Below are 487,587 nucleotides of genomic sequence, written 5' to 3'. Positions count from 1 at the left end.
CTGTAGATTTTTGTTATTTTTGGCAGTCTGTGTCCTAGAATTCTTTACTTCTATTCTCTAACTTATTTCTGAATTGTTAGATAAGATGAACTATAATTTTTGAACTGAATGGTAATGATATAGCATGGTTATTATATTAGTGTTTGGCAGATTTAAAGATTTCAGGGCTTTCATGTTAGCATAAGTACAACTTGATCAGACACCAAAGAGTATATAGGGATATTATGTGATGTTGTGTATTGCAAGATAAACAAGGCCACGATTCTTTTAAATAGAATTTTGCTATCTTCACCAAGTTTTATGTTAAATAGGAACACAATGGCATATAGTTTTTGCTTCTGAAATGTCACTGTGTTGTTTCCTTATCAAAAGAATTCTGATAAATGACAGAAGTCTCCCCTTTCAGACATAATAATTGATAAACAATCCTGTAAAATTTCCACAAATATATCATGAAAGAAATTTTTTTTCTATAGGCATTGTCCATCCTTCATTCTGTCCTCTAAGTAGATTTTTAAGGATCTGCATCAAACATAATCCAAAGCATTTTCAAACTTTAGCATTCATTAGAATCATCTAGAAAGCTTAAGTCACCGACTGCTATGCCCCAGCCCCATAGCTTCTGATTCACTAGTAGAGTGAATCCCAAGAAATTGCATTTCTAACAGTGCTGCTCATCCCATGACCACACTATGAAGATTACTGATCTAGAGGAACAAGATAAAAGCCTAATATGTGGAGATATTTTTCTAACCACTACTCTCTGAAATATACTCAAATTTAAAGCAGCTTTCAAGTCATCCCGTGACAAAATAGTTTTCATTCATTCAAAGGTTAGACAAGTGATTTCTCTTAACCACATTTTCTCACATACTGGGGCAAAGTGCAAGAAGAAACAAATTGATTCTTTCAGTCTGAATGTCATTGAGTTCTAAATGGGTTCTAGAATTGAGAATGTGTTGTGAGAGAGAAGCGCAAGCCATTTGTCACCAATGCACAACCAGAGAATTTGGTTAGTTTTGCCAGTTTAGAAAATAGCCAGAATTCTGTATCAAACATTTCAGTAATAAAAGATGGAATAGACAAAATTAGATTATGACTGGGAGCTTAAAGACCAAATTTGTTCTGGTCTAGATGCCTCAGACATCTGATTCTCAAGAAACCCCCACTGTCTTCAGGAAAAGTATGAAAGACCTCTTTCCTCAACTCCTGAGAAGGAAACAGATCTGTTACCTTGAAGGTTTTCTTTCAGTATTCTATATATTTTAAACTAAATTAACCTAATTGAATTACTCAAAGAATTGGCCAAATCAGAACGAACCCAAATGTCCATCAATGATAGACTGGATTAAGAAAATGTGGCACATATACACCATGGAATACTATGCAGCCATAAAAAAGGATGAGTTCATGTCCTTTGTAGGGACATGGATGAAGCTGGAAACCATCATTCTCAGCAAACTATTGCAAGGACAAAAAACCAAACACCGCATGTTCTTACTCATAGGTGGGAATTGAACAATGAGAACACCTGGACACAGGAAGGGGAACATCACACACTGGGGCCTATTGTGGGGTGGGGGGAGGCGGAGATATAGCATTAGGATATATACCTAATGTAAATGATGAGTTAATGGCTGCAGCACACCAACATGGCACACGTATGCATATGTAACAAACCTGCATGTTGTGCACATGTACCCTAGAACTTAAAGTATAATAATAAAAAAAAAGAATTGGCCAAGTCAGCAGTGCTTTAGGTTGGCTCTGGAATTATTAAGGTCTTTCTGTCCACAGACTTTCCATTGACTCTTTCTCCACCCTTAATTTGGTTGTTTCTTTCTAATTTAACTCTTTCATAATTGGATAATTAGAGTTTCCATTTTCCATTGTGGACCATCTTGCTTTGACTTGCTGAAATGCATGTTTATGAGTGTATACTTTCTATTAGTGATTTGCTAAATGTCTCATTTATTTAAAACATTTTCTCTTTTATTATAAAAAGAAATACATGCTCATTGTAGGGAAAATACCAAGATATTAAAGAAAAATTAATATCCCAAAGGCTATCAATAAGAGATATGTAGTAAATATTGTGATGATTTTCTTTACACTCATTATATATATATGCTCACTGTATATATATTTGGAATTTTCAAAAATATAAATTAAGAGTTACCTACGAATAAACTTAACCAAAAAAGTGAAAGATCTCTACAATAAGAACTACAAAACATTGATGAAAGAAGTGAAGAAAACACAGACAAGTGGAAAAATGTTTCATGTTCATGGATAGGAAGAATTAATATGGTTAAAATGTCCATACTATCCAAAACGATCCACAGATTCAATGCAATCCCTATCAAAATACCAATGACATTATTCAGAGAAATAGAAAAAACAAGCCTAAAATTTGTATGAAACTACAGAAGATCCCAAATAACCAAACAAGTCTTCAACAAAAAGAAGAAAGCTTGAGACATCACACTATCTGACATCAAAATATATTACAAAGCAGTAGCAACCAAAACAGCATGATGCTGGTATAAAAACAGACACACAGACCAATGGAACAGAATAGAGAACCCAGATGTAACTTCATACATTTACAGCCAACTGATATTCAACAAAAGCACCAAGAACACACATTGGGGAAAGAACAATCTCCAATAAATGGTGCTGGGAAAACAATATCCACATGCAGAAGAATGAAACTAGACCTTTATCTCTCATCATTTACAAAAATCAACTCAAAATGGATTAAAGACTTAAATGTAAGACCTGAAACTATGAAACTACTAGAAGAAAACATCGAGAAAATGCTTCATGGTATTGATCTGGGCAAAGATTTTTTGGATGAAACCTCCGAAGCATAGGCAAAAATAGACAAATATGATTACATCAAACTAAAAATCTTCTGTACAGCAAACAAACCTAAGTGAAGAGATAGTTTACAGAATGAGAGAAAATATTTGCAAACTATGCATCCGACAAAAGGTTAATACCCAGAATGTACTAAGAAACTCAAATAACTCAATAGCAAAAAACCAAATAACTCAATTTTTAAGAAGGCAAAAAATCTGAGTAGATATTTCTTAAAAGAAGACATATAAATGGCCAGCAGGTATACGAAAAAATGCTCAGTATCACGAATCATCTGGGAAATGCAGATCAAAACTGCAATGAGATATTATCTCACCCCAATTAGAAGGGCTGTTATTAAAAAGACAAAATATAACAAGTTCTGGTGAGGATGTGGAGAAAGGGGAATACTTACACGTGTTTGGTGGGAATGTAAGTTAGCACAGTCACTATGGAAAACAGTATGGAAGTTCCTCAAAACATTAAAAATACAACTGTCAGGCCAGGCGCGGTGGCTCACGCCTGTAATCCCAGCACTTTGGGAGGCCGAGGTGGGCAGATCACCTGAGGTCAGGAGTTAGAGACAAGCCTGGCCAACATGGTGAAACCCTGTTTCAATTAGAAATAACAAAAAATTAGCCAGGCATGGTGGTGTGCACCTGTAATCCCAGTTACTTGAGGGGCTGAGGCAGGAGAATCGCTTGAACTCAGGGGGAGGAGGTTGCAGTGAGCCAAGATCGCACCATTGCACTCCAGCTTGGTCAATGAGAGAAACTCCGTCTCAAAAAAAAAAAAAAAAAAAAGAGAAAGATGCGGTGGCTCATGCCTGCAATCCCAGCCCTTCAGGAGGCCGAGGCGGGCGGATCATGAGGTTAAGAGATGGAGACCATCCTGGCCAACATGATGAAATCCCATCTCTACTAAAAATACAAAAAAAAAAAAATTAGCTGGGTATGGTGGCACACACCTGTAGTCCCAGATACTCAAGAGGCTGAGGCAGGAGAATTGCTTGAATCCAGGAGGCAGAGGTTACAGTGAGCTGAGATCATGCCACTGCACTCCAGCCTGGTGACAGAGTGAGAGTGAGACTCCCTCTAAAAAAAAAAAAAAAAAAAAAAAAGGAACTGCCATATGATCCAGCAATGCCACTATTGGCTATATATCCAAAGGAAAAGAAATCAGTAGGCCAGAGAGATATCTGCACTCCCATGTTTATTGCAGCACTATTCACATTAGCCAAGATATGAAGTCAAACTAAGTGTCCATCAATAGATGATTGGATTAAAAAAATTAGTATATTTACACAATTGAATACTATTTATCCATAAAAAAGAATGAAATCCTGTCATTATAATTTTTTAAATTAAGGGTTATATTATAAAATTTTAAGTAAGTCAAATGGTTTTTATTTTTCATTACTTTATACTTATCATTACTGTTAATATTAGTAATAAAATTTATGAATGTTTACTAAATACTAGACACTATGCTAAGTTCTTTACATGTATTATCCTTTTTTAAAAAATTCAACTTTTAGATAAGGGGTACCATGTGCAGGTTTGTTACATGAGTGTAAAATTAGAACACGTAAATAGAAAAAAATGAAGAAAATCATAACTTACCCATAATAAATACCATTCCTTCCCATCACAAATATTATCTTTATTTACATTTTAGGGTTATATGTTAGGATATTTTATATGCATATGAATGCATTTTTTGAATTTGAATTGAACAGAATTTTTTTGAATTGAATAGAATTTTCTGTACAGATTGCTATGTATGGATGGAGGGGTGAATTATGAAGGAGCACAAGAAAGCTTTTGTGGGATGCATACATTTAGTATCTTCATTAGTATCTTCCTATTATGGTGTGTGATAATGTCAAAATTTATCAAGTTGTACACCTTAAATATTTGCAACATATTGCATGTCAAGCACACCTTAATAAAGCTGCTAATCTTTTTTTGAAAAAGGAAAACAACATGTTTTTGGCCACAATTGTGGTGGAATGTGAGTCCACATTGTATGTAAGACTCTGCAAGGTGGTGACTCTTCCAGAAGCATAATGATTGGGCAATGGCCATATAAGCATAAGAGGATGAAATTATATCAGCTCATAAAACAGAATCGAGGGAGAAGAGGGAGTGGGGTTCAGGTGGCAGAACCAACTTTTATCAAAGTAGGAATAGTAGCTCTTTTATGTTTTGGTATTCTTGGAGAAGTCAGAGGTTTTCATATTCTCCCCAGCAGGGGCCCATTTAATGATCTAACAGCAAGTGTTTATTTAGATTGTGCTTCTCACTCACAACCCGTCAACTCACACAGGAGGTAGGACACAATAATAAAAACTGGAAAACTGACAAGGGACTAAAACGAGGGCTTTTGGGGTATTTCCCCCAATCCTCGTTCAACAGACATTTACCTGTTACTTACTATGTATACTTGCTACCTTTTATGTATCTATGAAATATATGTGACAGAAACAGATAGGTTTCTGCCTTTCTAATTAGCTCAGAGGTAAATAAATAAATAGATACTTATACTTGAGGGTTCGTGAAGCACAAATCTGTTAGAAATAGAGGTGAAGAGAGGCATCTGTATACAGTAAACTGTGTCAGATTAGCAAATTTCTTGGCCAATTTAGTTTTACTTTAGGGTAAGAAATATGTACTCTATTACTGATCCATTTCCATTTCTAATTGATTCCCCTAATTATCCTAAGGAATTTTCTGTAGTAAATACCAAACCTATTTCAACAGAAATAATAAAAGTGGGATTTTATTTTCAAATTCAATAGAAGCGTCTTGGGAGATCATCAAAGCCCTAAGTCCAGAGGGTATACGTCATGGTAACTGTTTATTCTCAGCCACTCAATCAGAAAATATTTACTATGCTTTTACTAAATAACATTTGTTATATAACCAACCTTCTATTAATGGGCACTTAAGTTTTTTCCAACTTTTTACTATTATAAACAAATGGCAAACACACATTTTGTGTGTGTGCGTGTGTGTGTGATCTTTGCTTGTCTACAATTTTTTCCATTAAACATATTCCTAAAAGTGGAATTGCTGGGTCAATGAATATAAATATTTTAAATTCGTATAGATATTGCCAAATTTCTTTTCTGCATTGAGTGGATTCAGCCATGGATTTTTGTCTTTGATCTTGACTAGAAAAGTTCCAGTGGAAACAGTCTGAAGCCAGATTATAGAAATTCAGGGAGGGGAAGAGAACGCAGCCTGTGAAAATAACTCTTTCCAAAAGTTCGCTGATGATACTGGAGTATAAAGGCCTTTTTCCTTTATCCCAAATGAGGAAAACTTTGCAGAGAAATCTCAGCTTCATAGCTCCCCATGGGGACAGCTGAGGCCTTTGTTGTGACACCATGACACAGCTCAACTTCTCCTTCTGCTCAGTCCTTATTCCTTCATCCTCCCAAAGGCATTGATCAGGGGAGATGAACATCCTGTACACACTAATCTTCATCATATAGTTTCTTTCCCAGAGAACCTGACTTCAAGTGTCTGTCAACCTATATTCCATACCAAGTAAATATATTCTTCAAAAACAAACTCCTTTTTGGACAATCAAAAGCCAAGAGAATTCATTGCCAATAAGTTTGCCCTGCAAGAATACTAAAAGAAGTTCTTCAAATGAAGGGAAATTATTCTATATGAAAGCACAGATCTTCAGGGAGAAATGAAGAGCACCAGAAAGGATATATATGTGGGTGAACATAAAAGTCCATTTTTTTATAAAAAGGCAAACAATGAAATAACAATGCATTGTGGGGTTTATAACATATGTAGAAATAAAATATATAACAACAATAACAAAAGGCAGAGGAATTGGTAAAAATGTTTGTGATATGGTACAATATTCAAGGCAAACTATAATAAATTGTGGGTGCATATTTTAACTTCCAGTGTAACTAAAATAATACAAAAACATATAGCTAAAAAGCCAATGGAGAAATATCATGAATAATAAAAATATTTGCTTAATTCAAGATAAGGAAGAGAAGAATAAAAGTTCAAAGAACAGATAGACAAGTAGAAAAGAAAAAGCAAGATGGTAGAAAAATCCCAACTGTATCAGTAATTACATTTGGTGTAAATGAAGTAAACACACCAATTAAAGAAATTGTCAGAATGGATTAAAACACACACATGTGCACACACACATACCTGTGCACACTCACATGGCCCAAATACATACTGTTTACAAGAGATATATTTCAAATATAAAGACGTGGTTAAGTTGAAGGTCAAAGAGTGGGCAATGATATATTATGCAAATATTAACCACTTGAATTCTATGGCTACTCTTCTTTACAAAGGTGGGATTTCCTTGTAGGGCTTCAGGGAGGGGAAAGAATAGCAATTAAAAAGAAGAGATGAGAAGAAGAGCTAGAAAAGAGTAGGAAGAGAGGGAGGGGAGAAAAAGAAAAATGGAGAAGAGAAAAGGAAGGAGAGAGAGAGGATTTGGAAAATTAGAGGGGCAAGAGTTAAAGAGAAAAGTAGGGAAGTAGAATAGTGAAGGACAAATAGGATGGGGAGGTACTGCTATAAAATTTCACAGGTAATTTCTCTTTAGCAATCAAGTTTCTTGTAGACCCATGTATTAGTTTGTTTTCATACTGCTGATAAAGACATACCTGAGACTGGTAAGAAAAAGAGGTTTAATTGGACTTACAGTTCCACATGGCTGGGGAGATCTCAGAATCATGGGGGAGGTGAAAGGAACTTCTTACGTGGCAGCTGGCAAGAGAAAAATGAGGAAGAAGCAAGAGCAAAAACCCCTGATAAACCCATCAGATCTTGTGAGACTTACTCATTATCACGAGACTAGCACGGGAAAGACCGGCTCCCATGATTCAATTACCTCCCCCTGGGCCCCTCCCACAGCACACGGGAATTCTGGGAGCTACAATTCAAGTTGAGATGTGGGTGGGGAGACAGCCAAACCATATCAACCCATCTCCCAACTCCAGACAGTGCTTTTTAATAGGACTATTCCCTAACTTGTTCCTTTTCATTTTTCTGTATATCACATTTTTAAATATCCAACCTTTTTGTTTTAAATGTGAAAAAGGGCCTCTGCTGGGTGAGGAAATACAACAAAATGCTTTACAACGTACAAGTGCCACTAATTACTTCAATTGCTTGCATTTTCCTGAGCCACACCTTGGGAATGCTAAGTACCCCATTCCAGGCTACATGACCAACACCCAGCTTCTGCTGAGGGAGTGTTTATAGTAAGTGAATTCTGAACTACAGGATTTTGAAATGAATGTTATGAGAAAGATTTATGTTTGAAATGACTATGAATCTACGATTACTGACAGCACAAAGTTACAGATGTAAGTGAAAGGATTAGAAGCAGCTGATCCAAAAACAATGCAGTCTCAATATAAGGCCTTAGGTGAGTTTTTTTTTTTAATTAACATTTATATGGAAGGAGAGAACTTGTTTATTTCAGATTGTTGTCTTGGATTGACCTCAAAATAGAGGAAGCACATTGTAGGGTTTTAAAGCTATCTTTGAACTGGAATTAGCCTATAGAATTTTGCCTATAGAATATTTGGCATTAGTTATTGGAGCTAAAAGGAGTTAGAATTTTCTTATGATAACTGAACCACCCTGCAGCTATTTTTCTTTCACAAATATGTGAACATTATCCAAAGGTGTTAGAATTGGGAATAGCAAACGCATGTTACACATCCCTGTATTTCCCTGTATGCATGGCCAACATCGCTAATTAAGCTTGGCATGGCTTTTTCTGGTTCTTTCGAATCCTTCTTGATGTATCACCTGGGCTGTACCACCAATCATCTAGGCATGATGTGCAATTTCTCAGCATTTTTTTGGTGCCACATTCTCCTTCAGCAGTCTGTGCCTACGGACTTCTCACAATAATGTTGTTTATTTTATTTTTTTTAAATGTATAAAGTAAAATGCATAGGATTATTCTGACATGCAGTTACCAAGATATTTATAAAAATCTGTGGTATAGTAATAAATTTGCTTCATTATAAATACACTAAAAAATCTACCAGTGAGTTTTAATAAAAACTGTTGAATTTTAACACAGTGATAAGCATAAATAATTCATCTGTATGTACTGCTGTAACGACATAAAAATAGTTATATTTTATACTTTTGACAAAGTCACAGGTACCACTACAACTGTGGGTTCTTTCTTTCATTCTCTCTCTCCTTCTTTTTGCCTTTATTCACAATTGAAGGAATACCAAATTTTTGCTACATGTAAATAAAAATAGTATGTAATTATTTTTCCATCCATGTGGTCTCCAGGTTAGAAACCCTGGGAAGATTTCATGACTGAGGGATCATGAAAGTTTGAAACCTAGATTTTCAGCAAAAGCAATTAATAGACTAGATAGAAGCAAAGAGAGTTAAGTGACTGTTTTCTTTATGGCATAAGAATTTCCCATAATAAGAAATACATAAGAAATCTGAAGCTCAATATTAAAGATGATTATTAAATATTAATCATACCAGTAGTAGTAATAGATACATTTTAGGCCTCTAATGCCTTTTATCACTTTTTACCTTGTTTCCTTCTCCTACTTTACAACAGGAGGCAGGCCTTTCCCTTCCAAAGTTGTGCTCTTCATAATGGTAGTTAAAATCTCTTGAGATTTCCATACTTGGAAAGTGTTTTGGGATATTGTGGGTATCCTAGATATGAAAATATAAATGACATATATTCTAGTAAATGTTGGCTATATGGTCATATATTAAAAAAAAATTATTTCCCTTCCTGATCCTAGAGGATCGATTCTGTATGTGATGGATTTCGTATAGACTGATAAAGAATTGGATGCAGCAAGCCCCACATGGGAAGGTCCTCTCCGCCCGGTAAGCATACACAGTCAAGTGTCAGCAGTATGGGTCTGCAGCCCTTGGGTTTGTATCTCATCTGGCCCTTTTTAAGAAAACTGGGGGGAGCAGAAGCCCCAGACCAAAATGCAAAGCCCAGGTCAGATCTGCTTTGACATCATCTTCCCTTTCCTTCTCTAGTAATGTGGTGATGGCAACACCCTCTTATTGTGAAATTGGCCTTCACCATCCATCGTGCAGATGAAAAATTTAATTAGTGGGAATGGTGGGGAATATGAAGTACATTGAAAACATCTGACTATTAAGAGAAAGTTGTCCAAAGCAGGGATAATATCCCTTTAAGGGTGAAAAAGAAAACTTTCCCAAGAAAGAAATTTAGAAGAGGATATATAATTCAGTGACCAAACAAGCCTTGTCAAGTTTTTAAAAAGTACAGTTTAGAAAATTAATGGTTAGGATTTCAATGGGGCATGTTCATCAGCAAAATGGTATAATGTTAGAAACAGTATCTACTGTTGGAACCAGGCAGGGGCCTATTATTACTGGTTTAGAATGGCGTATTTTCTTAGCTATATTAATTCTGTTAAAAATAATTCATTTTCCACTTTTGTTTTTCTTTCTCCCATTGAAACTGCAAAGACATTAAATAGAAAAGCAGTAGATTAAATTAATTTCTTATCTGGAGAGAAGTTATTAAATGTTACACGGTTATAGTCATAATAAATAGCATATGTAATATAGGAAACTTCATATGATTACTGGTATACCTCATGGCATTCTAAGATAAGGTTCTCCCTTGAAATGAAAAATACGTACTCTTAATAAACCATTTGGGAATTGCTGCTGGAAGTATTTGTTGGATTGACTGGAGTAGCACTTCTGTAGTTGACACATATACAGCATAGCCTTGCCAAGAAAGCCACGTTTTACCATACCACAGAAGTTTTCTTGAGCTTGCTCACTCTTTGCCAACCCAGTTAATCCCCAAAGAGAACCATTTGTTGAGGACAGCAGCTCCCTAACCTCACAGATCCTAGGCTTACCATAGGCACACAGGATTCTGTAGTCAGCACAGCAAAAGATTCCTTGCGGGCAGCACCAGCTGGTGGCACTGTCATATTGCCATGAACAGTCTTCTCTGATTGGTGATCCCAGAAAGGCAGGAGGAGGAAGAGCCATCACGGGGACACAGGTTTTCTACCACAGCAGGGCAGCAGCTATGTCCATCTATACCAACCACTCGTGGCCAAGGCAGTGCCTGGACATATGTGTTCCTACACTTTCCTTCGATCTTCCAGGGGATATTTACTTAATTGTCTCATTTCCTACAACAAATCTTAAACTTTCCCTATAGTAGAAAAAGGGGAAACAGTTTTCACCAGTTCTGGCACAAGCTTTGCCTCTGGTGGCGTCAGTTCTCTCCAGCTGCTTTGCTGGTCCCACTGTCAGAGGTGGCATGCCAGCTCTGCATTATTTACACCTGGGTCAGGCAGCTTGCCCTCGAACCTGACTAGCTGACGGGGCAACCTGGGAGTGGAACTCGACGCCATGATCTGCATCTCCTGCGTGTGATTTGAGATGCCAAGCATGTGTGCACAATATCTGTAATGAGTCATCTTTTTGTATTGTGCTGGTTGGGCCTTGTCTTGCCAAGCACCACTTAGAGCCTTTGTTGGCGGGGTCTGTTACCTTCATTTACACCACATGATGTGCTTAAGGATCACTTATCCAAGCAACATGGCCTCTCTTCACTGAGGCAACCGAACCTCTTACATTTCAATATCTCTCCGACTGGTGAAAAATAAGCCCTTCAGCAGGGCCAGTGTCTTTAGAGCTCAGAGCCACACTGCTCTGCAGCTCTGCAGGCTTTGCTGAGTCCTTTGAGGGGATCAATAGGAGCCGGGTGGCATGGTTCCTGGCCCTGGCACGGACCCTTCCCGTAATGTGATAATCCCAGCAGGCCAGCCCTGAGGAGGAGGCGGCCAGCATGCTGTCCTTAGAAATCAACTTCTGACCTCCTGGCTTTCTTCCCCTTTCCCCAAAACTATTTTGTTTAAAATGCTAGCTTCTCTGTCATAAATTATTCTTTAGTTAAGGGGTTTGGCTCCTGTGTGAGTTACTGTGGTTTGAAAAGAAAAAGGAAAAAGAAAAAGGAACATCTTAGTGTAGCCAAGACCCAAACCCTAACCAAGAAAAAGTGGAAACAGGCTGGGAAAGGTAAAGTAGCAGGCAGGGAGTGGGTTTTTATTCACACGCTGTTTTAAACGGCGCAGCTCATTACTTGTTGATAATGTGCATTTTAGAAGTGTCTTTTCTGTACCCGAACTTCTCCAGGGAGTGGGCTAAGAAGAATATGCGTTTTGATGGTAGCATTGGATTCTTTGGGTTATCACCCTGCTTAGAGCTGCTTCTCTAACATGCCCCTGAAAATCCAGAAACAGGCCAGGGACCAGAACTTCTCAGACAGAAGTTTTCCTGAGGTCCACAGAGATCATGGCCATGAGTAGAACAAGAGCAAGTGGCATGGATCCAACAGTGTGACCAGGAGAGCATGTCAGTGGCATCTCCACTTGATTTTGCAGAGAAAGCTTTTGTTTGTGATTTAGCTGGCATTTTCCGTGCCATTACTGGTTGTTTAGCAGGAAAACAAAAATTAACCCAATGTCCAATCCAATTTAATGTTTTACTCTTAATTCCAATCATTTAAAAACTCCCTTCACATAATATAAAGTCTCTTTTGAATAAAAATGCTCAGTCTTTCCAAAGCCTCCTCCTCCCTCATTTCTCTCTTTTCAGTGGCCTCTGGTTGTGTGAGGCCTTGGGAGGAAATAGGCTCCTAGCTTCTGGCTTACCCTTATGCATAGTGACTGGTAGTAGCAGCAGGTCTCCTAGGCACTGTGCCTTGACCCCCGGGTGGTCCTGGCCTCACTGGCTCCATATTCTGCAGCAAAGAAGTATGTGGCCTTTTCTTTTGGCTTCGAATGTTTCGCAGAGCCTCCACCACCTTCTTGCTGCTTTGGCCTCCCATCATGCTCCCTAGCTGTGGAGCTTCACCCTCTGGCCTCAGTACCCCCTGCCTTTGCAAGAGCACCTTGCCTGTCCCTAGTAGGGTCCCCAGCAGGCCCATTCTCTCCCAACTCAGCATGCAGGCTACTGGGGGTTGAGACCAGCTGAAGAGCCAAGCTCAGGGCCTCTCTTGACCCCACTGGGACGCCTTATCTGGCTTAGGGGTACCTGGCAGCCTGAGAGGTAGCACCTTCTCAGAGACCATGGTGGGCAGCCAGGCAAAAGCCACCTGACTTCTTTGTTCTGTCTCATGTCTCCCACCATTTGGAACAAAACCCAGGGAGGAGCAGCCAGAAGACACATGTCTGATTGCTGTTCCTTCCTGCCTAGGTGTCACCTTATTTTTTCCCAGGGAAGAGATCAAGGAGTGAAATATCCCTGCATTTCTGTCTTCCTGTTTGTTCTAATTAAGCCTTCAACAAGGGTACTTGGCGTATCACTTCTATCACAGAAGACATCAATTAGCTGAGCTTCCTAGGATGGCTCTCCACCTGCCAAAGGAATAGAACAAAGGAATTAAGCAAAGCCTCTCTTTCCACAAAGCCTGGTATTAAAACCCCAAATCTCCCTAAGAAGTGAAATGCCAGCCTTACCATGGGGTGATATTTCTAATAGCTTGACCTTTAGGATGAGAAATTGCAATAAAATATCCATTAAAGGAGAAAGTAAAAATGATATTTGCCAAAGGCTGAGGCAAGAGAATCGCTCGAACCCGGGAGGCAGAGGTTGCAGTGAGCCAAGATTGCACCACTGCACTCCAGCCTGGGTGACAGAGTGAGACTCTGTCTAAAAATAAATAAATAAATAAATAAATAAATAAATAAATAGATAGATAGATAGATAGGATTTTCAATATTTAAACCTCATGAGGCCAGAACTGCCTCACTGCACAACTCCGGGAGGAAAGGATGGGCGCCCCCTGGAATTGTGGCATGTGTCACTATTATCTGTTCTTTTAAATGCATGTGTCCATCTGGGGTAGAGCTGCAAGTCAAAGGAAAGGATGACAGAGGTAAAAATCTTTTTAGAATGAAGTGTTAGTCAAATGTTTAGCCATGATCTTTTCTTCTTAATACTGTTTGCTCCTGTGATGGGGGAATGGGGGAATAATCAGGAAAAAGGAAAGTTACATTCAAGTTAAGCAGCAAGAAGCCCCAGGTGAAACATATTGTAATTATCCTGTTCCTGACCTTCTTCATTGAGAATGCTTCTTTCTAGTGTTTTTTGTCTAGTGTTCTTCCCTCAGCTGTGCCCGTACTCCTAGGATACGATCCTGATGTTACTGTATTTCAATCCTTTGCCTGAACAGAAAGTCTTTCTGTGCCTTAAGCTTCCTTTGGTAGTTTCCCATGAAAGTTTAAAAATGAATGTTAAAATAAATGACAGGCTGGAGTATGCACTTTCAAAGGGTGAATTATATCAATAACGCTGTTATTTTTGAAGAGAAAAAAAGACATGCAATCATCCACACACAGTATTTTTTTTTCTCAAAAAGGATGGGTCATATTAAAAACAAGATCATATCACATGAGCGTCTTTGAATGTTGATTTACTTACTGAACCATAAATGGCAAATTTCTCTGAATTAATTCACATAGTATAACACAGTCTTTTTAATGTTACTGAATACATTTTATGGATGTAGTGACACACATATGTTCAAGAATTCCTCTTTCGATAAACACTTTATTTCTGTTTTTTTTTTTTTTTTTTTTTTTTTTTTTACTAAAGTGAGTATTTAAACACTTAGTAAATAAATACATTATGTGCTATTATTACCATGGAATAAATTCACAGGAGTGGAATTGTGTGGCTTATGGTATATGTATTTGCAATTTAGTAGATATAGCCAGGTTACTTTTCAAAAAAGACTAATAATTCATAATTCCACAAACAACATAGTAAAATTTTTTTCCATATCCCTGATAAAAATAGGTGTTACAATTCTTTATTTTTTACATTCTAATGGATTTAAATTATCTCATTGTTGCTTCAACAGAATTGAGTGCTTTTTGATATTCTGCTTGCAATTTACTATTTATATTGATTATTGCAACATCTATTGGGTTGTTTTCCTTTTTGTTATTAATTTATAAAAATTTATAAAAGCTATTCATATAAAAAGATATTAATCATTTTTCTGTCATATGTGTTACAAAATGTTTCCCAATGTGATCTCTTTTTCAAACAAATCTTTTAATTTCAAATATTTAAATATATCTATACGTGTGTGTGTGTGTTCTCAGAATTGGTAAAATCATCTCCCCTGCCTTTAAGATTGTACGTATAACATTTTTGAAATATTTTATTGTTTTTTTTTTTTACATATAAGTCTTCTATCCATCTGGAATTTATTTTTATGTTTGGTGTGAATTAAGGGTTCAACTTAATTTTCTTCCAGATGGATAACCAGTTGTTCGAGCTCCATTCATGAAATAAGCCACCTCTTCCCACTGTTTGAAATATCACCATAGTCATCTATTAAACTTCAGTTTATTCCAGGATTTATTTCTCTTCATTCTCTTTATTGCACTAACTTGTCTATTCCTATGCCAGGACTATAGTCTTTTGTTTGCTGTAGCTTTACAGCATGTTTTCATTTCTGATAGGGCAGGTCCTTCCTTCAATAGTTTCAGTGACCAGCGAGAAATGTATAAAAGATTACCCATCAGGTTGCTTACTTTAGTTCATGAGGGGCAGGAGGAGGAGCTATTGGAGAAGTCATGTAAGATAAAGATGGAAAAGGAAAGGAAAAGGGAAGTGGAAAAAAACACTGCAAGGTAAAATTTATTCCTATATATATATATGGAAAATCTCATCCACCTCTTTTCCTTCTTCCCATTCCATACAGGATGATGGTGTGAATGTTAGCAGTGAAATACATTATCACCATCATCATCATTTCCAAATGAGCATCTTTTTGTGACTACCCAACTGTTACAATTGGTAAGGCCCACTTTCTAGTGGCTGATACCTCTGCCATACTAGCTGTGAGTTTGCTGAATTCAGAGAGGAATATAGTTGATAAAATCTGGCCCTCTGAAAGGAGAACCATCTTCTACTCCAAAATGATCAACCACACTAAATTATTACTTTTCAAAAAGGAAAAGCAAATTTTTATTTTTTAATTGACAAAAATTGTTCATATTTATCATGTACAACATGATGTTTTGAAATATGTATACATTATAGAATGGTTCACTTGAGCTAGTTAATATATGCATTACTACACATTTTTGATAACAACAAATTCCCAGAAGAATGATAATAATATTGTGCTAAAATCTGCTACATATATTGTTTTAAAATTCAAAAGGCTCATTTGTTTTCTGCCTGAAAATGGATGAGATTAAATGTGCTTCTGATAAGTCTGTTTTGAATGGATCATTCAATACTGTTTAATATTCATTTTTAAAGCCAAATAACATATAAAATTATAATATTTTGTTTTCTTTTTATAGATTCAATTTTTATTTTAGATTCAGGGCTTACATGTGCAAGTTTGTTACTTGAGTATATTGTGTCATGCTGAGATATGGAGTATGATGGATTCCATCACGGAGAATAGTACCCAATTGCTAGTTTTTGAACTCTCTCTCTCCCTCTCCCATCTTATGTTCCATGGTATCTATTGTTGCCGTCTTTATGCCCATGAATACCCATTGCTTAGCTCTGACTTATAGGTGTGGGCATGCAGTATTTGGTTGTCTGTTCCTGCATTAATCCACTTAGGATAATGGCTTCCAGCTGCATCCATATTTCTGCAACAACAACAACAAAAAAAGCCCATTCTTTTTTATGGCTATGTAATATTCCACAGTGAATATGTACTGTATTTTCTTTATCCAATTCAGCATTGATGGGCACCAAGGTTGATTTCATGTCTTTGCTACTATGAATAGTGCTGTAATGAACATACAAGTACATATGTCTTTTTGGTGAAATGATGCATTTTTGGGGGGGTATATACAAAATAATGGGATTGTTGGGTCAAATGGTAGCTCTAAGTTCTTTGAGAAATCTCCAAATGGTTTTCCATAGTGGCTGAATTAATTCACATTCTCACTAACAGTGCATAAGTGTTCCCTTTTCTCCACAGCCTTGCCAGCCTTTGTTAACTTTTTAGTAATAGCCATTCTGACTGGTGTGAGATAATATCTCATTGTAGTTTTGATTTGCATTTCTCTGATGATTAGGGATGTTGAGCATTTTTTAATATGTTTGTTGACCACTTGTATGTCTTCTTTTGAGAAGTGTCTGTTCATGTCTTTTGCCCATTTCTTAATGGGTTATTTGTTTTTTGCTTTTTCAATTGTTTAAGTTCCTTATGGATTCTAGATATTAGACCTTTGTTGCCTCCATAGTTTGCAAATATTTTCTCCCATTCAGTAGGTTGTCAGTTTGCTCTGTTTGTAATTTATTTTGCTGTGCAGAAGCTCTTTAAATTGTTCTCACTTGTCAATTTTTGTTTTTGTTGCAATTGCTTTTGAGGACTTAGTCATAAGTTATTTTCCAAGATCCATGTTTAAAATGATGTTTCCTAGGTTTTCTTCTAGAATTCTTATAGTTTGAGGTCTTACATTAAAATCTTTAATCCATCTTCAGTTAGTTTTTGTGTATGGTGAAAGGTAGAGGTTCAGTTTCAATCCTTATATGGCTAGCTAGCTATCCCAGCACCATTTAATGAATAGGGAGTCCATTTCCCCTTGCTTGTTTTCATCAACTTTGTAGAAGATCAGATGACTATAGATGTGTGACTTTAGGCACTCTGCTCTGTTCCATTGGTCTGTTTCTGTTTTTGTACCAGTACCATGTCATTTTGGTAACTGTAGCCTTATAGCATAGTTGGATGTTGAGTAAAGTGATGCCTCTGGATCTGTTGTTTTTGTTTAGGTTTGCATTGACTATTTGTGCTCTTTTTTGGTTCCATGTGAATTTTGGAATAGTTTTTTCTAGTTCTGTGAAAAATGACGTTGGTAGCTTGATGGGAGTAGTGTTGAATCTGTAGATTGTTTTGGGCAGTATGACCATTTTACTGATACTGATTCTTCCAATCCATGAACATGGAATGTTTTTCCATTTATTTATGTCATCTATGATTTCTTTTAGCAGTGGTTTCTAATGTTCCTTGTAGAGATCTTTGATCTACATGGTTAGAGAAGTTTTTTCGCAACTATCATAAAAGGGATTGCATTCTTCATTTGGCTCTCAGCTTAAAATTTATTGGTATATAGAAATGGTATACATTTTTGTCTATTGATTTTGTATCATGTAACTTTACTGATTTTTTTTATCAGTTCTAGGAAACTTTTGGCAATCTTTAGGGTTTTCTAGGTACAGAATCATATTGTCAGCAAAGATAGATAGTTTGACTTCTTCTTTTCCTATTTGGATACCTTTCTACACTAAATTATTAACATCAGAGCTGAATATCATTTTGGAAGTTAAATATACTGATGGACACAACTCATTATTGCACATTTAGCTAAGTGCAGAAAGAGAAAATTGTTTCAGGAAACAAATCTTGAATTTCTCCCTTGAGTAAAAGGATCCTTTCTGCTTCAGGAGGTTTTATTTACACCAGCAACCCCAAGGGCCTCTCCATCCACTCATTGTTTCTCACAGCCTCAGTTAGCATGCTATGTTAAGAGTACACATTTACATAATTGGCTATTCCTGATTGGATTTTAACCCATTTTGGGAAGCATGCAATAAAAAACTCGCATTATAGATTTTTGGAAGCCTAATTGTTTCTTTTTTCCTTTCAAATTGTCTCTCTTTCTAAAAAAATTCCTGTTGATTCTTCAGTCTTGATGATTTTTTTTTCTTGTTTAGTTAACGTGGTTATATTCTCTATGAAACTATTATAGACTTACCCTTTATCTTATTGCCAAGGAGAATGTATAATTAAATCCTTGATTTAATGTATAGATTTTGTATTCAAGGAATGGCATGGGAAAATTTAATGAAGTCATTTTAGTGAAGCAATTAGCAGTCATTTTGTATGTGAAGTTTAATTGGGAAAATTGGGGGTGACTGTAGAAATAAGATGATGTATGGAAACCTAAATGCTCACTTTCTCTTTTTCTTTTTGCGTTACCTATTACTGCATCACCTACATTGCTCTTACTAGAATGATTTATGTATAGTTCTCCTTGAGAAAAAGTAGGTACCATAGACCATATGTTTTCAGAACTATTTTTTTTGAGTGTTTAAGTTAGAATCACCAGAAAGATGTACTTGAGATGGCATTCTAGATTGTTAATGTGAAAAATATATGTCAAGAGTCATATATAAGATGAAGATTTCAAATGATAGGTGTTTAGTTTCTATGTAGAGCTTTTGCTGCCCTCCACAACTACATCGAAAGATATATTTCAAGTCCCCTTGGTCAGCTCTTCTGAGGAGATTTTACACAAAAGCCCCTTAATTGGCTGTCAGTGAGTAGCACCTAGTTCTTTTCCTGTCCATAAGATGTGGGAGAAAAAAAAGAGAGACATAAACTCAACAATATAATATTGTTGGAAATTATCTTATAGACACAAGCTTTGATTCCACATCTGCAGACTTGTGACTAGAGGGCAAGGAGCCCCCTCCCCTTCCTTTCACCATTACTCTAAAGCTGGTCTCAATTCAAGATAAAAAGAAAGTTCTAAACTTTAAGATTATTTTAATATCAAAGGGAGATGACGAAAACGGCATTTCCATCAAAATTATAAGCTTATGTTTTCTTTTTAAATTAAATATGCTTAAAAAGCCAATCTCCAAATTTTAGCACAGATGCTCACAAAGAATAGAGGCAATGGTTATTTAGCCAAGGGGGTTAATAATTAAGTGTTTTATTAAGCTGGCCTAATTTACCTTTTAATTCAAAAAGAATATTATAAATTAAAAGGAAAAAGCGTGTTTCTAAAAAAATGTCAAAAATCAAATATCAAAATAAAGATCAATCCTTTGAATTTGGTTCAAAAATTTTTGAGATGAGTAAGATATAGTAAGAGGACTGTGTGATAGGAACATATTTCTGAAATCCTTATCCAATTTTTTTCTTTAAATATTTTCTATTTTCTCTCCTAGCTAGGAGAGATAATTTTGATAGATAGCTGGAACTCGTTGTTTCCCAGATTTTTTTTCAGTTTAAAATTCCTAAGACCCAAGTTGTAAGAAAAATAGATGGCATGGATTTGGAGAGAATGGAATTTTCTTTGGAAGACAGAAAACATCTTTTTGGGCTAAGAAAGAGAAAGACTCTGCAACCTGGACAGAGGGACCCTGAGCACTGCTTCCTGGGCAGTGCCACGTAGGTAATAGAACACCAGATGGATCTGGCAGGCACTAGAAGAGAGCTTGAAATCTGTTATGGCTGTATTCCATTAAGATCCTGGACCACTACTTCTGCACAGAAGCAGAAGAATGGTTCCCATGCTCTGGAGTAGAGCTTCTTCAGAAGTAGTGAAGACACAGTTCTAAAAAGCCAAGCAGACAGCAAAGAGGCCTGTCTTCAGGGATGCAAATGAGTGCCCAAAAGGACAATGAATGGTTCAGTGTATGTTTATGTAGTATTAAGGCTTGAAGAATCAGACGAATGCCATGTACTACACCAAGTCTTCATACTCAGTACTAAAGATGAGAGGGAGAGGACACAGCAAACTGATGGAAATGAAGCTTCTGTCATCTGACACAGTGGGAGTTCAAAATGGAAATTTAGTTGAATTATACCCAATAAAGTTATAACGTCTCACTTACCTGAGAGTGTGGATTGAGATTTATGCTCACGATATTTGAAAATGTTGGGGGAAGTTGGAGATGAGTACCACAATATCAACTGATTTCTATCACTTTATCACTGTTAGCTGAAGTTAAAGAAGAATAGTTCCTTTCTCTAACAAGAACATAACTCTCTTTGATAGCTGTTTGAAAGGATAGTCTGCAACAGTATAATGGCAAGAATTTTTAAAAGTTCCTTAAGGTTCTTTGTCTCTATGTTCTGCTGTGAGATACTTTGCTGCCAGAAGCCTGCTGTCAACAAGGCATCAACATTTTTTCTTCTCTTTCATTTTCTTAATTCAGTTTGCTTATTTATTGAGGCTGTCTTCTGTTTTATCACCCAGAAACTAAGTAATATTTTAAAATATATCTTTGCTATGATATAGACTGTATAATACCTTGAAATTAATTTACCTGCTTCTCCAAGTTTCCATTTTTATCCTTTAATGTGTTATTTGCATTGCCTTAAAGTTTTATTGACATTTAACTTTTCCCTTTACTTTTTTCTCTTTTAAATTCATCTTTGCTTTACTTGTTATTATTCACTTCTGTTGTAATTTTTTTCTTTTTTGTAGCTTTGTGTTTTGAATATATTGTTAATTTTTATTTTTATCTTAGTTTTAATTTTAGTTCCTATATTTTTTTTCTCTAAAATATTTTATCCTGGTAGTTATGTGTACCTTTTCATGGTCTTAAGATTCAATTTCTTTATTCTTTGACATTTATCCTATTATTTTATTTTGTATTGTCTTCCTTTCTCTTAAAGAAAGTATGACTTATTTTCTAAATAGCAATATAAGAAGCAGAGTTCAGAGCATGGAAGCAGTGAAGAACACTGAACAGAGGTTGGAAGGTTGAAGTTGAATGAGGTGATATTATTATCTGATTAAGCAGATGTTTGCTGATATTAACATAGCATTTTTGCAGGTTAAAATTATTGTAGTCTTATGATTTAGGGTTTCGGAAATAAACAGTTATCTGTTCATGAACTGGAGCAGACCCTCAAATTTATTTTTGGGGAAAATCTCTTGAACTTTTGACTCACTCTTATTCTACAACAGGATGCATTATATACTTAATGAGCTCTCCAACTCTCCAAAAAGAATAGCAATACTAGCTGAAAATGAAAGTATTTAGATCCTTCTTTGGAAAAAATCCTCTTTGATGAGCAATTTGAAAACGTATGCCGACATTTGAAATATGCACAGAACAATTCCACATTGAAGAACGGAGATAAAATTCTATGGAAATTTCACAAAATACTTATTATGTTATTTAGCAGGGCATTTCATTTTCTTCTTTGGGTATATATGATGTGTATGTTAAAAAAGAGTAAGTTGGTCCTCTGGTTCCAGCAACATAAAAGATTGAACTTCTGATGCCCCTTGCTCATTGCAAACAGAAAATTCAGGATAAAAATGCATATTTTAAAAAAATTTCAAAATATCTTTGGGAAAGCATCTCTAGGAGCCAACAACATAAAAGAGGCAAGTCAATGAGGTGATGACATGGTGGTCTTCGTAGGATTTTAGTCTAAGATATAAGACTAAATATTTGGGGATAACAATTTAAAAACACATGTAGCGAGAAAAGTTATATCCTTGGAACCTATTTCTATAGAGGTCACTGGGTAGATTAAGTTAAAAGAGAGAGAACTTAATGCAGATTTAGAAATAGTTTCTAGGGAAGGGATAGTATAAAGCCTTACAATTACAAGTGTTCATTGTCATTATAGATAAGCCTTTTAAAGGTCACTTTAAAAAGTTAGAAAAGGGTTTTGGGAAAATGTTGAAGTGATATAATTTTTGAGTCTTCCAGAATTCCTCTATAAATTATACTGCATTAAATTATTTTCTCACATTTTCCCTTTTAAAAGTGATTCTACTCAGTTACCTCTATAGGAATAAGTTGAGGGATACAACTCCTCTCTCTACATGTGATTTTTATTTTTATTTATTTATTTTTTTGAGAGGGAGTCTCGCTCTGTTGCCCAGGCTGGAGTGCAGTGGTGTGATCTTGGCTCACTGCAACCTCCGCCTCCTGGGTTCAAGTGATTCTCCAGCCTCAGCCTCCCGAGTAGCTGGGATTACTGACACCCACCACCACACCTAGCTAATTTTTCTATTTTTAGTAGAGACAGGGTTTGCCCATGTTGGCCAGGCTGGTCTCGAACTCCTGACCTCAGGTGATTTGCCCACTTTGCCCTCACCAAAGTGCTGGGATTACAGGTGTGAGCCACCAAGCCTGTCTCCCTACATGTGATTTTTGTTATTCCCAAATATTTGGTCCCATATCTTTGACTGAAATCCTGGCAAGGCTACCATATCATCACTTCATAGACTTAGCATTCTGGCTTTAGTTTTTTTTTCTGTGTTATTGGCTCCTAAATTTTTTTTTTCAGCTGACCAGCAACTAGGATTGTTACTTTGGGCGAAAAAGGACAATATCTACAGTAGTAGGAGACAAGGTATTACAAGACCCACAAATTAGAGGAAGTAAAGAAATTATGACATTGCAAAATCCCAGTGGGCAGGCAGAAAGAAGAAACAAACAAGAGTATTCCAAAGTAGTAAACAGCAACTTACTGGAAAGTACTACAGGCCAACTTGAGAACAGCAGCTGAAATTGGAAAAAGTTTTTACCCACACCAATTTGAAGATGAGTACAAGGGATACGGTAAGGTCTGAAAAGGCCAGAGCAGCTCTATAAACTTTCAAAATGAAACACAAACGTCTGAGAAACCAACAGGAATATAGTTCAAATTAGGCAGAGCAGTGAGAGTGGGAGCAGAAAGCAAAAGTTGAGGGAGGGGAACAAAGCCAGAAGATTGTCAAAAAGTCAGAGGCTATAGCTGCTAACACTTCATTAAACCTATAGGGCAGAGTTCTAGATTAGTGTTGCCAAAAGAAGTTGCATTCCACCCATTCATTCTATAAGTTAAGGAAAAATAAGTTGAATTCGATATGAAGTTATTATAAGAAAGAGAGAGAGAGAATAAGGAGCATACTAGTGTCCTTACACACAATTGAAGCCAGAGAGACATGTTCATAAAACAAAAGTATAACCTGAAATCTTAATATTTCAAAATGAGCTAAAAATTAAGAAAGTGATAGATGATATGAAAGAATAAAATAACTTAGACATAAGATGTTAGAAGTCAGGAAAGAATTAGTAATCAAAGGAAAAAATAATTTCAGAAATGATGACTAATTTGAATAAACACAAAAATAAACACAACAAATAATACCTGAAGATAAATAGAAAAAAATAAAATGCAGGAAGGGAAAATAATTTTTTAAAAAGTGAAAGATAAAGAAGATAGGCAGAAAAGACTGAACATGAGTATAATAGGAACTTCTGAATAGAAAACCAAAACAATGGGAATAAAAACAAATACTAAAACTATAACTTAAGAAAATAGTTTTCCGAGGCGGGCAGATCACGAGGTCAGGAGTTTGAGACCAGCCTCACCGACATGGTGAAACCCCACCTCTACTAAAAATACAAAAATTAGCCAGGTGTGGTGGTACATGCCTGTAATCTGAGCTACTCAGGAGGCTGAGGCAGGAGAATCACTTGAACCCAGGAGGCAGAGGTTGCAGTTAGCTGAGATTGAGCCACTGCACTCTAGCCTGGGTGACAGAGCGAGACTCCGTCTCAACAACCAAAAAAAAAAAAAAAGAAAAAAAAGAAAAAAATAGTTTTGAAATTAAAAACAAGTCAAAAGTGCATATTGAAAGAGCTCACTATTTATATATTTATATGACAAATTTGGCATAGAAATATGTTATTTAAAATATGCACAAAGCAAGGCATTTTATAGTAATGGACTATAAAGGAAAAGAAAAGGAAGCGAAATAAATTGAAAACTAGGCAAAAAGCCCAAGACATTTATCAGGAAAAGTAAAACAGTGTCATCAAACTTTTTGATAGGAATGCTGTTTGCCAGAAAACAATAGAGTAGCATATTGGAAGATAATAAAAGAAAGCGTGAGCCAATGGCTTTATGTCCATCCCAAATGACTTTCTGTTTAAAAACTGCACAGAAACCGTTATAAACATGCAATAATTTAGGTGATTGTTTTTGAGAAATCTAAAGAATGAGCTTCAGGCTAATTCTTCAACAATAAAGAACGAAGAAAAATTTACATAAGTCATGGTGATAAGTACTGAATACGTAATTACATGTAGAATTTCAACTGGATGGTAATTATATGACAGAGTATAATATGTAATGGCTATATACTCTGAAAATAATTTCGTAGTACAACTTTCAAAATATTAGGGGAAAGTAGGGAAAACATGAAAAGTAGGAAAAGCTTACTGTTTACTTCATAGTTATTATTTGAGAGTAAATTAATATAATTTGAAACCAGATGTTGGGGAGATGCAGGGAAAAGAACAATAGAGGGTATTACCTCTTAATATGGCTCATAGTAAGAACCAAATAAAAAATAACCAAAAAAGGGGAAAGTGCTATATCTATGTTACAACATATAAGAAATTAATATATAAGTGTTGAAGGCAAACTGTTAATCATATTAAAAAAATAAAATGAGATTAATTTATCTATTAATTTTTTTGATTGGTAAACAAAACAACATCCAACACTATATTATATAAGAAGCACATCCAAAACAAAGAGATTTTGAGTGGTTTAAAATAAACTAATTGTTAAAGCTATATCAGGAAAATAAAAATACAAAGAAAGCAGTGGCTAAAATATTGATATCTGACTAGGTAGAATTCAAACTGGAAAATAAGAAGAAATGAAGATACTTTGTAAAGCTAAATGTTAAAACACAATGAAAATAAAGCAGTTATTCATATTTAAAACACAGAAGCATCTTTCACACTACAGGAGATTGAAGGGGAAAGAGAAGCAGTAATACTAGAAAATTTTAACACATTTTTAAAATCCAAACCAGATGAATTAGACTAAAAATTAGTGATGATATAGAACATGGTCATCAAATATTTTCTATGAAAGGCCTGACAGTAAATATTTCAGATTTCGTGAGCCATACTGTCCCTGTTGCTTCTGCTCAACTTCGATGTTGTGGTGCAAAAGTACTCAGAGACAATACATAAAGAAACAAGAATGGCTATTTTCCAATATTTTATTTAGTTTGCTAACCCTGATATAAAAAACCTAAATAACATCATCAAATAAACTTTATGTATGTATGTATGTATGTATGTATGTATGTATGTGTAATTGTGCCTATAACAACATATATGCATATGTATCTTTCAGTGAAATCAGATTATAGCTATCTAATCAAAAATGTGTGTGTATATATATATATATGTATTTTTAACAGTATGAGGAACACTCACAAGAATTGACCTTAATTTAAACCATAGAAAAATCCATGAATTCCAAAGGTTAGACTTAATGCAGGACCATTTTCTTACCATAGTGCAATAAAACTAGAAATTAATGACAGAAAGCCACCACAAACATTTTAACACCTGCAAACTTATGAAATTAAATCCTACATCCATAAGACTAAAAAATGAAAAATAAAGAATTAAAAAAAAACAATTCAACACGTTAGAAATTAAAACACAAAAAGTGTTTTAATCATTAGAGAAATGCAAATCAAAATCAGAACGAGATATCATCTCACACCAGTCAGAATGGCTATTATTAAAAAGTCAAAATATAACAGATGCTGATGAGGTTGCAGAGGAAAGGAAACACTTATATTCTGCTGGTGGGAATGTAAATCAGTTAAACCACTATAAAAAGCATTTTGGCAATTTCTCCAAAAACTTAGAATTACCATTCAATCCAGCAATCCCATTATCAGGTATATATCCAAAGGAATATAAATTGTTCCACCATAAAGACACACACATGTATGTTCATCACAGTACTATTCACAATAGCAAAGATATAAAATTAACCTAGATGCCTATCAACAGTAGACTGGATAAAGGAAATGTGGTACATATACACCATGGAATATTACGCAACCATAAAAAATAACAAAATCATGTCCTTTTTAGCCACATGGATGGAGCTGGACACCATTATGCTCGGCAAACTAATTCAGAAACGGAAAAAAGAAATACCACATGTTTTCACCTATAAATGGGAGCTAAACATTAAGTACACACAGACATACAAAAGAGAACAATAGACATGGGGGCCTACTTGAGGGTGGAGAGTGGAAGGAGGGTAAGGATCGAATAACTACCTACTGGGTACCATGCTTCTTACATGGGTGAGGAAATAATCTGTACACCAAACCCCCATGACACATAATTTGCCTGTGTAACAAATCTGCACGTCCCCCTGAAACTGAAAGTTTTTTTTTTTTAAGTTGTGCAAAAGTTCTGAAAAAACTCCTCACTTAGAAGATACACAGATGGCAAATAAGCATATGGAAAGATGCTCAACATTATATGTCACTAGATTATTTCGAATTAAAACAATGAGATACCACTACCGACATATTAGAATGGCTAAAATTCAAAATACTGACAAGACCAAACCACTGGCAAGGATGTGAAACAATGGGAACTCTCATTCATTGCTGGAGGGAATGCAAAATGGTATAGTCACTTTAGAAGGCAGTTTGGCAGTTTCTTCCAAAGCCAAACAGTCTTGCCATACAATCCAGCAATTGGACTTTGAAGTATTGATCCAATTTAGTTTAAAACTTATGTCCATACAAAAACCTGCACAGATGTGTATGGCATTGTTACTCATAATGGCTAAAAATTGGAAGCAACTAAGGTGTCTCTCAATAGGGGAGTAAATAAAGGAACTGTGTTAAATCCACACAACAGGATATTACTCATCTCTTAAAAAAAATGAGCTATCGAGCCATAAAGAGACATGGAGGAAACTTTAATACATGTTGTTAAGTGAGAGAAGCCAATCTGAAAAGGCTATACTATATTACATGATTCCAACTATATTATGTTCTGGAAAAGGTAAAACTATAGAGACAGGAAAAAAAGATTAAGTGGTTGCCAGGGGTTGGTAGGTAGGTAGAGGGATGAATAGGTAAAGTACAGACAATTTTTAGGGCAGCAAAAATTATTCTGTATGATGCTGTAATGGTGGATACATGACACTAACATTTGACAAACCTATGTAACTGCACAACACAAAGAGTGAACCCTTGATGTGAACTATGGATATTCATTAATAATAATGTAGCAATATTGGTTCATTAGTTTCAACAAATGAACCACATGAATGCAAGATATTAATAACAGGAGAGATTGTGTGTGAGAGAAGGGTTATATGAGGACTCTTCTCTTTAAATTTTCTATAAACTTAAATTTTCTCTAAAAATAAAGTTTATTAAAAAAGAAAAAAATAATAAAATAAATGCAAAAATCAACAAGTCAGAAGACAGAAATACTATAAAACTAAAAGCTGGGTTTTTGAAAAATAAAACAATAAAATAGATAAGCTACTAACCAACCTAATTTTAAAAAATGAGGGAGAAATGGTAAATATAACACAATTAGGACAAAAGAGAAATAATCATGGACACAGAAAAAATTAAAATAACTTAAAGCAACTACTTACAATAGCTCTATGGAAATAACTTTGAAAATGTAAATTAAGTAGATGAGTTTTTAGAAAAAAATGCAGGTGACTAAAATTGACCCCAGTGGAGACAGTCTACACAGACAAATGATCTTAAATAGAGAAAGTAACTGAATACACCCCCATAAAGAGAAGATCTCCAGATTGTTTCATGGAAGAATTCAACCAAGTCTTTAATAAGAACATAATTATAATGCTACTTAAATTATTTCAAATCATGAAAGAGAAAAAAATTAGAATTTATTTTTATGAAGTAGGTATTACATTGATCTCCAAAGCTGACACATGCTATACCAGAAAAGAAACAACAGACTAGTCATATGAATTTTGGATACAAGAATCTTAAATAAAACTAAATACTAATGAACAGACTCCATTGGTACATTTAAAAAGAAGTATGAACAAGTGGGTTTCATATTAGAAAAAACATCAAGAGTTCATCCTGTTAATAAAGCAACATTACAAAATCATTTTGATTATTTCCACAGATGCAGAAAAGGCAACATCAAAGGACATTGGTGTCAAGAACAATCAGTAAAATGAATTGATGGATACTTCTGTAATATGATAAAACACATACCTATAACATAACTCTACCTTAGGATCCAGAAATTCCATTAAATAATCATCAACAGATATCGTTGTAGATTCATTCAATAGACTATTGTGCAGTAGTTAATAGGAACTAGCTAGGGCTAAATAGACTGGTATGCACCTACCCGCTATTTTCTATCTGTGTGACCTTGGCAAATCTGCTTAATTTCCCTGAGCTTTGATTTGGTGTTTCTATCTGTAAAATGGAGATAATGATATCTACCTTCCAGTGCTGCAGTAAGAATTAGAATTAACATATGTGTAAAGCTCTTTGCACAATGTGAAACATGGCAGGCACTCAGATGATGATCTGAGAAGTGCACTAATGCTGCCAAGTTTATTTAACTAGGTTATAGCAAGCGGACTAAATAGAGTTTTAATAATAAGGTAAAAGTTACCAGATCCTTTTCATAATGTTGCCTTAGCTGAGATTCATATCTCTTATTGCTTGAATTACAACAACCTCCTGTCTGATCTTCTTGACTCCAGTCTTTCTTCTTATCAAAGTCTGGATGTGTAGGGGGAACAGGAGAAAATCAAAATGTGATGTCAAGATTCTAAAATCAGAGGGTTGTGAAATCAATTTAGTAGGCCAAAGCCAGAATTTTAAACAATAAAATAGATTAGAAAATGTCAGTGCATTCTATATAGTAAAATTACATGCTCTTTTGTGAGACTATTTTTTTAAGTTCTATATCTATGTATGCCTACCGAATTTTGATGTGAGAGCATTTACTGTGGGTGACAAAGTTTGATAGTCTCGGCATATTGTCCATTCTCTGTAAGTCAGCTGGAGTGATCTACTGTACTTGACAATATGTCAAGCCATTAGTTTTCAAAGAAGTGACATCTTGTCGGTAATGAAGATTCCTTTAGATAGGTTGCATATGGATCTAATATAAATAAAATATATTATTACTCTTCAAATATGGATCTCCTAGGTTTTAGGCCATTTTTACTTTACAATTTCCCTCTCATTTCCTGCCTTTTGATCATTTCTTTATAGTTAGCAGCTTTGTAAGAGCAGTATTATAGGGAGAACAGAGGAGAATCAAAATGTGATGTCAAGTTTCTAAAATTTATAAAAATGACTGTTAAGTACTACTCAACACTTACTGTGTTGGAATTGTAAGAAGGAATTATAAGAAGTACTGCTATCTTGTCATTATGACATCATTATCATTATCATCATACATTATCTCATTAAATCCTCACACCAACCCTACAAGCCTAAGGTGGAGGAATTAAAATCTGGCAAAATAATCTGCCACAATTGTGTAATTCAAGCTGGTTTCTCATTTTTATATTTAAAGTGACAAAAGTGGGGTCACAGCAAAGGTGGAAATGAGGGGCCAAATTGAAAATTTAAGTTGAATTTTGTAGTTGATTTATCAAAAAAACCAAAAACAACAAAAAACCTTCCTGTCCATGGGTTATAGAGAATAGTCTGGACAATGGATATCATGCTGTACCTCACAGTGTTTTTACTTTGTCTGGTACATTTTGCTGTACCATTGAGAAATTAATAAGAATTAAGAAACTAATATCACTCACTCATTCATCTTTTAGGGACATTTAGAAACATGTTAAGCAAATAAGAAAAATGAAAATCATAGTCAATTAAGGAGTTAGGCATGTAAGTGAAAGGTACAGCCGTGCAGTTAAAGATAGAACTGCTATGAACATGCAAACCTAAGAGAAAGGATTGATCATTTAAGCCTTTAACTCCCCTGGAGCAATCAGAGAAGACTTTCTGAAGAGACGGCACTTGAACTGAGTATTGATGGATGAACAAGAGATTGCCAATTGAATTCTTACGGGCACGTTGAAAAATACAGAGCCTGTGGCAGAAGTGGCTCCAAAAGGCTGCAGCAAAGAGCAAACATCTGGAAAGCTGATAAAAGCAGTAGCCAGGTGATCAGAGCTAGAGCATGACGACTCCCTTGATGCTTCCTGTTCCCCAGACTTTAAAATCTTTGAAATGAACTTGCTTTATAACCACTGATGGAAGTATGGTGGTGGGAAATAAAGGAAGTATTTGGAATGAAGAAGTTTGACAACTGTTCTGAAGTACTGTGTGCCTCATCATTTTAAGATTCAATTTCTTTTTTCGTTGAATGAGGCACAATCATAACAATTCCATTACTCCGAACATTTACAGTTCATTCCCAGATAATATGATAAGGATTATCCTCCTGCTGCCCTGCATCCCCGCTCCACTGCTTTTGAATTCTTGACAATAGCATTGTCAGGAGACCAAAGGCATATCATTAATTACCCTTAAATTTCTTGGAAGTACTCATTTGAGGGAAAGCCCTAAAGGATCTTTCAGCTATTTGTTTTTGGACACAATAAATAATGGAAAAGAATAAAATCAAGAATAGGACCTGTTTTACTTTTCCACATCCCCTTGGCTCAAGTGTAAAAGAAACCACAGACGGAAGCCCACAGATGGAGGCTCCTGATCATACAGCTGCATCTTTGTTGGTACAGAAAACCAATTGTGGGTAGGAGCCATGGAGGAAGAGACAATATTAGAATGCAATGGCATTTTAATTATACTTACCATAATTCTAATGTTCTCTTCTGTGGTGAAGTGTTTGGGGAGTTGTCTTGAAACTGGAATCCAATCCTGCAAACTTCAATCCATTAGAGCGGTGCTGTTTGAAAATATACAGAGAAGCAAGTTTGAAAGATTTTCCAATAATCTCGCTTTGTAGTGTTTAGACTTCCTCTGATGACTGGAGAGGAGAAGGAAGAGAGAAAGCCAGGAGATTAAGTGGCCCATTTCTGTTCCTTAGGGATGTCCGCTGGAGAACAACCTTAACTCCTTGAACTATTTAAACTGCCTCTGAACATTCTTACAGAAGCCTGGTATACTGGACATAAATCCTATTTTCCCGAAAGAGGTAATATAGCTCTAAGCTAGTGCTACCATTCCTATTTTCCAGGACTGGAAACTTCAGAGCCAATTAAGTAGGCTACCTACTAAGAGTCATACTGAATTTCATTTCATAGGTATTTATGAGCCTACTATGTTCCAGGCACAGGGGTGAGTGAAAGAGATGCTGGTCTTGCCCTCCTGGAGCTTGTTGTCTAGTAGGAAAAACATATATTAAGCTAATGAATTAATTACATGGCAACACTTGTGATAAATGCAAAGTAAAGAGGCATATGAGCGCACGTAAGAGTGGGACTAGAAATGGATGAAGGGGTCATCGGAGGCTATCCTGGCTAACATAAGCCTTTTGTACTGAACAGATTACACAGTTTAAGAGGGAGGGAAGCAAGCTTCAAGTAGAGGTAACAGCATGTGTGAAGACTCAGTGGCTGAAAAGAGTGTGATTTAAACCACAATCTTCAAAGTGTGAAGGAAGCAGACTCATCTTACGTGGCTGAAACAGGAGAAAGAGAGAGATGGGGGAGGTGTCACACAGTTTTAAACAACCAAATCTCATGAGCAGTCACTATCATGAGAGCCACGCTGAGGGGGAAATAAGGCAGGGAAGACTGGGGTGACTGGAGTACAGAGAGCTAGCACATGAGGCCAGGAAGGGGTGGAGATTAAACTGGAGAGCCCTGTGATACGGTCTGGGTCTGTGTGCACCCGGCCCAAATCTCATGTCAAATTGTAATCCCTAGTGTTGGAGGTGGGGCCTGGTGGGAGGTGATTGGATCATGGGGGTGGATTTCCCCCTCAGTGCGGCTCTCATGATAGTGAATGCTCATGAGATTTGGTTGTTTAAAACTGTGTAGCACCTCCCCCATCTCTCTCTTCCTCCTGCTCCAGCCACAAAAGATGAGTCTGTTTCCTTCACCTTCTGGCATGATTGTGAATTTCCTGAGGCCTCCCAAGTCGTGCTTCCTATAGAGCCTGTGGAACCATGAACGAATGAAACCTCTTTTCTTTATAAGTTACCAGTCTCAGGTATTTCTTTATAGCACTGCAAGAATGAACTAATACACCCTGTAAGCCGTACTAATGATATTTCACTTTATTCTAAGATTCCAAGATGGGAAACCAACAACTTTAAATGCTCTGACCTGAGCATTTTTGAAAGGTCTATTTGGTGATTGTGTATAGGTTGATTTGGAAGGTGGCAGGTGTGGAAGCAGTTTTAGTTAAGAGGTGTTTGTGGCAGTGGTGATGGAGAGAATCTCACAGATTCAAGAGAGGTTTAAGAATGATGTTAGCAAGGTTTGGTGACCGATTTGATATGATCTATGAAAAAGGAAGTGGTGGCAGGGCACAGTGGCTCATGACTGCAATCCCAGCACTTTGGGAGGCCAAGGCGGGTGGATCACCTGAGGTCAGAAGTTGGAGACCAGCCTGGCCAACATGATGATACTTCATCTCTACTAAAAATATAAAAATTAGCCAGGTGTGGTGGTGCATGCCTGTAATCCCAGCTACTCAGGAGGCTGAGGCAGGAGAATTGCTTGAACCAGGGAGGTGGAGTTTGCAGTGAGCAGTGAGCCAAGAGATCAGGCCACTGCACTCTAGCTTGGGTGACAGAGTAAGACTCCCTCTCAAAAAAAAAGAAAAGAAAAAGAAAAAGGAAACGGTTCAGGGTGACCCTAAGTTTTCTTAATAAACGAGTAGATATTTGGTTGTACATTTGCTGACATTAAGACTCAAGAGAAGAACCAAGTATGGAGAATGAGTGCTGGGAAGAAAAACTGTGAGTTTGAATTTGGGCAGTAGAACTTAGGGTGCTTCCAAAAGACCAGGGCCACTGAAGGGTGATAAACCTGAGCTTGGGATCCCCATTCTGCTGTTTACTATCCATGACAACTTAGGCAAGTTTCAAAATAACCTTATACATCAATTTCCCGATCTGTAAAATGGGAATAAGAATAACAGTACCTTCACTGAGTTGTGAAGAACAAGTGAGAATACATACCAGACTGGTAACTATCCATGGGGCCAGGAGTGGGATGAGGTGGTCTAGGAAGGGGAACATTGGGTAAATTGAGATGGCTCTTCCTCTTTGTTATTAGTTAAATTTATATAAGAATGTATGTTATTACATATACACTTAGAAATGAATACAATAATATATGAAAAGAATGTAAAAGGCTATATAAAAATATCCATGTATAGCACTCAGCCTGGCACTTGGAGAACAGTCAATAAATGTGATCTGTGTGTAGATAAAAGGGACCTGGAGTTCAGAGAGAGGGCTGGTCTAGAGGTGTGCATTTAGTAGTTCTTGCCATTCTAATGATAATAAGAGCTGTGGGAGTTGATGAAATCATCTCAAGAGAGAACATTGGGTTAAAGGGGGACAAGGGTTGAATGTTGAGGAATTTCAACTATTAAAGATCAAGTGGAGAGGAATGAATCAGCAAAGGAATCTTAGAAGGGGCAGCCAGCAAGGCAGGAGGAAATCTCTGTCCATGTACTCAAGGTACACTTACATTCAGAAGAGGTCAATGGTATGGCATGCTGTCACAAGCTCTAATAAGTGGAAACCTGCGAAGTGTGCTTTGGATAAGCAGACTCTTTGGATAATCAGTCAACAAGCTTTTGTTTCAGTTGTCTGGTTCTTTATTTTAAATCAAATCTTGGCTTCTGTCCTGGAAACGGGGCCAGTCAGCTGGTGTAGGCTGAATTCATATTTCTTACAGATTCTCTGTCTATAGGGAGGGGTGCTTAAAAGTGAGTTTGCCGATGTCGAAGAGGAAGACAAAATGGTACAAAGAAAAGGAATCTCAGTCCAGGCACAGTGGCTTACGCCTGTAATCCCAGCACTTTGGGAGGCTGAAGTGGGAGGATCACTTGAGGTGAGGAGTCCAAGACCAGCCTGGCCAACATGTTGAAAACTCACCTCTACTAAAAATACAAAAAAATTAGCTGGGTATGGTTGCACGTGCCTGTAATCCCAGCTACTCAAGAGGCTAAGGCAGGAGAATCACTTGAACCCAGGAGGTGGAGTTTACAGTGAGCCAAGATTGTGCCACTGTATGCCCAGCCTGGACTACAGAAAGAGACTCCGTCTCAAAAAAAAAAAAAAGAAAAAAAAAAAAAAGATTCTGTTCATTCCATTATTTCCATGCTGGTCAATTTATAACCTTTAATGTTTTTCAACAAAAATAGTTTATTTTCTCAAATTCTTATTCTATAGACAGCCATCTCTCTAATTTTCTTTCTTTTTAATAAAAATGGGCACATTTCCCCCTTATTGTTGGAAAAAAGATGATTGACCTTCGTAAAAAAGAGGCGAGTCTTGTTTATAATATTACAATAAAAAGTTATAATAAAGCCAGTTCATTTCAGATAAGTGGAAAACTTCCAAAGGGAGGGAGGAGTTAAATTCTATGTTCTGTTGTTTAATTCTATACAGTTTTGTTTTAAGAGACTAAAAATGCTAATTTGTATTAGGAAATAAAATAACCCTAAACACACCATGGGGAGACTGAGAAATGAAAGACATAAATGGGTGGCAATGAATTCGTAGCTCAAGATGGCATTCTGAATGGCAGGAGTCAGAGCTCCACATTCTGCTTAGATCCTGAGCCACAGTGGTGGAGGGAATGAGGGTTAAGATGCTTTAAGCAGCCCATCCTACTCTGCTTCAGTTCTGCACATTCAGGGTGCCCGAGAGCACAGGGCTAAAGTCCTGTGTTTTGCACCTTTAACCTCATACTGGTCTGTATTGAATTCCAGGCAAGTTGTTTACTTCTATGAACATCACTTTCCTAATCTGTGATTTGGTGATAATAGTCTTGCCATCCTCATAGGCTGTTAGGAGGAATGGATAAATTAATTCAGGCATAGCTCTTGGTATATACAAAACTTCCATGTAGTGTAGTCCATTTTTTTTTTTTCCTTGAGACGGAGTTTCACTCTTGTTGCCCAGGTTAGAGTGCAATGGTGCTATCTTGGCTCACTGCAGCCTCCACCTCCCGAGTTCAAATGATTCTCCTGCCTCAGCCTCCCAAGTAGCTGGGATTACAGGCACCTACCACCACATCCAACTAATTTTTGTATTTTTAGTAGAGACAGGGTTTCACCATGTTGGCCAGGCTGGTCTCGAACTCCTGACCTCGTGATCTGCCTGTCTTGGCCTCCCAGAGTGTTGGGATTTCAGGCGTGAGCCACCGTGCCCGGCTGTGTAGTCGATATTCTTAAACATGAGAATTATCGCAGTAGAATGGTTAATTTGCTCATTTTCATCTGTCTTAAATTTATTTAAGAAATATCCTTCTTTTCTCCCTAATCTATTCCCAAATTTTAATATTGGCTTTAGAAACATTACAGATATGCCCAATTGACAAAGTTATGCAAAACAAATTTTTTATTTTGCTCAAATTTAAGTTGATTTTTATTTTGAGATCTTATTTGTCTAGGGAGGTAGAAATTTAGTCCCATCGATTTGGGAATCTCTCTTCTCCCTTTTTCCCCTCCTTTCTCTGGGGTTTTAAGTAAATCTGTCAAGCATCTATAACAGTGAAACTTCCGAAGGAGGGACATTCGTTCTTAAATATGCAAGAAGTGGCTTCTAGGTCCATGCTCTGGCCCAGTCCTGGTCATCCATCATCAGTAGTCCCACTGGGAAGTGGTTTTTGTTTGTTTTGTTTTTTTCTGCATGGTTTCATCATGTCTGATGTCTCCCTAATGGCATACGTGCCAGCCTATGGGACCCCTTCCCTAGGTTAGGGAAGCCATGCTTTCTTCCAGCTTCTCCTCATTATTTGGTTTTACTCTGATCTTCCAGGGTCTCCTAAAATCTTTGGTTTTTATAATATTAAAATCAAAGACTTGTGTTACTTCTGCTCTCTCACCTGTCACCTTCCTTCTTTGTAGCAATGTCATGCAAAGCCACTTACATACCTGGTGAGAGAATAGAGAAGGGGACTCCCAGACAGGGAAAGACTGAAGGCCAGTACCTCACACGGACTGCCCTGGCCCTTGCCTTTACAGATAGGCTGTGGAAGTCCGTGCTGTCAACCGTGGAGCACACAGAGAGGACAGGTAGTAAACGAAATGTTGTACAGAATTTATTATGTATACACAACTCAGCAGAAAGATGTTTTAAAAGTGCAAGTTTTGTTTTTCTTAGAATGGACCACAACTGTATATACTGACTTAATGAATTTTAAAATATCCCATAAGTAATACAAGAAAGCTCATTACACAGCCTAGTGAGAGGAATCCTGAAGCTAAAATTGACACACCTATATCAAAGAGACAGATGAGGCCCAAGCATTACAAATGCTTTGGAAAAATACACTCATTTTATTTGGTGTTTGTGCTTTGACTAAACATCTGACTCTGCTTTTTCAGCATTAGAAGACTTTTTCTTTACTTTTTCTGGACCCAATAATTCTACAAATTTAGCAAGAGAGAAAACAAATGTTTTCCTTCACCCACTATGGTCTGCTCTTATAATGTGGCTTTCCTGTTTCCTGTTTACTTTTTGCATTAACAGTAATTGGAGGGAAAATAAAATCAAAATTTGGTTTGTATAGGGGACAAAAGGGTTCAGATGCGTTATTTACCTACTCAACTGAAGCAGACCTTAGTGGCCATCTGGTACGCCATATTTTTGGGTAATTAACATGCATCCACACTTCTATTTTGTTTCCTTTTTGAAGTGAATCTGAAAATGTGTGCTAACAGACTGTCTGTAACACAAAGGAGCCAATGTTAAAAAATGATTATACTCATCTCCTTTTAAAAAACAATGAAAAAAAAAAAAAACCCCACAAACTTTGTTTTGCCACCAAAGGCAGAAGCTGCCTTCCAAGCTGCCAAAGACTATGGGTCCCAGACGGAATTGCTTGTTCTCTTTAGTCACCACATTTGGTGAGCAATGTTGTAGGCCCAGTATTCCCCCTTCCTTTCCATCACACTTGTCATGCAGAGCCTTTGGGGGAACATTTACATGATCAAATGTTCACACGGCCACAGTGGTGCAGCCCCACTCATGGTTTGAATTGAATCTGGGATTAGTTCTCAGTGCCTAACAGCTTGAGTTTGTTTTTCCAAATGACTTTATCATAACTATAAATTCAAGTGAGTCAACTTATTGGATGATGGCTCTGTGTGTCTGTGTGTTGGCAATATATATTCAATTTAATCTATACTGAGAAGAAATTATTCTTTCTGGCATAAAGCCTTCCAGGAGAAATCAACAAATAGGTCACATAAACAAGTTTAAACAATTTCTTGCTGGAAGATTTTACTGTACAATATGTCAGTGCAGTTGCTTCATCCACAAAATATCTAGATGTATTTTAAGTCAACCTGAGCAAATAGATGAGAAAACTCAGGCTGTCGTGGTGAATTTAAGCAAAAATATTTATGATATAAATAAAAAATTGCAGATGAAAAAAGTGCTTGATGAGTAAAGGTGGGAATTAAATGAAATTGTATTGTAGAACATTAATCTCACAATATGAACTTTGAAAACTAAATTGTTGGTTTCTGATACAAACTGATATTTAATATTTACTTTATTAAAATGTAGAATGGTTAGCTCGTTTTGGTTGAACACATTTTCTGATTTAAGAGCAGTTGTTATTTTATATTTTATGTAGTTGTATATACTAGAAAATATTTTACAGGCATTACTGCACCCCCTTTTACTGATGAGAAAACTGAGGGTTTAGAAGCATTGCATTACTTGTTCATTTTTATTTGTCTAGTTAGACCTTAAAATAAAACAAAACTTAATTTCATTTAACCCTTCTTCCCTCTCTTTCTTCCTCCTTGAATTATTTTATGCCTGCCATGATTCTGCTGTTAAGATAGATGCTTGGGATACAAAGACACATAGATAATAAGACCAAAATAGGGTTCTAATTCAAGAAAGACAAGATAATATACAAGCTATACAGGTGTGGATATGGAGATCCTTGCAAATAGTGTTTGAGTGTGTGTGTGTGTGTGCATGCATGTGCACACATGTGCATGTGTGGTGTGTTGGTGGGAAGGAATCCAGTGAGTTCTAAAGATCTACAGGAATAGAGAATTCTGCAAGTATTTGCTCCAAGCAAAATAAAATACAACTGTTGTCTCGTTACTCTCCTTTGGTTCCCTTTTATAAATGTATTCGATTCCAATGGCACCAGAGAAAAAGCCATAATTTGGGCTAATGTCTAAAATGACACTTCTCTTGTGAGAATTTCAAGCTCGAGATATCTGTGCCACACCCCCACAGAAATGTGAATCTTACACTGTTACACAAAAAATGCCACGGAAGAAAATGTTTAGTTCATCCAATTACTATTTAAATCCTCAAGAAAGCTATTCTGTTTTCAAAACCATATGAGGGAAAAATTTTAGAGCCTTTTTCTTACTTAGATGAGGTGATACATTTTACTTCTATAATGAACACTTAAAATATAATAAAATTCGTGTGGTAATATTTTAAATCTCTCATTCCGATCTGTTCAACCCATTTCATCTTTGCTTGACCGAATGCAGAAGAAACACAGCTGGTTTTCACACACTCTGTGATGAATGCTTGCTATTCTTATTGAGGTTAAAGTGGCTCAATTGCTTCTAACTTTATACAGTGGCTGTATTTTTTAAGGAGATAGATATGGATGAATATGCATTATATTATATATTTATTATTATATGTACTATATATAGTACAGATATATATGTATTAACACACACACACACCTCCACAGCAATGTAGGCTATGCTTTGGTTGATTTTAAAGCATTGCTAATAGAACAAGTTGGCATAAGTAATGTTCTGGAAGACAGAAGCTATGGATGAGTAATTCTCAATGCTATATTCATTGGTTTTAAGCCAGCTTTGCCATTAACTATCTGGATGATCTTAGGCATATCATAAAGCCTCCTCTGTAAAATGAGGAGCTTAGGTTAGATGAAATCTAAAGATTTTTCCTGAACCAGCAGTCTTTGACAGTGGTTTCCAAACTGTTCATGTCCTGGAGTTGTAAGATTTCATAAAGGTGTCATTGAATTGAAGGAAAGAGTGTCCAAATGAGAACTTTGAGTAAGCCTTCCAGAACTCTCGTTCCCTCACTTCAAACACAGCAGCAAGGCTTTATGTGTTTTCCAGTTGAGTTTCAGTGTCAGATTCTCATTTCAAAAAACTTTAAATTTTGCAAACATCTGTCTCTGATGAAAGGTAGGATCAGCTAAGTCAGGTACATGTAATATAAACAGGAAAAAGCAATGTTTGTTTATTGAAGTTTAAATACTTTTATTATAAAACATGACATGCAGAAAATTGCATAAGATTGTAGGTATGTTTTAGCATTTGTCTGTAAAGCAAACATCCATATAACCCCATCAAGTCATGAAATAAAACATTGCTGGAACCATAGACTTTCCCTTATATGTCTTACCACTCTGTCTTCACTACCCACTCATCATAAAGTAATTATGTAATTCTAGTACTCCTTTTTTTTTAAAAAATAATTCTTGCCCTCCTTAAAAAGTACATCAGTTCTGCCTGTTCTTGAACTATATATAGGTAGAATATATTATTATTCTACCTATATTTTACAACTTGTTGTTATTAGTATTTTACAACTTGCCTTTTTCTGGCCACACATTTGTAAATTTATCTATATATCTGTAGTTGATTCAAATCTGTTTCAATATAGAGTCCCATTGTAAGAACATAAAACATATACTTGCAATATTGCTATGAACAGTCTTAAGCATAAAACTTGGTATACATAATCAAACATATCTTTTAAGGTATATATGCAGAAGTGGAACTATTGGATCTTAGTTCCATTTTTTTTTTTATTATACTTTAAGTTCTGGGATACATGTGCAGAACGTGTAAGTTTGTTACATAGGTATACATGTGCCATGGTGGTTTGCTGCACCCATCAACCCAACATCTACATTAGGTATTTCTCCTAATGCTATCCCTCCCCTAGCCCTCCAGCCCCCAACAGGCCCCGGTGTGTGACGTTCCCCTTCCTGTGTCCCTGTGTTCTCATTGTTCAACTCAAACTTATGAATGAGAACATGCAGTGTTTGGTTTTCTGTTCTTGTGTTAGTTTGCTGAGAATGATGGTTTCCAGCTTCATCCATGTCCCTGCAAAGGACATGAAGTCATCCTTTTTTATGGCCACATAGTATTCCATGGTGTATATGTGCCGCATTTTCTTTACCCAGTCTGTCATTGATGGGCATTTGTGTTGGTTCCAAGTTTTTGCTATTGTGAAGAGTGCTGCCACAGATCATAGTTCAGCATGTATTTTTACCAGACACACAGTTTTCTAAAGGTGCTGGAACAGTTTTCACTCCTACCAGTATAAGAGCTCCTGTTGCTTATATCCTTGCCCACATTAAGTCAGAATTTTATGTTTTCTCAATTGAATAGGTATGTAGTGGTATCTTATGATATTAAGTCTTGTTTTTCTAATGACTAGTTTTGTTCAGCACCTCTTTATTTGGTTACCAGCTATTTATATTTCTCCTTTTGTAAAGTGCCTGTTAAAGACATTTGCTCATTTTTCTATTGAGTTGTTTACTCTCTTCTAATTGAATTACAGGAGTTCCTTATATAGTCTGAAAAATAATTATTTTTTTGGTTAATATGTTTAAAATATTTTCAAATAACTCCATTTTTTTACTCTATGTGATGTCTTCCAAATGAACAGAAATTTTGATTTTAATGTGATTAAATTGATCATTCTTCTACTCTACTAAAATTTGTGTCTCCTTTAAGAATCTTTCTATAGATCTACAACAAAGTAGGAATAAAAGGAAAATTTCTCAACTTGATAAATGATAACTACAAAAACCCCTATCTAACATCACATTTAATGATGAAAGACCGAATGCTTTTTTCCTAAGACCACAAAACAAAGATGTTCATTCTTGCCACTTCTATTCACCATTGTGCTGGAGGTTCTAGCCAGTGCAATTAGGCAAGAAAAAATGATAAAAGGCATCGAGACAAGAAAGAAACATATAAAATTATCTCTATTCACAAGTGAGATGATCTTGTATATAGAAAATCCTAAGAAATACACTAAGAAAATTAATAGAACTAATCAATAAGTTCAGCAAAGCTTTAGGATACAAGATTAATATATAAAACAATTGTTTTTTATATGCACAATGAGCAATATGAGAATAAAATTAAGAAAAAATCCCTTGTACAATAGCACCAAAAAGAATAAAAAGAATAAAATTCTTGAGCATGGACTGTTCTTCCATTTGTTTGTGTTCTCTCTTATTTCCTTGAGCAGTGGTTTGTAGTTCTCCTTGAAGAAGTCCTTCACATCCCTTGTAAGTTGTATTCCTAGGTATTTTATTCTCTTTGAAGCAATTGTGAATGGGAGTTCACTCATGATTTGGCTCTCTGTTTGTCTGTTATTGGTGTATAGGAATGCTTGTGATTTTTGCACATTGATTTTGTATCCTGAGACTTTGCTGAAGTTGCTTATCAGCTTAAGGAGATTTTGGGTTGAGACGATGGTGTTTTCTAGATATACAATCATGTTATCTGCAAACATGGCACATGTATACATATGTAACAAACCTGCCTGTTGTGCACATGTACCCTAGAACTTTAAGTATAATAAAAAAAAAGAATAAAATTCTTAGGAGTTTTATTAAAATTTTATAAAAGAAGTAAAAGTCTCGTGCAGCTACAAAACTTTATTGAAAGATATTTAAAAAGACATAAGTAAATAGAAAGATGTTTTATATTCATGGATTTAAAGATTTACTATTGTTAAAATGAAAATATGGCTCAAAATGATCTACACATTCAATGCAATTCCTATCAAAATTCAAGTTACCTTTTTAGCAGTAAATGACCAATCCTAAAATTCATATGGAATTTCAAGGGACCCAGAATAGCTAAAATAATCTGGAAACAGAACATAGAGCCTTACACTTTTTCATTTCAAAACTTACTACAAAGATACAGTAATCGAATGCTATAGTGTGGTAGTGCTATGAGAATACATATATAGATGAGTGGAATACAATTGAGAATACAGACATAAATTCTTACTTTGATGGTCAATTGATTTTCAACAAGGGTGCCAATATCATTCAATGAGGGATAAAACAGTCTTCTCAACAAATGGTGCTGTGAAACTGAATATTGACATTCAACATAATGAATTTGAAGTTCTATCTCATACCATACACAATGAACTCAAAATGGATCACAATTTTCAGAGCTAAAACTATAAAACTCTCAAAAATAAACACAGCAGTAAATCTGTGACCTTCAGTTAGACAATAGTTTTTAAGATACAACACCAAGGCCGGACACGGTGGCTCACACCTGTAATCCCAGCACTTTGGGAGGCCAAGGCGGGCGGATCATGACATCAGGAGATCGAGACCATCCTGGCTATGGTGAAACCCGGTCTCTACTAAAAATACAAAAAATTAGCTGGGTGTGGTGGCTGGCACCTGTAGTCCCAGCTACTTGGGAGGCTGAGGCAGGAGAATGGCGTGAACTCAGGAGGCGGTGCTTGCAGTGAGCCAAGATGGCGCCACTGCACTCCAGCCTGGCCTGGGTAGCAGAGTGAGACTCTGTCTCAAAAAAAAAAAAAAAAAAAAAAAAAAAAAAAAAAAAAAAAAAAAAACACCGCCAGAAACACAAGCAACAAAAGAAAAAGATAGGCAAATTGGACTTATTAAAAATTAACACTTTTGTTCTTCAAAGGACATCATTATGAAAATGGAAAGACAACTGACAAAATAGGGGAAAATATTTTTAAATTATGTGTCTGATACAAAACATATATCCAGAATACATAAGGAACTCTTACAATTCATCAATAAAAACACAACCTAAATTAAAAACCTGGGCAAAGGATTTGAATAGACATTTCTTCGAAGAAAATATACAAATGGTCAATAAGCATGTAAAAAGATGCTCAACATCCTTACTTGTTAAAAAAAATACAAATCAAAACCACAGTGGGATATCACTTTACAATCACTAACATGGCTAATATTTAAAAAGACAAAATAACAAGTGTGGACAAAATCGTGGAGAAAGTGAAACCCTCATATATTGCAGGTAGGAATGTAAAATGGTGTAGCCACTATGGAAAAACAGTTTGGCAGTTCTTCCAAATGTTAAACATAGACACATCAGTTATATTCCTAAGAAATAAAGACACAGGAGAAATAAAAACACACACCCACAAAAAGACTTGTAGATGAACATTCATAGAAACATTATTCATAATACCTGAAAAGTGAAAACAACTGAAATCATCAACTGTCGGATTAATTTAAAAATTGTGGTATATCCATATAATGGAATATTATTTAGTCATAAAAAAGAATTATTGATATGTACTACAAATATATGAACCTTGAAAACATTATGCTAAATGAAAGAATGTAGTCACAAAAGACCAAATACTGTATAATTCCTTTTAAATGAGATTTTCAGAATAGTCAAATTGACAGAGACAAAAAGTAGATTAGTGGCTGTCAGGGACTGAGAGGAGGAGAGAACAGGGTTGATGGCTAATGGGTACAGGGTATTTTTTTTAGTGTGAATTGGAAATATTTTACACTTGGATAGAGCCAATAGTTTTATAAGTCTGAGAATATACTAAAAATCACTGACTTGCACCAGAATTGCACTGAATTTATAAATCAGTCTGGGGAGAATTGACATCTTTTCAAAATCTTACAAATCATGAAGATAATAAATGTCTTGTTCATTAAATTTTAATATTTCCCACTAAAGTGTTATAACTTTTATCTAGAGCTCCTGCACATCTTTGATAAGTTTTACTCCTTGGTTCTTGATATTTTGGAGGCTTTGGTAAATAAATTCACTCTTAAAATTTTGTTTTCTAACTGTTACTGGTATACAGAAAAGCAGTTGATTTTTGCATATTGAATTTTGTATCAGTGACTAAGTTCTCCTATTAATTTTAAGGTTTACATGTAGATGCTTTTGGATTTTCTACATACTTAATCCTATCATCTGCAAATAGTGACAATTTTTCTTCCTTTCCAATTCTTATATCCTTTTAAAAATTCATAATTCACTTAACATACTCAATGTTGCATAGAAGTGATGATAGCAGGAAATCTTGTCTTATATCTAATACCGAAAGAAAAACTTCCAACTTTTTATCATGTTATATGATGTTGGCTGTGGAGTTTCTATAACTACTTTCATTGGACTAAGCAGACTGGATCATTGTTTCCAATTCTTTATTCCTTCCCTGTGTTAGAATCATACATTCACACATTATGTCTTGTAAATGCTTATTGCGTCTTATTGTTGGTGGAATTTATTTCTCCATTCCTTGATGTTGACCATGTGACCTTTCTTTGGCCTAGGAGATATTAGTGAATATGATGTAAGCAAGTATTTTAAGTGTAGTTGCATGGTTTACTTGTCTTCCTCTTTCATCACTATGAGAGAAAAATATGCTTTGATAGCTGCTTTTTTGAGCAGAATCAGAAAATACATAGAACAGAACTAATCACAACATTCAGCCTGAGATAAGCCCAACCAATCACAGCTGAGCCCATCAGAGCCTTACCCTACCCCATGGCTTGTAATCAGTGTTACAAGCCACCAAGATTTGGAGTTTGGAGTTTGTTTGTTAAACAGTGGTATTATAGTGAAAAACCTCCCTGAGATGCTATCTAGTCCTAGTTTCCTAAGAGTTTGTATTATAAATGGACTTTGAATTTTATCAAATGCTTTATCTGCATTTATTGAGATAATAATATAAATTTTCCCTCATCCTATTAATGTGGTAATTTATCTTGTTTGATTTTTGAATGCTAAATAAACCCTGCATTCCTAGATTTAAACAAACAGACAAAAAGACTTAGTACTGAGGTATTATTCTCTGTATCTTGCTGAATTCAGCTTGCTTATTTAATTTTTTAGTTTGTGCATCTATGTTTGTGAAAGAAATTGGTTCATAAATTTCTTCCATCATATTGTTCTTATCTGATTTTATTACCAATGTTATGCCATTCTTTGGAAGAGTTTGGCCACGACTAGAATGATTTCTTCCTCGAATAACATTTATAACATTCTCCAATGAAGATATGTAAACCTAGGATTTTCTTTGAGTAAATATTTATAACTAATAATTCATTTAAAAAGTTATAAAGTAATCAAAACTTCTATTTCTTTTTTAGTGAATTTAATTAGAATTTGTGTTTGCTTTTGTCAGACACTGTCAATTTTGCTGTAGAACTTGTTCTACCTAAGGTTCTACCATTGGGCTGCCTCAAACCCAGTTCTGGGTCTCTGGAATAGGTCTCATGTCATACTCTAGGTCCAGATTCATGCTAGCATTGTTCTGAAGTCACAGCCCCTCAGGGACAGCATTTTTTCTTCCTTTCTTTTTACCTCTTCAGCATCATGTGTTATCAAGACAGCTCTCTCTGTAGTTCGCCACGGTTGAGAGGAGATGAGTCATGTCTAGGTCCTTAAATCAGAGAGAGTAGGCTCCAGGGACCCCATCTCAATAGAGAGAAGTTCTCTTACAAGTCTCCCAGCTCCGGACAGAGCCTGGACCTTTGAACTCTCTCTCTCAGATCCCAGCTGGAAACAGAGTTTAAACAGTAGATTTCCAGGTAAAAGCAGCTTTTGAAACTATGACATCTTCTTTAACCTTCTGCTTATAGATTTTTAACCAAAATTTGGCCCAGGAGCTACCCCATGTCTTTTTTTGAAGATTTTATTATTTTTTTTTTTAGAGAAGTTTTAGGTTTACAGCAAAATTGACAGTAAGGTACAGTGACATCTCATTCCCCACCTCCACACATGCACGGGCTCCCTTATTATCAACATCCCCTACCAGAGTGGTAGAATTGTTATGATTGATGAACCTGCATTGATAAAGCATTATAAACCCAAGTCCACAGTTTACATTAGGGCTCACTCTTAATGTTGTCTATTCTGTGGGTTGGGACAAATTTATGACATGCATCCACCATTGTCATAATCATACGAAGTATTTTCACTGCCCTAAAAATCTTCTGTGCCCTTTTTATCCTCCCTTTGTATTTTTAGGTTTGTAATGGGAAAGAGTCAGAGTATAATAAAATGAAAATAACACAAAGGGGAGATAACAAAACTCAAAAGATGTTTATAATAGGAATCAAGGGACTATGATCCCTGATGTTCTCTGATAATGATAAATGGAAGATATTTTGCACTTCTACTTTCTTTTTATTTCTGTGAATGAGATGTTCCGTATTCCATTTTCAAACCCACTATCAGCTAAACATTGAGAATCCCTCCTTTCCAGGACAAAGCCTTCCACCAACTGGAAGGGCAGTATATGGGCAGTAAAAGAACCGTCTCACCAGCTACAGTTCTCTCTGGGAATCCATTAGATTTTCTAGGATAACTTGGTACATATTATAAAAGGAGGATAAAGAGGATACGGAGGCCTAGGTACACTCCCAGCTCTTTTTGTTTTCTAATTAAAGTTGCTGGCAAAAATAGCAACCACACCTTTCTGGAAAGAAGCTGCTTATGGACACTGAGTGAGACAAAATACCAATCTGGGTCAATTTTTGGTGTATCTGAGAATGGCATTTCTTATTAGAATCTAGCAGGTAATCACCTCTAGGTACTCTAGGGCTGTCATACTTTTCTTCCAGTAAAGACATCTCTTTCTGAGCACTGCTTTTTCTCCTGCCTGCATGGTTTGGTTTCTTCATCTTAGCTGTCTATTTGCATTTTGCCTTTGCATAAAGGGCTTCTATATGTTTTTTCCCTCTATTTGAGACAAGCTTTCCTCATTTTTATAGAAGCAGCTATGATATTTGAGGTGTATGATATAGCATTAAGAGAGAAGAAAGGAAACTAGTTTAATAAGCAGAGCTACTAATAACTTCCCAGTGACTTGGGAACTTATCCTTTTCTCCCAACCCCCCATTGTCATGCCAGGAGTCACCGCCACATAACAGTGATGGTGACTGATGGTATGGCAGTGCCTTCTGGGGCCAATTCATCTCACACAAACTCAGCTCGGTGCTGCTTCACTTGCGCTAAATGTGGCCTCCGAGACTGGAGTTTGGCTCTGCTCCAAGGCCCCTTTCTGGCTTCTGTCCTGGAGTTTTTATATATGATCTGCAGGTGTTACTGATATAATTTGTCCAGGAGTTATATATGATGTCATGCTTACTAACCTAGATTTTCCTGTGGTCAGTATAGTGTAGGAGAAAACTGTAAAAATGATATTACTGATGATTACATAATAAAATAATATCCTAGAAATAGCTTTGTGTGCCTGTTGCTGAAATGAGAGCATATGGCTATCACTAATTTAGAGTTGCCTTTGAGAATTAATTTAATTTGGAATAAGAGATCCAGGCAGTATTTAGCATCAAACATATGATTATAATTTTAGAATTATGAAGAGAGAAGATTTTACCTCATCAGTGCATTTTAGAGTTAAGATGCTTTAAAGAAGACAGAGGAGGTTCTTGACTTGAGGTGGTCTAAGACGTTGTGGATTGAAATTAAGGATGGGTTTTAATCACACTGAATGAAAGTATGTTTTTCTTGGCCATTGTGTTGACTTGTGAAATTTATTCCAAGCACTGCAAACATCTACTGTCTCCACCTTTCTATCCTAAAACCAATCTAGGTGGTGAATGGAATATACTAGGGCATGTGTCAATATATTAAGAAGAGTGACTTCTGGGAATATAATATGGGGAATATAATATGGGAATATAATATGACTGGGAATGTAATATGACTTCATGTTACAATGACTATAAAATGGCTTCACTTGGGGGTTTTAATGTATTTAGGTTTATAATTTAAATATATGAAAGGAAAATTAGAAAAAAAAGATCTTCGTGTAAATTTTAACACCATGTGCTTTCATGATTTGCTTATAACCAAACAGAAACAGGAGGAGAAAAGGGTCTTTGGGATCCTTGGAGTTAATAATATTTGTGGCAGCTCCCATCTTTGTTACATAATATCTTCGCCCCTTCCAAAGAACTATGAGAAGTCTGGTAAAAAAATTCAGGAAAGCTGAATTAAATGAAATGTTCTAGAAAATGAGCCAGGACATCAGACTGGATGTGGATGCTTTCTGTCCCTAAAATATCTCATCCTTGTTTTTACTTCACTTGTTCTCCAGCTAGCTTGTAGACAAAAATATTTCCGTATACAAATAGTTTTTTTTTACTCAAAATAATTTGGATGTTCTCAGTTGTAGCAGTAATAATGAGGTTTCAAATATGTAATATATATTGAGCATCTTCTGTATATTAGATATTATTAGTATTTTACATATATGATTGATTTTGAATTCTTAGCAAATCCTAGGTTAGCTAGTGTTTTCCCTATTTCACAGATTTGAGAAAGCTGAAGCTCAGAGAGGTTATTTTGCTCAGGTTTAAACAGATGGCAAGTGATAAAGTAGAGACCTGAATACAGATCTGATTGGTTCTACATCTGTGCTCTTTTCACTACACCTTGCTGCCTTTCCTACTAACATATAATACTCATTCATTTACAGTAAACAAGCATACCGCACTCTCTCAGTTAATCCAATAATAATACTGCAGAAGCTATTTCTGTATTTTAGTTGAGAAATTAAGAAATCGAAGTCCAGGAAATTGAGGGTTGTTCCCAAGTTTACTCAACTAGAAAGAAACACAATTTGGATCTGAATTTAAACATCAGGATTCTCATCTCTGATGCTTCAAACTTAGCTTGGCCCACAAGACTGCAGATTAGCAGGCAACTTTAGATAATGCAATTTCTAAGTAGTAAATGTTGCTGCTCTTTCAAAAGTAATCAGAACAATTAAAAGGAGAAACCACTTATCAAATAAGTACTTGCTGACCTTTTTCTTCACTTTGTAGTCACTTGAATTTAAGTTTAATTTACTGTTTGCCTCCAGTCAAAGAATTACACTGAGTGTCTTTTTAAGAAAGGTTTCCTCTCAAAGTCTACGTTCCTATAGTGATCAAATAACAAAGATGCAAACATGAACACAGAAAAATTTATGACTGTAAAAGAAAAGAAAAAGTCCCAGGATACTTTGTATAAAGTCTGGAATAAACACATCTGAGTCTGGCAAATCAACTCCTGGGAGTAGGTGACACAGCTACACAGGCCGATAACTGCAGGGATCAATATTTACTGGTCAAGTGACAGTGGTGTGTGCGGTAAAAGCTGTTCTGGAGGATTAGCTCAGCTGATTAGTACAGTCATAGATGTTTTACTGGGATGGAATATTTGTTGTATGCCCAGATTCCTCTTAATACAATTGTTGGTAATTGCAACGTGTGTGTGTGTGTGTGTGTGTGTGTGTGTAGGACAGAGGAGGGAGAAAGGAAATGAACAGAGTGGAACTATCAGGTTCCACAGGTTCAGCAAGACCTCTTGAAGAGGATAATGTGTATTATTTGCCTTTGATTTTAACTTTCATTCTTTCCTCAATTTGCTGAAAGTGTAAAGCCATTGTTGACTTATAAGTTGTCAAAGTCAATCATTATTTTACTTGATTTCTTTGTAGCTTTTTGAGCTTGTTGATCATACATTCACCTTTTGACAAAATGCTTTTCCCTTGGCTCCTTTACATCCTATTTCTTCATTCATAATATCATTTCCAGGCTATATTAATGTACATATTCCTTACATGTTCCCATTTCCCCCAAAATAAGTCAATAATATAAAACCAACTGTACATTTAAAACACAAATAAATCTAAATATCAATTGCAGTAATAAAAGTGGATGAAATTCCTGGTAAAAGACACAGACTCCCAAAATAAAATAAAACAAAAACATTAAAAGTACAAGGAAGGGCAGAGTTGTATTAGGGACATGCTAACAAAAAGTAGAAATTGTTATGCTAGCATAAAAAAGATTTAAGGTAGAAATTATTACCAAAAACCAGGAAGGTTATATTTCTATATTGATTGAGGATTAAATTTATGATGAAAATATCATACTTTCCACTAACAAATATATTTTTATATATTTGCTTGCTTGTTGTATTGACTGACTACCTGATTAGAACGTGAGCTTTGCAAGGCAAGGAACATTGTTAGAAATTAAGGAGAAGTTGCTGAACACAATGAAACCCAACTATAGTGGAGATTTTAACTGTCTTTGATGGGGTACCTGAAAGTCAAACAAAATGCAAAGAGATAGAGGGGCTGGATAATATAATTAACAAAATTGGTTTATCAGATGTATGTTGAATGATGTCTCTTGCAACATAGAATTAAATAATTATTTAACAAATACTTATTATAAACACCTGCTAGTTGAAATAACAAGACACTCTTGATTCTTAATATGCCAGGGAATCTGGCCTAGTTTGGAGGAGATTGGAATCTTTTTTTCTGAGGAAATGGCTTTTAATATGAGACCTGGAGCATGAGTTGGCACTTGAGTGAATGGTGAGAGAACATCTTTAAGAATGGGGACTAATGTGTGCAAAATACCAACATGAAAAGGATGTATGTTGACCCATCTGTCTACAAACTCAGAGAAATAGCAGGAATGCTGAACACCAAATTGTCAATACCAATTACCTTGAAAAAAAATGATACTTTCATTTACTATCCTATATAATTGTTTAAATGGTAAGATTATGGTGAGTATAATCACTATTCAAAGTAAACAAACAAAGTCTACTGAATGCAATTTTTTTTTTTTTTTGAGACAGAGTCTCGCTCTGTTGCCAGGCTGGAGTGCAGTGGCATGATCTTGGCTCACTGCAACCTCCGCCTCCCGGGTTCAAGTGATTCTCCTGCCTCAGCCTCCCAAGTAGCTGGGATTACAGGTGCATGCTACCATGCCTGGCTAATTTTTTTCCTGTGCCTCTTTCTATCTGTCAAGCTATTTCTCTTCCTCTAAGTCTCAGCTCATAGAAGCCTTTCAGATCAGTCAGGCCTAGAGATTCTCCAATTGTGTTCCCCCAATAGCAGAGTTTCTCAAACTACTGAGCAAAAATTCCTCAGGTCATTTTCAGACATGCAGCTTCCTGAGCCCAGCTCCAGAAGATAAGGATTAACTTGGTCTAGGGTGGAAATCCAGTTACAAGCTTCCAGGAAGGTTCTGAGATAGCTGGTTCTGGAATTTAATTTAGAAATGTGTTCTTTCTATTCTATCAACAAGTATGGTGCTCCATAGATATTTGGTATATAAGTGAGTGTATGTTCCCTACCTCCTTTTACTTTGTGACTATAAAAGTTATAAATGCCTCATATAGAAAACATGTAGATACTAAAAAGTATGGAAAAATAGAAAAAAGTTACTGGTCATCCTGCCACTGAAAGGCCAACATTTTCTGAATTTTAACATATTTCTTTCAGATATTTTTTCTGGTACATTTTGTTTCACTTGGCTTAGAACACATCGTGTATGTATTCTACCCTAAATACTTTTTGGAAATAGAAAAGATAAAGATGTTTTTTGTAGCATCACTCAGTTAAATGTATTTTTTCAAATGCTAAGTTGGACAGTCTTTCACACTTTTGCTTCTCTATGATTGACTCATTCTTTGACAGTAATTTACCAATAAATAAATAAATAAACATTATTCCCTGAATTTGGGGATCCTGTATTTCATCTTCTCAATTCATGTTTTATCTCTTTAAAGATCACTCCAGATAGAAACAATTTCTCGTTTTCCAGAAATTTGCAATGGAAGGATTTCCAGAAGTAGCCATTTTCTTTCCTATATAGTTAAATCACCATGATTTTTACATGTTAATTAAGGCTTCTGTGTTGCCTTTTTGACCTCTGCCAAAAAACTGTGTCAAGATGTTGACATTTGCACAGCAGAATTATAAGGCAGGTGCTTGCATACTGAGCACCCTAGAACTACTTCTTTTGTCCTTGAAAAACCCAGCCAAAGGCATCATCTTACTTTTATCTCCACAAATCATGTTGTCTTCAATAAGTTAGCAAAGCACAGAGGACAGGTGAGATGTAATTCTTTTCCTGCCAGCAATGTTGTATTTTATTTGTTACTTTTAGAAATAGTATATTAACTTATCTCCTTATCCCTTTTCTTTTCCTTAGAGATAAACATAATTCACCTATTACTCTCCCTATTATATGCAGAGATAGATTCGAAAGTCATTTGTATTTTGAATTTATGAACAAATGCTGTTAATTGATAGAAAAGTACAAGTTTGTTCCCTAAAAGAGACTTTTAATTTAATAGTAATCTAGCCCTAAGTAGCCTAGAAAAGTTAAATCAATTCTTCCATTGCTCTGAGTTTACTTCCAAAAAGTAATTTAGCCCCCTGGAGAAAACTGACTCAATGATGTGTCAGTATAACAAAATATAAAATACCTCTCCCCATTCTTAGGCAAATTTGTTGAACCTTGTGAGCATAAGTATTTATTGTTGCTAAGCCTTGATAATAATGAAGATGACTTCTTCCCCAAAAGGACATTGCATATGAAAGGGAAAAATAAATACAGCATATATATGGATTTTATAGCATCCAGTTAGGTCTCTGAGTGTTCTGAAAACTTGTAGCCAAATTCTACCTGGCCACAATGGCATGGAGTAATCATTAAGTGAAAACAGGACCATGTGGGTGGTTACTCTGGATGATTTATTCAGGCCTAAGGTGGAGGGGATTGAGCATAACCAATTTTTACTGAGCTTTCTTCATCTTCAAGCATCACTGTACCAGATTACCTGAAATGACTTCCAACAGTACTCTGAACTCACATCTCCACATAACTCTGGCATATTCAGAAATTTAATTTTCTGAACTTTTTTTGTCCAAACAGAGAGAAACGACATGTGATAACTGAAACTGGTTGAGGACTAGGAAACAGAACATTATCAAATGTTTGGTATTGATCTATTCATGCAGATGATCTTGTTTAGGATCATCAATTTATAATCCTGTAACCAAATTGATCATTCTAATAATCACAATAAATACATTGCAGAGACACACAGAGAGAGACAGAGAGAAATATATTACTAAATACTTTTAATAACTCTCAAGACAAAAAGGATAAGATAATTAACCTTTTACAGTAAAACTTGACATTTTGAAAGACTGCATTCCAAACTTAGGACTTTGACTTTTTTCTGTAAGAGTTCAAAGCTCATAAATATATTTCATTCTATGGCAGGTACTAAGTATTTCCCTTGGTTATATATTACATGGAAAAACTTTTCCTAAACCTAAATGTATACACCAGTCTTCTTATGTTTCAGAAATACTGGCAGAGGAAATATGTTTTTAATTTTTTTTGAGTGTTCCCAGGAGGCTAAGACCCTTTGACTTCTCATTTCCAATTCCTTGGAAAGAGAAATTGAAGTCAATCCTTTCCAGGAACGAAGGCAGTCTATTTTTAGCCTTCACTGATTAAGACTGTGCTATCTAAGTAGAAATGAATTTGAACTGCCTGTACCTTTTACTCCCGAACAGTACTTATGGGGTTTCCATGATACCGACAGGGTATGTTCTCGAATCTATGCTTGCACAGTAAATTGCCCTTATTTGAGTTCACTGAGGAACACTGTTGGGTCAAGTTAGGTCAAGTTAGGTCAACTTTTCTTTGAATTGTGCTTTTATTTTGTGCTTTTCAAGGGAAATTCAGTTAAAATCAAATCTTCATAAAAATTTCATTTTTCTAAGGTAGATGATGAAATTTGTTCAACTAATAAGGGATCAGATAGATAAGAAAATTTGTTAAGGCTAAAAAGAGAAAACCAGGAAATTATAATTTATGTGGGCAAAGCAAAAAAAAAAAAAAAAAAAAAAAAAAAAAAGCCAAGCATCATGACAGTGGCAGATGAGATGCAGGATGCGAGAAATTATAAATATGGAGGATGGATGCTGCACCATTAAATGGAAGGAGAGGAACAGTGAGGCTCAAATGCAGAGCTTTGTGCAAGTGGGAAATGAAGGGGCAGGAGGCAGACGGAGAGCTCCTTGGAGGAAAGGATTGAAAGTGAAACCGTAAATGTACCAGAAATGAGAGGCAGAGAAAGTACCATTATTAAAATAGTGATGTTGCCAGAATTAGAGACTTGGAAGAATAAAAATTATCTGTTTGTAAATTCAGAACTATGTTTGGCCATTTATGCCCATGATTTTAGGAGAAATATAAAGGAGAAACAGCTGTTGTGTAGATTTAAATGACAAAATAGAATTATAGGGAATGAGAAGACCCCAGGAAGGCAAATTATAGGCAATGAGAAGACCCTAGTGAAAAAGACTGCTGCTTTTTCTCCTCCTTGATAGAGGTAGACAGTATTTGAGAAGGGAGAGCAACTTTAGGGGAGCGTAGCTGAGTCAGCAGGAGAAAGGCAGGTAATAGCCAAGGTACTTAGAACAGTACCTGGATTTTCCACATCTGTTGGCTACCTCAAATCTTATTTCTTCCTTTTCTCCTGAGACCCAAAATGCTCTCTCCCCTCTCTGCAGGTTCCTTAAACAATGACAACTTTAAAAGACTCCAGATCACTTTGAAAAAACTTGAAAGCCATCCAGGGTGCACTGTAGGCCTTTGTAGACACCCCATGTGGAGCTAGTCTGAAAACTCTATAGTTTTTCTGTTTGGATTATGTCCTGGGGATGAGCTGCAGGGCCAGCACACACACACACACACACACACACACACACACACACACACACACACTCACTTAAAAATTAAAAATGAGCCAGCCCTAACCCATGTGTACTCAGAAGTAAAAAGGTAAGCTCTTTTTGCTGTGAGCTCTTGTAGCCATTGGCCTTGATATTCATCACTCTGTACCCTGCCTGGCCGTGCTGTGAGCAGAAGGCAGAGGACATAGAGATCAGCTGAATAACTCACTCTTTGCTTCTTAAATGTCAGTTTATAACCCACTGCTTCAGTGGATTTACTGTTTGGATAGAAATTTAACCCACCATGGCTTCACTGGGAATATATTAGAAAGATTCATAGACTCAACCAATTTTGCCTAATTTTTCTCTAGGACTATTAAAATATCATTATCAATTATCTATAGCCAATCTCTAGAGGGAGTTATATTGAAATGACTTTAATAATAACCAATGGGTATAAGCAGCTACTTTTAGAGGATGGGCAGCTTTTATAAAGCTGAATTTAATATTGTATTTTCCCAGGAACAAAGTGGTTAAGAATTGAAGAACTGTGTAAGAGTCATCTGGAGTCACTGGTTTCTTGGAAAGAAATAATCCAAAGTCTTAAGATAACATGAAAATGCAAGAACTTTGAAGGAAAAGATAAATTCACATGCAGAGTCAAATTCTAAGAAAAGCAAAGGTCGAGTGTGTGTGTGTTGTGTGTATGTGTGTGTAAGAGAGGGAGAGAGCAAGTGGAGGAACAAAATGTTTGTTCTCTTGTCCTGTTGACTGATTTATAACAAGATTATTTGTGCTAAAAATATCTCTTTCAGGCTGTCCAGCGCCCTTTTCAGCAGGCAGGTTGATGGGGTGATTGTGGAGGGCAAAAGGTTGAATAGCAAAATCTAGGTGTTACATGAGAATTACTTTTAACTGTGCTTAAACTTATGGGGAGATAGTTTATTTTTAACACTATTTCAACATCAGTACATCTTGTATTCCATCTGTGGACACGAGGCACAAGGGATTGAGGGATGCATTGAGAGACTGGTTCAGCTGAAAAAGTTGACCTACCTAAAATATTCTTTTCAACCCCTTCCAGGATAGTAATGACAGATGCCAGAATTTTTATTAGAATTCCAGCCTTTAGGCAAATAAAAAATAGAGTAACATCCTTCAGTCACCATGGAGGCTCTTTACACTCCAATTATAAGCATCAAAGAAATCCTTGGAACAGTCATCAGGTAATCAGGGGAATGCAGTGTGTTCATGGTGGCTGCTTATTTTTCTCCAATTCACATGCAGAAGATATTTAAGGGATTAAGGGGAACTTGCAGATTCAATGGGGACTCAGATCACATATTGTTTATTGATAGGATAATATCATCTGGAAAGTATTTAGACACAGGCAGAAATTTCCATCTATGCAGAAAAGGCCTTTGACAAAATTCAACAACCCTTCATGCTAAAAACTCTCAATAAATTAGGTATTGATGGGACGTATCTCAAAATAATAAGAGCTATCTATGACAAACCCACAGCCAATATCATACTGAATGGGCAAAATCTGGAAGCATTCCCTTTGAAAACTGGCACAAGACAGGGATGCCCTCTCTCACCACTCCTATTCAACATAGTGTTGGAAGTTCTGGCCAGGGCAATTAGGCAGGAGAAGGAAATAAAGGATATTCAATTAGGAAAAGAGGAAGTCAAATTGTCCCTGTTTGCAGATGACATGATTGTATATCTAGAAAACCCTATTGTCTCAGCCCAAAATCTCCTTAAGCTGATAGGCAACTTCAGCAAAGTCTCAGGATACAAAATCAATGTGCAAAAATCACAAGCATTCTTATATACCAATAACAGACAAACAGAGAGCCAAATCATGAGTGAACTCCCATTCACAATTGCTTCAAAGAGAATAAAATACCTAGGAATCCAACTTACAAGGGATGTGAAGGACCTCTTCAAGGAGAACTACAAACCACTGCTCAATGAAATAAAAGAGGATACAAACAAATGGAAGAACATTCCATGCTCATGGATAGGAAGAATCAATATGGTGAAAATGGCCATACTGCCCAAGGTAATTTATAGATTCAATGCCATCCCCATCAAGCTACCAATGACTTTCTTCACAGAATTGGAAAAAACTACTTTAAAGTTTATATGGAACCAAAAAAGAGCCCACATTGCCAAGTCAATCCTAAGCCAAAAGAACAAAGCTGGAGGCATCATGCTACCTGACTTCAAACAATACTACAAGGCTACAGTAACCAAAACAGCATGGTACTGGTACCAGAACAGAGATATAGATCAATGGAACAGAACAGAGCCCTCAGAAATAATGCTGCATATCTACAAATATCTGATCTTTGACAAACCTGAGAAAAACAAGCAATGGGGAAAGCATTCCCTATTTAATAAATGGTGTTGGCAAAACTGGCCAGCCATATGTAGAAAGCTGAAACTGGATCCCTTCCTTACACCTTATACAAAAATTAATTCAAGATGGATTAAAGACTTAAACGTTAGACCTAAAACCATAAAAACCCTAGAAGAAAACCTAGGCATTACCATTCAGGACATAGGCATGGGCAAGGACTTCATGTCTAAAACACCAAAAGCAATGGCAACAAAAGCCAAAATTGACAAATGGGATCTAATTAAACTCAAGAGCTTCTGCACAGCAAAAGAAACTACCATCAGAGTGAACAGGCAACCTACAAAATGGGAGAAAATTTTCGCAACCTACTCATCTGACAAAGGGCTAATATCCAGAATCTACAATGAACTCAAACAAATTTACAAGAAAAAAACAACCCCATCAAAAAGTGGGTGAAGGACATGAACAGACAGTTCTCAAAAGAAGACATTTATGCAGCCAAAAGACACATGAAAAAATGCTCACCATCACTGGCCATCAGAGAAATGCAAATCAAAACCACAATGAGATACCATCTCACACCAGTTAGAATGGCAATCATTAAAAAGTCAGGAAACAACAGGTGCTGGAGAGGGTGTGGAGAAATAGGAACACTTTTACACTGTTGGTGGGACTGTAAACTAGTTCAACCATTGTGGAAGTCAGTGTGGCGATTCCTCAGGGATCTAGAACTAGAAATACCATTTGACCCAGCCATCCCATTACTGGGTATATACCCAAAGGACTATAAATCATGCTGCTGTAAAGACACATGCACACATATGTTTGTTGCGGCACTATTCACAATAGCAAAGACTTGGAACCAACCCAAATGTCCAACAATGATTGATAGACTGGATTAAGAAAATGTGGCACATATACACCATGGAATACTATGCAGCCATAAAAAATGATGAGTTCATGTCCTTTGTGGGGACATGGATGAAACTGGAAATCATCATTCTCAGTAAACTATCGCAAGGACAAAAAACCAAACACCGCATATTCTCAATCATAGGTGGGAATTGAACAATGAGAACACATGGACACAGGAAGGGGAACATCACACTCTGGGGACTGTTGTGGGGTAGGGGTAGGGGGGAGGGATAGCATTAGGAAATATACCTAATGCTAAAAGATGAGTTAATGGGTGCAGCACACCAGCATGGCACATGTATACATATATAACTAACCTGCACATTGTGCACATGTACCCTAAAACTTAAAGTATAATAATAATAAAATTAAAAAAAAGAAATTTCCATCTGTAAGACAAAGATAAAAATCACCAGTAACTGTGGCCTTCTGAGCAACCCACTATCTAGTGATATCAGAATCTAGCAGCAAGAAGGAAATGGAAAGTTTGCCATCAGCCTCAATGAGTCAAGCATAGTGTTTTCCAAACTTCAGTCACGCAGGCTCTACCTTCACAATTTAATAACAGCTAAAATCACATTTACAGATATTTGCTGAATATTTTATTTAAATTGCATCACTGTTAGCTTAAATTTATTTTGAGCAAAATTAAATACAAAAATAAATCAATGTTGTTAGATTCAGGCTAGACATTGTTACCGCCTAAGGTCCTGACCCCAGTTCTGCTCTTTCCATGTTGAAGAGAATTAGATTTCAGAGGAGTGTTAGAGACTATTAGTAAACTGAGACTTTCCCCTGGAAAGCATCAGAAAGAGTGAAGGAGAACTAAAAGACCAGTGGCAATGTTATTTAAGGTGCAATTCCTGAATCTCTTGTAAGCATTAGCATAACACCCAAATCAACTTCAGCACTGCCAGGGCAGGTATCCCACACTCTGGGAAACCCTGGCAGAGAAAGGCAGTATGCAATGCCAATGGGATCTCATGTGACATATTCAACTGAGCCCCTGCTGAAGGGATATATGCAACTCTCCATAGGCTGTCTGACCGGGACCTGCCACAACGTCACCACAACTGCATCTCCCACAATGGAACGGAAAAGGGAAGCTACTAGAGCAAGGCTGAGGAAGTGCTGAGAGACGGGTCACAGAGAAAGGCAGTCATCTTTCTCATAACCCTAATCCTAACCCTAAACCTAAGCCTTTTTCTCCCAGAGAAGTCTAGGGAACCACACTTAGGATGAGATAGAAGATAGGGGAAATCTCTGTTTTTGTTTTTTTTGTTTTTTTTACAAATGCATGAGTGACACCTTTCCTGACCACCTCATTTTAAACATTATCCCCCTTTTTATTCCCTATTACCTTTTCCTGCCTTATTTTATTTCACCTGGGATTGTATAAATCTTATTATATAGCTACACAAAATCATTATATCTGCTTGCTTATTGATTGATTGTCTCCACTGCCAGAATGTAAGCCTAGACTCTAGGTATTTTTGTGTTTCATTCCCAGCTATATTCACAGCCCCTAGGATAGTACCTAACATATAGTAGGTGCTAAATAAATATTTGTTGAGTAAATCTGAATGAATTAATGAATGAACTGCCTTCAGAAAGGAGATAGGTAGTGAAAAAGGATTTTAATTCACCAAAAATACCGATAATTGTAAGTATCAGTTGAATTATTTTTGGCATAATATATGATTCAGTGTGAGCAATGTGTATTTTTGCTTAAAAAAACAAAAATGTTGGCATGGAGTTTGAAGTTATTTGTTTTTAGGAGTGGGAATGAGGATCCAATGTTTGTATCTTGTCACAAGGAAACTTAGCAGCAAGTCTTCTGTCAGATGCTCATCATATGCTCCTTAAGCATCATTGACTTGTCACATTTCACAGTAACTGATATTCTCGATCACCTCCAGTAAAGCAATGAATCCACCCAGTAGCTATGAAGTTCTGCATACCTGTGCACCTAAGAAGAATTGGCCCTTTTTGGAAAGCTGAATTGAAGCAACTGGTAGGCAGAAGAAATTCCATAGTGCAGGATTCACAGGTCTGTTCCATGGATTAAAGCTGTGGGATAATACTGGGTGTATGCAAAGAACAAGGAAGGGAGAGGAAAATGTGGTCACATAATTTGGGGATATCTGTGTTAAACAAGGTTAGATAGCCTATTGAGAGGCTTTCAGAGGCAAATCTACTAGTTTTTCCCAAGTGTATTTCATGACAAAATTGCCATTCCTACCTCTCCCTCACTCAAGGATGACCTAATGGGCTTATTTTGGAAGCCTTGATGTATCTCTGTGGGCTTCTGGTGAACTCTTCCAAGTGGAGAAGAGTCCTGTGATGAAGTACAGATGTCTGGCCCTTTCTGAGCAAAGGCATAGAATCAAAGAGAAAAGTCAAGGGCTGCATTCACTGATGGACTCATGGAGACGTTCACAGACAGACAACATCTCCATGAAAGGACAGACATTTTGATTATGAAGTGCAGTCTTTACTGTTGGCTGATAAAATGACTGATATAGTAGGACGAACAATGAACCATGTTCCAAGTCCCACTTTCCCATGACCTTCGACGGCCATTTTCTGGGTCTCAGTTTCCTGATTTGTAAACAGAGAGTTAGATTAAGCAGTCTTTGAAGTCCCTTGCCATTCTAACACTCAATAATTAAATGGCCTTTAGATGTCTGTTCTAGCCTTAGAGTTGTTTTACTCTAAAGGACAAACAGATGAGACACCGATGAGGAAAGAATAGCTAATCATTTGAAGCTTGGATGTTACTGGCTGAATAATGATTTTCATACATAGGATGAAAAACCTTTAAAAAGCCACCTTCCCTAATGAGCCGGTAAATAGACCTCTGCCAACAAGATTCAAACACGTCTGATGTTTGTGCCCAGCATGCATGAGCAGAGCCCCATGGCACTTGCTTAATGTTTAAATTTTTGTATTAATTTTTGCATTATTTTGAGAGTGCAAAACGTAAGTTTTAATTTTTGTCATTTTAGTGTTCCTTAAAATGGCATTCTTGATCTAGAGCCAACAGGATTCTTAAATTTCAAATCAAAGCTCCTAGTGACTCAGACTTTAATTGGACACACCTCTTGGCTCAGACTATTGATAATTAGTCCATTAAACATTAAGGAACTCTATACCTCCAAGCCTTCAAAGTAAATACTACAGTCGCAATAGAGAAGATGTAATTTATTATAACTCTGGTATGGTTACACAAATACAGGGATAACAGTGACGGTGCTTTTTACTCTAGGATCGCCTTCTTGCAACCTCCTCATTATTCCAACGTCCAAATTCCAAGGAAGTGAGGGTGTCATAAATGGGATGACCACTTCATTCAAAGTGGAATAATGACAATGCTAGGGTGATATAGTTTGGCTCTGTGTCCCTGCCCAAATCTCATGTTGAATTGTAATCCCCAGTGTTGTGGGAGGAACATAGTGGGGGGTGATTGGATCATGGGGGAGGATTTTCCCCTTGTTGTTCTCATGATAGTGAGTTCTTATGAGACCTGATTGCTTAAAAGTGTGTAGCACTTCCCCTTTCACTCTCTCTTCCTCCTGCTCTGCCATGTGAAGAAGGTACTTGCTTCCCCTTTGCCCTTCCACCATGATTATAAGTTTTCTGAGGCCTCCCCAGCCATGCCTCCTGTATAGCCTGTGGAACTGTGAATCAATTAAAACTCTTTTCTTTATAAATTACCCATCAATTAAAACTCTTTTCTTTATAAATTACCCAGTCTCAGGTAGTTCTTGATAGCACTTTGAGAACAGACTAATACATAGGGTAAAATTAGGGTTTTCTGACTCAAACTAGAATCAAAATTTGAAGTTCTCACTGCTAGTTTTGAATTTGCCACTGATTAGCAAGAAGGTGTTAGGCAACTCATTCAACTTGCCTGTGTCTCAGCTTTGCTGGTATAAAATATAGATGTTAGATGTTAGAGTATAAAACTGGGACATCCCTTCCTGTTAAAAATGTTTTAAAAGGATTTATCTTTATGTTCAGGGAATGAGATTAGGATGGGAAGGAAAGAGTCAGTTATGTGTCCACAAGGAGGCAGGGAGTGAAAAGAACACGGCTTAAGCATCAAGAGGGTCTGTGTTCCAATCTTGGGCTCAGCTGTTTAATGGTTATTTCTGAGCAGGAAGTCAAGGAAATGGACATGACAGGGGCTTTACAGATAACTGTAACATTCCTTCCCTTAAACCAAGTAAGTAAGTGGGTGTTATTTGTATTGCAATTATTTATATTTTACCCATATTTTACATATTATTTTTTCTAGCTACTATTTTGTACATATTAAACCAAACTAAAATTCGATAAATGTGAAAAATAAATAAAATAGATTCTTCAAAAAGAAAAGATGAGCATGCCTTACATTTATGATCAAATTGAATGTTTTTTGTTTTTCTATAGCACATTCTATTATTATGACTTTTTCCTTCTGACCCCTCATGAAGTGACCTCTGCTTACCTACAAGTCTTCTTCTCCCATCTCTCTCCCCTCTACTCTTAAGTTTCTCCACAGTTTCTCAACCATGTTATACGTGATTATGCATCTGCGTCTTTCCACATGTTGTCATTCTGTCTGGAATGCCTCCTTGAGCTTGCAAAGAATTCCTACCGATTCTTTCTTTTTCACCTCAAATGCTTCTGAGAAGCCTTCTTCATCTTCCCCCAGCAGATGTGGGTGCTCCTTTTCCTCTACTTGACTATGCATTGTGGATTTCTGCTTGAAGCAATTGTATATTACAATGACTTGCATAACTGGCTCCTGCTTGGATAGTCAACTCCTTGAGGGCAGAGGCTGAATCTTGGAGTGTCCAAAATCTACCTGGCCATGTTCACCCATCTGGTTTATTTATCCATTCCCTCTCTCTGTCTCTCTCTTCATGCGTACCTCAGGGGAATTCAAAATATGGCTGGCAACTGAAATGTAGTACTAAAAACATACACGTGCCCCTCCGTATCTGCAGTTTTTCAACCAACCACGGATGAAAAATATTTGGAAAAAAAACAAGAAAAAATAATACAAATAATAAACAATACAGTATAACAACCATTTACTTACGTTGTACTCAGTATTATAAGTAATCAGAGATGATTTCAAGTGTAAGGCAGGATGAGTGTAGGTTATATGCCATTTTTATGCCAACATTATGCCATCTTATACAAGGGACTGAGCATCTGAGGGTTTTGGTACCCACAGGGATGTTGGAAACGATTCCCTGCCGATACCAAGGAACAACTGTATGGAATAATTGAACAAATATACTGGATATTCATTAATATTCATTGGTACGAAGAAAAGGAATGGCATGGAGGAGCTGAGCAGGGGAGAGGCAGGGTGTTTCGGAAGCAGAGGTGAAAGGACTTTTGTTGATGGGATTTGGGCTGGTCATTCGGAATGCTGAGTGGAGGGAGAGGATGTGAGCACCCAGCATGGTCACCGTTATTACTGGGGAGGACTGAGGAGGATTCAGAATGCATCTAGCAGTTAAGATTTGAGCACTTGAGCTTTGGCAATACCCCTCTTTTGATGGAGAAGGCCCTATTTTTGTTACTTTTTGATATACAGAGTCAAATATACAGATTATTCACAAATAAAAGTTTTAAATATAGATTTACTGACATGATTGGTTAGCTTTCCCTGGACAGTTTCAGGAAAAATGTCACACACACTCCAAAAAGAACCATTAATTTTTTTGTCCAGAAGGACCATTTCTATTTTCTTCCCAAGCACTCTCCCGCCTTCATTTTTCATCATTCCCCTCTGTCAGGTCCCCTGAACCTGAAACAAGCTTATTCCTAGCGCCATTCTTTCATTCATATTGTTATATTCTCCTGGAATGCCTTACGATTTCCTTATACAAATCCCATTTATCCTTCAAAAACTGGTTCGAGTTTGGTGCTTCTATGAAATCCTTCCTGGTCACTGTGGTCATTACTGAGTTTCCCCCACTGTCAATGGCACCTCACTGCTACACACTGACTTAGCCGTTCCTTCCATTTCGCTCTGAACCATTTCCTCCTGGTTCATTTATGCTGATGTTCATTAGTCAGCTGGAGAGCAAGCACTGTAAAAACAAGGCCCATATTTTACATACACAACCTCTGTATCCTTGTAGCCCCAGTATATTGTTAATCACATAATTCTCACTTAATAAAATACTTACCTGATGATTTGGTTGCTGACAGGGAAATCACCAGCAAAGATTAGTTGCCAGTGTGATAACCAAGCTCTGGTTCAAAGTCTGATTTTGCCAAATATATCTTGTGTCTCCTCTTTAGAGGCAGGCATAAGGGAAAAGAATCATGATAATGACTCAACTTCTGAAATTCTCAGCTTTTGAGAGGTGTTCACTTTTAGAAGGGGGAGCAGGGTAAAAGGTGAACTATAAGGTAATCTAGGCTTACACTTTGAGATCCAGGATTAAATGGTTTCAGCACAGTGCATTCTATTAAGAACTAGCCAGAGGTCAGAGGTTTACTGGGAATTTGAGCTGAGCTGATCATAGCTTTGCATTCATCAATGAGGGGATTACTACTTAGATCCTATATGCCATTTCTTTCCTAATTTTAAAAAAGGCAATTTAATTTAATGTTTTTACTTATTAATATTTATAAGTTTGAAAAATTTTACCATCTCCCTAATATTGTAAATTCTATGATTAGTAGTTTTGCTCCTAAATCTCCATGCATATCTTTGCTGATTTCCCAGGACTAGATTCCTAGAGGTGGGGATTTCTGGGTTGCAGCATCTAGACCTTCTTAAAGTGCATGTCTTCAAGTTGTTGTGTTTTGGAAAACAGAGAGAAAATTATGACTTGGTGCATAATGGTGAGGAAGAAGAATGTTATGGCTTGATTTTTATAGATTTTACTGAAAGACACTTTCATTTTTGAAATTCGTCTCCTAATTGCACCATTTTTTCTTCATCATCTACCATAGAAATATGCAAGGGTAGCATGCAGAGACAGCCTTGTCAGGGTACTGTTTTGTATGGGAGGCTGCTTAAATCATTTTGATTACTGTGTGTAATATTCAGGTCAGTTCAACCCAAGCCACCTCTAACATTTCCTGGAATGGTTCTTCAATTTGTATGAAGACAGAAGTAGGACTCGTTAATGATAAACCGAAATTCTAGACCTGACTGCAAATTTAAGCATAACTATGCAGTATAATTATATGTACACATACACTATTATATATTCCCTCCCTCCTCACTAAAGAATCACTGAAAAACCCCAGGCTGCTCTGTCTAAATAAAAATAGGCTCTGTCACATTCCCAGACTGGGTGCTGTACTTTGCCTATGTTAGATATGCTGATTGTCCTATATGAACCCCATGGTTTTCACCGGTGAGGTCCCTAAAGCCATGGAAAATCTGCCTGTGCCTATACACTTGCTCAAAGTTCACTTTAAACAAGTCCAGGCATCAACAGCAGCTATAGAGATTTTGTCACTTTCAAAGAACTCTTCGAAAAGCCCATCTCTAATTACTTGCTAGTGAGGAAGGACTTCGTGTCTTTGCTGTGGGACCTTGCACTTTTCTGGCTCTTTTACCTGAGTACACTGTGTTCTCTGGCTGACTTCTCTGTTCAAGGTATACTATTGAGAAGAGAGGAATTAAATTTTGCGCTGCTTAATCAAGAGCATAACTTTCTGATGGGAAAGTGAGTGAAAATGGGTTTCTCCCATTGAAAATAAACTTGGATATTATGACATTTCCCTCTTCTTTGAGCTTTGGCTGAACCCTGGACATGCCCCTGCTGTCATAATCACTTTTGTATCTGCCTCATCCAAAGGCTACTGTGCTTAGGGCCCTGTTTTCCTCACATTATACATCCAGCACCTTGCTCAGCGGGCACACACTTTTGTTAAATTATTTGTTGTTAAGCTGTTGTCAAACAGTTGAAATATCTTCTTAGCTATTCTGATCAGCATTTTGCTGTATAATCGCTTCATCTCCCTTTTGTGGATCACAGCTATTCAAAAAATATTAAGTCCTGACTTGGAGCCAGAAATGAATTTAGATGTGCGTGTATCCTATTCCATGGAATGCTGTTGCTGATCTACATGTTGAAACTGTGTTTTTAAAACTTTAATTCATGAACATGGTGTGACAATAATCTTTTTTTTAATTAGCAAATTCATTTGTATGCATAGACTTACAAAGGTATTTAGATTAATTCAAATCTGGATTTCCAGTTAATGAATTATTATAATTAAATATGTATAATACCACTGGGATTATATCAATAAAGAAATACAAAATTATGCAGTAGTGACAAACAAATATCAAAAACTGAAATCTTAGTGGTTTAAAACAACAGGGTTTTACTCTCAATCATGGAACACGTTCTGTTTCATACTGTTTTCATTTAGGCTTGCAGGCTGATGGAACCTCTACTATCCAGAACATCACTGATCTATATAGAGGAGAAAAAGTGAAGCACGTGAGTTCTTAATGGCTTCTACCAGGAAATGGCACACCTCACTTCAGCTTATGTTTTATTGATCAAAGCAATTCACATAGTTAGCTACACTCCAAAGAGGCAAGGCAGCACAATTCTTCCATGTGTCCAGACAAAAGAGAAACATGTAGTATACAGAACTAATGAAGCCCTCCGTCTGTGTTCTATGATCAAATGTGGAGCTCGCTCCCTTTCCCTCTGCTGAGTGACATAATTATACTGATTTCAGGGCAAAGAAGATCAGCCATGGAAGAACCCATGACTTTATAAAAGGGTGTGGGTGAACCAAGTGCAGAAGTGGCTAAGAGATGCTGGGGATCCAATTTAGGAGTATCTATTGGTCCAGCAGACAAGAGACTGGATTCAAAAGAGGCAGTTTGGGTTTAAATCATTGGACTGGTTCCTTGAGTTCAGGTAGACAAGAGGTTTAACACAGGAATTCAGACAAGTCAACCAAGCTTTATTCCCTGAGAAACATAATTACTAATCAGAGCAGAGAAAGAGTGTCATGATCCAATAAGCATAACTAAGGAAAATTTTGAATCTAGGAACATGCTTATTGCATTCTTCTGCATCTTCAGCTAAAGAGGACAGAAGAGGCCTCATGTACATTGTCTTAAGGCAGATCATGAAGTTGTCTAAGAGACTCAAGTGTGCTTATATTACCTTAATAAAGTCTAGAAAGCTTCCTGGAGGCTCTTCTATGTAAAACAATTATTCTTAGCCTTTTGAGTCACACTTCCCATTCAAAATCTGATAATCCAATTCCGTGGAGGAAGAGTAGCTTTTACAAAAAGTGATCCTTGACCTAAACTGTATACTTTATACAAAAATTAACTCAAAATAGATTGTAGAGTTAAAAGTGAAATGTAAAACCATAAAACTTTTATAGAAAAAAAGGGAAGAAAATCTTTGGGACCTAGATAGGAAATTCTTGTACTTAACACTAAAAACATGATCTATAAACGGAAAAATGGATTAATTGGAGCTCATCAAAATTAAAAATATTTGCTCTGCAAAAGACTCTGTTAAAAGAATCAAAAGACAAGTTATAAACAGGAAGAAAATATTTGTAGACCATGTCCTAAAAAGAACTAATATCTGGAATGTATAAAGAACTCTCGACATTTCACAGTAAGAACAAACAAAAAGTCTATTTAGAAAGTGGTCAAAAGACATGAAGAGATATTTCACCAAAGAGGGTATGCAGATGGAAAATAAGCATATGAAAACATGTTCAATATAATTAGTCATTTGGGAAATGCAAATTAAAACAATAACCTATCACTTACATACCTATCAGAATGGCTAAAATAATAATAATAAAAAACTGGCAATACCAAATGCTGGAGGGATGCAGAGAACTGGATCCCTCTTTACACATTGGATCCAAATGCAGAGAACTGGATCCTCTTTATGCTGGATCCCTTTATACATTGCTAGTGAAAATATGAAATGATACAGCAGCTCTGTAAAACACTTTGTCAGTTTCTTGTAAAACTAATCATGTATATTTGTTTGCTTGGGCTATCATACAAAATGCCACAGACTGGGTGGCTTCAGTAACAGAAATTTATTTTCTAACAGTTCTGGAGCCTAGAAGTCCAAGAACAAGGTGTCAACAGGGTTGGTTTCTTCTGAGGCCTCTTTCCTTGGCTTGCAGTTGGCTGCCTTCTCGCTGTGTCTTCACATGGTCACTCCCAGTCTGTGTTGTCTGTGTCCTAATATCCTCTTCTTATAAGGACACCAGTGTTATCAGATTAGACCGAATGATATGATCTCATTTTACATTGATTACCGCTTTAAAGTCCCTATCACCAAATACAGTCATATTATGAGGCAGTAGAGGTTAAGGATTCAACATATGAATTTTGAGGAAACAAAATTCAGCCCACAGCACCATGCAACCACCATATGACCTAGCAATTGCACTCTTGAGCATTTACCGCAGAAAATGTAAGACTCACGTTTTGAAAACTCTGTCTGTAATTGTTCATAACAGCTTTATTACTAAGAGCCAAAAACTGGAAACAATGCAGATGTCCTTCAACAGGTATATGTTAAGTGAACTGGTAGATCCATAACGTGAGAAACTACTCAGCAATAAAAAAGAAATGAACTACTAATACACACAATAATTTGGATGAATCTCCAGGGAATTATGTGGAGTGAAGAAAAAAAATCACAAAAATCATTCTCTATGATTTCATTTATATAATATTCTTGAAAAGACAAAATTACAGAATGGGGAACTGATTAGTGGTTTCCACGCACTAGGGACAGGGGGTGAGGAGAGGGAGGTGGTTGTGGCTGTGCAAGGGCAACATGAGTGATTCTTGTGAGGATGAAAATGTCCTATATTTTGATGGTATCAATGTAAAACAAACAATTTTTATTGAGTGCTTTTTCCCTCTCCTTTTCTTCTAAATGAGTCTGGCTAGATGTTTATTAATGTTTTTGACCTTTCAAAGAACACACACTTTTAGTTTTGTTGATTTTCTGTCATGTAGATCTATCTTTTTCCATTGATTTCTGCTCTTATTTTTGTTATTCTGTTGAAAGTCTGCCTCTGAAAGCAGACCCTGTGATGGGGTTTGGTGTACAGGGTATTTATTAGAGATGAATTCCTGGGGAAGGGAGGAAGCTTCATCTCCACTGGTCAGAGGGAGAAGTTCAACTGTGACTGAGGCCTGAAAAAGCTTAAACAGCACTACAGGGAGCTGTAACAGTATTTAGCTGTCAGAGGTGTCCTGCACTGGTCTGGAATACCTGGGATTTTATACTTTCACCTCACTCAGTCACTGAGAAGGGCATAGCCTTGGGTGAGGAGGCTCTCTGCAATTGAGACAAACCCAAGGGAGCTGGACAGCCAGGGGCTATCTGTGACAGCCAAGGCTATCTGTCTTCACTGACACTGACAGGGGATCTGAGAGCCTCGTCTCTGCTGTCACCACAGTTCCCTACCTTCTTTCTTTGAGAATCCTTTTTTTTTTTTTTTACTAGACACTCGAGATCATTCTTTAAAGCTTTTATTTTTTTAATATAAGCATTTAAAGCCAGTACCTTACCCTGTAAACTCTGTTTTAGCATCATTTCACAGATTTTGATATATTTTCATTATTTATGCTTCAGAATATTTCCTAATGCCCATTGCGATTTCTTCTGTGACTCATGGTCTGTTTAGAAATGTGTTGATAACCCAAAAACCCCCAAATGTTGGCAATTTTAATTATCTTTTTGATATTGAGTTATAGTTAATTTTCACTATGGCCAGGGAACATATTCTGAGTGAATCAATCCTTTGAAATATAAAAAGAATTACCTAAAGAATAAAGCATATGGTTTACATTGTTAATAATTTATGTATATTTGAAAAGTTTGTTCTTCAGTTGTTAGTAGTCTGTTTATAAATATTAATTTGATCAAGTTTGTTAATAAGAGTTTTTCAAATATTTTACTGATAGAATTGATATCTTCTTGCTTTATCTCAGAGAATGTGAAAACCTCCAATTACGACTGTGGGTCAGTCTATTTCTCCTTTTAGTTCTGTCAGTTTTGCATCATACATTTTAAACCATGATATTAGGTGCATATACATATAGGCTTGTCATGTCTTCCTGATATGTTGATCCTTTTATCATTATAGTGTATCCTTCCTTAGTATTAGTGCCTATGTCATTTATATTTTCTCATCTTTTTACTTTTTTTCTGTCTGTATCCTTATATTGAAAGTTTGCCCTTTGTAGATAGCATATATTGAGTCACAGATTTTTTTTAAAAAATCCACTCTCACAACCTCCCTCTTTTAATTGTGTGATTTAGAGTTTTTGTTCATTTTTACACTTAAAGTAGTTACTCACATGGTTGGGTTTAAGTCTATCATTTTGCTTTCTCTGATGCCCATTTTGTTTGGTTCCTTTGTTGTTTCTTTCGTGCCTTCTTTTAGATTATTCAAGCATGTTTCTCATTCTATTTTATGTGTTTTATTGGCTTTTTATTAATACAGTTTTGTATTTCCTTTCAGTGCTTATGCTATATGTTAAAGTATGCATCCTTAACTTAATGCAGACTACCTTGAATTAGAATTTTGCCACTTTACAAATAATTTCAGATGCTTTCAATTTCTCCTGGTCTTTTTTTTTGCTATTGTTCATATATATTTTACTTTTATATATGCTATAAATCCCATAATTTGCTTTAGTCTTTTTTACAAAGTAAAAATTTTTATTTTATATTTACCTCCATATTTACTCTTTTCAATTCTGTTTCTTTCTGCAATTTCTTGCTTCCATCTGAGATCGTTGGCCTTCAGTCTAAAGAAATTCATTAAACATTTCTTGTAGTATGGTTATTCTGGCAATAAATATTCTCATCTCTTTTTTTGTCTAAAAATGTCCTTATTTAGAAAAGTATTTCTATTACTAGTGTTATTTTTAACTGACAAATCATCATTGTATACATTTATGGGGTACATTATGACATTTTGACATAGGTATATAATATGGAATGGTTTAATCAAGCTAAATAACATAGCCATCACCGGGCTTACCTCTCATTTTTTATGGTGAGACGTTTGACATTTACTTTCTAAGTTATTTGGAAATATACATCATTATATATAGTTGCTCTAAAGTGCAACAGGTTTCAGAACCTATTCCTTCTGTCTATCTGAGATTTTGTACCCTTTGATCAACAACTCTCCATTTTCTCCTTCCCCATCTCTCAGACTCTGGTAATAACCATTCCTCTCTCTACTTCTAAGAGTTCAGCTTTTTAAAATTCTACATATAAGCGAGATTATGTGGAATTTGTCCTTCTGTGCCTGGCTTATTTCATTTAGCATAATGTCCTCTGGGTTCATCCATGTCATTGCAAGTGACAAAATTTCCCCCATTTTTTAAGGCTGTGTAGTATTATATTGTGTATATAAACAACATTTTCTTAATATATTCATCTGCTGGTGGACACTTAGCTTTATTCCATATCTTGGCTATTCTCAATAATACTGCATTGAAAATGGTGTACAGATATCCCTTTAACAGATTGATTAGATAGATAGATAGATAGATAGATAGATAGATAGATAGATAGATGATCTCCTTTGGATATATACACAAAAGTGGGATTACTGGATTGTATGGTAGTTCTGTTTTTAGTTTTTTGAGGAATCTCCATACCTTTTTCCATAATAGCCATTCTAATTTAAATTCCCACCAACAATGTATAAGAATTCCCTTTTTTCCACATCCTTACCAACACTTGTCATCTTTTATCTTTTTGGTAAAACCCATTCTAACAGATATGAGGTGATATCTCATTGTGATTTTAGTTTGCATTTCCCTAATGATTAGTGACTAATGATTAGTGATGCTAAGCATTTTTCTTTTCTTTTTTTTGAGATGGAGTCTCACTCTGTCCTCCAGGCTGGAGTGCAGTGGCACAATCTCAACTCACTTCAACCTCTGCCTCCCGGGTTCAAGCAGTCCTCCTGCCTCAGCCTCCCAAGTAGCTAGGATTATGAGCATGCACCACCACACTCAGGGCATTAGTCATGGTTCTCTTAGAGGGACAGAACTAATAGGATAGAGATAGATAGATGGATAGATAGATAGATAGATAGATAGATAGATAGATAGATAACTTATTGTGGGACCTTGTGATGGTGTAAGTTAGTACTTAATAAACTCTCCTTTAAAGGGTTTATTAAGTACTAACTTACACCATCACAAGGCCCCACAATAGGTTGTCTGCAAGCTGAGGAGCAAGGAGAGCCTGTCCAAGTCCCAAAACTGAAGAACTTCGAGTCTGATGTTCAAGGGCAGGAAGCATCCAGCACTGGATAAAGATGTAGGCTGGGAGGCTAGGCCCATCTCGTTGCTTCACGTTTTTCTGCCTGCTTTATATTCACTGGTGGCTGATTAGATGGTGCCCCCCAGATTAAGGGTGGATCTGCCTTCCCAGCCCACTGACTCAAATGTTAACCTCCTTTGGCAACACCCTCACAGACACAACCAGGATCAATATCGCATCCTTCAATCCAATCAAGTTGACACTCAGTATTAACCATCATACCCAGCTAATTTTTGTATTTTTAGTAGAGTCAGGGTTTCACCATGTTGACCCAGCTGATCTTGAACTCGTGACCTCAAGTGATCTGCCCGCCTCAGTCTCCCAAAGTGCTGGGATTACAGGTGTGATCCACTGCGCCCGGCCTAAGCATTTTTCATGTACTTGTTGGCCATTTGTTTGTCTTTCTTTGAGAAATGTCTGTTCAGTCCCTTTGCCCATTTTGCCCATTTGAAAATCAGGTAATTTGTTTTCTTGCTATTGAATTGTTTGAGTTCCTTATACTTTTGGATGTTAGTCTCTTACCAGATGTTTGATTTTCAAATATTTTTTCCCATTGTATGGGTTGTCTCTTCACTTTGTTAATTATTGCCTTTGCTGTTCAGAAACGTTTTAGTTTGATACAATCCCATTTGTCTGTTTTTGTGTTTGTTGCTTGTGCCTTCCGGGTCATATCCAAAAACTCATTGCCCAGACCAATGTTGTGGAGTTTTCCCATGTTTTCTTCTAGTTGTGTTACAGTTTCAGTCTTGATATTTAAGTCTTTAATCCATTTTGAGTTTATTTTTTATATAGTGTGAGACAAGTGTCCAATTTCATTCTTCTGTATGTGGATATCCAGTTTTTTCAACATTTATTGAAGAGACTGTTAGAAAAATATTTTCTGAAGAAAACTTTTGCCAGGTATAAAATATCTATCTTGGCTGTGCATGGTGGCTTACGCCTGTAATCCCAGCACTTTGGGAGGCAGAGGCAGGCGGATCATGAAATCAGGAGATAGAGACCATCCTGGCTAACATGGTGAAACCCCATCTCTACTAAAAATACAAAAATTTAGCTGGGCGTGGTGGCAGGCGCCTGTAGTCCCGGCTACTCGGGAGGCTGAGGCAGAAGAATGGTGTGAACTCCAGAGGCGGAGCTTGCAGTGAGCTGAGGTCAAGCCACTGCACTCCAGCGTGAGCGACAATGCAAGACTCTGTCTTAAAAAAAAAAAAATTAACAGTATTTTCCCCTTTCACCACCTTAAAACTGCCATTCATTGCCTTATGTCTCTTGTTGCGTATGTTAAAACATCAGCTGTAATCTCTGTTATTTCTCTGAAGATAATATTTCTTTATTTTCAGCTATCTGGTGAAAGTGGTGATTGTGGTAGTAGATGAAACATGAATTTATTAATCAAATCTTATTCCCTCTTGATTAAAAAAAACGACCTCACAGGACACTAAACATGTCAAACAGCACCTATTCAGTTTTCTCAGTGGCAATAGGGAAGCATCTTGGAAAGAAATAAAAGCCATGGATTGTGGGTATAAGATAAGGTTGTGTTGGTGAATCCTCATCAGTAACAAGAAAAAACTACAACAACTGCTACATAGAGCCCTTTGGTCTGCAGAGATGATAAAGGCAGTAGTGATCTACCTACATGACCTTAGAATTATTACAGGCTTTCAATCCCAGCACTTTGGGAGGCTGAGGCAGGCAGATCACGAGGTCAGTAGTTCAAGACAAGCCTGACCAACATGGTGAAACCCCATCTCTACTAAAAATACAAAAAAAAAGTTAGCCGGTCATGGTGGCTCACGCCTGTAATCCCAGCTACTCAGGAGAGGGGAGGAGAATTGCTTGAACCTGGGAGGCGGAGGTTGCAGTGAGCCAAGATTGCACTACTGCACTCCAGCCTGGGTGACAGAGCGAGACTCTTTCTCAAAAAAAAAAAAAAAAAAGAAATATTACAGACTTTCTCTAGTGCTGTTCCAGGAGGAAAACAGGTAAGCATATGGATCTGAGGTAGCACATAACCTTAACTTGAAACAATATATTAGGGTATTTCCCCATTTTCTGTGATATGAGTTGAAAATATGTTCCCCCCCCACTATACCCTACTCAGTTTTTCATGGTCCTACTATAAATGGTACTGCCCAGACCACAGCTGAGCACACATTTTAGGAGAGATACATTGAAGGGCTACTAGATATAAATACTGTATGGAAAGAGTTGAAACTGGGTGTGGAACAAAGATTATATTCAAATGGTTATCACATGAGTGAGATATTATATTTATTCTACACAGAATCTTAGATCAGAACCAGAACATATGAATAGAACCTCCAACAAGAGTTTTTAATCTAACAGAAGAAAGGCATTTCCATGTTTCGAGGTAATGAATTCCCCGTAGTGGAAGTAGAGAACCACAGACCATCTATTCTGGATATGATTGGGTGTGGTAGTCTTTCTGCATTGAGTGGGGAGTTGTATTAGATAGTCTCTATTGCTTCTTTCTCTTGTCAACTTCTGTGATGGGCAAGGTTTGAAGTTAGTCATAAAAGGCTATCTTTGAGGTAATACGTGGGTACAAAAAGATAATAGAAGGTGCAGAAATAGAAAATACTCCTTCAGGCTACACACTGATGAAAGAAGAGAGGTTGAGTCACTTGAGTGCCACCCATGTTGTATTGATCAAGACTTCATTCCCAAAAATAGGAAACCCTTTGAGTCTTCAAGTGTGAAGAGTTGTAAATATCCCCAACTGTCATCTAGTCAAGCTCCCTCATTTTACAGATACAGAAATTGAAGCCCAGGAGAATCAATTTGCTTAAGTCAGTGATTCTCAAAGTGCAGTCACAAGAATACTTGTCTTAGCTCTTGGAGAACTTGCTTAATGTGCAGATTTCTGGCCCTCATCCTAAAGCTACTCTAGAAATGGAGTCACTTAATCTTTGTTTTAACAAATGTCACAAGTGATTCTGTGCACATTGAAAAATCATTGGCCTGTGTCACAGTGTTGGTTACTTACAGAGTCCTGAAGAAGACTCAGGCCTCTAAACTCACAATCTGTTATTTCCCATTATTCCAACTTCCCTGTCCTTGAAATAAAGTCTGTTACCAACCCCTATAAACTAACTTCCAACCTTGGAAACTAGTCCTAGAAATAAAATTGTGTTACTGTTTTGAAATTGTGTTACTATTTACAAAATGCAAAATAAATAGTTTGGAAAATATAAACAAAGTCAGTAAAATCAAGGTGAACCCCAGGGATAGAGGCTATGAACATTGTCTTCATTATAAATTCAGAAAATTTTGGAGCAGTCCTCTCCATCCTGGACAATGGAACACAATGAGTTAGTTTCTTTCGTTTGAACTAATCAGAGGCTGAGACCTATTTGGTGCAAAGTAGAAAAATTATGGTTTGCATATATTTGCATGTTTGACACATTGGCATACTTCTTAGCATTTTAGAGCACAATGAACATAATTGAACTAAAGGGCTTGGGTTAATATTTTGTTAATAAAGCTCAATACATACAAAATTATAAATGCTCTTTATTAATTCTTAATAACTTGTCTGATCTATAGAGATCACATCATGACAACTGAAGACAAACTAAGAAAAAGTTGGATTTCATACTTGTTACATTAGGTGAAATAGGGGATCCAATTTCAAAATTGAAAATTGTAAATATGTGTCTGAATATAGGCTTTGAAACACTATTGTGGGTCAAAAGTACAAAGCTTGATCTAGCGCTTATAGTAGGAAGGAAAGTTTATTAAATAAACTTGAAGGCTTATTTTTAATATCAAGATGGTTGATGGCATACTTGCCAAGAATTAAGGAACCCTGTTTCTTGCATAAGTACACAGTTGAGAAAATGAAGTTCCATCTTTATTACCTTTGGCCAATAGTCTAATCAAAGCTACAATTAATTTAAGCTCTCTATTGGGTGTCTGCAGGTGTTGTATAGAAAATATTTAGTAATCTTAGGCTTCTGCTCTTATGGGGTTCCAAAGGTTTCCTGCTATGCCGGGTTTTAAGTCCTTGAAGTTGCTTTTGTATTCAAAAATCCAGCAGGTAATGCGAGACTATTTTAAGTATGATCTGGTGAAAATAATGCTTTAGAAATATGCTTCTGGTGGTGGCACTATAGTTTTAAATTCTTTGGAGGGACAGAAATTAGAAGGTAAGAGAACCAAAGCTATTGAATTATTATAGGTGGAAGCTGATAAAGAGCTAAAATAGGATAAAAATTTTGAAATTATGATTTGATTATAATTCACACATGTTTTTATATAAAGAATAGAGAGGGAATAGTTGAAGGTGAATTTAAAATGTGAAGTTTGATGGCTGGTACAATAGTAGTACCCTTAATAGATGTAGGAAAATAATGAATGAAGTCAGGTTTGGGGATGAGGATGAGTTGACTTTTAAATGTGTTGACTAGACTAATGATTTTCTAGAATGCATTGGAGAAATGACAATGAGAATTTAAAAGAGATCAGGACTAGAGATATAGATCTGGCAAACACCTACATTTGTATGATTATTACAACCATAAGGTATAAAATCTTTAGAGGAAAGAAGGAAGCAGCAGAAGGCCAAGAATTGCATTATGGGGAATAGCCACAGGCAGAGAATAAGAGAATAGTATATTCTTGGCAACAATGAAAAGCAATTAGTAACACAGGAGAAGATTCAGAATAATATAAAGTCAATGTTAAGGAGTTTTTAGATGAAAAATTATATATTATAGAAATAAAAGTGATAAATATAGAAGTAAAAATCAACTATGGCAAACAAGTATTTGGAGGTTTATTTGAATAATTAGGAAAAAGAGAAGGAATTGAATATTACGGAGAAGGAGGAACAAGTTAGTAGAGGGGGATATAGAACAACAAGCATAGACCACTAATTTGAGGTAAGAGACAAAGAGATACATTCTATCCAGTGAGAAGTCAACTGAATTAAGCCAAAAAGGAAACAGTAATAAAAGCCATAGAAAGAGAGTTCAGTAATTGGAAGTGCTAGAAGACACAAGTTTCTGAAGGGAGCGGCAAAGAAGAGCCACAGAGCCCTAATGGAGGTCTTTGCTTTGGTAAGAAAGGGAGGCATATTTCCTCTAAAACTGAAAGTATAGCTGTGTAGTAGGGGACAGAAACAGAGAGTAGGATGGGTGAGATAATTTATGTTAAATGATTTTTCCCTTTCTAGTGAAAAGAAAAAAAAAATTCAAAGATCATAGTTTTATTTGACCACAGGAAATGAGAACTTGATGGCCTATGGCTTAAAACACAAGTATATCTCCTATTTACTTAATACTTAATCCAGGGTTAAGGAGTTTTAAGATGGGTGTGGCAGCTTAAAAATGTATTAAGGACTAGGCTCTAGCTATCATTCTGCTCTGCCATTCTTAGAGTAGGTTTTTTTTTTGTTTTGTTTTTGGTCCCCAAGCTGTTGCCTCATGGTTGCCAGTTGACAAATTTTATTGCAGCAGATATCACACGCACATGCTGCCTTAAGACAGAAAAGAAGGCTCAGAACAAAAAAAGGATTTGACTTTGTGAGACTTTTTCTTTTTGTGCTATAAGAAAAATCTTTCCTAGAACCCTACGTCACTAATCTAGATGATTTTCCTTTACTTCTAACTTAAATTTCTCACAGAACCCCCTTTAAATGCAAGTGAGGATGGAAAATGAGTATCTGGCATGGGAAAGAGGATTACTTGAATTACTCACAGAGACTGATTGTTCTTTATCCTCTGGGATTTGTGGAGAAGCCAACATCTGTGAGATCAAGCAATGTTGCATAATATCTGAGTAAATTGGGGAACTGTTATCAGGGAGATTGGGTGTATGATGACTCTGTAGTAGGCAACAAAAAGAGCAAATTCCAGACCACCATTTTGATTATCCAGTATTAATACATATCCTTTGTCCATTCATTCACATATATATCCTTATTTAATTTTCAATTATTTAGATATTTTCCAGATACTTTACTACTAATATCAAGTTTAATTATAGATTTCAATCCTTTTAAACATTTTCAGACTGTTTTATTACCCAGAATATGGTCTATATCATAAATGTTTCATGTACACTGGAAAATATAGACAGTCCCTGACCTATAGTGGGTCTACTTAATTATTATTATTTTTTTTTGAGATGGAGTTTCACTCTTTTTGGCCAGACTGGAGTGCAATGGCATGACCTTGGCTTACTGAAACCTCCACCTCCCGGATTCAAGTGATTCTCATGCCTCAGCCTCCTGAGTAGCTGGAATTACAGGCACTCACCACCACACCTGGCTAATTTTTGTATTTTTAGTAGAGATGGGGTTTCACCATGTTGGCCAGGCTGGTCTCAAACTCCTGACCTCAGATGATCCACCCACCTTGGTCTCTCAAAGTGCTGGGATTACAGGCATGAGCCACTGAGCCCAGCCTACTTAATAATGTTTTGATTTGTGATGGTGAGAAAGCAATACATATTCAATAGAAACCACACTTCAAGTACCCATATAACAATTCTGTTGTTCAGTTTTTACAACATTCAATCAATTACATGGGATTATCAATATTTTATTATTAAATAGATTTGGGTTAAATGACACGTCCACCTATAGGCTAATATAAGTATTTTGATCATGTTTAACATGGGCTAGGCTAAGCTATGTTGTTTGGTAGGTTAGGTATATGAAATGTCTTTTTCACTTATGATATTTTCAACTTAGAATGGGTTTATCAAGTCATAACCCCATCTGATATAATTTGGATGTTTGTACCCTCAAAATTTCATGTTGAAATTGGACTCCCAATGTTGGACATGAGGCTTAATGCTAGGTATAGGGTCATGGAGGAAGATTCCTCATGAATGGCTTGGTGTCCTCCCCACAGCAATAAGTGAGTGCTCACTATATTAGTTTAGGTGAAAGCTGATTGTTTTAAAAAGCTTGGCTGACAGTAGAATTTTCAGCAGAATTCCTACAAGCCAGAAAAGATTGGAAGCCTATATTCTGCACTCTTAAAGAAATAATTTCCAACCAAGAATTTCATATCCAGCCAAACTAAGCTTCATAAGTGAAGGATAAATAAGATCCTTTTCAGGCAAGCAAATGCTGAGGGAATTTGTTACCAGCAGATCAGCCTTACAAGTGATCCTGAAAGGGGTGCTAAATATGGAAAGGAAAGACTGTTAACAGCCACTACAAAAACACACTTAAGTACACAGACCAGTAACATTGTAAAGCAACCACACAAACAAGTCTGTATAATAGCCAACTAACAACATGGTGACAGGATTAAATCTGCACATATCAATACTAATTCTGAATGTAAATGGGCTAAATGCCCCAAATGAAAGGCACAAAGTGGCAAGCTAGATAAAGAAACAAGACCCAGTGGTATGCTGTCTTCAAGTGACCCATCTCACATGCAGTAACACCCATAGACTCACAATAAAGGAATGGAGAAAAATCTACTAAATTAATGAAAAAAAAAAGCATGGGTTGCAATACTAATTTCAGGCAAAAGAGACTTTAAACCAATAAGATGAAAAAGAAAAGACAAAGGAGAGCTTTACAGAGCTTGTAAGGGTTCACTTTAATAAGAAGGGTTGTAAGGGTTGTAATAAGAAGAAGCTTGTAAGGGTTCAATTTAATAAGAAGACCTAACTATCCTAAATATATACTCACCCAACACAGAGACACCCAGATTCCTAAAGAAAGTTCTTAGAGACCTTCAAAGAGACTTAGTTTCCCACACAATAATAGTGGGATAACTTCAACACCCCACTACATGAAACAGATCATCAAGGCAGAAAATTAACAGAGATATTAAGGACTTGAAGTCAACCCTTGATAAAATGGACCTAATAGATATGTACACAACTCTCCACCTCAAAACAATGGAATATACCTTCTTCTCATAGCCACATGTCATGTACTTTAAAGTCAACCACATAATCAGATATAAAACAATCCTTAGCAAATTAAAAAAAAAAATACAAACCACATTCTTGACTACAGTGTAATAAAAACAGAAATCAGTATTAAGAAAATCATTTAAAACCATAAAATTACATGGAAATTAAACAATCTGCTCTTTATGACTTTGGGGTAAATAATGAAATTATGACAGAAATTAATAAATTCTTTTAAACTAATGAGAACAGAGATAAAACATACCTGAATCTCTGGGACACAGCTAAGGTAGTGTTAACAGGGAAGTTTATAGCACTACACTTCCAAGTAAAAATGTTAGAAAGATGTCAAATTAACAACCTAACATCACCACTAGAGGAATTGAAGAAACAAGAGAAAACCAACTCCAAAGCTAGCAGAAGACAAGAGAAAACCAAAATCAGAGTTGAACTGAAGGAAATTACTATGTGAAAAACCATACAAAAGAGCAACAAATCCAGGAATTGGTTCTTTTAAAAAATTAATAAGATAGAACACTAGCTAGACTGATAAAGAAAAAAGAGAGAAGATCTAAAAGAACACAATTAGAAATGACAAAGGGGACATTTCCACTGACCCCACAGAAATACAAAAATCCCTCAGCGACTACTATTATCACCTCTATGCACACAAACTTGAAAATCTAGAAGAAATGAATAAATTCCTGAAAACATACAACCACCCAAGATTGAACCAGGAAGAAATTGAAATCCTAAACAGATTGAATCAGTAACAAAAAGCTTACCAACCAAAAAAGCCCAGGACCTGATGGATTCACAGCTGAATTCTACCAGATGTATGAAGAAGAGCTGGTACAATTCCTATAGAAACTAGTCCAAAAAATCTGAGGAGGAAGAACTCCTTAACTCATTCTATGAGGCAAGCATCATCTTTATTTTTATTTTTATTTTTTTTAATTTTATTATTATTGTACTTTAAGTTTTAGGGTACATGTGCACAACATGCAGGTTTGTTACATATGTATACATGTGCCATGTTGGTGTGCTGCACCCATTAACTCGTCATTTAGCATTAGGTATATTTCCTAATGCTGTCCCTCCCCCCTACCCCCACCCCACAACAGTACCCAGTGTGTGATGTTCCCCTTCCTGTGTCCATGTGTTCTCACTGTTCGATTCCCACCTATGAGTGAGAACATGCGGTGTTTGTTTTTTTTGTCCTTGTGATAGTTTGCTGAGAATGAAGGTTTCCAGCTTCATCCATGTCCCTACAAAAGACATGAACTCATCATTTTTTATGGCTGCATAGTATTCCATGGCATATATGTGCCGCATTTTCTTAATCCAGTCTATCATTGTTGGACATTTGGGTTGGTTCCAAGTCTTTGCTGTTGTGAATAGTGCTGCAATAAACATACGTGTGCATGTGTCTTTATAGCAGCATGATTTATAATCCTTTGGGTGTATACCCAATAATGGGATGGCTGGGTCAAATAGTATTTCTAGTTCTAGATCCCTGAGGAATCGCCACACTGACTTCCACAATTGTTGAACTAGTTTACAGTCCCACCAATAGTGTAAAAGTGTTCCTATTTCTCCACATGCTGTCCGGCACCTGTTGTTTCTTGGCTTTTTAATGATCGCCATTCTAACTGGTGTGAGATGGTATCTCATTGTGGTTTTGATTTGCATTTCTCTGATGGCCAGTGATGGTGAGCATTTTTTCATGTGTTTTTTGGCTGCATAAATGCCTTCTTTTGAGAAGTGTCTGTTCATATCCTTCGCCCACTTTTTGATGGGGTTGTTTGTTTTTTTCTTGTAAATTTGTTTGAGTTCATTGTAGATTCTGGATATTAGCCCTTTGTCAGATGAGCAGGTTGCAAAAATGTTCTCCCATTCTGTAGGTTGCCTGTTCACTCTGATGATAGTTTCTTTTGCTGTGCAGAAGCTCTTTAGTTGAATTAGATCCCATTTATCAATTTTGGCTTTTGTTGCCATTGCTTTTGGTGTTTTAGACATGAAGTCCTTGCCAATGCCTATGTCCTGAATGGTATTGCCTAGGTTTTCTTCTAGGGTTTTTATAGTTTTAGGTCTAATGTTTAAGTCTTTAATCCATCTTGAATTAATTTTTGTATAAGGTGTAAGGAAGGGATCCAGTTTCAGCTTTCTACATATGGCTAACCAGTTTTCCCAGCACCATTTATTAAATAGGGAATCCTTTCCCCATTTCTTGTTTTTGTCAGGTTTGTCAAAGATCAGATAGTTGCAGATATGTGGCATTATTTCTGAGGGCTCTGTTCTGTTCCATTGGTCTATAGCTCTGTTTTGGTACCAGTACCGTGCTGTTTTGGTTACTGTAGCCTTGTAGTATAGTTTGAAGTCAGGTAGCATGATGCCTCCAGCTTTGTTCTTTTGGCTTAGGATGACTTGGCAATGCGGGCTCTTTTTTGGTTCCATATGAACTTTAAAGTAGTTTTTTCCAATTCTGTGAAGAAAGTCATTGGTAGCTTGATGGGGATGGCATTGAATCTATAAATTACCTTGGGCAGTATGGCCATTTTCACGATATTGATTCTTCCTATCCATGAGCATGGAATGTTCTTCCATTTGTTTGTATCCTCTTTTATTTCATTGAGCAGTGGTTTGTAGTTCTCCTTGAAGAGGTCCTTCACATCCCTTGTAAGTTGGATTCCTAGGTGTCTTATTCCTTTGAAGCAATTGTGAATGGAAGTTCACTCATGATTTGGCTCTCTGTTTGTCTGTTATTGGTGTATAAGAATGTTTGTGATTTTTGCACATTGATTTTGTATCCTGAGACTTTGCTGAAGTTGCTTATCAGCTTAAGGAGATTTTGGGCTGAGACAATGGGGTTTTCTAGATATACAATCATGTCATCTGCAAACAGGGACAATTTGACTTCCTCTTTTCCTAATTGAATGCCCTTTATTTCCTTCTCCTGCCTGTTTGCCCTGGCCAGAACTTCCAACACTATGTTGAATAGGAGTGGTGAGAGAGGGCTTCCCTGTCTTGTGGCAGTTTTCAAAGGGAATGCTTCCAGTTTTTACCCATTCAGTATGATATTGGCTGTGGGTTTGTCATAGATAGCTCTTACTATTGTGAGATACATCCCATCAATACCTAATTTATTAAGAGTTTTTAGCATGAAAGGCTGTTGAATTTTGTCAAAGGCCTTTTCTGCATCTATTGAGATAATCAAGTGGTTTTTGTCTTTGGTTCTGTTTATATGCTGGATTACGTTTATTGATTTTTGTATGTTGAACCAGCCTTGCGTCCCAGGGATGAAGCCCACTTGATCATGGTGGATAAGCTTTTTGACTTGTTGCTGGATTCGGTTTGCCAGTATTTTATTGAGGATTTTTGCATCGATGTTCATCAAGAATATTGGTCTAAAATTCTCTTTTTTTGTTGTGTCTCTGCCAGCCTTTGGTATCAGGATGATGCTGGCCTCATAAAATAAGTTATGGAGGATTCCCTCTTTTTCTATTGATTGGAATAGTTTCAGAAGGAATGGTACCACCTCCTCCTTGTACCTCTGGCAGAATTCGGCTGTGAATCCATCTGGTCCTGGACTTTTTTTGGTTGGTAAGCTATTAATGATTGCCTCAATTTCAGAGCCTGTTATTGGTCTGTTCAGAGATTCAACTTCTTCCTCGTTTAGTCATGGGACGGTGTATGTGTCGAGGAATTTATCCATTTCTTCTAGATTTTCTAGTTTATTTGCGTAGAGGTGTTTATAGTATTCTCTGATGGTAGTTTATATTTCTGTGGGATCGGTGGTGATATCCCCTTTGTCATTTTTTATTGCATCTATTTGATTCTTCTCTTTTTTCTTCTTTATTAGTCTTGCCAGCGGTCTATCAATTTTGTTGATGTTTTCAAAAAACCAGCTCCTGGATTCATTGATTTTTTGAAGGGTTTTGAGGCAAGCATCATCTTTATACCAAAATCTGGCACATACACAACAACAGCAAAAATATCAGGCCAGTATGTTTGATGAACATAGATACAAAAATTCTCAACAAATTACTAGCAAACCAAATTCAGCAGCACAATAAAAAGCTAATCCACCATGATCAAATAGGCTTTATCCATGGGATGCAACATTAGCTCAATATACACAAATTGATAAATGTGATTCATCACATAAACAGAAATAAAAACAAAAACCCCATGTTTATTTCAATAGATGCAGAAAAGGCTTTTGATAAAATTTAGAATCACCTCATATTAAAAAACCATCAATAAACGAGGCTTTGAAAGAATATAATTCAAAATAATAGAGCCACCTATGACCAGCTAATGGTGAATATCATAGTAAATGGGGAAAAGCTACAAGCGTTCCCCTTGAAAGCCAGAACAAGACAAGGATGCTCTCTCTCACCACTCCTATTCAACATAGTACAAGAAGTCCTGGCTAGAACAGTAAGGCAAGAGAGAGAAAGAAAGGGCATACAAATAGGAAGAAAGGAAGTCAAACTATCCCTGTTTGCAGATGACATAATTTTACATCTAAAAAAACCCCATAGTCTCAGCCCAGAAGCTCCTTGCTCTGATAAACAACTTCAGCAAAGTTTTAGGATATAAAATCATCATATAAAAATTGGTAGCATTCCTAACACCAACAACATCCAAGCTGTGAGCCAAAACAGGAAAACAATTACATTCACAATTACCACAAAAAGAATAAAGTACTTAGAAATACAACTAACCAGGGAGGAGAAAGATCTCTACAAAGATAATTACAAAACAGTGCTCAAAAAAATCAGAGATGACACAAACAAATGGAAAAATATTCCATGCTTATGGATAGGAAGCATCAATATCAGTAAAATGGTCATACTAGGCCAGTGCGGTGGCTCACACCTGTAATCCTAGCACTTTTGGAGGCTGAGGCAGGCTGATCACTTGAGCTCAGGAGTTCTAGACCAGCCTGGGCAACATGATGAAACCCCATCTCTACAAAAAATTAGCCAGATGTGGTGGCACATGCCTGTAGTCCCAACTACTCAGGAGGCTGAAGAAAGAGGATCACTTGAATCTGGGAGGTGGAGACTGCAGTGAGCCAAGATCAAGTCACTGCACTTTAGCCTGGGTGACAGGGTGAGACCCTCTCTCAAAAATAAAATAAAATAAAGTAGTCATACTACCCAAATCAATTTATAGATTAAATGCTATTCCTATCAAACTACTAATGAAGTTCCTCACAGAATTAGAAAAAACTATTTTAAAATTCATATGGAACCAAAAAAGAGCCCAAATAACCAAAGTAATCCTGAGCAAAAATAAGAAAACAAAGCCAGAGGCACTATGTTACTCAACTTCGAACCATACTACATAACTACAGTAACCAAAACATCATGGTACTGGTACTAAAACAGACACATAGACCAATGGAACAGAATAGAGAGCCCAGAAACAATTCTGCACACCTACAACCATCTGATCTTCAATAAAGCTGACAAAAACAAGCAATGGAGAAAGGACTCCCTATTTGATAAATGGTGCTGGGATAACTGGCTAGCCATATGCAGAAAATTGAAAATGGACCTCTTTTTTACACCCTATACAAAAATTGACTCAGATTAAATATTTAAATGTAAACCTGAAACTATAAAAACCCTGGCGGATAACCTAGGAGATAATATTCTGGACATAGGAACAGGCAAAGATTTCTTGATGATGACGCTAAAAGCAATTGCAACAAAATCCAAAATTGACAAATGGAACCTAATTACACTTAAGAGCTTCTGCACAGCAAAAGAAACTATCAATAGAGTAAACAGACAACCTACAGAATGGGAGAAATTTTTTCCAAACTATGCATCCAACAAAGTCTAATATCCAGCATCTATCAGAAACTTAAACAAATTTACAAGAAAAAAACAACCCCATTAAAAAGTAGGCAATGACATGAACAGACACTTTTCAAAAGAAGACATATACGAGGCCAACAAGAATATGAAAAAATGTTCAACATCACTAATTATTAGAGAAATGTAAATCAAAACCACGATGAGATGCCATCTCACACCAGTCAGAATATCTATTACTAAAAAAATAAAAAAATCACAGACGCTGGCAAGGTTGCAGAGATAAAGGTATGCTTATACACTGCTGGTGGGTATATGAATTAGTTCAGCCATTGTAGAAGCAGTGTGGTGATTCCTCAAAGAACTTAGAACAGAATTATTTGACCCAACAATCCCATTATTGGGGATGTACCCAAAGGAATATAAATTGTTCTACTACATGTATTAGGTCAAGTTGAGTGATAATGTTGTTCAAGTCTTTTATATACACACTAATTTACTGTTTGTTTGTTCTTTAAATTATTAGAGAGGGGTGCTGAATTCTTTAACTATAATTGAGGATTTTTCTTTCTTCTTCTGAATTTTTGTTTCACACACCGCCCACGTGATTCAATCAACTCTCACGGGGTCCCTCCCAGGACATGTGAGATTATGGGAACTACAGTTCCAGATAAGATTTGGGTGGGGACAATGCTAAACCATATGAACTGCAATTGAGTAGGGATTGCATTGAATGTGTAGATTGCTTAGCTAGTGTGGACATTTTAACATTATTAATTCTTCCAATTTATAAATGCATATCTGTTTCCATTTGCTCGTGTCTAGTTTTTTTCATCAGATTTTTCTAGTTTTTAGTGTACAAATCTTTCACCTCTGTGGTTGATTCTTAAAAATTTTATTCTTTTTGTTGCTGTGATCAATGAGATTTTTTTTAAATTTGCTTTGTGGCTAGTTTGCTGTTAGTGAATAGAAATGCAACAGATTTCTGTGTGCTGATTTTGTGTCCTGCAATTTTACTTTACACATAGAATGAAATATATTTATGAGCTTTGAACTCTTACAGAAAAAAGTCAAAGTCCTAAGTTTGGAATGCAGTCTTCCAAAATGTAAGGTTTTACTGTGAAATGTTAATTATCTTATCCTTTTTGTCTTGAGAGTTATTAAAAGTATTTAGTAATCTATTTCTCTCTCTCTTTCTCTTTTTCTTTCTCCTTTTTTTTTTTTTTTTTTTTGACTATTTGCTCTGGCTAAGGACTTCTAGTACTGTATTGAATAGAAGTGGTAAAAATGGGTATCCTTACCCTGTTACAGATCTTAGAGAAAATGCTTCAGTTCTTCACTTTTGAGTATGATGTTACCTGTGAACTTTTCATATATGGCCTTTCTTGTGTTGAAGTAAGTTTCTTCTATAACTAGTATGTTGAGAGTTTTTATTATAAAAGGGTGTTGAATTTTGTCAAATGCTTTTCCTGCATCTATTGAGATTGGTATGTGATTTTTTTATCTGGCATTCTGTTAATGTGGCATATCATGTTGATGGATTTACATATGTTCCTACCCTCCTTGCGTCCCAGATATAGATCTCACTTGGCTATGATGTATAATCCTTTTAATGTGCTGTTTAATTTGGTGGGCTAATATTTTCTGAAGGATTTTTGCATTGGTGTTCATCAGGGATATTGGCCTGTAGTTTTCTCTCCTTCTTGTATCTTTGTCTGGCTTTGATATCACGGTAAGGCTGGCCTCATAAAAAGAGTTTGGAAATATTATATCTCCTCTTATTTTGGAAGAGTTTAAGTAGTATTAGTATTAAGTCTTCTTCAAATGTTTTATATAATTCACTTGTGAAACCATCTGGTCTTAGGCTTTTCTTTGCTGGGAAGTTTTATATTACTGGTTTAATGTCTTTATTTGTTATTGACTTTTTTAGGCTTTCTGTTTCTTCTTAATTCAATATACCTTTGAACAATTAAACTCCCTTTTGATAAAATAAAAAATTAAAAGGGAACTAGAAAAAGAAGAACAAACTTAAATCCAAAGTTAACGGAAGTAAGTAAATAATAAAGGTTAGAAAAAACATAACTTCCATGTACTTGTGAATTTTCCCATTTTCCTTTTGCTATTGATTTCTAGTTTCTATCATGGTTGGAAAAAGACTTATTTGTGACCTAGCATGTGATCTATCTTGGAGAATGTTCTATGTGCACTTGAGTAGAATATGTATTTTGCTGCTGTTGGGTGGAATGTTCTGTGTATGTTTGTTAGGTCCATTTGGTCTATAGTGTTGCTCAGTTCTCCTGTTTTCTTATTGATTTTCTGTCTGAATGATCTATCCATTATTGAAAGTGGAGTATTAAAATACCCTATTATTATATTGCTGCCTCTGTCTCCCTTTACGTTTGTCAATGTTTGCTTTATATATTTAAGTGATCTGATGTTGAATGCATATGTGTTTATAATTGCTAATTTTTTCTGCTATATTGACCTTTTTATCATTATGTAATGATATTCTTTATCTCTGGTGACACTTCTCAACTTAATATCGATTTTGTCTGATATACGTATAGTCACCTATGCTCTCTTTTTGTTACCATTTGCATCCCTTCACTTTCAGCCTATATGTGTCCTTAAATCTAAAGTTAGTCTCTTGTAGACAATATATAATTAGGTCTTTTTTTTTCTATTCAGTCACTAAATGTTTTGATTGGTGAGTTTAATTCATTGAAATTGTAAGTAATTATAGATCTGTAAGGACTTACTATTGCCATTTTGTTAATTATTTTCTGTCTCTTTCATAGTTCTTTTTTTCCTCTCTTCCTCTCATGCTGTCATCCTTTGTGATATGATTATGTTTTGGAGTGATATGCCTTATTTCTTTTCCATGTATCTATTTTTGTATTGACTATAGTTTTTCTCTTTGTGCTTATTGTGAGATTTGCATAAAACTTTTATAGTTATAACAGTCTATTTTAAGTTGACAACTTAACCTTAATCACATTCAACAACTCTACCCTTTTAAACCACTTCCCCACCACACACAATTTATGTTATTGATGTCGGAATTTACTTCTTTTTATATTGTATATTCACTGACAAATTTTTATGGTTATAGTCATTCTTTAAACATTTTTCTTTTAACTTTTCTACTAGAGTTAAAAATGATTTACACACCACCATTACAGTATTGCATTATTCTGTATTTGTCTATACATTTATATTTATGAGTAAAATGTATACCTTCATATGCATTTGTGTTGCTGTTTAATGTTCTTTCATTTCAACTGGAACTTCTTTTAGCATTTATTATAGGACAGGTTTAGCGGTTACAAACTCCCTCAGTTTTTATTTGTCTGGAAAAATTTTTCTCTAGCTTTCATTTTTAAAGGACAATTTTGCCAGTATTATAGGATTCTTAGTTGGCATTTTTTTTTCTTTCGGTACTTCAAATACATCATTCTACTCCTGGTTTGTGCAGTTTCTGCTGAGAAATTTGCTGATAGCCTTATGAAGTTTCCCTTGCATATCATGAGTTGCTCTTGCTGCTTTCAAGCTTCTCTCTTTATATTTCACTTTTGAAAATTTAACTGTAATGAGTTTCAGTAGACTTCTTTAGATTCAACATGTTAGGGATCCTTTGGGCTTCATGAAAGTGATGTTCATTTCCCTCCACAGATTTGGGATGTTTTCAACCATGATTTCTTTAAATAAGTCTTACTCCCCTTTCTCTTTCTCCTCTCCTTCTAATACTCCATAATGTACATATTGGTTTGCTTAGTGGTATTTCATAAATCCCATAGGCTTTCTTCACATTTACATTCTTTTTACTTTTTCCTTCTCTGACTGGATAATTTCAAGTGGCCTGTCTTAAAGTTCATCAATTCTTCCTTCTGCTTCATCTAGTCTGCTGTTGTAACTCTCTATTAAATTTTTTGTAAATTCACTGATTTTTCAGCTCCAGAATTTCTGTTTGGTTCATTTTACGGTTTTTATGTCTTTGTTGAGCTTCACAATTTGTTCATGTATGGTTTTTCTGATTTCATTTCGATGTCTATGTCCCCTTTTAGCTCCCTGAGCTTCTTTAAGGTGACTATTCTAAATTTCAAGTGGTTCATAGATCTGTGTTTCTTTAGGGTCAGTTACAGGAGCTTTATTTTGTTCTTTTAGTTGTGTCATATTTCCCTGAGTCTTGTAGCTTTTTCTTGGTTGTGTATTTGAAGAAGCCATCACCTCTTCCAATCTTCACAAACTGGCTTCAGGAAAAACCCTTTCCTAGTCAGCCCAGCCAGAGATTCTGGGTGAGCTGGTTGGTGGTGTCTGTGGGCAGTCTGCCTGGTAGAATCTGTGGGAGGATTGACCTGCCACTGGGGCCTGTGGATTAGCTGCTGAGATCTGCACACTTGTTGGGAGCCCCTCTCTCTTTCTTTTGTTCTTACTTACCCCAAGGCAATGTAGCCATGCTGATTCCTTCAGTGGTCTGGGTGAGGCATGACAGAAGCAAGCCACTTAGGTGTTGCCCCAAGAGACTGAAGAATTCAGATGCACACTTTATTATTTCTTTCCCCCATTGGAGAACTTACAGGCAGAGGGAAACTGTCTTGTTGCTACATTATGCTGGCTTAGGGAAGGATGACACAGGTAAAGTGAAACTGTTCTTACCCTTTTAAATCCATCATTTCTTGTTTTTGTGCTCAACCAGGGTGCTATAACCTCTTATTTAGATTATGGAACTCACACACAAAAAACTATTTTCATCCATGAATGGTTGCTGAATCAATGTTTCTGTGGGAGGACAAGAACTAGAGCTCCTATTCTTCCATTTTACTCATGTCACTCCTGCAGCTTTCTTTGGACTAGTGTTTGCATCATGTTTGTTTTTCTTCTTTACTTTAAGCCTACATGTGTCTTTTTATTTAAAGTGAGATTCTTATAGATGGTATGTTTTTGGATCTTACTTTTTTTTTTTTCCATTTTTTTTTTTTTTATTGATCATTCTTGAGTGTTTCTCACAGAGGGGGATTTGGCAGGGTCACAGGACAATAGTGGAGGGAAGGTCAGCAGACAAACAAGTGAACAAAGGTCTCTGGTTTTCCTAGGCAGAGGACCCTGCAGCCTTCCACAGTGTTTGTGTCCCTGGGTACTTGAGATTAGGGAGTGGTGATGACTCTTAACGAGCATGCTGCCTTCAAGCATCTGTTTAACAAAGCACATCTTGCACCGCCCTTAATCCATTCAACCCTGAGTGGACACAGCACATGTTTCAGAGAGCACAGGGTTGGGGGTAAGGTCACAGATCAACAGGATCCCAAGGCAGAAGAATTTTTCTTAGTACAGAACAAAATGAAAAGTCTCCCATGTCTACCTCTTTCTACACAGACACGGCAACCATCCGATTTCTCAATCTTTTCCCCACCTTTCCCCCCTTTCTATTCCACAAAACCGCCATTGTCATCATGGCCCGTTCTCAATGAGCTGTTGGGTACACCTCCCAGACGGGGTGGTGGCCGGGCAGAGGGGCTCCTCACTTCCCAGTAGGGGGAGCCGGGCAGAGGCGCCCCTCACCTCCCGGATGGGGCGGCTGGCCGGGCGGGGGGCTGACCCCCCCACCTCCCTCCCGGACGGGGCAGCTTGCCGGGCAGAGGGGCTCCTCACTTCCCAGTAGGGGCGGCGGGGCAGAGGCACCCCTCACCTCCCGGATGGGGCGGCTGGCCGGGCGGGGGGCTGACCCCCCCACCTCCCTCCCGGACGGGGTGGCTGCCGGGCAGAGACGCTCCTCACTTCTCAGACGGGGTGGCTGCCGGGCGGAGGGGCTCCTCACTTCTCAGATGGGGCGGTTGCCAGGCAGAGGGGCTCCTCACTTCTCAGACGGGGCGGTTGCCAGGCAGAGGGTCTCCTCACTTCTCAGACGGGGCGGCTGGGCAGAGACGCTCCTCACATCCCGGACGGGGCGGCAGGGCAGAGGCGCTCCCCACATCTCAGACGATGGGCGGCCGGGCAGAGACACTCCTCACTTCCTAGATGAGATGGCGGCCGGGAAGAGGTGCTCCTCACTTCCTAGATGGGATGGTGGCCGGGCAGAGATGCTCCTCACTTTCCAGACTGGGCAGCCAGGCAGAGGGGCTCCTCACATCCCAGACGATGGGCGGGCAGGCAGAGACGCTCCTCACTTCCCAGACGGGGTGGCGGCCGGGCAGAGGCTGCAATCTCTGCACTTTGGGAGGCCAAGGCAGGCGGCTGGGAGGTGGAGGTTGTAGCTAGCCAAGATCACGCCACTGCACTCCAGCCTGGGCACCATTGAGCACTGAGTGAACGAGACTCCGTCTGCAATCCCGGCACCTCGGGAGGCCGAGGCTGGCGGATCACTCGTGGTTAGGAGCTGGAGACCAGCCCGGCCAACCCAGTGAAACCCCGTCTCCACCAAAAAAATACGAAAACCAGTCAGGCGTGGCGGCGCGCACCTGCAATCGCAGGCACTCGGCAGGCTGAGGCAGGAGAATCAGGCAGGGAGGTTGCAGTGAGCTGAGATGGCCGCAGTACAGTCCGCTTCGGCTTGGCATCAGAGGGAGACCGTGGAAAGAGAGGGAGAGGGAGACCCTGGGGAGAGGGAGAGGGAGAGGGAGACAGAGAGGGAGAGGGAGAGGGAGAGGGAGAGCTGGATCTTACTTTTTAAATCCAATTTGATTGGTTCGCTTTTTGATCAGAATGTTTAGACCATTTACATTAAATGTGATTATTGCTGTGATTGGGGTTAAAATGTATCATTCTGATATTTGCTTTGTGTTTATTTAATCTCTGTTGTCTTTTTCCTTTTTCTTTGCTTCTTTTGAATAAACTAGATTTTAAAATTATTATCTGTTATCTCCTTTATTAGCTTATTTTTCCTTCTTGAAGGATAGTCTTAAACATTTCTGGTCTTCTGGTAATGAGTTCTCTGTCCTTTTGCACATCTGCAACCATTTATATTTTGCCCTGATTTTTAAAAGGTATTTTTACTGGACATAGAATTCTAGGTTTGTATGGTATTTTTTTGTTTTGTTTTCCATTTTTTTAGTACTTTGAAGATGTTGCTCCACTATATTCTGGTCTACACTATTTCTGACTGCAAGTCTGTTGTTGTTCTTATTTTTGTTCTTCTGTAGTGTGTCTTATTTTTCTTTAGCTGCTTTTAAGATTTTGTTTTTAATCTGTTCTTCAACAATTGATTATGATGCTTATATGTGGTTTTCTTAATGTTCTTTTGGTTCACAATTTGTTGTTCATCTGGATCTGTGGTTCTATACTTTACATCAAATTTGAAAAATTATCAGTCATTATATTTTCAAAATTTTCTTCTGTCCCTCCATCCTTCTCTCTTTATGGGGAGTTCACTTGATGTTGTCTCCAACAGAACTGATGTTCTGTTAACTGTTTTGTTTTGTTTTTTTCTTTTGAGATAGAGTCTCACTCTGTCACCCAGGCTGGAGTGCACTGGCACAATCTCAGCTCACTGCAACCTCCGCCTCCCGGGCTCAAATGATTCTCCTGCTTTAGCCTCCCAAGTAGCAGGGATTACAGGCACACACCACCATACCTGGCTAATTTTTACCACGTTAGGGTTTTACCACGTTAGGGTTTTACCACGTTGGCTAGGCTGGTCTTGAATTTCTGACCTCAGTGTTCTGCCCACCTTGGCCTCCCAAAGTGCTGGGATTACAGGCATGAGCCACTGTGCCCGGCCCTGTTGACTGTTTCTGGTTCTTTTTTCTCTGTAATACATTTTGAGTAGTTCTATTGTTAGGTCTTCACATTAGTAACCTTTCTTCTGCAAAATCTAATCTGTTGTTACTCCCATTCAGTGAAGTTTTAAACTCAGATAGTGTATTTCCCATCTCTACAAGTCTGATTTGAATCTTTTCTATAGCTAACGTTTTCCTCTCTATCATGCTTGTATTCTCTTCCACCTTCCTGAACAAATGGAGCATGTTTATAATAATTGTTTTGATGTCCTTGTCTACTAATTGTATCATGTAGTTCATGTCTGCATCTGTTTATATTGATTTACTTTCTCTTGGATATGGTTCATATTTTCCTGTGTCTTTTTATGCTTGGTAATTTTTGTTCAGATGAAAGTCACAGTAATTTCACATCATTAGATACCATATTTACTCCCTTTCTATTTTAAAATTTTTTGTATTTTTGTTAAATATGTTGAGATTTTGTTCTGAGATAAAGTTTAGTCACTTGCAATCAGTTTGATTCTTGCTTTTGAGCTGTGTTAGGGTGAATCTAGAGCAGCCTTTATTCTAAGGCTAATTATTTACCATTACTAAAGCAACACTTTTCTAAGGGCATTACTCAATGTTTTGTGTATTAGGAGGTTTTTAGTCACTGGGTGTTGGAAGAACAAACTATTTCTAGCTTTGTGTAAGCCATAGGAATTATTCCACCTACGTCTCTCTGTTGGTGTCCCTCGCATTTTTAGTTTCTTCACATGCATGTCTGTACTCAGGTAAAGACTTGAGGTTTACCCTCTGTAGATCTCTGCAGCAATCTTATGCTTTCTCTGGACAACCCTTTCCTCTTCTCATACTTTTTTCTGAAAACTCTAACCACCCACCTGAATTCCAGAGTCTGTCTCCTCACCTCAAGGAAGGAACCACCAGGCTCTGATTGCATTCCTTCTTCCTGTTCTGCAGGCTGAAAAGGTTCTCAATGCTGTGAGATGGGACACTCATTGGGCTCACTTTCTTAATTTTCCTTATCCTAGGTACAATTGTCCTGTGCTAACTATTGTCCAGTGTTTAAAAACTGGTCCAGTTTTCTCAAGACAGAAAGGTAAGCTTGTTAGCCCATCATAGCTATAATCAGATGTACTCCCATATCGATGCTTCACATGAAATGCACTCATCCCTCCCAAAGGCAGTGACTTCAAAGTGTCATGCAATTAATGCATTTAGCTTGAACTTCACCATCTCTGGGTAGTGAACAGTTTTCTAGATCATGTCTTGATATAGTTTCTCATGGTCTGACAACTTAGAATCTAAAATAAAAGCTTTACTTCTTTTTGGCTTGATGAGAATAGAGGCATAGCAACAGAATTTGGCCTTAAGAAAACTAAAGAAGGTTTAGACAAGTTTCCATGGGACTATCCCAAGGAATTAATATAATATTAATAATGGCCCAATAGTTATTATACAACTGTCCTAGTCAACCTTAGAAAACCCTATGAGTAAAATACTATTAACTTGGAGAAAAAATGTATTTGTTCAGAACATATTTTTTGTTAGCATACGGGACTCTCCAAATTGTTGCTATATTCACATATGTTTCAACAAAAAATATAACTTTAATTTCCAAATTAGTCTTTCAATGGAGCTTGGTTCTTAAAGGACCATTATTTAATTCAAGCTGTTCCACCATGTAATTTATTGTAAATACCCTTCAAGTGTCCAAAGGGAGACCACTTTTGCTTTTTGAAGAATGTAAATTGGAAATGGCACACAGCAGGTTCATAATAATTATTGTTGACTAATGGCTTTCACCATCATTGGGTATAAATGGGTTTTATACTCTTGATTCTATGAATCACTTAAATGACCCAGAATTTGATCCAAAATATAAGTGCATTGAAATGGCTGGCTAATGAGTGAAGCAAGTCTTAAATATACAATTACTGTGGTTTCAGGATGAGTCACATGGGTGGAATTACAGAGAAATGCACATGTTTTTTCTGTTCATTTTACACCTGAACTGGAAAGTATAATGATGCCTTTAATTGTGCCATGAATTTCAAGCCAACACCTTTTCAAATCACTCACTCTTGCTTTCAAAGTAAATTATTTAGAACTTTAAAGAGAAAAAAATCTTCAAACTCAGACAGGCTTAGTACTATGGATTGGGAGAGAGTTAAGATGCCATCTCTACACAATATGCCATCCATAGTTGGAAGATATGAAGGGAACTTAAGAAAATCTGAAACCTTGTGAAACTAATTAGAAGTAAAATTTATTGAATTTAAATTCCAGGTCCACATGTTTGTATAATATGATCACTGCTCACATTTATTTACTTAATATTGAAACTAAACTAACATTGTTAAGTTGCAGCTGTTTAGATTTTGATAAATGACAAACAGAATTTTCTTCTTACAAACAGTGCAAGAGATCAGATCCATACTTTAGCGGAAAAAAAAAGGGAGATTGAGAGAGACTAACAGGAAGTGGGTTTGTTCACTTTGGAATTCTATTTATAAATAGACCAAATCAGATGGACCCTAAGCCAGAGGGTGGCCACATCTTGTTTCCATAAACACGCACATTCTAATCACCTTTAGACAAGATCGTTTTGGCCTTTGTTTGGCTTTATGCATAGTAAAGTGCATCAGCTATTTATATTCCTGCCAGTAGGAAATGATGGGCCAGGTTTGTGGGGCTTTTTATTTTTAACAAAAATGTTAAAGTCTATTTATCTCACACTGATCCTGCTGTCAAAAAGCTATAACTACTGGAAAGACAGAGTGTCTGAGGAGACAACTGCCTTAGATTGTCAGTGAGCCAATGACTGTGCTGCCTAAAAATATTTAAAAGTATTTTAATTCCTTTATTAAAAGCATTTATAAAAACACATAATTTTCAAGGAAGTGTGGGTGGAATAATACAGAATATAAAATGTGCTGACTTTCCATGTTTGGGCTATTTAATTTTTGTTAAGAAAAACAAAGACAATTACTTTTTCCATTTATTCTAGGAGATAACAGACACATTTTTTAAACATCTCAGGATTGTTCCTTCTTCTAGAAATACCTCTTTTTCATACTGCAACTTGCAGTTCAGAGGTAGCCTCCATTTTTAAATATGAGTTCATCTCCTGCCCTCAGAGCATGAGGCTTGAAAGGTTACATTACCTGCCCTAGTGCTCCCATCTGAAACTGATAAATCAGAGTCTTCATCAGGATTTCTTAAACCTGAGAGTGAGCTTGGGTTGGCTCCCTCCAGGTGGTGAAAGTTATAAACTATACAACATGGGTGCAGATGGTAGCCATATCTCCTGCCCTCTGTAGGAAAGTGAACTCTTTTAAGAGATATTAAAGCCAGAATATTGTGACAGGATGAACCCATACTTTGTGTTGAGACCAACTGTGTTTTGAATGGTGTGTGATAAAATCACATTATGTCAAAATTTGGGGGCTAATATTTTACAGTTATGGTGTCTCAGATTGCATAAGTATATTTTCAAATCACTTCCACTTACTATTATTCAAACTACTATGAGTCAGTCATACAAGCATAAATATGGAGCAGCTATAAAGGGCATTGTTCCTTTAGTTGATATTTATTGGCCAGTTATTAGTATGTCGGCTTTGCGTGAACATCAAAGATAAGCACATAGAACGGTTTCTTCATTCAATGTACTTATAATCTAATAGGAAGATAAGTAAAATAAAATTTTCACCCCAACCAAATATGCATATGTGGTTACAATTTTAGATGAATAAATGGATTTATTATAAAGACCCAAAGGATTATGACCTCTTCTCCTCCAGATAAAATAGCATTATGAGTTCACAGTATAAAACTCTCCCTTCCATTTCAAAAACATAAACAGTGTTAAGTGGAGGTGACCTACTGGATCCACTAATTGCAATGAGGCAGAGGCAACTGGGAAATTACAAGCAGAATATTCACCCAGGTCTGTCTTATGGTAGACTCACTGAGTCTATACATTCACTTGGCAGTTATTTCCCCAGTTCCCAAATTCATTATCAGGACGGACATGCTTAGCAACTGTCAGAAGCCTCACATTTATTGCTTGATCTGTGAAGAACGGGAAAGACCAAGGTTTTTTCCCGGAAGACCCTGAAAATGTCCCCCTTCCCAGCTAAGATTGCAAATTGGAAAAAAAAAAAAAAAAACTGCATCCTTAGTGGAATGGCAGAGATTATTGCAATTTTCAAAGACTTAAATGATACTGGGCTGGTGATTCTCATTACACCCCCATTTAATTCACTAGTATTGCTCCTACACAGAGCAGATGACAATGGACTATCACAAACTCAATTCAGAGGTTGTATCAATCACAATTGCTGTGCCAGAAGTAGTACCTTTAACAGAACAGGTTAACATAGCCTCTGGTACACAGTATATGACTTCTAACCCAGTGAATGTTTGTATTTTAAAATCCATCAGGATGAAACAAGACTGTAAAATTGGAGATAAGGAAGTCTAGGGGAGAGGCATGTAATCAGATCTACAAAAGTGGGTCCTAAAAAGATGAGAATCTTTGTATATCAAAATAATAATTACTAGAAAACACCTTCTTTAGAAGAAGCACAAAACAAATGTATGGAAAGAGCAAGTACAATTGGCTGCTGGAAGGAATAGGTATGCTAAAGAAATAGAAGTTACACATGGGCCCAAGAGCATGGACCTTCTTGTACCAAGCATAGTCTAGTTACTGTTGTTGAGGAATGTCCAATCTATTGGCAGCTGGGAGTAATTCATGCCTCAAGGAGACTAACACAGAATGTCTAATTTACTGACATTGCCTCAGCTCAAGAGAGCCATTTTATAGTGAAGGAGATAGGACAAAGGACACATGATCACATGATAATAATCCATTCATGATAATAAAGGCATTCATTAATCTAAAAATTATAACGACATTTGCATATTTGTTTGGTGAGGTTGTTTTTACTTATCCTCTATTAGATTATAAGTTCCTTGAATAAAGACACTGTCCTGTGTGTTTATCTTTGATGTTCACACAAAGGCTACATACTAATAATTGGTCAATTAATATTAGCTAAAGTGCCAAATTAGGGATAACACTCCGTGAAAGTGGAATGTTATATAAATACTAAAGGCCATTAAATGGAACTGTGTCTTCAATAGGTAGAATATAAAAGCCTGGAGCAGTGCTGTCCAATAGGATTTTCTGCAGTAATGGAAATATTCCTCTATACTTTCCAATATGGTAACCACTAACCACATGTGTCTATACAACACTTGCAATGTGGCTAATGTGACTGAGGAACAAAAATTTTAATTTAATTCAAAATTAAATATCATACATGACTAGTGGCTTCCATATTAGAGCATAGGTCTAGAGGCTTTTTTTTTTTTTTCCTAGAGGGGCAATACTTCTACCATGAGCTGTAGTATTAATATCACTAAACATAAAAGTACAAATACTGACTGGTCACCTCCCCACCATTTGGGTAATTTGGGGTTGCTCATTCTGGTGAATCACAGGCAAAAAAAGGAATTACCATACTGACATGGGTAATTGATCCTGATCATCAAGAGGAGGTGAATTTTACTGTTGCATAATGGTTCAGGGACTCCAGTTTGGGACCAAGGAGATTCACTGAGTCATCTCATTTACCTCCCATGCTCATTTTACTTATGAGTAGGAAGTTGTATCAGCAATAGACTGACACACATGGTAACCAGGGGTTCCTTAGCCAGCACATCTGTCAGTCTGAGTGACTGGTCTTATAAAGTGACCTTTGAGGCCAGTCATTCAGACTGACAGATGTTCTGGCTGAGAAAGAAGAGAATCTGGACTGTGTGGTAGAGCCAGGAGATGATGATCTCAGTACACTATTGGGACCAACTGAAGTAGTAAGACTGTTTGTCCCACCAACTGTTCCTCTTATAAGAGTTTTTTTCCACAGATTCTATGTCTAACCACTGTTTTGAAGAAGCTTGTATGGTATAAAGGAAACAATGTAATTGCCAATGAATTACTAGTAATGTTTAGTAAATAAAACTAAATTTAGTAAATAAAACTTTACTAGTAATTCATTGGCAATTATATTGTCAATTGAACAGTGGTTACATTGGCATGTTCACTCTACAAACGTTTATTGAGCTATGTACTTTAGATATTTGAATTTTACAGCATGTATATTATAGTTCAATAAAAATATTTTTAAAATAAGAGAACTCCACACAAACTTGCCATTACCACATCCAGCAATGCATACACATCTGTCCTCATTCACTTTGTTTTCTGGAACTCACACAGAACATTAACCAAGGTAGACCACATTTTGGGTCACAAAACACACTCTAGAAAATTTTAAATAATGGAAGTCATAGAAAATATTGTTTCAGACCACAATGGAATTAAAGTAGAAATCAATAATAAAAAAAATCTGAGAAACCCCTAAATTAGTGGAGATGAAACAACACACTTTTGAATAGCATATGTGTCAAAGAAAAATCTCGAGAAATTTTAAAATATTTTAAACTAAATGGAAATTAAAATATAACATCAAAATTCATGGGACGCATTGAAACAGTGATTAGAGGGAAACATACCATATTGAATGAATATATTAGAGAAGAAAAAAGATTAAAAATTAATAATTTAAGCATATATTTTAGGAAACTATAAAAAGGAGAGCAAATTATATTCAACATAAGCAAGAGAAAAGAAATAATGATAGAGCCAAAATAAATAAAATTCAAAATACAAAATCAATAGGGAATATCAATGAAACCAGAGTTGATTCTTTGAAAGGATCAATAAAATTAATAAACCTCTAGCCAGGCTAACTAAGAAAAAGAAGAAAAGACATAAATTACTAATATCAGAAATGAAAGAAGGTCATTACTATTGATTCCACAGACAATAAAAGATTATAATATTATGATTAACTCCATTCCCACAAATTTAATAATCTAGATGAAGTGGATCAATTCCTTCAAACCAAGCTACAAAAACTGACACAGGAAGAAATAATGTGAATAGGCTTATATCTATTAAAGAAATTGAATCAATAAGTAATAACTCTTCAACTTAGAAGGCACCCAGCTTAGATGAGTTCAATAGTAAATTATACCAAATATTTAAGGAAGAAAATATATGAATACTCTACAATTTCTCCCAAAATATAAAAGTAGAATGACTTTTTCCTAATTCATTCTGACATTAACCTGATACTAAAATCAGATAAAGACATTAAAAAAGGGGAAACTATATAGCGTATATCTTATCAGATGAAAACATCCTCAAGAATATATTAGTAAATCAGATTCAACAATGTATAAAAATAAGTATACACAATGAGCAAGTGGGGTTTATTTCAGGTATGCAGTATGCAAGGCTGGTTCAACATTCAAGAAACAATGTAATTCATTATATCAATAGGCTAAAGAAAAAATTATATGGTTATATTAATAACGCAGAAATAGCATTTGACAAAATTCAATACCCATTTATGATAACCAACAAAAACCCTCAGCAAACTAGGAAGAGAGGGAATTTTTTTTTTTTTTGAGACAGAGTTTTGCTCTTGTTGCCCAGGCTGGAGGGCAATGCAGTGATCTTGGCTCACTGCAACCTCTGCCCCCCGGGGTTCAAGTGACCTTCCTGCTTCAGCCTCCCCAGTAGCTGGGATTACAGGCATGCACCACCATGCCTGGCTAATTTTGTATTTTCAGTAGAGACGGGGTTTCTTTATGTTGGTCAGGCTGGTCTCGAACTCCTCACCTCAGGTGATCTGTCTGTCTCGGCCTCCCAAAGTGCTGGGATTATAGGTGTGAGCCACCACGCCCAGCTTTTTTTTTTTTTTTTTTTTTTTTTTAGATGGAGTTTTGCTCTTGTTGCCCAGGCTGGAGTGCAATGGCCTGATCTTGGCTCACTGCAACCTCTGCCTCCTGGGTTCAAGCAGTTCTCTTGCCTCAGCCATCTGAGTAGCTGGGATTACAGGTGCGCATCCCCACACCCAGCTAATTTTTGTATTTTTAGTAGAGACGGGATTCACCCCGTAAATGTTAGATGCTTTCTTGCTAAGATCAGGTACAACCCAAGGAAGCTACTCTTCCCACTTCTATTCAACACTATATTGGAAGTGATAGCTAAGTAAAAAAGACATCAAAAGGAATAAAAACAATGCAGATTGGGAAGGAAGAAATAAAGTTGTCTTAGTTTGCACGTGACCTAATTGTCTATGTAGAAATCCCAAATAATCAGTTAAAAAACTCCTAGAATTAATAAATGATTATAACAATGTTGTAGGATGCAAGGTTAATATGCAAAACTCAACTGCTTTTTTATATACCAGCAATGAACAATGAGAATTTGAAATAAAAGTATATAATTCCATTTACATTAGCAACAAAAAAATTAAATACTTAACTGTTAATCTAACAAAATATATGTGAGAAAACTACAAAACTCTGATGAACAAAATAAAAGATTTGATAAATGGAGAGATATTCTATGTTCATGGATAGGAAAACTCAATATTATCAAAATGTCAGTTTTTTCCAAATTGAACTTACATCTGACAAGACATCAATCAGCATCTCAGCATGTTAGTTTGTGGATGGCATCAAATTGATTGTAAGGTTTATATGAAAAATCAGCCAGGCATGGTGGCTCACACCTGTAATCACAGCACTTTGGGAAGCCAAGGTGGGCAGATCTCTTGAGCCCGGGAGTTCAAGACCAGTATGAACAACATAGTGAGACCCTCTGTCTACAAGAAATACAAAATTTAGCTGGGCATGGTGGCACAAGCCTGTAGTCCCAGCTACTTGGGAGACTGAGATAGGAGGATCACTTGAGCCCGGAAGGCTGAGGTTGTAGTGAGTCAAGATCAGGTCACTGTACTCTAGCCTGGGCAACAATGAGACTCTATCTCAAAAGAAAAAAAAAAATAAAGTTTATATGAAAAAGCAAAAGACCCAGAATATCCAACTCATTATTGAAATAGTACAAAACCTGAAGACTGATGTTACCTGACTTCAAAACTTACTATAAAGCTACAGTTTTCAAGATAGTGTGATATTGGCAAAACCATAGACAATATATCAATGAAACAGAATAGAGACCCAGAAATGAACTCATACAAAGTCAACTGATCCTTGAAAAAGAGCAAAGGCAATTCAAGGGATAAATAATACAAAACAACAACTGGACATCCACATAAAAAATTAATCTAGACAGAAAACTTACATATTTCACAAATATTAACTCAAAAGGGAATATAGGCCTAACTGTAACACGCAAAACTATAAAACTCTTAGAAATAACACAGTAGAAAACCCAGGTGTGCTGGGTTTGATGATGGCTTTTAAGTAACAAGACCAAAAGCACAATCCAGAAAAAAAACTGGTAAGTTGGACTTCATCAAAATTCATACCTTCTGCTCTGCAAAAAAAATACAGAAACTGCAAAAGACAGTGTTGATGAAACTGCACTGCGAAAGACAATGTTTATGAAATAATGAAAAGTCAAGTTACAAAATGGGAGAAAACCTTTGCAAAATACAGATCTGATAAAAGGCTTGTTTTCAAATTATACAAAGAACTCTTGAACTCAATAATAAGAAAACAAACAACCTGATTAAAAAATGGACCAAAGACTTAACAGACACCAAAGAAGATAAAAAGATGGCAAATAAGTATATGAAAAAATACTCAGCATCATATATCATTAGAGACTTGGGAATTAAAACAATGAGAAACCACTACAAACCTATTAGTGTTGTTAAATCTAAAACATTGACAACAACCATGGCTAGTGAGGGTGTAGAGCAACAGAAACTCTCATTCATTGCTGATGGTAGTGCACAATGGGATAGCCACTTTGGAAGACATTTTGGCATTTTCTCACAAAACTAATATGCTCTTAACTTATGATCCAGTATTTATGCTCCCTGTTATTTACTCAAATGAATTGAACACTTACATCTCCACAAAACCCACACAGAAATGTTTAAAACAGCTTTATTCATGATTGATAAAACTTGGAAGCAACCAAGAAGTCCTTTAATAGGTGAATGAATAAACATACTGTGGTTCATCTGTGCAGTGAAACAGTACTCAGCAAAATGAAAAAAAAAAATGAGGTATCAAGCTGTGAAAACACATGGGGGAACCTAAAAGGTGTATTGCTAAGTGAAAGAAGCCAGTATGTGAAGGCTACAAACTGTATAATTCCAACTATATGGCATTTTGGATAAAGCAAAACTATGCAGACAGTAAAAAAAAAAAAATCTATGATTCCCAGGTGTTCAGAAGGAAGAAGGGATGAATAGATGGAGCATAGAGGATTTTTAGGGTAGGACAACTGTTCTGTATAATACTGTAATGTTGTATATATCATTATATATGTATAAACACCTATAGAATGTACAACACAGAGTGAACCCTAAAATAAACTATGGACTATAGTTAACAATAATGTATCAATATTGGTTCATTAATCGTAACAAATATACTATACTAATGCAAGATGTTCATAAAAAGGAAACTGGGATGGTGCTGGTGGTAAGGGGGTATACAGGAAATCACTTTATACTCAGTTTTTCTGTAAACATAAAACTGCTCTTAAAAAAAAACTCTTTTAATTTAAAAAGACAAAATCTTCCCCAATAAAAAAGAAATTTAAAAATACATGCCGTAATGAAATATCACTATTTAACAACAGAATGGCTAAAATTTAAAAGCCTGAAAATACTGAGTGCTGGCAAGAAGCTTTAGAAATATCTCATACATTCATAAATTATTGGTGGGAATGCAAAATGGTACAGCTACTTTAAAAATCAGTTTGTTTCTTGTAAAGGCCATCATGTACTTACCATATGATACAGTATTTTACTCCTAGGTATTTACCTAAAAGAAATTAAAACATGTATACAAATACAGAATTGTACAAAAGTATTTATAGTAGCTGTATTCATAATTGCCCCAAACAGGAAGCAACCCAAATGCTCATCAAATGGTAAATGGATAAAAAGATTATGGTATATTCATACAATGGAATATTACTCAATAACAAACAGGAATGCAACAACATGAAGGAATTTTCAAAGGATTATACTCACCTATGTGAAAGAAGCCAGACAAAAGGCTATGAAGAAAAACCCATTTACAAAATGAACAAAACATTTGAATGGATATCCAAAGGACATTTACAAATAGCTAATAAGGACATAAAAAGATGCTCAACATCATTAATCATTAGAAAAATGTAAATAAAATCCACAAAATATTTTTATACTTATTAGGATGACCATAATAAAAAAGATGGGAGCAACAACTGTTGGAGAGGATATAGAGAAATCAGAACTCTCATGAATTCCTGGTAGAAATGTAAAATGGTAAAGCATTTTGATAAGTTTGATGGTTACTCAAGAAGTTAAACATAGAGTTAGCATATGAACCAGCAATTCCACTCCTCAGTGTATACTCAAAAAAGAAGTTTTTTAACTTTTATTTTAGGTTCAGAGGTACATGTGCAGGTTGGTTATATGGGCAAATTTCATGTCATGGGGCTTTGATGTACAGATTATTTTATCACCCAGGCAATAAGCATAGTGGGAGGGAGAGGATCAAAAGAATTTAAAACCTATGCCCACTCAAATACTTGTACAAGAGTGTTCATAGAGGCATTATTTAAGCCAAAAAGTAGAAACAAGCTAAATGTTCATCAACTGATGAATAGGTAAACAAAATATGGCATATTCATATGATGGAATATTAAATAGCCATAAAAAGGAATGAAGTACTGATACATGCTACAACATGGATGAAACTTGATAACATTATGCTAAATGAAAAAAGCAAGACACAAAGGCCGCATATTGTGTGATTCCACTTATACAAAACATCTAGAATACGCAAATCCGTAATGGTAGATAGAATGATAGTGTTTTCTAAGGGATGGGGTAGAGGGGAATGGGGAGTGACTGTTAATGGGCATGGGACTTCTTTTGGGATTGATGAAAATATTCTGGAATTAGCTAGTAGTGATTGCTGCAAAACCTTGTGAATGGGCTAAACATGACTGAACTCTATACTTTAAAAGGGTGAACGTAATGGTATGTGAGTGATATCTCAATATTTTAAGGCTGTGCATAGTATGATAAAATTTATTTGACATTATGGAAAAGGTAATCATAAGAACAGAAATCAAATCACATAGGCTGAGGGTTGGGGAAGAGGATTCACAGAAAAGGGGAAGGCAGAGGCTCTAGGATGATGACAAGTTTTATATTTTGATTAAGACGCTGCCTATACAAATGTATGGGTTTCTCAAACTCATATACATAATAGGACTCAATTTTACTGTATATAACTTATAACTCAACAACCCTATCTAAAACAAAGAGGAAGATAAAGATACTATGTGAGAGAGAATAGGAATGATGGAGAGACTATATGAATCATATATCCATGTATGAGAGGGAAACTAAAATTTTGGTTACATTTTTGTGTCCCATAAAAAGAGTAGGAGCTTAGGCTTCTCAGAGTTCCAGGTTCATATCTTAGAGCCAGTAGTTTTTGACTGTGACTTTGACAAGATTTTTAATCTTTATGAGCTTCAGTTTCTTCATCTGTAAATTGCAGGAGGGAAAAAAGGAGAAAAGTGATTAATAGTGATTGGGCACCCACTATATACCAGAAACTATGCTGAACATTAAATGATATTGTCATTCTAAATGTATATATATTTAGGGCAAAAAAACAAAGGTCTCATACAATTTTAAATTTGGAATATGCTATAAGAGTTAATAAATATTATCTCCCCAAGTGTTTGAAAGTATTATACAAAAGCAGCTGTCTCAAAGGAATGTGGTTGGTGGTGAGAAATGTGTGGTTTCCAGGAAAACATTTTTCTGAATATAAAGATGATCAATCCTGGGTTGTACAGTGTGGGCAATAGTTAAAGCCTGATATCTGCTTGTTTTGTTTTGACTATAAATGGCAAACAAAACTCATCCCAGGTAGAACTGATAGCACCATAACACCAAATATCTAGTCAGTTAATGAGAACTGAGCTTGAATTAGCAGCAGACAAGGGAGGCCACCATCTCAGCTGACCACTGGACTTGGAGGAGCTGCTGAGAGCAGCCTGGGTTAGCTCCTTAAGTTTACACTGCATAAGTGAGGGCAAGTCAAGGGATGCTCTTTGGAACCCTACTGCCATTGGGCAGAAATACAGAAGGCTAGGGTTCAATTAAGCAGCAACTGGTTGAAATTTGATCTGAAAAGCCTTTTGCTTTCTTCTCCATGGAAATCACAATGAGTTTTATGGCCCACCTCACTTCCTCTTCCTTCCTGAAATTGTAATCATTTCTATGGCTCTCTTTAACACGTTTTGTCTACCGTAGAGTTTTGCACTTTATGAGTAGTCTTCATCTGTCATATCTGACTCTCTTTATCTCAGGATAATCTTGCCTGGCAGATGAAATATATATTCTTGGGGGCAAGAAAATGTCATTAGCTATTTGTCCTTTGTTCCTCTCAGCACCTGAGATGTTAGGATTTAAACTAACTCTGCTCTGATGGATTGACCAGATTTACTTGAACTCTTGAAATGAATAATCAAGTCTCTCTCCTCAGGTGTTTATGTTCCTAGAACTCTTGGCAGGTCCCAAGTTCTGACCTTCTTACCATTTTTATTGAGACAAAAGTTCTCAGGAAAAGAAATAGTTGGTCTTTGGGCAATCACAATTTCTCTGAGCCTCAGTTCCCCACCATAATATAGGCCAGAAATATACTTTTTCTCAGGTTGTTGTAAAAAAAAATAGATAATGTAGAATAGCACCTTATAGTACATGCTCAGTAAGTGGTAGCAATTATTGTCATTACCTTTTTTAGCAACTCTCATTCATAAATGGCTCTAATAAGTTCACAGGAGAAGTAAGTAGAAGTAGCAAGATTCTTCTGTGAAGATGCTGCTATGAAGACCTCACAGGATGGCCATGTGGCATAAATCAGATGAAGCATATCGCTGAAGCACTGTCCAATATTTCCAAGCAAGAGGAGCCACTGAGTCAGGGATGGTGTCAATACATGCAATATTTGAGGAACACCCTTAGGGTGAGATGTGGAAAAGGGAAAGATTAACCGAAGCTTCTCAATTTGTATTTGACATTTCTATGTAAGGAAATGAAGTGTTTCTTCCAAATAAATTACAGCACTGAAGGAGCTACTGATTAAAGATTTCTGCTTGTGAAGTTACTTTAAAAGTACAATCCATTTTCAGAATTCTCTTTCCTTCACGCATTGCTTAATTTGCTGGTTTCGAGTTGGTATGGCCCCTTGAAGCAAAAACAGGTGCTTTTGAGAAGTGGTAAGAATTCAGAATTAATGGCATGCAGAGATGTATTCTGTGTCTGAAAACAGGCTATGTATCTAAAACCTTCTCTATGTCTGTGCTACTTAAGTGCTAGAATAATAAAACACAGGATGAAGCAGAACAATTGTGCGATTGTTTTTAACATCCTCAAAAAGGATTTCAGGGCACCATAAGCTGCTAACGAATTTCAGGAGGCAGGTGCAAGACACGCAATTACTTTTCCATTTTCATCCCTTTTTATCATTTGAGAGCACTTACAGATTATTCACTGATTTTCATGGTAGAGGCTTTTTGTGAGAAATATTCTGTCAGAAAACAGCTATTAAACATTGTTCAAGATGTCTCTAATTGGGAGGAAAATAATAAAGACAATGAAAAATGACAATTTCTCAAATTTAAAGAATTTTAAGTGGTTCTCATTAAAAGTTTTAAATGGCTACTTTATTTTACTAATATGCTTGGTTACAAAGGCTTATAATTCAGGCTCCATTTAGTCTTTCTCCAAAGAAATCAAATATATGTCACTTCCCCAAGCTCATCTCAGTGAGCGTTGCCTTTAGTTATCATTGGACTGCTCACATCTGCCCCCTCTCCTTTGCTCCTTCTACAGTCTTCCTGGATGCCAACTTCTTGGCATATCAAGTTCAGGCTTCCATGGCCAACAGTAGACTAGATTTGGAGCACAATCCTGAGATGAACTGGGACTTAAGAAACATAATCTTCTTATTTCATGTCATTGCAGTACAGCTTTTATACTCCAACCCTCAACTTTCCCCTCTACCATCAAGAAGCCCTTTAACTTTATAGCATTATGAAGAATGTAAAAGGTATCATTGTTCAAATTATAATCAGCTATGGAAAGGCGTTTTCTTATGCTGTCAGGATTGTTGCTAAGGTTGAAGTGGAAACCAAAATCACCAAGAACTTAACTTTTGAACTTTTGAACTCCAGAGAGTTTCCAGCATTTAGAGCTATCTCCCCACCCTAAAAGGCTAATCAAGAGTACCCCAGAATCTGTTCCATGAATCCAGTCACCTTTCCTGTTCCCAGCCCAATCATGTGGCCAGAGGACTGGGTGGAGAGAAGATGACCAGTTTTGGGAAGCATAGTGCTCTTGGAGAGAAGCTCTATTCTATCTTCACATGGTGGCAGTAAGGTGGGGGCTGTGGCTTCCCTGAAGCCAATGCAGGAAGGTCTCAAGAGAATCACCAGTCACATCGAGGTGTTTGCCCCTTCATTACCCTGTTAGGCAACTGCATAGCTAGTAGGACTGCTTATCCATCCCTAGTTCACTGAATGTGGAGAAAGAGAATTGAAGAGTGACTGGGGGCCTAGGGAAGAGGTAAAGACCAAGAGGCTTGTGCTCCTACCACTTAGCATGGAAATAACAAGTGGATGTTTTTCTGATTGAATGGACCCAACCTAAGATAGCTGGGCTTGCTGGTGTCCCCCCAAAGAGAGCAGCCCAAGTGGCAGGAATGGATCTTTGATGGGTGGAGGACCGCCAAGGTGGGAGCTGAAGGGGCGGGGGTCGGCAAAAAATGTTAAGTCACAGCTGAATTTTCTCATCAGAAACTATGCATTGAGGAGACCCCAGCTGTTTCCTCCAAGACAGACATGTGTTTGGCGTGGGAGACAGGCAGCCCTTGGATGTCTGCCACACTAAGGCATTGTTGAATGGTTAGTGCTGGCAGAAGAGGCAGCAGCAGTCAACCCAGGAGATGCCTGCAGCTTTATCATAGCACTTCCTTAAGGAAAATTGCCTCTCCCAGATCTTCTCCTAAACCCTACACTGAAGGGAAAGGTCTGGGAAGAACATACTTTATTCGTCTTCCCCAGACAGGCCTAGTCAGTGCTGGCAGAGACAGAGAATGGGTCTACATGGAGTGTGATGCTTTTGCTTTATAATGAAGATGACTGAATATTAAATATGAAAGCCAGTCATTCTTTCTTTCTTTGTTTTTTTTTTTTTTTTTTTTGAGATGGAGTTTTGCTCTTGTTGCCCAGGCTGGAGTGCAAAGACGCAATCTTGGCTCACTGCAACCTCTGCCTCCTGGGTTCAAGCGATTCTCCTGCCTCAGCCTCTCGAGTAGCTGGAATTACAGGTGCCTGCCACCACACCCTACTAATTTTTGTATTTTTAGTAGAGACAGCATTTCACCATGTTGGCCAGGCTGGTCTTGAACTCCTGATCTCAGGTGATCCACCTGCCTTGGCCTCCCAAAGTGCTGGGATTACAGGCATGAGCCACTGCGCTCGGCCCAGTTATTCATTCTTTTCACACATATTTATTTCTTTTCTTTCACTCCCCTAGCTAGTTAAATCACCAACCTCTGTGGCTTCTACTGACCGTCTCCCTTCAATCTACCTACCATTCCTTTTCTTACTGTCACCACCTTAGCTCATGCACCATCATCTGATGCCCCATAGGGATCTGCTGTATGGGATCCTACATGGGTACTTGCCCTTCCCAAACATTCTCCACCTTGCATGCAAGGTGATTTTATGGAACACAGATCTGATCATGTCACTCCTTAGTTTAAAGTATTTGTTTTCACTTGCCCTTGGGATAAAGCCCAAAATCTATAGCACGGTGGTATAAGGCTCTGGGTGACAAGGACTTTGCCTATGTCTCCAAATTTGCTTCAGAGCCCACCCTCCCTGCCTACACTCCCTTTACACTGATGTCCTTTCAGCTTTTTGAAAGCTTGTCATTCTTTTTCTGGAAGCTAGGCCTTTGGCATACAGCCAAGAACATTCTTTTTCTTCACCCTTTGCTCATATAACCTTTGCCAATCTTTCAAGTCTTAGCTTAGAAGTCCTTCCTCAAGGAAATTTTCACTGACCCTGGATTAGGTTAAATGAGCTTGTTATATATAACATGGCACCTATGCTCCTTCTATTAATGTCCTAGTCAATATGAAATTACTGTTTATGTGTATGGACTTCCAACTAGGGTTTATGGTCTCTGAAGAGAGAGAGGCTGTTTGTCTAGTACACCACCATATCCCCAGTACTTAGCACTGGGCTCATTGCATGATAGGACCTCAATATTTGTTGAGTTGTAGACCTTCTGTATTGCTTTCTCCCTATATCATCTTTCCCTCTTTTGAAAACTGTAGAATGTATTAGTAGTTTCTTACTTAATATTTATTTCCCAGCTTTCTTCTATGCTAAGAGGATCTTGATTTTGTTCAAGTTTCTGCCTACAATATGGCCAGAGATGGTGAGACCCTTTTGAAGATATTCAATGAGGAGAAGGTTATTTCGTTTCAATTACTGACACAGAATTTGTTTGAAAAGCAGAAACGAAAAGAAAAAAGCTGAAAGTGACAAACCTATTAACTGTCTGGTATGAAAGAAACATCCATTCATCCATCCACTCACACAAAAAATACTACTATATGGGAAACATTATACTATACATTGAATACCAATGATGAGTAAAACAGAATGATCTCTTCCCTTATGGAACAAGTAGGAGTTGCCCAGATGTATGTTGTGTTATGTGTGTGTGTATGTTATGTGTGTTGTGTATGTGTTGTGTCTATTGTGTGTGTGTTCAGGGTGGGCAGTGGTGGTCCAGAGAATCATGTGTAAAAACCCAGATCTGAGAATCTGTGTGACATTTGGGGGAAACTGAAAACAGTTGAGTTTGGTCAGAGCAGAGAATGAGGTAGAAAATGGTAGAGATACGCGGCCCAAAATGTACATGGGGCAAGTGATGAAGGGCATTGTTAGCCATGTTAAAGAATTTGTGCTGCCAGGTGCAGTGGCTCACGCCTGTAATCCCAGCCCTTTGGGAGGCCAAGGAGGGAGGATCACTTGAGGTCAGGAGGTCAAGACCAGCCTGGCCAACATGGTGAAACCCCATCTCTATACTAACAATACAAAAATTAGCCAAGTGTGGTGGCGCATGCCTGTAGTCCCAGCTACTCAGGAGGCTGAGGCAGGAGAATCGCTTGAACCCAGGAGGCAGACATTGCAGTGAACTGAGATCCTGCCACTGCACTCCAGTCTGGGCAACAGAGTGAGACTCCATCTCAAGAAAAAAAAGAAAAGAATTTATGCCAAGAACAATGAGCAATTTTGGAAGGAACTGAAACAAGGCAGGGAGTTTTAGCAGGATCAACCTGGATGTTGTGCAGGGATTAATCTGCAAGGGTAACGGGGAAGCAATAAAAATAAAAGAAGCTGTGGAAGGTCATTTAATACAGTTCCTAAATTTTTTTCCGTCATGGAATTGAAATGATGATTTTTTTTTTTTTTTTTTTTTTTTTTTTTTTTGCATATCCCTTAAACTAGAGGGAATCTGAACTCCCTGAAAAGCCTCCCATCTACTGGAGGGGATGGTCCTGGGAACAAGATCCCCGGGGCCAGTAGACATCCCTAAGGGCTGAAGGGAATTAATATTTAGGCATTTCACCACACTTGTAAGCCACTTTCTGCACACATGTTGGAAAGCTGATTTAATCTCATCTCTGGTGCTCACATTCCCTCTTTTAAGGACATCAATGTGAACACAAATAACATCAAAGATAAGGAGGGCGCTTGAATAAATTGCCAGTGAGCCTCACCCTTCCAACTTCCTACTACCTCTCTCTCTGCCTGGCCTTTTCGTGGTTTCTAGGTAATGCCAGTCTTCTTGATAATTATGACTTCTGGATAACTTTCCCCACTTTCTGTCAACTGCGCAAGTCAACTTCCTTGTACATTCCCTCAGGGCTCTACTCCCAGAAGATAACAGTAGTCAAAACAATAATAAAGCCAATTAGTTCACTAATGTTTAAGTCAACACAGTATTATTCCATCAGAATAATAACACACAAGTGTCAAAGATGTCATTAATGTGAAATTATACTAGTCAGATTTTCTGACAAGAATGCACAGAAACAATTGAGGTGAAGAAAGAAGAGAGGAATTAGGAGGAAGAGGCAGGATGCCCACAGAGTCCTTAACTATACCCTATTGACCTTTTAGTGATTCCCCAAGTTGATGAAGTTGGTGCTTAAATTGCATAAAAAGGGAGCTAGGCCTCATTGGATCCTGTAGGGCCTCCAGTCTATACTTCCATATTAAACATTCTTTGTGGGCAGAGAATTTGCTTCTTCAAAAAACTTTATGGAAAGCTTCAACAAGTATCTAGTAATTACATTTCAAAACAACCCCATAGAGCAAGCAGTGCACTGTTTTCCTGCCTTGTTCAGGAGACAGGGAGAGGCATGAGGGGGTCAAATGATTTGTGACAGGGACTGCCTCAGGAAAGGCTGCCTCTTCAACTCTGTGTTTTACTCAGCACATGACATGATGTGAAGGGTCAGGAAATGTCTGTGTGAAAGGAAATAACACATCTGAAAAGATGAAGGGAGAGCAACAGGCCCGATATTGCTTATCAGTGTTTCACTAAATTCTGTAGACTTAGTGGACCTCAGATGAAACGCTAACCTGCTTTAAAATTTTTTATTTGGCCTGCGCCCTAATGCCAGCAGATTTTCATTCACTTTGGGCCATTATGACTAGGCCTAGGTATCGTTTGAAAAGTGCTTCCAAGTGAGTTGATATACACTGTATTAGTTTGCTAGGGCTGCCATAAAAAAGTACCACAGACTTATTTGTTATATGACAATAAAACTAATACCACTGGTGTCCTCTTAGAGTGAGGGGAATGGTGTGGGTGGTGGAACATGATAGAACATAGCAGGATTATGTGGTTGGTGGATTAAGTGAGGGAATGGGAAGAAAAAAGGAAGGAGGTTCTCAGGCCCAATTCCCAGCTGTTTCCCTGGAGGCCAACTACCTGCCTTCAGTCATAGCTAGATTCCCTCCACTTTATTCCCTTGATTGTTTTTCAGGAAAAAAACCCATGTGAAAATAACCATTTCTTAGTTTAAATAATTTAACAAAGGCCTTTGACTTCAATTATTCTCCCTGTGGTATTGGACTCTGGCTCTCACTCAGGGAGGGACAACCCCTGAGGGCTTTGCTCTTAAATAAAATGTATCTCTATTATGTGATTTAAACAAACAAACAAACAAACAAAACCCAGAAAAACCAAGTACCACAGACTATGTGGCTTGAACACGAGAAACTTATGTTCTCAAAGGCTAAAAGTTCAAGATCAAGGTGTTGGCAGGGTTGGTTCCTTCTGAAAACTGATCCTGACTTGCAGATGATGATCTTTTTTCTGTCTTCACATCATCTATCTTTTGTACTTGTCTGTGTCCAAATTTCTTCTTATTCTAAGGACACCTGTCATAATGTATTAGGGCCCCGCCTAATGACCTTATTTTTACATAATCAGTCCTCTAAAGACCCTATGTCCCAATACTATCGCATTCTCAGATATTAGGGAGTTAGGACTTCAATATATAATTTGTGTAAAAATAATTACAGTTTTACCATTTAAAGTAATGGCCAAAACTGAGTGGCCAGGCATGGTGGCTCACGCCCGTAATCCCAGCACTTTGGGAGGTCAAGGTGGGCGGATCATGAGGTCACGAGATCAGCACCATTCTGGCTAACACGGTGAAACCCTGTCTCTACTAAAAATACAAAAAATTAGCTGGGCGTGGTGGTGGGCGCCTGTAGTCCCAGCTACTTGGGAGGCTGAGGCAGGAGAATGGCGTGAACCTGGGAGGCAGAGCTTGCAGTGAGCCGAGATTGTGCTGCTGCACTCCAGTCTGGAAGGCAGAGTGAGACTCCATCTCAAAAAAGAAAGAAAGAAAGACAGAGAGAGAGAGAGAGGGAGACAGAAAGAGAGAAAGAGAAAAGAAAGAAAGAAAAAGAGAGAAAGAAAGAAAGAAAGAAAAAGAAAGAAAGAAAGAAAGAAAGAGAGAGAGAAATGGCAAAAACCACAATTACTTTTGCACCAACCTAAAACATTTTCAGGGGAAGGGATACAATTCAGTCCCTAGAATAAACCCAATGTTTAGAGCCACTGCTGTGGCAACATGGATGCAGCTGGAAACCATTATCCTAAGCAAACTAATGAAGATACAGAAAAGCAAATAGCACATGTTCTCACTTACCAGTGGGAGCTGAACATTGGGTATACATAGACATAAAGATAGGAACAACAGACACTGAGGAATATAAGAACAGGAAGGGAGAGAAGGGGGTAAGAGCTGAAAAACCATCTATTGGGTACTGTGCTCACTGCCTGGGTGACGAGATCATTTACACCTCAACCCTCAGTGACATACAATATACCCATGCAACAAACGTGCCCTTGTACCCCCTGAAACTAAAATAAAAGTTGGAAAAAATAAAAATATAAATATGAAAATGTAGACCGACTCACCAAATGGTGAATGCTAAAGATAGAATAGGCCTTAAGATTAGAAGTTCTTGCTTTTCATTTTATGGATTAAAAAAAGGCCTAAAGGCCAACAGCTTTTCACAGCAGAATGATGATTAGCACACTTACCTGTCACAATCCGGGAGGGCAGAACATTCCAGATCTTCTTCATTGTTCATCCTGAGAGCTGAAAACAGTGATGGATGCTGTATCAGTATAGGTCATCAAATGAATGAATGACTGAATCCAGTGTTATTTTCCCTATAGTACCCTTCCTCATGTCATCAGAAGAGATTATTTTCAAGTTGTGAGAGTGATAATGCAATGAGGATTCTGAAAAAATAAACTCTTCTCGTGAGTGGCAGGATGGGCTTAGTGGAAGGTAGGAGGTATTTCTTCTTGGGAACTCTATTTCGTTTTCTTAGAGATGTGTTCCTCTGTAAAGATAGACAAGAAAAGTTCCCTTGATCAGAACCACCAGAAGGGAATTTTTGCTCTTCTCCCCAAATTTCTCAGTCCATGTCTGCCATCTCGTGCCTCTGGCTTGATAAACAATGTGTAACCATATATCTAACTAAACAATAATATAACGTGCATGGCTTTGTCCAGGGCCTGGGGAAGGCTCCTAATCCTATCTTCTCTGTTACTGAGGTGGGGGAACAATTTGTAGCTAAGCTACTGAACATGCCTAATAGGTGAAGAAATGAATTTCCAGTAGTCCCTGCCACTAATCATTTTGAGGCAGCTGAGGATGGAGATTAGGAGCGACTGGGGAACGGGATATAGAATAAGAGCTCCTTGCCACACAGTGGCTTGTATCACTATACTTACACCTGAAAATGGTGAACTTACTATTCTTACCAGTTTGATTCAGAAGGGACGGGTTCTCCAGTCTTTTCTTTTTAATATAATAAATTGAATTTCTTTCTTTTTTTTTATTATACTTTAAGTTCTAGGGTACATGTGCACAACGTGGAGGTTTGTTACATACGTATACATGTGCCATGTTGGTGTGCTGCAACCATTAACTCGTCATTTACATTAGGTATATCTCCTAATGCTATCCCTCCCCCCTCCCCCAACCCCACAACAGGCCCCATTGTGTGATGTTTCCTTCCTGTGTCCAAGTGGTCTCATTGTTCAATTCCCACCTATGAGCGAGAAGGTGCGGTGTTTGGTTTTTTGTCCTTGCGATAGTTTGCTGAGAATGATGGTTTCCAGCTTCATCCATGTCCCTACAAAGGACATGAACTCATCATTTTTTATGGCTGCATAGTATTCCATGGTGTATATGTGCCACATTTTCTTAATCCAGTCTATCATTGATGGACATTTGGGTTGCTTCCATGTCTTTGCTATTGTGAATAGTGTCACAATAAACATACGTGTGCATGTGTCTTTATAGCAGCATGATTTATAAACCTTTGGGTATATACCCAGTAATGGGATGGCTGGGTCAAATGGTATTTCTAGTTCTAGATCCTTAAGGAATTGCCACACTGACTTGTACAATGGTTGAACTAGTTTACATTCCCACCAACAGTGGAAAATTGTTCCTGTTTCTCCACATCCACTCCAGCATCTGTTGTTTCCTGACTTTTTAATGATCATTCTAACTGGTGTGAGATGGTATCTCATTGTGGTTTTGATTTGCATTTCTCTGATGGCCATTGCTGATGAGCATTTGTTCATGTGTCTTTTGGCTGCATCAATGTCTTCTTTTGAGAAGCATCTGCTCATATCCTTCGCCCACTTGCTGATGGGGTTGTTTTTTTCTTGTAAATTTGTTTGAGGTCTTTGTAGATTCTGAATATTAGCCCTTTGTCAGATGAGCAGATTGCAAAAATTTTCTCCCATTCTGTAGGTTGCCTGTTCACTCTGATGGTAGTTTCTTTTGCTGTGCAGAAGCTCTTTAGTTTAATTAGATCCCATTTGTCAATTTTGGCTTTTGTTGCCATTGCTTTTGGTGTTTAGACATGAAGTCTTTGCCCATGCCTATGTCCTGAATGGTATTACCTAGGTTTTCTTCTAGGGTTTTTATGGTTTTAGGTCTAACATTTAAGTCTTTAATCCATCTTGAATTAATTTTTGTATAAGGTGTAAGGAAGGGATCCAGTTTCAGCTTTCTACATATGGCTAGCCAATTTTCCCAGCACCATTTATTAAATAGGGAATCCTTTCCCCATTGCTTGTTTTTGTCAGGTTTGTCAAAGATCAGATGGTTGTAAATGTGTGATAATATTTCTGAGGGCTCTGTTCTGTTCCATTGGTCTATATCTTTGTTTCGGTACCAGTACCATGCTGTTTTGGTTACTGTAGCCTTGTAGTATAGTTTGAAGTCAGGTAGCGTGATGCCTCCAGCTTTGTTCTTTTGGCTTAGGATTGACTTGGCAATGCGGGCTCTTTTTTGGTTCCATATGAACTTTAAAGTAGTGTTTGCCAATTCTGTGAAGAAAGTCATTGGTAGCTTGATGGGGATGGCATTGAATCTATAAATTACCTTGGGAATTATGACCATTTTCATGATATTGATTCTTCCTATCCATGAGCATGGAAGGTTCTTCCATTTGTTTGTGTCCTCTTTTATTTCGTTGAGAAGTGGTTTGTAGTTATCCTTGAGAAGGTCCTTCACATCCCTTGTAAGTTGGATTCCTAGGTATTTTATTCTCTTTGAAGCAATTGTGAATGGGAATTCACTCATGATTTGACTCTCTGTTTGTCTGTTATTGGTGTATAAGAATGCTCGTGATTTTTACACATTGATTTTGTATCCTAAGACTTTGCTGAAGTTACTTATCAGCTTAAGGAGATTTTGGGCTGAGACAGTGGGGTTTTCTAGATATACAATCATGTCATCTGCAAACAGGGACAATTTGACTTCCTCTTTTCCTAATTGAGTACCCTTTATTTCTTTCTCCTGCCTGATTGCCCTGGCCAGAACTTCCAACACTATGTTGAATAGGAGTGGAGAGAGAGGGAATCCCTGTCTTGTGCCAGTTTTCAAAGGAATGCTTCCAGTTTTTACCCATTCAGTATGATATTGGCTGTGGGTTAGTCATAAATAGCTCTTATCATTTTGAGATACGTCCCATCAATACCTAATTTATTGAGAGCTTTTAGCATGAAGGGTTGTTGAATTTTGTCAAAGGCCTTTTCTGCAGCTACTGAGATAATCATGTGGTTTTTGTCTTTGGTTCTGTTTATATGCTGGGTTACGTTTATTGATTTTCATATGTTGAACCAGCCTTGCATCCCAGGGATGAAGCCCACTTGATCATGGTGGATAAGCTTTTTGACTTGTTGCTGGATTCGGTTTGCCAGTATTTTATTGAGGATTTTTGCATCAGTGTTCATCAGGGATATTGGTCTAAAATTCTCTTTTTTTGTTGTGTCTCTGCCTGGCTTAGGTATCAGGATGATGCTGGTCTCAAAAAATTAGTTAGGGAGGATTCCCTCTTTTTCTATTGATTGTAATAGTTTCAGAAGGAATGGTAGCAGCTCCTCCTTGTACCTCTGATAGAATTCGGCTGTGAATCCATCTGGTCCTGGACTTTTTTTGGTTGGTAGGCTATTAATTATTGCCTCAATTTCAGAGCCTGTTATTGGTCTATTCAGAGATTCAACTTCTTCCTGGTTTAGTCTTAGGAGGGTGTATGTGTCAAGGAATTTATCCATTTCTTCTAGATTTTCTAGTTTATTTACATAGAGGTGTTTATAGTATTCTCTGATGGTAGTTTGTATTTCTGTGGGATCAGTTGGTGATACCCCCTTTATCTTTTTTTACTGCATCTATTTGATTCATCTCTCTTTTCTTCTTTATTAGTCTTGCTAGTGGTCTATCAATTTTGTTGACCTTTTCAAAAAAACAGCTCCTGGATTCATTGATTTTTTGAAGGGTTTTTTGTGTCTCTATCTCCTTCAGTTCTGCTCTGATCTTAGTTATTTCTTGCCTTCTGCTAGCTTTTGAATGTGTTTGCTCTTGCTTCTCTAGTTCTTTTAATTGTGATGTTAGGGTGTCAATTTTAGATCTTTCCTGCTTTCTCTTGTGGGCACTTAGTGCAATAAATTTCCCTCTACACACTGCTTTGAATGTGGCCCAGAGAATCTGGTATGTTGTGTCTTTGTTCTCGTTGGTTTCAAAGAACATCTTTATTTCTGCCTTCATTTTGTTATGTACCCAGTAGTCATTCAGGAGCAGGTTTTTCAGTTTCCATGTAGTTGAGCGGTTTTGAGTGAGTTTCTTAATCCTGAGTTCTAGTTTGATTGCACTGTGGTCTGAGAGATAGTTTGTTATAATTTCTATTCTTTTACATTTGCTGAGGAGTGCTTTACTTCCAAGTATGTGGTCAATTTTGGAATAAGTGTGATGTGGTGCTGACAAGAATGTATATTCTGTTGATTTGGGTGGGGAGAGTTCTGTAGATGTCCATTAGGTCCGCTTGGTGCAGAGCTGAGTTCAATTCCTGGGTATCCTTGTTGAATTTCTGTCGCTTTGATCTGTCTAATGTTGACAGTAGGGTGTTAAAGTCTCCCATGATTACTGTGTTGGAGTCTAAGTCTCCTTGTATGTCTGTAAGGACTTGCTTTATGGATCTGGGTGCTCCTGTATTGGGTGCATATATATTTAGGATAGTGAGCTCTTCTTGTTGAATTGATCCTTTACCAGTATGTGATGGCCTTCTTTGTCTCTTTTGATCTTTGTTGGTTTAAAGTCTCTTTTATCAGAGGCTAGGATTGCAACCCCTGCCTTTTTTAGTTTCCATTTTCTTGGTAGATCTTCCTCCATCCCTTTATTTTGAGCCTATGTGTGTCTCTGCACGTGAGATGGGTCTCCTGAATACCGCACACTGATGGGTCCTCACTCTTTATCCCATTTGCCAATCTGTGTCTTTTATTGGAGGATTTAGCCCATTTACATTTAAGGTTAATATTGTTAGGTATGAATTTGATCCTGTCATTATGATGTTAGCTGGTTATTTTGCTTGTTAGTTGATGTGGTTTCTTCCTAGCATCCATGGTCTTTACAATTTGGCATGTTTTTGCTGTGGCTGGTACTGGTTGTTCCTTTCCATGTTTAGTGCTTCCTTCAGGAGCTCTTTTAGGGCAGGCCTGGTGGTGACTAAATCTCTCAGCATTTGCTTGTCTGTAAAGGATTTTATTTCTCCTTTACTTATGAAGCTTAGTTTGGCTGGATATGAAATTCTGGGTTGAAAACTCTTTTCTTTAAGAATGTTGAATATTGGCCCCCACTCTCTTCTGGCTTGCAGAGTTTCTGCCGAGAGATCAGCTGTTAGTTTGATGGGCTTCCCTTTGTGGGTAACCCGACCTTTCTCTCTGGCTGCCCTTAACATTTTTTCCTTCATTTCAACTTTGGTGAATCTGACAATTATGTGTCTTGGAATTGCTCTTCTCGAGGAGTATCTTTGTGGCGTTCTCTGTATTTCCTGAATTTGAATGTTGGCCTGCCTTGCTAGGTTTGGGAAGTTCTCTTGGATAATATCCTGCAGAGTGTTTTCCAACTTGGTTCCATTCTCCCTGTCACTTTCAGGTACACCAATCAGACGTAAATTTGGTCTTTTCACATAGTCTTATATTTCTTGGAGGCTTTGTTCGTTTCTTTTTACTCTTTTTTCTCTAAACTTCTCTTCTCACTTCATTTCATTCATCTGATCTTCCATCACTGAAACCCTGTCTTCCAGTTGATCGAATCAGCTACTGAGGATTGTGCATTCGTCACATAGTTCTCATGCCATGGTTTTCAGCTCCATCAGGTCATTTAAGGACTTCTCTATATTGGTTGTTCTAGTTAGCCATTCATCTAATCTTTTTTCAATGTTTTTAACTTCTTTGCCATGGGTTCAAACTTCCTCCTTTAGCTCGGAGAAGTTTGATCATCTGAAGGCTTCTTCTCTCAACTCGTCAAAGTCATTCTCCATCCAGCTTTATTCCGTTGCTGGCGAGGAGCTGCGTTCCTTTGCAGGGGGAGAGGCACTCTGATTTTTAGAATTTTCAGCTTTTCTGCTCTTTTTTTTACCCATCCTTGTGGTTTTATCTACCTTTGGTCTTTGATAATGATGACGTATAAATGGGGTTTTGGTGTTGATGTCCTTTCTGTTTGTTAGTTTTCCTTCTAACAGTCAGGACCCTCAGCTGCAGTCTGTTTGAGTTTGCTAGAGGTCCACTCCAGACCCTGTTTGCCTGGGTATCAGCAGCGGAGGCTGCAGAGCAGCAAAAATTGCTGAACAGCAAATGTTGCTGCCTAATTGTTCCTCTGGAAGTTTCGTCTCAGAGTGGTACCTGGCCATGTGAAGTGTCAGTCTGCCCCTACTTGGGGGTGCCTCCCAGTTAGGCTACTCAGGTGTCAGAGACCCAGTTGAGGAGGCAGTCTGTCTCTTCTCAGATCTCAAACTCCATGCTGGGAGAACGACTACTCTATTCAAAGCTGTCAGACAGGGACATTTAAGTCTGCAGAGGTTTCTGCTGCCTTTTGTTCAGCTATGCCCTGCCCCCAGAGGTGGAGTCTACAGAGGCAGGCAGGCCTCTTTGAGCTGCTGTGGTCTCCAACCAGTTTGAGCTTCCCAGCCGCTTTGTTTACCTACTCAAGCCTGAGCAATGGCAGGCACTCCTCCCCCAGCCTCGCTGCCACCTTGCAGTTTGATCTCAGACTGCTGTGCTAGCAATGACCGAGGCTCTGTGGGCGTAGGACCCTCTGAGCCAGGTGCATGATATAATCTCCTGGTGTGCCATTTGCTAAGACCATTGGAAAAGCGCAGTATTTGGATGGGAGTGACCCGATTTTCTAGGTGCCACCTGTTACAGCTTTGCTTGGCTAGGAAAGGGAATTCCCTGACCCCTTGCACTTCCCGGGTGAGGCGAAGCCTTGCCCTGCTTCAGCTCATGCTCAGTGCACTGCACCCACTGTCCTGCACCCACTGTCCGACGAGCCCGAGTGAGATGAACCCAGTACCTCAGTTGGAAATGCAGAAATCACCCGTCTTCTGCGTCGCTTATGCTGGGAGCTGTAGACTGGAGCTGTTCCTATTTGGCCATCCTGGAACCACCCCGGTTTCCCCAATCTTGTAATTTAGGTCTTCCCATCTCTATCCCACTGAATTTCACCAAGAACATGGAGACTAACCATACTCACACAAGGACATCTGTCTTGGCCTGGTGGCCACAGTTAACATCCAGGGCATGTAACAGGCAGGTGGCCTTGGGGCTCTGAGGAGGTTGTAAGAACTCACTTTGTGGCAGTATGTGCCTTCCTCTTGCCCCTTCATGTGCAATTTTAAATGTCAGAAGCAGCAATAATTTACTGTCAACAAACATCCCACACAGCTTTTGAACATAAGAAATAGATTACAGAGTTTTACAAAAGCAGAGATGTGTCAGCTGTAAATCTCAGCTACCACAGCATATGTACCAGAGTCGAGGATTTTGCAAGACACATGGCTACCTTTCTGAGAAGTTAGTGAATGGCTGTAACCAGGCACTGTGACCTTGCTGCATCAAGACCACAGCAGAGTGAGGGAGCTTTTCCTAGAGGGTTTAAAGCCCTTTTCATTTTTAATAAACCACACCTCAGTTTTCATCCCAGTGTCCCGCACACACACATTTTCCTTTGTCCTGTATGAACTTACCCCTTGGAGGCTTGAGGCCCTCTGGGATATGGGAGCAGCTTCCTTACTCGGGTGCCTCCCATCCATCTCTCTAACTTAGTGGTTCCCAACCAAGGGTAATTTTGCACCTGCCTTCCCCAGAAGGTACTTGGTAATGTCTGGAGACTTTTTGGTGGTCACAGCTGGAGGTTTGCTACTGGCATTAAGAGGGCAGAGATCAAGGATGCTGCTAAACACCCTGCACAGGACAGCCCCACAACAAAGAATTGTCTGGCCCAATGCATTAATAGTGCCAAGCTTATGGAACTGTGCCATCAGCAAGGACAGCCTCTTAGTCCACTGTTCATGGTCTATAATTCCATTCTGTTCTCCTCCACATCTGCTGTTTTGGAAGAGGAGTTCCCCTCCCTCATTATCCACCTTCTTGAACAACCACTTTCTGCCTCCAGAGCTTTGCTCCCTCCAACATTTCCCTTTCTCTTACATCCTGTATCATTCCTCCTCCAAGTCCTTGTTTTTTCTTTGTCTGTACATACGAACAAGGTTTTCCTAACTTAGAAACCCACAAAATTGATGTTAAGTTACTGGTGATTTTAAAAACCTTCTCTGAACCCTTTGAATACACCCTCTTTCTTTTCAACTGGAAAATTCCTCCTGTTAGTGGAAGTGTCATTGTTCCCTCTGTCCCTCCCCTCCCACCCACCCATTTTTTGTGCTGCTGCTTCTCCCTCGATCTCTTAAGTGGCCTTAGCTTAGACTTCAGGCTTCTTGAGACATTCAGTATGGTTGACCACTTGCTCTTTCATAAAGCTCTCCCCTTCCTTGGCTGCTATGTGTGCATTCAACTACTCTAAAGCCGTTCTGCTGTCTCTCTTTAATAATCATTAACTGACAATACAATGATAACATTTAGAAGGTTTTTTTTTTAACGAAGTTTTCTTGCCACATGGTGTTGATAACACAACTCCTAGCATCTGATGTGTGAATAGTGAATTGGCAATAGATTTCGGGTATCACTAAAAATCTCTTTGAACATCTTTACAAATCACAAACTGCCATCCATCCTGCCTTTGAGCTTCAATTTCTACAACAAAATGCTGAGGTGAAAGTTGACTGTGGCAGCCTCTCTGTCTTTGACAGCTCCACTCCTTCCTCCCATGTGGTTGGCACAGACTACACTGCCCCTGAGTTTTCGTTCACTAGCGTAGCTCCAATTTTTACTTTTATATTTTTGCTTAACCTGTATCTATATACCCAACCATGTCTTTTCTCTTAGGATCATAGAACACATCTATATTCTCCTCTGAACTTACCGGTTTGATAAAGAAGGGAGGGATTCTCCCTTGAAATTATCTCATCTGAGTAAACATTTGGTGTGAACTTTGGATTGTCACTGGCCTTTACAGCAGGGGTGGCCAGAGAGGTCTGCCCATTTGATCGATTCCTGCTGAGGTATGACTGCCAGGCTTTATGGAGTGCTCTTCAATCCCTCCAGGTGTTTTTCATTTTCAAAGATCTTCGGAAGCATCTTCCCTTCCTTTCTGACCCTTTGCTATTTGACAGTTTCTCTCAGAACTTCTGCATCTCCTTGCAGACTCCGTAGACTACATCTTGGGCTCCTTGGCACCTCTTGCAAGGTGTGGTGGACTGAAATATTCTTGCACCGTCTTTCTTTCTGCTGTCTTCTCCAGTGCTGTCACTGCTGTACTATGTTTGTGTTGGTGTTTGTGTGGACAGGCTGAGGTTTCTCTGAAGGGTCACAGTTTACTCTTCACTGGGACTAGAAAGGCAGTTCAGTGTCTTTCAGTGTCACTCTTCTAATGTTTCTAAAGCTTCCTTTCTGTCTACCTCCCTGTTGTATGCCCCTCTCTTCAAGTTTCCAGCACAGAAGGGAGATGGGGAGGTTGAAATCTAGGCATCTTACTTCATTCTTGATTTTACTCTCTTCCCCACCCCCAACATCACTCAGATTAGAAAAAGTGAGCTTCAGGGTTTTCTTTCTTTGTGTTTGTGCCTAACCTGGCATGGAGTAAGTGCAATAACCTTCACAGCCACCCTGGAAGTTGGGTTGATCCAGGCTATTCTAGCCCTTGGTGATTGAATACTTTCTTTTATGAATGCCTATAACACTTTGGGTCCATAGTACTCAAAGATAATACATCATTGTATTGTTAATTATATCATTATATCCACATCCTACCTCTAAACTTAGTCGCAAGAACTTTAAAGGTTGTAGCCTCTGTCTATAGTGTCATGGAAAGATATTTGGTCTTCGTCCTTAGTTTCTAGCATAGAGCTCCTAAAGTGCTTGGAATTTCCTGAGTGGTAAGAGTGTCTCTTGTTCTAATGAAGTGACTCTTGGTAGGCCCCTAGGTAGTTTCAGGATGAAGACTGGTTGCCAGAAAGACCAAGATGTGATTAGAGGGTTGGGACTTTCAGACCCACCTGCAATCGCCCAGAAGGGGAGAGGAGCTGGAGACTGAGTTAATTGCCCATAGCTAATGATTTAATTGGTCATACCTAGGTAATGAAGTCCCTATAAAAAGTCCTAAATGCTGGGGGTTCAGGAGCTTTCAGGTTGGTGAACACATCGATGTGCTAGAGGGTTGCATACCCGGAAAGAGCATGGAAGCTCCACCTACAGCTCCCCACCCCCTATAACTTGTCCTATGCATCTCCTCCATTTGGCTATTCCTGTATTGTATCCTTTTTCATAAACTGGTAGGTGTAAGTAAAATATGTTCCTGAGTTCTGTGATCCTTTCTAGTAAATTATTGAACCTGAGGAGGGGGTCATGGAAACGCCTGATTTATAGCTGGGTGGTCAGGGGTTCAAGAGACCTGGAACTTGATGCTGGCATCTGAAATGGGGGAGGGAAGTCATGTGGGACTGAGCCAGTAACCTGGTAACCTGTGGTGTCTGCACCGACTCTAGGTAGGTAGTGTCAGAATGGGATAGAATTTTTGAATACCCGGTTTGTGCCTGGAGAATCAGAGAATCGGTTCCTCTGAGGAAAAAAACAACCAAAACCAAAACCAAAAGATCTCTCTCATTTGGTATTAAGAGGGCAGGAAGGTTGTGAGTAAAAACAGCTCACTGTCATATAGATTTTACATTCCCAAGGCCTAGGAGTATGCCATGCCTTTCAGTAGTTTGAATAGACTCTCTGCTAGTGTGAGAGAACATGCTTTGAATCACTGAGGGCAAGTTAGGGGAAGAACATCGTAGTCATTTTGAGTTGAAACTGAAGAAAAGAATCAGAAACTACTGGTCAAACATTCTTCCCACATGGCATTCTTTCCCCCATGTTACTGAAGCCTCCTGCATTTCAAGTCAACATGCCTACCTATCTCAATTCCTCAGTAAATGGAGACCATGGAGCCTCAGATCATCATAGTATTCTCAGGTTCATTTGGCTTATGCAGACCATAGATGAGAGACTGGACCTCGATTTTGGGGGTCTCTAAATGTGACGTAGAAGAGGGGAAAAGGGGAGGTAGTAGATGTCCTACTAAAGGGTAAGTAATGATCCCAAGCCATGATTATGAGTAAAACTCTATCTGATCTTTTCAGCCGGACCCACCGTCTTCTAGTAATTCACCAAAATGACGAACACAAAGGGAGAGAGGAGGCACGCAGTATATGTGCTCTAGGCCTTTTAGAAAACATGGAGTTGCTCCTTTGGGCATGTATATGTGAATCTATAAGAAAGATGATATTGCAGACATCAAAGGACTGGGTACTTTTTGAAAAGGAATGTCCCACAAGTGTTATTACGGCAGAACTGGAAGGGTCTACAGTGCTCCCCAGCATGCTGTTGGCATTGTTGTAAACAAGTTAAGGGCAAGATTCTTGCCCAGAGAATTAATGTGTGTATTGAACACATTAAGCACTCTAAGAGCTGAGATAACTTCTTGAAATGTGTGAAGGAAAATGAGCAGAAAAAGGAAGAAGCCAAAGAGAAAGGGACCTGGGTTCCACTGAAGGACCAGCCTGCTTCACCCAGAGAAGCACACTCTGTGAGAACCAATGGGAAGGAGCCTGAGCTGCTGGAACCTATTCCCTACGAATTCATGGCATAATCGGAGTTAAAAAAAAATAAAAGACCTCTGGACTGTGAAAATGTTACTCTTCATTGAGTAGAAGTGAAGTGTCCTCTCCCCCAAAGAAATATTTAAAGCAAATTTTAATTGTGTCCTAATTCATTATGTAATGTATTTACTATTCAAATGTAATATATTTCTTGCTGAAAGATGTGAGGTGTTTTACTGTGCAACAAATTACCCAATTGGTTAGAAAATGGCCAGATAGGCCGGGCCTGGTGGCTCACGCCTGTAATCCAGCACTTTGGGAGGCTGAGGCAGGTGGATCACAAAGTCAGGAGTTGGAGACCAGCCTGACCAACATGGTGAAACTCAGTCTCTACTAAAAATACAAAAATTAACCAGGTGTGGTGGTGCGTGCCTGTAATCCCACCTACTCAGGAGACTGAGGCAGGAGAATCGTTTGAACCCCGGAGGCGGAGGTTGCAGTGAGCCGAGATCATGCCACTGCACTCTAGCCTGGGACAGAGTGAGACTCCGTCTCAAAAAAAAAAAAAAAAAAAAAAAGGGGGGGGGGAAACGTCCAGATATTATTTGTGAAATATTTCTACTGGCTTGAAGATAGTCCCTCTAAATCATCATGGAAGAAATAAAATAATTTGCAAAAAAACTCAATCAGATATGGTAATTTACAATGAAACACATCATTTGAAGATGATTATTGCTGTACACCTATTTTATATCCCTAGTTTATGATAAAACCCTTTTTAAAAGTTGTCGGCTAGTGATGCATTCAGAAACCTACTCACTCCCTCCTCTCCAGGCTCCCAGTGCATTGCAGTGAAGACATAATACCCAGCATCTGATGTGTGTCTAATAAATTAGCAGTGAGCTGGATGTCACTTGAAATCTTCTCCCATGGGAACCAAGTGAGCCACAGATTATTTATCTCCACCATTCGTTTATCATTCATATACTTTGCTTCCATTTTCCAAAGAGTAAAATGTGGAGATAAATAGTCCTATCTGTTTACTGGGACACGGAAGACAAATATTCCCTCTTTTTTTCTCCTTGCTTCTACCACACAGCTATATGTTTCCATGAGGTCTCTCTAGCTAACTCAGCAGAAATTTCATGGATGAAAGGAAGGTAGGTAGATAAAGGTAACTGGATTTAGAATAAGTAATTGCATTTCACTTACTCCTCAGAGTCCCCCTCTGTCTATTGGATCCAAATGGAATATACACTATGAATTCATTAGCAACTCCACATGGTGGCCACCTGTTGCAGATACAGCAATTGGCTCACTCAACTCCATTCCAACCCCCATGTAACAGATTTTGCATCAGGCGGTGCTGTGGTTTCCAGAACAGCCGCTTCAGCATCATCTAAGCACTTGTTAGACACCTAAGTATTTCTTCAAATTCTTAGGCTCCACACCTATTGGATCAGAAATTCTAGGTGTGGGACTTAGCAATCTGTGTTTTAACAAACTCTCCAACACACCACAGTTGGAGAACTGCTGTCCATCTTTGTAGCTCAAAGTGTAATCTGCATCAGCATCGGCACTGCCTGAGAGCTTCTTAAAAATGTGTAATCTTGGGTCCTAACTTGCACCAACCGAAAAATGCAGATTCTGCATTTTTACAAAATACCAGGGTCATTCATGAATACAATAAATTTGGAGAAGCCATGCCTTGCATCTCTGGTTTAGCACTGGCTACACATGAGATTCACCTGCAGTGTTTTTTAAAAAGCAAATATACTGAATCCCCAGTGATTTCGATATGCTTGTTATGAGGTATAGCCTCAGTGTTTGGATTCTGAAAGCTCCCCAGGAAGTTCTAATTTACAGCAAAGTTTGAGAACTACTCACATGTCATGCTAAAGACCAGGAACTAAATATAATATTTTCCAGCTAACTTATGTCTTCCTTCAAGTATATGTATCTGAGCATGATTTGCAAAGCATACATGAAGAAGAGTATGACACCAGTCATGGTTTTTCTGAAGCAGCATTTCAGGGGTGCCAAGCTTCATCTCCAGCTTCACAGGCATCAAGAGGTGGGGCATTGGTTGTTCTGGGGTGGATCTCAGCAGAGGAGTGGGGGAACTAGAGCTTGCAGTTGGGAAAGAGGTTCAATGATTTCCTGAGTCCCTGATGACATGACAATGGAGATAGCACTTCTCCTGGTGGGCAGGTTCGGCTGTGTTTTTCTACAAGCCATCCATGCAGTGAGCCTAGAGCCCTCCTACCCATTTTGTTAGCATTTAATTTCTTTTAAATACTTTGCCTCTTAAAACAGCTAGAGTGATTTTGCTATCTGCACTGAACTCTGCCTGATCCATCTATGTAAAGTATAAATTCATGTCCATGCCTATCATTCATTGTTCACAAAGTGACTGAATTGAGCTGAATTAGTTATGAGCCCTTTTCATAAGCATTTGATTTGTATCATCAGAAACAAAAATTAGTCATAAGGAGACTACCATGCAATCAAAAGTTATGATCTTAGTTAAGAACAGCTTTTTGTCTAAATCTTATCCCCACCCTTTTCATCAGTACACATCTTCCCCAGGCTCAAGTGTTCAAGTCATATTTGTGATGATTATAAAATATTGTGTACTGATACTTGCCCTGTCCAAATCTTAAAAGGCCATCCCATTTAGAGACACATGGATGATTCCTTCACTGTCTGGTAAGAAACATCATAAAATGATATTTTCCCACTTATTTCGGGGGTTAAAAAGCCAAGCGTGATTTTTGCATATAATTTCACATATCTGCTTTTATATTCATGAAAGAAAGAGACCTAAATTTGGTAAAAAAAAAAAATTATTTTATTTTCAAATGATGCTTTTTGATTGCTAAACTCGTTTACATTAGTTGTCCAGTTTCTCAAGAGTCTTTTCTGTGCACGAACAGTAACAGGGCTTTTGGTGTCAGGAACTGATGGCACAGCCAGAGGGCAGATAGGAAGATGGAAAGCAGAGAAAAGGGAAGAGTAGTAGGGAGACTGAGGAGAAGGAAAGGCTCAGCAAGATCAAAGCTGCCACAGATTCCTTGCACATGGGAGACAGGCATTAGCTATGGGCACCCTACCCTGCATGTTAAATAAAGTTGCTCATTTTTCATTTTTCCTGGATGTCCCCTTCCACATTGGTGGTTGGCAGTTACAGAAGCATACCTGAAAGCTAAGTTTAGATGGAATCTCCTTCCTAGAGACTAGTGGCCACACTACACAGGATTTTCACATGGTCGCTATTATTTTAAAGGAGCAGAGTAGCAAGAGTGAATGGGCCACCCTTCACAAGACAATCCCAGGTGCTCACTGCCTTTCCCTAATTGGTCCCATTTACCAGCAAAGGAGGCAGGGGAGGTGGTTGAAGATAATTTCCAGGTAACGAGGCTCCCTTTCCCATTACGTTTGCTTCCTTTGAAAATAATCTCGAAGAGTAGCCCCCATCACACAACTTCACACCTGGATGGAGCTGCGGTAATGTACCCTTAGACTTGCCCTTACAAAGAAAGATCAAGGAGATAATTTGCAGCCTAAATTGGACTGAGATAAATGCAATCTTTTTGAAGCTGGGATTCTCCATGGATATATAAGCATCAATGATTATCTTTATGTACAATGAGTTGAAGCTAAACTGCACGTGGAGGTTGACATGTACTTATAGACACAGCTTTACTTCCACTCTTGTATAAGCATGAGTGCTTATCATATTGAATTTGTTGTTGGTTTTATGCATTTTTTTTCTTTACTCATTGTGAAGGTCTGTGGCTTTCCTTTTAACTTTGCAAAGCTTTGGTACAAAGGAAATTTTAGAACATGAAAACATTTTTCAAATAATTTCAAAATGAACTGTATCCCCAACTAATTTGATTTGTAGGAAGAAAAGAACAAAGGCTTGCTAACAGAGAGCTTTAAAATATAATATAATTATTTACACGTGCAAGCATGTTTAAGTGTGCTTTCTCAATGGAGGCACATCGTGCAATACTTTCATGCTCTAACTGTTGCCCATTAAAAAGATCCTGCACCATATGCAGGTGTGATTATACAGCCAACTGCCAATTCTGACTGGCTCAGGGATCCATTTAAAAATGTCCAGATGGATATGAATGTCGGACTTGGCAGTTAAATTGTAGAGTCCAATATATCCCTTTTAAGTTCTAAGGCAATGAAGAAAAATATCGATGTTTCCCTTCACTCCCAAATAGATTTCAAAAGAAGACTTTTGTCTTTAAAGTGGGATTATATTTCCTCATTTCTTTTGAATATCAAGATAAACTTTGTTGTGACTTTTATCACTTTTCTTCAGTCCAAATATGTTAACTAACGATCTCCATTGTTTCTGGTGGATAAGCAAAAAATTAGCAAGAAATTGGCTTTGGAGGTAACCTGGTGTCTTTAAACAAGTGTAAAGTGAAAGAGAAATAAAACGACCCCTGGGCAGCTCCCCAGAGCATGCCATCTACTCTCCAGAGACATGGTTTACAGGAGAAGGACATTTAAACAGAACAGAGGGACAAGTAGGCTCCTCCTGGATTCCTGTTTTGAATCACAAATATGCACATCTGCCACTCCCAAGAGAACAAGGCTCAGCAGCAACTTGCTATCATCAATGCATGGGAAAGTGCCATAAATATCACACTTAATATTTTCTTTTTCCCTGACTTAAAGTCCTCAGTGGTTTTCAGGAAACTCCAGGTTATTGATCGTCTTTTTATAAAATGTGTGTGGCAGATAGAATATAGATTTGCCTCATCAAATGTGTTGTACGGGGCTTCCTTCTTGAACACAGGAGCACCTGTGATACATCTCTAGAGCTTCACCCAGGGCAGGCTTCTACATAACATTGCTGCCTGATTGAAGGGAAGTAACTAATCCTGTCTGTCCCATGATAGACCCAGCATAGCATCTGTAGGTGCTTTAAGCATGGGGTGGAGATTGAAGAAAAGAGATGTGCTTTTAAAATGATCTGTAGGAATAAGATCAGGAAGACTCCAAAAATATCTGCTCTTGTCACTTCTATTCAACATTGTACTGGAGGTACTAGACAGTGTAACCAAAAATAAATAAATGAATAAATAGAAAAGACATTCAGATTGAAAAGGAAGAAGTAAAATTATCATTATTCACAGATGACACGCTCAACTGTCAAAAATTTGATAGAATTCACACACAAAAAAAGCTACTGGAACCAACAGATAAGTTTCTATACTAGCAATAAAAAATCAGAAATTGAAAGAAAATTTCCTTTAAAATGCCTAAAAATATAATGTACTTAGAGTTAAATCTCACAAAAAAATGAGGATGATCTGTATACTGAGAGAAATTAAAGAAGACCTTTATAAATGAAGAGTTACACCATATTTATGACAGTACTCAATATTGTTAGGATGTCAGGTTTTTGTTTTCCAAGTTGATCTAGAGAGTAAAGGCAATGTCAATCAAAGCCTCAGCAGTTAGCAAGCTGATTCTGAAGTTTATATGTAAATGCAAAAGACAAAATATAGCCAAAACAACTTTGACAAAAAGAACAAAGTTGGAGGACTAATATGATCTAATTTCAAGATTTATTTGTAAAGCTACAGTAATCAAAACACTGTGGTATTTGTATAAAGACTGACAAATAGCTCAATGAAACAGACTAGATAGCCCAGAAATGGACCCATGTATACATGGATAACTGATTTGTGACAAAGTGTAATGGTCGTTAGTGTAAAGAGAGAGTCTTTTCAACAAATAGCACTAGTCTTTTCAACAATTGTATATTCACATGTAAAAACAAACAAACTTCAATCAACAATTCACACTATATGTAAACATTAGCTCAAAAAGATTATAGACCTAAATATCGAACTATGAAATTGTAAAAGAAAACGTAAGTGAAAACCTTTGTGACTTGGGCTTAGGCAAAGATTTCTTAGCTAGTACACCAAAACACAACTGATAAAAGAATAACTTGTTAAGTTGGGTTTCATTGCAATTAAAAACTCATGCTTTTAGAAAATACTACCAAAAGATTGAAAAAATAAACCACAGCCTGGAAGAAAATATGTACAGAATTATATATCTGAAAAAGAAGTTACATGCAGAGTATTTAAAGAACTCATAAAACTCAATAATAAGAAAACCACCCCATACAACAATGGACAAAAGATCTGAAGGGACACTTCACCAAAGGAAATATATAAAGACAAATAAGTACATGAAATATATTCAACATCATTTGTCATTAAGAAAATGCAAATTAAAAACCCAAGGAGATGCCACTGTACACCTATTAGAATAACTAAAATGAAAATGACTGACCATATCAAGTGTTTGTGAAGGCTGTGAAGCAACTGGAATCCTCATATACTACTGGTGAGAATGTAAAATAGTACAGCAAATTTGGAAAAACAGTTGAACAGTTTCTTAAAAAATTAAACATATATGAACCATATGATATAGCTGCTCCCTTCCTGGGCATTTACTCAGGAGAAATGAAAGCTGTCCATGTAACAAAATTTTAGCCAGCTGTGGTGGCTCACGCCTGTAATCCCAACACTTTGGGAGGCCGAGGTGGATGGATCATGAGGTCAGATCGAGACCATCCTGGGCAACATGGTGAAACCCCATCTCAACTAAAAAAATACAAAAATTAGCTGGGCGTGGTGGAGTGTGCCTGTAGACCCAGCTACCCGGGAGGCTGAGGCAGGAGAATCGCTTCAACCCAGGAGGCAGAGGTTGCAGTGAGCCGAGATCGCACCACTGCACTCCAGCCTAGCAACAAAGCTAGACTCTGTCTCAAAACAAACAAACAAAAAATTTTTAGCAAATTGAGTTTAATAATTTAATTGGCCTTTATTAGTGATCCATTAATCGACCAGCATTCCATATATGAAAAAGAAAGGCACTCCGCTAAGCTGAACGTAGTAGGTGGGCTTTACAGGTAGAAAATAGCTTAAGAAAGCAGAAAAAAAGCAGATTGGCCATTTCAAAGTTACTTTCCTTATATGATTAAAGTAAAGAGGATTTCATTATCATGCCAGTTCCAGTAGATTGGGCTTCTGTCAGTTGCTGTGAATCTCCTGTTCAGTTTGACCTCATGGCACCTAGCATGAGTGACTCTATTCTGGTTTGGTCTGATCTGTTACACCTAGTGCAGGAGCTCAGCCCATAACAATGCCCCCCACCCCCCACCATCAGTTTTATTTAACAAGCCTAAGACCTACAGCGACTTGAACATGAATGATTATAGCCAAAAACTGGATATGACTCAAATGTCCACTTACAGGTGAATGAATAAACAGACTATGGTGTATCCATACAATGGAATATTACTCAGTAATGAAAAGGAATTAGACTACCTTATGAGCCACGATATGGATTAATCTCAAAATAATTATGCAAAATAAAAATTTTATGGTTTCATTTATATAAAATCTTAGAAAATGCAAACTAATCTGTATGGCAGATCAGTGGTTCCCTAGGCATGGGAGTGGGGAGGATTGCAAAGGTGGGATTACAAAGAGGCATGAATAAACTTCTGGTAGTGATGAATATGTTCATTATCTTGATTGTGGTGACAGTTCCAGGGAGGGATACATATGTTAAAACCTATTAACTTATTAAATATGTAAAGTTCAATGTACATCAGTTATGCTTTAATAAAGCTGTTTAATAAAAGACAATGGGGGAAAATCCCTTTCCTCTTTCAGTCTCTGTATACCTCTTTTTAACGTATGGTTAGGTGCTCTTACATTCCTTGTATAATAGTGGCTTCCTCTGTGAACTCTCATTTAAGTTTGTATGTGCTTCAAAGTGTTCCACCATTCTTCCACCATATCGTTTTAAGCCCCCTCCTTTTTGTTTTTGTGTTAAGGATATGAATTTATCCTCTCTATATTCATTTTGCCCCTGCTGACCCCTTCCAGAAGACAGTTGAATCTCTATGCCTTTATGTAAACATTGGAAGAATTGCCTTTTCACAGAGACATGACATTTTCCATGGGGATTTATGGGAAGAGACAAACTGAATCAGATCTTCCTCACAGTTGAGCATGCCAAGGACAAATCCTCCAGGTTTTCTCTTTCTTTTTCTTCATAGAATCTGTGGCTCCAGGGCCCTTGGGGGTGTGTCCTTTGTGAGCCACACTGTCTAGTAATTACATAGAAGTACAGCCTCAGGCAGGTGTAGCTGAGCGCCCCCACTCCAAGGGGGAGCTTCTCCACTTCCAACACATCTATTGTGACACTGGCTACAGAGAAATTCCTCTTATATTCTTTTTTTTTTTTTTTTTTTTTACAACATTTCTCTTTTTAGCTCTGTGTTATGCTATGATTAAACCGGGCATGAAGTGTAGCACAATTACTTCAAAGGCAATTCCAGTTGACTGGGTCTTTTCTCATTTATTAAAATATGAAGCATGTTGGACCTTCAAACTTTTCCTTTGATATCTGTATCCCTAAGGTGTTATTGGAGCCTTGATTCTCTGTATTTCACATGCGGAGAGCAAAGGGTGTTCTGGTAGGAAACAATCCCTAAATATTTCCAGAACTTGAGTAGCCTCAGTCTTTTGTTCTGCCAGTTTATTGTGGAAATGTTCAGAGAGAGGTTCTTCCCAAGGAAAAAAAAAATCACTTACTATAAAAATCTCAATCTGAGCCCCTTTGGAATATTGTTTCACCTAGTGAAAAGTTTACCCTGATTTTATCTGTTTGTTTCCTCAAGTAAAAACAGCTCAATGACTGTTATTGGCTAAACAATGAAGGAAATAAAAATGGCATTTGCCTGTTGGGTAACTTTGAGCAAATTAATTGAGTCCCTGTGCCTGGACTTGCTCATCTTTCAATTGAGGAAGAATGGTTTCTTAAAAACTTGTTTCATGTTGAAGAAATTTGTACTCCATATCTGAGTTTTCACCTGTCTAGGCTTCTATGGTGGCAAAATAGATAGCAAAGCTTCTAGATATAAAACATTTTCAAAACAAATGCCTTCTAGTAATAAAATATTAATGTAATTTATATAATATTTGATTGATACAGAATAAAGCATGTAACGTATGTGTTTGTCAAAAGCATAGCAAGAAATGCATGCCTGTGAACATACCACCAACAGTCAAAATTACATATGTGCTCCTCAATTCCATCCTCTTACATATCCCACTGCTTAAATTTCTTGCTTTTTTCCCCAGTAATCTTACTACACATGTACATATTGCTAAATGACATCTCACTTAACTTTCCCTATTTGGGGGCTTAAGAAAAAAATTAATCATTCTAAGTATTGTCATCTGCAACTTGCTTATTTTTTTCTAAGATTCCCCCATAATGTTGTCTGTATCTATAGTTAATTCATTCTTACTGCTATTTAATATTTTTACATGCATAGTTCATTTTCTATCTATTCTCTAGTTGGTGGAGATCTCAGTTTGCTTTTTTCTATTACAAAAGAACAGCTGTGAATGTTTTGGTGCATGACTTCCATTGCCCCTGTGCAAGAATTTTTCTCCTAATAGTGGAAGTCCTAGGTTATAGAGTACGTATTAGAATATATATAGGCATACCTTTAGAGAATAATGCCAAATTATTTTTTAAAGAGATTGTACAATAAATTTTTCACAAAGCTTGTGTAGTGTTGGTCCTACTATATCAATGCAATATTTCTACTGTATTCCACAAGCGGAGCATGTGGAAATGGTGCTTGTTTGATAGAAACTTCTCTTCATCTGGCTTCTATTTGTCTACCTACAGTAGAAGTCAAACAGCTCTAATCTTGAACTTAGGGATCTAATCGTGATCAGGGATGAGGCTGGCAAGGCACATCTCCATTTCCTCAGCCTTGGAATCCCTGAACTACCTTTCAGCTCCAGGTGCCTTCCCACTCTTAGCCCCTTTGAACGTGAAATTGGTTAGTCACCCTGTTCTGGATAGCTTTCTGTCTATATTTTCCCTGTAGCTGTAAGTAGTGTAGGACCACATGTCCCATCTATTTGGCTTCTAGAATGAGATGCTACCTGCATACATTCCTTAGCAAAGCTTTATTCTTCCTGCCCTTTGCCTCTTTCCTTTTTGCTTAAACTTTTTCTTTCTTTTAGTAAATGTGAACATATGTTAGGTTTTCAGATTGGGGGGGTAATATTTAAATTAATATTTAATTTTAATTAATTTAATGTAATAATTATAATTAAGACTTAATGTAATATTTATTTTATACAGTAATCCATAATCACATTTTTGATGAGTCATAAGCAAAGACCTCTTGAATGCTTACTTTACTTATTGCCAGGTACTGAGCTGAGTGCTCTGGCTACAAAGATAAATACAGTGTAGTGATGAGTGGGCAGAAAATCATCAGATGCCTCCACATGGTGTGATGATTTCTATGTGGAAATTACAGACACACAGGATGTGAGGAAATATGTGCAAGAAAGTAATGGACTCTGGTTGAGGGAGTGAAAGAAGAAGGCACAGAGATGGTAATGGCTCAGCTGTGCCTCTTCAGGTGAGTTTGCCACGTGAGAAATGGAAGAAAGGCAGGCAAAAAAAGAACAAGCCAAGAGTCCCAGCGGAGACTTGGCCAAGTGTCCTGGGCTGCTGGAACATTCCCCTTTGAAGGTACAAGCCATCTAGTAGGATGTTCAGAGGTAAAATGGACTGAGAAAAATGTGAATTAATGGCTCTCCCTCTTCTATGGTTCTTCCAGGGGTAAAAGCTGACTTGGCAGAAGCTGTCTGATACTGTGGGTCATCCTGACCTTGAGACTGTGCAACGTGCCCTGGCAGATTCAGAGTGTGTCCTGCTAGAACCCATGTGCTGGACTCATTTCCAGTGAGTAATGGGCTGAGGTCAAAGGCTGTTCTCGCAGGAGCCTTTCAGGGTTATGTTTATATCCAACCCCATTCTTTGTGCTAACAGAAAACTAGAATATGTAGGAACTGGAAATCCCCATGCCACACTCTAGTCAGTACTGTCACTGCCTTCCCCACTGAACAATTAGTAAATACTTCTACTATTTCGTTCTGATTGCTGGGAGTTTTATCCCCTTCTCCCTCCTCCAGGAGAGAATGAGTGAAAATTAGCAAGTAAGATGACTACATTCATTGCCTGAATGCTAGAAAGTGCCGCATGCCCCCAGATTACATTTGTGGAGTGAAGGCTTTGATCTCTGCTTCCTACATGTGTCTGCGAGGATTGGTACTATGGTACTAACTTATTTCTTCCCTTTCATTTTATCCTGACTGACTGAGACACATGGACTTTGACTTTCCAAAACCTAAATTCTAACTTGTCTTAAGAGTCAAAATAAGCCATGGTCTACCATTCTATTCCCTCCTCAACTAACCTTTCTCAGATTGATACAACAGCTAGACTCTGTCTGGGAAAGATTGAGGTCTTGGAGACATACTACTTTTCCTGCATTTGCTGGCCTCGGTATGAATTGAGCCAGCTCAGCACTCTTCTCTGGTGTCTGTTTTTAAAGCCTTGTGCTTTTATGGTGCCAATGGCACTTGGGGAGGATTTAATGGCTGCCTGTAAAAGCTGCTAAACTCTGAAGGCTCAGGTGAGGCAGTGTGAACAGGGGAGCAGCAGCAGTTCTTTCCATAGCATTATCTTCCACCAGATATCTGCAAAAAGTCTCTACAAAGTACCTTGTTTTGGCTGATTGGGTGGTTAAGGAGTTAAGCAAAAAAGAGAAACGGATGTTTCAAACAAAAGCCATGCTAAAGACTTTTATTTTAAGCACACTTTGCCCTGCCCTGCCCTATCCAGCCTGGGAAAGAGTCAGCAAGTTCATAAAGGTGAACCATATCATATTACGTGAACACATCAAATATTTTAGAGTCTGTTTCAATGTGAAAGCCGTACATTGAAACTAATGTCAATTTTGCTGGCAAGATTCCGTTTGTTTTTTTTCCCCAAATGGTTTGTCGTATAATTTTTGCTCTTAATTATAACTGCTATAATTTAGAGTTAAATTAGAAGTCGAAGGAAAAAGATAACTTACAGTGCAGTATTCTTATATAGCTGAAGTTTCCAACAGTTATTATGTCTCACAAGGATCTTTAAAAATAGCATTATTATTCATATCTCATCTTTCTCAGCTTGTAATGTGCTGTGCCACTCATACAGTATACTTTGGAGGAAGTTGGGGTTTTACCTTCAAGTTTTGATTTGGAGAACTGTAAAGAACGTAGGCTTTAGTTTAAAGTCAGATAGGCACATCTTTAAATCTTGGTGCCACCAGTAAGTAGCAGAGTGACATCGAAATACCGAAATACCATTGAACGTCCCTGAGCCTCATTTTTCTCATAAGTATCATGTAGATCGGGGGATGGCAAACTTTTTCTGTAAAGGGACAAATAGTCAAGATTTTAGAGTTTGCGGGAAAAATGGTCTCTGCTGCAACTACATACTCAGTTATGCCATTGTAGCACAAGAGCAGCCATAGATAATACAAAAACAAATGGGTGTGGCTGTGTTCCAATAAAACTGTCTACAAATGCAAGCTGCAGGTTGGATCTGGCCTATGGGCTCTAGTTTGCTGACTCCTGATATAGGTAAAGATATTATGTCCCAGTGTTGTCATAAGGACTGCATGCTATATGTAAGATATGTGGAGTGATTGGTGCTGGCATAAAGTCAGCTCTATGACTCAATTCATTCCCTCACTCTGTGCCTCTGTGATCCCCTTTGCTGCCACTAGTGATCCAAATCAGAATGCAGGCAGGTAGCGGAATGCCCTTTTCAGTAGGATATAAGACTGTTTGGATGGAGTTTCTCTTCGCATCCTACTTATTATGTATAAAAGTACTTTTAAAGCTCTGAGCACAGTAGGAATGCCAGTTGTTATTTTTTTTTTCCTCCCTGGCATCAGGGCAAGAGAGGAAAAAGCATTCCTAAAGAAAGTGACCCCTTGGCCCAAGGCAGCCTCTTGATTAAATCTTCCTGTTAGAGCTTTGAGAAAAAGCAGAGATAATTGGATTGTGTCATCTTCCCCTCTGGGCAAAAGTTTTCTGATTTTGTTTTCTGGCTCTGTTTCTGATTTTCTCTCTTTTGACGATGGTGGGTGCCTCTAATCCCAGCTACTTGGGAGGCTGAGGTGGGAGAATTGCTTGAACCCAGGAGGTGGAGGCTGCAGTGAGCCGAGATTGTGTCATTGTACTCCAGCCTGAGTGACAGAGCAAGACTCTGTCTCAAAAAAAAAAAAAAAAGTTATCTCTATCTGGATGGATAAAGAAGGAAAAGTTACATGTGAGATTTTAGTTTGAGAAAAATGTGGCATGGTTGAATAATTTTTATTTAAGCCTTACCCCAACATTGCAAGACACAGATTTGTGTGAAAGTATCTGTTGCTGTTGAATTGATATAAAGAAACAGAATCTACTGGATCATTGGTGTAGAGAATAACCCTAAATATAACATTTATTGAGAGCCTGTTATTTTTTAGAAAGTAATATATTTCTACTCTAGAAAATTTGGAAAATGTAGGAAAGTATATACGTAAAAAATAAATAAAAGGATAAAGCAAAACGATAACAACAAGAACCAAATCTTTTCTCTCTCCGTCAAATGTTGATATTGGACATTTTAATGCTTCTTGTCTTTTATAATAGTTGCACTCTCCATTTTTGTTAGTTTACAAAACTGGAATCATATCCTATGTTCATACGGATTCATCTGTAAGCTGCTCTTTTCATAATAATGGCATGAAGTGAACACATTCCCTTGTCTTTAAAAACCTTTTATGGCATCATTTTTAATGGCTATGGAGGATTCCAGGGATTGAGATAACACATTTGGAGGCTGATCTTTCAAAACCATTTAGGAACTTCCACTTCTCCTTCGCACTTTTGTCATAACTAAAAACAAAATCAAAGAAGTTAAAACTCACATCAGTTTGTTTGTCTCTTTTGTAAAGCGGTAAGAGGTTTGACAATGGGATCGTCCTTTCCAGCTGGATCAGGGCTAAAGGGAAGCAACTGAGCATGGGTCTGTGTTGCATCTGGGCAGTGGGATCCCAGCATCAGTGGCCAACCTGTTTCTTAGGGGCATTGCCTTAACTACAGGGCTGCATGGTGACAATTCAGGAGTTGACAACATCTGCTCATATTGTATAGTCACCACATGCATGCCCCGTCTTGATTAATCGGGTTGTTTCATTTTAGACATTCTCTTGTCACAGAACATTCTGTGCTTGTACCAGTGATAATGAGTTACCCAAGGGATAGCCTCTTCAGAACTAATAAATCTGTAACTCTTAGAGTACTGAATACATCAGCATCTTTCTAAAGATACAAAGCAATACAGCTGTGCATTAATAACATTTAACATTGTAACATTTGTGTCTGGATGGGTAGGAAATGTTATACTTTAGCAATTAACCCTTTTGTCTGTGGCATTAATGAATGAGATTAGAGTTGGATTTAAGGATTTGTTAAATGACAAAGTCCAGTGACCTTAATTACTCTAATGCCGTTCCTAATCTTATCTGACCTGTGTAAATGAAATGCATTTTCAGCACATCAAATGGTAAGGGTTGTTACTTTATAATGAGTAAACTGCTGGTCAGAACTCTAGTGTTAAAAATGGCATGAGAAATAATGGAACGTCCACTAATTTATGCATAAATCTCTAAAAATAAAACTAAAGAGCCTTCAAGTCTGGGCCATGTAGCATCTTCTGTCAATCCTTTTCTAACTTTAAATAAAAATTGCTTTCTTGCTCCCCAATTATAAACATTTACTCAGCCATTGTGAAAACAACAGATGATGTAGCAACTTACAAACGGAGAAAGTAAAAACCTTCCATAAATCTGATTGCTAAGATTTAAGCAATGTTCACATTTTTATTTGTATCCTTCTGGGAATTTTTTTCTGTGCATGTATACATAGAAATATGTATTTTCCTAATATATAGAAATGGGATCATGTTACATGTATTATTTATTGTATTCTTTTATTCAGGCTAAAGAATATATCCTGAGCTGATATTGTCCCTCTTTCTATCTTCAGACCACAGGAACTTAATTGCTTTTGTTTCTCTTCAGAGCTGCCACCAACTCCCCAACTTCTTAAGGTCTCTCCCCAAGACCCCCTGCAGAAGACAATACAGCCCCACCAGTTTTGCTTGGCTCGCTCTCGCACAGACCATTGTTAGGGATTTTATTGTTAACTGAGTAGGAAAACAGAAGGATATAAAAATAAAAACCACGGCACATTGTATAGGTTTGACATATTAAGACCTTCCTGTTCCTTGGTTGGGTGGTGCTTTGGGGCCTGAAAGTTAACTGTCATCTTTAATCCTGGGCAGAAACCTCACCAATCTCCCCCTTACTTAGATATTTTCCTACCTTGAGCTGCTTAAAATCAGTGATTCTCAAACTGTCTGTGGAGATGTGGAGAATATTCAGTTGTATTTTACGAGTTTTTTTTGTTTTGTTTTGTTTGTTTGTTTGTTTGTTTGTTTGTTTTTGAGACGGAGTCTCGCTCTGTCGCCCAGGCTGGAATGCAGTGAGTGGCGCGATCTCGGCTCACTGCAAGCTCCGCCTACCAGGTTCATGCCATTCTCCTGCCTCAGCCTCCTGAGTAGCTGGGACTACAGGCGCCCGCCACCACGCCTGGCTAATTTTTTGTATTTTTCGTAGAGACAGGGTTTCACCGTATTAGCCAGGATGGTCTCGATCTCCTGACCTCGTGATCCACCTGCCTTGGCCTCCCAAAATACTGGGATTACAGGCGTGAGCCACTGCACCCGGCCTTTTTTCTTTAAAAATGTTTTTGTGGTAAAATACATATAACATAAAATTTATTATTTTACCCATTTTAAGTATGCAGTACAGTGGCATTAAGGACCTTTACACTGTTGTACAATTGTTACCACTGTTCACTCTAGAACTTTTTCATCGTCCCAACCTGAAGCTGTACCCATTAAACATAAGCTCCCCCTTCCCCCGAAACCCTGGCCCCACCCTTCTACTTTCTAACACGTGAACTTGACTATTCTAGCTACTTCACATAAGTAGGATCATACAGTATTTGCACTTTTGAGACTGGCTTATTTCACTTAGCATAACGTCTCCCAGGTTCAGCCATGTTATCTCATGTGTTATAATTTCCTTTCTTTTTAAGACTGAATAAAATTTTATTCACATTTTATTCAACCATTTATGCATTGATGGACATGGTTGCTTCCACCTTTTGGCTATTGTAGACAATGCTGCTATGAACGTGAGTGTACAAATGTCTGTTTGAGTCCTAGCTTTCAGATTTTTTGAGTATATACCCAGAAGTGGAAGTGCTGGATAATTCTATTTTTAATTTTTTGAGGAAACATACTGTTTTCCATAGTGGCTGCACTAGCTTACATTCTCACCAACAGTTGTTTCTTGACTTCTCTAACAACAGTTGTTATTTGCTGGTTGTTTTTTTTTTAATAATAGCCATCTTAATGAGTGTGAGGTGGTATCTCATTGTGGATTTGATTTGCTTTTTCCTAGTGATTAGTGATATTGGCATATTTTCGTATGCTGATTAACCATTTGTATTCAGTAGTCCTCCTTATATGCAGGGATGTGTTCCAAGACCTCTAGAGGATGCGTGAAATCTCAGATACTATCAACCCTGATGTCCACATCATCTACCCACAAATTTAATGCCTTTTCCATCTTAACTAAACACTTATGCACCGTGGCCACGGCTTTTGCAGTTTGAAGTCTGACAGCAAAACTAGCACAAATTTCTTCCTTTTCATCTTCACAATTTCATGGATAGACGATTCGTTCTTACCAAGATCTTAGCAACTTCCGCATACATTTTTTTCTTTCCTAATTTAAGTTGAGAACTTTCACCTTTTTACCTAATGGAAGCACTTCATAACTTTTCCTTATATCCCTATTGCCAGCATGACTCTCTTGCTCTTTGGGGTCGTTATTAAGTAAAATAATGGTGACTTGAACACATGCACTGCAATACCTCGACAGTAGTTGTGATCACCGAAATGGCTCTAAATGACTAATGGGTGGGTAGCTTGTGCAGTGTGGATATGCTGGAAAAAGAGTTGATTCATATCAGAGGTGGGATGGAACAGGATGCCACAAGATTTCATCATTCTACTCAGAATGGCACACAATTTTAAATTTATGAATTACTTATTTCTGGATTTTTCTATTTAATATTTTGGACCATGGTTGACCATGAGTAACTAAATCTGTGGAAAGCAAAACTGCAGATAAGAAGAGATGAATGTATCTTCTTCAGATCTTTGGCTCATTTTTAAAATCAGGTTTTTATTTTGTTTTGATTTGTTTTTTACCTTCTTTTTCATTGCAGATTGATACTTTTATAAACTATAGTAATGTTATTATCAGTGAATTATGGAATGTCAAGATGAGGAACTTTAGGATGAAGTCCTAAAATGTCTACTTCTAGCCACAATTAAGTAAAAGAGACTGATCCAGTTTTCCACCTTAAACAATCAGAAAACCAGAAAAATACATGAAACAATGGTTTTCAGATACTGGACAAAAACCCCTGCATACGTATGATCCCTTCAGAGTGATGGTGCCATGGATTGAATGTATGTTTTCCTCCAAAATGCATATGTTGGAACTTAAACTCCAATGTGATAGTTTTAAGAGGTGAGGTATTTGAGAGATGATTAAGTCACGATGGTAGAACCTCTATAAATGACATTAGTATCCATATAAAAGGGCTGGAGAGAATTAGCCAAGCCCTTCTTGCCTTGCATCTATTCTGCCTTGTGAGGACACAGCGTTCATCCTTTTTGCCCTTTGGGCCTTCTGCCATGTGAGAATGCAGCAAGAAGGCCGTCAAGAGACACCAAATGCTGGTGCCTTGATCTTAGACTTTCCAACCTTCAGAACTGTAAGAAATAAACTTCTATTATTTTTTTCTTTATTATTATACTTTAATTTCTGGTATAGATGTGCAGAACATGCAGGTTTGTTACATAGGTATACATGTCCCATGGTGGTTTGCTGCACACATCAACCCATCATTTACATTAGGTATTTCTGCTAATGCTATCCCTCCCCTAGTACCCCACCCCCACCAACAGGCCCCAGTGTGTGATGTTCCCCTCCCTGTGTCCATGTGTTCTCATTGTTCAACTCCCACTTATGAGTGAGAATATGCAGTGTTTGGTTTTCTGTTCCTGTGTTAGTTTGCTGAGAATGATGGTGTCCAGCTTCATCCATGTCCCTGCAAAGGACGTGAACTCATCCTTTTTTATGGCTGCATAGTATTCCATGGTGTATATGTGCCACATTTTTTTTTTTTATCATTGATGGACATTTGGGTTGGTTCCAAGTCTTTGCTATTTTGAAGAGTACTGCATTAAACATATGTGTGCATGCGTCTTTACAGTAGAATGATTTATAATCCTTTGGGTATATACCCAGTAATGGGATTGCTGGGTCAAAAGATATTTCTGCTTCTAGATCCTTGGAGAATTGCCACACTGTCTTCAACAATGGTTGAACTAATTTACACTCCCACCAACAGTGTAAAAGCATTCCTAGTTCTTCACGTCCTCTCCAGCATCTGTTGTTTCCTGACTTTTTAATGATTGCCATTCTAACTGGCATGAGATGGTATCTCGTCATGGTTTTGATTTGCCTTTCTCTGATGACCAGTGATGATGAGCTTTTTTTCATATGTTTCTTGGCTGCATAAGTGTCTTCTTTTGAGAAGTGTCTGTTCATATCCTTTGCCCACTTTTTGATGGGGTTGTTTGTTTTTTTGTTGTAAATTTGTTTAAGTTCCTTGTAGATTCTGGATATTAGTCCTTTGTCAGATGGATAGATTGCAAAAATTTTCTCCCATTCTGTAGGTTGCCTGTTCACTCTGATGGTAGTTTCTTTTGCTGTGCAGAAGCTCTTTAGTTTAATTAGATCCCATTTGTCAATTGTGGCTTTGTTGCCATTGCTTTTGGTGTTTTAGTCATGAAGTCTTTGGCCATGCCTGTGTCCTGAATGGTATTGCTCAGGTTTTCTTCTAGGGTTTTTATGGTTTTAGGTCTAACATTTAAGTCTTTAATCCATCTTGAGTTAATTTTTGTATAGGTATAAGGAAGGGGTCCAGTTTCAGTTTTCTGCATATGGCTAGCCAGTTTTCCCAACACCATTTATTAAATAGGGGATCCTTTCCCCATTGCTTGTTTTTGTCAGGTTTGTCGAAGATCATGTGGTTGTAGATGTGTGGCATTATTTCTCAGGCCTCTGTTCTGTTCCATTGGTCTATATATCTGTTTTGGTACCAGTACCATGCTGTTTTGGTTACTGTAGCCTTGTAGTACAATTTGAAGTCAGATAGCATGATGCCTCCAGCTTTGTTCTTTTTGCTTAAAATTGTCTTGGCTATATGGGCTCTTTTTTGGTTCCACATGAAGTTTAAAGTAGTTTTTTCTAATTCTGTGAAGAAAGTCAATGGTAGCTTGATGGGGATGGCATTGAATCTATAAATTACCTTGGGCAGTATGGCCATTTTCACAATATTGATTCTTCCTATCCATGAGCATGGAATGTTTTTCCATTTGTTTGTGTCCTCTCTTATTTCCTTGAGCAGTAGCTTGTAGTTCTCCTTGAAGAGGTCCTTCACATCCCTTCTAAGTTGTATTCCTAGATATTTTTTTCTCTTTGTAGCCATTGTGAATGGGAGTTCACTCATGATTTGGCTCTCTGTCTATTATTGGTGTATAGGAATGCTTGCAATTTTTGCACATTCATTTTGTATCTGAGACTTTCCTGAAGGTGCTTATCAGCTTAAGGAGATTTTGGGCTGAGACAATGGGGTTTTCTAAATATACAATCATGTCATCTGCAAACAGAGACAACTTGACTTCTTCTCTTCCTATTTGAACATGCTTTATTTCTTTCTCTTGCCTGATTGCCCTGCCCAGAACTTCCAACACTATGTTTAATAGGAGTGGTGAGAGAGGGTATCCCTGTCGTGTGCCGGTTTTCAAAGGGAATGCTTCCAGCTTTGCCCATTTAGTATGATATTGGCTGTGGGTTTGTCATAAATAGCTCTTATTATTTTGAGATCCATTCCATCAATACCTAGATTATTGAGAGTTTTTAGTATGAAGGGGTGTTGAAATTTGTCAAAGGCCTTTTCTGCATCCATTGAGATAATCATGTGGTTTTGTGATTGGTTCTGTTTATGTGATGGATTACGTTTATTGATTTGTGTATATTAAACCAGCCTTGCATCTCAGGGATGAAGCCAGCTTGATCATGGTGGATAAGCTTTTTGATGTGCTGCTGGATTCAGTTTGCCAGTATTTTATTGAGGATTTTAACATCAATGTTCATCAGTGATATTGGCCTGAAATTTTCTTTTTTTGTTGTGTCTCTGCCAGGTTTTGGTATCAGGATGAGGCTGGCCTCATAAAATGAGTTAAACTTCTTCCTAGTTTAGTCTAGGGAGGGTGTTTGTATCCAGGAATTTGTCTATTTCTCCTAGATTTTCTAGTTTATTTGCATAGAGGCATTTATAGTAATCTGATGGTAGTTTGTATTTCTGTGGGATCAGTGGTGATATCTCCTTTATCATTTTTTATTGTGTTTATTTGATTATTCTCTCTTTTCTTCTTTAATAGCCTGGATAGTGGTCTATTTTGTTAATCTTTTCAAAAAACCAATTCCTGGATTCATTGATTTTTTAAAGGGTTTTTCATGTCTCTATCTCCTTCAGTTCTGCTCTAATCTTAGTTATGTCTTGTCTTCTTCTAGAATTTAATTTGTTTGCTCTTGCTTCTCTAGTTCTTTTAATTGTGGTGTTAGAGTGTTGATTTTAGGCCTTTCCTGCTTTCTCCTGTGAGCAGTTAGTGTTATAAATTTCCCGCTAAACACTGCTTTAGCTGTGTCCCAGAGATTCTGGTACATTGTGTCTTTGTTTCCATTGGTTTCAAAGAACTTATTCATTTCTGCCTTAATTTTGTTATTTACCCATTAGTCATTCAGGAGCAGGTTGTTCAGTTTCCATGTATTTGTGTGGTTTTGAGTGAGTTTCCTAATCCTGAATTCTAATTTGATTGCACTGTGGTCTGAGAGACTGCTATGATTTCTGTTCTTTTGTATTTGCTGAGGAGTGTTTTACTTCCAATTATGTGGTCAATTTTAGAATAAGTGTGATGTGGTGCTGAGAAGAACGTATATTCTGTTGATTTGGGGTGGAGAGTTCTGTAGACATCTATTAGGTTCACTTGGTCCAGAGCTGAGTTCAAGTCCTGAATATCCTTGTTAATTTTCTGTCTCATTGATCTGTCTAATATTGACAGTGGGGTGTTAAATTCTCCCATGATTATTGTGTTGGAGTCTAAGTCTCTTTGTAGGTCTCTAAGGACTTGCTTTCAGCTCTTCTTGTTGCGTTGATTCCCTTACCATTATGTATTGCCCTTCTTTGTCTTTTTTGATCTTTGTTGGTTTAAAGTCTGATTTATCAGAGACTAAGATTGCAACCCCTGCCTTTTATTTTTCTTTCCATTTGCTTGGTAAATATTCCTCCATCCCTTTATTTTGAGCCTATTGTGTCTTTGCACTTGAGATGGGTCTCCTGAATGCAGCACAGAGATGGGTCTTGACTCTTTATCCAATTTGCCAGTCTGTGTCTTTTAATTGGGGCATTTAGCCCATTTATATTTAAGTTTAATATTGTTATGTGTGAATTTGGTCCTGTCATTATGATGCTAGCTGGTTATTTTGCCCATTAGATGATGCAGCTTCTTCATAGTGCTGATGGTCTTTACAATTTGGTATGTTTTTGCAGTGGCTGGTACCAGTTGTTCCTTTCCACGTTTAGTGCTTCCTTCAGGAGCTCTTGTAAGGCAGGTCTGGTGGTGACAAAATCTCTCAGCATTTGCTTGTCTGTAAAGGATTTTATTTCTCCTTCACTTATGAAGCTTAGTTTGGCTGGATATGAAATTCTGGGTTGAAAATTCTTTTCTTTAAGAATGTTGAATATTGGCCCCCACTCTCTTCTGGGTTGTAGGGTTTCTGCCGAAAGATCCGCTGTTAGTCTGATGGGCTTCCCTTTGTGGGAAACCCGACCTTTCTCTCTGGCTGCCGTTAACATTTTTTTCCTTGATTTCAACCTTGGTAAATCTGATGATTATGTGTCGTGGGGTTGCTCTTCTCAAGGAATATCTTAGTGCTGTTCTCTGTATTTCCTGAATTTGAATGTTAGCCTATCTTCCTAGGTTGGGGAAGTTCTCCTGGATAATATTCTGCAGAGTGTTTTCCAACTTGGTTCCATTCTCCCCGTCACTTTCTGATACACCAATCAAACATAGGTTTCGTCTTTTCACATAGTCCCATATTTCTTGGAGGCTTCGTTTGTTTCTTTTCATTCTTTTTTCTCTAATCTTGTCTTCCACGCTTTATTTCATTAAGTCTATCTTCAATCTCTGATATCCTTTCTTCTGCTTAATCAATTTGGCTATTGATACTTGTGTATGCTTCACGAAGTTCTTGTGCTGTGTTTTTCAGCTCCGTCAGATTATTTATATTCTTCTCTAAACTGGTTATTCTAGTTAGCAGTTCCTCTAACCTTTTTTCAAGATTCTTAGCTTCCTTGCATTGGATTAGAACATGCTCCTTGAGCTCGGTGGAGTTTGTTATTACTCACCTTCTGAAGCCTACTTCTGTCAATTCATCAAACTAAATCTCCATCCAGATTTTTTCCCTTGCTGGCAAGGAGTTGTGATTTTTTTGAGGAGAAGAGGTGTTCTGGTTTTTGGAATTTTCATCCTTTTTGCTCTGGAATAAACTTCTACTCTTATAAATTACTTAGTCTGTGGTATTTCTGTTACAGCTACACAAATGAACTAAGACAAATGAGGAATAAACAAGGTGAGCCCTACTATTTCCTCAGCTTGCTGTGCAGAGGCAACCTGAAAGCACACCTCCAGGGGACCAAATTAATCCTTTGTACCGTAACTGCAAGCCACAACAAAGTCCCCCGCTACATAAAAGAATACAGCAAAATCCAACACCCAACTACCAAAAATGCATGCTCTCCAGAATCTAATAAAAAATTATCAGGTCTGCAAAGAATTGTAAAATATAATCCATAAACAGGAAAAAGAAACCAACTGGTAGAGTTGAATTATGATAAAAAATAAAATGGAAAAAATGAAATAGAACATATAAACCCCCATTTCTTTTAATTATTAGATTTAATGGACATTAAAAAATTACATTGCTGAAATCCCTATAAAATTTCTAATGACCTACTCCCAAGTTTTGTAATACTTACTGCTCTGTGAACTGGTAACAATTCACACACTGTCACCAGGTCTCTGGACCACACTGTGTGTCCCTGTTTAGGCCAACATTTTTTTACCCCTAGCAGATTGACTTGAATATGCAGTTAGGGCAAAAAAAAAAAATCATGTTTGAATATGTTTATATAAGAGTGTCGTAACCTTAAGTGAATTACTCTTCCTCCAGGGAGTCCAGACTAAGAGGCTCCCATCTCAGTGGTTTTCCAGCACCATTCTAGATCCCAGGGGAACACATGAGGTAAAGGCTCGAGGTTGTAGAGTGAAGTATGTCAGAGAAATTTATGAGAGGCCTAATTAGCACAGTCATTGTAGATAAGTAGAAACAGCAGTTTTAAGTTAAATGCTTCTGAGTCTAATTATTTCCTCTTTTAGCATGGACTTAGAGGAAACTGCACTAAATCATTCTGGAAATAGATCGCCAGTTCACAGGATGCTGAGAACTAATTATTGAATGCACTGAATCTTGTGCATGTTGTAGCTGCTAAGAGTAAAGACACAGGAGAGCAACCATAGGGCTCTTCACCAGCCACCTCCTCCTCTCAAGCAAATGTCTGTGGACCCATTGTTCCAGTAGAGTATGGGAGTTTGATGTCCTATTAATTGACAGCAGTTTCCCCTTTCAGTCCTCAAGATCACTGCTTAGCCTGCCTAGGTTCAAAACTCTTGTTTGTGAGCTGGGAGGAGAAAGAGAAAAAAGATAAAATAAATGTGAATAAAATAGAAATAAGCAAATGTCATTGATTACATTTCATTTGTTACTTTCATTTTGGAACCCATTGCAACCCACCTATCATGTCTTTTGTTTCTCATCTATAAAAAAGATACAATGATAATAGTACCTACCACATGACGTATAATTGAATTCACATGTGGAAATATATTGGCACATGTAGAGTGTTCAATACATATTAACTCCCTATAACTAGAGCTATACATCCATATGTGTTTACTTCTTTCCTTCATTCTAATCCACTCAAGAACCATATAGTATCTGGGTGATCAATTTTAAAAAATTATGCAATTCATCTTTTTAAATTAAAAGCACTGGTATGATTTTATAAAATGTAGCACTGTTTAACTTAAGATAGGGAGTTTTCATTAGTTTCTGTGATAAAAGCACGTCTCACCAAGGGCAAGGAGTTGAGTCCTGAGGTGTGGGTGGTATGATCGATCTTTGAGGGCCAGCTGCCCGACATGTACTTCATCATCCTCGCAAAGGTTCATCATCTCCTTTTGTTTTTCTATAGAATCATTAGTATCCATGTCCTGTGCCTGGGTAATTTTGGTTTATTGGTAAGAAAAGCAATTAGATGGCAGAGCACTCAGTGATGCCTGCCCTGACTAGGTGTTGCCACATGAACCTTGCAAAGCCCAGAAGAGTGAGAAAGGCGATGCATTTATAGGCTAGGTCTAAAGCTAAGGATGGTAAATCACTTTTTTATTTATAAATTCCAAGATCATATCCCTTTATCCTGCTATGTAAAATAGAATGTCTTGGTAATTGGTTTAAGGTCCTAGATGATGCTCTGCCAAGACACGAAGAGGATCTCAGGACGTAGGTGTTCATATCTGAAACTCTTTGTGAGCATGTGGCCTGGTCACAGACAACTATAGAAAGTCTGGGGCTGGGTACAGTGGCTCATACCTTGAATCCTAGCACTTTAAGAGGCTGAGGTAGGATGATCGCTTGAGGCCAATAGTCCAAGACCAGGCGAGGCAACATGGACTCCATCTCTACAAAAGTGAAAAAGGAAATAAATTAGCCAGGGTGGTTGTACATGTCTATAGTCCCCTGATATAGTTTGGCTGTGTCCCCACCCAAATCTCATCTTGAATTCCCATGTGTTGTGGGAGGAACCCGGTGGGAGGTAACTGAAACATGGGGGCAAGTCTTTCCCATGCTGTTCTCATGATAGTGAATAAGTCTCACAAGATCTGATGGCTTTAAAATGAGGAGTTCCCCTGCATAAGTTCTCTCTCTTTGCCTGCTGCCATCCATGTAAGATGTGACTTGCTCCTCCTTGCCTTCCGCCATGATTGTGAGGCTTCCCCAGCCATGCGGAACTGTAAGTCCAATTAAACTCTTTCTTTTGTAAATTTCTCAGTCTCAGATGTGTCTTTATCAGCACCATGAAAATGGATTAATACATCCCTAGTTGCTTGGGAGGCTGAGGAAGGAAGATTGCTTGAGCCCAGGAGGTTGAGGCTGCAGTGAGCTGTGAGCATACCACTACATTCCAGCCTGGGTAACAGAGTGAGACCATGTCTCTTAAAAATATTAAAAATGCATACATACATAAGTAAAATCTGAAGATAGCACCTTTTCTTCTAATAGTGGGTTGCTGAGTTTCTTTATAGATTTCAGTGACTGCTCCCTATATGAATGTGGAAACTTCTCATAAGATGGCAAGTGTGTTCCTAGGGATGAATAATTACTTTTGGTAGCAGTAAATAAAATTATTTTGAAATGGATCAAAGGTCTCGTCTATAGAGAAAGAACTCTTTTAGTTATCCTTATGCTTGGCTACATTGGTTTTCTGAAATGAGAATGTAATATTCCTGAGAGATTGAGTGTTCATACTGAATTATTTTCATCTAAAAATAATCATTTACAGAGGTAGAGGTGAGCTTTTGTGCTAAACTAGAAGTGGCAAAAACTTAGGTAATAAGGAATTTATTTTTTATTTTTCTGCTTTCTAACTTTCCTCCTTGACATTCTCTAAATTACTACTTTTGACCACTTTTTAAAAAATTTACATGTCCTCTCATGACACAGTCTGCCAATCTCTTGGCTGTGTGACAGAGACAGCCAATTCTCTCTCTACAGCTTTAAGACTTCTTGTTATATGTAATAATAAATCTCTATCATCTAAGCCATCTTGATTCGGTGTTCTGTTCCTTGCATCTGAAAGCACCTTGATTCTTTTTCCTCTAAACGATAATGGGAGAATGAATCATTCTAAAGCAAAGTCATAATCATGTTACTCCCATGCACAGAAATCTTAGTAGTTCCCTACTCCCAACAAAAAAACAGAACCCCACATTTATAATGTAGTATTTAAGGCTTTCCTAAATTTTGTCCCAATCTACCTTTCCAAGCTTATTTCCCATATGCTTAGTTTACCTGGTCCCTTCCATGGGTTACAACACTTTAAGAGCTGCAGTGAGGGAGAGAGGAGAGGGATGCAGTTGGGCCTGACCCTGGACCAAAGCACCCCTTGCCCCTCCTCTCCTCTTCTAGTTTCCACCCTGCCTCCAAAAAATGAATGTGGAACTAGCTGGTATCTGTTTGATTTTGACCTAAAAATCATTTCTGTTTGAGAGGCAGAAATCATTGTTAGTAAATTCTTCTGTGTCTCAATGCAGAAAAAAAGAACAAATTTGAGTGTCCTGAAAGATGAAGGTTGCCTTTGAGAACACGGTTCCTAGATTCCTCAGCTCCAGGATAAGCACTACCATGGGGTAGCCCTGGTCATATCATGTGTGCTAGAGAGGAGAGATTTTTCTTTGGCAGCAGGAGGTATATCCAGAGAATGCTGAAGCTCCTAGACTAAATTCTGCAGCAGAGATCAACAAAGAAGAACAAGGCATACTGTTGACCAGTGTAAAGGCATGCAGCCAGCAAGCACTGAACCACTGCCACCGCCTCAGCTGCTCAGTCTGAGAACAACCCTGAAAGCCTGCCCCTGTGTGTGATGCAAGCTCAGGAGCTCTGTCAGTGCATTCCAGTCACATTAAAGTGAAGGGCTCTCCATCAAGAAAGACAGTGAAAGCCCTAAATCAAAGTCAAAGGGGATGGGTTCTGCTCTTACAGCAATGTTCCTATCAGGAAAGCCTCACCTGGTTTCCAAATTTTCCAGTCAGGCTGAACATGGGAGCTTGTCAATCAGTCCTAGACACCTCTGGGACAGTGACACCGAGAGTAGAAGCCACACCCCTAAAGCACTCCTTAACCCAGGTGGGAGCATGGGTCTGAAGACAGAGACTGGAAATGATGCCAAGGGAGGCATTCCCATCTACTCCTTTGATCTAAGAGGTCCTGAGACTAAAGAATGTAATTCTGCTGACCACATAAAGTTCCAGGATTCCCAGCACACAACACACTTGATGATACCCTCAAATTCTGTGGCCCACAGCTCTTCCATACCTTCCCATAGCCAGACTATTGCGCAGAGTCCACACCTTCTTGGAAGACATCAGCCCAAGTGGTGCATGTGCGTTCAAGCTGCAGAAGCTGTATTGAAAGGTCAGGTTGAAACTGATGCCTCTTTCCAAATCCAGAAAATTCCTAGCAGCAAGATAGAGAGAAGCAAAACCCTGAACACACAGATATCTGCCTTTGGAATGATCCAAAACTTTTCCCACAACAGCCCCCAGCTCCAGCCAACCAGGGCCATATGTGCCTTTCTAGACTTTCAGGAATGTTAGGCTCTGAAATGTAAGGGCAAAATGTCTCCAACCCTGCACCCAGTCCAAGTCTTTCTGGAGTCAGTTGGCCAGACAATGTGCCAAAAATTCCAGATGATGGAAACTTCTCTCTTGGCAAAGAGGTCTTCGGTGTTCTTGGGGTACACTCCCCAAATCCCCAAAGATTGTTTTCAGAGACGTTTTAATAGCAGCTGGCAGAGAAACAGTGAGATCTTCCCCTTGGGATAGCACAGCTGACCTAAGGCCCAGCATAGAGATGACTAGGATGATCCCAGGCTCTCTGTGAATATTCCCATTTTCCCTTGACCAGTTGAGAGACCTCTCAGTCCTACCAGGGAAGACTTTTCCAAAGCACTGTCTCACAGATGGGCTCCGGTTGGGAATTTGAGTTTGGGATGGTTCTTCATGTCATGAAATAAAATGGCCATCTAAATATCAAACGTGGGATCTAACTCTCAGATGATACCTCAAAAGATGAGAGGCTGGGTGTGCCCTGGGGAGATGGTGAATTACAGTCAGGTAGCTCAGCTGTGCTGCCTGCTCAGCAGAAGACAGCACCCCTGCCATGTGGTGAGCACCCTCAGCAGGAAGATGACATGGGCTTCAGGTCATTCTTTCCCATATCTTAGGGTCCAAACTGCAACAGGGTTTGGCAGAATCTTAGTGAACCAATCAGACCCAACAGAAGGACTAACAGCCAGCTCAGTCATAGCCACCACTACCTTTCAACCCTTCCAGAAACCCCATTAGCCTCAACACAGCTTCTGCAGTTTGACATGGCCTGAGGCAGGGGCCCTTGAATAAATCTGGGGCATGCAGCCAGGTGTGTTCTCTTGATATGAACTCTCTGAAATCTCCCACTCTACACAGTCCAGTCTAGTCCACAATATGGGACTTGCCCTCGGGAAACCTCAAATTTCCCCAGGTTCCATCATACCTGGTGGGCCTAATGGCAAATCCTGATGCTGTTGCTTCCATTAAACTGCACCATCTTGAAGTGAGCAGGTTTGGGAAAGGATAGGTTCTGGAGGCAAGTTGTACTAGACAGAAGACTTCTGCAGATTATTTGATGATTGATATTTTTTTGAATATGCATTTTGATATGTTGAGTGTCCAACTTTGCAATGTCCAGTTCTATCAGATTATATCATGATACCATCAAGCTAGTGGTTAACTTAAATGAAAACGCTCCTCCAACTCCCTCACCCAACTTATCATTAATTAAAAACATGCCAGGAATTGCCATTAATAATACATAAAATCTGCAAATTTTAGATCCAGACTCTATGATTCCAATGACAACCCTCCAGCTCAGTGGGAATAACCTAGCCACTTCTCACTCTAACTTGACACCCTTCCTGAATGCCACGGAACCCAGCATACTTCCCCATAGTGCTCCAATGGGGCCTGCTTTGATGTCACACAATCCTATGATAAGTCACGAGTCCTAGGAGCCTTGGCTAGTATCACAATCCTATGATGGGTCATGAGTCCCAGGAGCCTTGGTTGGCATCTCAAGGACAGAAGAATTTCTCTAGGTGTTTGTTAGCCAGGAGGCCCAGAGTGTCTGACTCCTTTGCTATGCTGGGGAATAGCATGACTTCAGGGTTTGTGGACCCAGATCTGCAGCAATCCATATGTGAGTTTGATCTGTCTTCCGTGATTCCATCACAGATGTCCAACCAGACAGTGAACTGTTTCCCTCAAGGGAAAATCTCAGGCCATAAACAATGCCAGGGTTTTTGCAGATGGAGGAGGTGACAGGCAGATAAGTTCCACAGTGGCACTGGCATTGCTTGGTCTAGGGTCAGCACAAGCTCTGAGCATCCTTTGGGTACAAGTGTATCCTTTCCAGACTTTGTCAATGACATTGCTGGCCTTTCTCAAGCAATAACACCAAAAAAAGAAAAATAAATGCAAAAAAAAAAAAAAAAAAAGGAACTAAGTTTAGCATAGATAGGGATGGAAAAGAAATCTTTCGTTTTAAAAAATAGTGAAGTGTAGGACATTGTTTTTGTGTTCAAATGCTCTTCGGCACTGTCTCTCCATGTGTATACAAATTCACCTTCGTGTTTCTCGTGTTGTCTCTCATCCTTCCCCATCTCTGTTAAGTGTGCTTCACAGACATCGTGCCCGCCTTGCTTCCCTCCTCTGTTTTTCCCTTGGGCGCCGATCTACAAGGTGTTCCTCTGGGTGATTAATGGAGACAGGCCTCCACTTCCATGCTGAGCATCTTCGTGGTTTTGAGGGAGAGAGAGAGGTCAGCCACTGGGCTGTTCTATGGCTTTTCTTTCCCTGCTTTGTCTTCTCCTTCACTAATATGCCCTTCCCAGCACCCCGCCCCACCCCCCTCCTTGTTTCCTGTCTTCCTTTTACTCAGAATTCCCAGGTGAATTGTATTAATGTGGGAGTGGAACAGATGCTAAAAGTTACCCAGGACTTTTGTTTTTGTTTTCTTGTCTTTTTTTTTTTTTTTTTAAATGTTGTGGTTATTTCCCTTCTTCCTCCTCCCACACATGCAATGTTACAGCAACTGCCATTCCATTTGGTACAGAACCACTCCCTGGGGCTGTGATGTCAGAAAAATAGAATATATTATTTATTACAAAATTAAAAACCGGAAAGCTCACTTTAAGGCTGAATCAAAAAATCACTTCCATGAGACACTTCCTGGTCTCCCAGGAAGAACAAATGTCATTTTCTTCGGAACTTGCTGCTGAGATCTAACACTTTCTTCTCTCATGTTCTTATAATACATATATATATATTTTTAATTTCAGCTTTCCTATAAACTGAAACTACATGAGGGTTGGGCCTGAGCCTGATTCAATTTCAGATGTTCCACAGTGCTTTGCCTACAGACATTGTGCACAAAAATTTTCTCTAACCACTTTAAATTATAGCTAAACATGGGGAATGGTGAAAAGGAGCAATTAAAGCAAGCCACAAGTTGGGACATGAAACTCAATTTGTGAAATTAGAAAAAAAAAATAGACATGAGGAGGACAGAACTTGAGCTATAAATAGATTCAGGGAGACTAAGCAACAGATGGCAGAGGGGTTTTTATGAGATCACAAGTTGCTGAGGGTGAACAGCCAGAGCCCTCCGTAGAGAGAGGGAAGTTTATAAAATTGGCTTCTTAGCACAGTGAGGCAATGTCAGGATTTGCTGTGGCTTGCACTGGCTCAGAAAGCCCCCACATCAGCTGGAGTGAAAAGTCATGCTGATGACCGCCCTGCACTGCTGGCTGTGCCTTTAAGGCTGCAGAAATGGAATTTTCATAAAATTCAGTGTTCCTCAGGAAAAGCTGGAGGTTAAACTGTTATCAGATTCAGTGCCATTGTAAAATGGCTCCTTTGTGGCATCCCCAAATTAGTTTCTCACTCAGAGCACCTTATTTCACCCAGTCCCAGGTCAGTTATAATAAATGAGGGCTTAGAAGTACAGAGTGCACACAGAGAAGAGAAACAGGCATCTGTGTCTACTTCAGAAACAATTCTGTGTACACGACTAAATCTTAATTTTTTGCAACCATCCTTTTTAAAAGTGATTATTTTCTACATTTTATTTTTATTTACATTAAGAATGAAATCTGCTAACAAAATAATGTCTTTTGAAGCAAGATGGATGAAGCCAGAGACCATTATTCTAAGCGAAATGTCTCGGGAATCAAAACCAAATACTGCATATTCTCACTCATAAGTGGAAGCTAAGCTGTGGGTATGCAAAAGCATACAGAGTGGTATAATGAACATCAGAGACTCAGAAGGGGTGAGGGATGAAAAACTACTTATTGGGTACAATGCACACTATTTGGGGTGACAGGTGCACTAAAATCCCAGACTTCACCACTATACGATTCATTCATGTAACTAAAATCCACTTGTACCCCTAAAGCTATTGAAATTAAAAACATTTTTAAAAATGAATAAATATTCTCAGACTTAAATGATGAAAGAAAACAAGTGTTGGTGAGGATGTGGAGAAAGAGAACCTTTCTAGACTGTTGGTCAGAATGTAAATTGATACCGCCATCTTGGAAAACAATATGAAGGTTTCTCAAAAAACTGACAATAGAATTATTGTATGATCCAGCAATCCCACTTCCAGACATATATGCAGAAGAAATGAAATTAATATGTCAAAGGGATACCTGCATTCTCATGTTTATTGCAGCACTATTCACAATAGCCAAGGTATTGAAGCAACTGACATGCCCATCAAGATGAATGGATAAAGAAAATGTGGTGTGAATATACAATGGAATACTACTCAGTCTTTAAAAAGAAGGAAATCCTGTCACTTGTGACAATACAGATGAATCTAGAAGATACTATGCTAAGTGAAATAAGCCAGGCACAGAAAAGCAAATATCACATGAATTCACTTGTATTAGGAATCTATAAAAGTCAAACTCAGCCAGGTGTGGTGGCTCACACCTGTAATCCCAGCACTTTGGGAGGCCGAGGTGGGTGGATCACTTGAGGTCAGGAGTTCGAGACCAGCCTGGCCAGCATGGTGAAACCCCATCTCTACTAAAAATGCAAAAATCAGCTGGGCATGGTGGCAGGCACCTATAATCCCAGCTACTCGGAAGGCTGAGGCAGGAGAATCACTTGAACCCGTGAGGCGGAGGTTGCAGTGAGCCAAGATCACACCACTGCACTCCAGCCTGGGCACTAGAGCGAGACTCAGCCTCAAAAAAAAAAAAAAAAAAAAAAAAAAAAAAAAAAAAAACTCGAACTCATAGAAGTGGGGAGTAGAATTGTGATTACTGGAAGATGGGGGTTAGAGGATGGACAGGAAAGGAGATATGATTGTCAAAGGGTACAAAGTTCAGTTAGAAAGAATAAATTCTAGTGATCTATTGCACAGTATGCTGACCTTAGTTAATAATAATGTATAGTTCAAAATTGCTAAAAGAGTAGATTTTAAATGTTCTCACCACAAAGTAATAAGTATGTGAAGTAATGGTGATGCTATTTAGCCTAATTTAATCATTACACAATGTATACACGTATCATAATATCACATTGTTTCCCATAAATATATACAGCTGTTATTTGTTAATTAAAGATTAAATTTTAAAAAGTTTCTGTAAATCTTCCTTAAGTACCACAATAATAACCCTCTGAAAGTAGCCTCAGACAAATAAATGTGCAATAAATAGGTATTCTTAAGATGAGTAATATCATATCCAGGAGTCTTAACTTCTAAACTTAATGCTGATGAGAAATTCCCATAGCATTGCTACTGTGGGGACCAAAAGCAAGCCATGGACAGTTCACCAGGAATTTTATCACTCTCCTGAGCTTAACACTCTCTATTTACTCACAAGTATAATCTGCTTTAAATCCAACTGAGGAAAATTTAGACTTGCCAAATTAAAAAGCCAGCAGAGTGATTATCTCCTAAAGAAAAGGATCATTTGCTGTATCAATACTTTAAATAACAAGGTGCCTTAGTACAGTTTAAAGTTGGAAAATATTTATTTCACAGCACCTCTGGATTCCTGAAAATGTGATGTGCCTATATTTTTTTCTTCAGTGCTCTAGCGCAGACCCAGACAATTTCTGAAGCCAGTTAGAAATAAGATGGACAACTAACAGTCTGTGTGATGTAATCTGTGGCTCGTGAGTCCAGAATTAGAGGCCAAAGAAGAAAATAACTGAATCCTTTTTCTAGCACTGATTTGCTGTGAATTGATTTTAAACCTCAAAAATGAATCATTTTATTTTGCTAACAGGGAAATCATATTACATAGCCTACTCCATGTAAAGTAGTTTCGGTTTCTGCAAAGGAAAAAGAACATGATCGGATTTAGCAAAATGGTGTATTACATAGGGCGAAAATCAGATCATCAGAGAATATTAGAGCTTAAATGGTCCTTAGCATTCTCAGTCTAAATCCTTTATATTGTAGATGCTAAAACTATGGTGGGCACTTGAGTGGTGTCTGTCCAGCATTTCTTCTCTTCCCCAGTCAACCTTAAGAGACAAGTCCATTTCCAGGAAAAAAATGACAAAGGGTGATGGTATTACCGGCATTATTAGTGCCAGGCCTTCTAAAGGGACTCCTCTGAAGCTTCTCACTGTATGTCACACTAGATATTAATACATGCAAATTTTTTATATATGGTGGGTGCCAGGAAAAAAATGGTTATCATGTGAATTTAAAGAATGCTCCACGTTTATTATTTTCATCAAGTAAAGTAGATTTTTTTTTCTTTTTTGGTTTGTTCTGACTTGTTTTGCTTTGGCCTGGGGTGGGGCAGAACAGAGAAAGGCACTACAAATTATGAAGCATAATCCTGCACTGACAGGCGTACAAATTTAAACACAGCTTTGAGTTTGAATTCATCTATATAATGTCTAAACCATGCAGTTCTTCTTTTGTTCTGTAGATCAACTTAAGAAATAAAAGACAAGGCAGTTTCTGGTTAACATGTATCCTCCTATTCTGTCCTATACCCTGATCTACGAGGATTTTGAATGAGCTGCAGTGGTATATTATGGCAATGTGTTCTGTCTTGAAAATAAATAAGATATTTCAGTTAAAAATAGATACAGAGATTAGAAGTAGATAAATCTCATTATGTTTGGAATTTGGATTGACTTCATATGAGCATTCTAGGAGTTCTGAAGCTTAATGACAAATTACAGAAATATTTGGGGATTAAAGAACTCATCAAATCCAGGAAAAACATATGGCCTTTAAGGACTTAAAAAACTTACACACACACACACACATGTATATATATATGTGTGTGTGTGTATATATATGTGTGTATATATATATGTTATATGAATTACTATTTTTAACTTAGGAGAGAAGAATGAGTGACTGAGGCTGTAAGTTTTCCATATTCATATGTTTTCCACTTCTACGGGAGAAGAGGATGCTATTCTGACCCGTGTGGTCTGGAGCAGGCAGATCAAATGTAAGAGCACACAATAGTTTCTCAATGGCCATACTAAGAACTGGGCTTTCCTGTGGGTACAAAAGAGATAGCCTGGTCTGAGTTCAAATTCTGTTTCATTTTACTTGCTATGTGGCCGACTTGTGCTATTCTTTCTCACAGAGCCTTCATTCCTTCAACTTAAAGGAAGAGAGTAACAGGTGAAGATAGAGTCGCTAGTACAGAGAAAACTTTAAAAACCATGTCTAACTTAAAAAAGCAATTTAAAAACCCTAAAAATGAAAGTAGAAATTTACCTTCATGTTGACATTGTGAAAGGCTTTGTATGTTTCTGAGGAGTCCTGCCTTTTTTGTACTGCTTATGCAAATGGAGTCCTGCTTATGCAAATGGACCCATTTATTCAGCCCTGGGGCAGTAGTTATTTATGTGCTGTAACACCAGAAGAGGCAGTGGCCCTTAAAAGAGAGAATCATGGGCTTATGGTAAGAACTAGACTTGAGCTCTGACTCCTCCAGGACCTCTGACTTTGGAAAAATCATTAAACTTCCCTGAGTTATGGTTTCTCATCTGTAAAATGATATGATGGAATGAAGTCTGAGTCCTCCCAAAATTCTTATATTGAAGCCTTAACCACAGTGTGATTGTATTTGGGTGTAGAGCCTTTAGGAGGTAATTAGGGTTAGATGAAGTCACAAGGGTGGGCCCCTTACAATGAGATTAGTGCCCTTATAAGAAGAGGTAGACCAGAGCTGTCCCTCTTTCCACCATGTGAGGATTCAGCAAGAAGGCAGTCATCTGCGAGTCAGGATGAGGGTCTTCACCAGGAACTGAATTGGCTGCCACGTTGTTCTTGAACTTCCCATCCTCCACAAATGTGAGAAATCAATGTCTGTTGGTTAAACCACCCAGTCTATGCTATTCTGTTATAGCAGCCTAACCTAAGACAGATAGGAATAAGAATACCAATCTATTGTGTAGAGTTGTTAGGCCACAAATGAGACACTTGTATATGAAATCTATGTAAATTTTCAATCAATTTTAAGTACTATGTTAGAACCTAGAGAGATTTGAAAGTGAATCAGACATAGACCTTGCCCTCAGAAAGTTCAGTTTCCCAGGTGATGTAAGACTCATATAACCAACAAAAATACAAAGTATAAAGGGCCATATTCATTAATTCTTTGTTCATTCATTTATTTAACAAATATGCTTTGAGCATTTAACTATGTGCCAGGTGTTATTCTAGATTTTCGGGAGACTGCAGTAAACAGAAGAAATTCTGTGTTCTTAGAGAATTTGTATCTGAGTTTGGGAAGCAGTCAATATACAAAATGTTAAATATGTCTGGTGGTGGGAAGTGCTTTGAAGAAAAATAAAGTAAGACAATAGATAAGAGTAATAAGGGGCACATGGCCATTTTGTACAAAGTGATAAGAAAAGCTCTAGTCAGGTCTGTCTGATAAGGGACATTTGAGCATATGTGTCCATGAAGGGAGCAATGATCCAAGAGGTTTTTGGGAAAAAAATGTACCAGGCAGAGGGAGCAGCAAGTGCAAATACCCTGAGGCCGCCGGTTATTTATTTATATTTATTTATTTTGTAAGACAGAGTCTCACTCCATCGCCCAGGTTGGAGTGCAGTGTCGTGATCTTGGCTCACTGCAACCTCCGCCTCCCAAGTTCAAGTGATTCTTGTGCCCCAGCCTCCCAAGTAGCTAGAATTACAGGCATGCAACACCATGCCTGGCTAAGTTTTGTATTTTTAGTAGAGATGAGGTTTTGCCATGTTCACCAGGCTGTTCTCAAACTCCTGAGCTCAAGTGATCCGCCTGCCTCGGCCTGCCAAGGTGCTGGGGTTACAGGAGTGAGCCACTGCACCCAGCCAGGAGTCTTAATCACACAAAAGATTCTTCAAAGGGGTTCTGGGAGTTCAGAGTTGAGATTATTTCCAGCTAAGGGTGATAATGACACAAGACCCTAGAGAAGGGGCTTGTAAAAAGACACCACAAATTTTCATAATATTTCATAGTTTTTACTTGTCTTTTGCTTAGATCATATTTCATAAATTCCTAACAATAAGTACAGGTTTTTAATTCTTATTCTCCCCTCAAAGAAAAGCCATAAACATCACTTTTCATTTTCCTATAAACATAATGAATGAACATCGCTATTAGTCATCCTTTCCCATTTCAGATTATTAATATTATCATCATTTTCAGACACAAGGTAGATTGTAGTTAAGAACCTGTGCTTTGAAGTCAAGCAGACAGTAGCTGATGTCCCAATTCAACTTCGTACTAGATTTCTCACCTTGGGAATATTGCTTAGGCTTTAGAATCATAGTTTCAGTCACCTCTTTTTACCTATGGGCTCCTCATGGATGTGATACTAAAAAATTGCTCAGTGTTGCTCTCCTTTTCCACCCTCTCTTTATTGAAGTATTCATAAATATCAAACTAGAAAGCAAGAAGCCCAAAATCTAAAAGTCACACTATGCAAATTTTATACAAAATAAATGAAAGTGAAAGTATGAAGAGAAGTAACAAGAACAAATGTATATACATCTTTACTTAATAAAAAGGGCTTTCATAGATACTCACCTATTAATTCTTTGATAAACTTGTAGCCTGAATATTATTCATCTTCAGTCGACTGATAAAAAATACAGCTCAGACGGATTGAGTTATTTTGGCTAAGATCTCTCAGCTCGTAAGTGGCAAGGCTGCAATTTGTATTGCTCTTCTGAGTCCAATTCCTTGGGGTTAGTTATTGGTACAACTAGTGCCCAAGAAGTCCTCGCAAGACTGGAAGAACTTCCAAGTGATTAACCAAGTTGGTTGCATTATGGGCGGCCTCCCTCCTACTTGTGGAATTTGTTTTCTCACTGAGGATTATTTTAAAAGTTACCTAAGCCGCTTCACAAAGCTTCAAAAATTCCTGGTTATGTGATAGATAATGATGTGTACAAGGCTTTCTTCTGGATGATTCTACAGGGTCTAGAATATAAATAGTTTCTCTCTATGGTGAGCAAGATCTCTGTGCTATAAGGCTCATTTGATCACTCATCTGGGAGCTCTGCAAGAACTGGGACCATGTCTTACTCATCTCTATATCCCAAGGCCAGCCGAAAGCCTGGCACATGGGAAGCACTCAGGTGGGGTTTGAGCACCAGGATGCTAGGCATTATGATGGTGATGCCTGTTAAAAATCATCGGTTAAGCTCCACTTTTGCTGCAGTGAACAGACTAGACATCAGCTGTCATGAGAAAACATATTACCAGGCAACTTTTCCTTTTTTCATCCTGAATCCAAGCAACTGGCCAGGACAGTGAGATGACAGCCCTGCAACTTCCACATCTCACATCACTTCTCTCTTCTCCTACTTCCTTTTCAGAGAGCTTTTTTTTTTTTTTTTTCCAAAACCCAAGCCTGAGCCAGAACTACAGGCTTTGTTTGCCCCAATAGGGAATATACTTTTAAAGCAAGGATGTTAAATCGCCCTGTAATTTTAGTCTCTCGAGTATCAGTTCCACCTAAACCTTCCTCATGGAGAAGGGTGGCACTGATCTCTAGACTGGTGAGGGAAATCAGCACCAGCTTGGAAGGGAGCTGCACTAGGTTTCAGTCTCCGCACTGTCATATAACAATGGCTGAATTTATTGACCAGTTACCTGCACTGATCACCTTACACACATTGCTTTCTTTAACTCTCTGTGAAGGATTCTCATTATCATTCACGTTTTGAAGATGAGAAAGTTAGAGCAGAGAGGTGAAGTGACTTGCCCAAGGTCACAGAAAATGATCAGCAGATCTAAGATGAAACAAACCAATTGTACTCCACAGCTGTATTCCTAACTGTGCTACATTAGGCAAGTGAATGACCCTCTCAGCACCTCCGTTTTCTCATCAGTAAGATGAATGGAGGAACAACGACTTTATTGGATTGTTAGGAAAAGTAATTTAGATAATGCAGGCAAGCTCCTGACACTTAGTAGTTACTTAAGGTATGTCAGTTCTCTCCCTTCCTTTACATAACCTGGAATTGGAGAGCATCACCTCTTAAGCAATCCTTTAGAAATATAAAGCTGAAATTAATCCAAACCACACCAGAGCCAATGACAATAAAGCTGATTTGTTCAGACTTATTATTCTGTTTCAATAAAGATCTGTCTCCAGTTTCCTCGGCATCCCCACAGAGCCAACCCAAACTGAAAACACATGCGGCGAATGCAAACTCATTGGTGAAACATGATAGACACTTCAAGAACCGGGAAATTCCTTCTTTATATGACTTGCTCCTTAGCCAGAGCAGTTATGGGTTAAACAATACAGCAGTGTGGCTGTGGCCTTCAAGATGCACAGTGGGGCTTCATGCTCCTGGAGGGAATGGAAGCACAGGGTTCTGCTTGCCAGCTGGCACCGACACTCCACGGACAAGATACGCATGGCCTGGCCTTCCAAGTTGAGAGCAATTGCTGGCAGTACACTGTGAGCATGTGAAGCTAAGGGAGTATTTTTTTTAAGTCCCATCATTGTTTTTCTTTCTTTAAATGGTAGCCACTGAAAAGCTATGCAAACACTTCAGCTGTGGAATATTTAATCTGACATTTGGCATGGCTCCCTTGTTGATCCAAGACATAAAGTATGCAGTTGTTTCATGGCTTACTCAAAAAAGATAAGCTAGATACAATTTAATTTTCCTTCTCCTTGCTTTTAGCTGGGTCCCTGCATGGATGCATCCTTGATTCCTAAGCAATGGGATGACAATTATAGACCACAAGAGCAGAAGGTGAATAGTTCATTTAACTAGATGGGTCAATTGAATACTTTTCTTCTGGGGGGTAAAGGGGGATACTCTACTAAAAGCTTTAGGAGTCCCTGTGGTTGTGGTGTTTTCAAAGGTTTGGCAGCTCTTCTCACAAGATTTGGTGTTTCGGGGTTTCATGTGCTGTCATGGAAACATCACCAGAATGGTCCCCTCTTCACTCTGTTGTCATTGGTCTTTAGCAAGAGGAGAACCAGCATCTTGTGGGAGTCTTGCACCTGTTCACATAGGACATACCTCCTGGCTGTATCTGCTTTTTCACTCCATCAGGACAAGTTTAACTATCTCACTGGCAGATTTGGTTTCCTGAAAGTAAATCTCCTGTAGGTTCTCTTTCACTGTCATTGAATGGTTTCTGACCCTAGACTGGTAAGGAGAACATTGCCCCTTCTCACAAAACACAGGGATCCAAAAAACTGAGTGAGTGGGCAGTTCTTGTTTCTCAGCATGTGCAGGGAAGGACACAGAACTGTCCAACATTAGAAAGGGAACAGAGACCTTCCTTGTCCAAGTGTTCCTCCACTGGAGAGTTAGAACAGTTGCTGAATGTAAACAAACACACTTCCTAAAGTCTCATCCTTTCTTCAGGTGGACCAAGAGTGCCAAAAACACTGGAAATTATAGTCCAATGAGGACTTTATTCATTCTCCTGTGTTTCAATGCCCATTGTTATAACAACCATGTGATTTAAACATCAGGCTGCTGTCACTTGACTGCAGGTAATGATATAATTTTGCGTTAGAGAAATACTGAAACACAGTTAATCCTTTAAAAAGGGATGGATGAGGGAATGGGGAGAAGAGAATCAAATGGATTTGTTAAAAGAAACCAAATCTTAAAAACCCTGAAACTGCTAAAGTAAATGGAACTGACAAATTGGGATATTTTGTTAGTTCTGATTTAAGTTTCTGGATCCTGTTCCAAATAAAAATATATCTTTTTTTCTAATGGAAAACTCAAAGAACACAAACCTGAGCTTTAAAAGCCATGTACCAGTTTGTTCTTTTATGGTTTTTGAGCTTGAGGGATTCAGTTTGGTGAGAAAGGAACTTCTTAACCTTAAAACACTTTAGTCAACAGACAAAATTGTGCTTGAAGGCAGGGAACTCCTATAAGAATGGCCTTTCTAGCAGGTGTAACACAGTTATATATTTTGATTATCAATTTGTACTTAAAATATCTGCCTAAATACTATTAATAGAGTTTTTCAAAGATAGTGACAAATGATTTTTACTTTCTTCTTTATAACTTTTATCTCTCTCCTTTACAGTTTTTGACATTGAATATCTGTTTTGTATATAAATGGAAAAATGAAAGTTAAAAATACATTCTTTCTCCAAGGATCTAGCAGTGGACCTTTTCTGGGAGTGGCTAGTAAGTCCTGAAATGAGGTAATTCTGAGCATCCTCACTGCAACGAGGCACTCACTCTGGGTCTGGAAACTTCTGTGGAGAGTTTCCAGCAGCTTTCTCTAAAGGGTTCAAACTCTTTTTCCACTTTTTCTAGGCCTTCCCCATGTAAGAAGGTCTTAATATCATGTCCCTATAATGCATCAATTATAGTCAAATTATGGCAGTGATAAACTAAATTCCATAAGCCGAAAATATTTCATAGAAATTGCTTCCCAAAGTTTTGTGAACGTGTTTTCAGTTGTCCAGTGTCTTCAAAATAGGTGGCAGGGCATTTCTTGGTAAGTAATTGGGAAGCATACCAGAGCTCTGCAAGTCCTCCTAAATTCCTTAAAATATAGATTACTATAGATAATTGAGTAACTCTTTAGGGTCTAGAGTGGCAGAGTAGTGACATCTCACCTGCTGACCCTAATTGACTGGGGGCAGCTTCTGGAATGTTCCGTTGAGAGGAAGTAGAAGGAATGGGCTTAGGCTGATGAGCAATGTTGGTACCGTGTCTAAGGTAGCAAATTGGTGACACAGTTGGTTTTAAATTGCCAACCCTGTTCTAGATTTTGTCTGAATGAGTTTCTAGTGATTTGTGTAGTAGTCAAAATGTCTTTCCCACAATGTTTACTTGGACAATATGGAAGCATATCCTAGGGGCACCTCATACTATTTCTCTCTTCTTTCCCACTTGCCTGCCTTTTTTGCATGCCAGGAGCTTCGGGATTACTGGCTAAAGCTTTATGAAGACTCCCTGATCTGTGCTGGAGGCTGTGATGCTGTGGTTAAGTTCTTGGTGAACACTGTCACCCTTCTCTTAGAAAGCAAGCATTGAGAACCCTTGTTTCATGTTTGGTCTTAAAGAAAAAGTAAAAGGAATGAAAACAAGAATATTTCTTTTAATGATTTGCCTTTATATTTGCATTTCCCCCAGTCCTGTACCACTCCACCACAGAAAGGAAATTTTAAGGCAAGATAATCCTATGAAGGCAGTGCTAAACTATCTCTCAGCAGTATCTTTTGCCATTGCCTTTCAACAGATTTCTTATTTATATTTAGATTGTAATGTATTCAATGTATGCAATGGAAACCTTAGAGAAATCAACTAAAGCTGAATTCCTGTGGAAAAAATACTTTACTTCCTGCCATATTGCTGCAACAGAAATTTTATTGGCAAAGTAAGTTGCAATATTACTCCCAGCAGAAGATTTCTGCATATGTAAAAAAAAAAAAAAAGGAGTATAATTGCTTCATTCAAAAATAAAAAGAGGAAAAGAAAAAATGAGCAATTGGGAATCATGTTGCCATAACCATCGTTAAGCTCTGTATTTATTAAATCTAACTTATAAAAAGCCATATTTATTAAACATATAAGGAAAGCAGTGAATTGTCTCAAGATGTTATACCCTATAAGGTTTAAGTCCATACAGAATTCATTAAAAGAAAAAGAAAAAGAAAATGAGTTAGAACTTCTAATATTGGAAATACAGGGATTTAGCAGAAGATAAAAGTAAACACAATTTTAACATTTCCCTAGTAACTATCAAAACCAGATTAAAAGACTACAATGAGGCAAAAATATGTAATAAAATTATACCAGCACTGAAACTTAATGTCAATCTAATACTATAAAATGTCTGACATTTCTATCAGAAAAAAAATGGCTTTTGAATCAAAACAAAGATCCCATGGACCACCACACAACTTAGAGAATAATAACATCATACAAACCATGAAAAATAAAAAGAGAACATTGTAGGAAATTCTTCTAAATATCTCTTAGTTTGAAAGGACAAGGACTGAAAGAATTGGGAGGCTGTGGGAGAAACCATTGCAATTCTGCAATTGGAACCCAGCTCTGTTCTGCATGGAGAGTCCTTGAGGAAATCCAGAGAACTTTTTTTGTATTTGTCTCTGGCTCAGACAGTTATTAACGCTCTCTGAATGGTAATGGGGAAAAGCAATCTCTAGAAGGTAGCTCATTGAAGATCTGGGACTCAATTCACTAGGAGCTATTTCTGCTGCTACATATTATAAGTGTAAATGCATTGTGATGTGTGAAGGGGAAAAGCTGTGGCAGACAAAAAAATATAGTTTGTCCACTCACCAAACAAAAAGTACATAGTAGTGGGGATTTCCTGATCTTGAATTTGTACTAGTATGACTGGTAACTCTGACTCTGCTGAATGAAACAGAATATTCTCTCAGCTCAGTGGAGCTGGAGCTTAGTGAGGTAGTTTCCATAATACATAGAAAAAGCTTACAGTCATAAAATTATTTGAATATAATAGCTTAAAATCCATACGAATCTCTTCAGCCAAAGGCTGCTGAATTGCTTAAATGGCTGGATAGATTCCATTAGCTTGTGGCAGTCAGGCATTCATTTTATGGGGAGATAGGAAACTCCCCTAAGTTAAAGGAGAGGAAATGCAAAAGAAATACATCATACTATTTATTTATTTATTGCCTGTTTTTTTTTTTTTTTTTTGAAAATGACAGTTATAGACTGACTTGTCTCTTTTTTAACTAGAGTAAATGTAATAAAATAGACTAAATGGGCTGGGGAAGTTGCTCACACTGATAATCCCAGTGCTTTGAGAAGCTGAGAAAAGACAATAGCTGGAGCCCAGGAGGTTGAGGCTGCAATGAGATATAATCGCACCACTGCACTCCATTCTAGGAGACAGAGCAAGACCCTGTCTCTTAAAGAAAAGAAAAGAAAAGAAAAAAAGTAAGATAAATATTACATTCCAAAAAAGAGTATCATTTTAACAAATATTTATTCTGGGAGACTCAAATAAAAGTAAATGATATTTTCATTTTAAAGAGATAATATAAAATATAAATTCTAAGAAATGATGTTAATAGACTGAAATTAAAAAGTACAAGCTTAGCAATAAAAACAAGTAAGTTATTTCAAAATTTAAAATTGTATTATAAGTTGAAATAGAGAGCAAGTGGGGAGAGAGAATGAGAAAGAAAGAGAGAGAGGAGAATCAATGCAGAAAGACAAATCAGTGTAATGCAGGACTAGCAGCAGGAAGTTCTACAAATTGGAGAGGGAAAGGACAGAATGCTGGAAATAGAAGGTAATAGATACCAAATGCAAAAATAGAGATCCTGCATATGAATAATGAGTATGAATGAAAAACTGAAGAAAAGATTTTAAAATGTAAAAGAAAAAAACTAACTGAAAGAAGTTTTGACTGTACAGAGTAGAAAACATTACTCCACTTAGACAAAATTATTGGAAAGCAATCAATAATTTCTTATGATATTCTGAAATTGAAAGGTGAAGAATTCCGAAAGTACTGAAGAATCCAATCACTTAAAATGAGAAAAAGTGTCATGCTGGCTTCAGACTTCACCTAGGTATGTATGTTACCAAAATACATAGCAGACACATCCCAAGACTAGGAACTATTCAAATGCCTACTAATGGTAGCTGTATATTCCCACCACAAAGTAGTAAATGGCAATAAGACTAAACTGTTTATGACTATATGGAAAAGTGTATGTGAATCTCATAAAACTAATATTGAATGAAAGAAGCCAAAAATAAAAAAATAAATCCTGCATGAATCCATTTACATAACAATATAAAATAAGGCAAAACAAATGCATGCTGTGAGAAGTCAACTAATGGTTACCCATGAGGGGAGAACGCCAGTAAGGGAAGATTAGTGGAAACTTCATTGGGTGCTGATAATCTTCTGTTTCTTGATCTGCAGGCATTTTATAGTGTGTTAAATTATTCATTTTATAAAAACTTACCAAACTGTACACTTGTGACTTGCGTACATGAATAAAACATTTTTAAATATTGAAGTAAAATTAGAGCAATCATTGAAAACATGGAGGATTCAATGGATAGATGCTGTGAATAGAATTTTAGATAAGCATATGAAAAATCTGATGGTAATAACTAACTATATATGCCATAGCTTCAAAATCAGCAGAAAAATAGAGAATAAAGAAAATTGTATCAAGTTAACAGGAGATAGGAAGGATGAATAAAATGGAAAAAAAAAAAGCATAGTAAACAGAAAATAAAAAATAAGATGGCAGAAATTACTCCAAATATGTCAGTCTTCACAATAAAATATAAATGGATTGAACTCACTTTTTAAAAGATGCAGATTATAAAATAAGATGAAAACATATTCACAGTCAAGGTACTGGTTTTAAAATGTCATTCTCTAATAAAAGTAACCAGGGCCCTCTGGAGGAATGATTGATTTCAGAGATAGGTGAGGATAAATAAATATCCGAAAGTTCATGATGATAAATAATTGAATGAATAAACACATGATGGAAAAGGAATAACCCTTCCTTGTGGAAGAATTCCAATTAATAGATGTAAAGGGGTTGAAGAAAATAGAAAATCACCATAGGCCACATAATAATCGCTGCAGATAAGAGCCACTGATTATTCTTAAATTAGTGGGTAAAAGTATGAGGAGAAACAGAATATTGCATAGCCTCAAAGTATCAACTGCTCCCCAAATATTAATTAATTACAGTGGGGAAACCTGGCAGGTAACACAGGAACCAAATAGTAACAGTAAACATCATCAACAATAAGACAAATCAGCATCCCGTAACCCCCGATCTCATGCACTGAGAAGGGCAAATCTCCTCTGTGTTGTTCTTCCCAATAAGCAAAACCTTACTCTAATCCTGAGAAAATATCACACAAACTCAATTAGTGGGATATTCTACAAGATACGTGACCAATACTCGTCAAAGTGTCAAGATCATAAAAGACAAGGAAAGACAAAGAAATTGCCACAGACTGAAGCAAACCCGACGACTAAGTAGAACGCTCAGGATCTTGGACTGAATTCTGGAAAATGACTAGTACAAAAACTGGTGAAGCCTGAATAATGTCTGTAGTTAATAGTATTGCAGTGATGTTAATTTCTTGATTTTCATAATGTTTCTATGGTTATGTAAGATATTAACATTACTGGAATTAGAATAAAAGGTGTATGGGAACACTACTTTTTTGCAACTTTAAGTCTAAAATTATCTCAAAATAAAAAAAAACTTTTCAAAAAAGAATCAGATCTTAGTAGTTTGTAGAGGCCTCAACAGCCTTTGAAATTCCTTATTATACTTGGTTAGTAAGGTTTACTATATATATTTTAGTCAATATTTATAAAATATTCTCCTGGAAAATATTCAATTTCCCCAAGATATACCAATTTGTAATAATAGCATTCTATCTATTTTTCCTATATTTTAAAACTACTTCTGTTGAATAAATGTGGCCCATTTTTGTTACTTATTCATGTCCTTTTATATTTCTTGATTTAACTGTTAGAGTTTTATTTGTTTTTTATCAAATAACCTGTTTAATCATTTCTTAAACCCTGCTAATTCTTTAACATTTTTTATTAATATTTGCCTTGTTTGTAATAATTTGAAAATTCTAGTTGACTTGCATTTTTTTCTTCTCTTAGCTTACAAATGTAGGCAATTGGCTCATACGTTTTCAAGCCTCTTGCTGAAAGCTTCTGAGGTTATGCATTATTTGAAGATCACTCTTTTGGCTGTATTTCATAGGTTTGAATCTTTCATTCTTCATGATATAATGGCTTGATAATTGGTAACATCATGTTGTACGTTAGTTCTTTCAAGCTGCAACAGCAAGAATACCATCCCAAGAGGCTTAATCAACAGAAATTTAATTCTCACAGTTCTAGAGGCTAGGAAGTTGGCCAGTTTGGTACCTGGTGAGGGCCCTGGTTATGTCATCACATGGGGTAACAGAGGTAGGGCGGGAGGTGATGGGGCAGAAGCAATCTCTCTACTGTCTCTTTTTATAAAGGCACTAACTGTATCACGAAGACTTCACCCTCATGTCCTAATTACCTCCCAAAGGCCCATGTCCATATACAATTAGAATTTTGAGGAGATACAAACATTTAATTCATAACACATTGATTATACTTTAGTCCAAATATATGCAAATTATTTATTTGCTCGATTTTATTTTCACTGATTATTATCTATTTTTAATTTGATTCTTCTCTGTAACCAACATATAGGTCATAGATTATAATCTGTGGTTAGGTTCTGTGGGTATACTGAAGTCAAATAAAAAATCTGTTTTTGTGAAAAAGTATATACACTCTATACAAACACAACTGACACATGGGCATACATATACTACACACAATATACAACCTAAGCATATGCTTCTTATATAGATATACCTAAAATTAAACAACAAAGAAAGGTTGAAAATAAAGGGATTCCAAAAGATACCATGTGGGTACCAACTAAAGGAAAGTTGGTACAACACTATTTGTATCAGGCAAAATGTAAACTTAAATCGCAAAGCGTCTCCCTATCTTGTGGAATATGAAGAAACACATTGTTGTCAAAGGAATATCCAATTAGAAATATTTAATCATGCTGAAGCTGTGTGCACATAGCACCAGAATTATACAATATATAAAGTAAAACTTAGAAAAATTACAAGAAGAATTTGCAAATCCACAGTCATACACATTACAAGTAGACTGCAAATTCTGCTTGTTAAAGAAAACGAATTTAGTTTTAGAAGAAAGGATTTAAAATAAAGTTTTCAAACTTTAATATATACCCACAGAGAGAATAAATATTGTTTATAAGTTCACATAAAACATTAACAAAAATCAACCACAATACTAGTTTACAAAGGAAATCTCAGCAGATATCAAACAGTTCATACCATAAAGAATACTTTCTCTGAAGAAAATAGAGTTGAATTAAAATTTTTAAATAATAGAAAAAATACCATAGTTCTAGAAATTAGAAAAACATTGAAAATGTACGTATTAAACAGGATATCTGATACAAATTATTATCTATGATTTATAGAACAACAATGAAAATACTGCATATAAAACTCAAAGAATAAAACTAAAGTGGCAGTTCACCATTAAAATCAAGTTATAAAACAAATATATTGAACATAAATAATTCAATGCTCAATTCAAGTAGCCAGAAAAGGAAAAAAAATGCTGTAAATGCAAAAAAAGTCAAGGAAGGAGATATTAAAAATAACATGCATTTATGAAGTAGAAAATAAGTAAAAAATAATAACTACAAGTCAAAAATTGATTCTCTGAAAAGAGTAAAAGAAGTATAAATCTCTCAATAAGAATGATCAAAATCTAGGAAAAGACACAAATAATTTATGACAGGAATGGATTACATAACGTAATTACTAGTAACAGTTGAGATGTTAAAAAATATTTGAAGAACTAGGAACAAATTTATACCAATAAATTTTGGATAATTTTCTTAAAAATATGAATTATAAAATTGACTCCAGAATAAATAGAGAAATTAAACAGGTAATAACTACTAAGGAGCTTGAAATTATAGCAAAAATATTTTTCTCACAAGACACCCACCTGCCCAGACAGATCTTCAGGCAACTTTTACCAAAATTTTAAGAAACAGATAATGCATATATTATAAAATCTTAAGACAATTAAAGAGAGAAAACACCCAGCTTATTTTGTAAGGGTAGTATAACCTCGATATTAAAATCAGGTGATAGAAGTATTAGAAAAAATCTAGTCTCAATATTCTTAGGAGGGTTGATGAAAAATAAGATATAAAATATTATTCAGTTGAATCCAGGGTGCGCATGGAACATATGGCCATGTGTGTTTATCTTTACATATGTCATGACTAACTAGACTTTGTCCCTGGGAAGCAACAAGAAATCTATCTGTTTAAATTGGTGTATTGTAACAGACTAAATAAGAAAAAAAAAGTGATTTTTAAAGAAAGGATAAAGAAAAGCTACTCAGAAGTTACCAATAAGCCCACCAACCATAAAGTCATTAATGGATTACTTAACTCCATTAATAATGAAAAGAAAAAAAAATTTAGATGCCATTGCTTCCTAAGTAAATTGGCAAAAATGGAAAAGATTGAACTAAGCAGTGATGTTGTGTCCAAGGAATGAGTGGTATAGATTATTTCAATGATTTTAAAGGTAATTTAGCAAAATAGATTACAATTTAAAGTGCACGACTTTCATCTCAGAAAATCTATTTCCAAAAATACGTTTTAAGTAAATAATTGGGAAAGGGTATGGATATTATGTTCAAGGATGTTTATTTTTGAAGTGGTATGGTATGTACAACTAAGGGAATATTGGCTTTTATTCCCCATCACTCCTAACTCTGGATGTGATACCTGAGTTAGGACACCAAGTTGGATTTAAAGTGAGGACCTGACACAGCTCCATGGATCAGGAGACAACTCATAACCACTGTATCCCTGAGTTTTGCACACTTGGGCCAGCATTACTTATTTATCCTCAAAATATTAATTATGGATTATTAGTCCCTGACAGTTGGGATAGCCTTAGAAGTAGGCTGAGACTGTGGTTCTCAAGTTTGAGTGCATCAGAACCACCTGGAGAGCTTGTCAGTCACCAATTGCTGAGACCCAACTCCAGAGGTTTTGATCCAATACACCTGAGAGTTCGCATTTCTGACAAATTCCCAAGTGTTGCTGATATTGATGGCCCAAGGACCACATTTTGTGAAACACTGCTCTAATGGAAATCTGTTCTGATTATTTTCCTTTATTAATGAAATCATTGACTAGAGAGAAAACAGAGTCTAGGGCATAAGCCATTCTTATCTCCACCTCTCCTGATACATCCTCCCTTTATTTTACTTTGAGAGGGGCATTTATAGCTGTAATTCAATATACATTCTCTGAAACCTCACAATAGCACCATTGTCTTCCTATATAAAGACAAAAGTGAAAAACTAAACAAATACACACACACACACACACACACACACACACACACAATCTTAGGCATGGGACAGCTTCTTCCTGCAGCTTGTCTAATAGGATCTAGTTACTAAGGTACCAGGATCTTTTAAAAAAGCACAATACTATATTTAATGCTCTTTCCTACATTAACACTGAAGGCACCCTTCTAAGCAAGATTCTACCTCATATTACAAAATCTGGGGCTAAACTTTTCCAACATTCTCTCTATTCATGGGCTTCTTATCAAAAGGAAAAGAGAAAAAATAATAAAAGATAAAAACATAAACATAATTTGCCAAAAAGATATGGAAAAAAAAGGCATTTCGCTTATTAGCCAAAATGAGGCTGGGACAGAGCTGATCGCCTCCATCAGAATGGGAAGACTGAGAATTGAGTCTATCCAGTTGTCTCTTTGCCAGAGAACACATCAACACTTTAAGCTGATGACTGTACTGCACTGTCTAACTTCACGTTTCATTAAATTACAAAATGTAATTCAATATGACTGAGGTAATGAGGCTTAATGTGTTGGCTTGGTATACGTCAAAAGACGCAACTCATTGGCAACCACAACTCAGCTATGTGGTGTTTAATCCACCCTCCTAGCCAGAGCCTACCTGACTTTGAAATCTTTTTGTTTCCCTTGAAATTCTGAAATAATAATTTTATTGCTTTAGAAACATCATTAATTTCCAGTTCTAATATTTGCTCCAATAATTTATAATCAGAAAAACAGGCAACAATTTTCCCACATTCAGTCTTTTAAAATGACCTCTATCAAACACTTTGGTAGTTAAGAACATACTCGCAGAAAGTCAATTACTAGGGCTCAAATTCTGTTCTTGCTGTTGTTAACTGTGCAGTCTTGGACAAGTCAATTACTTTTTGGGTAAACTTAATTTTCCTTAACTATAAAGTTTTCTCATTGAATTAAATAAACTAATACATGTAAAGTACTTAGAACTATATCTAGAACTGAGTAAGTACTTAATAAATGTTAGCTCTTATATAACTAATTCATTCCTTTCGTGCTTTGGTAGCAGTCTCTGGGACTATCCTGTTTAGAAGCCTGGTCAACCTTAAACAAATACAACCTTGTTTCCTAAATAAGTTGAAAGCTATAGGACTTAAATATAAGCTGGGTGACACAAGTTGGTTATAATACAGGAACTTTAATTTAGGTCCCAAAGTAATTTTTGTTAGAGTGTAAAAATGAAAAATCTTTTAGCAATATTTTACAACAATGTAATGATTACTCACACCCTAACAGCCCAGCCAATGGACAGCTGAGCTGAATGGTGCCACTCTGTTTGTGTCTGCCTATCTCTTGGCAAGGTCAGCAGCTCCAACCGCCTCCTGGAAAGGTGAGAGATTAGCTTAGGACTTGCCCATACTGAGAAACGAACATTGAGAAGCAAAAAGTAACATTTCATTAAACTGATATAGCCAGTTATGGATTCATTCAGATAAATATTAGATATTTCTTTACCAACCACATGTTGAATTTTAAGTTCAAGGATGGGCAAGGAGAGATAGTTTTACAACAATAAATAAGAGAAAATCCCTCACTAAAAAACATTTGTTTAGAAAATGAGATATTTTTCCTGTTATTTTTCATTATTTTCATACAAAAATGTTTTCTTTCAGCAAATTCATGACCTACCAATACATAAAGTTTTATATTATATATTATTATATTATACATATAAAATATTTTATATATCTAAAACGTATTATTATAAAATCTTTTCATTCCTCTGCTAAGGAAAAAAATCTTCTTTTTAATTTGCACCCTTTGATTACCAGTAAGGTTGAATATTTTATTGTCCATTTGTAAGTCTTCTTTCTTTTTTTTTTTATTATACTTTAAGTTTTAGGGTACATGTGCACACCGTGCAGGTTTGTTACGTATGTATACGTGCGCCATGTTGGTGTGCTGCACCCATTAACTCATCATTTATATTAGGTATATCTCCTAATGCAATCCCTCCCCCATCCCCCCACCCCATGACAGGCCCCAGTGTGTGATGTTCCCCTTCCTGTGTCCAAGTGTTCTCATTGTTCAATTCCCACTTATGAGTGAGAACATGCAGTGTTTGGTTATTTGTCCTTGCGATAGTTTGCTGACAATGATGGTTTCCAGCTTCATCCATGTCCTTACAAAGGACATGAACTCATCCTTTTTATGGCTGCATAGTATTCCATGGTGTATATGTGCCACATTTTCTTAATCCAGTCTATCATTGATGGACATTTCGGTTGGTTCCAACTCTTTGCTATTGTAAATAGTGCCGCAATAAACATGTGTCTTTATAGCAGCATGATTTATAATACTTTGGGTATATAACCAATAATGGGATTGCTGGGTCAAATGGTATTTCTAGTTCTAGATCCCTGAGGAATTGCCACACTGTCTTCCACAATGGTTGAACTAGTTTACAGTCCCACCAACAGTGTAAAAGTGTTCCTATTTCTCCACATCCTCTCTAGCACCTGTTGTTTCCTGACTTTTTAATGATCGCCATTCTAACTGGTGTAAGGTGGTATCTCATTGTGGTTTTGATTTGCATTTCTCTGATGGCCAGTGACGATGAGCATTTTTTCATGTGTCTGTTGGCTACATCAGTGTCTTCTTTGGAGAAGTGTCTGTTCATAATCCTTCTCCCACTTTTTGATGGGGTTGTTTTTTTCTTGTAAATTTGTTTGAGTTATTTGTAGATTCTGGATATTAGCTGTTTGTCAGACGGGTAGATTGCAAAAATTTTCTTCCACTCTGTAGGTTGCCTGTTCACTCTGAAGGTAGTTTCATTTGCTGTGCAGAAGCTCTTTAGTATAATTAAATCCCATTTGTCAATTTTGGCTTTTGTTGTCATTGCTTTTGGTGTTTTAGATGTGAAGTCCTTGCCCGTGCCTATGTCCTGAATGGTATTGCCTAGGTTTTCTTCTAGGGTTTTTATGGTTTTAGGTCTAACATTTAAGTCTTTAATCCATCTTGAATTAATTTCTGTATAAGGTGTAAGGAAGAGATCCAGTTTCAGCTTTCTACATATGGCTAGCGAGTTTTCCCAGCACCATTTATTAAATAGGGAGTCCTTTCCCCATGTCTTGTTTTTCTCAGGTTTGTCAAAGATCAGATGGTTGTAGATGCATGGTGTTATTTCTGAGGGCTCTGTTCTGTTCCATTGGTCTATATCTTTGTTTTGGTACCAGCACCATGCTGTTTTGGTTACAATAGCCTTGTAGTATAGTTTGAAGTCAGGTAGCGTGATGCCTCCAGCTTTGTTCTTTTGGCTTAGGATTGTCTTGGCAATGTGGGCCCTTTTTTGGTTCCATATGAACTTTAGTTTTTTCCAATTCTGTGAAGAAAGTCATTGGTAGCTTCATGGGGATGGCATTGAATCTATATTGATTCTTCCTATCCATGAGCATAGAAGGTTCTTCCATTTGTTTGTGTCCTCTTTTATTTCGTTGAGCAGTGGTTTGTAGCTCTCCTTGAAGAGGTCCTTCACATCCCTTGTAAGTTGGATTCCTAGGTATTTTATTCTCTTTGAAGCAATTGTGAATGGGAGTTCACTCATGATTTGGCTCTCTGTTTGTCTGTTATTGGTGTATAAGAATGCTTGTGATTTTTGCACATTGATTTTGTATCCTGAGACTTTGCTGAAGTTGCTTATCAGCTTAAGGAGATTTTGGGCTGAGACGACAGGGTTTTCTAAATGTACAATCATGTCATCTGCTAATAGGGACAATTTGACTTCCTCTTTTCCTAATTGAATACCCTTTATTTCTTTCTCCTGCCTGATTGCCCTGGCCAGAACTTCCAACACTATGTTGAATAGGAGTGGTGAGAGAGGGCATCCCTGTCTTGTGCCAGTTTTCAAAGGGAATGCTTCCAGTTTTTGCCCATTCAGTATGATATTGGCTGTGGGTTTGTCGTAAATAGCTCTTATTATTTTGAGAGACGTCCCATCAGTACCTAATTTATTGAGAGATTTTAGCATGAAGAGTTGTTGAATTTTGTCAAAGGCCTTTTCTGCATCTATTGAGATAATCATGTGTTTTTTGTCTTTGGTTCTGTTTATATGCTGGAGTACGTTTATTGATTCACGTTTGTTGAACTAGCCTTGCATCCCAGGGATGAAGCCCACTTGATCATGGTGGATAAGCTTTTTGATGTGCTGCTGGATTTGTTTTGCCAGGTTTTTATTGAGGATTTTTGCATCAATGTTCATCAGGGATATTGTCTAAAATTCTTTTTTTTTGTTGTGTCTCTGCCAGGATTTGGTGTCAGTATGATGCTAGCCTCATAAAATGAATTAGGGAGGATTCCCTCTCTTTTTATTGATTGGAATAGTTTCAGAAGGAATAGTACCAGCTCCTCCTTTACCTCTGGTAGAATTCAGCTGTGAATCCGTCTGGTCATGGACTTTTTTTGGTAGGTAGGCTATTAATTATTGCCTCAATTTCAGAGCCTGTTATTGGTCTATTCAGGGATTCAACTTCTTTGTGGTTTAGTCTTGGGATGGTGTATGTGTCCGGGAATTTATCCATTTCTTCTAGATTTTCTAGTTTATTTGCATAGACGTGTTTATAGTATTCTCTGATGGTAGTTTGTATTTCTGTGGGATCAGTGGTGATATCCCCTTTATCATTTTTTTATTGCATCTGTTTGATTCTTCTCTCTTTTCTTCTTTATCAATCTTGCTAGCAGTCTATCAATTTTGTTGCTCTTTTCAGAAAACCAGCTCGTGGATTCACTGATTTTTTAAAGGGTTTTTTGTGTCTCTATCTCCTTCAGTTCTGCTCTGATCTTAGTTATTTCTTGCCTTCTACTAGCTTTTGAATGTGTTTGCTCTTGCTTCTCTAGTTCTTTTAATTGTGATGTTAGGGTGTCAATTTTGGATCTTTCCTGCTTTCTCTTGTAGGCATTTAGTGCTATAAATTTCCCTCTACACACTGCCTTAAGTGTGTCCTGGAGATTCTGGTATGTTGTGTCTTTGTTCTCATTGGTTTCAAAGAACATCTTTATTTCTGCCTTCATGTTTTTATGTACCCAGTGGTCATTCAGGAGCACTTTGTTCAGTTTCCATGCAGTTGAGCAGTTTTGAGTGAGTTTCTTAATTCTGAGTTTTAGTTTGATTGCACTGTGGTCTGAGAGACCGTTTGTTATAATTTCTGTTCTTTTCCATTTGCTGAGGAGTGCTTTACTTCCAACTATGTGGTCGATTTTGGAATAAATGCGATGTGGTGCTGAGAAGAATGTATATTCTGTTGATTTGGGGCAGAAAGTTCTGTAGATGTCTATTAGGTCCACTGTAGATGTCTATTGGGTACAGAGCTGAGTTCAATTCCTGGATATCCTTGTTAACTTTCTGTGTCGTTGATCTGTCTAATGTTGACAGTAGGGTGTTAAAATATCCCATTATTATTGTGTGGGAGTCTAAGTCTCTTTGTAGGTCTCTAAGGACTTTATGAATCTGGGTGCTCCTGTATTGGGTGCATATATATTTAGGATAGTTAGTTCTTCTTGTTGAATTGATCCCTTTACCATTATGTAATGGCCTTCTTTGTCTCTTTTGATCTTTGTTGGTTTAAAGTCTGTTTTATCGGAGACTAGGATTGCAACCCCTGCCTTTTTTTGTTTTCCATGTGCTTGGTAGATCTTCCTCCATCCCTTTATTTTGAGCCTATGTGTGTCTCTACACATGAGATGGGTCTCCTGAATACAGCACACTAATGGGTCTTGACTCTTTATCCCATTTGCCAGTCTGTGTCTTTTAATTGGAGCAGTTAGCCCACTTACATTTAAGGTTAATATTGTTATGTGTGAATTTGATCCTGTCATTATGATGTTAGCTGGTTATTTTGCTCATTAGTTGAGGCAGTTTCTTCCTAGCATCGATGGTCTTTACAATTTGGCATGTTTTTGCAGTGGCTGCTACCGGTTGTTCCTTTCCATGTTTAGTGCTTCCTTCAGGAGTTCTTGTAGGGCAGGCCTGGTGGTGACAAAATCTCTCAGCGTTTGCTTGTCTGTAAAGAATTTTATTTCTCCTTTACTTATGAAGCTTAATTTGGCTGGATATGAAATTCTGGGTTGAAAATTCTTTTCTTTAAGAATGTTGAATATTGGCCCCCACTCTCTTCTGGCTTGTGGAGTTTCTGCTGAGAGATCATCTGTTAGTCTGATGGGCTTCCCTTTGTGGGTAACCCGACCTTTCTCTCTGGCTGCCCTTAACATTTTTTCCTTCATATCAACTTTGGTGAATCTGACAATTATGTGTCTTGGAGTTGCTCTTCTCAAGGAGTATCTTTGTGGCATTCTCTGTATTTCCTGAATTTGGATGTTGGCCTGCCTTGCTAGATTGGGGAAGTTCTCTTGGATAATATCCTGCAGAGTGTTTTCCAACTTGGTTCCATTCTCCCTGTCACTTTCAGGTACACCAATTAGACGTAGATTTGGTCTTTTCATATGGTGCCATATTTCTTGGAGGCTTTGTTCGTTTCTTTTTACTCTTTTTTCTCTAAACTTCTCTTGTCACTTCATTTCATTCATCTGATCTTCAATCACTGATACCCTTTCTTCCAGTTGATCGAATAGGCTACAGAAACTTGTGCATTCGTCATGTAGTTGTCATGCCATTGTTTTCATCTCCATCAGGTCATTTAAGGACTTCTCTACACTGATAATTCTAGTTAGTCATTCATCTAATTTTTTTTAAGGTTTTTAGCTTCTTTTTGATGGGTTCAAACTTCCTCCTTTAGCTCGGAGAAGTTTGATCGTCTGAAGCCTTCTTCTCTCAACTTGTCAAAGTCATTCTCTGTCCAGCTTTGTTCTGTTGCTGGTGAGGAGCTGCGTTCCTTTGGAGGGGGAGAGGTGCTCTGATTTTTAGATTTTTCAGCTTTTCTGTTCTGTTTTTTTCCCATCTTTGTGGCTTTATCTACCTTTGGTCTTTGATGATGGTGACGTACAGATGGGGTTTTGGTGTGGATGTCCTTTCTGTTTGTTAGATTTCCTTCTAACAATCAGGACTCAGCTGCAGGTCTGTTGGAATTGGCTGAACTTCCACTCCAGACCCTGTTTGCCTGGGTATCAGCAGCAGAGGCTGCAGAACCATGAATATTGCTGAACAGCAAATGTTGCTGCCTGATCGTTCCTCTGGAAGCTTCGTCTCAGAGGGGTACCTGGCCGTGTGAGGTGTCAGTCTGCCCCTACTGGAGGGTGCCTCCCAGTTATGCTACTCAGGGATCAGGGACCCTCTTGAGGAGGCAGTCTGTCCGTTCTCAGATCTCAAACTCCGTGCTGGGAGAACCACTACTCACTTCAAAGCTGTCAGACAGGGACATTTAAGTCTGCAGATGTTTCTGCTGCCTTTTGTTTGGCTATGCCCTGCCCCCAGAGGTGGAGTCTACAAAGGCAGGCAGGCCTCCTTGAGCTGCAGTGGGCTCCACCCAGTTTGAGCTTCCCTGCCACTTTCTTTACCTACTCAAGCCTCAGCAATGGCGAGCGCCCCTCCCCAGCCTGGCTGCCGCTTTGCAGTTTGATCTCAGACTGCTGTGCTAGCAATGAGCGAGGCTCCGTGGGCGTGGGACCTTCCGAGCCAGGCACGGGATATAATCTGGTGTGGCATTTGCCAAGACCATTAGAAAAGCTCTGTATTAGGGTGGGAGTGACCCGATTTTCCAGATGCCATCTGTCACCGCTTCCTTTGTCTAGGAAAGGGAATTCTCTGACCCCTTGGGCTTCCTGGCTGAGGCAATGCCTCACCCTGCTTCGGCTCACGCTTGGTGGGCTGCACCCACTGTCCCGCTCCCACTGTCCGATAAGCTCCAGTGAGATGTACCCAGTACCTCAGTTGGAAATGCAGAAATCACCCATCTTCTGTGTCACTCACACTGGGAACTGTAGACTGGAGCTGTTCCTGTTCGGCTATCTTGGAACTGCCCCCATTTGTAAGTCTTCTTTTGTGAATTTGTGTTTATTACTCTCTTATTTGTCAGCCTCTTGCACAGTTATGATAGTAGGATTTCTTGTTTTGTTTTGTTTTTTTTTTTTGAGACAGAGTCTCTCTGTCAGCTGGGCTGGAGTGCAGTGGCATGATCTCAGCTCATGCAACCTCTGCCTTCTGTGTTCAAGCAATTACTATGCCTCAACCTCCAAAGTAGCTGGGATTACAGGCATGTGCCACCATGCCCGGCTAATTTTTTGTATTTTTTGTAGAGACAGGGTCTCACTATGTTGCCCAGGCTGGTCTCAAACTCCTGGCCTCAAGCAGTCCACCTGGCTTGGCCTCCGAAAGTGCTGGGATTACAGGCGTGAGCCACTGCATCCAGCTCATAGCAGGTTTTCTTTCAACCACTTAGTGGTTACCATCATATAATATATCTCATATTCCAAGCCTTTATCTCTCTTTCACTATGTTTTGTAGCAGTTTCATTAAGATCTGGTTCACATATAAAATTCATCCATCCAGTGGTTTTCAGTATAGCCAGAGAGTTGTGCAACCATCATCACGATCAATTATAGAACATTTTTGTCACTCCAAAAGAAACTCTATACCCATTAGTTGTCTCTCCCATTTCCTTCCACTCCAAACTCCAACCCTAGGCAACCCCTAATCTACTTTCAGTCTCTAATGATTTACCTATTCTGTACATTGTGTTTAAATGGAAACATACAATACATAGTCTTTTACATCCAGTATCTTTCACTTAATATTTTCAAGGTTCATCCATGTTGCAGCATGTATCATTCTTCATTTATTTTTATTGCTAAATAATATTCTGTTGTATGGATATGCCACATTTTAAAAATCCATTCATCAGTTGATGGACATTTGGGTTTTTCCACTTTTTTGGCTGTTATGAATAATGCTTCTGTGAATATATAAGCTTTTGCCTGAACATATATTTTCATTTCTGCTGGGTCATATAATAATATGGTTTGGCTGTGTCCTCACCCAAATCTCATCTCTAATTGTAATCCCAATAATTCCCATGTGTCAAGAGAAGGACCTGATTGCAGGTGATTAGATCATGGGAGCAGTTCCTTTTATGCTGTTCTTGTGATAGTGAATGAGTTCTCACGAGATCTGATGGTTTTATAAATAGCTTCCCCTGGGCTTCTCTCTCTCTCTCCTGCCACCATGTGAAGAAGGTACTTGCTTCCTCTTTGCCTTCTGCCATGAGTATAAGTTTCCTGATGCTTCCCCAGCCATGTGGAACTGTGAGTGAATTAACTCTCTTTCCTTTATAAATTGCAGTTTCTTATATTTATTTATAGCAGTGTGAAAATGAACTAATACAGAGAATTGGTACCTCAAAGCGTGGGGTACTGCCATAAAGATAGTTGAAAATGTGGAAGCAAATTTGGAACTGGGTAATGGGCTGAGGTTGGAACAGTTTGGAGGGCTCAGAAGCAGATAGGAAGATATGGGAAGGTAGAACTTCCTAGAGACTTGTTGAATGGTTTTGACCAAAATGCAGATAGTGATATGGACAATGAAGTCCAGGCTGAGGTGGTCTCAGATGGAGATGAGGAATTTCTTGGGAACTGGAGCAAAGGTCGCTTTTGCTATGCATCAGCAAAGAAACTGGTAGCATTTGCCCCTGCCCTAGAGACCTGTGGAACTTTGAACTTGAGAGAGATGATTTAGAGTATCTGGTGAAAGAAGTACCTTTTTTTATCTTTAAGTTCTGGGATACATGTGCAGAACGTGCAGGTTTGTTACATAGTTATACATGTGCCATGGGTGGTTTGCTGCACCCATCAACCCATCATCTACATTAGGTATTTCTAGAAAAGGAAATTTCTAAGCAGGAAAGCATTCAAGAGGTGACAGAGTATAAAATTTTGGAAATTTTGCAGCCTGACCATGTGGTAGAAAATAATAACCCATTTTCTGGGGAAAAATTCAAGCTGGCTGCAGAAATTTGCTTAAGTAACAAGAAACTGAAAGTTAATAGCTATGACAATGGAGAAAATGCCTCCAGGCCATGACAGAGAGTTTATGGCAGCCCCTCCAACCATAAGCCTGGAGGCCTAGGAGGGAAAAATGGTTTTGTGGGTCCCGCTGCTTTGTGCAGCCTCCGGACTTAGTGTCCTGTGTCCCAGCTGCTCCAGCTCCAGCTGTGGCTAAAAGGGGCCAAGGTACAGCTTGGGCCATTGCTTCAGAGGGTGCAAGCCCCAAGCCTGGTAGCTTCCATGTGGTGCACAGAAGTCTGTGGGTGCACAGAAGTCAAGGGTGCACAGAAATCAAGGTTTGGGAACCTTGGGCCTGTGGGTGCACAGAAGTCAAGGTTTGGGAACCTCCTCCTAGATTTCAAAGGATGTATGGAAATGCCTGGATGTCCAGAAAGACATCTGCTGCCAGGGTGGGGCCATCATGGAGAACCTCTGCTAGGGCAATGTGGAAGGGAAATGTAGGGTTGGAGCCCGCACACAGAGTCCTTACTGGAGAACTGTCTAGTGAAGCTATGAGAAGACAGTTACCATCCTTCAAACCCCAGAATGATAGATCCACCAAGAGCTTGCGCCTTGTGCCTGGAAAAACCGCAGGCACTGAACACCAGCCCATGAGAGCAGCTACAGAGGCTGAACCCTGCAAAGCCATGGGGGCAGAGATGCCCAGGGTCTTGGGAGCCCACCCTTTGCATCAGCATGACCTGGATGTGAGACATGGAGTCAAAGGAAATTATTTTGGAACTTTAAGATTTAATGACTGCCCCACTGGATTTTGGACTTGGGTGGTTCCTGTAGCCCCTTCGTTTTGACCATTTTCTCTCATTTGGAATGGGAGCTTTACCCAATGCCTATACCCCCACTGTATCTTGGAGGTAACCAACTTGCTTTTGATTTTACAGGCTCCTAGGCAGAAGGGACTTGCCTCGTCTCAGATGAGACTTTAGATTTGGACTTTTGGATTAGTGCTGTAATGAGTTAAGACTTTGGGGGACTGTTGGGAAGGCATGATTGGTTTTGAAATGTAAAAATGATGTGAGATTTGAGACAGGCCAGTGTCAGGATCATATGGTTTGGCTCTGTGTCCCCACCCAAATCTCATCTCAAATTGTAATCCCTATAATCCTCATGTGTCAAGGGAGAGACCTGGTAGGAAGTGATTCAGTCATGGGGGTGGTTTCCCCCATGCTGTTCTCATGATAGGACTAGGCCCCTAGGCTTCTCTCTCTCTGTGTCTTTATCTCTCTCTCTCTCTCTCCTGCTACAATTTGAAAAAGGTCCTTGCTTCCCCTTCACCTTCTTCCATGATTGTAAGTTTCCTGAGGCCTCCCCAGCCATGTGGAACTCTAAGTCAATTAAATCCCTTTCCTTTATAAATTACCTAGTGTCAAATATTTCTTTATAGCAGTGTGAAATGGACTAACACATATGGTAAATCTAGGTCACTTTGTGTTTAACCTTTTGAGAAAAAGTCAGGCTGTTTGTCAAGTGGCTACCACATTTTAAAAATCACACCAGTAGCTTATGAAGGTTCCAATTTTTCCATATCTTCACCAGTACTTGCTATTATCTGCCATTTTCATTATAGCCGTCCTAGTGGGTCCAAAATGGTATTTCACTGTCATTTTGATTTACCTTTCTCTGATAAATAATCTACTACTTTTTAATTTTGTTAGAGTATATCCCAAAGTAATTTTTTCCTAAGTAATATGAAGTTACTCATATTCCCCAAAATGTCCTTGGGGGTGGGTTTACATTATACTTTTAATCTAATTCATATGTTTTAGCCACTTTAAACATGTCTTCTTAATTACTTAACACATACCCTATGAAATCAATATTTTCTAATTCACTTTTTGTTTGCTTTTTTGTTTTCCTTTAGAGTTGTAGTCACAAAGAAAATATTCGATAGGTTTAGAGGAAAGGCATGGAGTGTGTAAACTGCCATTACTACATTGTAAATTTCTTTTATAAATTTTAATTCTTTTTGTCCAAGTGGAGACATGATTACCACATAGTGATTAACAATTTAAAAAAGAAGTGTTGGTCTTAGCATATCCTAGAAACACAAGAAAATAAATTGAAGAGGCGGGGAGCCTAGAGGTCATATCTTAATTTCTATTGTTGGAAACTATATCAAGAAGGACAGAATTTTATAATTAAATGAGAAATTAAATGCATGTTGATCAAGCTTCTCCCTGTTTGTTGTGATCAAGGAGTGGGAATTTCTAGAATGGGCAGTTTCCCAGTTCTGGGGCACAATTGTCAAAGTCTGGACACACATGTGGAGGCATCATGTATGTTCCCGTGAGAGCTGGAAAAATGTAAAGAGCCCCAGAGCTAGTCTAACGTCTTACTTTATAGATTAGAAAATCAAAGTATAGAAAGTCTCAAGTCTCACAACCTGCTCGTAGCAGAGATGAGGCTAGAATGCAGCTCTCATAAATCTTAGTCCAGTGATCTTTGAATTATCCAATGTGCTGTAGACTGAACGTTTGTGTTTTCCCAAAATTCATATGTTGAAATCCTGATTTGCAATGTGATGGCGTTAGCAAGAGGAGTGATTAGGTCACAAGGGCTGTGAATGGAGTTAGTGCCCTTATAAAAGGGACCCCAGAGAGCGGTCTCCTTCCCTTATACCATGTGAGGACACATCAAAAAGAACCAGGAAGTGGATCCTCACCAGACATTAAGTCTGCTGGAGCTTGGATGTATGATTTCCCACCCTTCACAACTCTGAGAAATAAATGTTGTTTACAAACCACCCAGTCTATGTTATTCTGTTATAGCCACTGGAATAAGACTAAAACATGTTTCTTAAGTTAGTGAAACACTTCCTATTTAATACACACATATAGACATCAACACATCTTCACAAAAAATCTCCCTTGAAATGCTGATGCCCATTCAAATTAAGATATCCTCTTCATCCTGCCCAGCTGATAGTTATGTGGTACAGAACAATATACGATTTCAGTGTCACCTGATGTCACTTTTATTTTTGTTTCATTTTTGCTTCTGGTTGTGTATATTTTAAACAACTATCTCAAATTTAAAATTGGGGCTGGGCACAGTGGCTCACACCTGTAATCCCAACACTTTGGGAGGCTGAAGTGGGTGGATCACTTGAGGTCAAGAGTTCAAGACCAGCCTGGTCAACATGGTGAAACCTGTCTCTACTAAAAATGCAAAAATTAGCTGGGTGCGATGGTGCATGCCTGTAATTCCAGCTATTTAGGAGGCGGAAGCACGAGAATCGAGAATCGCTTGAACCTGGGAGGCGGAGGCTGTGGTGAACTGAGATCATGCCACTGTACTCCAGCCCAGGTGACAGAGTGAGACTACATCTCAAAAAACATTAAAAATAAAAATTGGGAGGGGCTTCATTTTTCTATCTGATGTAGATTGTTACTTTTACCCATTGTATTCTACTGGGGCAACAATAACCTGTTATATGTTATTTCCCAATTAATATATGTCTGCTGGGCACCTATTCTCTCTCTAGAGCCATGGCAATCACTCTTCCTGGTGGACACTCTGGTGAGTGTCAACAGAAAAAGCAAAGGTCCTCACCCTCCATGCCCATGCTATTTGCCCATACCTTCTTCTTTATCTTTCAATATTACCCCTTCCAGACTTTTGAATGACCAGTGAAACAATTCACCACCGCCCAAGAATCCCTCAGCCATTTCTCTTTTAACCCAAAGTGATGATCAGATGTATTGTCCCAAGCTCTATCCATTAGTAGGATTTTTTCTTACTTCCCCTTTTCTGGGCCATTTATAAATAAGACTGTAGTATAATAACAGTCCATTTTTAGCTTGTACCCACATTCCAAATTGACTCATCTGTGACTAGTCTCTTTTTCCTCCTCCTTCAGCTGGTGTTAAGGAGTCCCATGCAGTCATGGGTGCAAGCTGAGAGAGAGAAGCCAGTGAAGCAGTGGTTGATGACGGGGTCCTCTGGGCCACTTGATTGCATAGCTTTCCTGTGTCTCTGTTTTGTGCATTTCTGATCCAAGATACAATTCCATCTTATGGCGGGTTGCTATTGACACTGCCTGACCCCTGGCTCTGTATTCAGACAGACCCAGCTATAAGGACAGCTGTGGCTCCATGCTCACTTCATGGCCTAAATCAGAAGTGTGAGCTCTACAGGAGCCTAGTAACTTAACAGGAGCTACATTTGAATGGTGTATATGGTTTCAAACTTCAGATAGCGCGGCTTTGCTCCAGAACTGTAGAGGTCATCATTATTTTCCTATAAAGCCTGGTTGTAAGCTCCACAGAATGTCTCTTGTTGTCACAGATGCCTCTAGTATTATAGCTTCTGCTGGATTTTATTGTGCAAGGCACAGGTCTAAATCTACCATGGCCTGTATTTGCTGCTTTTGGTTCCACTTAAAACTCTTGACCTTTGTTTCACTCAGTAAGTGGATTAGAGCAATATTTCCAGGTACAAAATATGCTGCCTCTAGAACCTGTGCTTCCGTCTTTGTGGTAGGAGAAGGTGCAATAATCTGGCCTTCACTTTAGAGGGATATCTAGGCATGCCCTGGATCTCTGGACTCTTAAAAACTTTACTGATATTGGGGAAAGTCAAATCTTTATAGAGTTTATCTCTCACACTCAAAAACAAAAGTGTTCCACTATTGCCTTCAAATCCAATTCACATGCCATCAATACAGTGGGCCAATGTGATAGTCTGTGGAATGTCCAGTGGGTTGTGATCCCTTCACACCACATTATAACAGATAATGTCAGTTACCACTCCAGTGGTGCCTTCAGGATCAAGGTATTCATTTCCTTAGCTACCAGAATTGTTGGCTGCTGATGGGCCACAGATGAGCCTCTACCCAGTACTGCCTATAAACAAAGGGAGCTCCCACACTCAAGTTTACACATCTTCTCTTAAGTCAGCTGCATTTGATGATGGGTTCAAGTGGCCTTTCTCAGTTTGGGACACCTCTGAAGCATGATCCCAGTGTCATAGTGCCCTTGGAGAATTGACAGTACACTGAGGTAAAATCTTACATGTTTTTCCTGCATGAATGGGAATTGCTTCTGATCCTCCTTCTTAATAGGGACAGAAAAGAATGCACTTACCAGATTATGTTCTTGAGGTCACATTGATGTGCTCAAGCAGAAATACCACATCTGGCACAGCATCTACAATTGGGGCTAGTGCTTGGTTGAGTTAGTGGGAGTGCATTATCATCTGCCAGGATCCATTTGCTTTTTGTAGTGGCCAGACTGGTGAATTAAATGGGGATATGAAGGTGATTAAAACCTAGGTCTTTGAGGGTAACACTAACCTTTAACATTCTACCCAGGATGCAAAAATCTTATTCCCTCTCTTGAATAGAGGAAGGGGCAGCTTCATAAACTACTTTGCATTCTGCATTATAATAGCTACTTCACCTCAGGTCAAGAAACCAATGTAGGTTTTCTGCCAACTACTAAGCATGTCCCTCCAAAATACACATTTGCTGAATGGGGAAATGACCACCAACTGAACCCTCTGTGACATACTCAACATGACTCCATTTATTACCTAGCCCTCAGATACCACTACCAGGGCATATGATAATTTTTTAAGTCCTCAGCTGTCAATGTTAATACAGAACCTTTGCCAAACAGTCCTCAAAACCTTTGGTTATTCCTGTTTCTCCAGTGGTTACCAAGGAAAGTGGATGTTGTTTTTTCTAATTAGGGGCTTATTCCTATACACACTTGCTGTGGTGCTGGAGGGTCTTTTCTTATTGCACCATGGCATACCTTTTCATCAATGAGATATAGGAACAAGTTTGGAAATTGATTGTTGTGAAGTAAAGTGCTTGAGGTTGAGAATTCAACTTTCTCTGAAGCTCTGATACTCTTATAATTAAGGAAGAGTCTGGTTCTCAGATTTTTCTGCCTTTCAGTTGCTGGAGATGAGTCTCCTTCTGTTGCCAGTAAGACCCTCTAACCTTCATGTTTATCTTAGGTCGAGGAGTATCTTCCTCGTATTGTGCTGTCTTTTCCCAATATAAAGTAGCACCAGAGCAGCCATCCAAATGTATAATCTTTATAAATACTACTTCCTCCATACTTCTCAAACTCTCCTGAGACATTACACCAATAAGTGCATTTGTTTTAGCTGGTATCTCATTTTGGTTCACCACTGATAATAATAGCATTAATAATTCTACTCCAGCACACTGGGGGCTATTAGTACCTACCACTAGTGACAGGGTCTTCATTAGCAGCTGATGGGCAGGTAATCAAGTTCTTTATTCAAATAAAATTCCAATTTAGAGTCTGCTTCCTAGTGCTACTGCCAGTATCAACTCTTTTTGTAGATTTCCCAGAAAACAGACCCTGAAGTAGAGATTTTTTTGTAAGAAATTTGCAGGAGAAATGAGTGAAGCAAGGCTGTGAGAAGGAGAAATTGAGTTACAATGTGGTGGCAGCAGAGTTCTTAACTGACCTCACTGGGGTCTATGGCACTGTGATGGTGCTTTAGTGGTGTACCAAATTGAGGCAAGAAGGCCACTTGAACCAGTCATTGGACCCAAGTTGCCTCCAGAAAATTTGTGTAAACTTGAGTAAGGCAGCTCCCTTTGTCTGTGGGCAATTATGGGGTAAAGGCTCAACTGTGAGTCCTCAGCAGCCCACAGTCCTGCTAGAGGAGGAAATGAGCACTTTGGCCCTAAAGGAGCCATCTGAGTGGTATGTGACAGTATCTACCACATCATGATTCCAATGATCTCAATGAATGCTCCAGAAATTTAGTCTTCTGTTGAATTTTAAAACCAATTTATTGAAAAAATAGGCTGAATACAGGGAACCTGAAATTTACCAGAGTAAGAAAATATCCTGCTGGGGTAAAATAAGCAAAATCTCTGCTAAATAATAGATCATATTTCTTCTGATCTATCTAAGAATTAGCACACACTGTTGAAAAGGGAAGTATGCTTTTGAACATTAAATATGTGGTCTTCAGGCTCTGATAGTAAAGGCTACTAGGAAGGGCTAGAGCTTTTTCAGGTAAGCACATGGTCCCTTAGTTGTTCTCCAACAGAAGTTTCAATCATACTTGTCAAAGATATCATAAAGTTTTTAAAAGGATGAAATCTTTTTTTCCTTTCACTTTTTTCTCCTTTGAGTCTCCTCCCTCCAGAAGCATTTATCTCTATGTGAGCCTACTAAGATTCTGTCAGGTTCCCTGTCTAGGTACCCAGTAGAGACTGGAGCTAACCCACAATGGCCATGACTTCTTTCTTCCCCGCAGGATGGACACACAGAAAAAAAAAAAATAATAAGAGCATACCAGAAAATTGTAAGGAAACAGATGATTAAGAAAATGGGGAATTTAGATTCTAGTAACATTTTAACATTCTGTGAAAGTCAGGGGAACATGATATGCCAACCAGAGGGAGAGAGCATTATCAAGCACTCAGTAACAAATCTGTGGATCTGTCAACCAAAATGTTAGTAAGATACTTCTTTTGCCAAGATCCTTAAGATTAATGGGGAAAATCTGAATTATACAAACACCATAGCTTTAATAACTATGAGAGAAAAGTCTCTGAGAGATTATTACGAATATAGAAACACTTCAAGTCCTACAAATGCATATACATTATACTAACAAGGAAAAGCCTGGATATAGAACTAAAGAGGGTCATTTCACTCTCTCTCCTCTCTCTCTCTCTTTCTCTGTCTTTCATACATTCTCTAAAGCAATAGAAGGTTGTCAGATCAACCAATAAACCTCTAAAACTCCAAAATATGTCTGAAATCACAAAATAATATTCTTTGCATGATGAAATGTACTCTGTCTCTGATTGCATAGACCTCAATGTGAGAGTGCCTTGGCCTCTATTATTTAAAGAATACTATGGAAACAAAAACTTTAATACAGTAAATCTGCGGTTGTAAACTGCTATCACATAAATTAAGTCTGGTTTATCAATAGTTTTTGGCCTCAGATATCTATTTTATTAATATTCTGAACAATCTGAATCCCTAGAAACACTGGACTTCCAGGCCTATGTGGGGCATACGCTCATCTTTTCAGCCCTCTCCTTCATGCCACTCTCTTACCACTTCATTTAGGGATTTGAATTAGCAACTCTAGAAACAAATATAAAAATAGCAGTGAGGCAATTAATAAATACAGGCTGGGAGAGGTCAAGAATAAATTATGTTGCTGAATAGCTAACCTTAAAGATATCACTAATAAAAGTAAACTAAAACCTTGCTGTTTGAGGTTTTTTTATGAAAAACAACTAATTTGACCAATTAGCTATACATGTGGTTATAAATTAGGCAATATATTCAGCTAAAGAAAAGCAAAGCCCTCTAGATACCCATGTTGTAGAAGCTGTCACTTAATGACATAAATAAGCTCTACGCCAAACAGAAAATGCAATCATAATTAGTGTTTTTTTCTAAGTAAAAAAATGCAATAGTCAAAACACTCATAAACAATTATAGACAAGTTCCTTAAAGTTCTGAGATTATTAGCTGGGGCTTATTAACCACAAATACTCAACAAACAGTCACTTGATAATTATGCTAGGAACACTCTTGTTAACTTAGAACCAATTCTAAGAACTGATGGTGAAAACCAACACAATTAAAATGAAACTAGAGAGCTGTTCTGAGGGGGATGAACTCAGGAAACCCAAGCTCTGTTGGATTGTGGAGACTTGAGAGAATCCATGGGGTTAGAACATTCAAAGTAGTCGCTTTTGACAGCCTGAGTACAGTTAAGCCATTGGTGTTGTGTGTTACGGAGGTGGCATCAGGTTCCTGGCAAGCTGCACTGGAATGAAGGAAGCAATACCTCATGACATTTGCCACGCCATATGGCAGGTGGAGGTTTTGCAGAATGCCATCCAGTGTCACCTCATCACAGGAACTGTTCTAGTGAGTGTTACTTGATACATGGAGCTTGCGAAGGAGTTCAAATTCCTGTAGATGATTACATTATCCAGAGGAAAAGACAAGGGCTGAGATAACCTGAGAATTCTGGAGGAGCCAAGCCAAGAAAGAAATTCTGTATACAGTGAGAATAAACTAGAAATTAGAGGACCAGCAAAAGTCAGGGGAACAATACTCAATGGGTCAATATTTACTGAGCTTTGAATAAAGTGACTAAGGATGTGGGATCTAGGTCATACTGGTAATTAATGTTACTTCCATTTCTATTGCAATTTTCTCCAAAAAATAAGCATAATTGCTATTTATTATGTACTTATTGTGTGCTAGGTACTGCGCTTTATGCTTTTCCTGCTTTAGGATGCTTAATGAACATTTGCTGACTGAAGGGATGAGTTAATTCTTCCAGCCACCCTGCAAGGATTACAGATGAGAAGTTAAGCATCTTGTTCAAGGTGTGCTACTAACAGACAAAAGAAATAAAATAAAATCTAAGTCTGCCTCACTCCAAATCCCATGAATTTTCTACTGTTGCTTTGGGCGTAGCGTTGATGAATGAGCAAAGTTACAAGTCACCAATAACCACTCAACGAGTAGTATCAGAGTAGAATAAGAAAGAGAATGGCTGAGAGAAGTGCAGCAAGAAGAGTCTGAAAATATCTGGGGACATGGAAATGATATGAGGGGCAGTGACTTTGACAGATGGAAGCTTAGAAAGTGAGAATGCTGGACTTGGATTAGGTACTCACCTTCTGACCTCAGACATTAAAAATCTGCTTGTCATGAGGCATGATTTCTTGTAGGATGTAGGCTCAATATCTCTGAATGGTGCTCTCCATAGAATGTTCTATTTCTGGGGCTGGGAAGGTTGGGGGGAATGAATGAAAAGTTTGTGCAATATGCGTGTGGTCTCAGATGCAGGTCTTTCTTGACTCTGAATGCTCACATGGTTGTGGCTCCCAAAGTCTGGGGTCTCATTAAAGTATTCTCTCACTTTATGCACATAATGAGCTCACAGGAGGAGGGATTCAAGCAGCCAGCATTTTTCATCTCCTTATCTATCTCTGTGGACTTTCATCTGTAACCAACTATGGGACTTGTAAGCTGGGACGGTGGGGACCCATCTGACATTATGCCTGCAATTCATTACCACCTCCTATGCCCTCCTGGAAGAATTTTCAAACAGTTCTTCCAACAACAATCCAGCTAATATGTATATTCTCCTGGAGTAGTGGCTCTACTTGTCCAGACAACATTATGCTTGCCCCATGCCGGTGTAGACATCTCTGCAGACCATATAAATTATTGTGTCAAGCAGTTAAACCATTAGGCTATTGGGTACAAGAATTGATCTGCTACCAACGCCATTTGCTAATGCCATCCAGTGTAGGATAGATGCAAGAAGCTGAAGCTCAGCCAGTGGACTTTGTTTTACAAATGCAGCTGCTTCTCAATTATCCTGAATAATGAGGCACAGAAAGTGTCTGAGAACAATGATGGATAGGTCTCAAGCTGTTTTCAGTAAAGTACATCTCCTATAGGAGGGTTATAACAAAACCACACAAAGAATATGTGTCCCTCAATATAAAGTGAGGACACCTAGACGGATTTTGAACTTATATTTCTAAGTTACACCGATGTTAAACATTGAATTGCAGCTGAAGCAGATGGACATAACTCCAGAAATCCAGGGAGGCTGCCAAAAAGCCCAAGCTAACAGATTGCTGTAGCCATATAAAATAGGTCAAGTTGGACCTTATGCATGCTCCAGGGAAAGCTCTGAGACCCACACACATGCACACATGCATGCGCACGTGCATGCACGCATACACACACACACACACACACACAGAGATTTGAGACATAAAGCCCTGATTATGTAGATATTTTATATATGCATATATAAATATCCCTATATGTACCTGCATCTATATCTATATACATACAGCTAAGCAGAAAGTGACATTTCCACACTAAAGTCCTGTTCTGCAGAAATCATCTTTAAATACAAGCTGCAATTGTTGTAGTATGGGTAAGGCTGTGCATACCAAAGTCCTGATATTTGCAGTAACTGAACCCCTTTGGAAGAAGTCTAAATTAGCATCAACAATCCTGAATTCTATACAAATAAAAACTATGTATTTTGACTCTAGAATATCACCAAAGGAGACATTCTAGATATTCAAAGGCAATATGTTATTCTAAATATCTATAGATATTCTAAATATTCAAAGGCAACATGTTAAAGCATTCTGGATAAAATTTGAAGCATGGGAACATTTCATCTGCTTCATCATGGAAATCTGTTGCAATTATTACTAACAAAATCAAGTGTCTTCAATTAGTGAAGTCTGTTTCTAAGGAACATACATTGTTTCCAAATTACCATGGCTTCCTCCACTCTTGTAACCTACTGTAATTTTTTCCACAAGGGTTATTAAGTAATTCTGTTTGTCTAAAGCTGCCCAGAAAGTATCCCTTCCAAATACTATTCTTTTACATTTTTGTTCAGAGCAGAGCTGTTGGATGATGCCTCACTGTTAGACCAGCTTTAGTAATCCCATTAAATAATGCAATAACAAGGGATACTTGAAACATGGGACAGATGTATAAGAAAGATTTTCAGGTACACTGGAGGTGGATTATTATGGCATCTCCCAGATGCTGATTTTTGCCTTGGAATCACCCAAACTAACCCCTGATGGGCATCTGTACTCTGAAGCTTATCACAGACTCTTGTGTCTCTGCCTCTGCTCCCGCTCCTAGGGAAGCTAACATTGGTCCAAGTCCTATTTCAGAGCTTAAATAATGAATTAAATGTTTTGGAAATAACTCCTTTATTAAGGAGTAACTGCTGGCTCAAATCTTTGGCCAAGTGTCTCATTCTATGATTCCTCTCTGCCTGCCTGGACTCTATTTTCCTTACCTTGTCACCTTCTAAACCTGGACTTGCAATATGCAGGTGGAAATGCAGAAAATCCAACCAGAAGAGCCTGTTGAAAGGCTATTTGTAGTTGCATAGGGTAATTTTGTCAGTCACTGTTATCATTTCCTATTCTAGAGTTTTCCAAATGTCAAAGTTGTTAATCATATAGAGGACTGGTTATGAAGACAAGAATTACAGGGTATCTTGCCCTCCGAATTTGAGAGGTGAGGTGGAAAGCAAGATGTCTCTTCATTCCTCATGATTAGTTTTCATTATTTAGCGCACAATAAACAATTGGGCATTTAGTTTATTCTTTTCCCTGACTTCTCAAACTATAAGACTGTTTGCTAACTGTAGGTTAGAGCCTTGTCTCACGAAACAAATTTATTAGAACATGACCAGTGAAAATAATAAAATATATCAGAAGTGAGGATATGTTCTTTCACATGCATATATACAAAACGTGTGAACTACAGAAAGATGAGGAATGCATTTTTTTGTACTGTGGATTGAGACTAAAAAAATAAAAATTTTTAAATGGCCAAGGTTTTACATCAAGATTCATATATTCAGAGACCTACAGGGGCCAGGCAGATAACATATATTTATACTCAGGCCAAGGACTAGCCACAACAAGATTGTAGGTGCCATGGATAACCGGAAAGTGCATGCCCATTTAATCTGTAAATGCAAGTCAATTTGAAAAAAATAATTAATTTAAAAATTTTAATTTTTCGGATACACAGTAGGTATATATGTATGGGATATTTGAGATATTTTGATACAGGCATACAATGTGTAATAATCACATCAGTGTAAATGGGGTATCCATCACCCCAACCATTTATCCTTTCTTTGTGTTATAAACAGTCCAATTATACTCTTTCAGTTATTTTTAAATGTGCGATAAATTATGTTAACTGTGGTCACCATGTTGTGCTATCAAATACTAAATCTTATTCATTCTACCTAACTATATTTTTTTACCCATTAACCATTCCCATTTCTACCCTCCTTCAAATACCTTTCCCAGTCTCTGGTAACTATCATTCTACTCTCTATCTCCATGTGTTCAATTGTTTTAGTTTTTAGCTGTCACAAGTAAGTAAGAACACGTAAAGTTCATCTTTCTGTGCCTGGTTTATTTCACTTAACGTAATGACCTCCAGTTCCATCCCTGTTGCTGCAAATGACAGAATCTCTTTATTTTTATGGCTAAATAGTACTCCATTGTATTAATACCACATTTTCTTTATCTGTTCATCTGTTGATGGACACTTGGGTTGCTTTCAGATCTTAGTTGTGAATAGTGCTGCAAGAAACATGAGAGTGTAGACACTTTTTTGATATACTAATTTGTTTTCTTTTAGGTATATACCTAGCAGTGGGATTGCTGGATCATATTTTTAGTTTTAGCTCTATTTTTAGTTTTTTGAGGAACTTCTAAACTGTTCTCTACAGTGGTTATACTAATTTACATTCCCACCAAGAGTGTACAGGCAGGGTTCACTTTTCCCTACATCCTCACTAGCATTGGTTATTGCCTCTTTTTGGATAAAAAGCCATTTTAACTGGGATGAGATGATATCTCATTGTAGTTTTAATTTGCATTTATCTGATGATCAATGATATTGAACACCTTTTCATATACTTGTTTGCCATTTGTATGTCTTCTTTTGAGAAATGTCTATTCAAATCTTTTGCCCATTTTTAAATCAGATTATAGGTTTTTTTCTGATTGAGTTGTTTGAGCTCCTTATATATCATGGTTATTAATCAATTGTCACAGGAATAGTTTGCAAATATATTCTCCCATTCTGTGGGTTGTCTCTTCATTTTGTTGATTGTTTCCTTTACTGTGCAGAAGCATTTTAACTTGATGTGATGTCATTTGTCCTTCTTTTTTTGCTTTGGTTGCCTGTACTTTCAGGCTATTACTCAGGAAATCTTTGCCCAGCCTAATGTCCTAGAGAGTTTCCCCAGTGTTTTCTTTTAGTAGTTTCATAGTTTCAGGTCTTATATTTAAGTCTTTAATCCATTTAATTTGATTTTTGTATATAGTGAGAAATAGGGGCCCAGTTTTACTCTTCTGCATATGGATGTTCAGTTTTCCCAGCATCATTTATTGAAGAGATTGTCCTTTCCTCAGTATATGTTCTTGGCATCTTTGCTGAAAATGAGCTCACTGTAGATGTATGGATTTGTTTCTGTGTTCTCTATTCTATTCTATCATTCGATGAGTCTGTTTCTATGACAGCACCACACTGTTTTTGTTATTATAGCCCTATAGTACAATTTGAAGTCAGGTAATGTGATTCCATCAATTTTGCTCTTTTTGCTCAGAATTCTGCATTTTTTGTGGTTCCATATAATTTTTCTCAGCTCACTGCAACCTCCACCTCCTGGATTTAAACGATTCTCCTGCCTCAGCTTCCTGAGTAGCTGGGATTACAGGAGCCTGCCACCATGCTCAGCTAATTTTTTTTTTTTTTTTAATTGGAGACAGGGTTTTACCATGTTGGCCAGGCTGGTCTTGAACTCCTGACCTCAGGTGATCCTCTTTTCTTGGCCTTCCAAAGTGTTGGGATTACAGGCATGAACCACTGTGCCCAGTCAGTTCCATATACATTTTAGGGTTTTTTTTTTTTTTTGTCTATTTCTGTGAATAATGTCATTGGTATTGTGTTAGCGTGGCCAGATGCCCCTTTCAGGTTTGTTTTCTCTAAAATAAACCTGTGTTGACCGTCAAACCACTTTTTTTGTTTCTTTCCTCTTTCTTTAATTCTTACAATAAGGGGTTGCATTGAATTTGTAGATTGCTTTGGGTAGTATGGACATTTTAACAATATTGATCCTTCCAATTCCTGAACATAGAATATCTTTCTGTTTTTTTGTGTGTGTCCTCTTGAATTTCCTTCATCAATGTTTCATATTTTTTTTCATTGTAGAGATCTTTCATTTCTTTGGTTAAGTTACTTCTTAGGAATTTTATTTTATTTGTAGCTATTGTAAATGAGATTACTTTCTTGGGTTTTTTTTTCAGATTGTTTGCTGTTGGCATACAGAAATGCTACCTATTTTTACATGTTGATTTTGTATCCTGCAAATTTACTAAATTTGTTTATCAATTCTAATAATTTTTTGGTGGAATCTTCAAACAGGGACAATTTGACTTCTTCCTTTTTTGACGGTTTTTATCATGAAGGAATCTTGAATTTTTTCAAGTGCTTTTCAGCATCAACTGAAATGATCATGTGGGTTCTGCTCTTTATTCTGTTGATATGCTGTGTCATACTGATTGATTTGCATATGTTGAACCATCTTTGCATCCCTGGGATAAATCCCAGTTGGTCATGATAAATGAGCTTTTTAACATGTTGTTGAATTTGGTTTGCTAGTATTTTGTTGAGGTACTTTATAACAAATGCTTAGCAGGGGTACTGGCCTGTAGTTTTTGTTTGGTTTTGTATCAGGGTAATACCAGCCTCATAGAATGCATCTGGAAGTATTCCCTCATCCTCTATTTTTTGGAATAGTTTGGGTGGGATTGGTATTAGTCTTTAAATGTTTGGCAGAATTCAGCAGTGAAGCCATCAGGTCTTAGGCTTTTCTTTGTGGGGAGACTTTTTATTATGGCTTCAATCCTTTTACCTGTTATTGGTCTGTTCAGGTTTTGGATTTCTTCATGGTTCAATCTTGGTAGGTTGTACATGTCTAGGAATTTATCCATTTCTTCCAGGTTTTCCAATTTATTGGTATATAGCTGCTCATAGTAGCCTTAATGTCCTTTGAGTTTCTGCAGTATTGATTGTAATGTCTGCTTTTTCATCTCTAATTTTGTTTACTTGGGTTTTCTCACTTTTTTTCTTAGATAGTCTGGCTAAAGTTTTGTTAATTTTATTTCTCTTTTCAAAAATTCACCTTTTCATTTTGTTGATCTTTTGTATTGTCTTCATTTCATTTTTATTTATTTCTGCTGTGCTCTTTATTGTTTCTTTTTTTCTACTAATTTTGGGTTTGGTTTGCTCTTGCTTTTCTAGGTCTTTAAGATGCATCATTAGATTGTTTATTTGAAATATTTCTACTTGTTTGATGTAGGCATTTATAACTATAAACTTTTCTCTTAGTACTGCTTTTTCTGTATCCCATAGGTTGTTGTATTTACACTATCATTTGTTTCAAGACATTTTCCAATTTCCCTCTTAACTTCTTCATTGACCCACTTGTCATTCAGGAGCATATTGTTTAATTTCTGTGTGTTTGTATACTTTCCAAAATTCCTCTTGTTGTTGATTTCTAGTTTCATTTCATTGTGATCAGAGAAGATACTTGATATAAGTTCAATTTTCTGAATTCTTTAAGATTTATTTTGTGTCCAAACGTATGGTCTTCACTTGAGGATCATCCATATTCTGAGGAGAAGAATGTATATTCTGCAGTCACTGGATAAAATGTTCTGCAAATATCTATTAGGTCCATTTGATCTACAATGCAGCTTAATTCTAAAGTTTCTTCATTGATTTTCTGTCTGCATGATCTGTCCAGTGGTGAAAGTGGGGTATTGCTGTCTCTGGCTATTATTGTGTTGGGGTCTATCTCTCTCTTTAGTTCTAATAATATTTGCTTTATATAGCTAGGTGCTCCAGTGTTTTGTGCATATATATTTTCAATTGTTATATTTTCTTGCTGAACTGATCCCTTAACACTATATAATGATCTTTGTCTCTTTTCATAGTTTTTGTCTTCAAATCTGTTTTGTCTGATATAAGTAGGGCCACCTCTGCTCTTTTTTTGGTTTCCATTTGCATAAATGTCTATCTCTTTATTTTCAGTCCATGTTTGTCTTTTTAGGTGAGGTGTGTTTCTTGTAGGCAACCGATCATTGATTCTTGTGTTTTTATTCCTCAGCCACTCTGTGTCTTTTGATTGAAGAGTTTAGTCCATTTACATTCAATGTTATTACTGATAAGTAAGGACATACTCCTGCCATTTTAAAAAATTTGTTTTCTGGGTTTTTATTTTTTTGTGGTCTTCTCTTCTTTCCTTCCTTCCTGTCTTCCTTTTAGTGAAGGTGATTTTTCTCTGATGATATGTTTAATTACTTGCTTTTTAATTTTTTGTTTGTATCTGTTGCATGTTTTTGATTTGAGGTTACCATGAGGCTTGAAAATAATATCTTATAACCCATTATTTTAAACTGATTACTTACCATTGACTGTTTACACAAACAAACAAATAAGCCAAGTGAAAACTAATAAAAACTCCACACTTTAACTTAATCACCCCATTTTTTAACTTTCTGTTGTTTCTATTTATATTTTATTTTGCAATCGATGTCTTGAAAAATTGTTCAATTTGGTGTTCCTGTGGGGAGGATAATCAGTGGAAGCTTCTATTCAGCCATCTTGCTTCACTTCCTCCATGAGTCAATATTTTAAAACACAAAAGCCTCTGTGCAGGCCTAAGAGAAGGCATTGGCACAATAGCCCATTACTTCCTTCAAGGGTCTGCTTGGATGTCATTTCCTTAGGAAAACATTCCCCAGACTAGACACGGACCCTCTGTTGTATGCTCTTCTAGCACCATATACTTTCCGTCAAAACATTTATTAGAATTTTATCTAATCTGTGTGACTATTTGTTTAATGACACTACCCACAAAATCAGGGCTTTTGCCTGCTCAGGTCACTTCTGTGGCCTCAGTTCCTCATTCAGTATCTGGCACATAATAGGTATATAATGAATATTTGTAGGATGCATGAATGAGACCATCAGGAGGAATATCAAGTAGTACAAGTTTAGTAGTGCATTGTAAAAACATTATTTTCAGAAATTATTTCATGGCTTATTCATTTATCTGGCAAACACATATTGAGTACCTACCAGATTCTAAGACCTTCATTGTATATTGAAGATAGAAAACAGATTATGTGATAGTCATTACCCTCACGAAGTTTACAATCTAATTATACCATTAAAAAACTTAGCATTTAAATATTATTAAATAAGATAATCATAGTGCTTTTTTAAACGGTAAAACATAGTTTTTAAGTAATTTTTAAAACATGGCATCTCATTCATTCTGATTCTGGTTATCATCTTCACACATATTTTCATTATGATTTTATTTTCCATTGACATAATCTGATGGAAACTTGGAGAAAATAAAAGCAATATAATTTAAACCATGTTTGTGCAGAAACTGCCAAATAAAAAGAAAATAAAGAATTGGTTTGGAATTATGAAGACATCAATGTATTTGCATTAAGTGTAACAGGAGCTAAATCACTTCTACCTATTAGTAAATTCACCTGGGAAGGAGCCAATAAGCATGTTGTCCAATTATGAGATGCAGTTGGCTTCTGGAATATGAAAAAAGTAAACATAAAAATGAAAAATGTAAGTTTATGACTGCCAAGAATGTTCTGAACATTATCCTTTGTGCACCCTAAGGGTGTTAGAAGCAAGAAAAGATGAGAAAAAAAGCCTGGTCTCTGATGGTTTTTCCTTGACCTTAAGACAAGAGTATGATGATAGAAATAGGTTTGGGTTTTAATTGCAAGTCATTTTCTATGTAATTTTACACAAGTTAATTAATTAACTTGAGACAGTTTCCTCCTTTGCAAAATGGAAATGATAATTCTTAATTTATAGTGAATATTAGAGATCCTGTATGTTAAATATGCAGCATATTGTGTAGACCATGGTGCTATATAAGTGATGCTACTAATTATCATTCTATAATATCCATAAGAGTAACATAATTTCAGCTGATTTGAATGGTACAAAAATAAAATTTTTGTACAGGTTTTCTACAAATCCCTTCAATAATCTAAACAATCATATAATGTGAATATATGGTTTGGGAAGGCAGTTTGAGAATATCTATCAGAAAGTATGTTTAAAAACCACATATAAAGCCTAAAAAACCTAAAAATATTGAAGCTATACAAAGTATGCTGCCCAACCACAATAGAATACAATTAGAAATTAAAAATCAGAGATGAATTTTAAAATTTCATAAATATGTGGAAATTGAACAACATACTCCTAAATAACCAATCAGTCAATGAAAAAAATCACAAGCATTAATAGGAAATACATTGAGTAAATTAAAGTGAAGATACAATACACCAAAACTTATGGGATGTGGTTAAAAAGTAGTTACGGGGAAACTTATACCTGTAAACACTTATATTGAAAAAGAACTATATCAAATCAATTATCTAATTATCTACCTTAAGACACTGAAGAAAGAAGAACAAATACACCTAAAACAAATAGAAGGAATTAAATAATAATGATTAGAGTGGAAATTAATGAAATTACAAATATACAAGCAATAGAGGAAATCAACAAAATATGTTCTTTAAAAATCAACAAAATTGACAAAGCTTTAGCTAGATTGACCAAGAAAAACAGAAGAATACTCACATTGCTAAAATCAGAAATGAAAGAGGTGACCTTATTACCAATTTGCAGAAATAAAAAAGATTATGAGAGAATACTATGAGCAATTGTATGTTGGTAAATTCAATAATGGAAATGAAATGAACAAATTCCTAAAAAAAAACCAACTACCCAAATTGACTAGAGAAGAAATAGATGATCTGAATAGATCTGAATAGATAAAAATAGAGATTAAATTAGTAATTTAAAAAAACTGCCAACAAAGTAAATCTAGGCTCAGATGGCTTCATTAGTGAATTCTACCAAATATTTAAGGAATAATTATTAGTGATTATTCATAAACTTTGTCAAAAAATAGAAGAGAAGAGAATACTTCCTAAATCATCCTATGAGCCAGTATTACACTGATACCAAAATCAAAGATATTACAAAAAAAGAAATCCACAGACCAATATATTTTATAAATACAGGCACAAAAATCCTGAAAAAGAAATACTAGCAAACTGAATTCAGCAACATATAAAAACTCCTACCATGGCCAAATGGGATTTATCATAGGAATACAAGGTTGGTTTGTTATCTGATAATTAATTAGTTTAATGCACCATATCAATAGAATAAAAGGCAAAAAAAAAAAAACACATGATCATCTCAATAGAGGCAGAGAAACATTTGATAGAATCCAACATCACTTCATGATAAAAAATTCAATAAATTAGGAATAGAAGGACACTTCCTCATTCTGCTAAAGGTCATTTACGAAAGAAAATATATAGCTAATATTATGCTTATTTGCAGATGATACAACCTTGTATACAGAAAATCCTGAAGGATACGCACACAAAAACTAGTGCTAAAAAGCAAGTTTTGGAAGGATGCAGACTAGATCAATATGCGAAATCAATTGTATTTATATGTTTGCAATCCAAAAATAAAATTAAAAACCAATTTTATTTACAATAGTATCAAATGGAATAAAATATGTAGGAATACACTTAACAAAAGAAATGCAATACTTGTGCAACTGAAAACGTCAAATCATTGTTGAAATAAATTTAAAAATACCTAAGTAAATGAAAAGACATGCCATGACCACGAATTGGAAGAGAATGCTATTAAGATGGCAATACTCTCTACATTGTTGTACAGATTGAATGCAACCCCTCCCAAAACCCCAGCTCGCTTTTTTGCAGAATTTGACTAGCTGATTTTAAAATTAATATGAAAATGGAAGAGACCCAAAACGGCCAACATGATCTTGGAAAAGAACAAAGTTGGAGGATTCACACTTCTTTATTTCAAAACTTACTACAAAGCAAATATAAGCAAGACAGTGTCATACCAGCATAAGAATACATATAAAGGTCAATGGAATAGAACAGAGAATCCAGAAATAAATTCTTGCATTTGTGGACAACTGACTTTAGACCAGCATGCCAAGACCATTGAACACAGAATGTAAAATCGGCAAAGAATCTGACTAGACATTTCTGCAAAGAATATATAAAAATGGCCCACAAATACATTAAAAGATACTCAACATCATTATTCTTCAGGATAATGAAAATCAAACTCCAATGTGATGCTACTTGTCACACATTAGAATGGCTACAATCAAAACGACAGATAATACCAAGTGCTGACAAAAATATGGAGAAATTGCAACCTTCATACACTGCTGGTGGGATTTTAAAGTGGTGTAGCCATTTTAGAAAACAGTCTGCCAGTCCTTAAAATGTTTTTGAAATATTAAAAACATTTAATTTACTATATATATTTAAATTTTGGAAAGTTATTAGGCAGATGCACTTTGCTTTATCAGTTTAGTTTGATCTTCAGTTACCATTTTATGAGATCTTTCCAATAGCTTATCCCATATCGTAAAACGTGCTCTTAAGTGAATGGGTAAAGACAGACCCTGGAATCTTCATATAAGACTTGGCTGGTTAGGTTGAAGATTGTGAACTGCTGACACTTCATACTGGAAGCAAATACTTGTTCTTGGAATCAGAGGGCCCTCACTCACATCAATGAAATTACCTATTCTGTGTAGCTTGACTATTCTCTCAGGGTTCTGAGATGCCTTCTTTTCTGTGAAATCTGTTTTGTACTTGTGTTGAAATATTTCCAATGCCACTTTTGCTTCAGCATCCAGAGTTTGAAATGAAAGATCTTTATAAATTAAAGCATGAACGTCCTTTGTGAAGGAACGTAGGTTCTCTTTTGCTCAATGTAGAGAGTTACCATTTGACACAAGAATTCCACTCCTAGGTATACACCCAAGAGAATGAAAAATATAAGTTTACATAAAAATTTGTGCATTAATATTCATAGCAGCGTTATTCATAAGTGCTCAGAGATGTAAGCAACCCAAATATCCATCAACCAATAAATGGATAAATAAAATGTATATTCATACAAATGAATATTATTATGCAGTTAAAAGAAACGAAGTGCTGATGCATGCCACAATGTGAATAAACCTTAGAAACATTATGCTAAGTGAAAAAAGGCAGACACAAAACCAAAAATTTTCTGATTCCATTTATATGGAATATCCATAAGAAGTAAAGCTATAGAGACAGAAGTAGATTAGGGGTTTCCCCGAAAGGGAGGAGAAGATTGAGGAGTGATGGCTTAGATGGTTTGTGTGTTTTGGGGGGGTAATAAAAATGTTCTAAAATTTATTGATTGCACAATTCCGAATATACTAAAATCATTACATTTTATACTTTGGGTAAATTGTATGGTATGTGGATCATACCTCTGTATATCACCATTACAAAAAAGTAAATAACAAACCTCACATATATCCATCTACTCAAAATTCTGGATGTCTATCTTAGAGAAACATTTACATATTTTCACCATAAGTTTCATACAAAGAGATTCAGATTTAAAAAATAAAAACAACCCTTCAATAGGGAGTGTGAATAATGTGTGGCAAATCTGTACCAAGAAATACTCCACTTTTATTATAGAATATAACAGACCTTTCTCTATTAACTCAGATAAATCTTCCACATTGTTAAGAAGAGCAAGTTGTCAAAAAAACGTGTAAAGTATGATCCCATTTATGAAAAAAACTACGTCTTCATATACATGCATATATAAATGAAAAAATGACTGATGAATGTATATCAAACTATTAACAGTAGTTTGTTCTGAAGTAAGAACGTTGGTAGGTTGATAAGAAGTATAGCAAGAGAAGTTGGATGGGGTAACCTTCACACTTCACTCTATAAATTTCTGTATTGTTTGCATCTTTTTTTTTTTTTTTTTTTTGAGATGGAGTCTCACTCTGTTGCCCAGGCTGGAGTGCACGGTTGTGGTCGCGGTTCACTGCAAGCTCCGCCTCCTGGGATCACACCATTCTCCTGCCTCAGCCTTCCGAGTAGCTGGAACTACAGGCGCCAGCCACCACGCCCGGCTAATTTTTTGTATTTTTAGTAGAGATGGGGTTTCCCTGTGTTAGCCAGGATGGTCTCGATCTCCTGACCTCGTGATCCACCCGACTCGGCCTCCCAAAGTTCTGGGATTATAGGCGAGAGCCACCGCGCCAGGCCTATTGTTTGCATCTTTTCAACAAGAAAGTATTTATGTGTTACCAGTACAAAATAAAAACAAAAAGAAAACAAAATACGATGAATGTTAACACATGGACCAAGTTCCAAGGCAGTTCATACCATCAAATTGTGGTAATGAACTTGTGAGCTAAATGAACAATAGTATTGGTGCAGGATTAATATGTTCTTCACTACCCTGTTAGAGCAGAATTTTATTTTACGGTAGAAGAGAGATGAGATGCTTTGACAAATGTTCTGTCTGGTACATGTTCAGGGCTTTGTATTTGTTATTTCTTCTGCCTGGAATGCTCTTCCTGCAAATATCCACATCCAACTCTGCCCCCTCCTTTAGATATTTACCCAAATATTTTCTTCTCAGCCAAGTCCTGCCTGCCCACCCTGCCAAACTTCAATGTTCATTCCCCTCTTACTCCTCATGACCCTTCCTGCTTAATTTTTCTCCATAACATTTTCAGCCATCTGACATTCTACTGAATCCACTTATTTACTTGTCTAATGTCCATCTCTTCTTAGTACAAGTGAAGTCTATGAAGGTAGAAACATTTGTCAAGTGTTTCAGAGCTGTAACCCTGGAGCTAGAGTGAAAGCTAGCACATAATATGTGCTCAATGAATTTTTGCTGAATGAATGAAAAAATAATTTAATAATAGCATTTGAATCAAGAGCTATTGACACAGGTAGGATAAGAAAAGGATTGTATCTCTGAATTCTCATCATCAAATCTCTTCCACTGAGCGAAGAATTTAAAAACTAGACACAGATGGCCTCAGGAAGATTTTCAGATTTTCTTTTATTGACCAAGACGTTTTGCCCCCATTCACCCACCATTCATCATCTAGATGCACAAAGAGGAGAAACATGAGGACAGAAATGCCATTTTCCTTTCTCTCTTCTTCTTGTCAAGCTGAACTAATCACAGAATCACAAAGAAATCTGAAATTTTTGTATTTAAAATTAGCCATCTGAGTGTTCTTTCGATGATCCCAATTTTGTTGGCAACATCCAAAGCATCATAGTCATGCCTTTTTTTGTTCATCAGGCCTGATCAGTGTGTTGATCTTGGCCATGTTAGTGTCATGAAGCTTCTTCACAGCCTTTGGAACTGGTGCATGTTGGTTTTGACATCTAAAATGAACACATATGTATTGTCTTCCCTATTCTTGTCTGATTCAAGTGGAACATGATGGCAGAGTGATCAAGCTTGCTTCTCCTGGTGGTACTTTTCTAAGGACATTTTGCTGCCTTAAAAGCTGCAGAGTCTTGGGCCACCAGAAGTGGAGTAGTGTGAGGATCTTTTGAGTATGGTTGTGGATACTTTTCTGCACTGCCTTTTTGGCCTTCAAAGACTTTGCTTTATCTTGACTTTGGGAGGAGCAGAGGTTTCCTTCTTAACTTTCAGGGCCATCTTGGTGAGAAGTTACATTTTTAAATTTAGTTCTTCATCCACAACAGGACTATTAGGATTTATTATGCAGAACCAGTTTTAGAAGACCAAACACACAGAAGAAAGAGGTAGTTAAAGCGAATTAACAGCAAAACCACCTAAAGGAAGAGTGCGCGTGGGTGAGACGTGAAGCATTTATTCATCAAGAGTTAGAAAAACTGATTTCTTCCTCCAAAGAGCAACAGCAATTTCATAACAACGGAAAAGAACATAGAGTCATAAAACTACAAAACACTACCATTTAGTCTTATATTTTTTCTTTGTCTTCTCAAATGCACTAATTTAGGTATTCCAAAATGGGTGAAAGATACATCTCTTTGTCACTGTTTAAAACTCCACAAAGAGACTCTGAAATCCAAACACTGCATGTTCTCACTCATCAGTGGAAGATGAACAGTGAGAACACATGGTCACAGGGAGGGGAACATCACACACTGGGTCCTGTCGGGGGTTGGGGGGCTAGGGGAGGGAGAGCATTAGGACAAATACCTAATCCAGGTGGGGCTTAAAACCTAGATGATGGGTTCATAGGTGCAGCAAACCACCAGGGCATATGTATACCTATGTAACAAACCTGTACGTTCTGCCCGTGTATCTCAGAGTTTAAATTAAAGTAAATAAAAAATTTTCAAAAAATTTATAGTTTAGTGGCCTAAACTCTTTAAATCTGATTTAAATCTCTCTTGTTTAATTTAAATTCAATGCCTCTTCCATAGTTCTTGGAGTAAAGAGAGAGACTGCCCTTCTTGGGAAAACAGATTCCTCTGCCCAAGCAGATCTACAACTGGTTAGGGTATGGCTGCACATAGTGTGCTTTATACTGCAGTGCAAAACACTGCGTTCCGTAAACATTTCTAAGAACTAGTATAAAGTATTAAGGCTGCTCTGCCAATCAGATTCTAAGTGAGCTGAACACTCCTTACCCTCTCATAACAGAGTACATGTTGCCTGCAGCTCTGGCTGTTAAAAGGACAGAGCAATGTTCCTAAACAGATTGGGTGGTGAGCAGAGGTCCCGTGATTCACCCCTAAATTAGTTTTAACTGACAGGTTTTGGAAGTGAGGCTGGCTAGGGTCTGGCTGCGTGGATACCACGTGCTGCTCTGTCCAGTCCGAATTGCTCAGAAGGAATCTTGAGCTGTGTGATTGGGTAGGGTGGGGGTGGGCAGCTCAAGAATGTGGGGTTAAAAATAGGAGCAATGATTTCCAAAGTCCTTGGCCAGCTGTGTGGAACCTAGTGTCTCATTCAGTACATGTTCCTTGAAGGCAAACTACCAGATCGAGTTTGGAGAGATTGTTGTTTGGGCTGGTACAAAACCTTTGGGTTTTGTACAACTTTGAAAAGAACAAACAAGAAATTGGTGTTTCTCTTTCATACTCAGTCTCATTCCATTCTCTATTTTATTGGATTCCACTGTGTCAGCTGAATAGAAGAAATATACAGCCCTTGTCTCATATTTCCATAAGCACATATTTTACTCATACTACAAAGTAGTAATTATTCCCATAAAATAATGATGTAATATTAATAAAGATGAAATTTTGAGATTGACACCAACAATGGCAAGAAAAAGATTATTTATTATTGCTATTATTGAAGTGTTTCATATTGTACTCTTTGTCCAAGGCTTCATAGATAATTAAAATTCATGGATTGCACAAGTGTCTCATGAAATGTGTTAGATTGTTTTCTGATATGCAAAAATGTCCTGACATGGTTTGTAAATGCGTACTGCACATCTCCAGCCAATTACCATACAAAACGCAACTATTTCTTTTTGTCTATCACTGAAGCCTGAACAGACAGCATTAGACTCAACTGCATAATTCTGGCCTAATTTTCGTGTCTGATACTGTAGTGATGTTGTGAGGCATTGACTTAACAACAGGAGTAAATGTTCTTTTTGAATACATATTTTTTTTCTTCAGCCTCTTTGGAAATATGCCTACATGAAGAAGCACTCCTTCAGCCTCTTCAGAAAAATGAGCATGTGTTTACACCCCTTTTGCCCCCACCCTTTGTTTTCTCTTCCTAATTGGTGATGATTTTGATGGGATGAGGGTTTGTGCTGGCAAAATTCCAAAGGGTGGACAAATTGGGCTGTACTTTCATTAATGCAAAACTGAAAATATTGCTAAATTATTGTGGCTAATATAATTTGTGTCTGCTCAGGCTTTGTATTAGTTTGCTAGGGCTAGTATAAGAACCACAAACTGGGTTGCTTAAACAACAGAAACTTATTGTGTCACAGTTCTGGAGACTGGAAACCCAAAATCAAGATGTCAGTGGGATTGGTTCCTGCTGAGGGCTGTGCAGGAAAATCTGTTCCAAACCTCTCTCCTGGCAGTTTGCTGGCAATATTTAATGTTCCTCGGCTTTTACATCTCTGCCCTCTCTCTTCAAATGACATTTCTCTGTGTGTGTATCTATGTCCACATTTTGCTTTTTCAGAAGGACACCAGTCATACTGGATTAGGGACCCATCTTACTCCAGTATCTTAATTAATTACATCTCTTAATTAATTACATCTGCAATGACTCTATTTCCCATTCTGAGGTACTTGGTCCCATTATGGGATACTTGGGATTAGGATTTCAACATAAGAATTTTGGAAGGACACAATTTAACCCATAACAAGCTTCAAATAAATAATAGACTCTGTAATTCAATGAATATATATTGAATTGTAGGTTCAAAAATAATGAAATAGAGAAACTGGTTTTCAAGATTAACATGATATTTGCTTTTCAACTCCCCCAGAGGAGTTAAAAGTGGCTCCCCCAGAAGGACTCTTTTATCTTGATTTGCCAAGCAGTAGGAAGAAGAGTTATAACTAATGGAGTGAGCCTCGCTGTTGGCAGAACTTTAGTCCAGCCTTTCCTAGTTCCAGATATAAAAATGACTTTTAATATAGTGAAGTTTTCAGTGACTTCTATCACTTCTTCCTTCACTGCTTCAATTGCTTCTGGTAAATATACAAGAGCATGTGCTTACTTAGAGGGGCACAGCATTTATTGGGGTTTGACCTGGCTCAATCACAAAGTATATAAAATGAGCCAAGGACCTTTTGAGGTTGAATTCAAAATCCAGTGCTTGTCATCTTCTAGACCCTAAAAAATACTGTAACAGAGTAGTGGGTTGGTTAGTAAGTGTCCCATCGAAAGGCATGGCTGACCAGAACCTTATTAGTTATTATAAGATATATAGACTAAAGAATCCAGAAATTAGGACTAGAACTGCTCAAGAGAAGATAGGAAAGGAAATGTATGTATTTGAGATACAGAAGAGAGGTTCAGTATAGCAGGCAGAATATAGTATCTGAAAAGGTCTGGCAACAGATAGCAGGTGGCATGCCAGGATAGCACTGGGGGGCCCAACTTGAAGACACAAGGGTCTGTGGTAGAGCTTGGCCCTGGGAATCTGGGAGCAGATGGTGATCAGAAACACAGGCAAGCAGCTGGGATCTGAGAAGTCAGAGCCAAGCCTCAATGTTTCTTAGAATTTTGCTCTCAAATATGGTATAAACCCTCCTTGACACTTTTCAGTTCTTAATATGTTAGAGGCATTGATCTTTCTCTGCTAGAGTCTTATCACTGTGACATTGCTCTAATTCTTCTCAATTCTCCTGCCTCCTAACTATTTCTTTACTAAATCCATTCACTTTGTGTTTCAGGGAAAGAACGGTGATCTTAACGAAGGCAGATTCAGTAGCGTGGTGGGGTTATAGATGTGAACTGGAGTTGGTTGAGGAGAGATTGGAAGATAAGAACAGGAGAGTCTTACCATGATGGGAAGCAGCCCACCTGCACCCACTCTGGAAGTCATGTCATCTTGCTCCTTCTCTTCCAATGTCATCCATACTTTGATGACTCCTCAATTTGTATCTTCAAGCCTGACTTCTCTGCTGGACTACAGACTCCTATTTCCAGCTTGCTGGAGCTCTCTACTTGTACGTCTCTAACAGAGTCAACACTCTGCAAAAAAGCCAGAGGGATTTTCTGAAAATGTGAAGTACAGCATGCCATGTTTTACTTAAAGCCCTCCCATGACTTTCTAAAATGCTTAGAATAAAATCCAAATTCCCTATTATGACCTCCAAGACCCCCAGTAATCTTCCTCCCTAATCTCACTTCTATGACTTTATAGTTGTTTCACTATTCTCCAGCCAGTCACACTACTAGTCTTCCATTTGTTTATTGAGCAAGCCTCATGTGCTTCTCTGATTGCAAACTTGCAGTTCATTCTACCTGGAGCAATCACCCACCAGATACTCACTTGGCTTCCTTCTTCTCATCATCCATGTCCAAGCCAATAGGTTACCTGGTCTTTAGAGTAGCCTTTCCCAAAGAGATAATCTGAAGTAGCAAAGTAGCATCCATCCACCCAGCCAGTCACTCTGTCACATTAAACTGGTTAATTTGTTTCACACTACATATTGCTATCTGAAATTTATCTTGCCTATTTCTTACAACTATGTTGCCTGTTTCTGCCCCCAACTTCCCTTCTCCAAATTCAGAGAGGAATAGAGACCATGGGTTCGATTTTTTGCTACACATGGCTTTTCCAGTAATCAGAGTAGCATCAGTACATAGTAGGGACTTGATAGACATTTATTGAAAAAGTGAGCAAAAATAGGTCCAAAATTCAACCTACTGCGCTGGTGCAAGCCACCACCTTTTCTTGGGTCAATTACTGAAATAACATCCTAGTTGGTTTTCATTCTGCTTTTGTCTCCTTCGGTCTATTCTCAACACAGCTCTCAGAGTGAACTCTTTAAAAAGGAAGTCATTAAAAAAGTAACCACTCTTGTGCCTAAAATCCTCCAATGACTTCTTATCTCAGTGTGAGAGCTGGAGTCCTCATATCCCAATCTTTTGCTCCCTCTCTGACTTCACCTATTATTTTCTCTCTTCCTCATTATACTCTATCTACACCGACCTCTTCAGTGTTCCCTGAGGACACCAAGCAGCTCAGGGTCCAGGAATGTTGCACTTGCTGTTCCCTCTGAGTGGAATGCTCTTCTCTCAGATATCCATATAGCTGGCTCCTTCACTTCCTTCAAATCTTGACTAAAATATCACTTTACCAGCAAGAACTTTAAAGGCCACCATAATATAAATATTCAACGTAAGTTCCAATCTTAATGAAAATAAAAAATATCAGTAAAGGGCCAAACATTTAGCTCAATATGATTTTCATCAAAAATCTTGATATCATTTATTCAGCATTAATAATTATGCTATTTCAGGCCTGGAGTAATTAGTTGTCTATTAAGATATTGACTATATTCTGAGATACATCTCTTGTGAAAAACCCTTAAAAGCATTAATCTGGTCTTTATTGATATTATCAGGGTCAGAGAGAAATGATTTTCCCTTTCCTCATTTGAAATCCTCTTATGACAACTTATCAATGAAAAAGGAGCAAGATATTTAATAATTATTGCCAATTTACTTGCTCATTGGATCAAAAAGATGTGGGCTTATTGGCTAGAACTTGATAAAATTTGTTTCTTTCTCATTTCATTCAATATTAAATCAAGATCAGGAAATATTCTGCCAACTGTTTTCTTTGCAAACAATAAGGTTCTAGCACTCAAGTACTTTATGTTCCTTTAATGTCCACAACCGCATATGTAGATGATCTCCTTTGATCCTGATCCCAATATGCCTACTACATGATTTCACTATTTGTTTAACTCTAGTAAAATGGTTTTGTTTTTCTTACTAGTAAAATGTTTTCTTCCTATAGCATGGCTTTCCAATATTAACATAATAAAAATATGTTGCTTACTTCTTCATATGTATTCTACACATGCTGAGAAACTACTTAAATGTGTACATCAGTGGTTTCAGCCAAATGTGAAGCAAAGTGTATGCTATCAGCTATACAAGCTCCTACCTATTTTATGTAGTGATACTATTAGTACATTATTATCAATGTTTTAGTTTCTGAAATTAGAACTGACTGTATATTCCCTGGAATCATCAGAGGTTTATGGATCACACTTGAAGAAATACTGCTACATTGATGGGAGCCAATAAAGCTGTTTTAAAAATTATGTTTAAAATATATTTAAAGGGAAGTGAGTAGGGCAGATGAGGAAACAGGCAGAGAAATGGTGGGATGAAGGAAATGGATGTTCATTTATATCTACTCACCCTTCCAGTAGACTTCACCAAGGCAGGAAGTCGCATTGGGAGCAACTGGAGTCCTACTACCAGGTGACCCCATTTCTCCCATGCTGTACCTCCAAAAGGACATAAAAGATTGAGTGCTGTCAGTTCTCAGTGCTCTCAGCTCAGCAGCTCCAATCTTTTCTTTTCTGGGTTTCTCTGAGAACACAATGCATTCTTCTTCTTTTCTGTCTGTCAGTCTCCAACAAGGAAACTCTTGAGCAGTGTTTTGCACATTGGAATGGGAACAGTTTAAGCAGAGTAGAAAGCCCCACTAGCTTCTATCCATGGTTGGCCATCATCATTTCATAGCCTAGTGCAGAGCATAATGTTCACCATGAGGACTCCACACAGAACTTCACTCTTAAAGTGCTTTCACATTCATTGTTTTCTTAGGTGTGGCTAAGCTGCCCAGCCCAAGGAAATTTTTCTCCAGCACTGGCAAGAGGTTTATTGAAGGTACAATTCAGTCATAATACCTCCTCCCATTGAGGCAAAACATTTATACAGTTGATAAACTCTACAATTCAGAAAGATAATGAAAGTCTTCAACCATCTTATTCTGTTTCTGAAACTTAGGTTTTGCTGAAAGAAAGGCACAGAAATTTCTAAGAAATGGATCAGGGTGAAAATGGAGTTCAGGTCATTAAGAAAGGAAGAAACGGGTCTCTCAAAATATGGGAGCAGCTCGGAAATATTTGCCTTATTCAAGAAATAAAATTTGTTAACATGGGTGGCAAGTATCAGAGCCTACTAAGAATGCAAGTTCCTGCAGTTCAGACATGTAGCTTAACAGATATGTAATCTATGGTGCAAGCAGCTAAAATCTTTAATCATATTGATGGAATCTTTGGGATTTCAATGCACTTGAGAACATGAAGTAATTCTCAAGGACAGCTGCATTCATGTGCCAGATATCAGAACCAGGAAGTAGGTTAGATTCTTCTTTTTCTGTAAGTATCATAGTGATGGTCAGGAGCTGCTCCTCCCTTTTTTTCCATCTCTTTTTTACTCTCTTTCTCCCATCCCATACCCTCTCCTCTCTCTCTCTCCAGAGTTATTTAGCCCCTACCATGAGCCAAGCCCGGTACTCCACTCCAGAAATTCTGAGATGAATGTAGCACTTTGCCTGCCTTCCAGATGCTCATACACTAATGAAGAGGCAGACATCTGGTTCATGCTCTACCAACTCAGGGCATCTCCGCTTGTCAATATCTCCCATTATGTCTCATTAATACACTGCCACTTCCTTAAAGGGGATTTAAATAGCTGTGTAATTCCATCCTGTCTCACATTCCCAGGGCAAAAATGCAACAAATTAAAATTAGAGTATGATGGAATTACTGAACATAGAATACACTTCATTAATGTATTCTATATGTTAATTAGAGCCCTAAATTGGGGTGTGATTTCTACATATTTATAAGAACTTTTGACATGAGTGCTTGTGCAGTGATTCAAGCCACTAACAGAAATATTAAATGTAGGAAAACACTTCCTAAAAGATATGCAGTAGGAAACACCAAGCCCTGCTCTGCGATCATTACAACTGACCTTATGCTACTCTTCCTTTGTGTCATTAGGTGGACTAAATAATAATGTAACTTCAAATCTGGCATACAATTATCATCAAACTTTTCAAACTTTGAGACATTTAAAGAAACAAATTCAGGTCTTCTTGTTCATTAAATAATGTGAATTTACCTGAACCCCATCTTTCCTCATAAGCACATAATATATAACATTATTTTAAAATGTGTAGTTGAGGTAACAAGAAAAGTAAGAAAAATCCCCAGGTGACAGGTATTCTGAGAGGCAGGGTATAATAATACCGTGAGGCACAGCTGAGGCTTTCATGGTTAGTTAGCTCTGGGTGACAGGGTCTGTGAGAGACTGGGGGAGTAGAGTTTGCCAGTTCAAGTAGCCTAAGAGCTTTTATGTTAAAGTCCTTAGGGTAACAGAGTACATTACTCAGAAGCCCATGAGGGGAGAGCTGGAAACCTTGAAGGACTAGGCCTCAGTAAAATACAGGACTAAATCATCTGTGCCCACTGACACAGGAAGACAACAGAAAAGCTTACCTATCTCTGCTTGAGTTCCTGAAGAATTTGTACTCTGAGCCTGTTTCATGAACAAGTGTGTGGTTCAAATTTGTACTAGCTTCAAAATCTTCAATGTTCAGGAATATCCAAAATAAGAAATTAACATAAATATGCTCCTGTACCAGTGATAATTCTGGACACCTGTTAGACACAATGACAACATTAGAGCATGTGTGCTCCACAACTTCCACAGATAAAGTACCTCTAAACTTGAATCTTCACAAGTAAATAATCTAAAATGGACGAGAAACTAAAGACACAACAGGTAACAGCATTAGAAGATCAATATTTTCACATTAGAGTGTCTTCTAATAGATAATATAAAATTATTGTGTTCACATAATTAAAAGTAATGAGAATTAAAGCTGTAAGAAATGTACAAAAAATAAAATAAGCAAAAGCCACATAGATTAAAACAAATAAAAAGGACTTTTTAAATCAAGCCATAAACAAGTAGCTTATGCTGCATATTAAAAACAACTAAAAGCAAATATTTTGAATTAGAAGGTAGATTTGAGGAAATTAAATGAAATGTATCAAAGAAACATAAAGAAATTGAAAATGCGAAAGAGATTATTCAGTGACATGAAGGAGAATGAGATCTAATATATGTATGCAAAAAGTACAGGAGGAAAAAGAGAAAGAATGACAAAGAGTCATAGTGTAACAAAATGGTGGCTGAGAATTTTATAGAACTGATGAAAGACATGAATCCTTAGATCCAAGAATTAAAAGCTTTAACTAAGATAAACAAAGGAAAAACTCTTGACAATAGACTTCTTATGGTAACAATAGAGGCCAGAGTATAAATGAGCATTATCTTTACATTGCTGAGAAAAAAATAACTGTCAACCTAGAATTATATACTAGACAAACTATCAATCAAGACTGAAAGTATAAAAAGGGCAATTTTGGACAAAAAAAGACATAGAGGCTTTATCATAACATACCCTCACTAAAGTAGCTATATACCTCAGAAAGAAGAGCCTTGAACACAGAAGGAAGAAAAGAGTTTCCAAAGGCAATAATGGGCAAAATAATTGGCAAACATAAGGTAAACCTAAACACATGCTAATGATATAAAAATGAGAATAATGATACACAATGTGGGGTTCATAAAAATAAAGTTAAAGTAAAAATCTTAGACAAATGGCATATAAGAGAAGAGGGGATAATCAGAATTAAAGTTTCTAAAGGCTTTGTAATATTTGAAAAGGTTGTAAAATTATGAATTCACTTTGGACTTTGTTCAGACAGGCATACATTTTAAAAATGAAATGGTAAATCATAAAAGTATAGAGATTAAATGTGCAATTTCCAAACCAATGATAGAAAAGAAACAATTAAGAAAAATAAATCAGTCTAATACTTGTTTTGAGAGAAAACCCAGATATAATATAAAAATCATAAAGTAATATAAATAAAAACTGCCAAAATAAAATAAATTTAAATGAACTAACCTAATCAGTTAAAAGATTCCAAGATTAGATTAAGAAACAGAATATAGCTCTTTAATGTCTACAAAAGTTATATTTTGCCTTGTTCTGGTGGTATCAGTATGTTTGGGCTGCCATAACAAAATACCACAGGCTAGGGTGGCTTAAACAATAAACATTTCTTTTCTCATAGTTTTGGAGGCTAAAAGTCTCATATCAAGGTACTATCAGGGTTGGTTTCTGGTGAGAACTCTCTTCCTGGCTTCTAGACAGTCACCTTCCAGCTGTGTCCTCACATGGCCTTTCCTCAGTGTCTGCATAGAGAAAAAGAGGGTGAGGTTCCCTCTGGTGTCTGTCCCTATAAGCTCACTAATCCTATTGGCTTAGGACCTCACCCTTATGACCTTATTTAATCTTAGTTACTTCCTTTGGCCAAATACAGCTACAATGGGGCTTTAACATGAATTTTGAAGAGACACAACCATTTAGTCTGTAACATTGGCCTTCCACAAAACAGAACACAAGGCAAGGATTAAGGTGCTAACACTTTTTAGTAAATGGAAGCATGAAGCAGGATGAAGAGGGAAAAAAAAAAAAAAAAGGAAATAAGCCACTGAAGAAAAAGAACAAACTTGGAAGGTTCATACTACTTAGTATAAAGCAACAGTAATCAAGACAGTGTGGTACTCGTGAAAGAATAACAGATAAAGAAAACAGAATAGAGGTGGGTAGAGCCAAGATGGCTGAATAGGAACAGCTACAGTCTACAGCTCCCAGCGTGAGCCACACAGAAGATGGGTGATTTCTGCATTTCCAACTGAGGTACAGGTTCATCTCACTGGGGAGTGCCAGACAGTGGGTACAGGACAGTGGGTGCAGCGCACCATGCATGAGCCGAAGCAGGGCGAGGCATCACCTCACCTGAGAAGTGCAAGGGGTCAGGGAATTCCCTTTCCTGGTCAAAGAAAGGGGTGACAGACAGCACCTGGAAAATCAGATCACTCCCATCCTAATACTGCACTCTTCCAACGGGCTTAACAAACGGCACACCAGGAGATTATATCCCATACTGGCTCAGAGGGTCCTATGCCCACGGAGCCTCGCTCATTGCTAGCACAGCAGTCTGAGATCAAACTGCAAGGTGGCAGTGAGGCTGGGGGACGGGTGCCCGCCATTGCCCAGGCTTGAGCAGGTAAACAAAGCGGCTGGGAAGCTCGAACTGGGTGGAACCCACCATAGCTCAAGGAGGCCTGCCTGCCTCTGTAGGCTCCACCTCTAGGGGCAGGGCACAGACAAACAAAAGGCAGCAATAACCTCTGCAGACTTAAATGTCCCTGTCTGACAGCTTTGAAGAGAGTAGTGGTTCTCCCAGCACACAGCTTGATATCTGAGAACGGGCAGACTACCTCCTCAAGTGGGTCCCTAACGCCCGAGTAACCCAACTGGGAGGCATCCCCCAGTAGGGACGGACTGACACCTCACACAGCCAGGTACCCCTCTGAGACAAAACTTCCAGAGGAACCATCAGGCAGCAGCATTTCCCGTTCACCAATATCCACTGTTCTGCAGCCACTGCTGCTGATACCCAGGCAAACAGGGTCTGGAGTGGACCTCCAGTAAGCTGCAACAGACCTGCAGCTGAGGGTCCTGACTGTTAGAAGGAAAACTAACAAACAGAAAGGACATCCACACCAAAAACCCATCTGTATGTCACCATCATCAAAGACGAAAGTAAGATAAAACCACAAAGATGGGGAAAAAACAGTGCAGAAAAACCGGAAATTCTAAAAATCAGAGCACCTCTCCACCTCCAAAGTAACGCAGCTCCTCACCAGCAACGGAACAAAGCTGGACAGAGAATGACTTTGAAGAGTTGAGAGAAGAAGGCTTCAGAAGATCAAACTACTCCGAGCTAAAGGAGGAAGTTCAAACCAATGGCAAAGAAGTTAAAAACTTTGAAAAAAAATTAGATGAATGAATAACTAGAATAATCAATGCAGAGAAGTCCTTAAAGGACCTGATGGAGATGAAAACCACGGCACAACAACTACGTGATGAATGCACAAGCCTCAGTAAACGATGAGATCAACTGGAAGAAAGGGTATCAGCGATGGAAGATGAAATGAATGAAATGAAGCGTGAAGAGAAGTTTAGAGAAAAAAGAATAAAAAGAAACGAACAAAGCCTCCAAGAAATATGGGATTATGTGAAAAGACCAAATCTACATCTGATTGGTGTACATAAAAGTCACAGGAAGAATGAACCCAACTTGGAAAACACCCTGCAGGATATAATCCAGGAGAACTTCCCCAATCTAGCAAGGCAGACCAACGTTCAAATTCAGGAAATAGAGAGAACGCCACAAAGATACTCCTCGAGAAGAGCAACTCCAAGACACATAATTGTCAGATTCACCAAAGTTGAAATGAAGGAAAAAATGTTAAGGGCAGCCAGAGAGAAAGGTTGGGTTACCCACAAAGGGAAGCCCATCAGACTAACAGTTGATCTCTTGGCAGAAACTCTACAAGCCAGAAGAGAGTGGGGGCCAATATTCAACATTCTTAAAGAAAAGAATTTTCAACCCAGAATTTCATATCCAGCCAAACTAAGCTTCATAAGTGAAGGAGAAATAAAATCCTTTACAGACAAGCAAATGCTGAGAGATTTAGTCACCACCAGGCCTGCCCTAAAAGAGCTCCTGAGGAAGCACTAAACATGGAAAGGAACAACCAGTACCAGCCACTGCAAAAACATGCCAAATTGTAAAGACCATCAAGGCTGGGAAGAAACTGCATCAACTAACAAGCAAAATAACCAGCTAACATCATAATGAGAGGATCAAAGTCACACATAACAATACTAACCTTAAATGCAAATGGGCTAAATGCTCCAATTAAAAGGCACAGATTAGCAAATTGGATAAAGAGTCAAGACAAGACCCATCACTGTGCTGTATTCAGGAAACCCATCTCACGTGCAGAGACACACATAGGCTCAAAATAAAGGGATGGAGGAAGATCTACCAGGCAAATGGAAAACAAAAAAAGGCAAGGGTTGCAATCCTAGTCTCAGATAAAACAGACTTTATACCGACAAAGATCAAAAGAGAAAAGGAAGGCCATTACATAATGGTAAAGGGATCAATTCAACAAGAAGAACTATCCTAAATATATATGCACCCAATACAGGAGCATCCAGATTCATAAAGCAAGTCCTTAGTGACCTACAAGGAGACTTAGACTCCCACACATTAATAGTGGGAGATTTTAACACCCCACTGTCAACATTAGACAGATCAACGAGACAGAAAGTCAACAAGGATACCCAGGAATTGAACTCAGCTCTGCACCAAGTGGACCTAATAGACATCTACAGAACTCTCCACCCCAAATCAACAGAATATACATTTTTTTCAGCACCACACCACACCTATTCCAAAATTGACCACATAGTTGGAAGTAAAGCTCTCCTCAGCAAATGGAAAAGTACAGAAATTATAACAAACTGTCTCTCAGACCACAGTGCAACCAAACTAGAACTCAGGATTAAGAAACTCACTGAAAACCGCTCAACCATATGGAAACTGAACAACGTGCTCCTGAATGACTAAACTGGGTACATAACAAAATGAAGGCAGAAATAAAAATGTTCTTTGAAACCAACAAGAACAAAGACACAACATCCCAGAATCTCTAGGACACATTCAAAGCAGTGTGTAGAGGGAAACTTATAGCACTAAATGCCCACAAGAGAAAGCAGGAAAGATCTAAAATTGACACCCTAACATCACAATTAAAAGAACTAGGGAAGCAAGAGCAAACACATTCAAAAGCTAGCAGAAGGCAAGAAATAACTAAGATCAGAGCAGAACTGAAGGAAATAGAGACATAAAAAACCCTTCAAAAAATCCATGAATCCAGGAGCTGGTTTTTTGGAAAGATCAACAAAATTGATAGACCACTAGCAAGACTAATAAAGAAGAAAAGAGAGAAGAATCAAATAGACGCAATAAAATATGACAAACGGGATATCACCACCGATCCCACAGAAATACAAACTACCATAAGAGAATACTATAAACACCTCTACGCAAATAGACTAGAAAATCTAGAAGAAATGGATAAATTCCTCAACATATACGCTCTCCCAAGACTAAACCAGGAAGAAATTTAATCTCTGAATAGACCAATAACAGGCTCTGAAATTGAGGCAATAATTAATAGCTTACCAACCAAAAAATGTCCAGCACCAGATGGATTCACAGCCGAATTCTACCAGAAGTACAAGGAGTTGGTACCATTCCTTCTGAAACTATTCCAATCAATAGAAAAAGAGGGAATCCTCCCTAACTCATTTTATGAGGCTAGCATCATCCTGATACCAAAGCCTGGCAGAGACACAACAAGAAAAGAGAATTTTAGACCAATATCCTTGATGAACATTGATGCAAAAATCCTCAATAAAATACTGGCAAACTGAGTCCAGCAGCACATCAAAAAGCTTATCCACCATGATCAAGTGGGCTTCATCCCTCGGATGCAAGGCTGGTTCAACATACAAAAATCAATAAACATAATCCAGCATATAAACAGAACCAAAGACAAAAACCACTTGATTTTCTCAATAGATGCAGAAAAGGCCTTTGACAAAATTCAACAACCCTTCATGCTAAAAACTCTCAATAAATTAGGTATTGATGGGACGTATCTCAAAATAATAAGAGCTATTTATGACAAACCCATAGCCAATATCATACTGAATGGACAAAAACTGGAAGCATTCCCTTTGAAAACTGGCACAAGACAGGGATACCCTCTCTCACCACTCCTATTCCACATAGTGTTGGAAGTTCTGGCCAGGACAATCACGCAGGAGAAGGAAATAAAGGGCATTCAATTAGGAAAAGAGGAAGTCAAATTGTCCCTCTTTGCAAATGACATGATTGTATATCTAGAAAACCCCATTGTCTGAGCCCCAAATCTCCTTAAGCTGATAAGCAACTTCAGCAAAGTCTCAGGATAAAAAATCAACGTGAAAAAATCACAGGCATTCTTATACACCAATAACAGACAAACAGAGAGCGAAATCATGAGTGAACTCCCATTCACAATTGCTTCAAAGAGAATAAAATACCTAGGAATCCAACTTACAAGGGATGTGAAGGACCTCTTCAAGGAAAACTACAAACCACTGCTCAATGAAATAAAAGAGGACACAAATAAATGGAAGAACATTTCATGCTCATGGGTAGGAAGAATCAATATCGTGAAAATGGCCATACTGCCCAAGGTAATTTATAGATTCAATGCCATACCCATCGAGCTACCAATGACTTTCTTCACAGAATTGGAAAAAACTGCTTTAAAGTTCATATGGAACCAAAAAAGAGCCTGCATCGCCAAGTCAATCCTAAGCCAAAAGAACAAAGCTGGAGGCATCACGCTACCTGACTTCAAACTATACTACAAGGCTACAGTAACCAAAACAGCATGGTACTGGTACCAAAACAGAGATATAGACCAATGGAACAGCACAGAGCCCTCAGAAATAATGCTGCATATCTACAACCATCTGATCTTTGACAAACCTGAGAAAAACAAGCAATGGGGAAAGGATTCCCTATTTAATAAATGGTGCTGGGAAAACTGGCTAGCCATAAGTAGAATGCTGAAACTAGATCCCTTCCTTACACCTTATACAAAAATTAATTCAAGATGGATTAAAGACTTAAATGTTAGGTCTAAAACCATAAAAACCCTAGAAGAAAACCTAGGCAATACCATTCAGGACATAGGCATGGGCAAGGACTTCATGTCTAAAACACCAAAAGCAATGGCATCAAAAGCCAAAATTGACAAATGGGATCTAATTAAACTAGAGAGCTTCTGCACAGCAAAAGAAACTGGCCGGGCGTGGTGGCTCACGCCTGTAATCCCAGCACTTTGGGAGGCCGAGGCGGGCAGATCACGAGGTCAGGAGATCGAAACCATCCTGGTTAACACCGTGAAACCTTGTCTTTACTGAAAATACAAAAAATTAGCTGGGTGTGGAAGCTGATGCCTGTAGTCCCAGCTACTCGGGAGGCTGAGGCAGGAGAATGACGCGAACCTCCGAATGGGAGGCAGAGCTTGCAGTGTGCTGAGATCACGCCACTGCACTCCAGCCTGGCAGACACAGCCAGACTCCGTCTCAAAAAAAAAAAAAAAAAAAAAAAAAACCACCATCAGAGTGAACAGGCAACCTAGAGAATGGGAGAAAATTTTTGCAACCTACTCATCTGACAAAGGGCTAATATCCAGAATCTACAATGAACTCAAACAAATTTACAAGAAAAAAACAACCCCATCAAAAAGTGGGCAAAGGATATGAACAGACACTTCTCAAAAGAAGACATTTATGCAGCCAAAAGACACATGAAAAAATGCTCATCATCACTGGCCATCAGAGAAATGCAAATCAAAACCACAATGAGATATCATCTCACACCAGTTAGAATGGTGATCATTAAAAAGTCAGGAAACAACAGGTGCCTGAGAGGATGTGGAGAAATAGGAACACTTTTACACTGTTGGTGGGACTGTAAACTAGTTCAACCATTGTGGAAGTCAGTGTGGCAATTTCTCAGGGATCTAAAACTAGAAATACCATTTGACCCAGCCATCCCATTACTGGGTATATACCCAAAGGATTATAAATCATGCTGCTATAAAGACACATGCACACATATGTTTATTGCAGCACTATTCACAATAGCAAAGACTTGGAACCAACCCAAATGTCCAACAATGATAGATTGGATTAAGAAAATGTGGCACATATACACCATGGAATACTATGCAGCCATAAAAATTGATGAGTTCATGTCCTTTGTAGGGACATGGATGAAGCTGGAAACTATCATTCTCAGCAAACTATCACAAGGACAAAAAACCAAACACCACATGTTCTCACTCATGGGTGGTAATTGAACAATGAGAACACATGGACACAGGAAGGGGAACATCACACACCGGGGACAGTTGTGGGGTTGGGGGAGGAGGGAGGGATAGCATTAGGAGATATACCTAATGCTAAATGATGAGTTAATGGGTGCAGCACACCAACATGGCACATGTATACATATGTAACAAACCTGTATGTTGTGCACATGTACCCTAAAACTTAAAGTATAATAATAATAAAAAAAAAGCAAAAAAAAAAAAAAGAAAAGAAAACAGACTAGAGAGCCTGGAAGGAGACCCACACAATCAACTGATCTTTGACCAAGGAGCAAAGACAACCAAATGGAGAAAAGATACTCTTCCCAGTAAATGGTGCTGACATTAACAAGCAGACATCCACATGCACAAAAAGAACATAGACATTTACTTTATTCCTTCCATAAGATATTAACTCAAAATTAATCATAAAGCTACATGTAAAAGAAAAAACTATGAAGCTTCTAGGAGAAAACGTGGGAGAAAAAAAATCTGTAAACTTGGATTTGGTGATGAGCTTTTAGCTACAACACTAAAAACATGACACATGAAGGGAAAAAACTGATAAGTAAAATTTATTAAAAAATTTTTGCTTTGTGAAAAACCTGTCAAGAGAAAGAAAAGAGAAACCATATACTGAAGAAAAATTTGCAAATATTTGCAAAACATATATTTGAATAAGGACATATCTAAAATATGCAAAGAATACTTACAGCTCAACAAAAGAAAAGAAGTTAAAATGGGCAAAAGATCTAAACAGACACCCTACCAAAGAAAAGATGCAGATATACATATGTAAAATGTTCAACAAGATCTGCTGGTAGAAAATTGCAAATTAAAATAATGAGATACCAATACATACCTATTAGAATGGCTAAAATAAAGTCGAAAAGAAAAAGTTGGCAATACTAATGGTCAGAGAAAATTCAGAGCAATAGGAATTTTTATTCATTGTTAGTGCAAATGCAAAATGGTGCATGCAGCCACTTTGGAAGACAGTTTGGTAGGTTCTTACAAAGCTAAACATAGTTTTACCATATGATTCAGCAATTGTTTCTAGGTATTTAGACAACTAATTTGAAAATATACATCCATTAAAAACCTGTACACAAATGTTTAGTTTTATTCAAAATCCCCCCGCCCCCCAAACTGGAAGCAACCAAGATGTCCTTCAGTTGGTGAATGGATGAATAAACTGTAGTATATATACATAATGAATATTATTCAGCAAAACAAAAAGACAGCTAGCAAGCCATGAAAAGACATGGAGCATTAAAAGTGTATTTAAATGAAAGAAGCCAGTTTTAAAAGGCTACATATTATATTATTTTAGTTATATGATATTCTAGAAAAGTTAAAACTATAGAGACAATAAAATGATCAGTATTTGCCAGGAGTTCAGGGCATGTTTAGGGGTAGTGTTTAATGAATGAAGCACAGGGGACACTTTTTTGATGGTCAAACTATTCTGTATGGTGCTGTAATGGTAGATACATGTACTATGCATTTGTCTGAACGCACAGAACTTCACAGCACAAGGAATAAGCCTTAATGTATGCAAAGTTTTAAAAAATCATTTAGATTTGAGGAGTCAAGATTGAAATTCAGAATGTGACAGAACAATCCAACAGTTTTAGAATATGTACAACTTCACTGAAGAGCATGGGAAATAAAGGAGAAAAATCTAAGTAACATTGAAAATGACTGGAAAGTATAAGACTAAAAGCAAAAGAACTGTATGTAAGCACTGAACTCTAGTTGGTAAAGTTGTTTTCCATGGGGAAATGGGTTAACAGTTCTGACGCTGTTTTACATATATGCTGGATAATGGATAATGGGAGCCAGATTTCTCATTGTTATAGTGGTAGGATATAGATAAGCAAAGGGAAGGCTGGAATGATCCATATGGTAATGGATTCTGGTTGGAGATATCAGTATGAACTCATGTTTAGCTTACTATTTACAGAGATTATTACAAGTAGAAATATTTGTAGCTATGTGTGTATACAGAGGTGAATATAACACACATATTTCCTTGTTCTGCCAGCTAAGAGGACCTGGAGGCAATGATGTCCCAGCAGTAAGGAACATGCCTGATTTCTAACACTATATTCCAATTAAAAAAACTTATCAGGGCTCCTTGGAGAAATGGCTGATTCTAGGATTTGGGCAGGAGGTATACAAGATGAGTCTGGAATATCTTGTGCCAGAAAATAAGGAAATGCTCCAAGTAAAAATTTATAGGGTATGTCAAAGAAATACAGGAGACAATTGAAAGAATTCCCAATAGTCAAAACTGAAACAATTTAAGAAAACAAAAACAAAAACAAAGTGTTGCATTATAAATGAAAGTATAAGATAAAATTCATGAGTTCATATTGACATAAATAAATGATAGAATAAGTAAATAAAAGTGGGAGAAAACAAAACCCCCAGGCAGAATAATTCCAAATAATTTTTGCAGATACTCTGCCCTCAAGGGTAGGAGCATAATTCCCCACTTCTTCAGCATGGGCTATGCATAGGGACCTCTTTCTAAACAGTTCAGTGTGGAAAGGGGAAGAAGAGTAACTTAACTGTGGAGAAACCTGACAAACACTGCCTCAGGTGATCAAGGTTAACATCAGCAGTGATAAACCATGCTGATAGTATGTACTTTTGATGACATATGATGAAAATAGCAATCTGTGGTCTATCTCCTCAAAAACATATAATTCTAGTCTAATCATGAGAAAAACATCAAATAAATTCCAACTGAGAAAGATTCTACCAATTACCTCAACGGTATTCCTCAAAATGGTCAAAGTTATTAAAACAAGTAAAGTCTAAGAAACTCTCTTGGTCAAAAGAAGCCTAGGGAGACATAATGACCAAATACAAGGTGATATCCTAGGTAAGATTCTGGAACAGAAAGGGGATATTTAGATAAAACCTAAGGAAATCTGAATAAAGTATGGACTTTAGTTTTTAATAATGTCTCAATATTGGTACATTAGTTATAACAAATGCACCATAGTAATGTAAGATGTTAACAATAGGAAAAATTGGCATGGGGTGTATGGAAACTCTTTATATTATCTTTGCATATCTTTATATACCTAAACTAAAATAAAGTGCTTATTTTGAAGGACGTGAGGCAAAGAAAAGTGAAATACAAAGCAATGCAAGGTGTTCCTGCACTGGCTGCCTCCTTCTAATAAGGTCAAAGAGACTCAGCAGGTAGCTAGGCAGCCATGTTCAGTTGGTACACAGGTCTCCAGAATGGTATAGAGGAGAACTTGTACCTTTGAGCAGTTAACGGGAGAGAAAAAGAGGGAGAATTTGTCTCACTTCTCCTTTCCTCTTAATTCTCTATTAGTAATGGCTCACTCCCTTGGGAGCTAATTTCTCTACATGTATGGATGATATCATTTGGGCCCTCAGTGGCTACTCAGGAAGCCAGGTTCCCCATCCCATGGTGTATGGCTTCACCAAATGCCAAAACTGAAGAGGCAGCAGACTGTTGGTGTGGTGACAACCAAGAGCAATAAAGCAAGGAGGTTAAAGGAAACTGGAAAGACACTCAATGTCTGTGTTCCAATGAATACCTATAAAAAGAAGACACAGGAAAGTTTAGATAAATGGGAAGAAAAATACAATGGAAAAAAATTATACATAATAAAAATTGTTCTGTTGATATTTGATAAAGTAGAATTTAAAATGAAAAACATTATTAAACATAAATATGTGTCACTGGCTACTGCTAAAAATAAAAATTAGGAAGGAATATATAATTTTTCAAAATCGATATATAGATAATAGCATAACCTCCAGATATAGAAAGTTAACTGGGAGTTGAAGAGAATATTTATAAACATCCATTATATTTGAATTAAAGTACATCTTTCTGAAGAGTTGATCATACATGCAAACAAAATTCTATAATATCTGAACTACAAAAATGAATTCTTATCTAATAAAAATTTATAGATCTCTGCAGTAGTAATTAGAGAATAAGAATTCACTTTGTGCTCATATGGACCATTATAAAATTTGCTTATGTATCTGACATAAGGCAATTGTCATCAAATATTGAAGCACTGATATCTAAATACCTTTTCCAATCACCATGCGGGGGTCTCGTTTCAAATTCTTCAGAAGCATACCTTGAGACAAGGATTTGATTGAAGGTGGTTTATTATTCCTGAATCTATGAACATTAGAAGGTGGGTGAGGAAGTCATACAGGAAAGGAAAGTCAGACAAGAAAGAATATCTTTTAAGACAGCTACAACAGTGGATAATTGGAGTTTAATTCAATTGAGAAACTCTGACAAATTGTGTAAATATGTCTCAAAATTATCCTACCCAAGGCGTGAGAGCACTGGGGTGTTTATGCACTAACTCCCCTTAGTCATTGGCTGGTGATAGTTCCTAGGGGATACTAATTATCCAGCACTTCCCTCCTGTATTTAAACAGAACACTGTTTCATGGTTCCAGAAAAAACTCTCTGGCTCAGAGAAGCACATAATAGCAATTGGAAGTTGTCTGGAGTACAATGAAATAATAAGTCTAAGGAATATAGGTAGAAAAAATCAGCTATTGTAACAAAGCAAAAAAGCAATTTTAAAAACATAACAAAACCAATATGTTTATAAATTTTTTTATTTCCAATTTTTAAGTTTAGGGTTTAACGTACAGGATGTGCAGGTTTGTGGCATAGGTAAACGTGTGCCACGGTGGTTTGCTACCCAGATCATCCCATCACCCAGGTATTAAGCCCAACAGCCACTAGCTGTTGCTATTCCTCCTGATCCTCTCCCTCCTCCCACCCCCTGCCCTCCAACAGACCCCAGTCAGTGTGTGTTGTTCCCCGCAATGTGTCCATGTGTTCTCATCATTTGCACACACACATACAGACACATTAATTAATAACTCATAGGGCAAAGAAAAAACTTAAAACTTAAACTTGCAATTAAAGGCAAATTCTTGGAGATAGAAAATAGAATATACCAGGGACTGAGAGGAAGGGAGAATGGGGACTTATTGCTTACTGGGTACAGAGTTTTCTGAGATACTAAAAAGTTCTGGAAGCGAATACTGGTAATAGTTTGTGACATTCCGAATGAACTTAATGTCATTGAACTGTACATTTAAAATGGTTAAAATGATGAATTTTATGTTACATATGTTTTACAACAAAATTTATTTTTATTGCAATAATTTTATTGCAATTAAAAATATTTAGAACACAAATAATGGAAATACTATATGTTAAAACTTTTGTAGTCAAGTACTGGTGGACTTAGAAATTTATAGTCTTAAATGAACATACTAGAAAATAAAAACATATCAAAAATTAATAAGCCAAACATATAACTCAAAAGATTACAAAATATTTGAATAATTTCTATGACTGTACAGAAAAAGAAAAAATACTACTAAAAAGATAGTCCTAATTTGATTGTCCAAGAAAAAGGAAAGGTGGCAAAAATTATAATACTGGAAATAAATGAGAGGTCAGAAATTAGGATTTAATACCACATGTTCTCACTTATAAGTGGGAGCTGAACAATGAAAACACATGGAGGGGGAACAACACCCACTGGGGGCTGTCAGTGGGGGCGGGGGACAGGAGCGCATCAGGAGGAATAGCTAATGGATGCTGCACTTATTACTGAGGTGATGGGTTGATCTGTGCAGCAAACCACCATGGCACGCATGTACTTATGTAACAAACCTACACATCCTGCACATGTACTCCAGAACTTAAAATAATAGTTGATGGGAAAAAAAAGAAATTGAGGTTTAATGGAGACTTAAAATTAAGAAAAAAAAAAGTTTTGGTTCTGGCTGTAATAGAGTGGTAAGAATCACATTCATCTTTCCACTGTAAATACCTATAAAACAAACTATATGAAAAAGCTGTTCTTTGGCATCGTACAATAGACAACATAAGGCTTTGATTCTCAAGAGAAGGGCTGCAGTTGTTGTCGTGAGTCATGCCTGTAATACCAGAATTTTGGGAGGCCAAGGCAGGAGGATCGCTTCAGGCCAGGAGTTCAAGACAAGCCTGGGGAACATAGTGAGATCCCATCTCTGTAAAAATTTTTTTTTTAATTAGCTAGATTTGGTAGTGTGCGCCTGTAGTCCAGCTGCTCAGGAAGCTGAGGTGAGAGAATCGCTTGAGCCCAGGAGTTTAAGACTGCAGTAAGCTATAATTGTGCCACTACACTCCAGCCTGGGCAACAGAGTGAGACTATCTCAAAAAAAGAAAGAAAGATACCGCATGTTCTCACTCAGAAGTGGGGGTTGAACAATGAGAACACATGGACACAGGGAGGGGAACAACACACACCGGGGCCTGTTGGGGACTGGAGGGTGAGGGGAGGGAACTTAGAGGACAGGTCAATAGGTGCAGCAAACCACCATGGCACACACGTACCTATGTAACAAACCTGCACATTCTGCACATGTACTCCAGAACTTAAAATAAAAGTTGATGGGAAAAAAAAGAAATTGAGATTTAATAGAGACTTAAAATTCAGAAATAAAAAAAGTTTTTGTTCTGGCAGTAATAGAGTGATAAGAATCACATTCATCTTTATACTGTAAATACCTAAAAAACAAACTATAGGAAAAATCTGTTCTTTGGCATCATACAATAGGCAACATAAGGCTTTGATCTCATATTGTCTTTTTTTTTTTAGAAGAAATTAAAAAAAGAGAGGAGAGAGTAGGGATCCACATGAGGTGAACCCCACATTCACCCAGCTCTCTCCCTGAGGCACCTTCCCAATTGCAGCACAGGGAAGTAGGAACCTACCAGAGAGTAGAGGTCTGCCTGGTTCGAGCATGCACATATTAGAGTTTGGAGCTGCTGAGGCAACTGGGATTTGTGGGAACAAGGTACTAGGAGGAGAGAGCTGCACAAAGAAAGACTCCCAGAAATCTCCAAAAGGGTTCTCTGGACTCTTTGGCTAAATATTAAGCTATGCCTGCACAAAGCAAGACTCTGGAGGGCCAAAGAATAGCTTCTGGGGCAACCATGAGCAAAACAGAGATTCCGAGAGTGACACGGCACTGGGAAACAAACCACAGTGGGGAGACCTCACAAACAACCCAGGATCTCCGTTGAAATTCCAGAAATATGGTGCCTCAGGAGTAGAGCTACTGTGGCTCTAGGGTAGGGGCTGTTCTAGACTTATCCAAAAATGCCTAAAATCAATCTCAAATAGACTTAACCGTAAAATCCAACACTCCTTAAAAGAAGACTGCATAAGCCAAACTCTCACCAATAAAGCACCCCTGAAGTTGAGCATGCAATAAAACAATTACTAGACATATAAAGAAGCGAGAAAGCATAAGCAAAACCAGGAGAGAAAACAGTCAATCAAAACAGCCAGAGGTGAGACAGATACGGGAATAAGCACACAAAGACGTTAAAACAGATAACAGTAATATGTTTAAGGTCTGAAAGGAAAAGCTGGACAAAAATCAGAGGATGGGTGGGCAAGCTAGCAGAAAAACAGAAGTTACAAAAAAGATCCAGGCAAATTCTAAAGTCAAAATGATACAATATCTAAAATTTTTAAAAATCACTAGAAATAAGTAGTTTGGAAACTACAGAAGAAAATATTAGTGAATCTGAAAATGGATTTAAAAAGCTATCCAAATTTAGACATAAAGTGGGAAAAAGAGCAAAAATAAGTAAATCGTGCCTATGAGATAAGAAGCAAACACATGTATCATTGGACACACAGCTAACCTACATATCATTGGAGATCCAGAAGGAAAGGAGAGGGGGATTGGGGTAGAAAAATCATTTGAAGAAATAATGACTAAAAGTTTTCCAAATGTGATGAAAATTATAAAGCGATATTTCCAAAACGCTTTAAAAACCCTGAGCAGAATAAACACACACATACAAATCACACCTAGGCACATCACAATCAAGTGGCTAAAAAGCAAAGTTTAATAAGAATCTTACAGGCAGCCACAGGAAAAAAAAAAAAAAACTCAGGGGAAAAATGATTTTTTATTTTTTATTTTATTTTATTTTTTAACCTATTATTATTATTATACTTTAAGTTTTAGGGTACATGTGCACAATGTGTAGGTTAGTTACATATGTATACATGTGCCATGTTGGTGTGCTGCACCCATTAACTCATCATTTAACATTAGGTATATCTCCTAATGCTATCCCTCCCCCCTCCCCCCACCCCACAACAGGCCCCGGTGTGTAATGTTCCCCTTCCTGTGTCCATGTGTTCTCATTGTTCAATTCTCACGTATGAGTGGGAACATGCAGTGTTTGTTTTTTTGTCCTTGTGATAGTTTGCTGAGAATGATGGTTTCCAGCTTCATCCATGTCCCTACAAAGGACATGAACTCAGAAAAATGATTTTTTAAATATTTGGTAACATATTGGGACAGCTAAGATAATGGACAGCATTTTAAAGTGCTGAAAGAACAAACAAGAATAACACAGTCAACCTAGCATTCTCTATCAAGTGGAAATTTCATTCAAAAATAAAGGCAAATAAAGCCATTTTCATATAAAGAAAAGCTGAGAGGATTCATCACTAATACAGCTTTAGTACTATAGGAAATATTAAAGGACGTCCTTTAGGCCCAAGACATAATACTGGATGGAAATTTGGACCTTCATTCAGGAATAAACATACATCCTGAAAAATATATATGCACGTACAGAAGCTAGCCATGTAACAGAGATGACATGTCCCTTAACTGAAGAAAGGATGGGATCTTCCCTTACTGGTGTGGTGTTATATATACCGGTAACACTAAATTACATATGTATCTCATATCATATACAAACATTAACATCAGATGAAGACAAATTTGATAAGTTAAACTTAAAATTATTAGATGAAAAATAATTTCATTGGAATAAGGAATTATCTCTTAGTTAAGATAGAGAAAAACACAAACAAAAAAGAAAAAACATGACAAATTTGGCATTATCACTAATAATAAATAAAAGCTTCTTTTAATAATAATAAAATCTTTTAATGACAAAATGACTTACATGCTAAAAGAAAATATGTGCCATTTATTTATTAGACAAAGAATAAAGTTCTAGAACACATTTTTAAATATCTTAAAAAATAAGAGAAACAAAGTCAACCCAGTAGAAAAATAGTCAGTCTTGATCATGTGATTCACAGAGGAAATACAAGTGACCAGTGAGCTTGTGTTCAACCCACAAGTAATTAGTAAATATAAATTAAAACAATTGGTATTTCAAATTGGCATACCATTTAAAACTCCTCCAAAACATAATAACTAGCCTGAAAATACCAAGTACTGGCAAGAATGTGGGAAAATGGGAACTCTTTCACATTGTTTGTGGAAATTCAACTATTACAATCATTCTGGACAGTAATTTGACAATATATAGTCAGGATTAAGGTGTGTGTTCCAGTGCGCTGTCTTTTCCTTTCTAGATATTGTTGACTGCAGTAATTTTTTTTTTTTTTTTTTTTTGATACGGAGTCTCACTCTGTTGCCCAGGCTGGAGTGCAGTGGCGCAATCTCGGCTCACTGTAATCTCTGCCACCCGGGTTCAAGCGATTCTCCTGTCTCAGCTTCCTGAGTAGCTGGGATTACAGGCGCCCGCCACCATGCCCGGCTAATTTTTGTATTTTTAATAGGGACGAGGTTTCACCATTTTGGTCAGGTTGGTCTCGGACTCCTGACCTCGTGATCCGCCGCCTCGGCCTTCCAAAGTGCTGGGATTACAGGCGTGAGCCACCGCGACCGGCCCAGTAATGTTTTTAATAGCAAAAATGTGGAGACCATCTAACTGCCCTTCAGTAGGGGAATGGATAATAAGTTGGCTTATTCACAGATTGAAGTTACATATAGGAGTTTCAATAAATTTGATCTATATACATTAACATGGATAGATCTCAAAAATAATATTGAGTGATAAATGAAAATTACAAAAGATACCTTATTGATATGCTCTATGAAACTGAGAAATAAAAATATTAGCCCAAATTATTTACGAATGTTTATATACAGTAAAAGTACAAATACATGCACAGAAATGGTGACTAACATCAGTATAGTGTTTTCTAGGGATGGTGGGGTATAAAGATGGGAGTAGAACTCCGACTATGTCTAAAACATATTATTTACTATAAAACTATATATACAGAGAGAGATATAAAGTAAATTTCTTAGAATGATAGAGTCCATTTAATTTTGGGTTCAAAGGTGTTTATTATATTATTTTTACATAATGTCTTTCATTTGTTTTATGTCAAACATTTCCTTTTAAAATTTTTATTTAAGTATGACAATTGAAATTACACAAATTCTAATTCTATAGCTTGATGATTTACCACAAAGGGAGTATATCTGTGAGTCTGAAGAATGATCTGCTCAAGTTCTTTTTCAGAATCTACAGGCGCCTTTAGGAGCAAAGTGAACCCATATGTCTCTTCTCCCTCCCCTCCCTTCCCCTCCCCTCCCCTTGCCTTCCCTCCCCTCTCCTGCTCTCCTCTTCCCTCCCCTCCCCTCTCCTCTTCTCCCTCCTCTTCTTTACCTCCTTCCCCTCCCTTGGCATCCCCTCCTCTCTTTTTCCTCCATTCCTTCCCCTTCCCTCTTTCTTCCCCTCTCCTCCCCTCCCCTCACTTCCCTTCTCATCTCTTCTCTTTCCTTTCCTTCCCTTCCCCAAATATTTTTCACTGACTTATTTTAATTTTCTCCAGCTTCTCTAGCTCTTCTTTTAAATTACCACACCCATCCCCTCTCCATCAAAAACAAAAGGATATCTTTTATTGATACACACATGCACACACCTACACACACACTCAAATAGCAAATCCAACAATTCAAGACTCTAAAGGACACTGTTTGATGGGACTTTAGCATTGTGTTAAATGTTATAACAAAAATATTATAAAAATTTAGCCTAACACCAGCAATATCCATTGGAGGAATTAACAAAGTTGGACAAGTAGTGCTATTAGTGTAATGTAGTAGCTGTCAGTGATTAATAAATTGATACAGGAAGACACATTGTAATGTAATCAAAGTACATAAAGTGTATCTCAAAGTAAGTTTTATCCCTAAAATAATAAAAGCCCTGAAATTCAGATGAAATACTAAAAACGCATAAAGAGAACTGGACATTAGAAATAAAAGTAGAACCACTGTTTTACCATGGCACATAGCTTCGCGTTAAAAGACTACATTTTTCAGCCGAGTGTGGTCATGTTACCACACTCATTTGGTTTGGGCCAAATGAACATGAATCAAAGTGATGTGTAAAGGCTCTGAAACCTGCCCTTAAAGAAAAGGGACAGGCCCTTTTCTCACCCTATTCCCTTTTTGGCTGGCGGGAAAGAGAATATGAAGGCAGGAGCTACCGTCGTCATTTTAGAACTCAAATGGACAGTGACAGTTGAAGATGGCAGATCAAAAAATTAACAGTCCGGGTTGCAGTTACCATCTCCACTGTGTTCAAACTATTACACAAAAGGGAAACTCTTCTCTAACCTGTTTCAGCCATTGCTATTTTTGAAGTTTAGTTATAGAAGCTCATAAGTTAATTCTTATACCATGCAAATTACCTACATTTCTTTGCCATGACAGAGAAATACGTGAAGGTGAACGTCAAATAAAAATAGAAACAAGTAACAGGACACAATTGCCAAATACCTTTTAGGACCATGACCCAGTACTCATCAAACTACTCTTTGGCTTTTCATCATTTCAAGCTGAAGTTCTTGTCCCTGTGACCTAGTGAAACAGTGCTTATTTTCATTGTTGATATGATTATGTCCATCTAATGATAAGAACATTGGAAATCTGCTTTTAAGTATTGTGGTTTTCCCAGTCTATCTCACACTTGTTTATCTAGCCTACAGCACAATAAAGAAACTAGAATCTATTTCTTCCCAAGGTACCAGATATTATGACTTTACTTTTGATTAGTTTGATGGTTTTTTTCTTTTTCTCAGATATATCTTTGAATGATCATCAGAAAAATTATTACACTAACCTTACTGATTTTTGTTTTCTGTGAAGAAAAGCATGGAATCCTTTCTGCACGACATTATCTGTCACTTTCCTTGCAACTTTGGGTTTGACTAAATATTTTTTTTTAACCAATGGAAAATTTCCAGTTTAATATTGTACTATATATGTATATATTTTTAATTATTATTATTATACTTTAAGTTTTAGGGTACATGTGCACAATGTGCTGGTTAGTTACGTATGTATACATGTGCCATGCTGGTGTGCTGCACCCATTAACTTGTCATTTAGCATTAGGTATATCTCCTAAAGCTATCCCTCCCCCCTCCCCCGACCCCACAACAGTCCCCAGAGTGTGATATTCCCCTTCCTGTGTCCATGTGTTCTCATTGTTCAATTCCCACCTATGAGTGAGAACATGCGGTGTTTGGTTTTTTGTCCTTGCAATAGTTTACTGAGAATGATGATTTCCAATTTCATCCATGTCCCTACAAAGGACATGAACTCATCATTTTTTATGGCTGCATAGTATTCCATGGTGTATATGTGCCACATTTTCTTAATCCAATCTATCATTGTTGGACATTTGGGTTGCTTCCGAGTCTTTGCTATTGTGAATAGTGCCGCAATAAACATACGTGTGCATGTGCCTTTATAGCAGCATGATTTATAATCCTTTGGGTATATACCCAGTAATGGGATGACTGGGTCAAATGGTATTTCTAGTTTTAGATCCCTGAGGAATCGCCACACTGACTTCCACAATGGTTGAACTAGTTTACAGTCCCTCCAACAGTGTAAAAGTGTTCCTATTTCTCCACATCCTCTGCAGCACCTGTTGATTCCTGACTTTTTAATGATTGCCATTCTAACTGGTGTGAGATGGTATCTCATTGTGGTTTTGATTTGCATTTCTCTGATGGCCAGTGATGATGAGCATTCTTTCATGTGTCTTTTGGCTGCATAAATGTCTTCTTTTGAGAAGTGTCTGTTCATATCCTTTGCCCACTTTTTGATGGGGTTGTTTGTTTTTTTCTTGTAAATTTGTTTGAGTTCATTGTAGATTCTGGATATTAGCCCTTTGTCAGATGAGTAGGTTGTGAAAATTTTCTCCCATTTTGTAGCTTTCCTGTTCACTCTGATGGTAGTTTCTTTTGCTGTGCAGAAGCTCTTGAGTTTAATTAGATCCCATTTGTCAATTTTGGCTTTTGTTGCCATTGCTTTTGGTGTTTTAGACATGAAGTCCTTGCCCATGCCTATGTCCTGAATGGTAATGCCTAGGTTTTCTTCTAGGGTTTTTATGGTTTTAGGTCTAACATTTAAGTCTTTAATCCACCTTGAATTAATTTTTGTATAAGGTGTAAGGAAGGGATCCAGTTTCAGCTTTCTACATATGGCTAGCCAGTTTTCCCAGCACCATTTATTAAATAGGGAATCCTTTCCCCATTGCTTGTTTTTCTCAGGTTTGTCAAAGATCAGATAGTTGTAGATATGCGGCGTTATTTCTGAGGGCTCTGTTCTGTTCCATTGATCTATATCGCTGTTTTGGTACCAGTACCATGCTGTTTTGGTTACTGTAGCCTTGTAGTATAGTTTGAAGTCAGGTAGCGTGATGCCTCCAGCTTTGTTCTTTTGGCTTAGGATTGACTTGGCAATGCAGGGTCTTTTTTGGTTCCATATGAACTTTAAAGTAGTTTTTTCCAATTCTGTGAAGAAAGGCATTGGTAGCTTGATGGGGATAGCATTGAATCTATAAATTACCTTGGGCAGTATGGCCATTTTCACGATATTGATTCTTCCTACCCATGAGCATGGAATGTTCTTCCATTTGTTTGTATCCTCTTTTATTTCATTGAGCAGTGGTTTGTAGTTCTCCTTGAAGAGGTCCTTCGCGTCCCTTGTAAGTTGGATTCCTAATTTTTCCTAATATTTCCTTAACTACAGTTTGTAAAGCCCTTGGTCTGTCACTGGCACCTTTTTTTTTTTCACTTTATTCAGATTAACCAAAAGATAATGATTCTTTTTTTAACTGATGGTCCTGGACTATCTCTGTCAGTTGGCTGATGAGTTGAGGATGTGAAAAACACTATCCATTAGAATCTGGCTGGTGTCCCCAACAGAACAAAGGTCAGCCCCAGTATGGAGAGCACATATTGCCATGAGTGATGCTTTCTACCCAGTCTAATCCAATTCCTCCCAGTGGTCAGGCACGTAGAAATCTCCAAAGCTCAGAAGAATCAAAATACTTGTAAAATTCATCTGAGTCAAAGTGACTTGTTCACCAAATGCACAATTTTTCAGTTAAGAGCATTTTTATAAAATGACCCTTCCTTCTAAACTATTTTCAAGCCACAAACTACAGCCTTTTTGTAAAGAAATTAAAATACGCCATCAGAAATTTGAGAAAATACACTCAAAAGCCACTGTCCTTCAAATGTCTGTGATCCCTTTTAAATCTTTGTTAAAGTACATGTCTAAACAGCCTCTATTAAAATAGCGCTCAACAATTCTAATTGCTTTATAATTGTAGAGAAACCACTAACAGCATGCATGTGTTTTCTTTACCAGAGAAGCACACCAGAGTTCAAGAATATAAAATTCTGAGACAAGGGATGTGTGGTAAAAGGAGACTGTGCTTGGGCTTCGTATTATACAGCTCTGCATCATTTCATTTCCAACTAGCACTGCCAGATCTTAGGGTAGAGAATCAAAGCCTTGTTCCCTCATTAGGACAGGCTTCACTGATTGTTTAATGATGCTTTTATTTTTCTTTTATTATCTTTTGCTTCTTTTCATAAAAGATCTTATAGTTTACTGGATTTTAGCAGAAATCCCAGCAATATTATTGTTTCATTTTTCAATATTAAAGAAGATTGCTGCATAAGAAAAGTCATCTCCTGAGATTTGAGTCCTGCTGCCAGTGCCAGTGCCTCTTCACTGAAACATTCATGTTTTCATTTCTGAAACAGCAGCAAATGCTGCGATAAAAATATTCTTCTCCCTTCAGTGGCTGGCAAAAATTTGCCAAGGCAGCTACGAGCTGAGACAAAGTTTTGAAAAGGAAAAGAACATTCAAGAGCCCAAGCATTCTTGAATTTTAATTCTTTGTCAAACGCAAAGTTTCAGAGCAAATAGAAACACCTCCTTAAGGTGTAATTAAGCATTTTCATGGACTTTAATTATCATTTATATCCTGAGGAAGGATAGGGGAGCATGTTTGCAGTTGTACACACTTTCTTTTACCGTCCACAGAACATTATAATCACAACTTAATGATTTAAGGGACACATTAAATGATTAAGAGGGACACATTTGCAATAGAACTGTCTATGTAAAAAATACTGGAGTCTCTGAAATAGCCCTAGCATCTTTAAAATCTATCAAGTAGGCTGGCGCAGTGGCTCATGCCTGTAATCCCAGCACTTTGGGAAGCTGAGGAGCGAGGATCACCTGAGGTTGGGAGTTCGACACCAGCCTGACCAACATGGAGAAACCCCATCTCTACTAAAAGTGCAAAATTAGCCTGGTGCAGTGGTGCACGCCTGTAATCCCGCTACTTGGGAGGCTGAGGCAGGAGAATCGCTTGAACCTGGGAGGTGGAGGTTGTCGTGAGCCAAGATAGTGCCATTGCACTCCAGCCTGGGCAACAAGAGTGAAACTCTGTCTGAAAAAAAAAAAAAATCTGTCAAATAATCAGTGGGAATTTACTACGTGCCCTGAGCCATGCTCATCTCTGTTGATGAAAACATATAATCCTTTGTCCATGAAGGAAGTGAGGAAACATGACACATATTAAAAATAAGAGAATAATGACAAGTCAAAGAGTCAAAGAGCTGTGTACCCAGAGAGCATTGTTCTGACCCAACTTACTTTTCTTGAATTAGACCCTGGATTGATGCCAGAAGTCTGCTTTGAGAGATTTCTGAGAAACAGCTTGAGTGCAATTCACTACAGTATTTCTTATACAGTTGTTAGAAATCATTTGCCTCAAATAAATAATCTAAAAATCACAGAAGTAACAAACAAGGAGATGTTGTGAGATACAGATAAAATTGCTGAGGTTAGAGAAAAGTGAGGATACTCAAGGAAGTTTTCTTGGAAGAGATAAGGCTTGAGCAGTGCCTTTAAAAAAATTAGGTAAGTTACAACCATAAAAAGGGCAGGAGAGGAGTCAAGACTGAAAACATAGTCATTTATACATTAATTCAACACATATTTATTAACCCATGCCAAACTATGTACCAGCACTTAAAGTGCAACAACAAAAAAATGAACATCATTTCTGTCCTCAGGGAGCTTACTTTCTAGTGAAGAAATATAGGTAGCAAGACCAGACCATGAAATATTTAACTTTGGGCATGGCTTTCTTTCCTGCACTTCCCGACCATAGTATCAGGCAGAGCCAGGGGTATTCATACTTCCTAAAGGAAAACTAGGACTGTTATGGCAGAAAGAGAAGAAAATAAAGAGTAAACCTCTATGGTTTTTAGTTTTTATTCCTTCCAAGCCAAGAAAATGAGAAGACAGTCCCCAAGGGAAGTGGAGTACAGGAGCTTATCACACGCATGTGCACACACACATACAAACACAGGCACACACCACAGAAAGAAGACAGACTCTAGATGGGGTTTACCTGTGCTGAAAGGAGAAAGAGAGGTCATGAGGCAGTACTTTAGAGGAGGTCAGATAGGGAGGAGTCAAGCAGAGAGGAGGCTGTTAACAGAATGAGCATATCAGGGACTGCCAGTGGTCAGAGCCAGCGACTACGTGGTACTGACCCAACACTCACAGACCTCTGGCTTTTGGACTGGGAATGCCCATTGCCACTGCGGAGGAGGCAGCTATTTTCGTCATGGGAACCAAAGGGCATCCCACTGGCAGTTCTTGCCCACACACCACCATGGATCATCACCGTGGATCATATGACTGATCCACGGTGGTATCAGTTGAGATTCAGTGTGCCTGTATCTCACTTGAGAATTAGCTGACACTCTGTGAATGACTCAGGTCACTTTTAACCTTCTGTCACACTCAAAAGAAAGTATAAGTTCTTGAATTCTGGGGAAGGGGTAGTGATAAAGAAGAGAAGATCCTAGTATTGGTTCTTGGATTGGCTGAATGGTGGGAAAAGCCATGCTTGTTACGTAAGCTGCACTTTCACATACGTGTGTGTGTAGACACTTACCTATCGCTAAAGAAAGGGCTGTTAGATTCCAATAAAGTTTAACAATGGAATTTTAAAAAGTTAACCCTATGATGCCTGGTAATGTAGTGGGATAAAGAATGATTGATGTTGATGTTTCCCAAACTTACCTAACTATAAGCATCACCTGGGGCAATTGCTTAAAAGGCCAGTTTCTAAAAGTAGATCTGCCATTCAATCCAGCAATCCCACTACTGGGTATCTACCCAAAGGAAAAGAAACTGCTATATCAAAAAGACCCCTGCATGTGTATGTTTATTACAGCCCGATTCACAACTGCAAAGATATGGAATCAAACTTAGTGCCCATCAACTGATGAGTGGATAAAGAAAATGTAATACATATGTGTGTGTATATATATATTACATATATATACACATACATACACTGTGGAATACTACTCAGCCATAAGAAAATAATGAAATAATGTCTTTGCATCAACTCAACTGTAATGGGCAGAGGATTATTTGCTCACTAGTTTGTTTCCAAGATTGTGTACAGCACCAAGCACAGAGCAGGTACTTGATGAGTATTTGTTAAGCGCTGAGGACACTGCTAGCGGTCTAGCCAGATCTCTTGGGCCCTAGGATCCTTTCAGTGTGTACCACCCCCCACACCCCCCATCCCACTTTTGTGTGATTTTGCTTCTAATGACCTACACCTTGATTTGCTTTGAGGGATAATGTGTGACATCTGGAGCCACATCATCCAGATATTCAGAAAGCTGGAGATGCTTGGGGTTTTATATCTCTGAAACTGATCTTTAGGGAATGAGTGACTACTGACTCTGTGAGAATATGAAAGCCCAGCTCCCTGACCTTAAAGAAGAAAAACTTTGAGGCATAAATCCGCACTCCTAAGTTTCTCTTTAGGGTCAGGCTGAAGCCAGCCTCCACCAGACTTCGCTTATAGTCACACCCTGGCTTAGCTCCTTCTCTTGCCCTCCTCTGCTGCCTGCATTCCTTTGCAAGTGTCTCTAGCATATCTTTAATCAATTATTTGCACACAAATCCTCAACTCGGGGGTTGCTTTTGGGGATCCCAACTCAAGACATTTAGTAAATTGAACAAACTGTTCCTGATACAGAGAAATTTTTATTCAGTTAGTATGGCCTCCAAGGCTCATGAAGAGTAAGGCTACAGGGGTGAGGTTTGTATTGTGTATGTTCTAACAGATACCAGGTATCAGCCAGAGATTCATCAATGGAATAGGAATACCCAAATAGCTCTTTCTATGGGTAGCAAATGTCTATGTGCAACAAGGGCAGAAGAAAATAAGAAGATGATAGGGGATTTTTAAGGTAGAAAAGTGAATCTCTATCAGGAGCATCTTCTCTCTGCTGATACACAGTACACTTGAGAGCACGGATTTCTTGGTAAATGGTTATTAAAAAGCTTTGGCCTTTAGCCAGGCAATGAAAAGAAATGCATATTTTTCTTAGGTGTGTCTGAGCTATTTTTTAAAACCCTTTGCAAAGCTGAGCTATAAAATCATGAGAGGAAATGGCCAAAGAAATTTCAGCTTTGTAACTGTGAAGGCTGCATGTAAAGAGCAGAGATATTTGCAAGCTGTCAGAAAAGACCAGGGTGTGCATGAGTGTGATTGTAAGTGTGAATGTTTGCAGCGGATTATGTCCCTGTAAAAGTAGTTTATTTCTGACAGCAAAAGGAAAACATAGAATTTCTTTAATGTGAAGCCATTTTGAATACAATTATGGAAAATTTCAGAGGGATTATTCATGAATTAAATCAGAATAGTGCTTCCTTTCATTTCTAGGATGAGAATAAGACATAAGATTCCTATATATGTGTTTATATATGGATACATATATATATAAACATCCATTTAAATGAAAGCTCCAAATGTAACTCATTCCTCTAGGCATAGCTAAAATTACTCACCACAGTCCTTGTGTTAGAAAACAAATTCTCCTGGTCTAAAATGCTTTTTTATATATTCTAAAGAATTTGGCACTCCAAATTTTGGCTGACCTGTAAAATATTCTATGGGAATATTACTTCCTGAATTCTGTTCTATTCTATTCCATTCCATTGATCTATTTGTCTATCTTTATGTTTCTATGCCATCCAGCCTTGATTAATGAAGTTTTATAATAAATCTTAAAATCAGGTAGTAGTATTCTCCAATTTTGTTCTTTTTGAAAATCATTTTGGATATTTAGGCCCTTTACATTTCCAGATGAGCTTTAGAATTAGCTTTTTTTCTATCAAAAGAATACCCTGCAAATATTTGACTCTTATGTTCAATCCTTTTAATTGAGGTATCCATTTTCATTTAGTACAGTCATTGAGGTGGTTAGATATAATTCTATCATGTTATTTTATATTAATCTCATTCATTCTTTATTCTCCTTTTCCTTTCTATCTCCCTTTTTTGATCAACATAGCATTTTTTATTATCTCATTTTATCTCCTATGTTGGCTTATTGGTTCTAACCCTTTGTTTTGTTTAGTAGGTACTTTATGGTTTATAGTATACATTGTTAATTTGTCACAGTCTATTTTCAAGCCATATTATGCCACTTCATGGATATTTTAAGAAGCTTTACAACAGTATGCTTTTATTTTTCTCTACAGAGCCTTGGTTCCACTGGTGTGTCTCAACATATTTTCATATCTTTTATAAACTGCATACTATATGATTAGTTTTGTTTAAATAGCCAATTTTCTATTAAAGTTATATAAATTACAGGAACACAGTCTTGTGTATTTACTCATATTGATCCCGTTTTAGTGCTCTTTATTCCTTTGTATAAATCCATATTTTCAGGGATATCATTTTCCTTCTATCTGAAGCACATCCTTTCACATTTCTTATAGTTCATTTCTGCTGGTGATGAATTCTTTCAGCTCTTGTATGTTTAAAAATGTTTTTATTATGCCTTGGTGTCTGGAAGGTATTTTCCCATGGCATAGAATTCTATGCTGACTTTTTTTTCTTTTGGATGTGGAACGCTGTTTTCTTGCATTGTGTCTGATTTTAGAAAAATCTACTTTGTTTCTTATCTTTGTTTTTCTGTACATAACTATATCATTTTTTTCTGGTTGCTTTACAAATTTTCTCTTTATCACTGTTTTTGGGCAATTTTATTATGATGTGGTTTGGTGTAGCTTTTTTCTTTTTTTGTGCTGGTTCTTGTGTAGCTTCTTGGATCTATGATTTGCAGTTTTCATCAAGTTTGGAAAAAGTGCTATCATTATTTCTTCGAATATTTTTCTGTCACCTATTCTCTTCCAGGGACTTCAATTACACATGTATTAGGCTGTTTGAAGTTGTTTCACAGCTCATGGACACTCTTTTTACTTTTTAAAATTATTTTGTTTCTGAATGTTTAATTTTGAGTGCTTTCTATTACTACATCTTCAAGTTCACTATTTTCTTCTGCCATTTCTAATTTGATGTTTATCATATCCAGTTTATTTTTTCATACTGGGCATTGTAGTTTCCATATTTTAAAAAAAATTGATTTGGTTCTTTTTTTATATCTTCCATGTCTCTACTTAACATTTTGAATATAACTGTCTGAAAGTCCTTGTTTGCTAATTGTAACATTTATGTGAGTTATGGGTCAATTTTAATTAATTGATTTCCTTCTCATGTTGGTCGTCGTTTCCTTACTTTTTCCATACTTGGTAATTATTTATTGTATACCACAGATTGAGAATTTGACCTTCCTAGGTGTTGGATATTTTTGTATTTCTTTAAATATCCTTTTGTTTTTGTTGTGGGACACAGTTACCTGGAAACCGTTTGATCCTTTTGGGTCTTTCTTGTAAGATTTCTTATGCAGTACTAGAATTATGTTTAACTTGGGAGTAATTCTCCTTTACTACTGAGGCAAGACCTTTCTTTCTACTCTAAACAACTGCATGTGACTTACAAAGTTTTCCACTCTAGCTGATAGGAACAGGCACTTCCTGACCCTGTGTGAACAATGGGTGCTGTTCTCGCTAATGCTTGTGGTGGTCCTTTCTTCAGCTTCAACTCCTTTCTTCACATGAATGTGTTGATCAGTACTCGGCTGAACTCAAGAGGCAACCCCTGCAGTTCTCCAGAGTCCTCTCTCTATGAAACCCTTATTTTCTCCTACACTATTGTGAGCTTTAGCTGCCTTGCTCTCCCTGGATACTCAGCTCTGTCTCTTTAATTCAGGGAGTTTGCTGAACTACACCTGATTTCCCCTCTCTGCTCTAGTCCAGGAAATTCTCTCAAGGCATTAATCTGAGGCAGCCAAAGGTCTTACTTCATTCACCTCCAATATTCCAGAGGTCACTGTCTTTCATTATCTAATATCAAGTTTCTTAAAAGCTAATGCCTCATATATTTTGTTCAGTTTTTCATTCACATCAGGCAGGAGGGAAAAACCAGTCTCTAAAACTCTGTTTTGACCATGAGTGAAATTCCTAGCATGGTGTTTAATTCAGGTTTATATTTATTTTCTAGATATGAAAACTAAGGCTTAGAGACGTTGGGTAACTTAATCAGCCTCACACACCTGGTAAGAATTGTAGCCAAAATTTGAAATCTGGTTGTCTGACAGAGTCTTTGTGTTTCTTCACTTCTTTGCTTTACCCTAATTCCTGGATATTTCAAATCTAGGCATAGATGACAATGGTGACTAAACTGCAACATATTATTAACCAGAGGACCTCATTCTCTAACCATACCAGTTAACAGAGCATTTACTGTAGGTCTTTGGTGATTTTTCAATACAGAGACCCCCTGCAGGGGTTCATGGCTTTAACTAATTTTCATATGTATTACTCCACAATGCAATGACATCCTTTCCTAACTGATCTTTCAAAAATAAATAGTCCACTGTGCCTATATAAAAAGCATTGTTCCACCAGATTATTTCACACTTGTCTTTGCCTTCCCAGTGCACAATGAGTGAATGTGACGGGAGGAAATTTACCATCTGCAACATAACACATGGCTCCTTTTTCTACAGTGACTGAGAGACTACAGCTCTTTCTCTAGATTGCAGAGAAAACAATGCTTCTATGCAGACATCCAGAATCATGTGCACAAACATACTGTTTGCAAAATAATCCTGGTCTCTTAGCCTCTGTCAGCAAAAGCAAAAGTGAAGTTTCACCGACTAGTCTCACTTCTTTCTCATCCTATGGTTTCATTGTTTTACTAAAATTTATAAAAGTTTATATTTTTCCTGAAAAATCTTAGCATTGAATTTAATCCATAGTTATTCAAAAGTTTAAATTCTTCAGGAGCCGTTCTAATATATATGGTATGTGTATATATCAGAAGTCTACATGCATATAATATATGTAATAATTACATTACTGGATTAAAATGAAGTGGTGAGTGAGCCAGGGTCCTTTTTCCTTTTGGTTATTTCACTTAGTAGGCTTTGGTGTCTGAAAGAAATGAGCAAGATTTAGGAGAAATCCATCTAGAGAACAGAGGAGGGTGGAGGCTGCCCACAACTAATAGAGTTATAACTATCAGCGTATTTATGAGGTTACCACAGATATGACCTCTTTTAAACGGGCAGCATTGAAAGTGTTTCTTAGTCATATGTAAATAATTGAATGTATATTGCACACTACTTGGAGGAAGAACTGAAACCTGGTTTATCAAATAACTGAATTAGCTTCCTTTCTTGATGAGATTTTTCAAACATCTTAATTTCTATCTGCAAAAGGTTTGAGGTTTGCTGTTTTGGGGATCTGCATGTAAAACTGTTTCATCTCATTGACCGGCTGAGACATTTCTTCTTGGTTTAGCTTGATTGTATGTTCATATTGTTGGTTGTTATCATTTTAAAAGACACTGAGCCAAACTTGGATGCACTGATCAGAAGAATTCACTTAAGTAAGTAATTAAAAAAAAAAACAAAATTCATGTACCTGCTAGATTTCAGATACCGATAAGATACATAATTCCATTTGGAATTCACTGGAGTAGAGCCAGTGGCTCCCATCATCACCAGGAGTCATTTTTTGGACTATGAAATGCTGCATGTGACTTAGGATAGTTCTGTGTGCTGAATTAGTTCCAGAGACTTGAATATACAGGTCAGTGAACACACAGAAATCTCTTTTGGTTCTAAAAATAATAATGGTATCTTTTATTATTTTTGGAACCAAAAGAGACTCTGTGTTCACAGAAAAATGGTATCTTTTATTTGCATATGGTGTTATAATTTTGAAAACACAGAACTACATTTTTAAAGAAGTTTATAATCCAGCTTGGGAAACAAAACAAAAATATGTAGAACGATTAAGTGCTCAACTATAGTTCAGCTGATTATAGAAGCAAAGGAAAATAGAAGTAAAAATCTAAATAGAGTCATTGAAAGAAGCTTTCTATAGATTGCTTAGTAGACACAGGTGAGGAGAAAAGCTCTCACAAATCATGTAAAACAGCATGGGCAAAGGCAAGAAATAAGAGTATAATACATGAGGCTGGGCGTTGTGGCTCACGCCTGTAATCCCAGCACTTTAGGAGGCCAAGGCGGGCAGATCACAAGGTCGGGAGATCAAGACCATCCTGGCTAACACGGTGAAACTCCATCTCTACTAAAAAATACAAAAAATTAGCTGAGCGTGGTGGTGGGCGCCTGTAGTCCCAACTACTTGGGAGGTTGAGGCAGGAGAATGGCATGAACCTGGGAGGCGGAGCTTGCAGTGAGCTGAGATCACGCCACCGCACTCCAGCCTGGGCAACAGAGTGAGACTCCTCCGTCTCAAAAAAAAAAAAAAAAAAAAAAAAAAAAAAGAGTCAGGAAGTGACTGTGAAGGGATCCTGTTGTGGGGGCTGGGAGACAAGTTGCTATCAGATGATGAACGGCCTAGAAAGCTGAACAGAATGTATATCTAATGCCAAATACAACAGGAAGCCACTGTAGGCTTTTGAGCAGATGAAAACTCTTAAGTGCAGTTTTGTGATTAGCCTGCAGTGATATGCAAGAGGGCTTGGGGGAAGATGAACTTAGAGAGACCAGCTTGAGCCTAGAGGAGGAGTTTAAATCAGGAGTACTACATCGGGGGATTTGGGAAGGGCCAGTTAACACTGTAAAGGAAGAAATGACAAGTCTTGAATATTCCCTGTCTCACTGTTCACAATTCCAATGGGACATTTCAGGAACGAGTAGTGGAGGTCAGAGGGTGTATATGATCATTTCTCTGATATCATCTTACGTAGGTATTTTGCTACTCAACTCCTTTGGATGCCATCTGTGTGAATAACTGATCTTTCTCCAGGAAAGAATAGTGTGTGGTGTGGTGTTTAAATGCATAAGTGCTAGGATATTCGTACTCTCTCCCCCGACCCCTTTATAGAATAGAATGGAAATTTTAAAAGGTAAAATTGAGTAACTAGAAACAATTAAGAGAAAAATACTGGGAAAAAAGATTGCTAAGAAAGGAAAGGTAAGCAAAGGGGAGCCAGGGAATAAAAATAAAGAAAAACAGGAAAAGGAAGAGACAGAAACTGGACAAGAAGCAGACAGCCCAGCTTCTCAGGGTTTGAATGGCCTCAGTGAAAAGCCAGTCTCTAAGTGCCACCTGTGTCTGCCAGAAGAAAGGTAGAATTATACAGCTTACAGACTTTTCCCCTCCTTTTGATTCTGCAGATAACTGATGCCCAAAGAGGTCAAATGACTTGCACAAGATTAGATGACTATTGCCACTGGAGACAGGTTGAGAATGCAGGTCTGGAATAGAGTGTGGCATGGTCTTTATTCCAGTCCCACACTTCTTTGTCCAGAAAGGATAGTGCATAGTGTTAGGGACTGCCTAGTTTAGATAATACCATTCTGACCACCAAATTGTGCTGCTGTGGTCCATATTTCATTCAGATGTGAAGAAAGTAGAACATAAAAACTAAAGAAGAGAAGGTGCTATCATAAGAGAAAAAGAAACAAATAGGAAATAAAAGACGAATCAGAAATAAGAAACTAAAAGAAAAAACATTCCTCAAACAATCTTGAAAAAAGAGAACAAAGTTTGAGTTCTCACACTTCCTGATTTCCAAACTTATTTTATTACAAAGCTACAGTAACCAAAACAGTGTGGTACTATCATAAAGACAGACGTAGACCAATGGAACAAAATAGAGAGCTCAGAAATAATCTCTCACATATATGATTAAATAACTTTCGAGGAGGATCCCAAGACTGTTCAGGGGGTAAAGGACAGTCTCTTCAACAAATAGTGTTGGGAAAACTGGATATCCATAAACAAAATAATGAAATTGGACCCTCACCTCACATCATATACAAAGATTAACTCAAAATGGACCAAAGACCTAAATATACGACCTAAAATTATGTAACTCTTAAAAGAAAATAGAAGGAATGCTTCTTGACTTTGGATTTGGCAAAGATTTCTTGGATATGACACAAGAAGCACAGGTAACAAAAATAAAAATAAATAAATTGGACTACATCAAAATTAAAAAATTTCTGTGCATTAAAGAGCAAACATGGAGTGAAAAAGGCAAATTGTGGAATGGGAGAAAACATTTGCAAATGATATAAAGAACTCCTACAACTTAACAATATCAGAAAACAATCTATTAAAAATGGGCAAAGTTCTTATATAGACATTTCTCCATACATGATATTCAAATAACCAATAAACATATTAGAAGATGCTCAACATCACTAATCATTGGAGAAATTCAAATCAAAACCACCTCACACTCATTAGGATGGATGTTATAAAACTAAAACCAAACCAGAAAATAACAAGTGTTGCTAAGAATGTGAAGAAATTGAAACCCTTTTGCATTGCTGGTTGGAATGTACAATGGTGCAGTTGCTATGCAATTCCTCAAAAAATTAAATATAGAATTATCATATGACCTAGTATCCTCCACTTCTAGCTATATAGCCAAAAGACTTGAAAGCAGGTCTTGAAGAAAAATTTGCACATCTATGTTTATATCAGCATCATTCACAATAGGCAGCAGGCAGAAGCAACCCAAGTGTCCACTGGTGGATGACTGAAAAAACAAAATGGACTGCATACTATTATATATACATAATATCAATACATATATACATACATATATATGTATATACATATATACATATATACCAAAAGTCCATGGACTCCTGTGTGTGTGTGTGTATACATATTATACATATATATATACATGGTATACATGCACACACAGAATATTATTCAGACTTAGAAAGGAAGGAAATTTTGATACATACTACAACATGGGTGAACCTTAAGGATATTATTTTAAGTGAAATAAGTCACTTACAAAATGACAAATACTATATATACCACTTATATGAGGTTATCTAGAGTAGGGAAATTCACGGAAAAAGAAAGTAGAATGGTGTTTTCCAGGGGCTGAAAGGGGAGAAATGGAGAGTTGTTTAATGTATATTGAGTGCCAGTCTTGTAAAATGAAAAAGTTCTGGAGATTGGTTGTACACAAATGTGAATATATATAACACTCCTCAACTGTACAGTTAGAAATAGTTGAGATGGTAAATTTTATGTTATTTTTTTACCACAATTAAGAATTTTTTGAAAATAAAATGAGAAATAAAAGTATTTAATGCCATAATCTGTTCATATCCTTATACTCTCCCCAGAAATGTTTATAAAACTAATGTAATTGAGAAAATTAACATCTCTTTTTTAAACATTTATTTGACCTATTCATGAGTAGACAAACATGTAGCTCATTCACATATAGATAAAAATATCACATTTTAATTTTAATTAATTTAATTTAATTTTATTTTATTTTTTAAATTATACTTTAAGTTTTAGGGTACATGTGCACATTGTGCAGGTTAGTTACATATGTATACATGTGCCATGCTGGTGTGCTGCACCCACTAACTCGTCATCTAGCATTAGGTATATCTCCTGATACTATCCCTCCCCCTTCCCCTACCCCACAACAGTCCCCAGAGTGTGATATTCCCCTTCCTGTGTCCATGTAATCTCATTGTTCAATTCCCACCTATGAGTGAGAATATGCGGTGTTTGGTTTTTTGTCCTTGCGATAGTTTACTGAGAATGATGATTTCCAATTTCATCCATGTCCCTACAAAGGACATGAACTCATCATTTTTTATGGCTGCACAGTATTCCATGGTGTAGATGTGCCACATTTTCTTAATCCAGTCTATCATTGTTGGACATTTGGGTTGGTTCCAAGTCTTTGCCATTGTGAATAATGCCGCAATAAACATACGTGTGCATGTGTCTTTATAGCAGCATGATTTATAATCCTTTGGGTATATACCCAGTACTGGGATGGCTGGGTCAAATGGTATTTCCAGTTCTAGATCCCTGAGGAATTGCCACACTGAGTTCCACAATGGTTGAACTAGTTTACAGTCCCACCAACAGTGTAAAAGTGTTCCTATTTCTCCACATCCTCTCCAGCACCTGTTGTTTCCTGACTTTTTAATGATTGCCATTCTAACTGTTGTGAGATGGTATCTCATTGTGGTTTTGATTTGCATTTCTCTGATGGCCAGTGATGATGAGCATTTTTTCATGTGTTTTTTGTCTGCATAAATGTCTTCTTTTGAGAAGTGTCTGTTCATGTCCTTCGCCCACTTTTTGATGGGGTTGTTTGTTTTTTCCTTGTAAATTTGTTTGAGTTCATTGTAGATTCTGGATATTAGCCCTTTGTCAGATGAGTAGGTTGTGAAAATTTTCTCTCATTTTGTAGGTTGCCTGTTCACTCTGATGGTAGGTTCTTTTGCTGTGGAGAAGCTCTTTAGTTTAATTAGATCCCATTTGTCAATTTTGGCTTTTGTTGACATTGCTTTTGGTGTTTTAGATGTGAAGTCCTTGCCCATGCCTATGTCCTGAATGGTAATGCCTAGGTTTTCTTCTACGGTTTTTATGGTTTTAGGTCTAATGTTTAAGTCTTTAATCCATCTTGAATTGATTTTTGTATAAGGTGTAAGGAAGGGATCCAGTTTCAGCTTTCTACATATGTCTAGCCAGTTTTCCCAGCACCATTTATTAAATAGGGAATCCTTTCCCCATTGCTTGTTTTTCTCAGGTTTGTCAAAGATCAGATAGTTGTAGATATGTGGCGTTATTTCTGAGGGTTCTGTTCTGTTCCATTGATCTATATCGCTGTTTTGGTACCAGTACCATGCTGTTTTGGTTACTGTAGCCTTGTACTATAGTTTGAAGTCAGGTAGTGTGATGCCTCCAGCTTTGTTCTTTTGGCTTAGGATTGACTTGGCGATGCGGGCTCTTTTTTGGTTCCATATGAACTTTAAAGTAGTTTTTTCCAATTCTGTGAAGAAAGTCATTGGTAGCTTGATGGGGATGGCATTGAATCTGTAAATTACCTTAGGCAGTATGGCCATTTTCACGATATTGATTCTTCCTACCCATGAGAATGGAATGTTCTTCCATTTGTTTGTATCCTCTTTTATTTCCTTGAGCAGTGGTTTGTAGTTCTCCTTGAAGAGGTCCTTCACATCCCTTGTAACTTGGATTCCTAGGTATTTTATTCTCTTTGAAGCAATTGTGAATGGGAGATCACTCATGATTTGGCTCTCTGTTTGTCTGTGGGTGGTGTATAAGAATGCTTGTGATTTTTGTACATTGATTTTGTATCCTGACACTTTGCTGAAGTTGCTTATCAGCTTAAGGAGATTTTGGGCTGAGACAATGGGGTTTTCTAGATATACAATCATGTCGTCTGCAAACAGGGACAATTTGACTTCCTCTTTTCCTAATTGAATACCCTTTATTTCCTTCTCCTGCCTAATTGCCCTGGCCAGAACTTCCACACTATGTTGAATAGGAGTGGTGAGAGAGGGCATCCCTCTCTTGTGCCAGTTTTCAAAGGGAATGCTTCCAGTTTTTGCCCATTCAGTATGATATTGGCTGTGGGTTTGTCATAGACAGCTCTTATTATTTTGAAATACGTCCCATCAATATCTAATTTATTGGGAGTTTTTAGCATGAAGGGTTGTTGAATTTTGTCAAAGGCCTTTTCTGCATCTATTGAGATAATCATGTGGTTTTTGTCTTTGGCTCTGTTTATATGCTGGATTACATTTATTGATTTGCGTATATTGAACCAGCCTTGCATCCCAGGGATGAAGCCCATTTGATCATGGTGGATAAGCTTTTTGATGCGCTGCTGGATTCGTTTTGCCAGTATTTTATTGAGGATTTTTGCATCAATGTTCATCAAGGATATTGATCTAAAATTCTCTTTTTTGGTTGTGTCTCTGCCAGGCTTTGGTATCAGAATGATGCTAGCCTCATAAAATGAGTTAGGGAGGATTCCCTCTTTTTCTATTGATTGGAATAGTTTCAAAAGGAATAGTACCAGTTCCCCCTTGTACCTCTGGTAGAATTCAGCTGTCAATCCATCTGGTCCTGGACTCTTTTTGGTTGGTAAGCTATTGATAATCACCAAAATTTCAGCTCCTGTTATTGGTCTATTCAGAGATTCAACTTCTTCCTGGTTTAGTCTTGGGAGAGTGTATGTGTCCAGGAATTTATCCATTTCTTCTAGATTTTCTAGTTTATTTGCGTAGAGGTGTTTGTAGTATTCTCTGATGGTAGTTTGTATTTCTGTGGGATCAGTGGTGATATCCCCTTTATCATTTTTTATTGCATCTATTTGATTCTTCTCTCTTTTTTTCTTTATTAGTCTTGCTAGCGGTCTATCAATTTTGTTGATCCTTTCAAAAAACCAGCTCCTGGATTCATTAATTTTTTTGAAGGTTTTTTTGTGTCTCTATTTCCTTCAGTTCTGCTCTGATTTTAGTTATTTCTTGCCTTCTGCTAGCTTTTGAATGTGTTTGCTCTTGCTTTTCTAGTTCTTTTAATTGTGATGTTAGGGTGTCAATTTTGGATCTTTCCTGCTTTCTCTTGTGGGCATTTAGTGCTATAAATTTCCCTCTACACACTGCTTTGAATGCATCCCAGAGATTCTGGTATGTTGTGTCTTTGTTCTCTTTGGTTTCAAAGAACATCTTTGTTTCTGCCTTAATTTCGTTATGTACCCAGTAGTCATTCAGGAGCAGGTTGTTCAGTTTCCATGTAGTTGAGCGGTTTTGAGTGAGATTCTTAATCCTGAGTTCTAGTGTGGTTGCACTGTGGTCTGAGAGATAGTTTGTTATAATTTCTGTTCTTTTACATTTGCTGAGGAGAGCTTTACTTCCAAGTATGTGGTCAATTTTGGAATAGGTGTGGTGTGGTGCTGAAAAAAATGTATATTCTGTTGATTTGGGGTGGAGAGTTCTGTAGATGTCTATTAGGTCTGCTTGGTGCAGAGCTGAGTTCAATTCCTGGGTATCCTTGTTGACTTTCTGTCTCGTTGATCTGTCTAATGTTGACAGTGGGGTGTTAAAATCTCCCATTATTAATGTGTGGGAGTCTAAGTCTCTTTGTAGGTCACTCAGGACTTGCCTTATGAATCTGGGTGCTCCTGTATTGGGTGCATATATATTTAGGATAGTTAGCTCTTCTTGTTGAATTGATCCCTTTACCATTAAGTAATGGCCTTCTTTGTCTCTTTTGATGTTTGTTGGTTTAAAGTCTGTTTTATCAGAGACTAGGATTGCAACCCCTGCCTTTTTTTGTTTTCCATTTGCTTGGTAGATCTTCCTCCATCCTTTTATTTTGAGCCTATGTGTGTCTCTGCACATGAGATGGGTTTCCTGAATACAGCACACTGATGGGTCTTGACTCTTTATCCAATTTGCCAGTCTGTGTCTTTTAATTGGAGCATTTAGTCCATTCACATTTAAAGTTAATATTGTTATGTGTGAATTTGATCCTGTCATTATGATGTCAGCTGGTTATTTTGCTCATTAGTTGATGCAGTTTCTTCCTAGTCTCGATGGTCTTTACATTTTGGCATGATTTTGCAGCGGCTGGTACCGGTTGTTCCTTTCCATGTCTAGTGCTTCCTTCAGGAGCTCTTGTAAGGCAGGCCTGGTGGTGACAAAATCTCTCAGCATTTGCTTGTCTGTAAAGGATTTTATTTCTCCTTCACTTATGAAGCTTTGTTTGGCTGGATATGAAATTCTGGGTTGAAAATTCTTTTCTTTAAGAATGTTGAATATTGGCCCCCCACTCTCTTCTGGCTTGTAGGGTTTCTGCCGAGAGATCCGCTGTTAGTCTGATGGGCTTCCCTTTGAGGGTAACCCGACCTTTCTCTCTGGCTGCCCTTAACATTTTTTCCTTCATTTCAACTTTGGTGAATCTGACAATTATGTGTCTTGGAGTTGCTCTTCTCGAGGAGTATCTTTGTGGCGTTCTCTGTATTTCCTGAATCTGAACGTTGGCCTGCCTTGCTAGATTGGGGAAGTTCTCCTGGATAATATCCTGCAGAGTGTTTTCCAACTTGGTTCCATTCTCCCCATCACTTTCAGGTACACCACTCAGACGTAGATTTCGTCTTTTCACATAGTCCCATATTTCTTGGAGGCTTTGCTCATTTCTTTTTATTCTTTTTTCTCTAAACTTCCCTTCTCGCTTCATTTCATTCATTTCATCTTCCATTGCTGATACCCTTTCTTCCAGTTGATCACATTGGCTTCTGAGGCTTCTGCATTCTTCACGTAGTTCTCAAGCCTTGGTTTTCAGCTCCATCAGCTCCTTTAAGCACTTCTCTGTATTAGTTATTCTAGTTATACATTCGTCTAAATTTTTTTCAAAGTTTTCAACTTCTTTGCCTTTGGTTTGAATGTCCTCCTGTAGCTCAGAGTAATTTGATTGTCTGACACCTTCTTCTCTCAGCTCGTCAAAGTCATTCTCCATCCAGCTTTGTTCCGTTGCTGGTGAGGAACTGCATTCCTTTGGAGGAGGAGAGGTGCTCTGCTTTTTAGATGTTCCAGTTTTTCTGCTCTGTTTTTTCCCCATCTTTGTGGTTTTATCTACTTTTGGTCTTTGATGATGGTGATGTACAGATGGGTTTTTGGTGTGGATGTCCTTTCTGTTTGTTTGTTAGTTTTCCTTCTAACAGAGAGGACCCTCAGCTGCAGGTCTGTTGGAATACCCTGCTGTGTGAGGTGTCAGTGTGCCCCTGCTGGGGGGTGCCTTGCAGTTAGGCTGCTCGGGGGTCAGGGACCCACTTGAGGAGGCAGTCTGCCCGTTCTCAGATCTCCAGCTGCGTGCTGGGAGAACCACTGCTCTCTTCAAAGCTGTCAGACAGGGACATTTAAGTCTGCAGAGGTTACTGCTGTCTTTTTGTTTGTCTGTGCCCTGCCCCCAGAGGTGGAGCCTACAGAGGCAGGCAGGCCTCCTTGAGCTGTGGTGGGCTCCACCCAGTTGGAGCTTCCCAGCTGCTTTGTTTACCTAATCCAAGCCTGGGCAATGGCGGGCGCCCCTCCCCCAGCAGTTTGATCTCAGACTGCTGTGCTAGCAATCAGCGAGACTCCGTGGGTGTAGGACCCTCCGAGCCAGGTGCGGGATATAATCTCGTGGTGCGCCGTTTTTTAAGCCCATCGGAAAAGTGCAGTATTCGGGTGGGAGTGACCCGATTTTCCAGGTGCCATCCGTCACCCCTTTCTTTGACTCAGAAAGGGAACTCCCTGACCCCTTGTGCTTCCCGAGTGAGGCAATGGCTCGCCCTGCTTCGGCTCGTGCACGGTGCGTGCACCCACTGACCTGCGCCCACTGTCTGGCACTCCCTAGTGAGATGAACCCGATACCTCAGCTGGAAATGCAGAAATCACTGTCTTCTGCGTTGCTCATGCTGGGAGCTGTAGACCGGAGCTGTTCCTATTCGGCCATCTTGGCTCCTCCCTCAATTTATTTTAAATTACATTTTAAAGTTTTATTTCTCAGAGATGTTAGAACATACTTCTTAACTCATGAAATCTGTTATCTTTGTGTGCATGGATGAAAAAAAAGCTATCCCATAACATTTTCCCCATAACCTTATCTCCAGCCCATCAGTAACATCTTTTCTAATCAGATTATAAAAGAGAGAAGATAAAATAAACTAACTGCGTCTTGGAAAGAGTATGAGCATGAAGGCATTGTCTAACATTGTTACAGTAGCCTGTTGTCTCCATGTAGAAAGTGAAGAACCTGGATTCATTTGCTCAAAGAATAGAAAGCACTTTCTATTTTCAAGGAACTTTCAGTCTAGAGAGATATGATTTGCCACAATTGCGTATGATTAATACATATCTATAAATAATCTCAGATAAGGAATATATAAGACATAGTCCTAGATGAAGAAAACACAAAAATTTGCATATAAAAATATATACCTTGTTATTTATATGTATGTATATACATATACACACATATTCCTTATATTTACACACAGTCTTTTAAATATATTTATACAGTATTTCTATTAATTAGGGAATGTACATGTATATATGCACACACATAGACATACACACCTTTTCTAAGGTGGATGTTTTATTATCATCAGTTCTGTACAAGTTAATCATTTCATTTAAAATCCTAACAAACAGATATCTTCTTAAAAATCTGATAAAATTATTTTAAATTCACTTGAACATAAAAGGAAACATTCATGAATGACTAAAATACATTTAAGCATTAAAGCCGGGGTCCCCAACCCCCAAGCCATGGACTAGTACTGGTCCATGGCCTGCTAGGAACCAGGCAGCACAGCAGCGGGTAAGTGAGTGAAGCCGAGTTTTGCCTCCTGTCACATCAGCGGAGGCATTAGATTCTTATAGGAGCGTGAACCCTATCGTGAGCTGCGCATGAAAGGAACGTAAGTTACGTGCTCCTTATGAGAACCTAATGATAAATGTAATGCATTTGAATCATCCCAAAACCATCCACCACCCGACCCCACCCCTGTCCATGGAAAACTGCCTTCCATGAAATTGGTCCCTGGTGCCAAAATGGTTGGGGACTGCTGCATTAAAGTACAAGAGGAGTCATGTTCTATCAAGTGTTTTAGAATCAAGACTGTTACTTATTTTAAAATTTTCTTTCATATCTTATTATAGTACTATAATAGTACCGAAATAGTTAAGTACTAAAAAATGTTTGCCAAAGTAAAACATATCATAGCACTGTAGTCCTTAAAACAATTCCAAAAGTAATTCTACTCATAGGAATTGATTTTGCAAATATTCTCACATAGTTTTGAATTCACATATGCATAAAGCTATTCACTGTAACATTGTTTTTGATAGCCAGAAAAGAGAAACAATCTTCCTGTCCATCAATAGGGAACATGTTTAATTAATTAGAACACATCTATGACTCAAATAATATATTGTTGTAATACTGAATGAAGAGGCTTTTTATCTGACTACATGGAAATATCTTCAAGATTTACTGTTAATTTCCAAAAAAAAAACCACCAAAAAACAGAAACAAAAACAAAAAAATAACAGCAAAGTGCAGAACAATAATTATATTATGTTAGCATTGTGGAAAAAAAGTTTATTTTATTTATCTGCTGTATTTGTATATATTTTATGTATATCTAGGATAATGTATAATAGACTAACAATAGTGTTTGCCCATAGGAAAATTAAATGGGCAAATAAAAATGACTGACAGGGAACCATTTTTACTTTTTGACTTTTGAACCATGTGAATTTATATTATTTAAAAAATAATATAAAAATAAGAAACCAAAAACTCTAAATAGTGTACTTCTATAATTTACACAGAAAAATAAAGCAAAGACAGTTCTCACTCATAGGTGGGAATTGAACAATGAGAACACATGGACACAGGAAGGGGAACATCACACACTGGGGCCTGTTTTGGGGTGGGGGAAGCGGGAGGGATAGCATTAAGCGATAAGCGATATACCTAATGTTAAATGAAGAGTTAATGGGTGCAGCACACCAACATGGCATATGTATACATATGTAACAAACCTGCACGTTGTGCACATGTACCCTAAAACTTAATGTATAATAAAAAATAATAAAAATTAAAAAAATTAAATAAATAAATAAATAAATAAATAAATAAAAATAAAGCAAAGATAAACCATAGTGTGTACAGTGTATGATAAGGACAGCATCAAAAATCAATAAGAGGATCCTGATTTCCAGTCTGGCATGTAAGGAGCTTAGAAGTTATCACTTCATCCTAACAAGCAAAAAGCTGATAAAACTGAAAAATCAACAACTCTTCTTAGATATTTCAGAAAAAATGAGTTCACAGGGCAAACCACTGCCCCCAAAATTGGAGAGATGGGCAGATGCAGAAAATCACAACCTACCAAATAGGGAACCTTCCTACAAAACAGTCCTGGGTAGGAAAACCTGAACTCTGACAAACTGCTAAAAACTCAGTGTATTCAAGTCTGAGAGTTAAAAACTCAGGGGGCTCAAGTCATAGGAGGACCCCTAAGCCTTTGTGATTTTTACTTTTAGGGGCTCTAGCAGGATATTGCCATGACCACCAGAGAGAAATCCCCTTGTGCCTCTGGCAGGGAATGGGAAAAAAGTAGGCATTTAAAATACATCCCAGAGCCTGTGTTCTTAACAAGGCCTGCCCTCAGGGGAAGCTATTTTACCAGTGCCTAACCTACTAGAGTTTTATCAGTTTATAAGAGCCTAAGTAGTCTAGTAGAATACCCAACTCCATCCTCCTCTGGCCACCCTGTCTTACCTAAGGAGTGAGTGAGGGGATTGAGAAGCACTTGTAAAGGTCACAGCCCAGGGCACAGGCTCACTAAAAGCCTGAAACCTAATCACAGGACTACAGAATGCTTTCTCTCCCTTCATACTTACCACCACACCACTAAAGGCCTATCTACAGCAGTTTCTTTTACACAGTACATCATGTCAAGATTTCTGTTGGGGGAACCCGCCCCAATATTTCAACGTAGGTTCTTTCTATAAGTGTCAGCCAGCTGAGAAATAAAGAGAGACAGTACAAAGAGAGGAATTTTACGGCTGGGCCGCCAGGGGTGACATCACATATCGGTAGGACCATGATGCCCATCTGAGTCTCAGACCAGCAAATTTTTATAAAGGGTTTCAAAAGGGGAGGGGATGTAAGAACAGGGAGTAGGTACAAAGATCACATGCTTCAAAAGGCAAACAGCAGAACTACTAGTAAGGGTCTAACAAAGATCACATGCTTCTGAGGGAGCAGGACAGAGGGCAAAAGTAGAACTACTGATAAGGGTCCAACAAAGATCATAAGGCAAAGGGCAAAAGCAGAACTGCTGATAAGGGTCTATGTTCAGCAGTGCACGTATTTTCTTGATAAACATCTTAAATAACAGAAAACAGGGTTCAAGAACAAAGAACTGGTCTGACCACAAATTTACCAGGGCAGAGTGTTTCCCCACCTTAGTAAGCCTGAGGGTACTGCAGGAGACCAGGTTGTATCTCAGTCCTTATCTCAACCTCATAAGACAGACAAGTCCAGAGTGGCTGTTTATAGACCTCCTCCCAGGAATGCATTCCTTCCCCAGGGTATTAACATTGATATTCCTTGCTAGGAAAAGAATTTAGCGATATCCTCCCTACTTGCACGTCCATTTATAGGCTCTCTACAAGAAGAAAAATATGGCTCTTTTTGCCCAACCCCACAGGCAGTCAGACCTTATGGTTGTCTTCCCTTGTTCCCTAAAAATCGCTGTTATTCTGTTCTTTTTAAAGGTGCACTGATTTCATATTGTTCAAACACACGTTTTACAATCAATTTGTACAGTTAACACAATTATCACAGTGGTCCTGAGGTTACGTACGTCCTCAGCTTACGAAGATAGATAACAGGATTAAGAGATTAAAGACAGGCATAAGAAATTATAAAAGTATTATTTGGGAACTGATAAATGTCCATGAAATCTTCACAATTTATGTTCCTCTGCCATGGCTCCAGCCGGTCCCTCCATTTGGGGTCCCTGACTTCCCACAACAAATTTCAACAAATAACTACTACAAGGCAAAAAACACATTTGAAGAGACACAGCAATCATCAGATCCAGATGCAGGCATGGCAGGGATGTTGGAATTATCTGACTGGGAATGTAAAACAACTGTGATTACTATGCTAAGGAATGTAATGGAAAAGGTAGACAGCATGCAAGAGCAGAGGAATAAGGTAAGCAGAGAAATGAAAATTGTTAAGAAAGAATAAAAAAGAAATCCTAGAGATAAAAAACACTGTAAGAGAAATGAAGAATGCCTTTGATAGGCTCAGTAGTAGACGAGATGTGGCTGAGGAAAGAATCTCTGAGTTTGAGGATTTATCAATAGAAACTTCCAAAATGGAAAAGTAAAGAAAAAAAATGGAACAAAATAGCCAAGGACAGTGAAACACCTACAAAATGTGTAATATACCTGCAATGGGAATACCAGCAGGAGAAGAAAGAGACAGAGGAACAAAAAATGTTAGAACCAATAATGTCTAAAAATCACCCCTAAATTAATGCTACACAATAAACCACAGATCAAGGAAGCTCCAAGAATACCAAAAAAATTGAATAACAAAAAAACTATACATAAGCATATCATATTCAAATTGTAGATCATCAAAGATAAAAAAAAAATCTAAAAAGGAGCCAAAGGTGGGGGAAAAACCCACCTTAACTATAGAGGAACAAAGATAAGAATTACATCTGATGTCTCAGAAACCATACAAAGCAAGGAGAGAATGGACTAAGATATCTAAAGTGTTTTGAGAAAAAAACTCACCTACCTAGAATTCTGGACCCTGAGAAATTATCCTTTAAAAGTGAAGGAGAAATAAAGACTTTCCTGGACAAACAAAAATTAGGAGATTTGTTTTCAGCAGACTTGCCTTGCAAGAAATGTTATCAGAAATTCTTCAGAGACAAGGATAATGATATAGGTCAGACACTAAGATTATGTAAAGAAAGTAAAAGCATTCGAGAAAGAATAAGTGAACCCTAAGTGACATAAGAGGGTGCATCCAGCCTGACACACTATAGCCAGCAGCACCTTCAAATGGAATGACCATGTGCAGGGTCACACAATTTCAGAGCAACATGGTAGGAGCCACTTGCAGGCCGGGCTGCAGCTCCCTGTAAAAGCGTCTCTTCTGCTTACATGTTCACTAGCCCAGTAACAAACCAAGCATACCTAAAAAACCTTCCCTGGAAGGAGGGGCAATCCACTGACACCCATTTGACTGAAGGGCTGAAACGAGGGAAATGAAATGTTAAAGCAATATCCTACAGATTATGGCCACTGCGTTTGGTTGGTTTGTTCAGAGCTGTTCAGGAGGAAGTACATGCACAAAATCTCTTTGATGAAACATCTTGTGGCACACTGTGATAGAAAGCCCCCTTGTGCAGAACCAGGATGTTTTGGGGATGAGCTATGTTTGTCTTAAGCAGGGCAAGGCTGTGTTTGTCAGGTCTCTGAGCCCAAACTAAGCCATCATATCCCCTGTGACCTGCACTTATACATCCAGATGGCCTGAAGCAACTGAAGATCCACAAAAGAAGTGAAAATAGCCTTAGCTGATGGCATTCCACCATTGTGATTTGTTTCTCCCCCACCCTTAAGAAGGTTCTTTGTAATCTCCCCCGCCCTTAAGAAGGTTATTTGTAATTCTCCCCACCCTTGAGAAGGCACTTTGTGAGATCCACCCCCTGCATGCAAAACATTGCTCCTAACTCCACCGCCTATCCCAAAACCTATAAGAACTAATGATAATCCCACCACGCTTGCTGACTCCTTTCAGACTCAGCCCGCCTGCACCCAGGTGAAATAAACAGCCTTGTTGCTCACACAAAGCCGTTTGGTGGTCTCTTTACACAGACATTTTAGACAGTGTTGATACTCCCTATGCATCCTTCTATCCTTTTGCCTGAAGCTGCATTGACCCCTTACTTCCTCCTTTAGTGTGCATTAGATAGCGCTGCCAGGTCTCCCTACTTTCAGCCAAAACCTTAGATAGCCATGAACACCTTAGTGAGAATAATCAGACAAGGAATTCATTCATTCACAGCAAAAACTAAGTACCTTTCCAAAAGGCACTTATTTCCCATATTAGGCTTATACTGAAGTGTGGAACAGCAGTATGCTCTGTTTCTGAGTTTGAGGAAACTTGGGGAGAGGCAGATGTCTTTCCATGGGCAGCTGAAATCACAGCATGGCCCATTCCTGACAATCCATGCTTAAGTGTCTGTAAGGCAATGGTGTCTCTTTATTCGGAAAAATTTCCCTAGAGATGTTCTGTGTATCTGAAAAGGACCCATCTTGTGTCCATCCAGCACTGTTCTTTGTAGAACTGAATCACCCCACCAAAGAGTTTCCATGACAAAAAGGTCAAAGGCCTGACTTTAGGTTTAGGCTACGGGAATGATAGCATCCTGGAGCACCCTGTTTCTGTATATAAAGAACTGCAAGGTGAAAGTCAGCAGTCTCAAGACTTTCTAATAGCTCAAGGCTAAGAAAAACATCTTTTCCATGGTGACTGTCATGGCTTTGTTTATAGACACAGAAGCTAGCCTCCAGCCCCAAGCAGAAGTTTGCTGGAATTTATTTGTTGGAGGTGGTAGTATCTTGTTTGTATTGTTAATAAAGCAACTTCTTTAGAAGTATATATATATACGTATATATACACACACACATATATATACATATATATACATATATATATATATATGGAAAGGGATGAAGTACAAAAAAATGAAGTTGGTGATGGTAATAATAATATGATGCTGATGACGATAATGATAGCTAACCTATCTAACATTCAGAATGTGTCAGACACTGCTCTCTGCACATTACATGTTATAACTCGTACTTACCTTACCAAACTTATGAAGTAGGTATTATTGTATTTAATTTACAAATGAGGAAACTGAGGTAAAAAGAGATTAAGTTCATAGTATATAGCTAGTACATAGCTTAGTAGGTTATAGATTTAAAAATTAGTTTCTTGCCCATATCATATACCAAAATAAATTCTAAGAGAATTTAATTTAAGCAGTTAAATCACAAAATTAAATCAGAAAATAACTAGAAGAGAATTTTTTTGAATATTTATATGATGTCTGATGGGGTAAGATATTTTCCAAGCATAAATACAGTGAAAGAAATCACAAAGGGAAATCTCAACATATCTAAACACCTACTTTTAACTTTGAAGTGTCTACAAGCACACAAAATTAAGAAGCAAAACATGCTCCTGAAAAGCAAAAAAAAATACTCCTAATGGCTAATACCCTCAATACGTAAAGTGCTTATAAAAGTCAATAAGAAAAACAATAATACCTTGAAAGATAGATGATCAAAGAATAGGAAAAGACAATTCACAAAAGAAAAAAATAAACATTACTAGGGCTATATGAAAAATAATAATAATAGCTATTATTGAGTTTTTAATCTGGGCCAGGAACTGTACTAAATACTTTTATTAAATTATTAAATCTTCAAAACAGTTGTGTATGGTATGCATACCCAAGATCACAAAGTTAGTAAGTAATGGGAATAGGAACCCAAGTCTGGCCAACTCCAGACTCATTATTTAACCATTATAGTATACTTCCTCCCATGGTGTGCAACACATTCCAGCTTGCAAGGGTCCACTGAATACCTCTTCCCAACTCTATGTTCAGTCATGTTGTGTTGGTGGCCTGAAATGGGCCATGGTGGCCCATTTCAAAGATCAGTAAATGCTACAAATGAGCCCCCACCACCTCCCCAGAAAGCTAGTTGTTAAATATTTACCATAATACAAAAAATGTGAACTAAAATTCCAGTTAGATACTATGTTTGCCTAGAAATTAGCAAGGATTAACAGACAACCACAGTAAACTAAATTTTGATGCTGAAGGCATGTAAATTAGCTCAACCTTTTTGGAAAAGTATTTGGTAGTATGTATCAAGAGTCTTTCAGAAGCTTATATATTTCAATCTTATAAATCTACTACTGAAAATCTAGAGGAAATAATCAGAGATGCATATAATGACCTGTGGGTGTTCATTTTAATATTATTTAAAGTAAAAATGTGAAAACTCCTAAAGTAGACAATATGAGGACTACAGTTAAATAATATGTGTAATAATCATATGATGATATATAACAAAGCTATCAGAAAGTTTTGTTTTTAAGTGGAGGAAGATGGCAGATAGGAGATAGGGCTAACATGCAGCTCTCACCTGGACAGACAGAACAGCATGTGGGACTCACACTGTGGACTTTTGCTCTAAGAATCACCACAGGAATGTACCAGGAAAGCCAAAAGAATTCACAGAATCCTTTGAAAGGAGGGACATGCCAACCAGGCATGGTGGCTCATGCCTGTAATCCCAGCACTTTGGGAGGCCAAGGTGGGCAGATCACCTGAGGTTGGGAATTCAAGACCAGCCTGACCAACATGGAGAAAGCCAATCTCTACTAAAAATCAAAAAAAAAAAAAAAAAAAAAAAAAATTTGCCAGCCATAGTGGCACATGTCTGTAATCCCAGCTACTTGGCAGGCTGAGGTAGGAGAATCACTTGAACCCGAGAGGGAGAGGTTGTGGTGAGCCAAGATCGCACCACTGCACTCCAGCCTGGGCAACAAGAGCAAAACTCCAACTCAAAAAAAAAAAAAAAAAAGGAAAGAAGTGACATGCCACTGCAAGTTCCACGAGACAGGTGATAAACTGAGTTCCCGAAGTGCGAGATGGGGAAAGCCTGACTCTAAACACATATCCGCACTGGGGAACCTGAAAATCCAGATTACAGGAGAAGGATTTAACCTTACCAAGAGTTGAAATGGATTTAGCATGAAATATAAAAGTAGAAGCAGCAGTGGGAAGAGCCTTGTAGGCACTCCCATTCTCCAGCTCAAGCCCAGGGAAGCCATGCATGACTATACTCATGGGGGCCCTTGGGGAAGGCAACTGGCAGGATTTGGGAAGGGTCACAGGGTGAAAGAAGCTTCCAACTGAACATTGAAATAATTTTGACTGGATGCAATTTATCTTGAGCAGAATCCAGGGGTCAAACTGGAACTGCTGCAGAAAGAAATGCAGGAGCTGCGGCCAAGAATGTGGGCAGTGGGGGAGGGGTGAAGCCTGAAAACTATGCTTGCTTTCTCAGCAGGGAAGCTTATAACCTGGGGCAAGGTGTGAGTCCCACCTGCAGGCTGCCTGCAGCGAGAGAGCGAGACTGGCCTTGTCAACTGCATGGGATCCATGGGAGAACTATGGTGACAGAAGCAGCCATAATCCCCTCTGGAACATAATCCTGTTGGCCTGAGAACCACTCCCCATCCCCCACAGTTGCCATGGCAAGCCCCACCCAAGGAGAACCTGAGCTCACAGAATCTATTTCACTTCCCTGCCACCTTCACCAGGGCAGGTGCTAGCATCCACAGCTGGCAGACCTGAAGACAGATCACAACACAGGACTCTTTACAGAAAATCCTGGCACTGGCCCATAGCCTGGTAGCCCTGCTGGGTGGCAGGATCCAAAAGAGCAATAACAATCACTGCAGTCCAGCTCCAAGGAAGCATCCCTAGGGGACGTGGGAGAGTACCACATCAAGAGATCACCCCGTGGTGCAAAATAATCTGAACAGCAGCTCCTGAGTTCCAGGTTTTCCCACTGAAATGGTCTACCCAAATGTGAAGGAATCAGAAAACTAATTCTGGTAATATGACAAAACAAGTGTCTATAACACCCCTAAAAGACAACACTACCTCCCCAGTAATGGATCCAAACCAAGAAGAAATATCTAAATTGCCAGATAAGGAATTCACGAGGTTGATTATTAAGCTACTCAAGGAGACACTAGAGAAAGGTGAAAAACAACTTAAAGAAATTAAAAAAAAAATACAGGATATAGATGAAAAATTATCCAGAGAAATAGCATAAAGAAAATACAATCGCAACTTCTGGAAATGAAAGACACACTTAGATAAATACAAAATACACTGGAAAGTGTCAAAAATAGACTAGAAAAAGTAGAAGAAAGAACTTCAGAGCTCAAAAACAAGGCTTTCAAATTAACTCCATCAGACAAAGACAAATACAAAGAAAATTTAAATAATGAACAAAGCCTTCAAGAAAGTTTGGGTGTTCCTGAGGAAGCAGAGAAATCCAAAAGTTTGGAAAACTTGTTTGAGGGAATAATTAAGAAAAACTTCCTTGGCCTCACTAGAGATTTAGCCATCCAAATACAAGAAGTTCAAAGAACACCTAGGAAACTCATCATAAGAAGATCATTACCTAGACACATAGTCATCAGGTTATCTCAAGTCAAGAAGAATGAAAGAATCTTAAGAGCTGTGAGGCAAAAGCATCAGGTGACCTATAAAGGAAAACCTATCAGATTAACAGCAGATTTCTCAACAAAAACCCCATAAGCCAGAAAGGACTGAGGTCCTATCTTTAGCCACCTCAAACAAAATAATTGCCAGCCAAGAATTTGTATCCAGCAAAACTAAGCTTCATCAATGAAGGAGAAATAAAGTCTTTTTCAGACAAAGAAATGCTGAGAGAATTTGCCATTACCAAGCCAGCACTACAAGAATGCTAAAAGGAGTTAAAAAGTCTTGAAACAAAACCTCTAAATACACCAAAATAGAACCTCCTTTAAATCTCACAGGGCCTATGAAACAATAACACAATGAAAAAGAAATCAAGATATTCAGGCAACAACTAGCATGATGAATAAAAGAGTATCTCACTTCTCAATAATAATGTTGAATGTAAATGGCCTAAATGATCTACTTAAAAGATACACAATGTCAGAATGAATAAAAATCTACCAATCAAGTATCTGCTGTCTTCAAGAGAATCATCTAATGCATAAGGATTCACATAAACTTAAGGTAAAGGGGTGGAAAAAGATATTCCATGCAAATGGACACCAGAAGTGAGCAGGAGTAGCTATTTTTATATCAGACAAAACAAACTTTAAAGCAACAGGAGTTAAAAAAGACAAATAGGGACATTATAAAATGATAAAAGGATCAGTCCAACAGGATAATATCACAGTCCTAAATATGTATGCACCTAACACTGGAGCTCCCAAATGTATAAAACAATTTTACTAGACCTAACAAATGAGATAGACAGCAACACAATAATAGTGTGGGACTTCCACACTCCACTGATAGCACTAGACAAGTCATTAAGACAGAAAGTCAACAAAGAAACAATGGACTTAAACTACACCCTAAAACAAATGGACTTAGCAGGTATTTGTGGAACATTCTACCCTGTAAGTGCAGCATATACATTCTTTTCATTAGCACATGGAACATTCTCCAAGATGGACCATATGATAGGCCACAAAACAAGTCTCAATAAATTTAAGAAAATTGAAATTATATCAAGTACCATCTCAGACCACAGTGGAATAAAGCCAGAAATTAACTCCAAAAGGAACTCTCAAAACTATACAAATACATGGAAATTAAATAATCTGCTCCTGAATGATTCTTGGGTTAACAATGAAATCAAGATGGAAATTTTAAAAAGTATTTGAGCTGAAAAATAATAGTGACAAAATTTATCAAAACCTCTGGGATATAGCAAAGGCAGTGCTAAAAGGAAAGTTGATAACATTAAATGCTTATATCAAAAAGTCTGAAAGAGCACAAATAGACAATCTAAGGTCACATCTGAAGGAACTACAGAATCAAGAACAAACCGAACCCAAACCCAGCAGAAAAAAAGAAATAACAAAGGTCAGAGCAGAACTAAATGAAATTGAAACAAAAAATACAAGAGATAAATGAAATAAAAAAACTGGTTCTTTGAAAAGATAAACAAAATTGATAGACCATTAATAAGATCAACCAAGAAATTAAGAGAGAAGATCCCAATAAGCTCAATTAGAAATGAAACAAGAGTTATTACAACCAATACCACAGAAATAAAAAAGATCATTTGAGGCTACTATGAACATCTTTACACACACAAACAAGAAAATCTAGAGGAGATGGATAAATTCCTGGGAATATATAACTCTGCTAGATTAAATCAGGAAGAAATAGAAATTCTGAACCAACCAATAACAAGTAGTGAGATTGAAACTGTAACAAAATATTGCCAACAAAAAAGTCCATGATGAGATGAATTCAAAGCTGAATTCTATCAGGCATTTGAAGAAGAATTGGTACCAATCTTACTGAAACTATTATAAAAAATAGAGAAAAAGAGAATCCTCCCTAAGTCATTCTATGAAGCCAGTATCATCCTAATACCAAAACCAGGAAAGGACATAACAGAAAAAGAAAAACCACAGACCAATATCCCTGATGAACAAAGATGCAAAATTCCTCAGCAAAATACTAGCTAACAAAATCCAACAGCATATCAAAATAATAAAACACCATGATCAAGTGTGTTTCATACCAGGGATACAGGGATTATTTAACATACACAAGTCAATAAATGTGATCCATCACATAAACAGAATTAAAAACAGAAATCATATGATCATCTCAATAAATGTAAAAAAAGCATTTGACAAAATCCAGCATCGCTTTATTATTAAAACCCTCAGCAAAATTGGCATAGAAGGGCCATACTTCAAGGTAATAAAAGCTATCTGTGACAATCCCACAGCCAATGTAATACTGAATGGGGAAAAGCTGAAAGCATTCCCTCTGAGAACTGGAACAAGACAAAGATGCCCATTTTCACCACTGCAATTCAACATAGTACTGGAAGTCCTAGCCAGAGCAATTAGACAAGAGAAAGAAATAAAGGGCACCCAAATCAGTAAAGAGGAAGTCAACCTGTCACTGTTTGCCAATAAGATCGTATACCCAGAAAAAACTAAAGACTCATCTAAAAAGCTCCTAGATCTGATAAATGAATTCAGTAAAGTTTCGGGATACAAAAATCAATGTACACAAATCAGTAGCGCTGCTATATACCAACAGTGACCAAGCTGAGAATCAAATCAGGACTGAAACTCCTTTTGCAACAGCTGCAAAAATAAAAACAAAAACAAAAACCAACTTAGGAATATACCTATCCAGGGATGTAAAAGATCTCTACAAGAAAAACTACAAAACACTGCTGATAGAAATCATCAATGACACAAACAAATGGAAACACATTTGTTTCCATGCTCATGGATAGGTGAAATCAATATTGTGAAAATGACCATACTGCCAAAAGCAAGCTACAAATTCAATGCAATTCCTATCAAAATATCACCATCATTCTTCACAGAAATAGAAAAAACAATCCTAAAATTCATATGGAAGCAAAAAAGAGCCCACATAGCCAAGGCAAGACTAAGCAAAAAGAACAGATCTGGAGGCATCACATTACCTGACTTCAAACTATACTACAAGGCCATAGTTACTAAAACAGCATGATACTGGCATAAATATAGGCATGTAGACCAATGGAACAGAATAGAGAACCCAGAAATAAAGCCAAATACTTACAGCCAACTGATCTTTGACAAAGCAAACAAAAACATAAAGTGGGGGAAGGACACCCTATTCAACAAATGGTACTGGGATGATTGGCAACCCACATGTAGAAGAATGAAGCTGGATCCTCAACTCTCACCTTATACAAAAATCAACTCAAGATGGATCCAACACTTAAATCTAAAACCTGAAACCATTAAAATTCTATAAGATAACATCCATAAAACTCCTCTAGACATTGGCTTAGGCAAAGACTTCATGACAAAGAACCCGAAAGCAAATGCACCAAAAACAAAGATAAATCGATGGGACCTAATTAAACTAAAATGCTGCACAGTGAAAGAAATAATCAGCAGAGTGAACAATCAAGAGAGTGGGAGAAAATATTCACAAACCATGCATCTGACAAAGGAATAATATCCAGAATCTACATGGAACTCCAATAAGTAACCAAGAAAAAAAAATCCCATTAAAAAGCAGGCTAAGAATATGAATAGACAATTCTCAAAAGAAAACACTCAAATGGCCAAAAAACATGAAAAAATGCTCAACATCACTACACATTAGGTATGGTGTACACTGCTCGGGTAATAGGTGAACCAAAATCTCAGAAATCATCACTAAAGAACTTTTCCATGCAACCAAACACCACCTATTCCCCAAAAACTATTGAAATTTTAAAAATTTAATTTAAAAAATTGTTTTTAAGTTCAAAAACATGGTAAAACCATAAATGAAATGAGTCATATATTATTTAATATATATGCCTCTATACATATATACTATATATATTACTCAGGTACATAGGTCTTTTTTATATACTTTAGTTGAGTTTTGTATTTTTCTTCATATAAAACCTATATATATTTTATATATGTCTGTGTGTGTATAAATGTATATGTGTGTATATATATGCATATATATGGACCTATTTTAAAACACTAAATATATATTTGAAATCTATATACTTAAAGCACCAAATAAATTGAAATATATTTCATGCTTATGAGTGTGAAGACTGAATATTATAAATATTACAATTCTTTAAAAATTAACTTATAACAGATGGCCGAATAGGAACAGCTCCAGTCTACAGCTCCCAGCATGAGCGACGCAGAAGACAGGTGATTTCTGCATTTCCAACTGAGGTACTGGGTTCATCTCACAGGGGAGTGTCAGAAAGTGGGTGCAGGACAGTGGGTTCAGCGCGCTGAGCATGAGCTGAAGCAGGGCAAGGCATCGCCTCACCTGGGAAGCGCAAGGGGTCAGGGAATTCCCTTTCCTAGTCAAAGAAAGGGGTGACAGATGGCACCTGGAAAATTGGGTCACTCCCACCCTAATACTGAGCTCTTCCAACTGGCTTAACAAACGGCACACCAGGAGATTATATCCCGTACATGGCTCAGAGGGTCCTATGCCCACGAAGCCTCGCTCATTGCTAGCACAGCAGCCTGAGATCAAACTGCAAGGTGGCAGCAAGGCTGCAGGAGGAGTGCCCACCATTGTCCAGGCTTGAGTAGGTAAACAAAGCAGGTGGGAAGCTCACTGGGTGGAGCCCACCACAACTCAAGGAGGCCTGCCTGCCTCTGTAGACTCCAACTCTGGGGGCAGGGCACAGCCAAACAAAAGGCAGCAGAATCCTCTGCAGACTTAAATGTCCCTGACAGCCTTGAAGTGAGTAGTGGTTCTCCCAGCACGCAGCTGGACATCTGAGAACAGACAGACTGCCTCCTCAAGGGGGTCCCTGACCCCCAAGTAGCCTAACTGGGAGGCACACCCCAGTAGGGGCAGACTGACACCTCACACGGCCGGCCGGGTACCCCTCTGAGACAAAACTTCCAGAGGAATGATCAGGCAGAAACATCTGCTGTTCACCAATATCCGCTGTTCTGCAGCCTCCACTGCTGATACCCAGGCAAACAGGGTCTGGAGAGGACCTCCAGCAAACTCCAACAGACCTGCAGCTGAGGGTCCTGATTATTAGAAGGAAAAGTAACAAACAGAAAGGACATCCACACCAAAACCCCATCTGTACATCACCATCATCAAAGACCAAAGGTAGATAAAATCACAAAGATGGGGAAAAAACAGAGCAGAAAAACGGGAAAGTAAAAATCAGACCACCTCTCCTCCTCCAAAGGAATGCAGCTCCTTGCCAGCAATGGAACAAAGCTGGACGGAGAATGACTTTGACAAGTTGAGAGAAGAAGGCTTCAGACGATCAAACTACTCTGTGCTAAAGGAGGAAGTTCGAACCCATGGCAAAGAAGTTAAAAACAATGAAAAAAGATTAGACGAATGGCTTACTAGAATAATCAATGCAGAGAAGTCCTTAAAGGACCTGATGGAGATGAAAACCAAGGTATGAGAACTACATGATGAATGCACAAGCCTCAGTAACCGATGCGATCAACTGGAAGAAAGGGTATCAGTGATGGAAGATGAAATGAATGAAATGAAGTGAGAAGGGAAGTTTAGAGAAAAAAGAATAAAAAGAAACGAACAAAGCTTCCAAGAAATACGGGATTATGTGAAAAGACCAAATCTACGTCTGCTTGGTGTAACTGAAAGTGACGGGGAGAACACCGTTTCCTGCAAGTTGGAAAACACCCTGCAGGATATTATCCAGGAGAACTTCCCCAATCTAGCAAGGCAGGCCAACGTTCAAATTCAGGAAATACAGAGAATGCCACAAAGATACTCCTTGAGAAGAGCAACTCCAAGACACATAATTGTCAGATTCACCAAAGTTGATATGAAGGAAAAAATGTTAAGGGCAGCCAGAGAGAAAGGTCGGGTTACCCACAAAGGGAAGCCCATCAGACTAACAGCGGATCTCTCAGCAGAAACTCCACAAGCCAGAAGAGAGTGGGGGCCAATATTCAACATTCTTAAAGAAAAGAAATTTCAACCCAGAATTTCATATCCAGCCAAACTAAGCTTCATAAGTGAAGGAGAAATAAAATCCTTTACAGACAAGCAAATGCTGAGAGATTTTGTCACCACCAGGCCTGCCCTACAAGAGCTCCTGAAGGAAGCACTAAACTGAAAGGAACAACTGGTACCAGCCACTGCAAAAACAGGCCAAATTGTAAAGACCATCGAGGCTAGGAAGAAACTGCATCAACTAACGGGCAAAATAACCAGCTAACATCATAATGACAGGATCAAATTGACACAGAACAATATTAACTTTAAATGTAAATGGGCTAAATGCTCCAATTAAAAGGCACAGACTGGCAAATTGCATAGAGTCAAGACCCATCAGTGAGCTGTATTCAGGAAACCCATCTCACGTGAAGAGACACACATAGGCTCACAATAAAGGGAGGGAGGAAGATCTACCAAGCAAATGGAAAACAAAAACACTAGGGTTTGCAATCCTAGTCTCTGATAAAGGAGACTTTAAAGCAACAAAGATCAAAAGAGACAAAGAAGGCCATTATATAACGGTAAAGGATCAATTCAACAAGACGAGCTAACTATCCTAAATATATATGCACCCAATACAGGAGCATGCAGATTCATAAAGCAAGTCCTTAGAGACCTACAAAGAGACTCAGAATCCCACACAATAATAATGGGAGACGTTAACATCCCACTGTCAACATTAGACAGATCAACGAGATAGAAAGTTAACAAGGATACCCAGGAATTGAACTCAGCTCTGCACCAAGCGGACCTAATAGACATCTATAGAACTCTCCACCCCAAATCAACAGAATATACATTCTTCTCAGCACCACACTGCACTTATTCCAAAATTGACCACTTAGTTGGAAGTAAAGCACTCCTCAGCAAATGTAAAAGAACAGAAATTATAACAAACTGTCTCTCAGACCACAGTGCAATCAAACTAGAACTCAGGATTATCACTCAAAACCACTCAACCACATGGAAACTGAACAACCTGCTCCTGAATGACTACTGGGTACATAACGAGATGAAGGCAGAAATAAAGATGTTCTTTGAAACCAGTGAGAACAAAGACACAACATACCAGAATCTCTGGGACGTTTTCAAAGCAGTGTGTAGAGGGAAAGTTATAGCACTAAATGCCCACAAGAGAAAGCAGAAAAGATCTAAAATTGACACCCTAACATCACAATTAAAAGAACTAGAGAAGCAAGAGCAGACACATTCAAAAGCTAGCAGAAGGCAAGAAATAACTAAGATCAGAGCAGAACTGAAGGACATAGAGACACAAAAACCCTCCAAAAAATCAATGAATCCAGGAGCTGGTTTTTTGAAAACATCAACAAAATTGATAGAACACTAGCAAGACTAATAAAGAAGAAAAGAGAGAAGAATCATATAGACGCAATAAAATATGATAAAGGGGATATCACCACCGATCCCACAGAAATACAAATTACCATCAGAGAATAGTATAAACACCTCTATGCAAATAAACTAGAAAATCTAGAAGAAATGGATAAATTCCTCAACACATACACCCTCCCAAGACTAAACCAGGAAGAAGTTGAATCTCTGAATAGACAAATAACAGGCTCTGAAATTGAGGCAATAATTAATAGCTTACCAACCAAAAAAAGTCCAGGACCAGATGGATTCACAGCCGAATTCCACCAGAAGTACAAGGAGGAGCTGGTACCCTTCCTTCTGAAACTATTCCAATTAATAGAAAAAGAGGGAATCTTCCTTAACTCATTTTATGAGGCCAGCATCATCCTGATACCAAAGCCTGGCAGAGATGCAACAAAAAAGAATTTTAGACCAATATCCCTGATGAACATCGATGCAAAAATCCTCAATAAAATACTGGCAAACTGAATCCAGCAGCACGTCAAGAAGCTTATCCACCATGATCAAGTGGGCTTCATCCCTGGGATGCAAGGCTGGTTCAATATACACAAATCAATAAACATAATGCAGCATATAAACAGAACCAAGGACCAAAACCATATGATTATCTCAATAGATGCAGAAAAGGCCTTTGACAAAATTCAACAACCCTTCATGCTAAAAACTCTCAATAAATTAGGTATTGATGGGACATATCTCAAAATAATAAAAGCTATCTATGACAAACCCACAGACAATATCATACTGAATGGGCAAAGACTGGAAGCATTCCCTTTGAAAACTGGCACAAGACAGGGATGCCCTCTCTCACCACTCCTATGCAACATAGTACTGGAAGTTCTGGCCAGGGCAATCAGGCAGCAGAAGGAAATAATGGGTATTCAATTAGGAAAAGAGGAAGTCAAATTGTCCCTGTTTGCAGATGACATGACTGTATATCTAGAAAACCCTATCGTCTCAGCCCAAAATCTCCTTAAGCTGATAGGCAACTTCAGCAGTCTCAGGATACAAAATCAGTGTGAAAAAATCACAGACATTCTTATACACCAATAACAGACAAACAGAGAGCCAAATCATGAGTGAACTCCCATTCACAATTGCTTCAAAGAGAATAAAATACCTAGGAATCCAACTTACAAGGGACGTGAAGGACCTCTTCAAGGAGAACTACAAACCACTGCTCAATGAAATAAAAGAGGATACAAACAAATGGAAGAACATTCCATGCTCGTGGGTAGGAAGAATCAATATTGTGAAAATGGCCATACTGCCCAAGGTAATTTGTAGATTCAATGCCATTCCCATGAAGCTACCAATGACTTTCTTCACAGAATTGGAAAAAACTGCTTTAAAGTTCATATGGAACCAAAAACGAGCCCGCATTACCAAGTCAGTCCTAAGCCAAAAGAACAAAGCTGGAGGCATCACGCTACCTGACTTCAAACTATACTACAAGGCTACAGTAACCAAAACGGCATGGTAGTGGTACCAAAACAGAGATATAGACCAGTGGAACAGAACAGAGCCCTCAGAAATAATGCCACATATCTACAACTATCTGATCTTTGATAAACCTGACAAAAACAGGAAATCGGGAAAGGATTCCCTATTTAATAAATGGTGCTGGGAAAACTGGCTAGCCATATGTAGAAAGCTGAAACTGGATCCCTTCCTTACACCTTATACAAAAATTAATTCAAGATGGATTAAAGACTTATATGTTAGACCTAAAACCATAGAAACCCTAGAAGAAAACCTAGGCAATACCATTCAGACCATAGGCATGGGCAAGGACTTCATGTCTAAAACACCAAAAGCAATGGCAACAAAAGCCAAAATTGACAAATGGGATCTAATTAAACTCAAGAGCTTCTGCACAGCAAAAGAAACTACCATCAGAGTGAATGGGCAACCTAGAGAATGGGAGAAAGTTTTTACAATCTACATATCTGACAAAGGTCTAATATCCAGAATCTACAATGAACTTACCCAAATTTACAAGATAAAAACAAACAGCCCCATCAAAAAGTGGGCAAAGGATATGAACAGACACTTCTCAAAAGAAGACATTTATGCAGCCAAAAGACACATGAAAGAATGCTCATCATCACTGGCCATCAGAGAAATGCAAATCAAAACCACAATGAGACACCATCTCACACCAGTTAGAATGGCAATCATTAAAAAGTCAGGAAAGAACAGGTGCTGGAGAGGATGTGGAGAAATAGGAACACTTTTACACTTGGTGGGACTGTAAACTAGTTCAACCCTTGTGGAAGTCAGTGTGGCGATTCCTCAGGGATCTTGAACTAGAAATACCATTTGACCCAGCAATCCCATTACTGGGTATATACCCAAAGGATTATAAATCATGCTGCTATAAAGACACATGCACACGTATGTTTATTGCAGCACTCTTCACAATAGCAGACTTGGAACCAACCCAAATGTGCTACAATGATAGACTGGATTAAGAAAATGTGGCACATATACACCATGGAATACTATGCAGCCATAAAAAAGGATGAGTTCATGTCCTTTGTAGGGACATGGATGAAGCTGGAAACCATCATTCTCAGCAAACTATCGCAAGGACAAAAAACCAAACACCGCATGTTCTCACTCATAGGTGGGAATTGAACAATGAGAACACATGGACACAGGAAGGGGAACATCACACACCAGGGCCTGCTGTGGAGTGGGGGGAGGGGGGAGGGATAGCATTTGGAGATAATACCTAATATTAAATGACGAGTTAATGTGTGCAGCACACCAACATGGCACATGTATACATATGTAACTAGCCTGCACATTGTGCACATGTACCATAAAGCTTAAAGTATAATAAAAAAAATTAACTTATAAGTTTAATAAAATAAACATAAAATATAAAACACAATTCCAGTAGAATTTTTTTAAAACTTGATAAGATGATTCTATAATTTATCTGTACAATTGTGTGGAATTATGAATTATTTCCTTATTCAGGAATTTTACATACCAAATTTTATATAAAGATATGTAATATATCACTGTACATCTGAAAAATACTTGATATAGTAATATAAATGTTTAATTCATATTAAACAAACAGTAGAGATTTTATAATATGTTTAGTTTTTTTATATATGTAGATCTCATGATGGGGAACACATGAGAAGTATAAACCAAGTGCAATCGATATCAAAAGGAAGAGATTTCTTCTGTTTGGGGACATGAGGAGTAAGGAACATCACTATCATCCACGTAAGTGGTGAGTGTTTGAGAAAAACAGTCTAATCAGGATTATAAGCTGTTCATTTGAAATCAAGATGACAAGCTTTTTGAAGTTCCATTAGTGATATCACTCTTTATTGTAAATTGACTGGAAATACCCTCAATTCATGGCGGTTTTATAGCTCCCACTCATGGAGAAGCTATTGTTTTGGTTGTATAGCTTTGCATTCTCTTAGGGAAACTGTTGCTTTCAACTTTGCTAAGACTAAAAATTAAATGTCTGATAATACGTGAGCTCTAAATCTTAAGAATTGTGACAGTGGCCTTAGGATTCCTGTCCGGATTCATTTATTTTTTCCCTAGAATAAACATTAAAACCAAATATAAGTTTTGCAATGGAGGCAACCTTGTGTACAGGGAATAGCATGGAATTTGAAATCCAAAGACCAATGCTTAGAGTCATATCTCCTCTTTTGCCTAACTGAGTAATATTGAGCAAGCCAATTAACTATACATTTTTCTTACATCATTCATTCACTGAATCAATCAACAAATATTTACCACTCTACTAACATACATCAAACACTGATCCACACTACAAATCAGTAGACAGAAAAAGCCTGTGCTCGTATGAATCCTGCGTTGTAGCTGCAGACACAGAAAGCAACACCAACATAGCCCAATAAAGGCTAATGTAATTTTTAGATAGTTAAAAGTGCTTGAAGAAAAATAAGACAGAGTAGGGTGATAGAACATGTAGGGATAGAGATGGGTGGATTGGAGGAGTAGGTTGATGAGATGGTCAGGGAAAGCCTTTCTGGGGTTGTGGTGTTTAAGAAAAAACTCAACTGGGGATTTAGCTCTGCGAAGAATGTGGGGAGAACTTTGAGGCATGAAGCACAGTTGTAAAGGCCTAGGGGTAAGGGAAGAACTACAAGAAGGCCAGTGTGGCCAGGGTGGGTGAGCAAAAGGAGAAAGGTGGTAGGAGATGAGATTGGAGTGGTAATACCAACCTCATCACCACAGGGGCCATGGAGATTAAATGAGATACAGGTGTGAGGATACCCACAGTGTTAGTCCACAATTCACTCTATAAATACTAGAGGATAGTAAGAAAGGAGGGCCCTGGCATCTTTATCATCATTTGTGGTTTGACCAAGCCATAGAGGTTGTGATTTAGACAGAAGGCAATTCAGCAGGTAAGATTTTCCTCTGGAAGTCTTACCAAGGCCAGTCCATCTGGGGCTCACTGGAGGCCACATTTTGTTCTATGCAACATGTTTATTTCTTCTGAAGAACCCACCATTGGCCAGCACCAATGGCTACCTCCTTCATGCTGCAGATATTTGGCACTGAGTGTGCACTGCTGCCACTCACTCTTGCAATGTCATATACAACAACAACTATCTGGTAACACAAGAAATGGTTAGGGAAGCTTTGACAATGCATGGCACAGTATAAAGAGGATGCCTTCAAGGAAAGTTTCATTTCTAAATGTATGCAGTTGTATATGGGCAATATTTACCATCTTACCTTTATCAGGCCCTTTCCATCTGGGCTCGATTACATGTCTTGTAGCCAATGTAGTCTCACTTAACATTTGGAGAGGTATGATCGCTAGAGAATGATGTGGAAAACCACACTCAGTCATAATCCCCTTTTCCCACAGTCTAAAAGGGAGTAAGATTCACTCGGTTTAGCATTTGACAACATAATGCACGGTTGTCAGATTTGCCCTTCTTCCCAGACCATCACCTCCCTTCTGCTACTCTGCTATTACTTTTGACCTCGTTGCTCATTCTCCTGTCACTGCTACTCTTCCCACCTCATCCTGCTGTGTCAGCACATGTTACACTCTCCTGGGGCAAAATCTCTGTCCAGAAGTGTGGGAAGAAGAGGGAGAGGCTGCTATGCTCATTTTCCAGGGTGACAGTTGTCTCAATATCTTGGTGTAGAAATACCTGCCTATCCACAAGCCTCCAGGCACCATGGTCCTAGAACACACACTCTTTCATAAGCCTTGGGATCACAGAGTGCATGTGAAACCTATACAAGTTCAAGTGGACTTAAAAGTTTTTCAAATATGCTTTTTGTTGTTGATCCTCACATTCATCTGCACATCTGGCTTGGAAAATCTGAAGCCACAAGATCAGCTCTTCTTGACTGGTTTGCTGCTGTAATAAAGCCAAACACAAGCATGAGGCTCTAAAAGGCAACTCCCCTTTTGAATGAATGCTCTCTCCTCTATCCAGAGTTCATTGTGGGGTTTTGTTGTGTTTCAGTTACTTAGATAACATTTAAAGAGGTGTCTCCATAAAGTGAGAGATGAAACATTAGTCACATGCCCTAGGCCCTTCAAACTCACATTGCCTTGTATGTGCCCCGGAACATAAAATAAAAGCCAACTTTGCCATTAGGCAAAGGCCATGTAGGCAAAGTCTTTGGTGCTGACCAAGAAATGAAAACTGCCAATTGAATCTTCCAGGTCCCATTGATTCCTCAATAGAAAATAGAAGGCTTTCACACTGTGGGTTTGAGTTGCTACTTGAAAAAGTCATCAGAAAACTTTCTCAAAACTGTCATTGGATAAGTCATTTGGCCTCTACTTTCAGCTCCTTCTTTTCTTCATACTGGGACTTGATGTGTTGATTTCCTAAGGGCTGGCTTTGTTTTAATTATAAAGAGAATCAGGTTTGTCTGGACTTTGGAAAATTATACTCCTTGAACTTGCAATTATTTTCTACAGGAGAAATCTCATAAAACAAGTTGTAATGGTAGAATTAAGGGCCACATGCTTCGGAGGGACAGGAATGGGAGAGTGAAGGGTCTAGATTTCAGGCTGCTGGTGTGGGCACCCCATGTGTTCACAGCTGATGTCAGTCTCTCCCTTAAGATTTTTTTTAAATGCCTACAGCTTGTGGCTACTTTCTTTTCTCAATCTCATTCTGCACCTATGTTATTGCTTTATTGTCATTTCAGCTCCTTGGTCTACAGTGAAACAACCAAGAGTCTAATCTCTGATTTTATAAGTATAAAGTCTTCCAACCCCAGTCCTTATAGACACTTCCTCTTGCTCAATTTAGTCCAACAAATGTTTACCAAAAGCCGGCTGAAATCAGCAGTGGAATTACAAAGATGAATAAGTTTCGGTCCCTGCATTAGTGCGTCTTAGAGTCCTTAGAGTCTAGTAGAAGAAACAGACACTTAGTAGATAATTTTAATAATTTCAATACAATACATTAAGTACTGAGCTGGAAATCTTCCCCTTGTGCTATGGAAATACAGAGCAGAATGACCCTAGTTCAGCCTAGAAGTTCAGACAAGACTTCCTGTGAGAGGCTATAACTAAGTTGGGTCTTTAAGGACAAGCAATATTAAAATAAGTGGGAAAGGTGTTCCAGATGGAAGGAACAGCACAAGTGAAAGCAGAAATTCCTAAGATAGCATAGGGTCTACAGCGAATCATAAGCAGTTGATATTATTTTGGCCTGTATAGGTATAAATTAAGAGGTTAGGAAGAAATGAATTTATAGAGGTTAATCTGTGGCTGCCAGGTGCTAAGAGCCTTCCAGGTCCCCCAGAAGAATTTGAATTCTATAGGCGATGTGTAGTCTTTGACTGTATTTAAATGGGGACTGCTGTGGTCAGATACAAATTTAAGGTAGATAATTTTGGAAAATTTTTCAAGTATGGATTCCCAGGGGATACTACTGAAGACATGGAGATGAGTCATGAGGCTACTGGGTCCAGTACAGAGATGATAAATGGGGATGGAGAGAAGCGATACAACTGAAAGATTCTAGACTTGGTGACTGACTGATTGATTGATTAGATGTCGGGGAGGTAAGAAAGAAAGATCAACTGAAGGTAACTAGGGTTTCTTCATTGTGATGGGGTGGTTAATAGGGCTGTCATTGGATTAAGCACTACAGAAGAATGAGATTGTTTGTAGGTGTGATTGCCGTATAAGAGGCAGTGAAGCACACAGCACCCGAGTAGTCAGAGTGCATGGATCCTGTATCCAGTAGTGATTTGCAGGGACGGCATTAGAGATTTCAAGGACAGGATTTTTCAGGTGCAGAAGGAGCTCATCCTGGGCTGAGCTAAGACTTCCGAAAAGAAAAAAAGTGAAAATATCCAAAGAAAAATTCTGATTTGGAAATATTATAAGTGGTTTTCTTCCCCTATCTCCCACCTTCATCTCTTGACATGCTGTAGCCACCATTAGAGTGTTTTTCCTATAAGTCAAAAGTTCCATGTACCACCATTTCAATACCATAACAGTTTATTCTTAGAGCATTTCTCTCTCATTTCCAATATTTCCCATAAATTGTCATGAAAAACTGGTCAGAATGCAATTTCTGTTTCCATCTTATGGTAACTTCTGCTTGTTTAAATCTCTCTGTGATTCCATCAGTAACTAAATACATATATCACTTGAGAATTAGAACTACACATTTTGAGACTATAGTAAGAAGCATTTGCATTTGTTTGTTCATGGGGAATGCTTATTGGCTGGAGGCTTTTGTCTCTTTTGGCTTCTCTTCTCAACTTCAGTTACCTTTTGAAGATTTAGGTAATTCTATCTGAAAACAAAAAAGCATACTTGAAAGAGAAATATTAAGATTTACTGCAGAGATACAAGTAGGCAGATGGATTAATTGTAATAGTTTAAGTCAAAACTGCCTTTTGAACCACGACTATCAAATAAAATACAATGCGAGCCACACATGTGTGCAGTCTTGAATTTTCTAGCAGTCACATTACAAAAGTGAAAAGAAGAGGGTAAAATTAATTTTAGCAATATACTTTACTCAACCCAGTATATCTGCAACATTATCACTTCCTCATTTAATCAATAGACGTGTATTAATGAGGTTTTTTCACATGAAGTATTTCGAATATGGCATGCATTTTACACCTACAGCCTATCTCAACTCTAATACTAAATTTCCATAAAACACACTTATTTGTACTTAGATTTCATAAAATCCGAGTTGTAAAGTTACACCTACCCACTCTGTTCCAAACATACTTAATATTTCCTCAGGTGCATTCACCAAACTTTAAGTGTTTGATGTTCTCCTGCAGGTACTGTGTTGCACAGAGTAGCTGCAAGACTTTTAAAATCTTTCCTTTCACCCAAATCTTCTGATGCTGCAAATGAGCTTAGAGCAACTGAATATTTCAGGAAGATATATATGAACGTTTTGCAAATCACCTAAGCCTTTGAGATCTTACCTAGAAGCTCTAGTTAATGGAGATATCAAAGTAGCTCAGCCGGGCTTCTAAAGATCTTTAGAGGAAGGCGTGAAGCTTGATGCAATGGAAAAATAACAAAAAGCAAAAGCATTCGACTAAGGCAGGCAGAAAGGTGTCTGGCAGTGTCCTGTAAATATATCTGTGAAAGTTTTAAAACACTTATTTTATTGTGAAATCTTTTTATAATGTTAAAGTAGCCTTCAAGGTTAGTTTTAAATGGTGACATAAGTTTTCGTTTTTGTTTGTTTGATCTTGTTTCCAAATACATTATCTTAGAAAATTCACTAATTACCATGTGCTCCAATGTAAACCTAGTTACCATCAGAAGTTAAGAATTCTGGCCAGGCATGATGGCTCACGCTTATAATCCCAGCACTTTGAGAGGCTGTGTGTACTAGTCCGTTTTCATACTGCTGATAAAGACATACCAGAGACTGGGTAATTTACAAAGAAAAAGAGGTTTAGTAGACTCACAGTTCCATATGGCTGGGGATGCCTCACAATCATGGCAGAAGGTAAAAGGCACGTCTTACATGGCAGCAGGCAAGATAGAATTGAGAGCTAAGTGAAAGGGGAAACCCCATATAAAAACATCAGATCTCATGAGACTTATTCACTACCACAAGAACAGTATGGGAGAAACTGCCCTCATGATTCAATTATCTCCCACAGGGTCCCTCCTACAACATGTGGAAATTATGGGAGCTACGATTCAAGATGAGGTTTGGGCCGGGACACAGACAATCCATATCACCAAGGCAAGTGGATCACTTGAGGAGTTTGAGACCAGCCTGGCCAGCATGGCGAAACCCCGTCTTTACTAAAAATACAAAAATTGCCTGGGCATGGTGGTACACAGCTGTCATCCCAGCTACTCAGGAGCCTGAGGCAGAAGAATCACTTGAACCCGAGAAGTAGAGGTTGCAGTGAGCTGAGACAGTGAGCTGAGATTGCACCACTGCACTCCAGCCTGGGTGAAGAGCAAGACTCTGTCTCAAAAAAAAATAAAAATAAAAAAATAAAAAATAAAAGAAAAAGAAAGAATTCTTATTAGTAAAGTAAATGTGGTTCAAGGTTAAAGCTCACTGCCCACCCCTGCCTCTGGCCCAAACACATACATAGGGACCTGTGTGGCTTCAGAGCAAAAAACCTCTAACAAAGGCCAGCAGCAGAAGTGTTTGGACAATGTTGTACGCAGTGTCAGAGTTCAGCAGTTGGAAAGATTGTTTCTTTGCCATCAAATATTTTAAATTTCTGGCAGGGGTGGAGGGAGAGGTGGAGAAGCAAGGAGTCATTCCCTGCTTCTCCTTTCTGCCTGGTAAATTCTGGCAGGGTGAGCCTGGAAAGCACTCAGCCTGTACCCTGTACCTGCACTGAACATGAGCCAATGTGTGGGGTCTAGAATGGGAGTGAAGGCAGAGGAGGTGATGGGTGGGGCAAATCCAGGCTCCTTCCTGGCTGCAGCAACATCCGGGCTTACCCCTCTACCTCCTACATCTTTTGTGCTCAAGGTTCACTTCCCTTTAGTGACTATTTAGCAGATCTCTTATCTTCAGAGTCTTATGACACATTCCAGGAAACACTGGCCTTTCATGCCATCCACCTCTTGCGACATTTTAGACTAGTTCTCAGAGCATGATGTCTGCTGTCCTATCTCCCCTTCCTCTAACTCACCATTTTCAACTTTTTTTTTTTTTATCTTGAGCTCACATTGTGTTTAACATTAACATTTAGACAAAGAGAAACGTTTCAGCTTTTTGACTGCAGTTATCAGGGTTTTGAACACAAGTCAGTTAAACTTAGTAATCATTTATGGAACACCTGCCCTATGCTAGGAGCCTCAGTAGGTGCTCTGGTGTCAGATGTACCACATAACACTCAGGTGGGGGAAAAACAAACTTAACACTCAGGTGGGGTAAAAACAAACTAGAAAATGCTGGCCTTTCTTCCACGTACAAACTGGGTGACATAAATATTTAAATGGCCAGATATTCCTAAAAGACAAATTGGTAACAGAGTATATATAAATTTTTCTTTGTTCTCAAAAGTCATGCTGGTGATCTATTTGCATTCTGATCCTATTACACCCCAAGTGGACATTTTATAAAAACAAAGCCAAGAATAAATGGAAATCACAAAAAATCTTGCCAGCTCTTTGCTTCAGATCTCTGGCTACTCATCTTACAGTGATGACTTGGGCCAAGGCTTCCTTCTGAGACATTTTATTAAATGTGTTCAGTAATTCACTTTTGCCCCATTAGAAGCATGGATCCTGAGATTTAATCTATCTTACTCATAGAGAATATTTGACCATTAAATACCTAAAAGTGATCTAGGTAGAAGAAAACAGGAACCATTGAAAATACAACATGAACATAATTTCACATTAAATCTGAGATGGATTTGGGTGGGTATTTGGGAGGTCGGGAGTGGCTGGTGCCAAAGAAAGAAAGGGAAAAAAGAAGAAAAAGGATGGTTTCTAACCTCCTGGTTAGAAACAAAAACCCTGGAAGGGAGGGACACATATCCATCTAACCAGCTTCTGTCTGTGCCATCTCTATCACCCGTTTCTAAATTCTCCTCTCCAAAATATTCATGCCTACTTTTGGTGTGAGACTTGTGTAAGAAGGTTATTTTTACCATTTTATTTTTACTCTGTGAGAAGGTTATTTTACCTTGTGTGACTGACACAACAGCTGTCAGTGTTCTGGAAGAGGCAGACGCCTTCCGTGACAAGTTAAATGGCCACCTCTGGCCATCTAATCCACAGTCCTTTCCTGACAAGGAAACATCACAGGTAGCTAACAAGGTGATCAGAGTAGGAGTTGAATAACAGTAAGAAAGAATTGGAGACAGTGTAGGGGGATGGAATTGACTTGTAAGACTTAAAGATATAGATGCAAAAGAAGAGAATCTTTTGCAATGGAGAACACAGACATAGTATGCTCCTGAGAGAAACACAGCTGAAGAGGAATTATAAATGATTGACTAGAATACCATAATGATGTGAAGCAGCCCTGGCAGGCAGCATGGAAAGAAGGAAAGGAACCGTAGCAGCATTGTAGGAAAAAAAAAAAAAGGATTCCAAAATAGGTTCCAATATGGCTCTCAGGGTCTGATGTGGCTCCTTTCCTAGCTGTGTGATCCTGGAGAAATCATTTAGCCTCTCTGAAATTCATTCAGCTTCAATATTTTCATCCACAAAATAAGAATACTAGCTGGGATAATCTTTCAGCTACCTTCAACTCTAAAATTATTATCTTCCTTTTACCTTTTATGATTCTAAAATCTTGGGAGGAAGAGTTGGGAAAGTATTTACTAAAATCTAAAACTAAACAGCTTCAATTTTCACCAGTGATCATTTACACAGTACAGGAGGGCAAGAGGGAGGGTGTCTGCATTGAGTTAGTTTTGTTGATGCAATGAACAGTGCGGGGGGCAGGGGAGCAGGTAGGATATTCCTTCCTTCCACTATCTTTAAAAATAATAACAATACTACCTTATAGTTTTATTCCGTGTTATTCTTTTAGAAATTCTTGCAAATCCATTGCCGTCTTTGATATTTATAGCAATTAGGTGAAATGGGCAAGAAAGTTTTTTCGTTTTTGTTTTTGTTTCACCAATGACAAATTCAGAGAGTTTAAATGAGTTTCTTGGGGTTGTAGAGCTGGTTAATGATAGGGCTGGGACTAGATTTTTGGTCTCTAGAACACTGGGGTTGGCTATTTGCTTTTGGGTACCTTTTGGAACAGTCTTCCCAGCAGTATCCAGAAACATGAGGAAGCTGCCTGGTTGTCACAATCCCAAATGACCTCAAAAAGAGGATGCAGCTTCTCAGATTGGACTGTATTTGTCTTTGGTCAACTCATAACTATCTTTTGGTAAGAGCCTCCAAAATAGGGTATAAACACCCTGGAGGTACACAAGGTGATGCATTAGGGTGCAGAGGAAAAATACTAAGAAAATTGCTATTTGCATTCATTTTTCATCTTTTTAAATCTATTTTTTGTGTTTTATGTTACATAATATATTAGCATAAAGTATCAGAAGAGGCAGTACATGAAGATAACTTATAAATGGGGTATATGTTGTACTGATTTAATCCATGATCAAAACTATTTCAAGACTATGTTGTAGAAAATTGAGGGAAAGGCCTGAAGGATGAATCATATGGCTGTTAACAGGAGTCTTCTCTTGCTCTTATCCCCTAAGATGACTCGGGGAAAATGGGAAAGGTTGTGGAAAAGACCAGGTTCAATCAGAATCTTGAAGAACATCCAGAGAAGTAGATGAGCAAATGGAACAGCTCTGACCAAATTAGGGCGGCCGGTCACATGCTTCCCACCAACACAAAGGTCTCTTTGTTTTCTGCACACACACTGCAGTTCTTTGTCAATTATAATCAACGATTCCATTCAGCTCTTCTTGCCACCACTTCTCTCCTGTCTTTCTAGTCTGCTGGGCAATAAATGTAAGGTAAAACTTCACAAGACCTTTAAAAGATAAGGTTGAAAGAGAAAAATACATCCTAATCAATGAACCTACCCAGAAGAAATAACTGGGGGATTATTCATAACTTACAACTTAGTTGCCAACTAATTTTTGGTGTTGAAGATCATTGTACTATACTGGGTAAGTTTACAAAACAGAAAAGGAATAATGGTGAGGAGAAAAATTATTACCTCTTGTCTATGGACTCCAGGAAGTGCACCCAAGATTATTAAGTTATTAACACAGAGACAAAGAAGGAGTGGTAATGAAATATCAGATAAGTAAGTACTCTTTCTACAATGGCAAGTAGAAAGTCATCTCTCAGGGTTAATATTTGGGACTTTTCAAGGAAAGAGAGAGCTGTAGAAGGGGTAAAAGGTTTCCTTACACATACAAATATTATAGGGCAAAAGGAGCCAACCTAAGGATTTTGCTCACAGTATGCCTGTGTCATTAAACCACTTTCTTTACTTGCAATTGTTGGCAGACATCAAAGCCACTGGATCACTGTTATGATATTTCATAACAGCACAGACCATAGGCGTCGTCTCATGCAATTCTGGTGTGCCTAACACAGTCCTGCCAGGAAGGCATCTGAAGGCTTCCAAGCATGAGCTTTCTGAATTTTGAGTGTGGTACTGTGGAAAGTGCTGGATTTGAGGGGTGAAGGGAGGGCAAGGTCTTTGGTTTCTTGTTCCACTTCTGTCACTTAATTCCTTGGGTGGACTTCTTAATCTCATTTTATAGAGCAAATTCATTATAGAGAAAATTATGAGAAAGTTTCTTTCTCATCTGTGGCATTTATTTATTCATCAAACATTATTGTATTTCCTATGTTTCAACACAATATTAAATGCCAGAAATACTAGTGTTTAAAAAATACTTTTTCTCAGAGGGCACACAGTCGAAATAAAGAGATAAGACACATACAATTATGGTTAACTCAGTATAGAGCAATATATGAATGAAGACAAACAAGTGATATCTTAGTAAATGCTATTAAACGTCTTAAAGGAAAAGAAAAAGTTATCTTGTAGTGCAAAAAAAAAAAAAAAAAACCCACAAAGTTATCATCGTTTCCCTCTGGCATCCTCTTCCGCTTTGCTTTGTTCTGGCACCCATCTTTGCTGGATCCCATTGGCGTACAGATGAGAAGAGTAGAAAAGAGCACACAGCTTAAAATCACAGAACTGTGACTTCTACTTTTTTCTCTATTCTAGAGTGTGCCTGCAGCATGCATTCATTACTGCATCTGATGGAAGCACAAAGGGAGAGACAAAGATGCAGAGAACAATGGTAAACAATTGGTGAAATGTGTTGGCAAATTGAGTCCAATGCTGTCTGTAACAAATGGCAGCTATTTTGTGTGTGTGTCATCTAAATAAAAATAAGGTGGATTAACAAACAACTGTATCTGGCTGAGGGAAGACTGCCGCCATTTTCTTAATAAATCAGTTATTGTGTGATTTATAATAAACTATTTGGACTACTTTCCTACCACGTATTTCCAGTAGACGGATTTAGAAAGCTAATTTTAAGGCCAGGCATGGTGGCTTATGCCTGTAATCGCAGCACTTTGGGAGGCTGAGGCAGTTGGATCGCTTGAGGTCAGGAGTTTGAGACCAGCCTGGCCAACATGGTGAAACCCCATCTCTACTAAAAATACAAAAATTAGCTGGAAATCACTTGAACCTGGGAGGTGGAGGTTGCAGTGAGCTGAGATCATGCCATTGCACTCCAGCCTGGGAGATAGAGCAAGACTCAGTTTCAAAAATAATTAATAGTAATAATAATAATAATAATAATAATAACAAAGGAAAGCTATTTTTTTTTTTTTGAGATGGATTCTCACTCTGTCACCCAGGCTGGAGTGCAGTGGCACTATCTCAGCTCACTGCAACCTCTGCCTCCCAGGTTCAAATGATTCTCCTGCCTCAGCCTCCTGAGTAGCTGGGATTACAGGCATCCAACACCATGCCCGGCTAATTTTTGTATTTTGTATTGTTGGTCAGGCTGGTCTTGAATTCCTGACCTCGTGATATGCCCGACTTGGCCTCCCAAAGTGCTGGGATTACAGGCGTGAGCCACCGAGTCTGGCCAAGGAAAACTAATATGAACAATCACTATGGTAACACTATTTTCTAACTAAAATATCCTGATACATGGTTTAATAAAACCCACTTTTCTCTGGCCTTCAACTCTGTCTATACACAGTATCCTCTAAAAGTCTAAGGGTTAAAACCTACCTGGTGAATTACATAACTGAAAAGACCAAAACTTTCTAAAACGTATAATATCTAAAAATCTAAGACATGGAGTATTATTCTTATCACTCTTTGTATTTTTTAATTTAATGTAGCCTAAATCAATTAGAATTCTGATAATTTGAAAAGAAATGTGAATCAGTCGATTATTGTTATGTTTTGTTGTTTGTTTCTGATTGTATACATGTATGAAATTTTCATTATTACCTCCTTTCTTTTCCTTCATTTCTGGATTGGATTCATTTATTAAATTTCTGTTCTTTTAATGGTTGTTTTCAAAAGCTTAGCCTACAAACTTAACTATAAAATCTTATCAAAGCCCGAGTTTATTAAATATCTTTACCCTTCTCCCAAATCAAGCAACAAACTAGCTACTAAACAACTTCTATTTACTACCCTCCATTTTTCTTCTATTATTACTATAATTAATATTAGTTACCAAAATCTTCTTAATAGTAGTTAAATACAATAACTGTTCTACAAAATATAGTGCTATAAAAGTTTCTCCAAAACTTAGTTGCATAAGAAATCAGTATTTTGTTCACGGATTCTGTGGGTTAAGAATTTAAGCAGAGCATTTTAGAAAGTTTTGTGGGTCAGTGCATGCGTGTATCTGTGTGTGTTTAATATTTGTGGGTACATAGTAGGTGTATTTATTTATGGAGTATATGAGATATTTTTATACAGGCACACAATGCATTTATCCTTTTTTTGTGTGTTACAAACAGTCCAATTATACTCTTTTAGTTACTTTAAAATGTACAATAAATTATTGTTGACTATTGTCACCCTGTTGTGTTATCAAATACTAGATCTTCATTCTATCTAACTGATTTTTGTACTCACTAACAATCCCTACTCTCCCCTGCCTCCACCACCCCACTATTCTTTCCAGCCTCTGGTAACCATCATTCTACTCCCTATCTCCGTGAGTTCAATTGTTTTAATTATTTAGCTCCCACAAATGAGTGAGAACATGCAAAGTTTGTTTTTCTGTGCCTGGTTTATTACACTTAACATAATGACCTCCAGATCCATCCATGTTGTTGCAAATGACAGGATATCACTCTTTTTTATGGCTGAATAGTACTCCATTGTATATATGTACCACATTTTCTCTATCCATTCATCTGTTGATGGACACTTAGGTTACTTCCAAATATTAGTTATTGTGAATAGTACTGCAGTAAACATGGGAGGGCAGATATCTCTGCAGTATACTAATTTCCTTTCTTTTAAGTATATACCTATCAGTGGGAGTGCTGAATCGTATGATAGTTCTAATTTTAGTTTCTTGAGGAAACTCCAAACCGTTCTGTATAGTGGTTGTACTAATTCCCACCAACAGTGTGCAAGGGTTCCCTTTTCTGCACATTCTCGCCAGCATTTGTTATTGCCTGTCTTGGATAAAAGCCATTTTAACTGGGGTAAGATAATATCTCATTGTAGTTCAATTTGCATTTTTTCTGATGACCATTGATATTATATATTCTGGTTATTAATCCTTTGTCCCTGGATACTTTGAAAATATTTTCTCCCATTCTGTGGGTTGTCTCTTCACTTTGTTGATTGTTTCCTGTCCTGTGCAAAAGTTTTTAATTTGATGTGATCACATTTGTCCATTTTTGCTTTGGTTGCCTGTGCTTTTGGGGTACTACTCAAGAAATATTTGCCCAGCCCAACACCCTGGAGAGTTTCTCAATGTTTTCTTTTAGTAGTTTCATAATTTGAGGTCTTAGATATAAGTCTGTAATCCATTTTGATTTGCTTTACGCATGTAGTGAGAGATAGGGTTCTAGTTTTATTTTTCTGCATATGGATATCCAGTTTTCCCAGCACAATTTATTGAAGAGACTGTCCTTTTCTGAATATCTGTTCTTGGCACATTTGTTGAAAATGAGTTCGCTGTAGATGTACAAATTTTTTTCTGCATCGTCTGTTCTGTTCCATTGGTCTATGTGTCTGTTCTTATGCCAGTACCATGCCACTTGGGTTACTGTAGCTCTGTAGTATCATTTCAGTCAGGTAATGTGATTCCTCTAGTTTTGTTCTTTTTCTCTGGATAGCATTGGCTGTTCTGGGTCTTTTGTGGTTCCATATGAATTTGAGGATTGTTTTTGCTATTTCTGTGAAGAATGTCATTGGTATTTTGATTGAGGTTTCATTGAATCTGTAGATTGCTTTGGGTAGTATGGGTATTCTAAGTAGGGAGAGTTTATCTCTGTCCCACATTTTATAAGGTCTCCTGGGAATGTGGCCATTGGCTGAGGGCCTCAGTTTCTCTTTTTGTATTTTTTTCCCATGTAGTTTCTCTGTGTAGGCTACCTTGGGCTTCCTCAGAGCATGATGGCTAGGTTCTCAAGGCAAATGTACCAAGAATGAGACAGGCAAACAGAAGCCGTATTGCCTTAGCCTTGAAATTCATACAGTACCACTTTCATAGTGTCCTACTCATTAGAGCAGTTCCATAGTCTCCCAAAGTTCAAAGTTGGAGAAAATAGACTCAATCTCTTGATGGGTATGTGACAAGGTTCTACAATAGCTTAGACTGAAAATGTTGCTGTGATGGAATTGGTAAAAACTACTTTAAAGTTCATATGGAACCAAAAAAGAGCCTGCATTGCCAAGTCAATCCTAAGCCAAAAGAACAAAGCTGGAGGCATCACGCTACCTGTCTTCAAACCATATTACAAGGCTACAGTAACCAAAACAGCATGATACTGGTACCAAAACAGAGATATAGACCAATGGAACAGAACAGAGGCCTCAGAAATATTGCTGCATATCTACAACTATCTGATCTTTGGCAAACCTGACAAAAACAAGAAATGGGGAAAGGATTCCCTATTTAATAAATAGTGCTGGGAAAACTGGCTAGCCACACGTAGAAAGCTGAAACTGGATCCCTTCCTTACACCTTATACAAAAATTAATTCAAGATGGATTAAAGACTTAAATGTTAGACCTAAAACCATAAAAACCCTAGAAGAAAACCTAGACAATACCATTCAGGACATAGGCATGGGTAAGGACTTCATGTCTCAAACACCAAAAGCAACAGCAACAAAAACCAAAATTGACAAATGGGATCTAATTAAACTAAAGAGCTTCTGCACAGCAAAAGAAACTACCATCAGAGTGAACAGGCAACCTAGAGAATGGAAGAAAATTTTTGCATCCTACGCATCTGACGAAGGGCTAATATCCAGAATCTACAATGAACTCAAACAAATTTACAAGAAAAAAACAAACAAACCCATCAAAAAGTCGGTGAAGGATACGAACAGACACTTCTCAAAAGAAGACATTTATGCAGTCAAAAGACACATGAAAAAATGCTCATCATCACTGGCCATCAGAGAAATGCAAATCAAAAACACAATGAGATACCGTCTCACACCAGTTAGAATGGCAATCATTAAAAAGTCAGGAAACAACAGGTGCTAGAGAGGATGTGGAGAAATAGGAACACTTTTACACTGTTGGTAGGACTGTAAACTAGTTCAACCATTGTAGAAGTCAGTGTGGCGATTCCTCGGGGATCTAGAACTAGAAATGCCATTTGACCCAGCAATCCCATTACTGGGTATATACCCAAAGGATTATAAATCATGCTGCTATAAAGATACATGCACACGTATGTTTATTGCGGCACTATTCACAATAGCAAAGACTTGGAACCAACCCAAATGTCCATCAATGATAGACTGGATTAAGAAAACGTGGAGGTGAAGCCAAGATGGCCGAATAGGAACAGCTTCAGTCTACAGCTCCCAGCGTGAGTGACGCAGAAGACGGGTGATTTCTGCATTTCCATCTGAGGTACCAGTTCATCTCACTAGGGAGTGCCAGACAGTGGGTGCAGGACAGTGGGTGCAGGAGAGTGGACACAGCGCACCGTGTGTGAGCCGAAGCAGGGTAAGGCATTGCCTCACTCCGGAAGTGCAAGGGATCAGGGAGTTCCCTTTCCTAGTCAAAGAAAGGGGTGACAGACAGCACCTGGAAAATCGGGTCACTCCCACCCGAATACTGCGCTTTTCTGACGGGCTTAAAAAACAGCGCACCAGGAGATCATATCCCGCACATGGCTCGGAGGGTCCTACACCCACGGAGTCTCGCTGATTGCTAGCACAGCGGTCTGAGATCAAACTGCAAGGCAGCAGCGAGGCTGGGGGAGGGGCGTCCGCCATTGCCCAGGCTTGATTAGGTAAACAAAGCAGCCAGGAAGCTCCAACTGGGTGGAGCCCACCACAGCTCAAGGAGGCCTGCCTGCCTCTGTAGGCTCCACCTCTGGGGGCAGGGCACAGACAAACAAAAAGACAGCAGAAACCTCTGCAGACTTAAATGTCCCTGTCTGACAGCTTTGAAGAGAGCAGTGGTTCTCCCAGCATGCAGCTGGAGATCTGAGAACGGGCAGACTGCCTCCTCAAGTGGGTCCCTGACCCCTGAACCCTGAGCAGCCTAACTGGGAAGCACCCCCCAGTAGGGGCAGACTGACACCTCACACAGCCGGGTACTCCTCTGAGACAAAACTTCCAGAGGAACGATCAGACAGCAGCATTCACGGTTCACGAAAATCCACTGTTGTGCAGACACCGCTGCTGATACCCAGGCAAACAGGGTCTGGAGTGGACCTCCAGCAAACTCCAACAGACCTGCAGCTGAGGGTCCTGTCTGTTACAAGGAAAACTAACAAACAGAAAGGACATCCACACCAAAAACCCATCTGTACATCACCATCATCAAAGACCAAAAGTAGATAAAACCACAAAGATGGGGAGAAAACAGAGCAGAAAAACTGGAAACTCCAAAAAGCAGAGTGCCTCTCCTCCTCCAAAGGAACGCAGCTCCTCACGAGCAATGGAACAAAGCTAGACGTAGAATGACTTTGACGAGTTGAGAGAAGAAGGCTTCAGACAATCAAACTACTCCAAACTACAGGAAGAAATTCAAACCAAAGGCAAAGAAGTTGAAAACTTTGAAAAAACTTTAGACGAATGTATAACTAGAATAACCAATACAGAGAAGTGCTTAAAGGAGCTGATGGGGCTGAAAGCCAAGGCTCGAGAACTACGTGAAGAATGCAGAAGCCACAGGAGCCAATGCGATCAACTGGAAGAAAGGGTATCAGTGATGGAAGATGAAATCAATGAAATGAAGCGAGAAGGGAAGTTTAGAGAAAAAATAAAAAGAAACAAAGAAAGCCTCCAAGAAATACGGGACTATGTGAAAAGACCAAATCTACATCTGATTGGTGTACCTCAAAGTGAAGGGGAGAATGGAACCAAGTTGGAAAACACTCTGCAGGATATTATCCAGGAGAACTTCCCCAATCTAGCAAGGCAGGCCAACATTCAGATACAGGAAATACAGAGAATGCCACAAAGCTATTCCTCGAGAAGAGCAACTCCAAGACACATAATTGTCAGATTCACCAAAGCTGAAATGAAGGAAAAAATGTTAAGGGCAGCCAGAGAGAAAGGTCAGGTTACCCACAAAGGGAAGCCCATCAGACTAACGGCAGATATCTCGGCAGAAACTCTACAAGCCAGAAGAGAGAGGGGGCCAATATTCAACATTCTTAAAGAAAAGAATTTTCAACCCAGAATTTCATATCCAGCCAAACTAAGCTTCATAAGTGAAGGAGAAATAAAATCCTTTACAGACAAGCAAATGCTGAGAGATTTTGTCACCACCAGGCCTGCCCTAAAAGAGCTCCTGAAGGAAGCACTAAACAAGGAAAGGAACAACTGGTACCAGCCACTGCAAAAACATGCCCAATTGTAAAGACCATCGAGGCTAGGAAGAAACTGCATCAACTAACGAGCAAAATAACCAGCTGACATCATAATGACAGGATCAAATTCACACATAACAATATTAACTTTAAATGTAAATGGACTAAATGCTCCAATTAAAAGACACAGACTGGAAAACTGGATAAAGAGTCAAGACCCATCAGTGTGCTGTATTCAGGAAGCCCACCTCACGTGAAGAGACACACATAGGCTCAAAATAAAGGGATGGAGGAAGATCTACCAAGCAAATGGAAAACAAAAAAAGGCAGGGGTTGCAATCCTAGTCTCTGATAAAACAGACTTTAAACCGACAAACATCAAAAGAGACAAAGAAGGCCATTACTTAATGGTAAAGGGATCAATTCAACAAGAAGAGCTAACTATCCTAAATATATATGCACCCAATACAGGAGCATCCAGATTCATAAAGCCAGTCCTGAGGGACCTACAAAGAGACTTAGACTCCCACACAATAATAATGGGAGACTTTAACACCCCACTGTCAACATTAGACAGATCAATGAGACAGAAAGTTAATAAGGATACCCAGGAATTGAACTCAGCTCTGCAACAAGCAGACCTAATAGACATCTACAGAACTCTCCACCCCAAATCAACAGAATATACATTTTTTTCAGCACCACACCACACCTATTCCAAAATTGCCTACATAGTAGGAAGTAAAGCTCTCCTCAGCAAATGTAAAAGATCAGAAATAATAACAAACTGTCTCTCAGACCACAGTACAATCAAACTAGAACTCAGCATTAAGAAACTCACTCAAAACTGCTCAACTACATGGAAACTGAACAACCTGCTCCTGAATGACTACTGGGTACATAACAAGATGAAGGCAGAAATAAAGATGTCCTTTGAAACCAATGAGAACAAAGACACAACATACCAGAATCTCTGGGACACATTCAAAGCAGTGTGTAGAGGGAAATTTATAGCACTAAATGCCCACAAGAGAAAGCAAGAAAGATCTAAAATTGACACCCTAACATCACAATTAAAAGAACTAGAAAAGCAAGAGCAAACACATTCAAAAGCTAGCAGAAGGCAAGAAATAACTAAAATCAGAGCAGAACTGAAGGAAATAGAGACACAAAAAAACCTTCAAAAAATTAATGAATCCAGGAGCTGGTTTTTTGAAAAGATCAACAAAATTGATAGACCGCTAGCAAGACTAATAAAGAAGAAAAGAGAGAAGAATCAAATAGATGCAATAAAAAATGATAAAGGGGATATCACCACTGATCCCACAGAAATACAAACTACCATCAGAGAATACTACAAACACCTCTACACAAATAAACTAGAAAATCTAGAAGAAACAGATAAATTCCTCGACACATACACTCTCCCCAGACTAAACCAGGAAGAAGTTGACTCTCTGAATAGACCAATAACAGGCTCTGAACTTGTGGCAATGATCAATAGTTTACCAACCAAAAAGAGTCCAGGACCAGATGGATTCACAGCCGAATTCTACCACAGGTATAAGGAGGAACTGGTACCATTCCTTCTGAAACTATTCCAGTCAATAGAAAAAGAGGGAATCCTCCCTAACTCATTTGATGAGGCCAGCATCATCCTGATACCAAAGCCAGGCAGAGACACAACCGAAAAAGAGAATTTTAGACCAATATCCTTGCTGAACATTGATGCAAATATCCTCCATAAAATACTGGCAAACCAAATCCAGCAGCACATCAAAAAGCTTATCCACCATGATCAAGTGGGCTTCATCCCTGGGATGCAAGGCTGGTTCAATATACACAAATCAATACATGTAATCCAGCATATAAACAGAGCCAAAGACAAAAACCACATGATTATCTCAATAGATGCAGAAAAGGCCTTTGACAAAATTCAACAACCCTTCGTGCTAAACACTCTCAATAAATTAGGTATTGATGGGACATATCTCAAAATAATAAAAGCTATCTATGACAAACCCACAGCTGATATCATACTGAATGGGCAAAGACTGGAAGCATTCCCTTTGAAAACTGGCACAAGACAGGGATGCCCTATCTCACCACTCCTATTCAACATAGTGTTGGAAGTTCTGGCCAGGGCAGTTAGGCAGGAAAAGGAAATAAATGGTATTCAATTAGGAAATTAGGAAGTCAAATTGTCCCTGTTTGCAGACGACATGATTGTATATCTAGAAAACCCCATTGTCTCAGCCCAAAATCTCCTTAAGCTGATAAGCAACTTCAGCAAAGTCTCAGGATACAAAATCAATGTACAAAAATCTCAGGCATTCTTATAGACCAATAACAGAAAAACAGAGAGCCAAATCATGAGTGAACTCCCATTCACAATTGCTTCAAAGAGAATAAAATACCTAGGAATCCAACTTACAAGGGATGTGAAGGACCTCTTCAAGGAGAGCTACAAAGCACTGCTCAATGAAATAAAAGAGGACACAAACAAATGGAAGAACATTCCATGCTCATGAGTAGGAAGAATCAATATCATGAAAATGGCCATATTGCCCAAGGTAATTCATAGATTCAATGCCACCCCAATCAAGTTACCAATGACTTTCTTCAAAGAATTGGAAAAAACTACTTTAAAGTTCATATGTAACCAAAAAAGAGCCCACATTGCCAAATCAATCCTAAGCCAAAAGAACAAAGCTGGAGGCACCATGCTACCTGACTTCAAACTATACTACAAGGCTACAGTAACGAAAACAGCATGGTACTGCTACCAAAACAGAGACATAGATCAATGGAACAGAACAGAGCCCTCAGAAATAACACCGCATATCTACAACTATCTTATCTTTGAGAAACCTGAGAAAAACAAGCAATGCGGAAAGAATTCTCTATTTAATAAATGGTGCTGGGAAAACTGGCTAGCCATAAGTAGAATGCTGAAACTGGATCCCTTCCTTACACCTTATACAAAAATTAATTCAAGATGGATTAAAGACTTAAACGTTAGACCTAAAACCATAAAAACCCTAGAAGAAAACCTAGGCAATACCATTCAGGACACAGGCATGGGCAAGGACTTCATGTCTAAAACACCAAAATCAATGTCAACAAAAGCCAAAATTGACGAATGGGATCTAAATAAACTAAAGAGCTTCTGTACAGCAAAAGAAACTACCATCAGAGTGAACAGGCAACCTACAAAACGGGAGAAAATTTTCGCAACCTACTCATCTGACAAAGGGCTAATATCCAGAATCTACAATGAACTCAAACAAATTTACAAGAAAAAAACAACCCCATCAAAAAGTGGGCAAAGGACATGTACAGACACTTCTCAAAAGAAGACATTTATGCAGCCAAAAAACACATGAAAAAATGCTCACCATCACTGGCCATCAGAGAAATGCAAATCAAAATCACAATGAGATACCATCTCACACCAGTTAGAATGGCAATCATTAAAAAGTTAAGAAACAACAGGTGCCTGAGGGGATGTGGAGAAATAGGAACACTTTTACACTGTTGGTGGGACTGTAAACTAGTTCAACCCTTGTGGAAGTCAGTGTGGCGATTCCTCAGGGATCTAGAACTAGAAATACCATTTGACCCAGCCATCCCATTACTGGGTATATACCCAAAGGACTATAAATTATGCTGCTATAAAGACACATGCACACGTATGTTTATTGCGGCACTATTCACAATAGCAAAGACTTGGAACCAACCCAAATGTCCATCAATGATAGACTGGATTAAGAAAATGTGGCACATATACACCATGGAATACTATGCAGCCATAAAAAATGATGAGTTCATGTCCTTTGTAGGGACATGGATGAAATTGGAAATCATCATTCTCAGTAAACTATCGCAAGGACAAAAAACCAAACACCGCATATTCTCACTCATAGGTGGGAATTGAACAATGAGAACACATGGACACAGGAAGGGGAACATCACACTCTGGGGTGGGGGGAGGGGGGACGGATAGCTTTAGGAGATATACCTAATGCTAAATGACGAGTTAATGGGTGCAGCACACCAGCATGGCACATGTATACATATATAACTAACCTGCACATTGTGCACATGTACCCTAAAACTTAAAAGTATAATAATAATAAAATAAAAAATAAAAAAATAAAAAAAAAAATGTGGCACATATACACCATGGAATACTATGCAGCCATAAAAAATGATGAGTTCATGTCCTTTGTAGGGACATGGATGAAGCTGGAAACTATCTTTCTCAGCAAACTATCGCAAGGACAAACATCCAAACACCGCATGTTCTCACTCATAGGTGGGAATTGAACAATGAGAACACATGGATAAAGGAAGGGGAACATCACACACCTGGGCCTGTTGTGGGGTGGGGGGAGAGGGGAGGGATAGCATTAGAAGATATACCTAATGTTAAATGACGAGTTAATGGGTGCAGCACACCAACATGGCACATATATACATATGTAACAAACCTGCACGTTGTGCACATGTACCCTAAAACTTAAAGTATATTAAAAAAAAAAAGAAAAAAAGGAAAATGTTGGTGTGATGCTACTGGACAAATACAATCTGTCACACTAGCATACTTTACTCATTTCCACAATTGCCCTTATTGTTCGTGTCTCAAGCTTTTCCTCTGGATTTCCTTTTCTTCAAGAAGCATGTCAATTAGTGGTTATCAGCAATGGTTACGAATGATAAAGCATTTTAAATGTTATGTCTTACACCTGAATAATAGCTTAGCTTATCATAGAATTTACATTGGCAGTTATTTTTATCATCAACATCAAAAATATTCCATTGATTTTAAACATCTACTATTGTTGATAGAAGTCTACTTTTATTCTAATTGTCATCCAGTCTTCATTTTATACTTGATGTATAAAATATCAATTGAATTTTAAGATCTGGATTTAATTCTTCCTACACAGTGCATTTTAAGTCTAAGAAATAATGTATTTATTTAATTCTGGACAGTTTATTTTTATTTTTTGTTTTTTAGTATTGCTTCTCTCTCATTCCTTCTCTTCTCTCCCCTTGGGGCTCCTGTTGTATATTATAAAACCCTCACAACTTATCCTATACATTTCTCAACTGCTCTGGTACATTTTTAATGAATTTTTCTCTCTGTATTGTGTCCCAGATCAATTTCTTAGCACTGCTTTTAACTTACTAATTCTCTGTTTGATTGTTTTTGTTTAGTATTTGAGGGAGGAGGTATTCTTCCTTTCATTATCACTTTAAGCTTCCTCAATGCACTAATTTTAAACTAAATTTCAGATTGTTGTAGTGTTTTAGTCTTTAGGTAAACTTATCTCCCAGTTGCTGATTTTGTTAGCATTTGTCTTTATCTTATGTGTAGGATTTTTGTTTGAAGACTCATTTTGAGTGGCAGTATATATTTTTTTCCTTCTTTTGAAAAACCATCCTGCCCTGTCTACTAGTTTCGTAGTCACTTCTACCTTTCCTCAGGATCCAGAATTTATATCGGGCTTTCTATTGGATACCCAGGTCACGTGTGCTCAAAAATATTGAAAACATTACCTATCTAGGCCTTGAGCTAGTAAACAGTTTTGCTTAACTTTTAGCATTGAGATTCTATTTCTCCCTCTCGTCTCTCTAGGCACTTAGCTTTATAGATGCTGTAGCCCAAGACAACAGTAGCAGTTTTATTTCACCCTTGTGTACATTTGAGGCCCACCTATTCCGCCCTCTGACTTCAGGAAGTAGCCAGGCTCCAGCCTCCTATCTCCCAGGCTTAACAATAGGCAATTTTAGTTCTCATCTCCCCACAGGCATCAAGACCCTTAGTGCCCTCTGCTAGTTCCTAGATTCACAGCCCCAAACATCCCCAGCTCAATGCCTCTCAACTTTAGCTCAGCTATTCTAATACTTCTGGTCCATGAAAATGTCTCATATTTTTAAATCATAACTATGTTTTCAAAATTTTTTATCATTGTTACATGTTTACAATATTTGGAATGACAAAATTACGAATCTATAATTCTATCCTGACTGGAAACATGAGTTTACCTTTAATGCTCTATCTTCTTAATTCATTAAGCAGTCACCAGAGATAACACAAGTAAATATTAAGGCAAAAAAGAAAAGATGAGGATCATGTAAGCAGTGTAAACCCAACATCTCAGTTATTTTTATTCTATCCCTACTCTCTCATAATAGCTGAAGAAGAACAAGATTGCATAGCATTCTTTACATTAATTGTAGAATTATGTAATTCATGTGTCATATACTAAATTCCCAAGAAGAGCCCAATGACACAATGAGAATTCATGTCTCTCTAGTTCTCCACTAGGGAAACATTCACGTTGGTGCTAAGTACTTTCTTGTATTACAAACGCTTTTAATCCTTATAATGTATTTTGGGATTTTCTATTTCTAAATTTTTTCTGTTACAAATTATATAAGCCGAGTAGGTAAAATGGCAGAGACTGAGTCAATTCTTTCGGTTTAGATAGGTTTATTTTCTCAATGCAAGAGATACTGAATATTCAGATTTCTTCTTTATTTCTTCTGAACTCAAAGGTCTAAACCAAAAATAAAATTCTAAGCCCCTCAACAACTGAATGGACTCCTCTTCTCATCCAAGGGGATTCCAAAAAACAGGAAAAACTAGTTCAGGCCGTGACATAAGATGGGGGTCGGACATGCCTTATTGTACTCTCTCCATTGGGGAATTTAAACACAACTGACCAGCATTAAAATTAAAATAGAAATTCTTAGACTGATGGAACAGACTCTTTGTAGCAATGAGATACCAACTCCAACCTGACTCTGAGTCCCCATCTCAAAGGTCCCCAGTGCAATGGCTCTGGTGTAACATCACATGACAGATAAAGAAGGAAATCAAAATATTTTACCTCAAAATATGTTTCTTTGCCCTATTCTTAAATGACCCTGCAAAATTGTCCTTTGTGGGGAAAATTTGCATCTGTAAAGCATTTCTATTAACTAGATCTTTCCCCTTCCAGGCCCTCCCAATCCTGAAGAAATTAACTAGAGTCTAGCACTTTTTAAAGGTCTAAATAGAAAACATTTGCATCTATTGTCTCTTATGGTGACCACCTATGGGACTTCCTATGTATAATAAGAACCTTGGTCTCCATAACACTTTATCTTAACCCAGACACTCCTTTCTATTAATTCCAGATCCTTAGGTAATAACTTAACTCTTTCAACCAATTGTCAATCAGAAAATCCTTGAATCCACCTATGACTTGAAGCCCCCATCCTCTTCTGCTTCGAGTTGTCCCACCTTTCAAATACCTCACATGTATTGAATAATGCCTTATGTTCCCCTAAAATGTATAAGATCAAGCTGTAATCCAACCACCTTGGGTATGTGTCCTCAAGACCTCTTGAGACTGTGCCTCGGGCCATGGTCACTCATATTTGGCTCAGAATAAACCTCTGTAAATATTTCACAGTTTGACTGTTTTCATTGACAATGGAAAGCTAGTATACACATTTTTTGCTTGGTAGGAAAATAAAGTTTTGTTTTTTTCTGTTTTTTAAGCAATATATAAATGTAATTTTAAAAATCAAACAGTAAAATAGATTACAGATTGAAAACTAAATCTCTCTCCCACCCTAGACAGCTAGTTCCTCTCCTTATAGGCCATATTTCCTTACCTTGCTTTTCCACTTTAATATATTTAGAGGGTTTTCTATATCAACATATATAAATCAACCCTCTTATTTTTAATAGCTGTAGATCATTCTGTTTTACAAGTGTACTGTAATTTATTTCATCTGTCTCTTATTTATAAGACTTTAAGATTCTTATAAATTAGGTATAAGATACTTTATTTCTAGACTTTTGCTACTACAAACCATAATGCAACAAATATCCTTGTAGATAAAATTTTGCTCACATATGCACATTTATTGAGAAGTACTAAGCCAAACTGCCCTTTGTTGAGGCTGTACTGAAATAAATCTTTTAAAACAAATGCATCGTTTTCCTAAACTGGAAACATTAAAAATTTGGCACTATTGCCTAAATCTACAACCAATTCTATTTCCACTTTCTTCAAGTTTGTAACAACCATATTTGTGCATGTGGGACTCAGGTCTGCATCTGGATTTTGAGGTAATATTTAAAAGATTTTAAAAAGATAATTTATATTAAGTATTTTCTGAACAACTTATTTTATTAAAAAAATAAAATCTTGGTCAAGTATACACAATTTGATTGTATGGGAGATGATCAGAATTGGGATTAACCTTCTAAATATATTTGCCCCATAGTTTTGATGGTTGGCCAATCTCTGGCCTCCTTATCCATTCTTATGTTTATATATTTTAGAACTTCCAATATTTTCTTCAGACTACTGGAGTTACTTGACACAAAATGTTTTTCCCTTCTGATGCAGCTCAGAATGGCTGTATTGCACACAGTCCTCTTCTGAGGACCCATTCCTGAAAGAAAGCAGGCCATGCTGGTCTCAGTATTTGCATGGAAGGTGAGCACTGACTTCAAGCCTGGGTGAGGTGTGCCAGTGCCCTGAGAAGATGCCTGAATCAGCACCTCTGTGACAGCACTGCCCCAATCTGGTCGTCACTCAGGAAGCCTGAATGTAGGACTTCAAGAAGAGAGTCAGCAGGAGTGGCAAAATCTCTGGCAACAAAGAGGGTGAACAAGTCGCTGAGTATTGGAGGAGTAACCAACATATATCTTATGCTAGGAGAGTTCAGGTCATGGGGCCGGTGCTGTGGCATCTTATGAACAACTCTCTGGTCCTTGTGGCCTGGCTGGGGAGCTCATAGGGTGGTCTCTTATTCTCTCCTAATATGCTCAATAGGTAAATTAACTTAAGCATAAATGTGTTCCTGCAACCTGAAGGGAACTGGCTCAGTACCCTTAGCAAACAGGAAAACATTTAATCACTCAACAGACAGCAATTAAGTGCCTGGACGTGCAGGGTGTTGGAGACCCATAAGTGAATAATTCATGTGTCATGTACTAACTGCCCAAGGAGAGTCCAATGACATGATGAAAGTCCACATCTAACTAGATCTCCTTCAGAGAAATATTCACTTTGGTACTTGCAAATGTTTTTAATGCTTATAATATACTTAAAAATTTTCTATTTCTAAGTTCTTCCTGTTACATATTATACAAAACAAGTAGGTAAAATGGCAGACAATGTCCCTAATCTCATGGAACTTACAATCTTATGAAAATGGGAATAATTTTTTTAAAAATTTAAGAAAAATTCTAAATAGTGCCAAGTGCTTATAGATAATTATTAGAAGGTGGTAATGAGACAGTAACTGGGTGACTACCTGAGATTAGTGAATCAGGTAAATCTCTATGAAGAGGTAACACCTAAACTGAGACCCAAATGACAAGAGGGATCCATTTGAGAATTAAGGGAAGTGTATTCTAGAAAAAGAGACCAGATATCAGAAAAGCCCTAAGGTAGGAATGTTTATGTTGAAGAAACAGACAGTTGGGTAAAGGGGAAGATCTTATGACAGGAGGTTGAAAAACAGTCTGGGACTGATTTTATAGGGCTTTGCATATACCAGTAGGGATATACTACTTGGTGAGAAGCTATGTGACATTTATAAGCAGAGGCTGATGTGGTATGATTTATGTTTTCAAAAGCTCATTCCTCACTCAAAAGTGCATGGAGACCTGGGGAGACAATCATGGGAAGAGCAGGTAGATCAGTTGTGAAGCTACCACAATAGTCCAGGTGCAAAATGATGGTGCCTTAGGTGAAGGTGGCTGCAGTGTGGGAAGAGAAACATTTGGAATCTAGGATATGCTTTGTAGGGAGAATCCTTAAGACTTGTTGCTGAATTGACTGTTGGGAGATGAATTGTAAATTTTCTGAAAGGATCAAGGGAAAATACACACTGAAGTCTGATTTTTCCTGGACGCTTTAAACCAAAGAATGTCACTTTCTTTTTTATTGAATCACTACATCCCATTGAGAAACAGGTGGAAACACACTGAACCCATTGTTAAGCAGTATTCTCCTAGACTTGGCTTTCTGAAGCAACAAGGAAAGATTAGAATATGTACAATGCATTTTAGATTAGAAAGCACTTTATCTTATATGCCAGGTGTCTGAATGTATCTATCCCATGTGCCTTATATCTCATTGAGTCTAAAACGGTAGATGTGAGAGTGGTAAGGGCAGAGAGTTTGTTCCTGTAAGTCTAGGAGAAATTTAGGGGCATTTCCATAGGTAAGATAATATGAGTTCTTCTATCAGCCTCTATTTCACCATTTTGTACTTTACTGGGTTGTCTGTGCTCTCTCGTCCTGTGTCCTATGAGAACTGCCTGAAGACAAAGCTCGGGTGCATTTTATTCACCATGAGTATATGTATGCGGTGTTGCTAAATGAGTGAGTGTTTGAGTGAATGAGTGAGTGAGTGAATGAATCCTGAGTAGCTAGTCCTTGGTCAATTCTTTCCTTTGAACAATACAAGTTCTCTAACCTCAACTCTTCTTCTTTGTTCTGAGATTGGCCTTTTGCCCCAAATAACTTTTCAGCTATTGGCTCTAGATCTCAGTTTCTGCATGTTCATTCTCAGTCTGAGCCTCCCCTTAATTACTGCACTTTTTCCTGCTTCCATCATGGTGGATGTCCATATAGGATAGACATGCACATAGAACGTTTGTGAAAAATCCAACATTAAGATAGGAAACATTTGTTCTCAGAAAGTTTTCAGGTTAGACACTCTAAATTCTAACATTATTAGCACATTGGGATGAGGGACGCACCACACTACTTGTGATGCTGTGCAAGACTCTACCAAGTCTCTTTTCAGCTTCAGAGTTGATCAGAAGCCATTAGTTCTGTCTATCTGGGGACCCAGATATCATATTTAAACATGCATCCTGCAGAGCAATTCAGAGAAGAGTACAATGTATCAGTTGAGTACTAAACATTGGCTATTTGTATAATGAAAAAGTACAGAGAGTTCCATTTATGTTTGTCCTTTTATTGAAAATTGCTACAACCTGGTCAAAAAATTCTCTCTGTGTGGCAGGATATCTGCCAGTGAATGAGTCTGTTGAAATCACCACACCAAATTCAACATTAAGGGCCAACCCTGACCACAGCTGAGCCGTGTGAAGAGGCTGACAGCGGCGTGGCCACCACCCAGGATGGAGAGAAAGGCATCGTGAGGTGTTAATGGAAAAATCCAACTTCCTTTTCTTCCAAAGATGATGACTGAAACCAAAGTGGAGCTTTCCCTGTGAGTTTTAAAAGATAACTTTCACTTTTTTTCAGAATAGAAATATTTACCAGGCTTTAATATCTTTTGTCTTTTTATATTCCTCTCTATATAATAAGTGCCTTTTTAAAAGCTCATGTTTGCTTAGCAATAATTACTTGTTTTTTGTTTTGTTTAATGTGAGGGGTTTAGCAGTCACCATATACTGCACTGCACCCTCCTGGTGGTCTGTGTCTGTGTCTTATGACCTGGGAGGCCAGGCATATGGATGGAAACTTAGTACTCAGTAAGTTATAGTAGAATGTCTTAGAATGATGGCACAACATCACCTTCAACAGAGCCCTATGACCTAGAGCCAAAAAATACAACGAGGAGCAGGATTTGATTACAACTAAATTTCCCTTTTGAAACCAAGGCCTTGTATTTGCACAACTCTTGGTTGATTCTAAAGTTCTTCAATTCCAAAGAAGTCTTCATTTCCTAACATGTTACATAGTAGAAATTCAGCATTGCCTGTCATTCTAATAATTATCATAAACTTTTCTGCACTAAATAGCTGGAGTAAGGAAAAGCCCTGGTTTTTCACCACTGGACCATGATCCTCTTTAAATTGTATTTTTTATTTAAAAATATTGGCTTCAAAAAGCTGCTCTGATACTTAATGTAGCTTTACAATGATAACATTTAAACACATTGCCTGGCTTTGTGAATTCAATTAAGCACCCCTGAGTGCATTGCTGCCTTTGTTAAAAACAAGCAAAAACACATCTGACAAGCCTTTTTTTTTCTCTAAGATTCTATTTACCTATTATTGAGACCACAGAAAACCAAGAGCTAGATAGGCTACCCTGGATACCATGATTAATTAGTTACTCAGCGCAGAGTTACTCTATGTAATTTGGTTGATTTTTCATTTGGTTTTCTTTGGAAATGACTTTACTACTCTGAAACAATTCCTTTCAAGCCATTTTTCTTCCTTTTAAAAACATGAGTTCTATGATTCACCCTGTGTAAGATAAAGGTTGCAGATGCCCTTCATTTATCATAAAATACAATATATTTCTTTTATTTGGGGGGTGAAGCACCCTTAAAAGTTTTGCAAGCTTTTTTATTTTCCTTAAGAGTGAGACACTTCATGATGTGAAGATACTTGCAAACACAGATCTCAACAGGAAAGAATCACTCATTAATCTGTGAAACAGACAATTGGTACTGAGAAATGCGGCTGTTATTAGAACGGATGCCTGTAAAAGTAGAAGCAGCTTTGGAACTGGGTAATGGTAGAGGCTAAAAGCATTTGGAGAATCAGGCTAGAAAAAGTCTGTATTGCAGTGAAGCATTAAGGGTGTTTCTGGTGAGGGTTTGGATGAAAAGGAGAATTATAAGGAAATTTGAATTTTCTTAGAGATTACTTAAGTGGTGGTGACCAGAATGTTCGTAAAAATATGGGCAGTTAAAGGCCATCTGATGAAGCCTCAGACAGAAATAAGAAACGAGGTATTGGAAACTGGAGTAAAAGCCATCCTTGTTATTAAGTAGCAAAAAACTCGGTAAAATTGTGTGTATGTTTGAAGGCTTTATAAAATGTAGAACTTAAGAGCAATGACAGAATATCTGCCAGAAAAAATACCTAAGCAGCAAACCATTCAGGCCACTGCATGGCTACTTTTAAACACATATAGTGACATGTGAGAGGAAAAGAATGACTTAAAGATGGAATTTATAATTAAAAGAGAAGCAGAATGGAAAGATTTGGAAAATTCACAGCCTGGCCATGTAAAGAGTGAAAATACACCTTTAGGAGAGCAAATCAAGGGTGTAGCCAAGCAACTATTTGGTAAAGAGATTCCCATGGACAGAGGGGAGCCAGCTGCTATTAACCAAGTCAATGAGAGAAAGACCCTGAAGGCACTTCAGAGCTCTTAGAGGCTGCCCTCCTATCACAGGCGCAGAGCTCTAGGAGGGAAGAATGGTTTCAGGGGACAGGCCCAGGGAACTCTTCATGGGCTCTCTCCTCAGAGCTTACTCAGGTATCTGCTTCTCCCTGTATTTCAGTGCAGTTCTCCTTGACTGCCCTAGCCAGGGCTCAAGCAGGCCAAGGTATGGTATAGGCCACTCTGGAGCATGCAAGCAGTAATCCATCCTTGATGGCATCCATGTGGTGTTCAGTCTGTAGGTTTGCAGAATGCAAGAGCTTTGGGGGAATGGCTACCTCCACCCAGATTTCAACGGATGTCATGAATAATCTGGGGGCCCCAGGCAGAAACCTGCTGCAAGAGTGTAGTCACCACAGAGAGTCTCCACTAGTGTGATGCCTAGTAGAGCTATAGGATTGGGACGGCCACTGAGACTCAAGAACTGTAGAGCTGTCAATGTGCAATGTTAGCCTAGGAGAGCTGCAAGCATGAGACTCCAATGCCTGACAGCTGAGTGGGCTAAGCCCAGCAAAGGCCTGGGGGTGGGGCTTTGTGAGGCCCTGGGGGCGCAATTCCCACCCCAGTGTATTCAGGAAGTGGGACATGGAGTCAAAGGAGATTATTCTCCAGCTTTAACACTTAATATTGTTTTCCCTGTTGGGCTTTGAACTTACTTGAGACTAGTTACGCCTTTCTTCTTGCCTATTTCTTCCTTTTGGAATGGGAATGTCTATCCTATGCCTGTCCTATCACTGTATTTTGAAAGTAGATAACTTGTTTTGATTTCACAGGCTCACAGCTGGAGGGAATTTGCATCAAGATGAAACATGGCTCTAGAACCATAAGCCAAATAAATTTCTTTTCTTTATAAATTACCCAGTCTGTGGCATTCTGTTATAGCAGCAGAAAACAGACAGAGACAGTCATTCATAATCCATTTCACTTCCCTAAATCCTGGGGCCGGGGAGTGGTTATTCAATGTCAAATTCTTATTTACCCATGATGACATCAGTGTCTTTGAAAAATTACACTAGATCAGAGGATAAGTTACCAACTCTTCCAAATGTTTGGTTAGAGATCATTGATCAGTAGTTAGGGTTGCATACTGGACATGTACCAGCCTGCTCACTTTATCGCTTTTTCATGCCACCCTCCTCAGCTCAACCCCCTTCAGGCTTTCAGCCACACTGAAAATAAGAATGTGTTCGAGGTGTTTCACCAAGAATCACTTATTCCTGACATCCTGGTAGATCACCCACTTTAGCCAATCCCTTTAAGCTTCTCTTTTTCTTTTTTCTTTTCCTCTTTGGAATGAGTGCCTAACTATGTAATGGTTATTGGATGTATGTAGATTTCCTGAAAGTGTTTCATGTTTTGAATGACGAAGAACATTCTGGGGGATAATATGCTTTAAAAACCAGGGAAACCCGAAAGATCTGGGAGAAGCCACTTAAACTGAATCCCAATTTGAGAAAATTGAAAATAAGAAAAGAGGATTATTTGCCTATAGCAAGTGGAGGATTGAATTTTCTCAAGGAGAGGATTTTTATGCAATTTCCTTGTGGAAAATGATAGGAGATGTAGATGCTTCTAAGATGCCTTCTGCTTTCCACTTAGGTCTAATTTTTTTCTTTAAGCCTGTACATGCAGTCTTAAGATTATTTTTATGATGCAATTAATAGCTATTTAAACACTTTAAGTTGATTCTTTTCAGATATTATTTACTCTAGTCCATTTACATGTGGTAAGTCATTATTTCATTGTGTTATTTTAGTTTTCGTTTTGTTTTTCTATGGAGATGTTTTTTATGAAGAAATTTTAAATGAAAGACTTTAGCCTCTCTTCAAAAGAACAGTAAAAATGATTACTCTCTTTGCTAGGATGAGTATGATGGCATGAGTTTAAATTTTAGATTCTCTGTTGATGTCAAAGTTGCAAACATTTTTTGTATCTGGGCACCATGATGGTATGGCACTCCATCTGTGATTTACTCTACTCAGAGAGGAATGAAGTGTAGTTAACAAGAATCAAACTAATGGAAAACAGGATTTTGGTGTTGCTGGAACGTGTAGAAAAAGGTGGAGTCTAAGAAAATATTTCTCTAGCCAAGACAGTATTGAAGAAACTCATTATTTTCCATCTGCTTGTTCCTTGTTCCCAGTGTGAAGTGAAAGCAAAGTTTTAAAATTTTTTCTCCTCTGCAAGAAAATATATTTCAGAAAATCCCTATCTCAAAAATGAAGCAATTAAGAACTGTCTGGCTGTGAGGATCTGGCCTCAACTTGACTTAAAGCAACTACTTCAGTTACGTATCAAGATGTGCGTGAGAATGAACCTGCTCTGCTCAGCCAACGTGCTGAGTGACTTGATGTTTGTAATAAATAAACAAATAAACAACAAACAGGTTGTCATGAAATATCCTTTGTAATTATAAACACAGGAAACTTTCTGAGATGCAAGTGGGTGTTAAATGGTTCAGCAAAGCCAAGCCAGAGCAGTTGGTGTGCTTTGAAATGAAGCAACATTGGAAAAATGAAATCTACTGAAAGATCACTACATGTTTCAAAGGTTTGACTTTTTAAAAATTTTATTCAGTTTTCTATTTTGAAAAATACAAAGAGGTTTGCATTTGTTTTTATATAAGCAGCATGTGTAGGCTACCATCTAATATTTGGCAACTTTAAAAATTTTTGAGCAAAAGCAACTGTTTAGGAGTTTAACCATTACTTAAAAAAAGATACATGAAAGTTATTATGTGTATGTTCCTGCATGGTACATAGGAAATTACTAATTGCTAGTTAGTTCAATTTACTTAATTAGGTATTTACTCATTGGCTATTATGTGCCCAGTTTCGGGCTATGTAATATTTTAAAAATTAGCATTATATATGTTGCCCTATCTACACTTTCTGGGGAGCAAAATTTTGAAAATCATTTGATGTGGAAACCCTTTAAAAAGAACTAGATTGCAGCATGTATTCGAATTCAAAATTGATTTTCATCAAGTGCTAAAATGTGATACAGGCCAAACAATAGGAATTTTCAGGAATGAGAATGGTTGTGCTGTCAAAAAAGATAAACAATATGGATGACTTATGAATATTTATGTCCTATTAAATTTATTGAATTTTGGAAGGCAGAGATTGCTAAAGCGGAGATAGTTGACAGCAGAGAAGAGCTACCAGTGAATTCACGAATTACATTCTGGATTTTTCTTTTTGAAAGAATATATATTTGGTGCATTTGTCATTAGTAAAGTTAATTAATCAGTTAATGTCTTGAAGTAGTAGTAGATTAATCCTTTCTTGATATGCATGATGTATTAGCCTGTTTTCACGTAGCTGATAAAGACATACAAGAGACTGGGAAACTTACTAAAGAAAGAGGTTTAATTGGACTTACAGTTCTACATGGCTGAGGAGGCCTCACAATCATAGCGGAAGGCAAGGAGGAGCAAGTCACATCTTTCTTACATGGATGGCAGCAGGCAAAGAGAGAGCTTGTGCAGGGGAACTCTCCTTTTTTTAAAACTATCAGATCTCATGAGACTTATTCACTATCACGAGAACAGCACGGGAAAAACTTGCCCCATGATTCAATTACTTCCCACTGGGTCCCTCCCACAACATGTGAAAATTCAAGATGAGATCTGGGTGGGGATAGCCAAACCATATCACATGTTATCCTAGTTGTTGCCATAGTCAGTAAGCAACTGTTCTCACTCAGGGCTGTTAATATATAAAAGGTGATATTAGATAGTATTTTTCTACACTTGTTCTCTCTATACTTCTGGCAGAATTACCTTTGTGGGGGTCCAGTGTAAAATGAATAATTATTATGAATTTGAAGAGCACTAAACCAAGTATGAGGTCCTTCTAAGCAAGGAACCTTTTGTAACTGCATAAATCTCACAAGTCCCGTGAATCTAGTTCTGTCAATGAGGATAGACAAATTAGTATAAATGAAAGGTGTTTATTTAAGGCAATCTTTAAATCCAGGCACAATCTACTAATGTGCTTATCATAGATGAGTAACCAGTTAATGATCATTAATCATGATAGATATAGACATTTGTATGCATACATTTGTAGAATATTTATCTAGCATTATATTTGCACAAACACATATATGATTAAAATATGTAAAACAGACTTCTGAAAATCTCTAGTATGGTAGCCTTTGCAAGATTAACTAGAAAAAGATGACTTGTCACAATCCACAGATCCTATTATACATCATCCAACAAATATTCTCCGAGTACCTAGTCCATACCAGATATTATTCATGGTATAAAGATATAGCAGAGAACAAAATAAACAGAGTACTTGCTCCTAGAGGGTTTTCATACTATTGCATTTCTGAAATTTTGACTGATTTGCCCAGGCTTTAGTTTGTATTTGTTTGTTTTTTGTTTTTTGTGGTTTTTTTTTTGCTGAAACCCCTGTCTTCCTGACTTTATTAAGAACAGAAGCAAAACTTAGCTATTCTTGTCACTGTTTAGAACTGACTAGAACCAGAACTCTTCAGAAAAGAACGTGCTAAAGGTTTGTCCTTGAGAAGTTTCCAAGCCAAGACACTCCTAGGAGCACTTCCCATTGAGGCCAAAAGGCTCATCCACTTACAGCGATTCATGGGAAAAGAGGACAGCACCCTCATCTTTGGTCCAAGAACACAATCCTGAGTGACACAGGATTGCCCTGAAAGTCAACAGCATCCGTCTTACAAAAATCAACAACACTCGCTTTTCAACCTTCCAAAGAATTTACTGGTCTGGTTTGGCCTTTTGGTGCCACATTCCATTCCAGAACCCCAGCTAAAATGTTCTCAAGGGCTGACCAGAGATTCCTCCTCCTTTCTCTGGGCTGGTACAACTTGACCGCTGCTTGACATCAAGGTCAACTGGAGACTGGGAACAGTTATGTAACTGTGTTGTAAATTGAATTAGAGCTGTACATGAGCCCAGACCAAGTAACCAGTGCAGCTCCAGGCAAGAGCAGCAACATGTCCCCCAGAGACAGCATTGGAGGAACAGCTTACTGGGGAATGGAAAAAGGGTATCACAGGGTAAAAAAGAAACCATCTCTTTCCAGTCCTTCTAAAGTCTGAGCAGTTGGCTGCCCCATCACATGTGGAATAAGAGGGGGGCATTAAGTGCAGAGGGAGCTGGTGTCAGTATGGCAGGCAAACACGAGGAAAAATCAGCATACATAGTATACACAAAGAGAATGAGAAAAAAATATTTGTAACACCAGAACAGACACCACCCAGATGAAAGAAATAAGAAGGCTTACACGTGGAGAGGAAAAAAGCCTCTGGCAGTGGTCAGTGGACTGCAGAATGTGCAGGAAAGGCATGACCATCCTCCTACCAGTGACTGGTCATTCTGGAGAGGATACATGTGCACAGATCTGGAAAACTAGGGCTGAAAAGCCTTTTGACACCTTTGGTGACCTAGGACATGGTCCCCCAATGTAAGACATCATGCTAGATAGAGGGGAAAATAGTAAGTTTTCTTCAAAGGCAAATGAATACAACTTGAGATAACTTTTGAAAAGAAAAAAGGTACTGGGACCATGGCATGACTTTGATCTGTGCTAACATGACCGCCTGCAGAAGCAGATGAGGAGAGGCAGAATAATGTAAAGCTGAAAGCTTGGAGTCACCAAACCATAGATAGCTTCACCTCTTACCAAGTGCTTGATGTGTGGCTAGGTTCTTAAATCCCCTACAAGTTCCAGCTTCCTCATCTGTAAAAAACGAGCAAGTTAAGACTGGGTGAGTTAATAGATGTAAAAGTACTTAGTACAGTACTCTACAAATAGTAAGTGCCCAATAAATGTTAACTGTTATTATTATGTATTCTGTCCTTCACTATGTTAGGCCCTGGGATGTAGTGGTGACAGGCAAGGCTGCTGCTCTTGTGGTTCTTACATGAAACAAGGGAACAGGGAAATAAACAAAATAAATGCAGACTATGAAAAGTGCTAAAGAATAAATAAATAGAGTAATATAATAGAAGAAAATGCCTCTCTGAGGAGGTGACAGTTAAACTGAGACTTGAGCAATCATCAGGGGCACAGGGTTCCCAGAAGAGAAAAAAATAAGTGCAAACTCCCTGTAATGAAAAAAAAAAAAAGAGCTTACTGTGTCCAAAAATTAAAACGAACCCTAAAGTGGTTTGAGAATAGTAACATGGGCTTTGGTTAGGCTGGAGCTAGGGCTCACCTAGTAGAGTATAGAAAGGCAACACCCCATCTCCTGCAAATCTATTTTCATCCATTAATTTACACAGCATCTGAAGAACATGCTGAATTAAAGCCTGTTAACCCTTGGGATACAGTCATCAAATGTATCAGATATATTGAGATAACCCCAACAGAGGGGATAAGTCTTTACAAAGTAAATCTATGCATTTCAGCATTTCTTACAATTGCCAAAATATGGAAGCAACCTAAGTGTCCCTCAGGAGACGAATGGATCAAGGCAATGTGGTATATACACAGTGGAATACTGTATAGCCTTAAAACGAAGGAAATTCTGTAATTTGTAATAATATGCATGGAACTGGAAGATACTGTGCTAAATAAAGTAAGCCAAGCACAGAAAGACGAATATTGCATGATCTCATAGGTGGAATCTAAAAAAGTCAAATTCATCGAAGCAGAGAATAGAAAGGTGGTCACCAGATGCTACGAAGTAGGGGGAAAGGGAGGGAAAAGGAAAGATGTTTATCAAAGAGGACAGTTTTAGTTAAACTGGAGTAGTGATCTATTGCAACTGCATGGTGACCATAGTTAATAATATGTTGTACATTTCAAAATTACTAAAAGAATAGATTTTTAACATTCTCACTACACACACAAAAAATGGTAAGTTGGCGAAGTGATGATAAAGTGTTAACTAGTCTGATGGAATCTTGCCACAATGGATACACAGATGAAAACATTGCATTGTACCCCATAAACAGACACAACTAGTATTAGTCAATTAAAAATAAATTTAGAAAAAAAGACTGCACTAAGAGAATAAATAAATCTAAATCAGAAGCAAGCCTGAGAATTGTAGGTGAGTAAAGGGTCTAAATTAAATGTGGTGGAGGATATCATAGACATCCTGATTCTGGCATCCTACCATTGTGTTTGCTCACCTAGAAAAAAAAATAAGCATATCTATTGAAGTATATCATAGTATTAAATACTATGGCACACTGGGATCAGGAATCCTTACTGGGATTCCTTCCTCAATACCCAGCTAAGCTTAAAACTGGAGTGTCCCCTACTCACTTTATAAGGGCAGTGGCAAGATCTCCCATCCTGAGGCACAGCTATCATGCTCCAGTTCCATCATATTGGGCCCCATTAATTTGCAACTCTGTAAAAGTAGGCTGTCACAGTGAAAATATAGTTGTAAGAATAAAGTTTTAACTTCAGAGATTCCAATATATTGAACTAGCTGGCCAGCATTGGCAAGATGGAAAACCCTGGCTTAGGCACATATGTGTGTATGCTCATAGATTCCTAGAAATAGTTAAAGAGGGATCTGTAAGACTGGTCTTCTCACTGTTAAACAGGTGGGAGTCTAGAACCAATAGACACATTTGTGTATTAATGTTAAAGGGCAATGGGACAATTTAAAATATATCTGTATATTCATACTTGAACTAAGAATCATTAGATGAATAAAAACCATAGGCCATGCAATACCCCTTTGAAGTCAAAGTGATTTTCTAATCTCAATTTCAGTTTTTCTTATTGGACTTCCTAGAAAGTGATCATGAAAGAAGAAAGACTGACATTTAGAAAGTAGACCACAAGCACAGGATCTGAACTCTCAAAGTTCTGAGTTATACAGAGATGACCAGAATAGGTTGTATTAGACCATTTTCACACTGCTGATAAAGACATACCCGAGACTGAAAAGAAAAAGAAGTTTAATTGGACTTACAGTTCCACATGGTTGGGGAGGCCTCAGAATCAGGCGGGAGGCAAAAGGTACTTCTTACATGGTGGCAGCAAGAGAAAATGAGAAGGATGCAAAAGCTGAAACCCGATAATCGCATGAGATCTTGTGACATTTATTCACTATCACAAGAATAACACGGGAAAGACTGGCCCCCACGATTCAATTACCTCCCCCTCAGTCCCTCTCACAACATGTGAGAATTCTGGGAGATAGATACAATTCAAGTTGAGATTTGGGTGGGGACACAGCCAAACCATATCATAGGTATTTACTTTGCTTCTGATAGAAACTCTTCCAACCCTCCACTCACTCCTATACTTGTTTTCTGGGCACCAAATCTGAAAGGAATTTAACCTATGAGACTGGCTATTTCTATTGCCCTTGCTTTTAAAGTTGCTTCTCTAGGCATCATTTACCAGTTACCCTTGGTCCCCAGACCTCAGTGAGTATGCTTCCCCTCATAAACAAGCACACACACAGATGGTTATTAGATTAGATTATTAAATTTTTGAGAGCTGAAGTCGGCTTCATTCATCCTAGTGTCAAGTAATGTTTGCGGAATGGATGTATTTATTTCACGTTCTACATTATATTTACAAATCCCTTTCATTATCTTTTTTTGACCTTCTCAAATACTGCATAAGACAAGAAGACAAACAAGTATTATTATCCTGGTTTAATAGATGAATAAAATTTGACTCAGAGAGGTTAAGGAACATGCTAAAAGTCTCGCTAGTAGGAAATGGCAGAGCCAGAATTGAATCCAAATTTTTGGTTACAAAATTCTCTGTTTTTGGTCACGGGGTTCAGACACTTGTCACCTACTCAATGAAAATGACCACCACAATTCACCTAGAAGTAACCTGGGCTGCTCATCACAAACACCATTCAAAGATATTTGCATTTTGTTCTTGACCCCTTACCTTCCTGCTCCTTTCTAAAACAGAACACCACACTGGCCACTAGACAAAACATAACAAAGATAGCTCAGAGCTAAAAATAAGGAGATTTAGGTTTTTCTACAGTGTCTTCATATGCCAGAACTAAAGTACAGGATGTGTCATTACTCCCAGAGGAGCTTACAGTCTAATCTTCTCATTGTGTAGGGACCAAATAAAGCAAACTCCTTTGGCTGCCTCAAATACTGGCCAGGTCAGTGATAGGCTCTCCAGAAATAAATTGTAGTCAAAGTGAGCCACACCAATCTGAGTATGTTTTCTCATCTGTGAATTCATCTGGTCCTCAATTGAACTGAATCAATGAATTTATAAATCATGTCTTACATTTCTTTACTGTTTCCATGTGATGGATAATTTTTTTATGTTACATTGATTGGACTAGAGGGTTCCCAGGTATTTGATTAAAGATTTTTCTTGGTGTGTCTATGATGGTGTTTCTGAGCTGGGAAATAGGTTTTCTCCTGCCTTTGGACTTGGACTCAGACTGAAACCATTGGCTCTTCTGTTTTGCAGGCCTTCAGACTCAGACTGGAACTGCACCGTTGGCTCTCCTGGGTGGGTCTCCAGCTTGCTGACCACAGACCTTGAGACTTCTCAGCCTTTAGAATCATGGAAGCCAATTCCTTATAATAATATATATCCTTTTCCTAGTCTGTGGACTTTTCCCAGCTTCAGACAGACAACCTTCTATAAACTCCAGGATGCTCCATCGATGCCCTATCTAGACTCTACAGATTTTGACCCTGAAGTAAAGTAGGAAAGGCTATGGAGACATGTTAAATGTTGTACTACTGCCTGAAGCCTTTTCTTTAAATTTTTCAACAAGAGTTGAATGCACACGTGGAGCTTAATTGGACAACAACTTTTCTCCTCTTCTGTGGGATCCCGTCAGTGCTTTAAGCAATGAGAAGGCAGCTCATTTCCAAGTTTGTGTGGTAAATTTGGGGCAAGTGGGAGAAAAGAAAGAAAGGCTGAGTCTTATAGGGTGTGATTTGGTTCTAGACATGCTTATGTTACTTTTTATAAGATTATCCATTTGACTAGATTTCTTTCCTGCTGACAAAAGAGGCAATTTCTACATATAAAATAAATCTGATTAAAACTCTTTCTCTGTTCCTGTCAAGGTAATAGATGCAGACCCCAGGAACAGAATATATTTGGATTCCTAGTGTGTGCAAATGATTGTTTATGTGATATCTGGTGCCAAGACCCACAGAAGGCTCCTGTACTGCCCTGTAAAAATAACGGGAAAGGAAAGCTTTTCCTTAGGCATAAAAAGTTAATTTTATTTCTTATTCTCTTTCACAGTGGTAACTATTACTTTGTAATTTTCCTGGTATTTTGTTGGCAGCCAAAAATGACACAAGTAATAGTCCTTGCCTACAATATGCAGTTCCGATTCATTTTGCTTAGCTCAAGTTGCCTCCTATAATAAAGGTGGTGGCACTAGACCTTAAGCATAGGTCTAAACTAGAGCAAATTTCTTAAGCCCGTTTTTAATCAGAAAGGCAGAACAAGTTCAAATCCTTTCCATTCCTTTATCCTAGTAGGGTTTTTAGAACACACCAAATAGCAAGAAATGAATGCAGCTTTAGTAATTAACATTGATAACTCTTCTCAGCCTCCAACTGAGTGAACAGCCTCTTTCAGGCCAGTCAAGAACCATTCTGTATAATCCTATCTGCATGTTATCTTGACAGTGGGAGATAGTAAGTCATAGACAAAGGCCAAGGTGTTGGGCCTGAGCTAACCAAGTGCGTTGAGAATGGAGGCAGTCTCCCAGGATCTGGGACAGGTGTGAGGAGCCACCAGGAGCCAGGGACCATTAAGTGGATGGGTTAGTCAAAGCATTACTTCATAAATCCAGGCAGACACAGAGGTCTGAGTATTTACAGACACCACTTGTCAAGAGAAGTGGCAGCCTTGAAACCAGAAGGCACAAACACTGAAAAATCAGGTGGTTCAGGCTGCTAATGGTCCTATTAGGCAGTCACGCATCAGAGGACCCATGGTAGACAACAGAGCACCACAAAGGCCCCATGTGGGGCATGGCTTCTATGCTAGAATCCACCTCTATGCAGACAAAGGACTATCATGTGCTTCTTCTCTTAAACAAAGAAATCCATGTGTGGCTTGTCCAGGGCCTTCAGTTGCAAACAAGCAACTTAGACCACCAAAAAGGGATATGGCATTGGCCGGGGATATGCATTCCTGAAAATGTAAAACATTACTTTGTGCCTCCTTTACTTAAAGCAGTTAGTGAGTAACTAAGTTACGGAGAAGCTTAGAAACTAAAACACTCTGGCTTGCTTTGAATGTGGCCATTTTTACAGGTAAGAAAGCTGGGACCCAGAAAAATGCACTGATTTACCCAAGGAAGCAGAGCTGGGAACAGAATACAAGGCTTCTAATCTACTGATCATTTCACTGTGTCATACTATTTAAGATGTAGAAACAGCTGAATTCATCTTGTCAACTCAGAATCCTTTAGTATCTGTGTCCAGAGGAGGATTTGCCTGCACTCTAAGGGCTTTGGGTTTGTCTGGGAAGGGCTTATTTTTCACTTGCTTTCTTAGGTAGGAAATCAGGGTGGGAGATCTCAGTCAGCATCAATGCCTTCCTTCCTGTGGATCTGGATGTCTTTTAATGCACTCATGAGCCTAGTGTGAAGCCTGGCCACAGAGATCCTGAGAATTGTACTCAAGAGAGTTTGAGCTTCAGATGTCATGGGTGCTCCCTGTTCTAGAGATAATGGTGTAAAGTGACACAGACACAGCATGTGCTGGCTGGAGGACAGATAAAAATAACAAATAGTCTTAATTGAGTACAGTGATTCAATTTTGCAAGACAGGCAGCAGCTAAAGAGATCTATTGGCACTTTATAGGTAATGTTGAGCGATAAAATAATAGTGATGATTATGCAGAGGAGGAAGAGTAGCAAAAATTGCAGTCTCTGTGTCTTGCACAGTACTTAGCCCATAATTAATATAAATTATGTATCTTAGCCAACAGTACTTAGATGCATAATTAATATTATGGAATCGGATAAACTGAACTGATGACTATGACCCATAATCCATAATCATGACCCATGACCATGACAGGGATGGTGCAAGGTTAGTGTGAATTCTGTTTCAGTAGGTGAGGACTAGCACAGACTGGAGATAAAACTGTGGTTTGGCATTCTTCCATTTTTACCTTGCTCATTTTTTAAGGCAGGCAGTTTGTACCTCATTGATTTTCACTGCTCATCAAGTCCTATTAGCCTATTCATTAGTGATGGCTTCATTCCCTTCCCACAGTCTGTCTCCTGAATGACACTTCCTTGTGTTAAGGCTGTGCTTAGCCCTAGCCATGATTGCTGGGTATCGACAGAATGTGGCATGACCAGCAGGCCCTGCTGGCTGGCAAGTAGCACCCTTCTCCAACACATTGGTACCCACAGAAAGAAGGTGGCAATTTCCATTACAAGGAAGATCAGGTTGTCAACTGATATTATAGTTCCAGTCTCTCTCTCTCTCTTTCTGTCTGCCACCCACACACCTTCACACTCACTTGTCTAAATATAAATATGAACACATTATCATAACCCCAAGCCTGTTCTTGCAGCTAAATTTATTTTCTCACTGGAACCACAGTTCACTTGTCAGCCAAACTAGAGGCCCAGAGTCATCTCTCTTTGTTTTGCTCTTCCCCACATCTGATCAGGCACCAAGCTCCAACCGTGCTTCCTTAGACACCACTCTTGAGACCTCCCCTTCTCTGTTTTTCCACTTCTATTGCTCTAGTATAGTTACTATATTATACTATCATCTTTCACCTGGACTTAAAGACTCCAGATAGTTCCATCTTTCTAATTCCTCTTCCCCAGTGCAAAGTGAGGATGCAGAGTACCTGTGGAAAGGCTAAGGGAAGACAGACTCCAGGCATGAGAGAGAGGAATACCAGCAAATATGTATTGAACACTTAATGTGCCAGGGCATTGATTTACTAATATTTACATTTGTTTTTACTTAATTCTCACAAAAATCTGAATGTACATACTATAATTATCTCCATTTTATGGATAAGAGACTCAAGGCTAAGAAATTTTAAGTGATGTATAAGATCGTATATAAGGAAGTGGCAGAGCTGGACTCAAACCAGGGGTCCAGTTTGTCTAACTCTTAGGTCCGTGTCATTGTCGTCACCACATTCTACCTTTCTAGTTGCTCTATACTAGAGGTTATCACCTAAGGGGTTTGTTAAAACTGTGTTTTAACAAACACAGATTACTGGACACAACCCCCCAGAGTTTCTGATTCAAGTCTGGGATGAGGCCTGAGAATCTGAGAAGTTGCATGTTTATCAAAGTCCCAAGAGATGATGACGCTGCTGAACCAGTGACCACACATGAAAGCCTTCGCCCCAGCCTTTGGCATTTATTTTTGGCACTTTCTCCTCAGGCACAGCACAAGTGGTTCAAACTTCAGGCTTACATATCAGACCAGTTTGAGTCCTGGATCTGCTACTCAGTAGCTCTGTGTCTGTGGGCCACTTTATTTAACCGCACTAAGCCTCAGCTACCCCTTCTACAAAATGGGAATAGAACCTACCTTGCAAAGATGTTTGAAGATGGGGAATCATGTATATAAAACTCAGAGCTCTGTGATTTGCACAGATTTGAACTTAATAAATGTTAGCTGTTTAGGAATTTACAAGTGTATGAATTTTATTTTTTTTATTTCATTTAACTTTTATTTCTGTTCGTTTCTCTCTGCCTTTTTTGTTTCTCTCACTGACTCAGATGGCTTTGCATTTGATTTTCCTTACATTTGGAATTTTGTTCTCCAGACCTTTGCATAGCTCACTTCTTCTCACCACTCAGGTTTCAACTGAAATGTACCAGTTAAGGAAGGCTTTGAGCCTAGATGAGGGTACCCTTCTCCTATCCGCTACCCACGGCACTTTCTCATTGTATGCTCAGTGGGTGGATTTTTACATTGTGATCCAATTTCTGGAATAGTAATAGACATTTTCAGGTTTTCTACTTCTTCTACAATCAATTTTATGTTTTGGTTTTATAGAAAATTGTCCATTTTATCCGTTTTCAAATTTACTGTCATAAATTCATTCTGTGACATTAACTTCTTCTTATTCTCTACCATATCAGTCTTGTACCCCTTTCACTTTCTAATATTCTTCGCACCTTCTCTCCATTTTTGTTGATCATTCTTGCCAAGGTTTGTCTATTTAATTAGGCCTTACAATGACCCACTTTCTGATATGTTTGAATCTCTTTATTATATCCTTGTTTTTACTTATTTCTATCGTTTATTTCCTTTCTTTCTTCTTTCTGTCTTCTTCCCCCTGACTTATTAAGTTGTATACTTAGGTCTTTAATTATTGATGTTTCTCCATTTATTCTATGAGCATTTAAAACTGTCAACATTCTTTGAATCTCAATCATGGTGGCATGTTTCTTATATGACTTTCAATACGTTTGAGCTACTTGAGCAAGTAAAACCTGTTGGAATTCAGAAGGCCCTCAGTTCAGACTCAGCAGAGGATTTTCTTTGGCTTTGGCCAGGTGCCCAGGCACTGCCAGACTGGGACTACTGTGTTAATTTCTCGGTTTAGGGTTTCCCAGCTCATGCAGGTGTTATAAATTTAAACCTCAAACCCACACAAGGGCAGGGCTGTGGTGATGAATTCTCAAGAGAGACCATTATTTTTTTCTTCCTCCTAGATTTAAAACAAAGAAACAGTTCTCTCGTCATCTCCTTAAAGGCAGTTTCACTGAGAGGGTAGCACTTCAGGGCCCTGAATTTATGGGACTTTCCCCTTCTCACGCTTCTCCTTACACAGGCTCCATCTTCTCCTGCTCCATCTTCGCCTCCTCTCCTGGGTGTTGCCATTACAATTCCATATTGGTAGATGGCCTCAGCGAGATTCAGTGTGAAGTATTATTCTAAATAATTGTTTAGTTTTTATCTTTTGATTTTTAGGATTTTCCTTACTTTCTTGCTAGTTTGGCTGTGCATTCTCTATTCTTTCTGAATTGTATGTTGGGATAGTACAAAAGAGCTTATTTTGAGACTATTTAGTCTGCCATCTTACCAGAAATTGAAGTGACTCTCATGACTCTTTAGCACATCACTGTCTTTTATCTCCTCTATAGGCTCACTAATGCCTGAATTTATTTTACTTATTTATGAGTTCATTTTCTGTTCCTCTGTTGCCAAGTTAAAAGTAAATAACCTGATGACAGGGTCTCCATTCTGTACACTGGTATAGCCTCAATATCTAGAAAAGCTGTTGGCGTGAAGTAAGACTCAATCAAAATTTGTTGGTTGAATGACTGACAAATAAATCATGGAGTATACATATGTGGACTATATCCTATGCGAACTTTAAAAGTAACTATTTATAAAATATCTCTGACACAATAAGGTAGAAAGTTAGGTTATTTAATAGCATGTGTAACATAACCTCTATTATAAAACCCGTGTGTGCATATGTGTGTTTATGTTTGTATTTAAAACTATCTGGAAGAATATGCACAGAATATTAACTGTTTATCTCTGGTTAGTGAGACTTTTCATAATTTTTCTTTCATCCTAATACTTTATACTGAACACATATTAGTATTTTTTGTAATTAGAGGAGGGAAAAACCATCTTATAAAGGTCTGGGATATTTGCTACCTTAATTTCAAGGTGCATATTACAAATAAAGCTTCATTTTATCTTTCTTCCTAAGGACTCAGTCATCAGTTACTTGTGTTTGTTTCTACTTTTCTTGGAAGTAAAAATAAGCCATTTTCAGGCTTCATCTCTACTATTATTCTGCTCAGTATAGGATGGTTTTTTAAAAACAACACTAATATGTGTTAATTTATCACTACAGGCACCAGGATTATGCAAGGATCAGCTAGAACCTCTATTCTGGATTTGATACCTTTAGCAACTTTAGTTTTGTTACTTTGATGTAAGGAAAGAGAGGACACCAAAATATGTCCCACACTGGCCTGGGGAGAGGAAAGGAGTGTTAGAGATCCTTTTTCTCCTCTACCACTACAGTTTTTGTCAGCATAAATTTGGACTATGTTATATCTTTATGCTAGGTGTCACCTATTCTTGCTTAAGGAATAGTCAGCAAGATTGTTAATTAATCCTCTTCCTTCTCAGCTGCCTGCCATTTATATCAATGATAAAGTCAGGAGCTGAGGACACAAAGGTGAGTAACAATCAGACCCTGCCCTTGCATCCCACAGAGATGTCAAAGAACATAATAAAGATGTCGTGTCATAAGTGTTATGTATGAAGTACTTTTGGAATTCAGAAAAAGCTCTTGTTGGATGAAGACGAAGCAATCATCTCCCTCCTGTATATTTTTCAGCCTTGTTCATTACACTTGCCTCTTTTGCTCTAGCAACACTATTTCTTAGTTTCCACAAACTACAGGCCAGGGTTTTTGCTCATATTCATACTGCATCCTCTACCTGGAGTTTCCCTTTTTTCATTTTCCAGGCAAATTCCCACTTAACCTTCACAACTTGCATCAGGCACCAACTCCTTCAGGAATCTTTCTTTCTTTCTTTCTTTCTTTCTTTCTTTCTTTTCTTTTCTTTCTTTTCTTTCTTTCTCTTTCTTTCTTCCTCCCCTCCCCTCCCCTTCTTTCTTCCTTCCTTCCTTCCTTCCTACCTTCCTCTCTCTCTCTCTCTCTTTCTTCTCTTTTTTTTTTTTCTTTTATTTTGAGATAGGCTCTCACTCTGTTGCCCAGGCTGGAGTGCAGTGGTATGACTACAGCTCACTGCAGCCTCCACCTCCTGAGCTCAAGCAATCTGCTTGCCTCACCCTCCCAAGTGGCTGGGACTACAGGCATGCACCACCATGCCCAGCTAATTTTTGTATTTTGTAGAGACAGGGTCTCGCTATGTTTCCCAGGCTGGTCTGGAACTAATGGGCTCAAATGATACACCTGCCTCAGCCTTTCAAAATGTTGGCATGAGTCACCATGCCCAGCAGGAAACACTTTCTAATTCCCCATCTCCAGGCGAGTTGGTTCTATGCATTCACTCATTCATTCAACAGGCAGTGTTTGGACTCCTATGACCCATCAATATTACTGTGCTAGACCCAGATAGACAGTGGTGAAAACAAAGCCCACATTCCATCCAAGAAAGTAACTCTCCTTCGAGTTTGCTCCAGCTCATTTTAAAATGTGATCCTGAATTCTTCTCACCATACCTGAAGGAGAAGCAAAACTAACTCAACCCAGTTGACAATGTGTCTGCCATGCCCATCTCTAGCCTCTTTTTGAACCAACACTTTGGTTCTTCCTTGGAACCCTGACTCCCATGCATATCCCATATGTATTTGGAACTAGGATGTACACTACAAAGTATACCAGTAGAATCTGAACTATCCAGCATTTCTCAGGCATATTTATCACATTAAACAATCAAACTTTTAAGACTTCATGATCAAGAACCCAAAATCAAATGCAACAAAAACGAAGATAAATAAATGGACTTAATTAAACTAAAAAGCTTCTGCACAGCAAAAGAAATAATCAGCAGAGTTAACAGACAACCTACAGAGTGGGAGAAAATATTCACAATCTATACATCCAACAAATGACTAATATTCAGACTCTACAAGAACTCAAACAAATCAGCAAGAAAATAAAACAATCCCATCAAAAACTGAGCTAAGGACATGAATAGACAATTCTTAACACATACAAAGAGCCAACAAACATATAGAAAAATGGTCAGCATCACTAATTATCAGGGAAATGCAAATCAAAACCACAATGCAATACCACATCACTCCTACAAGAATGGCCATAATAAAAAAATTAAAAAATAATAGATCTTGGCAGGGATGCGGTGAAAAGGGAACACTTTCACACTGTTGGTGGGAATGTAAACTAGTACAAACACTATGGAAAACAGTGTGGAGATTCCTCAAAGAACTAAAAGTAGATCTACTGTTTGATCCAGCAATCCCACTACTAGGTATCTACCCAGAGGAAAAAAAAAAGTCATTATATGAAAAAGATACTTGCACGTGCATGTTTATAGCAGCACAATTTGCAATTGCAAAAATATGGAACTAGCCCAAATGCCCATCAATCAACAAGTGGATAAAGAAAATATTATATGATATATACATATATACACACACACATGCATACACACACCATGGAATACTACTCAGCCATTAAAAGGAACAAAATAAGGGCATTCACTGCAACCTGGATGGAACTGGAGACTATTATTCTAAGTGAAGTAACTCAGGAATAAAAAACCAAACATTGTATTTATTCATTCATACCTTGGAGCTAAGCTATGAAGACGCAAAGGTATAAAAATCGTACATTGGACTTTCAGGACTAGGGAGAAAGTGTGGGTGTTGGCAAGGGATAAAAGACTACACATTGGGTATAGTGTACACTGCTAGGGTGATGGGTGCACCAAAATCTCAGAAATCACCGCCAAAGAACTTATTCATGTAACCAAATACCACCTGTTCCCCAAAAGCCTATTGAAATAAAAAATTAAAAAGTAATAAAACAAGTAAATAAGTAAAAATAAATTCTAAAGGCCATTTCTTTGAACTCTGGAGAGCAGCTCTGCATGGAGGTAGACATCCACAGTGAGTCTGAAGGCAACAGGGTTTGGTGTGAGTGATATGTCTCAGTTGCTCCCTAGGTTGCTGCTTGCATTGCTGAGTAGGTAGTATTGTCTAAGATAGGGACACTGGGAGAAGACTTGCTTTAATTAGGGGTGTTGGAGAGTGGAATTCATAAGTTTAGGTTTATCCTGATTAAACTTGAAATGTCTCTAGGAATTCAAAAGAGGGTGTCAAGCAAGCAGGCAGGTATATGAGCAGAAGTATGTAGCCTGGAGATAACAAATGTGTGCTTCATCTGCAAATGGGGATAACTGAAGTTATGAGCTTGGGTGGTGTCTGAGAAGAAAGTACTGAAGAACAGAGGAGGGTCTAGAGCCCAACATGGAGAAATCCCAACATTTAATGTCAGAGTAGTACAGAATAAGCCTGCCAAGGAGACAGAGAAGAAGGATCCTAAGAAGCAGGCGAAAAGCCAGGAGAGTATTAGCGCCCAGAAGCCAAAGGAAGAGAATGTATCAAGGAATGTGTGGTTAAATTCAAAAGCTGCTGAAAGGTCGGATAAGATAAGGAATAAAAAACGTTCATTGGATCTAGAAAGATGTAGGTCACTGGTGATCACAGCAGAAGATGAGAAAAAAATGATGGCGCTAGAATTCATATCGGAGTGGACTGGAGAGTAACTGAGAGGTGAGGAAATCAAGCCAGTGAAACTAGACAACTCTTTCTACTACTTTGGCTATGAAAGGGCATGAGAGCAATAGGGAAGAAATGAATTGAGATGGGGAAGAGAATATTTTTGATTTTTGATTTCTTTCTTTCTTTCTATTTTTGCAATGTGGGAGACTAGATTGTGTCTAAAAATATTATTCCAATATTTTGAAAGGAGATTACTGGGTGTACTTTCAGTACAGTGCTAGGGTGCACTTTTTACAACAATTTACAACTCTGTAATGGCCAACATGGACATTTTTATTACTAGAAACATAAATAAATTTAATCCAGAGTAAATAGACTAACAGTGTGAACCAACGGACCTGCTGGACATTAACCAGTGTTGTGCCTAACCCAGAAATTATATCCTAACATTTCTTTGTTGAATTGACTATATATGTCACATTTCCAGTGCTTTTTGGGCTGGTTTTACTGTTTTACCTGCCCCCTCCATTATTTAATGAATTAAATAAAATCATTGTCATGTGCTTGTTTTGCATTTGCCTGAGAATCATGATTTTTACCATTGTAAAAATTATACTTTCATACTTGCCAAACCAATTTTAAGAAGGAAGTGGAGAGATCAGATCAAGCACCAGCTTCATGAAAATGAAAGAAACATATTCAGAAAAATGCAGGCTGCAGAACAATATAAAGAAGAAGGAAGTAGGCAACAGTAGAGCTGAGAAAATCCTAGGAAGGACACGAACTTTCAAAACATAAAGCCATAACTATTTAGGGTTTTAAGTTTGAGGCCTACAGAATTTGCACTATGAGTTCATAAGCAATTTCTGGTCAATACTTATTTTAAGTGAATAAACTAGAAAAGACAGAGACTTTTACTCAGAGAGTGAAAGCTGAGTATTGTAAGGGGATTTTGGATGCATTTGTGAATGGGAATCCAAATGCAATGGATTGGTTTAACTGGTAATATCTTTACATTTCCAAATTCAGATGTTTACTTCTGGGCAGAGTTCAACAAGCATCATCAGAGCATCTCACTAGTTTTGGTGCCTTACCACCTCTTCACAGCTGCTCACCCGGCACTAATGTAGATGATGTTCCACACAGCCCAGGAAAGAAGTGGTCATTATGGAAATAAGCACATGTGGTTAAAGACAGCAGCACACTCTGCCCCGAGCTCCCAAAATAAACTTGCTTACATAATATACAAAAACCTCCCAATCACTCCCTTGAGTTCCCTTGGCAGAACAGCCCATTTCCACCAAGAGGAACTATTCCATTATCCACGATAAGGACTCTACTCACTAACATTTTTGTCACTCTTACAATAAGGCTTTTTGAACTTTTATCAGAAAGGTCTTTGCTGGCCCCTTTTGCTGCACAGAAATGGTAGTTAAGGGCATCAAACTGGCTCAGCAAAAATAAAACATTAATCAACAGTAACCTTCTGTTTTATCTGTTTTCCTACCCAAGGCCTGATTATCTCGTGAACGGTCCATTCTAAGAAGTCATTGTGACACTGCTTATTTGAGCAATATGTTTATTCAGAGTTGCTCACCTCTTACGGTGATCTTTACAGTGTAAATTTGTTTGAAGCAGGGATCTGACTGTTCCCAAATTTTGCCTAGTGCAGTGCTTTTTCAAACAGAAAACAAAATTCATGTGTTTTGATCACAGGTATAATACTGATAATGATGACGAGAAGGCACAAAGGCCTGTGGGGAATGTTCTGAGGCAGCACAGAGCAGCAGAATGTTCATAACTATGGCTAGTTCCATGGCACAGTTACAGAAGCAGCATCAGAAACGATCGATTGGTTTTGGCACCGCTCACCTGGAAGACAGCCTCTAGCTGACTAAATTTCTATGCATTACAAATGACTGGTTAGCAAAGAAATGTGGTTACAACGTCTGACTCATTAAAAGGAGAGAGAAAGAGAACACTTTCTCATTGGCTTTTTTCTTTTTCTATGTAGAATTCATATGTCCTTACTATACTTTATCACTTGCTCTCCTTATTTGTGATAAATATAAGAAGGTCAAATTGTTACCTGTCTTGCTACATAGTATTAAGAGGGGAAAAAGCCCTGGTGGACACCTTTTGCTGCAGCCAACAACATGCCCATTACCCCATCCTACAGAGCAGTTAGAGGGAGGAAGAAATGCTTCAGTGCAGTTGACTGTTCCTCCAACGGTGTGCAAGACCATAGGCAGGAAATAGGATCCAAAACATTTTTATTTGCTGCAGAAGAAATGGCTCATGATCAGTCCATCATGTTTTGCCAGGCAAAACTCCAATCACCTCCTACAACCGGGGCAAAGCAAGGAGGGGAGCAAGCACAGAGAAGGAAAGTGTAAGGAGATGGCCTGAGGGCTCATTTCCACTCCTGTCCCAGAGCCCCCTTGGTAAAAAACAGAACAATGGCCACCAATTATGAACATTTAACATGTGCCAGACTCTGAGCTAAGTACTTTCAGTATACCAGCTAATTTAATCCTTCCAACACCCATTATGAGGTAGGTATAATTAACTCCTCTTTACTCTTTCAGAAACTGAGCCTTTAAGACATTAAATAACTTGCCTCAAAGCATACAACTGCCAGGTGTTGGAGTCAAATCCCAGGCCCATCTGACTCTACAACCTTACCCTCAATCATTATGTTATGTTAATGCCATAGAAAACTAGCCGTCATTAAGCCTCCTCTAGTCTAACCTTTTACTGAGTGCACAAATTCCCTTGATAACATCCCAAACACATGGCCATCTATGGCTCTGTAACCTCCACTAAAGGAGCAGTACTGCATAACCTGGCATTTCTCGAACTGGTACCTGAATCCTCAGAGCAGATAGATTCTTAACACCCATTTGTACCCAGAGGACATTCAAAGCCATAGTCTAACCATGCCCCCTCTCCTAGAGGGTCAATTATACTTAAAGAGATGGAGGAGCAATTATATTTTTTATTAAAACAAACAATACAGCTAAGTCCTCACTTAGTGAAATGCCAAAAAACAAAACCAATTTTATTGTAGGCTAATTGATATAAATAACAGTAATGGCCTATTTCCGTTCACAAAAACATCACCAAACTTCTAAAGAAAAACCAAAACACTTCTAATATTAAACACTGAAATAAATGTGAGCTATATGTACATTTAAGAAAGATTAATAAAAACAAGAAGATCATTATTTACCCATTGCCTCAGAGTCCCCACTGCCTCAGAGTCCCCACTGCCTCAGAGTCCCCACTGCCTCAGAGTCTCCACAAGGAAAATGCCTAGTGGAGGCCGCAGAAGCAGGGCCACCCACCCTCCAGACCCTAGAATATTAGAGCCACCAGCAGTGCGAAACCTCAGCGTGGAGAACCTGCAGGCATTTGACTGCAACTCACAAGAGCAGCCAAGTAGGCCGAGCCTGCGAAGCCACAGAGGCAGGGCTTCCTGGGCCTTGGGAACCCACCTCTCACCGGTGTGCCCAGGATGTAGGACATGGAGTCAAAGGAGTTCATTTCTGGAGCTCTAAGACTTACTGTCGCAAGATGGCCGAATAGGAACAGCTCAGGTCTACAGCTCCCAGCGTGAACGATGCAGAAGACAGGTGATTTCTGCATTTCCATCTGAGATACCGGTTTCATCTCACTAGGGAGTGCCGGACAGTGGGCGCAGGTCAGTGGGTGCGCTCACCGTGCACAAGCCGAAGCAGGGCGAGGCATTGCCTCACTTGGGAAGTGCAAGGGGTCAGCGAGTTCCCTTTCTGAGTCAAAGAAAGGGGTGACAGACGGCACCTGGAAAATCGGGTCACTCCCACCCGAATACTGCGCTTTTCCGACGGGCTTAAAAAACGGCGCACCGCGAGATTACATCCCGCACCTGGCTCGGAGGGTCCTACACCCACGGAGTCTCGCTGATTGCTAGCACAGCAGTCTGAGATCAAACTGCAAGGCGGCAGCGAGGCTGGGGGAGGGGCGCCCGCCATTGCCCAGGCTTGATTAGGTAAACAAAGCAGCTGGGAAGCTCCAACTGGGTGGAGCCCACCACAGCTCAGGGAGGCCTGCCTGCCTCTGTAGGCTCCACCTCTGGGGGCAGGGCACAGACAAACAAAAAGACAGCAGTAACCTCTGCAGACTTCAATGTCCCTGTCTGACAGCTTTGAAGAGAGCAGTGGTTCTCCCAGCACGCAACTGGAGATCTGAGAACGGGCAGACTGCCTCCTCAAGTGGGTCCCTGACCCCTGACCCCCAAGCAGCCTAACTGGGAGGCACCCCCAAGCAGGGGCACACTGACACCTCACACGGCAGGGTACTCCAACAGACCTGCAGCTGAGGGTCCTGTCTGTTAGAAGGAAAACTAACAAACAGAAAGGACATCCACACCAAAAACCCATCTGTACATCACCATCATCAAAGACCAAAAGTAGATAAAACCACAAAGATGGGGAAAAAACAGAGCAGAAAAACTGGAAACTCTAAAAAGCAGAGCGCCTCTCCTCCTCCAAAGGAACGCAGCTCCTCACCAGCAACGGAACAAAGATAGACGGAGAATGACTTTGACGAGTTGAGAGAAGAAGGCTTCAGACGATCAAACTACTCCAAGCTACAGGAAGAAATTCAAACCAAAGGCAAAGAAGTAGAAAACTTTGAAAAAAATTTAGAAGAATGTATAACTAGAATAACCAATACAGAGAAGTGCTAAAAGGAGCTGATGGAGCTGAAAACCAAGGCTCGAGAACTACGTGAAGAATGCAGAAGCCTCAGAAGCCGATGCGATCAACTGGAAGAAAGGGTATCAGCAATGGAAGATGAAATGAATGAAATGAAGCGAGAAGGGAAGTTTAGAGGAAAAAGAATGAAAAGAAATGAGCAAAGCCTCCAAGAAATATGGGACTATGTGAAAAGACCAAATCTACGTCTGATTGGTGTACCTGAAAGTGACGGGGAGAATGGAACCAAGTTGGAAAACACTCTGCAGGATATTATCCAGGAGAACTTCCCCAATCTAGCGAGGCAGGCCAACGTTCAGATTCAGGAAATACAGAGAACGCCACAAAGATACTCCTCGAGAAGAGCAACTCCAAGACACATAATTGTCAGATTCACCAAAGTTGAAATGAAGGAAAAAATGTTAAGGGCAGCCAGAGAGAAAGGTCGGATTACCCACAAAGGGAAGCTCATCAGACTAACAGCGGATCTCTCGGCAGAAACCCTACAAGCCAGAAGAGAGTGGGGACCAATATTCAACATTCTTAAAGGAAAGAATTTTCAACCCAGAATTTCATATCCAGCCAAACAAAGCTTCATAAGTGAAGGAGAAATAAAATACTTTACAGACAAGCAAGTGCTGAGAGATTTTGTCACCACCAGGCCTGCCCTAAAAGAGCTCCTGAAGGAAGCGCTCAACATGGAAAGGAACAACTGGTACCAGCCACTGCAAAATCATGCCAAAATGTAAAGACCATCGAGACTAGGAAGAAACTACATCAACTAATGAGCAAAATAACCAGCTAACATCTTCATGACAGGATCAAATTCACACATAACAATATTAACTTTAAATGTAAATGGACTAAATGCTCCAATTAAAAGACACAGACTGGCAAATTGGATAAAGAGTCAAGACCCATCACTGTGCTGTATTCAGGAAACCCATCTCACATGCAGAGACACACATAGGCTCAAAATAAAAGGATGGAGGAAGATCTACCAAGCAAATGGAAAACAAAAAAAAAGGCAGGGGTTGCAATCCTAGTCTCTGATAAGACAGACTTTAAACCAACAAAGATCAAAAGAGACAAAGAAGGCCATTACATAATGGTAAAGGGATCAATTCAACAAGAAGAGCTAACTATCCTAGATATATATGCACCCAATACAGGAGAACCCAGATTCATAAAGCAAGTCCTGAGTGACCTACAAGGAGACTTAGACTCCCACACATTAATAATGGGAGACTTTAACACCCCACTGTCAACATTAGACAGATCAATGAGACAGAAAGTCAACAAGGATACCCAGGAATTGAACTGAGCTCTGCACCAAGCAGACCTAATAGACATCTACAGAACCCTCCACCCCAAATCAACAGAATATACATTTTTTTCAGCAACACACCACACCTATTCCAAAATTGACCACATACTTGGAAGTAAAGCTCTCCTCAGCAAATGTAAAAGAACAGAAATTATAACAAACTATCTCTCAGACCACAGTGCAATCAAACTAGAACTCAGGATTAAGAATCTCACTCAAAACCGCTCAACTACATGGAAACTGAACAACCTGCTCCTGAATGACTACTGGGTACATAATGAAATGAAGGCAGAAACAAAGATGTTCTTTGAAACCAATGAGAACAAAGACACAACATACCAGAATCTCTGGGACGCATTCAAAGCAGTGTGTAGAGGGAAATTTATAGCACTAAATGCCCACAAGAGAAAGCGGGAAAGATCCAAAATTGACACCCTAACATCACAATTAAAAGAACTAGAAAAGCAAGAGGAAACACATTCAAAAGCTAGCAGAAGGCAAGAAATAACTAAAATCAGAGCAGAACTGAAGGAAATAGAGACACAAAAAACCCTTCAAAAAATTAATGAATCCAGGAGCTGGTTTTTTGAAAGGATCAACAAAATTGATAGACCGCTAGCAAGACTAATAAAGAAAAAAAGAGAGAAGAATCAAATAGATGCAATAAAAAATGATAAAGGGGATATCACCACCGATCCCACAGAAATACAAACTACCATGAGAAAATAGTACAAACACCTCTACGCAAATAAACTAGAAAATCTAGAAGAAATGGATCAATTCCTGGACACATACACTCTCCCAAGACTAAACCAGGAAGAAGTTGAATCTCTGAATAGACCAATAACAGGATCTGAAATTGTGGCAATAATCAATAGCTTACCAACCAAAAAGAGTCCAGGACCAGATGGATTCACAGCCGAATTCTACCAGAGGTACAAGGGGGAACTGATACCATTCCTTCTGAAACTATTCCAATCAATAAAAAAAGAGGGAATCCTCCCTAACTCATTTTATGAGGCCAGCATCATTCTGATACCAAAACCTGGCAGAGACACAACCAAAAAAGAGAATTTTGGACCAATATCCTTGATGAACATTGATGCAAAAATCCTCAATAAAACACTGGCAAAATGAATCCAGCAGCCCAACAAAAAGCTTATCCACCATGATCAAGTGGGCTTCATCCCTGGGATGCAAGGCTGGTTCAATATACGCAAATCAATACAGGTAATCCAGTATATAAACAGAGCCAAAGACAAAAACCAAATGATTATCTCAATAGATGCAGAAAAGGCCTTTGACAAAATTCAACAACCCTTCATGCTAAAAACTCTCAATAAATTAGGTATTGATGGGACGTATTTCAAAATAATAAGAGCTATCTATGACAAACCCACAGCCAATATCATACTGAATGGGCAAAAACTGGAAGAATTCCCTTTGAAAACTGGCACAAGACAGGGATGTCCTCTCTCACCACTCCTATTCAACATAGTGTTGGAAGTTCTGGCCAGGGCAATTAGGCAGGAGAAGGAAATAAAGGGTATTCAATTAGGAAAAGAGGAAGTCAAATTGTCCCTGTTTGCAGACGACATGATTGTATATCTAGAAAACCCCATTGTCTCAGCCCAAAATCTCCTTAAGCTGATAAGCAACTTCAGCAAAGTCTCAGGATACAAAATCAATGTACAAAAATCACAAGCATTCTTATACACCAACAACAGACAAATAGAGAGCCAAATCATGAGTGAACTCCCATTCACAATTGCTTCAAAGAGAATAAAATACCTAGGAATCCAACTTACAAGGGATGTGAAGGACCTCTTCAAGGAGAACTACAAACCACTGCTCAAGGAAATAAAAGAGGATACAAACAAATGGAAGAGCATTCCATGCTCATGGGTAGGAAGAATCAATATCATGAAAATGGCCATACTGCCCAAGGTAATTTACAGATTCAGTGCCATCCCCATCAAGCTACCAATGCCTTTCTTCACAGAATTGGAAAAAACTACTTTAAAGTTCATATGGAACCAAAAAAGAGCCCGCATCGCCAAGTCAATCCTAAGCCAAAAGAACAAAGCTGGAGGCATCACACTACCTGACTTCAAACTATAGTACAAGGCTACAGTAACCAAAACAGCATGGTACTGGTAGCAAAACAGAGATATAGATCAATGGAACAGAACAGAGCCCTCAGAAGTAATGCTGCATATCTACAACTATCTGATCTTTGACAAACCTGACAAAAACAAGCAATGGGGAAAGGATTCCCTATTTAATAAATGGTGCTGGGAAAACTGGCTAGCCATATGTAGAAAGCTGAAACTGGATCCCTTCCTTACACCTTATACAAAAATCAATTCAAGATGGATTAAAGACTTAAATGTTAGACCTAAAACCATAAAAACCCTAGAAGAAAACCTAGGCAATACCATTCAGGACATAGGCATGGGCAAGGACTTTATGTCTCAAACACCAAAAGCAATGGCAACAAAAGATAAAATTGACAAATGGGATCTAATTAAACTAAAGAGCTTCTGTACAGCAAAAGAAACTACCATCAGAGTGAACAGGCTACCTACAAAATGGGAGAAAATTTTCGCAACCTACTCATCTGACAAAGGGCTAATATCCAGAATCTACAATGAACTCAAACAAATTTACAAGAAAAAAAACAAACAACCCCATCAAAAAGTGGGCAAAGGACATGAACAGACACTTCTCAAAAGAAGACATTTATGCAGCCAAAAAACACATGAAAAAATGCTCACCATCACTGGCCATCAGAGAAATGCAAATCAAAACCACAATGAGATACCATCTCACACCAGTTAGAATGGCAATCATTAAAAAGTCAGGAATCAACAGGTGCTGCAGAGGATGTGGAGAAATAGGAACACTTTTACACTGTTGGTGGGACTGTAAACTAGTTCAACCATTGTGGAAGTCAGTGTGGCGATTCCTCAGGGATCTAGAACTAGAAATACCATTTGACCCAGCTATCCCATTACTGGGTATATACCCAAAGGACTATAAATCATGCTGCTATAAAGACACATGTGCACGTATGTTTATTGCGGCACTATTCACAATAGCAAAGACTTGGAACCAACCCAAATGTCCAACAATGATAGACTGGATTAAGAAAATGTGGCACATATACACCATGGAATACTATGCAGCCATAAAAAATGATGAGTTCCTGTCCTTTGTAGGGACATGGATGAAATTGGAAATCATCATTCTCAGTAAACTATTGCAAGGACAAAAAACCAAACACTGCATATTCTCACTCATAGGTGGGAATTGAACAATGAGATCACATGGACACAGGAAGGGGAACATCACACTCTGGGGACTGTTGTGGGGTGGGGGGAGGGGGGAGGGATAGCATTGGGAGATATACCCAATGCTAGATGACGAGTTAGTGGGTGCAGCACACCAGCATGGCACATGTATACATATGTAACTAACCTGCACAATGTGCACATGTACCCTAAAACTTAAAGTATAATAATAAAAGAAAAAAAAAAAAAGACTTACTGTCTGCCCTGCTGGGTTTTAGATTTGCTTGGGACCTGTTTTTCCTTGCTTTTAGCCCATTCCTTCCTTCTGAAATAGAAATGTTTACCAAATGTCTGTTACACCATTGTGTCTGGAAAGTAAATAATCATTTTCGATTTTACAATCCTAAGTCTCAGGAAACTTGCCCTGAGTCTCAGTTGAGACTTTGGGCTTTGGACTTTTAAGTTGGTACTAGAACAAGTTAATCCTTTTGGGACTACTGGGATGGAAAGATAGTATTTACATGTGAGAAGAACATGAGTTTTTTGGGGCCAGGAGCAGAATGCTATAGTTTGGAGGTTTGTTCCCTCCAAATCTCATGTTGAATTCTGGGGCCTAATGGAAGGTGTTTGGGTCATGGGGGTGGATCTCTCATGAATAGATGAATGCCCTTCCTCAGGGATGAGTGAGTTGACTTCTTGCTCTATTGGTTCTTGTTAAAAAGAGCCTTGCTCCTCCCACCTTTTCTCTTGCTTCCTCTCTCACAGTGTGATCTCTACATATGCCACCCCTTTACCTTCTGCAATGAATAGAAGCAACCTGAGGCCCTCACCAAATGCAGATGTCAGTGTCATGCTTCTTGTAGAGTCTGCAGAATGATGAGCCAAATAAATCTTTTTTTTTGTAAATTACACAGCCTCAGGTATTTCTTTATAGCAACACAAAACAGAATTAAGATACCCACTTATTCCAGTTTAGGGTCTTAAGTGGCCACAGCCTACCTCAGCACCTCAGGGAACAAGGTGGGAACCTGGCCTGGTCAAGATATCATTCCATTGCAGGGTGCACTCACATCCATGCCCACATTCCCTCAGACTGGGCAATTTAGACATGCCAATTCACCCAACATGCCCATCTTTGGGAAATGGAAAGAAACCAGAGTACTCGAAGAAAACCCATGCAGACATGGGAAAAAATGTGCAAACTTCACACAAACAGTGGCTCTGGCCAGGAACTGATTATTTTTCTCATCAGTATTATAACAAAACAACATTGAACAAAAACAATGTTATGTGAGGATCAACTGTATACTGTGGAATTAATCGCAACATCATCATTTATGAAACCTTAAAAATTAGCACTTGCATTGAACAATTACATTCTACAACATCAGAAGCTGCAATCCCACGTGACTCCCCACCCCAAACTGATACTACTACCAGGTTCAAATTCTGTCTGCTATACTTAGTAGTACTTCAATGCAAAAGAATGAGAGGAACTGGTTTAGTGGACTAAGCATAATCTTTGGAATCTAAGTCCAAAGTTCATATCCCATCACTACTTCTAATCTGCTATCAGCTTAATCATGAGCAAGTTACTTGATCTGTCTGAGCCTCAATTTCCTTATCCACAAAATGGGAATGATATTGCTCACTTCTCAGAGTGGTTGGGGGGATTAAATAGACAAGTACAAGTGTCCAGAATAGTTCCTGGCACATCAGAAATTATCAATATGGTTTCCTTCCCCCTCATTCTCTGAAATCCACTCTAAATTAGTATGTTTAGCATAATCAACCCTCTCAGCATCACAGAGGGGCTCCTGCTTGTCACTGAAGCTTCCTGAACCTCTTTTTATACTACCCTTGACATGACTCAGTTAATGAACATTGCTAGAGATTAGCTGGTGTGAATCACAGGCTCTGTCTCTATTTCCTTCCTCACCTCCTGTCTAGCTTTCCTCACGGGAGAGCTGCCATTCCTCCCACCTGCAAGATTTGAGTACTGCCTGTACACTACTAGGCCACATCTAGTCACCTGTAATCTCAAAGTAATGGTCATTTGAAGTATCTGGATAGGAACACAAAGATATCTAAAGCTGCAAGAGGATCCGGGTTTCCCTAGAAAGACAACCTTATTATCTCAGAGGAATTTGCAAAGTGCACAACTTGGGAGGAAGAAGGGACTTCTTCCTTGGGGCTACTGAAAATTGTTCACTTTGGTTTTATAGAGACCTCCATTTCTGACTCAGGCTAGGGGGAACCATTCATCAATAACAGAGAGGTGGAAAAGGGATTTGCAAACAAGGATCCACACTTAATCAGTAGGTGCCAGAAATTGCATCCCAGTGCTGTGAGCTCTCCTTACACTGACAGAAGTGGCAATGGGAACAAGGGGTCCAGGTGCGCCCCAGGCTGTGTCCCAGTCTCACAGCTGATAGCTCGGCTCTTGAAACCCCAGGAGATGGCTGGTTGGGGTGGTATTACAGGGCTGGTAAAGTGTTGCTTTTAAAAAATACACATTTTATTGTGATAATGGGATGTTAAAGAAAGAAAGAGAAAGGCAGGTGCCCCTTGGGAGTCATTCAACAGCGTTACCACATGTGATACCTGGGAAAGCATTTCCCTTTTTGCTTAGAAACAACCAGCTACCCAGGTGGTGCCTGGGTAAGGTTTCTTAGCCAGCACCTCTTTGACCTGGTGAGGAAGCCAGTAACAATTTAGCTCTCTTTGTTTCTTCCAACCGCCATCTAATTCATGGGCAGTGGTCTGACTTCTTCTTCTTTATGCTTTTCCCTGGAGCAGCAGGGTCATTGCTCTTTGAACTCAGCTTTCTGAACTGGAAGGAACGGGCCCAAACCAGGCTGTCATGCGGCCATCCCAACCCACTGTGGGCTCAGGGGGTTTCCTCTGTTTCTGTGAGGGCAAGGGCAGGGACAGAGTGTTGTGGCCAGGAAGGTCTGATGAGCAGCTACTCTGTCTCGCTCAGCTTCACAACTCTCTACCAATCAGCTAAGTAAACTGATGCCTCTATGTCTCTCAACTGTACCACAAGTTAATTGGAAAGTCATCCTGCAAACCTGGGTATTGGGGAGTGAATAAAATCCTCTCTCTCTGACAAGGCTAGTAGTTCCTTCAGCCAGTTGCTGGTTGAGAAATTCTTATCAGTAGTGCCCTTTATATACACAGTTGAAGTTGATATGCCTTTAAAATTCTCTTATCATACGAATTTTTACTTCTTAGCACATTATAAACCCAGTAGGACAAACTGTTAAAAAAAATTGTTAAAAAGGACTGTCTACAAACCTATTAATCCTGGGATACAAAGTGTAGGATTTTCCATCAGCCAAGGTTATTATTGTTCATTCTGTGCTCTGAAGGTGCTTTTCCCTTTGTTTAATGAGCTAAAGCTTCAGGACAACCCTGTTAGAGGGGCTGATGCCATAGCAGTCATTATCTTCATTTTCTGCACAAAGTGTCAAGAAAGGAAGTGATATACTAGAGGTCCTGGAGCCTCTGCTTGAACTAGGACTTGAACCCTTATAATCCAGAGCAAGAGGCTGAGACTTGCCCCTCTAACTTTTACCACCTCTAAACTAGCCATCCACCCCCTGAAGGGGGCTGCCCATTTTAACCTTTCTTATTTACACATCTGTTTATTAAATCCCACTTTAGAAGAGATGAGAGGCAAAGAGAGAAATTAAGAAAATATTCATATCATAAGTCATTGTGTCCTCACCAGATGGAAGAAAAATAAAGAAAAATTTAGCAATTCTTTCAGATGAGTTTAAGGAATGTCCCTGTGTGTCTTGAATGGCAAGAGAAGGAAAACATTCCCCTTTCAATGGGTACTTCCTCTACTTTAAACTGGCAAGAAACACCTCAATAACAGGTTGTACAGAATGTTACTTCAAAGACCTCAAGTTGGCACTTTGGATGCTCTTGCCACAAACTGTATCCAAAAATGATTTAACTTCCCCCGGCCAGTGATGCGTACAAATGGCGCACACACCACTAACCACACATGCACGCAACATATGAATTCCCATATTCCTGATTTCTCATTCCAACTTAAGAATACTTTTTCCAGAGCTAAAAAGACATGAATCAAGTTCGTAAAAGGATATGTGAGAAAATGCCAAAAGAAAAATGAAAATCAGATGCTTTTAAAGGCAGAGCCTGAAGTGCTTTGCTGAGATGTTCTGCACCCTAAAGGCCACTGAATCTTGTAGACCAAAGGGTCATAGGGTATGGCAGCAGGAGGAAAGTAGTTTAGTAGTTCTTTAAAGCAGTTATAAAATACTTAATCTTCTGAAGGAATGGTATTTCTGAGTAGTTCTTATGGGCATAGCATCCCTGCAACTCAAAATACTTTTCTGTATCATTGTTGCTATACTTTCAGCTAGTGGGATTCTTGAGAATGAAAGAAGTCATTTCCACCAAAATGAATACCCTGATAGCATGACTGGGCCTAGAAAAAACAACAGCAGCATAGTTTTTCAGCCTAGTGCATTCATAGACTCAAAAGATTTATTGGGAATATGGAGTGATGGGAAGGTAATATTTTACATCATAGTTTTTATTTTTCTTAAACCCCTGAGGTGAATTCCTATGTTCTGAGCCAGCTTCTCATCAACAGAATTAAAATGTTCTCTGCCATTCCAGTCATAGCATGATATTGATCACAATACATTGCAAACTCAGCCACCTTCTCTGGAAATTGCTGTGCATGGGACTAAGTGGATTTACTGAGAAGATAACTGCCAGCCTTAGAAATATTCTGTTGATGGTGACCTGGCAGATTTTATTTATGCCACTGCTTAAGAGTCCCCATATTGGATAAAATTTAGAAAATTTTATTGCCCAGTAGGATATCAAAAATCCAGACAAAACATTCATCAGAAACATAACTTACGAATGCCCTCTACTCTGTATGGTTTTTATATTTTTCTGAAAATCTTGATTTGAACAGTGCTTAACTAAGAGCATGTCTATACTATGTGGCGATTGTCATTTTTTTATTTGAATGGGGCATTATGATTATTCAAAGGACAGACAGATTTGAATGGCATCACGGAAGAGGAAATGTGATAAGTAGCTAGAACAATATGTTAGCCATATAGATATACAACAGTCCCCACTTTCTCTAAGGAATGGCAGTGTTGACAAATACTAAGCCATGCCCTTTCCATGATGTACATGTCAATAATTTCTGCTTGACTGAGACTAATTAAAGCAGAAATAATTACTTAGATAAATACAGAAACATGGAATTTAAAACAACTGGTACCACACAAAAGACTCCATCTCTCCTTTTTTGTTCTCCCCAGAATCACAATACCAAATATTGACAAGTCTAGTTCTGGTCAATGAAATATTCTTGTAGTGTGATTTCTGAGAGAAATATTGGGCCTGCAATATATCATCTAAATTGTGTCAAGTTGCTTTTAGAACTGCCTTTATCCATCTTTAGTCTTATAAATACTGAGAGAATCCTAAAAAAAACAAGAAAAAAAACACATTCTTCCTGATTTTCAAATAATTCCTTTTTCATTATATCCGGCATAAGTGGTCAGGGTGTAGCATACTTTGAGGTTTGACCCTAGAAACAGTATTAGTGGGCAACTGAGAAGAAACATCAATCATCAGTATTGGGCCAAAAACTAACAATTTAATGCAATTTTTAAATTGGGTTAAAAAAAGAAATATTAACAGTCAAAAGCTTTGGGTAGTGTCTAACTCTTTGCCATCGAGCTCTAGCTTAGAGAAGTTACAAGAGCCCCCTTGTGTCTTTAGAGAGTTGCTTTATTGTGTTGGTTTTACAGATGAGAGCTCAAGTTCAGAGAAGTTAAGTGGCTTGTTCCAGGAGTTATAATGGAGAACTTGTCTCATACGCAGATACGTTTCTTAATAGAGTCTAACGTTCTCCTTCTATGTTTATCCTTTACTAAAATCTGTCCTGAATTTTCTTTGACACAATCCCTCCTACTATGCAAGGAATCCTCATTGTTTGAGTGGGGGTATGGAAGGCAGGATGTCTGGCATATGCTTTTCCATAACATTGAGGTACGATATATACAAAATGTACACATTACCTGCAAAAGAGCAGAACTAAAAGTTTTTTACAATGCTATACTATGTAAGATATTACAATCATTACATCTTCATTTGCAAGATGCCATCAAATGTAAAATATATCACTGATTAAATAACATTTTAAGGAAAAAAGAAGTCTACCTGAAACGCACAGATACATTCCACTGTAAGACGTGTGAAAAGATAAAGATTATATGTGTTGGAATAAAGGAACAGGGAATTACCATTATATCTTCCCCACCAAAGTGTGTGTTCTTTTTAAGATATTCAATTTGCAGATCAAACAATATATAGTCCTCTCTGTAACTAGCATTATTGCATCTCTTAAAAAAAAAACTTTTAAATAATAGAAATGAAAAAGAAGAGGTGATGTCTCTAATAGTTAGAGGTCCTCAGAAGTGGGGCATTCCCTGCCTCTAAAAATATAAAAGCAAAATTTGGATCATCAACCTTCAGCATACAGTGGGAGAAAGAGTATGATTTCTTCCAACTCAAAAATTCTGTTGTTTCATTAGAATTAAGAAGAAAGTAAAAACGTTTCAATTGACATAACTAACCAATAATAATAGCAATACTAGTAATTACTAACACCATGGCTCATCTCAAGAAATAAAGAAACACTAATCAACAATCTCAAATGGAAGTGGATGGAAGAGAGGAGCTGATGGTAGTTAAATCACTTTCTCCCTCTCCATTATTTTTAGTTAAATCGTTTTACATAACCAACAGACCTTTCTGCTTAGTAATCCACTAAGAAATTAAAGGGTTTGTCTAGAGTTGACAGGAGCCATCATCAGCCACAAATAATCAGTTCAGTGATGAGTTTTTTTCAGCCTTGAAAATGCCCAGATTTTATTAATCAAAACTGGCTATAGACTTTGTAAAATCATATCCAGGTCTGAAAAAGAGAATTGTAAAAAATAATCATGAAATACAAATCTGGAAAGAGCAATAAGAAAGCAAACAAGTTGTTGAACTGTTAGAGCAATCTGGAGATGAACTCTGGGAAGAACTTGGTGTCCCCATTACCTGGAAGACTTGGGCTTGGTAATGAGGTAAGCAGGCTGCTGCAAGCTGAAATCTGAAAAGTCCATGTGCTCCTCTCCACCCTTTGGCTACTAGGGCCAGCTAAAATGACAAGTCCTCCACCCTCCCTTCCATTGAGATGCTAACTCTTACCTCAGAATTATACCTGGGGCCCTGGCTTCATATTAGCTATGTTTCCTGGAAGAAAATGACAGTCAATTGCTTCTATTTGGAGCTTAAGAGCACACTGAAAACATTCAGATTGTGTTGTTATTGAGGAAGATGGTTGTGCAGTGGACAGGGAGAGAAATGAAAAGAGAAAGAAGAAAAACAGCTTTGCACCATCCTAATGCATATCTAATCTGTAACTCTATGCCAGGGGCCCTCACACCAGGGTGCTGAAAGGATGTTCTAATTACCTAATGCGGAAGGCCCTGCCATTGTCCTTGGCCTTTTTATCAGAAACCCAGGTGCAAACCAGAGAGCTGTCAGGTAGCAAGAGTGTCTTGTAGAACAGCAGAAGGCAATATGGAAATGAAGGTAACTTGGCCTGTCAGCTAAAATTACAAGGAGCAGAAACAAAAGTCAAATCAAATGTTATTGTTTCCTTGCCACTGCCCAGTGCAACCAAGCATATGGAAAGCTTGAATTCTCGCTAGTCATGAAAGAAAAGAAGGAAAAATATGATTCCATCCGACTAAACCCAATCTTCTCATAGTAGAAAATGGCTCTTTTTTTCTTCCTTCTTTTTGCAGATTCTTAGCAAAATCTATTAAAAAGAGACCTTGGAAATTTAGATTGGGGATCTGTGTTTAAAGGCCTATTAGCCAGATGAATCTTGGTCCAAATGATTGATAGCTTTTGGCTTAACATCTTTCTGGAAAAGTCAGGTTTTTCTTCTTCTCAGGCTTGTGTTTGTTCTTTTTTTTTCCTGGCCAGTTACTTGCAGTGGCTTATAAAGAGAAAAGCAGAGGAATGGCGAGTGGGGGGCGGGGGGACGGTTAGGGGTCCTGGGGTCTTTCCCCATTTCTGTAATGACCTTCAGGAAAGTTGGTGACACTTCCTGAGCCTCTATTTTATCACAACTCAGAGGAGGAATCTGAACTTACAATATTTAAGCTTCTTTGCTGTTCTAAAGCCCTGATTCTTTGATTTATTAACCCTCACTTTGAACGCCTCCTTACTGACATCTTTATCCTCTTCGTAGGGACCATTATGTTGGATTTTTCTCTCCTTCTCCAGCAATATAATTCAAATTTTTCTACCTGTCTTCCCAGGGATGGTTTCTGTAACTTTAACAACTTTTGCTGCTCTCCTCTGCACCTTTCTAAAGTTACATCTTGATGGTAGCAAACATTCAGATTGTATTGTTATTGAGGAAGATGGCTGTGCAGTGGACAGGGAGACTGCAGTGCACAATCTGAATGAAGAGAGGCTCAGATGAAAGTCTGACCAGTGCCAACATAGGAGAATCACCCTATGTACCCTTCCCCATGTTTGACAGATTCAAGCATCTGGCCCCACGTGCTGCGCTCTGCAGAGTGCAAGTAGAGAGATCAGTCTGGTCCTAGACTGACTCTGCCACCACACACAGTGACTTTGTTCCAGCAGCATCCCCTCTTTGGAGTTCAGCTTCTTCCTTAGCTAAAGAAAGGAGGGGATCATCTGACTGAGCTGTCTTCCAGCTCCGTGATAAATTATTCTGAGATGATCACAGCTCTTACACCCATGCTTGCTCCAAGCAATCACAATTGTATTTCCTGTTTATGTAGTTCGTTTTTATTTCTTATCTTAAATATATTACCAAAACAAAACAACAACAACAACAACAAAAACCTCTCCTTTTGAAGACCATCCCAGACGTATCCTACTTCATTTACAAATGGTTAACTTTGTGTTTAAATTTCATCTCCCAGAGAAGAGCTATTAACATCCACTTGGTTGTCAGGGCCCCTCTTCCATTAGCAGGTCACTAATAATCAAGTTAGTAATAACACACTGACACTGTATTTTGTAGAATTCAATATGTACAACCAGGCTCATAGTAACTCATTGATAAGTGCAGATTTCATTCATTTTGAGTAAAATAGATTTTTTAAAATGTCGATATGATTAGGCGGTGAGAATTGGCAAAATTGAACCAGTAGAAAATCTGAATGAATGAATGAATCTGAATAAACTGATTTTTATTTCCTAGGAATAACAAGTTTTAAGTATTAAGTATCTATTATGTGCCAGACATTATTCTAAGTGTTTTATATATAACACTTTTACTTTAGTGATGGTTAAGTTAGGACAGGTGGCTAAAAAAGGGTCAAATAGCAGGACTCCCTAAATATATTCTATTAATGCAATGAAGCCTCTAGGAATCCTTAATCTTTGCCAAGGATCACAAGCTCACATGCCTCCAGAATCTGGGCCACTCACATATATAAATGAACAGAGCTAAGTATGAAACAATAGGAAAGAAAGGAGACTGTGTAGAACAGGAGAGTTCAGGCTCCAGCTGGTCATTGCCTTGCTGGAATGCTATGTTGTACCTAAATTGTGACATTTTATTCAACAAAATCCAGAAATCTTCATGTAAATGTGGTATTCCCCTCTTGTTTCTAAAACACTGGACAGGCTAAACAAAATGCATCTGAGAGACACATGTGCCTCCCTTGCCCCTACTCATGGCCTTTGCATTTGTATACATCACACACTCCTGTCCTGTTAAAGGCAACCTCCTATTATGTACAGTGGGAGACCCTGGCTTTGGAATGCCTCATGTAGGAGCTGAGTGACCTCTCTGACTAGGGACTCAGTTTCCTTCTGTGTAACGCCTTACCTCCTTTGCAACCAGAACTTTCCCTTAGTAAGCAGTTCAGCTATTCCATCCTCCTTGAGATGGTTTTCCTCTCCTACATTTCTTCCTTATTGTATCATGCCCAGTGACGGCAGAGGGTCAACAGGCTTTCCTTGAAGATGCAGGTTCTTCATCCCTGGATGACTTCCTGCAGCTGAAGGCCATAGCCATCACTACCACTTATGAAGGACCTCATAAGCAGCCTTCCCATTCCCCAAGACTTCACTTTCAGAGCACACTTACAGAAGATTTGAACCCCTCTCTGAATCTTGCAAGAACTATACCTCAGTCTCTTTTCCTACTACCTGGGATCCTCCCTCAAGAACCATAAATTCCCATTTCCTCCTGCTTGGAACTCTCAGTTTGGTTTCCTTCCCTAGTGTTTGAGACAGACAAGTCAAAGTGTGTTACAGCCAGTGAAAATGTAATGGAGTAGGGATGATGGTGATGCAGACCCCTCTCTGTGTAATCAATGTCTGATGCAATATTGTCCCATAGCAACAATATTAAACTTAGAAAGTTAGTTCTGAAGTACTGTTGTGTGCATACCACCGTGAAACTGGATGAGAGATGATTAGATTTTTCCACATAAGTGTCCATTAAAGGACAGGGGTTGTATATCCCACCATTTCCCCAAGCCCCATCTACCCTCTGTGAAGTTTTTGTGGAGACGTATGACTTATCTTGAAAGTTTATAAGCATTTTTGCATTCTGTTCCTTGTTATATTTACTTAAATTTTAAAATATCTTAGATTATTTATATACATAAAAGTAACCACTCTCCAAGATGTAAGCTATATTTATTCTGGGCTTCCAGTATACCCCATATGCTATATGCTATTATATATACTTGGTAATATACGAACCCTAGACTGAGAACCACAGACCAATATAATGGCTTAGACTAAACTTTATAGGCAAGCCTAAACATTTAATTACTTTCATGTGCAAAATTATTTCCATGGAGTTGGCTTACAAGTTATAAATACAATTTGAGGCATGCCTTTTTCCAAATTTGAGACTTATTACAAATGGCCTATCTTCAACATTCATACTTTCCATAAACACTTGTTGAAAAGGTAAAGAAAATCCATCTCAATTGGTGGCCAAGAATATGCTATGTACAGTACTTTCAAACTTCAAAGTAAGCTTATGAAGTACTAAAAGGAAAACCTGTTTTTCTACTCACATATTTCTGACACCAAATGTGTTTTCCACACTAAGCAATTCTCCAGTTCCCTGTGGATACCAAATGAGTGCCATACAATTTTAATTCAATTTTGGCACTAACTTAGGGCAGACCCGGCAGGTTAAGGGCTCGGTTTCACAAGATGGTTCCCCACTTCAGACGCCAATCACAGCACTGGGTCCTCAGGTTGCTCTCGCTACTTTCCAACTGAGCTATGAGGTGGGGATTCCCATGACCTCCTCCTCAGGTTTGATAATTTGCTAGAGCAGCTCACAGAACTCAGGGAAACACTTTACTAATGTTTACTAACTTATTATAAAGAACACAGATGGGCAGCCAGATGAAGAGGTACACAGGGCAAGGTCTGGAACTGTCCTGAATGCAACAGGTTTGCCCCATGGAAATGGGATGTATCACTCTCTCAGCAGGTGGATGTGTTCACCAACCTGGAAACTCCCCAGATCCTATTGTTTAACATTTTTATGGAGTTTATATTACATAGGCACAACTGATTAAATAATGATTTAATTGGTAATCAACTCAATCTCCAGTCCTTCTCCCGTCCCCTCCTCGAGTCACATGGTTTGCTCCTCTGGCAATCCTAGCCCTCACCCTAAGCTACCTAGAGGCCCCTAGCCACCAGCCATCTCCTTGGCACATGAAAAGACATTCATCACACAGAGATCCTAAGGGTGTTAGAAGCTCTTGTGTCAGGAACTAAGGACAACTATTATAATAAAAGATACTCTTATCACTCCAATCATTCAAGAAATTACAAGGGTTTTAGAAATTCTGGGTTAGAAACCAGGGAAAGAGACAAAATACATATTTCTTATTATGTTACAAATACTATTGGTATTCATCATTTTACAAATTAAAACAGAATGGGGTGGTCAAACTGCTAATGGGGGCCCTGATCACAAAGCCAGCAGAAAGAAGCAGTAGAATAAATCCTAAAAGAAGGGAGGACGGTCCCTTGGAATGAATGTTGTCTGTACCCAAGGCAGGCATAATACAGAAGTAAACTAAAAATGTGTCTAAGACAGGTCTCAATCAATTTAGAGGTTTACTTTGCCAAGGTTGAGGACACACCTGGGAAAAAGAGACACAAGCTATTGTAGGATCTGTGGCCAGCACTTTTTCCAAGGAGAGTTTTGCGGGCTTCAATAGTTAAGGGAGAAAAAGCAGACAAGAAGGGAAGGAGGAAGGGAAATAAAGGGAAGGGTAGACAAACGAGAGAGTGGTTATATTCTTTTGAGGCTTTGATTAGTGCTCACTGAATCCGTGTGTTGCATGTGAAAATCAGGGGGTAGAGGAATAGTTTTCATCTTGTGCTCAGTCTGTACGTTCCATAAGATAATCTTATAGTAGTGGAAGAAATCAAACATACATTTATCTCGGGGTGGGCAGATGGGTGATTTCTAGTTTCCTCTCATCCCATACTCATGAAGGTAAGCTGTTAATTTACATTGTCAGGGTAAGGAAGCCACTTGGGGAGATACCTGGCATTCTATCATGTAGCTATCTGTTTAGGAGCAAAAGGAAAGGCAGGGTTGTTTTGCATGACTCAGTTTCCAATCTTAACTCTTCCTTGTGGCATAGTATGTTTAGGGTACCAAGATTTTATTTTCCTTTAACACAAGATAGTTTAAAAAGGTTCCCAACCAAAACTGGCTAACCATGTGTAGAAAGCTGAAACTGGATCCCTTCCTTACACTTTATACAAAAATTAATTCAAGATGGATTAAAGACTTAAATGTTAGACCTAAAACCATAAAAACCCTAGAAGAAAACCTAGGCAATACTATTCAGGACATAGGCATGTCATGACTAAAACACCAAAAGCAATGGCAAGAGAAGCCAAAATTGACAAATGGAACATAATTAAACTAAAGAGCTTCTGCACAGTAAAAGAAACTACTATCAGAGTGAACAGGCAACCTACAGAATGAGAGAAAATTTTTACCATCTACCCATCTGACAAAGGGCTAATATCCAGAATCTACAAAGAACAAATTTATAAGAAAAAATCAAACAACCCCATCCAAAAGTGGGTGAAGGATTTAAACAGACACTTCTCAAAAGAAGACATTGATGCAGCCAACAGACACATGAAAAAATGCTCATCATCACCGGCCATCAGAGAAATGCAAATCAAAACCACAATGAGATACCATCTCACATCAGTTAGAATGGCGATCATTAAAAAGTCAGGAAACAACAGGTGCTGGAGAGGATGTGGAGAAATAGGAACAATTTTACCCTGTTGGTGGGACTGTAAACTGGTTCAACCATTGTGGAAGTCAGTGTGGTGATTCTTCAAGGATCTAGAACTAGAAATACCATTTGACCCAGCCATCCCATTACTGGGTATATACCCAAAGGATTATAAATCATGCTGCTATAAAGACACATGCACACATATGTTTACTGCAGCACTATTCAAATAGCAAAGACTTGGAACCAATCCAAATGTCCATCAATGATAGACTGGATTAAGAAAATGTGGCACATATACACCATGGAATACTATGCAGCCATAAAAAAGGATGAGTTCATGTCCTTTGTAGGGACATGGGTGAAGCTGGAAACCATCATTCTTAGCAAACTATCGCAAAGACAGAAAACCAAACACCGCACGTTCTCACTCATAGGTGGAAACTGAACAATGGGAACACTTGGACACAGGATGGGGAACATCACACACCGGGGCCTGTCGTGGGGTGGGGGGAGTGGGGAGGGATAGCATTAGGAGATATACCTAATGTAAATGATGAGTTAATGGGTGCAGCACACCAACATGGCACACGTATACATATGTAGCAAACCTGCACATTGTGCACATGTACCCTAGAACTTAAAGTATAATTAAAAAAAAAAAGTTCCCAACCAAAAAATAAGATTTGATAAAATGAAAGCAGAGAGTTCTGAAAAACTGGAGCTTAGAAAATGCAGACAAACATATTGTTGGAACGAGTAAAGGACAAATAAATGAGAAATGAAGTGAAAGAATGTCTTAGGTTTCAAATGTGCTCCTTTTCAGCTCTGTTTTATATGTGTATTCAAAAGAAATGGAAAAAAAAAATCCCAGAACATTTTTCTTTTAAGAGTCTTCATTCTTGAAGTGTGCTAAAAAATCAAAAACATTTTAATTTAAAAAAAAACTTTCTCCAACAAGAAAAGGGAAAGTTTTGGTTTATAAAAAGATTGCACTATTATTAAAAGGTATAAGTTGGTTTCCAATTGCATTTATTAAATTGGAACTGTCTTCTAGTGAACCCACAGGCTCTTTATTCCAGACATGATTTTTGGATGGAAAGAACATGAACACTTTTAAGCTTCCATCTAGAACCTAAGAAGCTAAAGCAAAACAAAGCAAAACTGCACATCGCTAAGGCTTGAATGGCAGTGGCATAGTAAATGTGAAAGCAGCTTTATTGGGGTATAGTTTATATACCATAAAATTCACTCTTTGCACATGCACAATTCAAAAATTCGTAGTAAATTTGTAGAGTTGTGCAGCATACCCCAAAGTCCAATTTTAGAACATTTCTACCAATCTCAAAGTTCTCTCATGCTCGTTTGCAATCAGTCCCAGCTTCAACCTCTAGTCCCAGGGAAACACTGCTTTCTTTCTCTATAGATTTGTATTTTCTAGAAATTTTGTTTAAATGGAATAATACAATATGTAGTCTTTTGAGTCTAGCTTCTTTTGCTTTGCATAATATTTTTGAGGTTCATTGATGTAGCATGTATCAGTAGTTCATTTCTTTGTGTTGCTAAATAGTATTACATTGTTCACACATACCATATTCTGTTTATGAATTTTGATTGCATTGGATATAGTTTTTGGCTAATATAAATAAAGTCACAATAAACATTTGTGCACAAATTTTCAGGTGGACATATGTTTTCATTTCTCCCAAGTAGTTACCCAAGGAGCTGAATTGCTGGGTCACATGGTAAATATATGTTTCAATTTTATGAAAATGCCAACATTTATAAAAATGGCTACACCAATTCACATTCTCACCAGGAATGTATGAGGGTTTGAATCTTTCCACATCCTCTCCAACACTTGGTATTGTCAATTTTTTTGTATTTTAGTTATTCTAGTGAGTATGCACTGGTCTCTCACTGAGATTTTAATTTGTATTTCCCTGCTGACTAATGATATTGATCATGTTTTTATGTTCTGTTTAGCCATTTACAAGCCTTCTTGGGTGAAATGTCTTTAAATCTTTTAGCTCCATTATAATCAGGCTGTTTATCTTCTTATGAAGAGTGTTTTTAAATTTTAGAGACAAGTCTTTCATCAGATATATAATTTACACATTTTTTTCATTGTGTATGGCTTATGCTTTCATTTTCTCAGTGATGTTTTTGGAAAAGCAAAAGTTTTTAATTTTTAAATTCTTACTTGGGAAGCTGAGGCAGGTGGATTACTTGGGCCCAGGAGATCAAGTGTAGGTAGCATGGGCAACATAGTGAGATCCTGTCTCTAAAAAACAAGGTTTTAATTTTGAAGAAGTTCAATTTATAATTTCTTTTTCTCTTTAAGATCTTGCTTCTCTTTAAGATCTTGCTTTTGGTGTCACATTAGTGCCCATGGTGACAAAAATTTTAGATTTTCTTCTAGTAGTTTTATAGTTTTTGCTTTTACATTTAAATTTGCAATTGATTTTGGGTAATTTAGTTAATGTTTTATGTGATGTGAGAAAAAGATAAGTTCATTTTTTTGTATATGAATATTCAATTCTTCTGTAACCATTCTCGAAAAAGGCTATTATTTCTCCCACTGAATCACCTTGGTACATTTTACTGTAAAGCGGTTGACTTTACAGTAATATAAGAGTTTCCTTCTGGGACTTCCTGTTCTATTCCATTGATCTGTCTATATGTTCATATTGCAATACCTGTCCCATACCTGTCAAGGTAAGCTGCCTTGATTAGTGTTACTTTATAGTAAGTTTTGAAATCAGGAAGTGAAAAGTCATCCACATGACTATCACAAATCTGCTGTTGATCTTCTCTAGCTAATTTTCATTTAAGTTATTTTATTTTCAAATCTAGAAATTCCATTTGTTATAGTTTTTATATCTCTGTTGAGATACTCCCCTTTTGTTTTTTTAATCTTCTAACTTTACAACAGTTTTAGATTTATAGAACATTTGCAAGAATACTGTAGAGCTCTCATGTAGCCCAAACCAAATTTTCTATTGTTAACCTATTGTATTTGTCACAACTAATGAACCAGTTTTGATCCATTATTATTAAAATGCATACTTTACTCAGATTTCTTTAGTTTTTACCTAATGTCCTTTCTCAGTTCCAGGGCCCCATCCAGGATATTACATTATATTTAGTCATTATTTCTCCTCAGCCTCCTCTAGACTGTGACAAATTCTCAGGCTTTTTGTGATTTTGATGACCCTTGACGGTTTTTTAAAGTAATGATTAGGTATTTTGTAGACTGTCCTTTGATTTTAATTTGTCTGATGTTTTTCTCATGGTTAGGGTTAGACTGAAATTATGGGCTTTTGGGAGTAAGACTGCAGAGGTATAAGTACTATCCTCATCACATAATATCCAGGGCACATACTATTAACCCGACATATCACAGATGACATTAACCTTGATCATCTGGCTTTAGAAGTATGTGGTTTCTCCACTGAAAAGTTGTTTTTTGTTCCCAATTTTCCATACTGTATTCTTCAGAAGGAAGCAATTATGCACATCTTACACTTAAATTTAGAGAGTTACCTCCACCTCTTTGAGGTGAGAGTATTTACTAAATGATTTGAAATTCTTCTGTACAGGAGATTTGTCTATTTTCCCTTATTTATTCAATAACTTACTCCTATTAGTAGGGAGATGGATATTTCTTTTTACTTTGGGCTATAATCTAATACTACATTATTTATTTTGTTGCTGAAATTGTTTCAGATTTATCCATTGGGAGCTCTTTCATTTAGATCTTGTGTCCCTTTGCCATACCTCCACTATTATGGTTTTTTGAGCGTTTTCTTACTCTATGACACTGTAAGTCACTCCAGGGTCATCTTGTATATCCCTGCCCCAGCCATTTCTTCAAGGACTGCTGTGTTCTTCCAGTGGAGAATAGTATTAGAAACTAAAATCTGAGTGCTGGTGTCCCTATTTGTTTTCACACTGTCATTATATTTTCCTTTAATTCTTTGAATGTATTTATAATAATTATTTGGCATCTTTGCTGATGCCAACGTTTGGACCTACTAGATTTCATTTCTAATGACTGCTTTTTCCCTGAGTAAGGCTCACACTTTCCTATTTCTTTGAATGTCTCAATTTTTTGTTGTTGAAAATTAAATTGTGATCATTTTAATAATTAAATTATAACAATATACTATAGCAAATCTGGATTCTGATTTCCCCCCATGGAAATTTTTTTAAAACTCACCTGGATTTAATTTATGGAATCCATCTCTACAATGGTGTGAAGCCATTGATGTCTCTGCTTAGATATTTTACTCTTATTTTTACTTTTCATCTGACTTGTTAGGAGGTTGCTCCCAAGTCTGCATAGTATCTCTTGCTTATTATTCAGGCAGTGATGGAGAAGATGCTGTCCTTAAAAATTCCATCCCTAAGGCATCCACCTCTCCCAGTGGACCTGTGTGCAGGTTGGGAAGTGCATTACAAGTTCAGGCTTTTATGAATTCTGTCTCAGCTTCTCCCTTCTACCAGGACTCTCAGATCTCCCTTGCACATGTCAGTAATTTTCTAGTTAGACAGAGGCATATGAAAGGCTCATACATTCCTTCTCTGACTTTCTTTAGTATCTCCTTGTTAAACTCATGGCTGGTCCACCACTCTCACCAACTGAGACTGCAATCTTTTGCTAGCAGAGCTGTGGATTTTCTCTTTTATTTTCTACCAAAGGTATTACTTTTATTGACAGTGCTGACAGGTATGGATTTTCCTTTTTGCTCCAAATTGAGTCAGCCTCCCATGGCAAGGAAGCTGCTGTTTGTCATGGTTCACCCAATTCTGATACTACCATAGCACAAAGTGAGCTGAGGCAGCAGATGTAGATGGGTATAGCCCCAACCAAAAAGGCTGAAGATTTCTACCGTTCTTTCCTAAATTTCTGGGTTTCTTTTTTTCATGAATAAACACCTTTCAATTTTTCATTTGCCTTTGCTTTAGTCAATTTTCAGATCACAGATATGGTTTTATGGATTTTTTTTAAAACAGACATGTTTTTTATTGGGGAGAATATTAGCTTATCTCTTCACTTCACTATAGCTAGAAGTCTGTCTACTACAATTTCTCAATAATTATTTATTTTAACAAAACAATTATAGTCTCATTTAGCATATAGCACTAACAGATATGGACTCAGTAAATGCATTGTCCTGTTAGCACTAGATACCAGAAACCTAATTATCTGATATTTTACAGAATAAGTGACTTCTGCATGGGAAACTTAGGAAAAGAGGTAGTGGCTGTGCAAAAGAAATGTCTTCCCTAATTTTTTTCAGTCTCAGTCTAGTTAGTAATTTCCTTGCTATATTCCAGATAAGCATCTGACAAGAGAAGCCCACACTCCTCCACTGGTTCACCAAGAGTTCCTAAGCCCCTAGTCAGTTACTCCTTTTCAGGGTTGTCGAAAAGGGCACTCTAAATGAATCTTATGTCTGAGCCAAAGAAAAGTCACAGAATGGATAATTGGGGTCCTGTCCTCTAATGGGGAAATCCAGAGGCTCTAAGATTTTGCATATCAAAAACACTTTTCTATTTTTAAAAATTAGAATTTTTACTTTGTCAATTAAGACATTTTTTTAAAATAGCCATACTGGCCATCAACCATCATCATCATTCTGATAGCAGAAAGATGTCCTCTCACCCCTAAAACAGGGAGAGTTTGCTAGCTAACAATATTTGTAATTTAAACATTTTTTTCTATATGACAGGATTTTTAGTTTCAAGTATTATACATCACTAGTAGGGGCATAGTAACATATCTGGGGGTTTCACAGCCCGGGCTGATGCCTCAATATGCTGCCAGATGGCTCCATCCGAGCCCATCCTGCCCCTGAGGGGTACAGGCATTGCAGTTTACATTTCAGACGCTTGGCAAACTACTCACCAGGCCATCAGCTGCAGCTCCCTTTAAAACAGGATTTCTTAGTCATACTTCTGTCTTATCCTGGGTTTCCTAGAAAACAGAACCTAAGGAAGAGCTTGCATGCTGATGCTTTAGGGGTTGGTGTAATCCCAGAGAAGCAAAAATAAATAAGAAAGGGAAGAAAAACAGGAAAGAAGTACATTACTGATCTGGCTGCAATTTCACACACAAGAAAACTCAGCTAGTTATTCAGATGTATAGGATGTCTCCAGAGAGGTTGTCAACAATCCCTGTGTCTTACAAAATTCTTCGGTGGCAGGGAAGATGGTTGATTTATCTGCTGGTTCCTTCCTTGGTTAAAGGTTGTCCCATGAGATACTGGGGCTTTGCTACCTGTACCCTCCAGGTAGCCACTAGGAAGCCAGAGTTGCCATGGGTCTGGTAGGTTTGAGTCCTGGAGCTGTTGCAGCACTCACCAAGGTGGGTAATGGAACACATGCTGCACTCTGCAAAGGATCAGGGTGTGACCTGATGGACCCTCGCTTCCTGTACATCGCTATGTTCACCAACCAGGAAGCTTCCTGAACCCATTCTTCAGAGTTTTTATCTAGGTCTCATTATGTAGGCACAACTGATGAAATCATTGGCCATGTTGTTGAACTCAATCTCCAGCCATCCTCTCACACTTCCAATCTGTCATTAGTTTTCCTGGAAACTAGCCTTCATCTTGAAGCTATGCAGCCCCTTTCCTTACTCCCCCTAAGAGTTATCTCATTAGTATAAACTCTGGTGTGATCCTTAGGGGCTCATTATTAGTAACAAAGGACCCTCCTATCTCTCAGGAAATTCCAAGGGGGTTTGAAGCTCTATGTCAAATACTAGGAGAAAAGACCAAATTCTTTTTCAAACCACAACACAACTGAGTGAATCTAGGGAGAATATATAAACCATGTCCAGTACGATTGCTAAATGGCTTTCCATGACACCTGCTTCTTCACGGTACTTGCTTACAAATAGAAATCACAAAGTACCTCTAGGTGTATGAAGACAAGTACTCAAAAATTAATAAATTACCCCAGGATGAGACATTTTTGCAAACATATTAATTGTTCACTACACTGTGAACCACTAAATTTTTATTATAGAGGAGCCCAATACTGCTTTTTGAAAAAGATCATTAGATTAAAAATTTTTGCTAGAAATCATTTTGCAGTTCCTGTTATAGAGCACGATCCTTTTTTGTGTCATTATCTAAATGTATTCATGCCTTTGGAAGGGATTGCAATGCAGTTGACATTTCCTTAGACCTAAAGTTTAAATTACCTGAAGAAAAAGAATAATACTATTAATTTGTTAGTCTAAGTGTAGACTAACAATCTCTGCACTTAAGGGAAGAAAGGGAGTATAAACAAAATAAATAAATAAAGTAATTTGTATCTAAATATTAAGCCCATATTCCATGGTAATTTAGTCAGTATCTAATAGGCGTCAGCAATTTTATTATATGTTATCCTAACAAATACAGTAATTCTGGGAGATAGGAATCTTTATTCCAATTTTATAAGTGACAGAATTGAAGCTCTGAGGTTAAAAAATTGATCACGTAGATGCTGCATGGAAAAACAGAATTAAAATCCAGGACAAGCAACTTCAAGGTTGGTCATCTGTTTCTTCTATCTCTGCTGCTTTTTAACATGTAAAGTAGCTTTTCAATACTCCAGGAATCTAAAGTTTTGAAGCTCCCTTATGTTTTTTACAGAATCAATAAAATACTCTCAAGAGGAAAATAATCCTCCCAAATGCTGTGACTTTTTCAGGAGGCTAAAGAAGTACTCCTTCCCCGAGTTTAGAGCAGAATTGTTTCAAACACCTCTTTCCTTCTGACTTGTACTTGTTGAACTGTTATCTTTCTTGTTCTCATCAGCATTCATATAGAAATATTTACTAGCCTTAGCCATATTCTGGGCTTTGTACCAAATAATTCTCATTAAATCTTTCTTTTCCAGTTCATTTTGGCCCTTGCCCACATGCTACTTTATGGGAAGATTGAATTGTTTAGGATGTGTTTTGCTCATCAATTAGATGGTATGGTCCTGGAGAGAATGGACTTATTTTGTTACCAGTGTTAGCCAATAGCTCGCATTTAACTGATGCTTTTTGAATGGAAATTCAGACCATTCAATGAATGCTGGGAAGCAATGGCTTCATCTAGGAATGATCTGTTTATTGCCGTCTTCCTCACACAGTGAATCTCTTTCATGCCATTTCCTCAACATGAAGATGGAGTCACTTGTCAATAATGCAAATAACAGGAAGGTGATTGGTGAAAGAAAGGGTGCAAACAGGGTCACGAGTGAACACTTTTGACTTGGAATAAGTAGGCAATTTGGGCCTACAATAATGGGAAGGTGGTTTGGCGCTGGAAACATATTGCTTTCAGCGTAACTGTCCCTCTCACAAGAGGACAGAAGGAACATTGTAATTAATGAGTTCTTTCAAAGAAAACAAATGTAAAGAATTTATCAGAGCACCTTAATGTTGCTTGTGGCTGCATCTGTGAAAAACAAGGAACAGGTTTGTCTCCTGGCACTCGTCAGGGGTTAGTTGCTTTCAGCTTCTTTTTGACTTTCTCTACAACAATGTTGATCATAACCATTTTGGTTCTTGAGTGTGCACACTATCTAAAAGCAATCTCTAACTCTTACAAGGCTCTTATTACCCAAAATGGTTATATGTAAGGTGAAAGCTGCTCCCAGGGTAATTTTAATTGGGGTGTCCAGCTTAGAATTGCCTAGCACTAATGTGGAAGTGGGGAGCATAGTGTGGAATAGATGCAATGGCTGCAAGGTCAAAGCTTTTGGGCTGAACACACAGGAAGACACCTGGCAAGGCAAAGGATGGTTTCAACATCTCCATGGAAACAGAGCTCAGGTCCACTTGGTCTACACATCACCTTTGAAAAGCAAAGATAACAAAGCAAGGCCAGTGATTTTTATCAGTAAATATGAGAATTCAAAAATCTGTTTGAGGGAGCCAAGCCAATTCAATGAGGAAAGAATAATCTTTTTAACAAATGGTGCTGGGACAACTAGATATCTACATGCAACAGAACAAAGCTAGGTTTCTCCTCAGAACAAACATAAGAATAAAAATGTAGGAGTAAATCTTTAGGACCCTGGATTAGAAAAAGCCTTCTCAAATATGACATCCAAAGCACAAGAAACAAAAGAAAAGAGAGATAAACTGTACTTCATGAAAATAAAATAATTTTGCTTCAAAGGAAACCACCAAGAAATTGAACAAGCAACCCAAAGAATGGGAGAAAATATTTGCTATTACAGCTCAATAATAAAAAGTCAAGTAACCCAATTTTAAAATGCACAAAGGATCTGAAGAGATTTTTTTTTTCCAAAGAAGATGTACAAATGGCCAATAAGCACATAAAAAGATGCTCAACATCATTAGCCATCAGGAAAATACAAATCAAAACCACAATAAGAAACCACTTCGCCTGCACTAGGATGGCTATAATCAGACAGATAGATGATAAGTGTTGGTGAAGATCTGGAGAAATTAGAACTGTCATCTCTTGCTGGTGGGAATGTAAGCTGAGCAGCTGCTTTGGAAACATTGTGGCTGATCCTCAAATAATTAAATATAGAATTTCCTTAAAACCCAGAAATTGTTCCTGTATGTATACCCAAGAGAAATGAAAACATACAACCACCCAAAAATGTGTACGCCAATGTTCATAGTAGCATTGTTTATAGTAGGCAAAAAGTGGAAATAACCCAAATGTTCATCAATGAATGAATGGATAAATAAAAGATTGTATATCCTACAATGGAATATTATTCAGCAAGAAAAAGAAATGAAGTATTGATACATGCTACATGTGTCAATGTATCTAGATGAATCTAGAAAATATGCAAGTGAAAGAAACCAGTCCAAAAAGACCACATATTATATGACTCAATTTATTTGAAATATCCATAAAGATAAATCTGTAGAGACAAAAAGTAGATTAGTTGTTGCCTAGGGCTGAGCAAGAGGAGTAGAGAGACTATAGGGAGTAACTGCTAATGGATATGAGGGTGAAGGGGTGATGAAAATATTCTAGATTCTGGTAATAATGTAATTGTGGTAAGGGTTGCACAATTCTGTGAATGTACTAAAAAACGTGCTGCACACATCAAATGAGTCAATTGTATGTTATGCAAATTATATCTTGAGTGCTATTTAAAAATCTGTTTGAACTCACTAGAATAATTCATAGCATAACTAAACAATCAGCTTTAACAGGAAGGTTTATTTATATATTTTATTTTGCCAGAAATTGTTTTTAAAAAGTTATTTAATATAATTTTCTTAACCTAATTTAATAATATTCAACCTAAATAATGCTTCAAATAGCCATATTATTAAAAAGTCAATATAGAAGTAAATGTATTTGATTTGATAATTTATTATGTTTGTACAGATTAATATGCATTAACATATTTAATTCTTCTTGAATATTAACTTCAAATATTGGTTTATCAGTATTATTACTTCATTAAATATTGAAATATTTCAGATGAAATTAATAAAATATAATATGTACTATATGTTTTAATATAGGAATATATTTTCTAAAAATATACATATTTATAAACATAAAAATATAAATGCATTTTAATAAGCATATTAAAATGTGTATATTTTAATAATGTCTTACTGACAATAACTTATCTCATGGATTTTTAAATACACTATTACTACATTTAGTAATAGCAGAAGACATAGAATGCTTATTTGAAGGCAAAAATATTCTCATGTGAATATTTTGTCCTGTAAAAAAATACAATTTCTAGAAGCAATGAAACTTTAAAAAATTATTTATTGTTTTGGTCATTGTTTTCTATTTGTGTTATCTTAAGAATGCAGATATTGGATATTGCAAATAAATGCAGCATTTATTTGAAACAGCCAAGGTGCCTGCAACTTCTGGGGCAAGATATTGGAGGTGAGAGAGTTATGCAGAGAATAATCTGACCATAAGAGTAACTTTGAGTTTTTAGATGAATACTAATGCACTGGTTGAGAGGCCATGAGTCCTGAAAAAGAAGCTACAGACATTGTGAGTTAAGCACAGACTTTGGAGGTTATACTCATTGGAAGAAATTGGAATTTTAAACAGCTAGGGTAGAGTCATTTCACTAAATTATCTGGCCATTCAGTTGCAATCTCAATAAAATCATGCCTTAGCAGTGTGATTTTAGAAGCTTAGAAGTTTACTCTAACTGCAAAGTAAATGCTGTTCTAGACTCAGCCTAATAAAGCCTAAAAAATATACCTTCACAGGATAAAACTGATCTGCCAATAAACTAGCTGGCTTACAGAAAGATGCTCAATAGTTGATATGGTTTGGCTGTGTCTCCATGCAAATCTCACCTTGAATTGTAATAATCCCCACGTGTCAAGGGCAGGGTCAGGCTGAGACAATTGAATCATGGGAGGAGTTTCCCCATACAGTTCTCGTGGTAGTGAATAAGTGTGATGAGATCTGATGGTTTTATAAATGGGAGTTTCCCTGTACAACCTCCCTCTTTGCCTGCCACCATGTAAGACGTCCCTTTGTTCTTCCTGCATCTTCTGCCATGATTGTTGAGGGCTCCCCAGCCATGTGGAACTATGAGTTCATTAAATCTCTTTCCTTTATAAATTACCCAGTCTTGGGTATGTCTTCATTAGCAGCATAAGAACAGACTAATACAATATTCTAGAGAACAACAACCAAAATCTAGACTCAACAGTAATATCCACAATGCATAAGCATGCACAAAACTGTTACTAAATAAGAAGAAAAGAAGGAAAAATGTGACCATAATGAGAAGAAAATGATCAATAGAAACACTCAGATACAGCACAGACGTTAAGACAGCTATTATGAATGTAAAGTATGCAGATGGAAAATCTCTGCAAAAGAAAAAATAAAACAAACTATAAAAAAGAGCTAGATGAACATTGTAATTCTGAAAGATATAATAACTGAAAAGAAAAATGCCCTGGATGGGTATAACAGCAGATTGAACACTGCTGAAGAAAAGATGAGTGAACTTGAAGGCAGGGCAATGAGAGCTATCCAAATAAAAGTACAGAAAATAAAAATAAACAAAACTTCAGTGACCTGTTGTACAATGAGCTACATACCTATAATTAGAATCCCATAAGAAGAGAAGGGAAAAATTGGGGAAGAAAAAATACTGGAAAATATCACAGGCAAATTCTTCACAAATATAATGAAGACGATAAACCTTCGTATCTAAATAGTTCAGTGAACCCCCATGGATAATGGACCCAATGAAAACTGCACCTAGACATATCATAGTCAAATTGCTAAGAATAGAAATAAGGAGAAAAATATTAAAACAGCCAAAGTAGGAAAAATCATGAAATATATTAAATATAATTTTACATATAGGTGCACAACAATAATGATTACTAATTTCTCTCAGAAGTAAGGCAAACCAGAATATAAAATCCCATCTTCAAAACCCTGAAAGGGAAAAGTTCAATATTAAGTTAAAAAATATTTTACAAGATTGAAAGAAAATAAAGACACTTTAAAATAAATCAGGCTGTGCGCGGTGGCTCAAGCCTGTAATCTCAGCACTTTAGGAGGCCAAGACAGGCGGATCACTTGAGGTCAGGAGTTCAACATCAGCCTTGCCGCATTGGGAAACCCTGTCTCTTCTATAAAAATTAGCCAGGAGGGGTGGCAGGTGCCTGTAATCCCAGCTACTTGGGAGGCTGAGACGGGAGAATTGCTTGAACTCTGGAGGTGGAGGTTGCAGTGAGCCGAGATTGTGCCATTGCACCCCAGCCTGGGCTATAAGAGCGAAACTCCATCTCAAAAATAAAAAAAAAAAATTAAAAAAATAAGTTAAAATAATTCAGATAAAATTCAAGAGAGTTTCTTAAAAGCAGAATTACTCTACAGGAAATGATAAAGAAAGATCTTCAAGCTCATAGAAAATGACAGGAGTAAAATACTCAGATATATGTAGAAAGAAACAAATTGCACATAAATGGTATATGTAAATATAGAATACTTAAACTTTAAAAAATTCTTCAAAAGACAACTGTTTAAAGCAAACAAAAAATGTATAGCAGGGCCTATAATCTATGAAGAATAAAAATATATAACAGCAATAAGACTAAAAATAAGTAAAAATAAACCAAAGAATAGTGTTGCAAAGTTCTTATACTATAAGGGAAATGGTATCATATTAATTCAAATTACACTGTGAATAGTTAAAGATGCATTTTGCAATTCCTAGAGCAAGCACATACACACACACACACACACACACACACACACAAAAGAGTGTAATAAAAGAGACAACAGAGGAAATAAAATGGAATAATAAAAAATAATTGATAAATCAAGAGGGAAGGAGACGGGGAATGAATTAAAAAGACAGACTGGACAAATAACAAATAAATAGCAAAATGATATTAATTACTGTTACTTAAATACAATCATATCAATGATTTTGTAAATGGATAAAGGTTTTCAGTTAGAAGGGAGAGATTTTGAGGCTGAATAAATTCCGTCTATATAATGTTTATAACAGGTGTACTTTAATTACAAAGATATAGATTAAAAGTAAAAGATTTGAAAAAATATAACTTGCAAACACAAATCATAAGAAAACTGGAGTGCTACATTAATATCAGCTAATACATACTTCAAGACAAAGGTTATTTTTTAGAAACAAAGATAGAAGCTAAGAAGACATCAAAATCCTGAATGTGGCTGCACCTAATAACAAAGCTTCAAAATATATTAAAAAACTGACAGAGCTAAAGGGAGAGATAGGCACATCCACAACATTCACTGGAGATATTTAACGCTACTTTGTCAGTAATTGCTAGAACAAGTAGACAAAACACAAACAAACAAAAAACACCGTAATAGTATTTGAATAACACTGCTAAAAAAATTGACCTAATATCTATAGACCACTAATAACTGCATAATACATATTTTTTATGAACTTGTTTCTTTCCATGAACATTTATTTTTTTTAAATGTTCATGTAATATTCACAGATTGACCAAATTCATAATAATAAAATAATACCCAATAAATGGCAAAGGATTGAAATCATACAGAGTATGTGTCTTATCTCAATATAATTAAATTGGAAATCCATATAAAAAGTCTGAATAATCTCCAAATACATGAAAATTAAACAACATACTTATAATCTTGGGTCAAAACAAAATCTCAAGGGAAATGCAAAAATATGTTAAAATAAATAATAATGAAAACATAACTTCTCAAAATGAATGGGTTGTAACTAACAAATTGATTACATAAAAATTCATATCAAAATGCATATATTAGAAAAGAAGATTTAAAATCAACCATCTCAGCTTTCATGTTAACAAGGAAGAAAAAGACAAGCAAACTGAAGCATAAGTAAGAGTGAAATAATAAAGTAGTAAGTAATACTAAGTACTAATAATAAAGTAGTAAGTAGTAAGAGAAGAAACAACATGGAAAATAAAGAAAATAAAACAAAAATTGACTGTTTAAAAAGATTAATAAAATTGACAAGTGCTAGATAGCACAGAGAGAGACAGAAAAAGAGAGAAAGAAAGGAATGAAAAAGATCATTGCCACTCATCATCCATAAATTAAAAAGATAATTAAGAGGTTATAGAAAAGTTAATGCCACTAAATTTGCAATTTTAGATAAAAAATAAATTTCATTGAAAAAAACACGTCCCAAAACAGACACAGTAAAATATGCAAGGAGAAATAAGAAATCTAAATACCCTATATCTGTTACAGCAATTGAATTTGTAAGACAAAAAAACTTCACAAATAAGACTTCACACCGGGCTGGCTTCCATGATGAATTGTAAACATCTGTTTTTTAAAGAAATGATATAATTTTACATATACCCTCTTCAGAAAATTGTGAGGGGAACAGCTCCCAACTTATGTAATGAGGTCGGCATAACACTGATATTGAAACCAGACAAATATATTTCAAGAAATGTGAAGATACAGATGTAAGAATCCACAACAATATAGTAGCAAATTGAGTCTTGCAATGTATAACAAAAATAATGCATTAAGACTAAGAAGGATTTCTCTCAGCAATATAAATTTGATCTAACATGTAAAATTCAATCAGTTATTTAACATATTAAAAGAAAAATAAAATTTGATCATCTTCATAACTCTAAATTCACTGCCCATTTATGATTTCTTTTTGAGTAAGCAAACTGGATAAAGAAAGTGTATTAGTCCATTCTCACACTGCTATAAAGAACTACCCAAGACAGGGTAATTTATGAAGGAAAGAAGTTTAATTGACTCAGTATCGCAGGGCTGGAGAGGCCTCAGAAAACTTACAATCATGGCAGAAGGGGAAGAAAACACGTTCTTCTTCACATGGCAGCAGGAGAGAGAAATGAGTGCCCAGCAAAGGAGGAAGCCCCTTATAAAACCATCAAATCTCATGAGAACTAATTCACTATCGCAAGAACAAGAAGGGGGAAACCACCCTGTGATTCAATTATCACCACCTGGTCCTTCCCACAACATGTGGAGATTATGGGAACTACAATTCAAGATGAGATTTGGGTGGGGACACAGCCAAACCATATCAGAAGAGTAACTTCAAAAGCCAATAAAGGGGTCTACAATAAATGTTATAGCTAACATCACATTTATTCATAAATAACTAAAGATTGTTTTCTCTAAGATTGGGAATAAGATAGGAATAAAGTCTTCACTATTTCTACTCACAATTGCACTGAAGATTCTGAAGTCCATGAAACAAGAAAAACAAACTGCATTAGTAAGAAGAAGTAAAACTTTTTACTCATAGGCAATATGCTTGTACAGGTAAAAAAATCTTAAGGATTATACAAAATAAAACAAAGTTTGCTAGAACTAAGAAGTGAGTCTAGTATTTATATAGGTTATAAGGCCAATATACAAAAATAAAATGTATTTTATAAACAAGTGAGGGACAAGTGACAATAAAATAAGTAATTTCATTTTAAAAACCTAAATACACAGGAAAAAATGAAAAAGCATAGGAACTGACATAGTGTGGTAACTAAAAATATTACTGAGAGAATTTAAAGACTTAATTAAATAGAGGAATAAAGTATGTTCATGCAGTGGAAGACTCAAGACTGTTTAGATGGTAATTCATGTCTAACTCATCTATATTTCAAAAAGTCCCCAATCAAAATTTCAGCAAACTTTTTGTTTTTCTAGAAATTGGCTGGCTAATTGCAAGCTCATGCTGGAAAGTTGAAAGATCTAGAACAGTCAAAATAATATTGAAAAAAAAAGAAACAAGTTGGATGACTTTTTCTATCTGATTAAGTCAGGCAGGTCTTTATATTAAGTTAGGTCTTTAAGATTTAATGTAAAGCTACAGAAATTAAGACAGTGTGATAATGGTGAAAGTAGACAGTAAATGATAAAGTAGAAATAAATCATTGCAACAGTAGACAGAGTCCCAAAATGGACCCACCCATGTATGTTAAGGTAGCCATCCTTTAACACAGCCTCTAATGATCCCCACCCCCTGTATTCACAACTGTCTGTAGTCCCTTCTCACACCATATAAAGATTGGTTCATGTGATTAATGGAAAATGGCATACTTTGTCTGCCATGTCAACTTCTGTTTAAACCATTTAGTGATTTTTTAAAGTTCGTGTACATTTTAGCTTAGAATATCACTTGTCACTTGTTTTCTTTCCATAGTTTCTGTTTACTATTTACTGTTTCCCTTTAATTCTTTGAACATATCCTAATAGCTGCTTTGAGGTTTTTGTCTGCTAAATTCATTACCTGGACTCACTCAGAGTCAGTTTCTACTGATTTCTATTTTTCTCCCTGGAGAATGGACCACCCCTTCATGTTTCTTCATATATCTGGTAATTTTTTGTATTGAAAATTGGACTTGGTGGATAATAAATGTATAATTATACAATCTATTTTGTTATTGTGAGGTTTGACTTTTTTTTTAGTAAGTAATAAACTTTCCCTAAACTGCAAAATCTGTCTCCCCTGTAATATGTAGACACTAATGATTCTGCTTAATACTTGGGGGGTGGTGTGTGGGGGCATTTGAGTTCAATAAAGATCTTCCCAGCAACTGTAGAGCTCGGCAGTCAGCCAATTATTTGGGCAGAGGCTATGTTCAGACACATCAAGCCTGTGAGGCCCTACCTTCTGCTGCCTGAACTGTGTGTGGGTTGTGAATTACAACTATCTAAATTGTGTGTGGGTTGTGGAATGCCGCAAATAGAAAAGTTTTCTGCAAATGTACCCCATTCCCCTGTGCGAGAATTGCTTGAAATGGAACCAGAAACTACCAAATTTAGCCCGGCTGTGAGAACTTACGAAGAGAAGGTCAGAGTCACCATGGAAGTAGCAGGACAGGAGAAATTTAAAGGTGTTGGTCGAAGTAACAGGATTGCCAAATCTGCAGCAGCAAGAAGAGCCCTCCGAAGCCTCAAAGCTAATCAACCTCAGGTTCCCAACAGCTGAAACCCCTTTTTAAAATTCAAAAAAAAAAAAAGGGGGGGGGGGGAAATTACTTAAATTGGAAGGGATGACTTAAAGTTGATATTGAGCTAAATGCATTGAAGGCAGAATTTAAAGTTTGTTTGATAATAAGATAGCTAACAGAATAAAACATTTAGCATATGTATACAATTTTGGAACTAATTGTAGTTTTAGTTTTTGCACAAACACAATCTTGTCTTCTTTCCTCACTTCTGCTTTGTTTAAATCACAAGAGTGCTTTAATGATGACATTTAGCAGGTGTTCAAAATAATTGACAGAGTTTTTTTGTTGTTGTTTTTTGTTGTTGTTGTTTTTGAGTTTAATTTATGTCAGCTTTGCTTAGTGTTAGAAGGCCATGGAGCTTAAACCTCCAGCAGTCCCTAGGATGACGTAGATTATTCTCCATCTCTCCATGTGTGAAGTAGTGCCAGTCCTGCATTAGTTGATAAGCTGAATAGAATGATAAGGTTTTCGAGAAGAGAAGTGCACCAATGTTGTCTTTTCTTTCCACGTTATACTGTGTAAGGTGATGTTCATGGTCGCTGTTGCACCCGACAGTAAGGGATAGATATTTAATGAACAGTGGCTGGCATGTTGGTTAATCACATTTTAGTTTTCTGATGCCACATAATCTTGCATAAAAAAGATTCTTGCCTTAACAGTAAAACCTTCATGGATATTCTTTAATCTCTGATCTTTTTGGAAAAATGTTTTACATTCCCTTCATTTTATTATGCGTTAGACGTTGAGACATCATGATACTTACAACTCACTAGTATAGTTGTAACTTATTACAGGATCATACTAAAATTTCTGTCATGTATACTGAAGACATTTTAAAAACCAGAATATGTAGTCTATGGATATTTTTTATCATCATAAAAATGATCTTTGGCTAAATACCCCATTTTACTACAGACCTCCTGCTAGGTAATTCCACTGATGGAAATGTTTTGTGGCAAATAATTTTGCCTTCTAGGCTGTTGCTCTAACAAAATAAACCTTAGACATACCACACCTAAAATATGCTGCAGATTTTATAATTGATTGGTTACTTATTTAAAGAAGCAAAACAGAGCACCTTTACCCTTAGCTTCCTCACATAAATTTCTTACTGTACTTTTCATAATGTTGCATTCCTATTTCACCTACCAAGCCATGCTGTTAATTCCATGAAAGTTTAACATTTGTGATAAACTGCTGTAATTTTGATACATCTGTGATTTAGGTCATTAATTTAGATAAACTAGCTTATTGTTTCTGTGTTTGGGAAAGGAAAAAAAGACTTTTTTAGGCATTTGCCTAAGTTTCTTTAATTAGACTTGTAGGCACTCTTCACTTAAATACCTCAGTTCTTCTTTTCTTTTGCATGCATTTTTCCCCTGTTTGGTGCTATGTTTATGTATTATGCTTGAAATTTTAATTTTTTTGTACTGTAACTATAATTCCTCTTAGTTTACCTTTTTAAAAGTTGTGGGTCAGTCTTGCACTCCCATCAACATACCAGTAGAGGTTTGCTGCAATTTGCCCCATTAATTATGCTTGAAGTTTAAGAAAGCTGGGCAGAGGTGTTTCATATTTCCCAGCACATGATTCTGAAGTTGAAGCTTCATGGAATGCTGCATGTATGTGTATGTGACATTTGAATACTGTCCTTCCTGCTTTATCTGCATCATCCACCCACAGAGAAATGCCTCTGTGTGAGTGCACCCACAGAAAACTGTCAGCTGTGCTTTCTAAGGAACCCTGAGTGAGGGGTATATTATGCTTCTCCAGTGTTTTTTGTTGTCTCCAATCTTAAAATTAAATTGAGATCTAAATTATTAAATGAGTTTTTGAGCAAATTAGTTTAGATGACTTGTTTTAAAAATATTTAATTCTGATTTGGAACCTTAGATATCTACTTGATTTTTTAAAAAACCTTAATGTAACATATGGCCAGTTAAAACAAAATAATTCTTGAATTATGTAACTATAAAGGTGTACAGTGAACAAGTAAGGTTGGATGTGAATTTTACTGTGAGGGTTATTTGTGATCAAGTTTAATCACAAATCTCTTAATATTTATAAACTACCTGATGCCAGGAGCTTAGGGCTTTGCATCGTGTCTAATGCATCCATCCCAGTGTTACGGGATTCTCTTGATTCCTGGCACCAAAATCAGATTGTTTTCACAGTTACGATTCCCAGTGGGAGAAAAATGCCTCAATATATTTGTAACCTTAAGAAGAGTATTTTTTTATTAGTACTAAGATGTTCAGACTTATGCACATGATTAGGTCATGCATTCTCAGGGGTGCAAATTTCCTTCTACCATTCAAAATGTTTTATCAACAGCAAACTTTAGCTCTTTCACTTTTTGTTGGAGAAAAATAGTGGATTTTAATTTGACTCACAGTTTGAAGCATTCTATGATCCCCTGGTTACTAAGTTAAAAAATTTTAAAAGTACAGGTTAGACATATGAAATGGTTATGAACGCTTTTTTGCTGCTGATTCTTAATGCTGTAAAGTTTTCCTCTGTTTAGCTTGTTGAAATGTTTTGCATCTGTCAATTAAGAAAAAAAATCACTCTATGTTGCCCCACTTTACAACCCTTATGCCATTCTTCTGTTCCTGTGATTGCAATGTGAGACTGAATGTAATATGGAAAACCTACTAGTGGGGTGTGGTTGTGCTCTGAGCACATGTGTAAAGGACTGGGGAGGTGTATCTTGAAAAAGCAACTGCAGAAATACCTTGTGATGATTGTGTGCAAGTTAGTTGACATGAATCTTCATTTGTAAATTTTTTAAAATATACTTTCCGCAGTCCTAACTATGTTGCGTTTTATAATAGCTTTTTCCCTTCTGTTCTGTTCATGTAGCACAGATGAGCATTGCACTTTGTACCATGCTTTACCTCATTTCAAGAAAATATGCTTAACAGAGAGAATAAAAATGTGGTTTGGCCTTGCTGCTGTTTTGACTTATGGAATTTGAAAAAGATAATTATAATGCCTGCAATGTGTCGTATACTCACACAACTTAAATAGGTCATTTTTGTCTGTGGCATTTTCACTGTTTGTGATATGAAAAAGATTTGTTAACTGAACTCTTAATTATGTTTTTAAAATGTTTGTTACATTTCTTTTCCTTTTTCTTTTATATTACGTGAAGTGATGAAATTTAGAACGACCTCTAACACTCCTGTAATTGTCTCTTAAAATACTGATATTTTTATTTGTTAATAATACTTTGCTCTCAGAAAGATTCTAATACCCTGCCTTGACAACATGAAACTTGAGGCTGCTTTGGTTCATGAATCCAGGTGTTCACCTGGCAGTCAGCTCCTTCAGTCGCTCCCTGGAGGCAGGTGGGGACTGCAGAGGATCACTGGAATCCAGAATGAGCGCAGTTCATGCACAAAGCCCCATTGATTAAAAATATTGGATCTTGCTCTGTTAGGGTGTCTAATTCCTTTACACAAAATTTAAGCCACTAAACTGAGACCTTGATACCATTTTTTAACGGCATCTGAAATTATGTTGAGTCCTTAACCCATTTGCGTTATCTGCACAAGAGAAACTCATGTCATGTTTATTACCTATATGGTTGTTTTAATTACATTTGAATAATTATATTTTTCCAACCACTGATTACTTTTCAGGAATTTAATTATTTCCAGATAAATTTCTTTATTTTGTATTGTACATGAAAAGTTTTAAAACTATGTTTAATACCAAGACTATTAAAATGATTTTAAAAGTTGTTGGAGATGCCAACAGCAATATCTAGGAAATTTGCAATGAGACCACTGTATTTTCCACTAGCAGTGAAAATGACTTTTCACAACTAACTTGTAAATATATTTTAATAATTACTTGTTTTTTTTCTAGTCCATTTTTTTTTTTTGGATATCAACCACAGACTATTTAAATTCTATAGATGCACTAAGAATTCACTGCAGCAGCAGGTTACGTAGCAAAAATGCAAAGGTGAACAGGAAGTAAATTTCTGGCTTTTCTGCTATAAATAGTAAAGGAAAATTACTAAAATCAAGTAAAACTAATGCATATAATTTGATTGACAATAAAATATTTACCATCACATGCTGCAGCCGTTTTTTAAGGAACATGATGTCATTCATTCATACAGTAATCATGCTGCAGAAATTTGCAATCTGCACTTTATGGATCACAATTACCTTGAGTTGTTTTTTTGTAATAATTGTAGCCAAGTAAATCTCCAATAAAGTTATCGTCTGTTTAAAAAAAAAAGTAGGCAAAAGACATGAACAGACACTTCTCAAAAAAAGACATGAAAGCTCAGTGTCACTGATCATTAGAGAAATGCAAATCGAAACCACAATGAGATACCATCTCACACCAATCAAAATAGTTATTATTAAAAAGTCAAAAAATAACAGATGTGGGCAAGGTTGCAGAGAAAAAGGAATGATTATACACTGCTGGTGGGAGGGTAAATTAGTTCAACCACTGTGAAAAGCAATATGGTGATCCCTCAAAGAGCTAAAAGCAGAAGTACCATAACACCCAGCAATCCCATTACTGCGTATATACCCAGAGGAATATTGATCATTCTTCCATAAAGCCACACGCATGTGAATGTTCATTGCAGCACTGTTCACAATAGCAAAGACATGGAACCAACCTAAATGCCCAACAATGATGACCGGATAAAGAAAATGTGGTACATATACACCATGGAACATTATGTAGCAATAAAAAAGAATGAGGTTATGTCTTTTGCAGGAACATGGGTAGAACTAGAGGCTATCATCCTTAACAAACTAATGTAGGAACAGAAAACCAAATACCATATGTTCTTACATATAAGTGTAAGCTAAATGATGAGAACTTAGGAACACAAAGAAGGAAACAACCAACACTAGGGTCTACTTGAAGGGGAAGGATGAGAGGAGGGAGAGGAACAGAAAAGATAACTGTTGGGTACTGGACCTAATACCTGGGTAATGTAATAATATGTACTACAAACCCCCATGACATGAGTTTATTTATGTAACAAAGCTTCACATCTACCCCCAAATCTAAAATAAAAATTAAAAAAATAAAGAGAAAACAAACTAAGTCATTTCCAAATCTTTATGAATCCCAAGTTTACATCTCTAGCTAAATCTCTCCTCTAAAATCCAGATATAATTGATATTTAATATCTTTAATTGGACAGGACCTAAATCCAAGATAAACAAAAGGAATCTCATTTTTTTCCTAAGCTTGCTTTTCTCCTGATTTCTTATTCTTGGAAAATGTTATCAAGACTCACCCAGTTACCCAATCCAAAAGCCTGAGATGCTTCCTTTAGTCTTCTCTCTTTATCATTTCTTATTTATTATTGCTTACCAGTTATATACATTCTTATGTATCCTTTTTTCCTGATACTCTCCAACTCTATCACTTCCTTCCCAATGCTAGGACTATTGTCTCATTCAGAATTTTCTTCATCTTTTTTTTTTTTTTTTTTTTGAGACAGAGTCTCGCTCTGTCGCCCAGGCTGAAATGCAGTGGCGTGATCTTGGCTCGCTGCAACCTCTGCCTCCCTGGCTCAAGCGATTCTTCTGCCTCAGCCTCTCGAGAAGCTGGGACTACAGGTGCATGCCACCACACCCGGCTAATTTTTGTATTTTTAGTAGTGACCGGGTTTTGCCATACTGGCCAGGCTGGTCTCAAACTTCTGAGCTCGTGATCCGCCCACCTCGGCCTCCCAAAGTGCTGGGATTACAGGCATGAGCCACCGCGCCCAGAATTTCTTCATCTCTTAATTGGAATACTCAACAGCTCTCTAACTGGTCTCACTAACTTCAGTTTCTTATACCTTACTAATTTTTAAATTAAGTAATGCTTTACATACACATAGATCTTAAATTCATAAATCATTAAGTGTATAGTTAGATCAGTTTTGACAAATACATGCACTCAGATATCTGTCATCTCTAGCAAGAAAAAAAACCAGAAAAACATTTCCATTACTCTAAAGAGTTTCCTTATACCTCTTCCCAGTAAATTATCCCACCACCAGAAACAAGCACTGATCTGATTTCTATTATAATAGATGTTTGTCATGGTTTAGAACTTCGTATAAAAGAAATAACATACTATATACTTTTTTCTGTCTGACTTATTTTACTTGGCATTATGTCTTTAAGCATCATTCATCATGTTGTGTTCATCAGTACTTCTTTTTTGTTTGTTTGTTTGAGCAGTCTTCCATTGAAAGGACACACTATAATATGTTCATCCAAACTCTTTAAATGAACATCTAGACAATTTCCAGGGGTTTTTGTGTTATTATAAATAGTATTAACAAAGCTAATATGGGCGTTCTTCTATAAGACTTTTTGTTGATATAGGTTTTCTTTTTTGGAGAGGAGACAAAGATCTAAGATTGAAATTGCTGGGTCATACACTAGATTTTCATTTACTTTTTAAAAAACTGCCAAAGAATTTTCCAGTGTAGTTGCACACTTTATATTCCCATTTATAATGTATAAGAATTCCAGTTGCTTCATGGCCTCTTCGATATTAGGGGTATTTTTGTTTTTGTTTTTTTTAGGTTAGCCATTCTATGAGAAGTGTCGTTTTTAAAGTGGATAAAGTGTTTTCCGTATTTCATTTGATATCCTCTATTGATTGTTTGCTGTGGCTCTTTGTGTTAAATTTTTTTAGTGGTTACATAGGAGACTTCAATACACATCTCTCACTTATTAGAGTAAAGCTTCAAAAATGTTCAAATATTCCACAAAAATATGAGAACCTTACTACAGTACACTTTCCACTAAAACCCACCCACCCTTTGTGTTCTTTGTCATATACTTCATTTTCATATATGTCACAAATACTGCATTGCATCTAAAAAGTTTAAAGTCAGTAGTCTTTAAAGCTTATCATTGGTATATAAAGATATGAATACTTTTGTAAAGCTCCTTTCTATTTTGCAACATTTCAGTCTTCCTGGTACTCTTTCTTTCTTTCTGCAGAAGCAGGTTTCTACCTGGTATCATTTCTGTTCAGCCAAAGAACTTCTTTCGACTTTTCTTGAAATTTGAGTCTGCTGGAAATAAATTCTTTTGATTTTTGTCTTTCTGAAAACGTCTTTTTTCTTTATATTTGAAGAATTTTTAATTAGAAAGAGTGTATATCTACAGTTTTCTTCTTTCATCACTTTAAATATTAAATATATTCTTCCATTGACCATTAGCCTCCTTTTTTTAAAAAAATTTTTTATTTCCATAGGTTACTGGGGAACAGGTGGTGTTTGGTTACATGAGTAAGTCCTTTAGTGGTGATTCGTGAGATTTTGGTGCACCCATCATCTGAGCAGTATACATGGCACCCTATTTGTAGTCTTTTATCCCTCACCCCCTTCCCACCTTTTCCCCCGCGTCCCCAATGTCCACTGTATCATTCTCATGCCTTTGCAGCCTCATAGGTTAGCTCCCACTTATGAGTGAGAACATATGATATTTGGTTTTCCATTCCTGAGTTACTTCACTTAGAATAATAGTCTCCAGTCTCATCCAGGTTGTTGCAAATGCCATTAAATCTTTCCTTTTTATGGCTGAGTAGTATTCTATTGTGTGTGTGTGTGTGTATATACACATGTGTGTATATATATACACATATATGTGTATATATGTGTATATATATACACATATCACACGTGTATATATGTGTATATATACACATACATATACATATATACATATATACACATATACATATATACATATATATCACATATATATGTATATATATACACACACATATCTCACAGTTTTTTTAATCCACTCATTGGTTGATGGACATTTGGGTTGGTTCCATATTTTTGCAACTGTGAATTGTGCTGCTATAAACATGTATGTGCAAGTATCTTTTTCGTATAATGACTTATTTTCTTCTGGGTAGATACCCAGTAGTGGGATTGCTGGATCAAATGGTAGTTCTACTTTTAGTTCTTTAAGGAATCTCCACACTGTTTTCCATAGTGGTTGGACTAGTTTACACACCTATCAGCAGTGTAGAAGTGTTCCCTGTTCCCTGTTCACCACATCCACACCAACATCTACTGTTTTTTGTTTTTTTGATTATGGCCATTCTTGCAGGAGTAAGGTGGTATCACATTGTGGTTTTGATTTGCATTTCCTAATCATTAGTGATGTTGAGCATTTTTTCATATGTTTGTTGACCATTTGTATGTCTTCTTTTGAGAATTGTCTATTCATGTCCTTAGCCCACTTTTTGTTGGGATTGTTTTTTCTTGCTGATTTGTTTGAGTTTATAGTAGATTCTGGATATTAGTCCTCTGTCATATGTATAGATTGTGAAGATTTTCTCCCACTCTGTGGGTTGTGTGTTTACTCTGCTGACTGTTCCTCTTGCTGTTAGTGTAATTAAGTCTCAGCTATTTATCTTTGTTTTTATTGCGTTTGCTTTTGGGTTCTTGGTCATAAAATCCTTGCCTAAGCCAATGTCTAGAAGGGCTTTCCAATGTTATCTTCTAGAATGTTTATAGTTTCAGGTCTTAGATTTAAGTCCTTAATCCATCTTGAGTTGATTTTTGCATAAGATGGGAGATGAGGATCCAGTTTCATTCTCCTACATGTAGTTAGCCAATTATCGCAGCACCGTTTGTTAAAAAGGGTGTCTTTTCCCCACTTCATGTTTTTGTTTGCTTTGTTGAAGATCAGTTGGCTGTAAGTATTTGGGTTTATTTCTGGGTTCTCTATTCTGTTCCATTAGTCTATGTGCCTATTTTTATACCAGTACCATGCTGTTTTGGTGACTATGGCCTTATAGTACAGTTTAAAATCAGGTAATGTGATGCCTCCAGGTTTGTACTTTTTGCTTAGTCTTGCTTTAGCCTTCATTGTTTTTGACAAGAAGCCAGCACTCATTCTTGTCAGTTCTCTATGTGAAGTATCTCTTTTCTCTGACTGCTTTCCATTTTTATAGTATAATCTAATAGAGAAATTGCTAAATGAGAGATATTTTTATTTTTCCATTTTTAGTTCAAATTTGCAAATATTTCAGCACTCATTTTCTTGGAGGTACGATTTTTTGTTCCCATTTAAGGGCTTTCTTTTGACAAACATGCTAGCGAAAAATTATCAAATAATTTGTCTCTATTATATTTTGGATATAGGTAATAGAAGATCTTATGCTTTCTCATTTTATTATTTTGCAATGGAAAATATAAATTTATCCAATTATATATAGGCATTCCAACAAAAGAACCTTCCCCAAAACTAAGATAATATAAAATGCAACTATGAAATTTTGAAACTAAATCTTGAACCCTGTTTTAACTCTCAATATTTAATAAATTTAGACCCCCCATTTTGTAGTGATAAAATTCCTGTTTTTGTTTGCTTCTTTGAAAACATTTGATACTCCATTGTTGAATATATTGATTAAAGAATTCCCAATTATTTTGAATTAAATCCAACCAAAATGCAGAAAACTTTGTAAATACCATTGTAAAATAGGTATATGGGTACTGCTTTCAATTTTTTTCTTTATCTTTGGTTTTCAACCATTTAACTATTATGTGCCTAGGTTTGTTTTTCTTTGCATCTCTCATACATGTAATTCACTAAGAAGTCTTAAGATTCTTGGATCTGGGGTTTGACATATTTTATGAATTTTAGAAAATTCTCAGACATTATCTCAAAATATGTTTTTCTGTCTACTTTCTTTCACTTTTCTTCTGGAACTTCAAGGCCAAGTATGTCAGATTATTCAATATTATCTCAAACATCTTGGATGTTCTGTTCTGTTTCTTATGATACTCCCTCTTGTATTTGATTTTTATAATTATTATTGACTAGTCGCTATGTTTGCTAAATCTTCAGATTACCTAATCCCGTCGGCTGTATAGTCCATTAAAGAAATTCCTCATTTCTTTTTTTTTTTTTTAAGTTCTAGGGTACATGTGCACAACATACAGTTTTGTTACATATGTATACATGTGCCATGTTGGTGTCCTGCACCCATTAACTCGTCATTTACATTAGTTATATCTCCTAATGCTATCCCTCCCCCATCCCCCCACCCCATGACAGGCCCCAGTGTGTGATGTTCCCCTTCCTGTGTCCAAGTGTTCTCATTGCTCAATTCCCACCTATAAGTGAGAACATGCAGTGTTTGTTTTTTTGTCCTTGTGATAGTTTGCTGAGAATGATGGTTTCCAGCTTCATCCATGTCCCTACAAAGGACATGAAGTCATCCTTTTTTATGGCTGCATAGTATTCCCTGGTGTATATGTGCCACATTTTCTTAATCCAGTCTATCATTGATGGACATTTGGCTTGGTTCCAAATCTTTGCTATTGTGAATAGTGCCACAATAAACATACATGTGCATGTGTCTTTATAGCAGCATGATTTATAATCCTTTGAGTATATACCCAGTAATGGGATTGCTGGGTCAAATGGGGTTTCTAGTTCTAGATCCCTGAGGAATCGGCACACTGTCTTCCACAACCGTTGAACTAGTTTACAGTGCCACCAACAGTGTAAAAATGTTCCTATTTCTCCACATCCTCTCCAGCACCTGTTGTTTCCTGACTTTTTAATGATCTAACTGGTGTGAGATGGTATCTCATTGTGATTTTGATTTGCATTTCTCTGATGGCCAGTGATGATGAGCATTTTTTCATGTGTCTCTTGGCTGCATCAATGTCTTCTTTTCAGAAGTGTCTGCTCGTAATCCTTTGCCCACTTTTTGATGGGGTTGTTTGTTTTTTTCTTGTAAATTTGTTTGAGTTCTTTGTAGATTCTGGATATTAGCCGTTTGTCAGATGCGTAGATTGCAAAAATTTTCTTCCATTCTGTAGGTTGCCTGTTCACTCTGATGGTAGTTTCTTTTGCTGTGCAGAAGCTCTTTAGTTTAATTAGATCCCATTTGTCAATTTTGGCTTTTGTTGCCATTGCTTTTGGTGTTTGAGACATAAAGTCCTTGCCCATGCCTATGTCCTGAATGGTATTGCCTAGGTTTTCTTCTAGGGTTTTTATGGTTTTAGGTCTAACATTTAAGTCTTTAATCCATCTTGAATTAATTTTTGTATAAGGTGTAAGGAAGGGATCCAGTTTCAGCTTTCTACATATGGCTAGCCAGTTTTCCCAGCACCATTTATTAAATAGGGAATCCTTTCCCCATTGCTTGTTTTTGTCAGATTTGTCAAAGATCAGATGGTTGTAGATGTGTGGTATTATTTCTGAGGGCTCTGTTCCGTTCCATTGGTCTATATCTCTGTTTTGGTACCAGTAGCATGCTGTTTTGGTTACTATAGCCTTGCAGTATAGTTTGAAGTCAGGTAGTGTGATGCCTCCAGCTTTGTACTTTTGGCTTAGGATTGTCTTGTCAATGCGGACCCTTTTTTGGTTGCATATGAACTTTAGTTTTTTCCAATTCTGTGAAGAAAGTCAATGGTAGCTTGATGGGGATGGCACTGAATCTATAAATTACCTTAGGCAGTATGGCCATTTTCACAATATTGATTCTTCCTACGCATGAGCATGGAATGTTCTTCCATTTGTTTGTGTCCTCTTTTATTTCATTGAGCAGTGGTTTGTAGTTCTCCTTGAAGAGATCCTTCACATCCCTTGTAAGTTGGATTCCTAGGTATTTTATTCTCTTTGAAGCAATTGTGAATGGGAGTTCCCTCATGATTTGGCTCTCTGTTTGTCTATTATTAGTGTATAAGAATGCTTGTGATTTTTGCACATTGATTTTGTATCCTGAGACTTTGCTGAAGTTGCTTATCAGTTTAAGGAGATTTGGGGCTGAGACGATGGGGTTTTCTAAACATACAAGCATGTCATCTGCAAACAGGGACAATTTGACTTCCTCTTTTCCTAATTGAATACCCTTTATTTCTTTCTCCTGCCTGATTGCGCTGGCCAGAACTTCCAACACTATGTTGCATAGGAGTGGTGAGAGAGGGCATCCCTGTCTTGTGCCAGTTTTCAAAGGGAATTCTTCCAGTTTTTGTCCATTCAGTATGATATTGGTTGTGGGTTTGTCATAAATAGCTCTTATGATTTTGAGATATGTCCCATCAATACCTAATTTACTGAGAGTTTTTAGCATGAAGGGTTGTTGAATTTTGTCAAAGTCCTCTTCTGCATCTATTGAGATAATCATGCGGTTTTTGTCTTTGGTTCTGTTTATATGCTGGATTATGTTTATTGATTTGCGTATATTGAACCAGCCTTGCATCCCAGGGATGAAGCCCACTTGATCATGGTGGATAAGCTTTTTGATGTGCTGCTGGATTCAGTTTGCCAGTATTTTATTGAGGATTTTTGCATCGATGTTCATCAGAGATATTGGTCTAAAATTCTCTTTTTTTGTTATGTCTGTCAGGCTTTGGTATCAGGATGATGCTGACCTCATAAAATGAGTTAGGGAGGATTCCCTCTTTTTCTATTGATTGGAATAGTTTCAGAAGAAATGGTACCAGCTCCTCCTTGTACCTCTGATAGAATTTGGCTGTGAATCCATCTGGTCCTGGAGTTTTTTTGGTTGGTAGGCTATTAATTATTGCCACGATTTCAGAGCCTGCTATTGGTCTATTCAGGGATTCAACTTCTTCCTGGTTTAGTCTTGGGAGGGTGTATGTGTCCAGGAATTTATCCATTTCTTCTAGATTTTCTAGTTTATTTGCGTAGAGGTATTTATAGTATTCTCTGATGGTAGTTTGTATTTCTGTGGGATCGGTGGTGATATCCCCTTTATCATTTTTTATTTTGTCTATTTTCTTCTTTATTAGTCTTGCTAGTGTTCTATCAATTTTGTTGATGTTTTCAAAAAACCAGCTCCTGGATTCAGTGATTTTTTGAAGAGTTTTTTATGTCTCTATCTCCTTCAGTTCTGCTCTGATCTTAGTTATTTCTTGCCTTCTGCTAGCTTTGGAATGTGTTTGCTCTTGCTTCTCTAGTTCTTTTAATTGTGATGTTAGGGTGTCAATTTTAGATCTTTCCTGCTTTCTCTTGCGGGCATTTAGTGCTATAAATTTCCCTCTACACACTGCTTTAAATGTGTCCCAGAGATTCTGGTATGTTGTGTCTTTGTTCTCATTGGTTTCAAAAAACATCTTTATTTCTGCCTTCATTTCGTCATGTACCCAGTAGTCATTCAGGAGCAGGTTGTTCATTTTCCATGTAGTTGAGTGGTTTTGAGTGAGTTTCTTAATCCTGAGTTCTAGTTTGATTGCACTGTGGTCTGAGAGACAGTTTGTTATAATTTCTGTTCTTTTACATTTGCTGAGGAGTGCTTTGCTTCCAAATTTGTGGTCAATTTTGGAATAATTGTGATGTGGTGCTGAGAAGAATGTATAAGGAAATTCCTCATTTCTTATATTATCTGTTCATTTCTGGGATTTCCACTTCAATTTTTTTTATACTTACCATGTGTTTGCTGAAATTTCTTCACCCATGAGGGTCAGTCACCTTTTTGTCTAGGTACTTTAACATATTTATGATAGTTACGATAATTTCCACATTGAGGCCATCTCTGGATCTGGTACCATTGACTCTTTCCTTCATTGTCCATGGATCATTTTGTTTTCTTTGTTGTTTTTGTGTCTTGTGACTTTTTATTAACCACCACAAATATGTAAAAACAGCATGGTCTAATGCAGTTATATTTATGTACAGAAAAGGGCGCATTTCTGTTTCTTTCAGGTCATTAGTATTGAGGTTTGAGTCATTCTAGTTGTGTTTAGTTTGAGTATGAGTTTTTGCTTAAGTTACATTCAGTTCACTTCAGGTTTCAAAATATTTGAGGTTGGGATCATTACTTTAGCAGGGTTTGGGCTCTTAATGCCTAAAGGGTTTGCCTAAGTTCCCCTGCCCTAACTTTAGACTTCAGCAAACTCCATACTTCTGTATCTCAGGGCTTCTCTCTCAGCTCTCTTATCCCTTCTCTGGAGTCAAGGGCTCTCTGCCTCAATCAGCAGGCATCCCCTGGGTAGTTGCTTTTAAGTCTCTTGCTCTTCCTAAGGATAGAGGAGACCTCGTGAGCCCATACCTGAATGGGTCTTGCTCTGCTGCTCTGCCCTTTCCCCAATGGTAGATCATCTTTGCCTGATATTCAGTGTAAGGTTTTGAGTATGAGAATATTTCTCTGTTTTTGTGCTTCACTCTCAAACTACAGCAGAAACACTGCTTGCACTTCAGAGGAGATTGTTCTGAATAGTTCTGCCCCGATCACAATCTTTCACATGAGGATATTGTGAAGACTTGTGTAAAATACCTTATAGGGTAGGCGTGGACTCCTCTTTTGTCTGGGGTTCTCAAGGATCCTAAGCTCTAATACTCAGTTCACACTCAGCCTCCAAAAGTTCATTAAAATTCAGCTATTTTTTTCTTACCCACATCCATGAATGTGTTTTCCTCCTCTCTCTGTTCTGCCAAAGATGAAAATAGCCATGGTTCCCATCTCTCTTAGGAGGGACTTGACCCCTCTTGGATTTTAGTTCATTAGATTACTTTACAATCTTAACTTCCTGGCAGGGTTAAAATGACAATGGTTTTGTAAATCATCTGGCTTTTTAATGACTTTCTACATGCTAAATAGAGATTAACTCTCTCTAAATGTTTAAAATAATTCTCACACTCTTGTCAAAGTGATCATCTAAAATCCTACCATAAAGGTTTTCTGCTGGAATCTTCTTCATTCACTTATTTGCAGGGAAATTCTTAATCCTTTTTCAAAACTACAGTCACTTATCACTTTTTCTAGAATGTATAACTAGGGATTGCTCAATATCACCATGATTGACATCTGGGGCCAGAAAATTCTTTGTCATGGAGCTTTTTCTTTGCATTGTAGGATGTTTAGCAACAACTCTGATCTCTATTGCTAGATGTTAGTTTCATATTATATCACCTCTCTAATTGTGACAATTAAAAATGTCTCCAGACATTCTAAAGTGTTGAGAACCATTGCTGTAACTTGATCTCTTTTCTGGGCTTAGGATGAGGGGTTGCTTTTGTTAGTTTTGGTCTCATATTATCCTGTGTCCACCTGTTATATTTTCACTTATTATATTTTCTTGTATTTTTCTGTCCTTCTCTCTCTCCCTCTCTCTCTCTCTCACTCTCTCTCTCCCTCACACACACACACACTCACAGACACACACATGCACACACACAATTGTGCCTGGTTAGAATCCTCTACTGCACTGAGAAGGGTGAATGCTAAGAAGTAGAAAGGTGGGAAGGGAGTTGATCACTGTGATGATGCAAATAATTTGTAAAATCTGAAAAGGAACTATTAGTGTTTGTATTAGAAAAGGGAAAGATACAGGGGAAGGGGTGTGTGTGTGTGTGTGTGTGTGTGTGTGATGGCATGGAAGTGCCATTGAGAGTGGATACCCATCCTCGAAAAAAAAATGAGTTGGAGACAGAGAATTGGGAGAGATTCGTGGGGAAATGGTTGTGAAGAAAATAAAATTTGGCAATTGAAGCAATAATGTCAGGAAATTAGAGAGGTCTAGTTGGGATTCTTGTTGCATTTTTCCATATAGTATACAATTATTTAACATTCTCCTCACACTACCTGAAAAATGTTCATCATTGTGGAGTTGGGTTTGCCTTTTAAGTTTACAAGACAAACGTCAAGTTCTGCCCTGAGGTAGACAAGATATTGATGACAGTCCGAGGTGGGAATGAGGTGTGGTATATAGTCCTCTGTTTTTCTTTGTTTTCTGTGGTTTCTTCCTGTTCCATTGTGAGCTGCTTGAGGGCCAGGCGTATGTCTCATAGAGAGCAGAGTTTATGGCACATAGTAGACTCACAATATCTGTTATATAGGTACCTGGATGAGAATTACCTTCTCTATTAAGGGTGATTAAATGATCAGTGACCATTATTGCCTGAGCTTATGGAGAAAAGTAATAACCTGGCCATACAACCTGGGGAAAGGATATTCTGAGTATTTCTCATGCTCAGATGCCAGATGAGGACTGTTAGTCTTAGGACTTAAAGCAGGAGTTGGAAGAAGAGCAGTAGGAGGGGAAGGAGAAAGAGGAAGAGATAACATTTACTGAGAGTTTACTAACATTTTCCATCAAATGTAAAAGTCAAAAATGCCAATTATAATTTCAATGTCATTCATTACTTCTAAGACACATACTAATTTCACAGATGTCTGAATATATAAGTTAATATTAAAACGGAAATGTGGCACATGCCATGCAGTCTTCAGGGTGATCTGAATAAGTGAAGTCATTCAGTCTTCACCACTATCCCATGAGGGCCCTTATCATTAGATGGCAGAAGGCCCACTAAGTTCTAGTCCTTGTTTTATCCCAGATTATGATGTACCTGGAAAGCCAAATTTTCCAGATATGATGATACGGCTCTTGGTTTTCTAATGAAAAACTGTTTCTGAAAAGATGTAAGGACAGAAGCTCGTCAAAAGGATTTAAGAAAGGATAACCGGTGGTAAGCCTAAAAGTGCATGTTCTAGAAATGAATAAATGGATATCCTGTTCAAATTTATTCCATGATGTTAATGTAACCAACAAAGTGTGGGGCAGGAAACACTTTAGATTGTTTAAAAGTTCTTCTTGTCCCAGGACAACAGTTTGAATATCTGCTGTACTCTTTGAATACTAAGCAAGGCTATGTTCCCTTTGCTGTACAGCTATGGAAAGAGGGATATTTCTATAGGAAGGGTGGGAGAATAGAAGAGAACACAGAAAAAGTTTACTATTCCTGAAAGAACAGACACCTTAGCATCCTCACGTCTATTCCTACCCTATGTAATCATGAGAACATGACGATGGGGGTGGCCAAGAAAGAAAAGATCACGGAGGTTTAGGAGGGAAAGCAGACTAGGGAGATGTAGCCATCTGGATAAGGAATCTGAGCAGGGTGGTTAGAAGTGTGGATTCTGGGACTTAATAGCTTGCGTGTGAAACCTGGCTCCATTCATTACCAGCTGGTAACTTGGGCTAGGTACTTAGCATCTCCAAGCCTCAGTTTCCTCATCTGTGAAATGTGGTTGATAATATTATTTATCTTGCTGTTATTGTTGTAAAGATTGTTAACCTAGTGATTGGCACATTAGTTAAGTGCTCATAAAAATTAGCTATGGTTATTATGAGACTTAAAAATTATTATTATGCCATAAATACAGATATAGATAGATATAGATATAGACATAGATATAGATATAATCCTGTGTTCATGGATGAGAAATGGTTTATATAATCAAGAAAGGAAGGAAGGTAGCTCAGCTCAAGAGAAAATATGACTAGAAATATGTTGACATGTGAGCAAGAAGCAAAGGCAAAATTCCCTAAAACAAACTGTGGCAGGACACACTGGGATGTCATGGATAGCAAGAGGCAGAATTACAACTGGCCCCCCAGCAATTGCTTATAACCTGATAGGAATGCATTTCAAATGTGGACATTATCCTTCAATGGTGCACCTGCCAACATCACTGTTTTAAAGAAGTGATTTTCAACTTTGTTTGCACAACAGAATCATCTGGGGAGCTTTTAAAAATGTACAGATTTCTAAATCCCACTCCAGACCAGTCGATTCAGAATCTTTGGGAGATTCAGGCACTCATATTGAATGGACAGCCAGGACTAAGAATCATTGCCTTGGAGCAATGGTTCTCAAACTGGAGCATGCATCAGAATCACACAGAGAGCCTCTGTAAACACAGATGGCTGGACCCCACCCCTGGGGTTTTAGATTCAGTAGATATGCAGTGGGGCCCAAGTGGCAATGCCCTTCAGCCCAAGACCACCAGAAACACAGCTGTAGTTAACCAAGTTGGTCTTATTATTTGTTGTAGCCAGGGACAGCACACACCATGGGAAATATGAGTGTCCCAGTAAGGTGTTAATAAGATCCTACAATAGGATTTGGGCTTTGGTTGAGTGATTTGAAAGTTTAAGAAAGCAAGTGTTTGCTCTAGATTGGGTGCTGCTGGAAAGTGGATACCATTCTATGATTGGCTGTCTAAATAAGTTTTATCTATAAAGAGCGGAGACTAGCAAGAGGATAAGCTGTACTTAGTAAACAAGTGGCAGCCACTCATTGTGGCCAAGAGAGGATGTTTGGCAGTTTGTAGGCTGCACAATGACCTTATTTTTATCTGTGTTTAGATAAAATTATGAAGTAGACTTGCTTTGTCTCATTTCTCATGGTCTGCAACCTTGTTTAGGGTTGGTGTTCTGTGAGACTGTTTAGTAGGAGAATGGCATGGCCTACTGTGGGTGCTTTAAAATGTCAGGAACTGCCCTCCTCTTCCCATTTCCTATCCTGCCTGTTCCCCATGATGCTAATACTGCTAATCCAGAGACTACCACACTCTGAGAACCACTGCCTAAGAGGATGAAGTGACCTGAGAACTACTGTTTGGAACAGGTGCAAAAGAAAAAATATACAAGTAAATACAATCTTGAAAAGCAAGGGAACAGAACTTCAAGAGTAAAACAAAATAAGAACAACAGATCCTAGCAGACAACGTACCCTGGGCAAACTGAGTAGATTAATGTAATGCACAGCTTTAAATGGATGGGATATGGCTGGCATCATCTGGTCATGCCCCTCCTCTCCAGCTCCCAGCTGCCTTTCTTAACCAACTTCCAATTAAGGCCTTTGTGCCTTCTATGTCCTTTGCCTAGAACTGGTGCATTTTTCACCTGCTTCTTACTCATTCTTTATGTCTCATTTAAAAACGTCTCTTCTTCCAATAGGCCTTCTCGAAACCCACTCCCTCTTAGTAAACTAACTTCCCTTTTAGTCACTATCATATTTTCTTTTTCTTTAATGCATCAATCATAATTTATCATTAGATATTTATTCTTATGATGGTTGATTCCATTTGTCTGTCACTTCCACTAAACTGTGAGCTCCCTGTGAGTAGGAACCATACCTATCTTGGTGACCACTGTCTCTTTCACTTTTAGAAGAACACTGGAAGGGAAGGACCCACTTCCTTCCTCTGCATGCATCGAATCTCCAGTGAGTCCCTATTTTCCTGTATCCAGTATAATACACACTAGATCTTTGAAAAATTCTCGATTGCTTTGGCTTACAATGACACTCTCTGTTTTTCATTGCTTTTGTAAATCCCAAAAAACACTTTATATTTTTATTTTATTATTTCAATAAACATTATAAAGTATGTGATGGAAATCTATATAAGCAATGAAACTTGAGTTTCACACCATAACCGACCATGATTTGTTATCAAGCCCTCTTTGCCTTGATTCAATCTGATGGTTGCTCTTTTAGTTGTTGTTTCATGCTCACTATTAGAAAGCTAATAGGGACTAACATTAAATGAATTTTTTTCCTTTGGGCACTTCCCCTGTTTGAGATATATTTCTCGGGTTTGTTGTTTCAATTAAGTGTTCTGACACACTTCTCTTAACCCTTCTTCTGGGGCTGGGCTTGATACAATAGCCTTCTTGGCTGTGAATCTGGGATGGGAGAAGATATTTCGCCAAGAATAGTATCCAGCAAGGTCTCAGGAGTTTTAAGCTTCAAGTTAAACTGTGTCCTGTTCAGATCTGGTTTAGTTGACTCCCTAATACTGAATTCAAATGACTCAAAATGCTCGTAAAATGGTAACAGAAGATTCTGTGTACATCAAACAGCTCTTACTGAACATCACTTTAATGAGTTCAGTGTAAATGAAACAGAAACATATGGATTCAATTGTCCTAAAAATACACAGGGCTTTAAAATAAAGGCAAATAAGGAAGTTCCATGGTGACATGTGTTTTAAGGTTTGCTGAACCAAAGATGTTGGAAAGCTCTCCAAAACACTCATCAAGACTAAAATGCAACTGGCTTCACCTACTCCCTCATGTGTGGCCAATGACAAATATGCCTACTCTTCCCTTGTACCCTCGAAGCAAATAGCTCTTTTCCTAAGATGGGGCCCAGCTCACTGTCATTAGTATATGCAGATGTGAACAAGTTCCCTGCCCCCTCAGCCTCAGGAAACATGTGTTCCCCAAGCAAAGTGGGAAGAGGTACTTCCTCTTCTCTCCATCCCAATCCCTGTCCTATATTCTCTTCTAGAGTCTTGCCTCTTCTCTCTTCAGCACCAGAGGGCTGATCAGCTGGCATCCTAGGTGGAGCTCAGCTCCAACACAAGCCTGCCAGTCTCAAAAACTTGCACTGGGTTGACAGTGCCGGTTCCTTCAGGCCACAGTACAGACTTTTGAGTATTCTTTAACTTTAGACTCTTGAAGCCAAGCATGCACACTGCTGTCACAGGAGCCTCTCCTTGTCTGTCCCTTGCCTTTCCAGTACCCATACTTGTACATGAGAAAAGGGCTTCCTTCTATAATTATCCACTGGACCAGAAGCTTCTTGGGTGGGAGAAGCAGGTAGACTATCATTTTGCCTCTAGTCTTGCTCTTCTTTTTTACTTTTTGCATGAGCCTGGGCTTTATTTTCCTGTAGCATGTAATATATTTACCATGACAACACAAAAACAGTTCTGCTGCCTTTGTCTCAGACACTCATCAGAGAATCTTTTGGCCACATTCTGTAGGCTATGAAAAGTACTAACCCCAAAAACCTTCAAACAAACCATAGTCCCTTCTTTTAAAGGGGTAAAATAGACATATGGGAATCTCTAGAGGCTGCAAAGTATCTGTTTCCTCATGACTTTTCAGTTTCTCACAACTCCAGCAAGCAACTCTACCTTAGCCTAGACTGAGTGCTATAGTTTGGATGTTTGTCCCCTCCAAATCCCATGTTGAAATTTAATCACAAGTTTTGAAGGTGGGGACTAATGGGAGGTTTTTTGGTCACAGGGGCAGGTCCCTCATGAATGACTTGATGCTGTCCTTCTGGTAATGAGCGGGTTCTCACTCGACTAGTTCCCCGCAAGAGCTGGTTGTTAAAAAGAGCCTAGCACCCTACCTTTCTCTCTCGCTTCCTCTCTTGACATGTGACCTCTGCACATGTTAGTTCTTCTTCACCTTCTGCCACGAGTGGAAGTAGCCTGAAGCCCTTGCCAGAAGCCAATGCTTGTGCCATGGTTCACGTAGAGCCTGCAAAACCATGAGCCAAATAAACCTCTTTTCTTCATAAATCATCTAGCCTCAGGTATTCCTTTATAGCAACACTAAATGTACTAAGACACCAAGGAACCAAGAGGTCTGTGTATAATGTTGTCCCTGGAGAAGCCTTTTGGTAAAGGTTCACTGGCTTTGCTTTTTCCCAGGTGAACAAACCAAAACAAGCAGAGGGTCTTCCCTTACCTAAATGAAGTGAATACCTAGAGGTAGTCAATGCACATTTGAACATTCTTGTACAATTCGTTTTGCTTATGAGGATGGGTCAGTCATCTGATGTGAGAAAAATGTCTTTGATTTCTATAGCTTTTTTTCCCTTGATTTAATCTTTTATCCTTCTGCTCGACTATTTCTTTTTTCCTAATGTTTTGCAGCTTATTTTCAGAAATGTATTAAAATTTTACTTGAATCAAGAAGACTAAGCAAAAAGGAAAGTGTGTCAAGGTGTGAGACAAAGGAAAAAATGCCAGTTCTGGTGAACAAGAGGACAGTTGTCACTCAGGGGAAGTCAAGAATGACATTTTGGTCCTGGGGTCCTGACCAGCTAGTAAGATCAGACCCATGCTCCATTTATGTCATAGATAGCTATAAAAGGGATCTCGAATATATTTAAAAAGCAGAAGATGTTGACTTCACTGGGTTTCCTGGAGCTTCCTTGTCTCAGCTTCAGTCTTTGGTCAGCAAATAAAAGAGGGATTTGCATGATGGGAGTAAAGGGAAGCTCTGTCTATGGTGGCTAACGTTATGTGTCAACTTGACTGGGTCATAGGGTGTCCAGATCATTGGTAAAACACTATTTCTGGGTATAACTATAAGGGGTTTCCTCACATTTGAATCAGTAGACTGAGTAGGTCAGTTTGTCCTCCCCAGTGTGGGTAGGCATCATCCAATCCTTTGAGAACATGAATAGATCAAAAAAGGTGAAGGAAGAAAGAATTCACTCTCTGCCTGACAGCTTGAGCCAGGACTTTGGCCTTCCCCTGGACACCTGGTTCATTATCAGTGCTCCCAGGTCTCAGGCCTTCAGACTTGGACTAAAACTTACACCATCAGTTCTGGTTCACAGATCTTCAGACTCAGACCAGAACCTCACGACTGGTTTTCCTGGGTCTCCAACTTGCAGACAGCAGATCATGAACTTCAGCTTTCATAATTGCATCTCTCTCTCTCTCTCTCTCGGTGTATGTGTGTGTGTGTATGTGTGTGTGTGCGTATCTATATCTATATCATCTATATCTGTTCTATTTATTATGTTTCTCTGGAGAACCATGACTAATACACTCTCTATCTAATACAAGTATATTGGAGAAAAGAATTAACGAAGAAACATTTATTATTAACATAACATGCTTCCTGTTAGCAAAGCAGGCTGAGATTTCCAGGAGTAAAATTCTGTCACACACACAAAATATGTCCAGAGTCTGCCTCTGTTACCTCTGTTACCATGTACTCCTAAGATTTCCAAGGTCTCTAAAGATTTTCGGAGGGACATTCACATAACCTGTATTTCCTTGTTATTTCCTGCCATTTTCTGCTGTTACTACTGTGGCAACTTCTTTCGCCCTCACCCCAGCCCCTCACCTCATTCTCCAGTTGTACATTAGGTTCATGGCCAATGACAAATTCAATTACTATGAAAAAAACGAAAAAATGAAATTCAATTTAGCCTGGCAAATGGTTAGATTCAAGACCACAAAACAAGCAATCTTGTGCATAGCCTTGAATACAATCTGAAAAAGCCCTAAAATGTTATTTTTATTACTATTTGAAGAATGACTAGACAAGATTGACCAGGGAACATTCTGGGCAGATTTCTTTCTTTGTTGATAGAGGGAAGGGGAGGTGACCTCATAAATTTGTTTTTTGACTATTTTTTTACAACTCTTTATAAGAAATTTGGCTTTGTAGGCTTTTACCCTAGGGGAAGCTGGTGTTCTTAGTGAGGAAATAGTTTATATCACCATGCAGCACTGTGAAATACTTGACTCAGTCAGGCTGCATACACAGTGAGAAAAAAAAAAGACTCATTTTCTTAGTAAACACTGCTATATTCATAACACTTTGCTTTAGCTGTCATGACATTTTGAGATATTGCTCTGCAGTTGCTGAACATAGGGGTAGAAGGGCGTCCTCCATCCTTTTGTTTCTTACTACTACCTCTCCCCTCTTCCCTTGACAAGATGAACAAACCAGGTTTCAGTGGCTGAAATCTTTGAAAACATCAAGTTACCTTTCCCAAGGTGAATAATTATCTATATAAAGAACCTGTGGCTTTCATATCTATCATACTTTCTTTTGTCCTCTTTTTTAAACATCAGTTTAGCTCAATTCAAGCCTTTTCCTAGACTGCTTCTTTACACCAATAATTCACTGCTGGTTCTCTGACCAGTCCCCTGCTAATCCTTTCACTATATTGCAGTGTTTCTCTTCCTGAAGTCTTCTCCATGTCCATAGCTCAAGAAGAAAGAACACATCAACGACTTGTAGACAGCCTAAACACACACAGGCGCGCAGGTATACACAGATAAATGTTTCTTCACACAAAGCAAATTAATTTTCAGCATTGAGACTCATGAGAGTTCACCCTAAGAGCTTTCACTGAGTGTGAGTCACAAGTAATCAGTCTTTGTGGCATAACCTGTGAGTTAGTGAATTCTTACTGGTCTCAATGAAAAGCCTTCTTTGTCTATGTGGTTATTAATGGGACTGTAAAACTGCATGATAAGATAAAATGAAGCCCTAAAACCTTACATGTTTACCCCAGTGCAAAACAGCTGTCCCATACCATCTCTCATGGCCAGATCTACAGTTTTAAGATCTGTGCACCACAGGTTAGCAAAAAAACCTGCTTTGTAAAGGACCACATTTTTCATCAGAGGACCAGCCACTTAACGTAAAATTTGAAATCCTCAGTGATAAAAAAGACAGAAATGCAGAATATACCTCATTTCTGAGATCATTTGAAGTTTTGATAAGGTGATTTCTAAACATGGGCTCTAATTTTCTCTGACTACAAAGTGACATTCAGGTGTGAGATTCCATTTCCAGTGGTGAGTTTATCTTTTACTGCCTTTTATCAGCACGAATTACGGTGCAGCAGGTACTTACTTCTCTATAACAGCAGGGGTCAAGTAGATAATTAATGAGAATTAATCTGTAAAAAGAAATATAATGTCCAATTTGAATCTTGGTTTATGACTTGGTTTATTGTGCAAGTGTGAAACTTCAAAGGGAGCTAACTCAACGTGGCACTTTAATTACGTTTTATTATATTTAAGAGTTTTGTGGAAATTTTGCTTGCTGCCAAGAAATGTTTCTTAAGAACACTTTCTTTCCCAGTAGACTGCTGGGGCCCCTATTCCCAGAGTGGCTACAGAGGGGAGCCGCCAGCACCTTTCTCATATCAGAGAGAAGGTGCAAACAGCTGCGAGGTGGAACACTGGCCTAGGGTGTGGCCAAGGACAATTTCTCTCACAGAGGGTAAAACCACAGAACCCATGAGACTCCCTTTAAGACTTTCCAAAGGCAAACATTCCCAATGGCAAACTGGAAAGCTTGAGTTTAGAGACGGGTTTTTGGAAGACCAAATATGAGATGTCAATCCTGTGGTGACCTCAGAGATGGCCACTTCCACCACTTGGGGAAAAAAAAAAAAAAAAAAAACAGAGGGGGAAGCACATGCATCTCCTTTCATTGCAGCTTAAGTCAACTTAATTGTGCTGGATTTAAGAGTAAGGGAAGAGATCCTGTCTTTAATAGCTGCATTGTTTCCCTATCCGCTAATCTTTTGGAGGGCATAAAACTAAGGAAAAAGAATTCTAAGGTTAACATGACCCAGTGTCTGAATCCAGGGCAAAGGGCCAGGGTTCCTCCTATCTCATTCCAGCTCTGGTACTGACTTGTCTTATGGCCTTGGGCAAAGGCGCTTGGTCTCTGTGCTTGGTCTGCCCACTGCTAAAATGACAAGGATGATGCCATTTGTGCTGACTTCACTGGGACATTGTACAGACAAGTTGGAAGCTATTTTTTTTGTTGTTGTTTAAAAAGAGTGTTAGGTTTATTTTATTAGATTTGAAGGATATGTTTCTGGGGATAGCAGACTGAAGGAATGCCCAGAAATAGAAAAGCTAAAGAATTGGTTGATTGATTTGGCATGATTAAAGGACAGAACAATGTGTCCAAAAGTGGTTCTGCAAAAAGTAAATGAAGGAATGCTATTTAAGAATAACTTTGCTGTGGGAGGAAACTGCCCTCAGGTTTGAATAGTTTGGTGTTTTCTTTTACTCTTACCAATGGGTTGGCCCCATTGTTTCATAAGTGGTAAAATCTAGGGGTCACCAGACTAATTTACTTCATTTGGAATGAAGGAAAGAGAAAAAAAAATACCATTTTCTCAAAGATACAATCAGTGTTGTGGAAAAGATAAAACATCGAGATTGAAAAATGGCTAGAAATTGAAGAGAATATTGGAATTTTCCAAGCGCTATTAAAATTTGTATTTACAGCACTGAAAGTTGACAGGGAAGAGGCAACCTCATATCTAATCTTGTGGGAGGATAGCCTGCACTGATTATTCATTTATTCATCCAACAAAGATGCACTGAGCACCTCCACCAAGACAGAGTTCCTGCCCTCAAAGAACTTAGAGTTTATTAGAAAAGTTACATGCATTAACAAATTACTGCAAGGTCCTATGATGAGTGTCATAGTAAAAACACATTATGGTTCTATGCTTATAGAGAGAAATGAAAGACATATTCAAAAAGTCTTTGGTAGTCAGGACTGACTCTACGTAGGGAGATGATGAAAGGATCATGATGTGCTTCTTAGACAAAGAGATGAGTAAGAGTTTACTTGGAATCAGCGGAGATGCAGCAAAGATGAGCGGAGGAATAAGCAGAGGGATCCGCATGTACAAAAGTATAGGGGCATCAAATAGTGTGATAAGTTCATAGAGCAGCTCCATGGAGTTGAGACTTAATGCTGGGAGAAAAAAGATGGCAGAAGAGGAAGCCAGAAAAATCAGCAGGAGGCCATCAAGGAGGGAGAATAACTCTGCAATCAGCTCGTGTTTTTCTGCTTACTGCGTTGCATACTAGGGCAGGTTCCTCAGTTCCTAAGTAAAATGGGACTAATAATCATACCTACATTGAAGGTTATTGTGAGGACCAATTGAGATAACATGCGATTAGTATAGGTGAAGCAATTAGAACAGAGACTGGCATAAAATAACTTCTCAGTGAATGTGCATTTATTCTTACTCATATATTAATTGATGACATTTGTCTTTAAGTCTATAGGCAGAGAGCAGCCGTAAAAGTATCTTAAGAAAGGGTATGCTACGATAAGAGTTGCATGGAGAATGAAGAGGAAATAGGTTAAGGTAGGGAGTGTACTGAGGAAGGGAGGATTTAAGAATAGCTAAAAAGGGCCGGGCACAGTGGCTTATGCCTGTAATCTCAGTATTCAGGGAGGCTGAAGTGGGAGGATCACCTGAGGTCAGGAGTTCGAGACCAGCCTGGCCAACATGACGAAATCCCGTCTCTACTAAAAATACAAACATTAGCTGGGCATGGTGGTGGGTGCCAGTAATCCCAGCTACTCGGGAGGCTGAGGCAGGAGAATTGCTTGAACCCGGGAGGCGGAGGTTGCAGTGAGCCAAGATGCTGCACTCCAGCCTGGAGACAGAGCAAGACTGTGTCTCAAAAAAAAAATTTTAAATAAAAAAAATTTAAAAATTAAAAAAAAAAAATAGCTGGGCCGGGCATGGTGACTCACACCTGTAATCCCAGCACTTTGGGAAGCCAAGGCAGGAGGATTGCCTGAGCTCAGGAGTTCAAGACCAGCTTGGGCAAGACGGTCAAACCCCATCTCTACTAAAATAGAAAAAATTAGCCGGGCATGGCAGCATTCACCTGCAATCCCAGCTACTTGGGAGGCTGAGGCAGGAGAATTGTTTGAACCCGGGAGGCAGAGGTTGCAGTGAGCCAAAGTCATGCCACTGCACTCCAGCCTGGGCGACAGAGCAAGATTCCATCTCAAATAAATAAATAAATAAATAATAACTAAAGAGAAGAATTTATAGAATTGAGTGACGGAGATGGAGATGTTATAGGAGAGATTTCAGCCATCTCCCAGTTTTGGGACTTGGGTGACTGGGACAGGCAATGATAACATTAACCTGAGTACGAAAATGTAGAAGAAACAGGAAGTATAGTGGGAAAGTAATAAATTCCGTTTATTCACATGTGAAGTTTGAGGTATCCAGGAACATTCAGATCAGCCATTTTCAGGCAACCAGAATCAGGCCAGGATATCTGAAAAGAAGTCTGGAGACTAGACTAGACCACAATACAAATTTAGTCTCAGACTAAAAATAGAATTTTAGGAGCCTTTGGATTGGGTGAGATTATTTGTGGAAAAAGGCTAGGATGTTAGTCTGAGAAAGACTAGAAAGAGAAGTGTGAGGGAGCCAGGAAGACATGAGATTGCAGAAATCGAGGGAGAAGAGAAGATTCTGATTAACTTTGGAATCATTTTTTGACTCATTTTAAACCGCCTTTTTTATTTTGCCATCCCTTCTGTAGACCATCTCTAAGTCCTCCCATAAGGTGCCTGGACTCGTACAGCCGTCTGTGGAACAAACATTAACTCTATCCTGCAACTTTTCACTCTTCCCACTACAGGGTTATTTTGCACGTGATTTTCTTTAAAAACAACACAGAAGGTATGGAGTAATATTGAAAAGTCAGGCAAAAATTAAACATGAAACAACTTCTTTTTTGTACATTTTATTAACATATATTTGAATTATAATCAAGTATGTTTATGTGACTTTAAGAGTAATTAGAAATCCAGAATCACTAAAAGAGATTGTAAATTTTAATTTCTACATATATAAAAAAAATTCAGCATGAAAGTGATCACCATAAGTAAAACCAAAACTCAGAAAGGTATTTGCAGTTCGTATCACAGATGAAGGACTACTCTCCCTTACACACAAAGAGCATCTAGAAATCATTGTGAAAAATGCCAGTAATAATAAAAAGGTATGGGCCTGAACAGTTTATACACAGACAAAAGAAGATATTGGTTGCCCCCAAACAAATGAAAAGATGCTCAACCTCATTCATAATAAAAGAATGCAAATTAACACTGACATAGCATTTTATACTTACCAGTTTGGGGTAAAACACCCAAAACAGTATGTTGGGAAACAGACACTGTCTTACATCGCAGGTGAAAATATGAAACTGATATAACCAGAATAACCTTGAAGAAGGGGGATTTAGTAAGATTTATCAAAATTACAGATGACTTTACCCCTAACTCAGAAGTCTCACTGCCTACAGATACTCCTGTACAAGTACAAAATGATATATAGGGAAAGTTATTCCTTGTGACATTGTTAATAGCTGAAGTTTGGAAACCACCCAAGTGACAGCAATAGGGTGTTTGGTTGAGTAAAGTATTGTACATCTTCGGAACATAGTAACATGCAGCCATAAAAAATTTAAAAATTAAAAATAAAGAATGAAACAGATTGCTAGGCCCTACAATGAAAAGTGGAGAGATCTCTAGGACACAGTACTTTAAAAATACAAGAGATAGAGGGTTATGTAGTATGCTACTGCTTGCGTGGGAAAATAAGGTGATAGGAACACATACATGTATTGGCTTATAATTACAAAAAGAAATATTTTGGAACATAACTTCCTGGTTGTGATTTCTTTATTTGGCAATATAAACAAATATTTAGCAAAATTTGTTACCTAGAGAGGATAAAGAAAAATGAGGTAAAGGGTATACTTTTAGTGGGATATTTTGTACACAAAAATTACAAATAAATTTTAGTAGTAATACTGGCACTGCTATTTTGAAATTATTTTCTTTATATTTCTTACATGAAACAAAGAAACTATGTAAATTTTAAGATTAAAGGTTTTTTTTAAGCAAATTCCAGTTATAAAATCAAAGACGCTAAGTAAAAACAATATAATATTAAAAATAAACTGAAAATATCAATATGAACTTTTAGTTTAAAAAATATGTTATTTGTTATCTAGCACTGAAGTTACCTAGAAAGAAGGTCACCTTGAGGCTTCCACACACCTCATGCCCAGAGTTTGAGTTTTAATATCATTGTCCCCTAAAGAAAATCAAATCCTTTAAGAAATATCTGATTTCTGCTTTGGGGCAGGGTGAGCACAGGATGATGGGCAAAGAAGCATTCACAGATTAATAAGTTCAAATCAAATGGTATAGAATCCAGATGAAAGGGGCTCAAACTAACCAAAAACATAACAATTTGAGTGTCAAAAAGAATACTGTTTGTAACTGACATGAAATCTATGGAAATCTATCAGTCTACAACAGCACTCAAAGAGAAAGCAAAAAAAAAAAAAAAAGAAAAGAAAAGAAAAAGTGGTCACCATTTGAGACTATTGAACCAAATCAGCTTTGACAATCAGTAATTTAAAGGAGAAAATTAAACATTCATTCTGTCTTACGAAGAATTTTACTTAAAGTTTACTAAATAGTCCCAGTTGGAAAGAGAAAGCTCTACTTTACAGGAGAATGGCAACTAATGTATAGGAAAATAATAATAGATTTAGAAAATCATTGTGCAACTACAAATGGAAGTATTGATTCAGACACATTAACAATAATTGCTAATAAATAAGGATGGGTTTTCTCCATCTGCCATCAGTGTCCCCAAATCTTGATGATAAAATCATCAGGTGAATGGTTAATGTATTCGACTTCAGTACAGTGCCAAAAACAACGTTCCACACTACTCAAATGGGAGAACTTAGCAATGGGAGGATCACATCAATGCTCAATTTAACATCTTTAATGGTGGGGGAGCCCATTTGAGATGGAATATGAAGTAAACCATGTCATGTGGAATGTTTTGCATCTCAAAAGTTTTAACTGTGATCTAATAAAGTCCTTCTGTTTTAAGGAAATGTAGGGGCTAGTGGGACAAGCTACATGATATCCTCAGAAAGTGATCAGAAGAATCATGGAGAAGGAATGACAACTGGCTGATGGGGGGCAGAGATAGAATGGAGACTTCCTCTCTACCTTTGCATAGATCCATGTGACTTATTACCTATTTAAAAATGAAATAAATTAATCAAATACTTTTTAAACAAGTGATTAGATATTATGCCTTGTAATTGTAATGGAAGAAAAATTATTCCAACTACAGTCAGATACTGATATTATTCTGCCATTTGTGAAAGAGGGTTGCTAATCAATAAGAATGTGGTTTTCCCATCTTCCATACTGTCTCAAAGTCTTGTTTATATAACTCAGCTCTAGCACTGTACTACTGAATGAAGAATGGCTTTTTGCCTAAATACAGTAGACACATTCCTCCTCCTCCCCTTACCCAGTTCACCACTGCCTAAGAACCCAATTCTGAAAGACAGGCACAAAATAAAGGAGCATGAGAAATCTCATGCCAGATGCCTCAGGAGAATATCAGAGGGCATAGGGTTTGGATATTGATGCTTAAGTTTCGGTTTCTCAAAAGGGCCCATAGGTGCTCTCCATAGCAGTTCAGGTTGGCCTCAACTAGTCTTGAAGCAAAAAGGCCTGGTAGATCTGCTTTCCTTTTGCTGCTTACTGGCATTAAACAACAATCAGTAAGCAGGCCCTTAAGCAGGCAGATTGTCCAAATGTAGAATTCAGGCAAGCTGCAAAGGGAAAATTCACCTACAGAGCAGAAGTCTGTGTCCCTGCCTTCTCCCAGGGGACGTGCTCTGAATGGCAATGTTTAGTGCCTCTGCTTCTGTGCATACATTAAAGGAATTAGATAGACCCAACCTTTTGTTTTCCTACTTCTTGCACATGGCAAATATTTAATTTTTAATTTATCAGATAGAAGTGACACATTCTTACTTAAATGCTAGGAAAGGGTCCTCAGAGTCCCTGAGAAAAAGGCAATGAGTGGCCTTCTTTGTAGTAATTTTCTTGGCCAAAATAAAGGACAATGGTGACCTAAGGAGCAACTCACTACCAGACAAAGAAGGGGATGGATTTAAAACTACCTTCCCTGGGAGGAGGGCTCTTTTCAGATCCATCACTAGGATCTCAGACCAAAGGGCTGGATGGGTAAGTGGGTAGAAATGGCTGGTATTTACAGCACTCTGAATTAAATTCATCATCTGATTGATATTTGACCTGGTTAATCACTACTGGCCAATAGCAATATTTCCTTGAGTAAAGGAGAAATTATGCTCTTCTTAGAACTAAGGAGTTCAGGGAACCAGAGAGCATTTGAGCAAAGACCTTGGAAGAAATCCCAAGTGAAAAGTCCACGGCAATAAACAATTGCAAAGAAAAGAAGTGGAAGTTGGAAGACAAAGCCTGGAGGGCATCCTTAAAGGGATCAATGCCACACCAGAGTACATGGGTTTATGAGAAACATGCTTAAGCCATTCATTCCACAAATATTTGAGCATCTTCTAAGTGTTAGCCACCATGCTAGGAGCTAAAGATACAATGGTGAGAAGAAGCAGACACAATTCCAGCCTTGATAGAGTTGTGAGAGGAGATGAACATATGCTCATTCACAGCCCAAATGTCAAAATCACACCTCAGCTAAGTGCTACAAAGGGGAAGTGCTCAGTGCTATGGGGAGTTCAGTGGAGATATTTATCTTACACAACGTCAGAGAAGGTTTCTCAAGAAAGTGACATTCAAGCTGAGTCTTGAAGTAGAGGTGGGGCAAAATTCAAGTCAGCCAGAATAACATATGCAAAAGTCCAGAGGTGAGAATACCAGGATTTATTCAAGGGACAGAAAAAAAGACCACAGTGCAAGAGGGCCTGCCATAAGATAAGCTAGTCTTTACTAAGAGCAATGATTCTTTATTTGGCAATGAAACTGGCTGTATTCCAAACATTTCCTCCCTATAAGCTAATCCAAGGATTGTATTATACTAACTGTATACTAGGTTAGGAAGCCCATAGTCCACAGATAACAAAATTTGAGAATGTGTTTGTTAATTGTTCAACAAAAATTAGTTGACTATTACTAGGCTTTGAGCTAAGAGCTGGAGTTTTAAGTTACTTATATTTCTTTAGGTCACATAGTTGATTTTTGTTGGGCCCATGTTAGTAAAATGTATCATCTGCTTATATACTCTGATCAAGCACTTAATTTTGAGACAAGATCCACCAGAAAAAGGAAGCTTTCTTAAGAACAGAAGTATTGGATGTTATGAGTTATGGGATTCAACTTTGCCAAGATGTTTTCTCCAGTTCCTTGAGATTCCTCAACATGGATTCACAGTCAAATATAACCCGACCTTAAAAGAGAAACCATCATTTCTTCCTTATATAACCCATCCAATAGTCTGTGGGGCACTTCCTCAACTCTCAAGCCAGGCTTATTTTTCCAAAGATGTTACCACTGGACTTTAAAATCTAGACTCCACAGTAGGAATGACTAGATTTTTAAGCCAAAGTATTCTCTACTGATGAGAGTCCAACTCTATTGTATCCTATTGAGAATATTATTCAGAATAAGATCCTTTGATGGCTTTGTTGCTCTCTATTCAGCCTTTTACTCAAGGCAGAAATAGTCTGGCCCCAAAATGTTCAGTCCTGGAAGAATTTCAACTTGGTAATGGTTTATCAATATCACAATGAGAACCAGAGTGAGTAAAACAGATTAATGACAGATGTAATTCTAATTCCAAATTGGTAAACCATGATTGTGCCCTGTTTCTATTTTGACTTATAATTGATTAATTTCTTAGATAAATTGGGTGGGTGCTGCAACCTGCTTTAGCAAATAAGAAGATCAATATCATTTAGGTGGTTTGGCTTTGCTGTGCAGTTATCACATTTCTGTCTGCCAGTTTTTCCCAGTTTGCTTACATCCATGGAATGTTGACATAGAGTTTTCAGAAAATTCCATAGCCCTTAGAACTTAAAAGTTACCTGGTTTACATGGCAAATTTAGTCCATTTTTCTTCTATCTTTATCTTGGGTTATACTTTATCAAATTATTGCCTGAGATTGTATTATATTTTAATGGTGCTTCCCTGTTAATTTGTCTGTATTAATCTGGCATATTAATACAACTACCTCTTTGTTTCTATTTGTCCCTTTCACTGTAAAGGACTAGAACAGGGTGCAAAATGGCCCCTGTTCAAGCATTTTAAGGTCCACTGGGGAAGAAAAATTAATGCACACAAACCAAGTACAGGGTTACCCTTGTGTTGGTTAGGACCTTACTGTTCTTAGAGATTTCACTGTGCTTGCCTTGAGGTTCCCAAAGGAAGATTCTCCCTTATTCTTCTCTCTGTATCCACATTCCTATATTTCCCCTTTTTTTCTACTGCTGTATTAGCCCCTTCTCACATGGCTAAAAAAAGACATACCTGGGGGGAGGAGCCAAGATGGCCGAATAGGAACAGCTCCGGTCTACAGCTCCCAGCATGAGCCACGCAGAAGACGGGTGATTTCTGCATTTCCATCTGAGCTACCGGGTTCATCTCACTAGGGAGTGCCAGACAGTGGACGCAGGTCAGTGGGTGCGCGCACCGTGCGCGAGCCGAAGCAGGGCGAGGCATTGCCTCACTTGGGAAGCGCAAGGGGTCAGGGAGTTCCCTTTCCGAGTCAAAGAAAGGGGTGACTGACGCACCTGGAAAATCGGGTCACTCCCACCCGAATATTGCGCTTTTCTGACCGGCTTAAAAAACGGCGCACCACGAGATTATATCCTGCACCTGGCTCGGAGGGTCCTACGCCCACGGAGTCTCGCTGATTGCTGGCACAGCAGTCTGAGATCAAACTGCAAGGCAGCAGCGAGGCTGGGGGAGGGGCACCCGCCATTGCCTAGGCTTGCTTAGGTAAACAAAGCAGCTGGGAAGCTCGAACTGGGTGGAGCCCACCACAGCTCAGGGAGGCCTGCCTGCCTCTGTAGGCTCCACCTCTGGGGGCAGGGCACAGGCAAACAAAAAGACAGCAGTAACCTCTGCAGACTTAAATGTCCCTGTCTGACAGCTTTGAAGAGGGCAGTGGTTCTCCCAGCACGCAGCTGGAGATCTGAGAACCGGCAGACTGCCTCCTCAAGTGGGTCCCTGACCCCTGACCCCCGAGCAGCCTAACTGGGAGGCACCCCCCAGCAGGGGCACACTGACACCTCACACGGCAGGGTACTCCAACAGACCTGCAGCTGAGGGTCCTGTCTGATAGAAGGAAAACTAACAAACAGAAAGGACATCCACACCAAAAACCCATCTGTACATCACCATCATCAAAGACCAAAAGTAGATAAAACCAAAAAGATGGGGAAAAAACAGAACAGAAAAACTGGAAACTCTAAAACGCAGAGCGCCTCTCCTCCTCCAAAGAAACGCAGTTCCTCACCAGCAATGGAACAAAGGTGGATGGAGCATGACTTTGACGAGCTGAGAGAAGAAGGCTTCAGACGATCAAATTACTCTGAGCTACAGGAGGACATTCAAACCAAAGGCAAAGAAGTTGAAAAGTTTGAAAAAAATTTAGAAGAATGTATAACTAGAATAACCAATACAGAGAAGTGCTTAAAGGAGCTGATGGAGCTGAAAACCAAGGCTCGAGAACTACGTGAAGAATGCAGAAGCCTCAGAAGCCGATGCGATCAACTGGAAGAAAGGGTATCAGTGATGGAAGATCAAATGAATGAAATGAAGCGAGAAGGGAAGTTTAGAGAAAAAAGAATAAAAAGAAATGAGCAAAGCCTCCAAGAAATATGGGACTATGTGAAAAGACCAAATCTACGTCTGATTGATGTACCTGAAAGTGATGGGGAGAATGGAACCAAGTTGGAAAACACTCTGCAGGATATTATCCAGGAGAACTTCCCCAATCTAGCAAGGCAGGCCAACGTTCAGATTCAGGAAATACAGAGAACGCCACAAAGATACTCCTTGAGAAGAGCAACTCCAAGACACATAATTGTCAGATTCACCAAAGTTGAAATGAAGGAAAAAATGTTAAGGGCAGCCAGAGAGAAACATTGGGTTACCCTCAAAGGGAAGCCCATCAGACTAACAGCGGATCTCTCGGCAGAAATCCTACAAGCCAGAAGAGAGTGGGGACCAATATTCAACATTCTTAAAGAAAAGAATTTTCAACCCAGAATTTCATATCCAGCCAAACTAAGCTTCATAAGTGAAGGAGAAATAAAATACTTTACAGACAAGCAAATGCTGAGATTTTGTCACCACCAGGCCTGCCCTAAAAGAGCTCCTGAAGGAAGCGCTAAACATGGAAAGGAAAAACTGGTACCAGCCACTGCAAAATCATGCCAAAATGTAAAGACCATCGAGACTAGGAAGAAACTGCATCAACTAACGAGCAAAATCACCAGCTAACATCATAATGACAGGATCAAATTCACACATAACAATATTAACTTTAAATGTAAATGGATTAAATGCTCCAATTAAAAGACACAGACTGGCAAATTGGATAAAGAGTCAAGACCCATCACTGTGCTGTATTCAGGAAACCCATCTCACGTGCAAAGACACACATAGGCTCAAAATAAAAGGATGGAGGAAGATCTACCAAGCAAATGGAACACAAAAAAAGGCAGGGGTTGCAATCCTAGTCTCTGATAAAACAGACTTTAAACCAACAAAGATCAAAAGAGACAAAAAAGGCCATTACATAATGGTAAAGGGATCAATTCAACAAGAAGAGCTAACTATCCTAAATATATATGCACCCAATACAGGAGCACCCAGATTCATAAAGCAAGTCCTGAGTGACCTACAAGGAGACTTAGACTCCCACACATTAATAATGGGAGACTTTCACACCCCACTGTCAACATTAGACAGATCAACGAGACAGAAAGTCAACAAGGATACACAGGAATTGAACTCAGCTCTGCACCAAGCGGACCTAATAGACATCTAAAGAACCCTCCACCCCAAATCAACAGAATATACATTTTTTTCAGCACCACACCACACCTATTCCAAAATTGACCACATACTTGGAAGTAAAGCTCTCCTCAGCAAATGTAAAAGAACAGAGATTATAACAAACTATCTCTCAGACCACAGTGAAATCAAACTAGATCTCAGGATTAAGAATCTCATTCAAAACCGCTCAACTACATGGAAACTGAACAACCTGCTCCTGAATGACTACTGGATACGTAACGAAATGAAGGCAGAAATAAAGATGTTCTTTGAAACCAACGAGAACAAAGACACAACATACCAGAATCTCTGGGACACATTCAAAGCAGTGTGTAGAGGGAAATTTATAGCACTAAATGCCCACAAGAGAAAGCAGGAAAGATCCAAAATTGACACCCTAACATCACAATTAAAAGAACTAGAAAAGCAAGAGCAAACACATTCAAAAGCTAGCAGAAGGCAAGAAATAACTAAAACCAGAGCAGAACTGAAGGAAATAGAGACACAAAAAACCCTTCAAAAAATTAATGAATCCAGGAGCTGGTTTTTTGAAAGGATCAACAAAATTGATAGACCGCTAGCAAGACTAATAAAGAAGAAAAGAGAGAAGAATCAAATAGACACAATGAAAAATGATAAAGGGGATATGACCACCGATCCCACAGAAATACAAACTACCATGAGAGAATACTACAAACACCTCTACGCAAATAAACTTGAAAATCTAGAAGAAATGGATAAATTCCTCGACACATACACTCTCCCAAGACTAAACCAGGAAGAAGTTGAATCTCTGAATAGACCAATAACAGGAGCTGAAATTGTGGCAATAATCAATAGTTTGCCAACCAAAAAGAGTCCAGGACCAGATGGATTCACAGCCAAATTCTACCAGAGGTACAAGGAGGAACCGGTACCATTCCTTCTGAAACTATTCCAATCAATAGAAAAAGAGGGAATCCTCCCTAACTCATTTTATGAGGCCAGCATCATTCTGATACCAAAGCCGGGCAGAGACACAACCAAAAAAGAGAATTTTAGACCAATATCCTTGATGAACATTGATGCAAAAATCCTCAATAAAATACTGGCAAAACGAATCCAGCAGCACATCAAAAAGCTTATCCACCATGATCAAGTGGGCTTCATCCCTGGGATGCAAGGCTGGTTCAATATATGCAAATCAATAAATGTAATCCAGCATATAAACAGAGCCAAAGACAAAAACCACATGATTATCTCAATAGATGCAGAAAAAGCCTTTGACAAAATTCAACAACCCTTCATGCTAAAAACTCCCAATAAATTAGGTATTGATGGGACATATTTCAAAATAATAAGAGCTATCTATGACAAACCCACAGCCAATATCATACTGAATGGGCAAAAACTGGAAGCATTCCCTTTGAAAACTGGCACAAGACAGGGATGCCCTCTCTCACCACTCCTATTCAACATAGTGTTGGAAGTTCTGGCCAGGGCAATTAGGCAGGAGAAGGAGATAAAGGGTATTCAATTAGGAAAAGAGGAAGTCAAATTGTCCCTCTTTGCAGACGACGTGATTGTATATCTAGAAAACCCCATTGTGTCAGCCCAAAATCTCCTTAAGCTGATAAGCAACTTCAGCAAAGTCTCAGGATACAAAATCAATGTACAAAAATCACAAGCATTCTTATACACCAACAACAGACAAACAGAGAGCCAAATCATGAGGGAACTCCCATTCACAATTGCTTCAAAGAGAATAAAATACCTAGGAATCCAACTTACAAGGGATGTGAAGGACCTCTTCAAGGAGAACTACAAACCACTGCTCAAGGAAATAAAAGAGGATACAAACAAATGGAAGAACATTCCATGCTCATGGGTAGGAAGAATCAATATCATGAAAATGACCATGCTGCCCAAGGTAATTTACAGATTCAATGCCATCCCCATCAAGCTACCAATGACTTTCTTCACAGAATTGGAAAAAACTACTTTAAAGTTCATATGGAACCAAAAAAGAGCCCACATCGCCAAGTCAATCCTAAGCCAAAAGAACAAAGCTGGAGGCATCACACTACCTGACTTCAAACTGTACTACAAGCCTACAGTAACCAAAACAGCATGGTACTGGTACCAAAACAGAGATATAGATCAATGGAACAGAACAGAGCCCTCAGAAATAACGCCACATATCTACAAATATCTGATCTTTGACAAACCTGAGAAAAACAAGCAATGGGGAAAGGATTCCCTATTTAATAAATGGTGCTGGGGAAACTGGCTAGCCATATGTAGAAAGCTGAAACTGGATCCCTTCCTTACACCTTATACAAAAATCAATTCAAGATGGATTAAAGACTTAAATGTTAGACCTAAAACCATAAAAACCCTAGAAGAAAACCTAGGCATTACCATTCAGGACATAGGCATGGGCAAGGACTTCATGTCTAAAACACCAAAAGCAATGGCAACAAAAACCAAAATTGACAAATGGGATCTAATTCAACTAAAGAGCTTCTGCACAGCAAAAGAAACTACCATCAGAGTGAACAGGCAACCTACAAAATGGGAGAAAATTTTCGCAACCTACTCATCTGACAAAGGGCTAATATCCAGAATCTACAATAAACTCAAACAAATTTACAAGAAAAAAACAAACAACCCCATCAAAAAGTGGGCGAAGGACATGAACAGACACTTCTCAAAAGAAGACATTTATGCAGCCAAAAAACACATGAAAAAATGCTCATCATCACTGGCCATCAGAGAAATGCAAATCAAAATCACAGTGAGATACCATCTCACACCAGTTAGAATGGCAATCATTAAAAAGTCAGGAAACAACAGGTGCTGGAGAGGATGTGGAGAAATAGGAACACTTTTACACTGTTGGTGGGACTGTAAACTAGTTTAACCATTGTGGAAGTCAGTGTGGCGATTCCTCAGGGATCTAGAACTAGAAATACCATTTGACCCAGCCATCCCATTACTGGGTATATATCCAAAGGACTATAAATCATGCTGGTATAAAGACACATGCACACATATGTTTACTGCGGCATTATTCACAGTAGCAAAGACTTGGAACCAACCCAAATGTCCAACAATGATAGACTGGATTAAGAAAACGTGGCACATATACACCATGGAATACTATGCAGCCATAAAAAATGATGAGTTCCTGTCCTTTGTAGGGACATGGATGAAATTGGAAATCATCATTCTCAGTAAACTATCGCAAGAACAAAAAACCAAACACCGCATATTCTCACTCATAGGTGGGAATTGAACAATGAGATTACATGGACACAGGAAGGGGAATATCACACTCTGGGGACTGTGGTGGAGTGGAGGGAGAGGGGAGGGATAGCATTGGGAGATATACCTAATGCTAGATGACGAGTTAGTGGGTGCAGCGCACCAGCATGGCACATGTATACATATGTAACTAACCTGCACAATGTGCACATGTACCCTAAAACTTAAAGTATAATAATAAAAAATAGAAAAAAGAAAAAAAAGAAAAGGAAAGACAGTACAAAGGATAAACAGGCAAGAGACTTGAAAAGGCACTTTATAAATAAAGAATATCCAAATGTAAAAAAAAAAAAAAAAAAAAAAAAAAGACATACCTGTGACTGGGTAATTTATAAAGGAAAGAGGTTGAATGACTCACAGTTCAGCATGGCTGGCGAGGCCTCAGGAAAGTTACAATAAAGGTGGAGAGGGAAGCAAACATATCCTTCTTTACCTGGCAGCAGGAGAGAGAATGAGTGCCCAGCAAAAGAGGAAGCCCCTTGTAAAACCGTGAGATTTTATGAGAACTCACGCACTATCATGAGAACGGGATGGGAGAAACTGCCCCCATGACTCAGTTATCTCCACCTGGTCCCTCCCATGACATATGGCATTATGGGAACAACAATTCAAGATGAATTTGGGTGGGGACACAGCTAAACCATATCATTCCACTCCTGGCCCCTCCCAAATCTCATGTCCTCACAATTCAAAACACAGTCATGCCCTTCCAACAGTCCCCCAAAGTGTAAAATTTCCCACATTTTCCTGTGTTCTTCTGAGCCCTCCAAACTGTTCCAATCTCTGTGTGTTACTCAGTTCCAAAGTCACTTCCACAGTTTTGGGTATCTTTATAGCAATGCCCCACTCCCAGTAATAATTTGCTGTTTTAGTTCGTTCTCACGCTGCTAATAAATGCATACCTAACTAAGACTGGGTAATTTATAAGGAAAGAGGCTTGATTAACTCAGAGTTCAGCATGGCTGGGGAGGCCTCAGGAAACTTATAATCATGGCAGATGGTGAAGCAAACACACCCTTTCTCACATGGTGGCAGGAGAGACAATGAGTGCTCAGTGAAAGGGGAAGTCCCTTGCAAAACCATCAGATCTTGTGAGAGTTAACTCACTATCACGAGAACAGGATGGGTGAAACCTCCCCCATGATTAAATGGCCTCCACTTGGTCCCACAACACGTAGGGATTATAGGAACTACAATTCAAGATGAGATTTGGCTGGGGACACAGAAAAACCATATCAACTGCATTTCCACACTTTTGGTTCTATCCTTGTACTGTCATCAGATATAAACTTTGCCCTTTCAAAGTCAGAAATTGACCCACACCTAAGTGTTTCTTGAACTTAATAACTTCACAGAAGATTTCAGGAGTCATAAAGGAAGGATTGCATCACAAGGTATCTGTGTTGTACCCTCCACTGATACATCCTCCTTACCTCACCTTTTTATGTCTCTTTTCCTCAGACTCTTGAGTAAAACAAGCATATTCTTCCCCTTTTTCACATAAAACAGTTCTTACACCACTGTAGGTATTGTAGGAGAGAAGGTCAGGGAGACAATGGGTCTGTCACTTCAGGAATGCAGGGAGTGGGATTTATTTGTCGTCTTGATCCCCCCTGAAGCAGACCCTGAGGTAAATCAGCTTTTTTATTAAGGAGTTCCTCCTGAGGAACATGGATAAAGAATGGGGAAGTGAGGCAGGAAAGGGAAGGAAGCCAGTTGAAGCTTAGTCCTGCTGGGGAGCTTCTATTGAGGAAAAATTTTCAAATGGTAAAATCGTTTATTTCATGCAAACATGAAATGAACACATATCAAGGATTTCATTCAACTTATCAATTATGAAGGGAACTAGTATGATATTACAAAGAGTTCAAATAAAAATTTGACTTATCTACTGTACAAAATCCACTGACTTTGTCATGAGTGGTAAACATTTGCTTTGCTATGGACAGAAAACATCCATCTGCAGTCCATCAGCTTTGCCATCAGTGCCCCACAAACTTCTGCCTCTACAGACAGAAAATAAAATACTTAGTCAGACAATCAAAGCTGTATGCCCTTATGGAATAGACAATGCCTGAGGGTCACTAAATCATACCCAACATTCCTTTGAAAGAACATCCAGTAATCTCTTTTACCCACTTCCAAATCTTTCACAATTGTTTTTCACAACAGTATAGAACATGCCTCAGAGTTGTCCCGCCTGAGAGAAAGGAAGCTAGGATATTTATTCATTGATTCCAGTCAGCATTGATTGACTGGCCTTTCCAGCTAGCGTTGTACATTGGCCAAGATTATAAAAAAAAATCCTCAGGCAAAGTCACAAGGGCTGGCAATAAGCAGCCCTCTGTGCACAGAGGTGAATGCCAAGGGGGACAGGGAGAGAGTAAAAGAAGATTAGGCACTAGTATTGTCTGCTACACTTGTCTTGTTTATTATTTGTTGATTTGATGTTTTGTCTGTTCCACCTTTCCCACCAGAATGCAAGTTACCTGAGGGCCAGAACATGTCTGTCTTAGATTTCACTGTCTCCCCAACAATTGTCCAGCATGTCGTAGGCACTCAACAAATATTTTATGAATATTGTTAAATAATATGGGCCTTGAGCTGGACCTTAGAGACAGGTTGCAGTCCAGATTTAGAGGAAGGGAGTCTGCAGGGAACTGTAAGAGACCCAACTAGCCAGGTTTAGTACCATGTCCTGGGGCATCAACTGCACAGTTGCTCACCGGTTACTCACTCCATGGCCAAGCTCCTCTCATGCCAAGTCGTGTTCATACTAAGAACAGAGGAACACAAAGTACAGACTCTGCTTGCAACATACTTGAAAATGGTCAATAACACAGCATTATACCTCCCACCCCTTGCTTAATTAGTATCCATTAATTACTCTCCGTGTGTGCTCATAACACTGAGACCTTTCTATACACTTTCCAAGACTCAGAACAAAGAAAGCATAAAAGAGCAGAGACATTTTCTGTGAGGCATGCAGTATGCTCATCCAGGACAGATCTTGGAAAAGTCTATGAAAAAGCTAAATTGCATGTAGGCATCACTGAACAGACCCAAGAGATGTACTGGTTTTATTAAGTAGCCAGATGGCCTTCCAGAGTAGCCAGAAGAGCAGACAGGCCCCAGATGACAAATGATGAGGGGCCTTCCCTATGGGCATTTTGTGAGACAACGTGTTGACATTAGGTATGGAAGAAATCCATAACTACAGTGTTCATGCAAATTCTCAAGAAAAGCAGGTGCTATTCACTGACCTTACCCAAATGAAATTTTACCAGAGAAAACAGCCCAACTCCCTTTTAAGTTTAATAACAGCAGGCTCTTTCCTCCACACAAAAAAAAGCAAAAAAAAAAAACAAAAACACACACACAAAAACCACTTCAAAATAAATTCCATACAAAAAACCAAGTGGGGAAAAAATATAGCTTGAAAATTGCCCTTGATTTGAAATGGGTTGACAGATGTCTTACAGAAATTTGGAGTACTGTCCAGACGCTTAGAATCTACTCGTTTTAAACAAAGTGCTCATGAAAGCATCATCATTGTCGGATTATAAAGGAATGCTTAAAAAAACTATAAAAATAAATACATGCATTTTTATTAGTGTCAATATTATTTACCAATAACAATTAAATGGTTTAGAAATACAGAGAGAACATTGTAGATTGGTTAGTTTTTAGTCCTCAGAAGAAAATCTAAGGTTTATCCTGGTAATGCAAATATTCTTCATGTGTATGTATGTTTACTTGTATGTTGCATTTTAATAGACACAGCTGGATTCTCCAGGAAGAGATGGCTCTGAGAATCTGAACACTCCTCCTCTAACTGAGTAACTCATAGAAAGCTGTTAGATATCCACAGGAAAAAAGAGACAATAGGTAATCTGCCCCATCTCCATTACAAGTCAAGAATCTACACTTTGGGATGACTTGGAAACTATCCAATCATTCACTCAAAAGAAGTTTTTAAGGTACTACTGCATCAGTCATTTTTATGGTGTCAAAAAATGTTTTTGCCTTCAGGAAGCTTATGTATTGTCATGGAGAATAGGAGCAGAGATATTAAGGCCATACTTTACAAAACTGTAGGCAATGAATGGAAAAAAACTGGGGAGAAAAATTTTCCTGAAGAACACATGCTAAGTAAATAGTTAAATATATACAGTAACTGTAAAAATAGAAGCAGAGAACTTAGGGGAAGGAATTGAGAGAAAATTATAGGAATTTCAAGGAAGCCAACAATCCATCACTTGTCAACAAGAACTTCAGGGACACCTGCCACTTGCCCAAGACTGTGTTAGAGGCAGGCGAAGAAGTGTCAAGTTTAATTTCTACCCTATGGGACCCAAGGTTGAAGTGAGGATGCATTACTACACAGACAGAAAAATTAGTAGACAACTCAAACTAGCATAAAATTAAAAAGGAAAAAAAAGGTCATCAGTGTCAATGGAAGGTTTCCTACAGAAAGTATGTTTGGGAAAGTCTTTATTATAGTAGGAAGCAAGGAGCTAGGTTTTGCTCTGGCTACTGCTACCTAAGAGATTACTTTATTTACAGCCAGATCAAATTGCCTCAGATTCTTGCCTGTTCTAAAAATCAAGCATCTTTACTATAAAGAGTGAGATCTTGATGGGAATAATATGTAGCAGTGTCCAGAAGCATTTAGTGTGAAAGCAGAAAAGCACACAGAAAATACAAAATTCTGCAAAATGTTCAACAATGATCATCACTGCAGGACAAAAAGCAGGAAACTGGGATTCTCTCACTATGCCCTCTCTAGGAATTATCACTGCCTGTCAGCAGATGTGAGAATTCTCCTTCTTAAAGCCCTGCTTAGCAGACTGATTCTCTGCTCTTTACACTTGATGTAAAGAAATGTACACCAACTGCATCTATTTAGGATTCAAATGTCCAGGAGGTGATATTTTCCTTCTCTTCAGGTCTAAGTCAGCAAAGGCCTGATCTGGTAGTCAGAGAACAAGGTTTGGTCTACAATTATTCAGATGGTAGGGCATCTACATTGATAAAAACGATCCTGGAATGGGTGGTCAATGCAGAACACATGCAGAATTCATATCACACACAGAGTGAGGCGGGGAGACATGTCGAACATATTGCAAAGTTTTCCCATTATCCAAAGGAATCAGATACAGCAGTCAGTGCACATTAACACATAGCTCCCAGACATGACAGCTGCAGAACCCTGAGGACCTCGTGACGGAAAGAATTGACCTCGTGTCATCTAGGAACAGAGGGAAGGCAGCACGAACACGAGAGGCCAACACCTGGCTTCTATTTCTAACTCTGCCGCAGACACTCTGGCAATTTTTCCAGAAACTGTAAAGCTGTGGGTTTTAAATTGTTGGGAAATGTTAGGTTTGTGGCTTTCTTTGCCTGTGGGAACAGAGAGATAATTTTTCTTCTTTTTTCCCTCTTTCTGAAATTGTCATCATCTTCTCTTCTTGTAAAATTTGACCAAGTGCTTTCAAGAGAATCTAGAGCTTAGAAGACTATCACTTTGACTTTAGGACCCCACAATCTTTCCTCTATGCTCAAAATGAGGTTAGGCCAAGGGACATAAAGCAACATGCTAACACTAGAGATCCCGTCAATAGTTTCTATTTGGGGTACAGATATTGGTCTAATGGAAAATGTTCCCATTAAGAACAAACATTCTCTTCACTGGCAATACTCATTAAGAGCTAGGCCTAATTTAATTCTATAGAGAATTAATAGGGTTCTAGAAATGTAGATGATTCATAGCTAACGTGCCCAGTACCAGTCATTCAAGATGTGTGAATACACAGAAGAAAATTCCAGCATGAGGAAAAATGTTAAATGATAGAGGTATCCCTTTTAGGAAGGCCAAAATAAAGAACTCTGATCAGCTTATATATTTTTAGAAAGCAATACAGTTGGGATCAAGCTATAGCTATCTTTCTCCCGATCTTTACCTTTATCCCTTACCAATGTAAATAAATTGGCCACATTTGCAATAAACTCCATGAGGTTTCACGTAGAATCTCTGGCAGGGAAAATCTTATCTAGGTAAGGTACCCAGAGAAAAATGAGGAAAGAGACACTGGCTTACAGAAATTGACTCCTTCTGGGCTCATCCTTGCAGTTTTCAGAGGGAGTGGTCCGGATTAGGTTTGGAGATCAGCTCAGCAGAGAGGTAGGAACATGAGATGAAGATTAAGAAGTTCTGGCTCCAGTTTACTTAAAACCTCGAAGTTACATTTTTCTCATCTGTAAGTTGGGGCTAATAACATTCCTGTTTACACAGGTCTCTCAGAACTGCTGTATGAAATAAGCAAGCTCAAGAACTTTGATACTTTGAAAGACATGGAGTGCTATCCAAATATATAGCATTCTTATTAAGGTAAATAGGAAAGGCTGTGGAATAGTTGGCTATTAGAACTGAGTAAAGTAAAAGCTTGAAGACCCAGGGAAAGGACATCAGTGTTACTTTGGTACTCAGTCTTGTTGGAGCATTGCAGCAGAAGAGTCCAGAATCTGCCCTGGGCATTTGGCTACTTAGTATGAGTGCTCAGCGGTGACACTTCAGTATTCAGGGCGCAGCACCATATGATTCTAATTAGCCAAGTGCCGGTGCTTCCTATTCCCTGTTTCCAGCAATCCTGTTCCCTAGAAGGTCACCATATACATTGTTTTCACCTCTCTTCTTCGCTCCTGCCTTTCCTGGGCTCAAGACTGCAAGCAGAACTAAAATGTCACAGTTGCCACCTGTGCAGGTAGTAGGGTCAGCAAACCTCACCTGCCACTGCTGAACCTGATCCTAACTTTGCTCCCATTGCAGCTTCTCCATGGTGCCCTGTGTCTGCAGAGCTAATGAGGAGGAGCACTTACAGGAGGGAGAACAGGGAAAGGATCCTGACCCAGACCGAGACTATAAGACTGTCCTGGTTATTCAGCTTCATATCTCAACTTCAGGCTTACCCTTCTCCTCTCTGCTTTGTGATGTTGCCAGTCTGCCAACCAGTCTTCCTTCATCACCTGGCTCCACGTTAGGCTCTGCTAATCAGGTTCTAGGGAAGGCTGCAAGGCTTGGAGAGGGAGAGGAAAGAGACCTACCCTTTTCACTTTGCTACTTGCTCTTGTCTGCGTCACTGCAGCATTCATCTCATCTTTAACCGGTAGCAGCTGTTACAGCAGCCTCATGGCAGCTCTTCAGAAGCCTAAGTCCAGCTCCCATGGGCCCCTCCTCCAAGTCTCTAAACTTTAAAAACACCCAAGTTTCATTTTATTTCCCCAGCCCTATGTGTAATAGCTGCCTCCTGCAGTTACTGCCTGTATGATAACTTGATATCCTTTTCTTGCCTCTTCACTTCTTTAATATAGGCAGTCCTCACTTTGCACAGTTCTGAGGTGCATGAATTTAAGAGTTTAGCTAAATAATGTCAGTACCCCCAATAACACAGTCAAATTTCAGTTACCATGGTATGTTAACTGTGAGTAATTGCAAAGTACAAGCTTTATTGTTCTCTTAAGTCCACAAATCTGCATACATAACATGTGTATCATGATAAGTGACCAATCACGTCATTTTTTCCCCCAATCCATTTGTTGTTTACTGTGCATCTGTTATTCAGTTCACACACAGATAGCAGAGCATATGGATGTGTTGCCTCCCTGCCTCCCAGTGATAAGCCCACATAACATTTTATAGAAACAGAAAATCAAAAGAGGGAATCGGCCAGCAAAGTTGAAAATGCAGCAAAGAACTGACAAGTGATACCACTGGAAGTGAAATTCAAACCCAACATAAATGAAGTTGTTAAAAAAAAAATTAGGGGACCGTGAGACCATTGACACTGCTGTCATTTGAGAGAGTCAGGATATGTGGTGCGAGGAAGCCAGGGAAACGAAATGTAACATAAATCAGAAACATGGTTTTGGCATAAAGGATGATAATATCCCAAAGAAAGGAACATTGGAAAAAAAAAAAAAAAAAACCAAACTTCACTTTAAAGAAACTCTAAGAGATATTTTATGACTTTGAAGGCAAGAAAGATAAATGTTAAAAGCTGATCCAAACTTAGAAAGGAGTATGACAATTTGCCAAGGTGCAGAAAACATGTTTGCTCAGTAGTGTTCATTATAAGACAAGAAGGTCAGCACTGTTCAAATTATTCTTGAAAAGGTTTTTAGAAAGATAGAAAATATTTAAATCTCCATGTTTCTAAGGCTTTATAGTGTTCCAAATAAATGTTTGTTTTATTATGCGTTTCGTTTCCCTACACATTTACAACCAATAATAAGAGATTTTTAATATTTTTATAAAAATTATTAAGGGTCACAGAACAATCACAATTTTCTCCTTGATGATTAAGATTGCTTTGTGTGAGTACAGCTTGCAAAATCATTTTTATAGTCCCATACAATTGTGCCAAGCAGACTGCCTGTATCTGGTTAACAATTCTTTGTAGTAATTTTCTCTACTGAAGATGTAGATTCTGACCCCTGACTGACCTGATATGACCCCAAAAGCTCAACCTGTTGGAAAGCCTTACGTCTCATTACATTTCCCTGCCCTTTTGCTGTGGGTTAGTAAGAAAGAGCCATGAATGAAGAGGCAGAAGACTTCAGTTCAAATTCAAGCTCTATTTGTTTGCTGAAAATAGTTATTTCCTCAAGTAAAAATGAAGTTGATAATAAAATCGGCTACCATAAAAATCAAGAGAACTCGATGACACATATATGTGAAAGTGCTTAGTGAGGTACCGGGGTAGGCTGAATAATGATCTCCAAAGATATCCACATCCTAATCTTCAGAACCTGTGAGCAGTACCTCATATAGCAGAAGAGGCTTCATGGCTGTGATTAAATTACTGATCACTTTCACATGTGTGTGTCATTGGGTTCTCACAACAACCTTTATGGTAGCTGATTTTATTATCAATTGCATTTTTACATGAAGAAATCACTATGTTCAGGAAACTAATGGAATTTGAACTGAATTCTTCTGCCTCTTCATTCACTGCTCTTTCTTATTAACACACAGCAAAAAGGCAACAAAATGTAATTAAGCATATTGAGATGGGGAAATTGTCCTGGATTATGTGGGCGAGTCCTAAATAAAATGACAACTGTCCCTATAAGAGGGAAGTAGCAGGATATTTGACTCCAGAAAACGAGAGGGTAATGTTATGAGGGAAGCTGAGACTGGAGCCATGTGCTTTGAAGATGAAGAAAGTAGTCATGAGAAACTAAAAAAGGCAAGGAAATGGATTCTCCCCTAATAGCCTTCAGAAAGAACAAGCCCAGCCAAAACCTTGACTTTATCTCAGTAAAACTGACTTTGGAATTCTGACTTCCAGGCCTATCAGAAAATAAATTTATTTTGATTTCAGCAACTAAATTTGTGATAATTTGTTACAGTAGCAACAGGAACTAATGCAGGTACAAATTGCAGATTTTATTATTATATTAATACCACACTTGGTGAAACTGTGAATGCAGCTCATTCCCACTTAGTCCTTTCGTGGGATCCTTCCTAATTGGAGTCAAGACCTTTAGGAAGCACTGTGAGTACTAATTTGGATGAATACAGTCAGCTGTGCTTGTTCCTCATTTGTCAAGTGGAACCAACGAGGGCAAAACCCCATCTTCTGTTGCATACATTCATGTGACTTGAAGATCGTGCTTCATCGAAATCTATCCTGATGAATTCTTCCCAGTGGGGTGGAATGTTTTTTCTTCTTGTACACCTTTTGCTATATTTAACCAATAAGGCAAAAGATCTCTACTATGAAAATGATAAGACGATGAGAGAAATAGAAGAAGACACAATAAATGGCAAGATATCTTGTGTTCATGGATTGGAAGAATTAATATTGTCAAAATGTCCATACTACCTAAAGTGATCTACAGATTTGATGTAATCTTTATCAAAATCCCAATGGCATTTTTCACAGAAATAGAAAAAGCAATCATAAAATTCATATGGAACCACAAAAGGCCCCCAAAAGCCAAAGGAATCTTGAGCAAAAAGAACAAAGCTGAAAACATCATGCTACCTGATTTTAAAATATACTATAAAATTATAGTAATAAAAGCATCATGGTACTGGCATAAAAAACTGACATACAGACCAATGGAACAGAATAGAGAACTCAGAAACAAATCCACACATTATGGTTACTTGGTCTTTGTCAAAAATGCCAAGATCACATAAAAGGTAAAGAACATTTTCTTCAATAAATGGTGTTATGGCTGCTCTGCCTATGGAGTAACCATAATTTATTCTTTTATTTTCCTAATAAAATTGCTGTCACTTTGCTCTATAGACTCACCCCAAATTATTTCTTGCATGAGGTCCATCTTATAAAAAATAAAAATAAAAAAATAGTGTTAGGAAAACTGGATATCCAATGCAGAAGAATGAAATTTGACCATTTTCTCACATCATATACAAAAATCAACTTGAAGTGGAAGAAAGACTTGTATGTAAGACCTAAAACTATAAAACTGTCAAAAGAAACATAGGAAAAAAGCTTCTTGACATTGGTCTGGGCAATGATTTTATGGATATGACCCCAAAAGCTGAGGCAACAAAAGCAAAAATAGACAAATGAGACTGCCTCAAACTGAAAAGCTTCTGCACAGCAAAGGAAGAAACCAATAGGGAAAGAGATAATCTACAGAATGAAGAATATATTTGCAAACCATACATCTGGTAAGGGGTTAACACTCAAAATATATAAGGAACTCAATCAATTCAATAGCAAGAAAAATAACAGTATTAAAAAATGGACAAATGAGCTGAATAAACATTTATTCAAAGAATACATAAAAATGGCCAATAGATGATCATTTATGATCTGAAAAATTCAAATCAAAACCACAACGAGATATCACCTTACACCTGTTGAGTCTGTCATTATCAAAAAGACAAGAGATAACAAGTGTTGGTGAGGGTGTAGAGAAAAGGAAACTCTTGCACACTGTTGGTGGGAATGTAAATTGGTATAGTCAGTATGGAAAACAATAGGAAGGCTACTCAAAAAACCTAAGTGTCCATTGACAGATGAATAGATAAAGAAAATGTGATAGATTACATAGATAGATAGACAGACAGAAACATACATGTAATGGAATATTGTTTAACCTTAAATAAGAAGAAAATTCTGTCATTTATGACAGCACGGATAAATCTAGAGGATATTATTCTAAGAGAAATAAGCCAAGGACAGAAAGACATAACGCAGGTTCTCACTTTTATGTGGAATCTAAGAAACTGGAAACCATCATTCTCAGCAAGGACAAAAAACCAAACACTGCATGTTCTCACTCATAAGTGGGAATTGAACAATGAGAACACATGGACACAGGAAGGGGAACATCACACTTCGGGGACTGTTGTGGGGTTGGGGGAGGGGGGAGGGATAGCATTAGGAGATATACCTAATGCTAAATGATGAGTTAATGGGTACAGCACACCAACATAGCACATGTATACATATGTAACAAACTTGCACATTGTGCACATGTACCCTAAAACTTAAAGTATAATAATAATAAAATTAAAAAAAGAGAAAGTCAAACTCATAGATGAAAGCAGAGTAGAACAGTGGTTGCCAGGGCCTGTGGAGGGGGTGAAGGTGGAGGTGGGGAAAATGGTAAATGTTGATCAAAGGGTGCAAAACTCAATTAGGCAGGATAAATAAGTTCTGGAGATCTAATGTAGACCATAGTGACTATAGTTTAAAACACTGTATTTTATACTTAAATTTGCTAAGAGAATAGATCTCAAATGTTCTCATCAGTAACAAAAAGATAACTATGTGAGGTGATGGATATGTTAATTGGCTTGATTGATTTCACAATATATACATATTATATCACAACATCACATTGTGCACTGTAAGGATATAAAATTTTTATTTGTCAATTATATCTCGATTAGACTGGGGGAAGAAAAGAAAAAGAAACTAAATATTAGTAATGCTATAATAGGTACTTACATCAACTCTTTTGGAAAGTTAACTTTCTGGAAAGTTAATCTTGCTGGAGAAATTGACCTGAAGACAGGACAATGTCAAATTTCAAAAAAGTAAGTAATTGTTATTATTAATGTGGCTGTAGTCATTATTATTGCTGCTGCTGTTATTATGGGTGTGGCTATGTGCTGGACCAAAATTAATACAGTCAACATGGAAAGGAGCACTGAGGGCCCTGGTTCCACAGTACAACCAGCCATGAGATCTACGTCGTTCCCCAGAGCATGAGAAGGCGCAGCAGACTTGGGACCAGAAGAGACGAATCAGCACCCCAGCTCTGTCACCTCCCTAAGGTACTTTACCTGGATCTCAACTTCTTGACTGGCAAATGGGAATAATAAAGCCTGCTATACAGGGGCTTTTGTGAGGATTGAATGAGCTCCTGTTTGTGGCAGTGCTTTGTAAACTGTAAGGCTCGACAACCCCTGAAGACTTGGTTTATCTCACTGAGTCCTACTAAATTGTGTCTGACCCGCTAAAGGACTAGATGTGATAATAAAACATTATAGTTCCATTCTATAATCCTGGAGCAATATTTCTGAAGAATCAATGTTATGCAATGTAATATGAGCCAGTGCATTTGAAAGCACCCAGTGCATAACAGATACTCAATAAATGTTTTTGGAATCTGAGGTTTTATTTATTTTTTCTCATTTCCCTGCTTCATCTCCTTCGTTCAGGTAGACAGATCCCTAAGAATGTTTGGTAATCTTTAGCCAAGTCTCACTAAATTTCATGAATGTCGTGTGTGAAGTCTTTTGCCCATGCACATGTATACTGAGCAAATAAGAAAACCGAAAGTATATCACTGCCCACCTAGTCATGCCTAGAACTGGAAACTAGCCAGTACATGGCTAGCCATCATTATGAAAGGAATCTGGAGTTATAAAGGTGAGGCTTAACGGGTGTCAGTCTCAGCAGCATGCCAACTGCCAATTAAGCTTTCCTCTGGATAGACTGGCTCAGAGACTGTCATATGAAACTGGAGGCTCCAAAGGGAAGCTTCTCCAGAATCACTCTTATTGGTTATTTCTTGATGGCCCAACCTGGTCCCCAGGGTCATCAGCAGGCATGCCCTCATGGAAAGCTGTGGAAGGGCAGTGTGCCAAGGGGTGTGGCCGGAAGTCTTGATGCTAATGCTCCCTAAGAGAGCCCAGCCAAATCCAACCTTAAAGGCGTTACTGTTAGGAACGGAGGGACAAACTGACATTTTGTGCCCCCTCATGAGAAGCAGCAAAACACACAATATCACCTATGTAGTAGTTTTGCCAGAAATGTTTCAAAGTAATGTAAACTTAAGGAGTAAATGAAATAAATCTAGAATGTGGGACACTCTGTGACAGCTCCTGGACTCTTCAAAAAAGCCAATATCATAAAAAGCAAAAAAGACAAAAGTGGAGGAGAATTTTCTAAGTTAAAAGAGATTAAAGAAGCGTAACAACAAAATACAGCATGCTAACTTGGCTGGATCTTTGATTTAAAAAAGTTCTATAAAATATATATTGGGGATGATTGGGGGAATTTAAATGTAGACAGCACATTAGATAATATGGAATAAGTGTCAATATCTTGGGTGAGTACTTCCACATACTTTAAATAAATAAATATAAATAAGACAGGGAGAGAAGTGTCACAAATATGGTAAAATTGCACAATCTTAGTAAAGGAAAAAAGGGGAGTCGTACTATTTTCAACTTTTCTATAGATGTTCTATTTTTAAAATAAATAATTGGGGGATTTAAATGTTTTCCAATTATCAGAAATATTCAGAGCACTGTAGTAATTTACTCCTTCATGTTGAATGCACCTAGACATGAATTTCCGTGTCTACCAGTTACAATAAGATAATAATATCAACAATTAAAATAACCCTGAGAGTTCCTAAAATTATACAGCTGTCTAGCGTTCTGGTGTCCAAAATACGTTAACACATTTATCTCATTAGATATGACTTGGTCACTGAGCACTATAATCTTCATTACAGATGAAACCAGTTGCCTAGCAAATCAGTCTTCTCTTCCTATCTGTTAATTTTGAATTGATGATGTCTGGTTTGTTTTTTGTTTGTTTGTTTGTTTGTTTGTTTGAGATGTAGTCTTGCTCTGTCACCCAGGTTGGACTGCAATAGTGTGATCTGGGCTCACTGCAAGCTCCGCCTCCCTGGTTCAAGCCATTCTTCTGCCTCAGCCTCCTGAGTAGCTGGGACTACAGGCGCCCGCCACTACGCCTGGCTAATTTTTGTATTTTTAGTAGAAACGGGGTTTCACCGTATTGGCCAGGCTGGTCTCGAACTCCTGACCTCATGATCTGCCTGTCTCGGCCTCCCAAAGTGCTGGGATTACAGACGTGAGCCACTGCAACCGGCTCTGTTGATGCCTGTTTTTCTTCTACAATCGGCCATCCAGCACAGGAACTTGGTCCTGGCACAGTGTATGTCCCAGCCCCCTTACTTTGCCCAGCTCCCCAGATGCCAGGGTTTCTTATTCATAGATATACAATGGATTCTATCTAGTGGGGTAGCAGGGACTTGGCTCTTTAGCTGCTCAAATGAGACGCTGTCCCAAACTACTTAACAGTGGGTATGTTTTCCATCTGGAAAAAAAAAATGCAGTGAGCACTGCATTAATTGCACAACTGTTGATCTTCAGGCACTTGAAAGGGCAGGAAAAGAGTAGAACTTTACAAAAAGGTAATAAGCACTTTTTAGAACCTTTTTCTTTTGGTTATTAGAGAAATTCAAGGGTTAAGTCACAGGACTATGAAATCCTACGGTGTACAGAACTCCTTTAAAGTCAGAGATAATTTAACCAGATTACTCTTAATATTTGCACAGCCTGGAGATACATACGTGAAAGTTGGTACAAAGGAATGTCTTATATTTAGATGGCTGAATGGTGACTAGAGGCATTTCTTACTGACAGCAGCCTCATGCAAGACACGTACAACAGGGGAATTGTTTTAACAAAGAACAACAAAAAGGCACTTGCTCCTCAAGCTTGCCATCAAAAGGCTTAAGTGAATTTGTGTGGAGAAATTCTGTGCTGTGGAAATACTAGCCAAAAAAAGCAAACAAACAAACAAACAAACAAACAAAAACGGTATTTCACTAAGTTGCTAATTAGGTAATAATTATCCAAGGCAAGGTGTAGAATTCATATCTCACTCTAGAAATGTTTAGGTCAGTCCAAGAGTCCAACAACTCCACAGAATAGTAAATTGTGGACTCTGAGCCAAAATTTCAAACAATGATATCAAATATGGGTGATATTAGAACACTGACATTAAACACTGTAACACTTCCACAGGAACTTGTAGCCATGATAGGAATTTCCTAGTCAGCCTCCTCCCCTCAATGCCCCCTGCACCCCCATTAACATTAACAGGCCCACTCACACAGAGAAAGCCTCGCTGGAGTGTCAGAGGCTTGGGCAGGAGATAATTCGCCGTTGCGCTTGGAAAATCCTGCAGTTGTACCTGCAACAGGCACCTGAGGAGGCTGGGCAAATATTAATGTATAATACTTCTTGAGTGCTTCCTATGAACTAGGACCTCTGAGAAGAGATTTACGTGCAGACCTCCCCTAACCTTTCCAGCAGCCCATGAGGTAGGCACTATGATTTTATTTATTTCTGCAGTAAGGAGGCTGAGGATTCAAAACGTCAAGCCACTTGTTTACATTCACACAAAGAACAAGTAGCAAAGCTAGAATTTGAGCCTACTTAATCTGACTCCAGAGACTGGGCTTTTAAACATTTGTACTTATTCTTTCAAACAAGAGACTGAAGCACAGCAATTCTGTCATTGATAATAGCCCTTCTTATATAGCTCTTCATAATTTATACATTTTAAAAAAATATTACTTCCTTTACCACTGCAGTGGTCTCTTGTCTGCCATCCCTAAAAAGGGAAACCTCATTGGCAGAACTGCCTGAGCCAGTGAACCAGGTCTGGGCTGTCCAAGGCCAGTGTCTCTCTTTATCCCACCCTGCATTTGGTGCCAGATCTTTTTGCACAGTTCTTGTTAAGTGTTCAGATTTCTCCTTAGTCTTGTTCATCAGGAATACAATAAAAAGCTCTGGGACAGCCTGTCTCTCTTGAAGTTGCCTCATTTGCCATCTGTCTCAAACTTGACCCCACCCTGATGCTCTTTGCTACACTGGTCATCTTCCTTCTTTTAATTGATCTTCTTGGTAATTTTAGTCCAGTTGGAGCATTTGGCTCTGTGTCTCAGGGATCTCTCTCCACTTCAGCATTTATCAGCCCCATTCCCTAATTAGAGGAGCGTAGGCGGTAAAACATCCACAAAGCCTGTAGTGCAATACAAATTATCTACAGCTTTCAGATGTTTATTTTACTAATTATCTGCCAAAAATGTGATTTCTTTTTCTGCCCAACAGAAGGTTTTTGACTCCCCTTTTGTAGACAAAATTGCTTGATAAGATTGACAGATGTCAGCATAAACAGTGAGACTGGCCTTTTCCAAAATTGCATGACTTTATAATAGCTGTGGCAGAAATCAACTAAGGGACTCAAGGGGAGAGCTCTCGGTGAAGTCACACACAGAGTGAAAAAAGAGTGAGATTTCATGACAGTGCTCAGAAGCCATAGATACACTTGGAAAGGGCATCAGAATTTACTATAGAATTAACAAGGATGGACAAGGTAATAATTGAATTGTGTTTATAGACTACAGGTGGATAGCAATGAATGAATGGGTAATTAAACAAATGTAGGAACAAACATTAGGTAAGCATAAACTACGATGAGTGCTTTCACACGTATAAATTCTCCCCATGGCTCTGCTAGATAATAATTATTATTTCAGTTTTATAGATGAGGAAACTGAGGCTCTAAACGGTTGAGCCTTGCCAAGATAATCCAGCCAGAAGCTGGAGGCTTCTGAATGTAGATTTCTCTTGCTTTGGGTTGCTTCAAGTGTACCTAGGATTTTGTTTTTATTCAGGTATGGTGAGGCCAACAGATAAGATGGTTGCCACCGAAATGATAGTTTGTCATAGTGTCCAAGAGGAGTGAGCTCAAATACTGTGCAGGGCCACAGGGAAGTACCATGGTCAATCAGGAGGAAGAAGGAGGGAGGGGGCACAGTCTTTATTGTGTCTTTTGCACGAAGAAATGGGTGAGGCAGATTAAGCAGCTGAGCAGGCTTAGGATAGCATGGTTTGAATAATTTGGGCGAGCTCTGGGCTGTAGGAGTAGTCTCTGATTGTTTTGTACCTAGCCCTGTGTGATCTGGACTGTAAAAATCCAATAACAGAAGACACATGGGGATCCAGGATTGGTTGGTTTACATATGAAAGCTGTGTTCACAGGTAAGTTTTTTGTTTTCCCTAGGAATTAACTAACCCTGAGAGGGGCAGTCAGTTTTTCACTAGATCCACAAGGCCCCAAGATGTCAAAACATCATGAAATACAGAAAATAAAAAACCATGATTAATACATGAGCAGAATTTATAGTTTCTATCTCTATAGTGATGAATTACTTAATTTCTGGAAGTTTAGGATGTCATTTTCCAAAACGCAGTAAAAAACTAACCTGAAATGGCAGATAAACCTTTTCAAATATTTCCAATGTCCATTCTTGTTCTTTCTGTGTTTTGGGTTCACCCCCAAGCAAAACTTTTATTCCTGAGTCTGGTCTTGCTGTCTTTTCCATTGCTAAGGAAATATCTTCCCTGACTTAGAGGCAACCTCTTTTGCATGTACTACAGCTGCCTATTAATGTGGTCACTATAGAAACTACATGTCAACTGAACTCCCAATTTTTTTCTCAAACTTTGAGAAAATATTATTTAAGAATATAAGCTATACTTATCTTTGCCTTCTACATTATTTGATGCATTGAGGTTCATAGGCAGAAGTCAGGAATGTTTCCAGGTTCTGTGTGGAGCTGAACCTCCAGGTAAGGCCTAAGGATTCCAGCTGCGAAGGTGTAGAGTAGGCAGAGGCCGAGAGTTCGGGAAATCTCTAGATACGCATCACAAGCACTTGGTCACTAGTCCTCCTGTTCCACTGTTCTCTTTTGTGTTCATACATGTCTCTTATTAAATAATCATCATGCTAACACTAATGAAAATATCTGATTTTTCTTGAGCATTTACTCTGTCTCTGGCATTGTGCTAATTTCTTTACATTCATTTTCTGATCTAATCCTTGCAACAACCCTATGAGATAAGCACTGTTAGTTCAGTTTTTGAGATGAGGAAACCAGAGCATGAGAAAGGTAAATAAATTGCCAACACTAGTACAGCTGTAGGAAGTGTAGCCTTAGGTCTGCCTGATATTGACATTAATACTTTTCATCATTAGCTATGCTGCATTTTCCATTTCAATGTACACTCTCCTGCAAGGACAAGGTACTCCTTGTTTGTATCTACCAAATCTGTAGTATCACTGACATTGGCAGCTCAACAAATCCCAAAACAAGTGTACTCTTTATTGAAGGGATGGAATTCAGGCACAGAACCTTAGCTTCTAAGAGAACAGGAAGGAGGAAGGGTTGGATTGGGTGGAAGGGAAGTGAGAGGATAGCCTTGGAATATCCAAGCAGGGAGAATCTGAGCTCCTCATTGAGACACCAAACAAGGATTTGGTTACTAAAAGGGAGAAGTAGTGTGGAGCTTGGTGATAGAGGAGCAAAAAAAGAAAAGGTCAGCACTGAAAGTTGATATCAAGCCAGAGCATGGCCAACTCCTGAACCAGAGGTTGCAGAGTCTGAGAGCTCCTCAGGCAGAGTGCCTGCAATTGTTTCTAGGTTCTGTGTGGGGCTGAAACTCCAGGTAAGGCCTAAGGATTCCAGCTGCAAGGGTGTAGGGTAGGCAGAGGCCTGGAGTTTGGGAAACCTCTAGATACACATTACAGGCACTTGGTCACTAGTCCTATTGTTCCACCATTAGGTCACCATTAATATCAGAGGACCAAAAGCAAGTTTTAGCTCTGTGTGTTGAAGTAGAAGGGAGGCACTTGTTTATGTGATTTGAAGGGTGAATACTGGAAGATGATCCCCCTTATACACACATATTCCTGCTTTGCCTGAAGTCGCACCCCCCATTATAGGTATTCCTTTACATTAAGACACTGTTTTTCTAAAGGTTAAAAGTAAAATGTTACTCTTACTTAGGAGGAATAAGAGGTTAATCCAACAGCACCGTTTCGATGATCTGTGAGCTGAGCGTAAGGATATGAGAGTTGAACATTTTGGTTAGACCACCTGGCACAAGCTGGGATCTGAGAACCCAATTACACCATGGTGTGGGTAAATTTTAATAGGAAATGCCACCCTATAATGCAGCCAAGTGAGGCCCAGGAAGGCTGCCCTGAGTGGAGATCTAAGTAGCTGGTGATGTGGGGAGAAGGCAGGGGAAAGAAATTACCACTCATTATGTGTCTTTCATGTGCTAGTTATGTTATATAGCCTATATCTCATTTAACACAAAAATTGAAAGGAGATACCATCATTCCTATGTTAGCTCTGAAGAAATTGAGGATCACGGGGTTAAAATAATTGTCCAAGGTCCCCCAGCTGCTTGATGGTGGAGCTAAAATTAAAATCCACATTTCCGACTATAAAGCCCATGTTCTTTTTCACTGTGGCACAGTGCAGGAAATGCCAAAGATAAATGTCTTTCCTAATTTTCCCCAGAGTCCTCCCCAGTGATAGCCAGAATCAATGTACATCTGCAAAGTGGGTCTTTTAACATATGTCTTGTTCACACTCTTGACTCTTCTGTCCTGGTAGAACGAGGTTATCTGATAGTGCTCTGCGGGGGCCAATACTCTGGGTCACTGTTTGGGAATGCTAAATGCTTTCCTTTATTTCCAAATTGCTTTTCTGTTTAAAAAGCAACATAAAAAGCTTTTGAAGTTTTAAAAATGACCGCAGGGAGACTTGTACATGCAATTTTGAACTGCGACTGTTGAGAAACAAATGTCTGTTTTTATTTTTAAATGTTCCTTCAGCTCGTGAAGACATTTAAGAAAAAAAGAACAAGGCTTTTAAATCTTCCTGCTTATCCCTGGGGTGATCTGTCCTCTGTAGAGCAAAAGCCAAATGGTCAAATAGTAAAGAGTGCTGCTTGGACTGGGTTCTGCAGCCTAACATGTGGTCTCAAAATTGGAAGGGACTTCTTAGGGTCTTCCATTGATTGGCATGAATCCACTGAGATGCTTGAATGAATTATGTTAGCCTCAGGACTAGCCCAGGTAGTCCACATCTATAGTTATTTATGGGGAACTTTTGATACAGTACACTGTCTCCACTGTTCCACACCCTACTACATAGGTTTTGGGAAGCAAATCTTGTTAATTATGTCTAGACCTTCAGACAATATTCTATCCATTTTCCATCTGTTTTATGTGGAGCCACTGAAGGAAATGCAGCCCAGGACAAATTTTGGTAACAAGTGAATCTAGGAGACAATCTGAAACACAAGGCATGGTTTTAAGGTTGAAGATAACCAAGCACTATGTGGGGTTTAAATAGACTGTTCATAATCTGAACACTGACACCAAGTCAAGGAGAATTCTAAGTCAGGAAGGACTTCAATTGAAGCTTTTAAGTCAGTTGCTCACAAATATTTGATAAATCCAGTGGGAGAGCTGTTTTTGCTTTGTTTCAGAGTTTGTGTGAAGTTTTTTTCAGCCACATTTGAGCCTGAGAGATGGAGGTGATAACATTTTCTTTGTTTAGCATTAGAGCAAATAAGAACTCATGCTTTCTTTCCAGTGTAAGAATTTTCAATTCAATTGAAAGAAAATTCAATTACTTGAAGTTTTCATTCAAGAAAAATGAAACTTCGAACTTGAAATATTTTTTTAAAGGTACATTCTTTGATCACAAGATTGAAATCTAAAAGAAGAGATGACTACTTCAAAAAAATTGTGTAAATGTTAAATTCAAGACTTCACTTTTATAACCACAGATTTATCAAGGGTTCAAACTTATGCTGTCTACCACTTTCATTTATGCCTCATTGGGTGACCCTGAACATATTATTAGCACCTCTTTTATATATATTTATAAATACTTGTATAACTGCTAACCTTCAGACTAAGGGATTTGACTATTTCAATGAATACTGTCACTAGACCAAACTCCTCAAATGAAAAATGCCAATAAAATCAGAAAATTAGAAAGCACATGACAAAAGACACAAGATGGTCTGGATATTTTTTCCCATCTCACTCTTCTCTTCCATTTAGCTATTTAATTTATTCTCCTCTGCTTGCCTTTTGCAGGCTCAGGGATAGAGTCAGTCGGATAGGAACATGTTGGCTTAGTAGCAACAGAGGGGAGGAAGGAGAAGGAGAGAATTCTGAGAAAATGGACCCAGCTAAAAAATGTCTTGGATTTTCATGTAAGATGTTAATAAAAGCTGATGAAGAGGGTTCTGGAAGGACAGATGAAAGGATCAATATAGGCAGCAATGAGCATAACCCTAAGGACCGGGATGACAAGTAAGTCCCACATCTACTGCCTACTCTGATCAGTTGCTATAGCACAGCTGTCCAGAATGTCAGCTTGAGAAGGCTTCTAAGACTGCTCCATGCTCAGTGGGAAAGTGTGCTGTATTGGTTAATGATGTCTGACATGGTCATGGCTGGGAGAAAGGGAAGAGAATAGCTCCTCTTATTAAATATCTATTCTCAAACAACACTATGAGGTAGATGCTACGAACCTATTTCATAGAAAGTGAAACTGAGGCTTAAAGACCTTAGGAAGATTTTCCAAGGGAACAACTGGAGAGTGCTAGAGCTGAGATTTGAACTTCAGTCTGTCTCCCTCCCATACATCCCGTGCTATTCTACACTGCCTATCTAGTGACTAGCTGTGTGAGCTCGGGGAAGAGACTAACCATCTCCAGGTCTTGGAGTCGCTTTGCCCAAATAGAGATGACAGTCTCAGCAATGCCTACATCGCAAGGTTGTAATCAGGAGGATTTTATTTAATAACTGTATAGTAAAATGTTCACAGAAATCTTACAACTGTGGATGATGGTACTGATATGGTACTAGCATATAATGTAAGGGATGGTCATCCTCCTACTCCTTGTTCCATGAAATACTCCTTCTCCCGAGAAATACTGCCTGCAGCCGATTAATTTTAGGACAACAAGGCTAAGCTACTATGAATGAATCAATTCTGAGCATTTGATTTTCTTTAAAGAATGCTGTAAAGTCACTTTTTAAAAATTCCTCCTATTAAATGCTTCCCTGAGTTAAATCTGCGAGAGAACCATCTTTCTTCATTGGCAGCCCTCTAAAGTGCTGGAGTTCCCTGCTGTAACTAATGTTCCTCCAGAGGCCTTAATAGATTGCTGAAATTCTGAACTTTAATATTGCAATAACATTGGTTTTGCCTTAATATGCTGTAAAAAAAAGTTTTATAAAAATAAGCCACAGTTTCTATGCATATTTTCACATCCATGGTATTTGCATATATGTGGTTTTCTGTAAGCTTTTTTCCATCCTTGAAATCATAAAAATGCTCAAACTAATGAAAAAAAAAAAAGAAACCAATTTCACTGGAGATCATTACTGGCATGATCCTGCTTCATACATTTGTCAATTAAATATGTTTTTGGAAGTGCCTGTGGACTACATTGTGAAGGTTATTAACTCAAAAGAAATGGCTGTATGCAGGTCATGAGAATATTATCATCCTTCCCCTCTTTTTCTACTCCTATATTGTATCTTTATTGTTTCAAAACTATACCCCAGCTCGGGATGGTTTTATAAATAACAGTGAATTTCTAATTTTTCCACAATTTAAGCATAACAATTTTTTGCTCAAATTTTATGCTTAAAGTTGAAAATATAAATATAGCCCACACCTAGATGTCCATGCCATCCAAAAGCCACTGATTCATACTCATTAGGGTGGCTATTATTAAAAATGGAAAATAACAAGTGTCGGCAAGAATATGGAGAAATTAGAACATTTATGCATTGCTGGTGTGAATATAAAATGTTGCAGCTGCTGTGGAAAATAGTTTGATGGTTTCTCAAAAAGTTAAACAGAATTACCATGTAATCCAGCCATTCTACTCTTAGTTATATATCCAAAAGAATTGAAAACAAGGACTCAAACAGATACTCATATATCAATCTTCATAGCAGCATTATTCATGATAGCTAAAAGGTGGAAACAACCCAAATGTCTATCAACAGATGAATAAACAAAATGTGTTATATGTGCAATTAGAAAGGAGTAAAATTCTGATAATCCTACAACATGGGTGAATCTTCAAAATATCATGCAAAGTGAAATAAGCCAGACACAAAAGGACAAATAGCATATTATTCCATTTTTATGAGATACTTAGACTAGTTCAGCCCTGACAGACAGAGAGTAGAGTGGTGGTTGCCAGGGGCTGGGGGCAGAAAGAGTGGGAATTATTTTTTAATAAGTATAGCATTTCTGTTTGGGATGATAAAAAATTCCTGGGAACGAGTAATGCCGACTATCACATGGCATTTTGAATGTACTTCATGCCACTGAAACGTATATTTTAAAATGGTTAAAGTGGTAAATTTTTATGTATTTATTTACTTTTATTTTTTAACTTTTATTTTAGGTTCAGAGGTACACGTGTAGATTTGTTACATAGATAAATTGTGTGTCACAGGGGTTAGGTGAATTATTTCATCACCCAGGTAATCAGCATAGTACCTGATAGGTAGTTTTTTTATCCTCACCCTCCTCCTACCTCCCACATAAAGTAGGCCCCTGTGTCTGTTCTTCCCTTCTTTGTGTCCATGTGTACTCAGTATTTAGCTCCCACTTATAAGTGAGAACATGCTGTGTTTGGTTTTCTGTTCCTGTCTCAGTTTGTTTAGGATAATGGCCTCCAGCTCCATTCATGTTCCTGCAAAGGACATGATTTTGTTTTTTTATGGCTGCATAGTATTCCATGGTGGATATGTATCACATTTTCTTTATCGAGTCTAATGTTGATGGGCATTTAAGTTGATTCTATGTCTTTGCTATTGTGAATGTGTTGTGATGAACATACATGTGAATGTGTCTTTATGATAGAATGATTTCTATTCCTTTGAGTATATAACCCAGTAATGAAATTGCTGGGTAGATTGGGAGTTCTGTTTTACATTCTTTGAGTAATCACCAAACTGCTTTCCACAATAGTTGAACTAATTTACATTCCCACTAGTGGTGCATAAATGTTCCCTTTTCTCTACAACCTCACCAGCACTTGTTATTTTTTGACTTTTTAGTAATAGCCATTTCTGACTGGTGTGAAATGGTATCTCATCATGGTTTTGATTTGCATTTCTCTAATGATTAGTGATGTTGAGCTTTTTTTCATATGCTTGTTGACTCATGTATGTCTCCTTTTGAAAAGTATCTGTTCATGTCCTTTGCCCACTTTTTAATGGTGTTGTTTTTTGCTTGTAAATTTAAGTTCCTTATAGATTCTGGATATTAGACCTTTGTTGGATGCATAGTTTGCAAATATTTTCTCTCATACGGTAGACTGTCTGTTCACTCTTGATAGTTTATTTTGCTATGCAGAAGCACTTTAACATAATTACATCCCTTTTGTCAACTTTTGTTTTTGTGGCAATTGCTTTTGGCATCTTCACGAAATCTTTGCCAGGTCCTATCTCCAGAATGGCATTTCTTAGGTTGTCTTCTAAGGTTTTTATAGTTTTGGATTTTACATTTAAGTCTTTAATCCATCTTGAGTTGATTTTTGTACATGGTGTAAGGAAGAGGTCCAGTTTCAATCTTCGGCAGATGGCTAGCCAGTTATCCCAGCACTATTTATTGAATAGAGAGTCCTTTTCCTACTGTTTGTTCTTGTCAATTTTGTTGAAGATCAAATTTTATGTTATGTATATTTTACTACAATAAAAATAATGAAGACTCATGACTTGTGAAGGTAGACTGTGTACCATGTACTTAATAGACAAAACTTACAAATATCATCAACTTATTTTTAATAATACTAAGATTTACAAACAAAATTAACATTTTATTCAAAAAATTAAATGCCAGTAATTGCACAATCCCTTTTTGGTGTTTCTATCCCCAAATACTTATCAAGTATTAATTTTGTAGCAAACACACTGGCACTAGCGTTACAAAAGTGACTAAGCCACAGTACCTAACTTCTACAGTCTGAATGTGTGTGTCACTCAACCCTAAAATTCATGTATTGAAATGTAGTAACCAATGTGATGAAACTAGGAGATGGGTTCTTTGGCAAGTGATTAGATTATGGGTGGGATCCTCATTATTGTGATTAGTTTCCTTATAAACATGACCCCAAAGAATTGCCTTTACCCTTCCACCATGTTCCAGAGAACTGCCTTTACCCTTCCACCATGTGAGGACACAGCGAGAAATCAGCAGTCTGCAACCTGAATGAAGGCCCTCACCAGAATCCAACTGTGCTGGCACCTTAATCTTGGCCTTCCCAGCCTCTACAACTGTGAAAAATACATTCTGTTGTTCATAAGCCACACAGCCTATGGTGTTTTATTATAGAATCCCAAGTAGGCCAAGATGCTAACATGGAGGTAATATGTTACAGAATCCCAAGATACTAACATGGAGGTAATAGCAAGGAACACAGTCGTAGGGAACACTGACGTACAAATCCAGCATCCTAATACATCATAAGTATGTTGGTAGAAGCACTTAAGAAGCATATGATGTGCCAAAGTAAATAATCTTGTGCAGGGGTTAGTCTGAGAAGGCTTCCCAGAAGGAGAGACATTCTTTCTGAGTTTTTAAGGATGAATGAAAGTTTGCCAAGGGAAGAAGAAAACTGGAGAAGAACAATGCCCTGGCAGAGAAGGTTCATCAGTGAGGACAGCGTCAGTCTTGGTGCACAAGGTGCCAGGCTGTGGCAGGTGAGCCTGAAGTCATAAGCTGGTACCAGATCACAGAGGCACTTGAATAGCTTATTAAAGAATAATGGGCCGGGCGCAGTGGCTCATGGCTGTAATCCCAGCACTTTGGGAGGCCAAGGCGGGTGGATCACCTGAGGTCAGGAGTTTGAGACCAGCCTGGCCAACATGGTGAAATCCCGTCTCTACTAAAAATACAAAAATTAACTGGATGTGGTGGCGGGTACCTGTAATCACAGCTACTCCAGAAGCTGAGGCAGGAGAATTGCTTGAACCCGGGAGGTGGAGGTTGCAGTGAGCCGAGATCGCACTATTGCACTCCAGCCTGGGCAACAAGAGCTAAGCTCTGTCAAAATAATAATAATAATAATAATAATAATAATAATAATAAAATAATGGCCTTATCCTACATTGTGTGCATCTTTTGAAAAGTTTGAGAAAGAAGAGTGCTTTCATCAAGATTCATGTTTTAGAAACACTACTCTGGTCTTGGGAGAGTTGAGGGTAGATTGGATAGAGTAAAATAAGAGACGGAGAGTGATTAGATGATATAAAAGTCGAATTCATTATTCTAACAAATATTTACTGAATGTCTATTACATGTCAGGCACTATTTCTAGGCTCTGGAAATATAGCATTAAACAAAACAGAAAGAAAATCCCTTTTCTCATGGAGTTGATGGAGAGAAAACAAGGTAAACAAATCTAATGAGGCTATGAGAACTTTTTCTCACTTAAAGCCTTCATGTAACTAGAAATACAAGAATTTAAGAATGTACCGGCTCAAAAACAAGACTGCAAAAAAACACTGATGCTATTTTTCTTCTCTTCATAATAGGAAGATTATTTCAAAGACAGGGTCATAACTGCTTTTCTTAAATTACTACTGCCTAATTCCATGTGAATTCAATCTGCATTGGGAAGGATTAGAGATAATAATAGGAAAGACTTTCTTAATAATATAAATCATCTCCAATGAAATGAATCCCTTCAATTATCTGTGGTTTTAGTCTTCCTGGGTATCTTTATAAAACTTAAGCTTGTTTCATGTCTTTGGTTTGGGCACTTCAGGTCTGGTTCACTCAAAGGCTAAAAAAATGTCCTTTATAGCAGTGGTGGTTCACAGGTTCTCCCTGTTAGGATCCTGTGATGGAGGGTCTGGCCTGGGCCTTTCATTTACCTGTTTTCTCTGCTTATGTAGACCATCCAGCTGATCTGTCTACACAGTTCCAGAAAGATGAAAAAGATCCTTGTCTGCAGCCCCACATTGTCTATGCTCTAAGTTTTTAATATTTTATAGGCTTCTCTTATTATTCAAGTAGACTCACAATCAGTAAATCCTGTGGTTCCCCTGAACTCAGTTGACATTATATCCATAGCCTCCTTGTTATTATTATTATTACAGATTTATTTGTATATTTGTATGCTTCAATCTAAGCATTACAGGGTTCTGACACTTTTCCCTGTATCTGTCTCCTGCCCTTGGTAGTCACGCAAGTCTCACAGGTCTGGGACCTTGCCCTGGTGGCTTTAATTCTTATTCATGCCCACTCTGCAAAATCATTTCCCTGTCTCCTTGGCATTGAGATTTTTCACAAATATGTGAAACAGTATTTGTGTATTAAAATGTACATGTTTGATGTGCTCTTGCAATCTCAGAGAACTGTTAAGAAGGTATGGAGAGAGGGAGGCTTTAATAGGTACTGCAGATTCTCCTTCTTGATCTTTCCATTCCTCTGGCTTTTAACATTTCCTGGGCTCAATTTTTCGCTTAACTTGGATGAAACTTATGGAAGAAAAGTAGTTCTCAATGTGAGAGGAGAAAGGAGTGTTAGAGTAGAGATGGCCCATGGGGAGCTGCCCACTCTGCGCACCTCTGTCTCTCTCTCTCTCCCCTGGAAGCCCAGTGCTTCTTGTTGCCACAGTGACCAGCGATGTGGTACTGAGGTGGCCTGCACGGCTTGCCCCTCCCAGGAGCTCTGCCCACCTAGGGTCTTTCTCTCAGCCCTCTCCTAATAAACCTTGTGGACATCGTGTCGCATTTCTCAGCACCTTCCTTTTATCCAGAAAATTCGTTCCAGCTAAGTCTTTTTTAAATTTCTGCCAAGGCATTATTGAATTACCCCTCTTAGATGAGCTTTGGATTTATGAATCATTAGCATCATAAGACAAAGTGATATTACAAATTATTAAAAATTACAGTCAAATTTAATAAATTATTACAGAAGACAGAACTACCAAAGAGAGATTTTTTTTTTTCCAGCATGGTCTTTTTGCCCGACACTGCCAAATCCTAGAAACCCCTTTCTCTGCCTCTGGAAAAGGCCTGCACAAGCCAGGACCCAGAAAGATGTGTACAGAGATCACACTAACAACATTTGTTCTGTTCCATTTGGTTTTTCTGCTCAGATGCAAAAGAAAGACCTCTGGATTCACAAAGCTCATTTACTCAAAGAGGAGATCCAAAATAAGTGGAAAAGATACTTACAGAGAAGTCAGGAAGATCATGGGTCGATGGCGTAAAATACAACTAATAAGAGAATCACCATGCGGGGTCTATATCAAAAGGTCAAAGACCATGACGTCCCAGGCATCGCCAGCCAGGTGTGCTTGAGAGGATACAGCTTTAGTCTCAGACAGATCCAGTTCAATTTCCTGCTCTTTTCCTTATTGGCTGGGTGGTCCTGGGCAAATTCCTTAATCTTGGGTCTCTCCTTTTTAAAAGCGACATAATACCCATTTTTCATGTAGTTCAAGGATTACAAATAATGTTTATGAAGTACTTAGCCCAGAGCCTAGAATATAAGAATGCTGAGTAAATGATAACTATTATGATTATAAGTATTGAACATTTTGCCAGAGACTAAATAGGCTGTAAATAGATTTATATTACTTGGATTTCACTGAAACCATAAACTTCCGTGAAAAGCAACACTGCACCTGTGCTTACTACATTCCACAAATGTTTTCGTAGTTAGAAAGTGCAGACCCTGAGCATCTAAAAGTGGATAAATTGCAACCAGATCAAATTAAATAGAGTGGAGACAAAACTGTTCATGGCCGTTCTAAAGTGCACCACTTCTCCAATCTCCATTTTAGCTGTAGGTTGGCGCCGCTATCTTGCCCTTTCTTTTCCAAGAAGGAAAACCTGATTAAGGTGGTTTCTCTTTCCATCTCTCCTTCAATCTAAGCATTACCGGGTTCTGACACTTTTCCCTCTATCTGTCTCCTGCCCTTGGTAGTCACACAAGTCTCATTCAATTTCTTACCCATTACTGCCAACAAAGAACTATGAGCCTTCACTTAAACCATCATTTTTCATTTTTCTACAGGGAATCTTGAATGCTAATGTTGACCCTGGTGCTTTTGCCCTTTGTCCCCATTTCACCCTTTTTTTTTTTTTTTGAGACAGAGTCTTGCTCTGTCACCCAGGCTGGAGTGCAGTGGCATGATCTTGGCTCACTGCAATCTCCACCTCCCAAGTTCAAGCAATTCTTCTGCCTCAGCCTCCCAAGTAGCTGGGACTACAGGTGCCTGCCACCATGCCCCACTAATTTTTATTAGAGATGGGGTTTCACCATATTGGCCAGGCTGGTCTCAAACTCCTGACCTCATGATCTGCCCACCTCAACCTCCCAAAGTGCTGGGATTATAGGCATGAGCTACCGCACCCTGCCCACCTCACCCTTTTTAACAATGAGAACGCACTGTGTGCCTGTCAGGTAGAGAAACTACCAAGATTATACAACCCTGTCTCCGCTATAGAGGAACTTGAAATTCAATGGGAAATAGAATTAAAGTTTTTGAATGGTGAAATAATAAAGGCAACATATGTTAGGTACTTCAAAATCATCTCTACCCTCTTGGAAATGCCGCCATGAATTTCAGTATTCTCTGATTCGGGCCCTGAGCAACACTGGCCAGGACAGACCTCTCTTTCCTCTCTGCCAACCTTCCCTCTTGTCTTCCCCTAGAAAGCTGCCATGGAGCCTTCATTGAACCCTTACCATGGGACAGCCACTGAGCTAAGAGCATTGCATGCATGAGCTCACATAATCCTCACAACACCAAATGGAGATATCATTAGCTCCATTTCACAGAAGAAGCAATCAAGGTTTACAGAGAATGGAGAACCTGGCAAAGTCATCCAGCCTGTGTGTGGTAGAAGAAGATTTGAATTAAATACTTTCCGCCTCCAAAGTCCTTGCTGTTAACTGAGCTGTGCTGCCTCCCAGATGGTCACAGTCATTGCTCCCTTCATCAGAATTTCCTCTTCTCTGTGCATGCTTTTTCTCACATGGGTAAGTATCAAAAACTTTTCCTGTTCTTGGATTTTAAGCCTTCTGGTTTTCTTTAAAGCACTCGGAAAATACTATCTTTTGCTGGAAGTTGTCCTGACTGAAGGGAGCTCAGTCAAAAACTCCCCATCTGCATCCCAGGCAAACTCGTTGTCCCTTCCACTCCTCAGCAGTCACTCAGGCATTAAATATTTATAGGATCTCATTCCTGCAAACCATTACCATCAGTGGTAGAACTGAACTGAACTCATTGACTGGAAATATATGGCTCTTGGTTCCTTTTTTTTTTTTGCTTCTTTAGTCCAGTCCCTTGGTTTATTTGTCTAATCGCTGTGCTGGTATAACACCGATTTAGTTATTATTGCTCTATAATAAATCTTAATAATGAAAGGGCAAGACCTTCTTTCTTCTTACTCATTGTTAGAAGTGTGTAGGCTATCCTTCCATATTTGTTAAACTTAATTTCATGAGAAGCCATTTTGTAATTTTATTGAAATTGCATGAAATCTACAGATGAATTTAGGAAGAAGTGACATCTCTATGGTATTGAGTCTTTCAAACCTTAGTATGGCACATCTCTTCCATAATACAAGTTTTTCTTTCATCCTTAAAGTTGTATAGTTTTCTATATAACAATCTTACAAAAATGTTTAATAAGTTTATTTCTTGGTGCCTTTCACTATTTCTTACTATTATGATTGTGTTCTTCTTTTCTATTGTATTTTCCATCTGGTTATTTTAAGAGCACCAGAAAGCTATTTTGTTTTTGCATGTTGATCTTTGTATCCTACAAACATTTCAAGGCCTCTTATTAGTTGTATTATTTGTTCATTCACTCTGATTTTTTGTATGCATATGTTATCTGCAAATTGGACAGTTTCCATTCTTTTAAATCTTTATACTTCATTTTTTATTGTCTTATTGAATTTACTAGGACCTGCCGCACAATATTCAGCAATAAGAATGACAGCAAACATCCTTATCCTATTCCTACTTGAAAAGAAATGTTTCCCATTTTACTATTAAGTATGATGTTAACCATAGATTTATGGTTTAGCTTAAGGATACTCCCTCCTTTTCGTAAGTTGCTTAAAATTTTTAATTATAAATGTATACTGAATTTTATTAAAGACTTATATATTCTAATAATATTTTAATGTGGTCATTTGAATTTTAATATTTAAAATATTGTTCCATTCCTAAGATATACCCTACTTGGTCACAGTGAAATATCTTTAAAAAATTTTTATTTTTCTATTATGTGGAATTTTGATTTGCTTATGTATTTTTTTCTTACTTTACCACTTGAGTTAATAAAAGTCATACAAAATGAGCTTTCTCTGTTTTTCTGTCCTCTGGAAAAAATAACTAAAGAGAATGATAATTTCTTCCTTGAAGTTTAGGCAAAAGAAGTTGTCCTTAAAACAATCTGGGCCTGGTTCTTCTTGGATTGGATGTGGAGATTTTCTTATTAACTCCATGTATTTAATAATTATTGATCTAGTGAAGTTCTCTATTAATATTAAGTAAATTTTATAATATATATGTTTTTCTACAAAGCTATCTATTTGACATATTTTCAGGCTTATTATTATATTACAAACTATTCATTTACCATTTTAACCATTTTTAATGCTTCCTATCTTTATACATATTAATTTTTTTCTAACATATTGTTTGCTTGATTCTCTTCATTTCATGCAGTTTGCCAGAGGTTTATTTATCTTATTATCATTTTCATATCTTTAACCAGTTTTTGTTTGCAGTGTTTTTTAATTGACCTATAAAAAACTGCACATATTTAAAGTATAAAATTTGATAAATTTAATCATATGCATACATCCAAAAAACCATCACCAAATTACCTGCAAACATTACTAGGAAATAAATGCAGGTTAATAGATATTTGTATTACTTTTGCAATTTTTTCCTTCCACTCCTCCTCACCTCCTATCTACTCTCAAACAACCACTGATCTGCTTTCTGTTAGGATTGATCTGTTTGCATTTCCTAGAATTTTTTATAAGTTGACTCATTTAGCAAATAATCATTTTGTATCATTTTTTTCACTCACACAAAATTATTTTGAGTTTTCTCCATGCTACAATGTGCATCAATAGTTCATTCCTTTTTTTGCTGAAGAGTATTCCATTATATGGATATATCATGGTTTTTTATTCGTTCACTTGTTGATTGACATGTGGGGTTTTTTTTGATATGAGCTGTTACAAGTAAGGTTGCTATGAACATTCATGTACAAGTCTTTGTATGGACATATGCTTTCCTTTCTTTTGGGTAAATACTTAGAAGTGAAGTAGCTGGATCATATGGTAGGTATATGTTTAAGTTTTTAGAAAACTGCCAAAATGAATTGCAAATTGGTTGTATAATTTTACATTTCCATTTGCAGCATATGAGAGTTCCATTTCCTCCACATCCCCACCAACACACAATATGGTCAGTCTTTGGAATTTTGGCCATTCTAATTGATATGTAGTTGTATCTCATTGTGGTTTTTATTTATATTTTCCTAATTACTAACAACGTTGAACATTGCTTCATGTGCATATTTGTCCTCTGCATATTTTCTTTAGTAAAGCATATTTTTAAATATTTTGCCCATTTTTTAGTTGGGTTGTTTTCTTATTTTTGAGATTTAAGATTTTTTTCAAAAAAATATTCTAGATAAGTCTACTATAAATATTTGCAAATACATTTCCCCAGACTTCGTCTTGTCTTTTCATTCTCTTAACAATGTATTTTGAAGAGTAGACATTTTTAATTTGGATGAAAGCCAATTTAACAATTTGTTCTTTTATGGATTGCTATGTTTCTGTTGTATATAAAAGATATTTACCTAACCTAAGGTCACAAAAGTTTTCTCCTAATGTATCTGTATTAGTCCGTTTTCACACTATTATAAAGAAATACTGTCCCTGTTTGCAGATGACATGATTGTATATCTAGAAAACCCCATTGTCTCAGCCCAAAATCTCCTTAAGCTGATAAGCAACTTCAGCAAAGTCTCAGGATACAAAATCGATGTACAAAAATCACAGCATTCTTATACACCAATAACAGACAAACAGAGAGCCAAATCATGAGTAAACTACCATTCACAATTGCTTCAAAGAGAATAAAATACCTAGGAATCCAACTTACAAGGGACGTGAAGGACCTCTTCAAGGAGAACTACAAACCACTGCTCAATGAAATAAAAGAGGATACAAACAAATGGAAGAACATTCCATGCTCATGGGTAGGAAGAATCAATATGGTGAAAATGGCCATACTGCCCAAGGTAATTTATAGATTCAGTGCCATCCCCATCAGGCTACCAATGACTTTCTTCACAGAATTGGAAAAAACTACTTTAAAGTTCATATGGAACCAAAAAAGAGCCTGCATCGCCAATACAATCCTAAGCCGAAAGAACAAAGCCGGAGGCATCACGCTACCTGACTTCAAACTATATTACAAGGCTACAGTAACCAAAACAGCATGACACTGGTACCAAAACAGAGATATAGATCAATGGAACAGAACAGAGCTCCCAGAAATAATGCCACATATCTACAACCATCTGATCTTTGACAAACCTGACAAAAACAAGCAATGGGGAAAGGATCCCTATTTAATAAATGGTGCTGGGGAAACTGGCTAGCCATATGTAGAAAGCTGAAACTGGATCTCTTCCTTACACCTTATACAAAAATTAATTCAAGATAGATTAAAGACTTACATGTTAGACCTAAAACCATAAAAACCCTAGAAGAAAACCTAGGCAATACTATTCAGGACATAGGCATGGACAAGGACTTCACGTCTAAAACACCAAAAGCAATGGCAACAAAAGCCAAAATTGACAAATGGGATCTAATTAAACTAAAGAGCTTCTGCACTGCAAATGAAACTACCATCAGAGTGAACAGGCAACCTACAAAATGGGAGAAAATTTTCACAACCTACTCATCTGACAAAGGGCTAATATCCAGAATCTACAATGAACTCAAACAAATTTATAAGAAAAAAACAACCCCATCAAAAAGTGGGAGAAGGATATGAACAGACACTTCTCAAAAGAAGACATTTATGCAGCCAAAAAACACATGATCATCATCACTGGCCATCAGAGAAATGCAAATCAAAATCACAATGAGATACCATCTCACATCAGTTAGAATGGCGATCATTAAAAGTCAGGAAACAACAGGTGCTGGAGAGGATGTGGAGAAATAGGAACACTTTTACACTGTTGGTGGGACTGTAAACTAGTTCAACCATTGTGGAAGTCAGTGTGGCAATTCCTCAGTGATCTAGAGCTAGAAATACCATTTGACCCAGCCATCCCATTACTGGGTATATACCCAAAGGACTATAAATCATGCTGCTATAAAGACACATGCACACGTATGTTTATTGCGGCACTATTCACAATAGCAAAGACTTCGAACCAACCCAAATGTCCAACAATGATAGACTGGATTAAGAAAATGTGGCACATATACACCATGGAATACTATGCAGCCATAAAAAATGATGAGTTCATGTCCTTTGTAGGGACATGGATGAAACTGGAAACCATCATTCTCAGCAAACTATCGCAAGGACAAAAAACCAAACACCGCATGTTCTCACTCATAGGTGGGAATTGAACAATGAGAACACATGGACACAGGAAGGGGAACATCACACTCCGGGGACTGTTGTGGGGTGGGGGGAGGGGGGAGGGATAGCATTAGGAGATATACCTAATGGTAAATAACGAGTTAATGGGTGCAGCACACCAACATGGCACATGTATACATATGTAACAAACCTGCACATTGTGCACATGTACCCTAAAACTTAAAGTATAATAATAAAATTTTAAAAAAGAAAAAAAAAAAGAAATACCTGAGACAGGGTAATTCATAAAGGAAAGAGGTTTAATTGACTTACAGTTCCACATGGCTGGGGAGGCCTCATGAACTTACAATCATAGCAGAAGGCAAAGAGGAAGCAAGGACCTTCTCATGGCGGCAGGAGACAGAAGCAAGCAGAGGAAATGCCAGATGCTTATAAAAACATCAGATCACATGAGAACTCACTGACTATCACGAGAATAGCATGAGGGAAACAGCCCCCATGATCCAATCACCTCCCTCCCTTGACATGTGGGGATTACAATTTCGGATGAGATTTGGATGGGAACACAGAGCCAAACCATATCAGTATTCTAGAAATATTGTGGAAGTCTTACAATTAGGTCCATGATTTATTTTGAGTTAATTTTTGTATAATGTATGAGATATGGAGAAAAATTTAATTTTTTTCATATGAATATCCAATTGTTTCAACACCATTTATTTTAAAGACTAACCTTTCCCCAACTGAATTGTCTTTACACCTTTGTATAACACCAGTTTTTCATATATGTGCAGGTTTATTACTGGGATCTACATTTAATTCTATTAATCTATTTGTCTATCATTATGCCAATACCATATTGTCTTGATTGATGTCGTTTTATAATAAGTCTTGAAATCAGTTAACTTTAGCCTTCCAATCTTGTCCTTTTTCAAGGTTGTTTGGCTATTGTAGGTCCTCTGTATTTCCATGTGAATTTTAGAATTAGTGTGTCAATTCCACCCACACCCAACCCATAGCCTTTAAAATGCCTACTTGAATTTTAATTGGAATTGCATTGGATGCATAGATGAACTTGGATAGAACTGATATCTTGACAATATTGAGTCTTCTGACACAAGAACACAAGATATCTTTAAATTAGGTCATTGTATTAGTCTGTTCTCATGCTGCTAATAAAGACATACCTGAGATTGGGTAATTTACAAAGGAAAAGAGGTTTAATTGACTCACAGTTCCACATGGCTATGGAGACCTCACAATCATGGCAGAAGGTGAATGAGGAGCAAAGTCATGTCTTACATGGCAGCTGGCAAGGGAGTGTGTACATGGGAACTCCCCTTTACAAAACCATCAGATCTCATGTATCACGAGAACAGCACAGGAAAGACCCACCCCTGCCCCTGCCATGATTCCATTACCTCCCACCAGATCTCTCTCAAGACACATGGGAATTATGGGAGCTACAATTCAAGATGATATTTGGGTGGGGACACAGCCAAACCATATCAGTCTTATTCAATGTTTCTCAGGAGGGTTTTAGAGATTTTACTATACAGGTATTTCATATCTTTTCCCAGATTTATATCTAAATAGTTCATATTTTAGAGGCTAGTGTAAATGTTTTTTTAATTTCTATTTCTGATTGTTGCTAGCATATAGAAATATAATTGTTTTGTATATTGACCTTGTATTCTCAGTCTTTCTGAACTTACTTATTCTAGTAGTTTTGGGGTAGATTTCATCAGATTTTCTGCATAGATAGTCATGTTTTCTGAGGATAAAGCAGCGATACTTATTCCTTTACAGTCAGGTGTTGTGTGTCTCTTTTTCCTGCCTTATTGTACTGGAGAGGATACCAGTGCAATATTCAAAGTGGAGAGGAGTTTTTTCAATAAACAAACAAACATTAAAGTAGATATTATTGTCATGTTCCTGATCTTAAGCATTTTCAGGGAGGCGGCAAGAGAAGAACCATCCAAGAATCTAAATTCAAAAGGATCTGAATTTTAAACTATTGTGATTAACTAAGGCATTCAAATATAAATCCTATTGGGTAAAATGCTACATGAAATATTGAAGCTTATTTTAGATTTCTCTACTTTCGATTTAGTGGAGTTTCTAAGGAAGATCCTTAGTAAGATGTACATGTGTGAGATATTTGAAAAGAAGAAACCAGTATGGATATTGGAATCATCACATCTGTCCATTAAATGTCACTCAGACAAATGTCAGGAAGAGGAGAGGTCAATGGGAACAAACATTGTACCTCAGTAGCTTCCAACTTCCTGTTCTTTGCATTACAGCACTACCAGGAACTGTAATGAGAAATGCCACTTCTAGAGATATTGAGTAACTTTGCTCTGGGCATCTAAAAAAAATGTACGTAAACATGCGTGTACACACACACCACCTGCCATATCTGAGTTTTCATGGGGGCACTTATGAAGGTGACTTCATATCAGAATGGAAATTTGGGATTCATAATAATATTGTTATTGTGATTACTCGAAATACCTTTATCAGACTGCACTCAGAAGGAACCTGAACTAAATGTTCTAAGAGGCTCCTATGGTTTAATAGGTGGCTCAAATAATTTTTCATCACCTTTGAATGCAGGATTAGATGAGTTTTGAACAGATCTTGGTGGTGCTGGCTCTGGTTAGAGCACACCACAACTGAGACACCTGGCTGAGGCCCAGGCTGGAGGAGAAGGCTTATGATTGGCCCAGACAAGACAAATGGTATGAAGTGTGCTCAAACCAAATGATCCCTGCTCAGAGTGAAGCTGGCAATGACCCAGGGACTATCACAAGAGTCCTCAGTCAATCTGGGCCAAGATCATCAAGTTATAGGATATTTAAATTATGAGGGTCTTTAGAGGTTCATTTATTCCAACCCTTTCATTTCATTGCTGAAGATACTGAGGCCTGAAGTAAACAGACTTATCCAAGCTCTCCCAGCTGATTATCAATGGAATCAAGCTAAGAACTCAGCTCTTCTGACCCCTGGTCAAACGCTCTTCCTACAACACAGTATTCTTTCCTATAATTGGTTGATATCTGCCACCACCTGCCTTGTCAAATATTAAAGTAAGTGAGGAAAAAGTATGGGTTGACCTAAATTGTCTGAATAATAGAGAGTAACTGCTACCCAGGCATAGCCACATATGGAAGCTGACCATCTAGAGAGTAATATATTCAAACACTCTCTAATTATAAATCCCTCTGGAAATGAATAGCAAGCAAATAATTTCCCCTTAGGGAACTCAGTATGCCTCACCATTTCTTCCAGACGTTCTCCAACTCCCTTTACCTACTATCACTATAATGCTCAGCTTATCATGCCATGAGCAGGCACATTCTCTATTTGAGGAAGAAAATCAATGTATGGGTTAGAGATCTCTGGTCCAGTTTCTTAGGTCCATACTAGAAAACAACCAATAGCCAGCTCCATAAACACAGAAGCATCTGTCTGAATTATTGAATCTGAAAAACGTGTGCTCAGGGACTTTTTTCTTTCTTTCTTTCTTTCTTTCTTTCTTTCTTTCTTTCTTTCCTTTCTTTCTTTCTTGTTTGTTGTTATATGACTGCTATTGTCTGATTGTTTATGCACCCCCCGCCCCCAAATTCATATGTTGAAGTCTTCATTCCCAAGGTGATGGTATTAGGAGGTGGGGCCTTTGTGAGGTGATTAGGTCATAGGGGCAGAGCCCTCATGAATGGGCTTAGTGTCCTTATATAAGAGGCCCTAGAGAAACCCTCCCCAACCCCGCCACCCATTTTACCATGTGAGGACACAGTGAGAAGACACTATGAACGAGAAAGTGTGCCCTCACCAGACACGAAATCTGCTGGCACCTTGATCTTGAATTGTCCCGCCTTAAGAAGTACGAGAAATAAATTTCTGTTGTTTATAAGCTACTCACCTTATGATATCTTGTTATAACATCTGGAAAATAGACTAAGACAGTGACCTAGAGCAAGTTACCATTCTGTCTCAATTTCCTTGCACACAGAAAGGAAATAATAACATCTTCCTCATAGGCCTCTTTAAATGAACTGGTAAGTTATCTAATCCATGCAAATGTCACTTCTTTCTTCTGCCTTCTACTCCTTCATCCAAGGTTTAAAAATTCTTTCAATGATGATTATTATGGTAATAAGAACAACAGTTCTTAAGTACTCTTCACTTTGGCCAGTCAGCAAAGAAATTGCTTTTAACAGAACTGTTTTCTAACTTCAGCTCGGCATTCACCAGCTGACGACTTTGATTATCAGCACCAGAAGTTTCATCCACTTAAGAACATGAGGCAAATCTGAGATATGTTAACAAGGCAGTAGACATGTGTTGTGCACTCTTTAAGTGTTTACCATCTGAAGACCACCAGGATGAATAAACCATATATCTGTGGGTGTCTTTATGGTTCTGAGATTCTTTGGTCATCACCATTAGCTATCGAAGGTGCACTGCCTATTGAAAAAGGAAGGTTACTTGCTTCAGCCCTGCTCTCTGCCTGGTCACAGTATGTTAGTCTGGGTCCTCTGAGTAGCAGGTATCCAGAGAGGGTTAAATATGCAAGTATTTTATTAAGGCAAACTCCTGTGAGGGAACATGGGAAAGGAGCCAGGAGAGGCTATGAGAGTTATCATATCCTTATGTAGGTCTGACCCTTGTGAAGGACAGAAGGAAGAAGGCAAGTTGGGTGGGAGAATCTTAAATGGCAGTGCAGGGTCAAAGAAGTTCAGCAACACAGCTAGGGAATTACACAGCTCAAGGTGTCCACCAGAGGAGTCCTCCCCCACAGGAATGAGCCATCCTCGGGATCCCTGCTGGGCTCAGTCATTGGTTGGCAGCAGCCTACAGCAAGTATGGCTTCAGCACCAATTCCAGTATGGATTTCCAGGCTCAGCAGCCGAGACCTTCAGTCAATTCTGCTCCTGCGGTGAGAGATCTGAGAGGCACATCCTCATGGCTACCTCAAATACTACAACCAGCAGCAACATTGCTAAATACATAAAGTACACATCGGTAACAAACTAAAATGTCAATTGACACAAGTAAGATGGCAGTTCATCATTTTGCCACCTCAGGTTCTCTCATTTGTAAACTAAAAAACAGTAATAGCAAAACAGTAATCTAAAAGTTTGCTTTCATCCTGGACTGCTAGGAATACACCATAATATTCGCAACCACTGATGAGCACTTCTCACTTCATATACAACGTCTTGCTTAATCTTTATGTAAATCCTATTGAGGAAATATTATCTGCAGTTTGCAGATGGAGAAACTGAGCCTTAGCCAGGTTATGTAACTTGTTCAAGGTTATACGACTAGTAAATGGTGAAACTGAAATTGAAAAAATAGACTGATTCTAAAGCACATGCGCAAAGCCACTCCTCCCTATTCTCCCTTCCTTTGTGGAAGTTTGAAAACCCAGAAAAAAACAGCAACAATCTAAGTGGCCATTTAAACCTCAGTGAGGTCAACTTGATCCTAGCTGAGACACAGTCACCATTAATTGTTACATTAATTCACCAACTCAGCTCTCATGTATCTATTTTCTCCACTGTGGGTGAGAAATTATGAGTACTTATCCTCATTTTTTTTCTAAAATATACAAAACACAGTAACAATCTATTTTCTAAGCACTGACAATGCAGTAAATTTTTCTAAAGCTTTAGGAGACTGATGGAGCCCTACAGCTGTTTCTCAAAACCATGTCTCCAAATAACACAGCAGAAAAAGGTTGTCTGATAGATTAGAAACCGTACCTTTGCCCTCTGTGGCTAAACCCCAAAGTTTTCCCAAGCCTCTCTATCTTAGCTTCCATGTTCAGTCAGTCAGTCAACCTGTGAATAACACTTACTGAGACTCCACTGGGTGTTGGAGATAGGGCACAAAGAAAATAGAGGCTTCAGCTCCCATCCCTGAGAACATTACAATCAATTTCGGGAAGTGGAAGATACACTCATGATGGAAATGTAAGATCACTTTAAGCAATGTGCAAACATATTCAAATGCATGTGGGTCAATGTGACCACAAAAGGAGAAATGTCATGTAACTTTTACCATGGGACAGCACAGCTGACTGCAGGAGACTGCTGTGGGCATTCAGTCTGCACCAGGAGTTCTAGTCTTTGTTTTGCTCTGACACTGTGAACTTGAGCTTGCCACTGAATATTTCTGGAATTCCACTTCTTCTCTGTAAAATGAAGCAGTTGGTCAAGACGAGTGATTTTCAAACTCTGCAAAGCTGAAAACCGCTATTTTTTCTCCTCCTAGATGAACCATAATATAAGTTTGAATTAAGGCGCCCTCTATATCCCCTCAGAAGTCCCTTAGGCTGTGCATGAAATTGTGGAGTTCCCAAGGACACATTTCAAAACTTCTAGTCTGGACACTCTCTAAGATACTTTCTTACATTAATATGTGATGATTCTGTGAATCCCAGAGCATGGGCAGCTTAATGTAGGAAACAGATTTTAGTTCTTTTCAGATTTGAATTCAACTCAATTTATAAATCAATAGTACTATAGTAGAAGTAGAGACATTATATCTTTCTACTGTAGAAGATGTGAGATCAATAACCCATTAGACAAGCAATCTGGGTCATTCTTAACCCAGATTTATAATATTCATAAACATTTACTGAGCATCTTCTACATGCCAAGCATTATATATATACTGGGTGCTGGGATTTAAATCCCTGGAGGAGTACTCAATCTAATAGGTTTTGGACCAGAAAATGTTCTTTATTTTGAGAAGCCCCAAAGAAGGCAGAGTGTTCTCAATGACAGCTTTTAAGCCATGGGTTATTTATTTTATCTAAATGGAACTACTCTGGATGGATTGAACATGCACAACACAGCCTAAGGAAGATCTGTTCAATCTGTCCCAGCATGGAGAGACTGGTGGAGTCCTGCCTCCACGCCTGGGACACATTATGTGTACTTCATCATTTAGAGACAGAAGGTAGATGGAAAATGCTCTATATGAACAAGCTTCACTGGTTATTTTATCCTGAAACATGGCTCAACAAGGAAAACACTCTGTCGCTACCACCCTAACCACTCCCAAATCCACTCGTTACTCCTGCATGTTAATCTACTGGAAGATAAAAAATGGGCCACAAAATAGCCATCGACTGGAGGACCAGGAGTTCGGACATGTTTTATGAGGGTTCTTGCCTGTAGAACCCAAAACCTCTTGTTTGTTAATGGTTAAATTAAATCTTGCTATGTCTCAGGACTAGGGCAATATGGCTGTTGACTCAATGAGAATCTTACAAGATCAAACATCAAATTCTAACACAACAAGAAGAAAAATGAATATGTACATTTTTGAAGCATTGCAATGAAAATGATCTTCAGAGAATAGATAACAATGCATAATATGAAAGGAAGCTCTTTTTATAAGTATACAGTTATATATATTTATATTTGTTATATGTATTTTTTAAATATATGTATGTATTAAATTGTATATTTATATACACACATTTAAATATAAATAAATCAATCTATGTATAAGTATTATATATATATTCTTTTTTATAATAATATATTTGCATTATATAATGTTATATATACTACATGTAATAATATAATATATATATTTATATATTATTTATATTTTTATATAATCGTAATATAGAAGGAGCTCTTTAAATATCTTTCTTTGGTTGGCACAGAGATCACTTTGAAGCTGAACACACATAAAGTTATTCACATAACCAGGTTAACTCCTCCAGGCTATGAGAAGTCCTACCTAGCGTTTTGTGCACACCCACCTTAATACAATTGCAAGTACCATCCTCTTGCTAAGAGGCCGAGAAGTAATGAATTCTGGGAAGTGGAGTATATAGTGATATATATATCAGTATCTATCTATATATATATAAAATTGTATACACAGCCCATAGGTCAGTGTCTTTTTATCACTAGCCATTGACAAAAGTTTATTTATTTTAATAAATCATTTCTTCTTGTAGAAAATTTCAAATGCATACAAAGGTAGAGACGATAAGATAATAAACTCCCAATACCATTATGTAACTTCACCAATTATCAACCAAAAGCCACTTTTATTTCATTTATATGCCTACCTACTTTCTTTTGGAGCAAACTATAACATTACATCATTTCATTCTTAAATATTTTGGTGTATATCTCTAAAAGATAATAAATCTTTAAAAAAAACCCTGAGACCATTATCACACTTAAAAAATGAGTTAACAGTAATTCCTCACATCAAATATCCAGGCAGTTTTCAAATTTTCCACATTGTCTTATAATTTTTACATGATTTTTATTCCAATTAGCTTTAAGTAAGTGCTTTGCAGTTGACTGATATGTCTCTGAAGTCCCTTTTCAACTGCACTAGAAGCAGCCAATAAGGATATAATGTGAGCCACCCATGTAATACTAAATTGTCTAATAGCCACATTTTAAGTGTTAAAAATGGCAAAATTCATTTTAATAATATATTTTATTTAACCCAATATATGAAAAATATTATTTCAACGTGAAACCTATATAAAAATTATCACTTTTTTTGTATTAAGTCTTGAAAGTTGGTATATACTTTGTACTTACAGTATATCTCAATTCATACTAGCTGTATTTCAGGTGCTCATGTACCTAGTGGCTACCTATTGGTATGAATTGTAGGTTCCCTCTCCAAGGCCTAAGTTTTTAGTAATCAAAAAACAAAGTAGCATAGGAACAATTTTTATGTAACTCTTTCTTACAAAGTGATAAGATTCCCAACAGTATGACATATGCATGTTTTGGCCTGTGCATCCCCAAATATTGAGACACACTCGTGTGCCCATAGTTTATTTGGGAATATGATCCTTCATAACAGGAGTACGTGGCAGGTGGCAGGAGAGTAAAACATGAAAGGAGGGAAAACTTGTTCAAAATTATGTTGTAGAGTTGGCCTCTGCTACAGGCTACTGTGATTTATTCTACTGGGGCCTTCTGGTCACCTGCGGGCAAACAGTAAAGCTTGTCTACAATGGCTCCCACCTGCCAGTGCCAGAAGATGGCCTCTTGGGTATTATGGCCCTCATGTTTCTAGAAGTAAATGTGTGAGTGAGTGTCCAACAGTTCTGTGGAATGGAAAAGCCCAAGAGAGGAAGCAAGAGGTATCTGACTGGGCCAGAGAAAAAGTGCTGGCGGAAGGAGAGGAAGGGGGTGTGCTGGTGACCTGTTCTAGCTGTGCTGATGTGAGCAAAGCCTGCAGGGCACAGACCACCCACTGCAGCAGTGGCAAGAATTAAAAAGTAAGGTCGAGAGGTTTCTGGTGTTCATGAGGATGCACTTGCAACTTGAAAGTAAATATATGTTAGATGGAAACCATTTCTACAGAGATAGGATGGCCGTGATGGGGGATGGGGAACGTGGTTAAGGAGGCATTAAAAAGCCATGCATGGTGGCTCACACCTATAATCCCAGCACTTTGGGAGGCCCAAATGGGAAGATCACTTGAGCCCAGCAGTTCGTAACCAGCCTGGGCAACATAGCAAAACCCTGCCTGTCTCTATTTTTAATTTTTTTAAAATTTGTTTTATAAAAGAAGGCAGCATCAGAAGAGGCAGGAAGAGACTGTACTGAAAATATTACTCCAGCTCAACTCCCGTATATGCTACTGTTTTTTTAAAGCCACGTAACTCTTCAAATACAATCAATAATATTTGAAATACCAATCAGAATATGTAATGTTCTGGTTTTCATGTGCTTATCTTTATTATATTATTTTATCATTCTGGAATTAATCAGGTTTTCACAATATGGACAATAACCAATCAATTCCTAGACATCAAATATACTTAATAAGCAATATATTTCTGCCACTTGTAGTTGATATAATTTTGTGAAATTGTTTAATCAGAGCTGGAAAAGACCTTAGAAAGAAGTGATACGTCAAACCAATGCCACTAAGTGATGTAAAAGTTCCCTTGAGAGCCTTCCTTAGAAATGGTCCTTCAATGTGTGCTGCTACCAGAGAATCAATGTGAAATACCTAGCTTAGTTCTGAGCATCTGCCTGAGTACTACTGCCTGAGTACTTCCAGTTGTCATAAAGCTAGGCTGCTTATCCACCCTCCACTAGTTAAATGCTGCTGTCTAAAGCATGACATACTTTAGTCTGAAAATGTTCAGTTCAAGGATGCTATGTTCTGCAACATACCTTTTACCAATTCTGCATAGTAAAAAGTTTATGGTCCTATGTATCTGCCTAGTCACCATACTATACCAGATAAGTCATCTGTAAGAGTGAGTTTTACTGTGCCTCGAAATGTCTGTGATGGTTATAAAAGTAATTGTGTTTATGAATACTGCACACATTATGGGATCTTATTTTCTTTACATATCAAAGTCTGATTCTTGTTGAGTGGCTGAATAAAAATATTACTGCACTGGGACAAAAATGATTAATCTGGAAATGTGAATGGACTTGGCCATTCTTCTAGCATCCCAAAGATCATTCCGCAATTTCTAACCAATTCCTCGTCTACACCCTTCCTGAAGGGAATAGGTAATTTATAGTGAAGAGAAGCTAAGTTTATCTACATAATAAAGGGCTAAGAGAAATCCTGTAGAGGCAGGAAAGGAGGGAAGAAAGCCCTGTAGGGTAGGAGAGGAAGAAAAGTATTGTTTTGGGAGTTGGGGGTAAGGAGATAACAGAGAGGATCTGACTGCTAGGATATGTGAAGGAAATGGAGAAGAGGGAAAGATATCAACATCGCTGTGGACTGAGGAGTAGACTCCCCTTTAATGTTCTTTATGAGAAATTGTAAAGAAATGTCTTTTTAATTAATGTTGGTCTTTGAACTGTTCTTAATTGCTCTGTGAATATTTGTGTTTCTGGGGGTTATACTACTCTCCTCCAAATGAAGCCCAAGTTCAATGAGATATTAACCAAGTAAGTGAAGGTAGCCCATTGCTGATTTATTGGCCTCATATCTTATTTTTCATGTTTGTATTAGCTGCTTTTTCTCAGAGCTGCATTTGAAAAAAAAAAAAAAAACACCTTTCTTGGCTTAGCTTTTGAAACATTTCTTCTGAGTGCAACAGCTATTGTGGTTAAGTTGCCACTGCATTGTGAGTTGTTTCATTTTATTCACCAGACCCATATTGAGTGCCAACCATATGTCAGGCTCAGTGCTAAGACTGACGGGCAGCTATAATCCATGAATCCATGATCAGAGCTTGCATGGAAAGCAAGTGATGGTACTGGAGTATGCTCCAGGGCACCTGAGCAGGAATGTTTAAAAATGCATATATGTTAATAGTGTTCACAGTACTGCAAGCCATGATCTTAGGAATCTTATTATGCTTGTTATTGCCAAGTCAGAGTACCCACCAAGAAATTTCAACACTTTGGGTAGTTATACACAAAGATGGATGAAAAGGGAAAAATTCAGTCACTCATCCAGATCTATTGCTAATATTATGAAATTTCTCGGCAACTGTCTGATTTCCTTTGCTTTCATCTTGAAGTTTGGCCTCATGGAGCCATATGTTGAGTGTAAGCATGTTCAGGAATGCATATCCTCAGCTTCAAGGACATTTTCATTTGATTGGAGGTGATAACACAACTGGAATTGAGTTATGGCACTGGATGCATCCCTCCCATTCCAGTAAAAATGGTTGGAGGATGTTCAACACCTGAAATTAACCAGATCTTCAAGTTATACATCTCATCATTAAATTTATCACTACAGAACGTGAATTTTCCTGACATGGAAAGCTTTTTTAAATAAATGCTTAGAGCTGGGAAGATGCCCAGCACATTAATCCTTGAACCATACAAAGGGAATCGTTTTGTAAATGGAAATAAGTCCTTTAATATAAACTGGGCGACCATTCAATCACTAAGCCTTGCTTTGCAGTATCCTATTTAATCCACTGAGTGTTCTGTTCTTTTCCATTCATCTAGCTTGAGCCACAAATATGTTGCTTCTCGTTTTGCCCTCGGATATTTTTTTTCTTATCATGACTTAGAGGCAGCCAGAAGAATAGTATCAGTGCCTAGAAATGAATTATGAATCACTCAGTAGTTTCAAAATCCAAAGGGATAAGAAAAGTCATAATCCCAAATATACCAGTCATTCTTCTTTACTTCACTTTTTGCAAGAAAAATGTTATAATTTGAAAACTTGCTACAAAATTTTCTTGTTGAAGTCAGAGACGTGGATATTCTGGAAAGAAGATGTAAGAGTAAAAACGTGAGAGAGACAAACAAGCAAGTGTGTTAAATGCATCTTCATTATGTACGATTTTTGTGCCCAATGGATGAGTCAGGATGTCAAGACAAGGAAGTTTGGATATGTAGCTTTACCTTCAAAGTGTAGTTTGCTGCTTTCTGCCAAATGAAATGTAAATAGAAAGTCAAAGTGTTCTTTTTCTGCTGTGAGTCAGATGTCTAAAGGCCCGTTCAGGAATGAAGGCTGGTCCATGCAGAGGTGACCTGACGATCTGACAGAAAGGTGCTTCTGTATTTGAGAGGCTCGGACTAAGCCAAAAATAAAAGCAGTGGTCTCTGGGGGCTCCCCTCATATTCCAAGGTAAACTAAATAAATTAAATAAATGGTAAGTCAGCATTAACATTCAAAATTTGTGACAGGTAAAAAGGAATCATTCAGAAAGAAACATGGTCACACTTTGTATCAGATTCAAAGCAGAGATTCTGACCCAGTATAAGCAAGAGTTTGTGTCTTTTTACTTACAATACTGTGACGGTGACTTATAAAGGTCTTTGTGTGTGGGGGGGGGGAGGGGGGGTTAGTGTCTTTCTATTGTGTATGCAGGAACATGCAAAGAACTCTACAGCCTCATTAACAAATACTAGATTTGAGAGGCTAAGTATTTTATGGGATGTTCCCACTCGTACACTTCATTAGTAAAGATTTGTTAGTAAAGGCGATCTCAAAAGGTCTGGTTATTCCTAATTTCCCTAGTCCCTAACTCAAAGTCCATATTTTCATTTCACAAACTGGATAACATTTAATTGCTTCAGGTCCTTTTAAGTAGCTGTACCAAAGACCATTGTTTGCCTACCCCCCAGTATCCATTCACCACCACCCCCTTATTTTTTAGCAGTAGAACCCTGATTTCTAACTAGGATTCCCATATTTAGCAAATAAAAATACAGATTGCTAAATTAAATTTAACTTTCTGTAAAACAACAAATCAATTTTTAGCATAAGTATGTCCCAAGTATTGTATAAGTATTGTATAGTATAAGTATGTCCCAAGTATGCCTAGTTAAATTTGAATTTCAGATAAGCAACAAATAATTTTTAGTCTACATATTTCCCAAATATTTCATACTTAAGCAAAAAAGTATTTATCTGAAAATCAAATTTAACTGGGCATTTATTATTTTATCATGCAACCCCCTTAACTGCTCAATCCTCTTAACTAAGTTGCTACCCAACTTAGACTACATTTCCAAGGCTCAGACCATGGTGTGACAATGTGACCAAGCTCCTGTCAATGAGGTGGAAGCTTATGTTGAGTGGTGTTCCCAGGAAGTCTCCTAACCAGAAAGGAGGTCTACCAGAGCTCAGTCATGAACAAGGCTCTGATAGAGACAGAAAGAAGTGGGGTCCCTGGCAACATCGTGTTGCTGACATAGCAGCACTGAGCTGCCTCCCTGCAAATTCCCTTAAGAGAGAGCTATATAAACTCCTGCTTTATTTAAATAATCACCATTTCTTCTGTTACATTCAGTTGAGCCCAATTCTAACTGATAGAGGCTTACCTCCTTAGGGATTTGTGAACACAGCAAAACCAAGATCTGTGAACAGGGAGGTCTGTGGAAAGTAGAGCATGTGAAACAGTGTGAACATTCACAGTTACGTAGATTCTCATAGTCTCGCTGACTGTCTCTCACACACATTCAGATTTCCCTATTTTTCTAAAGCCCTGGGTCTTCTAATTTCCTGCCCTGTCTTCTTCCTGACAGTGCTCAAAAGTTAACTCTAGTAATTCAGAAAAAGAAACAAAACAAGCAAACAAACAAACAAAAAACCCAAGGGCCATCCTTAGAGGACTGGAGCATAAAGCTAAATTGGGGTTAACAGTTTCATTGAAGAGGTTGGGTGGCGTGGCCATTTTCAACACAAATAATTTGTGGATACTTTTTCAGTGTGCTGTCAGGTGGCAGGAATTAAGGTCCTAGATTACAGTAATTTAATACTTTGGAGCATCTTTGGCTTTGGAGAAAAAAATGTAAAAATGAATTCCTAATAACATGTTACCGTGTATAAAAAGGAATAGATCAATATATCATCCCTTGAAATTTTCCCAGGTCAGAACACTTATATATAAAATTCTGTTCCAAAAATGCAATGTTGATTTTTTTTTTTCAGTGCTTAAGATTTGCCAATTTCAACATTTTTCTTGGTACCGTGAAAAATGTTGCCACTGGCAGGCATTCTATGGAGGTAGGAAAGAAAAAATAGTGTTAAACAGTGGGACTGTGAGAACAGGAGTCTGTACATTTTCATTAACATGTCATTCAGAATCCTGATTAGGAGATCTATTTTTAATTCCTTAAGGGGGACAGAAATATATAGAAAGCAGATGAACAGAAAAAAAAATACAACCTTCAAATGTAACAAATAAAAGTAAAACTAAGGCAAACATAAGATATGAAAAAGGATAAACACGATTCGTTTTGTCATAATAAAGACACAACCACCACTGGTAGATTTTTGCAAAGGCTAAAAATTTCAGAATCTGGTTAGAATGTGGAAGTTATCTAAAGGGGATTGATTAGTATCTCCCCAAAATGCAGAATTCAACCTATTTGGAAATAGGTTCTTTGCAAATGAAATTAGTGTTGAAGGCATACTGCATTAGACGGGCCCCAAATTCAATCATTACTGTGTTTATAAGAAGAGGAGAGGACATGCAGAAAGACCATGCAGAAAGAAGGCTACATGGCAACACAGTCAGAGATGAGAGTGATGCAGCTACATGCCAAGGAATGCCAAGGACTGCTGGCAACCAGCAGAAACTAGGAGAGAGGTTTAGACCAGAGTCTTCCTCAGAGCCTCCAGAAGAAACCAACTCTGCTGACACATTGATTTTGGACCTCTAGCCTCTAGAGCTGTGAGAAAATTAATTTCTGTTATAGTAAGCTACCCAGTTTGTGGTACTTTTGTTACGGCCCCTAGGAAACTAATACATCACCCAATGCCCCTTGCCTCTGAAAGCAAGGCATTATATACATGTTCAAAAGATACCACTGGATCCCAGGTCACTCAGAACATTCCAGTGCTTATTTTTCAACTCCTCAGATCCCGACCAATGGATGCTATTGACAAGCAAATATTTTTGCAGGATCTTTATTTATTTGAAAGCCTTTATTCTGCCTGCCAAGTTGGAAAGACCATTCAATTATGTCTTTTGTTGAAAGCTTAGTTGTTTATATTTTGTGGCTTCATTGGCTTCTTTATTTTCAAAAGAAGAGAAAGCAAAATCAAAGGAAATGAAGCAAAGTGAAGTTTTATCAGCACTTCAAGGTCTCTGAGCCTCTACAAATCTACAAACACAATAGCATCATCAGTGTGTCTCATATATTCTAGGTCTGTGAAGTCAGGTATATAATATGGAAGGTTTGCAAATGGTCTGCCCTTCCACCATTACCTAACTAAGAGTGCATTTAGTATTTGTTCTTCATCATATTGACAGTCCACTCAAAACAAAATAGAACTGTATTCTTTTCCCTGACCAAAACCAGGACTGTGAGCCTATTCCTCTTATAAACACTGAGGGTCCCTTTGAGAAGTGTTACTCAGCCCTTCTTCAAATCAGCACGCATTAAGAAAATGAGCATTATAAAGCATAATGCAGTAAATCGGAAGAAGAAGGGGACATGAGGAAATTTATTTGCAACTTGGTGGAAAGACATATCACATTTTGTGTACTATATAAAAATGGCAAGCGATAAAATACAAAATGTTAAGGAAGGTATTAAATAATGACTGCATAAATATTCTGAATAATTTTTTCAAACTACTGAATTCAGGAAGTTTTCAGGGGAAGCTGGATAAATATTATTCATTATAATTCCAACATTGTACGTTTTTAGATGTTTTTAAAAATTGGTCTTAGGACTTTTAACATCAAGAGTTTATTGAAAACTATCTTGGGGGAAATTCTAGAAAGAGGATGGCAGTGGCTACGAAGGTTTTAAATCTCTCTAAATATATAAAAACAGAGCAGCTAGAGAAAAAATCACAGAAACCTGCAGCAGACTCTTACAACACAACTATGCAACAAGGCATCCCCAAAAGCTATAAAATGCAATTGGATGACACAATACACGCTAATAGTCATAAGACCTGCATGATCTCAAAATCCATGGCAGAAGGGACCAGGGGTGATGGACAGACTTGAGAACATGAGAATTTCAAATGTTCTTTTTATCATGACACTCCCTCTCATAACTTGTTGCTTCATGCTGCATTTGCTGAATCTTTCCAAGCCTCTGTCACAGATTTAACCTACCTCCCTCAAATGTTACCAAAGAGACAGACTTGAGTCTGATCAGTCCTCATGATCCAGTTGCCAGTTTGCAGGAAAAGTGGAGAATAGAGAAACATGTTGTATGAAACCATAAATACGCAGTCAACAAAATCCTGACTGTGGAAAACTGTAAAAGTCAAACGCTCTAGTTCCTCCACAGAAATATTGAAAGAAAAGAAAGAGAGGGAGAAAGTGTAGATTTAAAAAGATTTAAAATACACATGAAATTTTTTTAAATGGGTGAATCTACACGATAATGTTTAGGAATGCACACTCGCATGATAAAAAAAAAGATTTAAAAAAAAAAGCAAGGATGTGATTTACTTTCGAAGGGTAAGGAAGAAGCTGCCATTGAGCTAGAATACACAGAGAGGTCTAATAAAGAGGCTCGGCGGGGCGCGGTGGCTAACGCCTGTAGTCCCAGCACTTTGAGAGGCGGAGGCGGGCAGGTCACCTGAGGTCAGGAGCTTGGGACCAGCCTGAGAAACATGGAGAAACCCCGTCTCTACTAAAAATACAAAATTAGCCAAGTGTGGTGGTGCGTGCCTGTAATCCCAGCTACTCGGGAAGCTGAGGCAGGAGAATCGCTTGAACCCGGGAAGCCGGTTGCAGTGAGCCGAGATCGCACCGTTGCACTCCAGCCTGGGCAACGGAGCAAACCTCGTCTCAAAAATAAATAAATAAATAAATAAATAAATAAATAGGCTGACTCTATTTTTGATGTTTGCCTGCTGACAACTTTCAAGTCTCCCTGGCCCCTGCTCCCCATTCTGCCCCACATTTGGACAAGCCAATAAGAGAGCCCACAAGCTCTTCCTTTGCCACCAGCAGAAGTTCCAACTATGCATGCCATTTTCAGACCTGCTAGGATACCTACCTTGCTCTTGCCAGAAAGCCTCATTATATGAGTAATACATCTTTTCATACCCTCTTTATGTGTTCATACCCAACATTAATCTCAGTATCCAGGCCAAATTTTGGGTAAAGAATCAATTTTATCTCTGTAGCATGACCACAACAAGGCTTTTGGGGTGGCTGGCAAAACTCTACTTTTTTGACCTGTGTGGGTACTTAAAAAGGTGTTTGCTTTATAACTTAAGATGAATGTTTATCATGTATGTGATTTGCTGTCTCTTTATTTTATTTTGCAACAAAACAGATAAAAATAAAAGCAATAACAACAATGATTTCCTGTGGCAAATTTGTAACCCCTTGTGATACATCCATTAGAAATCTCAGACTTGGAATAACACACTTCTTAGAACCAAAGTACTAAGTAAGATAGTGCTGGTCCTTTAACCTGGCTTGCCACCGCATACGCTGGTTTCTGGACACTACCAAGAATAGGACTCTAATCTTGACCTACAGAGTATATTAGTCTGGGTCCTTCTGGATAAAATCAATTCCCTACATGTCCCATGTCTTCAACTATAATTTCATGTTTTTCCTTTTGCATTTCATACAAAGATGACCATAACTTTTCTTGGATAACCTGAAGAAGGTACATAAGGGAACATTCTATGTATTCCTCCTGTTTTACATCTTCTTGGACACCAGTTCAAAGGGAGTCAAACAGTTAGCAAATTTGCTTCCTTCTTTTTTTTTTTTTTTTTTTTTGAGATGAAGTTTCGCTCTTGTCACTTAGGCTGGAGTGCAATGGCACTATCTCCGCTCACTGCAACCTCTACCTCCTAGGTTCAAATGATTCTCCTTCCTCAGCTTCCCAAGTAGCTGGGACTACAGGTGCCCACCACCACACTCAGCTAATTTTTGTATTTTTAGTAGAGATGGGGTTTCACCATGTTGGCCAGGCTGGTCTCGAACTCCTGGCCTCAAGTGACTCACATGCCTCAGCCTCTCAAAGTTCTGGGATTACAGGCATAAGCCACTGTGCCTGGCCTGCTTCCTTCATTTTTATAATAAAGCTTTATTTATTAGCCACATTAGAAGCACACTTTTGCTTAACCATTTTATTATATCACTATCTAAACTTCTATTTGAAATATGCCAAATAGATTTAGATAATACTGCATTTAAAGTGTCTGTATAAACTCAGGAGACTTGAACTAGTGAATTAAATAAAATGTAAGAGAACTGGTTGCTTTTATTTTATTTCATTTTTTGCACTTATGATAGTCAATGAAATTGGCATGTAATTTTCTGTTCTTATATTTGTCTAGTTTGGGTATTGCATAAGCTAGAATAACTAATATTAACTTCTGTAATATAGGAACCTCAAACCTTAGTGGCTTAATCTCATAAAAGTTTATCTCTCACTGATGCAAAAGCTAATCAGTTCTTCTTTGTTTAAGGGCATCATTCTATATGGCCATTCTGGGACACACTTCTTTTTATGTCTGTACCATCCACCAAGTCCTTGAAGTACTCTGCCACTTACTCTGCATCCAGCTCTCAGAAAAGGCAAGAGAGACCATGTAGAAGATAACATGGGAAGTTTCAAAAGTCCAGGCCTGGAAGTGGCATTGTACATTACAACCACCCATGTTTCAATGGCAAAAACAAAGTCACATGACCACATCTACAGCAAAGGATATTGAATTGTGTAGATTGGTTTGTGTAAGACTGGAATCAACATTTATCTGAATGTTTGATAAATCTTTCTGATAAAATCATCTAAACCAAATTTTTTGTTATTAGGAAAAATTTTAACTATTGTTTAACTAAAAAATCAATTACATTAAGGTTTTTGAAATTTATTGGCATAAGTGTTTTCAGAGAAATCTCTCATATTTTAAAATCTTTGCCATGTCAATTGTCATGTCCTCTTTTCATGCTTAATTTATTGTGACTTCTCTTTTTTCCTCGATCAAAAAATCAGCTTTGGTATTTATTAATCCTGAATATCATTTCCTATCTCATTAATTTCTTCTCAAGTCTTTATTATTGCCTTCCTTTGACATTTTGGGTTTGATATATTGTGACTCCTCTAATTCTGGCATTATCGTAACAACATTTTTCTAATATTAAGCATTTTCACTTCTAAGTTTCCTTTTGATTATCACTTTAGCTGATTCCTACACGTTTGTATATGAAGTATTTTAATTAGTAAGTTTAAAAATATTGTAACTTCCACTCTGATTGCTTTCATGGATTGTTTTAGTTTGTTTGCTGGTGCTATAATGAATCCCTCAAATTGGGTAATTTATAAAGAAGAGAAATTTATTTTCTCACAATTCTGGAGACTGGGAAGTCCAAGATCAAAGCACCAGTAGTTAGCAAGTGTCTTCTTGCTGCTTTATCACATGGTGGAAGGGCAAAGAGGCAAAAGGGGCCAAACTCACCCTTTTATAATGGCATTAATCCCACCCATGAGAGTAGAGTCTTTATGCCCCAATCATCTCTTAAATGTCCCACCTCCCAACACCACTGCAATGGTAATCAAATTCCATGAGTTTTGGAGGGGACAAACATGCAAACCATCACATGGACAAGTTAAGTTAATTATTAGAACCGTCTCCCATTAAAATTCCACGTTTGGACTTTTTTGCAGTAAACTTCTTGTGTGTTTTAAAATTTTTTACTTAATTATATTAGGGTTAGATAGTATGATTTCTATAATAGAAATACTTTGACACTGACTGAGACTTGCTTTAAGGGCTTAGTATGTGGTCAGTCTTTATAAATACTCCATGTGCCTTTTAAAGGAAGATTCATTCTAAATTTGCTGGTTGCAGGGTTCTACATTATTTCCGTCAGATCAAACATGTTAATTGTTTTACTGAAACTTATATCCTTTAGTAAGTTTTTGCCTACTTATTCAACCAATATGTTAAACTTCTTCCATTTTGCTAGTAAAGTTATTAATCTCTCTTTATAATTGTGTCAAATTTTTCCTTGTATCCTCTCAAGCTATATTATTGGGTGGATAGAGGTTAATAATTATTATACTTTCCTGTTGGATTTAACCTTTTATTATAATGCCTACTAATGCCTTTGCCATGAAGATATCAGGAATTTTATCAGTAAGCTATACCAGATGTCATTAAATTTTACCTGAATATATTTAACAGTTTTTTTTTATGAGGGTCAATTGCATAGAGTTGGATTAATCAAAGTCCTTGGTGCAGTATGCACTGCATTTATTGATCTATCCATGACCATTCTTTATTTCATTGTCTGTCTATTTGTTTATTTGTATGTTTATATTATAAACTCCCAGGAACCAACTTCCCAATACATAGAGCATTGCCAATAATTTATATGTGAGCTCCTTCTATATTTCACACTTCTGGTTCCCCTTCAGAGGCAGTAATTATCCTAAATTTTGTGTTTATCATTTGTTTGGTGTGTTTGTATTTGTTTTGCTTTCGGGTTCACTTCATATATTTGTTTGTTTTTTATCAACTTTTAAGTTCACTTCATATATTTGTATGCCCAAACAATATATATCTTTTAGTTTCATAAAAAATACATTATATTGAGGCTGGGCACGGTGGCTCATGCCTGTAATCCCAGCACTTTGGGAGGCCGAGGCAGGTGGATCACAAGGTCAGGAGTTCGAAACCAGCCTGGCCAGCATGGTGAAACCCCATCTCTACTAAAAGTACAAAAATTACCTGGCCGTGGTGGTGCACGCCTGTAGTCCCAGCTACTCGGGAGGCTGAGGCAGGAGAATTGCTTGAACATGGGAGGTGGAGGTTACAGTGAGCCAAGATCACACCATTGCATTCCAGCCTGGGCAGCAGAGCAAGATACTGTCTCAAAAAAAAAAAAAAAAAAATATATATATATATATATATATATACACACACACACATATATATATTATTATATTGCATGTTGTTTTGAGGGAGTTACTATTTTTACTCAATTTCGTGTTACTGAGAATCACCCACCCTGTTTTCTGCACTTAATTATTTTCAGTGCTGTACAATACCATGTTACCTGATTATACCACAATTTCTTGATCCATTTTCCAGGCAATGAGCTCCACTTTTATATTCAGTCTTCCTGTCAACTTATATTTTAGATTCACTTCTAGTGAAAATAAAAACCAGAAGTTTCTTTTTAAATATTTTAACACAATATGTTAATTTTACACCTGGATTTAGATTTTGTATATTTAAAGAAAATTACCAAAGTTTTTTCTACATTTTTAGTTTGAACTTTCTATTTTCTTGCCTTTATTATGTTTCTTTTATTTCTTCTTTCTAAACTTTTTTAGGAGTGATTTTTTTTTTCATTTTTTTAACCTATGTTTATAGAAGATATGTACTTTGCTACTTTTAATAGTTGGCCTTAAAATGTTAATATATGCATTTAAATTAAAATGTAAAACTATTCATTATTTCTACTTTGTTTCTGGACAATACAATGACCTTGGAACTTTTTACCTCTGGTCACCTCTGTGGTAGACATGGAGGAATGATGTTCAGCGTCTATTGCAAATTTTTTTAACTGACAAGGGCTAGAATGCTAAAATGGTTTTCCAGCCTCTTGCGGCTAGTGTTCTGGATATGATTTCGTTTCCACCAAACAGAAGCACCACCCATCAGAGTTGGAGTACAGAAGTGAGGTAGACATCATACCTTGGCTGTTTCGGCTGGCAGGTACGGTCAGGAGGCATGTGGTTACTCTAAAGCAGTGTTGTCCAAGGTCTAGTATCCAGTCAGTTGCTTCACGAATGTTGTCAGACAAGATGTGAAGCATTCATTTTAAGGGACCATGTTTTTGATGTTGTATCTAAAAAGTCTTCACCATTCTCAAGATTATCTAGTTTTTGTCCTACGTTATCTTCTAAGAGTTCTATAGTTTTGCCTTTGATATTCAGGTCTCTGATACATGTTGAATTAATTTTTGTGAAGGGTATAAGGTTTGTGTCTAGATTAATTTTTTTCTGCTTATGGATGTCCAGCTGTTCTAACACCATTTGTTGAAAAGACTGTCTTTTCTCCATTGCATTGCCTTTGTTCCTTTGTCAAAGACCAGTTGACTATATTTATGTGAGTCTATTTCTGAGTTATCTATTCTGTTCCATTGATCTATTTGTTTATTCTTTTGCCAATACCACACTGTCTTGATTATTGTAGACTTCTAGTAAGTCTTGAAGTTAGGTAAATTTAATTCTCTCACTTTGTTCTTCTCCTTCAATATCGAGTTGGCTATTAGGGTCTTTTGTCTCTCCATGTAATGTTTAGGATCAGTTTGTTGATAGCCATAAAATAACTTGCTGAGATTTTGGCTGGGAATCTATAAATCACGTTGGAAAAACCTGACATCTTGATAATATTGAATCTTGCTAACCATAAACATGGGACATCCCACTTTTTATTTCTTTATTTCATCAGAGTTTTGTGGGTTTTTTGACATAGATATTATATGTATTTTGTTAGATATTTATGTAAATATTTTATTTTGGTGAGAACCACTGTAAATGATAACATAATTTTAATTTCAAATTTCTCTTATTTATTGCTGGCATATAGGAAAGTGATTGATTTTTGTATGTTAGCCATATTTCCTACAACTTTACTATAATCACTTATTACTTCTAGAACTTTTCTTGTCTATTCTTTAAGATTTTGTACATAGGCAATCATATCATCTGTGAACAAACGGTATTATATTTTCTTTCCCAAGCTGTATACCTTTTATTCTACCTCTGTTTTTGAGTATTTGTATATCACCATATATAATTTGCAGAGGGCAGTTATTTTCTTTCATCCCTTTGAAGGTATTATAAACCAATTTTTGGTTTATATTGTTTCTGTTGAGGTCTGCTACCAATATAATTTTTGTTTTATTATAGGTCAACTCTGTTTTTCTTTGCCTGATGTTAAGGTTTCCTCTTTGTCTTTAACGTTATGTAGTTATACTACAAAGCTTTTAGAAGTGTTTTTTTAAATTTTCTATATCTAATTCTTTGCATCTTGTGGGTTTCATCAATTTTAGACATTTTTCAACATTTTATTTTCTAATATTGCATCTTTTTCATTATCTTTAATCTTTGGTTGGTTTAAATTCAAATAGGCATAAGTTAGAGCTTCTCATTCTGTTTTTCTATTATATTTTTCATCTCTTTGTCTCTCCTACATTTGTTTCAATATCTTGTGCTCTATCTCCCAGTTCACTTATTATCTCTTCAGCTTTATCTAATCTTCTGTTTAGATTTATGTGTTGAAGATTATATTTTTTTACTTCTAGGAGTCCTTTTTTATTCTTTCTCAAATCTGCCTGGTCATGTCTGAGAGTATCACGTTCTACACTCATGTTTCCAATTTCTGTATTTCTGAAAACACTTTAATCACATTTTTTCTTAGTGTTTAATAATTCCAATATCAAACAGAGGGGTGTCTAGCTCTGCTTTTTGTTGTTTCTGATAATATTTATATCTTTTTTCTTCCTGAACAATGTGACTAGGACCTCATATTTGACTGTTTTTATATACACAAATTCTGAAACGCCTAGGCTGAGATGCATTCTTTTAGAAGGAATTTGTGTTATCTCTTTCCAAGCATCCTGGAACATCCCTGACCCCAAAAGATTTTAATTTAATTTACTGAATTGCATTTCCCTGGACTATGCAAGTGATATTAATTTGAATCCTTTTTCTGTACATGGGTAGTCATATGGCTGCTAATTTCCAGAAAAACATTTTCCCACCTCAAGCCAAGAACTTAGACATATTTCCTTGCCAGCTTCTTTTTCCAGGAAACAGATTTTTTTTTAGCCCCCTTTTTACTGTAGCTATAACCCTTCATAACTGCAGGGTATTTGCAGGTCTTTGTTCTTTCTACACACTTTATGTGAGCCAAAGTTTTGTCTGTCATTCTCCCTCATGGCTACTACAACGCAGGTTTTGAAGCTCCTCGTACTGGCAGATCCCTTCAGTGTAGCCCATGTCTCTATTACACATACATCACTCTAGTTTAGTTCACTATTTTTTGGCTCCAGTAGATTTCTTGCATTTGTGTTGTGGGTGGGTGTGACCCTACATATGAATTTCAAAGATTATTAGTTAAGTATTAAGAAACATAGCTAGGTGTTTGCAAAAAGAAGGCTTTTCAGAATTTCTTACTCATAATATTACTGAAGTGGTAATAGAGTTGAGAGCCATAAAACAACTGGAAATTATTTAAAGATAATAATGCTTATAATAATGCTTATAATAATTTTATGTACCAAAATGCACGTAATAACCTACCCAAAGGTTTTTGGTGCAATGATATAGGATATCTTGAAGGAGTACTATTCCAGCTTTATTAACATTTGATATTATGTATATAATTGTTCAATGTAGATTAGCCAGTGTTCGTATTTTGTCAGCAAGTGTTCAAGTCTCAACTGGGAGGAACTGTGAGTAAGAAAAGCATGAGATATTTTAAAGGAATTAAATTTGATATTTGGATTCCTGGATTTCTAAAATTGCCTTTGACCTTTCTGCCCTATGTTTGTCTGTAGCCACAAATTTCAAATCTGTCAACCATTTTTATTTAAGACAAAGAACACTTTTGAATCCTGAAATTTCTGTGCCGTAATAAGTTGGATTTTATCTGTTCACTCCAGAGAATACACATGCTTCAAGTGTGTAAACCCAGGATCCTCCTTCTGCCATGAGGAATGAGGATGCATGTGAATCTCTTCGGGCCTGTACTCAAATTGCCCAAGCCCTGAGAGCTTCTAGTACCACCAGCAACAACAGCAGAGCTACAGGCTTTCCGTGAACCCACAGAATCTCTGGTTTGGAGTTCTGACCATGATTTTTCTGCTCCCTCCTTCTTCCCCTGCCTTGTTCTCTTGTTTGTGCCAGAGTCAAATGGAAGCATCAGACTCCCATGTAAGTGGTGACTGTGATCTCCCCACCCTATGGCTTACTGGACTTCTGGCCTCTCTTCTCTTCTGGGCAACCTCTGGAGAGGAGGATGTCCATCCCCCTCAGGCCCTCAGCTGCAAGCTCTCTGGTTGCAGGGCAGAAACTCTGCCTCATTCACAAGCTTTCTGTACTTAGAGTGAGCGAGAAGCTCTGTTCTTTCTTGCTCTGTGGAGATTGTAAGCAGGATAGCTCCTAACTGACACATTTGTTAAAGCCTCTCTGCCAGCAGCTCAACTTGTCCTCACCCTACCGTGCTCCCAGCCATGAAGCTTTGTAGGCTCATTGCACCTGTTAACAGAGGGGCCATGGCCACAGGCCCAGCTGGCTCAGCATCCCTCCAGCAGGAAAGCATGAAAAGTGTTAGACTCCCATGCAGCACCCCAGACCCATGGGCAGGGCAGGATGAGGCAGAGGGTCTTCTAGAAAAATCTGAATACCTGCTGTGAATGAACATCATGCCAGTTAAGACTTTCTACAGGTGGGAGGCAAAGAACTGTAAAGACTTCCTTCCTCTCTCAGAACGTATAACCCACTGCCCTGAAATGCATTTAGCCAGGTAGCTGGTCAAGGTGTCAGGCTTATAGTAAACTCTCAAAGTCTGTATCATGCTCTTCCCCTCTCTTCCCTTAGGCATCTCTATTCCAAGCTTTTATTTTGAGACTTCTTTTAAAAAAAAAAATTGTTATCCAGAGATATATGATAATATCATTTTGATGTACGTCCTCTATAATTATAATCTAGATGCATGCCTCCAATAATTTTAAATTTAGATTTTAGTTCATAATGATTCCAGTTTTCAAAGCCTTCTAGTTTGTGCTGTACATTAAAATAGCCATAATTCTTGACTTCCTTTCTCAAAAACTGAACTCCAGAACAAGCAAATTCATTCATATATTTAACACTGTTGAGCATTTACTACTGCCAGGCACTGGGCTAGGTGCGAGATATATGAGTGGGAATATCAGACAAGATCCCTCCCCATACAGTGTTTACAGTTTAATTGGAGAGACAGAGCAAAGTAGCTATACAAATAAAATAACTACAAACTGGGATGGTTGCTATGAAAGAAACATGCAAGGGGCTGAGCTGAGACTACAGAAATTTTCCTATATTTCTTATCAAAATATATCCTAATTATCTGTCTGTTCCTCTGTTTCTTCATTAGACTGTTAGAACCTGTAAGGTCACAACTAAGACTTTTTCATCTTGCTGTCCCTCGTACTTAGGAGAGTGTGTGATACATGATGGGTACTGAGAAAAAGGTCTGCTGAATGGACATAAGAATGTCTGTGTCGATCAATGAGTTAGCATAAGATTGGGGCTTCACTGAGAAATGGTTACACTTTGCACCAAATAGGAAAAGAATTGAGCACAATCTACATCTCACATTGTTTTCTTAATAATTTTTCTATTTAATATTCAAGTTCTCTGTTTTTATCCTATATCAGTTCAACCCATAAGGAAGCGTAAGTTTTATAGGAGAACAAAGAATCCAGTTTTCCGAATTATCTTCTGGCCAGACACAAATGAAGCACACAATACTAGTGCTGTTAGTGTTAAGCTGTGTCATCAATGCTGGAGGAAAACCTGAGAAGGTGGAGGTGTCTCTGGAAGCTTTAGTGATAATTAAGTTCCCTGTTCTCAGGTTTCTTGTCACCTTCCTTTTAGCTACCAGCACAGTGTGTTTTCAGTCCTGACTACTGACGAACTAACTGAGCAGCTGGTTTTGTTCCTGTCTCTTCCCCGCTGGGCCCCACTACCCTTTCAGTCGCTCCCTTGAATTTCCGGTCACTCTGCAACTTCCCCAGGGGCACTGGGTTGAACAGTGCTGGTATCTCTAAGCATATCCCATGATCTCCAAGGCAACATTTGCCTTCAAGATTGTGTGGCTTCTGGTTTCTGAAAGATATGGATGCTGGATGAGATCTGGGAGAACAAAGACTAGAAAATGTGCTGCTTTTGGGAAACTGAAACGGGAGTAATTATCACCTTCAACCGACTGGCTTTAGGACAAGAAGCTGAGGCCAGAGGGGTAAAGTAAATAAGTGAGGAAGGTGGAAAATGGCAGGCCCAGGGCCAGAAGCCCGGCCACCCGGCTCTGGCCACAAGTGCCCTGCCTCCTCCACCTACATACTTACCGCAGCTGTTCTCCAGTTTTGCAGCACTCAATGTACAAACTCTTGCTTGAAATTGGGAATCAGAAGTTTAATTTCAGTTGGTCACAATCACAATTTTACAAATATTATGGAGCATCTGTCAAATGCATGGATACTGCTATTTTAAAAAATCAATAAATGACATAGCTCCTGCTCTTGCAAACCTCACAATAAGGAAAGCAACTTTAAAGCTACAGTTGTGTTATTTAGCAAAGGAGGAAATGGTCCCACTGAAGGAAACATGATCTCCCAGCTGATTCGCTAACTGCTGGAGGAATAGCTGAAACTAAACCCTAGGTCTCCTGACTTCCAGAATGATGGGTATTCTACAATATCCTACAGGCTGTGTGTAACCACAGTGAGAACCACGTGGAAAACAGGAGCCGGGGCTTGTGGTGTTGCATATTGACTATACCTAAAAGAAAAGGGGATGGAAAATATGGCAAACATCAGGGTAGATCCTGGGAAGAGGCAAGTCCTGAGCAAGGATTTATAGGAAGATTGCATTTGGGAAGGAGAGACACACACACACAGAGAGAGAGAGATGGACGAAAGAGCAATGAAGTCATAAGAATAAACCAGATAGCTTCAAGGGCTGCTAAGGGGACCCACGTTCCTGGAGTGGAAGTGTTTCAGGAGAGTAAAGAAGTTGCATAGAACGGGTGGGATCAGCTCAAAAGTTCAACACACACAACTGGGCACCCTACGTATGCCAGGCACTGTGTTAGGCACTGGGGATAGACAGATGAATGAGAAATGGTATCCCATTATAGTGGTTTTACCACTTTGGCCACTAGAAGCTTCATTCTAAGAGCCAGGTAGGGTTTGCCAAATCTACCTACAGAAAAACAAAACCCAAAGGGAACTTTAACACAGAACTTTATGAAAGATGACAGGAGGGTGTGGTAAAAATGGGTTGACAACATACTTTGTTAAAAGATCAGATAGTTCTTGATCTATACCTGGGGACAACAACGTCTAAAAGATAGACATTGATGCTGATGGCCGGCTACCAGTTCCTGCTAACCTAAGCAGGCAACCACCCTCAGCCAGTGGAATTCAAAGAACATTTTCTGAGCTAACCTGCTCCTGCCTCTGCCCTGGATCCCCTTGGCTCTAATCACATCTGAATGGGGATGTTTCCTCCTTGCTTCAGAAGCCTCATTTCTAAGAGGTAGTTTGCCTTTTTTTCTTTTCTTGTTCTTTAATGCACTCGCTTGCTAGCCAGTTGATTTTGTCTTTCCAGGGTACTCTGCAAACTCTGTGGTGAATGTGTGATACTGAAGTCCAACAGCATCGTCTGTGTCCTCTTCACCAAGCTACATCTTTTTTTCTGGCTGCCAGATACTTTACAAAGAATTATCATTATTCTGTCTGCTGTGTTAGTGGGAGGTTTCTCAGTTTTTTGTTTTTAATTCTTCTTGGAGAAAATGTCACTCCCTGTATAGAGGATGAGATTAAAACAAATGCCACAATAGGCTTTTTGCAACATCATTTAGCATCCACCTGTCCTCAAGAAAATGCGGTGGAGATTAGAAAAATCAGTTGAACTCAGTGATTTGTTGGGTATGAATAAAGAGGAGGAAGGGATGGAAATGATGGAACAGCTCAAAACATATGTCCTGCTAGTTTCTCAGGCCAGGTAAATTGTGACTTTCCTCTCCTGTTGCAAGTTCTATTCTCAGAAGCATGGGACACACACTCCTGTGGAACATTCAGCAAAGAACACGGCTGACTGGGAGGCTTCTGAAGGTGCCCTCTTCAGGAAGTCAAAGAAGTCATTTGGTTTGATTAATTGATCTCCACTTTCAAGTTATAAAACAAAGGAGGCACCACAAGTCGTAAGAAGTATACAAGGAAAAAACTCATTTTTAATATTTTTTTCTCATTGCTTTTTATATTATGGAAAATTTTAAACATAAAAAAGTAACAGCTTGGAAAATAAACTCCATGCACTCAAATATAGTTATTTTTATTCTACCCTTTTTATTCTGTTTCACACTTTATTTATCGGTTTATTTATTTTAATAATTTTAACTTTTATTTTTGATTCGGTGGGGGTACACATGCAGGTTTGTTACATGGACATATTGTGTGATACTGAAGTTTGGGACACAAATGATCCTGTCATCCAGTGATCACAGGACCCAATAGTTTTTCAGCCTCTGCTCCCCTCCCTCTCTCCCTGCTTAGCTGTCTCCAGTGTCTATTGTTCTATCTTTATGTCCATGAGCACCCAGTGTTTGGCTCCCACTTATAAGTGAGGCATGCAGTATTTGGTTTTCTGTTCCTTCATGCATTCTTTATAATATAAATAATACATAGAGTAATCCATTAGATGATTTACATATTATATATATTTGAGAAACATGCTCGAAATGTTTTACAAATAGGTGTATTACATCAAAAGTATTTGGAGACAGTTGTGTTAACAATGGTCAATAGGCATGTTTAGGAACAATAACAAGAATGATAAAATGTGTTGATGCTTATCTGTGCCAGGCTTGGTGTAAATGGCTACCCTGTGAGGCAGTGTCAGCAAGGCCCAGACTGTACACTTTTCCTGTAACATCCATTACTTGTGTAAAAAAATTGAACTGATGAGCCTCAAATCAGATATTTAATCCTACCTCCAAAAAAAAAAAAAAAAAAGAATTGTTCTAAAAAGAAGTACTAACCTTCTCAATATATTTTTTAAAAATCTAAGTTTATATAACATTCATATTAAATAAATATATAGTACTTTGGGGAAGGCATTATATTTTTTTAGAACCTGTTTTAGTATCTGCAAATGAGGGAGCTGGAGTGTCTATTGTCTTTAATATTCTTCCTAGCCCTAACATTTTACGAGCCATTTCTCTGAAGCTGTAAATTGCTAATGCTAAACAACCTATCCAGTGCATTATGTATTATTATTGTATCTGCTCTTTTAGCAGGAGGCTTACACTTGCAGCATGCTGTTATGTAAATCTTTATCACAATCATCAGCATTTATTGAGGACCTCTGTTCTACGGCAAATGTCACCAAACAGTACCAAGAATGAATGTGAAGGAGGCCACATTTTGCAGATTCCGTTCATAACTCTGGCAATCTTAGACCACACACAGACTGCCAGTGCCTGGTCACGCCATTGTCCTGCCGTCACCCTCTCCCCTTGGAAGGAATTGCCTTGATATGTGGAGGCTGGCACCCTGCTCAGTTGGCTGCAGGGAGCCTTGTAGCACTTAGAGGGATGGGCATGTGGGCTAGATTCCTTTGGATAAAGTGATAGGCACATCACACTCTGGTGTGCAGGCTCTGACATGCCGCAGATTAGCAGGCATGCCTCTGGTAAGAGGCATGTGACTGGCCTTTTGGTCCATGCTATGAAACCCTTGAATTCTCCCTGACATTCTATACAGCGGTTTCCACCCAGTTAGGGCCTATTTTTTTTAATGCTTCAAGTGCAAAAAATGAAAATGCATAACAGTGGCTACGGCTCACTGACTTTTGAGTGCGATGTTTCCATTTTTCTATTAGACAAAGCTTAGAGAGAGAAATTGCAGAGACTGAGTACTGTGATCAAATGAACAATTTCAATGTGCTTAACATAGAAGATACTAGAGCATAGGAGTTTTTAAAAACGGGCTTTGGTGTCAAGCAGACATGGACTTGATTCCCATCTCTACCACACTCACTGGCCATTTGACCCAGGGCAAGCTTATTTTTCATAAGATTAGAATAAATACTTATTTTATAGGGTTGATAACAGAATTAAATGATTTAATATATGTAAGCTACTTAGGAGAATACCTGGTATCTGGTAAGCACTAAAAAACCAGAATTAGTTAGCACCATCATTGATAATCCCTTTATTGAGTTATAAAGCCAAAGAGTCTCCCAAATGTTTCCGTGGCAAATTCATCTTAAATACTGACTGATATAATCAAGAATTGCAAAATGAACGGTAGGGTGCCAGATGCCTATGGCTTGTCCTGTTCACCTCTGAACTCATCTGCAAACAGGGACCACTTTACCTATAGCCAATTAGACCACAGAGGTGATAAACTTGAGGCCCAGCTGTCACTCAATTCCCCTCAGTATGACCCAACCAATACTACATGTCATCACACGCCTCCTCTCTGCTAAAGATATAATGCAGATTTCCAATGGGATTGTGGCAGAGACCTCCGGACTCAATAGTTCAGATAAATATTCTGAGAGAAGAGGCAGAACAAATTGCCTTTGCAACATTTTCAGTTTAAAGCTATATTTTCATGTGTGACCTAGGGTCTCTCAATTGACTAAGAACTCCTGTCTATAATCTTTTTGTTCTTCCACTCGGTTCAGAGCAAAGGAATTTTTAGTTGACACCTAAGAAAAATAGTTACATGCCGTAAATAAATAATTGGTCTGTCAATCTTTATGAAATACTCCTCTACCAAGTTCATCTCTTGATAGCTTATGGGATAAGTGGGGCTTCTCACAATATGACATGATACCTACTTCATCAGAGTATTGAAAATGTTCAGTAGAAAGAGACAGAGGAACCCACTGTTCTTTGATTTGTATTAACCACATAAGTACCTGGAGAAAATTATAGCCAAAGCAGTGGGACTGATATCCTACTGGCCTTTTGCCTGGAATAAGAGAGAAAGATGACTGTGGGAATTAGTCAAGGTACAAATCACATCACATCATCTTCTTGTGCAAACAGATTGCCTGGGGAGTGGTTTCCAAGATTTTTCAGTTTATAGAAAATACAGAAAAATGACAAAACTGAATATATAACACAGAGGCAGAGAGATGAGGTTGCTCATGAGTGAGGTGGCCATCCTGGGAGCTCTGGGCTTCTCAAACTTGAAAATTTTGGCACATTTGTAACCAATAAGAGGTACCTTGGATGAAAAGCTCAGGGCTTTCGGTTAACACTAAATCCATTTACTCTGGATCTATGCATAACCCCAGGAGAAAAAAAACCCGAGTCCTTTTTGGGCATATTAAAAAATAAACAAGAAAACCCAAGCAAAGAGAAACAGGTTTTTTCCCTCCATCAGGTGTTTAAAAGATAACTGAAAAGAAGTGTACTATAATGGTTAAAAGATTTGACTCTGGACTCAGATGTGAATTCACATACCGTGTATGACACCAATTAGCTTTGAGACCCTTGTGAAAATTACCTGATCTTGTTAAGCCTCAGTTTCCTCTTCCTTAAAAAGTCATATGCCCCTCAGAGAGATGTTAAAAGAATTAAATAAGATAATGCATGCATAGTACTTAGCACAGCATAAAAGTTGATTGAGTTCTGCTTTTCTTACATGTGTCATTCTGAAATAATCATTGCATGGGGCTTTTGCTTTACACCAAGATAAGCATAGGTCAAGGAAGATGGAAAGCAAAGAAACAATCCAGTCACTGGTTTTGCTCACCTTAGCCCCAACCAAGAAATGAAAGCACGGCGTTAGTTATCTTTCATATTCTAACTCTGTTTTCCTGATCCATGCATGAATTTCAGTTCTAGGCATAGACATGTGTGACCAGTTTTAGTTTGTAAAGGTAAATCAGATTTGCATTCAATCTAACCCCAGAGGTCTAGTTCCAGAATTAGAGGCAAAGGGGGCTTTCTGGTTTTGTTGCCCAGTGTGCACAGCAAATTAAATCCATGGAAACACCAGGCAGCAGCAGAGAAAAAGGTTTAATTGTAGGCCCTGCTGAATGAGGAGATGGGAGGAAACCTCAAATCCGTCTCCTTAGGAGTCTGAAGCCGGGGTTTTAGGGGTTTTGGAGTGGGCCAATGTGTGGAGATTGTTGATTGGTTGAAGAGTGCAGGTTGAAGCTGTGGGACAGGAAGATGAAGAAACTGTATTCTCATGCTGATTCTGTTTCTCTATAGGGGTCTTCAAACTGGTTGGCATCAGCTGTTTCGGCTGTTTCGCTAGAATTTAGAATCTGCGAGACCTCTTAAGCAACTCTTAAATAAAAGCCTTATGCTTCTAATGTCAGAAATCCTATCTACCCTAAACAAAAGCCTTATGACTCTCTTGTCAGAAATCCTATCTACCCTTAACAAAAGCCTTATGACTCTCTTGTCAGAAATCCTATCTATAGGATCAGTGAGGGTACACAAGGTCAGCATTTAGAGTTATGTGACTTTCAGTTACAAGGAAGTAGGTCAACGTGCAGCCTGATTATTGTTTAGTTATAACTACATTTCTATCTAGAATTCCTGTTAGCCATGTGAGGGTGGCTTTAGTTTGAGGTTCTCAAACTCTGCCTCAAAAGACTGTTTCAATGGCACACTGTTCTCTCCTGACTTTAAATACTTTATGACACTCAATTTGTTTGAACCAATGCTTGACCAGGCTCCCAAGGGACAACGCTTCTGCCCTGACTTGCTTGAAAGGAGTAGAAGCTCTGCACTTGTGCAGCTCCTTTGCAATGTCCAGTGCATACCCCATGGCAGCCCTCATCCCTCACCTGGGGCTGGGCTGGAACAGGCTCTGATCCAATTTCTGTCTTCTGAGTGAAAAGTGGACAAACAGGTTCCTTGAACCTCCCATTTCCTCCATCCATAAGGTGTTTTACTCTGTTCTTTGAACATTAGAGCTAGTTCTTTGGAATTTACAAACCAAAAATTATCTGAGATAGGTCTCAGTCATTTAGCTTATTTTGCCAAGGTTAAGGACAAGCCTGGAAGAAAAGAACGCGGATCATAGAAACGATGTGTCGTCTGTGCCTTTCTCTAAAGATGAATTTGAGGGCTTCAGTATTTAAAGGGGAAAAGCAGGCTGGAGAGGAAAGACGGAGGGTTTGTAATCCACATGTTGTAAGAGAAAAGGAGCAGGTAGGGGAACAGTCAACTATGTATTCCTCTCACACTCAGTAAATTGGCACCTTACATAAAGTAAGGTGAACATAAGAGTTATCACTTGTGGATATATTTAGCCTTTTATCTGTAGCTATCTGCTTAGGAACAAAAGGAAAGGCAATTTCTTGCATGATTCAGCTTAATTTTTTCCTTTTGGCATAGCTAGTTGGAGTCCCAAGTTTTTACTTTCCTTTCACAAACTGCATTGCAGTTTGCACGTGGTTCTGTAACAGCCACATCAGTACACCTTTGGTAACCTCTGTATATTTGTAGTTTCATTGGATATTGCCCTTATAGAAAGAAAATTCTCCTCAGCAGACATGAGACTGTGTGTATCATGGGACAGGCATGATCTTCTTGCCCCTTGTGAGCCTCCTGGCCACAGAGTTATTAGGAAAGAGATTTAGCTAGCAGGAATATATTGTAGCAGATTCAACACAAGTGGGAAAACAGGTATGCAAGAATTGCCACATTTCGTTACTTCTTTATTTTCTTAATTATTTTATTATTATTACTTTTTTAGAGACTGAGTCTCACTCTGTCACCCAGGTTGGAGTGCAGTCATGCAATCTTGGCTCACTGCAACCTCTGCCTCCCAAGTTCAAGTGATTCTCCTGCCTCAGCCTCCCGAGTAGCTGAGATTACAGGTGCCCGCCACCACAACTGGCTAATTTTTGTATTTTTGTAGAGACAGGGTTTTGCCATGTTGGCCAGGCTGATCTTGAACTCCTGCCCTCAAGTGATTCACCTGCCTGGGCCTCCCATAAAGTGCTGGGATTACAGGTGTGAGCCACTGCACCCAGCCTGGTTACTTCTTTAAATCAAATTAAATTCTATTCTCCACCTCCCTCCAGACTGGGGCAAAATTCAAAGGCAATCATCATTGAGGCTCCCTTCGCCCCCAACACCCACCTCCCCAAAGAGTCTTATATATTCAGAGAAATCCCTCTGATCTTTACTCCACTCTAGGCACTTTGGAAATGCAAATTCATTAAGCCGTCATGTTTCTTTGAAATCCAGTAGCCTGGAGCCTCTGTCTCCACCAACTGGTTGAGCATTGCTAGGTGACCCCATTCCTTTCCCATCCCAGGGCAATGTGCAGGAGCAGACCATGGGTCCCCTCAACACATGAGACCCACAGAGCCCTGTGTCCTCTCTGGAGGCCTCCCCATTTTGCTGCTCTCATTCTGTCTCATTTTTCTCCCTGGCTTAACCACTTCAATATGAACTCAATTTCCAGAAAACAAAAGCCAAGGAAGACAGTTCTTAGGCGGCAACTTCTGTTTCCTGTTGTACAACACATACCTCCCCTAAGGCAAGGAAGCCTGCCCACTTTCTTGGAACAGGCGATAACACACAAGAAAGATAGAGCGAAATATCTCAATGAATTACCTTGCTACAATATATAAGAAATTTAGGCTGTCTCCAGGTTTGAGTTGTTCATTTGGTTGGTGATGGCCACTATTTAAGAAGGTAGTGAACATTCTAGTACATATATTTGTTTACATATTTATGATGAACTCCTTGGGGCAAATTCCTAGAAATGAGATTGTTGGGTCAGAGGGTATGCACAAGGAGCATTTTAATAAATATTGCTAAACTGAACTTTCAAAACAAGTATAGTAATTTACATTCCCATTAACAAGGCATGATTGCTCATTTCCCAAGATCTCTATCAAAACAAGTATTGTCAAGCTTTTTAAAACTTTACCAAATTGATAGGCATTTTTAAAATCTTGCATTTCTTCAGTTGTCAGTGAGGCCAAATACTTTTTCCCATATAGTATTTAGTCATATTAATTACCTATGTATATCTTGTTTGTCTGATGGTGTATTCTTGTTATTGATTTGCATGACTTTTGGTATATTAAGGCTATTAGCCTATGATTTGATGCTGATCCCTAAAGTATAAAAAAGTCCTCTAAAACTCCATAAAATCAAACATCTTCCTCTTCAACTAAAATGGGGCAGTCACTTCAACAAAGCAGTCATACCTGTATTTGGTGAAAATTTTCAGCTATGGAACCTGGACCTGCCAAGCTCAAAGGAGACTCCAGTCATCCAGAAGCCCAGGCCCTACCTGGCTTTCTCACCACCTGCTTTGCTCACCTTCAGAAGGGAAAATGTTCTGTGTTGTACATGGTGCTAAAACCCTCTACACTCACTTAGTAAGTCTAGAGTTTAGGGTGGGGAGTGCTGGTAATAAACACAGTGCATATTTGTGACAAGTGTCTCCTCTGTAAATCATTACCTTAAGGCAGCATTCTTAAACTTTTCCAGAACACAGACCCCTTGGGCAGTCTTTTGAAGTCCATGAACCCTTTTCAGAATCAGTTTTTAAATGCAGAAAATAAAATACAAAGGATTACATAAGAAACCAATTACATTAAAAATGCTTATCAAAATATTTTCTGAACATAAATTTGTGACAATATACGGATGAATCCACATATGGATGAATATTATAATATGTATTATATAACATAATATGAATATTATTGTCACAAATTTATGGGACAAATTGACAAATTAATGCCAATATTGTGTATATATGGATGACTATATCTTACTAACACATTAAATAATAAGACCTAGCAATGGCTTTAATAGCTATCATAAATTTAGAATTAGTGCTGGGAGTAAATGATATCAACAAACAACCATAAAATAGTATAAAAATATCTACTTTCTATTAGAGGTGAAGTCATAGGTAGCACTAATATTAATGTATTAGGTTGGTGCAAAAGTAATTGAGGTTTTTGCCATTAAAAGTGATGCCAAAAATCACAATTACTTTTGCACCAACCAAATAGTTTGTTCCCTACCTCCATAATTGAAAGAAATGCTAAGTTTTATTTAGAATTGTTGGAGGTTAAAGAAAATAAGATATAATTTTTTCCCAACCAAGTTTATGGACATTCTGAATGCTGGGGGGTAGGTTAAGAGCCTTTTTATAAGAGGCAGAACATGTAGTGTTAGTTCAGAGGAGAATTCTGCTTCAATGTTTCCCTTGAGAAGGCCCTAAAACTTTTACTTTTAAAGTTTTGTGCTCTACAGATGTTTTACATTTTTAAAGATTCCAATTTTAACTTCATAGTTTCCATTTTTCTCCCATGCTGCTGCTTTTTTGGTAGACCGGTGCTTTTGCTCCAAGGGAAGCAAGGGTAAAGATGTGACAGAGCTTCAGGAGCTTCTCTCCAATGAAGTCATTGAGGCCTGCGAGAATGGGGCACAAGGCAGTCTTCCTGGAGAGCTGTCTTCAGCGTTGAGCAGAACATGACAGCTGAGCAAAACTAGAGAAGTTACAGACAAGGCCTGATACTTAATAAAGGCTCTCCCCAACCAACAATTATGTGTGTCTTTTTCCATTGGACAGAGTCACTTACGGGTTCTTGAAGTTTCTCTTTGGAATCTTTCCAAGGGCATTTCTGACTTTATGTACCTCTATTGTCATAAGATACCCTATTCTCAGTCTTATGCCTAAGCAGCTAGTTCCCTAACTAGAATTGGTCTAGTTATGACCATCTTGTATATATAAACATTCAAATTTTATTCCACATTTTAAAGAAAGTATTGAGAGAAATTATGCTTTAAATGTGGTCATTGTAAATTCATTGGAACAATGGAAATTACCAGGTTTTGTCTTTGACCAATGTTCCCTCTGACCTCTTTTCCTATCCCTGCCTTCACCTTGCTATCTCATGTGATTTCTGATCTCACCTTAAAATGCCACTTATTCATAGAGCAAATAGGTCCCCTGTTACATTATCATGACTTATCATATTTTTAACTATATAACTTAATGATTAGCCCAATGTTGATCCCTCTTGCTAGATTCTAAGTTCCATGATGATAGTAACCATGTTTGCTTTGCCTGCTTCAATATCCTCAATGCCTAGTTCGGAATCTGGCACATAGTAAGAGTTTCATAAATTTTCATTGATTAAACAATAATTATTGTTGTCTCTAAAAAGAGAAATAGCATCAGATTGAGTTATAAGTTTGGTTTGAAGTGAGAAAACCTGGATCTGAATCTTTCCATAGCACTTTTATTAGCTGTATGACCTTGGGCACATTACTAAATTGGTCAGTGCCTTAGTTTATTTGTCCATAAAATGGGAATAACAGTAGCAACAGCATAAACTTTTATGAGGATTAATCATACAATGTGACCACAAAAACTCAAAATCAGCTGTTATTATCATAATCATCACTGGAGAGAGAGTTATCTGAAAGCAAATAAAGATAAGGCATTGAAAACATTAAAAATCTCACTTCACATCAAGTTCTTTCTTGGATTCTTTAAAGTGAGGACAAAAAAAAAAAAAAAAAAAAAACTCAAAAAAAAAGAAAGCCCCAAGGAAGTTACGTTTGGTAAAGATTTCTATAAGCATCAACTCTCTAGTAAGTAAGAAGAACTAGACCCATACCTTTTTCTTTTTAAATACATGAGCTTTTTATTATTTTAGCCAAAAATCCTCCCATTGAAAGAAAGTTGCATGGTCATAAATGAACTTCTAACAATGCCAGCAAATTCTCTGATGTTGCAGCTCCTTTCTGCCAGAGTCATAGCTGGATTGAGTAGGAGAGCTGTCGAGACAATGGCTAGAAGATGCCTTGCATTTGCATGCAAACTGCTGTTTAGCAATGCCAATCATCATTTCCAAATTCATGCCAAATGCCACGATGTGATAAGAAGCATCATCTTTGTTCCCATCATTGCATCTCAACTAGTCATATTTACCAGTTATTAAGCACCTGCCAGTTGAAACCTCATGAAGGATTTATTTCTTGACCTATGAGCTATTTCTGTACTACAAGGTATATCTGATTCTCATACCTGTGCTTGGCTCAACAACATTTCTGTGACCAAAAAAAAAAAAGCCAAAAATATCATTAACGCTTCAACCATTAAAGAAATGAGCAGTTTGTGACCACTGGAATAAGCAACATATATATCATTTGGATAAAAAGATAACTACCTCTTCTCTCACGTATCTTTCCATTACATCAAAATTCTTCAAAAGCTAAAAATAACTATCCTCTTACTGTCTACCTGAGAAGCCACACCTGTTTCTTCCTGCAAATCTACTCAAGATGCTTCCAGAAGACTGACCTGACCCTGGACGGATACCAGAGTGACTCAAACACAGTACTCAGAAGACCTAGATCTCCCTGATGGCCTTCAGTGCCTCAGGCATTTCTTGTAATAAATGGTTTCCATGCTCAGAAATAGATGAAAGCCAGGTCTTGCACCTTTCTGGAATCAGGAAGAGTTATTATAACAGGCATAGATAAAAATTCAAGACCATAAAAGGAAGAAAAAAAAGATGGGTATGCACTGGAAAAGGCAGTAGAGAAAATAAAACGTAGCGTACCTCAGAATAATAAGAACCTGGTTTTGCTTAAAACCAGAGTGGAAGAAGTTTGAATCATGGTGCAGCAAGAATAGGAGACAAGCCCTCGCTGCTATTGAATTTGCCCTTTCTGTTTGTGTTTGCACATCAGCCAAATTCAAAATGGCAGTGAGCAAGGCTGAGGAGGCCTCCAGAAAGCCAAGACAAAGGCAGCTTCCTGCTGCAGGAAGCTATGCTGTGCTTCCCCATAGGAAGGACTCATGGACCCCTGAAAACCGTCATCCTGCAGGGGTGACCCCCACTCTATACAGAGTAGCCGTCCTGGAGTACCTCAGAAAAGAGGTTCTTTAGGCAGCAGCAACTGCACCAAAATATATCAAAATGACAAATGTCACCCTTCTCACCAGTGGCCTACCATTCCTTGAGATACAGAGTTGGAATCTCTCTTAAGGCAACAATTGCTACGAGAAGTGTAATTCCATACATCTAGTTCTTCGATGGGAAAGAAAGGATAACTGAAAGAAGTTAGGTGCCTGGATTTCTCATGACTTCAGAAATCCAAATATTTGAATGATCATCCAGTATCAGTGATGCCAGCAGACTGTTCACTGTGAAAAAGACAATTTTGCCTTTAATTTTATTTTAGCCACTTAGAAGTTTAATAGCCTTTTTACAAACGGATTTCAACATTTGTTAACTATATGTAGGTGTTAATGCAGCACTGAAGAAGCTGTTGATTTTGAAGCAGTGGGTTTTTAATGAGTTTACTCTTTTTACATTGTGATGCAGAGGTTGTAGCAACAAATATATGATTTCATACAGATTTACTTCCACCATAGTGGATAAGAAGCTCAAATCTAAAACTCAAAAAAAAAAAACTAAATAAAATAAGGAGGAGGAGAAAGAGGTAGGTAAAAGGGAGGAAAGGGGTATATTTGAGGACAAGGTAGTGCAGGCTACCTTTTGCAAGGTAGGTGAAGGGAATGATATTGTTGAGAAGAACAGACATATTTTCCAAGC

The 487,587-nt window shown here is 38.0% G+C and overlaps 2 long non-coding RNA genes across 3 annotated transcripts; one reads left to right on the top strand and one right to left on the bottom strand.

Annotated features, from left to right (window-relative positions):
* The first annotated feature begins 7,707 nt into the window (after window positions 1-7,707).
* On the top strand, window positions 7,708-326,861 carry LOC107974716 (uncharacterized). Of its 2 annotated transcripts, XR_010157220.1 has the most exons (6): window positions 7,708-8,292; window positions 9,665-9,752; window positions 138,381-138,505; window positions 311,143-311,352; window positions 315,688-315,815; window positions 322,682-326,861. It is a non-coding gene; the product is annotated as an uncharacterized LOC107974716 (long non-coding RNA). The 2 variants fall into 2 exon arrangements; XR_010157221.1 differs by lacking the exons at window positions 7,708-8,292; window positions 9,665-9,752; window positions 138,381-138,505 and adding an exon at window positions 293,306-293,383.
* LOC104006419 (uncharacterized) lies at window positions 207,653-232,587 on the bottom strand. Its single transcript, XR_680143.4, has 4 exons — window positions 232,389-232,587; window positions 219,861-220,022; window positions 217,765-218,092; window positions 207,653-215,577 (listed from the first exon to the last, which is right to left on the bottom strand). It is a non-coding gene; the product is annotated as an uncharacterized LOC104006419 (long non-coding RNA).
* Window positions 326,862-487,587: the final 160,726 nt, after the last annotated feature.

The sequence above is a fragment of the Pan troglodytes genome, chromosome 4, assembly GCF_028858775.2.
Source record: "Pan troglodytes isolate AG18354 chromosome 4, NHGRI_mPanTro3-v2.0_pri, whole genome shotgun sequence".
Classification (NCBI taxonomy): domain Eukaryota; kingdom Metazoa; phylum Chordata; class Mammalia; order Primates; family Hominidae; genus Pan; species Pan troglodytes.
Note: the sequence above shows the minus strand (reverse complement) of the source record. Positions and strands in the feature narration are given on the sequence as shown.